This window comes from Lepidochelys kempii, chromosome 18 (assembly GCF_965140285.1).
Source record: "Lepidochelys kempii isolate rLepKem1 chromosome 18, rLepKem1.hap1, whole genome shotgun sequence".
NCBI classification, from domain to species: Eukaryota; Metazoa; Chordata; order Testudines; family Cheloniidae; genus Lepidochelys; species Lepidochelys kempii.
The window spans coordinates 1,286,329-1,775,713 of NC_136397.1; the positions used below are offsets into that span (position 1 = coordinate 1,286,329).

Below are 489,385 nucleotides of genomic sequence, written 5' to 3' on the forward strand. Positions count from 1 at the left end.
AAGAGGATGGAGCTCGACTGTTCTCACTGGTAGCAGATGACAGAACAAGGAGTAATGGTCTCAAGTTGCAGTGCGGGAGGTTTAGGTTGGATATTAGGAAAAACTTTTTCACTAGGAGGATTGTGAAGCACTGTAATGCGTTACCTAGGGAGGTGGTGGAATCTCCTTCCTTTGAGGTTTTTAAGGTCAGGCTTGACAAAGCCCTGGCTGGGATGATTTAGTTGGGGATTGGTCCTGCTTTGAGCAGGGGGTTGGACTAGATGACCTCCTGAGGTCCCTTCCAACCCTGATATTCTATGGTTTCCCGGCCAAATTTCAAGCCCTTGCTCCAAAGCATGGAGGTACTAGAGCTTCTTAATTATTAAAAAAATATTTAATTTAGGCAAAACAACATTGTTTCCTAATCTCATTTTCATAAATGGTTGAACCATTTCTGAAGAAAATTTCTAAAACGATTCATCCTGAGGCACTCACCTGACATGGAAAATTTCAGTCTGAATGGTTAAAGTTTGGTGAAGTTATAAGCCAACTGAAAAAAGGGTCCAATAATGGGAAATGTGGGGCAACTGTACAGATAGGGGGTGTAGTAGGAAGAGAAGCTGAAACATAAGCCCTTGTATCAGAGGTCTGGTATGAGGCAGGACCTGCTCACAGAATCAAGCAAGAACAGGGCTGATATTGCAGAAATACACATTCCTGAGAAGTGCTAAGCAGAGTACTCATGCAAACATCCCAATATCAAGTGGTACCAGAACATCCCGCCATCAAGAATTGTAAAAAAACATTTCCCAAGAATAACAAAAACACACTGACCCCTCCTAAAAGATAAGGTCAGGATGACAGTATGTAATAGAGATGTTTTGATCCAACCAACATGTACAAGGTGATGGGTGATAACTAGCCATGTCAGGGGATAGTAACTATGTCAGAGGCAGTACATAACTTGTTGGTATCAGGGTATAAAGATGATTTTTAGAGGGAGTATCTTTGTCCAGCTGAGGGCGGAATGGAAAGTGCCGCCATTCACTGAGCTGCGTCCATTGTCACGGGCAGACATGTCTTAGTATCCTCGTAGAGTCTGCCAGGTGCTATTACTGTGCTTCGTCGACAATAAACCTGGCCTGGTGCCTTCGTACCTTAATGGATCTTGTGGTCATTGGACAGTTTGCTCGAGGTCTGTTGTGCCAGCTGTCTGCGTAGAGCTGAGACAGCACACAGGAAGAACACACACATGCAGCCAAACATCTGATAACAAGGGGCCCTGCCAGCTCCACCAATAAGAGTGACTTTGATTCGGCCACTTCTTAGGCGGCACGCAACCAGTGCACAAGGTTGTAGCATTCCAGCACCAGTAGGAGCTAGATGTTAACTAAAGTAATGTCTAGTATAGTCTTTCACACTGATCAATAACTTACTCTCATATTCACAGGAGTCTGGAGTAAAGAACAAAAGGTTACTTACCTTGTGCAGTAACTGAGCTTCTTTGAGATCGTTGTCCCTGTGGGTGCTCCACTTTAGGTGTCTTGACACCCTGCACTTGCAATTGGAGATTTGTAGCAGCAGTGACCGGTTGGGCCATGCACATGCCACAGCCATCTTGTACCACTCCAAGCAGTTACATAGTGGGTGCACAGCCAACTGTCCCCCAGTTCCTTCTCTACCCCAGAGAATTGGCGTGAAACTCTTAAGTAGAAGGGAAGAGGGAAGGTAACGGAGCACCCACAGGGACAACCATCTCAAAGAACCTCAGTTACTGCACAAGATGAGTAACTTTCTCTTCTTCTTCATGTTCCTGTGGGTGCTTCACTTTATTGAGCAGTGCCCCTCAGTGGAGGGGAGTGGCTTTGGAGTTGGTTTATTGATGGTGGATAACACCGTAAGTCCAAAATGAGCATCTGTTACTGATTGTTGTTCTAAAGCATACTGTTTAGTGAAAGTATAGGCTGATGCCCAGGTAGCTGCTTTGTAAATGTCAATGATAGGTACATTATTGAGAAAGGCCACAGATGTGGAGGCGGGGGGGGGGGGGGAGGTTTTGCAGATTGTTGTTTTGGTAGCACAAATGCATACATAGAATCATAGAATATCAGGGTTGGAAGGGACCCCTGAAGGTCATCTAGTCCAACCCCCTGCTCAAAGCAGGACCAATTCCCAGTTAAATCATCCCAGCCAGGGCTTTGTCAAGCCTGACCTTAAAAACCTCTAAGGAAGGAGATTCTACCACCTCCCTAGGTAACGCATTCCAGTGTTTCACCACCCTCTTAGTGAAAAAGTTTTTCCTAATATCCAATCTAAACCTCCCCCACTGCAACTTGAGACCATTACTCCTCGTTCTGTCATCTGCTACCATTGAGAACAGTCTAGAGCCATCCTCTTTGGAACCCCCTTTCAGGTAGTTGAAAGCAGCTATCAAATCCCCCCTCATTCTTCTCTTCTGCAGGCTAAACAATCCCAGCTCCCTCAGCCTCTCCTCATGAGTCATGTGTTCTAGACCCCTAATAATTTTTGTTGCCCTTCGCTGGACTCTCTCCAATTTATCCACATCCTTCTTGTAGTGTGGGGCCCAAAACTGGACACAGTACTCCAGATGAGGCCTCACCAATGTCGAATAGAGGGGAACGATCACGTCCCTCGATCTGCTTGCTATGCCCCTACTTATACATCCCAAAATGCCATTGGCCTTCTTGGCAACAAGGGCACACTGTTGACTCATATCCAGCTTCTCGTCCACTGTCACCCCTAGGTCCTTTTCCGCAGAACTGCTGCCTAGCCATTCGGTCCCTAGTCTGTAGCGGTGCATTGGATTCTTCCATCCTAAGTGCAGGACCCTGCACTTATCCTTATTGAACCTCATCAGATTTCTTTTGGCCCAATCCTCCAATTTGTCTAGGTCCTTCTGTATCCTATCCCTGCCCTCCAGCGTATCTACCACTCCTCCCAGTTTAGTATCATCTGCAAATTTGCTGAGAGTGCAATCCACACCATCCTCCAGATCATTTATGAAGATATTGAACAAAACTGGCCCCAGGACCGACCCTTGGGGCACTCCACTTGATACCGGCTGCCAACTAGACATCCAGATATCCATTTGGAAAGTCTCTGTTTTGATATGGTTTGGCCCCTTGAGCATTCTGTTATGGAAACAAATAGTCTAGGTGATTTTTCTGAAAGTTTTTGTTCTTTCTAAGCAGAAAGCTAATGCTCTACGAACATCTAGCATGTGGAGGGAGGCCTCCCTCCCGTCAGCATGTGACTTCAGGAAAAATACAGGTAAGTAAATGGGCTGATCTAAATTAAAAGGGGAGGTGACCTTGGGTATGAATTTAGGGTGCGGTTGTAGGATTACTTTATCCTTAAAGAATGTTGTATAAGGTAGGTGTGCCATTAGGGCACCTAATTCTCCCACCCCGTCTTGTGGACGTGATGGCAATGAGGAAAGCCACCTTCACTGATAAGTGCAACAAGGAGCAAGTTACAAGGGGTTCAAATGTTTTTCCATGAGAACAAGTTTGAGGTCCTACATAGGTGTACGGTTTCTTAGTGTGGGATAAGTGCCTTTAGGGAAGCATTTAATCATTGGGTGAGCAAATATAGTGACTCCATCCACCTTGTTGTGGAAGGAGGTGATAGCAGTCGAGTGTATTCTGATGGAGTTTGTGGATAGCCACGATTTTTTAAGTCCCAGTATATAGTCAAGGATTCTTGGTAGTGGGGCTGACTGTGGACAGATCTGTTTGTCCTGGCACCAAGTGCAGAATCGTTTCCACTTATGGATATATGTCTTTCTTGTATTTAGTCTCTGACTCTTCAATAATATATTTTTCACTTCCTCAGAACAGTCCTTCTTGACTCTTGTCAGTCATGGAGTAACCAGGCCTTGAGATGGAGTACTGTGAGGTTGGGATGATGGATGCATCCTGCATCTTGTGATAGAAGGGAAGGGTTTGAAATGTTTTCACTGCCATCTGATGCAGGTATGGGAACTATGTTTGTCTGGGCCATGAGGGTGCAAAGAGAATGACCATGGATTTGTCCTGCCTGATCTTGTAAATGACTCGGCTTAGGAGTGGAGTCAGGGGAAATGCATACAACAGTGGCACCTCCCATTTTAGGAGGAGCGCATTGCCTAGGGAGTGGTGTCCCAATCTGGCCTGGGAGCAATATTATGGGCACTTGGCATTCTGAGTGAGGAACCCCATAGTTTGAATACGGCTTTGAGAATTCCAGGATCATCTCGTGGGTTTGTGAAAAATCCCTACTTAGTTGATCTGCTGTTGTGAGAAAGTGCTCATGTGTATTTCGGACTGTGCTTAGCTCCAATAAGTTTATGTGTGGGTTGGACTCTGCTGGGGACCAGTGGCCTTGGATCGTATTGTCATGTAGATATGCGCCCAATCAACTAGGGAAGCTTCTGTCGTGATTGTCATGGTTGGAGCTTTTTGTTGGAAAGGGACTCCTGAGCAGACATTCTGTGTTTGTGTCCACCATGTTAAAAGACCATGAGACTTTTAATCTGTGTGGCATTTGTGAAGCATCTGTTGAGAGAGTGTCTGTGTGGTATATATACTGTTCGAAGCCAGGCCTGTAAGCATCTCATGTGGAGTCTGGCATACTTTACAACAAAGGTTGTTACCAACATGTGCCTCAAGAGTTGTAAACATGTTCTGGCAGATGTTTCTGAGGTGTCTAACACTGTTGAAATTAGGTTGACTAGAGTAAGGAAGCGTTGTTGGGGTAACATTACTGTTGCTGTGAGACAACTGAGGTAGGCCCCTATGAATTCCAACTTTTGGACAGGAACTAGTGTGGATTTTTGTACATTTATTTGCAACCCTAGGTCCGTGAACAGGGTTATTGTGGTCTGAGTCATGTTTATTGCTCCTTGCTGCATTGGTGCCCTTATCAGGCAGTCGTCTAAGTATGGAAATATCATCACTCCCTGTCTACAAAGGTGAGCTGCAATGACAGCGAGAACCTTGGAAAAAACTCTTGGGGCAGTGGACAGGCTGAAGGGTAGTACTCTATATTGGAAATGCTGTTTCCCTAGGGTGAATCTCAGGAATCTTCTGTGTGACGGGTGAATGGTAATATGAAAATAAGAGTCCTGGAAGTCGAGGGCTGAAAGCCAATCTCCTTTCTCTAATGTCAGAATTATTGTGGTTAGTCACCATTTTGAAACGTTGTGTTCTCATGAATTTGTTGAGTTTTCGTAAAGCCAGGATAGGTCTCCACCCCCGCCACCACCGTTCTTTTTCTGACTTACAAAGTAATGGGAATAAAAACCTCTCCCCCTGTGTTGGGATGGTATGGGTTCCACGGCACCAAATTGTATGAGGTGGTTTATTTCCTGTTGTAACAGGTGCTCATGAGAGGGGTCCCTGAAGAGGAACAGGAAAGGGGAGTGGGCAGGTAGGACAGAAATAAAGGGGATGGGGTAGCCCTTCTGAATAAGCTCTAGAACCCATCTGTCTGTTGTGATGGTGTTCAGACTGGGTAAGTATGGTGACAGACAGTTTCTGAATGGGTGGGGAACCATATCTGATTCCAGAATCAGAGAGAGTGTTGAGGTCTTGTGCCCTAGACCACACCTTCAAAAGGATTGTCTGGAAATGGATGGTTGAGACGTTGAAGAATGATTTTGACTCTTTTGACGTCTGTTCTGTTTTTGTTTACACCGTTGGTCGTACTGTCTTTGTGGTTGGGAGTATGGCATAGACCAGAATCTCTGGTTGTAAAACCTGCTCTGTTTCTTTATATTTGAAGGTACATATATGTGCAGGGTTTTTAAGGTCGCCCTTGAGTCCTTTAAGGTGTGTAGAAAGACATTGGTTTTGTCTGCAAATAATTTTTGCCCTTCAAAGGGTAAGTCCTCAACAGTTGCTTGGACTTCCCTTGGGGACCCATAAAGGTGGAGCCAGGATACACAGCACATGGCCACAGATGTATCGATGGACCAGGCTGCTGTGTCTGCATAGTCAAGAGAGGCCTGTATGGCCGTCCTGGTGATGAGACTCTTCAGAAATGTCATCAGGTGTATTTTTTGTCATCAAGTAAACTTTCAATAAATTCTGACATTTTTGCAAACAGATAATGTGTGTATTTTGCCTGTAAGGTGGCATTATTGGTCATTTGGAACTGGAGTGTGGCAGAGGAGTAGGTTTTCTGTCTGAATTGATCTAGCCTTTTCCAGTCCTTATAATAAGGGATCGTTCTGGACTCATGTTGTTTTCCCCTTTAATTGGCCCCATCCACCACGAGAGAGTTTGGTGCAGGGTGCGTGAATAAAAATTCAGCTCCTTTTGCTGGCACATAATACTTTTTGTCAGATCTCTTACATGAGGGAGGGGCTGTAGCAGGTTTCTGCCAGATTATTTTTGCAGGCTCCATGATAGCATCATTAATTGGCAGGGCTATCTTTGCCGCTGGGGGTGCCTGGAGTACGTGCATGAGCTTGTGTTGGGTTTCTGGTAGTTGTGCCAGCGAAATGTCCAGGGATTCAGCTACCCTTTTGAAAAGGTCTTGAAAAGATTTGAAATCATCCCCCGTAGTGGAGGAGGGTGGCATTATTGTTTTGTCCAGTGATGAAAATGACATGTGAGTGGGCGGCAGAGTGTCACCTTCAGCTGTGTCCTCAGGCTCCTCAGTCTCTTCCTCTTGTGTCTTTTAGGGTGCTGGGACAGTTTGTGAAGGGGATCATGTCGCTCTGGGCCTACGTGAGTTAGGGGGCTTGAAGTTTTGGGCCCTATACATTGCCCATGGATCCCAGTATGGCCAGTTGGGTGGGAATGGTATAGGGGGCGGTGCCCATGTCTGTAGATATTTGGTGATGAGAAGGTGCAGGTTTAAATGAGGAGTGGCAAGGAGTGTATATTACTGCCTCATCCTCTCCTTCCTCATCACTGGAGACAGGAGGGGCTGATCCACAGGGAGTGGTTACCAGGCTTGGTCCCGGTCTAGATGGCGTACCGTCGGTACTGAGTAAAGGAGATTCAGGCATTGAGGCCACTATCAGGTCCGCATGCCTCATGAATTGCTGTGGGACTGTGAAGTTCGGTGCTGGGGACAGCATCATGCACTGACCAGGAATTAGAGTTGAAGCTGTTGGTGCCAATGACTTAGAGCTGTGCTGCATAGATACAGCAGGTGGCACCATTGTACTGCTCGGTGCGGAGGTTTTCTTCAGCCACATAGGTGCTGAGCTGGGAGACTTGATTTTGCTGCATGCACCTCCATTAGAGCTTGCCCGCATAGGGTCTTCAGCTCCTTGGGAAGTCTTGGTATCGGATGTTCCCAGTGCCTCGCAGTCTGGCACTCTAGGTGCTGTGGCAGATTTTTCATTTGGAGATTGCTTTCTTTTAGGTGATTCTTGGTGTGTGGACGAGTGTGGCTGCTTTTTGGTAGCATTTCTAGGAGCAGGCTCCTTAGCAGCCGTTGCTGAAGCAGATCCCCTGTCAGACATTGACACTGGCAACCATTGGCCAGGAGGCGTCCTGGACTCGGGATCAGAGGCTGGTCTGAGGGATTTCTCAATCATAAGGAGCTTCAGTTGGAAATCCCTGGCCTTCCTTGTCCCGCCTGTCAGTTTTCTACAGTGCAGACATTTTGGGTAATGTGTGTCTCGCCAAGGCAGTGGAAACACTGAACGTGAGCCTCAGAGACTGGTATGGAGAGTCTGCAAGTCAGGCAACATTTAAAGCCAGGTGAGCCGGGAATGCCTGAGAGAGAAAGTCTTTTGGAGAAAGAACAGGGATAAACTGTGTTTTTCTTTCTTTTTTTAAGGCAAGAGCTGAGAACCTTGAGGCGGGGTAAAAGAGGGAAGGAAAAAAAATTTTTTTTGAGAAGAAAAAGAAAGTAAAATATAAAAGACGAACGGATAGGGTAGCTAACTACAACTAAGCTAATGCTATCAGGAACAACTATGAACTACTAAGCTTATCTGAAAGAAAAAAAAAGAGTGCTGCAGTCGTTCTGATTCAAGCCAAAGGCGGCAGAGAAGGAACTGGGGATGGCTGGCTGCGCATTGCTATGTAACTGTTCGGAGCAGCACAAGCAGGGCACCAAGACACTTCAAGTGGAGCACCCACAGGTACACTGCTCAAAGAAGGGATGTGCTGTTGGTTTGGCTTATAGGTAGGGCCCTACCAAATTCACAGTCCATTTTGGTCAATTTCATGGTCCCAGGAATTTAAAAATCGTAAATTTAATGATTTCAGCTATTTAAATCTGAAATTTCACAGTGTTGTAATTGTAGGGGTCCTGACTCAAAAAGGAGTTATGTGCATGGGGGGATGTTGCAAGGTTGTAGTAGGGAGGGGTTGCAGTACCGCTACCCTTCTGCGCTGCTGCTGGCAGCGGCGCTGTCTTCAGAGCTGGGCAGCGGCAGCTGCTGGCCAGGAGCCCAGCTCTGAAGGCGGAGAAGCTGCCACCAGGAGCACAGAAGTAAGGATGGCCTGGTGTGGTATTGCCACCATTACTTCTGTGCTGCTGCCTGAAGAGCGAGGCCCGCAGTCAGCAGCCGCCACCTTCTGTCTGCCCAGCTCTGAAGGCGGCAGCGTAGGAGTAAGGTGGCCTGGTGTGGTATTGCCACTTTACTGCGGCACTGTGGCTGGGGGGGTGCTGCCTTCAGAGCTGGGCGCCCGGCCAACAGTAGCCGCTCTCCAGCCACCCAGCTCCGAGGGCAGCGCAGAAGTAAGGGTGGCAATACCACAATCCCCCTAAAATAACCTTGTGACCCCCCTGCAACTCCCTTTTGTGTCAGGACCCCCAGTTTGAGAAATGCCGGTCTCCCCTGTGAAATCGTTTTTCATGGCTGTGAATTTGGTAGGGCCCTACTTACAGGACAATGACTTAAAAATGATCCTCAGCATTCATGCGAGGAACTTGTTACCCTTTCCCCTTAGGCCTCACTCCTGTACTTGGCAGGAGTAATCTTGGCTGCCAAACACCAGCCAGCTCTCTCATTAATGCAGAATTAGGTTCCCTCATCTCTCTGTCCTGCTCACCAATTGATACGTTGCGCTTGTAAGTGCACTACTCCACACCTGTGCTGTGCAGGATTTAGCTACACGAGAGTGGGACTACGCCTCTCTTGTGCCAATGTACAACAGTTGTGTGGGCACTGTACTGTTCTTTTGCAAGGTCTTTCACGACCCCTAATGACCAGTCTGGTCAGTGGTCCCCATTAGGAAGGTCACACCTGGCAAAATTTAAGCCATGTTTGTTTGTTACCTCAGGCCTACGATGCATCCACTCACACACCCCTTTGTCTTACTATGAGACTACTCATGAACAAACTACACTACTAGTCTGTGACGGGCAAAAGGAAACAAAGAGTAATTTGTTCGTTGGTGGTTCCACAGAAATTAACATAAACCTATTTTTGTGCATCCTTAGTAACATTCCAGATTAGAAATAAACACCTAATACCTGTAAAAATACCTTCTGATCAGAGCTTCCAGATGGAACCTACTGTTAGTTACTCCTTTTCTATTTTAATCAGTCATCATTTAACAATGAAGTTATCATAGAATCATAGAATATCAGGGTTGGAAGGGACCCCAGAAGGTCATCTAGTCCAACCCCCCGCTCGAAGCAGGACCAATTCCCAGTTAAATCATCCCAGCCATGGCTTTGTCAAGCCTGACCTTAAAAACCTCTAAGGAAGGAGATTCTACCACCTCCCTAAGTAACGCATTCCAGTGCTTCACCACCCTCCTAGTGAAAAAGTTTTTCCTAATATCCAATCTAAACCTCCCCCACTGCAACTTGAGACCATTACTCCTCGTTCTGTCATCTGCTACCATTGAGAACAGTCTAGAGCCATCCTCTCTGGAACCCCCTTTCAGGTAGTTGAAAGCAGCTATCAAATCCCCCCTCATTCTTCTCTTCTGCAGACTAAACAATCCCAGCTCCCTCAGCCTCTCCTCATAAATCATGTGTTCTAGACCCCTAATAATTTTTGTTGCCCTTCGCTGGACTCTCTCCAATTTATCCACATCCTTCTTGTAGTGTGGGGCCCAAAACTGGACACAGTACTCCAGATGAGGCCTCACCAATGTCGAATACAGGGGAACGATCACATCCCTCGATCTGCTCGCTATGCCCCTACTTATACATCCCAAAATGCCATTGGCCTTCTTGGCAACAAGGGCACACTGCTGACTCATATCCAGCTTCTCATCCACTGTCACCCCTAGGTCCTTTTCCGCAGAACTGCTGCTGAGCCATTCGGCCCCTAGTCTGTAGCGGTGCATTGGATTCTTCCGTCCTAAGTGCAGGACCCTGCACTTATCCTTATTGAACCTCATCAGATTTCTTTTGGCCCAATCCTCCAATTTGTCTAGGTCCTTCTGTATCCTATCCCTCCCCTCCATCGTATCTACCACTCCTCCCAGTTTAGTATCATCCGCAAATTTGCTGAGAGTGCAATCTACACCATCCTCCAGATCATTTATGAAGATATTGAACAAAAAAAATATTTTAAATATTTTAGCACCTCTCTTCCTGAAAGGTCTCAAAGCACATCACAAACTATATGCCACATTCTGAGAGCTTCAGCTCCTTGTGAATCTGACTTTGTATATCCATTAGCCCACTGAAAAGCAGCGTGGACCATGTAACCAAACAGCACACAGAATGCATCACACTGGTAATGGGAGGAGACAATTTTGTCAATGACACCAGAGCAAACTGTTCTTATGAAAAGAGACATGGGGGTCTTTAATGTCCAGGCAGGGCAGATACAACTACAGTCCTAAGGTCTCATCCAAAATACCCGTAACACGATGCATGTAACTTAATTCATTTACCTTAAAAGATGACTTAATTAAGCTTGCCAACATATGAACCTGTGCTTCCAGGATTCTAGATACTCTAAAAGGATGCTTAGATCTCTACAACATCCCCGCTAGGCACTTACACAGTTGCCTACTCCCCAAAAACATTTAACTTGAAAGGGTCAGACAATGCCAGGGGATATTGGGAGTTATTTCTCCTTTCCCAGTTGCTCATCCCCATTGATTTTGCTCATCTAATACTCATTGCACTGATCAATGTTTTGCCATCTCCTTCATTCAAATGATTCAAGTCTCTCAAGCAAAATAACCTGCTAGTGACAGATTCTTTTGCAGCAGAAGCACCTGCTTGTTCAAGGTGCTAGAATTTCTTCCCCTTTGGGCAAGGCAACACTTAAATACATCACATAACTTTAAATGCACCTTGCAGAGCGGGTTGGGTTTCAAAAGCTCATTCTAATCCATTTAAGCAAGCTGCTAGGATGGCCATCCTCCTTGCAGAAATTTGCAAGGCACGAGTCTAGTGTATAGTAGAAAGCCTCCTCAGAATTCTGCCTGAATGGAAGACATGCAGATTCGTAATCTATCTCAGACCTCGGTTGTGTCTACACTACAGACTATACTGGCATAGCTGTGCTAGCATAAACCTGTAGCGTAAGTGCAGCCTACACTGATGGAAGGAGTTTTTCCATAGGTGTAGGAACACCACCTCCTCAGATAACAACATATTCTTCTGTCAACACAGTTGCATCTACAATGGGAAATAGATTGGCTATGTCTACCTAACTTTTAAGTGAAGTCCAAGCCCTGTACTACACACAAACTTGCACTGGTTTAATTAAACCAGTGAAAATCCCTGTGTGGACATTCTTGTTTTGGTTTAAGAGAGACTTATTCCCAAAGAAGAGTGCCTATGAAACCCTTTGCACTGGTTTATCGCTTCTGTAATTAAATTGGTACACCTCTGCCTGGACGAGCCCAGAATTTTTCACCAATTTGCAGAAATAGCTCTTTGGTCAGGAAGGCTGGAAGGGGTGTGCAAAAGCTGCTGAGGAGTGGGAATGATTAGCTGTCTTTAATGTAAGTGGGTACATATATGTGGGTATATTAAGGGTGGTTTTTTTTTTTTTTTTTTTTTAAACAACACACCAGAGAAAATGTTTTATTGTTACTTAAAAAAAAAAATGGTCTCATCTTTTAGGGCACAGGTTATCCATCTTTGATTTCATAGTGTGGACCAAATGTTAATGGAGAGCCTGGTCTCCTGGATACCTCTCCCTCCATCCACAACCAGACACCTTGTCCACTCCCACTAGCAATCAAATATCATCCCTGTGCATGTACAGCAATTATTTACATTTAAAAGTAAGAGTAGGAAAGTATTTAATATATTTGTAGCCTTTAAAAAAGTGATTTAGCAGGAGAGAGAGCACCATGTGAGTGGCCAGCACTCCACGGACCACTACCAAGTGCTCCATAAACCACCAGCCAGAGCTCCATGGGTCGCTCATGGTCCATGGGTCGCTCATGGTCCATGGGCCACAGTTCACAAATCATCATTTTAGGGCTTCACAAACTTTGCAGATTGTGGATGCATCTTCATAGTGACAGCCAGCAGATCATCTTTGGTTGTTCAAGAGAGATACACAGAGACTTAATTTGCTCAGAAGCAGCTCAGTTTTGTGAAGTGTACTTTGTATAGTACCAGCCCTGTGAAGAAGAGCATGCTTGAGTCATCTTTGGACACAGAGATAGTACGTACACCTATTTGTGCCAGAGAAGCCAGTGCCCAGGCTGCACTCAGACTTCATACACCAGTAGGGATTGGGCAGAGCTGGGAAAAGCATTGTGTCACTTGCAGCACTTGTTTCAACTCTTTTGCTTAATGTTGTAGTTTGTTTTCTTCCTTTTGTTTTTTACTTCTGGGGATTTTGGGTTCCTTAAGCACAGCAAGGCAACTGACAGACACAAAGAACAGTAGTGATGGCTGGGTGACAATGGATGTACAAGCCTTTGAGAAGAGATGTTGGTTATCTGCTTCCAACGCTGCAACCTGTTGATAGAGCTACCACCATAACAATGCAGTGTTCTTGAGTCACAAGACACACTGTAGTCCAACAGCTGCAAAACTAAACGGGGGTCAGTTATTTTATTGGCCCATAGGTCATCTCCCAGCCTAGAGGAGAAGTATTTGAAATTGGATGAACCTAGCTTGTACAGTGACACAGCTAGCTCCTCAACCTTTAAGTTCACTCTGCAAAAAGGGTCTCCCAAGCAGCAGCCCCATATTTACCACAGTGGCCTACACCTCTCTTCTTTGGTGTGGACACACACACACACACACACTAAATAAACATAAATTTGGATACAGAATCTACACATTGAGAAGGAAGACAGCACCACTCAGAGATGGTGGTGCATTCAACAGCTGTCTAAAGGAGAAATCGCTTTACTTTCTTTTAAACTTGCAATGTTTGTCTTTATTTTTGTTCTTTATATTTTCAAAGTGAAAAGAAATACTATTGAGTCATTTTCTTTCTCTTTTTAAATATTTGTTCTATGTATTTACAAGCCTTAAAGTTGTTCTAAAGGTTTTGAAAGTATCACTAGTACTTTTTTTCCCCCGGGGTAGCACTTTGTTTTGAATGACTTTTTTCTGGAGCACTCTGGTCCATAGCGTTTTTCCCAAATGCATTTCCTTCTGTTCCAAGGTTATGTGTGTTTTGATTACTATTTTCTTTTTAATCTCTGAAGCAAGCTGAGAGGCAGGCAGAAAAATCTGACAATTAAAAAAAAAAAAATCTCTCCCTCATGTAGCTTACCCCAAACCCTGTTGAAAGTTTTGACTATCTACCATGCTTTGATACAAAACTGAGGTGCAGCTGAAGGGGAGGGAAATTTATTTCTCTGCTTTTTTCTATCATACAATTTGTTTACAGAAACTGCAAATTTAAAAATTACACTGGCATTTGCAGTCCTTAAAATAATAAATTAAAGTTTTCAACTTTTTTTTTGCTAAACAGATCTGTTTTTTAAAGTATGAGTCCTTGTTTAAAAAGAAAACAAAAAATGATTAAAACAGAAAATATTTTCTATAAATAATACATGTATTTTGGTTTAGTGCTCCCGCCCTCAGGTTTGACGTTTACTTTTTTTTCCCAAGTACCTTTTTCCTCCATGATCACCTTTATGTTTATCTATTTTTTTTCCTCTCCCACTCGTGCATATGTGGGGGAAGGAGGGGGTTATGCGCGAGAATTGGCCTTGCTGCACTGTGATTGGCGAAGACGTGAAACTTTTTAAAAAAATACTTAAATTGTTTCTTTTTTTTGTTTTGTTTTCTGTATTTTAAGTTTTAATTATCCTCTGATTCCTCTTCAGCCTCCCGTAGCCATGTGAAGAATGCTGTGACTGATTTCAGTGCTACTCCTTTCCCATTCTGCTCTCCTGGGTCCTTGCTGCTTTCCCATTTGTAAAAGGCATCCTCCGATATCACCTCCTCGTCATACAGGCAATCAAAAAACATCCGCAACAGATCTGCAAGGGGGAAACATCTGTTTAGTAATGTACAGTAGTTGGTAGACAAGGAAATACAGAAATGATTAGAGATTATCTGTTTAAAACCTGAATAAAAGTGGACTTTATTACAGTGAGAAGTGGAAAAGCAAGTAGCGGGAACTGCTGTTAATAGTGGTTGTGCCCTGATTATGCAGGATATGAAGGTTAAATACACACTTGCTAAAGTAAAGATTCCTCTGATGCTACAAAACATGCTGTCATATGTTAAAGAGAGGGCTGGAAAGGCAGCAGCGTGTGCGCATATACCAGCAAGTGGCCATGGAACAGAATCTACAGTGGCCATTCTGAGCTACCTAGTTTCACTAGTTTAGAAATTAGGACAGCATCTAAGTTACAGATACGATGATTTCTTACAGTATCCTGGAAAAACCTTTTGGGATTAAGTTTAGAAGCGTGAGCAACAAGGGTGATGTCGTGGTGGGAGTCTGCTATAGACCACCGGATCAGCGGGATGAGGTGGACAAGGCTTTCTTCCAGCAACTAATGGAAGTTACTGGATCGCAGGCTCTGGTTCTTATGGGAGACTTCAATCACCCTGATATCTGCTGGGAGAGCAATAAGGCGGTGCACAGACAACCCAGGAAGTTTTTGGAAAGTGAAGGGGACAATTTCCTGGTGCAAGTGCTGGAGGAACCAACTAGGGACAGAGCTCTTCTTGACCTGCTGCTCACAAACCGGGAAGAATTAGTAGGGGAAGCAAAAGTGGATGGGAACCTGGGAGGCAGTGACCATGAGATGGTTGAGTTCAGGATCCTGATGCAGGGAAGAAAGGAGAGCAGCAGAATACGGACCCTGGACATCAGAAAAGCAGACTTTGACTCCCTCAGGGAACTGATGGGCAGGATCCCCTGGGAGAATAACATGAGGGGGAAAGGAGTCCAGGAGAGTTGGCTGTATTTTAAAGAATCCTTATTGAGGTTACAGCCCAATGTGTAGAAAGAACCATCCTGATGTGTAGAAAGAATAGTAAATATGGCAGGCGACCAGCTTGGCTTAACAGTGAAATCCTTGCTGATCTTAAACACAAAAAAGAAGCTTACAAGAAGTGGAAGATTGGACAAATGACCAGGGAAGAGTATAAAAATATTGCTCGGGCATGCAGGAGTGAAATCAGGAAAGCCAAATCACACCTGGAGTTGCAGCTAGCAAGAGACGTTAAGAGTAACAAGAAGGGTTTCTTCAGGTATGTTAGCCACAAGAAGAAAGTCAAGGAAAGTGTGGGACCCTTACTGAATGAGGGAGGCAACCTAGTGACAGAGGATGCGGAAAAAGCTAATGTACTCAATGCTTTTTTTGCCTCTGTCTTCACGAACAAGGTCAGCTCCCAGACTGCTGCACAGGGCAGCACAGCATGGGGAGGAGGTGACCAGCCCTCCGTGGAGAAAGAAGTGGTTCGGGACTATTTAGAAAAGCTGGACGAGCACAAGTCAAGAGGCCGGATGCACTGCATCTGAGAGTGCTAATGGAGTTGGGGGATGTGATTGCAGAGCCATTGGCCATTATCTTTGAAAACTCATGGCCATCGGGGGAAGTCCCGGAAGACTGGAAAAAGGCTCATGTAGTGCCCATCTTTAAAAAAGGGAAGGAGGAGGATCCGGGGAACTACAGGCCAGTCAGCCTCACCTCAGTCTCTGGAAAAATCATGGAGCAGGTCCTCAAGGAATCGATTCTGAAGCACTTAGACGAGAGGAAAGTAATCAGGAACAGTCAGCATGGATTCACCAAGGGCAAGTCATGCCTGACTAATCTAATTGCCTTCTATGACGAGATAACTGGCTTTGTGGAAGAGGGGAAAGCAGTGGACGTGTTGTTCCTTGACTTTAGCAAAGCTTTTGACACGGTCTCCCACAGTATTCTTGCCAGCAAGTTAAAGAAGTATGGGCTGGATGAATGGACTATAAGGTGGACAGAAAGTTGGCTAGATTGTCCGGCTCAATGGGTAGTGATCAATGGCTCCATGTCTAGTTGGCAGCTGGTATCAAGTGAAGTGCCCCAAGGGTCAGTCCTGGGGCCAATTTTGTTCAATATCTTCATAAATGATTTAGAGGATGGTGTGGATTGCACTCTCAGCAAGTTTGCAGATGACACCAAACTGGGAGGAGAGGTAGATATGCTGGAGGTTTGGGATAGGATACAGAGGGCCCTAGAAAAATTGGAGGATTGGGCCAAAAGAAATCTGATGAGGTTCAGCAAGGAGAAGTGCAGAGTCCTGCACTTAGGATGGAAGACTCCCATGCACCGCTACAGATTAGGGACCGAATGGCTCGGCAGCAGTTCTGCAGAAAAGGACCTGGGGTTACAGTGGACGAGAAGCTGGATATGAGTCAACAGTGTGCCCTTGTTGCCAAGAAGGCCAATGGCATTTTGGGATGTATAAGTAGAGGCATTGCCAGCAGATCGAGGGATGTGATCGTTCACCTCTATTCGACATTGGTGAGGCCTCATCTGGAGTACTGTGTCCAGTTTTGGGCCTCACACTACAAGGAGGATGTGGAAAAATTGGAAAGAGTCCAGCGGAGGGCAACAAAAATTATTAGGGGTCTGGAACACATGACTTATGAGGAGAGGCTGAGGGAACTGGGATTGTTTAGCCTGCGGAAGAGAAGAATGAGGGGGATTTGATAGCTGCTTTCAACTACCTGAAAGGGGGTTCCAAAGAGGATGGATCTAGACTGTTCTCAGTGGTAGCAGATGACAGAACGAGGACTAATGGTCTCAAGTTGCAGTGGAGGAAGTTTAGGTTGGATATTAGGAAAAACTTTTTCACTAGGAGGGTGGTGAAACACTGGAATGCGTTACCTAGGGAGGTGGTGGAGTCTCCTTCCTTAGAAGTTTTTAAGGTCAGGCTTGACAAAGTCCTGACTGGGATGACTGAGTTGGGGATTGGTCCTGCTTTGAGCAGGGGGTTGGACTAGATGACCTCCTGAGGTCCCTTCCAACCCTGATATTCTATGACTCTATGATTTAAGTATCTTTGGAGTCCATTGCATTAAATGGAAAGGTTATCTATGATTGTGGGCCAGGATTGTATGTAATCTCTCTAGGGAGGAAATGTGATGTGAACCCTGGGAAGTATTATGAACTTCAAACGACTGTACTGAACAACGTGCCAGACAAGAATGGACTTTGGGGACAAACAGGGTCAAGTGATTTGCTTGGGGGGAATCTCTAGTGGGAGGTGAATGCAAATTCCCCACCCCATCTATGCAAAAAGCCAGCCTTTGGAAGTTATGCCTTGAGGAGACCATTGTCTGCTGATTACATGTTCCCAGAGTCTCAAGATCAAACGCCAAAACTGTTTGTTATGAACTTGTAATCACAGAAAATCCCCATGGTGGGTTTGAAGGACTGACTTCCACCAGAGTCCGGGTTGGAGCTGAGGTGTGTTGGAGTCTGGTAGGCTTATTGTCATGCATGTAGATTCTTTTATGGTTTTTAATAAGTTTTCTCTGTAATGCTTTAGTCTTAAGAATAAATGTACTTGCTTAGAGAGGGCTGTGTGGTAGCTTGGGACTTCTGGCAATTACAACTGTTCACAGCCTTTGGGGAGAAAGCAAAGCGCAGACGTTGGCCTGTTTATGCAGCCTGGCTTGCTGAGATATCACAGTGTAGACAGGGAACTGTACAGCCTGCAAAAACTTCTGTCAGGAGGGAGAGAAACCTGGGTCTCTAACCTAGAGAGGTGATGGCGGAAGACCCAAGAGCCTAGAGCAGATGCCCTCAAGGGCTCATGGTGCGGGTGTGCAGGTGCAGTTGCCCTGAAATGTAAGTAGAGCGATTGGTACTAAATGCAGCAGAGGATAAAACATTTTTTTTCCTCTCTCCACATTATGGGCATTTCCTTCTCGACTGCTTATGGTGGCAGCCAATAGAGGAGCTCACCTTCAGCCAGGAGGGTGGGGAAGAGTATTGGTCTATGATGATTTAGTTGGGGATTGGTCCTGCTTTGAGCAGGGGATTGGACTAGATGACCTCCTGAGTTCCCTTCCAACCCTGATATTCTATGATTCTAAAGCCATGCACTGTATAATTGGATGCTGTAATCGTAAAAAGAACAGGAGGACTCGTGGCACCTTAGAGACGAACCCATTTATTGGAGCATGAGCTTTCCTGAGCTCCAGCTCACTCCATCGGATGTAAAGCTCATGCTCCGATAAATGGGTTGGTCTCTAAGGCGCCACGAGTCCTCCTCTTCTTTTTGCGGATACCGACTAGCACGGCTGCTCCTCTGAAAGCTATAATAGTAGTTTGCCTTCAGCCCCTTGGCACCCACCTAACCAGTCTGTTCCACCTTCAGGAAGAGCACAATCTGCCAGACTCTATCTAAGACCCAAGTCTGACCCTCCACCTGGATCTTTCCTTCAATGCCATACAGTCATTTTTCAAATCCCAAACACAAAAAAACACTTACTAGGAGGCTGATCAAGTTTTACTATTGATGCTTGTAGTGCATAAAGTGCTTGTAGTTCCTTCTCCGTATCTGAGTCTAGGTACTTGAGTAAGATCGGCACTCTCTGCTTGACAACAGCCGTGTCCACACGGAAACTAGAAGAATCCGCTGGAGAGAAAAGAAGAATCAGGGTTACTTTTGATGGATCTGAAGCCAGGGGCAGGTTTTTCATCATATTTATTTATAGAAATAGAAATAACAAACTCAGGTTAGTCAGAAACGGGAAGAGGACTGAAACAGATGGGACACAAAAGAGTATTGGCTATTTCTATGATAGGAACATATCTGCTTCTCACTCCCCAATTCCAATGAACACTTTCAGAGACTCTGGACCACATTTTCAGCCAGGCCTCTCAACCCAGCCTTCATGTATGCACATGCAAAATTGCACTCATATTGTACTGGCTATTTCTATAATAGGAAGAGAAAGTTACTCACCTTGTGCGGTAACAATGGTTCTTCGAGATGTGTGTCCCCATGGGTGCTCCACTCTACGTGTATTTGTGTCCCAGCATCTCTAATCAGAGATTTTAGGTAGCAGTGTCTGTTCAGCCTGCACATGTGCTCTCCCCCACTCATGGTCTGCCTGGAGGCTATCTAGCACTGTGTGGGTGACCCCCCCTCAGTTCCTTCTCTACCGCAGAGCCCCTTATAGAGAACTCCGAAGTAGAGGAGAGGAAGGCGGGTTGTCGAGCACCCACTAGAACACACACCTTGAAGAACCATCGTGTTACTGCACAAGGTAACACGATGAAACACCAGGAAGTTTTTGGAAAGCGTAGGGGACAATTTCCTGGCGCAAGTGCTAGAGGAGCCAACTAGGGGGGGTGCTTTTCTTGACCTGCTGCTCACAAACCGGGTAGAATTAGTGGGGGAAGCAAAAGTGGATGGGAATCTGGGAGGCAGTGACCATGAGTTGGTTGAGTTCAGGATCCTGACGCAGGGAACAAAGGTAAGCAGCAGGATACGGACCCTGGACTTCAGGAAAGCAGACTTCGACTCCCTCAGGGAACGGATGGCCAGGATCCCCTGGGGGACTAACTTGAAGGGGAAAGGAGTCCAGGAGAGCTGGCTGTATTTCAAGGAATCCCTGTTGAGGTTACAGGGACAAACCATCCCGATGAGTCGAAAGAATAGTAAATATGGCAGGCGACCAACTTGGCTTAATGGTGAAATCCTAGCGGATCTTAAACATAAAAAAGAAGCTTACAAGAAGTGGAAGGTTGGACATATGACCAGGGAAGAGTATAAAAATATTGCTCGGGCATGTAGGAATGTTATCAGGAGGGCCAAATCGCACCTGGAGCTGCAGCTAGCCAGAGATGTCAAGAGTAACAAGAAGGGTTTCTTCAGGTATGTTGGCAACAAGAAGAAAGCCAAGGAATGTGTGGGCCCCTTACTGAATGAGGGAGGCAACCTAGTGACAGAGGATGTGGAAAAAGCTAATGTACTCAATGCTTTTTTTGCCTCTGTTTTCACTAACAAGGTCAGCTCCCAGACTGCTGCGCTGGGCATCACAAAATGCGGAAGAGATGGCCAGCCCTCTGTGGAGATAGAGGCGGTTAGGGACTATTTAGAAAAGCTGGACGTGCACAAGTCCATGGGGCCGGACGAGTTGCATCCGAGAGTGCTGAAGGAATTGGCGGCTGTGATTGCAGAGCCACTGGCCATTATCTTTGAAAACTCGTGGCGAACCGGGGAAGTCCCGGATGACTGGAAAAAGGCTAATGTAGTGCCAATCTTTAAAAAAGGGAAGAAGGAAGATCCTGGGAACTACAGGCCAGTCAGCCTCACCTCAGTCCCTGGAAAAATCATGGAGCAGGTCCTCAAAGAATCAATCCTGAAGCACTTGCATGAGAGGAAAGTGATCAGGAACAGCCAGCATGGATTCACCAAGGGAAGGTCATGCCTGACTAATCTAATCGCCTTTTATGATGAGATTACTGGTTCTGTGGATGAAGGGAAAGCAGTGGATGTATTGTTTCTTGACTTTAGCAAAGCTTTTGACACGGTCTCCCATAGTATTCTTGTCAGCAAGTTAAGGAAGTATGGGCTGGATGAATGCACTATAAGGTGGGTAGAAAGCTGGCTAAATTGTCGGGCTCAACGGGTAGTGATCAATGGCTCCATGTCTAGTTGGCAGCCGGTATCAAGTGGAGTGCCCCAGGGGTCGGTCCTGGGGCCGGTTTTATTCAATATCTTCATAAATGATCTGGAGGATGGTGTGGATTGCACTCTCAGCAAATTTGCGGATGATACTAAACTGGGAGGAGTGGTAGATACGCTGGAGGGGAGGGATAGGATACAGAAGGACCTAGACAAATTGGAGGATTGGGCCAAAAGGAATCTGATGAGGTTCAATAAGGATAAGTGCAGGGTCCTGCACTTAGGACGGAAGAACCCAATGCACAGCTACAGACTCGGGACCGAATGGCTAGGCAGCAGTTCTGCAGAAAAGGACCTAGGGGTGACAGTGGACGAGAAGCTGGATATGAGTCAGCAGTGTGCCCTTGTTGCCAAGAAGGCCAATGGCATTTTGGGATGTATAAGTAGGGGCATAGCGAGCAGATCGAGGGACGTGATCGTTCCCCTCTATTCGACATTGGTGAGGCCTCATCTGGAGTACTGTGTCCAGTTTTGGGCCCCACACTTCAAGAAGGATGTGGATAAATTGGAGAGAGTCCAGCGAAGGGCAACAAAAATGATTAGGGGACTGGAACACATGAGTTATGAGGAGAGGCTGAGGGAGCTGGGATTGTTTAGCCTGCAGAAGAGAAGAATGAGGGGGGATTTGATAGCTGCTTTCAACTACCTGAAAGGGGGTTCCAAAGAGGATGGCTCTAGACTGTTCTCAATGGTAGCAGATGACAGAACGAGGAGTAATGGTCTCAAGTTGCAGTGGGGGAGGTTTAGATTGGATATTAGGAAAAACTTTTTCACTAAGAGGGTGGTGAAACACTGGAATGCGTTACCTAGGGAGGTGGTAGAATCTCCTTCCTTAGAGGTTTTTAAGGTCAGGCTTGACAAAGCCCTGGCTGGGATGATTTAACTGGGAATTGGTCCTGCTTTGAGCAGGGGGTTGGACTAGATGACCTTCTGGGGTCCCTTCCAACCCTGATATTCTATGATTCTATGATTCTATGATTCTAAGGTAACTTCCTCTTCTTCTTCAAGTGGTGTCCCTCTGGGTGCTCCACTACAGATGACTTCACAATAATATTCTCCATGGAGGGCTGGGGCTTCAAAGTAGACTCTGTTACTACAGAGAGTACTGTGGAGCTGAAGATGGCATCGAAGGCTGAATCTCCAGTGATCACATAATGTTCTGTGAAAATGTGGACAGAAGCCCAAAGTGCTGCTCTGCAGATTTCTGCAATAGGGACATCTTTAAAAAATGTGACCAAGTTAGAAATTGACCTTGTGGAGTGCGTACAAAGATTGCACCCTTGATAACAGTGATTAATGCAACCAGAGACCCATTTGGATAGTCTTTAAGCCCATATCACGGAGCCTTTGGATCTTTCCATGAGCGAGAGGAAAAGTTTAGAGAACATCCTGAAGTCCTTAGTCCTGTCCAAGTAGAATGCTTCTAACGTCTAGCATGTGCAGAATTACCTCCCTGTTACCACGATGTGCTTTTGGGGAAAAAAAGGAAGATGGATCTGTTGATTCATATGGAAAGCAGAGGTAACTTTAGGAGGAAAGGTGGGAGGCAGCCTCAGAATTACTTTGTCTTTAAAAAAGACCGTGTATGGTGGATGTCTCATCAGGGCTGCTATTTCTCCTATGTGCCTAGCTGAGGTGATGACAATTAGAAATGCTGTCTTCATGGACAGGTGAAAGAGAGACCAAGTTGAGGTCTCTATCCAGCCTTCATGTAAGCACATGCACTTGAATACTTGAATATCTACGCACAAAGAGAGGTTGACATTCTTCTTTTTTTCCTGAGATTTGAAAATAATTACAAGGACGTTTTTCTTTCAAAAGACAAACAGGAATAGAACACTAAATCACAAATAAGAAAACCAAAGTATATCTAGCCCTGCTAGAAGTCCACAAAAATGTACACCCCCACAGGAAGAGTTATCTATAGAAAAATATTCAGCAGCTTTTAGCCAGCATATACTCAAAAGAGCATGAAAGAAAAAGTCTGAGCAAAAATGAAAAAACCTAGATAGAGATGATAGGGGGGAGGGATACCCCAGGGTTGTGAGTTCAATCCTTGAGGGGGCCATTTACGGATCTGGGGCAAAAGTTGGGGATTGGTCCTGCTTTGAGCAGGGGGTTGGACTAGATGATCTCCTGAGGTCCCTTCCAACCCTGATATTCTATGATAGAAAACAAAACCAGAACAAGACATTACTGATATTCACAGAGCAAGGATGTATCAGGAAATCCCTAAATATTAATGATGAAATCCTGCAGCATCTAGATTTTAACAGTAGGTGGCATCAAGAAGATTATACTCTCAGAGAAAAAAGAACTCTCCCTTGATTTTGTCCTCTCTGAAATCCATGCAACAGTGAGATGAAATTCAATTACACCCATCCCAAGAGAAAACACTTGAAAGAATAATTTTTAAAAGGCTGAAACCTCACAGACAGTTCAATCCAGATACCTGTAAATTAGTTGCTGCTTTGTTAGCACATTCTCATGATTCCTGTTATCTTAGAGGAAAATAACAGCAGTATTTAAGCCACATAAATTTATTTTTCTCTAGTATCAGACTTTGAAAGTGAAATGCTGCACTCTCCATGTTCCATGGACGCTAGGGACCTCTGCAAAGATTTTAAGTCCAATTTTTTATTTAGAGTACCAAAAAAACAAACACACAAACAGAACCTATTTCAGAATAGCATCTAGTGGATTTTCATCTACATTGGAAAATCAGCAATCAGGCATAATTCAACAGAGGCGTAAGTCCCCACTCAAGGGGGACCAAGATGCTGCAGGTAAAGAATTGAAGGGCACTGGCAGACCTATGTGTGGAAGGGGCAGCTGGCACACCTCTCCTGCACTATGACTGGCTCTTGACAGTGGTGTCAGTCTCTGTCTTCACTTTCTTCAGCAGTAAAACTCTACAATCTGGGAGAAAAAAATCTTGATGCACAGTTTGTATCAAAGATTAGCCAGCCTCAAACAGAAAAATAAGTGGTTAAAATCCAAGTAATCTGTAAATTCATTACTTTCATATTTGATGGTTTTGTACAGCCTTATCTTGAAAGTTACTCACCTGTAATGGCCGCTTTACAAACTGCTGTCATTAAAGCTCTAAGGAATGTAGGTGAACTCATCTGGCTTTCATCTAGATTAGCCTGAAATCAAGAGTAAATGGACCAGTTAAAAGCACTCTAATGTACAAAAGAAACTGTTTCCAAAATCCACTGCTGCATTTGGCACTAAGTGCAAGTTCAGTGAAAGCTGCTACAGTAGGACTCCAATTAATCCCTTGTGTAAAAATTCATCTTCCCCACTAAACTTCTCAAAAATAGCTCAGCTGTGTTAATGTTTGCCAATATATCTCCTGTAATCAACACTACAATCTATCTAACTACACACGTTCACTATTCATTTAGCTAGAGAAACATTCTGAAATAATACTTGGCATTTATACAACATTTTACGTTTCCAAAATGATGTACAATTTTAATTAATCATGCTACACAATATCTCTGTAAGGTGAGTCTTATCCTCATCATACAGATTGGAAACTGACAGAGTGGTTAAATGACTTGCCCAAATCTACAAGAGAGCTGATGGCAAAGCCAGGACCAGAACCAGAACTGAGATGTTCCCAGACTTTCAGTCTTGTGATCTCTCCTCCGGACCATGCTGACTCTACAGCAGTAGAAAAATGACCTGTTTCTGACAAACTGTGTTAACAACAGAGAGGTGAAATGGTGCTGAACTATGTTTAGTTGCAAGCATACATCAAGATAAGAACAGCCATACTGGGTCAGACCAATGGCCAGTGGCCAGTGACAGGGGCCAGTGCCAGATGAGGGAATGAACTGAACAAGGCAAATCTGAGTGATCCATCCTCTGTCATTCAGTCCCAGCTTCTGGCATTTGGAGGTTTAGAGACACCCAGAGCATGGGGTTGCATTCCCTGATCATCACAGTTAATAGCTATTGATGGACCAACCCTCCATGTACTTATCTAATTCTTTTTTGAACCCAGGTATACTTTTGGCCTTCACAATATCCCACGGCAATCAGTCCCACATGTTGACATCCCATTGTGAGAAGAACTTCCTTTTATTTGTTTTAAATCTGCTGTCTATTAATTTAATTGAATAAAAATCAGTTACTAACCTGTAACTTGTTCTTCAAGATGTGTTGCTCATGTCCATTCAATGTAGGTGTGTGCTTGCCCCAAGCACCGCCGCCAGAAAGTTTTCCCTCAGTGGTATTCATTAGGTTGGTTCTGGTGCCCCCTGGAGTCGTGCCCTCATAGCGCGAGATACAGGGACCTGCCACCCTCTCTGTTCCTCCTTGCCGGCTATCTCCAACAGAGGGGTGGGGGTGAGAGTGGGGGTTTGGAATGGACATGAACAACACATCTTGAAGAACAACACTTTACGGAAGGTTAGCATTTTTTCAAGTGCTTGCTCATGTCCATTCCAATGCAGGTGTAGCAGGAGGGTTCAGAGTTCATTGACAAGCAGATTGTAGCACCGCTCTGCCAAATCCAGAATTGTCTCTGGCCTGCCTAGTGATGGCACAGCGTGATGCAAAAGTGTGGGCCAAGACCATGTTCCTGCTCTACAGATGTCCTGGATTGGAAGCTCTGCCAGGAATGCAGCTGAAGATGCTTGTGCCCTTGTGGAATGTGCCATCAGGGACGGAGCAGGGATCTCCGCTAAGTCGTAGCATGTGCAGATACAAGAAGTGATCCACGATGAAATTCTCTGGGCTGAGACTGGAAGACCTTTCATCCTGTCTGCCATCACCACTAAGAGTTGTGTAGTTTTCCGGAACGATTTAGTCCTTCTATGTAGAAGGCAAGCACATGTCTGACATCTAGTGAGTGAAATCTCTGCTCCTGGCTATTGGCATGTGGTTTTGGATAGAAGACAGGAAGGAATATGTCCAGGTTACTATGGAATTGTGAAACCACCTTCAGTAGGAAAGCTGGGTGAGGGTGTAGCTAGACCTTGTCCTTGAAGAATACCATGTAAGGAGGTTCCGAAGTAAGAACCCTAATCTCCAAGACCCTCCTCTAACGGCAGTAATGGCCACCAGAAAGGCCACCTTCCAGGACAAGTAGAGGAGAGAATATGTTGCCAATGGCTCAAATGGGGGACTCATGAGCCTCAACAATACCAGGTTGAGATCCCAAGGTGGGAGTGGTTGTCACACTTAGGGGTACTGTCTGTCCAGGCCTTTGAGGAAATTACTTCAGATCAAGTTTGCAAAGATGGACCAGCCAGTTACCCAAGGGTGAAATGCCGAAATTGCAGCCAGGTGGACTCTAATCGATGACAGCAATAGCCCTGGCTGCTTCAGGTGTAGTAAGTAATTCAGAATGAATGGCACTGATGACTGCGTGGGTGAAACACCTTTCTGTGCTGACCAGATAGAGAACCTTTCCTGCTTTGCCAGGTACACAGCTCTAGTGGATGGTTTCCTGATCCCTAAAAGGATCTCTCGAACCAGTCCGGATCATGCTAGCTCCAAGGAGTTCAGCCATGGAGCTTCCAGGCTGTGAGATGAAGGGACTCGAGGTTTGGATGATGTAAACGGCTGTGGTCCTCAGAGATCAGATCTGGAAACAGAGGCAAGCTGGTTGGTGTTTCCACTGAGAGTCCAGAAGGCTGGTAAACCACTGGTGACGTGGGCAGGCCGGGGCTATCAGGATCAGGCTCGTTTCTTCCTCTCTGACTTTCAGCAGGACATTGCGTATGAGCGGAATGGGAGGAAATGCATAAAAGAGATGGTCCTTCCAAGGGAGGAGAAACATGTCTTTGAGTGAGCTTGGGCTGTGATTCAGGAAGGAGCAGAAACTGCAGACAGTTCCTGTTGTGTCTTGTTGCAAACAAATCTATCTGGGGATCTCCTCGCCTCTGTGGAATGTCCTTCACGATGTCTGGGTGAATGGACCACTCATAATTGGAGAAAAGTATCAGGGGATAGCCGTGTTAGTCTGTATCCACAAAAACAACAAGGAGTCCGGTGGCACCTTAAAGACTAACAGATTTATTTGGGTATAAGCTTTTGTGTGTAAAAAAACAGTTCTTCAGATGCATGGAGTGAAAATTACAGCTGCAGGATCTGCTGAGATGATCTGCTAACTTGTTCTGTGCATGGAAGATAGGAGGCTTTGAGGTGGACTGAGTGGGTTATATAGAAATCCCACAGGCGAACGGCTTCCTGGCAAAGGTGAGAGGAGCACACTTGACACGGTTTGTTTATACAGAACATCGCTGTCGTGTTGTCTGTAAATACTGACATACATTTGCCTTCCAGGTGGGGCTGGAACGTTTGGCAGGCAAGGCACACCACTCTGAGTTCCCCCGTGTTGATGTGTAGCGAGAGCTCTACCTGGGATCAGAGGCCCCGAGTTCTGAGTACACCTAGCTGCGCCCCCCCAAACCAGCCCAGATGCGTCAGTGACAAAAGAAATTGATAGATGTGGTCTCAAGAATGGGAGACTTACAAATACTGTCTTCAGGTCCAACCACCAAAGGAGAGTGGTAATTAACAAAGGGAGAAGTGTGAGAACCATGACCAAGCAGTTCTAGCCCTGCCGGTACACTGATGCTAGCCAAGTCTGGAGAGGTCTAGGTCGTAATCTTGTATGCTGCACCACGTAAGTGCACGAGGCCATGTGCCCCAGGAGTTTTACGCAGTTTCTTGCCATGGTGGATGGGGTGGTTTTTAAGGCTTTCTATGGTCGTGCCTAGGGCCTGGAACCCGGTCTCCGGAAGGCTCTGGCCTGGACTGAGTCAAGGACTACCCCTATAAATTCTATTCTTTGAACTCGTGAGAGTGTCAATTTCTGCATGTTTATCAACGGACCTATCTTCTTGAAGGTTGACAGTATTAACCATACATTTGCCTCCACCTGGGCCTTGGTTCTACCTTTAATCAGCCAGTCATTGAGGTAAGGGTAAACCTGAGTACTTTGGTTCCTCAAGAAGGCCGCAACGATTGCCATGCACTTCGTGAAAACCTGAGGGGCTGCTGACAGGCCAAATGGGAGCATAGTAAACCGGTAGTGTACCCGATTCACAATGAATCAGAGGAAATCTTCTGTGATCTTGAAAGACTGAAAAGTGAAAATAAGTTTCAGAGTAGCAGCCTTGTTAGTCTGTATTTGCAAAAAGAACAGGAGGACTTGTGGCACCTTAGAGACTAACCAATTTATTTGAGCATAAGCTTTCGTGAGCTACAGCTCACTTCGTCGGATGCATTCAGTGGAAAATACAGTGAGAAGATTTATATACACACAGAACATGAAAAAATGGGTGTTATCACACACACTGTAAGGAGAGTGATCACTTAACATGAGCTATTACCAGCAGGATGGTGTCCCCTGAATAGATATGTGGACACAGTTGGCAACGGGCTTTGTTGCAAGGATAGGTTCCTGCGTTAGTGGTTCTGTTGTGTGGTTGCTGGTGAGTATTTGCTTCAGGTTGGGGGGCTGTCTGTAGGCAAGGACTGGCCTGTCTCCCAAGATTTGTGAGAGTGATGGGTCGTCCTTCAGGATAGGCTGTAGATCCTTGATGATGCGTTGGAGAGGTTTTAGTTGCGGGCTGAAGGTGATGGCTAGTAGCATTCTGTTATTATCTTTGTTGGGTCTGTCCTGTAGTAGGTGACTTCTGGGTACTCTTCTGGCTCTGTCAATTTGTTTCTTCACTTCAGCAGGTGGGTATTGTAGTTGTAAGAATGCTTGATAGAGATCTTGTAGGTGTTTGTCTCTGTCTGAGGGGTTTGTCCTCACCCATAACTATTTCACATTTGGGGACTATTTCAAATCAGCGGCACTGCTATGGGTACCCGCATGGCCCCACAGTATGCCAACATTTTTATGCTTCTTGTCAGCAAGTTAAGGAAGTATGGGCTGGATGAATGCATTATAAGGTGGGTAGAAAGCTGGCTAGATTGTCGGGCTCAACGGGTAGTGATCAATGGCTCCATGTCTAGTTGGCAGCCGGTATCAAGTGGAGTGCCCCAAGGGTCGGTCCTGGGGCCGGTTTTGTTCAATATCTTCATAAATGATCTGGAGGATGGTGTGGATTGCACTCTCAGCAAATTTGCTGTTGATACTAAACTGGGAGGAGTGGTAGATACGCTGGAGGGGAGGGATAGGATACAGAAGGACCTAGACAAATTGGAGGATTGGGCCTAAAGAAATCTGATGAGGTTCAATAAGGATAAGTGCAGGGTCCTGCACTTAGGATGGAAGAATCCAATGCACCGCTACAGAGTAGGGACCGAATGGCTAGGCAGCAGTTCTGCGGAAAAGGACCTAGGGGTGACAGTGGACGAGAAGCTGGATATGAGTCAGCAGTGTGCCCTTGTTGCCAAGAAGGCCAATGGCATTTTGGGATGTATAAGTAGGGGCATAGCGAGCAGATCGAGGGACGTGATCGTTCCCCTCTATTCGACATTGGTGAGGCCTCATCTGGAGTACTGTGTCCAGTTTTGGGCCCCACACTACAAGAAGGATGTGGATAAATTGGAGAGGGTCCAGCGAAGGGCAACAAAAATGATTAGGGGACTAGAACACATGACTTATGAGGAGAGGCTGAGGGAGCTGGGATTGTTTAGCCTGCAGAAGAGAAGAATGAGGGGGGATTTGATAGCTGCTTTCAACTACCTGAAAGGGGGTTCCAAAGAGGATGGCTCTAGACTGTTCTCAATGGTAGCAGATGACAGAACGAGGAGTAATGGTCTCAAGTTGCAGTGGGGGAGGTTTAGATTGGATATTAGGAAAAACTTTTTCACTAAGAGGGTGGTGAAACACTGGAATGCGTTACCTAGGGAGGTGGTAGAATCTCCTTCCTTAGAGGTTTTTAAGGTCAGGCTTGACAAAGCCCTGGCTGGGATGATTTAACTGGGAATTGGTCCTGCTTCGAGCGGGGGGTTGGACTAGATGACCTTCAGGGGTCCCCTCCAACCCTGATATTCTATGATTCTATGACTTAGAACAACGCTTCCTCAGCTCTCGTCCCCTAACGCCCCTACTCTACTTGCGCTATATTGATGACCTCTTCATCATCTGGACCCATGGAAAAGAAGCCCCTGAGGAATTCCACCATGATTTCAACAATTTCCATCCCACCATCAACCTCAGCCTGGACCAGTCCACACAAGAGATCCACTTCCTGGACACTACGGTGCTAATAAGCGATGGTCACATAAACACCACCCTATACAGGAAACCTACTGACTGCTATTCCTACCTACATGCCTCCAGCTTTCACCCAGACCACACCACACGATCCATCGTCTACAGCCAAGCTCTACGATACAACCGCATTTGCTCCAACCCCTCAGACAGAGACAAACACCTACAAGATCTCTATCAAGTATTCTTACAAGTACAATACCCACCTGCTGAAGTGAAGAAACAAACTGACAGAGCCAGAAGAGTACCCAGAAGTCACCTACTACAGGACAGACCCAACAAAGATAATAACAGAACGCCACTAGCCATCACCTTCAGCCCCCAACTAAAACCTCTCCAACGCATCGTCAAGGATCTACAACCTATCCTGAAGGATGACCCATCACTCTCACAAATCTTGGGAGACAGGCCAGTCCTTGCCTACAGACAGCCCCCCAACCTGAAGCAAATACTCACCAGCAACCACACACCACACAACAGAACCACTAACGCAGGAACCTATCCTTGCAACAAAGCCCGTTGCCAATTGTGTCCACATATCTATTCAGGGGACACCATCATAGGGCCTAATCACATCTGCCACACTATCAGAGGCTTGTTCACCTGCACATCTACCAATGTGATATATGCCATCATGTGCCAGCAATGCCCCTCTGCCATGTACACTGGTCAAACTGGACAGTCTCTACGTAAAAGAATAAATGGACACAAATCAGATGTCAAGAATTATAACATTCATAAAGCAGTTGGAGAACACTTCAATCTCTCTGGTCACTCGATTACAGACCTAAAGGTCGCAATATTACAACAAAAAGACTTCAAAAACAGACTCCAACGAGAGACTGCTGAATTGGAATTAATTGCAAACTGGATACAATTAACTTAGGCTTGAATGGAGACTGGGAGTAGATGGGTCATTACGCAAAGTAAAACTATTTCCCCATGTTTATTCCCCTCCTCCCCCCCACCCCAGACATTCCTGTTAACTGCTGGCAATGGCCCACCTTGATTATCACTACAAAAGGTTTTCTCCCCCCCGCCCCGCTCTCCTGCTGGTAACAGCTCATCCTAAGTGATCACTCTCCTTACAATGTGTATAACAACACCCATTTTTTCATGTTCTGTGTGTATATAGGTTTCAGAGTAGCAGCCGTGTTAGTCTGTATTCGCAAAAAGAAAAGGAGTACTGGTGGCACCTTAGAGACTGAGCTGTAGCTCACGAAAGCTTATGCTCAAATAAATTGGTTAGTCTCTAAGGTGCCACTAGTACTCCTTTTCTTTTTGTGTGTATATAAATCTCCTCACTGTATTTTCCACTGAATACATCCAATGAAGTGAGCTGTAGCTCATGCTCAAATAAATTGGTTAGTCTCTAAGGTGCCACTAGTATTCCTTTTCTTTTTGTGAAAATAAGTGTCCTTTAAGTTGAGGGCAGCATACCAGTCCCCTGGATCCAGAGAAGGGATAATGGGGAGGCCAAGGAGACCTTGCGGAACTTCAGCTTCTTCATAAATCTATTGATGTTTCACAGGTCTAGGATGGGTCTGAGACTACCGTTGGCCTTTGGGATTAGGAAATAGCAAGAGTAGAACCCCCTGCCCCTTAGCTCTGGAGGAAACTCCTCTACTTCTCCCACCTCCAGGAGCATCCACACTTCTTGGGCTAGAAGTTGCTTGTGAGAAAGGTCCCTGAAGAGGGATGGGGAGGGAGGGTGGGAAGGAGGGGAACAACTGAACTGAATCGTGTATTTCAGTCCTATAGTGTGTAGGACACAGCGATCTAAGGTAATGTGGGCCCTTGGCCGATAGAAGTGGGATAACCTGTCCTCAAAAGTTGGGGAAGATGGATCCAGACAGTGTCCTGGTACACCATCCTTAAGCGTGACCTCAAAAGGCCTGCTTAGACCCTGATAATTGTTTGGTGGGGCCAGGCACATAGAATCATAGAATATCAGGGTTGGAAGGGACCTCAGGAGGCCATCTAGTCCAACACCCTGCTCAAAGCAGGACCAATCCCCAACTAAATCATCCCAGCCTGACCTTAAAAAACCCTGGGCAGATGAGAACTGGGGAGGAGGCTTCCTCTTATAGCTTCTATCCCAGCTCTTACTGTAGTGCTGCCTAGACTAAGGTGGGTAGAAACGTGGCAACGGTTGGGGCTAAAAATGCTTCCTAGATGGAACAAGTGTGTGTAGCCCTAGGGATTTTAGGATGGCCCTAGAACCTTTCAGGCTATGTAATTTAAAGTCTGTCTGCTCCAAAAAGAGTGATGAGGCCCTCAAAGGGGAGGTCCTGCACTGTTTGCTGCACCTCTCAGGGAAAGCCTGAGGACTGCTGCCATGAGCTCTTCCTCATAATCACAGCCAAAACCATGGTTCATGCTATGGAGTCCACTGCGTCCAAAGCCACCTGAAGTGATGCTTTTGCCACCGCTCTTTCTTCTTCAACCAACACCAAGAATTCGGCTCTGGATTCCTGTGGCAACAGCTGCCTGAACTTAGACATCGAACCCCAATAATTAAAGTCATAAAGTGTAGACCCTCCTGCCAAAAAGAGCTAACTTTTTGGCATCCTTGGCCTCTGGAGTTGGTCCTTGCTACCTGTGTGCTCCTGTTCGTTCACCGCTGTAACCACTAGTGAACCTGGAGGAGGCTGGGTATATAAGAATTCGAATCCCTTGGAAGAGACAAAGTACTTCTTCTCCATCTTTTTTGCTGTAGGTTGCAGAGATGCTAGATTCTGCCAGAGGGTCCAAAATGGCATCGTTAAGGGGCAAAGCCACTTGCGATGGACCAGATGGTGCCAGGATATCCACCAGGGCATGGGAGGACTCTGAAATATCCTCTGCCTGAATCACCAGGTTCTGAATTACTCTCCTGAGAAGCTTCTGGTATGCTCTGTAGTCATCCTGAGCGGGGGCGATAGATCACAGTTGCCAACTTTCACGCAGTAAATAAGCAGCCTGACTTTCAAAATAAGTCAAAAATTAAGCTAATCTAATTTCAAAATAAGGCCAAAACAAGCCAATTCCTAAGAACCCCAACATTCAGTGTGACCATGTGCATCTGAAGTAGTGGCCAAACAAGCCACTGGTGTGCAGTCTGGGACTGTGGTGGGCCTGCTGTGCACCCCTGACTCTCTCCCTCCCTTGCTGGGAGCCGATCAAAAAAATGAAGCAACAAGCTACAAAAAGCAACAAGCTTCAAGCCAAACAAGCAACAAGCTACAAGCAAAATCTAGTCAACAAGCAACTCACAAGCCAATTAAGCCAAAAACGAGCCCAATTTCTGTGTTTTTTTCGCAAGTTTAGCATGTTTGCTATAGATGTTCCTGCCACTGCCTCATCAGGCTAGGAAGAAAAAGAAGTCTGCACAGGCATGGAGCACTGTTCTTCTCCTTCCGCACCAGAAGGATCTCACAGTGCTGTTACTGAGGGCTCAGTACTGTACTTGATACCAGTAGATGATTCCTGCACCGCAGGATGTGTTGGAGGTGCTGTACATTCCAATACAATGGAGTATGCTCTCCTGGACTGCGATCCTTGGACTAGTGGAAATGCCCTGGGAGTTCAAAAAGGCCATTGCATAGGCAATTTGCCACTGTACTGGTGGCCAGGCCATTGGCAGGATACCCTGGCTCTTGTTAGCTGCTGGGTAGAGCCGGTTGGAGAGATGTCAGCTCCTGCAGGAGGTGTAAGACTCTGCCTTCAAGTCTGACTCAGGAAGTTGCTTCTTGGTGACCAAGGCAGAATGGAACCAACCGGGGCTGGAGAGTGGTACCTGGAATGGTGAGACCAGTGCTGTGCCATCATGGCAGGCTTCCCTTTTGATGGCACTTGGGGCTTCGGTGCCATGGTTGCCCTTGCCTCTGGTGCCAGCAATGACAGTTCCTGAACAGTGGGAGATGGCGGTACTGGGAGTGATAGCAACTCCCTCCCTGTCTCAAACGCCTCTGGTGTGGATGGTAGTGCCAGGGCTGTACTCTGGTGGCTCCCTCTTGGTGGAGAGTCCAACAGTGCCAGACTCAACAAATCTGGGGCCAGAGTCAACGGTGCCATGCAGGCAGCTAACTTCTGAGTGGCGTGGCATGGTGTCTCACTCTACCTGGCTCTCTGCAACTGGACCTTGGGGTTGGGGAGTGCCTCCAGTCTGTCTTCTTTTGCTTCTTTCTTGGCACCCTTGATGGAGAGCGGTGCCAAGAGTCCCATGGAGGAGCAGACTTCCTCTGCACCAGAGGTGACTGACAGTTCTGAGAGTCCCAGGACTGAAGAGGAGTCCTTTCTTGGTGCCGGAGAGGCCAAACTATGCTGCCTTTTCATCGGAGAAGCCAGAGCATTTCTCACCAAGGTAGAAGAGCTCAGAGCTGAGTCGATGTAGCCAGGCTCTGAGGGGGGATGGAGTGCTGCCTCCATGAGGAAGAATTTCAGTCTCTTATCTCTGTCTTTCTGGATGCGGGGCCTGAACCCTTTAAAAATTCTACAGTGCTCTTGCATGTGGGACTCCCCCAAACACTTAAGGCAGCTATAATGGGGATCACTGCAAGGCATTGGCTTGTGGCATGGCGCTTACTGCTTAAACCCCGGGGACTGAGGCATGCCCTGATGCTGGGGAGAGGTTAACCTCACTAAGCAAAGTTCTCTAACCGAAATACTAAAAATTAGAACCGAAACTTAACCACTAGTGAATAACTATATACAAGAAATCGAAAAAGTCCACTGAGAGGCGTACTTGCAAAGAACACAAGGACAAGTTGACATTTCAGTGACCATCACAGATGGTAAGAAGGAACTGAGGGGATGGTGGGGCCCTATATACTGGTGCCATGAAGGCGCAACGTCAGGGGGACCCAGAGCCAACCAGACAGATACCACTGAGGGGAAAGCTTTCCAGCGGCAGTGCTTGGGGCGAACACACACCTACGCTGGAATGGACATGAGCAAGCACTCAAAGAAGAACCCCTAAGTTCTTATGTTATGTGAAGGGGTAAATATCACTTCCCCATTCACTTTCTCCATGCCATTCACGATTTTATACATCTCTATCATATCCCCCTTAGCTGAATCATCCCAAACCTTTCAATTTCTCCTCATATGGAAGCTGTTTCATAGCCCTGATAATTTTCGTTGCTCTTCTCTGCACCTTTTCCAATTCTAATATATCTTTTTTGAGATGGGGTGACCAGAACTGCACCCAGTATTCAAGGTGTGGGCATACCGTGGATTTATATAATGGCATTATGATATTTTCTGCTTTATTATTTATCCCTTTCCCAATGGTTCCTAACATTCTATTAGTTTTTTTAACTGTCTCTATACAATGAGCAGGTGTTTTCAGAGAACTACCTATGACGACTCCAAGATCTCTTTCTTGAGTGGTAAAAGCTGATTTAGACCCCATCACTTTGTATATGTAATTGGGATTATATTTTCCAGCGTGCATTATTTTGAATTTCATTTGTCACCCAGTTTGGTGAGATCCCTTTGCAACTCTTCGCAGTCAGCCTTAGGCATAACTATCTTGAGTAATTTTATGTCATCTAAATATTTTTCCACCTCACTGTTTACTCCTTTTTCCAGATCATTTATGAATATGTTGAAAAGCACAGGTTCAAGTACAGATCTTTGGGGAATCCCGCTATTTACCTCTTTCCATTGTGAAAACTGACCATTTATTCCTATTCTTTGTTTTCTTTCTTTTAACCAGTTACTGATCTATGAGTAGACCTTCCCTCTTATCCCAAGGCTGCTCACTTTGTCAAAGGCTTTCTGAAAGTCTAATTATACCTTATTAACTGGATCATCCTTGCCTACATGCTCAAAGAATTCTAGCAGATTGGTGAGACATGATTTCCCTTTACAAAAGCTGTGTTGACTCTTCCCCAACATATTATGTTCATCTCTGTGTCTTATAATTTTGTTTTTAGTTTCAACCTATTTGCCTGGTACTGAAGTGAACTTACTGGCCTGTAATTGCCAACATTGGCTCTGGAACCTTTTTAAAGAACACGTGTTACGTTAGCTACCCTCTAATCATCTGGTACAGAGGCTGATTTAAGCAATAGGTTACATACCATAATTCGTAGTTCTGCAATTTCACATTTGAATTCCTTCAGAATTCTTAGGTGAATACTATCTGGTCCTGGTGACTTATATCAATAATGTATCAATTTTAATTTTAATGCATCATTTTGTTTCAAAACCTCCTCTACTGACACCTCAAATCAGGGACAGCTCCTCAGATCTGTCACCTAAAAAGAATGGCTCACCTGTAGAGATCTCCCTCACATCCTCTGCAGTGAAGACCAATGCTAAGAATTCATTTAGCTTCTCTGCAATGGCTTTGTCTTGAGTGCTCCTTTAGCACCTTGATCATCCAGTGACCCCCCACTGACTGTTTGGCAGGTTTCCTGCTTCTGATTTACTAATTTTTTTGCTGTTCATTTATGTATCCTAAGTTAGTTGATCTTCAAGTTCTTTCTCCACCTGTCTTATCATACTTTTTACACTTGACTGCCAGAGTTCATGATCCTTTCTATTTTCCTCACTAGGATTTGACTTCCAGTTTTTAAAGAATGCCTTTTTGCCTCTAGCCACCTCTTTCACTTGGCTGTTTAGCCATGGTAGAATTCAGGGGAGGGGAGTATACCTTTAGTTTGAGCCTCTGTGATGATGTTTTTTCAATAGTCTCTCCTTGCAATTTGCAGGCTTTACACTCTTCTGACTGTTCCTTTTAATTTCCATTTAACTAGTTTCATTTTTGTGTAGTTCCCCTATTTGGAATTAAACACTACTGTTGTGGTTTTCTTTGGCATATTTCCCCCTACAAGGATGTTAAATCTATATTGTGATTGCTTTTACTGAGCGATTCAGCTATCTTTACCTCTTGGACCAGATCTTGTGCTTCATTTTGGACCAAATCAAGAATTACCTCTCCCCTTCTGGGTTCCAGGGCAAGCTGCTGCAAGAGGCAGTCATTTATGGTGTCTAGAAATTTTATTTCTGCATTCCGTCCTGAGGTGACATATATCCAGTCAATATGAGGATAGCTGAAATCCCCCATTATTATTGCATTTTCTGCCTTTGCAGCATCTCTAATCTCCTTGAGCAGTTCACCATCACCATCCTGGTCAGGTGGTCGGTAGTATATTCCTACTGGTATACTCTTATTATACAAACATGGTATTTCTAGCCATAAAGATTCTATGGGACAGTTTGATTCATTTTTTTACTATATTTGACTCTTGCTTTCTTTCACATATAGTGCCACTCCCGCACCAGCATGACCTACTCTGTCATTTCTCTATATTTTGATCCCTGCTATCACTGTGTCTCACTGATTATCGTCATTCCATCAAGTTTCCATGATGCCTATTATACCAATAGGACAAATCTGGTTTAGCATCATTTCAGACATAGAGGTTAAAATCTGGTTTAAAGGATGTGCCCAGAGTTAGAGAAGAGACAGTGGGTGGGTGCAGGCTTTTATACTCTTGGTTCTAAAATACTGGAACAGAGCGGAGCACATGCATCTCCAGTGGGTAACTGTTTGCAAAGAATTCCACTGTTGCATGGGAAGCCAAATAATCTCATAATGGGGCACAGATAATGTCAGGAAGAAAACCAACCAATTTCACCCCATACTTGGAAAATAAACTGTTATAGCATACCAGGTTTAAAATGTCATTGATAATTGAAAACATGTTTTCACAAAATTATACATTTGAACAGGCCATTATCAGATAATGGGTTAGCCTTCAAAATAAGGATCCAGACAAAAAAATAAGAGAACTTTAAAGAAGTTAACCTTTTCTTCCTGCAAATTATATTCTTTATCTCTAGGCAAATGCTGATTTTACAACAATATCTATATCTTGCTCTCCTGTGCTTAGGATGGAGATAAAATTGAAATGGCCATTTTCTGCTGTAACTGTACTGAATCTTACTGTTCCAAAGCGTATATTGGGAAAGTCCTTAAGATGTCAGGCCATAGGGCGGATGCTTTATGGAAATTTAATAATCTTTGTGAACTGAAGAATGCAGAGTGGTCAACTGTACAAATACTATATGCCTTATCCAGAGATGAATTGGTGGTGGTTATGAGCATTTCTGCTTGGTTCCCTGGAGACTGGTGTAGTAGGAAGAGAGCCTGAGACCTAAGCCCTTGAAGCAGAGGCCTGGTATGAGGCAGGACCCGCTGACAAAATCTGGCAAGAACAGGACTGATATTGCAAAAATACACATTCCGAAGAATTGCTAGTCACAGAGTACTCACACAAACACATCTCGATATCAAGTAGTACCAGAACATTCCGATATCGAGGATGGAACAAAAACATTCCCCAAGGATAACAGGAACACACTGACCCCTCCTAAAAGATAAGGTCAGGATGACAGTACGTAACAGAAATGTTTTGATCAAACCAACATATACAAGGTGATGGATGATAACTAGCCAAGTTAGGGGGCAGTAACTATGTCAGAGGGACAGTACTAACTTGTTTGTATCAGGGTATAAAGATGTATCTCTGAGGGAGTATTTTTGTTTGGCCTAGGGAGGAACAGAAAGTCCCACCATTTACTGAGCTGGTGCACTGTTACGGACATACATGTATTAGTGGTCCAGTAGTGTCTGTAGGATACTAGTACTGTGCTTTGTCGACAATAAACCTGGCTGGATGCCTTTGTTCCTTAATGGATTTTGTGGTCATTGGCCAGTTTGCTTGAGGTCTGCAGAGTCAGCTGTTTGCACAGGGCTGGGTCGTCACACAGAGGGAACACACACACACAGCCAAACATCTATTACCACCTGACTACACTGATGACCCCGACCATTAATCTGGTAGGTAAGCAAGGTGTCCTTTGTATAAATCACAACCTAACATGACAGATAGCCACAAGCTAGGAAACTCCCTTAACCCCTCACTGTTAAGCCCCAGAGAGTTTAATAAGGTATGCACATGCCGGGTTGCTAGCAAATCTCTCTTGGCTCAGGTCTCCCTACCTTCCCAGGTTGCTCTTCACCTTCCTTCCCCTGCCTCTCCTCACTTCTGCTTTCTCTCTCTTTGTTTTAAAAGTTATAGTTTTTACAAAAACCTCCAAAAAATAAAGCAATTAAAATCCGAACAAAACAACAAACAGGAAACAAGGTAAAAACTTTAAATAAATACAGTAAATTAATTATTTTACCCCTTCATTATATTAACCCTTAACATCTATCAACAACTAACCACAACTGGAAGCCATGAAGCAACAGAGAAGTTATTCTGTGACAGTGACTAGATCTAGTGGCTAGCACTTGGCTATATTATTCCTGGAGAACCAATATCAGACTGGGGTGAGCAGTGCAGGGGGGCAAAACAAAGAGGTGGCAAAAGATAGAGGTGATCCTGTTGGCTGGGAAAATGTTTATAAAGATGGTTAATGCACAGGTACAGTGAAAACAGTGTTTATACCTCTACCCAATCAAAGATTTGTTCATCGTTCGCCTTGTCCTCAATAATGAGTTTTTCTAGCTGTTTGTTCAGTTCGTCAGCAGAGAGTTCTTCCTCTGAAAGTGCTTCTGAGGAACTGGAACAGTCAGACACTGTGAAGTCCAACTTCTGCAACATTAGAAGTTATGAGAAACGATTAAATATGCTTTTCTACACTGAATCATACTAAGGAAAAAGAACAAACAACACTTTATTCTGTTTTATCATTGTAATGACGTATGTCCTACCTTTCATTTCAAAGAATCAGAGCAATTTACAAACAACACACTGACGTACAATCTATACTGAGGGATCACTTCATCCAGCAAGGAAATGCAGCCACCTTTGAAGAAAAAAGTGGCACAGTGCAACGCTCCACTACACTTTAACCCATGAAATGAAAACATATACCTTGTCTAATTGAAACTACAGGGAGCCAGAATGCAAATACCAGATCTGGAATTTGGTCATGAAGTAGGGCTGTCAAGTGATTAAAAAAATTAACAGCGATTAATCGCACTGTTAAACAATAATAGAATACCATTTATTTAAATATTTTGGATGTTTTCTACATTTTCAAATATATTGATTTCAATTACAACACAGAACACAAAGTGTAAGTGCTCACTTTGTATTTATTTTTGATTACAAATATTTGCACTGTAAAAACCAAAAGAAATAGTATTTTTCAATTCATCTGATACACGTACTGTAGTGCAATCCCTTTATCATGAAAGTTGAACTTACAAATGTAGAATTATGTACAAAAAATAACTGCTTTCAAAAATAAAACAATGCAAAACTTCAGAGCCTACAAGTCCACTCAGTCCTACTTCTTGTTCAGCCAACTGCTCAGACAAACAAGTTTGTTTACATTTGCAGGAGATAATGTTGCCCACTTCTTGTTTATGTCACCTGAAAGTGAGAACAGGCATTTGCACGGCACTGTTGTAGCCGGTGTTGCAAGATATTTACGTGCCAGATGCAGTAAAGATTCATATGTCCCTTCATACTTTGACCACCATTCCATGTGACGGGTTCTGCTCGATAATGATCCAAAGCAGTGCGGACTGATCCATGTTCATTTTCATTATCTGAGGCAGGTGCCACCAGCAGAAGGTTGATTTTCTTTTTTGGTGGTTCGGGTTCTGTAGTTTCTCTGTCGGAGTATTGCTCTTTTAAGACTTCTGAAAGCATGCATCACACCTTGTCCCTCTCAGATTTTGGAAGGCACTTCAGGTTTTTAAACCTTGGGTCAAGTGCTGTAGCTATCTTTAGAAATCTCACATTGGTACCTTCTTTGCGTTTTGTCAAATCTTAAAACGATCATCATCTGAGACTGAAGTATATGGCAGAATGCGGGTAAAACAGAACAGGAGACATACAATTCTCCCCTCAATGAGTTAGGTCACAAATTTAATTAATGCATAATTTTTGTAACGAGCATCGTAAGCGTAGAAGCATGTCCTCTGGAATGGTGTCTGAAGCATGAAGGGGCATATGAATGTTTAGCATATCCGACAGTAAATATCTTGCAATGCCGGCTACAAAAGTGCCATGTGACCCCCTGTTCTCATTGTCAGGTGACACTGTAAATAAGAAGCAGGCAGCATTATCGCCCGTAAATGTAAACAAACTTGTTTGTCTTAGAGTACATCTACAGTACGAAATTATTTCAAAATTATTCTATTCGAATTTTCAGAAGTGATTTTATACATTCAGTCTTCTGTGTCCCCACTAAAGCGCGTGAATTCGGCGGAGAGCGTCCACAGTACTAAGGCTAGCATCGAATGTCAGAGCGGTGCACTGTGGGTAGCTATCCCACAGTTCCCGCAGTCCCCGCCGCCCATTGGAATGCTGGGTTAAGCTCCCAGAGCATGATGGGGCAAAAACATTCTTGTGGGTGTTTCTGGGTGTGTGTCGTCAGTCGCACCTCCCTTCGTGAAAGCTACGGCAAACAATCGTTTTGCGCCTTTTTGGCATGCAGACGCCATACTGCTTTCAGCAGACGGTGCACCGCTGCTCTCCTGCTACTATGAATCCACTATTCATTTCCTCTCATCTTCCTATGTAATCTCTACTATCTACTCTCTCTTCCTCTGCCAACTCTGCTCAGCCATCATGAACCAAGCAGCACAGCTTCCGCTGCCAACTCTGCTCTCCTGCTATTGCCGTGCTTCCGAGCTTCTCCATGTTGTCTGTCCTGGGCTCCGGCCTTCATGAAAGCTACAGAAGACAACCATTTCCCGCCTTTTTTGGGCTATCGTGAACCGAACAGCACCTCTTCCGCTGCAACTCTGCTCTTCGATGTTTTGCGCCCTTTTTCCAGGATTACCTGTGCAGGTGCCATAGCCATGGAGCCTGCTCAGATCTCTGCTGCAGTTCTGACCATTGTAAATACCTTGCGCATTATCCAGCAGTATGTGCAGTACCTGCAAAACCAGGTGAGGAAGCGATGACAGTGCGATTACGATAGTGATGAGGACATGGACACAGACGTTCCTAGAAGCATGGCATGTGGCGATTGGGAGATCATGGTGGTGTTGGGCCAGGTTCATGCCATGGAATGCCGATTCTGGGCCTGGGAAACAAGTACAGATTGGTGGGACCGCACAGTGTTGCAGGTATGCGATGATTCCCAGTGGCTGAGAAACTTTCATATGGGTAGGGCCACTTTCATAGAACTTAGTGACTTGCTTTCCCCTGCCCTGAAGCACAAAGACACCAAAATGAAAGTAGCCCTCACAGTTGAGAAGCGAGTGGCCATAGCCCTGTGGAAGCTTGCAAAGCCCGAGACAGTCGGGAATCAGTTTGGAGTGGGGGCTGATGTGCTGCGAGTAGCCAACGCAATCATTGACCAGCTGCTATCAAGGGTAGTGACTCTGGGAAATGTGTAGACTATTGTGGATGGCTTTAATGCGCTGGGGTTCCCTAACTGCAGCAGGGCCATCGACGGAACGCATATCCCTATCTTGGCCCCGGAACACCAGGGCGTTCAGTACATAAACCACAAGGGGTACTTTTCCATGGTTCTGCAAGTACTGGTGGATCACAAGGGACATTTCACTGACATCAGCGTGGGATGGCCAGGAAAGGTGCATGACGCTTGCATCTTCAGGAACTCTGGTCTGTTTGAACAGCTGCAGGAAGGAACTTACTTCCCAGACCAGAAAATTACTGTTGGGGATGTTGAAATCCCTATAGTTATCCTCAGGGACCCAGCCTACCTCTTAATACCATGGCTTATGAAGCGGTACACAGGCACCCTGGACAGTAGTAAGGAGCAGTTCAACTATAGGCTGAGCAAGTGCAGAGTGGTGGTAGAATGTGCTTTTGGACGTTTGAAAGTGCGCTGGCGCAGTTTACTGACTTGGTTAGATCTCAGCACAACCAATATTCCAATTGTAATTGCTGCTTGTTGTGTGCTCCACAATATATGTGAGAGTAAGGGGGAGGCATTTTTGGCAGGGTGGGAGGTTGAGGTAACTCGCCTGGCGGCCAGTTTTGCACAGCCGGACAACAGGGCGATTAGAAGAGAGCAGCAGGGTGTGCTGCACATCAGAGAAGCTTTGAAAGCCAGTTTCATGACTGGCCAGGGTACGGTGTGACAGTAGTGTTTGCTTCTCTTAAAGTTACCTGCCCCCTATATATATGAAAGGAAATAAAGTCACAATTGTTTAAAAAACGTTCTTTATTATTTGTTGCAAAAAACACTGAGAGAAATCAGAAGCTAGATGGGGGAAAGGGGGTATTGAGTTAGGGGTGTGGAGGAGGAGGGAAGGACAAGTTCAGAAACCAAATAAAAATTTAGGATATGCCAGCTTTCTGCTGCTTGTGCAATCCTCTGGGGTTGACTGTGTGGGTCCCCGTAGCCTCCTCCCTCTCCCCGCCACGTTCTTGGGCGTCTGGGTGAGGAGGCTATGGAACCTGGGGAGGGTGGTTATACAGGGGCTGCAGCGGCAGTCTGTGGTCTTGCTGCCTTTCCTGCATAGATCCACCATACAGAGGAGCATGTCAGTTTGCTCCCCCATGAGCTTGACTATTGCATCCTGCCTGCTCTCATTGCACATGTCCCTCCTCTCTTCATATTCATGTAACGCTTTACGCGTCTCCGCAATTGTTTGCCTCCACGCATTGAGTTGGGCCCTATCAGTGAGAGACGACTGCATGAGCTCGGCAAACATATCGTTCCGAGTTTGTTTTTTCTGCCTTCTAATCTGGACCAGCCTCTGGGATGGAGTAGATAGAGGCCGCGTTGAAACATTTGCACCTGCTGTGGAAGGAGAAAAAGGGAGGGTAGTATTTTAAAAGACACATTTTAGACAACAAAGGGGACACGCTTTCTCAGTGAAACAGGCAATTCATAGTACACAGCACATGTTCTTTTTGTACAAGGTCACATTTTGCCTCTTATACTGAAGTGTCTGCCACTTTGGTGTGAGTAAGCCATCACATGCGGCCAGGCAACAGAATTCAGCTTGCAGGCAGCCATGGTACACCCTAGGGGCACGCGGGGTTCTGCTTCTTCCATATTCATTTCAATGCTTTCAAACTGCCGGGACCCCTTTCCCATAGCAAGCTATGCCTTGTGGGTTTGCCATATAAAAGGAGGCTCTCTGGGATGATCGCTTCACACAACACCCTCACCACCCCCCACTGCGTGACTCCGATGATGCTATGAGCCCTTTAAACTAAACATGAACAGCCCAGTGCGGCTGGGTTTCCCCCCACCCTCCACAGTGTGGCTCTGATCAAGCTCTGACTCACCAGAAGTGCCTTCTCCAGGGTCATGGTCCGGGAGCATGCCTTGGGAGTGGGGGGAGACTATTGGCTCCAGTGTTAAGAACAGTTCTTGGCTAGGGGGGAAAACGGATTCCATACTTGCCGCCTGTGCACTGTCCTCCTCGTCCTCCGAACACTCATCCTCCTCGCTCTGTGCTACTCCCCCCTTGCAGCTGTCCATGGACAGTGGTGGGGTAGTGGTGACATCACCCCACATAATTGCATGCAGCTCATGGTAGAAGCAGCATGTATGGGGCTGTGACCCAGAGCGCTGTTCGCCTCCCTGGCTTTTTGGTACGCTTGCTTGAGCTCCTTGATTTTTGTACGACACTGCTCTGTGTCCCTGGAGTAGCCTCTTTCCGCCATGGCCCTGGAGACTTCAGTGTACGTATTTGCGTTTCTTTTTTTGGAACGTAGTTCTGCCATACCAGATGTGTCTCCCCAACATGCAATGAGATCCAGTACCTCCCATTCGGACCATGCTGGAGCTTGTCTGCGAATCTGGGACTGCATGGTCTCTTGTGATGCTCACCTGAGCTGATGGTGACCAAACAGGAAATTCAAAAGTTCCTGGGGCTTTTACTGCCTACCTGGCTAGTGCATCGGAGTTGAAAGTGTTGTCTAGAGCGGTCACAAGGGAGCATTCTGGGATAGCTCCCTGAGGCCAATAACGTCGAATTGCGTCCACAGTACCTGTAACCCAGAACTGCGATCTCTATTTTAGTGCTACTCCACTTGCCGAGGTGGAGTACAGAAATCGGATTAAAGAGCCCTTTAAAACGAAAAGGTTTGGTCATGTGGAAGGAATCAGTTTTATTTCGAAGTAACTCGGCTAATTCCGAAATAACTGCGTATTGTAGACCGTGCCTTAGCAATTGGCTGAACAAGAAGTAGGACTGAGTGGACTTGCAGGCTCTAAAGTTTTACATTGTTTTTGAATGCAGTTATGTAACAACAATAAAAATCTACATTTGTAAGTTGAACTTTCATGATAGAGATTGCACTACAGTATTTGTATGAGCTGATTTGAAAAATACTATTTTTTATTGATCATTTTTATAGTGCCAATATTTGTAATAAAAATGATAATATAAAGTGATCACTGTATACTTCATATTCTCTGTTGTAATTAAAATCAATATATTTCAAAATGTAGAAAAACATCCACAAATATGTAATAAATTTCAATTGGTATTCTATTGTTTAACAGTGTGATTAAAACTGTGATTAATTTTTTAAATCGTGATTAATTTTTTTGAGTTAATTGTGTGAGTTAACTGTGATTAATTGACAGCCCTATCCGGAAGCTAAGGCTAATACACTATTTTTGCAAAATGTGACATAGAATCTATAATGATCATTAGTTCTCAGATCTTGGTTTTACGTTGCATTTCCAGTAGCACAGTGCTCCCTAAAATCATGCTGGGCCTCTGGTTCAGTACTGACTCAAGGGAAGAGTGCCATTATTTTAATCACCCACATCACTTTCAAGTGTTCCTTTGGTGTCTTCCACCAAATGTACTGCCTAAACCTAATCTGAATGACTGGAGTAGTTCATCTTCATGTTCCATTTTGACAATATTTAGGGATGGAATTGAAATGAACAACTAGGACTCAAAGTAAAAATAAAATACAAACCAATGGGCCAAATGTATCCTACAAATATATCTCACAGCGCTCTTCTCTAGAAGAAACTTGCTTTCAACTCACATGCTCCGTGAGAAAGGTATGTATATCCTCCCCTTCAGGTAAGTAGTCCTTCCAACTGAGGCCAGCCTCCCTCCATAAGGCTCCTACTTTCTTATGGCTCTAAAACACAAAGCAATTTGTTCATTTTTAAATCTGAAAAGTACAGGAGCTTAAACAGGCTGGAATGGTGCTGCATAAAGAGAAATAAATAATCATTTAGCCATCCAAAAATATGCCTAGCCAAGATGTGAAAACTTCCAGAAAGCCTGTGCTGGAGAAGTTATATATAATATCCTACCTTTTACAGGTAAACGTTGTACCTTGTAAGATGCACAGATGCCACAATGATGTGTAATAAATATGGCTGGCTTGATGTGATATATGGAGTTTGCAACAACATGACCAAAGATCATCTACAATAAAGTGACCATATTAAAAGTGTGGTCCAGTGGACATGATACAGAACGGGGACTCAAATGCATCGGGTTCTAATCCTAGCTCTGCCACTGACTTGCTGTGCCCTAGTAAGAAATTACTTATCTTTCCATCCCTCTACATGAATAAAGTTAGAGCATGTCTACTTCAGAAAAATCATGATTACATGGATATCTTTTGTATGGAGATCAATCCTCAACGTCATGTGTGTGACAAGGTCACAGTTTAAATCCTACAATTCATTGTAAATCTTCGGAAAATTACCTTTACAACAGTATGTGTACAACCTTCTGCATCTGACAGTCCAGTCATGCCTGACTTTTTAGAAATCCCCAAAATGTTTATATATATAATAAACAATACTGAAGACAGTGATAGTAATAAGCTCTTCTTTAGTGCCTTCCACCCAAGAATCTCAAAATACTTGGCAAATATTAATGAATTAAGCCTCACAACACATGTTTGGTAAGGTATTATTATCCTCATACAAATGAGTTATTGGGTGTCTAAAGTTAGACTTTATAAATGTGGCCTGATTTTCAGAGCTAGATTATAGATGTCAGTGGGAGCTGCTTGTGCTCAGTATTTCTGTGACTCAAGCCTCAGATTTAGGTGACTAAATATGGTGTTGGATGCCTGACTTTAGGCACCCAACACTGAAAATTTTGGCTTACATGATTTACCTAAGGTTCTGCCAGAAATAGAACCCAGATCTTCTGACTTTAGGCTGTGCTTTAACCATAAGATCATGGCTCCTCTCCCTGTTCTTCTCCCACATGATATAGAGAAAATGGCAATACACAATCCAAACAAGCAGCATATTACTTATTTTAAAAAATAAAATATAAGCTTCTAGCTACATTAAGGAGCTGTTGCATGGAAAACTGACCTAATTTGAATCCATGCTTTAAAAAGGAGGTGATGAATGTTTAACGTACAAGACTACACAAAGTGAATTATTTATCCTGACCTTAGAAATAAAAATTTAAATATATGATACACTTATAGGGAAACTACCAAGGTGTCTGCACAGACAACTGTGAAAATGTGTAAGACAGCTTTAGAAGTAACATGGTGAATAGGTATCTCTATCCCTAGAGACAGGTGAATCTCAAGAGTTTGCAGGTTTAGTTTGGATAAACACCCAGAAGTCTGAATGGCCATCTGAAGCTTATCCGAACTCCCAGAACCTCTCAGGTCTGCAACAACAGGCCCTTATGTGAGATTGCCAGTACTTGTTTCTGATCAGCCCAGAAATACTTTGAGAATGGTTCTCTTGCAATACTTCAGTACTCCAGCTTCTCGAAGAAGCCAGGTGCAGAGGTACCTACAAAGGGGAAACTTGATAAGAAAATAGTAGCCCAACTTTTTGGAATCTTATGAGGCTTGGTTTGAAATTTGGGGAAGGAAAGGCAGGTTTTTAATGTTATTTGCACAGGTTCACCTATACCTAAATGTTGGGAATACGAGCACATTGTCTTTATGCATGACCATTTACTTTCTGCACCCAACAAAATTTATAAGTTTTATCCCTGCATACTTACCATTTGTTTGCATAGAAGGTGCAATATTTCAGAAAGCAAGACCCCAGCTCTTCCCACAGGAAGTAACAGTTTGCTAAATTCTCTGGAATGGAACAGAAATAAATACTTTTATTATAATATTTTATTGTCTCAGACAAGTTACACTGCTGTGAAAAGCAGCTCTTGATTCGGGGTAGGAGAGAGGTGGGGATCAAGCTGATGCAGAAAACTGCACAGCTTTAACTTCTGCTCTGTATATGGGATCTCATCTTGCTCCCATTGAAGTTAATGTTAAAGCTCCGACCAACGTCACTGATGCAGAATTGGGCCCATATTAGACTAAAACTTAGAAAAACTGCACAACAGGAACAAATAAAACACCCCTATACTTTAGTTTTACATAGGGCCAAATCTACTTATTTTGATGGGATGAGGATTTGGTCTGTAGAATCTTGTAGACTGTAAGGCCTAGATTTTAAACATATGCAGGTCCTTGATTTCAATGGGATTTAGGTGCCCAAGTACCTTTAAAAACCTGTCCTTAAGCTCTTCGGAGCAGGGAACTGTTGCTTTCTAGATATTAGTATAGTGCTACAATAACAGGGCCCAAGCCTGGTTGGCCTATCTGTGCTGCTGCAATATAAATGTGATTGAAACCTGCAATATAAATGTGATTGAAGGTGATAATGATAAAAATACAGTAATGCTCTGATTTTTGAAAATGGTTTTCCATTTTTACGGGTGTAGCTTTGTGCTGCTGGTTAATAGTAATCAGACAGATGTCTAAGTGGTAATTAATTCTAGGCACAATTATCATAAGTGAAAAACTTTATCTTCAGAAAATGAAGGCAGAATTCACATCCCTTTAAAAGATCAGGACCTTAATATTTCTGAGAGTCAATCTGGTCCTACAACTTTAGGTGGTTTTTAATTCAGCTAGAAAAAAACTGGGACTGAAGAGGATTGGTAGATAACGCTTAAAAAAAAAAAGAAAAAGAAAGAAAGACTGCACAACAGCAAGCTCTTGCACCATCAGAGCTTCCACATTAATGCAAACCTGATTTCTGGAACACCTCTCACAAGGTCTCACATTGACTCTCACACGCTGAGTCTCTTATTATTCCTGTCTAGTCAACTGACAGAAATCATGTTGCTTAGATGTTATAGCATAATCAGGCTAGTTTAGGCATGACGGTCACTAAACAAAAATAGCATTGCTTACGTTATAAGTTCTCTCATAGAGATTCCTCCTTCTTTTAACATGGGGGTCACCAATTCAGCTAGATACAACCAAATATGTGGTATATCAATTGCCATATCATCTGCCAGCTCCAAGGTGTCTGAAAACCTTTGGAAGAAAAGAGAAACTCCAAATATTAAATCCAATTCCCATCTCACTGAATTTTTTTCTGCCAAGTAAATCCACCCTGCATTATATACTTTTGACTTATATTAAAAAAGCCCAATGATATGCCATCCAATCCTCTCCAGGTATTTGTGTAGCATAATTACTTCTTGGAAATGCTGAAGCACTGGAAGAATGTGCAAGAGGAAATTCCCTCCATGGAGGGTGGTAGTCAAAACATAGAGGAAAACAATTTTTAAAACTCCCATTACCCAATAATGAGCTCATTAACAGTCCTGACATCTGTAAGGGTAAAAAGCATTTTCTTTTTTAAATACAAAATCTCTAACAAACAGAATTTTACATGTGGGAGGACATAGAAAATATAGCATAAGATTTTCAACCGAACAATGTTTGATTAAGTCAGGTGTGATCCATCAAGTGCCTAAAACATAACACAAGAAAATAGTCAATAAACCGGAATGTGGCCTGAGAAGTTCAATTTTTCTCTTTTAGGAAAATCACCTGTATACTTGGCTGGGTTAGCAGGAGGACCTGGCATTCCAAAACACTAGGCTCTATGGCTGATTTATGAGGTCTTTTCTCAAACTGCAAATCCAGATTTCAGAATTTTCAACACCTCTTCCAAAAGCACAATGCCAAATTATCAATGAACCGGCTTCATGTTTCATCAGTGGTACCAGGCACTCACTTTTTACCTGGTGGATTATAAATGTGCCTCTATCAGAAAATTCACACTGATTCATTGGTTCCCAGGAACCTTCAACAGTCTTCTGGTATCCATTTTAAATGGATTCTGGTAAATTCTTTTTCTTGTTCACTGGTTTCAGGGATGGTTTTTGAGGAGTGGCTGTCTCATATGCCTGTTTCTTTATTAAGGCTTCTGGTACTGGTTCATCCTGGGTTTGACTGAGCTCTTCTGCCAGTAATTTGGCTGTTTATTTCCTGTCATGCAGAGAGTTTCTTGCTAGAGTTGAGCTTAGTTTAGATTTTGTGCTATGATCTTTTCTCACACCATGGCCCTGAATCTCAGGGTAACATGTCTTGGTGAACAGTACAGCAAGTCTTCAGCAATTTTGCTGCATGTCCACTGAATGTCATGGCTCTCCACCCTCATTCAATTATCTCTAGTGCATTCGTTTGGTTTCTCGCCCTCCCCTCCCCCACAGGAATACCACACATCCTAATACTTCACCAACAGTCCACTTCTTTGAGCACCATAACTCATAGTTATGTAATAGTAAGAATACTAAATATGGCAGGTGACTAGCTTGGCTTAACAGTGAAATCCTGGCTGATCTTAAACACAAAAAGTTTACAAGAAGTGGAAGATTGGACAAATGACCAGGGAGGAGTATAACAATACTGCTCAGGCACGCAGGAGTGAAATGAGGAAGGCCAAATCACACTTGGAGTTGCAGCTAGCAAGAGATGTTAAGAGTAACAAGAAGGGTTTCTTCAGGTATGTTAGCAACAAGAAGAAAGCCAAGGAAAGCGTGGGCGCCTTACTGAATGAGGGAGGCAACCTAGTGACAGAGGATTGGAAAAAGCTAATGTACTCAATGCTTTTTTTGCCTCTGTCTTCACGAACAAGGTCAGCTCCCAGACTGCTGCACTGGGCAGCACAGCATGGGGAGGAGGTGACCAGTCCTCTGTGGAGAAAGAAGTGGTTCGGGACTATTTAGAAAAGCTGGACGAGCACAAGTCCATGGGACTGGATGCGTTGCATCCAAGAGTGCTAAAGGAGTTGGCGGATGTGATTGCAGAGCCATTGGCCATTATCTTTGAAAACTCATGGCCATCGGGAGAGGTCCTGGACGACTGGAGAAAGGCTAATGTAGTGCCCATCTTTAAAAAAGGGAAGGAGGAGGATCCGGGGAACTACAGGCCAGTCAGCCTCACCTCAGTCCCTGGAAAAATCATGGAGCAGGTCCTCAAGGAATCAATTCTGAAGCACTTAGAGGAGAGGACAGTAATCAGGAACAGTGAGCATGGTTTCACCAAGGGCAAGTCATGCCTGACTAACCTAATTGCCTTCTATGACGAGATAACTGACTCTGTGGATGAGGGGAAAGCAATGGATGTGTTATTCCTTGACTTTAGCAAAGCTTTTGATACGGTCTCCCATAGTATTCTTGCCAGCAAGTTTAAGAAGTATGGGCTGGATGAATGGACTATAAGGTGGATAGAAAGCTGGCTAGATCGTCGGGCTCAATGGGTAGTGATCAACGGCTCTATGTCTAGTTGGCAGCTGGTATCAAGCGGAGTGCCCCAAGGGTCGGTCCTGGGGCCGGTTTTGTTCAATATCTTCATTAATGGTCTGGAGGATGGCGTGGACTGCACCCTCAGCAAGTTTGCAGATGACACTAAACTGGGAGGAGTGGTAGATACGCTGGAGGGTAGGGATAGGATACAGAGAGACCTAGACAAGTTAGAGGATTGGGCCAAAAGAAATCTGATGAGGTTCAACAAGGACAAATGCAGAGTCTTGCACTTCGGATGGAAGACTTCCATTCACTGCTACAGACTAGGGACCGAATGGCTAGGCAGCAGTTCTGCAGAAAAGGACCTAAGGGTTACAGTGGACAAGAAGCTGAATATGAGTCAACAGTGTGCCCTTGATGCCAAGAAGGCATTAAGGCATTTTGGATTGTATAAGTAGGGGCATTGCTAGCAGACCGAGGCACATGATCATTCCCCTCTATTTGACATTGGTGAGGCCTCATCTGGAGCACTGTGTCCAGTTTTGGGCCTCACACTACAAGAAGGATGTGGAACAACTGGAAAGAGTCCAGCAGAGGGCAACAAAAATGATTAGGGGGCTGGAGCACATGACTTATGAGGTGAAGCTGAGGGAACTGGGATTGTTTAGTCTCCGGAAGAGAAGAGTGAGGGGGGATTTGATAGCTGCTTTCAATTACCTGAAAGGGGGTTCCAAAGAGGATGGATCTAGACTGTTCTCAGTGGTAGCAGATGACAGAACAAGGAGTAATGGTCTCAAGTTGCAGTGGGGGAGGTTTAGGTTGGATGTTAGGAAAAACTTTTTCACTAGGAGGATGGTGAAGCATTGGAATGCGTTACTTAGGGAGGTGGTGGAATCTCCTTCCTTAGAGGTTTTCAAGGTCAGGCTTGACAAAGCCCTGGCTGGGATGATTTAGTTGGGGACTGGTCCTGCTTTGGGCAGAGGGTTGGACGAGATGACCTCCTGAGGTCCCTATCCAACCCTGATATTCTATGATTCGTTATCAATATCAAATGAAGTGTGATAAACTGTAGTTTACAGTGTTGTGGTAGTTGTGCTGGTCCCAGGATATTAGAGAGACATGGTGGGTGAGGTAATACCTTTTACTGAACCAACATCTGTTGGTGAAAGAGACAAGCTTTCAAGATACACAGCTCTTCTTCTGGTCTGAAGACCAGACTCAATGTGAATAATCCTGAATCTGTGAGTCACTGCATGTGCGCACACACACACACAATTTAAACCCTTGTGTATGTATTTTTTACCCTAGCTCACATGGAACAACAGATTTTAATTAGGTATTATAAAGCCTATTATGTTAGTTTTGTGTTTTGGTGACAGTATGTGTTTCCAAAGTGAATGTTCATCTTGTCCAGCAGCAAGCCTTTTACTGGGAAGGTGTACTTACCACACATTATACTTGGAGACCAAATGTTTCTACTCTATGAGCTATCTGGCCTCCACTAGTCATAGAAGCAAAAGGGCCTTCCAAGTCTATTGATAAATCAAGGTTATGTAATCCAGCCGCATCAGCTTTTAGATTTTTTTGATGTCAAAACTCACTGTTAGTGATAGACTTGCTGACACCGTCATCACTAAGCAGTCAATAGCAGTGTGATATGGCAATCTTTCAAATAAAAGCACCAGGAAGTGGCTACAGACACTAACACTTAATATGTAAAAACATTAATTTATTCTGTCATTTCTGAGCACTACTTTCTTAGTTATTCCTGGTTTTATCATTACATTATGATCCCTGGGGTGTACTGGCTGGCTTAGGTTACTCTTATTGGGACACATGGTTTGTTTTACTTTTGTGCAACAGGTTCAAATCTAGGCTAAGTCAGTGTGATCTGGATGCAGTTACCATATGACAATCTTAACACCTGTGCAGTGACCAATGAGGTGGTCTATCTTCAGTTCCTAGAGGACAGGTGTCCACATCACAAGCAACGTAACTGCACTTGGCACCATACTACCCTTATCTCCAGAGTTGGTCCCTATAAATCAGAGCTGAGTCACTGGCAGCGGGTCCTGCATGAGTGAAGCCTGTCTTGTCATTGCAAGAACTATCCCTATTCTGTGGATGGATGGAGGACTTTAGTTTAAAGAGCTGCCAATATGGCACCGTTTGCAAGCATTAATTTCACTCAAATATTAATTTAACACACCCCTTGCCCCAGTTATACGAGACTCCTCAATGGGCAAATATAAATCCTCTTTCACCAAGGATACTTGTAGGATACTTTTGTGAGCTATAGCTCACTTCATCGGATGAAGTGAGCTGTAGCTCATGAAAGCTTATGCTCAAATAAATTGGTTAGTCTCTAAGGTGCCACAAGTCCTCCTTTTCTTTTTGCCAATACAGACTAACATGGCTGCTACTGTGAAACTTGTAGGACACTGTTGCTCTCACAGGAAGCTGGGAAGGGGGTATCCTCCAATACAAGGAGTATGTTTTTGAAATTAACACAAAAAGAACTTAGTGATCTAATTGAAGTGTTCATATGGCAGAATACCAACCCCTTGAAGAAGTCGTGTTTGCTTAGCTTTTCCGACTGCACCAACTGATGTAGTAACTGGCCCATGTGATCCCTGGTGATCTGACTCCTCTCGAGAGTAGACTCCACTCCGACTCGCACAAAAATGGGCAGCAGACTCTGTGCATTCAACTCCTCCACACACTGCATTGCTTCCTGTTCAAACAACACAGAGAATCATTTATCTGAATTCTGGGAATCATCAAGACTTGCAAGGCAGGAGAATGTTCTTCACTAAAACGAAGTCCACAACACTTAATTCTTTTGGCTGAAGTCAATACATTATTTTGATACACTTTTGTCATTCAGGGAAACTGAAAGGTGAGGGTGCATAATTAGCAAAGCCTCAAGACATCCCTGAGGCAGAGAACTCAGTACGGGTAAAAAAAAAAAAAAAAAGTATTAGATATTTATACAGATCAGAGTGACCATAGTTACAGTTAATAGAATTTTTAAATACTCATGCTTCAGGGAATACACTAGTTGCTAACTGACAGGTGCTAGGAAGAAAATTCTTCAGTGGACAGGGTATTCTTTTATTGTCCTCTAGAAAGGTTCTCGCCTCTTCCTCTAAAACATTGTTCCACCTTAGTGAGAGGATACTCGACTAGATGGAATTCTGGTCCAATCTGGTGTGGCAATTCCTATGTTATGAAAACATGCCATGTAATGAAGCAGAAAATATATGAATCATATTTGGCAAATGCAACATTTCCTCTATATACAGCCCCTACATTCTGGTACCCACACTTTACAAAATACACAAGTATAATACTCTGAAGAATAGTCAGAGAGAAATACAGTAACACCATACTTCTAATATCTGCACTATCATCAGAGAAGAAGCTCTTCAACTGAATGTTTAAGTCAAACACAGTAGACTTCAGTGGACTCTTTATGACTCAGTACATTTAAATGCCCTTTATCTTGGATCATACCCTCTGTTGTAGCCCCAGATGAATGTCTGGACTTTCTAGGTGGCTATTTTCCACAGGTCACAGAGTCTAAGGTAGTCCCAGACTCCATGTTGAGGCCATAGTTTTAAATCAGGTGCATGTTAGTGCCTGACAAAAACAAGGATAATGTGACTAAGGGTTTATACAATGGACTGCTCAGTCCATGGCTGTACATCCCAGCTGTCACTAGAGGATGCCACAAAGCTAAATCTGAGTTTTAATTTGATTACAGAGTAAACACTGTGGTTAAACACATGAAGAACCAGGGTGTTTCTACTGATATGTGCCACATCAAAACTCTGTTAAGGTGAAGTTAAGGTTGTAGACACATACCAGTGGTTGGAGTGCCTATTACATTTCAAGAATGTTGGAGCTAAAAAGCATAAAACAAAACCTATAATAACCAACCTCAAAATGTTTAACCCTTAGGAAATGCAGTTATGGCTGCACTTCTCAAACAAGAACCCAAACTACTTTAACTCTGCCTCCATAGAAATATCCTGAGAAAATCAGAAAGGGCATACTCCTATATCCAGCCACAACAAACTGTTTCATTGTATTAGTGACCATAGAAACTAAAATGCCTTATAATGGGTAAACTTGGAGGTATATCTCAAAAAAAAAAAAAAAAAAAAAGTAAAGGACTGGAGATTTTTTTTTTTTAGAGTAAGCAGTCCTCAGATGACCTATACTAAGATACTAAGTAAATATTCCCTGGTGACAACACTAAATCAAATTTTATTAACTCATGAAATCAGACTTTAATAAACCAAATATTTGTCCTGGGAGCTAGCTTTTGGATAAGTTGAGTCCTGTACAATAGGATTTACCTCTCCTGCCTGTTTTTTTGGCTACAAAATTTTAGAAGAATTTGGGAACTGTGTTTAATGACTCTATTTGCAGGATGTCAGTTCAGGAATCCCTCATCCTAGTCACTTGAAACTTTGCCGAAAAATGTGCGACAGACCTAGTCTATCAATTCTGAGGACAATATACTTTTGGATTTTACAGGAGAGGCCAAAATCCAGCTTCAATGGAAACTCATTTGCAACCCTAACTATGGAGTGATGACAGTTGCTCAATAATTCTCAACATTTACTGTCTCTGGAGAACTTTGTTCAATATGTATTATTTCATCTTCCTTGAGATCAGAACAACGGGTTCCTTATAAGTGAATTAAACTTTGTCTAGTTTCCCTAGCTTTCTACATCCAGCATTGACATACTATTATAACAGTGCTGCTCAGTGGTCATGACAGACATATCTAAAACTTTTTACATAAAATACCCAAAGGGGACTATTTTTCCTCTATCGTAAGCAATGGAAGAACCAGAACAGTCGAAGAACTGTGCTAAAGTTGTGCACCGATCCCGTCTATCCAAATTCCAGCAGGTCCCATGTTTATGTTAAAGAACTAAGAAAAGGGTGCTTAAAAAGACACTGTTCCTGGAAAGGAAAAAATGCTAAAGATCCCACTGTTCCATGGCTTTCTGGAAGGTGAGGTTTTCATTCTGTTTACCTTATAATCGTTAATGTGCAAGAACTCATCAATGATGGATTTGCACTTTCTCTCCATTTCCTCTTCTGACAGTGAAGATTTGTCTTTTACTGGAGCTGAGGGAGTTTCTGGCTTGGCTGGTAATAAGGTAGAGAAAACAGACAGTGGATAAACAGGTCATCTTCAGTTCCAAAAAAAGTATTTTTAAAAAAGTATTTAAAAAATCCCTCACGTCTCCTCTCTCAGCCATTCCTGCTGGTTGAACAGAACTCTTGATAGGCACTCTCTGCTGTGATGACTGAAAGAAGGCTGATTTGGAAGTATGACAGGGTGTGGGTAAAATAAACAGTTTAGATTCTGTTTTCTGCCAGTTTCTCATGATCTGATCATCAGGCATAAATCATTTCTTATTTAGCTTGTCTTTCAACTCCATGTCTACAAATCACCTTTCTCAGCATAATGCTTGGCAGTGACGTAGGATTTTATACTTTCAAAGCACTTTACAAACATGAAATAATTAATTTTTGAGCTGTGACAGCAGTTCTCACTGAATACTGCAAATTTACAGCACGTTGCCTGTGAATGTCAGAAACCTAAGGCAATCTCCCTAATTCCAAAATCCACAGTAGAAAGCAAACCCCCAAAGACTCTCTCCCCAGCCAATCTTCCAGGTCTGGACATGCCTCCCCTCAAATTCACTTCAGAGAAAAGCCTGAATACACAGAAGGGCTCGCACTGTGCTCTGCAAGTTATGACCTTTATTTAGTATTTGTATTGCAGTAGCATTCATGACATGCTAGGCACTGTCCAAGCAAATTGTAAGGCACTGTCCCTACCCCAAAAGGCTCACAATCCAAAGCTTTTACACACAGAACCTTTTCTTAAATTTCCCCAGTATTCTCCCAATACTGGCTCAGCTCCAATGAGGAGAGCAACAGCAGGCCTTGAGCACAGACAAGGTGTCAACAGCCACCAATGTTTCTACTGTTGTGGCATCATGACTTGCTCTGAGCAAGGTTAGGTGGCACAGTGGTAAAGACGTTGCGCTTTGTCTACACTCCATTTCCCACCACTGGGAAATGTTAAAGTATAGACACAGCCTAAAGAGACAACCAATACTGGTGCTTAGACACCATAGTGGTAAGAACCTAGAAAGAATCTAAAATAGTCAGAACACGACTAACCAGGGATTCAGTTGTACTAGATCCTGAGAGTACACACCCAAAACTGAAGTCAGTGGGACATGAGGTGCATAGCACCTCTCAAGAATCAGAAGTTCTTAGAATTATAGAATATTAGGGTTGGAAGAGACCTCAGGAGGTCATCTAGTCCAATTCCCTGCTCAAAGCAGGACCAACACCAACTAAATCATCCCAGCCAAGGCTTTGTCAAGCCAGGCCTTAAAAACCTCTGAGGATGGCGATTCCACAACCTCCCTAGGTAACCCACTCCAGTGCTTCACCACCTTCCTAGTGAAATAGTGTTTCCGAATATCCAACCCAGACCTCCCCCACTGCAACTTGAGACCATTGTTTCTTGTTCTGTCATCTGCCACCACTGAGAACAGCCGAGCTCCATCCTCTTTGGAACCCCCTTTCAGATAGTTGAAGGCTGCTATCAAATCCCCCCTCACTCTTCTCTTCTGCAGACTAAATAACCCCAGTTGCCTCAGCCTCTCCTCATAAGTCATGTGCCCCAGCCCCCTAATAATTTTCATTGCCCTCCGCTGGACTCTCTCCAACTTGTCCACATCCCTTCTGTAGTGGGGAGAGCAAAACTGGACACAGTACAGTAACTCCTCACTTAACTTTGTAGTTATGCTCCTGAAAAATGCTACTTTAAGCTCATGGAGTCAGAGGGTGGGATATTTCCCAGGGAATGCCTTACTGCTAGATGATGAACTAGCACTCAGCTGAGCCCTCAAGGGTTAACACGTTGTTAATGTAGCTTCACACTCTACAAGGCAGCCTGAATGGAGGGAGGGGAGACAGCAAGGCAGACAGAGACAAAGACACATACCTTGTGTGTGAGAGAAAGACGTGCATTGCCCCTTTATGTAAGCTGACCCCACTCTAAGTACACTGCCTTTTTAAGTAGATCAGCAAGCTGAGACAGCAGCTGCTGCCAGCAAGCTCCCACTGTCCTGAGTCCTGTGGTGTCCCCACTCCTGCTCTGTGGATGGGAGGTGGGGAGGGGGACACCCTGACATTAGCACCCCTTCCGCCCCTTGCACAGCAAGCAGGAGGCTCCGGGGAGCAGCTCAAAGGCAGAGGTCAGGAGGCAGTGGGGGGAGGGACAGCTGAACTGCCAGACAATTGATAGTGTGCTAGGTGGCTGTCGCACAGGGAACTTAGGGGAGTGGGGAGCTGATAGGGGGCCTACCGGTCCACTCTGATTCCAAGTCCCCACCAGCAGCTCCAACAGCTGCTCTTCCTGCAACAGGTGGACAAAGAAGGCGGCTGCTAAACAACGTTATAAGGGAGCATTGCACAACTTTAAACGAGCATGTTGCCTAACTGATCAGCAGGGTAACAATGAAACAACGTTAACTGGGACGACTTTAAGTGAGGAGTTATTGTCCTCCATGTGTGGCCTCACCAATGCTGAATAGAGAGGAATAATCACTTTCCTCCATCTGCTGGCAATGCTCCTACTAATACAGCCCAATATGCCATTGGCCTTCTTGGCAATGAGGGCACACTGCTAACTCATATCCAGCTTCTCATCCACTGTAATCCGCAGGTCCTTTTCTGCAGAAAAGATGGTCACTCACCTTTGTAACTGTTGTTCTTCGAGATGTGTTGCTCATATCCATTCCAATTAGGTGTGCGTGCACCGTGTGCACGATTGTCGGAAGATTTTTAACCCCGCAACACTTGGTGGTTTGGCTGAGGCGCCCCCTGGACTGGGTGCCTTCATGGTGCCGGATATATGCCCCAGCCGACTCAGCGCCCCCTCAGTTCCTTCTTGCCAGATACTCCGACAGAGGGAAAGGAGGGCAGGTTTGGAATGGATATGAGCAACACATCTCGAAGAACAACAGTTACAAATGTGAGTAATTGTTTTTTCTTCTTGGAGTGCTTGCTCATATCGATTCCAATTAGGTGACTCCCAAGCCTTACTGAGGCGGTGGGGTCAGAGTGAGATGTCGTGGAGCGAAGGACTGCTGAACCAAATGCAGCATCACCCCTGGACTGCTGAATTATCGCATAGTGGGTGGCAAAGGTATGCACCGAAGACCAAGTCACTGCCCTACATATCTCCTGTATGGGTACATGTGCCAGGAAAGCAGAAGATGAAGCCTGAGCCCTCATGGAGCGGGCGGTGAAGTGCGTAGTTGGGACACCAGCCAAGTCATAGCACGCACAGATGCATGATGTGATCCAGGACAAGATGCACTGGGAGGAGATCGGAAGGCCCTTCATCTGGTCTGCCACAGCAATGAACAGCTGCGATGTTTTCCTGAAAGGTTTCGTTCCCTCAATGTAGAAGGCGAGGGCCCTGCGAACGTCCAGGGAGTACAGCTGTTGTTCCCGTCGAGAGGCGTGTAGCTTCGGGTAGAAGACGGGGAGGAAGATGTCCTGGTTGAGATGGAAGGCAGACACTACCTTAGGGAGGAAGGCAGGGTGGGGTCGCAGCTGTACCTTGTCCTTATGGAACATTGTATACGATGGTTCCGATGTGAATGCCCTGAGGTCAGACACGCCTTGCCAAAGTGATAGCTACGAGGAAGGCTGTCTTCCACGAAAGGTACAGGAGCGAGCAGGTGGCCATTGGCTCGAACGGGGCAGCCATGAGTTTGGAGAGGACCAGGTTAAGATCCCACGTAGGGCCTGGTTGTTGAATTCGTGGGAACAGGTGCTCCAACCCCTTGAGAAATCTGTTGACCATGAGATTGGAGAAGACCCAATTGGAGAACGCCCGTTTTCGGCCGGGTGGAAAGCCAAAATAGCTGCCAGGTGCACTCTGATGGATAATATTGCCAAGCCCTGCTGTTTTAAGGACAGGAGGTAGTCCAAGATGATAGGTACTGACGCCTGTAGCAGGGCTATATGACTCTGAGCACACCAGCAGGAAAAACGCTTCCACTTGGCTAAGTACTTTGACCTGGTAGAGGGCTTCCTGCTTCCCAAAAGGACCTGCTGTACCAAGCGAGAGCAGCACAGCTCAGATCCATGCTGTGAGGTGAAAAGATCGCAGGTCGGGATGACAATCGTCCGTGGTCCTGAGTGATCAGGTCTGGCCACAGCGGAAGTGAAATTGGAGTGTCCATCGACAGCTCTAGGAGAGTGGTATACCAGTGCTGTCTGGGCCATGCTGGGGCGACCAAAATCAGACGGGCTCTGTCCCTGTGCAGCTTGAGCAGGACCCGGTGGACTAGCAGGAATGGAGGGAAGGCGTAGCACAGGTGATCCTTCCACTGTATTAGGAAGGCGTCCGACAGGGAACCCGGAGAGTGTCCTTGTAGAGAGCAGAACACTTGGTATTTCCGATTCTTGCAAGAGGCAAATAGGTCTATCAGGGGAAAGCCCCACTTCAGGAAGACAGAGTGGATGACGTCCGGGCGAACTGACCACTCGTGAGTCTGTAATGATCTGCTGAGGTGGTCTGCTAAGATGTTCTTGACTCCTGGGAGAAACTATGCCACCAGATGGATTGAGTGGGCTATACAGAATTCCCACAGACGAGTGGTCTTCTGATAGAGGGGGGATGACCGGGCTCCCCCTTGCTTGTTGATGTAAAAACGTGGCCGTTGTGTTGTGTGTGAGGACTGCAACACAACGGCCTTGAATGCGCTCTCAAAATGCCTGACACACCAGGCGCACAGCTCTGAGTTCCTGTACGTTGAAGTGCAGGGATATCTCTCCTGCCAACCATAGCCCCTGTGTATGGAGGACCCCGAGGTGGGCTCCCCATCCCAGGGATGATGTATCCGTGACTAGGGACATGGAGGGCTGCGGGGAGTGAAATGGCACCCCTTCGCACACTGATTTGGGGTCCAGCCACCAGCCTAGAGAGGCTAATATCCCTGGCGGGATGGTAACCACCGTCCTCAAGCTGTCGTGACCTGGGTGGTATACTGTTGATAGCCAGGACTGGAGTGGACGTAGTCGCAGCCTGACGTGCATGGTCACATACGTGCAAGAGGCCATATGTCCCAGGAAGCATAGGCATGTTTTCATGGTCAAGGTTGGGAAGTTTTGCAGGCTGTGGACGATGCTCACCAGGGATTGGAAGAGTGCTTCCGGCAGAAGTGCTAGGGCTAGGCCTGAGTCTAAGACTGCTCCTATGAATTCTATCCTCTGGATTGGTACCAGAGTAGATTTTGCAACATTGAGCAGGAGGCCCAGTCGATTGAACATGTTCATGGTGAGCTGGACATGAGACTGCACCTGATCCCTGGAGTGGCCACGAATAAGCCAGTCGTCGAGGTATGGGGAACACTTGGATCCGTTGTCGACGAAGGGAGGCAGCCACAACAGCCATGCACTTGGTAAACACCCTGGGGGCCACTGATAGGCCAAAAGGAAGGACGGTGAATTGAAAGTGCAGTTGATTGACCACAAAGCGAAGGAAGGGTCTGTGCGCTGGGTAGATCGCAATGTGGAAGTACGCGTCCTTCGTGTCGAGGGCGGCGTACCAGTCTCCAGGATCTAAGGAAGGAATAATGGTCCCGAGAGAGACTATGCGGAACTTCAACTTTACCTTGTGCCCAAACAAGTCTAGGCATCTAGCGTCCTTTGATTTAGGTGCCAGGGCCTGCTGACCGTGCCGTTCCTTCTCGTTGACTGAAGCCACGACAAGGGAACACGGTTGGCAGTGCATGTAAAGGTACTCGTACTCCTTTGAGAGGACAAAGTACTTCCTTTCCACCCCCTTGGCCATAGGTGGAATAGAGCCTGGAGATTGCCAGACTGTCTTGGCATTGGCCTGTATAGTCCGTATGATGGGAGGGCCACGCTGGACCGTGCCTCCCTGGACAGAATGTCAACAACTGGGTCCTCTACCTCCACTACCTCCTCTACCTGGAGGTTCATATTGTGCACCACTCTGCGGAGCAGCTCCTGGTGTGAGCGGAGGTCCATAGGAGGACGGCCCAAAATCGTAGTCCCTGCCACTGTCTCATCAGGTGAGGACGAGGAAGATACCCCTAGGATTAAGCAGGATTAAGGGATCCTGTGTGGGGTCCTCATGTGGAGGAACTTGTTGCCCAAGGTCCACCACGCTAGGGACGTGGGCCTGTGTTGGCGCTGGAGCAGTCCCCTCAGAACTCCTGGGGGGGGGGGGGGAAGACACAGTGGCCTCCAGTACTCGGGGCTCCAAAGGGGCGGAGTGGGAAGCCCCGAAGGAACCCCTTGGGCCTGATGGTATGCCCGGGGGTCCAAAAAGACCACTGCGGAAGTCCTTGGCCCCAGTCCTGGTCTTCGTCCAGCCACTGGCCTGCACCGTCCTCGCCCTGGTCCTGGGCATGGTGGCCACCTTGTAAGCGTGACAATGTGGAGGCAGAGCGAGACGGCCAAGGCGGTGCCCAACTTGTCGGTGCAGAGTACCCCAGTGCTGTACGGTGCCGGGGACCGGTGGTGTGATGTAGAATGGTACCGAGACGTCTATCGGTGCCTGCAGTCGTATCGGTACTGGAAGCCTGATCTGGATCTTGACGGTGACCTTCGATGAGATCGGCGCCAGGATCGGCTCCAGGTCGAGTGCTGCTCTGACTGGTAGCGGGAGCGGTGCAGAGCAGAGTGTCCAATCGGTACTGGCCGTACCGCGATTCGGATCTTTGCGAGCCGGAGTGGCGTCGCGAGTACGACCGGCGCCGAGAACGGGATCAGTGCCGGGACTGCAAGCGACGCTGTGAAAGGTGCTGGGACCAAGATCGGGACTGGGATTGGTGCCGCCCTGCTTCATTCGGCGACGGCAGTCGTATCAGGGACGGTTTTCCCTTCGACGGCACCGCCCGCACCAGAGGTGCCGCCGGCTGCAGGGGAGTCGGCTCTGTGAGAAGGTCTCCGGCATGGAGGGCAGCCTTAGCTTGACCGTGGTGTGCGCCGGTGAGCTTATATGCACCGGACTCGACGGGCCTTGCGGCACTGGAGTCAGTGGTGCAGGAGCCGTTACTTGTCCTGTGCGCTCCAGCAATGGACGCGGCTCCGACTGCGGTGCGGGAAGTGTCAGTGGCTGTCGAACCGACAAAGAAGAAGCAGTCGGCATCTGCTTGGGCTGCTTCTTCTTCTGGCCTGGAGACAGGGACTGGTGCCGCGGTGGTGGAGGTTCTGGGGGTGCCTTCCCACGCTGTGAGTCTATCAGAGTCTGAACGTGGTGCCGGACCAGTCGGTGCTGCAGGGGCACTCCGCACCGAAGACGACGACGAGTCCCGGTGTGCAGAGGAAGGGACCGGGCCAAGTGCCGCCTCCATAAGGAGCTGCTTGAGTCTAAAGTCCCGCTCCTTTTCGGTCCTCAGCTTGAACGCTTTGCAAATGCGGCACTTGTCCGCTTGGTGAGATTCCCCCAGACACCTTAGGCAAGAGTCATGGGGGTCTCCCGTTGGCATCGGCTTCAGGCAAGCTGAGCAGGGTTTGAAGACCAGAGACCCAGGCATGGGCCCCGGTACCGAGACAGGGGAGGGGGAGAAGACCCCGCTCCACCATACTAAGTACACTAATCTAACTACACTAACTACTAACAAGTATAAACAACTATTAAGAACTAATTACAACTATTAACAGGTACTAAGAGAGAAAGCTAGAGAAAGTGAGATCAGCTACGCTGCGCTCCACAGTTCCAACGACCGTCACGGGCGATAAGAAGGAACTGATGGGGTGCTGCGTCGGCTGGGGCATATATCTGGTGCCATGAAGGTGCCACTCCAGGGGGTGCATCAGCCGACCCACCAAGTATTGCTGGGGTAAAAATCTGCTGATGATTGTGCACGTGGTGCACACACACCTAATTGGAATCGATACGAGCAAGCACTCGAAGAACTGCTGCTTAGGCAGTCGGTCCCCAGCCTGTAGCCGTGCATGGGATTCTTCCTTCCTAGGTGCAGGACTCTGCACTTGTCCTTGTTGAACCTCATCAGATTTCTTTTGGCCCAATCCTCCAATTTGTATAGGTTACTCTGGACCCCAATGAGTCGAAAGAATAGTAAATATGGCAGGCAACCAGCTTGGCTTAATGGTGAAATCCTCGCGGATCTTAAACATAAAAAAGAAGCTTACAAGAAGTGGAAGGTTGGACATATGACCAGGGAAGAGTATAAAAATATTGCTCGGGCATGTAGGAATGAAATCAGGAGGGCCAAATTGCACCTGGAGCTGCAGCTAGCGAGAGATGTCAAGAGTAACAAGAAGGGTTTTTTCAGGTATGTTGGCAACAAGAAGAAAGCCAAGGAAAGTGTGGGCCCCTTACTGAATGAGGGAGGCAACCTAGTGACAGAGGATGTGGAAAAAGCTAATGTACTCAATTTTTTTCTGCCTCTGTTTTCACTAACAAGGTCAGCTCCCATACTGCTGCGCTGGGCATCACAAAATGGGGAAGAGATGGCCAGCCCTCTGTGGAGATAGAGGTGATTAGGGACTATTTAGAAAAGCTGGACGTGCACAAGTCCATGGGGCCGGACGAGTTGCATCCGAGAGTGCTGAAGGAATTGGCAGCTGTGATTGCACAGCCATTGGCCATTATCTTTGAAAACTCGTGGCGAACCGGGGAAGTCCCGGATGACTGGAAAAAGGCTAATGTAGTGCCAATCTTTAAAAAAGGGAAGGAGGAGGATCCTGGGAACTACAGGCCAGTCAGCCTCACCTCAGTCCCTGGAAAAATCATGGAGCAGGTCCTCAAAGAATCAATCCTGAAGCACTTGCATGAGAGGAAAGTGATCAGGAACAGCCAGCATGGATTCACCAAGGGAAGGTCATGCCTGACTAATCTAATCGCCTTTTATGATGAGATTACTGGTTCTGTGGGTGAAGGGAAAGCAGTGGATGTATTGTTTCTTGACTTTAGCAAAGCTTTTGACACGGTCTCCCACAGTATTCTTGTCAGCAAGTTAAGGAAGTATGGGCTGGATGAATGCACTATAAGGTGGGTAGAAAGCTGGCTAGATTGTCGGGCTCAACGGGTAGTGATCAATGGCTCCATGTCTAGTTGGCAGCCGGTATCAAGTGGAGTGCCCCAAGGGTCGGTCCTGGGGCCGGTTTTGTTCAATATCTTCATAAATGATCTGGAGGATGGTGTGGATTGCACTCTCAGCAAATTTGCAGATGATACTAAACTGGGAGGAGTGGTAGATACGCTGGAGGGGAGGGATAGGATACAGAAGGACCTAGACAAATTGGAGGATTGGGCCAAAAGAAATCTGATGAGGTTCAATAAGGATAAGTGCAGGGTCCTGCACTTAGGACGGAATAATCCAATGCACCGCTACAGACTAGGGACCGAATGGCTAGGCAGCAGTTCTGCGGAAAAGGACCTAGGGGTGACAGTGGACGAGAAGCTGGATATGAGTCAGCAGTGTGCCCTTGTTGCCAAGAAGGCCAATGGCATTTTGGGATGTATAAGTAGGGGCACAGCGAGCAGATCGAGGGACGTGATCGTTCCCCTCTATTCGACATTGGTGAGGCCTCATCTGGAGTACTGTGTCCAGTTTTGGGCCCCACACTTCAAGAAGGATGTGGATAAATTGGAGAGGGTCCAGCGAAGGGCAACAAAAATTATTAGGGGTCTAGAACACATGAGTTATGAGGAGAGGCTGAGGGAGCTGGGATTGTTTAGCCTGCAGAAGAGAAGAATGAAGGGGGATTTGATAGCTGCTTTCAACTACCTGAAAGGGGGTTCCAAAGAGGATGGCTCTAGACTGTTCTCAGTGGCAGCAGATGACAGAACGAGGAGTAATGGTCTCAAGTTGCAGTGGGGGAGGTTTAGATTGGATATGAGGAAAAACTTTTTCACTAAGAGGGTGGTGAAACACTGGAATGCGTTACCTAGGGAGGTGGTAGAATCTCCTTCCTTAGAGGTTTTTAAGGTCAGGCTTGACAAAGCCCTGGCTGGGATGATTTAACTGGGAATTGGTCCTGCTTCGAGCAGGGGGTTGGACTAGATGACCTTCAGAGGTCCCTTCCAACCCTGATATTCTATGATTCTATGACCCTATCCCTACCCTCCAGCGTATCTATCTCTCCACCCAGCTTAGTATCATCTGCGAATTTGCTGAGGGTGCAATTAATCCCATCATTCAGATAAATTGATAAAGATGTTGAACAAACCCAGCCCCAGGAACGACCCCTGGGGCACTCCGCTTGATAGCGGCTGCCAACTAAACATCGAGCCGTTGATCACTACCCATTGAGCCCAACAATCTAGCCAGCTTTCTATCCACCTTATCGTTCATTCATACAATCCATCCTTTTTTAACTTGCTGGCAAGAATACTGTGGGAGATGGTATCAAAAGCTTTGCTAAAGTCAAGATATATCACATCCACCGCTTTCCCCATATCCACAGAGCCAGTTATCTTATCATAGAAGGCAATCAGGTTGTCAGGCATGACTTGCCCTTGGTGAATCCATGTGGACTGTTCCTGATCACCTTTCTCTCCTCCAAGTGCTTCAAAATGGATTTCTTGAGGACGTGCTCCATGATATTGCCGGGGACTGAAGTAAGGCTGTAGTTCCCCGGGTTCTCTTTCTTCCCTTTTTAAAATATGGGCACTATATTTGCCTTTTTCCAATTGTCTGTGACCTCCCCCAATTGCCACGAATTTTAAGAGGTAATGGCCAATGGCTCTGCAATCACATCAGCCAACTCCCTCAGCATCCTTGGATGCGTTAGATCTGGACCCATGGACTTGTGCACGTCCAGCTTTTCTAAATAGTCCTTAACTTGCTCTTTCACCACTGAGGGCTGCTAATCTCCTTCCCATGCTGTGTTGCCCAGTGCAGCAGTCTGGGAGCTTCCCTTGTCTGTGAAGACCAAGGCAAAAAAAGCATTGAGTACTTCAGCTTTTTCCACATCATGTATCACTAGGTTGCCTCCCCCATTCAGTAAGAGTCCCACACTTTCCCTGACCTTCTTCTTGTTGCTAACATACCTGTAGAAACCCTTCTTGTTACCCTTCAGATAGTTCATAGGTTCTGGCCCAGGCAGATAAAGTTTGAGAGTTAAAGGCCTTCCACTGAAAATGCTATGCCTCAGCATTCCATCCTGGGACCATTAACAGAAGCATCTTGGCTAGTCTCAACTGTTGAGAAGGTGCAAAGACAGCAAGGTGGTGACTGGGCAACCAGGACTCAGCCCCATTTTTATTTCTTAGTTGTGTCCATTACCTTGGCACCTTATAAAAATTAACACAAACACAATATCCAACAAAAATAGTTATTTCTAAAATGACCACATCCTGCTGATAGACGGGTCCAACAATCAATTAAAGGTCTAGCCAAACAGATGACTCTTACACTGTGCCCGAACCTCACCAGGCTTGGGATCTGACCAACCACCCCAGGCAACAGGCTCCAGATACATGAGATCAGAACTGAGACTATATCTTCCACTGGTCCTAGGGAGAACTATCCCAGGAACTGACAGCAAGAGCAACAAGACATGGAAAAGGCAATTATACAGAAAACTGGGTCCCAGTTACTTTTGCAGACAAATAAAATGGTTACTAACCTTTCGTAACAGTTGTTCTTTGAGATGTGTTGCTCATGTCCATTCCATGTTAGGTGTGTGCATGCCACGTGTATTGTTGCTGGAGATTTTTCCCTCAGTGAGGTCCATTGGGCCAGATCTAGCACTTTCTGGAGCCATGTCTTATGCGGTGATATAAGGGGTGCCGCTGACTCCACATCCTCTCTCAGTTCCTTGTTGGTTAACTCTGACAAAGGGGTAGGAGGGTGGGTTATGGAATGGATATGAGCAATATAACTTGAAGAACTACAGTTACAAAAGGTTAGTAACCATTTTTTCTTTGAGTGCTTGCTCAAGTCCATTCCATATTAGGTGACTCACAAGCAATACCCAAGGAGGTGGGCTTGGAGTTAAAGGACATACTGATTACAACACTGCTCTTCCGAAACTGGCATAATCTCAGGCCTGTTGGGTGATGGTGTAGTGGGATGCAAAGGTATGCACCGGTGACCATGACCGGCTCTGCAGATGTTCTGGATTGGGACTTGTGCAAGGACTGCTGCTGACGAAACCTGGGCTCTTGTGGAATGAGCAGTTAAGATGGCCAGAGATGGGATATTTGCCTGCTCATAGAAAGCTCGAATGCAGGCATTTATCCAGGATGAGATCCTTTGGGTTGACACAGATAGCCCTCTCATTCTTTCTGTGTGGATGAACAGTTGAGTGAATTTGTGGGTTTAGTCCTCTCAATATAAAAGGCGAAGGCCAGGCTAATATCTAACAAGTGAAGCTGTCATTCCTCAGAGTTTTTGTGAGGTTTCAGAAAGAAGACTGTTAGGAAAATGACCTGGTTGTTATGGAATTGAGACATCACCTTTGGTAGGAAGTCCTGATGGGGGCACAGTTGGACCTTGTCCTTGAAGGAGAACACGGTGTACTGTGGGACTGAAATAAAGGACTTGATCTCAGAGACCCTTCTGGCTGAGGTGATTGCCACCAGGAAGGTGACCTTCCAGAAGAGAAATATCAGGGAGCATGATGCTAACGGCATGAAGGGGGGATCCATGAGCTTCGACAGAACCAGGTTTAAGTCTCATTGGGGAGGTTGGCTTGTGTATCTGAGGGCAGAGTCTTCCTGGCCCCTTTAGAAACCAGACCGTCACCTTGTGGGAGAACAGTGACCTGCTGTTCACTGGAGTGTGGAAGGCTGATATGGCTGCCAAATGCACTTTAATAGATGAGAGGGCCAGGCCCGCTGTTTTAGATGCAGCAAGTAGTCCAAGGTAGACCGAAGGGAAGATTGAGATGGAGAGAGAGCACATTCAGAAGCAACAGAAGAAATACTTTCACTATTCGGCACTGGTAAGACCATACCTGGAGTATTGCATCTAGGTTTGGTCCCCCCACTATAGAAGGGATGTGGACAAATTGGAGAGAGTCCAGCAAAGGGCAATGAAAATGTTAGGGGGCTGGGGCACATGACTTATGAGGAGAGGCTGAGGCAACTGGGGTTATTTAGTCTGCAGAAGAGAAGAGTGAGGGGGGATTCGATAGCAGCCTTCAACTATCTGAAAGGGGGTTCCAAAGAGGATGGAGCTAGGCTGTTCTCAGTGGTGGCAGATGACAGAACAAGAAGGAATGATCTCAAGTTGCAATGGGGGAGTCTAGGATGGATATTTGAAAACACTATTTCACTAGGAGGGTGGTGAAGCACTGGCATCTCCATCCTTAGAGGTTTTTAAGGCCCGGCTTGACAAAGCCTTGGCTGGGATGATTTAGTTGGTGTTGGTCCTGCTTTGAGCAGAGGATTGGACTAGATGACCTCCTGAAGTCTCTTCCAACTCTAATATTCTATGATTCTATGACTTGGCCAAGTAGGCAGCCCTGGTGGAAGGCTTTCTACTGTCTAGCAAGATCTGCCGAACCTGTTCCAAGCAGGCCTGTTCTTCAGGGTTCAGCCATGCAGCATCCATGCAGTGAGGTGAGGTCTGGGTGAAGTAACCAGCTGTGGGCTTCTGAAACCAGGTCCAGACAGAGTGGGAGTGAGAGTGGAGCTGCCACCAAGAAATCCAGGAGCATGACGAACCAATGCTGGCGTGGCCGTGATGGTGCTATCAGAATAACTCTTGCCTTGTCCTGTTTGATTTTTAGGAGGACCTTGTGAACCAAGAGGATTGGGGGAAAGGTGTACAGGTGGTGGCCTATCCACAAGAATAGCAAGGTGTTGGAAAGAGAGCCTGGGTTGTGTCTGCACAGTAAACAAAACTGATGGCATTTCCTGTTCTGCCTGGCGGTGAACAGCTCCACCTGGGGAGACCCCCACCTTTGGAAGATGAATCTGGTAATCTGTGGGTGAAGGGACCACTCGTGGTGGGAGAAGGATCTGCTGAGGTGCTCCGCCAATATATTCCTGGCTCCCAGGAGACGTGACGCCTCGAGATGGAGTGCTTCGTGCAGACGTCCCACAGACAGATGGCCTCCTGACCCAAGGCCAAAGATCAAGCCCCTCCCTGCTTGTTGATATAAAACATGGCTGCAATACTGTCTGTAAGGACTTGCACCACCTCACCTGAGATCTGGGGGAGGAACACTTGGCATGTTAAGCATACCTCCCTGAGCAACCTGTTGTTTATGTGCAGGGAGAATTCTTCTTGGGACCAGAGGCCCTGACTCCTGACGTTGTTAAGGTGGGCACCCCACCCTAGGTCAGACATGTTTGAGATTAAGGTTATTGATGGTTGAGGGGTAACAAAGGGCACCCCCATCATTACTAATCTTGGGTCTTTCCACCAGCTTAGGGAGGGACCATGAGCACTAAGTCCAAGTGGTGTCTGCTCAGGGAGTAAACTGATGCTAACCACATCTGGAGGAGCCTGATGCACAGCCTTGCATGCCGAACCACGTAAGTACAAGCCACCATATGATCCAGAAGCTTGAGGCACATCCGAGCTGTCATGACTGGGTGGGCCATGACCTTGGATATCAGGTCTGACATGGTCTGGAATTGGGTAAATTCCCCAGTAAATTCTGTTCTCTGAACTAGGACAGGAGTTGACTTCTGCTCATTTATCAGCAGGTCCAGCGCTCTGAAGGTGGCTCGGACTATGCTGATGCTGTTCTGTACTGGAGCCTGCAACTGACCTTTGATCAGCCAGTCGTCGAAGTATGTGTAGACTTGTATGCCTCGCTGCCTGAGGAAGGCTGCTACTATCACCATACACTGTGAAAATCCGTGGGGCTGCCGATAGGTCGAAGGGGAGGGCAGTCAATTGGTAGTGGTGTTGACCCACTACAAACCTGAGAAATCTTGTGTGGCCACGGAAGATAGAAATGTGAAAGTATGTGTCCTTTAAGACCTGGGTGGCGTATCAGACTCCTGGACCCAGGAAGGGAATGATGGAGGCCAGGGAGACGATGGGGAACCTTTGTTTACTGAGATATCTGTTGAGGCCATGCAGGTCCGAGCTGGGCGGGGCCCTCTTTGTCCTTTGGGATTAGGAAATACCGGGAATAAAACCCCTTCCCACTCAAGTCTTGAGGAACTCCCTCCATGGCCCACATACGTTGGAGGGACTGCATCTCCTAGATGAGGATTTGCTTGTGAGAAGGGTCCCTGAGGAGTGATGGGGATAGGGGGTGGAAGGGAATTGCTCAGGACTCAGTGGTCTGATGTTATGAATGACCATGCCAGGCTGAAGGGTGACAGATGGTCCAAAAATAAAAGGGGAGGTGAATCTGAAATGGTGACTGATACAGGACCCATTGGGTGCACCTTCAAAAGGCCTGCTGGTGGTGCATATGCTTGGTACCGGTGGTGGGCTTTCGGTGGCACATAAGGGTCCCCTTTGAACCCCAAAGAGGAGTTTTCTCCTGGCGACCACGGTGGAGCAGTACCTGCTTCTACCTCCATATATGGTGCTAGGGTTCCGGGGACCAGTGACGCACAAGAGATCGGGACACTGGGATCAGGGAAGGTTTGCCCAAGAAGGAGCTGAGAGGCTTGGAGCCAGGAAGCCACCTTACGCTCCTTGTTCCCTCCTGCTTACAGATGCTGGAGCTGACAGGCACCCCATTGGGGTTGGCAGGACGGGCAGAGAAAGTAGGTCCGTAGCCAACTGGAAAGCCTCTGGAGTCAATGATACCATCAGACCGCTGGTACCATGGTGGCTTCCTGGTGTCAACTGAGGGTTCTGCACAGGACTCAATGCCCTAGGCAGAGTTGACAGTGCCAGCATGAGCCCAGAAGCAGAAGAGTGGCCCAGCACAGGTCTCACTATGCTTTCCTCCCCCCGCTTATCTCTCTTCTGCACCGGTGAGCACCCTCTGTTGGTGTGCTGCTTCTTGGGCTTCTTTCTTGGCACCAGAGAATTGGTGAACGGTGCTGCAAAGAGCTCAGTGCCAGGGAAGCGCTTCGCACCGACACTCAAGTATGCAGCGCTGAATCAGAGTGGCTTCGTTCTGAGACTGGTCTGAGGACAACTTCCAAGAGGAGAGTCTTCAGCCTGATGTCTCTGTCCTTTTCAGTGCGAGGTCTGAAATCCCAACAGATCTGGCACTAGTTCCTCACATGCGTTTTCCCCAAGCACTTAAAGCAGCTGGAGTAAGACTCACTTAAGGACATAGGTTTACTGCAGGAGGCACAAGGCTTGAAGCATGCCTGGTCCCTGGGGCGAAGATGTCTTTCAACAATAGGAACTATCTATTTACACTAACTATATACACTACCACTACTTGTAAAAACTATATACACAAAACTATATAACTAAGATAACTACGAACCAAGGAGGAGTTCAAAAACCACTGGAAAGAAGCCTTGCTGCAACAAGAAGGGTCGTTCCAAGAAACGTTATGAGCAGTAAGAACGAACTGAAAGAGTGTGGGGACGGCAGTGTCCCTTATAATGGTGCATAAGCATGTGGCTCCAGAGGGCGCCAGAGTCGGCCTAATGGATACCACTATGGGAAAAATCTTTGGCAACGGTGCAGGCACACACTTACATGGAATGGACATGAGCAAGCACTTGAAGAAGAAACTGTATTTTTACTTATGTGAAACCAAAAGGCTGTTGGTGAGCAAAGATGACAATAAGAGGAGAAATGTGTAAATCAGCTGAGTTATAAAACTTTGGAAACACGGTTCAGCTACAAAAGCTCCACTGTGAGTCACTGTGGGGAAAAAATCCACAATGACACACAGAGAACTGGAGTACTTGTGGTACCTTAGAGACTAACAAATTTATCTAAGGTGCCACAAGTACTCCTTTTTGCGTATACAGACTAACACGGCTGCTACTCTGAAACACAGAGAACTGTCACTTATATTGATTAATTCTCCTGTAAACATTTCTGCACATTCAGAAGGATTCCCCTGTATTAATGAGCTCCAGGAGTGCTCACCTAGCACTCATGGAGGAGTCTCTCACCAATTTCCTTGGCTTTGTTCCTGTCTGTCTCTGTGATGTTTCTCTCCATATCCATGCCACCTGTTAGCTGTTTCACTGTCTCTAGCATCTCTCGCCGTTGTTCTTCTTGTGCCTGATTGCCTAGCAGCAGCTCTTTATTGCTGCTACCGCGCAGGAAGGTGTTTGGACGGGTGACCGAAGATGGGAGTGGTTTGTCATTCTTCTCTCTGCCTGTGCTCCCACGACTAGAAAGTGAAAACACATTCATATGGAAGGCTCTTATCCTCTTACTGCTAAAAATTAACACTGGACACATTTCCCATAACATTATAAAAGCAGCTGGGTAGCTGTCTCTTATACAGTCTATTTGTTACAGAAAAAATGAGAAAGTAATTTAATAGTCAATGAAAGTTATTTTTAATACAGTTCAACTGTACAGATTGTGGTCAATATGCAGCCTGTGGATTCCCTCACCTTTAAACCTGTGGTGTGGACCTCAGACGCTTGATCCAAATGACGAATGCATATATACATGCACACAGGGGAGGGGGAGGGAGAGCATATGTGTCATAGTGCACATCTGAAACAAAACACTCTGAGGATATACTACACTTCTGCAGGTTCAAAACACAGTGAATTTTAATGTTAAAGTAATGGCACCATTTCACTGTGAAGTGGCCTAACTGGTATATTCTTTACCTATGCATATATTGAAGTATAATTTCAAAATAGCAAAATGCTAAACACTGGGATTTCTGACAGATAAACCCTAGGAATTATGTTAACATTTTAATTATTTGGAAAAAGGAAGATTATACTGATGTGGAAAAATCCCAGATGAGACAAAATTATTTACAACAGTCAAGATTAGAGAAGACTGTGGGGAACTTCAGAGGGACTTGGTGAATGGACAGCCTGATGGCAGATGAAATTCATTGTTGACAAATGCAAAGTTATGCACATTGGAATGAATAATTGGTCAACTTTACATTAAGGGTACATTAAAGTAAATAGTTTATAATAATTTAGTAAATAATTAATAAATACTATAAGCACGTTACAGATATGAGTAGTATGTTTTATAGCTAGTTATAAACATAATGGTAGAAAGTCTTATACGTAAGCAACTGACAGACGTGTTGGACCCGATAACCTTCTACAAAAATTAATCATTTAATACACCTATCTTAATAATTTATTAACCCTTCATAAACGATAGTAAAAGCTTTGTTATCCGGAATATTGGGGGATGAGGGGTGCCGGTAAGTCAAAAATTCTGGTTAACTAGGAGGGAGGAAGTTTGAGTGCGAGAGGGGGTTCAGGGCTGGGGGTTGGGACGCGGGAGGAGTTTCGGGGTGCCGGATCTGGGCAGCGCTCACCTCGGGCGGCTCCCCACAAGTGGCGACATGTCTGGAGAGGCACGGCCAAGCAGCTCTGTGTGCTGCCTCCACCTGCAGGTGCCACCCCTGCAGCTCCGACTGGCTGAGATCAATGCTCCTAGGTGGAGGTGTGGCCAAGTGGCTCTGCACGCTGCCTCTGCCCACGGGCACCGCCCCTGCAGCTCCCATTGGCTGCGGTCCCCAGCCAATGGGAGCTGTGGAGCCAGTGCTCGGGGCAGGGACAGCACATGGAGCCATTTCTCTGCCTAGGAGCACAGACGGGAGCTGCGGGGAGCTGCCAAGGGGAGCTGTGGGGGCGGTGCCTGTGGGTGGAGGCAGCACACAGAGCCGCCTGGCCGTGCCTCTCTGGACATGTCGCTGCTTGCGAGGAGCCACCCAAGGTGAGCGCCGCACGGATCCAGCAACCCGAAACCCCTCCTGAGCCCCAACCCCAAGCCCTCTCCCATACTCAAACTCCCTCCCAGAGCCCACACCCCGCAACCTCTCCCGAAATGCTGGTTCATAGAGCTTTCTGGTTTGTAAAGTGCTAGAGAACACAGCTTTTCCTGTATTTATAAATACACCCTTAACATAAAGTGTGACCTTTGGAACAAATGATACATATAGATAGGTTCTAAATTAATTTTAACCACTCAGGAAAAAAGACCTGGGCATCACTGAGAGACAGCTCAATGGCCACCTCTTCCCTATGTGCGGTGGCAGTAAAAGTAGCAAATAAATGTTAGGATGCATAAATATTGGAATGGCAAATTCTATTGGCTGACTAAATCTTACCTAGTTAAGGCCCTGCGAGAGTCTAACTCTGAGGATACAGAAGAAGAAGACACAGACGACACTGGGGGCTGCAGTGCAGAAAATCTGTTCAAACTAGTGGCACTTGGTCGTAAGGACTCTGCAAGAGATTGCAAAAGAAGATGTAGGGAACAGTGATAACATTGGATTATCAAGGACACAGTGCCACAAAATAATTTAAACAATCTTCCATTATTCCAGAGTTGATAGCATGGAAAACCTGTGGAAAAGGGCTGGCTTGACTCCATTTTATTCTTGCTTCTCATTATCATCATGGCATGCAGGGCTCATTCATAACTTTTATGATTTTTTCTGATTCCTAACATTGAATGCATGCCTGATTCTCTTTCTTGGCTGGATTATCACAATGCTTTATTTACCCGATAAACTGGGGTACAGAGATCTATTGGGATCCCTAGGGTGTATCTTGCATTCCACTCCACTAGCATTCCTGGATGGAAACTCTGGAAAACCAGGGAACTGCTAAGAGTTTTGGGGGTTAATTCTCAGCCAGGGTTCAGAGGCAGATCAAGGAGGCACTATCAGCTGGGCGCTAATTAAATGCACCTGAGCCTAATTCAGACAGAATATATATATATATATATATATATTCACGCACAGTGAATACCCAAAGGGACTACACAGCTCAAAGAACTCCAGTTACTATAATCAAAAAAAGAAAAGGAGGACTTGTGGCACCTTAGAGACTAACCAATTTATCTGAGCATAAGCTTTCGTGAGCTACAGCTCACTTCATCGGATGCATACCGTGGAAACTGCAGCAGACTTTATATATACAAATATATATATATATATACAAGTATATATAAAGTCTGCTGCAGTTTCCACGGTATGCATCCGATGAAGTGAGCTGTAGCTCACGAAAGCCCATGCTCAAATAAATTGGTTAGTCTCTAAGGTGCCACAAGTACTCCTTTTCTTTTTGCGAATACAGACTAACACGGCTGTTACTCTGAAACCAGTTACTATAATGTAACTAATCTTTCTTGTCCTGCTGCCTTCTGTTCATGTAACTGCAAAGCAGTAAACACAGAAAGAATACTAAGTACAATCTACAAAAGGATACAGGGTAGCACCAAAATTTCTTCCGAATGCCCTGTTCTGGGGCTTCTGGTCAGCATCAAGAAATCTGACGAGGTTCAATAAGGATAAGTGCAGGGTCCTGCACTTAGGACGGAAGAATCCAATGCACCGCTACAGACTAGGGGCCGAATGGCTAGGCAGCAGTTCTGCGGAAAAGGACCTAGGGGTGACAGTGGACGAGAAGCTGGATATGAGTCAGCAGTGTGCCCTTGTTGCCAAGAAGGCCAATGGCATTTTGGGATGTATAAGTAGGGGCATAGCGAGCAGATCGAGGGACGTGATCGTTCCCCTCTATTCGACATTGGTGAGGCCTCATCTGGAGTACTGTGTCCAGTTTTGGGCCCCACACTACAAGAAGGATGTGGATAAATTGGAGACTAAGAAAACATGCCAATTATTGTGTTGCGTACCACAGATTTGAATTACAGCATTTACCTGCATGCACTCCAGCTGTATTCACTGTGTTAGCTGCAGCTGTGCTGAATGGTGGAGGGATTAGTTACAGCAAGTTAGCAGGAGAGGTGCATAGTTACCATGAAGGATCAGCCATGCCTCATTTCAGTGCTGACTTCTGTAGTTTGTCTCAGTAGCACTTCACAGGGGTCTTTTAATGGGGAGTTGGTGGCATACATGACTTTGGCATCAAGGCTTAGTGAGAGGTAAATGAAAGCAATGTCTCAAAGCTCAGTGTTTGAGTATAGACTAGGTGTACGTAGCTCCTATTTGCTATGCCTAACCTAACCCTGAGTTTTACTTCAGCAAAGGAAGGTGTTAAACTTTGTCCTACAGTGCTCACCTGCAGCATTCCCAGAATGTTTTGTAGCATCTGCAAGGGTAAAGTGTTAGTACGTGTGTTATTATGCTAGTATGTGTATTCGGGCATCGATCAAAGAGAGGAGAGTTAAGGCTGTATTGCAGGAATGGCACATACCATAATCCTGTATTTCCTGGTTTTCAGAAGTTTAAGTTCAGCCAATCTCTACATTTTTGAATGGCAAGAGGCATCACTGAGCAACCTTAACTCTGTGTTCACTAAGTTTCTGGGCAATGAATTTTTCTGCATCCCCATTTTCCACAGCCCAGCCCTCCCACTCTACTGCTCAAGGTTACTTGGCAATGATTATCCCAGCCATAGGATGCACTGGCTGTATGTTAGTCCCTTCACTGCCCCTGCATCATCTCATCTCCCATCTCTGCCCCCCAGCATAGCCTAGTTTCCCCACCTCAGCTCACCTCCATATGGAGAGAAGGACATTTGTATGGGACAGACATGAGGGAGCATGGATATGGGGAATTTTTTAGGGGACAGAGCTAAAATGCCCCAATATCTCCCACAGCACAGCTCTGATGCTCTCCTCTCTAGCCCGCTCTTCCCTGCACTGCTCCAAAACCCTACACATTCTCCCTCACTGCTCATACTTCCCCCACCTACTCAGACTCTTACACTCCTGCTCTAACTCTTCTAACATTCCCTCTCTCTCACACACACACTCTCCACCCTCTTTGCCTCTCTACCTGTAAGTTTGGAGGGGTCATGGAGAGGTGATTGGGCTTTGAGGACTACCTGTACCAGTTGGAGGTCAGAAGGTGAAGGAGAGTGTAGATACAAAGTCCTAACCCAAGTATGGGTATATGGGATGGGGTTCTACAGATCCATTTGCAGGAAAGGAGGTTCGGAAAGGTGTGAAGTAGACTGAAGAGATGTTCTCAGCCTGTGGGCCTGTGCCATACTCCAAGGAAGCCCTTTCTCAGTTCCCTACCCCATCTCAGCACTCACAAAAAGAAGTACTTGTGGCACCTTAGAGACTAACAAACTTATTTGAGCATAAGCTTTCGTGAGCTACAGCTCACTTCATCTCAGCACTGTGTACCTGTGCCATGCACTGCACATATTAATTCCTAGCTCCCAATCTGGTCTCAGCACTGAGGGGGCTTTTTTTGAAGGGGGACAGGAATAGGGGGTATGGATGTGGTGAGGTTTGGGGGACAGAGCTGAAGCTCCAACTCTGTATCTCCTACTGCACAGCTCTGATCCTCTTTTTTCCTCCTCACACTCTCCTGCACTGTTCCAAGCTCCCCTATTTTCCTACAAGCATCAGCATCATGGTAAGGGTGAGCCTAGTATTCCCATCCTCACTGCTGCAGGCAGCATGGGGATGGAGTAGAGTTCTACAAAAAGAAAAGGAGTACTTGTGGCACCTTAGAGACTAACAAATGTATTTGAGCATAAGCTTTCGTGAGCTACAGCTCACTTCATTGGATGCATTCAGTGAATGTCTAAGTCCTAGTCATCCAAATGTGTTTTCAAAAACACAGCATTTAAATGATCCCTTACTCTAATAAGTTGCTGTATAGGAGTGTGTTGGCCTCTTGATAGCTGTGCCAGAACACAATCCCAAGGGGAAAAGGTTGGCAAAGGTGCATAGCCTCCTTCCTACATCCTCCCAACCCCTCTCCTTCTGCACTGCTCCAACATCCTGCACATTTCTCCTTACTGCTCTGATCCTTCATATTCCTGAGCTCTGCATTAAAAAAGTTGGAAGAATCTGAAAATACTATGAGCAGCTCATTTTAAGGGAGCTGTGTAATTTGTCCAACAGTACAGCTATACTGCAATGTAAGCTCAGGGTTTGAATTCAGGCTTAAGCCTAACCTCCTTTCCATCAACACATAAATTGCGCTAATCCAGGGCTCACACCCAGGATCCCAGAGGTTGAGGGTCCAAGCCTGAGTCAAGCCAGGACCCAGGGTTCAAGCCCTATTGGTCTGCAGCGTAGACATAGCACCAGTGGACTTATGCTCTGGAAGTCCATCAAAATTATCCCACAATCCCTTAGGCCAACTTTCTTTGACCTCTGGACAGTCAAGTTTGGTGGACACTCAAGTTTTCCCACACTGCACCATGAACAAAACACTAGAGTGGCCACATTTTGGGAAGTTTGAAATATGAGTTGTTGGACTGGGGCCCACACAATACAGTGTAGACACTGGAGTCCCAGGTTGAGACCCAGGGTTCAAAAGTTCCTAATTTGGGTTTACAAAAGAACCTAGGGTTTCAGGGCCTACACTAACAAACCCACAGTCTGCAACTTGAGTTCTACTAGTCCTGGGCTTACACTGCAGTGTAGACATACCACAAATGACTGTGACTGCTTAACTTGCTGTCCTTTGAGCGTACTCAGTCCCTCTGCTCAGGAAATAGTTGAGGAGTATTATCACATTATCCCAACTGCTTATTAGAGTCTTTCATCTTCCCCCTATTTAATTAATGGTAATTACCTTGATAACACCTACAAAGTAAAATCAAAGTCCTCTTGTGTATTTTAAAGAAATTTAAAATATTGGTTTTAAACCAGAAATTTTTATCTCAGAGCAAAACTTCCAAAAGGAGCCCCTGCAGAATGCAAGCAACATACACAATACACTTTCTTTGAAAACTGCCATGGCCAGGATTCAGACTGACAGTATATTGTTATAGCTCAGGTTTAGTGACCACAGCATGTCACTTTGAGCCACCCAGCTTCTGTGACAACAGATTACCTGCAACAGAGTCCTAGTCTTGCTGCACATGTTATAATTTAGTGAAAACTTTTACTCCAGATCACTTGTGCTCCAAACTTTTCAGGAAGTTTTAAAACTCTATTAGAGAGATCTATTTTGGGAATTGAATTTGTTCCTAATTTGTTGTATAATTGTATTTCTTTATTATTTGTTTTATGACTATATAAAACACTTTGGCAGATATGGTCAGTACAGCAGAAAACAATCAATTACTAATAATAAAACAGACTCTTTTCTAATTAGTAACTGGCCTGAAGAATTTGTTCATTTGTTAAGGTTTTTGAACTTGCTGAAGACTTTAATTAGTTCTTAGGCTGCTGGCTCCCACAAAAAGGCAAAGCCACAAGATTTTCTCTTCAAGTCTTGAAAACAATTCAAATGAAAGTCTCCAAACAGAAAAGGAAGAGTCTTAACGAGTCCAGGTATCAGTGCCAGGAACCACATGGCCCATGCTGACATTATATTTTGCTTTACTTATGTATTAAGGGGCTCCTCGCATGAAAAAGAAGTTGGGTGGGAAAACCAGCCTGCAAATAGCTGATGCCCTTACTATGTGTTACTATTACGCTACTGTTATGTCACATTCTGCTGTAAGGGATGTATTCTTGATCATTCATGACACAAACTTTACAGGAATGGACATTATCTAGGCCTGAGCTCTGAATTCATTAATTTTAGATGGTCACAGCATATATACCTCTTACTTCACATTACGTGATTTGTTCAAAATTACCACAGTGATGGATCAACAAGGAGCTAAACTACGATTACAAGGATCAACATCAAGGACAGCATATAAACTGAGGTAAAACTTACCAATCTCACTGGCCTTTGCTCCACCACTGCTGCCCTTCCCCCAGCTGCCCAACTGGGCTTTAGGCACAAGCTGAATCTTCTCATCTATTGTGGACTGCAATACAAATCAACACAGATGATCAAGCACTTACAAATAGGAAAATTTTGCTCCTTACTTGTAAATGGATCTTTTCATATAACTCCACTTACTAATTCTGGTACAGCTTGTAAGACCCTTATTAGCACAGAGATTTCTAGTAGATTCTTGGAGATCATTCCTCAGCCTCTAAAAGGCAGGGAGTGTCTAAGCACACCCCAAATAGATACTTCCAAAGCGTAAATGTAAAACATCTGGGGGAAAGCAACCCTCACAAAGAGTAAGTATAAAGCATCTGTGAACTTTCTATCAATAAGATCAAAAGATCTTAACAGTAGTTTTAAGGAGGGAATACAGGATTGATGCATTGAGTGTGTGAGGGATGACCATTTTGTGTGTAATGAATTAATGATTTCCACTCACTATGAAATCTGCCAATCCTGGCACTGCTGGGAATTTGCAAGCAGCAAGGATTAGAACAGAGAAAGCCATGTAAAGAAAAGGTTTGCAGGATCTGGAGGGGCAAAAGCAGTGTCTTATAAGAACTGGAAATCCGTTTTGTAATGATCAGCAAACAAATTTATTGACTATCAGGTTGCGACACTGCAGATCTCCTTGGAACAGCCTTTGTTTCTTTCTGCCCATGAAGCTGTAATGGAGAGAGTGATATGTACACTAAGCCCAGTAGAAGAGCTTCTCTCATCTGAGTTGAAAGCTTGATTATTAGCAGAATAAATCCACCTCACTAGACAGGGCTTTGGAGGCCTCCTGTATGATCTCCATAAAGAACAAATGGCACTTGATCTGCAGAAAGATTTTATTCTGTCCCGGTCCTACTTTATATGCCTCTTAACATCCAGGCACTGAAGGAAAATTCAATAGGGTGGCACTGATTAGGGCAAAAAGAAATAAAGAAATCATCCTAATAATGTAAAGGACTAAGTTCTCTTTCTTTGGATAGAAATTCCAAAGCTGTTCTCAGGACCATTTTGTCTGGAAAGAACTCTAGCAAAGGACAGGGGTCTAGGGAAGGACAATACACTTAACCTGAGTCTGAGACTACTGTCACAAAAAATCCCACTTTGCTGATAAGAATAACAAAAAGCAGTTCATCAGAGGCTCAGATGATGGTTGCGGCAAGATTTGCAGGATCAGATAAAAATTTATAACAGTTTATAGGAAGGTGAAAGGCCGGTATGAGTCTCCTGATTGCACCCAGAAATCTACAAATACAACGTGAGCGTTCATCGCTCATTTCAAACCACAGATCCTCAAAGCTCTTGGTGCTGCCACCTATGATAGGCAGCAAGTAGAGGGAAAGCAACCCTCCTCTCCACAAAGAGTAGTTCAGCTGAGAAGAGGGGAGGTAGTGGAACACTAGAGAAGAAGTGGCAGTAGGGGGAGATATGGCCAGTTTCCTTGGCTCCGACCGCTCCTACTCTGCCTGCACCAGAACTCGGTGCTTAAATCTTCCCTGCCCAGGCAGCTCTTTAAAGCATTGCCAGCTAAGAGAAGATGACGTGGAAAACCTGCCATCCTCTGAGGAAGAGAGTGCCCCTTCCCTCTGACCTTTTTTCCTGTGTATTTGTGGGAGGGGAGTCCAAAAAACAGAATGAGAATCATGAAACTACAGAAGAATCATCCCAAGGTGAAATCCTGGGCCTCTCTCTGGAAGATCCAGAAGTGGACAGGATGGTGTTCAGAAAAAAACGGTCTGAACAAGAGACAAAAAGATACAAGAGCCAATTCTCAGAAAGTTGTAGTCTAGAAGGAGCCTGCTATGAGGCCCGAGGCAAAACTGAGAGAATACTGTGGACTCTATGTACTCAGAGTATGGTGGGGCACCTCTGCCTACAGAGACTAGAAACTAAACTCCAAGAATCTTCCTGAGTGCTGCCTCCATGATAACTCATAGAATCTCTGGTTTGGAAGGGACCTCAGGAGGTCATCTAGTCCAACCCGCTGCTCAAAGCAGGACCAATCCTCATTTTTTGCCCCAGATCCCTAAAGGGCCGCCTCAAGGATTGAACGCACAATCCTGGCTTTAGCAGGCCAATGCTCAAACCACTGAGCTATCCTTCCCCCCAGTAACCACAGGCAGGCCTTCCAAGGCACTTGAGAGGCCTTGTGGGATAGCTGCTTGATGTATTATTCCTGTCAAAGACAGTACCTGAATTCACATTCTCTTTTCAACTGAAGAAATTTTGGATCAAAAAAGGATAATTATGAATCTTAAAAAATGTGTACATATGTTGTCTTTCCTCAGTTCAAATAATCTTTGGACATTCAGAACCAATAACATTTGCTCAATGTTTTGTTTACATTCAGCTCAGACCTGCCTCCCCAAAGATTTTACGAATTAAAACACCCTAGAAAAAAGAGTAAGGCCTCTTTGTACCCATAAGCACCAAACCATCTCCTCCATAGATCTAAACAAACAAAAATTTCCCAAACTAATATCCAAGTAGCTTTGTCAACATTAAGTGACTCAGTCCATTGATACTTACCTTGGTGATTTTAAGGAATTTGGCAGGGTCAAGCACACGACTATTCTTTGCCCCCTGAACAGTGTTCCATCCACCTTCATCTACCCTCTGGACACCTACAAAAATAACAAAGTCAATCAAAACTTCCTTAAAACTTGCTCATGGTCCAAACGTATCCAAGTGCAATGTGTACAGTCCTTGCCTCAAAAACGTGATCTGAGAAAGTCAAAGAAGGGGCTGCAGCCCTACTGTGAGCCCAACACAACTCTACAGTGCGAATGTTAAGCATGAATTTTAGAGGTTTATTCTAGATTAGATATTATAGAGGCATGGGATATTCAAAGACTATTGTATCAACTTTATAAATGTTATGTATATCTTTCTGAGCTACAGATTATATTCTGGCTCCATGGGGGAGTTACAGGGGTTTACTGCAGGAACTAACATCATTTGGGGGGTAATTAATGAAAATTCCTAGGCAGGTGGCAAGACTAGAGAGGGCTCATCTTTTGGGAGAAATGGCATATGCTAGTTTGATCTGGTTAAAGATGATTACCAAACAAAGAACTGAGAGCTGTATAAAGTGGTCACCCTAACATGGGAGGGAGTCACTCTCACTCAATCCAAGAATTAGCATGACACTGCGACCAAGAGGGGCAGACCTGCAGGAAGGGTCTGAAGTACTTTGTTCCTATCAGGGTTTTCATGTTTAAGATGGATTTGCCTGGTAAACTGAGACCTGCATGTGAGTTGTTTACTGTTTTTAAGATAGGTTTTCTCTGTAATGCTTTTGTTCTGAATAATATTTTCTTTATGAAGGCTGACTGGCCACTGGTTAGTGCCTGTCATTGAACTGAAAGAAAGCAGAGCTGCAGATGCTGAACTAAACTTAGACCAGCTGGGATAACAACAGTGAATTGCATGAGGAATTGCAGCCCAAATTTCTGGTCTAGAGGGGGAATCACAGACCTCCGCCCTGAGCAAGGTGATAGTTAGAAGCATGAGACTTAAGTGGAGTGCTCTTAAGGAGGCCACCTGAATGGGTTAGAGGTGCAGTTACCTCAGGAACTGTGGCATATGTAGATTATTAATTGTTGTATTATAAACAGGCCTGAGAAAGAACCACAATTTTGAAGGGCAAACTTTTGTGATATTTCCCTCTGACTACAGCACTGTTTTCTCAGCCTGTGTTCTTGGTGTTCTGATGTAGTCATTTGCATGTATTGTGCAAAATAAAAAGCTCCAAAAAGAGGCAGAAGAAATGGCTTCCTGCTACCTGAAACAGTGGCACTCACTGCATAGATTCAACACACACACATTTCAGCCTGAATGAGGAATCACTTCAAGAGGTTCAGGTAGAATTTCTTTCCCACCATTATTAGTCTGCAGAAGAGAAGAATGAGGGGGGGATTTGATAGCTGCTTTCAGCTACCTGAAAGGGGGTTCCAAAGAGGATGGATGTAGACTGTTCTCAATGGTAGCAGATGACAGAACAAGGAGTAATGGTCTCAAGTTGCAGTGCGGGAGGTTTAGGTTGGATATTAGGAAAAACTTTTTCACCAGGAGGGTAGTGAAGCACTGGAATGTGTTACCTAGGGAGGTAGTCAAATCTCCTTCCTTTGAGGTTTTTAAGGTCAGGCTTGACAAAGCCCTGGCTGGGATGATTTAGTTGGGGATTGGTCCTGCTGTGAGCAGGGGGTTGAACTAGATGACCTCCTGAGGTCCCTTCCAACCCTGATATTCTATGATTCTATAATTCTATAAATTGTAGCAGCATTAAAAATAGAAGCCAATATGCACTTTGTCTTCTTCCTTTTTTTATTGTACCTCTTGTTTAATATCCCATAGAAGACTATTCTGCATTAGGTCTGCCAAGCATTCTTCCTTCACAATTGATTCGTTGCTTGCCAACTGTTTTATCTTACTTTCTTGTTTTATCACATTTCTTTACCTACTGGTTCTTATATGTAAAACTGCTCTCCATACTTGTATTCTCATAAGCCATTTTATACTGAAAATTTGTTTAAAGTTACTTTTTGTTTTATTTTTTTCTGGATCCAGGCCTTGGACTGAGCTGGTACTTGGTGTAGATTGTATCACATCTCTAGTGGCCCCATCAGTTCAGAATAATTTAGAAAATTACATTTAGAAAAAAAGATTCTAGCCATTATGGTTATGGAGAAAAAATTCTGACCATGGATCAGTGCACTGCTGTCTAACTGAAACTGCTGAGACTGGCCAAAACAATGAGACAACTCAGTGCTAGGATAACCAAGTGTGATGCTACTGAAATCAAAAGGATCCAGACCAGCTTTTAGTACGGCTGATTTTGGTACAACAGCTCAGAAAGGTATGGACAGCCTCTATTCATCTTAATGGGTGTTTAATTTTGATGCCTAACAACAACTGAAGGTCAGGCTACCACACCCTTTCACACACTGAATTGCACCTTACTATGGGAGTACTCCCATTTGTTGAAATCACAGTATTCATGAAGTAAGATGATTTAGTTGGTGTTGGTCCTGCTTTCAGCAGGGGATTGGACTAGATGACCTCCTGAGGTCCCTTCCAACCCTAATATTCTATGATTCTATGATACTCAATGTGAGTAAGACAGGCAGAATATGACTCCTAAATAGTAATTATAATACTCTGAGATCCCTGTGAAGCCCCAGAGAAGTGCAGGGCTTCACATAAATGTAACATTTAAGCAACCACCCATATGGTGTAATTACAATTTTACAAATAAGGAAACTGAGGCATTTGAGAACTTAAGTGATTTTCCCAAAAAGAACACACATAAGAAGTCAATGCAGAGCAGGCAACAGAACCAGATTTCCAGGAGACCCTCTTTGTCAACAATCAGGTTTCAGAGTAGCAGCCGTGTTAGTCTGTATTCACAAAAAGAAAAGGAGTACTTGTGGCACCCTAGAGACTAACCAATTTATTTGAGCATAAGCTTTCGTGAGCTCACTTCAATGGATGCATTCAGTGGAAAATACAGTGAGGAGATTTATATACACACAGAACATGAAAAAATGGGTTTTATCATACACACTGTAAGGAGAGTGATCACTTAAGATGAGCTATTACTAGCAGGAGAGCAGGGGGAGGCGGGGGGAAGAAAACCTTTTGGTCACTGTATTTTCCACTGAATGCATCCAATGTCGTGAGCTATAGCTCACGAAAGCTTATGCTCAAATAAATTGGTTAGTCTCTAAGGTGCCACTAGTACTCCTTTTCTTTTTGTCAACAGTGTTAGCTATCTCATCAGTGATCACTGTAGCAGGAGAAACCAGCTTCTCTGGGAGGGTGGATGGTGCTTGATACTGTAGAGGGATGTTGGAGAAAGTATCCTCAGATTTTTCTCCTCTTCCAATCTCATTCATGTCCATGACAGATATTCCTTAACAGATTTGTGCCTTTTTTATGAGATTCTGAACAGTGGGCAGTGGGTGCCCACAGTGAAATGAGAGCTAATTTGTGTGGTTCTTTACCTGGTCTTCTCTTCTCTTTGGTCATGAGTTGCTGGACCTTTCTCTGCTCTTCTTGCTCTTCAATTTTTGCTTCTTTATGAATCTGCTCAATAGTCTTGGGGCCTTGATCTGCTCTCCGGGATACCCAGTTGCACTGTATAAGGAGGTACATAAGAACCAAAAATGAGTTCTGTGGTATTTACAGAGAAGCCTAGTAAATGTGATATCATGGACATGATGAGAGTAAGGTTGTAAAAGTGGCATACACAGTTCAATAGCTAGCTTCCCAGTAATCCTCTCACCCTTAGGATATGTTTACACTGCAATCAGATACCAAATGCTGGCCCGTGGCCTAGGCTGCGCGGCTGTTTAATTGCGATGAAGACAATCTGACTCAGGGTGAAACCCAAACTCTGGGACCCTATCACCTCGCAGGGTCCCCCTAGTGCCTGGGCTCCAGCCTGAGCCCAAACGTCTACACTGCAATTAAACAGCCCTGTGAGCCCAAATCAGCTGGCACAGGCCAGCCATGGGTTTTTAATTGCAGAGTAGACATACCCTTAAGGATTATGTCTACATTTACAGCAGCATGTGGAATACAAGCACAATGTGTAGCTACATGCTGCAGTGAAAGGCTCAAAAAGCTCTCCACTGCCAGAGCCTTTTACTGCAATGAGGAAAGGCTCTGGCAGGGGGAAGTCAGCTGAGAGCTGCCAGATCCTTTTCCTGATACCAGAGTCTTTCTCCCGTGCCTCAGCCTTTCACTTTGTGGGAAAAGGCTGTGGCAGCAGGGAGGCAGCAGGACACTGCACTGCTAAAAATAACACTGCAGATGCGGGAGGCACTGCTTGGGCATGTAGCTAGCCCATGTATGGTATATATCCTGGGGCTTCAGTAATGTAGGGCACTCTCTTCTTCTCTACACACCTAAGCTGTGCCTCACTGTCTACACTGCTATTTACTTCTGTACTAGCTGGGCGTGCACGGTCTGTACTCTATATGTCACTGTTAGTGTCTTTAGAGTACATGTATCTTTAAATTAGAAGGACCACCAGTGAAAAGGATGCTGTGGAGCTGGGTCACCTAACCCGTACCCCATTTCTAGCCTCAGACTTACAATAGTAGAATGTATATATAATGCAAATATATATCATTGAATTTGGCTTCTGTAACAAGGATCCACCTTCATAAAAGAACATGACTGACATAACATGCAAGGCTGCTTTAACCACTTGTGCTATAAAAGTCTTCAGATCATTATCTTTTCTATCCTATGCAGCATAACTTAATACCAACTTAATAGGAAAGAGATGTCTTTGAGGGGAAGTTGCTGTTACTCCAAATAGGTTACATAATTTCAGTGTTTGCCAGCATGTTTCTTCCACCTCTGGAAAGACAATGAAAACAACAACTGATCCAAAAGAGCAGTAATAGGGTGTATTTTTGCAGAAAACTGTGATTTGCCAGTTAATCCAAGACTCAATATATACTAATGTGAGACAGTTTACTTGGTCCCGAATCAACAGGGGCTGGAATAACTTGCTTTGAGAAACACTACCCCACACTATAAAAGAATCTAATATGGGCCAAATAAGAACTCTTTGGGAAAAGAAGTGGAACCTTTATGCACAAGAAAAACTTAGGTGACTGATGCTGTCACTAGACCCCATACTGTACAGATTCATGTACCCAAAAACACAAAGGATCCAAATATACCATGGTTGTTTCTTGACCTGGCTACAACCGCTTTTACAATTTTCAGTGTAGATGACCTCAATTATACTATGTAACGGCGTTAAAGCCCGGGTTATGTATTAAGCTTTAGTCTGGCTACATTTTTAGATTTGTTTACATTTTTAGTTTAGATTGGACTCATCTTCACTAACTTTCAGACAAGTTTGGAACCAGTTATTGATATGGCTGGCTCTAAAGGTAATTTGTGTCCACACACAATATGGTTAATAAGTACATCCTCACTATAAGGCCCTTCCTTATTATGAACCTTTGGGTATAACAAACCCGGTCCCTGGATCCCAACTACAGTAAGTACTCTATTGTAAAATAACCAACAATTTTTATCCAGCGTCACACGTTGAGCCCAAGGGCAGAAACTAAGGAGTAGGCCCCTATCCCATCTCCCCCTGCCAAGGGCTGAAGCCGGAGCCCCAGTGCGCAGGGCTGAAGCCTGGAGCCCCAAACCCGCCACACAGGGCTGACAGCCTGGAGCCCCAACCCCACTGCTGTGAATGGCTGACAGCTCGGAGCCCCAGCCATGCAGGGCAGACAGCTCGAAGCCCCAACCCCAGCCATGCAGGGCAGACGGCCCAAAGCTGCAGCCCCAGTCATGCGGGGAAGACGGCCCGAAGCCCCAACCCCACTGCTGTGCATGGCTAACAGCCCGGAGCCCCAACCCCACTGCCGTGCGTGGCTGACAGCTCGGAGCCCCAGCCCCAGCCACGTGTGGCTGCCCATGCAGGGCAGACGGGCCGGAGCCCCAGCCCCAGCCGCGCAGGGCAGACGGGCCGGAGCCCCAGCCTCAGCCGCGCAGGGCAGACGGGCCGGAGCCCCAGCCCCAGCCGCGCAGGGCAGACGGGCCGGAGCCCCAGCCCCAGCCGCGCAGGGCAGACGGGCCGGAGCCCCAGCCCCAGCCGCGCAGGGCAGACGGGCCGGAGCCCCAGCCCCAGCCGCGCAGGGCAGACGGGCCGGAGCCCCAGCCCCAGCCGCGCAGGGCAGACGGGCCGGAGCCCCAGCCCCAGCCGTGCAGGGCAGACGGGCCGGAGCCCCAGCCTCAGCCATGCAGGGCAGATGCCCGGAGCCCCAGCCATGCAGGGCAGACGGGCCGGAGCCCCAGCCCCAGCCCCAGCCCCAGCCCCAGCCGTGCAGGGCAGACGCCCGAAGCCCCAGCCCCAGCCATGCAGGGCAGACGCCCGAAGCCCCAGCCCCAGCCCCAGCCATGCAGGGCAGACGCCCGAAGCCCCAGCCCCAGCCATGCAGGGCAGACGCCCGAAGCCCCAGCCCCAGCCTCAGCCGCGCAGGGCAGACGCCCGAAGCCCCAGCCCCAGCCATGCAGGGCAGATGCCCGAAGCCCCAGCCCCAGCCATGCTGGGCAGACGCCCGAAGCCCCAGCCCCAGCCATGCAGGGCAGATGCCTGAAGCCCCAGCCCCAGCCATGCAGGGCAGATGCCTGAAGCCCCAGCCGCCTGGGACTCACAGCCCAGGTCTCAGCCCCTCTGCCCATTTTTTTTTTTATTGTCCTTTCGCTATAACGAACCCCTGGCTACAATGAACAAAAGGCTTGGATCCCAACAGGTTCGTTATAGCGAGGGTGTACTGTAATCAACTAGTAATCACAGTAGCTAACCATATTATCATTCTTGCTTGCAGTACAGGCTGAGACTCGTAACTTCCTGTAACAAACTGAGCAACCTTTTTTCCTTGATGTATAGAGGGCTTCTGAACACCCTTGTGTAACCAGACTGGCTAGTCATCTCAAACCTCTGTATGTTAAGAGCACCCCAGAGTGCTGCTGGTGTGGCAATGTGCTCATGTTCTCTGGGCACTCTGTCTTCAGTTCCAGCACTTTGAGACAGCTACCCAGAATGCATTTACACATATATGGTTAAGCAGAGCACTAAGAATAGACACGCAACAAATGATACAAGTTTATATTGTTTATAAAAAAACCCCAAACCTACTTTGGACAAAAGCTGAGCTGTATTTGTTGTAATCGGGTTGGTAAGTGTTTCAAAAACTCATTACAAACACATGCCTGTATTTGCAGTGTAGACAGGTCCTAAGTGTCCTAAACATGTGAAGCAATTAATCTGTCCACCAAACACTAATCTCTTAGCCCTCAATAAAGTGGGGGTGTGGGGGTGAGAGTACTTCTTACCTTTCAAATGACCGGACATCTGGGATGAGCAAAAAGGGTACATATTTTCCTTTCATCATTCCTACTACTGTAATCAATAATTATTACTCTCATTTGAGGGATATTCCATTACAGTAGTGCCAATGACCGTGCTCTTTTACTTACTTCAGTGGGTACATACCAGCCTTAGGTCTATTACATCCTGAAGCATGAACCGAATCCTGGAGGACGTTTTTCTCTCTTTCACAATCTTCTCCATTTGATTAAAATACTGGTCCATACGGGGCTATAAAAAAAAGACACAAATGCCATCAACTCTCAGAAGAACAACGGAATGCAACTTTACCTGGGCAATCAATTTTGTCCCAGAGTAGTCTACTGATCATTGCTGCAAGGCACGGTATGATTGATTCAGGGATCTAGATTTGCTCTGTGTGAAAATGTGCATCAGGTCATGCACACTTTCATGCATGTACTGGACTTATGTGTGTATGGCCCAAAGCATGCTTACATGATGGCAGGGGAATGACAATGGGATTCTACAGATCCCTGCCTAATTCACTGCAAACTTTCAATATATTTTGACTACATAGATAAGTTGCCACATCTATATACACAATATCCTTTCAGTCAGTTACGTTCTCATTACAAATAGTGCTATCATTTACTGACAAGAAGCGTGTTTTTTCCCCAAAAGCTCATACATTTGGCCACATTAAAATCAATTTTCACTAGGACACTGAAGGGCACTTCTATTTATCAAGGGCTTGCCAAACTCTCAAATTTCAACCACCAGTCATTTTGGAGCTAGAAATGTTATAAAAAAAGAAGTTGCAAGATTTTTTGTTAATAACCAAAAAGTTTAATTTTTTCAGTCCTCTCATTCAAAAACCGTGGAACCCTTTTCCTTCCAACTTTTTTTTAAAAAATTAACTCTTGGGCATGGGCCAATCCCGGAAAATGTCATCCTTAAAGGTGAAAGTTTCAGAAAGCAATGAGTGATGGAAAACAGATACTTAAACAGGAAATTCTCCAGCAACTTTAATTGTAACTATTGCTAGCATTTCAGCTACAATGAAAATGCTTAATAAAATGTTCCCGCTATTATTAGAAAGTAAATATAAGGGGTCAAATTCAACCCTGGTGTTGTAATTCTAATGAAGTTAATGAATTTGGCAGAAAGAGTATTAACATAAATAAGCAATAAGAATAGAAAAAACAATACACTAAGTGTTAGGGGGCTTATTCCTTCACCCACTTACTTCCCTGGTCCTTCTCGCATGAACAGAGAGCAACAATACCTGAAGTCCGAAGGTGCAAACAATTTGATGTTTATTGGGGTGAACTTCCAGCAAGCATGATTCCAGTTTCCTTCCTTAGTGTCCCTCTTCCCAGCTCTGACACCACAGAACCTTACCTGTGGCCCTGTTCCCATTCCTGCCCTTAGCTAAACATGATTCCAATTTCCTCACCCCCATTCCCTGTTCCCACTCCCCCCCCCCCACACACACACTCACTTCCTGATTGACTGCAGACTATATAGTAAAACTTGAGTTCTGCTTAGCTATACCTTAACCAATCATTCCACTAAAATTAAACCAACCAATCCCAACATGATTATTTAACCAATTATATCCCACCACCTCAATTAGTTCACACCCAGCAAAATTAACTATACAGCAGACAGAAACAATCACAGAACCAGACAGAGATCATGCAGGCAAACAATAGGGAAATGGGGACTACAGTGATAGAACAAACACAGAAATGAGGATTTCACATCCTAGCTATTGATAAGTGAGTTCTTGCCAGACAGGATGCTATCAAACTAAGTTTCCTTTTACATCTTCTAAGCACTTCCCTTTCTCTGGAGGCGATAGGCATTATCAGGACAGGATTGTATTCCTAACAGCCCAATAGCACCTTCTTTCAATGTGACTAGGTTTCAGTGTGAGGATGTGACCGTTCGCTTCCCAGCTTATGGCTGCCTCTGCTGCTTAGCCAAAGTCCTTAGCCTAAGAACAGGGCCTCAGACTGTCACAGTAGGAGAAGACTCTTACACCGGCAGATGGTGATTTTGATACTTTCTTTTATACCTCTATAACTAGCCAAGTGATAAGAATACACCTAAATTCTTAGAGTATAGGCCTTTACAGACAGGCCTGAATATCTATATCCTAACAGTAAGTACAGCCTACGAGCCCGCTCCTGATCCTAGGAAGCGAGGGTCTGTCTACACTACAATCAGAGGTGTGATTGCAGCACATGTAGACAGACATAAGCTAGCTTTACTCTAGATGTCTTGGGTACCAATAACAGTGAAGCCACGGTGGAACAGGGTAGTCACCTGAGTACATTACAAGGATCACTGGTGGACTTGTACTTGGGTGGCTAGCCCAGACTGCTGCAGCTTCACTGCTAATGGTACCCAAACCCAAGCCAGCAAGGTAAAAGCTAGCTCGGGTATGTTTATATGTGCTACAATCACGCCTCCAGTTGCGGTGTAAGTCATACCCTTAGTGACAGAACTCTTACCGACATCAATGGTGCAGGATTGAAGCCTTGAGTGATGCAGCTAGTGTGTAGATACTGAGAAGGGGAGGAATTGAGGGAAAGTACAGTTACTTACCCTATAGTAATTGAGGTTGTTCAAGATGTTGTAGTCAATGTGGATTCCATGTGCATGAGACCAGATTTCTTTTAATAGCTGTGTCTGCCAGGGCCGCACATATATCCTGTGCCTCCTTGTACTCCCATAGAGGGGTCATGGCCCTCCCTCAGTTCCTTTGCAATTCAAAGCCCATTTAGCTGAGGACTCTGAAAAGCGGGGATGAAGGGTGAGTCATGGGATTCACACTGACTACAACATCTCAAAGAGCCACAGTTACTGTTTGGTAAGTAATTGTACTTTCTTCTTCTAATAAGAATATAGCAGTAGGGATATATTACCGACCACCTGACCAGGATGGTTATAGTGACTGTGAAATGCTCGGGGAGATTAGAGAGGCTATTCAAATTAAAAACTCAGTAATAATAATAATGGGGGATTTCAACTATCCCCATATTGACTGAATACATGTCATCTTGGGATGGGATGCAGAGATAACGTTTCTTGACACCTTAAACGACTGCTTCTTGGAGCCGCTAGTCCTGAAACTCACAAGAGGAGAGGCAATTCTTGATTTAGGCCTAAGTGGAGCACAGGATCTGGTCCAAGAGGTGAATATAGCTGGACCCCTTGGTAATAGTGACCATAATATAATTAAATTTAACATCCCTGTGGCAGGGAAAACACCACAGCAGCCCAACACTGTAGCATTTAATTTCAGAAAGGGGGACTAAACAAAAATAAGGAGGTTAGTGAAACAGAAATTAAAGGTACGGCACCAAAAGTGAAATCCCTGCAAGCTGCATGGAAACTCTTTAAAGACTGCATAACAGAGGCTCAACTTAAATGTCCACCCCAAATTAAAAAACATAGTAAGAGAACCAAAAAAGTGCCACCGTGGCTGAACAACAAAGTAAAAGAAGCAGTGAGAGGTAAAAAGGCTTCCTTTTCAAAAGTGAGGAAAATAGAAAGGAACATAAACTCTGGCAGATGAGGCATAAAAATATCATTAGGACAGCCAAAAATGAATTTGAAGAACAATGAGCCAAAGACACCAAAAGTAACAGCAAATTTTTTGTTAAGTACATCAGAAGCAGGAAGCTGCTAAACAACCAGTGGGGCCCCTGGACGATGGAGACGCTAAAGGAGCACTCAAATGAGAAAAGGCCATTGCAGTCCTGGTGACTAATCACTGTTTAGTTTATCTATTTGTTCTGGTGACAAATCAGTGTTTAGTTTATCAATTTGTTCCAAAACCTCCTCTAATGACACCTCAATCTGGGGCAGTTCCTCAGATTTGTCACCTAAAAAGAATGGCTCAGGTTTGGGAATCTCCCATCTGCCAGAGTTTATGTTCCTTTCTATTTTCCTCACTTTTGAAAAGGAAGCCTTTTTGCCTCTCACTGCTTCTTTTACTTTGTTGTTCAGCCACAGTGGCACTTTTTTGGTTCTCTTACTATGTTTTTTAATTTGGGGTGGACATTTAAGTTGAGCCTCTATTATGGTGTCTTTAAAGAGTTTCCATGCAGCTTGCAGGGATTTCACTTTTGGTGCCGTACCTTTAATTTCTGTTTCACTAACCTCCTTATTTTTGTTTAGTCCCCCTTTCTGAAATTAAATGCTACAGTGTTGGGCTGCTGTGGTGTTTTCCCTGCCACAGGGATGTTAAATTTAATTATATTATGGTCACTATTACCAAGGGGTCCAGCTATATTCACCTCTTGGACCAGATCCTGTGCTCCACTTAGGCCTAAATCAAGAATTGCCTCTCCTCTTGTGGGTTCCAGGACTAGCGGCTCCAAGAAGCAGTCATTTAAGGTGTCAAGAAACGTTATCTCTGCATCCCATCCCAAGATGACATGTATTCAGTCAATATGGAGATAGCTGAAATCCCCATTATTATTATAGAATTTTTAATCCGAATAGCCTCTCTAATCTCCCCGAGCATTTCACAGTCACTATGACCATCCTGGTCAGGTGGTCGGTAATATATCTCTACCGCTATATTCTTATTATTAGAGCATGGAATTACTATCCACAGAGATTCTATGGTACAGTTTGATTGATTTAAGATTTTTACTTCATTTGATTCATTTCTTTCACATATAGTACCACTCCTGCACCAGCATGACCTATTCTGTCCTTCCGATATACTTTGTACCCTGGTATTACTGTGTCCCATTGATTATCCTCATTCCGCCACATTTCAATATCCTCATTTAATATGAGGCACTCTAGTTCACCCATCTTATTATTTAGACTCCTAGCATCGGTATATAAGCACTTCCCATCCTTCCTGAATCAGCTCCCCCTTTCCCAAAAGTTTCCCCAGTTCCTAATAAATCTAAACCCCTCCTCACTACACCATCATCTTATCCACGCACTGAGACCTTGCAGTTCTGCCTGTCTAACTGGGCCTGCGCATGGAACTGGAAGAATTTCAGAGACGATTACCATGGAGGTCCTGAACTTCAATCTCTTATCTAGCAGCCTAAATTAGGTCTTCAGGACCTCTCTCCTATCCTTTCCTATATCTCTGGTATCAACATGTACCATGACCACCGGCTCCCCCACAGCACTACACATAAGTGTATCTAGATGTCTTGAGACATCCGCAACCTTCACAACAGGCAGGCAAGTCACCATGCGGTTCTCCCGGTCATCGCAAACCCAGCTCTCTATGTTTCTAATGATCGAATCACCATTACTAATACCTGTCTCTTCTTAATAACTGGACTTCCCTCCCTGGGAGAGGTATCCTCAGTGTGAGAGGATACCACAACATGATCTGGAAGAAGGGTCTCAACTATGGGATCGTTTCCCTCTGCCCCAGTTGGATGTTCTCCTTCCATGAGATTTCCATCCTCCTCAAGAGCACAGAGGCTGTCAGACCAGAGGTGGGACTGTTCTATTGTGTCCTGGAAAGTCTCTGTCTTCCTTAGCTCCTCCAGTTCAGCCACTCTGGTCTCCAAAGCCCGTACATGGTCTCTGAGGGCCAGGAGCTCCTTGCACCAAATGCACCCATAGGGCAGGTAATCATACATGCTGCATTGAGTGCAATAAATTGGATAGCCCCCACTCTGTTGCTGGACTTCTCTTTTAACTCCTGAAGCTCATTCCTTTGTTGTTCTTTGATTTTTTACCCAGGTATTTTTGGCTTTAACTTTAAAGAATGTTAAGTGTATCTAGCTCCCCTCACACTCCTCCCTCTCAAAACTCCTCTGTTAGCCACTCCTGTTTGCTAGCTCCTCTGGTCGCTTAGGAGCAGGCATTTTAAAGCCCGGGTCTCCCTGAGCAGCCCTGACCCTGGTTAAGGCTTGATGGGTGCTAAAGGGCTTAGAGATCAAAGCCTCGTTAAGAAGCTCTCAGCCTTGCCTAGCAGGCCACTAGGCTCAGCCCACGGTCCCCCAAACAATCCATCGAGGGATCATTGTAAGGATCAGGATTGGTTTCCATTGTGATCCCTGCAATCCACCAAGCTGCAAGGAAACTCCCTTCTAAGAGCAGCTGAAAACAATTAGCTCAGTTTCCAGAGTTGTGTCTGATTGAGATCTGGCAGACAAATCTGAATACGTCTTCATCCCTTGCCTGGCTTGTGTGAAATAGAAGCAGATGATTAATGCCAATGGGATTGAGTTAATCTAACGTTTAATGCACTAAACTACACTTACATCTACTGGAAAAATAGGGGAAGGACAATGTAGCAGTGCAGTGTGAAACATCTGCCTCAGGGGGGAGGGATAGCTCAGTGGTTTGAGCATTGGCCTGATAAACCCAGGGTTGTGAGTTCAATCCTTGAGGGGGCCATTTAGGGATCGGGGCTAAAATTGGGGATTGGTCCTGCTTCAAGCAGGGGTTTGGACTAGATGACCTCCAGAGGTCCTTTCCAACCCTGATATTCTATGATTCTATGATCACACTACAGGTTGTGATCACAACATAACACAAGGTGAATTTTCAGAGAAGACAATACAATCAGAAGACTTGTCTAAGCCTGGTTTCAGAGTAACAGCCGTGTTAGTCAGTATTTGCAAAAAGAAAAGGAGTACTTGTGGCACCTTAGAGACTAACAAATTTATTTGAGCATAAGCTTTCGTGAGCTACAGCCGATGAAGTGCGCTGTAGCTCACGAAAGCTTATGCTCAAATAAATTTGTTAGTCTCTAAGGTGCCACAAATGCTCCTTTTCTTTTTGTCTAAGCCTGTGATTGCTTTGATAATGAGGAAGTTTAGGTCAGTCAATGTGCCTTGCAGATGTTACCATGAACAATTCATTTGAAGATGTATTTCCATATGTAACACAATCCCCAAGGAGCAAAGAAACCGGAATACATTTTAAGGCTTTGGGGACTGCGGTTGACAGATTAAGATTCCATGTGTAAAAGGAAGATATTATGTATGTCAAATACTTTTCAGGTTGTGTAGCTGGGTGAATTACTTGGAAACAGCTAAACAGCAAAAGGAATTAAAATATTTCAGCTAGTGCTTAATGTAGCCAACAGTACATAATATATTGGAAAGGGGTGGGAAGGCAATGTGACAGGGTGGGGATGAAACATTCTCAGCATCTGATTTAATAGAACATGACAGAAATTCCTAGAGAAAACAACGGCAATGGAAAGTACTGAGCCCCCACTTTTGCATCCCTGTTCAGCCACTGTCACTCAGTCCTTTCTTTACCTTTGCTTTCTCAAAGTCCAAGTCCTTGCCGATGGTGGTGAGCAGGCGGCAAAGGCACTCCAGGGATTCTTCATCATGGTTCTTAAGCAGCTTCACCACACAGTCATGCATGATGGCCTCTGTCAGCATTTTAAGTTTGAAGAGTTCACCAATGAATTTGATGTTTCCGATGGATCTCCGTCGAGCCTTGTCCTTGGCCTCCTCCAGCTCCTCATGGAGTCGCGTCTTCTCCTCTTGCTGTAGAACAGAAAGGGGAATTCTAGAAAGCATGCAAATGGAAACCACACAGTAGCACATGCTTCTGAAAAGCTAGAGTTACTGCTGTTCACATTCCCAACCTCTTACTCCCCAAACTATGAAACATATAATCATAAGGGCTTCAGTTAATGCAAATAGCCTTTTTATGAAACCCAACCACAGCAACATAGGAAATCAAAATTTTCCAAAGCATCCACAGCAGTCGTATGATTTAGTTGGGGATTGGTCCTGCTTTGAGCAGGGGGTTGGACTAGATGACCTCCTGAGGTCTCTTCCAACCCTGATAGTCTATGATTCAGTCCTTCAAGATTGCCCTGGCTGGGATGATTTAGTTGGGGTTGGTCCTGCTTTGAGCAAGGGGTTGGACTAGATGACCTCCTGAGGTCTCCTTCAGCTCTAGTCTTCTATGATTGGACTATCAAAGATCACTGAGATTTTATGAAGAAACTCACAGTGGTAGAAGCTTCAAGTTCTTTTTGCTTCTTCTCAAAGACATCATCATCGGCTTTGTCTTTTTCAAATTCCTTCTGGCAACGATTCAGTAGCAACTTGCGGAAATTTACTGTGCTCCCAGGCTTGTCTGCCATAGGTACTTTCAGCTGTATCCAGTGGAAGAAAAACACAGGGAAAAGCACAATTAAACCTTGCCATACAAAGGATCTCAGCTATGCACTCTCAGTTACATTTTATTACATATTTTATAAACAGTAATAGCAGAGATTGCAAGGCTACTACAGTTAAGCATCTTGCCAGTGTTCTCATTAGACAACCATGTTTTTGATTAGACAATCATCTTGCCAGTGTTTTTCATTAGACAACCATCTTGCCAGTGTTTTCATTAGACAACAAAATTCAGATATGAAAATTTTCTCCATACTAAACCTTGTCTGACAACATCTTAGCGTAGAAGTAGATTATGGTTTCCCTACAAAGAATCCTGTTTATGATTCATGATTTTTTAAAAATAAGAACATTTTAAAATACAGATTTGTATTATGCGTTTCAGATTCCAGAGCTATGCCACAACAATATATATTATTGTTAATAAACATTCACAGAGCACTCTGTATGTATTGCCTATGTAACAGTACGTACACCATAGCTAAATCTTATCAGGTCCATGATTTGCAGGGTTCATTTCAGAAATGTGCCACTCTGGGGCAGTGCTCTACCAATGACAAAAACAGGGATCAACACTTGGAAAAATAAGGGTCATTCCCCAAATGTTACGGGTAAATGTTTCTTACCTTAAGATTGGTGATTCGGCCCTCCCCTATCTCGCCTGAAACTTTCTGATGCCTGAAATGGCTTTTCTGGAGGCAGTGCTTCTTGTCTGTGAGTGACAAGAGGTGCTATTTCTGGTAGGATTAGTTCTCTCCATCACTACCTCTTCTTCTCTGTTTTCCCTCCTCTTCTCTACTTCTACCCCTCTTTTCTCCACCCTCAATCTCCATTTTTCCTTTCATTTTTAAAGTACCTATTGTGTTAGATATCGTAACAGGTCTAATGACTGACACTAGTAGGGTGACTGATGTCTAACATAAGGAAAATCTCACTTTTACTGCCAATAGCATGGCCAGCAATCCTCGACTGTATTATTTGTCATGGTGCACCATTAGGATAAAAATCACTCAAGTTCTATGTAGAATTGGAATTATCTGGCCAGGGCACAATCCTGTGGCCTGAAATGAACTCTGGATCTGATGAGGTCAATTCCAAAAAGGCATTAAATTCTATCATAAATCAGTAATAGTTCTTTAATCTGCATGTCCATTTCAAGATGGCATTTGCACCATTCTGTTACTGAATCACTACTGGAGTGGTTATGAAGTATCACATTGATGAACTGTGTACCTGTTTTCATGACAGTCACTGCAGTAATGAGTCAGGATACCTACTTTTTAGTTTAAAATGTGCCTCGATACAGATTTACACGATACACATCAAAGCCTTCTCTCTATCAAATAAATAAACAGCTTTAAAAAGTTTGTGTAAATATGCTTTTACATAATACATCATAAACACTGCAAAAAGCCACTATAAGTGTAACTGAGAACACAGTTGGGACTACAAAACCATGAGGCTCAAGATAAAAAAAAGTGGATTGATTGTCAGAGCCCAGGGTCAGTTTGTGGGGCTGGAATGTAGAAATTGCCTCAGCTTTCTACTCGCAAACTGAACAAATTTGCTCTGGAAATCAGTGACACAACTTGAATCTGGAATCCTGTTTTTATGGAAAAAGAAAAGGAGTACTTGTGGCACCTTAGAGACTAACCAATTTATTTGAGCATAAGCTTTCGTGAGCTACAGCTCACTTCATCGGAAGTGAGCTGTAGCTCACGAAAGCTTATGCTCAAATAAATTGGTTAGTCTCTAAGGTGCCACAAGTACTCCTTTTCTTTTTGCGAATACAGACTAACACGGCTGTTACTCTGAAACCTGTTTTTATGGAGCTACTTTTAGGACTGAACTGCAATTTAATCACCAAATTTTCAAAGGTGCTCAGCACCCAATAGCTACAAATCTGGACCTCAGTTTAACATCACTCCTAGTCAATTTCACTCTGGGTTTTCTGGGTGCATGTGTGGCCAATATATACATGTAAACACAATTTTGTAATATAAGATTTTCTCAGCTACACTAAGAAGTTCAATAAAAATACTAAAGGGTATAATTCTGCCCTGGATGTGTTTACATAATTCCCATTTTAGTCCATGGGAATGATGTCCAGCAAGGGGAGAACTTACCCACAGGAAACTCCTGATTGACTTTTGCCACTCTTACCGTTACAAGACATCTACACATATTTGCATAAGCCACAGAGAAGCTGGGCTCATCGATGGCTTTCTCAAAGACCAGGTCAATGACTCCTTTTAGCCTCTCTTCTGTGTCTACAGTCAGGTCTGTTACTTGCTTCATTAGCTGATTGAACATCTGTGGTGTCAATTTGTTTAAGATACTTCGTACCTTGCGGAACAACTCCTAAACATGTCAGTAAAAACAACAATAAGTGCAGAGCACAAACACAGCAAGATTATAGGAGGTGATCTGAATAATAAACTGGTATGCATTTTAAAGGTGAACAGAAAAACTTTTAAAAGGAGTTTTTAAGATGCCAAGTCACTAACAGAATGTATGTCCAGAACTGATCAGACATACATACCGTGAAACCCCCAGACAAGTCCTTAAACACAGTCCTATCTACTCCGCATCAAAATTGTATTAATTATTACTCACAAACAGAGGTTTCCTATTATTGGAATTGCAATCTGCAGTGCTTTGAAACTATGAGTGATTTTCACTGTACTTGACAATTAATAGAATTTCACTATATCCCCATTCCAGTGGAGGCAGGCTCCACTGTACATTTTATAACAAAATACTTGAAAGTCAGTTCTGCCGCCACTTACCCACAAGATGGATTTTGTGGATCTCTCCTGTAACAGTTGATAACTTCACCTGTATCTAAAGGACCAGGAAGTGCAGGAACATGCACCTCTCTCAGTTTTCTAAGGTAAAAAGCTTTTCAGTTCACCTTTAATATTAACTCATCTATGGATTAACAGCAATAGAAGAAGAGGGGCAACCCTTTCTAAAGTGTCTATGTGATTCAGAAGTAACATAGGCAGTTAGGAACCAAAGTCTCATTGACTTTTAGTGACACAGGCTCCTAAATGCCTAAGTCACTTTTGAAAATAGGACTTGGGCACTTGAAATTTTTTTTATCTGGAATAACTTCAGAAGCAGTCATTTATGTTCTATAGTTAAGTTTAACTTGAAGAAGCTTTGTTTTTTTTTATCAATAGAGGTAACAAGCTTTTACTATATTTACTCTAAGACAGATAATTTTATATTCATTTGGTCAAGTTTGTATTTGTCAACTGGAACAAAATTCCACTGTACTCCAAAAATATTCCGCTGTGGTTATCCCATGAAAGAGCATGAAAGAGCGGAGGGAGAGAAACCTACAGAGAAAGTCTGAGATACAGCAGTGTGGGCATGGGCGGGTCTTTGCTAAAGGGAAATCTACAGAAGAATCTTAGTGCCGCTCAGGCTCAGTACAGAAATACATTCTACAATGGGATGAAAAGGAAGTTCTGTGCTACACTGAAAGTTGGAGGTTGTTTATTTTTAAGGGGAAGGCAGAAATATTCAAGTAAAATAGTTGCATAAAAATAATCTTGGTAGAGAGGTAGTAGGTTGTCTGGTATTCCCTGTCTTCACTCTCTTTATATATGAAGTGACCCAATTTTAACTCTGAATAAGAGTAAAACAAAAAAATAAAGTCAGATCTGAACTGTGACTCAAACTGGACAGCAGTGCTGCTAGGGTTATTGTCCAGACAAGAGTATCACAGCAGCAAGAAGAAACTACCATCGTTCCAGTGTTAATAGAATGAAATGTTAGTGTCTATTGAGGATTCAATTAACTGTGTGTAAGACCACTCCAGAAGTTCACTGGCATTCACAAAGTGTGTTGAGACTGTTCTCACCTGGGTTTTTATATTTTCTGGGTCCTCAGCCTGGCTGTCTCTTTTCAGGCTTGGCTTCCAGGCATTTTCTGCTTTCTTCAGGTGGACATCTTCTTTCACACATACAGTGATGATCTTCCTGGGCTCCCTCCTCTGGCTTTGCTGTGATCTTCTTGGTCCAACATTCAACAACTAGGACAAAAAAATTCTTTATTATATCCCCTTTAATACTCACGGCTCACAATACATGCTCCAGTACTCAAGTAATAGCTGTGGGTGACAATACAATCAATCAACAGTTCACCCTGCTACTGTTATGAATTCCTCTCAGACAGTAAACTGGTCTAGCTTCCAGCTTGGTATCTGCGCAATGCAGATTAAAGGGACAAATAGAAGACACTCTTCCCTCTGTCAGCCATCATCACAACTGAAATAGGATGGCTGCTACCTATCAATCAGAACCTCTTCAATCCCACCACACTGCTTAAGCTCTGTGGAACTGATTCCCAGCCCTGGTCTACACTACGAGTTTAGGTCGAATTTAGCAGCGTTAGATCGATTTAATCCTGCACCCATCCACACAACAAAGCCATTTTTGTCTACTTAATGGGCTCTTAAAATTGATTTCTGTACTCCTCCCCGTCGAGGGGATTACGCTGAAATCGACATAGCCAGGTCGAATTTGGGGTAGTGGGGATGCAATTAGATGGTTATTGGCCTCCGGGAGCTATCCCAGAGTGCTCCATTGTGACCACTCTGGACAGCACTCTCAACTCGGATGCACTGGCCACGTAGACAGGAAAAGCCCAGCAAACTTTTGAATTTCATTTCCTTTTTGGCCTCCGTGGCAAGCTGATCAGCACAAGTGACTGTGCAGATATCATCAGCAGAGGTGACCATGGAGTCGCAGAATCGCAAAAGAGCTGTATAGGGAGACGAATCCGTGCTATCAGAACTCCGTTCCAAAAGACGAAATGCCAAAATATTTGCAAAAATCTCCAAGGGCATGAAGGACAGAGGCTATAACAGGGACCCGCAGCAGTGCCGCGTGAAACTTAGGGAGCTCAGGCAAACCTAACAAAAAAACAAAGAGGCAAACGCCCACTCGGGGTCAGATCCCCAGACATGCCGCTTCCCTTCTCCTGCAAGGGAGTCTCACGCAACAGGGATGAGGATTCTGGGGACAAGGAAGATGATGAGGAGGGGGAGGTTGAAGATAGCACATACCAGGCAAGTGGAGAAGCCGTTCTCCCAGACAGCCAGGAACTGTTTATCACCCTGGAGCCAATACCCTCCCAACCTGGGCTCCCAGGCCTTGAAGGCGGAGAAGGCACCTCTGGTGAGTGTACCTTTGTAAATATAATACATGGTTTAAAAGCAAGCGTGTTTAATGATTAATTTGCCCTGAAGACTTGGGATTCATTCGCAGTCAATACAGCTACTGGAAAAGTCTGTTAACGTGTCTGGGGATGGAGCGGAAATCCTCCAAGGATATCTCAATGAAGCTCTCCTGGAGGTACTCCCAAAGCCTTTGCAAAAGGTTTCTGGGGAGGGCAGCCTTATTGCGTCCTCCATGGTAGGACACTTTACCACGCCAGGCCAGTAGCACATAGTTTTGAATCACTGCATAAGAAAGCATGGCAGCATGCGGTCCCGGTGTTTCAAGCAACATCCATTCTTTATCTCTCTGTGTTATCCTAGGAGAGTGATATCATTCATGGTCACCTGGTTGAAACAGAGGAATTTTATTAAGGGGACATTCAGAGATGGCTGTTCCTGCTGGGCTGTTTGCCTGTGGCTGAAAAGAAATCATCTCCGCTGTAAGCCATGCAGTGGGGCAAGGGGTGAAGCCATCACCCCAGAGAATTGGGTACGGGGGGGGGGAGGTATAGTTGGGTTTGTGCTGCACGTTAACCTGAAAACGTCAGCTCCTCCTTTTAAATGGCCTTAAATGGCCTTTTAAATGGTCTTTTTCAATTTTACTCTCCCTTTTTTCCCTCCAGCAGCTGCAAATGTTTCAACGCTGCCACTAGCATCTCTGTCCCAGAGGCTAGTGCAGATAAGAAGGCAAAAAACACGCACTCGCGATGAAATGGTCTCTGAGCTCATGCAGTCCTCCTGCACTGAAAGAGCCTAGCAGAATGCATGGAGGCAGACAATGTCAGAGTCCAGGAAAGCACAAAATGAACGCGAGGAAAGGAGGGACACGCAAGAGGATAGATGGCTGGAGCAACAGGAGAGGTGGCGGCAGCGTGATGAGATGAGGCAGGATGCAATGCTGAGGCTACTGGAGGATCAAACTGATATGCTCCAGCATATGGTTGAGGTGCAGCAAAGGCACAGACTGTTACTGCAGCCCTTGTGTAATCAACCGCCCTCCTCCCCAAGTTCCATAGCCTCCTCACCCAGAAGCCCAAGAGCGTGGGGAGGGAGGGGGCGCGCGAGCAGCTCCGGGCACCCAACCACTCCACCCCAGAGGACTGCCCAAGCAACAGAAGGCTGGCATTCAATAAGTTTTGAAGTGCAGTGTGGCCTTGTCCTTCCCTCCTCCCTCCCCTGCCCCTAGGCTACCGTGGCAGTTATCCCCCATTTGTGTGACGAATTAATAAAGAATGGATGAATTTGAAACAACAATGACTTTATTGCCTCTGCAAGTGGTGATCAAAGGGGGGCGGGGAGGGTGCTTGGCTTACAGGGAAGTAGAGTGAACCAAGGGGGCAGGTTTTCATCAAGGAGAAACAAACAGAACGGTCACGCTGTAGCCTGGTCAGCCAGGAAACTGGTTTTCAAAGCTTCTCTGATGCGCAGTATGCCCTGGTGTGCTCTTCTAATTGCCCTGGTGTCTGACTGCGTGTAATCAGCAGCCAGGCGATTTGCCTCAACTTCGCACCCCGCCACGTACATTTCCCCCCTTACTCTCACAGATATTGTGGAGTGCACAGCAAGCAGTAATAACAGTGGGAATATTGGTTTCGCTGAGGTCTAACCGAGTCAGTAAACTGTGCCAGCGCGCTTTTAAATGTCCAAATGCACATTCTACCACCATTATGACAGGTTTCAGAGTAGCAGCTGTGTTAGTCTGTCTTCACAAAAAGAAAAGGAGGACTTGTGGCACCTTACAGACTAACCAATTTATTTGAGCATGAGCTTTCGTGAGCTACAGCTCTGATGAAGTGAGCTGTAGCTCACGAAAGCTTATGCTCAAATAAATTGGTTAGTCTCTAAGGTGCCACAAGTACTTCTTTTCTTTCTACCACCATTCTGCACTTGCTCAGCCTATAGTTTGAACAGCTCCTGACTACTGTCCAGGGTGCTTGTGTATGGATTCATGAGCCATGGCATTAAGGGGTAGGCTGGGTCCCCAAGGATAACTATAGGCATTTCAACATCCCCAATGGTTGTTTTCTGGTCTGGAAAGTAAGTCCCTTGCTGCATCTGTTCATACAGACCAGAGTTCCTGAAGATGCGAGCGTCATGTACTTTTCCCGGCCATCCCATGTTGATGTTGGTGAAACGTCCCTTGTGATCCACCAGTGCTTGCAGCACCACTGAAAAGTACCCCTTTCGGTTTATGTACTGGCTGCCTTAGTGCTCCAGTCCCAAGATAGGGATATGCGTTCCGTCTATCGCCCCATCACAGTTAGGGAATCCCATTGCAGCAAAGCCATCCACTATGACCTGCACATTTCTCAGAGTCACTACCGTTGATAGCAGCAGCTCAGTGATTGCGTTGGCTACTTGGATCACAGAAGCCCCCACAGTAGATTTGCCCACTCCAAATTGATTCCCAACTGACCAGTAGCTGTTTGGTGTTGCAAGCTTCCAGAGGGCTATCGCCACTTGCTTGTGAACTGTGAGGGCTGCTCTCATCTTGGTATTCTTGCGCTTCAGGGCAGGGGAAAGCAAGTCACAAAGTTCCATGAAAGTTCCCTTATGTATGCGAAAGTTTCGCAGCCACTGGGAATCATCCCAGACCTGCAACACTATGCAGTCCCGGGCCCAGAATCGTTTGCAGACTGGTTTCCCGGGCCCAGAATCGGCGTTCCATGGCATGAGCCTGCCCCATTATCACTAGGATGGCCAAATTGCCGTGGCCCGTGCTTTGAAAGAAGTCTGTGTCCATGTCCTCATCGGTCTTGTCACCACGTTGCCATCACCTCCTCGCCTGCTTATGCAGGTTCTGGTTCTGCATAAACTGCATGATAATGCGTGAGGTGTTTACAACGTTCATAACTGCTGCGGTGATTTGAGCGGGCTCCATGCTTGCCGTGGTATGGCGTCTGCAGGAGAGCTGAGTTGCAGGGGAAGCAGTGGTTGGAATACCAGTTGTGAAGACCTACCGCACCGTCTGCTACCAGGACACAACAGCTGAGTGGGCTGCACGCTTGGCGTGGTATGGCGAGACAAGAGCAGCCGAGCAGAGTTGCAGCGGAAGCGGTGGATGATGACGGTCATATGGAGGACCTGTGAGGTGGATTTATAGCACAAGGAGAGCAGAGTGGCAGTGGAAGTGGTCGTTCGATGATGATGGTTTGCAGCCCTACTGCACCATCTGCTGAAAGCAGTATGGCACCAGCACGGAAAAAAAGGTGCAAAATGATTGTCTGCCGTTGCTTTCACAGAGGGAGGGGCGACTGATGACATGTACCCAAAACCACCCTCGACAATGTTTTTGCCCCATCAGGTATTGGGAGCTCAACCCAGAATTCCAATGGGCGGTGGAGACTGTGGGAACTGTGGGATAGCTACCCACAGTGCAACGCTCTGAAAGTCGACACTAGCCTCGGTACTGTGGACACACTCCACTGACTTAATGCGCTTAGTGGGGACACACACAATCGACCGTATAAAATCGCTTTCTAAAAAATCGACTTCTATAAATTCCTCCTAATTTCGTAGTGTAAACATACCCCCAGTGTCCAACGGGAAGTTTTGAAAAATAGAGACTATTAAGATAGGAGGTCACAGTAAAAGCATGTTTTAGGACTAAGCAGAATCTTCCTGTCTATTTTAAACATGTAAGCTCAGGCTAGTAAATTATGTTTTTGGTAAAACTATTAGCCTATTACTGACGTTTCAACTGAATTTGGTTTTAAACAACAAAGCTATTTTTGAATTGCACATAGAAAGGAGGGGTCAATTCCCCTGAGGCTGAGTAATTCAAAACTGGTATGATTCAAATTTTCTCTAAACTTCACTGCTGGAGGAATGTAAATTTTTCTTTTGAATGATGGCACTTACCACCTCCCACAAAGTAGGCAGAGTGGGACAGTTTAGCCTATTCAAAACCACACATGAAGAATGCTGACGGTACAGTAGAGAAAGATCATTTGTATTGGCAAAAGGGTATAACACACACGCCGCGCCAGAGTGACCTTTGGTCTCTGGTTTAAACACTAAATGTACTGAATAGTGCACTAACTTGTATATCTCTGAGTGTGCTTGATATGTTTGTCAACAAACAGTTCTTTAATGCTTGTTAACAAAACATATTTGACATCTTTTCTGTGCTGTATACAACTTTTACACACAATTTTGGACACTTCAAAAGCCAGTCTCTGTTTGACTAAGTGATTAATCCACATTGTTGAAGCAAAATCATCTGAGATATTCAAATGGCTAAACTGATTACATGAAAAAAATGCTTGTGGGCTGATGCCCTGCATGCCAAGTTTCAGCCTAAAACACATTTTTGCCAGAGTTAGACAACCCCTGAGTATAGGTGCTTATAATAGGAATGTTAAACATTTCACTTTGACAGCATAAATGCTTGCTGCTGATAAAAGAACATCACAACATACTAATGGTCACTACTGGAGTTTAGTTTGGCTTTCATTAAGTGATAATGCCAATGGAATGAAATGTTGTCACAGGATAATGATCTCAAGCACTTACATCCTTCATAGAATCATAGAATATCAGGGTTAGAAGGGACCTCAGGAGGTCATCTAGTCCAACCCCCTGCTCAAAAGCAGGACCCATACCCAATTAAATCATCCCAGCCAGAGCTTTGTCAAGCCTGACCTTAAAAACTTCTAAGGAAGGAGATTCCACCACCTCCCTAGGTAACGCATTCCAGTGTTTCACCACCCTCCTAGTGAAAAAGTTTTTCCTAATATCCAACCTAAATCTCCCCCACTGCAACTTGAGACCATTACTCCTTGTCCTGTCCTCTTCCACCACTAAGAATAGTCTAGAACCATCCTCTCTGGAACTACCTCTCAGGTAGTTGAAAGCAGCTATCAAATCCCTCCTCATTCTTCTCTTCTGCAGACTAAACAATCCCAGTTCCCTCAGCCTCTCCTCATAACTCATATGTTCCAGACCCCTAATCATTCTTGTTGCCCTTCGCTGGACTCTCTCCAATTTATCCACATCCTTCTTGTAGTGTGGGGCCCAAAACTGGACACAGTACTCCAGATGAGGCCTCACCAATGTCGAATAGAGGGGGACGATCACGTCCCTCGATCTGCTCACTATGCCCCTACTTATACATTCCAAAATGCCACTGGCCTTCTTGGCAACAAGGACACACTGCTGGCTCATATCCAGCTTCTCGTCCACTGTCACCCCTAGGTCCTTTTCCACAGAACTGCTGCCTAGCCATTCGGTCCCTAGTCTGTAGCTGTGCATTGGGTTCTTCCGTCCTAAGTGCAGGACCCTGCACTTATCCTTATTGAACCTCATCAGATTTCTTTTGGCCCAATCCTCCAATTTGTCTAGGTCCCTCTGTATCCTATCCCTGCCCTCCAGCGTATCTACCACTCCTCCCAGTTTAGTATCATCCGCAAATTTGCTGAGAGTGCAATCCACACCATCCTCCAGATCATTTATGAAGATATTGAACAAAACCGGCCCCAGGACCGACACCTGGGGCACTCCACTTGACACCGGCTGCCAACTAGACATGGAACCATTGATCACTACCCGTTGAGCCCAACAATCTAGCCAACTTTCTACCCACCTTATAGTGCATTCATCCAGCCCATACTTCCTTAACTTGCTGACAAGGCAAGCCATGACAAAACACTGAAAGAGTTATGTGGTAAAGAGGGTTTGTGTACCAACCTACTAGCCTTTCACGTATGAAGACACTTTCAAATCTAATTGCAAGACACGTATAAACGAATCTAACAGTCTCATCCTAGTTCCCATTTGTGCACACCATAAAAGCCACATAATTGCACAAGTAAATCCATATCACTGACAAGATTAGCAGATCCGTATTACAGTGTATTGGCAGACAACTGTGTGGAAATTTATACAGCACTTGCTTGCACTATGCCTTGTTGAAATCCATGCCATCAGTCACTTCAGTTCCATGACTACTGAAAATTCACTCACCATTTTCATTCAAAACATGCTCGCTCTGGTTTGATGCTGGTGTGATATAACAAAATCTGCTTGGAGCCCGATCAGTTTATAACCAATATTACAAAGTACCTATTCCAGGCTCTAAGTGCCTTTGCAAATGTACAACCACATAAGACAGAAACTTTCCTTCATACTAAAACCAGAAAACAGCCACCTACACACAAAATCAAACCCAAACACTATCTGCTTCAGCCATAAACACCAGCCCATATCATGCCTCATCCTTTTGAAAAAACTAAGGCTTGGTCTACACGCGGTATAACCATGTTGCTCAGGGGTGTGGATTTTATGTCAGTATAACTTCGTCACTCAGGAGTGTAGAAAATACATATCCTTGAGCGACGGAGTTCTAAATCCTTGGCCCCTGGAGTAGAGAGCGCTATGTTGATGAGAGGACTTCTCCTGTCGACACAGCTACTGCCTCTCAGGGAGGTGGAGTACCTTCCCTGTTGGCGTAGGTAGCATCTTCAGTAAGCACTACAGTGGCTCTGCTGCAGCACTGTAAATGTAGAAAAGCCTTAAGTAAAGAAAACAGTTTGCAGAGTGCCCTGAAAGTAAACAGATTTGGGCCTCTTGCTAAATTGAGGGCCCTCCATGGAAAACAGCTTGCCAGAAGCCCCCTCTCTTTTACACCAACTGGGTTTCAGCTTGAGGGACCCTTCATTAACTGCAGCTGTGCCAGTAAAGCATGGGGAGAGAGGTATCAAATAGGCAAGTACCAAAACATTTAGGGTTTATAGACACCTACAGTAACTCCTCGCTTAATGTAGTTATGTTCCTGAAAAATGCTACATTAAGCAAAACAATGTTAAGCAAATCCAATTTCCCCATAAGAATTAATGTAAATAGGAGGGGTTAGGTTCCAGGGAATTTTTTTTTTGCCAGACAAAAGACTATACACACACAGAGAGTATAAGTTTTAAACAAACAATTTAATACTGTACACAGCAATGATGATTGTGAAGCTTAGTTGAGGTGGTAGAGTCAGAGGGTGGGATATTTCCCAGGGGATGCCTTACTGCTAAATGATGAACTAGCACTCAGCTGAGCCCTCAAGGGTTAACACATTCTTATTGATGTAGCCTCACACTCTACAAGGCAGCATGAATGGGGGGAGGGGAGACCGCGTGGCAGAGAGAGACAGAGACATACACCATGTATGTGTGTGAGAAAGAGAGAGACAGACACAGACCGTGTGTGTGTGTGTGAGAGAGACACACACACACACCATGTGTGTGAGAGATAGATGCACATTGCCCCTTTCAGTACGCTGACCCCATGCTAAGTAAACTGCCTTTTTAAGTATATCAGCAAGTTGAGACAGCAGCTGCTGCCAGCAAGTTCCCTCCATCCTGAGCTCTGGCGTGTTCCCGCCTGCTCTGTGGAGAAGGGGTACAGGAGCGTGGGACAGAAGCGGGGGGAGAGGGACACCCTGACATTAGCACTTCTCTTCCCCCCCTTCTGCACAGCAAGCAGGAGGCTCCCGGGAGCAGCTCCAAGGCAGAGGGCAGGAGCAGCAGAGGGCAGTGGGGGGAGGGACAGCCGAACTGCCTGGCAATTGATAGCCTGATGGGCAGCTGCCGCACAGGGAACTTAGGGGAGCTGATAGTGGGGCTACTGGTCCACCCTGGTTCAAGCTTGCACCAGCTCCAACGGGCTGCTCTTTCTGCAAGCAGCGGACAAAGCAGGCGGCTGCCAAACATTATAAGGGAGCACTGTGCAACTTTAAATGAGCATGTTCTCTAATAGATCAGCAACGTAACAATGAAACAATGTTAACCGCGACAACATTAAGTGAGGAGTTACTGTACTGAAATATAAGAACATGTCAAGTCAATGCATTTGTTATTAAAGCAGGTTACATTAATCCTAGGGCAGTGATTTATTTCTGTTATATTAAATGGCTGAGGTAGAATTCATTATTTCGCCTAATGGGCATTGGTGCCACAGTGGCAAATGTTGACTAGACCAGTGCAGTCTTTTTGAAACCGGTTTGGTTTACAGACCTTCAATACATCAAAGCAGCTAATCCAGAAAAGTAGTTTTTTTAAAAGAATAATATCTATATTTATGAATAAACTGATTTCAAATTGGCTGAATATTTGTGGTTGGCTTTTAAAATACCTATCAGTGAACAGTAGTCTGTTTGGAATGATTTATATTAAAAATAATATATTATAAGCTTTTTGCAGCAGGAACTGAATATTGGTCTGTGTTTGTGGTGCCTAACACAATGGGGGCCTGGCCCCTGCCTGGGGCTCCTCATTGCTACCACTATTACCACTACTAAATTACTACTACTATTAGTAATCATTAATTATATAGCACCTTCAATAATAATGCTATCACTTTACACTTCTATAACACCTTCCATCCAAGGATCTCAAAAGTGTCTAACGAACTCACCACGCACCCTCCTTACAGCTGGGGAAAACTCTAAAGGACTTGTCAGGTGAGTCAGAAGCACAGCAGGGAACTCATGAATAGTAAAATGGGTCCCTAGTGTTTTCTTTCTGGTTTAGATTCCCTTCTTAGAATATCATCAAACTAATCCAAATCCCTCAGAAACATCCAGGAAACCAAAGAAGGCTAACTGCTCCTCTTTATGCTCATCTGGGTACATTTTTCTCTTCGTACACAAGTAGGCCTTATTTGTTTCTATATTTTTCAGTTTTCATCTGTACCATAAATATCTCTCTTGGTTCTATTTTGAGTAACTCTGAATTATCCCTCCATGTTGTTTTGTTTGAAATTTGCTATTTCTGAAATGACAGACAGAAAGCCAAAAGAAGCAAAGAAAGAACGTTGTCATGTGTTGAAAGCTTATTAACTCTGAGCTGCTTGACATCATTTTGAGAGTAGGGATTAGGTGGTGGGCTTCAGTGGTTTATGGGCGTGGCATGTGTAAAAGTGAAATGACGAGAGTGGACATATAATGCCAAAACAGATGTTGGTGCATTTTACAAGAGGATAACATTTGATTTTTCTAGGCTGAAATCCCTCTTATCCTACAATGAATAATATTATAGGATAGCAGGTTTGTTAAATACTGTTACCTTTAAAACCTACCCTAAAAATGCACAGTAAGAAACTACTCTTTACAGGCATAAATGTAAAATGTATGTTATGTGCTGAATGCTCCAAATGAACGGGGTAAGCAGGACTTACCTTGTCTCCCCCTTTCCACAGGTCTGCAAAGTGCACACCCCTCGCAGATCCCGCTCAGGCCAACGTCCCAGCATGCCCTCTACTGGTGATGTCCCACCCACCACTGAAGAGACTGCCTAGAGGGGTACAATGCAAGTCTTGTTTCGTTTTTTTTTGTTTTTTACAGTATTGCATCTTTTTGTAAAGTTTTCTGTTAATTTTATTCTCTGTAAACAATACAATTATGAAAAAGAAAACTTTACAGAAAGGTGCAAAAACTGGGGTGGGGATGGGGAGAAGGAGGGATTTGTCTTACCCCTATCGGCAGGTTCCTCAATGGTGGGTGAGATGAGACCAACAGAGGGCATGCTGGGGTGCCACACCGAGCCACAGAAGGCAATCCGGGGTTGTTCTGCACTTTGCAGGCCTGCTGAAAGAGAAAGAGCCATGTTTAAATTACTAAAATGTTGAGTGTCTACTTTACTGTTTGAGACATTCAGCACATAGAATCATAGAATATCAGGGTTGGAAGGGACCCCAGAAGGTCATCTAGTCCAACCCCCTGCTCAAAGCAGGACCAATTCCCAGTTAAATCATCCCAGCCAGGGCTTTGTCAAGCCTGACCTTAAAAACCTCTAAGGAAGGAGATTCTACCACCTCCCTCGGTAACGCATTCCAGTGTTTCACTACCCTCTTAGTGAAAAAGTTTTTCCTAATATCCAATCTAAACCTCCCCCACTGCAACTTGAGACCATTACTCCTCGTTCTGTCATCTGCTACCATTGAGAACAGTCTAGAGCCATCCTCTTTGGAACCCCCTTTCAGGTAGTTGAAAGCAGCTACCAAATCCCCCCTCATTCTTCTCTTCTGCAGGCTAAACAAGCCCAGCTCCCTCAGCCTCTCCTCATAACTCATGTGTTCCAGTCCCCTAATCATTTTTGTTGCCCTTCGCTGGACTCTCTCCAATTTATCCACATCCTTCTTGAAGTGTGGGGCCCAAAACTGGACACAGTACTCCAGATGAGGCCTCACCAATGTCGAATAGAGGGGAACGATCACATCCCTCGATCTGCTCGCTATGCCCCTTCTTATACATCCCAAAATGCCATTGGCCTTCTTGGCAACAAGGGCACACTGCTGACTCATATCCAGCTTCTCATCCACTGTCACCCCTAGGTCCTTTTCCGCAGAACTGCTGCCTAGCCATTCGGTCCCTAGTCTGTAGCTGTGCATTGGGTTCTTCCGTCCTAAGTGCAGGACCCTGCACTTATCCTTACTGAACCTCATCAGATTTCTTTTGGCCCAATCCTCCAATTTGTCTAGGTCCTTCTGTATCCTATCCCTCCCCTCCAGCGTATCTACCACTCCTCCCAGTTTAGTATCATCCGCAAATTTGCTGAGAGTGCAATCCACACCATCCTCCAGATCATTTATGAAGATATTGAACAAAACTGGCCCCAGGACCGACCCTTGGGGTACTCCACTTCATACCGGCTGCCAACTAGACATGGAGCCATTGATCACTACCCGTTGAGCCCGACAATCTAGCCAGCTTTCTACCCACCTTGTAGTGCATTCATCCAGCCCATACTTCCTTAACTTGCTGACAAGAATACTGTGGGAGACCGTGTCAAAAGCTTTGCTAAAGTCAAGAAACAATACATCCACTGCTTTCCCTTCATCCACAGAACCAGTAATCTCATCATAAAAGGCGATTAGATAAGAAGGCCATTACTTACTGTAACTGGAGGTTCTTTGAGATGTGTGGTCCCTATCTGGATTCCACTGGGGATTATGCATGCACACAGTGCCTTTGGATTCAGAGAATTTGAAAGTAGCGTCTGTTGGCCTGCGCATGCACCTTGACTTGCCTTGTACTTCTGTCAGAGGCAATAAAGGGCGGGGTGGACCAACCACATCTCCAGTTCCTTCTCTACCACAAATCTGACAAATACGCAGCAGAAGGGAAGGAGGGTGGGACTAGAATACAGATAGGGACCATGCATCTCAAAAAACCTCCAGTTACAGGTAAGTAACCTCCTCTTCTTTGAGTGATGGTCCCTCTTGTATTGCCGAGGGTGATTAACAAGCAGTACCTAAGATGGAGGAGGGAGCGACGATGAGGATAGAATGGTCATGTGGAGAACTGCCATGCCAAAGGAGGCATCTGACGCTGAGTCCTGTACAGAATTCCACGTGGCTCTACGTATGTCTATGAGGGGCACATCCTGAAGGGAGGCTGTGGTTCACACCTGAGCTATCGTGGCCCGCACCCCTGTGGTGGGGAGGCTGGCCTGTCAGCTGGTAGCGGAGTTTAATGCAACCCAAAATCCATTTGGAGATTCTTTGGGTGGAGATGACATGTCTGCTGAGTCTCGCTGGCACTGCAACAAACAGTCTAGGGGACTTCCTGATTGATTTAGTGCTTTGCAGGTAGAAGGTCAGAGCTTGTTGGACATTGAGGGAGTGGAGTCAACGTTCTTCTGCAGGTGCGTGTGGTTCCGGGAAGAAAATAGGTAAGTGAATGGATTGATTAATGTGTAACCTGGAGACCACCTTTGGTAAAAATTTTGGGTGTAGACATAGAAAGACTTTATCATTGTGGAAAACTTTGAAAGGTGGGTCTGCCCTCATAGCTCCGAGTTCGCTGTCCTTTCTTGTGGAAGCGATAGCAACAAGGAAGGGGACTTTTATGGAAAGAAAAGACATGGAGCACGATGCTAATGGGGCTCAAAGGGAGGCTTTGTTAGCACGGAGAGAATTAGATTCAGGTCCCATTGTGTTGCGATCGCTTGAATGGGTGGGAAGGTTCCGATGAGCCCTTTCCAAAATCTAGTGATTAGTGGATATGTAAAGACGGAGTACCCTTCCACTGGAGGTTGGAATGCACTAATTAGCGCCTGGTCGACTGTCAAAGAGCTGAAGATGAGACCTGATCACTTTAATGAATGTCTAGGATGAGGACAATCTCTGCCAATTCTGGTAAAACTCCTTTTTGTTAAACCAAGATGAGAAACATCTCTACTTGGCTTGGTAACATTACTGAATGGAGTCTTTCCCACTGCTGGAGAGAATGTTTTGCACAGTTGAAGAGCACATCCATTCTAAAGCAGATGCCCATCCAAATACCATGCTCTGTGGTGGAGCGCATGTGGACTGGGATGCCTGAACTCGCCATTGAACTGGGTCAGCAGATCAGGGAAGTTGGAGATGGGAATTGGTGGGCAGGAAGACACGTGGAGGAGATTGGGAAACTAGAATTGTCTGGGCCTGCAGGTGATGATCAGAATGATTGTCACTCTGTCTTGTCGGATTATGTGAAGCACTCAAGGCAGGAGCGGTAATGGAGGGAGGACATAGCTGAGTTGGTCTGAACAGGAGAGTAGGAGAGTGTTGCCCTTGAAGTAGTGGTTGAGGGTTCCCCTGGAGCGGTATGTGGTGCACTGGCTGTTCTCCCATAGGTCTCCGGTCGGGGACCACAACTGGCAAAAATATTGTGTACTACTAAGTCATGAAGCCCCACTCGTGGTCGATTGCAAAATGTCTGCTGAGCGAGTCTGCGAGTACATTCTGTGTCCCCAGAAGATAGGCTGTGGACAAGAGGATCTGGTGATTGATGCACCTGTTCCAGAGATTGACTGCCTCATTCCCCTGTTTCTTGATATAGAAAACAGTGGTGTTGTCTGACATGATGAGAACATGATGGGAGTGAATGAATGGAAGGAAAGATTTGCATGCCTTTCTTACAGCTCGGAGTCCTGAAATATTTATGTGCATCCTGAATTCTCTGGGAGTCCATGTTCCTTGTGTCATGTGATCATCCATGTGAGCTCCTCAGCCCACCAGGGAAGTATTACGATTATCATCTTGTCTGGGGAGGAGGGAAGAAAGGAAATCCACATGGATACATGATGTGGGTCTGACCATCATTGGATGGATGAATTCACCTTGTCAGGGACTGTCAGCATGAAGTCCATGGAGTGACGGTTTGGTGAGTAAATGGGCCCATATCTGAAGGTAGCAGAGGTGAAGTCACTTGAAAGGGGTCACGTAGGCACATAAAGCCATGTGACGAAAGGAGGGAGGGACAGCCAAGTCCTGGCCGGTACATAAGGATTGCTCATGATGTGAGTTACGATGTCGCTCATTGTCTGAAATCTGTACCTGGGCAAGTAAAGTTGTGCTATCACTGGATTTATGGTAGCACAGATGAAGTGCAGAGACTGCATGGGATCGACTATCGATTTCTTGAAGTTGACACCGATTCCCAGGGAAGAAAGGAGGCTAACGAGATAACTGGCTCTGTGGATGAGGGGAAAGCAGTGGACATGTTGTTCCTTGACTTTAGCAAAGCTTTTGACACAGTCTCCCACAGTATTCTTGCCAGCAAGTTAAAGAAGTATGGGCTGGATGAATGGATTATAATGTGGATAGAAAGCTGGCTTGATTGTCGGGCTCAAAGGGTAGTGATCAATGGCTCCATATCTAGTTGGCAGCCGGTATCAAGTGGAGTGCCCCAAGGGTCGGTCCTCGGGCCGGTTTTGTTCAATATCTTCATTAATGATCTGGAGGATGGCATGGACTGCACCCTCAGCAAGTTTGCAGATGACACTAAACTTGGAAGAGAGACAGATACGCTGGAGGATAGGGATAGGATACAGTGGGACCTAGACAAATTAGAGGATTGGGCCAAAAGAAATCTGATGAGGTTCAACAAAGACAAGTGCAGAGTCCTGCACTTAGGATGGAAGAATCCCATGCACCGCTACAGACTAGGGACCGAATGGCTCGGCAGCAGTTCTGCAGAAAAGGACCTAGGGGTTACAGTGGACAAGAAGCTGGATATGAGTCAACAGTGTGCCCTTGTTGCCAAGAAGGCTAACGGAATTTTGGGCTGTATAAGTAGGAGCATTGCCAGCAGGTCAAGGGACATGATCATTCCCCTCTATTCGACATTGGTGAGGCCTCATCTGGAGTACTGTGTCCAGTTTTGGGCCCCACACTACAAGAAGGATGTGGAAAAATTGGAAAACGTCCAGCGGAGGGCAACAAAAATGATTAGGGGACTGGAACACATGATTTATGAGGAGAGGCTGAGAAAACTGGGATTGTTTAGTCTGCAGAAGAGAAGAATGAGGGGGGATTTGATAGTTGCTTTCAACTACCTGAAAGGGGGTTCCGAAGAGGATGGATCTAGACTGTTCTCAGTGGTAGCAGATGACAGAACAAGGAGTAATGGTCTCAAGTTGCACTGGGGGAGATATAGGTTGGATATTAGGAAAAAAATTTTCACTAGGAGAGTGGTGAAGCACTGGAATGTGTTACCTAGGGAGGTGGTGGAATCTCCTTCCTTAGAAGTTTTTAAGGTCAGGCTTGACAAAGCCCTGGCTGGGATGATTTAGTTGGGGATTGGTTCTGCTTTGAGCAGGGGGTTGGACTAGATGACCTCTTGAGGTCCCTTCCAACCCTGATATTCTATGATTCTAAGTAACAGAGGCTGATGCGTGGGTTTCTTGCCTGGAGCTGGTGGCTAGGAGCCAATCGTTGAGATACGGAAACACAAGGAGTCCATAATGCCTGACGTGGTCTGCTACAATGGAAAATACTTTGATCAAGTCTCTGGGAGCAGTAGCTATCCTGAAGGGGAGCACCTTGTAATGAAAATTCGTCACTGCCATATGAACCTTGAATTTGCAGATGAAATGACTGAGGTGCCAAAGATCAAGGACTGGTCTCCACCCACCTTTCTTTTTGGGTATCAGAAAGTAAGTTGAGTAGAATCCTATTCTCTGATATTTTGGAGGAATGTATTATATTGCTCCCCTTTGTAACAAGGAGTTCAACTTTTGGACAAGAATACTGTCGTGAGAGCAGCCCCCAAGGGTGATGGGGATGGGAGTTTTCGAGGAGGGAATGTGACAAACTCTGTCATCTAGCCACAGTGAATGATGTCAATACCCATCTGTCTGTTATCACACTCTAAGCATAGAAAAATGACCCCTAAAGGGAGTAGGAAGGTCATGAGGCAGTAGACATAGTGGTCAGCGGCTCCTGGGCTCACACCCTTGGCTGGAGATTGAGTCTGGCTCCTGGGCTCACACCCCTTGGCTGGAGATTGAGTCTGGGACGTTGAAGTCTGATAGGGATGCCATGGGAGGCAAGACCTCTCTGTGTCTTTTGACGTTTCCCTGGGGCTCATTAGGTCTCTGTGGGTAGAACTGAGGAGATCTGAAGCACTGGGTGGATGATGGACAGTGAAATTTTCATTTCAGGGCAGGAGTGTAGATGCCCAATGAGTGAAGAGTAGCCTTGGAGTCCTTTAGTGTATGTAGTGATTCACCTGTCTTCTGGTTAAAAAGATGGGATTTGTCAAAAGGGAGGTTCTCAATGGTATTCTGGAACTCCCTAGGAAAACCAGAAGAATGGAGACAAGACTATCTATGCATGACTATTGCTGCAGCCATGGCCCTGGAGGAGGAATATGCTGCATCTACTGTACATTGGAGAGCAGTTCTGGCCATGAGCTTCCCTCCATCAACAAGTGCCTGAAAATGAGCACGATCTTGTTGTGGAAGGCTATCAAAATTCCTCGAATTTACTGTAATTTAGGAAGTCCTATTTGGCTAATAATTTGTGATTCTGAATTGTAGGCTAGAAGATGAAAAAGTTTATGTTCTAGAAGATCTATACACTTCCCTTCCTTATCAGCAGGTGTGGATCGAAGATGTTGCTGTTTGGCCCTTTCTGCAGCAGCCTGGACTACTAGGGAATTTGGAGGCGGATGGAACAAAAGAAATTCAGATCCTTTGGCCAGAACATAATAGCCATGCATGTGGCAGGGGTGTACTATACTATTCTGGAAGGCTCCAGTCTAGCTTAGTTAATTGGTAATGCTATTCTTGCCAGCCCCAAGGTGTGAAGGACATCCAGAAGCTTGTGCTGGAAGTCTTGGATCTCTTCTAAAGGAATCTGGAGTTTCACCATGACTCTCTGTAACAGCTCCTGGAATTGCCTGAAGTCATCCAGTGGGGAAGTGGATGATGTAGCAACCACTTTGTCTGGTGAGGAGGAAGGGAATCTTGCCGGTTCCAGTGGAACTGCTGGGACCAGGCTAAAAAGTTCTTTCTCCACCACTGGATCCATATGCCTGCTGGAAGGATACCTCAAGGGGAAGGCAGTTGACAGTTCCTTCGCAAATCAGGTGGGTTTTGAGGGGCCGTATTGTGCACAGGGTCTCCAATATGCCCAATAGGTCAGATCCAAAAGAGATTGTGGCGGTCCCAAGGCGTGGTACCAGTGGCTCTGTGGTAGCTGAGGTGGTAGTTGTTGCTGGAGATGTGGTGGTCTCTGCGATGGTGCATAAGGGTGGTATGATAAAGGTGGTTCTTCTCTCAGTTCCGACTCATCTGAAAAGGAGACAGCGCACTCTGGCTTTAATGGTGGTACCGTCGGAGCCAGTGGAAGAGTGTAGAGCATCAGTGCAGAGGGTGAGGGACCTCGTATCAGAGACACATTCCTTGGATGGGACAGAATCTCTCTAGCAGTAGAGGGACTCGATGGAGGGGGTACTCCGGGTCTGGCAAGGAAAAGATGTCCCGAGACGCAGCCATAGCTCCAGATATCCCTGGTGTGAGAGGCATTGGTCCTGGCACTGGGATCACTCCTGGTACAGGTCCCGCGTCTTGTGGGGTGCCGGAGATGGCAGTACCAATGGATTGGCACCTAAAACTGCTGGGTCCTATTGTTTATGGGTCTTTTTCCTGTGCCTGTGAAACTCAGAACATACTCAGTCCCCTTGGGCTGAGCTGGGGAAAGGAGTGTCGATTTTCTTTGATTTAGAGAAATACTTAGTCCCATGCTTATGGGAGGGCTTCCTTACCTCCTAACCAAGCCCCATCACAGGGGCAGTTCTGCTGGCACCAGAGTCAGATGTAGTAGCAGGAGGCATGCTCCTTGCTGAACCAGGCCAATGTATGGGGGGTGTTCCCTGGCCTGGGTCCAAGTGTGGTCTCATGGCGAGCTCCACAAGATGCTTCTAGAGGCAAAGTGCCCAGACTTCTTGGGTACAGCTGGGGAAGGACTGGCAAATACTGCACCTGGTCATGATTTGATCTTCTCCCAGGCAGTAGAGGCAGCGTTGGTGGTTGTTTCTGACCAAAAAGGATTGCAGGCAGAAGGCACAAAGTTTAAAGCCTGGAGTCCTGGGCATAGTCCGGTACCCATATGTGGAGGTGAAAACCTCAAAGCCTATCTAAAAACAAGTGCTAAAAGTATTAACTATTAAAACTAAGAGAAAATAAGCCTGGTAAAACTACTAAAAAACTAATTAAAGCTATTTACAACTATCTTTTCAGAAGTGTGTCAGAGACGAGGACCCTGGAAGTTCTGATCCAGACCATGCATCACTGAAAAGGAACTGGAGACATGGTTGGTCTGGTCTGCCCTTCATCACCTCAAACGGAAGCACAAGGTAGCCATGATGCATGTGTGGACCAACAGACACTACTTTCAGATTCTCCAACTCTGGACCCATGGTGCATAGGCATAATTCTTCAGTGGAATACAATAGGGACCATCACTCAAAGAAGAACTAATGCTGTATGGCACTGGTGTGCAACCTGCAACCCATTGAAGAGTTTCTGAATAAAAAAGATGTTGCCATCTTTAACTGCATCAAAGCTTCAAGGCTGAGTAACTTCATTTTTTAAGACTAAAAGCAAGATTTAAAGCTATCAAAGACAGGCACACACACTAAGTTCACAGTATTACCTTCCAAAATGGATACATTATATCTATACAAAGCCCTAAACAAATTTGCTCTTTTGAATGCTAATATCCTGGAAAGTTGCTGATATTAGCATTCAAAAGAGTTATCAAGTGAATGATATTTGAAGAGATTTCTTACTGGAAACTATTAGTTTTAAAGGATGAAATCTCTTCCCATTCCCTGCTTCTCCCTCCTCCTTCTTCTCCTCCCTCCATTTCCCTTTTCAGTTGCTTGCTGCTCCTCTCCTTTTCCTGCTTCAAACAGCTGCAGATCAGTGAGAAGCAGAAGTGAAATCCACTCCTTGCTACACAGCTGAGACATACTATTGAATACAGCATCAGCTGGTGGCATAGCAGAGCAGAGCAAAACTGAGCCTTATTTTCATCCAATCACAGCAGCCTCTGTCTTCAGGCTGCAGCTGGCTTGGCCCTTTTAGTGAGGCAGCACATTTCAGCCAATCATGAGCCAGGAACAAGGAATGCAAGAGGAAGGGAAGAAGTAAGAATTGAGGGGGAAGATTTTTAAGAATTCAGGAAGAGGAGGAGGCAGGGCAGAGATAGGAAAACAGAGGAAGAGGAATGAAATAATAATACAAAAAGGGGAGAACAAAAAGTAAGGAAAGAAAAAATAGTGTGAATGAAGCAAAGTGGCAAATGGAAAGAAATAAAATAAAATAAAGAAATAGAACAAAGAGAAAGCAAGCTCTTCAGTTAGGAAAATATAGTTTATTTATTTGCGTTTAATATAAATGGATTTCTGTGAGAACACACACAGACACAAAACTCATGCAACTGTATGAAAAATATGTATTTATATTAACCGTGTCCTTCAAGCTCCTGGCATGTTACCAAAGTGGCCATTGGTACCACAGAGGCTGTGCCCCACTGCTGCAAGGATGATTTTGAAGCAGATCTCTTTTGAGCAAGAAAGGGGAAAAATTATTACCAAACTCATTTACCTTAATTTCTATCAAGTTAGAAGCACTCACAATGATTTTATTTGCTTCTATATTAGCGCTCAAGGAAAACAACTTCTCTGCTTTAGGCAGATTGAATAGAAATCAAAATATCTAAGATCCCTAAAGGGCACTTTCTTTCCTTGAGGATAGATTTCATGAATATCAAGGCCAGTTTTTAACTTAATTCACACTATTTTTTAACTTAGTAAGCCTGAAGATAGTTCATACTTACAGCTACACCCCTTCCCCCGGAAGTTTGCCTCCCAAAATCGGCAAAGGCTGGTGTGAAGTCTGGTCCTCGAGGTAATATCCGAGGGTCCAGAGTTCGAATTGGCAATTTTGGCTGATTAATCTGCATGGTGGAACAACAACAACAACAAAAAGAGTCTGTTAAACTTTTGTGATGTGGTTATTACAAACATGTGTAATCTGTAGACAGTCCTCTGCCAATGTCCAATTAGTTATAAGCAGGGTTACAACATATATTTGTTATTTTAGCAAACAGTAAGTTTAATGTTTTCTATTAATTTCCAGAGTTACACAAAAAATTGTATTTCATTTGTGCCATGCCTTACACCAATGGCTGTTATATAAATACACAACAAGGACAATGAGAACTCTGGAAAATTTGTCAGGGTTTGACATGACTTATAGAGAATAAAAAAATGGCTAAGTAGGGCTACTATTTGAGAAATACATTTGATGGTCATGGTTAAGGATCACTAAACTGTCATCTGATATGAAACAAATACCCTTAGTTTTAACAAGGCAAATGGCTGACCAAGCAAAGCAACCTTGAAAGATGATGACCAGGTGAGGTCAGAGAAAACTGAAAGGGCAGTAGTTTAGATAAAGCCTTTCCTGATGGCATAGCTGGGTTTTACAGCATTGCCAGTCCTGGAAGTTTAAAGTGGAAATGTTCACCCAATAGGAAATCACAAATACTCTGATTTGTGCTTGAATCTTAGGGGCCCAAATCTGTTCTGTCAAGTATGTGTAAATCTGCAGGAGTCAACAGATTTACATGGCCGTAACTGAGGTAAGACTCCCAATGACTACCTCTTTTAAAATAATAATGAATAACTTTCCTTCAAGAGATACAAAAAGATAGTGAGAAGACTCATTATGTAATGACATTTGGTCAACTATGTGCTAGCATCAACCAATCAATATAATCTCACAGTGAAGCACATTTTTAAAAAATCGAGTCCGCACTGATGATCAGTTCATATTCATTAATTGATCACACCCAAACCCAGTGGTTTTCAAACTGTGGGTAGCAACCCAGTACTGGGTCGCAGAATGGAAGGCACTGGGTCGTGGCGGCTCTGGTCAGCACAGCCGACCGGGCTGTTAAAAGTCCCATCGGCAGTGCTGCATGGCTAAGGCAGGCTAGTCCCTAACTGTTCTTACACCACGCTGTGCCCCGGAAGCAGCCAGCAGCAGGCCATGGGACTCCGCATACTTCCCCCTGCTCAAGGACCGGCTTCGCACTCCCATTGGCTGGTTCCTGGGGGGAGGCGGTGCCTGTGTGTGAGACCCATGTGGAACCCCTTGCACGCCTCCGCCTAGGAGCCACACCTGCTTATGGCTACTTCTGGGATGCAGCACGGTCACAGTGCCAGGAGAGGCAGGAAGCCTGCCTTAGCACCCCCACTTCGCCACTGACCGGGAGCCGGCCGAGGTAAGCCAACCCCAACCTCAACCCATGCCCCAATCCCCAGCTGCAGCCCTGAGCCCCCCAAAACCTGGAGCCCCTTCCTGCACCCCAAACCCCTCATCCCTGGCCCTACCCCAGAGCCTACATCCCCAGCCCAGAGCCCTGACCCCCTCCCGCACCCCAACCCCCTGCCCCAGCCCTGAGCTTGGCCCAAACCCAGAGCCCCTTTCCCCCCAACCCATCATCCCTGACCCCACCCTAGAGCCTGCACCCCCAGCCCAGAGCTCTGACACCCTCCTGAACCCAACCCCCTACCCCAGCCCAGAGCCCCGTTCCGCACCCCAAACCCCTCATCGCCAGTTCTGTTGGGTTGCGGGCAACAACAATTTTTTTCAACTGGGTTGCCAGAAAAAAAGTTTGAAAATCACAGCCCAAGCTTGTGTTATTTTATAATATGTGGCTTTAACCAAATACCGTCCCATTCCCTTGCTGACAAAACATATGCCAAAAAGCTCACCAAATACTCTAGTTTGCATTAGAATCCATAGTTATTAATATGAATAGAATCCTGATGCTTACTGAATATGCAACAGAACCAGGAACTTGGATGAGCTGTTAGCATTGAGAAATTCAGATTCTTGGCATTTAAAAGTTAAACCTCCTCTTTCTCATCCCATTCCCTTTCAGTCAAATGATTCTTAGTGTCTTCACCTCTTTATTACAGAATTTGCACACACCTGTTTTATTGGGTCTCCTCTCACCTTGTCGAGGACCACATCACTAATGGGAGGCAGCCCTTCCGGTTTCTGTATACAGGCAGGCATGAACTGGAAATCCAGCAGGAACTCCCTATCGTACTGCTTCTTCCCTTCAGGATCCATGGGCTTCCACTGTTCTGTAATGATAGAAGATGGCTAAGGTTCATAGGCAACACAAAGAGCTTTGCTCCTGGAGAGTACACTTTAGATAAACCTGGAAGAAGGTATCTTTGGCTAAAATTGTTTTTTTAATTTTCACTTAGAAATAAACAAGTTAAATTGTCAGAGCATAAGCAATGGGGAACACACAGCACAGTCCAGGAGGAGTCACATAAAGTACTAATGTCACCAACTTTCACCCATGACTAGATGCTAGAGACAATAAAAATCCAGGATACAGCTCTTAAGTAAATAGATTCAGGAACGGAGGAGCAAAATCAGAGAGATTTTGAAAACAGGGCAACAAAATGCTTTGACTTCTGAGCACTCTATCCTGGGAGTGGAACAGAGTTCAAGTGCAGCTTGAAAATGTGAAAGTTTTTTGCTTTACAATGTCAATGCTCAAGGTAAGACAAATGGCAGAACCATGAGGGACAAGCACAACTGCAGCTGCGCAGTCTACAGAAAATTAGCATCCGAGGATCTGGAGCCATGATTTTCTCTGCTGGCAGCAGTGTTTAAAATTAGGATAGAAAAAAACCCCTCATTATCTACCTCTCACAACTGTTGTTCTTCAAGATGTGTTGTTCATGTCCATTCCAAGTAGGTATGTGCGCGCCGTGTGCACAGTTGCTGGAAGGTTTTCCCCTAGCGGTACCCGTCGGATCGGTTTAGGCACCCCCTGGAGTCATGCCTTCATGGCACTGCATATGGGGCCCTGCCAACCCGCCACTTCTTCAATTCCTTCTTGCCGGTTCACTCCAACAGAGGGATAGGCTGGGGGGTCTGGAAATGGACATGAGCAACACATCTCAAAGAACAACAGTTATGAGAGGTTTCAGAGTAGCAGCCGTGTTAGTCTGTATTCACAAAAAGATAAGGAGGACTTGTGGCACCTTAGAGACTAACAAATCTATGTGAGCATAAGCTTTCGTGAGCTACAGCTCACTTCATCGGATGCATTCAGTGGAAAAAATGCACTGAATGCATCCGATGAAGTGAGCTGTAGCTCACGAAAGCTTATGCTCAAACAAATTTGTTAGTCTCTAAGGTGCCACATGTACTCCTTTTCTTTTAACGGTTATGAGAGGTAGGTAGCTGGTTTTTCTTCAAGTGCTTGTTCATGTCGATTCCAATTAGGTGACTACCAAGCAGTACCTTTGAAGTGGGGTTGGAATTCACTGACTCACCGACTGAAGCTCTGCTCTGCCAAATGCTGCATTGTCCCTGGAATGCTGTGTAATGGCATAGTGAGACATAAAGGTGTGGACTGATGACCATGTCGTGGCCCTGAAGATCTCCTGGATCGAGACCGGTGCCAGGACTGCCGTCGAGGAATGTGCCATCAGTGAGTGGGCAAGTATCTTTGTCAAATCCTAATATGCCCAGATACAGGACGTGACCCACGATGAAATTCTTTGGGAAGACACCAGGAGGCCCTTCATCCTATCTGCTACTGCAACAAAAAGCTGGTTCGATTTTCAAAATGGCTTTGTCCATTCAATATAAAAGGCCAATGCCCACCGAACATCCAGGGAATGGACTTTTTGTTCCCGGCTATTAGTGTGTGGCTTAGGGTAAAATACTGGGAGAAAAATGTCCTGATTGGCATGAAACTGAGACGATCTTTGGAAGAAAGGCTGAATGAGGCCGAAGCAGTACCTTGTTCTTATATAAGAAAGTGTAAAGAGGTTTGGATGTTAGGGCCTTAAGCTTGGATACCCTCCTAGATGAGGTTATTGCCACCAGAAATCCCACCTTCCTTGACAGGTAGAGTAGTGAGCATGTTGCTTGGGGTTCGTAGCGGGCCCCATTAGTTTAGAAAGCACCAGATTGAGTTCCCATGTAGGAATCAGTTGTTGTACTTGCAGGTATAACCTGTCAAGTCCTTTAAGAAAACAGCTGGCCATTGGGTTAGCGAAGACTGATTGGCTGGCAACCCCTGGGTGAAACACCGAAATGGCAGCCAGGTGAACCTTTATTGACGACACCGACAGTCCTTGCTACTTTAAGTGCAGCAGATAGTCCAAGATGAAGGGTACTGATGACTTCATCGTAGAAATATGATTCCATAAGGACCAAATTGAGAATCTTTTTCACTTGGCCAAGTAGGTGGCCCTTGTGGATGGTTTCCTACTGCCAAGGGCCCCAAATATGTCAGCTCGAGTGGATTTAACCATGAAGCCTCCATGCCGTGAGGTGGATAGATTTGAGATTGGGACGCCAGAGATGGCTGTGGTCCTGGGTGATCAGGTCCGGAACTAGGGGCAGGATGATCGGGGTGTCCACTGACAGTTCCAGGAGAGTGCTATACCAGTGCTGACAGGGTCAGGTTGACGCTATCAATATCACCAAGGCTCCTTGCTTTCTGCCCTTGAGCAGAACCTTGTGGGCAAGTAGAATAGGCGGAAATTCGTAGAACAGGTGGTCCTTCCAAGGAAGGAGGAATGCATCTGCAAACGAGCCCGGGCTGTAATTCAGAAAGGAGCAGAACTGCTAACAACTATCTTAACTATTCACAGATTAAACTAAGAGACCACTAGGGGATCACTCAAGCCACGAACAAGAGAAGAGAACGCTCCAACGACTGTCACTGGAGGTAAGAAGGAACTGAACAGGTGGTGGGTCGGCAGGACTGTACATGCAGCGCCATGAAGGAGCAACTCCAGGAGCACCTGAACCATGACGACAGGTACTGCTAATGGAAAACCTTCCGGCGACTGTGCATGCAGCATGCACACACCTACTTGGAATTGACATGAGCAAGCACTTGAAGAAAACATCTACTAGCTCAACAGCCAGGTTGATTAATCAGGCTCATAAATGGGGAAACACACTTTTATCTGAAGAAAAACATCTGAGATTCTTTTTTGTGTGTTTTACTGAGACTGAACAGCATTGCTCTGTTTCCTACCTAATCCATCAGTCTATTCTATTAAACTTTTCTTCCTATGTCTTTCTGCTCTTTCCTCATTTAATTCCTTTGAACCTTGAGTTCAGATTCTCTACATTATGACATCATCTGCACCCCTATGACCACAAAGAGAAACTTGTTCCAAACAACAAGCTTTTCATTGAGAAAGAAAATATACCACATACAAAGGATTATAATACCTAGACCTTTTACAGTGTTTTTCACCCACAGATCTTAAAGAGTTTTTATCACTATGCCCATTTTACATATGGGAAAAACAGGGTCAGTGCCAGTTCAGTGGGCGAGAAATCCAAATCCAGCAGCCTGTCCACTGGACCACACTGCTTCCCCACTTGTATGTGGATAAATATTGAAAATAACAAAAATAATAATTACATACACACAACTTTTTTTCTTGGAAGTTTGCTAAAAAGAAATTATAGTGTGAAAAGTAAGCAGCTAGTAAATGTCAGAGACAGCCTTCTTACATATAGAGCAAACCAAGGCCAAATGGAGAATTCTTCCTAAAATCTACTAGAAGGAAAATCTGTATAGCTTTGAAAAGATCTAACAACTGAGGATTATTGTGCAAACTAGTCAGAATAAAAATGAATAATAAAATGAATAAATGAAGAATAAAAATGAAGTGCTCTTTGCTTTCAAAAGGGATTCACTTGATTCATTCCTTTTAGGAACAAGTTACAGCACGGCCAAAATTAGTCTATGAACCACCCAAAAAGCCTGAAATTTGTAGGACCATTGACTCTGCCTGACATGTTTCTATTAAAAGACATCTTATAAATTGCAGGTTTACTTTAAAATCTGTTTACCTGATAAGTAGGTGGTCTACCATAAATAGATAGGTTTCAGAGTAGCAGCTGTGTTAGTCTGTATTCGCAAAAAGAAAAGGAGGACTTGTGGCACCTTAGAGACTAACAAATTTATTTGAGCATAAGCTTTCGTGAGCTACAGCTGGTGCCACAAGTACTCCTTTTCTTTTTTCATAAATAGATAGTAGACTACCAGAGGCTTTTTATTTTTTTTTGGTAGCCATGCTATGAATTATCATGCTATCAACAGATGTGCTTCTTTCTGCAAGTTAATATAAGAAAAGCTACTCTGATCATCAACAGAATGGAATGCTGCAGAAGCAGCAGCAGTGTAATTGGACTGCAATAGTTCCTCATCGCCTATATTTCACTCCCCAGCTTTGTGTCCGTGTTCCCTACCTATTTTACTTAACACTTTATATTTATTAAGCTCTTAAGGAAATTGTTTCATTTATTCAGAGGAAACCGCATCTGGAAAATAAAATACTTGAAAGTTAGTACTAACACCGAGTAAAGAACATCGCTTCAGAGTCTTTGCTAAACAGGGAGACTATACAGCAGTTCAGGCTATACAAAATAAATACAATCATTAATAAAAGAAAACAGGTATAGCATCTATAACACTACATACCAGGAAAGGTATTGTCTTCTTGGAACCCACACTCTAACCATTTGACAACAGAATAACATTTCATATCTTGATTAGGGCTAGATAACTAGGATTGGTCAGATTATTAACATACATTATTTATTTTTTATTCAGCATAGACTTGTAAAGGATCACCTTCTCCAACTGGGACCAATTTAGAAATGGAAGGTTTTGAATGTCTAGATGTAAATCAGAGGCCAGTAGGTTAGATTAGATCATATGCAACCCTCTGGCATTAAAATATATGAAATTGTATAACTGGGTAATTGTTTTAAAATAATACAACTGGGTTTGGTATTCAGTAGTTAAATCTGACAGTGTAATCTTTTAAACCCACTTTAAATTAATATCTGTTGTTTTATATTACAGCAGAGCTACTATTCTAATGAAAAGATCTCATGGTTCTGTTTTGTGTGTCAAATATTCTCGTGTCTCCTCTAATTAAAGTTTCTAAAACTAAAAGGACTTCTCTGATCAATTTCAAAAGCCAGGCGTGCGGCAGCTACCTCACACAGCCACTTGTACTTGTGCTGAAGTCATCTACACACAGACATATAAATTGACGCAGCCAGGAATTTTCTTCTCCTCTCACCCGCTTCCTCTCCAGTCCTCTCTTCTCTTTCACCACCAGAAAGGAAAAATGACACTTTCAATACTGTCTCCTCCTAGAAGGGCTCTCTAGGCTTGTAGATTAGCAAAATCGCAACACAGCTAAATACTGTAAAACACAACATCTCCCCAGTGTGAGTACACTGCTTTCAGTCCATAAGCACCCTTCTTTTCTTAGGGCCTATGTAGCATTCCTTACTCATCCTGAAGGAAGGGGGAAAGAGAGAAAAGCAAAGCATGCATGCATTCAGGCAGGCTGGAACGCCGGATTTACCTGGTTTATACTGGTATTCTAGCCCTTCACCAGAGCTCTCTGTGGAGCCTGAATTAGCATCAGCTCCTTCACTCTCTGAAACACACTCAGCTCCATTACGTATAGGCTCTGCTTCCTGCTCTCCATTTTCTTCCACAACTTTTGCTTTTTTAAGTTCAGAGGTATCTCTTTCCAGGTGGAACACATGTCTCATTTTATCCTGTTCAGATTCAGGTACTTTGTCACCCGAAAGTTCCTCTTCTACTTTACGCTGAAGCAGAAGCAAGAGAGAGATTCTGATTAAAAACAACACCCTTTCCAAGACACTCCGTATGTGAAGCGGCTACATACTCTTCACTACAGCACATTTGCACAACACTATAATGTATATGTATCTTAAACTGTGACATGTACGACTATAATGAAACAGAGTAAATAAGATCATTTACTCAAAACACAGTATCTCATTTTCTGAAGTAACCCACTGTCAATTAACATTGTAACTGGAATGGCTTAATATTACCTATAAAGTCTACATGTACTGTTGAGTTAGAATGGAAGGAACAGTTAAGCCCTGTAATACGATGATCAGGAGTAACAGATAGGAATCCAAACCCATGCAATCTCTCACTCCCTCATCTGATGGGAAAACAGCAGCTCCACTAGTGCAGAACCCTGTTCATAGGGGTTGTTTCTCTAAATGAAAAACACCCGCTGCAAATTGGAGCAGTTTCCAATAAATAATGCTAATGTAACACACAAATGTAATTTCATCTGGCTGCTATTTCTCAGGAAACCCCATATTTTGTATGGTTTCAGAGTAGCAGCCGTGTTAGTCTGTATTTGCATATTTTGTATGTTATCCCTGACTATTAAATTTTAAAATGCTCCAAGGGGACAGCCTTATTCTGATGACAATCAGTGAAGTACTAGGAACACAATTTTCCTGGGAGAAGTCCAGATTCAAACCACATTCATCCATTAAAAGAATGGTGTAATTAATTTATGATGCTCAAAAGAAGAATTTGATCACTTTCCTATCTAAAACATAGCATTCAAAAATGCTTTCTGCACTGTTCTAAGTTTCAGAGTAACAGCCGTGTTAGTCTGTATTCGCAAAAAGAAAAGGAGTACTTGTGGCACCTTAGAGACTAACCAATTTATTTGAGCATGAGCTTTCGTGAAGTGAGCTGTAGCTCACGAAAGCTCATGCTCAAATAATTTGGTTAGTCTCTAAGGTGCCACAAGTACTCCTTTTCTTTTTGTTCTAAGTAAAGAATTTGTAAATTTACTTAATTTTTCTTTTACTAAATTTGGCATAATGGCCTTGGAGACTGAGTCCTCAACTGAATGATGAAAAAACACACAGCAACTGCAAGCTTTCCTGGCATTGCCCCCTGCCAGTGTACTTCACACCCTGGCTTGGAAAAGGGCATGATGATGCACACTACATGGCTTACTCCCTTATATTTTGGGAAGCTAATATGAGGGGGCAAAGAGTCCAGAAGAGCTGGCTGTATTTTAAAGAAGCCTTATTGAGGGCGCAGGAACAAACCATCCCGAAGTGCAGAAAGAATAGCAAATATGGCAGGCGACCAGCTTGGTTTAACAGTGAAATCTTCGGTGAGCTTAAACTCAAAAAGGAAGCTGACAGGAAGTGGAAATTTGGACAGACGACTAGGGAGGAGTATAAAAATATTGCTAGAGCATGCAGGGGTGTAATCAGGAAGGCCAAGGCACAATTGGAGGTGCAGCTAGCAAGGGATGTGAAGGGTAACAAGAAGGTGGTCCTGAACTTAGGAACAAGAAGGTGGCCAGGGAAAGTGTGGGGGAGGCAACATAGTGACAGATGATGTGGAAAAAGCTGAAGTATTCAATGCTTTTTTTGCCTCCGTCTTCACAGACAAGGGAAGCTCCCAGACTGCTGCACTGGGCAACACAGTATGGGGAGGAAGTGAGCAGCCCTCAGTGGTGAAAGAACAGGTTAAGGACAGGGTTTAGAAGAGAACTGGATAAATTCATGGAGGTTAAGTCCATTAATGGCTATTAGCCAGGATGGGTAAGGAATGGTGTCCCTAGCCTCTGTTTGTCAGAGGGTGGAGATGGATAGCAGAAGAGAGATCACTAGATCATTACCTGTTAGGTTCACTCCCTCTGGGGCACCTGGCATTGACCACTGTCAGTAGACAGGATACTGGGCTGGATGGACCTTTGGTCTGACCCAGTATGGCCATTCTTATATTCTTAAGGACTATTTAGAAAAGCTGGACATGCACAAGTCCATGGGTCCAGAACTAATGCATCCAAGGGCGCTGAGGGAGTTGGCCGATGTGACTGCAGAGCCATTGGCCATTATCTTTGAAAATTCGTGGCGATCGGGGGAGGTCCTGGACGATTGGAAAAAGACAAATATAGTGCCCATATTTAAAAAAGGGAAGAAAGAGAACCCGGGGAACTACAGCCTTACTTCAGTCCCCGGCAAAATCATGGAGCATGTCCTCAAGGAATCCATTTTGAAGCACTTGGAGGAGAGGAAAGTGATCAGGAACAGTCAACATGGATTCACCAAGGGCAAGTCATTCCTGACCAACCTGATTACCTTCTATGATGAGATAACTGGCTCTGTGGATATGAGGTGGATGTGATATATCTTGACTTTAGCAAAGCTTTTGATACCATCTCCCACAGTATTCTTGCCAGCAAGTTAAAAAAGTATGGATTGGATGAATGGAATATAAGGTGAATAGAAAGCTGGCTAGATTGTCGGGCTCAACGGGTAAACAATGGGTCTGCTGGATGTCTAGTTGGCAGCTGGTATCAAGCGGAGTGCCCCAGGGTCAGTCCTGGGGCCAGTTTTGTTCAAAATCTTTATCAGTGATCTGGATGATGGGATTAACTACACCCTCAGCAAGTCCACAGATGACACTAAGCTAGGGTGAGAGGTAGATACGCTGGAGGGTAGGAATAGGGTCCAGAGTGACCTAGACAAATTAGAGGATTGCGCCAAAAGAAATCTGATGAGGTTCAACAAGGACAAGTGCAGAGTCCTGCACTTAGGACGGAAGAATCCCATGCACCGCTACAGACCAGGGACCGAATGGCTAGGCAGCAGTTCTGCAGAAAAGGACCTAGGGGTCACAGTGGACGAGAAGCTGGATGTGAGTCAACAGTGTGCCCTTGTTGCCAAGAAGGCCAATGGCATATTCGGTTGTATTAGTAGGAGCATTGCCAGCAGATCGAGGGAAGTGATTATTCCCCTCTATTCGGCACTGGTGAGGCCACACCTGGAGTATTGAGTCCAGTTTTGGTCCCCCCCACTACAGAAGGCATGTGGACAAATTGGATAGAGTCCAGTGGAGGGAAACAAAAACTACTAGGGGGCTAGGGCACATGACTTACGAGGAGAGGATGAGGCAACTGGGGCTATTTAGTCTGCAGAAGAGAAGAATGAGGGGGGATTTGATAGCAGCCTTCAATTACCTGAAGGGGGGGTTCCAAAGAGGATGGAGCTCGGCTGTTCTCAGTGGTGGCAGATGACAGAACAAGAAGCAATGGTCTCAAGTTCCAATGGGGAAAGTCTAGGTTGGATATTAGGAAACACTATTTCACTAGGAGGGTGGTGAAGCACTGGAATGGGTTACCTAGGGAGGTGGTGGAATCTCCATCCTTAGAGGTTTTTAAGGCCCGCTTGACAAAGCTTTGACTGGGATGATTTAGTTGGAGTTGGTCCTGCTCTAAGCAGGGGATTGGACTATATGACCTCTTGAGGTCTCTTCCAACCCTAGTATTGTAGATTCTATGACTTCAGTTTCAACGGTCCACTTAATAATTAGCCTTTCTGCTGAATTTGCCAACTAGGGGGCAAACTGTGATGGTAGGATATATAATGTGAAAGTGTGATGTGGGCACCTGTCTACTAAGAACTGGATATTCACATAATTAGACTGTATGCCATTACTGCATAGTAAAAACAGGCACCTGCTGACACCAAGGATGAGGCTCCTAGTACATCCACCTGTCAATCCTCATTGACAGGATATACTAGGAGCAAAGACTCATGATTAATTCTGCAGATACAAGCAAATTGGTGCAACATACTTCTACAGTGGAAGGATGACAGAGCTGCAGTAAACTGATCTGAGTGATCAGAGAAAGCTGTGGAACATACAGCCTGCCCACATGCAGGGTGCTCTCAGAAGAGACAATGAATAATGCTTCCATTTACCCAGTTTGGCTAAGGGCAGGCAGTTTTTCTAGATGTGCTGATAAAGGACAGTTTTAATCAATCTGATTATAGAGTCTATTGCTAATTCCCCCTTCTTCATGACTCTTCTAATTCTAGATTTCCCCAGATAATTTAAAATACATTTTGACAGTAACCCCATAAGAATGTAAACATAATACCACAGGGCTCCCAGGTAGCTTTCTCAAAAAAGTCATGCCAGGGCTGTCATTCATCCTGGACACCAGGGTTGTATGTGCAGAACAGTTCAAATCAAGCCATTTACAAACATGCCTTATGAGCAAAAGCTTTAGTTTAACTTTCAAGTTACCTTTACATTCTTCATAGTGTACCAGATCATGAACAATTCCACCACTCAGAACATTTAAAATTATTTACCATAGCATTTGACAAATTATAACTATAGTGGGTCAGTGCATATGTAGAAGAACTGAAACAAATTTTCAAAATATATTTTTAAAACTATGAATGAGATATGTGGATTATTGTTGATAAATATAGTTATGAATGCAACACTTATGTGTGGGAAGAGGATAAATAAAATGGAACTATACTGACATTAGAACAGACCCCTGCCACATGTCTCTCATTCCCTGGAAAAGCAAGTGCTGGGAATGCTGCAGTAGCGCTCTTGCCACTCTGCAGAGTCCATCACCCAAGCTGGAAAGTTTGATTGATAAGAAGGGTAGTAACCAAGATATGGACCTTTGGGGTAGTTAAAAGCTCGGTTAGGACAACTGGGAAAGAAAATAAGATATCACTGGCTGAAAAAGTAGTGAAAACTGAGAAGGTTTTCTATCTTCAATATCTATGTATGAACTTCTCCCCACCCTTCTCCTCAACTTAGTACCACAACACGTAAAAATGTAGTTACTGCTAAAGGACTGACAGCACAGAGATGATAGCACATAGAGAAGCAGGTAATGAATTGCAGAAACTAGTTTAACTAGCAATGTGAGAAGAGAAAACCCACCAAGACAAACCGAATGAAATTAATGCACTCATATTAGTTTTTTGTTTGTCTCTGTACAAAGAGTAGAACTCTCTCAGACTTCCAACAGTTTCTGCACATTTAAACATGGCCTACATGGGAAGAGGACTCCAAAATGAGACTTTCTAGTGGCAATAGTTGCAATTCCCTTTAGTCTGCTACACATTACAGAAGTAACCCCATTAAGACTCCCAGTGTTCTGACCCTGAGAGACCCACTGCCAAAATTCTGTCCTTGAAGATGTACTGCAATAATCCCATTGAAGTCAACAGGAACTGTGCAAGTTCATCCAAGGGTTATCTTCTGTCCCTTAATACAGATGGTGGCCCACATCAGACTACCAGAAAGAAGGACCTCACACCAGTGCAAACTTGAGAGAACAGGTAGAGGGAATCTCTGATTTGCTGAAAATTTTCTCTATTCATGTAGCTATTGTTGATATGCAGGTTTGCATGACAACTTCAACTCTTTCACTTCTCGGCTTCTCCTCCAGCTTGATTCTGCCATGAAGACATAGTTCTTTGTTCATGACATCACAAATACAGCATTGTGAAGGGGAAAGGCATGCTATGCCACTCAACACCAACATCTGAGGCTATTTATTGAGCAGCTCTAATGGGCTCCAAAGCGAGACCTGTCCAATCCTTCACTTGAACTACAGTAGTTACGACGAGTGACCCTGAGCGTGGGGAGGATATAAATTAGACAAAATGAATGCATATTTAGGTATCCAAAAGATCTGCAGACTACAGATATCTGTTTAAAATATAATGGAGTGTATCTGACAGTTTGCCCCCACAATCAAGTCCATTTACACCTTCTTAGCTAAATGAGTGGTAGTGTGTGACCCAAGCTAGCTTTACAAGAGGGTTACACATTATCTTGAAAGTAAGATATAGGAAGATTACACTGCCCCTTACCTCTGTTTCCGCCTCTAACACCTCCTCAGTGGCTTGGGTCCGATCTTTTGGTTTCTTCCACATCTTTGGTGCAGCTACAGTTGTTTGGGCTGCAATACAAGTTTACGCCCATTACTTGCCAACACCAAATCATGGTTAGACTGGTCTGGTCCTGGGTACTACCTTCACTCTCACTTGAGCTTTGTTTTCAACCACATAGAAAAATAAAAATACCCAAACCATTCTCTAGAACTAAGATCCAAATGATCAGTTTTTACCAAAAAGCAGTGACAGCTAAACGGCCAGAGCAATGTTAGAACAAGACAGAATTTGTTTTACAAGCTATTTTTTCATACTCTAAGACGGGGTGGGCAAACTACAGCCCACGGGCCACATTCGGACAGCCAGCCAATTTAATTCAGCCCTCGAGCTCCCACTGGGAGCAGGGTCTGGGGCTTGCCCCACTCACATGTTCCATCTGGGGAGCGGGGTTGGGGGCTGCTCCGTGTGCGCCATGGCTTCTGGAAACAGTGGCATGTCCCCCTCCGGCTCCTACATTTAGGGGCAGCCAGAGGGCTCCAAGCACTGCCTTGTCCGCAGGTGTCACCTCCACAGCTCCCTTTGGCTGCAGTTCCTGGCCAATGGGAGCTGCGGGGTGGTGCCGCCTGGCTGTGCTTCCTCATAGGAGCCGGAGGGGGGACATGCTGCTGCTTCTAAAATGTCGCCCGGAACCTGCATCTCTGATCCCCTCCCGTGCCCCAACCTCCTGCCCCAGCCCTGATCCCCCTCACACCCTCCGTCCCAGCCCAGAGCACCCTCCTGCACCCCAAACCCCTCATCCCCAGTCCCACCCCAGAGCCTGCACCCCCAGCCAGAGCCCTCACCCCCCCATTCCCCTGCCCTGGTCCCCCTCCCGCCCTCTGAACCCGTTGGCCCAGCCTGGAGCACCCTCTTACACCTCAAACCCCTCATCCCCAGCCCAAAACCGGAGCCCGCACCCCCAGCCAGAGCCCACACCCCCTCCTACACCCCAATCCCAATTTTGTGAGCATTCATGGCCCCGCCATACAATTTCCATACCCAGATATGGCCCTTGGGCCAAAAATTACTTTACAGAGCAAGGAGTTAACAACTGGCAATACAATAATAATGTAGGAAAATACACAGCAATACTTCATACCTTATAATTGATTGAAAGAGTACTACTATTGACCAGGATACTGGGTTATACTCGATAGTTTTTTCCAAAAAGAAAAGGAGTACTTGTGGCACCTTAGAGACTAACCAATTTATTTGAGCACGAGCTTTCGTGAGCTACAGCTCACTTCATCGGATGCATACCGTGGAAACTGCAGCAGACTTTATATACACACAGAGAATATGAAACAATACCTCCTCCCACCCCACTCCACTGAAAATTTTCATGCAGTTGATAGATTTCCACTCCATACGGCTAAATGCAGTGCCTTGCATAATGACAGGTTTCAGAGTAACAGCCGTGTTAGTCTGTATTCGCAAAAAGAAAAGGAGTACTCGTGGCACCTTAGAGACGAACCAATTTATTTGAGCACGAGCTTTCGTGAGCTACAGCTCACTTCATCGGATGCATACCGTGGAAACTGCAGCAGACTTTATATACACACTGTGTGTATATAAAGTCTGCTGCAGTTTCCACGGTATGCATCCGATGAAGTGAGCTGTAGCTCACGAAAGCTCGTGCTCAAATAAATTGGTTCGTCTCTAAGGTGCCACGAGTACTCCTTTTCTTTTTGCGAATACAGACTAACACGGCTGTTACTCTGAAACCAGTTTTTTCCAAGAGTGTCCTAAAATTTTTAATTTCTACTTCAACAGCAACCAGAAACAAAACAGAAGGAATAATGTTTTAATGTGTCATCCAAAAGGATGGCACTCTAGATGTGCAACACGTCACTGGCAACCTGCTTATCTTTAATTGTGTTTTTAATGAATTTCAAAAGCCAATTAATAATTCTATTGTTTATCACCACCAGCTGGTTGAATATATAACATAAAATATTTACAGCCATCAATGATCTATCTGATCACTATTTTTTTTTCCTCAAAAGTGAAGGACCACAAGGAATATTAATACTCAAGACAGACAAACTATATTCATCCAAAATCTCTGTGATCTGTAGTATCAGCTCTACCAGGCTTGGGAAACACACACATGCTTAACTAGAAGCATGAAAAAAAACCCAATGAAATGAATGGGACTGCTCACATGCTTAAAATTAAGCATGTACAAAAGCGTTTGCAGGATCAGCGCCTCAATTACTAACTTTTCTCTATAACATCTGTAGAACAACATGGCATGTACGTACTTCAATATAAAACAATAAAATGGAATTAAGAGGCTTTACACACAGATGACTGAAGGGAGAGTGACTAAAGACAATGCACCGATACACATTAAGTATGGAACCGTAACTAGATCCTAAGTTGCTGAAATTTGTTCCTCAGGGCAAAAAGGAAATTGGGTTCATTAAGTTTCCAGTGCCCAAAAAGATGCCTTGGTGGTTCCGTGGCTTGTTAACAGAGGTTAGTTTGACTGTGGATTTTCGGAGATATAACTGGAATCAGCAGAAATCATTACAGCAAACATGTCAGTTGGAACATGGTGTGTGACAAAATAAACTGCTACGAATACTGAGACAATCGCTGTCTCTATGGAAGATAACAAAGATGGCCTAACAATATATACTAGGCTAATTAAAGTGGAATTCATAATATGAACACAAAAGTAAGCTCTTGATAAACAAAATATCCCAATTTCGTCTGGTTCTTTTATATAATGCATGACAATACTGACAGCAATTTCATCTTAAATACCAGTCATAACTTGGTTGAAAAACATTACTGTGCACATCAGCTGTAACTAGCCCAAACTTCTGAACAACAACTTTATACAACTACTGAACTTAATACAGTACTTTTCATCTGTAGATCTAAAAACGCATTAAAAGGAGGGCAAATATCTACTTTACAGATGAAGAAACTGAAGTACAGAAAGAAAAATTTGTGACAATTTTTGTGGGAATTTCCTATAATATTTTTATGACTCCTATATGTGCCGTTTCCCTTTGCATCGCTACCTAGTGGGTGTGAAAGGGCCAAAGCTGCTCCTGGAGCAGCACAGGAGACATGAAGTCTGTGTATCACTGTCTGGGGTGGAATGAAGGATCATTAAAAAACTGACTGAAACTGATCCATGCCAACAAAGAATCCGGAAAGACAATGAGAACTGACACCTAACAGTAGGAAACCTCGACATGAACTCAGCTGGAAAACAAAGGAGAAAGGCATCAGGTGGCTGGAGTAAAGGCTGCCCTTTGGGGAGAAACAGGCTCTCACCTGGGACTAAGGACAAGGGAGAGACACAAAGACAGAAATGGAATGCCTCTCTATGCTAACCTAAGGACTTGCAGGTTCTGTAGCCAGGTCACTAATAAATTGTTACCTTGCTTTGAAAAGGCTGCCTGCTCTTGCTGCAAATATTCACTGAAAGAATTGCACCCTAAAGCAGAACAGTACAAGCCTCCCACAGGGTCTGTCTCAGCTGAATTCACTGCAGAGAGCTATGGAGAGAGACAGAGATTGCTGGGACCTGAAGGCCCAGTCTTAGAATCTCAAGAGGCCACAGGTCTGTCCCTGTGGAACTATGTGAGTCCTTGGAGTCCAGCATACTACCGGGGTCACTCCCAATGGACTAGCCACACGCTGGGACTTGCATCATATCCTGAAGCTCTATGATGAAAGTGACTTGTCTAAGGCCACCCAGCAGGTCTATGGAAGAGCTGGACAAATAACCAATCTTTTGACTCCCAGTCCAGTGCCATATCCACTGGACCATGCTTGTTAAGAAAATTTAAATTTAAATGTACTGAAGAACCTTGCTAATTATCAGTAATAGCTGGGAAGACTCATTATAAATGATTGAATATTGGAAAGACAAGATGGGTGGGTTGGTCTTTTTTTGGACCAACTTTTGTTGGTGAGAGAGACACAGAGCTCTTCTTCAGGTCATAAACTCGTAGTGATAGGAGTGCTGTCTCTGCTATTAAAAGTTTGCTAACGTGGGAAGAAACTGTCAGATTTCTGTGCAGATTATAGAGTCTGTGGTTTAGCAAAGTGTGGATATAAGTGAGAATCCACTGTCAGTGACAGAATGCAAATAGTTTGAGCCCTACATTTCACCACCTATTGTGCTATATTTAGCAAAGAATGTCCTCTGGGGTTTAGAAGTCAATTAATTTTTTTTTTTTAAAGAATTCCATGGAACTCAACAAAGTAAAGCTGCACAAGAGTGCTTCCACCTTGTGTCTCTGCAGAAGCAGCAATGAGCAGAAATCAAGACAAACATTTTCAGGCTTTCAAAGTGGTGCAGCTATACAAAAAGGTATTTAATAATATCCTCCTAAAACTGCTGGCCATTTGCAGATGAGAAATACTGCCATGAAGAGAAGCTGTCACTGAAAACTTTGTCTTTTCAGATGAAAAGGATACATTTTCTTAAAAGGAATCACTACAGCTTCTTGGGCTCCTTCCTCCCCCTGCCAGCTTAGGCCACCCCTTCGTGGCACTCAAAACATCCATACAGGCAACAATGAAGACCAATTAAAACCCAAGGAAATATAATCAACTTGATGTGTTTGAGGTACTTATTTTCTTTCCATCACCTTTTCTCCATTACTCGTGGAGCGTGCTAAACAGTCATTGCCAACATAATTTCATCTTCAAGAATATATTTTTTCACATCTTGGACTCAAGGAATACAAGTAATACAAAAAGGACTCAGTCCTGCAAAGTGCTGAGCATTGACCTCATTGTGAACTGTGGGTACTCAACACTTTTCGCAAGTGCTCAACACCTGCCAGAACTGAGACATAAGTCACTCCTAATCTATCACTGAACCTCTCTCTATGGGGTTTTTAAAATTTCGTACATCCATTTTCGTCGCATTCAACTGCAAGGACCATTGTAATATATTAGCACATTTAGAAGGTATCTACAACTAACATCAGAAGGATGGCAGGAAATAGATTAACTGTAATATTGTGTATTTTAGAAAACACATCTCCATAAGTATTTTACACACACATAGCTTGTTGATAATTGCTCTGGAATGGCTTACTGTTACAGCATTGCTCCATGAAACAGAAGTAAATGTCTGACAATGCACAAAGTGGTACAACATATTTATTTAAAGCTTGATGCATCAGCCTTGTATTCCAATCCTACAAATGTCATTATCGTTTTAAATATATGAATTGAGAGAGGACAAATGATTGTGTGGTGTTTTATCAAGGTTTTATTGACATGAAGATGGTGGTGAAGCCACTAATGAATTATGCAGGTCATCCTCAGAAGTGCCAATAAAATCTTTACAATCACTCTACTACATGTTTCATATTTGCTGCACAGTTTATAGAGAAACTATTTAAAAATACTTCAGAGCCTTACAATGAGACGCATTGTTACAATATTTCATTTCTGCCTGTAAAATCAAATCCCACTGGAATGCAAAGGGAGCTGCACCTAAATCCTTTAAGATCCTTTGACAAATCCAGCCTGAGTCCAACTGGTCACAACACGGAGGGAGAAGACAATGGTAACAAACAACTTACAGAGCATTACAACATTACTTTAATTTATTTTACATACACATGACAACTTTACAATTTTAAGGTCTGATATCATGTGACCTTCCTTGACTAGAAGTGTATGCTGTATGGGCCCTAAGGGAAACCTGGGAATTTCTCCTTAAACTTGCCACTGGCGCAGCACTGAATCCTTCACCTCACAGAGCAGTGAAATTTTGGACAGTAGAGAGAGTACATAAGAACAGCCATATTGCATCAGACCAATGGTCCATCCAGCCCAGTATTGTCTCTTCCAATAGTGGCCAATGCCAGGTGCTTCAGAGGGAATAAACAGAACAGGTAATCATCAAGTGATCCAAGCCCTGTCGCCCATACCCAGCTCCTGGCAAACAGAGGCTAGGGACACTACAGAGCATGGTTTGCATCCCTGTCCATCCTAGCTAATAGCCACTGATGGATCCATCCTCCAGGAACTTATCTAATCCTTACCCTGGTATAGTCTTGGCCTCACAACATCCTCTGGCATAGAGTTCCACAGACTGACTGTGCATCGTGTGAAGAAATACTTGCTTTTGTTTGTTTGAAACCTGTTGCCTATTAATTTCATTTGGTGACTCCTAGTTCTACTGTTATGAGAAGGAGAAAATAACACTTCCTTGTTTACTTTCTCCACACCAGTCATGATTTTATAGACCTCAATCATATTCCCCCTTAGTCATCTCTTTTCCAAGCTGAAAAGTCCCAGTCTTATTAATCTCTCCTCACACAGAAGCTGTTCGATACCCCTAATGTTTTTCATGCCCTTTTCTGTACCTTTTCCAATTAAAATATATCTTTTTTGAGATGGTGCGGCCACATCTGCACGCAGTATTCAAGAAAATACTCCATGTCTAGTTGGCAGCCGGTGTCAAGTGGAGTGTCCCAAGGGTCGGTCCTGGGGCCGGTTTTGTTCAATATCTTCATTAATGATCTGGAGGATAGTGTGGACTGCACCTTCAGCAAGTTTGCAGATGACACTAAACTGGGAGGAGAGGTAGATACACTGGTGGATAGGGATAGGATACAGAGGGACCTAGACAAATTGAGGATTGGGCCAAAAGAAATCTGATGAGGTTCAACAAGGACAAGTGCAGAGTCCTGCACTTAGGATGGAAGAATCCCATACACTGCGACGGACTGAATGGCTAGGCAGCAGTTCTGCAGAAAAGGACCTAGGGGTTACAGTGGACAAGAAGCTGGATATGAGTCAGCAGTATCCCCTTGTTGCCAAGAAGGCCAATGGCATATAAGTAGGGGCATTGCCAGCAGATCGAGGGTTGTGATCATTCCCCTCTATTTGCCATTGGTGAGGCCTCATCTGGAGTACTGTGTCCAGTTTTGGGTCCCACACTACAAAAAGGATGTGGAAAAATTGGAAAGAGTCCAGCGGAGGGCAACAAAAAGGATTAGGGGGCCGGAGCACATGACTTATGCGGACAGGCTGAGGGAACTGGCATTGTTTAGTCTGCAGAAGAGAACAATGAGGGGGGATTTGATAGCTGCTTTCAACTACCTGAAAGGGGGTTCCAAAGAGGATGGATCTAGACTGTTCTCAGTGGTAGCTGATGACAGAACAAGGAGTAATCGTCTCAAGTTGGAGTGGGGGAGGTTTAGGTTGGATGTTAGGAAAAACTTTTTCACTAAGAGGGTGGTGAAGCACTGGAATGGGTTACCTAGGGAGGTGGTGGAATCTCTTTCCTTAGAGGTTTTCAAGGTCAGGCTTGACAAAGCCCTGGCTCGGATGATTTAGTTGGGGATTGGTCCTGCTTTGAGCAGGGGGTTGGACTAGAACCTCCTGTCCCTCCCAACCCTGAGATTCTATGATTCTATGATTCTATGCTTCTAAAATATAATATTGCTTCTATACAAGTGCATGGCATACCATGCACTTATATAGAAGCAATATTATACTTTCTGTCTTATTATCTATCCCTTTCCTAATCATCCCCAACATTTAATTAGCTTTTTTGACCATTGCTGTACACTGAGTGGCTGTTTCCAGAGAACAATGAGTCCAAGATCTCTTTTCTGAGTGGTAACAGCCAATTTAGACCCCATCATTTTATATATATACTTGGGATTATGTTTTCCAATGTGCATTACTTTGCATTTGTCAATATGGAAATTAATCTGCCATTTTGTTGCCCAGTCCTCCAGTTTTGTGAGATCCCTTTGTAATTCTTTGCAGTCTGCTTTAGACTTAACTATCTTGAGTAGTTTAGTATCATCATCTGCAAATTTTGCCACCTCATTATTTTAAAAACAGTTACCTACCTTTCATAACTGTTGCTCTTCAAAATGTGTTGTTCATTTCCATTCCATTCTAGGTGTGCGCACACCCACGTGCGCGGTTGTCGGAGATTTTTGCCTTCACAGTATCCGAAGGGCCAGCTTTGGAGCCTCCCTGAGTGCCGCGCTGATGCGTTGGTATATCAGGTGCTGCCAGCCCTACGCCCTCTGAGTTCCTTCTTGCCGGCAACTCCAACAAAGGGGCAAGAGAGCGGGTATTGGAATGGACATGAGCAACACATTTCGAAGAACAACAGTTATGAAAGGTAGGTAACCCTTTTTTCTTCTTCAAGTGTTTGCTCATGTCAATTCTATTCTAGGTGACTCACAAGCAGCGTTCCCTCTAATTTTTCCCACCCATGTGCAGAATGAATTCTGTTATGTCCACAAATATGGAGGTGATGTGTAACACATCACCTCCATGTTGGCGCACATAACACAATTCATGTGGCAGAGTGGGGCCAAGGGGTTCAGAGTGTGGGAGGGGGCTCAGGGCTGGGGCAGAGTGTTGGGGTGCAGCTGGGGACGCGGGGGTCAGGGTTGGGACAGACAGTTGAGGTGTGGGGGGTGAGGGCGCAGTGGGGCTCCCCAGGGCTATGGTGGGGAGAGAGGACTCCCCTGCCCCCACGCTCTCTCCCTGCAGCAGCACCTGGGCTGGGGTGGGGGAGAGGCGCCTCTCCAGGCCGTGGCAGATCCAGGCCAGCCTAGGTTCAGGCCGGGGAAGGGTGCGCCTGTTGCCTGTCAGGTTTGGTGCTGGGCTGCGGCAGGGCACCTGTCCCCCGGTCGCATCAGATTTGGCACTGGGCTGGGTTGGGGTGAGGAGAGGGGCGATGCAGCAGGTCTGGGGCTAGGGGATAGGTAGCTGTGCGGCCACACAGCTTAGAGGGAACTAGCTCACAAGCAGTATCAATGGAGGTGGACTCAGAGTTCAGAGTCTTGCAGCTTGCAGCACTGTTTGGCCCGAATACACTGTTCTGAGGCCTAGCACACGAACCTTTTCCATTTGGCCAGGTAAGCTGCTCTGGTGAAGGGTTTCCTGCTACCCAGTAAGACCTGCTGAACATGGGCTGAGCATGCCCATTTGTCCACACTTAGCCATGCAGTAGCCAAGCCACCAAGTGCAGCGCCACCAGGTTTGGGTGCAAAAGGCTGCCGTAGTTCTGGGATAGCAGATCCAGCCAGAGGGGCAGCTGCAGTGGGGAGGCTACCGAACGCAGCAATGTGCCAAACCAGTGCTGGCAAGGTCATGTGGGGGCTATTAGGATAATTCTTGCCCTGTATTGCTTGATCTTCACAAGAACTCTGTGAATCAACAGCACTAGCGGGAAGGCATACATTAGCACTCCCGACCAAGGAATGAGAAAGGCTTCCGACAGGGAGCCCCTGTCTATCCCCCCTATTGAACAAAACATATGGCACTTTCTGCTCCGCCTGGATGCGAGCAGGTCCACCTGGGGAGTCCCCCACCCCTGGAAGATGGAGCGACCACTTGTGGTGAGACGAGAAAGTCCTGCTGAGGAGATCTGCCAAGATGTTCCTGGTTCCAGACAGGTGTGTGGCTATCAGATGGATGGCATGCCGCACACAATGATGGAGAGCTTCTTGACAAAGGGCCGAAGACCTGACACCACCCTGCCTGTTGATGTAATACAATGGCGATATTGTCCATCAGGACCTGCACCACATCTGCCTTCAGGTGGGGTAAGGAAGCCTGGCAGGCCAGAATAACTGCTCTTAGCTCCCTGACATTGATGTGGAGGGTCAGATCATCCTGCAACCAGTGGCCCTGGGTGCTCAGCTAGCCCAAGTTGCCTCCCCAGCCCAGGTCCAAAGCTTCAGAGGCCAGGGTCAATGATGGGGATGGGATTACAAAGGGGACTCCCTCCAACACCGATCCGGGGTCTAACCACCAATCCAGGGACGACCTGATGTGGTCCGGCACCCTGACTACCTGGTCTAGGTCATGCCTGTTGGGGATGTAGACAGACGCCACCCATGCTTGCAGAGGCCGGAGATGGAGCCGAGCATGGCTGACCACATACGTACACACCGCCATGTGGCCCAACAGCCGCAGGCAGGTGTGAGCCATGGTGAGCTGGTTGTTCTTTACATGTGAGATCACGGCCGATATGGCCTGAAAATGAGCTTCTGGAAGGAAGGCTCTTGCTTGTGTGGAGTTGAGAACTGCCCCAATGAACTCTATTTGCTAGACAGGCATTAAGATGGATTTTTTCTCATTTATTAACAGGCCCAGGTCGTGGCAGGTGGAACATACCAGATTGAGGCTCCTCTGCACTTGCTCCCGAGACCTGCCTTTGATGAGCCAGTCATCGAGATATGGGAAGACCTGGACCCCTTGACATCTCAGGTAAGCAGCCACTGGCGCCATACATTTTGTGAACACCCTCAGGGCCGATGAGAGGCCAAAGAGAAGCGCCATGACTTGAAAATGGCATCTGCCCACTATGAAATGGAGGAAATGTCTGTGACCTTGGAAATATGGAAATAAGCATCCTTCAAGTCAAGGGTGGCGTGTACGAGTCTCCTGGATCCAGGGAGGGGATGATGGAGGCCAGGAAGACCATGCGAAACTGCAACTTTTTGAGAGACTTGTTAAGGTGATGCAGGTCCAGAATGGGTCTGAGGTCCCGTTTTGCTTTTGGGATTAGGAAGTAGTGGGAATAGAACCCTTTTCCCTTTATGTCCTGAGGGACCTCCTCCACTGCCCCTAGGTACAGGAGGTTCTCAGCCTCTTAGACGAGTAGTTACTTGTGAGAACGGACCCAGAAGAGGGGAGGTGGGAGGGAGGGGTGGCCAAAAATTGCAGGGGATAGCCCCGAGATACTATGTCCACCACCCACTGGTCCGAGGTGACCCACGACCAGGCCGAACGGTAGGGACGAAGATGGACGAGGAAAGAACAAGGTGGATCTGGGGAACTGACTGGGGCGTTGCTCTCGAGTGAACCTTCAAAATGAACGCTTCTGGTCCCTGGGACGTTTGGCTGGGCTGCGAGGGTGAGTGGAGGAGGAAGGGCGGCAACGACTAAAGCTCATTTCTCTATCCCTTCTCCTTGCAGGTCCTTGATGAGGCTGCCGGTCTTGGCGGCAGGGGGAGTGGAACTCTTTCCATGCAGACTGCGGCATATGCATGCCCAGAGAGTGCAGAGTGGCCCGAGTGTCCGAGAGACCTTTCCCATTGAATGGGAAGTCCTGGATAGAGGTCTGCATCTCTTGGGACAGACCAGTGGTGTGAAGCCAGGAGCTGCACCTCATGAAAACCGCCGCCGCAACTACCCTAGCCACTGAATCTGCCACATTCCATGCCATCTGGAAAGCACACCTAGCTTCGACAGTGCCTCTAAAGGGGGCGCCACACCTGGCCCTACAGATACCGCTAAGGCAAAAATCTACGACGACGGCGCACATGCACACACAGAATGGAATAGACATGGGCAAGCACTCAAAGAACCACCCTTTTTCCAGATCATTTATGAATATGTTGAACAGTGCTGGACACAATACAGATCCCTAAGGGGATATCACTATTTACCTCTGTCCATTCTGAAAACTAATAATTTATTCCTAATCTTTGCTTCCTATCTTTTAACTAGTTACTGATCCATGAGAGGACCTTCCCTCTTATCCCATGACAGCTTACTGTGCCTAAGAACCTTTAGTGAGGGACCTTGTCAAAGGCTTTCTGAAAATCTAAGTACACTATATCCACTGGATCACCCTTGACCACATGCTTGTTGACTCCCTCAAAGACTTCTAGAAGATTGGTGAGACATGATTTCCCTTTACAAAAACCATGTTGACAATGTCCCAACAAATCATGTTAATCTATGTGTCTGATAATTCTGTTCTTTCCTATAGAAAGAAGAAATTTCACATGTTGGGGAAGAGGGACAGAAGAAAACATGCCATTTTTTAAAACAATTTATTTGTGAAGCTCCTCAGAGATTTGAAATGTTAGAAACAGTCCTTTTGGAATTTGATTATTAGGTAGAATGAAGATGAGGTGGCCAAAAGCCCGAGGTGAACTGAATTAATTGTATGGATATCTCCACAACAGGCAAGTGGTACATGTGATTGCATCTTTGTATATACATTATACATTCAAACACATACACACACCTTTTAGCACAGTGTATATTGCTCACTGGCATACTACAAAAGTTGCAGTATGCAATCTATTATAGTTATTGTTACATTAATGACATTAACTATAAATTACTCACCCATTTGCCTGGAGAAGGATATGGTATTTTTGTTTGTTTTTTAAACGAGTAAAGTAGCATTACTTTTTCATCATCATGGGAGTAATGTTTGTATCTGGGCTGGTAAATTTTTGTGATGATAATGCACATCTGGTTTAACAGTTATTTAAATACCCGATGCACAAAGGCTCTCCGTTCCACAACTATCATTTAGGGTCTAGAAAACCACTGGAGAAAACAAACAAATATATGATGGCTGATTTCTTATGACAGAGTATCTCGTGTTCTTCCACTCCTCATTCATAAAGAGAAATGTCAGAATACAAATAAGTAACTACATAATTATACTGGATGAACTGAGATGTTCCATTGCAACAGAAAGTAGAGTTAAACTGCAATGTGGAGCATGGACCTCATTCTCCATTGCCTTGAACCTTTTGAAGTAATTTATATCTTACAAAGTAGGTGTAAAAAGTTACCATTCCAATTTGCTAGCATTTTACAGCCAATTAGCACAGAAAGTCTGTGCCCTTAGAGGGAACCAAGTATTGATGTTCTGCCCACTTTGGTGTAGGGGTGCAGGAGGCTAGCGTATGCCACACTGCCTAACATGTATGGCACCGCCATGCAGTATGGTGGTGGGGATGGGTAAGGCTGTATGAGAGGGACCAGAAAGTTGAAGGATGTCCAGGAATTGGTACTGAGGGTCTTAAACATCTTTCACTGGAAGGTTGAGGGCAGTAGCCATGTGATGGAGCAGGGACTGATATTGCATGTGGTCACCAGGTGTGAGACGGAACGTGGAATAAAGGCATTTTCTAGTGACAAAGTGCTTGTAGGGATGGGCGGTTCTGGAGGTGTCACCAGGACCGGCAGTGCTGATGGAGCAGGACCATCCAAGGGTTCATCCTGGATATGGCAGTATGGGAAGGAGATGCACGGTGTGGGCGATGTATACCACGATGATGCTAGGGGTACCATGAGGGCCAGTTAGGTCAGGAGTAGGGTTTGCCATGCATCGACGTTGCCTGTGGGTTTCTGGACTAGGAGTCAGATGCAGGAATGTAGTCCAGAGGGTGCCAAGGATCAGGACTGTAAGAGCAGGCCAGGGAAAAGGCCGTGTCCGGTTCGGTAGACCAGTCAGACTCCAAGGGTTCTGGAAAGGGAGGAGCTGTCGGCGCTGGTGGAACCAATGGTGCCAGGCATGGCGGAGGAGGACGGTTGAAGAGCAAGAGGGGCTCGTCTGTCCTGGAGCCAGTGGAGAATGACGGAGGACAAGGGGTTCATCAACTAGAGAAGGGAGTACAGAGTGCAGGGGAGTACCTGCGAAGGGTAGCCGAAGTTCTGCTGACAGCGTGAGAGGCGATAGACAGCCTGGAGTGCCTGGGACCGGATGCATCAAGCCTAAGGGTCCCAATGGAGTTGACAGTGCCAAGAGCGAGGTAGAAGGTCCCACTGCTGGACTACATGGGGCTGATGGTAAGTGGTGGCATTAGGAACGGTGTTGCGTGCGCACTCTTAGGGGCTGAAGTCAAAGCCAGAACTTCTGTTGCAGCATACGACTTCTCACCCAACCAATCGCAGCTCGTGGAAGAAATGTGTTGTTCTGAGGTGGTCACGGTCAGGGAGCCGCCCTTGTGCCTGTGCTTCTTGTGCACGCGGTCGGGCTTCAGTGGATGCGGCAGTGCTGCATATGAGGAGCCAAGTGTGGCACTTACCGCCAGTGACGGGTGTCACTCTGGTGGTTCCATTGGAGCCAGGTCTTGTTGCGCATGTGGGCACATTGCCTCCTCTATTAAAAAGTTATGGAGATGAAGTGCATGAGCTTCTCAGGTCCGTGATGGAAATGAGTGGCAAATGGAGCAGCAGGAAACTATATGGGCTTCACCCAGGCAGTAGAGACAACAGGTGAGCTCGTCACTCACTGAGAAGGAGCGAGGGCACAAGGTGCAGTTTTTGAAGCTGGCTTGATGGGATTGGGCCGGGAAGGGTGGAGAAGTCCCCAAAGGGGAAAGTCCAATAAAATAACCTAACTATATACTAAGAATGTAAAACTATTGAACTAAAGAGGAGGAAAATGGGAATTATATACAGTTAAAAAGGGTCGAACACAATACTCTTAGGTGACTAAGAAGACGTAGGAACAAAGGGTTCCAACTGTGGCCATGCAGCGGTAAAAGGGAACTGGAGCGGCGTTGACCGTGCAGTATCTTAAAGCCTGGGATGCGCCACTTGCCGACGCAAGACACACATGGTGGTGGTGGTGGTGGGGGCAACGGACACTACTATGAACAGTTACAGCTTTGGCACACGGTGCGCATGCACACTAGCATTTGTCATTCATATAAGGACCAGCACTTGAAGAAGAATCAGGACTTCAAGGAAGATTACACAAAACCTGAGGAATATTTTTTTCCATATTCCTAAAAACATTTTTTCAGAGACTGTGTGTTGGGCTATTTACCAATAATGAAATTAAAGCATTAAAATCTTCATAATAAAAAAACCAAAACATTGTATATAATAATTTTGAATTTAAACTATGGTAGATCTAAAAGCAAACTACAATCCTATAATTTAGGAGCTGATCATATAAATTGTTACTTACACAAGTAGTCCTATTCCACTATTGAACCAATGAAGAAATTAAATGTGTGTTATGAAACGGCTGAGACTGAGAGAAGACTGTTATTGCAAGAGCAATGACAAATTTAAAACAGGAGAAGACAGAAGAAAATTATTAACTGAAAAATATCTGATGTTATACAGATGGTGAAAAGCCTGTTTAGATCCAGCATGCAAATTATTTACAGGAATATGGCATAATTTTCAGCCATCTCACAGCTTTTCACAGAAGTAATTTAATATCAGAAAATAATACAGTAGATGTAATTAATTAATGCCATTACACATTTATAAATGCATTTGTGAAAGGGTAAAATATAAATTGACAGAAAATCATAATGATTTTTTCCTGTTCAAGTTCACTTTGTCTCTGTATATAACAGGTTTTAAAACCTCTTAGGAACTTCTTATGCAGGGGTAGTCAATTATTTTGTGTCATGGTCCACATTTCTTGGTCAAGGTACAGTCAAGGTGCTGACTCCAGAGAAAATAATATAAAAAACCCAATAATAATAAGTAAATAAAAGATTTCAGGGTCTGTTCTAAAGTCTCTGGCAGTCCGAATTTGCCCCACGGTCCGCCTATTGACTACACCTGTTCTGATGCCTTGAAAGCTGAAGTGGTCTATCTGTGACTGAAACTCTTCTGAAAGTAGCAGTAAGACCAATGCAGAAGGAAAGGTCTAGAAGTGAAAGGTAAATACTGTAAGTGTAATGAAATTACAAGTAAAATTTTGCCCACGGATACTTCACTGTAGTCTAATGGGAACCATATTTGATCATCCAAGGGCAGAATCTGGTCCTATAGGTTTCAGGCTGGCAGCCTTTAAAATAGTTCTGATATGTGAAAAATTATGTGTAATATCAGAAAAATCTTTAATTTTTCTCATTTTCTCTTGTCCTTCAATAACAAAAAATGAGTAAACTTTCAGTTTCATGTAAAGAGTATTTTACAAAATTAACCCCCCAACACAGACACAAATCTTGCAGTACGCACTGTTGATTAATGGAAATAACACACTTAGGTGACAGGTTTCAGAGTGGTAGCTGTGTTAGTCTGTATCAGCAAAAAGAACGAGGTGTACTTGTGGCACCTTAGAGACTAACAGATTTATTTGGGCATAAGCTTTCGTGGGCTAAAACCCACTTTCAGATGCATGCAGTGGAAAATACAGTAGGAAGATATATATACACAGAGAACATGAACAAATGGGTGTTGCCATACCAACTATAATGAGACTAATCAATTAAGGTGGGCTATCATCAGCAGGAGAAAAAAACTTTTGTAGTGATAATCAGGGTGGCCCATTTCCAACAGTTGACAAGAAGGTGTGAGTAACAGTAGGGGGAAAATTAGCATGGGGAAATAGTTTTTACTTTGTGTAATGACCCATCCACTCCCAATCTTTTTTCAAGCTTAATTTAATGGTGTCCAGTTTGCAAATTAATTCCAATTCTGCAGTCTCTCATTGGAGTCTGTTTTTGAAGTTTTTTTGTTGGAGTACTGCGACTTTTAGGTCTGTAATTGAGTGACCAGGGAGGTTGAAGTGTTCTCCGACTCGTTTTTGAATGTTGTTATTCTTGACATTTGATTTGTGTCCATTTATTCTTTTACGTAGAGACTGTCCAGTCTGGCCAATGTACATGGCAGAGGGACATTGCTGGCACATGATGGCATATATCACATTGGTAGATGTGTAGGTGAACGATCCTCTGATAGTGTGGCTGATGTGATTAGGCCCTATGATGGTGTCACCTGAATAGATAGGAGGACACAGTTGGCAACGGGCTTTGTTGCAAGGATAGGTTCCTCGGTTAGTGTTTTTGTTGTGTGGTATGTGGTTGCTGGTGAGTATTTGCTTCAGGTTGGGGGGCTGTCTGTAAGCAAGGCCTGGCCTGTCTCCCAAGATCTATGAGAGTGAGGGATTGTCCCTCAGGATAGGTTGTAGATCCTTGATAGAGAGGTTTTAGTTGGGGGCTGAAGGTGACGGCTAGGCGTTCTGTTACTTTCTTTGTTGGGTCTGTCCTGGAGTAGATGACTTCTGGGTATTCTTCTGGCTCTGTCTATCTGTTTCTTCACTTCAGAAGGTGGGTATTGTACTTGTAAGAATACTTGATAGAGATCTTGTAGGTGTTTGTCTCTATCTGAGGGACTGGAGCAAATGTGGTTGTATCTTAGAGCTAGGCTGTAGACAATGGATCATGTGATGTGTTCTGGATGAAAGTTGGAGGCATGTAGGTAAGTATAGTGGTCAGTAGGTTTCCGGTATAGGGTGGTGTTTATGTGACCATCGCTTATTAGCACTGTAGTGTCCAGGAAGTGGATCTCTTGTGTGGACTGGTCCAGGCTGAGGTTGATGGTGGGATGGAAATTGTTGAAATCATGGTGGAATTCCTCAGGGGCTTCTTTTCCATGGGTCCAGATGATGAAGAGGTCATCAATATAGCGCAAGTAGAGTAGGGGCGTTAGGGGACGAGAGCTGAGGAAGCGTTGTTCTAAGTCATAGAATCATAGAATATCAGGGTTGGAAGGGACCCCTGAAGGTCATCTAGTCCAACCCCCCGCTCGAAGCAGGACCAATTCCCAGTTAAATGTATCATCAATGTAGTGCAAGTAGAGTAAAGGCGTTAGGGGACGAGAGCTGAGGGAGTGTTGTTCTAAGTCAGCCATAAAAATGTTGTCATACTGTAGGGCCATGCGGGTACCCATAGCAATGCTGCTGACTTGAAGGTATACATTGTCCCCAAATGTGAAACAGTTGTGGGCGAGGACAAAGTCACAAAGTTCAGCCTCCAGGCTTGCTGTGACATTATCGGGGATACTGTTCCTGACGGCTTGTAGTCCATCTTTGTGTGGAATCTTGGTGTAGAGGGCTTCTACGTCCATATTGGCCAGGATGGTGTTTTCTGGAAGATCACCGATGAACTGTAGTTTCCTTAGGAAGTCAGTGGTGTCCCGAAGATAGCTGGGAGTGCTGGTAGCGTAGGGCCTGAGGAGGGAGTCTACATAGCCAGACAATCCTGCTGTCAGGGTGCCAATGCCTGAGATGATGGGGCGTCCAGGATTTCCAGGTTTATGGATCTTGGGTAGCAGATAGAAGACCCCTGCTCGGGGTTCCAGGGGTGTGCCTGTGCAGATTTGTTCCTGTGCTTTTTCAGGGAGTTTCTTGAGCAGATGGTGTAGTTTATTTTGGTAACCCTCAGTGGGATCAGAGGGTAATGGCCTGTAGAATGTGGTGTCAGAGAGCAGCCTAGCAGCCTCTTGTTCATATTCCGACCTATTCATGATGACGACTGCACCTCCTTTGTCAGCCTTTTAGGTTATGATGTCAGAATTGTTCCTGAGGTTGTGGTGCTTTAGCAACATTTGGTCCTGTTAATTATTAAATAAACCTATGCATAATATTATACCCAACATTACTTTAGAATAGCTAAATGCAAATCATCCACTGATTCACAAATTTTCCACCCTTTATGTTTTCAGAAACAACAATCTTCCACGTAAAATGAAGCAAATGCAGCAAATAAAAAAAAAATGGGTGAACTAATCCATTTAAAGTTAGAATCACAAAGTTCTTATAGGAGAGTTTAAACCAAATGTAGTTAACAATTCTGGGACAAAAATGCAGGCTTTAGAAGTAATTACAGAGGTTTTGCATCTAATTTCTGGGTTCCAAATCATTCATAAACAATTTTCAACCTTCCTAGACTACTATGTATAGTTTTGTTTTTTTAAAACCAGAAATATTGAAATATGGTATAACAATAAAGTCTCTTGAGCAGGGAAGACCATTTTACTTATGTGACGGGGTATATTGTAACATTGCTTTCGTAGTGGAAAATGGATGCACTGTTAAAATTAAGTTAGGATGGGTAGATCTAGTGTGTTACATTTGGCATTTCAGCCATCTAAAGCACGTAAGTGTCCAACTCATTTATCACTTTCAGAAATATTATTTTTTGACACTGTTGTCCAAAATGCAAGGCTATGAAATAGCTTGCTCAGAAGGTTCACATTCAAGGATTGATGAATATTACAGCTGTTTTTGGTGCAGGATGACAAATCAAAAGAAGCTGGTTGTTCAGCCAGCCAGCTGGTGTTAGAGAGAAGGAGAGTGATGTCTTTCAGGTTTCCTGGCTGGACACACATGGGGTGCAGTTCTGTCCCCTGCCCCCATTGAAACAAAATAAACCAGAAGCTGATTTAAAGTGAACAAATCCTAAGATATATTTAATAAATAACACATTCTTATGGAACATCTAATAACCTATCCCTTATATGAAGATCAGAGTTACATAGTATAACAAACAGTAATAACCTCATTAGTTTTACTGGATGTGCTTATTAATTAAGGATTAACGTTCTCTGATTAAACCAGTGGTGATTTGGTACAAGCTAGATCCAGGGGTGGGGACAGAGGGAAGGTAAAGGAACTACACTGAATAAAAATGGTACCCAATAACCCCCCTTTCTCTCTGTCCTCAAGTTTAATGCATGCTGGACCATAATGTCAAGAACTTACCTGGTACAGGGTTCTTCCTGGAGTTTAAATTCTGAGACTCTGCATTCTCCTCCGGTTGCCCATCTGCTTCCACCTCTTCTTTCTTTTGAGTATCTTTTACAACTTCATTAAGGGTAGTTCTTCTGCTCTCCTCTCCATCTAAATCTCCCTGAACAGCAGAGAGGGCAATTGGAGATGGAAGAAGAAGACGAGGAGGAAGAGGAGGGGAAGGAGGTGTTGTAGTGGTAACAGCAGCAGAAACAGGAATAGGAGGAGTTAGAGGAGGAGAGGGAGAGGTGGAAAGAGCAATGGAAGATGGTACACTTTCCACTTCTGCAGGAAGGCCTTCCAAAATCTCAAATTCAAGAGTCAATGGTGCAACTTCCTGTTGAACTATTTCTGCTATGCCATCTGTAGCAGTTACTTTTTCATTAACTCCATTAATTTCATTAATTAGATTAGTACTAGCAGTCACTGGAATATCACTAGTTGCTACAGTACTAGGCTCCTTGCACGTATCAGCATCAACCTCTTCTATTGGTGAAGGGTCTGATTCTTCTGTGCAGGGTGTGGCACTGGATATAGGCATTGTTTCCTCTTTCGGGGAAGTTAGTTCACAGCTCTCCTCTGAGTCAACTGTGAATGTAGATTTACTAGAAGCAGCAGCAGCAATAGGAACAAGAGGGACTGGTGATGCAGCAAGAGGAAGTTCTGGTGGTGGTTCCTCAGAGGCAGCCTCAGAGGTCTGGTCAGCTTGATCTTTTTTCTCCCCACTAGGCTCTGGTCTGAGGACTGGGGAAGGAGATTTTAATACTGAATCTGGTTTTGGCTTCTCTTCTAGGGAAGAAAAAAAAACAACATTACAAGGACAGATTACAGAGTAGCAGCTGTGTTAGTCTATATCTGCAAAAAGAACAGGAGGACTTGTGGCACCTTAGAGACTAACCAATTTATTAGAGCATAAGCTTTCGTGAGCTACAGCCCACTTCATCGGATGCCTAGAATGAAACATATAGTAAGAAGATATATATATACATACATATAAGCTGGAAGTTTCCATACAAACTGTAAGAGGTTAATTAGTTAAGATAAGCTATTATCAGCACGAGAAAAAAACTTTTGTAGTGATAATCAAGATGGCCCATTTAGACAGTTGACAAGAAGGTGTGAGGATACTTAACTTAGGGAAATAGATTCAATATGCGTAATGACCTAGCCACTCCCAGTCTCTATTCAAACCCAAGTTAATGGTATCTAGTTTGCATATTAATTCAAGCTCAGCAATTTCTCCTTGGAGTCTGTTTTTGAAGCTTTTCTGTTGCAAAATTGGACAAAAGGACAGATTAGTTTACCAATTTAGTTTTAACTAGCCATGCTTAGGGTCCTTTTCACTGCTCCACTCTGTGTTCTGTCCATTATTCCAGGAGCTCCTTGGAAGAACTGCAGAAGCAGCAGCTAACCTTTAAATCTAAAGTGAGAACCAAGACTCTCGGGGAACTTTAATCTTTAATGGACAGTTGAAGTTTTAAGAACAAAAGTCTTTTCAAGAAATCACCCTTTTCTTGAGCAAAGCATACTTAGAAACCTTAACTACGGAAGACAGGTTTGTTAATTCTGGAAACCTACAGAGATTTTGTTGCTCAAAACAGGACTCTTCTTCCTAAAAATGACAATGAACACAAAACAAAAATAAACGTAAGTTAAATTCTAGGGAAGAGGACAGAATGGCTTAGTAGATGGCGTGTAACACTGAGACCCAGGAACTACAACATTCTGAAATTCATTCTAAAAATGAATCCCTCTGTGACCTTGAGCAAGTCACAACTCTAACTTTCTCTATTTGTAAAATGGGAATACTACTATTTGCCAACCTGAGTAGACTGTTGTGATGATTAGTAATTTGTTTATTGCTTTAAGGATGCAAAACAGCATGCTATTATTAAGAAGTGATATAATTTGACAAGTAATCATAGAATCTCAGGGTTGGAAGGGACCTCAGGAGGTCATCTAGTCCAACTCCCTGCTCAAAGCAGAACCAAGCCCCAACTAAATCATCCCAGCGAGGACTTTCTCAAGCCTGATCTTAAAAACTTCTAAGGAAGAAGATTCCACCACCTCTCTACGTAACGCATTCCAGTGTTTTACCACTCTCCTAGTGAAAAAGTTTTTCCTAATATCGAACTTAAACGTCCCCCACTGCAACTTGAGACGATTACTCCTTGTTCTGCCATCTGGTACCACTGAGAACAGTCTAGATCCATCCTCTTTGGAACCCCCTTTCAGGTAGCTGAAAGCAGCTATCAAATCCCCCCTCATTCTTCTCTTCCACAGACTAAACAATCCCAGTTTTCTCAGCCTCTCCTCATAAATCATGTGTTCCACTCCCCTAATCCTTTTTGTTACCCTCTGCTGGACTCTCTCCAATTTTTCCACATCCTTCTTGTAGTGTGGGGATCAAAACTGGACACAGTACTCCAGATGAGGCCTCACCAATGTCGAATAGAGGGGAACAATCACGTCCCTTGATCTGATGGCAATGCCCCTACTTATACATCCCAAAATGCCATTGACCTTCTTGGCAACAAGGGCATACTGTTGACTCATATCCAGCTTCTCGTCCACTGTCACCCCTAGGTCCTTTTCTGCAGAACTGCTGCTTAGCCATTCGGTCCCTAGTCTGTAGCGGTGCATGGGATTCTTCAGTCCTAAGTGCAGGACTCTGCACTTATCCTTGTTGAACCTCATCAGATTTCTTTTGGCCCAAACCTCTAATTTGTCTAGGTCCCTCTGTATACTATCCCTACCCTCCAGCGTATCTACCTCTCCTCCCAATTTAGTGCCATCTTCAAACTTGCTGAGGGTGCAATCCACACCATCCTCCACATCATTGATGAAGATATTGAACAAAACCGGCCCGAGCACCAACCCTTGGGGCACTCCGCTTGATACCGGCTGCCAACTAGACATGGAGCCATTGATCACTACCCATTGAGCCCGACAATCTAGCCAACTTCCTATCCACCTTATAGTCCAACAATAATAAAAAAATAAGTTTCTAAATTCCTCAGACCTTCAGGATATCAGAAAAGACTTATTACACTCTACCTTTACACTTTTGTTTTAAATTCTAGCAGTGAAAATTAAAATTTATCCCAGGTAAAACTGAAAATGAAGGGGATTTAAGTATGGTTTCCACTGAAGAGAGGTTCTATTTCATTTTGAGGTATGCTAGTGAAAGAGATCAGGTTGGGTTGGAAAAAGTAAGGTGAATTACCATATCATAATGCATTATTTGAGACGTGTGGTCCCTATGGGTATTTACTGTGGTTGCACACGCACCCTATGTGCCTGTGACCAGAAGATTTTTCAGTAGCAGTTGGTCCATACCTGTGCCCTATACCTCCCTGTGGCCTGAACCAAGGGCATAAAAGGCACCAACCACCTGCCCAGTTCCTACACTACAGTGAATAAAGTGAAGATTCAAGCAGAGGGGATGGAGGGCAGGTCGTGAATACCCACAGGGACCGCACAGCTCCAACTCCAGTTACTATAAGTTTTTTTTTTGTTTTTGAGTGCTTGTCCCTAAGGGTGTTTACTGTGGGCGACTCCCAAACAGTACTCATTGAGGAGGAGGGTGTGAGGAAGTATGTTACACCACAGATAGAAAGATCGTTGAACCAAAGGAGGAATCCATGGATGAAGCTTGAACAAGGACATAATGTCTAGTAAGAGTGTGTATTAAGCCCCATTCACTACTCTACAGATTTCTAAGAGGGGAATTCCTTGCAGGGAAGCCACCAAGGTGGCCTGTGCTCTGGTTGAGCAGCCCTGACACCTGTAGGGAAAGGACTCTATGAGCTCATAGCAAAGGAGGATGTAGCACAAAATCTATTTAAAGGGTCTTTACAAAGAGACGGGTTTCCCCTTCATTTGCTCGGTAATGGAAACAAAGTGTCTAAGACTTCCCAAAGGGCTCTGTCCTTTCCAAGTAGCAGACCAAAGCTCTGTGGACACCCAGTGAATTCAATCTTCTGTATCCTTGTTGATGTGAGATTCTGGGTAGAAAAAGAGGAAGTGGACAGTTCGATTCAAGTGAAAATCAGAGGGAACCTTAGGGATGAAATCTTAAGGACAATTTATCCCTATGAAAGATTAAGTAGGGAGAGTCCGCCATGAGGGCCCTGAGCTCACCCATTCTCCTGGCAGACGTGATTGCTGGTAGGAAGGCTGTTTTCATAGAAAGGTGTAAAACAGAAGAAGTGACCAAAGGCTTGAATGGCAGGTTCATAAGCACTGACAGTATCAAGTTCAGATGCCAGGCAGATATAGGTTTTAATACCAGGGGAAAGGTTCTGATGATAACTTTTACGAACCCCAGAGTTGTAGGATAGGTGAAAACAGAGCAGTTCTCCACCAGGGGATGGAAGGCATTAGTAGCCGTTAAATGTATGCACAGTGAACTAATGGAAAGACACAATGCCTTTATGGAAAGAAGATAGTCCATAGAGGGCCCCAGGTTCCTCTACAGGTAAGTGACATTGCTGACAGCAGAGGGAGAACCGCTTCCATTTGGCAGTATAATACTTCCTTGTAGAGGATTCCCTATTTTTATTAAGGATGGATTGGATCTCTTCTGAACATGATCTGTTTGTTTTCCATTCGAAATCTTGGGATGGACTTGGATAGTGTAAAGAACTGCTTTTGGGCAACTACATGACAGCGTATGACCATTTGGGAACTACACTCAGGGACTAGTCTAGCACCTCTATTCATTAACACATGGAACAAGACCAAAACCAGTCTACCACCAGGAGAAATCATTTTTACAAAACTATTAAAAAGTGGATATTTTGAAATACTAAATTTATTCATTATGAATCATTAAGAAATAAATGGGATCTCCAAATGCTGAAATAGCCAGAAGTAAAATGTTTCAGTGCTCCTATCAATAGTGCCTTCACTGTGCTTTGCAGTGCTACAGTTCTGAAATTGCATTATGTTCCCTCAGAATAAAGATAGAATTAGATATGATCAAGGATAATGGAAAATTTGTTACCCAACAATTTCCTTTCTGGGGACGGATCTCTCCTGCAATTGGAGACACTCAAGCTAGACTTCTTTTCCTAAAATATACAGTTCAGACTTGTCCATGAGGTTCCAGGGCTCAGCCTTACCTTCATGTAGGCAAAAAAGCCTATGGCAGGCTAGGAGAATAATTTATTCCTTTAGAGAAGTATTTCATCTTGTTTAGGAGATGCCATTCATAAGCCACACTGTCAGGTTCAAATAATAGATAAAAGAGGAGATTTTGTCTAGGATAATGAGAATGGCCATAGCTTCCTCTTTCTTGATCTTTGGAATTACTTTTCCTAGTAGCAGAACAGGAGGGAAAGCATATAGAAACAGGTTTCAGAGTAGCAGCCGTGTTAGTCTGTATTCACAAAAAGAAAAGGAGTACTTGTGGCACCTTAGAGACTAACCAATTTATTTGAGCATGAGCTTTCGTGAGCTACAGCTCACTTCATCAGATGCTGGAGTGCAAGGGCTGGCTGAGCCTGGAGGAGGTGGTGCGCCTGCTAAATGGCAATGAGTTTGGTCATGGAGGAGAATCCTGCCTGGGAGGTGCAGCGTGTCATCCTAGCAGTCTTCCTGGGATGCTGCACCTTTTCTGAGATCTCTGCTCTCCGATTCCTGGGGAAGGAGAAAGGATACAAGTTTATACTCCTGACGACAGCCATCGCAAGCAGCGCCCGGCTGATGGACGCCATGTTAGAGGCGAAGGTGTGAGGCAGGGGTGAGCTGCAGCCCTGGCAGAGCAGCTTGTGCCAGCCAGGGTCACACTCCACAGTGGACACTGCCCAGACACTGCACATGTGACATTGGAGTGTTACACAGCAGCAGCTGGAGCAGGGCAGACATGGAGCCCATCCTGCCATGAGCCTCTCCTTGGGCTTCCCAAAGGCTGCAGATTGGGGTTTAAATGGATGAAGAGACCTTCAGTGGGTGGGGGGGACGTATCTCTGGGGAGGCGAGAGGAGGGAAGAAACTGTTGTTTCTCCAATCTTAGCTGTAGCTCACGAAAGCTTATGGTCAAATAAATTTGTTAGTCTCTAAGGTGCCAGAAGTACTCCTTTTCTTTTTGCATAGAGAAACAGATTCAACCTTCCTTGAGTCAAAGCATATTTTCCCAGTGATTTCTGGTCTGCTTTTCTGATGAAGAAAAGTCTTATTTTCACATTTTGACTGAATGTGAACAGGTCCACCTTGATTCAGGGACTACTCTGAGTTGTTTACCTGCTGACAGCGTAGCCAGCTTGCATTTGTGTTACAAGTCCCTTTTATGTGGCTCATCTTAAGGGAGGCTAAGTGACATTCCATCCAGGAAAGGATCTGCATTGCTTCCAGATTTAGACATAATCTCAATATTTTACGTTTTTGTACACCATGTTTTTTTTGTACATCATGTTTTTGTGATTAAATCAAGACATGCATCTTTCTCAGGTGATCAGAGAAGTGCTGAACAGCCCACCTGGATTCTTTTTCTGCTACAGAACTGATGCTCTAAAAATCATCTCTGAGTTTGACCTCACTTCTCTGTGTATTGTGATGTCCTATATGTCCTTGCAACCCTAAAATGCTGGAGTCAGCGGTTAGGATTTTGAGGTTCAGATGGTGAAAGAAAAATTCTACTATTACAGGGATTTCCTGCTTCCATCACCTGGGAGACTTGATCACACTGGACAGCATCTTTCCTTTTCATTACCTTGCTTGGGAATCATTCCAAGCCCATAAGAGGAATCTCTGAAGTTCTTTCATGGGCAGTCTTGCCCATGGAATAATCTCTATGCATGAGAATAGAAGATCAGGGAGCTGCATAAAACAGAGGTATGTCACTTGGTTCTGTGATATCTCATGGATAAGTACTTGAACCTTGTCGCAAACATCCTCTACCTTGAGAGGACTAGAGCCCTCCTTGCGTCAATGTTGACGTCTACATAGACAATCCTCAGAGAGTCCAGAGATTTTCTTTCAAGTTTGTCACAAACCCCAGTGCCTGAAGAGCACTGCCAGAATTACTTGCTGCAAGGTCTCCTGGGATCAGTTCTGATGACTGTTGCTCAGATCCTAAACTCACCAATCTGGTTATTATCACCTACCAATAGCTTCATGAAAACCATGAAAGGCAGAAAGACCACGTTGTATCAGCAGTGATGATTTCTGTTGGCAAACCAGAGAATTTTCCAATCATAGGGCCTAACTGTAAAACACATATAGAGCTTCTGTAAAGTCCAGCAACCCTCTATTGGTCTCCACAAGTGATTTCAGTATTATCAGAAGAGAGCATTTCCATCCTGAATTTCATCACCTTCATTGACTTGTTCACTCTCTTTTGAAATCTCATATGGTTCAAATTCCTCATCGTTTTTGTACTTCAAAGAATCTGGAGTAGAACCCTGAGCACTTTTTATCTTAAGGGACTCAGCTCAGGGAGACGTGAGACTGTATGCAGGATGGTTTGATGTATTATGACATCTCTCAAGCTTCAAGAGGGGACAAAAAGGGATTTTGAGGCACCTTGAGCTTGAGGGAGCATCTGTGTTGCAATATTTCCTATACTCACCTGTCAAAAGTCATTAGATCTAAGTCTTTGATATGTGGAATACCCTGCCCCCTAGGCATTTTTCTGAATTTGAAGTCGACCCAGAGGCATCCTACTGATGATTTGGACCGGAACAATTGGCTCCACTGTTGGGTGTGAGCTTCCCCCTAGCGGTTCAAACTCATATTTTGCCCCCAGGTAAACTGAGTCCCTTCTCTGGTAAGAAGGACTCTTAGGTTTCACTGTGGTGCTCCTCATCCCTTAATATGAAACTGGACAAGTGCCAAGGAGGAGTGATTTGACCTTATGGAGGTGCATCTGGAGGTATTACAGTTGGTGTGGGGAAGGATATGGAGGCCTGAGCATGATGTCCAGATGCTGAGCAGAGTGCAGGTCTGCAGACAGAGTGTGGTTGTGTGTTCTTTGGTTCCTGAGAGGATCTCTTGATCTTTTTCCCATTTCATTTAGCCTTCACCACTATTTTTAGAGGAGTGGGAAATAAATGGAGAGAAGAAACTTGCCAGGTGGCTCCATTCAGAGGACAGAACTCCAGAAACCTTGACCTCCTAAAGATGGAGGGAGATTTTGTTTAGTGTAATTCCAAAATAAATTCTAAATAAGTTCTAGGATTGCTAATGGATGAGGTGGGAGAGCTGACCTGCTGCTCTGCACTTGTGAAAGCAAAGGATCTGGTGTAAAGGCAGAACTGCCTCTGGTAATTGCAGGAAGAGGGGAAACCTGCAACATCTCAGATCTGGGGAGTGGTTATGATTCAGAATAAACTTCCATTTTGACATTTGTATATGTTGTTGTTGGGTTTTTTTTTTTTGTTTGTTTTTTTACACAAGGGCCCTTGTAATTTTGAGAACTTATAACAACAGTAGTAGCTCTAGTGTCTCTGAGACCCTGGAATATAACCTGCAAAACTGAATTTAATGAGACCCTGTAAAAATATAGAGGCTAAGACAGATCTAATCAATCTAAAAGGAAGGATGGAGAGTAATACAAGATGTGAACTTAACAGATATATGATTGGACACTTAATCTGCGAGCGTTCCCCTATACAACTTAAAAAGCTCTGCCTATCTTTTCTGGGAACCCAATGATCTTGTAAGCATTTGTATTTGTTTTTCTTGCTTTCCTTTTTGGGTTGGTTCAATGGCCAAGCAGAAGAGAAAGAGTTGTAGACAGAAAGCCTATCTGAATGTGCATTCAGCAGAAACGCCCTTCTTTAGGGCTGCCTGGCTGAATACTGGTTCTATAGACATACTGGGGCCGATGGCACAAATGGCACTTTACAAGGGACACTGCAAGTAGACGTGAACTTGAAGAGGCCTTTGTTACCAATGGAGATTGCTTTGTACTCCACTGACTATGTGGAGTCCAATGTCAATTTTTTGACATTTACAGTCATCCCTACGGAGTAGAGGAGTAGAAGCAGCAGCGAGGTCGATACTCAAGCCTCTCATCTGGATTGTGCTGCCAGAGGGACATTCCTAGTAATTCTTCAGAGTAAGTGAAGAGAGATTCAAATGTTAAGTCTGAGCCACCACTACAGAGAAAACCTCGGTGAAAATCCAAGGAGCAGTGGTGAAACCAAACGGTAGAACTCTGTACTGGAAGTGACAAGGGCCCACTGTAAATCTCAAGAACTGTCTGTGGGTCAGGTGGATATCTATGTACAAGGAAGCGTCTTGCATAACAAGAGCTGTAAATCACGTGCCGTTTTCTAGCAAAAATATGATTGGCTTGCATATGAATCAGTTGAGATGACGGATCTAGGACTAGTCCTCATCTTCACTTTTTTCTTGGGGACTGTGCTGATGACCCAGGCAAATGGGACTGTTGGGTCTTCTGATGCTTATGAGGAGGTTCATAGGGTTGCTGATGGAAGAACTGAGGAGCGCTGTACTGTCGTGCAGGAGGTGGGCAGTAGAATTTGTGCTTGGATGCTGGTGTAGAAATACCCAACATTTGCAGAATGGCTCTAGAGTCCTTGCAGGGAATCATAGATCTTCTGGTTGAAGAGGTGAGATTCACTGAAAGGGAGGTCCTCATTTATGTCCTGTATCCCCCTGGGGAAACCAGATGAATGCAACTGGGCACAAAGATAGGTCTGCTGAATCTACTGCGGCCTGGCACATCATCCTGGCAACCAGTTTGCCTTCCTGGAGTGGTCAAAATCCTGCTGAAGAAGTTTCTCCACAAAGTTTGCTAATTGGCCATAATTTAGAAAGTCATATTTTGCTAGTTATGCCAGGTAATTAGATATCTGAAACTGAAGGCTGGCTGAAGAAAAGACTTTATGACTTAGAAGGTCCAATCTCTTACCATCCTTCTCTGTTGGACAGGAACACAGATACTGCTGCCTGGCCCGTTCACTAGCAATCTGAGTAACTAGGAAATTGGGTGTGGGGTGAGAAAACAGAAACTCAGACTCCTTTGTAGGTACATAGCATCTTTTTTCTGCCCCCTTGAGGGTGGGTGTGCAAGTGTCTGGAGTATGCCAGACAGTGCAGGCTGGCTGGAGAATGGCATCGTTGATTGGTAGCATCACTCTGGCAGGTACTGATGCATGCAGAATATCAAGTAACTGATGTTGGCTGTCCTGCATCTCCTCCAGTGGAACATGGAAGGCATCAGCCACGCTCCGGAACAGTTTGTGGAACTGGCGGTAGTTGTCTGGTGAGGAGGAAGGAATCGATGACATCTGGAGACAACAAGGGGAACCACATCCAGATCTGGTGGTACCACTGAAGTCAGGCTAACCAGGGCATCCTCCAACCCTGGTTCCGATTGTCTACTTGATGAAGGTTGGGAGTGGCAAGATGGGGAACTCCTCTCAGGCCAATCAGGAAGATTCCAAAAGCAGATACGGGGGCCAAGACCCCCAGTATGGCCAACCAGGTGGTTGCTGTGGTGGGCAAGGTAGCAATAGCTCCTGTGTTGAGGAAAGGGAGGATATTACCACCGAGCTGCCGGAACCTTTGGATATTTGTGCCAACGGTACAGGAGAGGCGGACCCTGTGTTCCGTTGGAGTCCTCTGATACCTAGAAGACAGATCCTTGTTCCAACAGGGGAGCCAGCAGAACTGAGCACATCACCGGGGAGCACTCTGGAACACGACCAAAAGCAGGGGAGCGGGCTCCCTTAGGAAGCAAATGCACCAGGAGATGTTGAGCCCTCACCTCAAACAGTTCATGAGATCTAGGTGCAGACTGCTTCCTGGTGTCAGCGGCATGTGTTCCAGAGTTGGAATCCAGCCTGGTACAGCAGATTGCTTCAGAACCGATGATTTCCGTGACTTCAGTGGTACCAATTCAGAAGGGGTATGCGGCTCAGTAACCAGAACCAGCAGGTCCAGTGGCCTATTCGACTTCTTCTTGTGCTTGTGACCCTTGGATTGTGCCGCTTCCCCATGGCTGGAACTCACAGAGGATGAAGCGTCCTTCTTGGGACTTGAGGAAGACTTACTGCCATGCTTATGCATATGCGTCCTTGCCTCATGGCTAGGCCCCAGCATGGGACTCATAGCGCTGATATCAGTGGAACCAGACTGGAGCTCCACGGTATGAGGCGCACTCCTTGACTCCTCAGGCTCATGTATAGGAGGGGTTCCACAGCCTGGATCCGACTGCATCATCACGATGACTTCTAGGAGGTGATTCTTGAGGCAGACATCCCGACCTTTCTTGTTACCGGCTAGGAGGAGAGACAGATACTGCATCTGGATGCAATGTGGACTTCCCACAAGCAGTAAAGGCAGCGCTGGTGCTTGTCGCTCACCGAAAACGAGCGAGGGCAGGAAGCACAGATCTTGAATCACGGTGACTTTGGCATAATCCAGTACCCAAGTGTGGGTGCTGGGGGGAGTGGGAAATGGGAAAACGGCAAAACAGCATCCCAAAGTCCTTAAAATTCTAAAAACTACTACTAACACTAAAACTACTACAAAAACCAACAAAATACTAATTATATACAAGAATAAACAGTCTTTTTTCCCTGTATTGTAAAAAGTGCGTCACAAGAGACGAGAGAACAGAAGAGGTTCTGACTTGGACCATGCGGCAGTGAGAAGGAACTGAGGGCATGGAACAAGGACACATGCACAGACCAACAGACACTACTACTTTCAAAAGCTCCGACTCTAAACGCATGCTGCATGCATATAACCCTAAGTGGAATACAGTAGGTACCATCAGTCAAAGAAGTACTCTTACTGATACATTTTCCGAAACAGAGATTGGGAAAACTGGAGGGAAAGGAAGGGGAACTCTAGGGATGGAGTGGAGGCAATGGGGGAAGATCTGAACTTCAGATAGAGGAAAACAGGGAGACAGAGGAGATTAAAGTACTCTGAAGACTTCAGCAGAGCAGAGGCCTGCTTGCTTCTCCATTAAGATATTAGAAAGGGGGAATAAGTCACCAATGTCCCACCAAGAAACCAACAATAGGAGCGAGCTGGGTTGTTGGGGACAAGAGTAGTTATGGTGATGATATCTACAGGGCGGGCTGGATGAATGAGATCTCAGTGGGTTCAGATATTCATCTGACCTGCACTAGATGTGCCATGTTTGTCTTTCTTCCACAGGACAGAAGCGACTTTGTCTGTACAAAGTGCAAGCTGGTCTCCATATTGGAAGAGAAGAATGAAGGTCTGGAGCAACAGATAACGACCTTGCGTTGCATACGAGAATCTGAGGATTTTCTGGACAAAAGTCAGGATATGCTTCTACGGGCACAAAGCTATAAAGATTTAGAGCAGGTTGCACAGCAGAGCCAAGAGGCCAGTGAAGAAGCTTGGCAACATGTGACCTCCAGAAGAAGAAGGGGGAATGTCCAGGTTCCAGCAACGCGGACACAGATAACTAACCCATTTCATGTTCTCTCCACAGGTACCATTGCGGAGAGTGGACCAGACGATACGTCTGGGGGGAGAAAGCTGAAGGAGACTCCGCTGGTTGGAAGGCATGAGATGCGATGTCCTGAGGTTGGGGGTTCCACGACCACTACTCCCAAGAGAAGGAGGCGGGTGGTGGTGGTCGGGGACTCTCTCCTCCGGGGGACTGAGTCATCTATCTGCCGCCCTGACAGGGAAAACCGAGAAGTCTGCTGCTTGCCAGGGGCTAAGATTCGCGATGTGATGGAGAGACTACCGAGACTCATCAAGCCCTCGGATCACTACCCCTTCCTGCTTCTCCATGTGGGCACCAATGATACTGCCAAGAATGACCTTGAGCGGATCACTGCAGACTACATGGCTCTTGGTAGAAGGATAAAGGAGTTTGAGGCGCAGGTGGTGTTCTCGTCCATCCTCCCCGTGGAAGGAAAAGGCCGGGGTAGGGACCGTCGAATCGTGGAAGTCAATGAATGGCTATGCAGGTGGTGTCGGAGAGAAGGCTTTGGATTCTTTGACCATGGGATGGTGTTCCATGAAGGAGGAGTGCTGGGCAGAGATGGGCTCCACCTTACGAAGAGAGGGAAGAGCATCTTTGCGAGCAGGCTGGCTAACCTAGTGAGGAGGGCTTTAAACTAGGTTCACCGGGGGAAGGAGACCAAAGCCCTGAGGTAAGTGGGAAAGCAGGATACCGGGAGGAAGCACAGGCAGGAACGTCTGTGAGGGAGGGCTCCTGCCTCATACTGAGAATGAGGGGCGATCAGCAGGTTATCTCAAGTGCTTATATACAAATGCACAAAGCCTTGGAAACAACCAGGGAGAACTGGAGATCCTGGTGATGTCAAGGAATTATGACGTGATTGGAATAACAGAGACTTGGTGGGATAACTCACATGACTGGAGTACTGTCATGGATGGTTATAAACTGTTCAGGAAGGACAGGCAGGGCAGAAAAGGTGGGGGAGTAGCACTGTATGTAAGGGAGCAGTATGACTGCTCAGAGCTCCGGTACGAAACTGCAGAAAAACCTGAGTGTCTCTGGATTAAGTTTAGAAGTGTGAGCAACAAGAGTGATGTAGTGGTGGGAGTCTGCTACAGACCACCGGACCAGGGGGATGAGGTGGATGAGGCTTTCTTCCGGCAACTTGCAGAAGCTACAAGATCGCACGCCCTGGTTCTCATGGGTGACTTTAATTTTCCTGATATCTGCTGGGAGAGCAATACAGCGGTGCATAGACAATCCAGGAAGTTTAAGGAAAACGTAGGGGACAATTTCCTGGTGCAAGTGCTAGAGGAGCCAACTAGGGGGGGAGCTTTTCTTGACCTGCTGCTCACAAACCGGGAAGAATTAGTGGGGGAAGCAAAAGTGGATGGGAATTTGGGAGGCAGTGACCATGAGTTGGTTGAGTTCAGGATCCTGACACAGGGAAGAAAGGTAAGCAGCAGGATACGGACCCTGGATTTCAGGAAAGCAGACTTCGACTCCCTCAGGGAACGGATGGGTAGGATCCCCTGGGGGACTAACATGAAGGGGAAAGGAGTCCAGGAGAGCTGGCTGTATTTCAAGGAATCCCTGTTGAGGTTACAGGGACAAACCATCCCGATGTGTCGAAAGAATAGTAAATATGGCAGGCGACCAGCTTGGCTTAACGGTGAAATCCTAGCGGATCTTAAACATAAAAAAGAAGCTTACAAGAAGTGGAAGGTTGGACATATGACCAGGGAAGAGTATAAAAATATTGCTCGGGCATATAGGAATGAAATCAGGAGGGCCAAATCGCACCTGGAGCTGCAGCTAGCAAGGGATGTCAGGAGTAACAAGAAGGGTTTCTTCAGGTATGTTGGCAACAAAAAGAAAGCCAAGGCAAGTGTGGGTCCCTTACTGAACGAGGGAGGCAACCTAGTGACAGAGGATGTGGAAAAAGCTAATGTACTCAATGCTTTTTTTGCCTCTGTCTTCACGAACAAGGTCAGCTCCCAGACTGCGGCGCTGGGCATCACAGCATGGGGAGTAGATGGCCAGCCCTCTGTGGAGAAAGAGGTGGTTAGGGACTATTTAGAAAAACTGGACGTGCACAAGTCCATGGGGCCGGACGCGTTGCATCCGAGAGTGCTAAAGGAATTGGCGGATGTGATTGCAGAGCCATTGGCCATTATCTTTGAAAACTCGTGGCGAACGGGGGAAGTCCCGGATGACTGGAAAAAGGCTAATGTAGTGCCAATCTTTAAAAAAGGGAAGAAGGAGGATCCTGGGAACTACAGGCCAGTCAGCCTCACCTCAGTCCCCGGAAAAATCATGGAGCAGGTCCTCAAAGAATCAATCCTGAAGCACTTAGAGGAGAGGAAAGTGATCAGGAACAGTCAGCATGGATTCACCAATCGAAGGTCATGCCTGACTAATCTAATTGCCTTCTATGATGAGATTACTGGTTCTGTGGATGAAGGGAAAGCAGTGGATGTATTGTTTCTTGACTTTAGCAAAGCTTTCGACACGGTCTCCCACAGTATTCTTGTCAGCAAGTTAAAGAAGTATGGGCTGGATGAATGCACTATAAGGTGGGTAGAAAGTTGGCTAGATTGTCGGGCTCAACGGGTAGTGATCAATGGCTCCATGTCTAGTTGGCAGCCAGTATCAAGCCGAGTGCCCCAAGAGTCGGTCCTGGGGCCGGTTTTGTTTAATATCTTCATAAATGATCTGGAGGATGGTTTGGATTGCACTCTCAGCAAATTTGCGAATGATACTAAACTAGGAGGAGTGGTAGATACGCTGGAGGGCAGGGATAGGATACAGAGGGACCTAGACAAATTGAAGGATTGGGCCAAAAGAAATCTGATGAGGTTCAATAAGGATAAGTGCAGGGTCCTGCACTTAGGACAGAAGAACCCAATGCACCGCTACAGACTAGGGACCGAATGGCTAGGTAGCAGTTCTGCGGAAAAGGACCTAGGGGTGACAGTGGATGAGAAGCTGGATATGAGTCAGCAGTGTGCCCTTGTTGCCAAGAAGGCCAATGGCATTTTGGGATGTATAAGTAGGGGCATAGCGAGCAGATGGAGGGACGTGATCGTCCCCCTCTATTCGACATTGGTGAGGCCTTATCTGGAGTACTGTGTCCAGTTTTGGGCCCCACACTACAAGAAGGATGTGGATAAATTGCAGAGAGTCCAGCGAAGGGCAACTAAAATGATTAGGGGTCTGGAACACATGACTTATGAGGACAGGCTGAGGGAACTGGGATTGTTTAGTCTGCAGAAGAGAAGAATGAGGGGGGATTTGATAGCTGCTTTCAACTACCTGAGAGGTGGTTCCAGAGAGGATGGTTCTAGACTATTCTCAGTGGTAGAAGAGGACAGGACAAGGAGTAATGGTCTCAAGTTGCAGTGGGGGAGGTTTATGTTGGATATTAGGAAAAACTTTTTCACTAGGAGGGTGGTGAAACACTGGAATGCGTTACCTAGGGAGGTGGTAGAATCTCCTTCCTTAGAAGTTTTTAAGGTCAGGCTTGACAAAGCCCTGGCTGGGATGATTTAATTGGGGATTGGTCCTGCTTTGAGGAGGGGGTTGGACTAGATGACCTCCTGAGGTCCCTTCCAACCCTGATATTCTATGATTCTATGGTCTGTACCTCAGAATATTTATCTGAACCTAGTCTACAGACAGCACTGACGTTTTCCCATAATTTGTTCTGATATGAACATTTCCAGTGCAGCGCTGATGCTGATTTTGCACATATTACGAGTATTCAATATAGGGTGGCTGTTTTCTGCTTTTTTTCTCCAATATTAATCCATTTTCCTAAAACCAACTATATGTTTAAAAAATGAACATGGTGAAGATTTTGAAAAATCTTAAGCAGAGGTTTAAATAAACCCACTCCAAACCCGCTCTGAACATGCAGAATCTCGGCAACCTTTGGCTGAAATTTGGCAGTTCTGATTCCACTCCCAATTATAGCTTTTCCAACAGAGTCATAGCCACAGCCCTGTGTACTCTGTGACAAACTTGACCTAAATTCTGCAGCAATATCCCGCCTGTATTATGCAGCATTCCAGTGCAGCAGACTGAAGATTCCACAGCAGCTTTTGAAAAAGTTAAAAAATTGAGATTCTTACAGAATTAAAATAAAAATAAATAATTCAAGCACTACATTATCTCTTCTGTTACTTAATTTAATATAACATTTAATTTATTTTACACTGATCCTAATGTTTCCATATGCTGCAGAATTTTGTACTGTACATCATAATTGTATGACCGATGTTGTCAAAGGGAAGAAGATTTGTGAAATTGGATAGCAGGCACTTTAGACCTTGTTTCAGAGTAGCAGCCGTGTTAGTCTGTATTCGCAAAAAGAATAGGAGTACTAGTGGCACCTTAGAGACTAACCAATTTATTTGAGCGTAAGCTTTCGTGAGCTACAGCTCACTTCATTTCCACTGAATGCTTCCGATGAAGTGAGCTGTAGCTCACGAAAGCTTATGCTCAAATAAATTGGTTAGTCTCTAAGGTGCCACTAGTACTCCTTTTCTTTTTTAGACCTTGTGGCTTCTGAGGAGATACTTTGTGGGATAAGCACAGTAGCTGGATGCGAACATGCTCACCAGTGATTTTGTTTACAATGTTAATAATTATGATATTGAGATGAATGGAGAAATTCACATCTTTCAGAGTTATTGCTGAAGGCTGCCTACTACTCAGGCAGACATCACTGCATCAGTTTACACTGCGGCCTAGACTACACTTAAAAAGTAGACTGACACAGATACTCAGACATTCAGGGGAACAGCTGATCAATACATCTATGCCGACCCAGTCCCTGGTGTAGACATTGTTGGGTCAACAGAAGCATTCTTCATTCCTAGGGGAATTCTGCGCCAAAAATTAAAAATTCTAAGCACATTTAAAAATTCTGCACAATTCTGCATATTTTATTTGTCAAAACAACACAATATAATCGCACCAGTTTCAATTATTTTGGTAATTTATTTCAAAATACTTGTCAGCAAGTATGTCTGAAACAATATAGACAACAAAATAGATTCAGGAAATTTTTTTTAACAAATACATTTCTTACTAGGCATATTAATACAGAACTCTGAGTAATAATTCATTTAAACTACAATACAGAACTGTATTTCCTGCACCCCTCAGAAGCAAAACAAAGGCTTGGGGGAGTCAGGGGTATCGGAGGAGCTGAGGGAGAGGGAAGTAATTGCTGAGGAGGAGCCTGGGTGTGAACTTGGAGGGTTGATGGGTATAGGTGGGAAAAGTATGGAACAGGTTTTTTGGCGGGGCAGGGTGGGATTGTTAGGGAGCTTCCCACATGCAGACACTGGCTGACCCCCAGGCTCTCCCATTCAGTCAGGCATATCTGCCCTTATCCCCATGTGTCCCTCCACCCCAATTCAGACACCCACTCCCCTCTTTCCCCATGTGTCCCTCCACACCCCCAGCCAGCCCCTCCCCTCATCCCCATGTGTCCCTGCACCCTCTCCCCACATGTTTCTCTGTGCTCCCACTCAGACATCCACCTTCCCCCATGTAGCCCTGCACTCCCTCCCCCTGTGTCTCTGAATCCCTTCAGCCATCCCCCCCACACATCCCCATGTATCCTGTGCCCTCACTCAGCCATCTCCCTTCCCCCATGTGGCCCTGTGCCTCCACTCCCATTCAGCCCCTGCTCCAGTGTGTCTTCCTGCATTTGCCCTTATGAAGCCCTGTCTCTGACCCCCCAGCAGCCCCACGCTGTGTGTCTCCTGAACTGGCCCGACAGGTGCTGTGAAGAAGGCATTGTAGGCTCTTTTGGGGGGAGGGATAGCTCAGTGGTTTGAGCATTGGCCTGCTAAACCCAGGGTTGTGAGTTCAATCCTTGAGGGGGCTATTTAGGGATCTGGGGCAAAAATTGGGGATTGGTCCTGCTTTGAGCAAGGGGTTGGACTAGATGACCTCCTGTGGTTCCTTCCGACCCTGATATTCTATGATTTTTTCTCTTCCCTATGGTAGCTGGGGCTGGCCGGGAGCAGCTGCTCTGTTCTAGCACCACAGCGCCCTCTGGTGGGCAAAAGGTGGAACTGCAGCAACTTTCTGACAAGTTATTTTCTGAGGAAAAAAATAAAAATATGCATGGCACATGAATTATGTGCATGTGTAGCGGCACAGAATTCCCGCGGGAGTACTTCTTCCATCAACCTAGCTACCAGTGCTTGGGAGGTGGTGTTGATACAGCAACAGAAAAACACCTTCTGTCGGTGTAGCACCTAAAATACAGGGTTACAGCAGTGTAGCCACAGCACCATACATATGCCGTTGGAGCCTCCATAGTGTGGACAAGCCACCCCTCTTTCCCTCAGTTCATGTTTAGAAGGTTTACTTCACAATCAGGAAGCCTAGAAACTTACTTATAAAAGATAGTAGAAGCTTGGATTCTGGAGCTCATCTGTAAGGCAACAGTTATCCAAGTCCACACTCATGATATTCCTGAGTTCATTGGGCACTGGCTTTCTTAAGGTTATGTTGGGATGTAACCCCTGTCTACACTAGTCAGTTTGTCCCGCTTTCAGGCATCAGTGGCCAGACCCGGTGTATATGGACTATTATGAATTCCTAGGGCAAACAATGCAAATTGTGATTTGCTTGCGCCCTAAGAATGCACCCTTCCAAAAAATTAGTTCAGACATACAAAGGCTTATTTTCCCCCAATGAAATGAGAGCCTTAAAGTCTGAATTGAGATTATTTTAATGTCTGATATTTTAATGTCTGCTGTGAGCTTTAAAGTCTGACTGAGATGATTTTAATAGTTTATTTCTCTACTTTTTTTTTAAATAAAGGGAAAAAAACCAAGAACATTAAATGCAAATCACTCCCAACCCCAATGTTAAAGTCAGATTTTTAAACACAAAAAATGTCAGGGAATACAATAAATAAGATCGTCAGAAGAGACATCAACTCACCTTCATTACACATTGTGACGGGGTGTACTGGACCCTTTGAGACCCCCGGCTGGAGGCCTCATGGTCCTACTACCCCCCGCCCCACAAAAGGAGCAGTAAAGGGTGGGCCCTCCAGGCCTGGCTAAAAAGGCTGCAGTGAAGAAGCCAATCAGAGCCCAGCAGATTCAGTTAAAAACAACTGCAGGGCCTGAACAGGTCAGTTGCTGGCCAGGACCAGAAGGGGAAGGAAGGACCGGAAGACAGAAGAATTCTCCAGGCATTGAGGCCTGGGAGAGACCCTGCTCAAGCACGGAACAGAGAACCCAAGCAGATGATGGGACTAAGTAGAAAGCAGCTCAGGGAAGGCAGCAGCAATTATTAAAGGGAAGCAGCACATGACTGCTGTTTATAGGGACCCCGCGTTGGGACACAATAGTGGATGACCCTGGGTCCTGCCCAACAGCCACCGAGGAAGTGACCTAAGCCCTGAGGAGGGGATAAGTCTTGTTTAGGGGCCCAAGTGAAGGGCATGACTTAAAGGGGCACCAGAGAACTGTTAAAGCCAAAGAGTTGCCAAGGCGAAAGTTCTGGAGGGCAGGAACAGACATAAAGCTAGCCCAGAAAGGGCTGAGAACTGAATCCGGAGGCAGGGCTACAGATACCAACAAGGGCACAGTGACTGTCCTTTATCTGTTACCCCAGAAGGGCTTCATTCATTTTAGACATTGTGTGACTTAGCCAGAAGGCTGAGCCACTGAAGACCCGCCTGATGAGGGCAAAAGACAGGGAGTACCACCAGCAGAGAAAGAGTGCAGGTTCGCACCCAACTGACAGGAGGCATTCACGAGAGGTAAGCGCGCCCTGTCACACACATATAGTATTTCTGATTCCTAATTAGGTCATTAAACATCTGGTCCAATTCTCCATTGCTTTAAGGCATACAACCTTACTAACTGTGAACTGATGTAAACAAATACAGAAGGTGCAAAGTACAAGAGGCTCGGGTCTATACAGTATGCACAATGGAAGTGACTTAAGTCTGGCCTTCACAAACTTGCAATGGAACTACACTGGTTAACTTTTAACACAGACCTTTTGTTATTTCAATGCAAATCTGTGTGTGGTCACACTTATTTTGGAATAAAAGTGACTTAAATAGGACACTTCTCAAATAACAAGAGTTCTGAATTAAAGCCTATTTAGTTACTTTGGTACAGGTTTGTTTGTAGACCACCCCTTAAATTTACTGAGAACTAGTTTAGATATGTTTCAGAGTGGTAACCGTATTAGTCTGTATCAGCAAAATAAACGAGGAGTACTTGTGGCACCTTAGAGACTAACAAATTTATTTGGGCACATAAATTTGTTAGTCTCTAAGGTACCACAAGTACTCCTCATTTTTTTTAGTTTAGATATGTAACCATAACATTGTACTATCACTTTTTCATCCAGTGTCATTATTTCAACTCAGTTTTATTTCATGATCCTTTAGGCTTTGATTTTTAATGGATATTTTCTCTCTCTCTTTACCTACTGCTCTCTTGTACTTTAATAAATTAGCTCTTTAGTACTTTTTCAGTAAGAGATAAAATAAATAAATAAATACCTAACTGCTCTTATATAGCACTTTTCATCATAGAATCATAGAATATCAGTGTTGGAAGGGACCTCAGGAGGTCATCTAGTCCAACCCCCTGCTCAAAAGCAGGACCCATACCCAATTAAATCATCCCAGCCAGGGCTTTGTCAAGCCTGACTTTAAAAACTTCTAAGGAAGGAGATTCCACCATCTCCCTAGGCAACGCATTCCAGTGTTTCACCACCCTCCTAGTGAAAAAGTTTTTCCTAATATCCAACCTGAACCTCCCCCACTGCAACTTGAGACCATTACTCCTTGTCCTGTCCTCTTCCACCACTGAGAATAGTCTAGAACCATCCTCTCTGGAACTACCTCTCAGGTAGTTGAAAGCAGCTATCAAATCCCCCCTCATTCTTCTCTTCTGCAGACTAAACAATCCCAGTTCCCTCAGCCTCCCCTCATAACTCATGTGTTCCAGACCCCTAATCATTTTTGTTGCCCTTCGCTGGACTCTCTCCAATTTATCCACATCCTTCTTGTAGTGTGGGGCCCAAAACTGGACAGACTACTCCAGATGAGGCCTCACCAATGTCGAATAGAGGGGGACGATCACGTCCCTCCATCTGCTCGCTATGCCCCTACTTATACATCCCAAAATGCCATTGGCCTTCTTGGCAACAAGGGCACACTGCTGGCTCATATCCAGCTTCTCATCCACTGTCACCCTTAGGTCCTTTTCCGCAGAACTGCTGCCTAGCCATTCGGTCCCTAGTCTGTAGCTGTGCATTGGGTTCTTCCGTCCTAAGTGCAGGACCCTGCACTTATCCTTATTGAACCTCATCAGATTTCTTTTGGCCCAATCCTCCAATTTGTCTAGGTCCCTCTGTATCCTATCCCTGCCCTCCAGCGTATCTACCACTCCTCCCAGTTTAGTATCATCCGCAAATTTGCTGAGAGTGCAATCCACACCATCCTCCAGATCATTTATGAAGATATTGAACAAAACCGGCCCCAGGACCGACCCCTGGGGCACTCCACTTGACACTGGCTGCCAACTAGACATGGAACCATTGATCACTACCCGTTGAGCCCGACAATCTAGCCAACTTTCTACCCACCTTATAGTGCATTCATCCAGCCCATACTTCCTTAACTTGCTGACAAGAATACTGTGGGAGACCGTGTCAAAAGCTTTGCTAAAGTCAAGAAACAATACATCCACTGCTTTCCCTTCATCCACAGAACCAGTAATCTCATCATAGAAGGCGATTAGATTAGTCAGGCGTGACTTTCCCTTGATGAATCCATGCTGATTGTTCCTGATCATTTTCCTCTCCTCTAAGTGCTTCAGAACTGATTCCTTGAGGACCTGCTCCATGATTTTTCCAGGGACTGAGGTGAGGCTGACTGGCCTGTAGTTCCCAGGATCCTCCTTCTTCCCTTTTTTAAAGATTGGCACTACATTAGCCTTTTCCCAGTCATCCGGGACTTCCCCCGTTCGCCACGAGTTTTCAAAGATAATGGCCAATGGCTCTGCAATCACAGCCGCCAGTTCCTTTAGCAGTCTCGGATGCAACTCATCCAGCCCCATGGACTTGTGCACGTCCAGTTTTTCTAAATAGTCCCTAACCACCTCTTTCTCCACAGAGGGCTGGTCACCTCCTCCCCATGCTGTGCTGTCCAGTGCAGCAGTCTGGGAGCTGACCTTGTTCGTGAAGTATATCATCAGTATATCTCAAGGTCCTGGATTTTCATTTTTGTACCTAATCAGTTATAATTACACTTGTAATATAATTATGTTCTAATCTGTTCTAACATTGGTCTTTCTTTTTTTGTATATAATCTGAGGGCTTATCTACACAGGAAAGTTATGGCAGTATAAGCTTAGATTTGAATTTAAACCGATAGTTATACCAGCATAGCCCCTCATGTGGAGACTCATATTCCAATGGGAGTGCTTTTTCCCCCCAGTTTAGTTCATGTTGCTTAAATCTCCTTCCTAAATTTAACTGAAAAAGCCACTCTTACATTGGACCCAATTAAACTGTCCAAACAGAGGAATATACTGGTATAACTAGATTGGTCTAATTGGTAAAACTTTCCTGTTTAGACAAGGCCTGAGATATCATTAATTGGTTTTAATCACTTCCTAGTTACTGCAACTATTCTTTAAACTGTTGATTTAAAAATGAAATACAAGCATTAAAAATGTGAGGGGGGGACAGTTCTCAATAATGGCTAGTGTACTGTAGTTTCATGACAAGAAAGTTGTTTTCAAATCCTGGATGACTCACAAGTGGAAATGAGATTGACTATCACATTCACCATTTGTTCACATCACAAAGCTACCACACACTTTGATATACTATTTTACAACAAATTGGTCAATGCACAATGGAAGGAAAACTTTCAAGACCTTCTAAATAGTGACTCCAATATTGATGAAAGCATTTTTGACTCAATCCCCCAACATCCTATTAAGGATGACCTCAGAACACCACCAACACTTGTTGAGGTAAAGAAAGCCATCAAACAGATGAAGAACAATAAGGCATCTGGACCTGACAGTATCCCTGCTAAAATCTTCAAAGGAGGAGGAGAAGAACTGGCTTGCCAGCTTCACACCCTAATACTCAAGATCTGGCATTCAGAAGAAAACCTAGCTGACCATAGGGATTCCATTATCATGACCACCGCCATCTTCAAGAAAGTAGAAAAATCGGATTGTGGAAACGATCAATGAATTGCCCTGCTGTCCACTTCCAGAAAGATCCTCACCAGCATTCTTAACTGGCTGCTCCCTCTTGCCAAGGAAATCCTCCCAGAATCACAATGCAGATTCAGACCATCTCAAGGTACCAAGGATATGATCTTTTCCTGAAGTTGGCGAACGGTAAAGTGCAGAGAACATCATCAACCTCCCTACATAGTCTTCATCAAACTCATGAAAGCATTTGATTCCATCAGTTGTGAGGCTCTGTGGAGAATTCTCCTCAAGTTTGGATGCCTGCCAAAATTTGCCATTCTCCAACTCCTCTGTTACAACATGTCCGTGATGGATATCACCAATTGATCAAAAACGGACTTTGTACTAAAGACAGGAGTCAAGCAAGGCTGTGTCATCGCTCCAACCCTCTTCTTCATCTTCCTTGCTGTTACCCTCTTTCTCATCGTTGACAAGCTCACCTCTGCACTTGATATTCAATACAGAATGGATAGCAAGCCTTCAACTTCAATTGCCTCCCATTCAAGACAAAGACTATCACTAAATCACTCACTGAATGACTGTGCCCTGTGCACCCACTTGGAAGAAGATCTTCAAAAAACATCTGACATCTTCTCTGAGGCCTACAATCAACTAGGCCTAACACTCAACACCTAGAAAACTAAAGAGCTCCACCAATGGACTCCGAACCACCACAATTCTGCTCCCTCAATCAAAGATCAAGAATGAGACCTAGATAATGTCAAGCACTTCCATTACCTCGGTAGCCATCTGTCGCAGAAAGACGACTTTGAAAAAGGAGATTCAATACTGCCTCCAATATGCTAGGGCACTTGAGAAAATGTGTCTTTGGAGAATCATGACTTCAAGAACCAAACCAAGCTTCTCATGTAGCAGGCCATCATTATTCCTGTTCTCCTGCACAGTGCCAAGACCTGGGTCACGTATAATAGACACCTTAAGGCTCTTGAATGATCCCATTAATATTGTCTGCACAAGACCTTCCAAATCAAGGGATGATCAATGCGCCAACATCAGCATTTTGTCCCAAGCCAAAAATTCCTGCATTGAAGCTATGATTATCCATTACCAACTTAATTGGGCTGGTGACATTCTTCGAATGCCAGATAATCGATTCCTGTAGCAGGTCATTTTCTCATAACTTGGCCAAGGCCAACAAATGGGGGGCGGGGAGGGGGAGAGGAAAGGCACTTCAAAGACACCCTCAAAGCCAACATGAAAAAGTACAACATCCACTAAGTCATGGGAAACCCAAGCCAATCGATGGACTAAAATGGAGAAGGACCTTGTGGCAAGGATTCCAGCATTATGAGACTCAATGGAGAAACAGGAAAGAATGCATCACAGCACAACTCAACAATCCAGATCTGCCCCTTTCACCAGGAAAAGTCTGCCCCAATTATGACAAAATATGTGGATCCCGGACTGGTCTTATGAGTTATGTGCAGATCCACTAGCAATAGCTGGCTATCATTTCATGGAAGACAATCATCCTCGAACTCTGAGGGATCGCCAACCATTACTTTCATAGAAAGTCCAAGACTGAAGTCGCAAGCATGATGATCAGGATTATGGTGCTTTTGCAGAGATGGGAAGTGGGTCCAGATCTGGAGCAGGAGCCATGTTGGGGGTCAGGAATAAGGTGCAGTAAGGACTACTTGTGCTATGTTTGGCCAATGCAATCAAGTATCAGTTTCATGCATGTTTCATCAGTTTCATTCATTTCAAGTTGCAGTGGGGGAGGTTTAGGTTGGATATTAGGAAAAACTTTTTCACTAGGAGGGTGGTGAAACACTGGAATGCATTACCTAGGGAGGTGGTAGAATCTCCTTCCTTAGAAGTTTTTAAGGTCAGGCTTGACAAAGCCCTGGCTGGGATGATTTAATTGGGGATTGGTCCTGCTTTGAGCAGGGGGTTGGACTAGATGACCTCCTGAGGTCCCTTCCAACCCTGATATTCTATGATTCTATGATAAATTTATCCACAACTTTTTCATAAAGGAAGGATATGGAATTTTTACACATAGAATTTTAATACTCTACACTTACATTTACAGAATATACTTAAACTGATGAAAAAACAAACATCTAATTTGTGCCTGCCAATCGCAACATTTTCAGGGACATTTTACTTCCCCTTCTGTCAACCAGTGGTCATGCTAGAACCGGGATGTATGGTATCTCTGAAAAATTAAAAGCCAGCTTCTTTTTCCTCCCTGGCTACAATTTTAACTCTTTTGTGGTTAGTGTTTCTTCTTTTAGCAATAACTTTTTTAAAATCTACTTAGGCACAAAGCTTTTGGGAAGTGCACAAAGAAAAAGATAGTGCTTCTCAATTTTCAAGTACCCACGGCTGTAGGCAGAACCCTAAATGCTATGAATGAATGTGGAGAACTGGAATGCTCGGGCTATATATTACAAATTACACTTAACACTGCAGAGCATAGCACTTACATTATAAACCCAAGTTTTTAAGCGTTTCTAACTGGATGTAAAATTTCATTGTGGGAAGGAACTTGCATGCAGTGTCTCAAGTCCGAGGATAATTTCTATTTTAAATACAAATTTTAAAAACTCCATTCATATTTTTTTAGATACGAGAAGAATTAAATTTAATCATTTTCACCTGCACAATTTGAAAATAGCTCTAAGGAGAAAGTGAAATTTGGCAAGCCTTTACTGCACAATTTGCACAATAGCAATAACAATTTTCTAATTAATATCTTCTACAGATGTACTGAGGATGCTGGCAAGACATGATGAACAAACAGCTCTACAGGAACCATTACGATGTGGTGGGTAAGTGATATCTCTGTGGCTAAATGTATGTTTAAATGATTTACTTAAGAAGTTCCTCTGTCCAAGTGACCATTTTATTGGCAATAATTTTGCTGGTTTTGAAGAAAGGATCGTTTGGAGAAGGAAAAAGGAGGTTCACACTACCAGCTGCTCTGGAACAATGTTTTGGAAGAATGACTTTTAATGAAACAGTTTTTACTCAATTCTGTTTGCCAAATTGCAATGAATCTATAAATAATACACCAGCTTTGTCAAAGGCTCAAAAGAGAAGCTTCTATTTCTGGTACTGGCCACCCTGCTTGCTTACAGATGTATAAAAAGTCAGACTTATAAGAGAGGAGACAAATGACTAAAAATACCAGGGAAAAAATATCCATTAACAAACCTTGCTTCGGGTCGCTAGTTGCAGTCACAGGAGTGCTGGTGGCGAGATGAGTGTTCTCCACAGTCCCGTAAACCACAGGGCTGTGCTCTGGGACCTGGCTGGACAGCTGCTGGGATTTGAAGTACAAAAAAGGGTGATAATGAGCATGCGAACATAAAAGCTGGCAACATGGAACACAAGCAAGCAAGAGGGGAAGACAAGAGCAGGGTGGGAGATAAAAGAAAAGCAAAAGGCAGGAAAAAAATATACACAGACCAATTGAATAAATTCAAAAAGTACATGGGAAGGGGAGGAAGGAAAAAGGCAGCAGGAAAAGGGGGGAAAAAGACGATTACTATTAACAACAGCAAGAAAAGACAGCACTGCACAGTCATTAATACACTTCATTCATCTATGTTTCTTCCAAGTACAGCAGAAATGCTCCTGGTAATAATTTTCAAAAACTAGGGTACAATCAGATCCTCCCCCCCCCCCCCAAAAAAAAAAAAAGCTGTGTAAAAAGAACTGGCTAACTCCATTTGCAAATGATCAGCAATTTCAAAAATCTTTGATATTTTTTGATCAAACCATTAGAAAACATTAGAATTTGCAAAGACAAGTGTGAATAACAAAAGTCAAAATTTTGACAGATTTACAGCAGGCCTGACAAAAGTTACATATTTTTAAATGGCCAGATTAAAAATTTAGAAGTGGACAGAAAGCCACTTGACCAGGACTGAGGAAATTCCAGGTACAGCTTATCTCAGAACAAATATCTTCACCATCACCACTACCATCTATCTGACAGGACAAATAAATGTTCACTCTGGCAAAACACTGAAATCAGATGCTCTTCTGGATTTGGGTTGTATTTGTGGAGATAACAAAGCCACAAAAGCCAGCATCTCCCCTCAGAAATCTAATAGAAACTTTTTATGAAACTATAAATGACAATATCAAACCCACTTCAAACCCACTCCAATTTTTCAGAGCAGGGCTCTTTTGCAAGTTACTTTGTAGATGGATGGGGAAAATGTTCCTATCAGTAAATCCTCCTTAAGGCACAAACCAGAAACCACATGGGGAGAAAAAAATCCAACAAATTTAACATTTATCATTTTAAAAAGCCCACACTTTTGCTTTGCAATGTATATTAATTTCTGATGTAGTAGCTTCAGTGTGAAGTTCCCATCTACACATCTACCTTCAGTGACATCTCAGATGGGGTATACTAAAAAGCTGTGATCTTCAAAGGAGTTGGAGGGAGCTAAGTGCCCAACTTCCATTGAAATTAAATATCATTTGAGTACCTAACTCCCTCAGGCTCTTTGAAAATTGTAGCAGAAGTCTAAAGAAAAATTCTCTCTCTAAATTCCTTAAGGTAGAATCCATTCCGGCACCTAGAAAAATAAAAGAAGTCTGGGAGAGATTCATTTTTATATTGTTTTCAGATTCTGAGTGTACATCTGGGTACAGCTGCGACGTTTGTCCAACAACAAAAAATAATGGATAGATGCATACACAAACACACACAATCAAACACAGGTTCTAACATTGAAAGGAGGTTGTGATGTGCACACTACAGTGCCGGAGTCTTCATTGGAAAGAGAGGTCTTGGGTACAGATTAATAAAATCTTCAGTAGTATTGAAAACTTCATCATACGAGTTTTCCCTACTAAACTAAAGGCCATACTCCTTATGGAAATGAGGGTGAAACCCAGATGCTTTCAGCAACATTAACTTCTGAAAAAAGAAAAGGAGTACTTGTGGCACCTCAGAGACTAACCAATTTATTTGAGCATAAGCTTTCGTGAGCTACAGCTTACTTCATCGGATGCATGGAAAATACAGTGAGGAGATTTATATACACACAGAACATGAAAAAATGGGTGTTATCATACACACTGTAAGGAGAGTGATCACTTAAGATGAGCTATTACCAGCAGGAGAGCCCGGGGCGGGGGGGGGAGGGGAGGAGAAACCTTTTGTAGCGATAATCAAGGTGGGCCATTGCCAGCAGTTAACAAGAACGTCTGAGGAACAGCGGTGGGTGGAGGTGGGGGAATAAACATGGGGAAATAGTTTTACTTTGTGTAATGACCCATCCACTCCCAGTCTCTATTCAAGCCTAAGTTAATTGTATCCAGTTTGCAAATTAATTCCAATTCAGCAGTCTCTCGTTGGAGTCTGTTTTTGAAGTCTTTTTGTTGTAATATGGCGACTTTTAGGTCTGTAATTGAGTGACCAGGGAGACTGAAGTGTTCTCCAACTGGTTTATGAATGTTATAATTCTTGACATCTGATTTGTGTCCATTGATTCTTTTACGTAGAGACTGTCCAGTTTGACCAATGTACATGGCAGAGGGGCATTGCTGGCACATGATGGCGTATATCACATTGGTAGATGTGCAGGTGAACGAGCCTCTGATAGTGTGGCTGATGTGATTAGGCCCTATGATGGTGTCCTCTGAATAGATATGTGGACACAGTTGGCAACGGGCTTTGTTGCAAGGATAGGTTCCTGGGTTAGTGGTTCTGTGGTGTGGTGTGTGGTTGCTGGTGAGTATTTGCTTCAGGTTGAGGGGCTGTCTGTAGGGAAGGACTGGCCTGTCTCCCAAGATCTGTGAGAGTAATGGGTCGTCCTTCAGGATAGGTTGTAGATCCTTGATGATGCGTTGGAGAGGTTTTAGTTGGGGGCTGAAGGTGACGGCTAGTGGCGTTCTGTTATTTCCTTTGTTGGGCCTGTCCTATAGTAGGTGACTTCTGGAAACTCTTCTGGCTCTGTCAATTTGTTTCTTCACTTCAGCAGGTGGGTATTGTAGTTGTAAGAATGCTTGATAGAGATCTTGGAGGTGTTTGTCTCTGTCTGAGGGGTTGGAGCAAATGTGGTTGTATCGTAGAGTTTGGCTGTAGACGATGGATCGTATGGTGTGGTCTGGATGAAAGCTGGAGGCATGTAGGTAGGAATAGCGGTTAGTAGGTTTCCAGTATAGGGTGGTGTTTATGTGACCATCGCTTATTAGCACTGTAGTGTCCAGAAAGTGGATCTCTTATGTGGACGGGTCCAGGCTGAGGTTGATGGTGGGATGGAAATTGTTGAAATCATGGTGGAATTCCTCAAGGGCTTCTTTTCCATGGGTCCAGATGATGAAGATGTCATCAATATAGAGCAAGTACCCTACCAAATCCTGTGGAATTGTGAAGGAGCCTCTGCAGGCTACAGGACAGGTGTGGGGAAAATGTGGTTTGGTGAGCATGATAGTGAGCCACTTGCTCCTCCCTTCTGTACCTCCTGGCCATAATGTCAGCATCTCTTTCCCTCTTCCAGTGGGACTAAAAAAGATCAAGCCTTTGTGAAGCTGCTGCTGCTGTTTTTGCATTATTGATATACTGAAGAGACAACATTTGAGGTGTACACTTAAAAAAATTCAGCAAATATCTATTTTTGGCTGCCATGTCTGACCATTATTGAAGAAGAAACTAATGCCCTTCTAAATATTACATTATATATGCTTATCATTCACACTCAAAAGCAGTAACAAGCAATAAGATATTACTGTTAAAAAAGGCAGAATGGTAAACAGACATAATGCGAAGGGGAGCTAGTAGTTTCTTGGGAACAGTTAAGTTTTCCAAAAATGAAATTTACAAAGCTGGCTAGGCCCTGGGTGAAGAACTTTTTTTTATACTGCAGCCAGGCCTGAATGAAGCCAAATAAAAGACATTTTACAGATTAACTGATTTCAGTAATGCTTTCCTCACTGTCTGCCTGGATTATCAGCTTAATTAAAAAAAATCTACATAGAAAAATATTATGGAGAATGGGACTAAAAGCAACAGGAGCCAAATGAGACTGGAGAAGGACAAGAAGTTTTTAAAAACTGTGAACTATTTGGGTTCGGAAGGAACCATGTTTTTTTAGAGGGTTGGAAAGCACATTGTGGGAATTAAAACAATGTAAATATATACATAAAAATAATGATATTAAAATAAAGCATCCTCAAAAGGTGAACAGTTTAAAAATTCAATATTTAGAAGGAGGATCTAGTAGTAAACTATTCAAGTATCACTGTTATGACTTACGATGTTAAAAGAACTTTTCTATGCAATTACCTTCCACCTTGGGTTGTTGTCCTAGCAAACATATAAGGCAAGAAGGTTTGGTCATCATTTGGATGAGAGACTCTCTAGGAAAACCCAGGGTGTTTTTGGTTCAGTAAAGAGTGCTCTTCCTTATAAGCAGGGATCCTAGAAATCCATTTGCCGCGGAAAAACGCAGAATTTGTGTTTTTACAGAGAATCTTGAGTTTTTACATTGTGTGAAAAAATAAAAACGTATATTAACTAAATTTTACTAACAGTCTCAGTGTCATGTATTCAATGCACATGACCTCCCACACTTGTAACTGATTTTCGCTTCCAGCATATAGAGGTTACTCAGTGATGTATAGGGGTTCATGTTTTAATGCATCTCAAATTTCACTTCAGCCTGCAGACATGAGTAATTAAAGTTATGGAAAGATGCCAAAAAATTTAAAAATCACCCCCTAAAGACCATGTCACAGAGTTTGGAAAGTACAAATTTCACATTGATAATAGTGTGCTGTTCTGTACGCAGCAAGGTGTGGATTATGTTCAAAGGCAGACAGTTGTAGAACACATGGAAAGCGCTAAACATAAACTGAATGAAAAGAAACAAAAACAAGAGGCTGAAACAGCAGGGCTATCAACAGTAAAGAAACAATGCTCTGTGACAGGTTTCAGAGGGGTAGCCGTGTTAGTCTGTATCAGCAAAAACAATGAGGAGTCCTTGTGGCACTTTAGAGACTAACAAATTTATTTGGGCATAAGCTTTCATGGGCTAAAACCCACTTTATCAGATGCATGGAGTGGAACATACATTAGGGAGGTATAAATACACAAAATATGAAAAGATGGAAGTTGCCTTAACAAGTGAGGGGTCAGAACTAACGAGCCAATTCAGTTTAAGTTGGAAGTAGGCAATTCTCAACGGTTGACAAGGAGGAGTCAAAATCACTTTTATAGTGTTAATAAGGCCAATGTAAACAAGGTGGCCCATTTCAAACAGTTGACAAGGTGTGAGTATTTACCAAGGGGAAATTAGTTTTTGCAAAAACAATGAGGAGTACTTGTGGCACCGTAGAATCTAACAAATTGATTTTGTTTCTGTAGGATGGGTCAGTGGTAAGCATCAAACTTGCTTAAAAATTGTAAATATATCAATAAAACATTACGTTCAACTGATACCTATATATATATATATATATATATATACTGTTGTTAGGGAAATTAAAGTTCAGCATTTCATTTTAATTGTGGAAAATCATGGATTTTAATTTTTTTTATTGGAGAATTTTGGTTTTTTTAATTACAGAAAGCTAGGATCCCTGCTAATAAGTCTGTATTGAACCTATGCCTCAGGCTGTGTTAGTTTGTATTTCACTATTGGAAGTGTGGGGTTTTTGGCTGGTAAATGAAAAGTCTTAATTACCTGTCAGAAAGTGCATGCTGTCAGATATATTATAATAATAGTACTTGCTCTTGAATAGCACCTTTTATCCAAAAACCTTAAAGTGTTTTAAGAGAATTAGACAAACTAACTAAACCTCACAAGACACAAGATGCACCAATTGCACTATCCCCATATCACAGATGAGGAAATGGAGGTATGGAGAGGGGAAGCGACTTGGCCAAGATTGCTCATCAAGTCACACATCAAGATTGCACTCTGGGAAGAGTTTCTATCCTCACACCCGGATCCCTGTTCTACACACTAACTAAACCACATTACATTAGTTGGAATTTGGGAATTACATTCACTCTACATCCCTTCTCCTTGCAGTTTCAACTGGAATACAATATTCTGTGCTTCCTGTCCTAAATCACCATCTAGTACAGGGGTGGGCAAACTACGGCCCTGGGGCTGCATCTGGCCTCCCAGCCATTTTAATCCGGCCTTCGAGCTCCCGCTGGGGAGCAAGGTCTGGGGCTTGCCCAGCTCCAGCTGGAGAACAAGGTCGGGGGCAGCTCTGTGCGGCTCCCGGAAGCAGCAGTGTGTACCCCCTCCGGCTTCTAAGCCAGGGGGCTCCGCTCCACACCCCCAAGTGCTGCCCCCACAGTTCCCATTAGCTGGGAACCGCAGCCAAAGGAGCTGAAGGAGCAGCACCTGCGGATGGGGTAGCGTGCAGCAGAGCCACCTGACCGCACCTCCGCATAGGAGCAGGAGGGTGGACATGCAGCTGCTTCCAGGAGCCACTTGAGGTAAGCACTGCCCTGAGGCTGCACCCCTGATCCACCCTCCCCACCCATACCTCAACCTACCTTTCCCAGTCCTGATCCCCCTCCCACCCTCCAAATCCCTCAGTCCCAGCCCGGAGCATCATCCTACACCCCAAACTCTTCATCCCCAGCCCCACCCCAGAGTCCACACCCCCAGCTGGAGCCCTCCCCTGATCTAGTATCGTAACAAAGGGTAAACAGTTGCAGTGCTCTGTCTTAGACTGCTGAATTTCAGTTATGTGATTCCTATATATACAGGACCAAATTAATTTCCCCCTGTGTGGATCCACTTAGGCCTGGTCTATACTACAAAGTTAGGTCTACATAAGCCACCTTGCATTGACCTAATTGTGCCTGTGTCTACACTTAAATACGTCTCCCACTAACATAAGCTATCCATTATGTCAATACAGTAACACTAACTCCTTAAGCGGCGTTGAGCGATGGTCAATGTACTGAGGACAACACAGCATGAATGTAGACACTGCACTACCTATGTCAACCATAACAGTCTTCTGGGCAGCTGTCCCACAATGCCCAACATTGACTGCTCTGGTCGCAATTGTGAACTCCATTGCCCTGGGGACAGGGAGACTAGAAGCCCTGCTTTTAAAACTCTGTGAATTTTTGAAATGCCTTTTCCTGATTGTCCAGCTTGGTGAGCACATCTAGCAGCTCTACATTGTTACATGCAACTGCTCAGCTGATCATGCTGGCTCCATGTTCAAGACACACTTCAGCCTAGAGTAGACAGGAGACATTGGATCTCCTAGGCCTGTGGGTAGAAGAGGCTGTGCAAACAGAGCTATAGAGCAGCTGTGGAAACACGGACATCTTCGAGTGGACTGCACAGGGGATGCAGAATGGGTAGGAAAGGGATCGGCAGCAGTATGTCGTGAAAGCGAAGGAACCATGGCAAGATATCCGAAGGCCAGGGAGACCAAGAGTCGATCCAGTGCTGCCGGTTTTACGAAGAGCTGCATGTCATATTTGGCAGAGACCCCACCATCACCCTGCAAACCACCGTGTTTACCACCGAGGAGCCCGAGTCACATGTCCCTGGTGTGAACAGCAAGGATGAGGAGGTGGAGGAGCAGGACGGGGCATTTGACCAGGGGGTCCAGCTATGCTGTGAACCAAGACCTGTTTGAGACTCCACTGCAGTCAAGTCAATCCTGGCAGCTGAGCACAGGCAAGCCTGATACAGGGGAAGGAACCCTGGGTAAATGTGTAAATGTACTTCCCATTACAGTGATGGTGCCCCAACTTAGCAGGACACAGCTACTACCTTATCATTAATTTACTCATACTACAAGAGATAGCAGTACAACAAGAGAAGTACAGTTATCTGATTTTCGTTTCCCTGTAAAGTTGTGGGAGGGAGGGCATGCGGACCAGTTTGTTTATGTACACAGGGATGTCGTCCCTTGAGCTCTTCTGAGATATCTCGATGAAACTTTCATGGAGGTCCTCTGCAATCCTCTTCTGAAGGTTTCTAGGAATGGCAGACTTATTTTTCCCTCCACAGTAAGACACTTTCCCACACCAGTTGGAGATAACTTCAGCAGGCATCATGGCAGTCAACAGGCTAGTGGCATGCAGGCCTGGGCAGATTTGGGACACCAGCAGCAGCTATGCTTTCTGTCCCTCAGGAACGAGATATCAACTAAAATCCCCACCCCCTGTGGAAAATGGTACCAGCATTCAGTGCCATTGCCCTATACACACTTTCATGCAATTGAACAATTCCCTCCTCATTTCTCTCACCCCTGGAGGGCCATACTCACCATGGCTGGTGCTTTGCATGGTACTGTTCACAAGCACTCCAAAGCAAAAGACTCCATCAGCATGTCTTGTTTAAAACTTTAGGCAAGCAAGAGAAGGGAGTTCTGAATCTCTTAACTTTTGCTTTCTGTTGTGACTAAATCATAGATCATAGAATATCAGGGTTGGAAGGGACCTCAGGAGGTCATCTAGTCCAACCCCCTGCTCAAAGCAGGACCAATCCCCGATTTTTGCCCCAGATCCCTAAATGGCCCCCTCAAGGATTGAACTCACAACCCTGGGTTTAGCAGGCCAACGCTCAAACCACTGAGCTATCCCTCCCCCCCAAATACTGACTATACTATAATATACCGACTATAATACTATACCGACAACGGTACTTCTGGGTGTTTTATCTATAGCTGCTGCTGGTGCGGCCTGGAGGGGTTCCCCTTTCATACCCATGGAACGCCTGAGCCAGTTAAGGAGGAAAAAGAAGGGGACTTAAGATGACATGTTCAGCGATATCCTGCAAGCCAGTGCTACATCCTCCAGCAGAAGGCCTGGAGGATGAATATTGCAGACTGTGTGAAGAAGGAAAGAGCATCTAAGAGAAAGACCCAAGAGTCCCAGTAGGAAAAGGATAGAGAAATGCACCAGCAGCAAACAGATGCTGCAAACTTTTCCAGACTTACAGGGTCAACACTCCTGGGATCGCCTCCCTTTACAGTCCATGGAGAACTCCCGTATAGCACCTCCCTACATTCCACATAGCATCATAGAAGATTAGAGTTGGAAGAGACTTCAGGAGATCATCTAGTCCAATCCCCTGCTCAAAGCAGGACCAACCCTAACTAAATCATCCCAGCCAGGGCTTTGTCAAGCCGGGCCTTAAAAACCTCTAAGGATGGAGATTCCACCTCCCTAGGTAACGCATTCCAGTGCTTCACCACCCTCCTAGTGAAATAGTGTTTCCTAATATCCAACCTAGACCTCCCTCACTGCAATTTGAGACCATTGCTCCTCGTTCTGTCAAGCATATAGCATCAGGTACCACATCCCTACCCCTGTCACTCCACACTGGGGAACAATAAGGACAACCACAGCTTCACATACACTGACCTGAGAGCCTTTAGTAAGGGACCTTGTCAAAGGCTCTCTGAAAATCTAAGTATACTATATCCACCAGATCACCCTTGCCACATGCTTGTTGACCCCCTCAAAGAATTCTAGTAGATGAGAAATGATTTCCTTTTACAAAAAACATGTTGACCCTTCCCCAACATATGTTCATTGAAGAGCATTCCCTTCTAAATCTTCTTTAGTCAGAGATGTTGACTGAGATGAGAAGACGCCTTGAGGACAGGAGATATAAAAAGCAGGGAAGGTGCAAAAGCATACAGAGCAATAGCATCAGGGCAGTTATACCTGTCTTTTGGATGAGAGCTACATCTCTTGTGAATCTACGTGTTCAGCCACTTAACTTGGTGTGAAAAAATTACTCTTTGGGTTGAAATTTCTCATGTTTGTTATCAGCCCAAAGGTGGTTTTGAGAATTTGGTAAATATGGCCTTTCACTTCATGAAATTTTTCAGAAGCTTTTTCTGATCATCAAAAATGGCTTCTTTTTAAAATTTAAAAAACTTGCCAGTGGTTCTCAACTGTTTTGGGTTCAGGATTCATTTGTAAATGTTCATGGCCTGTTGCGACCCAGTAAGTAGACAGGGGGTGGAGGCCCTGGAGTGGTTTTGGTTGGGTCCTGTCCCCCAGGGGATTATGTCCTGTCTGGCACTCACACCACAGTGGCAGCTCCTTCAGGTCCTGTATTGTGGAGCTGGCTTGGCTTAGCTTGGCTCGGCTCTCCGCTCTGGGCATTGCAACCTCCAGAGTTGAGGCACTACTCAGGTTTGGTCCTGCCCCTCTAAAAGACCAAATTTGTGAGAGTGGAGGTATGACCTGGTTCATATGGTTGCAATGCCACTCACTCAAATTTGGCCTACCTGACCCATCCTGACGGCTGGGCCAAATCTGAGTGGTGCTGGAACCCCAGAGGTTGCAGTGCCTGGAGCAGCCACCATACTGTATTATGCCTGGTATTGCCACCCTTACTTCTGTGCTTCTGTTGGCAACGGCGCTGCCGTCAGAGCTGGGTGGCCAGAGAATAGAGAGGGCTGGAAAGCGCTGAAGGCAGCGCCGCCGCCAGCAGCAGGGCGGAGGGGTGGCAATACCATGCCTTCTGCAGGGCTCTGCCCCCTATCGTTTTCCTCGTTATTTTTCCACACCTCCCTACCGCCCCTCCTCAACTTTGTGCCTTGGGCGGCTGCCCTGCTCACCCCACCCCAGTTACAGCTCTGCTGCCACACAACCCTTGGAAACATTCTGGCGACCCAATTTTGGGTCCCAACCCACAGGTTGAGAAACCCTGGTCTGGACAACTTAAGGATACCATGCTTTCCAATAAATCTATTTAGGGGAAGACCTATTTTTAGATAACATACAATTAGTAAAGCTGATTCCCTGTGTCTAGCAGGAGCTGATTCAATGCAGCAAAGTGACCTGACAGTATAAGATAATATCCTAAGTCCTACAATGCCTCTTTCCAGAATCCATGGGCCATGCAACCAATTAGTTGGGTCACACTTCCTGGTGAAGCAACATAATCAACAAAGCAGCATCAGCATCTCTTAGACAACAAGAAGTGAAATAATCACTAACAGTATCAGCATCTCTTTGTTTGTTCTATGGGAATACCATTACAAAACTTACTTGGTGTGCATATTGTGTCCCTCCCTCCCCACCTCACTCCTCTCCATTAGTTCCAAAGCTATTTAGCTGGTGTCTACAGTATTCCTGAAAAGCTATGAGCTAGAGAAAAAGAGCCTACATGCAGAATCTTCTGAGGACCAAACCCCCAGGTCCAGCAAAACCTTTAAGCCACCTTCCTGCTCCTCTAATCCTGAGGCTGACTGGGAAATGAACTGGCCCCCAGTTTAACTTAGAGTTGGCTCTTGGCTGCTCTGAATTGTGTTAGTTAGAATAGTTCCCTAGGAAATGCTCAGCTGGTTGGAGCACAGAATGCTCTGCCCCTTTTCCCCTTCTACTCCAGAACATCTACGCTTGGTGAGGTGTGGGGAAAAAATGAAGATAGTATAGACCCAGCAACATGGCTTTATGCCACATGGGGATTTTCTTAAATCAGGAGAATTGTCAATTGCTCTCTTAGGGCAGTTCTCCTTCCCTTTTGTACCACCAGAAGACAGAATCTGGGGCCATGATCATATTTTATTTCAACAATACTGCTCCAAATTGCATTTTTCAACAGTATAAAGAATACACCTCTAGCCATGGCAGTTCATTACAATATGCACTTCAAATACATGTCAGGGCTACCAGGATTTTTTGGTCTTAACAGTTCTCTTCTGGCCCTGATTCAGGGCTGAATGTAGCAAGTCCTGGACATCAAATCAAAGTCATTTTTGCTCCTGTTAGTGGGTTATTCACATGAAATCGAGGTAAGGAGAATCAAGAGGGTAGAGCAATTGGAAGCTGGACAGCTCACTTTTTACTGGGGAAATCAAGAGAGAAGAGCCGGGAGAAGGGTCCATTTAGGTTATTTATTCTTTTTCCTTGGTTAACACCAAAGTGTAATATTAAGGTTGAGAATATATGCACATAGGAGTCGGAAAATTCTTCCGTAAAGATTCCCACAGGAAAGTTAACTTGGTCACACTGCAAGAATATATTAAAGCACATAGTTGACAGCACAAATTAATTCAGTATAAATGTGTCATATGGACTTTTCTCTCCTTTACAGTGCTTCAGTGGAATAGTCACATTTTTATATTAAAAATACAAGATTCTCCTTTATAGGGTAGAATCATAGAACCATAAGGTTAGAAAGGACTGCAAGGGTCATCTAGTGTAACCCCCTGCCAAGATACAGGATTTGTTTTGTCTAAACCATCCAAGACAGATAGCTATCCAGCCTCCTTTTGAAAGCATCCAGTGAAGGAGCTCCCAAAATTGCCCTAGGCCAGGGGTGGCCAAACTTTTTGGCCTGAGGGCCACATCGGGGTTCTGAAACTCTATGGAGGGCCGAGTAGGGAAGACTGTGGCCAAACAGCCTGGCCCCCACCCTCTATCTGCCCCCTCCCACTTCCCACCCCCTGACTGCCCCCCTCAGTACCCCTAACCCATCCAACCCCCCCTGCTCCTTGTCCACTGACTGCCCCCTCCTGGGATCCCATGCCCCCAACTGCCCATCCCCTATCCAACCCCCCTGCTCCCTTTCCCTTGACTGCCCTGACTCCTATCCACACCCCTGCCCCCTGACAGGCCCCCCAGGACCCCACCCTTTATCCAACCTCCCCTCTCCCCGCCCCCTTACCATGCCGCTCAGAGCACCAGGACTGGCAGCTGCGCTGCCCGGCAGGAGCTTGCAGCCCTGCCACCCAGAGCACTGGCAGCATGGCAAGCTAAGGCTGTGGGGGAGAGGGGTCAGCAGGGGAGGAGCCGGGGGCTAGCCTCCCCGGCCGGGAGCTCAAGGGCCAGGCAGGATGGTCCTGCGGACTGTAGTTTGCCCACCTTTGCCCTAGGTAGTCTGTTCCAATCTCCGACTGTTCTTACAGTTAGGAAGTTTAATCTAAATCTGTTATGCTGTAGTTAGCACCCATTGCCTCTTGTCCTGCCCTCTGTGGCAAGATGGAACAACTTTTCTCCATCTTTTTTATGGAAGTTTTTCAAGTATTTGAAGACCACTATCATGTCCCCCCTCAGTCTCTTCTTTTCCAAATTAAACAAACCCAGTTCCTTCAGCCTTTGTTCATATGGCTTACCTTCCATCCCTTTGATCATCTTTGTCGCTCGCCTCTGGATCCTTTCCAGTTTCTGCACATCCTTTCTATGCACTGGTGACCAAAACTGGACACACTACTCCAGCTGAGGCCTAACCAGCACCGAGTAGAGCAGTATTATCACCTCCCATGGCTTGCATTCAATGCCTCTATTAATGCACCTGTGACACTCTATATCTCAGGGGAGTGCCCTGTAAACCCCATATTCATCATTTACATATAATTGTGATATTTCAAATAAATCATGCCATTTGAGGTATTGTGGGAAAGGTTATGATCTGCTAAATGCCATTGTTCTATCTAAATATGTATATCATTGTTGCATATGAAGTTATGAGATTGTGTTGTATGGCTGTCACTAAAATATGCTGTGAGCTGGGGAACTGCCCAGATATTAAATCCCCAGAGACAAGAATGAGGGAGCTAACCAATGGGCAGGTGTCGAACAACCATTCCACAGCCATTTTCCAGCAAGGGAATTACAATTCAATGACTCACAAGGCCACACCAGGGGAATTGCTAAGGCTTGCCAGGTGCTCAGACATGCCTGGTTTTATGTTCTCCAAGCACAAGGAATAAGGGCATAAAATAGAACACAGTGGCCCCATGCTTTGCCTTTTCTCCACCCCCACCTTTGCTGCAAACAACAAGAACACTCAGAAGACTCCAACAGAGGAGACTGGCCTAGGTTTCAAGGGTGAAACCTGTGCATTATGAACTGTAACATCTGGAAACAGCTAAGAAAACCGCCTGATTGACATACTGCCGAGTGTCTTACAGATTTAAGATTTAGATGGTGTGTTTATTTTCTTTGATAACTAACTTTGACTTTTTGCCTATGCCTTATAATCACTTAAATCTATCTTTTTGTAATCAATAAACGTATTTTAACATTTATCCTTACCAGTGAGTTTGACTGAAGTGCTTGGTAAATCTGCTCAGGTTACAAAGGCTGGTGTATGTCCACTTTCTATTGATGAAGTGTTGAACTAATTAATAAACTTGCATTGCTCAAGAAAGAGTTTTGTACTTTCTTGAGCAATGCAAGTTATATTCCTGAAGTACAAGGCTGGGAGCTGGGGAGATCTGGCTGGTGCCTTTCTCTGTGTAATTCATGAGTGGCTTGGGAATCATTCATGCTATCTAGGTGGGTGTGGGGCTCCACATGCGGTTGCACTGAGTAGTAACAGCACCTAGAGGGGTTTGCTGCTTGCCAGCAGTAAGGCATTGAGACAGACTACCCAGAATAGTGAGAAAAGGAGGCACAGCGGTCCCACAGTCCCAGGTTGCACCTCTAGATCCCATCGTAGCACCATAAAATTGCATTTGCTTTTTTTGCAACAGCACGCCATTGAGGACTCATGCTGAGGTTGTGATCCACCACAACTCCCAGATCCTTCTCGGCAGTGCTGCTGACAAGCAAATTATCCCCCATTCTGTATTTATACATTTGGTTTTTCTTCTCTAAGTGTAGTACCTTATGTTTGTCTTTGTTGAATTTTATTTTGTTGTCTATAACTAGGGCCCTATAAAATTCACAGTCCATTTTGGTCAATTTCATGGTCATAAGATTTTAAAAATTGCAAATTTCATGATTTCGAATATTTAAATATGATATTTCACGGTGTTGAAACTGTAGATGTCCTAACCCAAAAGGGGATTGTGTGTGTGTGTGTGTGGGGTCACATTGTTATTGAGTGGGGGTGGGGAGGCGTGGTGTTGTCACCCTTACTTCTGCGCTGCTGCGGGCAGCGGCACTGCCTTCAGAGCCGGGCTGCTGGAGAGCGGCGGCTGCTGGCCGGGAGCTCAGCTCTGAAGGCAGTGCCGCCGCCAGCAGCAGCGCAGAAGTCAGAATGGCCTGGTATGCTATGGCCTTACTTCTGTGCTGCTGGTGGGGTGATACCTTTAGAGCCAGGCACCTGGCTAATGGCCACCACTCTCTGGCCACCCAGTGATGAAGACACTCCAGAAGTAAGGGTGGCAATACCGTGACCCCCCTACAATAACCTTCCGACCCTCCCCCCCAACAACTCCCTTTTAGGTCAGGACTCCCAATTTGAGAAACACTCGTCTCCCCCGTGAAATCTGTATAGTACAGGGTAAAAGCATAAAAAAGACCAGATTTCATAAACAAAACCAGATTTCATGGTCTGTAATGCATTTTTCATGGCCGTGAATTTGGTAGGGTTCGATCTATAACCCAATTCTCCAACCCCCCGCTCCCTCCCCAGCTTTGTGCATCTGCAAATTTGATCAGTATGCTCTCTATTCCTACATCCAGGTCATTAATAAAGATGTTAAACAATACCAAATCCAGAACAGATCCTTGTGGAACGTCCCTCCAATCTGACATTTCATGAATAGTTACTCTTTGTTTGTGGTTGTTTAACCAATTATGTATCCACTTAATGGTAGTTCTGCCAAGCCTGCATTTCTCCAATTTATTTATCAGAATGTCATGTGGGACTGTGTCAAAAGCCTTGCTGAAGTCCAGGTATATTATATCCACCGCATTCCCTCATCCACCAAACCAGTTACTCTGTCAAAGAAGGAAGTCAAGATGGTTTGGCATGATTTGTTCTTGGTAAATCCATAATAGCTGCTAGATTACCCCTTAATCCTCCAGGTACTCGCAAATTGAATGTTTTATACATCCTTCTATTAGCTTTCCAGATATCGAAGTCAGGCTGACTAGTCTGTAATTCCCCAGCTCCTCCTTTCCCCTCTTTTTAAAGATGGGCACTATGTTAGCCCTTCTCCAGTCTTCCGGGACCTCTCCTGTCATCCATGAGTTTGAAAATATTGTTATTAGTGGCACCGAGATTTTTTCAGCTAATTCCTTCAGTACCATTGGGTGAATAGCATTAGGCCTCACTGATCTGAATTCATTCAAATTGGTCAGAAGATCTCTGACGTGTCCTTTACTTATCCCAATCTGCATCCCTTCCCCAATATATCTATGGTAAATTCACTAGTCGTTCAGTCACATGTTATTCTTTGTGAAAAGACAGATGCAAAGTTGGCACTGAGCAGGTCTGCCTTCCTATCATCTTCCATTATCAGCTCACCTTCTCCACTGAGCAGTGGACCCCCACTGTTCTTGATCTTTCTTTTAGAAACAAAGCAGTTACTGTAACAATGCTTAAAAACAACTCCTGATAATGTCATGCCAAAGCTGGATAGGAAGTCTGTAAAAGCAACTCTTCTCTGAATATGGGCTTGCAAAAAATTACCAAAAACTAGCTAACAATAACCCTTAAATGGCCTATTTATGAAAGGTTTCCAGAGTAACAGCCGTGTTAGTCTGTATTCGCAAAAAGAAAAGGAGTACTTGTGGCACCTTAGAGACTAACCAATTTATTAGAGCATGAGCTTTCGTGAGCTACAGCTCACTTCATCAAGTGAGCTGTAGCTCACGAAAGCTTATGCTCTAATAAATTGGTTAGTCTCTAAGGTGCCACAAGTACTCCTTTTCTATTTATGAAAGGATCATTTAGATATCCGAGGTGATAACGCACCTAGTGTGAACGGAAAATACAGAAACTGGCAATAGCAAACAGCGAAGTTCAGCAGACATTAATGACAAAAGCTGACATTACTAGAGCTCACCATCTTATTACCTGAGGAGGGGTAGGTGTGGGGGTGGGTCTCACAATGGGAGGCGTAGGGTTCCTGCTGCCTCCTCCAGACATTATTTCTTCCGTTATATCTTTGCCCCCCTGGTTTGGATCCCGGATTCGGATCTACAGAATTGAATAGAGAAATACTTCAAATGGGTATTCCCATTAGACACCATGCTAGGGAGTATAAAGAGAAGGAAAGCATGCATAAGTCATATATTTCCCATTACACTAAGTATTAAATACAGTGTATTCTCTGTCAGCCTATGCCACACAAATCAGATCTACAATTGCAAACTGACATGGCTCTGATTTAAGATGGCATTCTGTGGGCACAAAGAAATGAAGCTTATTTGAATAACTGTCAACAAGATGATAAGGCACTCATCAATCATCACGATCAGGTCTAAATGTGAACATCTCTTCCAAATCTTTCCCAAATCCAGAGAAATAGTGGAACAATTAAGAAAAGAAATCAGCCCATGATGGTGCATGACCCTTTAACTAAGGGGTACCTATTCCTACTCTGGATTAAATGTACCAGACACTTACTAGCCAGAGGACTAAACTGTCAGTCAGAGGTAGATACAAAAGACAAAGGTGAAGGTCCATGAGCAACACTCTGATAAGAAACCTAGTACCCCCTAAGGTCCTTATATGGTCCCTATCGCTACAGTATCTGAACACCTGATAACCTTTAATGGATTTATCCTCACAACACCTCTGTGAAGGAGGGAACTGTATTATTCTTATTTTACAGATGGGCAACTGAGGCACAGAGAGGCTAAGTGAGTTGCCCAAGGCCACACACAAAATTTGTGGCAGGACTGGGAATTAACACCGAGTCTCCTGAGTCCTAGGTTAGTACCCTATCAATCCGTCCTCTCCTCCCAACCCCAGCTGTGGAGAATGGGAAGGATCAGGGATATTGTGAAACAAGCAACAGCAAAGAAAACACAGCATGAAGGTTTTAATAAAATGGAACACAATGCACATACTACATGATTCATTTTGTAATCATACTTATTCCTCAAATATATAAAAGAACATATATTGTCCCAAAGAAAACATTAACAATCCTGCAAGTAAGACAAGAACACACCAATCAAGCCCTCAACCTACTAACAATTTACACCTACTACTCTTTTGTATCTGCCCTGAGATACTGATACACTTTGCCTTTTCAGCACCAACCTTGTTATACAGAAGTCTTGAATAAACTAATCCATATATATTGAACATACACTCAATCGACACTTAGTTGGCTGGACAAGAATGCAGTACTTTCAAAAGTTGACAAAATCCTACTGTCTTGCTTTGAACGATTTTACTTCCATAACACTGCTACTGTAACTGCAACTCACATTTGGGGTAGAAATCTAGATCTTCAATTTAAATGCAAGATGACAAAAAGATAGGATTGAGGATGAATCATAGAATCATAGAATCTCAGGGTTGGAAGGGACTTCAGGAGGTCATCTAGTGCAACCTCCTGCTCAAAGCAGGACCAATCCCAAACTAAATCATCCCAGCCAGGGCTTTGTCAAGCCTCACCTGGAAAACCTCAAAGGAGGGAGATTCCATCACCTCCCTAGATAACGTAGTCCAGTGTTTGACCACCCTCCTAGTGAAAAAGATTTTCCTAATATACAACCTAAACCTCTCCTACTGCAACTTGAGACGATTACTCCTTGTTCTGTCATCTGGTACCACTTAGAAAAGTCTAGATCCATCCTCTTTGGAACCCACTTTCAGGTAGTTGAAAGCAGCTATTAAATCCACCCTCATTCTTCTCTTCTGCAGACTAAATAATCCCAGTTTCCTCAGCCTCTCCTCATAAATCATGTATTCCAGCCTCCTAATCATTTTTGTTGCCCTCCGCTGGATCTTTTCCAATTTTTCCACATCCTTCTTATAGTGTGGGGCCCAAAAGTGGACACAGTACTCCAGAGGAGGCCTCACCAATGGCAAATAGAGGGGAATGATCATGTCCCTTGACCTGCTGGCAATGCTCCTACTTATACTTATGCCATTGGCCTTCTTGGCAACAAGGCACACTGTTGACTCATATCCAGCTTCTCGTCCACTGTAATCCCTAGGTCCTTTTCTGTAGAACTGCTGCCTAGCCACTCGGTCCCTAGTCTATGGCAGTGCATGGGATTCTTCCGTCCTAAGTGCAGGACTCTGCACTTGTCCTTGTTGAACCTCATCAGATTTCTTTTGGCCCAATCCTCTAATTTGTCTAGGGCCCTCTGTATCCTATCCCTATCCTCCAGTGTATCTACCTCTCCTCCCAGTTTAGTGTCCTCTGCAAACTTGCTGAGGGTGCAATCCACGCCATCCTCCAGATCGTTAATGAAGATATTGAACAAAACCGGCCCCAGGACCAACCCTTGGGGCAGTCGGCTTGACACTGGCTGCCAACTAGACATGAAGCCATTGATCACTACCCGTTGAGCCCGACAATCAAGCCAGCTTTCTATCCACCTTATAGTCCATTCATCCAGCCCATATTTCTTTAACTTGCTGGCAAGAATACTGTGGGAGACCATGTCAAAAGCTTTGCTAAAGTCAAGGAATAACACATCCACTGCTTTCCCTTCATCCACAGAGCCAGTTATCTCGTCAGAAAAGGCAATTAGATTAGTCAGGCATGACTTGCCCTTGGTGAATCCATGCTGACTGTTCCTGATCACTTTCCTCTCATTTAAGTGCTTCAAAATTGATTCCTTGAGGACCTGTTCCATGATTTTTCCAGGGACTGAGGTGAGGCTGACTGGCCTGTAGTTCCCCAGATCCTCCTCCTTCCTTTTTTTAAAGATGACTGCAGCCACTGCTCGTCATCTCATAGTTGCATAAGTATGCGGTCCCAACAGTCAGTGCTTGTTTCCCGGACCCAGAGATGGCGCTCAACACAGTCAAGGTGATGTATGACTGTTGACAGCAACTGCAAATTGCTCCACTCTGTCTTCCAGCAGGGCTGCCTGCATGGCATCATATGGTTCCATGTGGCAGCTCCTGAATTGGCTGTGTAAATACTGCAGCACAAGGCGTGAGACGTTTGTAATGCTCACAACAGCAGCGTACAGCTGAGCGGGGCCAAGCTTTTTGTGCTACGGCATACACGCGGGTAACCCAGGCTTATGAAAAAAGGTGCGAAAAAGGCTTGGTTTGTTTACCGTTGATTTCAGGGAGGGAGAGAGGGAAGTGCATCATGGGAGGCTAACGCCATGTTCCCGTAACTACCCGCACCAATGTTTTGGTCCCATAAGGCATTGCAAGCCCAACCCAAAATTCCACTCGCCTATGTCCACGATGGGATAGCTACCCACAGTGCAGTGCTCCGTGCGTCCATGCAAGACCTGCTAGTGAGCATGCACTTCGCTGACACAATGAGCATAGTGTTGACACACACGACTGACTTGCTTAAATTGGAGGCTCGATGTAGACTTACATGAAGTCGTCTTAACTTTGTAGCCTGAGTCTCAGTGCCTATGTCAGTTGACCTGAGCTTGCAGGGCTCAGGCTGCAGGCTAAAAATAGCAGTATAGACTTTCTGGCTCGGGCTGAAGCCCAGGCTTTAATAATGAATCACAGAATATCAGAGTTGGAAGGGATCTCAAGAGATCATCTTGTCCAACCCCCTGCTCAAAGCAGGACCAGTCCTCAATTTTTGCCCCGATCCCTAAATCGCCCCCTCAAGGATTGAACTCACAACCCTGGGTTTAGCAGGCCAATGCTCAAACCAATGAGCTATCCCTCCCCCCCGAGACACACTCTCATTGAGGGGTCTCAGAGCCTGGGCTCCAGACCGAGCCTGAATGTCTTTGCTACAATTTTATACTCCTGCAGCCTAAATCAGCTGACCTGGGTGATCTGCAGCCGTGCCATGGGTCTTTTATTGCAGCGTTGACAAACCCTCAAAGACGACCTAAAGCTTTGGGTTGTCAACCATGGTCTTCAGCTATGCTCCTCTGGCACAATGGAACTCTTTCCAATAGAGATTCAGCTCATACTTGTGGGAGACAGAACTTTCTTAGAGACTGGTTCGAGACTGTGGAATGAGCTTCTCTGGGAGGTTGGGATAACCACAAATCTCATCATCTTTCATTCCAAGTGCAAGGCGCATTTCTCTGAACTTGCCTTCTCTAATATAAATATCTAGCAGTATGTAGATTTAAAACCAAACCAAAGCAAATCCCTAAAATCCTACCAAAACAAGATACTTCACTGCACATATACCTTGACTTTAGTGAAGCATTTGATAAGGTCTCCCACAGTATTCTTGCCAGCAAGTTAAAGAAGTATGGCTTGGATGAATGGACTATAAGGTGGATAGAAAGCTGGCTAGATTGTTGGGCTCAACGGGTAGTGATCAATGGCTTGATGTCTAGCTGGCAGCTGGTATCAAGCGAGTGCTCCGGGGTGTCGGTCCTGGGGCCAGTTTTGTTCAACATCTTCATTAATGATCTGGATGATGGGATGGATTGCACCCTCACCAAGTTCGTGGATGATACTAAAATGGGAGGAGAGATAGATATGCTGGAGGGTAGGGATAGGTTCCAGAGTGACATAGACAAATTGGAGGATTGGGCCAAAAGAAATCTGATGAGGTTCAACAAGGACAAGTGCAGGGTCCTGCACTTAGGAAAGAAGAATCCCATGCACTGCTAGAGGCTGGGGACCAACTGGCTTAAGCAGCAGTTCTGCAGAAAAGGACCTGGGGATTACAGTGGATGAGAAGTGGATATGAATCAACAGTGTGCCTTTGTTGCCAAGAAGGCTAATGGCATATTGGGCTGCATTAATAGGAGCGTTGCCAGCAGACTGAGGGAAGTGATTATTCCCCTCTATTCGGCACTGGTGAGGCCACATCTGGAGTACTGCATCCAGTTTTGGGCCCCCCACCACAGAAAGGATGTGGACAAATTGGAGAGAGTCCAGAGGAGGGCAACAAAAATGATTAGGGGGCTGGGGCACATGACCCATGAGGAGAGGCTGAGGAAACTGGGATTATTTAGTCTGCAGAAGAGAAGAGTGAGCGGGGATTTGATAGCAGCCTTCAACTACCTGAAAGGGGGTTCCAAAGAGGATGGATCTAGACTGTTCTCAATGGTGGCAGATGACAGAACAAGGAGCAATGGTCTCAAACTACAGCAGGGGAGGTCCAGATCAGATATTAAGAAAAGCTATTTCACTAGGATTGTGGTGAAGCACTGGAATGGGTTATCTAGGGAGGTGGTGGAATCTCCGTCCTTAGAGGTTTTTAAGACCCGGCTTCATAAAGCCCTGGCTGGGATGATTTAGTTGGGGTTGGTCCTGCTTTGAGCAGGAGGTTGGACTAGATGACCTCCTGAGGTTTCCTCCAACCCTAATCTTCTATGATACTATAATTTTTCTACATGTTCCCTCACTGTATCCCCCTAGGAGAGGATGAGAAAGAAAACAAGTGGTGAAGTCACATGGTTCAATGCACTCTCAGAAGGTGCTCAGATACTTTGATGAGCATTATGAGAACCTATATAGAATGTAATAGGCTAATGTTGTCCAGAAGAACTTTTTGACTTTGCACTATGAGGTTTAGTATTATGTTAGATTTTACTTCAGTCTCAGGTTTAAACAGTATACTGAATACATATCTGCTTGTCAGGATCACCATACCAGATAAGTTTTCTAATCTTTTTATTTTTACAGTCTGAGAAAATGGAAAACACTTCCCTTGTCATACTTTTCTCTGCATTCTTTTATTGACTCTACAGGAAGCAGGAGGTGATAGTCTGCAATTTTTTTTTCCAGACAACGAATCAGTTGCAGAAAAAATACATTTTCCTTGTATGTATGCTTGTAGAATTACTGGGTCACATCTCATGTTCAACCAGCCATCTTGCATTTATATCATTGTTGATTCTCTTAGTTCTTCCTATAATTTTTCCTTTGTTTCTTCAATTGCAGCATTTAGAAGTGTAGGCCTGTGAGTTTAATTCTGTCTAGAAGAGTATATCCAGGGAGAAGGGCTTTAGTCATTTTTTAAAACTTTTCATTTTCTGCTACTTTAGAATCTCAGAGTTACGAACACCTCAGGAATGGAGTTTGTTCGTAACTCTGAAATTTTTGTAACCCTGAACAAAATGTTATGGTTGTTCTTTCAAAAGTTTATAACTGAACATTGACTTAATGCAGCTTTGAAATTTTACTATGCAGAAAAAAATGCTGCTTTTAACCATCTTAGTGCAAATGAAACAAGCACAGAAACAGTTTCCTTATCTTGTCTTTTTTAAAAAAACTATTCCTTTTTTTTTTTTTTTAGCAGTTTTCACTTAACACAGTACTGTGCTGTACAGTATTTGCTTGTGTGTGCGCCCGCGCGCTTACTTCTGGTTCCAAATGAGGTGTGGGGTTGACCGGTCAGTTCATAACTCTGATGCTCATGACTCAGAGGTTCTACTGTACATTGAATATAATTTTATTAGCATACAAGACTGTAACTTTCTTATCAAGTTTAAGTCTTTGCATTTGAGTTGTTTTTTATGGCATAACTACTGATTTATGTGTGATATTTTTTGGATGTTACAAATGAAGAGACTGCTCATAAACGAAGCTGATGTTGAAGAGTTGCTGAAAGGCCTGATAAAGGGACTTATTACCACAGCTATGTGTTGATGACAGGGGTACAAAAAATGTCTTGCTTGCAGTACCACCCAGTTAAATGTTCTACTTTTCTATTTCAATAGACAAAATTTCATTCAATGTCACAGTTGATCTTAACAAATCAAAAGAAACAGATATCCTGTACTTTGAGATGTAGGAAATCCTTCCTATCTTGCTAACAACTCTCGACAATGTTTGTATTTTCCTTTAAGAGAATTCTTTCTTCATTATTTCAGTCCATTCTATCACTTGTTCCCAACCATTTCTTCAATTTTAGACATGTTGAGCTAGATAAATTCATACCATGTTTGGTAATCACTAAGCATTAATTTCTCAGTTGAAGTATCAATAAGCAGCTTTCATGTTTACTATAGTGAGAATAAGAAACCACCACCCAGTAAATTCAACACTGTGAAGACTGAAAAATAAGATAAGCTAGCCAGCTTTTCATACAACTATGTTATTGGATGCCCTGCCCATCATCAGAAGTTCTAGACTAACAAGGAACTACAAGGGAGGGGAAAAAACCTACAAAAGGGTGAGGGAGTAACAATCTGAGTTTAATATTGAATTTTATATCAGTGTGCCCCCTTCAATGTGCCAGTCTTGCTATATCAGACTTAGGAGATCCATAAAGAAAGTACCAGAAGAGTAGGCTCTTACTGTTTTTTTCTCTCTCTTAGCTGGTGGAGGCTGTTGTTGCTGCTGCTGTGTAGGCACTATGATGGGTGCTGACTGATACACTGGCTGACTTGGGTAGAATGGTGTTCCTAGGAAATCACAACAAGATATAAACACATATTCAGTTCATTTGTAAATGAGGAGCAGCAAGTGAGTGACAGCCCTCTGATCCTCCCTCTATTCCTTTGCGAAATCCCAGTTTGAATCTCCATTTTCTTAGTAGCCTGTGTTTCTTCTGCACTTCTATCAAATCAGAATATGACATCACAACATGACAAGTGATGGAGAGAGTCATTAGTCCACTTTTTTCATGCGACTGTGGCCACATGCATCAACTTTCTAGAGGCACTGAAAATACCGTATATACTCGTTCATAAGCTGAATATTTTTAGTAAAAAAGGGAAGCACCAGAGAAGGGGGTCGGCTTATCAACGGGTATATAGAGGGAGAGATGGGACACAGCCCCTCCCCCCCAACAGAGGGAGCAAGGAGAGGCACCACAGCCAGCAAAGCTAGAAGGGAAGAGGCGGGGCCAGAGTGTCTCCACTTCTGGCCATGCTGCTCTTCCCCCTAGCCTCCGAAGCAGCCTCAGCTCCGGGGCTGGCAGGCTGCAGCCGTGCCGCTTGGCCCCGCCCTCAAGAGCAAGCTGTGGCCACGCCGCCCAGCCCACCGGAGCTCGCTGTGGCCGTGCCGCACTGCCCAGCCTGGCCCGCCGGAGCAGGCTGAGGCCGCGCGGCCCAGCCTCCTGGAGCAGCTCTAGCCAGGCCAGAGACATCCTCCCCTGGCCCTCCCCAGACAAGGTGGGAAGGCATGGGATGGGGAGAGCATGGGGGTCCCAGGTTAGGGGTGGGGTCCTGTGGGGGTGGTCACAGGGGTTACTCCCCTAACCCCCAGCTTCTCCCCCCAAAAAAGTTTCCCCACCAGTTGCTGTCCTGGACCGTCAGGGTAAGCAGCTGGTGTGCTGGGACACTTTGTTTACTTAAAAAGAAAAGGAGGACTTGTGGCACCTTAGAGACTAACCAATTTATTTGAGCATAAGCTTTCGTGAGCTACAGCTCACTTCATCGGATGCATATTGTGGAAAATACAGAAGATGTTCTTAGACATACAAACCATGAAAAAATGGGTGTTTACCACTACAAAAGGTTTTCTCTCCCCAACCCCACTCTCCTGCTGGTAATAGCTTATCTAAAGTGATCACTCTCCTTACAATGTGTATGATAATCAAGGTGGGCCATTTCCAGCACAAATCCAGGTTTTCTCCCTCCCCCCTTCCACACACACAAACCTACTCTCCTGTTTCATACACACTGTAAGGAGAGTGATCACTTTAGATAAGCTATTACCAACAGGAGAGTGGGTTTGTGGGGGGGAGGGGTGGAGAGCAAACCTGGATTTGTGCTGGAAACGGCCCAACTTGATTATCATACACATTGTAAGGAGAGTGATCACTTTACATAAGCTATTACCTGCAGGAGAGTGGGGTGGAGGAGAAAAAACTTTTGGAGTGGTAAACACCCATTTTTTCATGGTTTGTATGTCTAAGAACATCTTCTGTATTTTCCACAGTACGCATCCGATGAAGTGAGCTGTAGCTCACGAAAGCTCATGCTCAAATAAATTGGTTAGTCTCTAAGGTGCCACAAGTCCTCCTTTTCTTTTTGCGAATACAGACGAACACGGCTGTTACTCTGAAACCTGTCATTATGCAAGGCACTGCATTTAGCCGTATGGAGTGGAAATCTATCAACTGCATGAAAAAACTTGTACAGATACAGACAGACATCATCTTCCTTTCCAAATGCAAACAGATGGACATTGTACCAAAAGGACTGAAGGTAAAAAATCCATTACAATCTACATACCACACAGACTATGCTGACAGCTTGTGCCAAACGCTCTCAAAGAAACTGCGGAACCACCTGATCAACATCCTCCACAGCAAACAGGGAAAGATTAAGAATGAGCTCTCAAAAATGCATACTCTCATAAAAAACCAACCTTCCACACAAACTTCCTCGTGGCTGGACTATACTAAAACTAGACAAGCCATTTACAACACACACTTTGCTTCTCTACAAAAGAAAAAGGACACTAAACTTTCTAAACTACTACATGCCACAAGGGGCCACAGCAATGGTTCCCTCAACCCACCCAGTAATATTGTTAACCTATGCAACTATACTCTTAGCCCAGCAGAAGCAGCTGTCCTATCTCGGGGCCTCTCCTTCTGCCCCTCCACCCCCACGAACATGATACAGTTCTGTGGTGACCTAGAATCCTATTTTCAATGTCTCCAACTCAAGGAATATTTCCAACATACCTCTGAATAACATACTAATCCACAGAGACCTCCCTACCAACACTACAAAAAGAAGGATTCTAGGTGGACTCCTCCTGAAGGTCGAGACAGCAAACTGGACTTCTACATAGAGTGCTTCCGCCGACGTGCACGGGCTGAAATTGTGGAAAAGCAGCATCACTTGCCCCACAACCTCAGCCGTGCGGAACACAATGCCATCCACAGCCTCAGAAACAAATCTGACATCATAATCAAAAAGGCTGACAAAGGAGGTGCTGTCGTCATCATGAATGGGTCGGAATATGAACAAGAGGCTGCTCGGCAGCTCTCCAACACGAGTTTCTACAAGCCATTACCCTCTGATCCCACTGAGAGTTACCAAAAGAAACTACAGCATTTGCTCAAGAAACTCCCTGAAAAAGCACAAGATCAAATCCGCACAGACACACCCCTGGAACCCCGACCTGGGGTATTCTATCTACTACCCAAGATCCATAAACCTGGAAATCCTGGGCGCCCCATCATCTCAGGCACTGGCACCCTGACAGCAGGATTGTCTGGCTATGTAGACTCCCTCCTCAGGCCCTACGCTACCAGCACTCCCAGCTACCTTCGAGACACCACTGACTTCCTGAGGAAACTACAATCCATCGGTGATCTTCCTAATAACACCATCCTGGCCACTATGGATGTAGAAGCCCTCTGCACCAACATTCCACACAAAGATGGACGACAAGCCGTCAAGAACAGTATCCCCGATAATGTCACGGCTAACCTGGTGGCTGAACTTTGTGACTTTGTCCTTACCCATAACTATTTTACATTTGGGGACAATGTATACCTTCAAATCAGCGGCACTGCTATGGGTACCCGCATGGCTCCACAGTATGCCAACATTTTTATGGCTGACTTAGAACAACGCTTCCTCAGCTCTCGTCCCCTAACGCCCCTACTCTACTTGCGCTATATTGATGACATCTTCATCATCTGGACCCACGGAAAAGAAGCCCTTGAGGAATTCCACCATGATTTCAACAATTTCCATCCCACCATCAACCTCAGCCTGGACCAGTCCACACAAGAGATCCACTTCCTGGACACTACAGTGCTAATAAACGATGGTCACATAAACACCACCCTATACCGGAAACCTACTGACTGCTACTCCTACCTACATGCCTCCAGCTTTCACCCTGACCACACCACACAATCCATAGTCTACAGCCAAGCTCTGCGATACAACCGCATTTGCTCCAACCCCTCAGACAGAGACAAACACCTACAAGATCTCTATCAAGCGTTCTTACAACTACAATACCCACCTGTGGAAGTGAAGAAACAGATTGATAGAGCCAGAAGAGTACCCAGAAGTCTCCTACTACAGGACAGGCCTAACAAAGAAAATAACAGAACGCCACTAGCCCCCAACTAAAATCCCTCCAACGCATTATTAAGGATCTACAACCTATCCTGAAGGATGACCCAACACTCTCACAAATCTTGGGAGACAGGCCAGTCCTTGCCTACAGACAGCCCCCCAACCTGAAGCAAATCCTCACCAGCAACCACACACCACACCACAGAACCACTAACCCAGGAACATATCCTTGCAACAAAGCCCTTTGCCAACTGTGCCCACATATCTATTCAGGGGACACCATAACAGGGCCTAATAACATCAGCCACACTATCAGAGGCTCGTTCACCTGCACATTCACCAATGTGATATATGCCATCATGTGCCAGCAATGCCCCTACATTGGTCAAACTGGACAGTCTCTACATAAAAGAATAAATGGACACAAATCAGATGTCAAGGATTATAACATTCATAAACCAGTCGGAGAACACTTCAATCTCTCTGGTCACACGATTACAGACATGAAAGTTGCGATATTACAACAGATAAACCTCAAAACCAGACTCCAGCGAGAGACTGTTGAATTGGAATTCATTTGCAAATTGGATACAATTAACTTAGGCTTGAATAGAGACTGGGAGTGGCTAAGTCATTATCCAAGGTAACCTATTTCCCCTTGTTTTTTCCTACTTGCCCGCCCCCGCCCCCCCGCTCCTCAGACATTCTTGTTAAACCCTGTTAAATCCTTGTTAAACAGGAGAGTGGGTTTGTGTGTGTGTGGCGGGGGGGGGGGGGGAAGAGAAAACCTGGATTTGTGCTGGAAATGGCCCAACTTCATTATCATATACATTGTAAGGAGAGTGATCACTTTAGATAAGCTATTACCAGCAGGAGAGTGGGGTTGGGGAGAGAAAACCTTTTATAGTGGTAAACACCCATTTTTTCATAGTTTGTATGTCTAAGAACATCTTCTGTATTTTCCACAGTATGCATCTGATGAAGTGAGCTGTACCTCACGAAAGCTTATGCTCAAATAAATTGGTTAGTCTCTAAGGTGCCACAAGTCCTCCTTTTCTTTTTGCGAATACAGACTAACACGGCTGTTACTCTGAAACCTTTGTTTACTTAGGTTTCAGGGCAGCAGCCGTGTTAGTCTGTACCTACACAGCAGGTAGGTGCACAGACTAACCTACACAGCTGGTAGGTACACAGACTAACCTACACAGTTAGTCTGTACCACACAGCAGGAGTTTGCCTGGGACTTCGCCTGGAGTGAGCCCAGTGAGGCTTAAATCTTGCCAACTTCTCTGAGGAAGCTCATAGTAAGAAGATGGTATGGAAGGGAGGGGTTCAGCTATTGTGACCTGCACTGGATGTGCCATGTTTGTCTTTCTTCCACAGGACAGAAGCGACTTTGTGTGTACAAACTGCAAGCTGGTCTCCATACTGGAAGAGAAGATTGAAAGTCTGGAGCAACAGATAACGACCTTGCGTTGCATACGAGAAACGGAGGATTTTCTGGACAAAAGTCAGGATATGCTTCTACGGGCACAAAGCTCTAAAGATTTAGAACAGGTTGCACAGCGGAGCCAAGAGGCCAGTGAAGAAGCTTGGCAACATGTGACCTCCAGAAGAAGAAGGGGGAATGTCCGGGTTCCAGCAACGCGGACACAGGTAACTAACCGCTTTCATGTTCTCTCCACAGGTACCGTTGTGGAGAGTGGACCAGATGATAAGTCTGGGGGGAGAAAGCTGAAGGACACTCCGCTGGTTGGAAGGCATGAGATGCGATGTCCTGAGATGGGGGGTTCCACGACCACCACTCCCAAGAGAAGGAGGCGGGTGGTGGTGGTTGGGGACTCTCTCCTCCGGGGGACTGAGTCATCTATCTGCCACCCTGACAGGGAAAACCGAGAAGTCTGCTGCTTGCTGGGGGCTAAGATTCGCGATGTGACGGAGAGACTGCCGAGACTCATCAAGCCCTCTGATCGCTACCCTTTCCTGCTTCTCCACGTGGGCACCAATGATACTGCCAAGAATGACCTTGAGCGGATCACTGCAGACTACGTGGCACTGGGAAGAAGGATAAAGGAGTTTGAGGCGCAGGTGGTTTTCTCGTCCATCCTCCCCGTGGAAGGAAAAGGCCTGGGTAGGGACCACCGAATAGTGGAAGTCAACAAATGGCTACAAATGGTGGTGTCGGAGAGAAGGCTTTGGATTCTTTGACCATGGGATGGTGTTCCCTGAAGGAGGAGCGCTGGGCAGAGACGGGCTCCACCTTACGAAGAGAGGGAAGAGCATCTTTGCGAGCAGGCTGGCTAACCTAGTGAGGAGGGCTTTAAACTAGGTTCACCGGGGGAGGGAGACCAAAGCCCTGAGGTAAGTGGGAAAGCGGGATACCGGGAGGTAGCACAGGCAGGAATGTCTGTGAGGGGAGGGCTCCTGCCTCATACTGAGAATGAGGGGCGATCAGCAGGTTATCTCAAGTGCTTATATACGAATGCACAAAGCCTTGGAAACAACCAGGGAGAACTGGAGGTCCTGGTGATGTCAAGGAATTATGACGTGATTGGAATAACAGAGACTTGGTGGGATAACTCACATGACTGGAGTACTGTCATGGATGGTTATAAACTGTTCAGGAAGGACAGGCAGGGCAGAAAAGGTGGGGGAGTAGCACTGTATGTAAGGGAGCAGTATGACTGCTCAGAGCTCCGGTACGAAACTGCAGAAAAACCTGAGTGTCTCTGGATTAAGTTTAGAAGTGTGAGCAACAAGAGTGATGTAGTGGTGGGAGTCTGCTACAGACCACCGGACCAGGGGGATGAGGTGGATGAGGCTTTCTTCCGGCAACTCGCAGAAGCTACTAGATCGCACGCCCTGGTTCTCATGGGTGACTTTAATTTTCCTGATATCTGCTGGGAGAGCAGTACAGCGGTGCATAGACAATCCAGGAAGTTTTTGGAAAACGTAGGGGACAATTTCCTGGTGCAAGTGCTAGAGGAGCCAACTAGGGAGGGAGCTTTTCTTGACCTGCTGCTCACAAACCGGGAAGAATTAGTAGGGGAAGCAAAAGTGGATGGGAATCTGGGAGGCAGTGACCATGAGTTGGTTGAGTTCAGGATCCTGACACAGGGAAGAAAGGTAATCAGCAGGATGCGGACCCTGGACTTCGGGAAAGCAGACTTCAACTCCCTCAGGGAACGGATGGGTAGGATCCCCTGGGGGACTAACATGAAGGGGAAAGGAGTCCAGGAGAGCTGGCTGTATTTCAAGGAATCCCTGTTGAGGTTACAGGGACAAACCATCCCGATGTGTCGAAAGAATAGTAAATATAGCAGGCGACCAGCTTGGCTTAATGGTGAAATTCTAGGGGATCTTAAGCATAAAAAAGAAGCTTACAAGAAGTGGAAGGTTGGACATATGACCAGGGAAGAGTATAAAAATATTGCTCGGGCATGTAGGAATGAAATTAGGAGGGCCAAATCGCACCTGGAGCTGCAGCTAGCGAGAGATGTTAAGAGTAACAAGAAGGGTTTCTTCAGGTATGTTGGCAACAAGAAGAAAGCCAAGGAAAGTGTGGGTCCCTTACTGAATGAGGGAGGCAACCTAGTGACAGAGGATGTGGAAAAAGCTAATGTACTCAATGCTTTTTTTGCCTCTGTCTTCACGAACAAGGTCAGCTCCCAGACTGCTGTGCTGGGCATCACAACATGGGGAATAGATGGCCAGCCCTCTGTGGAGAAAGAGGTGGTTAGGGACTATTTAGAAAAACTGGAAGTGCACAAGTCCATGGGGTCCGATGAGTTGCATCCGAGACTGCTAAAGGAACTGGCGGCTGTGATTGCAGAGCCATTGGCCATTATCTTTGAAAACTCGTGGCGAACGGGGGAAGTCCCGGACGACTGGAAAAAGGCTAATGTAGTGCCAATCTTTAAAAAAGGGAAGAAGGAGGATCCTGGGAACTACAGACCAGTCAGCCTCACCTCAGTCCCCGGAAAAATCATGGAGCAGGTCCTCAAAGAATCAATCCTGAAGCACTTACATGAGAGGAAAGTGATCAGGAACAGTCAGCATGGATTCACCAAGGGAAGGTCATGCCTGACTAATCTAATCGCCTTCTATGATGAGATTACTGGTTCTGTGGATGAAGGGAAAGCAGTGGATGTATTGTATCTTGACTTTAGCAAAGCTTTTGACACGGTCTCCCACAGTATTCTTGTCAGCAAGTTAAGGAGGTATGGGCTGGATGAATGCACCATAAGGTGGGTAGAAAGTTGGCTAGATTGTCAGGCTCAACGGGTAGTGATCAATGGCTCCCTGTCTAGTTGGCAGCCGGTGTCAAGTGGAGTGCCCCAGGGGTCGGTCCTGGGGCCGGTTTTGTTCAATATCTTCATAAATGATCTGGAGGATGGTGTGGATTGCACTCTCAGCAAATTTGCGGATGATACTAAACTGGGAGGAGTGGTAGATATGCTGGAGGGCAGGGATAGGATACAGAGGGACCTAGACAAATTGGAGGATTGGGCCAAAAGAAATCTGATGAGGTTCAATAAGGATAAGTGCAGGGTCCTGCACTTAGGACGGAAGAACCCAATGCACAGCTACAGACTAGGGACCAAATGGCTAGGCAGCAGTTCTGTGGAAAAGGACCTAGGGGTGACAGTGGACGAGAAGCTGGATATGAGCCAGCAGTGTGCCCTTGTTGCCAAGAAGGCCAATGGCATTTTGGGATGTATAAGTAGGGGCATAGCGAGCAGATTGAGGGATGTGATCGTCCCCCTCTATTCGACATTGGTGAGGCCTCATTTGGAGTACTGTGTCCAGTTTTGGGCCCCACACTACAAGAAGGATGTGGATAAATTGGAGAGAGTCCAGCAAAGGGCAACAAAAATGATTAGGGGTCTGGAACACATGAGTTATGAGGAGAGGCTGAGGGAACTGGGATTGTTTAGTCTGCAGAAGAGAAGAATGAGGGGGGATTTGATAGCTGCTTTCAACTACCTGAGAGGTAGTTCCAGAGAGGATGGTTCTAGACTATTCTCAGTGGTGGAAGAGGACAGGACAAGGAGTAATGGTCTCAAGTTGCAGTGGGGGAGGTTCAGGTTGGATATTAGGAAAATATTTTTCACTAGGAGGGTGGTGAAACACTGGAATGCGTTGCCTAGGGAGGTGGTGGAATCTCCTTCCTTAGAAGTTTTTAAGGTCAGGCTTGACAAAGCCCTGGCTGGGATGATTTAATTGGGTATGGGTCCTGCTTTTGAGCAGGGGGTTGGACTAGATGACCTCCTGAGGTCCCTTCCAACCCTGATATTCTGTGATTCTATGATTCTAAGTTGGTAAAAAAACCAACCAACCAGTCAACCAAAAACCCCTTCCAATCTTTATAAATTTCATATTTGGAAATTTCTTACGTATCCTTATTTGGGGCTTGTCTGATATTTGGATTTTGGCTGGTTAGCAGCTACACACGATACAAGGTTCTCAGGCCAGTAGCAGTTACATGTGTCACACAGCTGGACAAAAAGGTAACAGCACAGTTGCGTAAAAGCAGCTGTGTATCCTGTTTTCTTGTGATAAAGAAGGCTTTCAAATTTAAACTACATGCTATCTGATTGTTATTAATGGCCACAAATTAAACAAGTTCAAGTTCAGACTATTTGGAGTCAAAGAAGCTGATCAGCGCCTGGCACCATGCTTACTCTTTCAGTGAAGAGATAAATAGTATCCCAGGCCTACCTACACATACAGGAAACAACAGCAGGAGACAGATGCATGATACAGACAAATCTCATTTCACCTATTGTATGCGCTGGCATCCTCCTCTTTGGCTAGAACTTCTCTGCCTGCCTGGAATTAAAAGCACTAACTGTGTTATAGAAGGCTGGACTGCAGATTATCATCTCTGGCCTACTAGCTCAGCATACTAAAGCTCAGCAGACAAGGCAGCCTTAGACTAGACTGGTTTCAGAGTAACAGCCGTGTTAGTCTGTATTCGCAAAAAGAAAAGGAGTACTTGTGGCACCTTAGAGACTAACCAATTTATTAGAGCATAAGCTTTCGTGAGCTACAGCTCACTTCATCAGATGCATATCGTGGAAACTGCAGCAGACTTTATATATACACAGAGAATATGAAACAATACCTCCTCCCACCCCACTGTCCTGCTGGTAATAGCTTATCTAAAGTGATCATCAGGTGGGCCATTTCCAGCACAAATCCAGGTTTTCTCACCCTCCACCCCCCCACACAAATTCACTCTCCTGCTGGTGATAGCCCATCCAAAGTGACAACTCTTTACACAATGTGCATGACAATCAAGTTGGGCTATTTCCTGCACTAGACTGGGACTGAAAGATTACAGCCTACGTGGCAAGAAATCACAGCAGTTCAAAGAGCACAAAAGAAATCAGGACAACAACTTTTTCAAAATACAAAATAAAGAAAGGAAAATTCTGTCAGGAGAGTGGGAAGTGATTCAAAAGCCAGACAAGAGAATCACCAGAAAAACAAAAAATTAAAGCTACGCCATGTATTCTCCAAGTTACTGTATCAGAATTAGAGAGTCATTGCCACATTTATTTTCTTTATTTCTCCTGCAGTGATGATTTCATAAATATAAACTGAAATTGTCTCCCTTATGTTCCCTTTCCTACTGCCCAATTAATTCAGAGATAACACAATGTAGGGTTGGTGACATCACTATAAGGTTTTGGGATAAGTGGGCTATTATAAATGTAAGTCACTATCACATCATCACAAGATCAAACTAGCTACAGGCATAAAGGGTAACAAGAAAACATTCTACGAATACATTAAAAGCAAGAGGAAGACCAAGGACAGGGTAGGCCCATTACTCAATGAGGGGGGAAAAACAATAACAAAAAATGTGGATATGGCAGAGGTTCTTAGTGAAAACCGAAACAAAAACAACATTAAGAGGGTTGGTGGCGATTTGACACCTAACATAGTGAACACTAATGAAAATGAGGTAGGATCAGAAGAGGCTAAAATAGGGAAAGAACAAGTTCCACTCTGCGCTGATTAGGCCTCAACTGGGTTACTGTGTCTAGTTATGAGCGCCACATTTCAGGAAGGACGTGGACAAATTGGAGAGAGTCCAGAGAAGAGCAACAAAAATGATTAATGGTCTAGAAAACATGAGCTGTGAGTGAAGACTGAAAAAACTGGGTTTGTTTAGTCTGGAAAAGAGAAGACTGAGGGGGGACATGATAACAGTGTCAAGTATGTAAAAGGTTGTTACAAGGAGGGAGAAAAATTGTTTTTCTTAACCTCTGAGTATAGGACAAGAAGCAATGAGCTTAAATTGCAGCAAGGGAGGTATAGATTGGACATTAGGAAAATATTCCTAAATGTCAGAGTTGTTAAGCACTGGAATAAATTGCCTAGGGATATTGTGGAATTTCCATCATTGGAGATTTTTAAGAGCAGGTTAGACGAACACCCATCAGAAATGGTCTAGGTAATACTTAGTCCTGCCATGAGTGCAGGGGCTTGGACTAGATAACCTCTCAAGGTCCCTTCCAGTCCTATGATTCTATGATTAACTGTTGCTGAATAAACAAATAAAAGGTCCAGACCTTGGTTCATGACAAGTAAATAATAACCGAAGTGAGAACTTATTTTCAATTACAATTTCCTTTAAATTGAGTCAGCATTTGTGAAAACTACCCTATTTTGGGATCCTAAGCAATTTTAATAATTAGTTTAACCACCAAACTTTTCAGTCCACTTCTGAAGTTCAGAAATACTAAATGAAAATATTAAAAGCTAGAAGTGCATGAAAAGTTGATAAAGCAAATCCAGCAGATTTCAGAATGTTGTGCCAAGGTAGTGGTAGTGAAATAAACCACTTTTCAACAGTGAGATTACATAAGGCAAAAATGAAAAATTAATAAAATAGCAAAATGTGGAGATGAGAACTAAGTATTATTATTGCACACATTCTTGAGACTTTTTCAAAATATTCCCATAAATCACCATAGTGAATTAAAAAAAAATCTGATGAAATTTGATGAAAGTTGCACAAGAATAAAGGTCTAAAATACAATTTCGCATTCCTTCAAAAAATACCCCAAGTGCACCAAATAGCAAATAAAACAAAACAAGGCAAACACCACCACCCATCATAGTTTTTCCAAATGTAATTAAAATACCCAGAAGTGACATCACTTGGCCTACATTAAATTACTGACCAGAGCACGAATCCTGCAATGAGATCCATATAGACGGACCCCTGCACCTACATGAAAAGCCCCAATGGCTTCCAAAGGGACCTATGTGGGCACAGGGGTCCACCTACCTAGCTCCTATTGCTAAATATGGTCCTACAAAGTAAGTAACAGGCACATGCATTGTTATTTGCATTGTTATTTACAGGCTACCTAATCCTACAATTCACCCAAATTCAACAAGGAATAAGTTGGGAAAATGGACTCATGTTAATGAACATATACTACTTTTTTAAAGGTACACTGTCAGCATAGTAACAACAACAACAAATACCTAGCTAATATTTCAAATTAGTTTGTTATAATAAAGACCAAATTCTACCCACTATGCAGAAAAAACTGGGGGCATGAAAAGTCTGGAAGTGCATCTTGCAGAGGGTGAGGTGAGGATAGAGTTTGCTTCCTCTCTGGAATGTATTTCACTGTCATTTAAAAAAGCTCATTAAAGTTCATTTTTGTTTTGATTTCACAAAACTATCCTTGTTACAAAATTTAGATTAATTTAATATGGTGTCCCCTTAATGCCACATCTTTGCTCATACAAATTACAATAACTGTCAACATTTAATCTGTTATTACAGGTCTGTCATATTTGGAGCATTTCCCACAAAACTCCTCTACCATCCAAACTCACTGCCACAAAAACCACACTCACTCTCTCCATGAAACAGAGAGGCCCCCTTGCTGGCCAAATAATTTGTTGCAAATAAGTTATGGAATAGCCTTCACTTGTAGTGAATCATTCACAAACCATGTGTTGTTATGTAATTTCAGTCTTTGGGCTGTTCACAAACTGGTTTGACTATGGTGCGGGACTGGCCATTCAAGTCACATGATCTTTTTCTCTGCTCCCTGACTACATGCAAAATTTTTTGAAATAGGAGAAAAATGAATAAAAAATGTTAACTGGATGGCTATGGATGTATTCAGTGCACAACCCAATGGCGCTTAGACCTTAACATTAATAAATAATAATTACGGCTGTCAAGTGATTAAAAAAAATCGTGATTAATCATGTGATTAAAAATTAATCATGGTTAATCACATGATTAATCGCGCTGTAAAACAATAACAGAATATCATTTTTTTAAATATTTGTGGATGTCTTCTACATTTTCAAATAAATCGATTTCAATTACAATACAAAATACGAAGTGTACAGTGCTCACTTTATATTTACTTTTTATTACAAATATTTGCACTGTAAAAAACAAAAGAAATAGTATTTTTCAATTCACCTAATACAAGTACTGTAGTGCAATCTTTTTATCATAAAAGTTGAACTTACAAATATAGAATTATGCACCAAAAAACCCTGAATTCAAAAATGAAACAATGTAAAACTTTAGAGCCTACAAGTCCAATTAGTCCTACTTCTTGTTCAGCCAATTGCTCAGACAAACAAGCTTGTTTACATTTGCAGAAGATAATGCTGCGTGCTTCTTGTTTACAACGTTACCTGAAAGTGAGAACAGGCATTTGCATGGCACTGTTGTAGCTGGTGTTGAAAGACGTTTACATGCCAGATGCGCTAAAGATTCATACGTCGCTTGATGCTTCAAGAACCATTCCAGAGGACATGCGTCCATGCTGATGACAGGTTCTGTTAGACAACGATCCAAAGCAGTGCATGTTCATTTTCATCATCTGAGTCAGAAGGCTGATTTTCTTTTTTGGTGGTTTGGGTGCTGTAGTTTCCGCATCAGAGTACTGCTCTTTTAAGACATCTGAAAGCACGCTCCACACCTCATCCCTCTCAGATTTTGGAAGGCACTTCACATTCTTAAATCTTGGGTCAAGTGCTGTAGCTATCTTTAGAAATTTCACATTGGTATCTTCTTTGCATTTTGTCAAATTTGCAGTGAAAGTGTTCTTAAAACGAACATGTGCTGGGTCATCATCCGATACGGCTAGAACATGAAATTATATGGCAGAATGCAGGTAAAACAAAGCAAGAGATATATAATTCTCCCCCAAAGAGTTCAGCCACAAATTTAATTAATGCATTATTTTTTTAACCAGTGTCATCAGCATGGAAGCATGTCCTCTGGAATGATGGCCAAAGCATGAAGAGTTCATATGAATCCTTAGTGCATCTGGCACGTAAATATCTTGCAATGCCAACTACAACAGTGCCATGTGAACGCCTGTTCTCACTTTCAGGTGACATTGTAAATAAGAAGTGGGCAGCATTATCTCCTATAAATGTAAACAAACTTGTTTCTCTTAGTGATTGGCTGAACAAGAATTAGGACTGAGGAGACTTGTAGGCTCTAAAGTTTTACATTGTTTTGTTTTTGAGTGCAATTATGTAACAAAAAAAAAATCTATATTTGTAAACTTCACTTTCATGATAAAGAGATTGCACTACAGTACTTGTCTGATGTGAACTGAAAAATACTATTTCTTTTATCATTTTTACAGTGTATTTTTTAATAAAAAATAATATAAAAGTGAGCACTGTACACTTTGTATTCTGTGTTGTAATTGAAATCAATGTATTTGAAAATGTAGAAAAACACCCCAAAATATTTAATAAATTTCAATTGGTATTCTATTGTTTAACAGTGCGATTAATCATGATTAATTTTTTTAATTACAGTTCATTTTTTGAGTTAATTGTGTGAGTTAACGGCAATTAATCAACAGCCCTAATAATAAATAATTATAATAATAATGATGATGATTAGACAGTGTATGACAAACAGCCAATACTCTTGTTCACACATGAATACTCCTTTTTGCACATGGTTAAGAATATTTGTATGAACAACAGCTTTTTTCTACTAACATTCATACAAACAAAAAACTGTGTGCGTGTATGATCACAGAGTGACTAATCAGAAGCACAACACGCTAAAATTTAGCAGGTTTCAGAGTAGCAGCCGTGTTAGTCTGTATTCGCAAAAAGAAAAGGAGTACTTGTGGCACCTTAGAGACTAACCAATTTATTTGAGTATAAGCTTTCGTGAGCTACAGCTCACTTCATCGGATGCATCTTTTTAAAATTTAGCAATGGTTTTGAATTCAAAAGAATTATTTTGGCTTTACAATATTAAACCAGCTGTAAAAAAATAACAAATCAAGAAACATTCCCCCACCCCAAATATCCAGCAACACCCTCCTTCCCCAAACCATGCACAATCCTCCTCCCTGCTTACCGTAGGCATTGGGGAATTCTCCAGGACCCGGGCCTGGGTAAAATGGGCCTGGCCCTGGTGGCTGAACAGGATACTGCTGTGGAGGCCCAACATAAGGAGGGCCACTATGACGATACTGGAAGAGAAAAATTACAAGGAATTTACAAATAACTGTCATGTGATATGGCATTACATACTTAAGCTGTAATTAACCTGGTTTAAAAAATATCCTAAAAATAAGATTATGAAACCCTTTTAAACACGGATTCAGAATGTTGCCTGCCAAAAAAAAAGACATAATGAAATGCATGCTGTGTCATCTGAGGTAAAGATATGTACAAAATCAGTGCTGAGGCAGACCACAGTCAACTTGATTTTATTCCCCTCATTTCTGTAATGCAGGACTCAAACAAAGGCCAATGTTTAATAGTAAAAGCATAGCTCTTAAATCAATTTAAGAGCTGTTACAGTACTAGATGTTTTTGAAGAATTTAGTTTTCCATCATCTCTTTCAGAGGAAGAAAATTATTGTAGAATTTTTTCATCTTAAAAATGAAAAGGATACAGTTTATGATTATCCACTCTCCATCTCTGCCTCAATAGGTAAATGTATACATTTAAAGAACAAAAAGGACAGGGGTTATGCTGCTAATTATATCAGCCTTTTCCTCCACCTTTCCTGCAGTCCCAAAAGATCACCTTCTTTTAATCCAGGAAAAATAACTGTAGCTCTTCCAAGGTCACATGTGCTTAGGCAATATATTACCTGTGGTATACAGTACTGGGGGCCCTGGGGCATTGGGTACGGCATTGGCAGATGGTTAACCATCATGATGTGTTGGTTGGTTTGATACACTGCAGTTGGTGTTTGCGCACCAGGACGGATAGAAGGGCTGCTGTTCTGGATGGCAGCTCTAGAAGGCTGTATTTGAGGCCTCTGAAAAAACTAGAGGAGGGAAGCAAAAAGCAAAAACAAAAAGAAGTCAAAAGGTTTTTTTTCCTGAAAAGAAAACGAATTTGCAATATCAAATAATAGTAGAGAAAACCATACTATACTTTAAAAAAAACCCACCAAACTCACTTTCAGAGGATTGCCACCCATTCAGAAAACTGCAGGACCGTTTCCATTCATTTTTTAACAATGGCCCTTTACACACAATCCTCAGTTTTACAAGGCACAAAGTAGAACAGACAGACTAGGAGCAAACAGTTAAGTTTTAAACTGTAATGGTATAACTGTTAATGTGTGTCTAGTGAACTATATGCACCAGCTTTCAGACTAAAGGTCAGAGGAAAGGATTCTATGCAAAATGTACTTTATAGGGTGGGGTACACTGAAAAAAATACCAACTTTATATGTGATTTGATAAGGCAGTAAAAGATCAAGGAAACTGCATTGAAAATATTCCAGAAAAGCTAAAATTCAGACTTTTATGGGGGTTGTAGGTCCCCCCATACTTATCCTCTTTACCCTACTGAAAGTTTGAAGGGCCTATATGTCCTGCATTCCTTTTTCAAAAAGGTGGCAACCCCTTTCTAAGTTGCACCAAGCTTTTCCAGCACACTTGCATAAAGTAACCCACCACACAAGTGTAGCTCACACAGACAGCCCCAGCAACCTGGTGATATGTGGCTCAGGTCTCAACTCTCTTTAAGACAAGCATCAGCATCCAGGATGTGGAAGCATTCAGGGCACTACAGTCTTAATAATCTTGAAACTGAACAGGTAAGATATGCATTATACATTAATACATTCATTAATTTAATAATGAAATATGTGATAAAGGAACACTTATGCCATGCAGAACCAGTAGTTAAAATTACCTGGATGGGTCTGAATCCTCCCTTCAATAATGAAGCAAGAAAGCAACAGGAAACAGAAAGAAAGCCAATGGAACAACTTACAGATCAATATGAAGGGAGAGGATATAACATTAACCCTAATATTATAGTTTCAATAATCTTTCTATCCTTTTTTCTATATAACAGGGCAGGAAAGATACTGAGCTAGTGTCAAGAAATCTTTTCCTGTCAGAATCCCAAGCATGTTTCAAGCAGAAGTTTTCTAGAAAGTTTTACACTGAAGAATAAAATATAAGTTAAAAAAAATAAAATTTGCAGCAAATAGAATACTGGAGAAAGACTTTATGTGCAGCTTGTTCTTAACTTCAAACATTTTTCTCTTCCTCTCTTAGTTATATTGGTAGTCCAGAAATAGCACTATGCACAAAATAGAAATAAGCCTATGCTGAAATCCTAGATTTGGTCTCCAACTCTATACCAAGACTAGAAGAATAAGAGAGATGTGCTTCAAACTGCTAAGCAGAAAGTAAGGTAGTCATACATCACTCTACAGCGACCACTGCTGATTGATCAGGTGCATTAAAGCAAGCAGTCAGCCCATGGCAAACTATACCATGAGTACAGGGAAGAAGAGAGGCAGATAATTATTAGGGAATAGAAGTCTGGGCTAAGGGAGACTAGCCTGGCACTGGGAAAGGATGGGCCAACATATATGTTTCACTCTTAAGTTCACTGGAGAAGAGAGCAAGGCAGAAGGATCCTATGATGCACCTGTACTTAGAAACAGTGACAGTGAGAACAAAACAGGTACTTTGGTCATTCTTGAAGATTGAGAGACACCATGATAGTCCCTGTATTGAATGATTTCTCTCCACAAATGTCAGCACTTACTCCCTTTCTCTGAGGACCAGATAAAATGAATATGAAGATGAAAGCAAAAAATTTATTACTAAGCCAGTTCACCTGGATGAAGAATTGTATCATCAGTCACATTCTACAACGTGTTTTGAATCAGAAGAAAGCTCAATTGTTGGGGCAAAAACACAAACTCCCAAACTTCTGGGTTAGTGGAAACTAGATGGTTGTCTAGCCCTGGAGTACCAAGTGATCACTATCTGATATAGGAGAAGTTCATGCTGATAGTGGCTATGATTTCTATGATTTCCAGTATCCAGAGACACCAGAAAGAGCGTGGAAACAATTCAGAAATTTGATATTCTTACTGACACAGCATCACAGATATAGGCTTGAAAAGGATCTTGCCAGGACTGCAATTCTAAATCTCATTTTTCTTCCATCTTTGTGTTTTTGCCTTATAACCTATGCATTCTCTTGAGCTGGCAAAGATGAGCAAGAACAGGCTTGTATGTAGGATTCAAGGATGAAGGTTGTTTCTCTGTAGTTCTTCCTCTGGTGTTAGTTTTGACTACCTCTTGGCTGGCTTGCTGAGATGTAGTTACTTCTAGCCCACCGTTGAACCACAATGGAACGCCTCATACAGAATCAGTGTCCCTCTGTTTCTATATGTATTCAAGGTGGAAACAGATTGGATGGAGACTCAACTTTGATCTCGTCTCTCATTATGTCAACTAGTCAAGAATTTCTCCACTATCCAAATTAGTGTGACAGCTTGCCAGGCCAGTATCTACAGTCAATATCACGTGTTCACAGCTACCATAGAAAAAAAATCAATATTATTTTCAAATTCAGAAAATAAAGAGTGTGGTCCTTCAACATTGGAATTGAAGTATGTGAAACCTGCCTTTCTCCTCCAACAAGGTCTCTCCATTCTTAGGAGCAAACAAACAAACCTGCTAGGAAATATGCAATATAGGCCACCAAAATAGTGAAGAAATGTATGGAAATGGAAATTACTGATTTGTGTATGGCTTTTTACCATCAATCAGTGTGTCTAAAAGAACATCTGAAGCGGTCTGTAAAGTCACAGGAATTCAATTCTAAAACAATGCTGCTTCCTGAGAAACAAACTGGCTCCTCTTTCTGCTGTCATAAGTAGAATGAAAGTGCACTTAGAACCAAAACATAGTGCCTTCCAAAACACATGGCATGCTTAGCAAGCTTGAGGCCTTATATTAAACTGTTACATAACTATCCATCCTTGCAGTTCTGGGTTCAAAGTGAACCCATAGTGAGGAGATTGCTGGGTTTTAAGAAATAATACTGCTTATGTCATAGCAAAAGTTGCTGACAGCCAGTTATGATTCTTGGGAGAAGGGGAGCAAAGACACAATGATTTCATTACTTCTAAAAAGACAGACACTGGGAAATCAATGAGTTACAATTCTGTCAACTAATGTGAGAGGAGAATACCACCCATTGTTTAGAGAATAGGTTGTCAACCAGGTGGTACAGGAGAACCAAAACTTTTTCTTTTTGGGGGGTGGGGGGGTGGGGAAGGGTCAAATTTGAGTGAGAGGATTTACAAACCTGAGTCTTGGGTTGCAATGCCATACTAACATGTGGGTCAGTGTTAGTGGAGCTCCCAAAGAAAGTGAGTCTTTAAGAGGGAGCAGGGAGAATATCCTTCTTGTTATTGTACAAGGGGGTAGGGGAGAACTACGTTAAAAAAAAAAGTCAATCCAACGTGAGAAGTCTCTAGCAGAATTTACTTCATTATGTTTAGATACAGCAAACCCTTCCAAATGAAAAAAACTAAGGCCTTAATTCTGGAAAAAAGCAGAAACCCAGCGAAGCATGAGAGAACACCTAAGCTGTATATAGGTTCAGCCATTCAAAACAAGCCCTAGCTGGCAAAACGCTTTATGCCCTATCCTCTCTCTTTCCCCTCCAAAGTGAAGCTGCCAATATCTAAACCTACTCCTAGAGGGTGGCATTTTGCAACTCTGTTTTGCTAACAATTTAATGTCACAAGTTTATATGCAAATACAAAGGCTGACGTAATACTAACAATGCCTTCCTTGACAAGAGCAAGGAAATTCAGAATTGAGGTTGAAACTGTCCACAGTTCATTCCCCTGTATGCAAGTGTTACCTTGGAGCACATGCATTACAGAGTCAGGACCAGCATTTAGGGTAAGGAGGTCCATGATGTGGTTATTGTTAGAAATCCTCAACACCAGCAACCTATTCCTGACAACCTCTCCCACAAATCCCGCCCTCTCTTTAAGGCTAGGGGTTTGTCTTCATGTACAGCACTGCAGCAGCAGAGCTCCACCACTTGAGTGCTTTAATGAAGATGCTGCTGCACCCAGAGAAGAGCTTCTCCTGTCAGTGTAGTTAACCCACCTCTCCAAGAGGTGGTAGCTACATGGACAAGAGAAACTCTCCATTGGCATAGCACTATCTACACTGGGGTTAGGTCGGTATAACTACATCACTCAGGGATGTGGATTTTTCAGACCCCTGAGCAATGCAGTTATACTGATACAAGTTTGTAGTGTAAACCTGGCCTAAGTACTGCAAGACCTAACAAAGTTCTCATCACTGTGAAATGAATGCCACAATGTATCTGAAACAAAACTAGAAAATTGCTGCTTAACAGGACATGAAGCCCAGGTTGCTGAAGACCAGGTGCCTGGCTGGCGGGAAGAGCAGGAGGACCAGCGGAAGGTCAGTGCGGGCAGGCTGAAGCCCAGGGGGACTGAGCACAGAACCTGGCCTGGCTAGCAAGGGTAATGAGATGAGTCCCACTGGCCTGATTGAAGACTGAGCCTAGGGAGGCCTGCTAAAACTCCACCAGCTGCGGGTACTGAGGTGGGCCATGGCTTGGTGGTTGAAGACGACAGAGCCTCTGGGAAGAAGCCTAAGAGCTATAGCTCCATACCAAGGCAGTGATAAGAACTCAGGACTGTATACCCCGGAAAGGGGGACAGTGTCTGCATCTCGGGCTGAGTCGCTGAAGACCCACCAAGAGAACCATCAGCCGGGGGATGCTCACGAGAGGCAGGTGCCACCCCGACATAAGAACTAAAACTAAAAGCAGGCTCACACTCAACCAACCAAAGGGGGCTACCCATGTGAAGCGGGTGCTGCCTCGCTGAAAAGACTAACTGCAGGTATATTGGCCAGAGAAAAGGGGGCACTCATGAGAGATGGGTGCTGACCCCATTACAAGGTCTCATCTAGTCCATCCCCAAGTGATGCAGGATTGTTCTCTACAGACTATTTCTAGTCCCACATGGTTTTCAGTGGATTTTCTACATTATGCTCTCTAGCACACTGGTCTAGTTGAACACTCCCTTGTCTATGTGTTGGCGTATTGCAATGCATGAGATAAACTCCATGCGATCTAAATCATCAAGAACTCTGAAAGGAGAGGGAAAGAGCTTGCTTTGCCATATGCAAAAGACATGCTTCTAAACGAAACCATCATTTTCGCTGAAAAGCCTGTGAAGCGCACCCCATATGACTGAAAAATAAAGGCAGTCTCTCTAGCAGGAGTTCTGCAAACAAGCTACATTTATTTTAAACATAATAAACATTAGCCATTTGTTTACATATGTCCAGGTCAATTAACGACTAGTAATTGTTACAGATCCATAAGCAGACATGGCTTTGCAAAAGGCTGAAAAAAGTAACAATGGAAACACAAGGACAAAGCAACAAATTGTCAAGATTACAACCAAATCAGACTGGTACATTAAGGCTGTTTTCTTCTGTTAATTATGCCTCTCCACAGCCTTAGACAACTCCTTTGTTATTAATTTTGAGGTAGAAGAGAAAGAGAAGAATTGACTGGCAGGATAACTTTTCCCTGACCCTAAGAGAGGGAGAGGGAGAGGGAGTATCTGCACAGGAAAGATGGAAACACTTTCGAAGAATGCTGTTTTCTTAGTGGATGTGAGACGTGCACTTACCACCAGGTACAAGTCAGAGTATTGTCTCTGATCTTTAATCTGGCTTGGGTCTTGGCTGAGATAATTGCACCTTCACCATCTCACTGAGATGAGCTGGGGAGCTTGAGTTAAAACTCTCTCTGAATTTAAAGGTCTGGGTACCAGAGACAGTGATTTTGCAGTGGAGGGCCCTTGGCTCTGGAATTTACTTCCCCAACTGGCCTGCAAAAGCCTGAGTGCTGACCTAAGGGAATTGATGTAAGGCTCATTTCTTTTTCCAAGCTTTTGCCTGAAGGTGATGGTATGTAGTTTATTAGTGGACAAAAGTCTTCCAGTATTAGTAGTGCTCATCAAATTCTGTACTTTATTTTTTATCTTTCATTAGCCAGAGTCCGTATGATGGATGCTTTTATAAATTAAAAGAAATAATAAAAACCTATAAACAGATTCTACTACACCATGGCACTAGTTTAAGCACTAGCACCATGGCTGTACCAGCCACGTTCCTTCACAGCCTCTCTGTCCTTTCAAATATCCACTAATGGAAAAAGAGCTAACAACTGCTCCCACAGTGGAACCATCAGCATGCGCTTTGGTTCCCCATCTCCATGGAACCTTGCTCCATGTGTGTGGAGATCACACTCCCATACTATCTCTGTCTTCAAGGATGGGGTGGGAAAAGAGAACACTCCCCCATGGCTCCATACAGAGAGGTGGGGAGTGAAGAACACCTCCCTCCACCTCCTGCTTCCCTTCCTAGCTCCATCTATGGAGCTAGGAAAGGACGTTCCCCACATTCATACACATCCTCCGCCCCAGGAAATACATTTGCTGACAAGAGAGAGAGGAGCAATTGCTTAGCTTTTCAACAAAACCACGGCAGCTATTTTCATTTGACTTTGGTTGTTGTTTACTTGAAAAACATTAAAACTGGGCTTTCAGAGGTTATGAAATCACAAGAGCTTCAATTTTGTTTTTTATAGCATCAACAGGCTTCAAATAATTATAACTGACATATTCATAATATATTTTAAATAAATTCTTTATAAAGTTGCTAGTCACTTCGAGAATGTAAGTCATGCTCATCAGAGCATATTAATGATACAATAATTACAGGAAATAGCACTAAAGAATACTCTGTATTATATGTGTTCATTCACAGTGATATGGAATCAATGCACAAGAGATGTGACTTAACCATGATATAATGTGCATATTACACAGAAAATTTAAATTTAGGATAAAAACCTGCTCTTCCTGATACTGTGTTAGAAGACAAAAATTCTTTTTTCCAAATATCAATTATAGCAAAAGTTGGTACCAAATATAGTAAATTTCAGTATTTGGTAAATGTTTTGCATAAAAAATTTCTCATTCTGGGTTCTCAAAGTAACGACTGTGTAACATTTTAATTAACCCATGAGAGTAAAGACTGCAACGTAGTGATTTGTAACATTTTTCAGTTCACATGGGAATAATAATTTAAGTTAGCCCCAAGATTCCTAACATGATGGCACAACATTCTCAGTGTCAGTTTTCAGGTTTAGTGTCAGATTACCTCCATCATCACCCTTTGGCACTGGCATATATAAACCAGAGGTTCTCCAACAGGAGTCCGGGGCCCTCTGGGGGGCCTTTCAGGAGGCCACCAAAATAGAACAGAGAGGGGCCAGTGTTCGACTGGATGGGGCCCAAGGCAGGAAGCTGAAGCCCAGGCCCCACCACCCAGGGCTGAAGCCAAAGCCCAAGCAGCTTAGCTTCACGGGGCCCCCTGTGGCATGGGGCACTAGGCAACTGCCCTGCTGGCTAACCCCTAATGCCAGCCCTGGCTTTTAATCTACTGGATGCGCAGAAAACCAGCTGTTGCTGCACATGTGGGCCATGGAATTTTTATAGCATGTGGGGAGGTGAGGGGGGGAGGCCTCAGAAAGAAAAAGGTTGAGAACCCCTTATATAAACTACACCGGGGACTACCTAGGCATAGAATCAGTCTCAGGATTAGCCTGTCGATACACCAATCCCATTCTTCCCCCTCACACACATACAGAACTGTGTCCAGAGGATACTGGGAACAGGTAAGAATCTAGGTCTTAGTGTGGTTCTAATAAATTCTTGTTTCTGAGAGAGAATTGTGTTTATACAACAACTAAGTCAAGAACCTGGGTGCAACAAAGTTAAGATATATATTGGTTTTGTAAGCATACTAAAGCCTTGGACATTCCCAGGTTGAAACCCAGTTATAGGGTCACAGCTGGGTCCAATGGATAAAACCGTTTTAATCATATTGTAATAGGATTCCTAACTCGATTATAATTGTAAAGCAACCAAACACTTTTTACACTGTACTGGTATTATACACCGCTAACTGTTAAAGATCTGCAAATCTCTAGATCCAAATTCTTCATATAGCGGGTACACCTGGTTCTCATTGAGTTTAGGAGAGAATTTTAGCAAGACACACTAAACACAAATTTTGTCTTTTGGTAAATGATCTAGAAAAGAACTCATGAATATTTCTCATCTTTGAACTGTTACTAATTTTCCCATAACTTCTTTTATAACCACAGAACTTCAGAGAAGGTCAAGAAAAGGAAATGGTAGGTCTCCCAGCAAGTTACAAATTCTGTCATGGTGCTTATTAGTACACAGTAAAGGGCAGGTGCAAATACACTCACCTTTAATGGTTCTTCCCTCACCATAAGCCTATCCATACAATCCATAGCAACAAGAGAGCTTAAAACTATGCATAAATAGTAACAAATGATAATTTCTTCCTCACATGTGGTTTCTGTGTGTGAGTGAATGAGCAGATGCATTAAGTGTTATTATTCTTTAAACTCTTGTTTTCTGCCCTGTTCTAGAAAGCATGTGTTCCTCATGTGACTTTATATACTGGGAACAACAAAGGTATGTATAATTGTTTTTTCACTGTACCCACAAACAAATTGGCAACTAATATGACTTGTTAAAAGCCATTAGAATTTAAAGGCCGATATTTTCAAAGGAATCTGTGTGTATTGGATATCCTACTCCCCTTTGAAGCCATCTGAAGTTTCGAGTAAGTTTCAGAAATTCCCCCAAAAGCAAGAAAATCTGAAAGATACCTGGCAATAGTCTTACTACATTTTTTTTTAAGCTAAGCAAATGTTTTTAATGGGATTGTTAATAGTAAGTACAGTGAAATTAATTAGGAGGCAAAGCATCATGGGATATTATGCTTGCTTGTTAGCTGAGGTTATAGCACGTGCTAATGTTTGGAAACGATCTGGCTCACAAAGCAAGCTTGCATTTTTAAAGTTAGTAGGTGGATAAACTCCAACCTCCCCCTTCTCCCAACAGATTAGTTTAGGATGATAACGAAGGGGCAAGGGTACTGTACCTGGTGATGGGCAGGTCGAGGCCCCGCTGCAAACTGAGGAAAGGTGGGAGAAACAAACACAAAAGGAAAGGCACAAAGAGTCAGAAAGACCACAACAAAAAACAAAATGTCATACTACATGCAAAATAAACCCACAAGAAAAACCACAAAAAGTCAAAGCTTTGCTGAAGGACAGTGACAGACAGGTACTACAATATAACAGGTTAACACCACTCCAGTGATAGTGGGCTGCCCAAGAGCTGGAAGAGCCACAACCAAAGCTGCTAGTCATCTTAAAGGCATTCTACTATAAGAATAAAGAAATTCTTAATACAGTCCAGAGAAAAAGGTTAAATATTAAGTGTTTAAGACAAGTGGATATCCTTAAAGTGGTTTGACTGACTCAAGTTTTTGGAGAGTGGAGGGTATACCTCTGCTTACAACACTGCAATTAACAGCCAGGTAAGCACTTCTAGTGTCCTGCACACTACAGGGAACGCATGAAAATCTCTGCAAGGCAAACAAGACTAAAACAATAATTTGCACATATATAGTGCATTTCATCTACAAAGTATTTACAGACATGTGATGGTAAGTATCGTTATCCCAATTTTACAAATGAGGGAACTGAAGCAAATAGGTTAACCCATGGTTTGTCCAGGAAAACAGAGTTTGCCAATGGCAGAGCCTGGACAGAACTTAGGAGTTCCTGTTTCCCAGTTCCGGGCTCATATCATTAAATCACTTCCTACCCCCTCACATTATAATGGGGGAAAGGATTCAGCATTTAACACACGCAATGAACATTTAGAACATTCTCTGGTAATTCGCTAAGTGTTAAAATGGAAATAAAAATGAATGCAAGGCATGGAAAATATAAATAAAAATGAAAGGATATCTCTTAGAAGAATTCAAGTTAAGCATTTAAGCCCTTAATTCTCAGTTTGTTAACTGAACTCCAGTCTTTCCTGGAATGATATCTGGTAATCTATTAATAATAGCTCAAATAATTAAACAGAGTACATTAAATTAGATCCCACATTGAGTTTTTATGCACAGCAGCAAAACACTGTGTGCGCACTCCTCCCTCCTGCTAGCTGTGCCTGCCAGTAATGTAAGACACACAGGGGGGCAAGCAAAGCAGTACAGCTCTGCTAATTCATGGTACTTGTGCAGAGACTGATTTAATACATATTACTTTCTTCTCCTGTGCTACCATATGTTCTAAAATGGGAGTTTAACAAAGAACAATAAGGGCAGAAAAGTACACCTATCAGTGAAGTTTGTACATTTCATATACAAACTACTGGGATAGTTAAACTATTCTAAGTAGGTGACAAAGGCTGGTTTCAAGTTACTGAGTTTTTATTTCACCCAAATAGAAAGTAACAAATAAACAAATAAATAAAAATAAGTAAATGGGGTAAGGCTGGATTACAGCCCCATTTCACTGCTTCTTAATGTTCCTAACACCACCAAACATGACAGAAGCAAAACAAGCATTCACCACTGATAGAATTGATTTTCCTTTCCCCTTTAGAAACATTTTTAAAAATTGCCTATATTTAATACTTCCAAGCAGCAGTCTATAAATACTATAGTTTATTCTACAGTGTTTATATATTCCTCCTACCTTCATCTATTCATTACAGTTGGATGCAGAATAATCAAAATCTTCAGGAAGAAGAAATGCACACAGTCTATTTCTACCATAAGAGTATATAAAGTATAATCTACAGTACCAATTCACAAATCATATACAACTTTATTTCTTTTCCACCCTAAACGGTCCCGTGTGACATTTCCACTAAACCTCAGATTTTAAAACACAAGAAAATGTCAATTTATTACACTAAAAAATTAAAATTTCAGCTTTAATAGTTTTGGCAATTTGTCATGTGATATACTGAAGAGACACTTGGTACACACAGCTTCTAACCCCTCTCCGAAACCTTTAGGTATATTGGAGGGTGGTGGCTTTATTGACCCTTCACTTGCAGTAGTAAGCGGAGACTACGATGATTCTAAGGAGATGATGCACAGATTACAATTCAAATCAGGTTTTTCACAGGAGGAATCCCAAAAGCAGAGTATGGGTTTCGTTTCTTCTGTCTCACAGCTGAGGAAACAGGATAGCACTTCCCCTGACAAGGACAAGGCACCAACATAAATATTTCCTGATGGACTACAGGCTCTATTTTATCCGCCAATGAAAGCAGAAAAAGCAATTTGCTTCAAAAACCCTACAAAGAGAGTTGTGGGGTGCAAAAACCAGTGTTGATTAATCTGAGAGCAGAAGTACCTGTTTTATCACTGTTCCATGGAAAATTCTAACTTTTAATTGGCTCTGAAATAAGAGTTGGAAAGTTACATCTTAAGAATACTTAAGCCAAAATATATTCCATTAATAAAAAGTAATACATGTTATAAGAAAAAAATAAAATAAAACCTCAAAGTTAGTGGAAAAGTACCCTAGTCTATTTTGCACTGGTCACCATTGGCTATTGATTTTCATAATTCTTCTTGACAATATTCTTTACTCCTATTGGTAGCTGTAAGCAACAGAACAAACTGTAGTCACTGCTGGCTCAGAGTAAAAATACTTTGTTTTTTATTTAGATGGTGAAGGTAGTAGATACAGCGGAAAACAGCCTTCTGTGAAACCCGGATCCAACATTTCTGCCACTCACGTCCTTATTGGTCTCACTCACAAACCCTTTTGCGCACTGCTGGCAACTTCTACATATGCTGATGTAGATTTTGCACACTGCATAAATATAACCACTTTTTATAGGTTATTACAATAGCCACTACATTCCCTTCTCCCAGATTATGTTTTTCAGCAGTTTCTCTACATTAGACAGATTGCTTTAAAATAAACTAGTGTTTAGGGTTGGGATTGACAACAGGAAATGGAAGTAAAGCAGTAATTATACTTGGGCTGACCAGTATTTAAAACTTTTTCCCCAACTGGAACTGAACTTTGAAATTTTTGGTATCAAATACAAATGACACTAGAAAAACTAAATGGGAAAATATTTGAAGCCACTTGAATTGCAAAGGCAGCTGTCCAGGGAAGAATAGAAAAGCCTAGACTGTGCAATTGCCAATGGCCCTTTAATGCAGAAATAGAATGGAGTAAGCTTTGGCTGCTCTAGAATGCAGTATTAGGGTCACTTCATCAGTGCAACAGCTTACCTATCCTCACCAGCTGGTCAGCTGTGTGATCGATTGGACTACACTAGAGAATCCCAGGATGGCAAAGGAATTATCACGCCATCTTTCTCATCCCCTCTTCGCCCTCCCATCACCACCAGAAAAGAAGATAAAACTAAAATAAATCAAACCCAGAACAAAACGCAAGAGTAGTTCAGGACCAGCTAGTCATGCATTTGTTTTGGGGATAGGGGTTGTAATGGAATGTTATATGTGCGTTTTTTTAGTAATGGAGTGGTAATGATCACTAGCAGAGCAGATGGCAAAAACTGCATACAGGATAGTTTAAAATAAAATAGTTCATGACCACAGAAAAATAGCTGACAACTGCAGACAAACTCTTCTTCATTATTTTCTCTAATTATGTGGCAAAATCCCTACAATTTTGTGAATTTTCAGCCCAATTTTCTGAAAGTGTCACCCCGATAAGTGTAAGCCCAAATTCTTCCTGTCTAAATCCTGAAAGATCAGACCCTCCCAAACCATTCTTTCACCATTTAACCTGGCAGAAACTGCCATGGTATCTCATGTTTTTCGTAAAGAAGCAATCAGTGCATTTCTGTAGATCAGTCAACAAAATCATGTGGTAAAAAAAACAACAACAAAAAATTAAACAGTGCCATTGGCACAATTGCCTGCAAGAAGGAGTACAGTTTGTTATATTGCTTACAATGCAGTATTTTATCCAGCCTCCTCCAGCCAGGGACCTGTAAACCGGATTCTGTTCCAAAACCTTCCTCCTCTTCCAGTTGTCTGTGCAATGTATTGGCACTGTTCTGCTGGGCTGTCAAAAAAACTGGTTTAGAGATGCAGCTCTTCAGTCAGGTTTTGCTCCAGTTCTAACCATGTAAATTTACTCTTGCTTTTCAACAATTAGAGATAAAGATGATGATCATACTTACAGAGAAAAGATTTACCATCATAGGTATCCCAGATTACTGATTAGAACTGGGTACTAAATGAAATGAGTTGGGGATCTCTTCCCAGTTACAAATGTGCAGCTGTCCATGTCATAAAAACACCATCAAACCTGGAATTAATAGGCTCTCTCAGCACAGAGATCAAGGACTCAATAGGCCACAGAGACTAACCCTTCTCTGAATTCCCTAGAGGTGAAAGTTCCAAAGTGGGTTAAGGCACATTGGTGGGGCTGGGGGTGGTAAGTGGGGGAGCTTGCCCTGTATTATACCTGATAAACAGAAGACTGCTGTCTTGAAGACTTTCAGTTGCCACCCTTCAGCAGCATTCCACTCTAAAAAAAAGAAGAGTGCTGGAGATGGTGCAGCAACTTTAGTGGTAACCGAAAATGTTATGACACAGGAGAGGTGGTGCTTGAAGGGACAGAGGTACTGCTGCTCCCTGGGCTAGCTGAGGCTTCAGGTACAGCGGAGGTGATCTACTCTGCCTCCAAAAGTAGGGATAAGCATTGATGCTGCAGGAGGACCGCCTAGCATCAGATGGAATTGCACTACAAGCGCAGATTTCCAACATGAGGCTGGTTTCAGGGAGTCAGAGGCCTAAAACAGGAGAACAGTATTAAAATATGCATAAAAGGAGGATGTTAGCATCCAAAGTTTGATGAAAAGGCCTTACCACAAAAAGATTCTGAGATTCAGAAACTATATAAAGTTGCATGTACACAGTGATATATTGAAGAGTTTGAACTGATCCAGTGGCAATGATTCTGAAGTCATGTTCCCTGAGCCACTGCAGACAGAGTGCTACTTTGGAGATTTAATTTAATTTACTGATCTTTGTTCTAACACTTAATCAAATGTTTCTACAAAGAAAAAAAATGAAGCAAAGAGAAAGACACTGATAATGAATCTAAAGTTCTAAAATGAGGTGAACCTGAGTGATAATACACTAAAAATAAATCATGCCATTGGGAAGTAGATGAGAATCCCTCCATCACTTTTCTTTCACATAAGCTACCTTGAAAAAAGCTACTCCTAACATGAAAGCGTTTAAAAATGCAATAAAGATTTGCTATTTGGAAATTGCTTTCAGAAGTCAATAAAGCACTTTCCAGAGAAATGCTACCGTACACATAGAAAGACACACAAATGAGAGAGAAAGAACAGAAACTAGAGCAAACAAGTGCTCCCTTACCGGAGAGCGGGTCTGAGGCTGTGTGTTCATTGTTTGAGGAGTTTGGGGGTACACCAATGTGGCTGGAGCTGCATTCTGCCCTGAGGGGTAAGGGGCCTGGCAGAGAACAGAGAAAAAATGTTAATATACCAAATAATTTATTCAGAGAGAAGTAAATTAAAGGCACCAAAACACACCGTCAGATGAACTGGTGATTACTGTTGAGATAAGGTACTTCAAATAGACAGATTTCTCTTCTGTTGAGATGAAATGTCTACCAATTTATTTATATGGTGCACACAACACTACATTCGTTTTCTTTAAAAACCTCAGCAGAGGAGATCATGATTAGGGCTAAGATTGTGTCATGGATATTTTTAGTAAAAGTCAGAGATAGCTCATAGGTTTCAGTGAATTTTTCTTTATTGCCCATGACCTGTCCATGACTTTTACTAAAAATATCCATGATAAAATGCGAAGGGGCTGGGCAGCTGAGGGGTGGTTGGGAGCTCCAGGGCCCCCACCACCTGTGGGGGCTCAGAGCTCCAGGGTCTCTCTGCCCCTCATGGTGGTGGGAAGCTGCAGAGTCCCCCAGCTCCCTCCCCACGGCAGAGAGCTCCAGGGATCCCCTCTGCCACCGCTGCAGTGGAGAACTGCGGGGGTCCCCCTGCCCTCCCCCACACACTCCCCGTGGCGGCTGGGGCTGTGGGGATCCCTCTGCCTCACCTCAGCAGGAAGAAAGCTGTGGGGATCCCCCTGCCACAGCTGGGGAGCTGCAGGGATCTCCCTGCCACTGCTGTGGCTGGGGAGCTGCGGAGGTCTCCCTACCCAGCCGTTGCAGCCGGGGAGCTGAAGTCACAGAGGTCTTTGGAAGTCACGGATTCTGTGACTTTCACAATCTCCGTAACAAAACTGTAGCCTTAATCATGATGAATAGTGCTTATCAATTAAAAAGCTCTGCATTGTTTGAATCCTCTGGTCCACGTGCTGATTTTAATAGCATTCTCTATAAATTTCTGAGAAAACTTAGAATAACGAGGTGCTGCTGACAAATGCTCCAAAATGAGACAGATGACAAAAAAGTAAGTAGCATGCAACTAGTATAAGTTTCTGTCCTTATAAAGTGTTCAGAGCAAAATGGCCTAAAACTGTCATAGGCATATGGGGGCAGATCCTCTGCTGATATAAAGTTACACTAGCAGAGAATCTGCCCAATGGTACTTATTCCAAAAGTAACAGTAACTTGGAGTAGTACAGTTTTGACAATTGTAGGTTTTTTACACTAGAAATTTCAGAACATTCTATTTAAAAACCTTAACTAAAAACTTTACATTATCTTATCATTACTCTCCATGCCTCATTCCTTAATAGATGTATTTGCCTAAATAATTTTAAGCCATTTAATGATGACACTGCCCAACTGCAGCACTGCCTTTCTATTATCAAAGCAGTTTTTCTTTTTTCTCAGTTTTAAATTCCTTAAACTGTGGTGCAAATCTGTTAATTAAAAAACAAAAACCTGTGTTCATTATAATGCTGATGAAATCACTGAATTAACAGCACATATGACCTAAGTCCTCTTGAATCACAGAAACTCTTAGAGAAGTTTCAGAGTAGCAGACGTGTTAGTCTGTATTCGCAAAAAGAAAAGGAGTACTTGTGGCACCTTAGAGACTAACCAATTTATTTGAGCATAAGCTTTCATGAGCTACAGATCACTTCATCGGATGTGTCAATGGAATGCATACTTCTTTCTTAAGAACTACTTGTCTTCCTTCCTGACTATTCTTGAATTCTCATGTTTGAGCAAAAAATATAGTTGTTAGTCTATGGTGCTATCATTTTAGATGCAGTTGTGATAAAAAAAAAAACAGCTGAAATAGGCAGATCTTCCTTTTTCAAATTCACCTTTAAAGTAGTACTGACTGTCAGTGAATAGAATGAGTAATACTAAATGAACAGTACGGTAATAATAATTAAATAACTGCACTGACTTATTTTGTTTAGGAGAATTCATCCTCAACATACAGGATTCTGAAGACTATACACCTTCAAGAGCATCATCATTTTCTATAGTTTCAGAGTTATCTGTCAATGATAGTGTTTTAGTCACATCATGTATTTACAGAGCCACAGCATATCGCCTGTAGCAGAAAGAAAAAAAACTCCACCATGCAGAAACAACCATAGATAAGTTTGTGATAAGAACCAGAAGATTACAAAAAGAGGTAACTGATGAAAAAATTGCCCCATTTGTTTATGCAACAAACTCTCCTTTCCGTATGACTGAGAACCCACACTTCATTAACATGGTTCAGTCATTAAGACCAGGATACAGTCAACCCAACAGAGCAGATGTTGCAGGCAAATTGCTGGATAAAGTGTATGAAAGAGAAATTGAGCCGTATGCAAAAAAGTCTAGAGGGCAAAACTGTTAACCTGAGTCTTGATGGGTGGAGCAATGTCCACAATGATCCTGCTGCATGTGCTTCTGTGACAATAGAAGAAGGGAATGTCTTCCTTACAGAAACAATTTATAGATCAGGAAATGCACACACAGCAGAATACTTACAAGAAGCAGCAGTAAAAGCTATAACAAACTGTGAAAAAAAATTTGAATGTCTAGTACGCAGCTTGGTCACAGACAATTCTGCAAATGTATCCAAGATGAGAAGAAATTATTTAGAAGAGAGTGAAGAGAGTCCCAAGCTAACAACATACGATTGCAGTGTTTATTTGATGCACCTCTCAGCCGAAGACTTCAGTGTTCCAGAAATAAAGGCTAATGTTGAAACTGCAAAATACTTCCGTAACAACCACTTTGCAGCAAAAAAAGTGGGATGAACCAAGCTAACTCTCCCACAAGATGTGTGATAGAACTCAGTAGTGGACTGTTTTGAGCACAATATGAAGAACTGGCCTAATCTGATGACAGTTTGTGAACAAAATAGTGAAAAAATAGAATGGCACTGTCACAGCCAAAGTTCTCAACATTGGGCTTAAGAGAAATGTTGAACACATGCTGAGTATCCTGAAGCTGGTTTCTGTAGCCTTGAACAAAATGCAGGGAAATAGCTGTTTTATTGCTGATGCTGTTGAAATTTGGAAAGAACTGAGCGAGATCTTAAAAAGATAAATATGCAATGACAGTTAAATTACCAGCATTAGAAAAATGAATGGGACAAGCACTATCTCCAGTTCATTTTCTTGCAAATATTCTCAATACTCGGTGCCAGGGTGAAACCTTAACTGCTGCAGAAGAGGAGTTGGCTATGACATGGACATCCAGCAACCATCCCTCCATAATGCCAACTATAAGAAACTTCAGAGCTAAGGGTGAACCATTCAAGAAATAGATGTTTGCTGATGATGTTTTAAAGAAAGTCACACCAGTGAACTGGTGGAAGTCACTTAAGCACTTGGATTTAGAGACTGTTGAAGTGATAATCTCACTTTTAACAGCAGTAGCTTCTTCTGCCAGTACAGAAAGAATATTTTCTTCCTTTGGACTAATTCATTCCAAATTGAGAAATCATTTGGGACATGAAAAAGCAGGAAAGCTTGTTTTTCTTTTCCAGATTATTAACAAATTGGAAAATGAAGGTGAAGATGACTGAGTTAGCTGCAGAAGCCAATAGTTTAAGTTTCTCATGTTGACCTGGCGGACATAGTCAATTTAATTTTTTTTTTTAATATTTCATTTAAAAACAAAAGGATTACTTGTGGCACCTTAGAGACTAACAGATTTATTTGAGCATAAGCTTTCATGAGCTACAGCTCACTTCACCAGATGCATTCAGTGGAAAATACAGTGGGGAGATTTATATACACAGAGAACATGAAACAATGGGTGTTACCATACACACTGTTAGGAGAATGATCACTTAAGCTGAGCTCACACCAGCAGGAAGGCCGGGGAGGGTGGGGGGGACCTTTTTGCAGTGATAATCAAGGTGGGCCATTTCCAGCAGTTGACAAGAACGTTTGAGGAACAGTGGGGGGGGGGGTGAATAAATATGGGGAAATAGTTTTACTCTGTGTAATGACCCATCCACTCCCAGTCTCTATTCAAGCCTAAGTTAATTGTATCCAGTTTGCAAATTAATTCCAATTCAGCAGTCTCTCATTGGAGTCTGTTTTTGAAGTTTTTTTTGTTGAAGAATTGTCACTTTTATTTGCTTCAGGTTGGGGGGCTGTCTGTAAGCAAGGACTGGCCTGTCTCCCAAGATCTGTGAGAGTGATGGGTCATCCTTCAGGATAGGTTTTAATCCATGATTAAATCGAGTCTTCCTGACTAGTGATTTAAATCAATTTAAATCAAATCCACCCTGATTGATCACAATTAATTTTTTTAATCACGATTAACTTTTTTGAGTTAATCGCGTGAGTTAACTGCGATTAAATTGACAGCCCTATTGGAAAGCCTTCCCCCAACATGCCACTGTTCTCATCTCATCCAAATCCCTCTGCAGAAACAACTTCTGTTTTCTCACATATGAGACATGAAGAAATGGAAAGTCAGTATAAACAAAACAAAACCACGCAGGTGTGTCTGTGCCTTTCTGCATAATCATGGGATCTTACTGTCACCCTTGTCTTTAATCTCCCCTACCTCACTTGTGTCACTCAAATTTAGACTCTATGCTCTCTGAGGCAAGGAACACGTCTTACTTTGACACAGTGCCTAATACATCTCTGCGTACCAAGAAATCCATAACAATAATATGACTACAGAATCATTACCTTTCTGTAGCGTCTTTCAGGAGAAGAAGCTGGGACTATGACAGAGAAAGGCCTAACTAGAGGGGACACTGCAAGTTAAACATGAAACTTTATGTTTCTCAGTTGCTCCTTTCCTATGCTGAATGTAGGAAACATGCCGGGTATAATTTTATGCTAACTTTACACCTCCCAAATTCTGGCCTGACCTAGGGCGTCACCATTTCTTTTTTCACCCCAGTGTAAAATTCCTCCTTAATGTTCCTGCTGGTAAAAAATTAACTAAAAATATGCAAAAATATTTTACATAAAGATTCTGACTCATAAGGCAATGGGGGTGTCTTGAGAGTAAATGAAAGTATTCCTATCTCAAACATAGCTAGAGATACCTGCCTCTACAACACTTCCAGATTGTGCTGTCCCAGGGATCAAGCTTCAGACATGAACTCTGATCTCCCAGTGGGTGGCAGCCTGAGTGACATTCTAAGACAAATAACTTGTAAATGCAATGCTCCTATTACACAATTAAACAAACAGGATCATCTATCATCAACAACTGGTTTTCATGTTACTCTAGAGTCACCAAGATACATTAAAATTTCACCTTTCAGAAAACAGCTGATGATTCAGAAGGGAATGCATCTGAGTTTATCATTGGGTCTTCCCAGCAATTTAGAAACTCAAGAGCTGCATTCAGCAGTACTAGGATGCTGACAGGGCCCCAAAAGCAAATAAGACCTACAGCGGACCCTCACTAGAGCGCGCATCGCTATAGCGTGGATTCGCATATAGCGCGGTCGCAGCAATGGATCCCAAATTTAAATATTTAAATTGGGATCCATGGTAACATGGTCCCCGCATTAATGTGGTACCGCACATGTATCCCGAACCCCGCATGGATCCCGAACCCCTCGTACTAGCAAGGGTCCGGTGTATTTCCATATTCAGGGTACAGGAAGTCTTATAAGCCTGTGTGCAGAGTAAGGAACATTTAACACTGTATATTGGCTTTGATAAAAGTTGTATTCTAATTAGATAAAGAGACTTCTAAACCCAAATTATCTTCCTAAATTCCCACATTGGGACTATGATGCCTCTCCGCAACTGATCATCATGACAGCCCACAAAATATACACTTTAAACATTTTTATAAAATAATAATTGTATGATCATTTTGAAATGTATATCGCCTTTCTGATACATACACCTCCTTTTCCTTGGGACCACAGCTACTTATGCTGATTGTGATGGGTTCCCCCCAGGGTGCCACCGGGAACTGGAGTACCACTGACCCACCAGCCTGACCCACCAGCCTGGGCCTGCCTGACCCACCAGCCTGGGCCCCCTTTACACTGCACTGCTGTGACAGGGCTCAAGCCACATCCAGCACACATACAGGTATGGACACACCCAGCTGCAGCTACACACAGATGCTGAGATCAGCTCTACATGGGAAGGCTCAGCTAAGGCACCTCCCAGTTCCTAAAGTGTGCAACCCCTCTCTGGAGAGTAAACTCAGAATTATACTGTCTTGCACTGCACAGAGAATCGTACAGTGTAAGCTCATGGAATTCATGCCCCCCACCACACACACACAATGCGGAGAGGAATATACACAGCTTTCTGCCCTAAGTTATGCTTTCCACACACTGGTTTTAGACAAAACAAAACAAGTTGATTAACTACAAAAGATAGATTTTAAGTGATTATAAGGGATAGCAAACAGATCAAAGCAGATTACCTAGCAAACAAACAAAATCACGATCTACGCTTAATATACTAAAGAGATGGGATATGAGTAGGAAATTCTCACCCTCATTGTTGATTTAGGAAGTTTGCAGAGATTCTTGAGGGCAAGCTGCACTTGCCTGCTGCTTAAAAGCCCAGGCATTCCTTTGACAGGCTAGCCTGCATTCAGCCCTTCTCCCCCGGTTCAGTCCTTGTTCCTCAGGTCTTTCCAGCAATCTTCTTGGGCGGGGAGTCAATGAAGAACCATGATGATGTCGCTCCCCTGCCTTAAATAGCTTTTCCATATGGCGGGAACCCTTTGTCTCCCCTCTTGGTTCCCATGCCCAGTCAGTGGAAAAACACTGATATTCCAAGATGGAGTCCAGTACCAGGTGACTTGGTCACATGCCCCTGTAGGGACACAGCAGCCATGACTCAGAGGTTGTTTGTAGCATCCTCAGGAAGGCTCCCCAGTGGAAGATTAGCATCTTCAGACCTATTGTTCTCCCTAATGGCCCTTCCCATCCAACCATCTAGACTGATTGCATTCTGCCTAGGGGCGTTGCCCAGGTGTAAACACATTGCTAACAGATGCATAGACAATATTCCTAACTTCAGATACCAATACGATACATGCATACAAATAGGATAATCATATTCAGTGAATCATAACCTTTTCAATGATATCGTACATGACCTATCTTGCATAAAATACATCATTGTTATGCCATTATCATAATAATATTGCTATGAAGAACTTGGGGTGTAATGCCACACTGATATCCCATATAAAAGTGGGGAATGTCTTTGGCAGATCTTGTAGGCTACTCTTCCCCTTTTCTCACGCCCCCCCTCCCCTCAATCCACTATTTTCCTCTTTGGCATCCTTGATAACGTCTCTCCTTACGTCACGTACCTTTTAGAGAAACACCCTAATTCCCAAAGCATTGGCTGCATCCTGGCTTGTGACAGCAACACTAATAACTTTCTGCTGCTGCCAAGGTCCCACACTGCTGCAAGGTCCCACACTGCAATTGATTCATCTCTGCAAAGGCAGCAATGGAGATAATAGACTTGGCTTGTTTAATCTCTTTGGGTTATTTGCAGCAGAGCAGCACCATTATGTAATTTTAAAAAGTGGCAGTTTAACTTCACAGAGACAACTGAAGAGCTACTTCAATATCAAAGGCCAGTAGAAACATCATATAATGGAGTTTCAGTCCCTGACTGAGGTACCAATTTCAGATTCTCTGCTATTTTTCTAAAAGAGACGGGTGGGGAAAAGACTAGGACCTGGCAGTTGATCAGCAGGGGCAGGGAGAGGGAGATCCAGGCTGCAAGCCAAACACATATTTTATAAATCACATATCCACTGATCCCCACAACATCAGCAGCATAGAGGCTCAGGTACCTAGAAAAACAAAGATTGGAAGTGGAAACTAAGATAGGCCAAAACAAGAGCCATTTGTTCAAGCCCCCTCAAGCTTTGAGGAGTCACATGCAATCAAACCACTCCTGCTTTTGCAAAACAAAGAATAAAACAGAAATGACAAAATTATACCAATTTCCCCATCTCCTCCAAATAGCCCCAATTTTGCCAAACTCTACCAGGTGTATTTAATTGTTTTTAATTTAAAAGGCTAGATTTCTATTGTGATACAGCATGGCCAGAGGGCAGCAGGAGGGTGACAGAGGGGAGATATATAAGCCCCAGGATGATGAGAGCCTTAGTCCCGGTAGAGGGCAGAAAGGTTGCTATAGATTAATTAGAGCACCTGAAGCCAATTAGAGCACCTGAAGCCAGTCACCTGATAAAAAACCCCTGCTTTAATCAGACAGTTGGAGGAGTTGAAGCAGAGTGGTCTGGTGTTGGAGCAGAGAGCAGTTTAGAGGAGTTGAAGCAGAGAGCAGTTTGAAGGAGAGCAGTTTGGAGGGAAGCAGAGGAGAGTTTGGACAAGTGCTGTGGCAGGCCAGAAGACCAAGACCTTAGGTAAAGGGAAAGCCGGCTTGTGCAGAGCAGAGGGACTTCACAGACACAAGGGGTTGGGAGAAACCCAAGCAGAGAGGGGGCAGGAAGCCCCACAGGCTGAAGAGCCAGAGAGGGAAGTAGTCCAGGGGAAGGAATCGCTAGTTCAAGCGGTTTGCTGCTATCCCTAGGGCCCCTGGGCTGGGACCCGGAGTAGAAGACGGGCCCGGGTCCCTCCCTCTCCACTCCCCTCCTCTAGGATACTAGTGGGACAGTTAATACCCCAGATCAGGGGTGAGAAACGGCACCCTGAACCCACCCACAAGAAGAGAAAGCATTGGACCCATCATAGTAGTGCCGGCAATTTTCCAAACTATCTATTCTACCTGATTAAGAATTTCTAATATGCCCCATCAACGTGGTACCCAGGTAACAATATTCAATGGAAACACAGAGTACCAGTATAATAATTAATGAAAATACACTGGCCCTCTACAACCAAGGGGAAATAAAGCAATAACAATAGATCTTGCAGGCCCTTCTATTCCACCATTAGGAAGGTGGAGTTCCTTTCTGATGCTCTAGAGTGCCCCAAAATTGTGCAGCATTCATCTTATTTCTTTCATCTGCCCTTGAAGTTGCCGTTCTAGAAAACTAGATGGCCAACGTCCTCTAAGCAATGCATCTGCTGGCCAGTCTTTGGGCACCTTCTTTCAGAAACAGCTGATTTAATGTTGTCTCATGCCTTGCTGTGTGCATCATTTGGACAGTCAATCCTTTGTTCTATTTAAAAAGGCTTTCCTTGTGTCATCACCCTGACAGCAGGAAGTTTAGGTTGAATGCCAATGACTCCTACATCTTTTCATACCGAAAGCAGAATCACTTTAATCCATACTGATGACTGGGAGACCTAATGTGAATTAATAAATTTTGACAGGTTTCAGAGTAACAGCCGTGTTAGTCTGTATTCGCAAAAAGAAAAGGAGGACTTGTGGCACCTTAGAGACTAACCAATTTATTAGAGCATAAGCTTTCGTGAGCTGTAGCTCACGAAAGCTTATGCTCTAATAAATTGGTTAGTCTCTAAGGTGCCACAAGTCCTCCTTTTCTTTTTAATAAATTTTGTTATTTAGGTTAGGACAGGGTGTCATAAAATGTTCTTTTTCTTCTATGTGGCACCTATGATTTAGTTTGAAATAGTTATGATAATACTTCACAGTAAACCAGTAAATGTACTACATACATCTTGTAGAAATAAGTCTTAGTAATGCGAGACCTCAGTGTGGTGGAAGCCTGATGTTTTCTGTCCACGTATCAATGAGTTTCTACTATATACTTAATAGCTGGTTCCAAAATTCCTGAATCTGAAGGTACTCCCACCTACCATGCAGGTGGGTTTGCTGATTCCCCCACAGCATTTCCAACCCTTTGGCAGGGTTTCTTCTGTAGAATCAGATAGCTGAACATACATACATTAGTAGCCACATAAGTAAATTCTCTGGGACACAACCTCACACATACACACACTTGGGAAAAAATCCATAGGAAGGTAAAGACTTCTTTGAAAATATTACAACTGTCTCCTTGTTTCTCCCCAAAGAGGGAAGTGATCTGATGATCTAAAGAGAAGGTGATAGGGATGGCCTTCAAATGCAACATATCCTAAGGAGAATAAGCAATAGAAAATCCAGCAGACATAAGGCTGTCCCTCTGTGAAGGGCCTGCCTCCATTATACTACCATGGCTTCCAAGGGACCCATTGCTACCCTTCGCGACCCACCAGAGGGTAGTAGGCACAAAAAAGTTACTTTGGCAGTTAAACTCTTACTTAAACTGAGTAACCTCTCACTCAGAAATCAGCTGGTTAACTACCTGCCCCTCCTATCTCTTGTCCTATACCACACAGCTCCCAAAGCAGAGGAGGTCTGACCCTAGGGAATTAGAGAGTTTGGGTCTTCCAAGAGTCTGAAGGCTGAGGGAAGCATACAACAGAGCTATTATTCTTCCCCTTTTGCTTGTCTGAGGGCTTTTCTGTCATATTTTGCTCCCCCTCCATAGAGCTTTAGTGGTAGTTAGTCTACATCCAGATACTGGACGAACATTTCACCCTTAATTCTCTGTGTAACTTCTAGTTTCATATTTCAAAGAATCTTTGAGAGTGATCCTCACCTGTTCTCTCCATGACTAGATCCCAACGTATTTTAGACATTAGTTTGTCAGGGACTGATTGCTATATGAATGTATGTTCTGTTGAAAATAAAGCCCTGGGAATTAATCCCTGGAGTCCAGCCTGGAATAAAATGAAAAGAGGAGGCAACTTACCTGTAACTGGAGGATCTTCAAGATGTGTGATCCCTATCTGTATTCCATTGAGGAGTTTATGCATGCGCACCATGCGGCTGGAGCCAGAGAATTTGAAAGTAGTGTCTGTTGGTCTGTGCATGGGCCCTGGATTGCTTAATGGTTTTGTCTGATACGATAAAGTGCAGGATGGACTGACTGCATCTCCAGTTCCTTCTCCACCGCAAATCGAATAGATCGCAGAAGAGGGGAAGGAAGGTGGGAAGTGGAATACAGACAGGGACCTCACATCTAGAAGAACCTCCAGTTAAAGGTAAGTAACCTCTTCTTTGAGTGATGGTCCCTACTGTATTCCACGGAGGGTGACTAACAAGCGGTACTTAAGTTGGAGAAGGGTGCGAGGATGAAGATGGAAGGTTGAGAGGAGAACAGCCACACCGAAGGAGGCATCTGCTGCCGAATCCTGCACCAAGGCATAATGCATAGCAAAGTGTGTACCAAACTCCACGTGCCCACTCTACATATATCCCAGAACAGCACATTGTGGAAGGAGGCCATGTTAGAAGTCTGGGCTCTCATGGAATGAGTCCACACCCCAGCGGGTGGCAGCGGTCCAGATAATTGGTGGCAGAGTATAATGCACCCCAAAATGCACTTGGAGATTCTCTGTGTGGAGACTGCTTGACTTTTAACTCTTTCAGTTACTGCAACAAGCAGTCTGGGGCATTTCCTGATTGGTCTTTTCCTCTGCAGGTAGAAGGCCAAGACCTGACGTGTCTTAAAGGAGTAGAGTTGTCGTTCCTCTTCCGAGGCGTATGAGTTTGGGAAGAAAAGAGGTAAGTGAATGGATTAATTAATGTGAAACTGGGAGATGACCTTTGACAGAAATTTGGGATGCAGGAGCAGGGAAACTTTATCTCTATGGAAAGTTGTGAAAGGAGGGTCCGCCATCATGACCCCAAGTTCACCTACCCTTTTTGCCGAAGTGATAGCAACAAGGAAGGTGACTTTCATGGAAAGGAGGAACATAGAGCACAATGCCAGCAGTTGGAAGGGCAGTTTCACAAATATGGATAGAACTAGGCTGAGGTCCCACTGGGGAGCAATGCATTGTACAGGTGGGAAGGGTCTAGAGGCCTTTCCAAAACCTAGACGTCGACAGGTGTGTAAAGACAGAGTGCCCTTCCACGGGGGGAAGGAAGGTGCTAATTGCTGCTAGGTGGACCTTAAGAGAGTTGAATGCAAGACCCAATGCCTTCAAAGACAGGAGATAAGAGCCATTGGCCATTATCTTTGAAAACTCGTGGCGATCGGGGGAAGTCCTGGACGACTGGAAAAAGGCTAATGTAGTGCCAATCTTTAAAAAAGGGAAGGAGGAGGATCTACAGACCAGTCAGCCTCACCTCAGTCCCTGGAAAAATCACGGAGCAGGTCCACAAGGAATCAATTCTGAAGCACTTAGAGGAGAGGAAAGTGATCAGGAACAGTCAGCATGGATTCACCAAAGGCAAGTCATGCCTGACTAATCTAATTGCCTTCTATGATGAGATAACTGGCTCTGTGGATGAGGGGAAAGCAGTGGATGTGTTGTTCCTTGACTTTAGCAAAGCTTTTGACACGGTCTCCCACAGTATTCTTGTCAGCAAGTTAAAGAAGTATGGGCTGGATGAATTGACTATAAGGTGGATAGAAAGTTGGCTAGATTGACAGGCTCAACGGGTAGTGATCAATGGCTCCATGTCTAGTCAGCAGCCAGTATCAATTAGAGTGCCCCAAGGGTCGGTCCTGGGGCCGGTTTTCTTCAATATCTTCATAAATGATCTGGAGGATGGTGTGGATTGCACCCTCAGCAAGTTTGCAGATAACACTAAACTGGGAGGAGAGGTAGATACGCTAGAGGGTAGGGACAGGATACAGAGGGACCTAGATAAATTAGAGGAATGGGCCAAAAGAAATCTGATGAGGTTCAGTAAGGACAAGTGCAGGGTCCTGCACTTAGGATGGAAGAATCCCATGCACCGCTACAGACTAGGGACCGAATGGCTAGGCAGCAGTTTTGCAGAAAATGGCCTAGGGGTTACAGTGGACAAAAAGCTGGATATGAGTCAACAGTGTGCCATTGTTGCCAAGAAGGCCAATGGCATTTTGGGATGTATAAGTAGGGGCATAGCGAGCAGATCGAGGGACGTGATTGTTCCCCTCTATTCGACATTGGTGAGGCCTCATCTGCAGTACTGTGTCCAGTTTTGGGCCCCACACTATAAAAAGGATGTGGAAAAACGGGAAAACGTCCAGCAGAGGGCAACAAAAAGGATTAGGGGACTGGAACACATGACTTATGAGGAGAGGCTGAGGGAACTGGGATTGTTTAGTCTGCGGAAGAGAAGAATGAGGGGGGATTTGATAGCTGCTTTCAACTACCTGAAAGGGGATTCCAAAGAGGATGGATCTAGACTATTCTCAGTGGTAGCAGATGACAGAACAAGGAGTAATGGTCTCAAGTTGCAGTGGGGGAGGTTTAGGTTGGATATTAGGAAAAACTTATTCACTAGGAGGGTGGTGAAACACTGGAATGTGTTACCCAGGGAGGTGGTGGAATCTCCTTCCTTAGAAGTTTTCAAGGTCAGGCTTGACAAAGCCCTGGCTGGGATGATTTAGTTGGGGATTCGTTCTGCTTTGAGCAGTGGGTTGGACTAGATGACCTCCTGAGGTCCCTTCCAACTCTGATATTCTATGATAGTCCAGGAGGAGGGGAATCCCCACCACTTCTGGGGGAAGTCCCTTTTGTTGGGCTCAAAAGGCAAAACATTTCCACTTGACCTAGTAGATTATTTCCTGCTGGTAGACAAAATATTTTTCACTTTTGATTAACATGGCCATTCTAGAAAAGATGTCCATCCAAATATCATGTTATGAGGTGAAGCACTTGTGGGACTGGGATATCTGATGTTGCCATTGTGCTGCATCAGTAGATCAGGGAAAGCAGGGATGGGAATTGGGGGACAGGCAGACATACAAAGGAGGCTGGGAAACCAGAACTTTCTGGACCAGCAAAGGGTAATCAGAATGACTGTCTCATCTGATCTTGTGGAGTACTCATCGTAGGAGCGGGAGAAGAAGGAAGGCATAGTTGATCTGGTCTGACCAGAGGAATACAAGAGCATCACCCTGAGAGTGATGACCAAGACCCCTCTGGTGCAGTATGTGCTGCATTTGTTGTTGGCAAGGGAGGTGAAGAGGTCTCTGGCCAGAGTCCCACGTTGGTCGAAGATGTCATACCATGGTGTCATGGAGTTGCCACTCATGGATGATCACAAACTGCCTGCTGAACAAGTCTGAAATCATGTTCTGTGTCCCTGGGAGACAGGCTGCACATAAGAGGATCTGGTGGGCAATGCACCAATTGCAGAGGTTGACTGCTTTCTGCACATAGAGTGGTCAACTTCTTACCCCGTTTGTTGATGTAGCAAACAATGGTGGTATTGTCTAACATGATAAGAACATGATGGGAGCAGATGAATGGGAGAAATGCTTGGCATAGCCTTACTTACAGCCCGGAATTCCAGAATGTTGATGTGGATTCTCCTCCTGGATTCCTGAGGAGTCCAGTTTCCCTGTGTTATGCGATCACTTATATGCACTCCCCAGCCTACGAGGGATGTGTCAGTGATGATCATCTTGTCTGGTGATGAGGGGAGAAAATGAACCCCTACACAGACCAGATGTGTGTCCTTCCACCAGGAGAGGGAAGGGAATGCCCCGGGAGGGACTGTCAACACGAGGTCCATGGCTTGATGTGTGGGCAAGTGTGACGGGGTCCCAGGGGAGCCACACTGAGGTTACTCAATTAGGCATACTGCAAAGAATGGGGCCGATAATCCCCAAAACTGGTGGATGTTCCAATACTTAGATTTACCCAGCGAGCACAAAACAACTTCTGTAATATCTTATTGTTACCCAGAAGCCAAAACACAGTTCCCTTATAGCAGCCGAGCCTTGGACTTCCACCCAGACACCCAACTCAAATATGGGGAGGATTACTGAAAATCTTATTAATCATATAAGAAAGTTCTACCAATCCCAAAGGATCAGATACATTACCTCCCAAGCTAATGAATATTCTTACTAACTGAAATTTATTTAAAAAAAAGAGAGAGAGAGAGAGAGAGAGAGAGAGAGAGAGAGAGAGAGAGAGAGAGAGAGAGAGTGAGTATTGGTTGAAAGATCAGTATACACACAAACATTAGTACACTTCTGAGATCAGTTTCATAGTAGAGGTAATGAACTTTGTAGATGCAAAGAGTTCTTTCAGAATTAGTCCATAGGTTATAGTCCAATGTTCATATCCAGGGTGATCCAGGTGGAACTGGAGATCTCAGTCTGACGACTCAAGCTTCCCCTGCATAAAGCATCAAGCAGATCTGAGATACCAAGACACCTTTATACAGTTCCAGGCCTTCTCTTGACAGCACGGAGTCCTTAGGTGAACAATAGGCAATCATCAAGACTTTGAACTAGACATATTTCCTAAGCATCACCGGTAATTAGCTACAGAGATTACCATAAGGAAATTGCCTGTTTTTCACCATTCACAGGTGATTTGCTATATACTTCAAAGAGAGATAATACAGTGATATTACTATATTTACAGGTTTCAGAGTAACAGCCGTGTTAGTCTGTATTCGCAAAAAGAAAAGGAGGACTTGTGGCACCTTAGAGACTAACCAATTTATTTGAGCATGAGCTTTCGTGAGCTACAGCTCACTTCATCAGATGCATACCGTGGAAACTGCAGCAGACTTTATATATACACAGAGAATATGAAACAATACCTCCTCCCACCCCATTGTCCTGCTGGTAATAGCTTATCTAAAGTGATCATCAGGTTGGGCCATTTCCAGCACAAATCCAGGTTTTCTCACCCTCCACCCCCCCACACAAATTCACTCTCCTGCTGGTGATAGCCCATCCAAAGTGACAACTCTTTACACAATATGCATGATAATCAAGTTGGGCCATTTCCTGCACAAATCCAGGTTCTCTCACCCCCTCACCCCCCTCCCAAAAACCACACACACAAACTCACTATCCTGCTGGTAATAGCTCATCCAAAGTGACCATTCTCCCTACAATGTGCATGATAATTAAGGTGGGCCATTTCCAGCACAAATCCAGGTTTTCTCACACCCCCCCACCCCCATACACACACAAACTCACTCTCCTGCTGGTAATAGCTCATCCAAACTGACCACTCTCCAAGTTTAAATCCAAGTTAAACCAGAACATCTGGGGGGAGGGGGGGTAGGAAAAAACAAGAGGAAATAATAACAGGGCCTAATAACATCAGCCACACTATCAGAGGCTCGTTCACCTGCACATCCACCAATGTGATATATGCCATCATGTGCCAGCAATGCCCCTCTGCCATGTAAATTGGTCAAACTGGACAGTCTCTACGTAAAAGAATAAATGGACACAAATCAGATGTCAAGAATTATAACATTCATAAACCAGTCGGAGAACACTTCAATCTCTCTGGTCACGCAATCACAGACATGAAGGTCGCTATCTTAAAACAAAAAAACTTCAAATCCAGACTCCAGCGAGAAACTGCTGAATTGGAATTCATTTGCAAATTGGATACTATTAATTTAGGCTTAAATTGAGACTGGGAGTGGCTAAGTCATTATGCAAGGTAGCCTATTTCCTCTTGTTTTTTCCTACCCCCCCCCCAGATGTTCTGGTTTAACTTGGATTTAAACTTGGAGAGTGGTCAGTTTGGATAAGCTATTACCAGCAGGAGAGTGAGTTTGTGTGTGTATGGGGGTGGGGGGATGTGAGAAAACCTGGATTTGTGCTGGAAATGGCCCACCTTAATTATCATGCACATTGTAAGGAGAATGGTCACTTTGGATGAGCTATTACCAGCAGGATAGTGAGTTTGTGTGTGTGGTTTTTGGGAGGGGGGTGAGGGGGTGAGAGAACCTGGATTTGTGCAGGAAATGGCCCAACTTGATTATCATGCACATTGTGTAAAGAGTTGTCACTTTGGATGGGCTATCACCAGCAGGAGAGTGAATTTGTGTGGGGGGGTGGAGGGTGAGAAAACCTGGATTTGTGCTGGAAATGGCCCAACCTGATGATCACTTTAGATAAGCTATTACCAGCAGGACAGTGGGGTGGGAGGAGGTATTGTTTCATATTCTCTGTGTATATATAAAGTCTGCTGCAGTTTCCACGGTATGCATCCGATGAAGTGAGCTGTAGCTCACGAAAGCTCATGCTCAAATAAATTGGTTAGTCTCTAAGGTGCCACAAGTACTCCTTTTCTATTATCTACCAATATGTCCCTAAAGATTGAATTTGGATGCTTAAGCCTTTCTGGCCATGTGTCACAATGAGTAAACCCTCTGGAGCCACATCTGAAGGCAGTGAAGGTAGAACTGAGTAAAGGTGGTGACATATGGGCAGGAAGCCATGTGGCCAAGGAGAGATCAGCAAGTCCTGGCTGGGACAGAAGGATTGTTGATGACGCAGGTTCTGAGTTCTTGCACGGTAAGTACGCTCACCTTGCGACTGAGTTGATGGATGCCCCTATAAAGTCTAGGGATTGTGTGAGGTCCAAGGTTGATTTTTCTCTGTTGATGCTGACTCTAAGGTAGGAAAGGAGGCTGAGCAACATGGAGGTTGAAACTTGGGCTTTATGTCTGGATTATGTCACCAGGATCAGTTGCCAGGATATGGGAATACAAGGACCCCATAATGCCTGATGTAGCCACAATGGAAAACACCTTGGTGAAGGCTCTGGGAGCAGTCGTGAGTCCAAAGGGAAGAACCCTGAAACTGAAAGTGCTGTGAGTCAACCTTGAATCTCAAGAACTGTCTGTGGGCTGGATGAATGTGAAAGTAGGCCTCTTGCATACCAATAGCCGTAAACCACATGGCACAGTAGTAGAAAGAGAGAGACTGAGACATAAGGCCTGGTAAAAGGGGCCTGGTATGAGCCTAAGACCTGAACTAAAGTAGGCCCCGCTGAGATAAAGCAAAGTTATAGCAAGAGTCAAGATATGAGCAAAAGTCAGGCCCTGTTACAAAGCAGATACTTGCTTGCAGGTTCACTATCCACTACATGAACTTGGCAAGAACAGGTCTGGCATGCAAAAACACAAGCACTCCTGGGCACTAAGGAAACACATTCCAGAAGGGTAGTACCAGAACATGCCGATACAAGGTTATAGTGGAAACACACTCCCCGAAGACGATACAAGGACACATGGACTTCCCTTAAAGATAAGGTCAGGATGGCAGGATGATGGATAGAGATGTTTTGCTCAACCAACAGATACAAGGTAAAGGGTGGTAACTAACCATGTTAGAGGTATAATATGTAACTTCTTTGTATCGGTGTATAAAAGAGGGGTCACAGAGGGGGTGTCTTTTTCTGTCCTGGGGGGGAATGGAAAGTCCCCCGTTGTAACGGGCATACATCTGTTAATGATCCTGTAGGGTTTATGGCAGAGGTGGACAAACTACGGCCTGCGGGACCGTCCTGCCTGGCTCCTGAGCTCCCAGCTGGGAGGCTAACCCCCGGCCCCTCCCCCGTTGTCCCCCTTCCCCCCAGCACCACTGCCACACAGGCAGCGTGGCTTGCACCTGCCCACCTCCCAGGCTTTCCAATAAGCCTATCCTGCCGCTCTCAGCAGCATGCGGGGGGGAGTGGGTTGGATAAGGCAGGAGGGGATCATCACTGCTAGAGTAATCATAAAAAACTTGGGCTTGCAGATGAAGTGACTGAAAAGGCAGAGATCCAGAATTGGCCTCCACCTACCTTTCTTTCTGGGTATCAGGAAGTAAGTTGAATACAACCCTAACCCTTGACATTCCAGAGGAACCCCCTCTATTGCTCCTCTCTGTAGTAAGGAGTTCACTTCTTAGGTGAAGATGCTGTCATGAGAGTGGTCTCTAAGTAGGGATCAGGGCAGGGGGTATGAGGGCTGTAGATGAGGTAGCATGACAAACTCGATCATATAGCCAGGGTGGATGACATTTAGCACCCATTTATCCATTGACGTTGCACTCCAAGCTGTTAGAAAGAGTGCTAGCAGTAGGCAAGATGGTTGACGGCTCTCTAGAGTTTCTCAGAAATATCTTTTCTCTGGGGATTGCATCTATGAGGAGGAAGTCTGTGAAGGAGGACCCGGAGGACGAGATCTTTGAGCCTTTTGATGCTTCTGTGGTGGTTTGTAAGATCTCTGATGAAAAAACTAGGAGGATTTGTAATGTTGCATGGGCGGCGGGCAGCAGAATTTACGCTTTGGTGCAGGTGTGTAAACAACCAAGGAACAAAGTGTGGCTCTTGAATCTTTGAGGGTGTGAAAGGAATTGTCCACTTACTGGTTAAAAAGATGGGATTCACTGAAAGGAAGGTCTTTGATGTATTTTGTACTTCCCTGGGGAAAGCAGAGGAATGGAACCACAATTCCCTCCACATGAGTATGCCAATAGCCATAGAGCGCGATGAATTATCTGCTGCATCTACAGCTGACTGAAGTCATGTCCTCTAAGATTGCCTGGAAGCAGCCCCAATCTTGCTGCAGCAGTTTCTCAGCAAATTCCTTCAGCTTTTTCAGTTTCAGGAAATTGTATTTGGCAAGTAATGGTGATAACTCAAAATCCTGAATTGAAGGCTGGCTGAGGAGAAGACCTTGTGGCCCAAAAGGTCCAACCATTTGCCCTCCTTATTGGATGGAGTGGAGCATGGGTGCTGCTGTCTGGAACGGTGTTTCGTCGCCACCTGGACCACAAGTGAATTGGGGAGGGGAGTGTACGAGAAAAGAAACTCAGATCACTTAGCAGGTACATAGTAGAGTTTTTCTGCCCCCTTAGGGGTAGGTGTACATGTGGCCAGCGTATGCCAATCTATTCTAGCTGCCTCGAGGATGGCATTATTGATTGGCAGAGCAACTGTACCCGGTGCCGATGAGTGAAGAATGTCCAGGAGCTTATGCTGGTGTCTTCGATCTCCAGCAGAGGAATGTGAAACTCTACACAGGAGATCCTGAAATTGACGGAAGTCATCAGGGGGCAAGGGGGACACTGAAGCCACTGCAGCAACCGGTGAGGATGATGGGTCAGTATTGGAGCCAGGGTCCTCAATAGGGCCAACATGACGGATCTGGAGGGGGACCCAGAGACTGTCCTCTATCAAGTTTTTTGTGACCAGCAGGTAGGCTGCTGATAGTGTAATGTTTCACCAGTTTCATAACTTTAGTGCTTCTGTGCAGAGGGAGGGTGACCTTGCTCCTTCCTGTCAATTTATATAATGCAAACATGCTATGCTGTGTGTTAGGACTCTTGTGTGTATTTCCTTGTTCAGTGGGACAAAACGGGTGCAGGTATTCCTGACTGCCCGGAGGTAAATGTGGAGAGATGTCCCCACAGACGACCACTCGCTTTGTGTTGCAAGCCCCATCCTACCAGGGATGCATTGGTGGTAAGAAGTAACAACAGGGAACTTTGTGAAAAGGGAAGCCCTTTGCAAACATCTCCTGGGTTTTTCCACTCGTCTAGGGAGTTCTTGATCTCGGTGGGCAGTGACAGAGGTTTGTCTAGTCTGTAGACCAAGCCTAACCACATCTGGAGACACTGCATGTGAAGCCTGGCATGAGGTACCACTGCTGTGCTGGCTGCCATATGCCATAAGAGTTGGAGGCAGTCTGGCTGATATTTGGGGGATTTTTTGTTCTGTCTCTATGAGCATGACCAAGGACAGGAACCTGTGTTGAGGTAGAAATGCTTTGGCCTGTAACAAGTCGATGTGGGCCCCTATGAGTTCCAGGAGCTGTACCGGGGTGAGGGTTGATTTCTGGGCGTTGATCTGTAGGCACAGTTCTGTGAACAAGTCTATTGCGGTTTTGGTAACCAGCAAGCCTCACTGAAGAAGTGGGCTCTGAAGAGGCAGTTGTCTAGGTAAGGGTAGAGAATGATCCCCTAGGAACAAACATGAGCATTCACTAGTGACTAGTTACATCAGATGAAGTGAGCTGTAGCTCACGAAAGCTTATGTTCAAATAAATTGGTTAGTCTCTAAGGAGCCACTAGTACTCCTTTTCTTTTTGCGAATACAGACTAACACGGCTACTACTCTGAAACCTGTCACTTGTGAAAGAACCTTGGAAAATATCTTCGGAGCTGATAAGAGTCTGAAGGGGAGTACTCTGTACTTGTAGTGGTCTTGTCCTAGAGTACATCTGAGGAACCATCTGTGGGAGGGTAGGATTGAGATATGGAAATAGGCATCCTGAATTTTGAGGGCTGAAAATCATTCTCCCTGTTCCAATGCTGGAATTATCACTGCAAGAGTGATCATCTTAAATTTCAGAGTTTTGACAAACTTGTTGAGTGCTCTGAGGTCTAGTATGGGTCTCCAACCACCCTTCCTCTTGGGTAGTAGGAAACAGCAAGAGTAAAAAGCTTTGCCTCATAGATGTTGAGGTACTGGTTCTATGGCTCCTGATTGGAGGAGGCAATCTATTTCTTTTCGTAGTAAACTCTTGTGAGAAGGGTCCCTAAAGAGAGACAGGGAAGAGTGTTATGAGGGGGGAGGGAGGTAAAGTGGATAGAATACCCTTGCGAATGATTTCCAAGCCCCATCAGTCCAACATTATGTGTTCCCAGTGCTGTGGAACATGGCAAGACGTTAGCTAAATGGGTAGGATAGGCTGGTCAGCTGTAGTCGTTGAGAGCAGTGGTCTGTCATCACCTTAACAAACATGTCAAAATTGATGTCTGAAGGTTGAGGTTTGTGATGTGGGAGGCTGTGGACCTGATTGTTTGTGTCTGGAGAACCTACATTTCTTTTGTTGAGGTTCATAAAAGTGGTGAGTCAGGTACTGAGCGGTACATGATTCATTTTTGGGGCGCGGACTATATTTTCTTTTTTTTCTAGGCGTATAGATCCCTAATGAGCAGAGAGTAGCCCTGGAATCTTTATGGGTATGGAGGGATGCGTCTATCTTCTCCGCAAACAACTTGGTGCCTTCAAAGGGAAGGTTCTCAGCAGTCATTTGCACTTCTTTAGGGAAGCCCAAAAGGTGTAACAACGACGCATGTTGCTTAACCACCACTCTGAAGATGAACTGGGCTACTGTATCAGCTGCATCACCATGGGCTGGCTGGAACATTGTTCTGGCTATTAGATGCCCTTCCTGGATAATAGCTCGGAACTGGTCATGCTCTGACTCTGGGAACTGATCACTAAATCTGTTGAGTTTTGAATAGTTAACTTAGTCATACTTTGCTGTTAAGGCTTGATAATTTGCCATTTGAAATTGCAATGTGGCAGAGGAGTAGATTTTCCTCCCGAAGAGGTCTAAGGGCTTCCAATCCCTATCATGGGGGTGGATCTCATTTGGTGCTGATGGCCCTGGGAGTTTACCATGTCCACAACGATGGAGTTACGGGGAGGGTAGGAGAAAAGAAATCCCATCTCCCTAGCTGAGACGTAATATTTTTTATCAGCCCATTTACAAGGAGCCATTTCTGATGCTGAGGTTTGTCACATAGTTTTTGCGGAGTCCAGGAGAGCCTCATTGATAGGGATGGCTATTCTGGAGGATGAGGAAGAGTGTAAGATGTTAAGGAGTTTGTGGTGAGTGTCCTTGATTTCCTCCAAGTGTATCTGCAGTATGTCTGCAACCCTTTTTGCCAAGTCCTAGAAGAGCCGGAAATCACTGACTAAGGATGTGGGCGGGGGGCATGACTGCCTCATTTGGACAGGAGGAAGTTATGTTGGTCCTTGGAGTAACCTCATACTCAAGTCCACCCTCCTGTTCCTCCAAGATCTACTCTGGAGGTTTCAAGGTTCTGCATACTGTAGCCAAAAACATCTTGAGGGCTCACTGGCGACGCTGGAAGCCTGAGAAGTGTGAGGGCAATATGCCACCCAGGGATCCCAGTATGTTCACTGGGTCAATGGAACAAAGCCCAGTGGTGGTGCTCATGGCTGGCCATACCATGGTGGTGGCACTACAGACTGAGGATATACCTGAGGAGCCTCCTGATGGCGAGCACAATAGGGAGCATGGAAGGATTGGTGGGAAACGACCTCTGATTTGCCCTAGAAAGTGAAGATGCATGGCAGGGCACCAGAGAAGGCTCCCGTACTTGGAGAAAATTCAGTACCGAAGTCCGAGTGCCGAGAAGAGGAGACGCTGGTATATCAGAGAGTGCTGGAATTCTGGCTGTCCGACCGACCTGGTGCCGTTGATGGTACTGAGGAAGTTGGAAATCTTGCCTGCACCAACTGCTCCAGTGCTGGATGGGGCACCGATGATTGTGCTAAAGGTACAGTGCATATCTGCAGCATCTTCTTACTGGAGTGTTGCTTGCTCCTATCTTTGTCCTTCGGTACCATTGGCTCAGTACCTGTGCCCATCACGTCCTTAGGTGCATCACCGGTACCTGCCAGTCCAGATCTTTGTGAGCCATGGTAACAAGCTTGGGTTGTTTTGGTGCTGATGAAACCGAGTGTGCTGATGATCTTTTGCAGCTAGCTCGGGACCCACTCTGGGGACCCACCACACTCTTTTTTGATGTCTTACAATAGGGGTCCATGGCTGATTTCTTCGACCCATAATTCTTAGATGTTGAGGGCTGCAAGGAAGACTTGCGTCTTCTGGGTGACTCCTGGCGCGGATCTGAGGAAGGCTGGAGAGCTGTCTCCATGAAGATGATCTTCTGTCTCAACTCCCTGTCCTTTGGAAATCTGAGTCTGAATTGTTGGCAGAGATAACACTTCTGTGGAATGTGACCTTCCCCAAGGCAGCATATGCAGCGAAAGGGCTTGTCTACCACAGGGGTGGCCTCTTTGCAGGAAAGGCACTTCTTGAAGCTTGGGCATAGCCCTCTTGGGGAAGGGGTCCCCGACAAAAAAAGCAGGGGAAATAAAGATTTTGTGTTTGTTTTTTTTTATTATTTTTAAGAGAAATAAAGAGATAAAACTATTACTAAGATTGAGGAGACTAACATATAAAAATGCTAAAGAAGCTAACTTATCACAGATGGACTGCTAATGACTCCGTCTCTAATAACAGAGACTTGGTAGGATAACTCACATGACTGGAGTACTGTCATGGATGGTTATAAACTGTTCAGGAAGGACAGGCAGGGCAGAAAAGATGGGGGAGTAGCACTGTATGTAAGGGAGCAGTATGACTGCTCAGAGCTCCGGTACGAAACTGCAGAAAAACCTGAGTGTCTCTGGATTAAGTTTAGAAGTGTGAGCAACAAGAGTGATGTAGTGGTGGGAGTCTGCTACAGACCACCGGACCAGGGGGATGAGGTGGATGAGGCTTTCTTCCGGCAACTCGCAGAAGCTACTAGATCACACGCCCCGGTTCTCATGGGTGACTTTAATTTTCCTGATATCTGCTGGGAGAGCAATACAGCGGTGCATAGACAATCCAGGAAGTTTTTGGAAAACATAGGGGACAATTTCCTGGTGCAAGTGCTAGAGGAGCCAACTGGGGGGGGGGGAGCTTTTCTTGACCTGCTGCTCACAAACTGGGAAGAATTAGTGGGGGAAGCAAAACTGGATGGGAATCTGGGAGGCAGTGGCCATGAGTTGGTTGAGTTCAGGATCCTGACACGGAAGAAAGGTAAGCAGCAGGATACGGACCCTGGATTTCAGGAAAGCAGACTTCGACTCCCTCAGGGAACGGATGGGTAGGATCCCCTGGGGGACTAACATGAAAGGGAAAGGAGTCCAGGAGAGCTGGCTGTATTTCAAGGAATCCCTGTTGAGATTACAGGGACAAACCATCCCGATGTGTCGAAAGAATAGTAAATATGGCAGGCGACCAGCTTGGCTTAACGGTGAAATCCTAGCGGATCTTAAACATAAAAAAGAAGCTTACAAGAAGTGGAAGGTTGGACATATGACCAGGGAAGAGTATAAAAATATTGCTCGGGCATGTAGGAATGAAATCAGGAGGGCCAAATAGCACCTGGAGCTGCAGCTAGCAAGAGATGTCAAGAGTAACAAGAAGGGTTTCTTCAGGTATGTTGGCAACAAGAAGAAAGCCAAGGAAAGTGTGGGCCCCTTACTGAATGAGGGAGGCAACCTAGTGACAGAAGATGTGGAAAAAGCTAATGTACTCAGTGCTTTTTTTGCCTCTGTCTTCACGAACAAGGTCAGCTCCCAGACTGCTGCACTGGGCATCACAGCATGGGGAATAGATGGCCAGCCCTCTGTGGAGAAAGAGGTGGTTAGGGACTATTTAGAAAAGCTGGATGTGCACAAGTCCATGGGGACGGACGAGTTGCATCCGAGAGTGCTAAAGGAATTGGCGGCTGTGATTGCAAAACCATTGGCCATTATCTTTGAAAACTCGTGGCGAATGGGAGAAGTCCCAGATAACTGGAAAAAGGCTAATGTAGTGCCAATCTTTAAAAAAGGGAAGGAGGAGGATCCTGGGAACTACAGGCCAGTCAGCCTCACCTCAGTCCCTGGAAAAATCATGGAGCAGGTCTTCAAGGAATCAATCCTGAAGCACTTATATGGGAGGAAAGTGATCAGGAACAGTCAGCATGGATTCACCAAGGGAAGGTCATGCCTGACTAATCTAATTGCCTTCTATGATGAGATTACTGGTTCTGTGGATGAAGGGAAAGCAGTGGATGTATTGTTTCTTGACTTTAGCAAAGCTTTTGACATGGTCTCCCACGGTATTCTTGTCAGCAAGTAAAAGAAGTATGGGCTGGATGAATGCACTATACGGTGGGTAGAAAGTTGGCTAGATTGTCGGGCTCAACGGGTAGTGATCAATGGCTCCATGTCTAGTTGGCAGCCAGTGTCAAGTGGAGTGCCCCAGGGGTCGGTCCTGGAGCCGGTTTTATTCAATATCTTCATAAATGATCTGGAGGATGGTGTGGATTGCACTCTCAGCAAATTTGTGGATGATACTAAACTAGGAGGAGTGGTAGATACGCTGGAGGGCAGGGATAGGATACAGAGGGACCTAGACAAATTGGAGGATTGGGCCAAAAGAAATCTGATGAGGTTCAATAAGGATAAGTGCAGGGTCCTGCACTTAGGATGGAAGAACCCAATGCACCGCTACAGACTAGGGACCGAATGGCTAGGCAGCAGTTCTGCGGAAAAGGACCTAGGGGTGACCGTGGACGAGAAGCTGGATATGAGTCAGCAGTGTGCCCTTGTTGCCAAGAAGGCCAATGGCATTTTGGGATGTATAAGTAGGGGCATAGCGAGCAGATCGAGGGACGTGATCGTTCCCCTCTATTCGGCATTGCTGAGGCCTCATCTGGAGTACTGTGTCTACTTTTGGGCCCCACACTACAAGAAGGATGTGGATAAATTGGAGAGAGTCCAGTGAAGGGCAACAAAAATGATTAGGGGTCTGGAACACATGACTTATGAGGAGAGGCTGAAGGAACTGGGATTGTTTAGTCTGCAGAAGAGAAGAATGAGGGGGGATTTGATAGCTGCTTTCAACTACCTGAGAGGTGGTTCCAGAGAGGATGGTTCTAGACTATTCTCAGTGGTAGAAGAGGACAGAACAAGGTGTAATGGTCTCAAGTTGCAGTGGGGGAGGTTTAGGTTGGATACTAGGAAAAGCTTTTTCACTAGGAGGGTGGTGAAACACTGGAATGCATTACCTAGGGAGGTGGTAGAATCTCCTTCCTTAGAAGTTTTTAAGGTCAGGCTTGACAAAGCCCTGGCTGGGATGATTTAATTGGGGATTGGTCCTGCTTTGAGCAGGGGGTTGGACTAGATAACCTCCTGAGGTCCCTTCCAACCCTGATATTCTATGATTCTATGATTCTAGTCAGGGGTGGTTGACAAGGAACTTAGGGGGTTAGCCTACACGTGCTGGTTAGTCTCATGGAAGGGCACGAGGAGAGACAGCGCATGTGCTGGTCTAACAGACACTGCTACCAAAGTTCTCCAATCAGCAGCGCAGAGATGCAAGCATACCTACAGTGGAGCACCCATAGGGATAATACTCAAAGAAGAAACAGCTGTTGTGGCACTGGTGGGCAGTGGAATTTTTATAGCATGGTGGGGGCTCAGAAAGAAAAAGATTGAGAATCCCTGTTGTAGAGGACTCGCAGGAGCAGTAGGAGAGGGGGGAAGGCATAGTTGATCTGGTCTGACCAGCGGATGATGAGGACATCACCTTGAGAGTGGATACCAACACCCCCTCTTGAGCAGGACATGCTTCATTTGCTCTTGTCGTGGGAGGCAAAAAGATCTCTGGTCGGAGTCCCCCAGAAACTGAAGATGTGGTTTATTACAGAGTCATGAAGCTCCCATTCCTGATCAGCGACAAATATTCTATTGAGAAAGTATGCAATCACGTTCCGAGTACCTGGAAGACAGGCTGCCGACAAAAGGATCTTGTAGGCAATGAACCAATCCCATAGATTGCCCGCCACCTCTTGCTCCTTTGTTTGTTACTGTAATAGATTGTGGAGGTTGTCTGACATGATAAGAACAAGATGGGAGTGAACGGAAGGTAGAAATGCTTGATAGGCACATAGGCTCGGAATTCCAGAATGTTGATGTGCATGTTGGATTCCCAGGGGGTCCATATTGCCTACACCATGTTGTCACCCATGTGTGCTCCCCATCCTGCGAGGGATGTGTCTGTGATTATCGTTCTGCCACAGTATGAAAGAAAGGCGATCCCTGTTCAGACCTGCTACAGGTCCATCCACCAATGGAGGGAAAACAGCACCGTGGGAGGAACTGTCAGCACAAGATCCAGGACACGTTGCATGGGTGAATACACTTCCTGGAGCCACATCTGTAGATAGCGGAGGTGGAGGTGAGTGAAAGCGGTGACGTATGTGCAGGTTGCCATATGGTCAAGGAGGGATAAGCAAGTCCTGACTGGGACAGATGGACTGTTAACTAAAGTTCCTGCAGAGTCCGTAACCTATTGTGACAAAGTTCCTCCTCTGTCTTGGTGAGTCCTGCACTTATTGGCGGATTTTCTCACCTCAGAGGTTCATGGCAGCCCTCAGTTTGGCCACTTTTGTGACTCAAATCTGCCACTCACTTAGCCTCATCACTGGCTAGCATGGGGAAAGGAAGAAGAACAATCCCCACAGTCTCTGCTGATCCACCTAATGGATCGGGGAACAGGCCAGAGACCTTTCCCTCTGGTGGAACCCACAGTCCAGTTCAACTCCTCCGGTATCGAGTAGGTAGTTGGTGGGATGGGGGGGAACCCAGGCCTGCCCTCCACTCTGGGTTTCAGTCCAGGGCTCTGTGGATTGCTGCTGTCTGCAGTGGCTCCTGTAACAGCTGCGTGACAGCTACAACTCCCTGGGCTACTTCCTCATGGCCTCCTCCCAACACCTTCTTTATCCTCACCACAGGACCTTCCTCCTGATGTCTGATAATGCTTGTACTTCTCAGTCTTCCAGTAGTACGCCTTCTCACTCTCAGCTTCTTGCGCCTCTTGCTCTCAGCTCCTCACACGCACACCACAAACTGAAGTGAGCTCCTATTTAAAACCCAGGTGCCCTGATTAGCCTGCCTTAATTGATTCTAGCAGCTTTCTGATTGGCTCCAGGTGTTCTAATCAGCCTGTCTACCTTAGAATCATAGAATCATAGAATATCAGGGTTGGAAGGGACCCCAGAAGGTCATCTAGTCCAACCCCCTGCTTGAAGCAGGACCAATTCCCAGTTAAATCATCCCAGCCAGGGCTTTGTCAAGCCTGACCTTAAAAACCTCTAAGGAAGGAGATTCTACCACCTCCCTAGGTAACGCATTCCAGTGTTTCACCACCCTCTTAGTGAAAAAGTTTTTCCTAATATCCAATCTAAACCTCCCCCACTGCAACTTGAGACCATTACTCCTCGTTCTGTCATCTGCTACCATTGAGAACAGTCTAGAGCCATCCTCTTTGGAACCCCCTTTCAGGTAGTTGAAAGCAGCTATCAAATCCCCCCTCATTCTTCTCTTCTGCAGGCTAAACAATCCCAGCTCCCTCAGCCTCTCCTCATAACTCATGTGTTCCAGTCCCCTAATCATTTTTGTTGCCCTTCGCTGGACTCTCTCCAATTTTTCCACATCCTTCTTGTAGTGTGGGGCCCAAAACTGGACACAGTACTCCAGATGAGGCCTCACCAATGTCGAATAGAGGGGAACGATCACGTCCCTCGATCTGCTCGCTATGCCCCTACTTATACATCCCAAAATGCCACTGGCCTTCTTGGCAACAAGGGCACACTGCTGACTCATATCCAGCTTCTCGTCCACTGTCACCCCTAGGTCCTTTTCCGCAGAACTGCTGCCTAGCCATTCGGTCCCTAGTCTGTAGCTGTGCATTGGGTTCTTCCGTCCTAAGTGCAGGACCCTGCACTTATCCTTATTGAACCTCATCAGATTTCTTTTGGCCCAATCTTCCAATTTGTCTAGGTCCTTCTGTATCCTATCCCTCCCCTCCAGCGTATCTACCACTCCTCCCAGTTTAGTATCATCCGCAAATTTGCTGAGAGTGCAATCCACACCATCCTCCAGATCATTTATGAAGATATTGAATAAAACCGGCCCCAGGACCGACCCTTGGGGCACTCCACTTGATACCGGCTGCCAACTAGACATGGAGCCATTGATCACTACCCGTTGAGCCCGACAATCTAGCCAACTTTCTACCCACCTTATAGTCCATTCATCCAGCCCATACTTCCTTAACTTGCTGACAAGAATACTATGGGAGACCGTGTCAAAAGCTTTGCTAAAGTCAAGAAACAATACATCCACTGCTTTCCCTTCATCCACAGAACCAGTAATCTCATCATAAAAGGCAATTAGATTAGTCAGGCATGACCTTCCCTTGGTGAATCCATGCTGGCTGTTCCTGATCACTTTCCTCTCATGCAAGTGCTTCAGGATTGATTCTTTGAGGACCTGCTCCATGATTTTTCCAGGGACTGAGGTGAGGCTGACTGGCCTGTAGTTCCCAGGATCCTCCTTCTTCCCTTTTTTAAAGATTGGCACTACATTAGCCTTTTTCCAGTCATCCGGGACTTCCCCGGTTCGCCACGAGTTTTCAAAGATAATGGCCAATGGCTCTGCAATCACAGCCGCCAATTCCTTCAGCACTCTCGGATGCAACTCATCCGGCCCCATGGACTTGTGCACCTTAATTGTTTCCAGAAAGTTCCTGATGGTTCTGGAACCTTCCCTGTTACCTTACCCAGGGAAAGGGGACCTACTTAACCTGGTGCTAATATATCTGCCTTCTATCACTCTCCTGTAGCCATCTGGCCCGACCCTGTCACACTATCCCTTAGTAGATAAGTGTGGGCTGGGACCGAGTTGATGGAATCCCCTATGAATTCTAGGGACTGCATGGGTATCAAAGGGGTTTTTGTTGTTGACGCCCCCCTAAGGGATGAAAGAAGTCTGAGCAACACGGAGGTCAAGAGATGAGCTTCTTCTCTGGATCGCACTGAGAAGCCAGTTGTCAAGATAGGGGAAAATAAGGACTCCAGAATGCATGAGATGGGCCGCTACAACAAAGAAAACCTTGGTGAAGACCCAGGAAACAGCGGTAAGACTCTGTACTAAAAATGTTGAGGGCCAACCGTGAACCTCAGAAATCTCCTGTGGGTTGGATGGATATCCATGTGAAAATAGGCATCCTGAATATTGAGAGCAATAAACCAAGTCTTTTTCTAGTGACAGTATGATGGCTGCTAAGGTAACCATATGAAACTTGGGCTTGTGGATGAAGAGACTGAGTCAATGGAGGTCCAGAATTGGTCTCTTTCAGTATCAGGAAGCAAGTAAAATACAACCCCGTGCCTGATAGTTTGGAGGAATGTGCTCTATCACTCCTCTTTACAAGAAAGAGTATACTTCTAAGGCAAGGATGCTGTCATGAGAGTGGGCCCTGAAAAGGGAACAGGACGGGGGGATGTGCATGAGGTAGCATAGAATCATAGGATCATGGAATATCAGGGTTGGAAGGGACCTCAAGAGGTCATCTAGTCCAACCCCCCGCTCAAAGTAGGACCAATCCCCAACTAAATCATCCCAGCCAGGGCTTTCTCAAGCCTGACCTTAAAAACCTCAAAGGAAGGAGATTCCACCACCTCCCTAGGTAATGCATTCCAGTGTTTCACCACTCTCCTAATGAAAAAGTTTTTCCTAATATACAACCTTAACCTCTCCCACTGCAACTTGAGACCATTACTCTTTGTTCTGTCATCTGCTACCACTGAGAACAGTCTAGCTCCATCCTCTTTGGAACCCCCTTTCAGGTAATTGAAAGCAGCTATCAAATCCCCCCCTCATTCTTCTCTTCCTCAGATTAAACAATCCCAGTTCCATGAGCCTCTCAGCGTGGTGAACTCGATTGTATAGCCATAATGGATGACATCCAGGACCTGCTTATCCATTGTTCTTGCACTCCAAGCTGGTAAGAAGAGTGATAGACAACCTGAAGGGGGTGCTTGGTCGCATGGCAGTGGACACAACAGTTGACAGCTCTCTATTGGCACTCAGAAATATCTCTTCTGAGTGGACTGCATGTGAGATAATGAAGACTGTGAAGGCAGGTCCAGAAAGCGGGATCATGGCAGATTCTGGTGCTCACAGGAGGTTTGTATGGCCTCTGGCGGAAGTACTGGGGAGACCCAAAACACTGTGTAGGCGATGGACTGTACAATTTTTGCTTGGGTTCAGCTATATAGATACCGAGCAATTGAAGTGCAGCTCTGGAATCCTTGAGGGAGTGGAGGGATTCGTCAGTTTTCTGATTGAACAGGTGTGACTCATCGAATGGAAGGTCCTCAATGGTATTCTTCACCTCTCTGGGAAAACTGAATGAGTGAAGCTATGATTCCCTTCTTATGACAGTGCCTGTGGCCATTGGGGGTGGCCCCATGAGGTACTTCTTGCAGCAGAGAGCCTGGCCTTCTCCTGTGCAGCTTGGGAAGGACTGGCAGATACTGCACCTTGATGAAATGTGGGCTTCTTCCAAGCAGTAGATGGAGCATTGGTGCCCATTGCTGTTTGAGAATGAACATGGGCAGGATCTTGAATCCTGGCACCTTCAGTATAATCCAGTATCCACATGTGGGTACAGTGGTGCGGGTGGGACTGGAAAAACAAACTCCCCCGAAGTCCAAATCCTAGAAAACCTGCTACTAAAAACTAAACTACATAAGAAACAGTAGAATAAAAACAAACTGTAGACAATTTCTACAACTTCTTCTTTTAAAAGTGCATCAGAGCTGAGAGGACACAATTAGCTCCTACTTGGATCATGCAGCAGTAAGAAGGAACTAGATGCAGTCGGCCTGCCCTGCCCTTTATCGCCTTGGACGAAACCATGATGCAAGGCAAGGGTGCACGAGCGGATCAATGGACATGACTACTTTCAAATTTTCCAGCTCCAGACGCAGGGCGCGCATGCATAAACCCTCAGTGGAATACAATAGGGACCATCTCTCGAAGAAGAACTTTAAAAATGCCAAACTAAATAAATCATAATGATCCACTGCTTTTCGTACAAGTAAACCGATTAAAATGGTTTTCCACTGAATGCATCCGATGAAGTGAGCTGTAGCTCACAAAAGCTCATGCTCAAATAAATTCGTTAGTCTCTAAGGTGCCACAAGTACTCCTTTTCTTTTTAAAATGATTGTGTATTCAACCTTCAGAGGGTTCTTCTTCTGCACCAAGTACATAAATAGGTAGGCAAGGTAATTGTAATCCCCTTCAGTCACACTGGAATATACGCTACTTTTGTGCCCTGTGACTGAAACCTGGGAATGAGATGGACAAATAAAGAGACCAGCAAGGAAACCACTTCAAAAACCCTTTGGATACAATATTGTGGGGGAAGGAGAGGGGAAGAAAATGCTGCTGTGTATAAAGGTTTTGGTTCACACGCACCAAAATGATGGACTGGAAACCACTGAAGTTCAGCACCCATAGCTGCAGTAGGATGGATTGCTGCTGACGCATTCCATTTTCTAATCAGAGCAATTTGCCTTCCTCAAAGCTTTCTTCTTTGTGATTTTACATTTGAAATTTGATTACCAGTGGAGTAAAGAAATAATATCTGAATGTTTATGTATTCAAAGTCACTTGCTAGGGAAAACCCCAAGTGACTATTTTCTGTGCAGATTTTCCACCCCATGCTGCTAACTTTAGTAAGCAAACAAGAACTAAAACATAAATTATTTTTAGATCAGTTACTGAGCTGGTTAATAAACACTATGCCTGCTGTGTTATGTGTCTCTCCCAGTACTGACTGTGCTGGGAATAACCAGGTAAAGTACATACTTGATCATGTCAGACAGGTTCAGAAAAAAGCTGAGTCACCCCCAGATCTTTCACCACTTGCTCATGGCAGCCCAGTGGAAATTTCTGTCAGAGCACAGTCATTAAATAACCTGGCAGAAAGGTGCTGCTCTTTGAACACTTAGTTCAGGAGGAAGCCTTTATCACACTGTTCCTTGATTCCTATGTTGACAAAGGGAAATAATATGTTTCTAAGATTCTATATTTACTAAAGTTACATACAGGGAGAAGAAATGCTCTTGTAGTTTAACCACATGACTATGAGTCGGGGACAGGTTCTATTCCCATCACTGCCATTAATTCACTGTGTGGTCATGGGTGAGTAACCCTTTGCGCCCTCATTTACCCACCATCTAGAGAAAGCAACTAAACTGGAGTGATGTGAGATTTTAACTGAATATTTGTAAAGTGCTTCAAAATCCTTGGCTGGAACCTGCTTCAGTAGGACAGAAGGATATATAAATATTAAATACTCTGGAGCAAATTCAGCTCTCAGTTACATCTGAGCAACCCTTATGACAGTTTGCTGCATGGGTAAAATTGAAGATAGAATTTGGTTTTTTAAATACTAAAACTGGTGCCTTAACAAGTTGTATGATATTCCATTTGAACATTGAAATAACCATGCTGATCGAAATACAGAGTATCTATCTAAAAGCCTACAAATTAAAGGGAACTAATATCTTACCCAACACTGGAAACAATTATTAAAAATGTTAAAGCAGAGACATAAAACTAAAAAAAATGGGAAATTCTGAGTGAAGACTGTTACAACTTACACCCCTTTCCCCCCCAAAAAACCTCCAAAATAAAACATGCATATGTACCTACACACACTTATATCAGGACAGGTAGAGACACAAATGGATGATTTTCATTTCAAAGTAGCAGCCGTGTTAGTCTGTATTCGCAAAAAGAAAAGGAGTACTTGTGGCACCTTAGAGACTAACCAATTTATTTGAGCACAAGCTTTCGTGAGCTACAGGTCATTTCATCGGATGCCGATGAAGTGAGCTGTAGCTCATGAAAGCTTATGCTCAAATAAATTGGTTAGTCTCTAAGGTGCCACAAGTACTCCTTTTCTTTATATGGATGATGGTGGCTTTTTATCAGGGAGTTCCAGAATACTCACTGAGACCAAGCAGGGTACAAGATATTCACGGTGTCCTTTATATTAAAGAAATATAAAATAATTCACCAACGAACATGCAAATTCTACAGAGGGATTATTCTGTCTTCCATGGAAAGACAGACACCTTTGCAGTGTAAGTGCACAGCTGTAACAGAACATAACAATACTACACAACAATCTTGTTTGAGAAATCATTCCATTTTTTTTAAAATGAATCTAAATAAAGGAAACCATGTGAAACTGTAGGGGCCTTTGACATGTTAGAAAAACAAATAAGCAACTAAAAACTAGCAGCAAACCCTGCCAAACAGCCTCCATCTAATACCTACTACTGAGGGGAGAAGGAGCTTTAAGGGGATTCTCATTTACTCAAAGTCTGTCATGTCTGGAGATGCATACACTGCATACATGCAACCATGCCCCCAAACCCAGCTTCCCCTGCTACTACAATACTATTAGCAGAGGAATAGGACCTTTATTTCCCACAATCAGTCTCAGAAGTGTGGGGGGGAGGGGGGACACGAAACGATCTGTTGGTGCAGCAGCCTGATGCTCCCTCCAGTCTAGGCCAGGGGATCTCAAACTTCATTGCACCGCAACCCCCTTCTGACAACTAAGTTACTACATGACCCCGTGGGAGGGTGGAGCCAGAGCCCCGCCACCCTGGGTGGGCGGAGAGAGGGCTGCAGCCCTCGTCCCGCCACCTCAGGTGGGAGTAGAGCTCAAGCTTCAGCTTCAGCCCCAGGTACCAGCAAATCTAATGCTAGCCCTGGCAACTCCATTAAAATGGGGTCAAGACCCACTTTGGGGTCCAAACCCAGTATGAGAACCAGGCAGTCTGTAGCAAGGAGAACTCACACAAAGCTGTCCCTTGGGCTGCTGCTCTGGGTTGGAAGGGTCTGGATAGGCTGCAGATGGAGAAACAGCTTCAGCTCCCAGCATTCCACTCATTTCACCACTTTTTATTTTTTAAGGTTAAAACTCCAATAACAACAAAGCTTTTATATTCCAAAACTTCATTTATTTGTTGTATTCATTTCAACTTTCTAGCATCTTTCCAAATTGTGAGCACTCAGCAATAATAAATAAGCATTTCATGCAAGAGTTAAGAGACCTGTATTTTGCTTAATAGAGAGTCTACAAAAACAGCAAGAAAGCCAGTCTGTTACCAATAATAATTCATACAAGCACAACATAATTCAGTGATCAACCTGTCCCATCCTAAAATACTCAAGAAAAATACTGTGCTTTGCAGTATGCCTCAAACATGAACAAAACCAGACTAAGAGAGACTATGCAGGGGAGTGAATTCCAAAGTTGAGGAAGGCTTACAGACAATGTCCTGGTTCTGCCAGAAGCCCATGTCCTCTATACCAAGGAGTTTCCAACTTGAAGATCTCTGCTGACTGCAACTTGGCAGTGCCCATCGGGAGAGAGCCAATCTCTCAGGTAACCAGCTAACAAATTCTTAGGGATTTACAGTTTAAAACCAACACCTTCAATTCTACCGAGTAAACTAACTGACAGTCAGGGGAGATACCAGAGCACTGAGTGTAGTGTTCTCTCTCTGAGGCCCCACTAGTAGTCAGCAGGCATCCACATTCTATACTAGCTTCAGTTTCAGAATGGCCTCAACATGAAGCAAGCAACTTCACTAACCTAACGTGAAGGTGACAAAAAATTGAAAGTTACAGAAAGGTACTCTTATTGCCAAGGAGAGATGGCCACCACTCGTGCCCAAGACTCTAAGGTAGCATTTCTTACATATAGCCATTGTGGCCACAGGCGGACAGCGGCAGTTTTTCCTGCGACCACAACAGCCTTCTGGACAGAGATGGAGTAGGTGGCAAAGCAGTGGCTCCTCCCTGGCATGGGACTCCAGGGGTGGGCTTCACCTTCCCCGCCCCCACCTTCAGCTGGAGGCTCCAGTGGTAGGCTTCAGCCAGAGGCTCTAGTGGTGGGTTTCATCCCTGCCCCTTCAGCCTTGGGGCTCTGGCAGTGGGATCCATATTTCATTTCCCCCACACCCCACAGCTGAAGCTGGGGGGCTCCAGGCTCTGGGCTTCAGTCCCCCAGGGTGGCGGGGCTCCAGTTCTCATTCCTCCCTCCCCTCCTCTGGCTCCAGCTGTGGGGCTTTGGCTCTGGACTTCAGCCCAAGCCAGCAGAGGTGCAGCAGGGCTGGCCTTATCGGGCACCGTGGTCAAGAAGCAAGGAGCGGGGTAAGCCTGGGGTGCGAGACCGTGGAAGGGAGCTTGGGGCAATGGGGGGGGAACACAGTGGGGTTCTGGGGGAGGCAGTGGGAGCCAACGGCACCAAAATACAACCCAATATTATTTTTATTATCCAGTCTGCAAAAAACAAAAACAAAAACCATAAACCCCTCCATAAATAAATTACAATGATTCGGACATGTATATATGCATATCTATTTGTTATGCCTAAAATTAAGGCTGCCCTCTGAGGCCATGAAAAAATTTGTTGAGAGAACCCCTGGTCTAAAGGTATGTTTACACTGAAATAAAATAATTGCAGCATCAAGTCTCAGAGCCTGGCTCAGCTGATTTGGGCTCACGGGCCTTGGGCTACGGGGCTAAAAATAGGACTGAAGACGTTCGAATTCAGGCTGGAGTTGGGGCTCTGAGACTCACCTCCCGCACATGGTCTCAGAGCCCAAGCTCCAGTCCGAGCTCGCATACCTGCACAGCAATTTTATAGCCCTGCAGTCTGAGCCCCACAAACCCAATCAGCTGATCTGGGCCAGCCGCATGTCTTTTAGTGAAGTGTAGTCATTTACTCTAATAGTAACCCAGTATCTAATTTGCACGTACCTTCCAAACTACTTTGCACATGGCTCACACTCCCTCAACTGAGAAGACAAACTTGCCAATTCTGCTCTTTGTCCTCCCTTCTCTACTCCTATCTACCAATATTGTCTCAGTCTTCTCCATGTTGACCCTCCTCCAATTAACCCACATGCTGCTTCCTATTTCGTGTACTCCACTCCCCTGCACCACTCATAAGAACATAAGAACGGCCATACTGGGTCAGACCAAAGGTCCATCTAGCCCAGCAGCTTGTCTTCCGATAGTGTCCAATGCCAGGTGCTTCAGAGGGAATGAACAGAACAGGTAATCATCAAGTGATCCATCCTGTCATAGAATTACAGAATCATAGAATATCAGGGTTGGAAGGGACCTCAGGAGGTCATCTAGTCCAACCCCCTGCTCAAAGCAGGACCAAGCCCCAACTAAATCATCCCAGCCAGGGCTCTGTCAAGCCTGACCTTAAAAACTTCTAAGGAAGGAGATTCCACCACCTCCCAAGGTAACCCATTCCAGTGTTTCACCACCCTCCTAGTGAGTAAGTTTTTCCTAATATCCAACCTAAACCTCCCCCACTGCAACTTGAGACCATTACTCCTTGTTCTGTCATCCGCTACCACTGAGAACAGTCTAGATCCATCCTCTTTGGAACCCCCTTTCAGGTAGCTGAAAGCAGCTATCAAATCCCTCCTCATTCTTCTCTTCTGCAGACTAAACAATCCCAGTTCCCTCAGCCTCTCCAATAGAGGGGAACGATCACATCCCTCCATCTGCTGGCAAAAACTTATACATCCCAAAATGCCATTGGCCTTCTTGGCAACAAGGGCACACTGTTGACTCATATCCAGCTTCTCGTCCACTGTAACCCCAGGTCCTTTTCTGCAGAACTGCTGCCGAGCCATTCAGTACCTAGTCTGTAGCGGTGCATGGGATTCTTCCATTCCCATGTCATCCATTCCAGTTTCTGGCAAACAGACTCTATCCCTGCCCATCCTGGCTAATAGCCATTGATGCACCTATCCTCCATGAATTTAGCTAGTTCTTTTTTTAACTCTGTTAGCGTCTTGGCCTTCACAATATTCTCTGGCAGAGAGATCTACAGGTTAACTGTGCATTGTGTGAAGAAATACTTCCTTTTGTTTGTTTTAAATCACCTGCCTATTAATTTCATTTGGTGACCCCTAAATGGAAAGAGCTAGAGATAGATCTGTATGTTATTAGCATATTAAATACAAAGCACCCCATGTATTCTCACTAATGGCCTCATATACACGCAGGAGGTCCCTTGGGATAGAAAAGTAATTTCCCAGAACTACTCTCTGGGACGTCTCAGAATGGAATACACAGCACCATTCAAAAGCATATCTATTCATCCCTGCTAAGGACCAAAGACATACAAACAAAATCTTGTAGTCAATAATATCAAATTCAGCTGACATATCTAAAAGGATGAGCATGGATACTTGATCTTCACCCATTGGAGGACATCAGACATCTTGTTTCTCCAAAATTCATTTCACATATGTAGGCACGTGATATTTTTTGTTCTGTTGGAGTTAAAGCTATGCCATTAATTAAATATGAATCCTTGGAGAACTGTGGGTAATCAATGAAATAGCATTCTCTTGGGCTTATACTGCTGACATCGTCACTGAAAATTTGTATTAAAAATGTCTTGAAAACTGTGTCACTAAGGCATATTAATCAGTGCATACAGAAAAACAGACAAGACTGAAAAGAAAATATTGGGAAGATACTGCACCTACCATACTTTAAAAATGTTAATTACCTGATAGTTTCAATTTAAAAAAGTAAAGAACAAATGAGTTTCCCCTGACAATCTGCACTAAGCTTTATTTGTGCCGAGCTTTGTAAACACACATATGCAGTTGGATCAGTACATATTTTAGACCACAAAAATTATTTAAACAAGTCTTGCACCCACAAAAAGAAGCAAAAGTTATCCCACTCACCCACATGATTTATACTTAATATACAATTATTTACTAATCTAAAATTATCAGCACATCTGAAGCCTAAAACTTGTGTTATATAACACAACAAAAATAATTCTCTTTCGGGTTGTTATCCCCCCCCCACAGACAGAGCAATCACTAGCATGGATCACACTCTGTACAGGACCATGCCTCTCAATTCTTTTAACCCCCCATGGAGTTGGGCCGAGTAGGCCCGCTCTACAGCATTCAGCCGTGCAGAAGCCATGCTGTCAGATGAAGGGGTGCTAGGTTCAGGTGCAACAGGCTTGCCCTGGTTCCATATGAGCAGGTCCAGCTGAAGCAGAAGGACTAGCGGGGTTGCTACTGAAAGGTCTAAAGGCATGCTGAATCAATGCTGAGCTATCATGATGACCTTTGCCTTATCTCTTTTTATCTTTAAGGGGACCTTGTCCACCACGAATATTGGTGGAAACGCATATAAGAGCTCTTCCATCCATGGGAGTAGAAAGGCACGATAGAAATGGAATAGACTATTCACAAAAGGAGGGGAAGGATCCGGGTAACGAACAGGTGCGCCATCCTCAGGCGCACCTTCAAAAGTTCAGTTTTGAGGCCGAGGGCTGTTTCACTGCCTCATGGCCCTGGCCTGAGGAAGACTGAGATGGGCACCTCCCATTACTTCTGCCTCGCTTCCTATTATAGTCCTGCCTGGGAGGAGCAGAGTAGAAGCGTGAGGCGGGCTGAGGTTTGAACAGCTTCCTTTTGGGGGCTGACGTGTGTAGCCCCGGGAATTTAAGGTTTGTCCATGAGTCCTTCAGGCTATGGAGCCTAGAGACTGTCTGCTCTGAAAAGAGTCCCGAACAGTTAAAGGGTAGGTCCTGGGTAGTATTCTGGACCTCATGCAGGAGCCCCAAGACCTGAAGCCACGTGCTGCATCTCATGGCTATGGTGGTAACCATCGTGCAAGTAGCTGAATCTGCCGAGTCGAAGGCAGCCTGCGGTCTTCATGACCACCTTGCTCTCACCTCCAGGACTACCCCAAACTTGGAGTGGGAATCTACTGGAAGCAATTCCTGGAACTTGGACAAGTTGTTCCAGGATTTTTAACAATGATGGCTGAGGACTGCCTGCTGGTTAGATATGCAAAGCTGGAGTCCGTCCCCCGCCACGGAGTACATCTGCCGACCGAAGAGATCCATCTTTTTTGCTTCCTTGGACTTGGGGGCTGGCTCCGGCTGTCCCAGCTGTTCCTTAAGGTTAGCCACCTCCACCACTGGAGTACCCGGCTGCGGGTGGGTGAACAGGTGTTCATACCCTTTAAATTGCACGAAGTATTTGCGCTCCACCCCTTTAGCCATGGGGGGAATAAAGGCAGGTGTGTGCCACAACACCTTAATGGTGTTCTGGATTGTCTTAATGAGGGGCAGAGCCACCCTCGAAGGTTCTTCAGAGGCCAAAATGCACACCATGGGATCGGTCTCCACCAATGAAAATCTGTCAGAACAGCCACCAACATTCTGTCTGTATATTCAGGTTCTGGGCCACCCTCTTGAGCAGGTCCTGATGTGTCCTGGTGTCCATGGCAGGCAGAGTGGTGGAGGTACTTGCCACCACCTCATCCAGAAAGGATGAGGACAATGCCTTCAGGGGCACTGGGTCTTCTTGACCCTCCAGCTCATGGGGATCCCCTGAGAGGCAGCCCCTTGAGCCATGCTGGGGACAATGCTGGTTCCTAGTTACGTGCCAGTCTTAGTAGTGGTGCGGGAGCCAACCTGGACGCCCATTTCTTGTCCACACGGAGGCTCCCACGTCACTGAGATGGCAGTGGGAGGGATCTGCAACTCTGAAGACACCGACAGGGATCTGGAGCCTGGGCCCGGTGGTAGGCCCACAGCGTGCAAAAGGACCATTGGGCTAGCTCCTACCACTCTGGACACCAGGACATCAAGGGCAACAGCTGCCCTTCATCCTGCATCAAGCAGTGCCGGGAACATTGCCGGGAGCGCAGTGCCAGATTAAGGCATAAACTAACTAAGCTACAGTTTAGGGCCTCACAATGTGAGGGGCCTGTAAAAAAGAAAAAACTGACTCCATTTCAAATTGTATTAAAATCGGTTGATAAATAAAGGAGATATGGGAAAAAGAAGATGCTCTCTAAATATTCTAAATCTCTAAATAATTTTTTTGGTTCAAATATGACAAAAATATACATATCTAGCTATACAAATACCCTTGCCCTACCCTTACCCTTCATTAATTGTTCATTATTGGGTGGGAGGCCAGGGCTGAGAAAAAAACAATAATTGCACTTGTAAAATTAGTATTTCTATAAGTAAGTCTGCTATCAGTCTCCTAAGGCAGTGTTTTGTTAGCCAGATGCTACTGGTAAAATTCTGACCATATCTTCATAGCTTATTTAAATGAACAAATTTCACTTCCGATAAAATCAGGGAAAATGTGAGGTCAGAGACAGCAGTGTCATGAAGCAATCCTGCCAAGCTCATACTCCTATGTTAGTGTGTTCGTTCTTCTTTTGATCTGTACATACGTACAATTGTGTATTTTAGTGCACATGCCACTTTCTGCTTCGTGCGCTATCCATGCTTCACATGATTAAGTTTGCAGATAATCATCTTATGGACTTTGGTCGAGTGGATCTTAAGGAGGATAAATTTGTGTTGGCTTCCCTCCGTCAGATTCGAGAACCTTCACAGTAAATATCAGAGAGTGCTGACGAAAGGCTAAATAGAGGGTTTTGAGAGAAGCGAAGGAAGATATACATATATATCAGACAAGGAATTCCACAATTTAGAAGCCCCAACACAGAAGAAAAATGTTCTGAGAACTCTTCTAGTAAATTGTATTATTTACTGTATTTTTTTTATTTTGCATGTTTTATATTGTATTGTTTACTTCTACTTTACTTAAATACGCAATTAGTTCAAAGAATTTGTCTAAAATTTATTTCTATCATGATGTCATTGTTACAGAGAGGGCTGCTGAAAATGAAGATTATTCTTCTAGTTTTACAACTTCGCCTTTGTATATATGCACATATAAAGCTTTTGTGTTTATAAATTCAATGTCCTTTCTGTGAAAATAATAAATTCATTTTTTTATGGTATGGGGCCTCTTACACTTGACATAGTTTAGGGCCTCACAATGTCATAATCCGGCCCTGCAGGAGCTGTACCGGCTCCACCTAGAGGCATAGGAGTCCGCCTCAGACTCCGAAGAGTAGTCCAATCCCAGTGCCCAGGGCGGTGCGGACAGAGACGGTATCGGAGAACGGTGCCATGGCGATGGTGATCGGTGCCGCATCATCGTAGGGTTGCCCGCTGTCCACTCTCTTTTTCTTGTGCGGCACCAGAAAATGGGAACGGTGCCTGGCGCTTGCACTAGAGGTGGTCTTCGGCGCTGGGTAATGGCAGTACTGAGAGTCCTTAGCCGAGTCTTTTCTCCGCACCTATGTCTTCTGTACTGACGCTGGCATGCTGTGCACCGAAATGCCAGGCTTGGGGTCAGATGCCGCCTGGACGAGCTGCAGATGAAGGACTGACTCCATCAGGAGGAGTTTTAGCTGAAAGTCTCCTTCCTTTTTGGTTCTGGGCTTGAAGCCTCTGCAGATTTTACACTTATCTGACTGGTGTGCCTCTCCCAGGCACTTCAGCAGAATTTGTGTGGGTCTCCCTTTGGCATAGGCTTCAGGCAGGACCAGCATGGCTTCAAACACTGAGACCGAGGCATGCCCAGGCCACTGGGATGGGAATGAAATAGTAGTGGGGGGTGCAGGGTAGGATAACCCTTAACTAAAACTTAATTAACTACTAATACTAACTACAAAAACTTTAATTATTTACAGAAAAACAATGGAAAACAGTCCACTAGGGGATCACTTGCTGAACGCAAGAGAGAGAAGCTACTCAACGACAGTCACTGGCCGTAAGAAGGAACTGAAGAGGCGGTGGGTCTGCAGGGACCTATATACACCGCCATGAAGACGCCACTCCAGGGGACTCCACAGCCAACTGGACAGGTACCGCTAAGGGAAAAACCTTCCGGTGACTGTGCATGCGGCATGCACACACCTACTTGGAAACGACATGAGCAATCACTCTAAGAAGAACCCTGAGGACTGGAGCCAGGAACTACATCTCATGGAGACTGCCGATACCATGGACCGTGCTGCCAAGTCCACCACATCTATCGCTGCCTTGCCTTCCTCACCAATGGCAGCGAACTCTTGCCTTGAGTCCTGGGGGAGGGAGTCCATGACTTTGATCAAAGAGTGACAAGTATTGAAATCATACCATCCTAACAGCGCTTGCTGATTAGCGATGTGCAACTGCAAACTTGTGGTAGAATATACTTTTCCCCCGAAAAGGTCCAGCTTTTTAGCATCTTTGTTCTTGGGGGGTGTGCTAAATTGCCCCTGCCTCTCCCATTTGTTAGCAGCGGAAACCATCAACGACCCAGGGGGAGAGGGAGTATACATATATTCGATATCTTGGACCAGGACAAAGTACTTTTTCTCTGCCTGTTTAAGATGTTGGGACCAGAGGTGTCTGGCACAGTACTGTAACTAGCTGGAAGTTCCAGTCATGCACCAGCAGGGCCACCTTAGAGAGAGCAGCTGCAGCCAGGATGTCAAAAAGACTGTCAGTTTGCTCCTTTAACTCCTCCATGTTTAGCCCCAGATTGCGGCTACCCATTTGAGGAGCTCCTGATGGGCCCAAAAGTCATCAGGTGGCAGCATGTTAGCTGGTCCAGTCACTGCCTCATCAGGAGAGGAGGAAGAGGAAGCAGCCACAGGCAGTACTGCTGGGTCTTCTACACCGGAGGTTTCGATGCCCTGGTCTGCGACTGACTTGGCCACTGGTACGAGCAGGGTAACAGCCCTGTCCTGTCCTTCCAATGCCAGCGAGGGTGCCTGCTGAGAATAAAGCAGCTGGTAGCCAAGGGTTCCAAAACTACCATGTGGTGGCCACTGAGCAGGTGGCCAATGCCAGGCCCACCATGGGATCTGGTCCATAGGAGCGGTGCTGACAATGCTCTTGGTAAGAGACTGGGTCGCTCTCTGATCCCGAGGATTCTTCCCTGGGAGACCATGGCAATGCCGTGGATGCCACCTACCGGCAGCTGTGGCATGGAGAGTGGCTTCTTGTTGTCGGTGAGCGGTGCCTTCGGGGATGGAGAGCATCAAGCTGATTGGAAGTACACTGGAGATCTCAATCAGTGCTGCGACGTCAACCAGCGTTGTTCTGTGCCAGGATGGCGAACGATGCTGAAACGGTGATCAACTCTGCACGGATGGCGATAGGAGTCACGGTGACCGAGGTCACACTCTGCTCAGGAAGGTAGCCTCAGTGTGGGTTTCCATTTGGATGGGAATGCTCTTGAGGCTTCTGTTGTAGCCTGGCCCAGTATTGGAGCGTGGGCAGCAAGGGCACAGACATCAAGTCCTATGCAGCTTGGAAGGACTCCACCATCAAAGGCACCATAAATGGAGAGGGTCCCGACCGCTCCGAGGAGTTGGTGGCAGATCTGTTGCAGGGCTGGATGCTCTGGGTGCCCCTGCCTGCAATGGTGGCCTCAGAGAAGACGAGCAGCCTGTCACGGGTCGCAACTCATTCACAGGCTCCCATGATTGCAGAAGGGAGCTACTCTTTGCTGGCTGCGATTTCTTGTGCCTCTTTCTGGGCACTAGTGAAGGGGCCTGGTGCCGGCAGAGCACTGACGCCAACATGCTCAGTCAGAAGACATCTCCAATGCACAGCGCAGGGCAGCCTCCATGAGTACGACCTTTAATCGTATGTCTCTGTCCTTGAGAGCCTGCGGTCTGAAACTCTTACAGATCCAGCACCTCTCCTTAACATGCGCCTCTCCCAGGCACTTGACAGCCCGTGTGCGGGTCACTAACTGGCATGGGTTTGTGGCAGGCAGCGCACAGTTTAAACTCCGGAGATCGGGGCATGCCCCATCCCTGGGACAAAGTCCCTGATGGGACTTTAACACTAAACTAACCAAATAACTACATCTTTTTACAGAAACAACTCTGAAGTCCAGAACAGAGACCAAAGGGAATTTTCAAGAGCAAGGAGTTTTCCAGCAAATGTCACTGGCGGTAAGAAGGAACCGAGAGGGCGCGGGGCCAGCGGCGCCCCATATACCGGTGCACAAGCATGGGACTCCAGAGCATGCCAGAGCTGGCCTTATGGATACCACCAAAAAGGGAAAAATCTCGGGCAGCCATGCACGTGAGTGCACACACATCTAACATGCAATCGACATGAGCCAACACTTGAAGAAGAAAAGACAGTTACGTTTTCCATAACTGACTTTCTTCAAGATGTGTTGCTCATGGTCCATTCCATATTAGGGGGCGTGTGTGCGTCATATGCATCGGTGCCGGAATCATAGAATCTCAGAGTTGGAAGGGACCTCAGGAGGTCATCTAGTCCAACCCCCTGCTCAAAGTAGGACCAATCCCCAACTAAATCATCCCAGCCAGGGCTTTCTCAAGCCTGACCTTAAAAACCTCTAAGGAAGGAGATTCCACCACCTCCCTAGGTAACGCATTCCAGTGCTTTACCACCCTCCTAGTGAAATTTTTTTTCCCAATATCCAACCTAAACCTCCCCACTGCAACTTGAGACCATTACTCCTTGTTCTGTCATCTGCTACCACTGAGCCTAGATCTAGATCCTAGTCTGGATCCATCCTCTTTGGAACCCCCTTTCAGATAGCTGAAAGCAGCTATCAAATCCCCACTCATTCTTCTCTTCTGCAAACTAAACAATCCCAGTTCCCTCAGCCTCTCCCCCTAATCATTTTTGTTGCCCTCCACTGGACTCTTGCCTATTTTTCCACACCCTTCTTCTAGTGTGGGGTCCAAAACTGGATACAGTACTCCAGATGAGGCCTCACCAATGCCGAATAGAGGGGAATGATCACGACCCTCGATCTGCTGGCAATGCTCCTACTTATACAGCCCAAAATGCCGTTAGCCTTCTTGGCAATAAGGGTAAACTGTTGACTCAAATCCAGCTTCTCGTCCACTGTAACCCCCAGGTCCTTTTCTGCAGACCTGCTGCCAAGCCATTCGGTCCCTAGTCTGTAGCGGTGCATGGGATTCTTCCCTCCTAACTGCAGGACTCTGAACTTGTCCTTCTTGAACCTCATCAGATTTCTTTTCACCCAATCCTCTAATTTGTCTAGGTCCCTCTGTATCTAGGTCCTTTTCTGCAGTTCTGGGGTTACAGTAGATGAGAAACTGGATATGAGTCAACAGTGTGCCCTTGTTGCAGTGAGGGAGGTTTAGGCTGGATATTGGAAAAACTTTTTCACTAGGAGGGTAGTGAAGTACTGGAATGGGTTACCAAGGGAGGTGGTGGAATCTCCTTCCTTAGAGGTTTTTAAGGTGAGGCTTGACAAAGCCCTGGCTGCGATGATTTAGTTGGGGATTGTTCCTGCTTTGAGCAGGGGTTTGGACTAGATGACCTCCTGAAGTCCCTTCCAACCCTGAGATTCTATGATTCTATCATATACCTACCCTCCAGCTTATAAGTCAACACCTTGCTTCCCAATTGGTCCTGGCCCTGCATCTGCAGATGATTGGTCCATTCCCCTGGAAGCCACAACTGCCGGATTCCACTCACCCTGGTCTCAGCTCTCAGACCTGGGGAAGGGGTCCCAAAGCGAGGTGCTGACTGACAGCTGTCACTGCATGCTGGGCTTGGGCCACCTGGGCTCGGGCCACCTGCCCTAACACCATGAAAGAGGAGAATCCATGTACCCCCACTGAAGATAGAGGTAAGAAACTGTTTTCAGGCTCTCTACATAGTTACTACGATGAAGAATGGTTTGGAAGTCATCTGAGGGAAAGGATCAGGAGACCCAATTGGCATGGGATGCATTGTCCTAAGGATGGGGGTTCCATGACCACCACTTCCAAGAGGAGGAGAAGGGTGGTGGTTTTGGGGGACTCGCACCAAAGGGGAACGGAGTCATCCATCTGTCGTCCAGATCAGGAAACTCAAGAAGTGTGCTGCTTGCCTGGAGCTAGAATTCAGGATGTGACAGAATGTCTGCCGAGACTGATCAAGCCCTCGGACCACTACCCCTTCCTATTTCCCCACGCAGGCACCAAAGATACTGCCAAGAATGACCTGGAATGGGTCACTGCAGACTATGAGGCTCTGAGAAGAAGGATAAAGGAGTTTGAGGCACAAGTTGTGTTCTCGTCCATCCTTCCTGTTGAAGGAAAAGGCCCAGGTAGGGACCATCGAATTGTCGAAGTAAACGCATGGTCACGCAGGTGGTGTTGAAGAGAAGGCTTTGGATTCTTCGACCACGGGGTGTGGTTCCAGGATGAAGGATTGCTAGGAAGAGGTGAGATCCACCTAACGTAGACAGAGAAGAGCATCTTCGCAGGCAGGCTAGCTAACCTAGTGAGAAGCGCTTTACACTAGGTTCGCTGACAGATGGAGACCTAAGCCCTGAAGTAAGTGGGGCAGTGGAATACTGGGAGGAATCAAGGAGGAGAGTGCAACGGGGAGGCTCCTGATTCATACTGAGAAACTAGGGCAAGTGGCTAGTTATCTTAGGTGCCTGTACATGAACACAAGAAGCCTGGGAAACAAGCAGGAAGAATTGGAAGTCCTGGCACAGAAAAGGAATTATGATGTGACTGGAATAACAGAGACTTGGCGGGGTAACTCACATGACTGGAGCACTGTCATGGATGGTTATAAACTGTTCAGGAAGGACAAGTGGGGGAGAAAAGATGGAGGAATTACACTGTATGTAAGAGAGCAGTATGATTGTTCAAAGTTCCAGTATGAAACTGGAGAAAAGCCTGCTGAGAGTCTTTGGGTTAAGTTTAGAGGAGAGAGCAACAAGGGTGATGTCATGGTAGGTATCTGCTATAGACCACCAGACCACGAGGATGAGGTGGATGAGGCTTTCTTCGGACAACAGAAGTTTCCAGATCACAGGCCCTGGTTCTAATGGGGGACTTCAATCACACTGACATCTGCTGGGAGAGCAATACAGCCGCGCACAGACAATCCACAAAGTTTTTGGAGAGTATTGGGGACAACTTCCTGGTGCAAGTGCTGGAGGAACCAACTAGGGGCCATGCGCCTCTTGAACTGCTGCTCACAAGCAGGGAAAAATTGGTAGGGAAGAAGTAGTGGGTGGGCACTGGGCAGCAGCGACCATGAGATGGTTGAATTCAGGATCCTGACAAAAGGAAGAAAGGAGAACAGCAGAATATGGACCCTGGACTTCAGAAAAGCAGACAGACTCCCTCAGGGAACTGATGGGCAGGATCCCCTGGGAGGCTAATATGAAGGGGAAAGGAGTATTTTAAAGAAGACTTATTGAGGGCACAGGAACAAACCATCTTGATGTGCAGAAAGAATAGCAACTATGGCAGGCGACCAGCTTGGCTTAAAAGAGAGATACCTTCCCTAACTGGTGTTCTTCAAGATGTGTTGCTCATGTCCATTCCATATTAGGTGTGTGTGTGCTCACCACATGCACCGGTGCCGGAAGTTTTTTCCTCAGCACTATTCATAGGGGACTGGTTCTGGTGGCTCCTGGAGTGGCGCCCGCATGGAGCGGTATAAGGGGCGCCGCTGGACACTGCACCCTCAGTTCCTTCATGCCGGAAACTCCTACAGTGGGAAGGAGGGCGGGTTGTGGAATGGACATGAGAAGCATATTTCGAAGAACAGCAGTTATGGAAGAGGTAACTGTCTTTTCTTCTGTGAGTGCTTGCTCACGTGCATTCCATATTAGGCAACTCCAAAGCAGTACAGCTGGAGGTGTGTAGGAGTTCACGGACGTCTCGACTGCAACACAGCTCTGCCAAATCCAGCATCATCTCTGGCCTGCTGAGCCGTGAACGTATGGACAGAGGAACACGTTGCAACTCTACAGATGTCCTGGATAGGGATGTGCACCAGGAAGGCCGGCAAAGATGCCTGTGCTCTCGTCAAGTGGGCTCTGACAATTGGTGGAACCCCCACCAGGTCTTAACAGGTCCTTATGCACGAGGTGATCCTATTGGAAATCCTCTGTGAGGACACCGGAAGGTCCTTCATCTATGTGCTCTGGCGATGAAGAGCTGAGTTGATTTACGGAAAGACTTGGTAAGTTCTAAAGAAAAAGCCAAAGCCCTTTGAACATCCAGCGCGTAAAGATGCCTCTCTTCACTGGTCTTCTGCAGTTTGGGACAGAACACCGGGAGGAAGATGTCCTGGCTCATATGGAAGATGGATACCACCTTTGGCAAGAAGGCCAGATGGGGCTGCAGCTGAACCTTGTCTTTGTAGAAGACTGTGTATGGTGGTTCTGAGGTCAAGGCTTTAATTTCAGAGACCCGTCTCGCCAACGTCAACGCCACCAAGAAAACAACCTTCCATGACAGGTGGGAAAAGGAGCATGAACCTAGTAGCCCAAAGGGTGGGCCTGTGAGCCTAGAGAGGACCAATTTATGATCCCACTATGGGACAGGAGTCTGTACCTGCGGGAAGAGTCTCTCGAGCCTTCTCAAGAATCTGATTGTCATTTCATGGGAAAACACCGTCTGTCCTCGGATCGGCGGGTGAAAAGCGGAGATGGCCGCTAGATGCACTCTAATGGAAGAGTGTGCCAGGCCCTGGCTCCTCAAATGGAGCAGGTAGTACAGGACGGCCTGTATGGAAGAACACAAGGGAGAGATGCCACATTCAGATGCCCAGCGGGAAAACTTCGTCCGCTTGGCCAGGTAAGTCAGTCTGATTGAGGGCTGCCTACTCCCAGGAGGAACTGTTGGACTCCTTCCGAATAGGTCCGTTCCTCCGGGTTCAGCCACGCAGCATCCATGCCGAGAGGTGGAGGGACTCAAGGTTGGGGTGTAGGAGTCGACCGTGGTCCTGTGACAGCAGGTCCAGGCGGTTGGGAAGGGGCCAGGGAGGGGCCGCTGACAAGCTCATGAGCATGCCAAACCAATGTTGGTAAGGCCATGCCGAGGCTATCACAACAAGTTGCGCTTGTCTTTCTTGATCTTTGCCAGGACCCTGTTGATGAGTGGCATCAGAGGGAACGCGTACATCAGGATCCCTGACCACGACAGGAGGAAGGCATCATAGAGGGAGCCCTTGATCAGACCTTCCTGAGATCAAAACGGGTGGCATTTCCTGTTCTGTCTGGTAGCGAACAGGTCCACTTGGGCACTTCCTCACCTTTGGAAGATCATGCAGGCTAGCTCTGGATGGAGCAACCACTCGTGGTTAGAGAAGAACTCCCTGCTAAGCTGGTCCGCAAGCGTATTCTTGACACCGGGAAGGTGACAAGCTTCCAGGTGGATTTCATGGCTGATGCAGAAGTCCCATAGAAGGAGTGCCTCTTGACAGAGCCGACGAGCGTGCTCCCCCTTGCCTGTTGATGTAGAACATCCAGGCTGTGTTCTCCGTCAGGACTCATACTACCTTGCCCAACGAATGGGGCAGGAACACTCCGCACGCCAGCCAGACTGCTTGGAACTCTTTGACGTTTATGTGCGACTTCTCCTCCTCCGGAGTCCTCATCCCCTGAGTATGGAGATCGCTGAGGTGCGCACCCCAGCCGAGGTCCAAGGCATCTGACACCAACTGGATGGACTGAGCGGGATTGTCGAACAGTACCCCCTCCAGGACTGTCCCACGGTCGGTCCACCATTGTAGCAAGGTAAGTATTCCCTGGGGAATGGTAACGATCTTTTCCAGGGGGTCCTGGGACTGGGAATAGACTGTTCCCAGCCATTGTTGCAGAGGCCGCATCCGGAGCCTGGCATAGCTGTCATAAATATAAAGGGAAGGGTAAACCCCTTTAAAATCCCTCCTGGCCAGAGGAAAAATCCTCTCACCTGTAAAGGGTTAAGAAGCTAAAGGTAACCTCGCTGGCACCTGACCAAAATGACCAATGAGGAGACAAGATACCTTCAAAAGCTGGGAGGAGGGAGAGAAACAAAGGGTCTGTGTCTGTCTATATGCTGCTTTTGCCGGGGATAGACCAGGAATGGAGTCTTAGAGTTTTAGTAAGTAATCTAGCTAGGTATGTGTTAGATTATGATTTCTTTAAATGGCTGAGAAAAGAATTGTGCTGAATAGAATGACTATTTCTGTCTGTGTGTCTTTTTTGTAACTTAAGGTTTAGCCTAGAGGGATTCTCTATGTTTTTAATCTAATTACCCTGTAAGGTATCTACCATCCTGATTTTACAGGGGTGATTCCTTTACTTCTATTTACTTCTATTTCTATTAAAAATCTTCTTGTAAGAAAACTGAATGCTTTTTCATTCTTCTCAGATACAAGGGTTTGGGTCTGTGGTCACCTATGCAAATTGGTGAGGATTTTTACCAAACCTTTCCCAGGAAGTGGGGTGCAAGGGTTGGGAGGATTTTGGGGGGGAAAGACGTGTCCAAACTATGTTTCCCAGTAAACCCAGTTAGAGTTTGGTGGTGGCAGTGGTTATTCCAAGGACAAAGGATAAAATTAATTTGTACCTTAGGGAAGTTTTAACCTAAGCTGGTAAAAGTAAGCTTAGGAGGTTTTCATGCAGGTCCCCACATCTGTACCCTAGAGTTCAGAGTGGGGGAGGAACCTTGACAATAGCGGACCACGCAAGTGCACGCTGCCATGTGACCCAGCAGGCGCAGACAGACCCTGGCTGTGGTCAAGGGGAATTCAGAGATTTCCTCAATGAGGTTCATCAATGCGTGGAACCTTTCCAGTGGCAGGAACACCCTGGCACGTGTCGAGTCAAGGACTGCTCCAATGAGCTCTATCCTCTGCACCGGCACTAACGTCAACTTTTTGTCATTCACCAGTAGGTCCAGAGAGTGGCACATGGCTTGAAGCACCACAATATCCCTTTGGACTTGAGACCTGGAGCTGCCCTTGATGAGCCAGTCTTCGAGGTATGGGTAGATCTGGATACCCCAGCGCCTGCGGTAAGCCGCCACCATTGACATGCACTTGGTAAACACTCTCGGTTCTGTCGCCAGGCGTAATGGGAGGACCAAAAACTGGTAGTGGTGGGGCCCCACCGTAAACTGGAGGAAGCGTCTGTGTCCTTGAAAGATCACTATGTGAAAGTATGTGTCCTTCAGCTCGAGAGCAGCATACCAGTCTCCCAGATCCAGGCAGAGGATAATAGAAACCAGGGAAATCATGCAGAACTACAACTTCTTTAGGTACTTGTTGAGGTATCGCTGGTCCAGGATGAGCCGTAGACTGCCGTTGGCCTTTGGGATTAAAAAGTACCAGGAACAGAACTCTTTGTTCCTGTCCTGGAGAGGAACTTCCTCCACCACACCCAGCTGTAGTAGCACCTTAACCTCCTGCTCAAGGAGACTCTCATAAGAGGGGTCCCTGAAGAGGGATGGGGAAGGCGGGTGGGAAGAGGGCGTAGAAAGGAACTTTAGGGTATAACCCTGCTTCACTGTGCTGAGGAACCATCAGTCTGAGGTTATAGCAGTCCAAACAGGGAGAAAAGGAAAAGGCAGTTGGAGAACACTAGGACAGACGGATCCGGGGAAGAGACTGGTAGGTCTCAAAATGACCGTTTGATCCCTTGCTTTGCACAGGTCAAGCCTGACTGGGCAGAGGGTGAAGGCAGGTCACTCAGGCAGCCCTTGTAGCCCTTGGCTCGTTTCTGGGGCTGGTCCTGTGGAGACTGGCTCTTCTGGCCCTGCAACTGCTGAGGTTTGAACCAGTTACGCACTGGGGCTGGGACATAAAGACCCTGGGTTTTCAGGGTGGTCCTTGAAGCCATGCAACTTGCTGTCCATTTGCTCCACAAATAGGACTTGGTTGTGGACTGCTGAGCCTCAGGGGACAACCCTCAGAGGCTTGTTGCATGGAGACAGCGGAAGCCATGGTGCAGGCAGCAGCATCAGCAGCATCTGATGCTGCCTGGAGGGCCGCTCTTGGCTGTGATAGTGCCCTCATTGAGGATCACGCTGAACTCCTTCTTGGAAGCTTGGAGGAGTGACCCTTCGAAATTGGCCATGGCTCGCCACGTATTAAAGTCATATCAGCCAAAGAGGGCTTGGTGGTTTGCTACTCTCAGCTGAAGCCTGGAAGATGGATAAATCTTACGCCCAAAGAGATCCAGCCTCCTCAAGTCTTTATTTTTGGGAGTGGCTCCAGATTGTCCTTGCCTCTCATTGTGGTTAACCACTTCTACCACGAGGGAACTGGGGGGCAGAGTCGGAGTATAAGTACTCATGCCCCTTGGTTGACACAAAGTACTTGTGTTCAGCCTCCTTACAGATAGGGGCTAGGGAAGAGGGGGTCTGCCACAGGGCATTAGTGATTTTGAAAACCCCTTCATGAAGGGGTAGGGCCCCCCTGGCAGGAGCTGAGGAGCAGAGGACACCAAACAGGGAGTCCGAGGGCTCTTCCAGTTCCTCTGTCTGAAGCCCCAGGTTGGACGCGACCCTCTTCAAAAGTTCCTCGTGCGCTCTGGCATCATCTTGAGGAACTGGGTGAGGGAGCCCTATGATAGCCTTGTCTGGCAATGACAAGGACGATGCCAGTGCCGCAGGGACCTCCACTTCAATTGGCGGTCCAGCAGCTTGCTCCCCTGGGTCCTCCTGGACCTGTGGGGTCTTACCCCCTGAAGCCTTGAGCACCGGGGGGGGGACGGGATACTGAGGCCGCTGGCCTCTCTGAGGCTCCCAATGCCGACCTGGCAGCCTGGGAGGGTTGGGTGAACCCCCAAGGGTTCCATGGGTACCATGGCACCGGCCACTGTACCTAGAGCCATGGGACAGGTTTCGGTGCTGATGATGTAGGTGCCACTGCAGATACTGAGGCTTGTCCTGCAGTCAGGGAGCCTCACTGTGTGCTGGAGGTATAAGAAGAGCGGTCGGTACCAGGCGACCGCTATCGGGTGGAGCGGTGGCTCTTGTCCGACCGGTGCCAGTCACTGCTTCCCGAAGCCAACCTGTCCGAGCAAGACAGGCATCTTGGTCGGGATCTCAGGGACCAATAGCACTCGGCAGATCTGCGTTGGAGACCCAGCGATCTACACCTCATGATACAAGCCTGAGGAGGGACAGGCAGCTGAGTAAATACCAGTGGACGTGATCCTGTGCTAATGTGTAATAGGCTCCTGCTCCAACAGGCGGGATGGTACCAGAGAAGGATCCCTCTCAGTGCCTCTTAGAAGGCGAGAGCCTGGTTCTTCCACGACCAAAAAGCTTTTGTGCAAGAGGAACACGGTTGGCACCGGGGAGTGCTCTATTATAGCCTGGGAAGACACCAGGGATGGTATAGAGGTGCAAACCATACACCCAGTATGAATGCAGGCCAATGAGGATGGTTCCAGGACTAAGCCAAAGTACGAGTGCAGGGGACTGGACTAGATGACCTCTTGAGGTCCCTTCCAGTTCTATGATGAGGACGGTCCTTGTAGCTGAGTCCCAAAGAGGAGGTAGTGAGATAGATTTGGGCTTCTTAGAGGAGTCCCTCCATCTAGAGCAGGGGTGGGCAAACTATGGGCCACAGGCTGTATCCAGCCCGCAAGACCTTTTTATCCAGCCCTTGGGCTTCCGCCTCTGCCTCTTTTTGTCCACACAGATTCTGGGATAGAGTGCCATGACTCAAAATGGTCAAGGGCACTGCCGACAAATCCAGGCTAGAGACAGGACCCAATTTTTTCATAGCGCATGCAATCTTGTAAAACAGCAGTTTGAAATAAGGGTAGCAGTTGGGATTTTCTTTTCCCTTTCAAAAATGAGCACTGCACAAAAGAAAAGAAAAGAAAAGAAAAGAAAAGAAAAGAAAAGAAAAGAAAAGAAAAGAAAAGAAGACAGTGAATGTCCAGTTTTCAACAAAGAATGGAATGCAAAATATTTTTTCACAAACATGAACTCGAAGGCTGTATGCCTGATTTGTCAGGAGAGCATCACAGTGTTCAAGGAGCACAATTTGAATCACCATTTTTCAATGAAACATCCTAATTATGGCAGCAATTTAACAACTGAGGAAAGGGCAAGAAAAGTTGAGAAACTCGCCACAAACTTAAAAGCTCAGCAAAATATTTATGTTTGACAAGCTACAGTTCAGGAAGCCACTACAAAGGCAAGTTATGTTCTGGATTTAAAATCGCTAAACAAAATAAGCCTTTTGCTGAAGGGGAGTTTTTGAAAGAATGCATGGTTGATGTTGCTGGCATGCTGTGCCCAGAATACCAAAACAAATTTGAGAACATTAGTTTGTAACGAAGAACTGTTACTTACTGTGTGGAAGTGATTGATGAACACTTTGCTTCTGACTTGAACAAGAAAGCACAGAGTTGTTGTATTTGTTAGCTCTCAATGACAGCACTGACATTAAGGACACAGCAAAGTTACTGATTTTTGTCAGAGGAATTGACGACAAATTTGAAATCACAGAAGAATTTTTATCAATGGAATCAATGAAAGGCACAAGTAAGGGACTGGATTTATACGAGAGGGTCTCTGCCTGCTGTGAATGTCTGAAGCTCCCATGTAGTAAACTGGCAAATGTAACCACAGATGGATCACTAATTTTAATTGAGAAAAACATAGGACTTTTAAAAAGAATTCAGGACAAAGTAAAAGAAGACGACCTCGATAAAGAGGTGATTTTTCTGCATTGTATTATACATAATATAAAGCCCTCTGCAAAAATGTCCTGGACATCTATCATGTTGTTCGCACAGTAGTAAAAATAGGGAACTACATAAGGGTGAGGGGACTTAATCCTCGGCAATTCATTTCCCTTCTTGAAGACACTGACGCCGAACACCAGGAATTACTTTATCATACAATTGTCTGCTGGCTCAGCCTAGGAAAGGTCTTGCAGCAAGTGTGGGAGCTCAGAGATGAAATTCACACTTTTCTGGAGATGCAGGGAAAAGAAAATGATTTCCCTGAATTAAAGAATTCAAACTGGGTATGCAACTTCACTTTCAGTGTGGGTATCTTGGCACATTTAAATGAACTTAATGTGAAGCTGCAAGGAAAGCATGTGTTTGTATACAAGTTACATTCTAGTGTGACAGCTTTCAAAGCCAAGTTAGTCTTGTTTTCAAAACAAATTAAGGACAAAGTATTCACTCACTTTACAACACTGAAATACTTGGAAGTGTCGCCAGAGCAGACAGAAAAGTACAGCAAAATTCTGAGTGACTTTATGGAGAATTTTCTCATCGATTCTCTGACTTTGAGAAGATAGAGAATACACTGGAGCTGGTGTCATGCCCACTGTCATTTGACTACAAGAAAGCACCACAAGAATTACAACTGGAGCTCTTTGATCTACAGTGCAATTCCACCTTGAAGGAAAAGTATAATTCAGAAAAACTGGACAAGTTTATGCCTCCCTGAGTGAAACAAAGTTCCCAAATATCTGCAAGGTGGCACAGAAAACCCTTCTTTGGCTCCACCTATGTGGGCAAACAAACATTTTCCCTGCTGAATTACAAAAAATCTCGCTACAGATCCCAGTTAACTGACCAGTATCTCAGCTCAGTATTGCGGATTTCCACAACAAAAATGACACAGGACTTTGATGCCATTGTAAAGAAGGGTGACCAGCTACATTGTTCACATTAATCAAAGAGGGTGTGGAAAGGAGTTAAGTTTGGTTTAATTATAGTAATATGTTGTTATGATGGTATATTTATAATAGTAAGTAAGGTTTTATGTTTATTACCACTAAAATGTATCTTTATTAAATAGAGTTTATTTGAATATCTCTGAATAGTTAATTTTGTGAGCACTCATGCCCTGCCATACAATTTCCATATCTAGATGCAGCCCTCAGGCCAAAAAGTTTGCCCACCTCTGGTATAGAGTCCTTGCATTTAGAGGGCTTCTCTTCTGGTACCACTTTTGGAGAAAATCCATGTTTTCTAGATTACTCTTCAGAGCGTGAGCTCATGACTGGTAATGGTTCATTGGTACCAGGCCCATGGAAGTCTCAGCAGCACTCACACCAAGACACGACGTCTCCTGGGGTCCTAATTCCTGACCTTGGAGGTGACTTCCCTTTTTTTCCCTGGAGTCTCTCTCTGGAAAGGAAGTCTCCTTTTTTTCAAAGAATGCTTCAATTCCAAAGCAGCCCCATTCTCTTTACTTGCTGAGGTCAAAGTTTCCAGCACGGCTGAAGCCAATGTATGGGGTGGGGAGCCTCAGACCCAGCTGATCCCAGAGAGCACTCCATGAGAAGGAGCTGCAGCCTATCCTCTCTCAGCTTGCAAGAGCTACTTTTGAAGCCAGCACAGACCTTGCACTTAGACAGGATGTGGCATTCTCCGAGGCGGCAGAGGCAGCTTGAATGCCAATTGCTGCGGGGGAAATACATGGTAGGTCTAGCAAGTCTCAAAGCTCGGAGTAATTGGCACAACTGAAGCAGAAAAGCCATGGGCAGAACAGCTGAAGACAGAGTTTGCATGCACAGCACCAGCATGAGTTAGGCTGTTTATGGTTCTCTCCATCCTTACATTTTAAAGTATCTGTGTATATTTGCCGCTGGACTGAACATCTTGAAAACTGAATTTCCCAGTTTATCCACAGACGAGAGACAGCATGGGCAAAAGCAGTGCAAGCTTCCCCAAAGTTATCACTGTGTATCACTGTACCTCAACCTCGACGTCTCTCTGTCTAGATTACCGAGACGGCCAAGAAGACTGCTAATTAATGTCATGACCCATTACTGTACCTTTCGTTATGACTTGTAATGTTCTATTTTTATCAATGTGAAAGCTGTTATAATGCAATCTTGCATAAAACCTGCAGGCTTCCTGTATACGAAGATCCCTTTTGGTGGAGACTTCATTGGATTACTAAAGAAACTGGCTTTAACTAAAATGTTTGCCAAACATCCCTAAAAAGGGGTGGGGATAATTTTAAATGCATCACAGTTTACACAGCTTCAAAAGGCATCTTTTAGTAAATGGATGAGAGGCCTCTGAAGTGACCAAATATGGAGAAAAAAAACTGAAAAGGAGATAAATAAGGGAGACATCATGCCTCAGTTCACCTATGAAAACTTTGCTATCTGACTTTGCCAAGAAAAAAGAAAGTATTTCTATATAAAGTATAGACAACAGAGGATGGCTGAACTTTGGGAGCTGATAAGTACTCACAGGCAGTGAGCCACTGATTGGGAGAACAGGACCGCTTGTAAAAGGAGAAGGTCTAAAGCTATCAATCTTTAACATTTGATTTCAAGTCTCAAAGCACCTGATACCGCAGCTTTTCAGAGACCACGACTAGCTCAGATTAACGCTAAACAATGTCTTTGTTTATGGGTTTATTTTCTTCAATTAAACAAATTTAACTATAGTTTGAATTTGACTGTGCTGAAGTGCTGAATAAATGTCCTAGATACAAGACAATTTCTGCTGTTGAAGAAGGGATCCAACATCAGACAAAGGAGCTTGGGGAGCTGTGAAGTCTGCCCATGAATGTACCACATATGACAGCGTCTTTGCTGGCACAAGAACCCTCAGACTTTAAAGGTGCTGGAGAATGTTTAAATGCCATTACAAAAGCTAGCCTTCCCAATGGTGGCATTTACAGCAACTAGAATGAGACCACAACACGACTTTCACTTAAGTCAAAGTGGTAACAGCTTTCAGTTAGTACAGACCTGTTTTGGGTCTAAACCAGTCCCCTACAAGTGAAAGGCTTAAATATTAATCCTGTGAGAATTCAGTTCCCTTGTAGTTATGTTTTCCATGGTATATGTATTTACAATGTGAATTGCTAAATATGCTTAGTATTTGTCTGTAACTGGAACATTTTCGGAACAAAGCTTTGTTATATGCCACTGGCTCTGTGGCTAACAGAATATTTAACTATTTTAGAATTACTCACACTACATGGACACAAAACTGTGATCTGCTCTGTACACAGAATGTTTTAAAAAGGACCGGAAGCATTCCATGTTTACAAAAGAAATTAATGATCATTTGTTCCCCAGTTGTCAGTGAATCCCCTGCAAACTGTGATCCCAAACTAAAAAATCCCTAACCTCACAAATCAGAGCCAGCTTTTTTAAGCTAAAATAAACAAGGACAGATGCTTTTTGGAGGGAAATTTCTCAACCTTTTTCTTCTTGTGACTCACCATCCCACATCCCAGAATCCTTTGCACCAGTTCCCTTGGATCTTCAAAAAGACTGCTGGCTCTTGGGTGGGGTTGAAAGCTTCTGTCCCTCCTCCCTCCTGGCTGCTGAAGTGAGAGTGAGAGAGATTGAAAGGGTAAGAATGAGAGAGAGAGAGAGAGAGTTTGTGCATGTAGAAGCTCTACTCACTCTTTCCTCTCCTCCTGGCTCGGGGGAGGGTGGTATTTTCCACTCTCTGCCCCTTTCTTTTTGAATAATTACAGACAGCTGCAACATCTTAAGAGTTTTTTTCTCTCCAGCTCCCAGTTTGCTTGCTCTGGTGGAGTTCCACTTTGTCCTCTAACCCTGACTGAGGAAGGTTTTTATCTCTTTCCCCTCACTGCTGAGAATGGCAACTGATGCCCCCAATCTGGCCAAAGGCAGTTCAAAGAACAGTTCCACTCTCTCTCCATGCCCACCCTCTCCTCATAGCTAAAAGGTAGATACCAAGGACAGAAAGGCCTCATCAGAGAGGTCCTAATGAGAAGCCTAGCCCTGAACTCCTCCAGGTATAGAGAGTGGGAACATGTCGGTATTTCTAACACAGTGATCTTCTTGTTCCCTACTTTAGGGCTCCAGATTTCATTTCAGTTTCTGGTACCTTCTTTCCAACAGCTAAAGAAGGATGAAAGAGCTTTGTGTCTTTTCTCCCCATCCAGAGCCTCTTGGATGATGCCAGGTTGTGTTGCTGCTACTCTACTTCTCTCAAAGTCTGTAACTGAGAAGGGTAGGTAGGAAAGAAGAGTTTTCAACCCCTCCCTAGTCTCTTGATTACTGAGAATTCTTTAGCGCAAAGAAATGCAAATGAGAAGCTGTATGTATGACTCCAGATCATTGCTATGAGATTTCTATATCAGTACGTGCTGTGCATTCAAACATATTAAAAGAGTTCTTTTGGTGTTTATTTAAAAAAAAATTAAATAAAACCCAACTAGCTTTGTATGACAAGACACACACACCTACATCTCTTTTCCCACAAGAGACATCATACATCCCATTACTCCTTAATCGGTGTCCTGGAAGCCTACGTTTGAAGTCCCAAAGTACCATTCCACACCATCACACTGCAACCTTCCATATACACATTTGGAAATATTTAAAGAGGACCAGGCACCATTCTGCCAAGGCATTTTGCATCATTCTTAAAGGTCTTCATTTCATTTTAACCACACACTGACACTTCCTTAATACTATGACTTACTAGCATTTAACAGATATCAGCTATTCTTCAATGCCCCTTTGAAGGAGCCACACTTTAGGACTGTGTGCCCTGTCACATAGACATGGATCCTTCTATAGTAGTAAGGCAATGAGGGGACACTTGTATCTAAGATCCAGCATTCTTGAACTGAGGACATAGAAGTTCCACTGTCTGTAAACACTGCTCAATTCTACTCTACCTCCTGGAATGCTATTAAAACTCTGAAGCAGATGGGAGGAAGTAAGTACTGAGCGCACCACGCCTGCAGAAACAAAACATTTGGAGAATCAGCGTTCCTATTAATCACGTTCTTTTCTCCTTCATGGTAGTGCTTCTACAAGATCCTCACTTTAGGAAGCTAGAAAGCAATTACGATCCTCTGGAGCAGTGGTTCCCAAACTTGTTCTGCCACTTGTGCAGGGAAAGTCCCTGGCGGGGCGGGCCGGGCCAGCTTGTTTACCTGCAGCATCCACAGGTTCGGCTGATCGCGGCTCCCCCTGGCTCCGGTTTGCTGCTCCAGGCCAATGGGAGCTGCTGGAAGCGGCGGCCAGTATGTCCCTCGGCCCACGCCGCTTCCAGCAGCTCCCATTGGCCTGGAGCAGCAAACCGCAGCCACTGGGAGCAGCGATCGGCCGAACCTGCGGACGCAGCAGGTAAACAAACCGGCCAGCCCGCCGGGGCTTTCCCTGCACAAGCGGCGGAACAAGTTTTGGAACCCCTGCTCTGGAGGAAGAGTGCTGAGGAACTCTACTAACTAAACAGAGATTGGAACACTGCTCTTTGACTGAATATTTGATCTAGACTTAGCATTGAGAGAACAGTAATTTATGAAAATGTAACTTAAATTTACAAATCTCAGCTTTAGGCACATGGCAAATACAAATTACAGATGCTGTCACCACTCTAGTAAAATGAATTCTATCTCCACTTGGCACTTGAGCCCTGGGTCAAATCATAGGAAGTCTAAACACATAATTAATCAAAGGAGAATGCCTTTGGCTCACTATTGCTTAACTCTTAATGTCATTCCTTGATAGCACTACATTTTTTAGAAAATTCACTAGATATTTATGGCTATTAGGAAGAAAACTAACATCTCATGACTGGACTATGGATATTGAAGGGTATGTGCTGTTTAGGAAAGACAGAAATAAAGGTAAAGGTGGTGGAGTAGCATTATATATCAATGATGAGGTAGAATGTAAAGAAATAAGAAGCGATGGACTGGATAAGACAGAGTCCGTCTGGGCAAAAATTACATTGGGGAAGAAAACTACTAGAGCCTCCCCTGGGATCGTGCTATAGACCACCGGGATCTAATTTGGATATGGATAGAGCCCTCTTCAATGTTTTTAATGAAGTAAATACTAATGGAAACTGCATGATCATGGGAGACTAACTTCCCAGATACAGACTGGAGGACGAGTGCTAGTAGTAATAATAGGGCTCAGATGTTCCTAGATGTGATTGGTGCTGGATTCTTTCATCAAGTAGTTGCTGAACCGACTAGAGGGGATGCCATTTTAGATTTGGTTTTGGTGAGTAGTGAGGACCTCATCGAAGAAATGGTTGTAGGAGACAACCTTGGTTCGAGTGATCATGAGCTAATTCAGTTCAAACTGAAAGGAAGGATTAACAAAAATAAATCTGCAACTAGGGTTTTTGATTTCAAAAGGGCTGACTTTCAAAAATTAAGGAAATTAGTTAGGGAAGTGGATTGGACTGAAGAATTTATGGATCTAAAGGCAGACAAGGACTGGGATTACTTTAAGCTATCGGAAGCCTGCATCCCAAGAAAGGGGAAAAAATTCATAGACAGGAGTTGTAGACCAAGCTGGATGAGCAAACATCTTAGAGAGGTGATTAAGAAAAAGCAGAAAGCATACAGGGAGTAGAAGATGGGAGAGATCAGTAAGGAAAGCTACCTTATTGAGGTCAGAACATGTAGGGATAAAGTGAGAGAGGCTAAAAGTCAAGTAGAGTTGGACCTTGCAAAGGGAATTAAAACCAATAGTAAAAGGTTCTATAGCCATATAAATAAGAAGAAAACAAAGAAAGAAGTGGGACCGCAAAACACTGAGGATGGTGTGGAGGTTAAGGATAATCTAGGCATGGCCCAATATCTAAACAAATACTTTGCCTCAGTCTTTAATGAGGCAAATGAGGATCTTAGGGATAATGGTACCATGACAAATGGGAATGAGGATATGGAGGCAGATATTACCATATCTGAGGTAGAAGCGAAACTCGAACAGCTTAATGGGACTAAGTCGGGGGGCCCAGATAATCTTCATCCAAGAATATTAAAGGAATTGGCACACGAAATTGCAAGCCCATTAGCAAGAATTTTTAATGAATCTGTAAACTCAGGGGTTGTACCGTATGATTGGAGAATTGCTAACATAGTTCCTATTTTTATGAAAGGGAAAAAAGTGATCCAGTTAACTACAGGCCTGTTAGTTTGACATCTGTAGTATGCAAGGTCTTGGAAAAACTTTTGAAGGAGAAAGTAGTTAAGGACATTGAGGTCAATGGTAAATGGGACAAAATACAATATGCTTTTACAAAAAGTAGATTGTGCCAAACCAACCTGATCTCCTTCTTTGAGAAAGTCACAGATTTTTTAGACAAAGGAAATGCAGTGGATCTAATTTACCTCGATTTCAGTAAGGCGTTTGATACAGTGCCACATGGGGAATTATTAGTTAAATTGGAAAAGATGGGGATCAATATGAAAACTGAAAGGTGGATAAGAAATTGGTTAACAGGGAGACTACAGCGGGTCCTACTGAAAAGTGAACTGTCAGGCTGGAGGAAGGTTACCAGCGGAATTCCTCAGGGATCAGTTTTGGGACCAATCTTATTTAATCTTTTTATTACTGACCTCCGCACAAAAAATGGGAGTGTGCTAATGAAGTTTGCGGACGATACAAAGCTGGGAGGTATTGCCAATTTAGAGAGAGACCAGGATATCATACAGGAAGATTTGGATGACCTTGTAAACTGGAGTAATAGTAATAAGATGAAATTTAATAGTGAGAAGTGTAAGGTCATGCATTTAGGGATTAATAACAAGAATTTTAGTTATAAGCTGGGGACGCATCAATTAGAAGTAACGGAAGAGGAGAAGGACCTTGGAGTATTGGTTGACCACAGGATGACTATGAGCCGCCAATGTGATATGGCCGTGAAAAAACCTAATGCGGTCTTGGGATGCATCAGGCGAGGTGTTTCCAGTAGAGATAAGGAGGTGTTAGTACCGTTATACAAGGCACTGGTGAGACCTTACCTGGAATGCTGTGTGCAGTTCTGGTCTCCCATGTTTAAGAAGGATGAATTCAAACTGGAACAGGTACAGAGAAGGGCTACTCGGATGATCCGAGGAATGGAAAACCTGTCTTATGAAAGGAGACTCAAGGAGCTTGGTTTGTTTAGCCTAACTAAAAGAAGGTTGAGGGGAGATATGATTGCTCTCTATAAATATATCAGAGGGATAAATACCGGAGAGGGAGAGGAATTATTTAAGCTCAGTACCAATGTGGACACAAGAACAAATAGATATAAACTGGTCATTGGGAAGTTTAGACTTGAAATTAGATGATGGTTTCTAACCATCAGAGGAGTGAAGTTTTGGAATAGCCTTCCAAGGGAAGCAGTGGGGGCAAAAGACCTATCTGGCTTTAAGATTAGACTCAATAAGTTTATGGAGGAGATGGTATGATGGGATAACAGGATTTTGGCAATTAACTGATCTTTAACTATTCATGGTAAATAGGCCAATGGCCTGTGATGGGATGTTAGATGGGGTGGGATCTGAGTTACTACAGAAAATTCTTTCTTGGGTATCTGGCTGGTAAATCTTGCCCATATGCTCAGGGTTTAGCTGATCGCCATATTTGGGGTCGGGAAGGAATTTTCCTTCAGGGCAGATTGGAAGAGGTCCTGAGGGTTTTTCACCTTCCTCTGCAGCATGGGACACGGGTCACTTGCTGGAGGATTCTCTGCTCCTTGAAGTCTTTAAACCACAATTTGAGGACTTCAATAGCTCAGACACAGGTGAGAGGTTTTTCGTAGGAGTGGGTGGGTGAGATTCTGTGGCCTGCGTTGTGCAGGAGGTTAGATTAGATGATCATAATGGTCCCTTCTGACCTTAATATCTATGAATCTCTTATAAGTTTGTAATTCTCCAAAATCCTTCTGACTGATGTTATAGCCACTAGAAAGGCAACTGTAATAAATATGAGATGCAGAGGGTAGACTTTCTAAACATTCATAGATTCACAGATTCTAAGGCCAGAAGAAACCACTGTGATCATCTATTCTGATCTCCTATATAACACAGGCCACAGAACTTTCCTGAATTAATTCCTGTTTGCATCAGAGCAGACCTTTTAGAAATCACCCAACCTTATTTTCAAAATTGCCAGTGATAGAGACTTTACCACAATTCTCGATAAGTTATTCCAATAGTTAATTACACTCATTGTTAAAAATGTACCTTATTTCCAGTCTGAATTTGTCTAGATGCAACTTCCAGCGATTGGATCTTGTTATACCTATGTCCGTTGTTATCTTACTGGTACTTATAAAAAGGATATAGCAGGATAAGAAGTAATAAACAGACAGGTGACAAGAATGATAAGGGACATGGAAAAACTCTCATATGATGAGAGATTTAAAAGATTGGCATTGCTTATCTAAGAGGAAACAGATAAAAGTCTATAAAACAATGAATGGTATAGAGAAGGTAGATTAGGAACTTCTATTCACCCAGCTTCATAATACTAGAACAAGGGGACATTAAAGAAAACTGAAAGGTGATCAATTCAAAACTGATATAAAGAAATCCTATTTCAAACAACACACAATTAGCCTGGGGACCTCATTGCCGCAAGATAAGATTGAGGCCAATAATCTGGCAGGAGTCAAAAAGGGATTCAAAATTTATATAAATAAGAATATCTAGTTATAATAAAAATATTAAAAATAAACAAAAGCTTTGGAAAGGATATAAATTCATACTGCAGGGTTTATGTCAACCTCTAACTATTGGAGATTAGGAGGAAACTTTCTGGGAGGACATCCCATAACTGCCTTCTACAAGGTTTCTTGAACCTCCTTTTTAAGCAGCTAGTGATGGTAATTTTTGGTAACAGGATACTGGACTAGGTCAACCATTGATCTGATCCAGTAAGGCAACTCATATCTTTGTCAAGCAGGACACCAAATATGAATCTGTCTTGGAAGGGACAGATACTACAAAATGCTTTACTGATTGGTCTGTTTGAAAAAGATGTCTTCATTCTGGGAAGAGATGGGGGTCTGCCTAACCAAAAAAGGGAAAAGCATCTTCACACACCGACTCACCAACCTAGGGAGGAGGGCTTTAAAAACAACAGAAATATCCAAAACATGAGACCTGTTAACAATGGGGGACATTAACTACCCAGACATCTGTTGGAAAACAGGAAAAGTAAGATGGCAAAACACAAAATGCACAGTAAATTCTTTGAAAGCCAAAATACACCTTATGCTAAGGTATTAAAGGAACTAGCTGAAGCAATCTCAGAACCATTAGCAGATATCTTTCAGAACTCATGAAGGACGAATGAAGTTCCAGAGGACTGGAGAAGGGCCAACATAATATTTACCTTAAAAGGGGGAATAGAGAGCACCCGGAGGATTATAGACCACTCAGCCTAGCTTTGATACCTGGAAAGATGCTGTAATAAATCATTAAACAATCAATTTGTAACACTTAGAGGATATAACAGAGTTATAATTAACAGCCAACATGGACTTGTCAAGAACAAATTGTGCCATATCACCTGAATTTCCTTCTTTGCCAGGGTTACTGGCATAGTGGATAGGGAGGAAAATGTAGGCATGATCGATCTTGATTTTAGTAAGGCTTTTGACACAGTCCCACATAACATTCTCATAAGCAATCTAGATGAAATGTGGTCTAGATGAAATCACTGTAAGATGGGTGCAAAACTAGACTGTACTTAAAGAGTAGTTATCAATGGTTCGCCATCAAACTGGGGGAATATATCCACTGGGGTCCTGTAGGAATCTGTCCTGGGTTGGTATTCATAGAATCATAGAATATCAGGGTTGGAAGGGACCTCAGGAGGTCATCTAGTCCAACCCCCTGCTCAAAGCAGGACCAATCCCCAATTAAATCATCCCAGCCAGGGCTTTCTCAAGCCTGACCTTAAAAACTTCTAAGGAAGGAGATTCTACCACCTCCCTAGGTAACGCATTCCAGTGTTTCACCACCCTCCTAGTGAAAAAGGTTTTCCTAATATCCAACCTAAACCTCCCCCACTGCAACTTGAGACCATTACTCCTTGTCCTGTCCTCTTCTATCACTGAGAATAGTCTAAAACCATCCTCTCTGGAACCACCTCTCAGGTAGTTGAAAGCAGCTATCAAATCCCCCCTCATTCTTCTCTTCTGCAGGCTAAACAATCCCAGTTCCCTCAGCCTCTCCTCATAAGTCATGTGTTCCAGACCCGTAATCATTTTAGTTTACCTTCGCTGGACTCTCTCCAATTTATACACATCCTTCTTGTAGTGTGGGGCCCAAAACTGGACACAGTACTCCAGATGAGGCCTCACCAGTGTCGAATAGAGGGGAACGATCACGTCCCTCGATCTGCTCGTTATGCCCCTACTTATACATCCCAAAATGCCATTGGCCTTCTTGGCAACAAGGGCACACTGCTGACTCATATCCAGCTTCTCGTCCACCGTCACCCCTAGGTCCTTTTCCGCAGAACTCCTGCCAAGCCACTTGGTCCCTAGTCTGTAGCGGTGCATTGGGTTCTTCCGTCCTAAGTGCAGGACCCTGCACTTGTCCTTATTGAACCTCATCAGATTTCTTTTGGCCCAATCCTCCAATTTGTCTAGGTCCCTCTGTATCCTATCCCTGCCCTCCAGCATATCTACCACTCCTCCTAGTTTAGTATCATCCGCAAATTTGCTGAGAGTGCAATCCACACCATCCTCCAGATCATTTATGAAGATATTGAACAAAACCAGCCCCAGGACCGACCCCTGGGGCACTCCCCTTGACACCGGCTGCCAATTAGACATGCAGCCATTGATCACTACCCGTTGAGCCCGACAATCTAGCCAACTTTCTACCCACTTTATAATGCATTCATCCAGCCCATACTTCTTTTACTTGCTGACAAGAATACTGTGGGAGACCGTGTCAAAAGCTTTGCTAAAGTCAAGAAACAATACATTCACTGCTTTCCCTTCATCCACAGAACCAGTAATCTCATCATAGAAGGCAATTAGATTAGTCAGGCATGACCTTCCCTTGGTGAATCCATGCTGACTGTTCCTGATCACTTTCCTCCCATGTAAGTGCTTCAGGATTGATTCTTTGAGGACCTGCTCCATGATTTTTCCGGGGACTGAGGTGAGGCTGACTGGCCTGTAGTTCCCAGGATCCTCCTTCTTCCCTTTTTTAAAGATTGGCACTACATTAGCCTTTTTCCAGTTATCTGGGACTTCCCCCGTTCGCCACGAGTTTTCAAAGATAATGGCCAATGGCTCTGCAATCACAGCCGCCAATCCCTTTAGCACTCTCGGTATTATTCAGTGTTTTCTCTAGTAACCTGGATAATGGAGTGGAGAGTATGTTTATAAAATTTGCGGATGGCACCAAACTGGCAGGGGTTGCCAGCATTTTGGACGACAGGATAAGAATTCAAGACCACCTTAATGAACTGGTCTGAAATCAACAAGATGAAATTCAATAAAGGCAAGTGTGAAATACTATAGTTGGGAAGAAAAAAATCAAATAAACTATTACAAAATGGGGAATAATGGATAGGTGGTAATACTGCTGGAAAGGATCTGGGAATTATAGTGTATCACAATCTGAACATGAGTCAACAATGTGAAGCAACTGTAAAAAAAGCTAATATCATTCTGGGATGTATAACAGAAATGTTGTATGTAAGAAATGGGAAGTAACTGTCCCACTCTACTCCACAATGGTGAGGCCCTCTGCTGGAGTATTGTGTCCAGTTCTGAGCACCATACTTTAGGAAAGATGTGAAGAAACTGGAGAGAGTCCTGCAGACAGCAACAAAAATAATAAATAATCCCCAAAATCTGATCAGTGAGAAAATGTTAAAAAAACCTGACATGTTTAGTCTTGAGAAAAGACGACTCGGGGGGGTGGGGGGGAGGACACCTGCTAAGTCTTCAAATATGTTAATGGCTGTTATAAAGAGGACTGTGATCAACTGTTTTCCATGTTCACTGAAAACAGGACAAGAAGTAATTGGCTTGCTCTGCAGCAAGGGAGATTTAGGTTGAATATTAGGACAATCTAACTCTGAGGTTAGTTAAGCACTGGAATAGGTGTCCAAGGAAGGTTGGGACATCACCATCACTGGAGGTCTTAAAGAACAAGTTAGACCGGGGTGGGCAAACTACGGCCCGCGGGCCACATCTGGCCCGTCAAACCATTTAATCCGGCCCTCAGCTCCCGCCATGGAGCAGGGTCAGGGATTTGCCCCACTCCCGGTGCTCCAGCCAGGGAGTAGGGTTGGGGGCTTACCCTGCTGCGCACGGCTCCCAGGAAGCAGCTGGCATGACCCCCCTCCAGCTACTACATAGTACACGGAGGCGTGGCCAGGCAGCTCAGGGAGCTGCAGGGGTGACGTCTGCAGACAGGGCAGCACACAGAGCCACCTGGCCGCGCCTCAGAGCCGGAGAGGGGACATGCTTCCGGGAGCTGTTTGTGGTAATTGCTGCCCGGAGCCTCCACACCTGAGGCCCCCCGCCGCCCCAATTCCCTGCCACAGCCCTGATTCCCTCCCACACTCCGAACCCCTCTATCCCAGCCCAGAGCCCCCTCTTGTACCCCAAGCCCCTTATCCCCAGCCCTACCCCAGAGCCCGCACCCCCAGCTGGAGCCCTCACACCTCTCCCCCGTACTCCAACCCCCTGCCCCAGCCCTGATCCCCCTCCCGCCCTCTGAACCCCTCGGTCCCAGCCTGGAGCCCCCTCCTTAACTCCAAACCACTCATCCCCAGCCCCAGCCCAGAGCCCTCACCCCCCCCACGCCCCAACCCAGAGCCCCCTCCCGCACCCTGAACTCCTCATTTCTGGTCCCACCCCAGAGCCTGCACCCCCAGCTGGAGCCCTCACTCCATCCCGCAAACCTACCCCCAATTTTGTGAGCATTCATGGCCCGCCATACAATTTCCATACTCCAATGTGGCCCTCAGGCCAAAAAGTTTGCCCACCCCTGAGTTAGACAAACACCTGTCAGGGACTGTCTAGGTCAGGGGTTCTCAAACTGGGGATCGGGACCCCTCAAGGGGTCGTGAGGTTATTACATGGGGGGTTGCGAGCTGTCAACCTCCACCCCAAACCCCGTTTTGCCTCCAGCATTTATAATGGTGTTAAATATATAAAAAAGTGTTTTTAATGTATAAGGGGGGTCACACTCAGAGGCTTGCTGTGTGAAAGGGGTCACCAGTACAAAAGTCTAAAAACCCTTGGTCTAGGTGTACCTGGTCCTGCCTCAATACAGGGGGCTGTACTAGATCAGCTTGTGAGGTTCCTTCCAGCCCTACACTTCTGTGATTATTGGTAGCTCACGGGAAACCAAGGAATAAGAGGAGAAACTAACAGCAATCACAATGTCATTGGCAACAATGTCATGGAAATTTTGTTCTTATAGTATTGAGTGCATTGTGTGCGCTGTCACTGCTGAATCAGGACACACTCAACTGATAGACTGAAGAGATACCCTAGCAAAGTAGGTGCCTGAACTGTAGGATTGCAGATACCTGCCTTTTCATAGTTTCTGCAAAGTGGGGCCTCAGTCCTTCTATCTACTTGGTCCCTCATGCAGTTGTCTTCAATGGGAACAACCGGCTCTTTGGCCTCCGCATGCAAGACAACAGACTTCTGGCATTCATACCAGGGCTTTGTCATTTGAAGTTTGTACAAGAGTACTACTTCCTGTCTGTTGAGGCATCTCCCACTAGATGCCTGATCCAATTCTAATGAGATAATCTCCTTTATAACTGAGCTGAGTTGGAAAATTTCACTCTTTTAACATTTGCATGGAAAATATTCCCTATCAGAAACTATAATGATTTTCTGCTTGGGAACTTCTAGGGTTTAGTCCAGCTCAAGAAGCTTAGAAGATCCTTTTGAACCTGGTGTAACGGTATTCCATCATGAATAGTGTGTTTTGGCTACTGTGGTCAGATTTTTTTTTCCAAACTGAACTATGATAGCTCTCCCTCTTCCAGAAAAAGGAGGTGGCATCAACTGAGAAAGAATCTGAGATCCACCTATGTGTCCTTTATGTTCTCTAGAAATTTTGTTTGTAACCTTTGCAGGTGTGCCTACTGGAAGAGACTCAGGTGAACCAGTTGAGGAGAGAGCAACCATCTTTACACTTTGACTTTTGGATTTTTGGAGGCTGCTTTTGACAGTAATGATACAGATGCTGAGGTGGGATAGCTATGGGGAGACATTTACTAGGCCACTCACAAAGGATAGGTGGGGGGAGACCTGCCTACTCTCCTATCACTAAATGCATTCAGTGTAGTACCTCTGGGAGCTTACCCATGTGCAGAGGTTCTGGCTATCAAAGCAAAGTAGGGACGAATGAGAAGATCCCTGTTAATCTCAACCCCCACTTTCTTGCCTGCTGAGGAGGAGGAACTGGTTTTACCTTGTTTGCTGGAGTTTTCTCTCAACAGTGTAGGGGCTGCTGCTTCTCTTCCATGCTGGTTTGCTCTCTAAAGTGCAACTGTTGCCACAACTGCAGCTGATTTCTCTTGTAACACTGTTTTCGGATAGGAGCCAAGAAGCCTGCTGCAGCTACTGCCCGGCTCTATGAGGGGTTCTCAGCTGCTCCCAAAATTTCTGTATCTTCCAGCTCCAGTAGGGCCATGCCTCAGTGGAGTGCCCCACAGAGCAGAAGAGGATATTGGTGCTTTGATGGGGAGCCATCGGTGTGAGCCACTTCCATCTTCATTCTTCCTGCTGGAGGCAAGTCAGGCAGAGGAATATGTACTCTGCCCAGTGAAGAAACCAGCAAAGGAACACAGGGGAGAAAAGAGAGTAAAAGCAGTCAAGACAAAAGCAGGGGAATCAAAAGGGTGTAGAAGTGAAGAAAGATCTTATTACAGAATAGATTCGCCACTGGGGAAATTAATGGAAGCTCCCACAGGGGCTTGACACTATAGAGAGCAATTGATGGACAGACCTCCTGCTAGCCAGGCTTACCCAGATACAAAGCTCTAGCTGCCTCCATCTGGTCAGCAGAGGAGACTCTCCTTACAAGAAGAGGGTCAGCAGATGTGTCCCACTACAGCAGAAAAACTCTGTTTAAAGGCAATTTGCATAAACAATGAAAACCAGTGAAAACAACTATTATTCTCCCTTTCGTTTTTTACTATTTGTCTACAGAGTTCAGAAAGCTTTCACTTTAACAAGATTTCTAACCACTGGTTGTCCAAGGTACTGGCGGAAGAGCTGCCAGAACCACCTAGAGAAACAAATGACTGGATGCTTCCATCTATTCAACAGGGCTAGATTGTATCTGGCCCTTATGCTTTCCTTCCTTTACGCCACGAATGCATGGGACAGGTACAATTAAGCATAGGAACTGCTCCATCCTAGTACCCACAAGTGTCCCCAAGATGGTGGGGAGGATACAAGGCCATGCCCCTCCTACTGATCATCACAGATAAAAAAAAATACTGTAGTCTAAGCAGTGGTGGCACAATCTGGGTCTAATTTCAAAGCCCCTAAGAGTCATTGGAACAGCAAACTAGCATTCTCCACGGCTGCCTAGAGTAGGGATTCTGGCACAGACCCCATCTTCTTTGTAAACATTGACTCAATTGGAAAATATTAAGGGAAAAAAACTTGGCTAACATTTTAAAACTTTGTGTGGGTCACTCTCCTTCCTCTCCTCCGCCAGTGTCGTTCAGGGATTGGCTTTCCCTTTGTCAGTAAGTTAACTGAGTTTGCTGGTATGCAAGAAAGGTCAAAAAAGATATTAGGGTTTCCCCTGCTTCCTTCACCCTTGGAATTTGTTTCTCTTTGTAGTGTGAGGCTTCACCTTCAAACCAAAGAATGGATAAGTAGCAGCAGTGACATAAAAGTACAAGGTAATGCTCCGCGACAGCATCCACAATGCCTGCAAGATACTTTAGAATCCACTTTCCAGGCCTCTAAGAAGATAAGCCTTTACAAGTATCCAGACAAGTATCCAGATTTCTAGCGAGGTGCTTTACCCTATGTATCATATACATAGTGCTTTATCTGTAATCTGCTAATATGCTATATTTATACTAGCTGGAATGTTTCACACATATCCTCATTTGCTTTTACACATCAAAACAGTCTGAAAAGTGGATCACACACTTTTCTGCTTCTCCAACATTAGAGAGGTTGGCTGGAAATTTCAGCAGCGTTTGCCAAAATTTTTAGTTGCTTTTTCCTAGCCCTAGAGTAAGCGTGAAGCTCTCATTATCTCTTATCCTGTCTTCTGGACACTGCCCTCCCCCAATTCCACAATTGGTCTTCCTCCTTTCTCCTGTAAACTGATGGATCTTGTTCAGAACTCTACTGCCCATCTTAACCTCCTGGGTATCTCACGGCTTTACATTTTTTCCATCTGCTCAACTGATTGTCAACTGAAATCCAAATTAAGTTTAAGGGCTTATCTACATGAACTTAGTGTGCAGTAAACCAGTGTGTGAATCTACAGCACGCTAGCCTACCACACACTAAGTTTCTGTGTAGAAAAGTCCTAAGATTCTAGTTCTCATTTTGTCTGCTCCCACACCACTGGCTTTCCTCCACTTCCAATCCTTCAGAACTTCATGCAGCATCCCTTCTCAATTTCCTTTTTCTCATTCTCTCTTGCCTCTTTTTTTATGGAGTATGCTCCTCCTTTCATTTTCACTCCAGTACAACAGTAGACTTTTAAAACATCTAAAAACTAATTTGTTCTCAACAACTTGCTAATCAAACATTATTTGTTCATCCTTACTATTATTTCTTTTTTTGCTCTTCTTCTGTACCTTCTTTTGTGTGCAATCTGTCATTTTGTCTTGTATTATTGGCACTTCTTTTTGTAAATTTATTTCACTATTTTTAATATTAATTGTAAAGTGCTTTTCCCATCAGCACTGTATAAAAAATGTAACATGGAAAAACACTATAACAATATGTGAGGCACTTCTGCAATGGTTAAAACAAAAATGGACCATAACCCAGAACAGTTTGTGAGAAATGGGAATATTCCTCAAAACTGTCACCAATATTTTCTGCAATTTTTTAAGATGACACCAATATAATCCTTTCACTTCATGAGCAACAACACACTAATGATTAACAACCAACTAGCATGGTACACATAAGTCACTACAGGATTGGAGTTGCTTTAAAATGGCATGCTCCCCATTAATCAGTTTTATAGTGGTCACAGAAAGTAAATAATTCAAAAAATTTGAATTGAGCTCCTTGACCTGAGGGAAAAATACTAAAAAAACCCAAGAGCAGGCAAATTTCTAACCAGCACCTCTCTTACCTGTGAAAGTCCAGGGGACGATGCATGTCCTGGTGGCGTTGCAGCAAGATTTGGATGTCCTTTGTTTATTTCATGTGCAGAGTAAGGGGATGGAGCAGGAGGTCCCGGTTGTCTTGCTACCTGTGTTACCTGTAAGGAGATAAACTATTAGTAAAACATAATATTAGTAATTCAATCTTTATACCATTCTATTCTTTGGGAGTAAGGAACTGCCAGATATGAAGGAGGCCAGAATCAGCAGCATTTTTAAAATGTGATCCAATTCAAACATTATTTAACTACATATGTGAAACTGGTGCTCATGAAGGTGTGGAAACTAATACCACAACTTGATTCAGTTACAGTGGGGGGCTTTCATTGCAATATCCTTGATATTTCAGTCATGTGACCTTACTATGAGACTACATCATAAGTTATACCAAACAACGTTGTGATTTTTGATGCAAAAAACTGCTCACTGGGATTTGCAAAGTAGTGCAACAGGGGCTTGCTACCAGTCAGAATAAGTGACACACAATGGCAACAAGAGACGAAATTCCCCATTTATTCTTAAAAAGGGGATGAAGACTGCACAGAAAATCTGACATTGCTGACTGATGGACTTGCCATCAATAAAGAAGAATAAAAATTCAAAGCAGTTCTTTTGGAAAACTAGCTCCTTCCTCAGTCTCTCAAAAAAGCCAAACATACTATGCAGATCTAAATAAAATACTTTCCATGGCTCATATATGTGTTTCTATTCTACCATATTTATGATGCAACCTAAGGTGCTTAAATGCAGTTTCCAGGTCAGTAAAACAAGAGATGGAATATCAACAAGGAATCACAACTGCAAGAGATATCCCCCAGCAATTCAGCGCAATGAAATCTTTGCTAATTTGTTTTATACTCACAGTGCAACAATCTAGCAATCTTTTCCCAATGAACAGTATTCACACCAACAACTCTCTGTTTAAAAAAAGCCATTTAAATCTCAGGAATTTCAAAACACTACAAAAATTAATAAAAGGAGATATTGCCAACATATAGATAAATGTGTGTACCCCACAGAAAAATCAGCCAGCAATAAAGGATATTAGAAAGAAAGTAGAAGGAAATTCCAGGCTCCTAATCTACAAACAAAGAATATCTTCAGTCTATTTGAAAACTACGAGAGGTAGGGCACATGAGACACATGGTTTATGACTAAGGGGTTGTCCAATCCCCTTTATTACATTCTAAGTAGTGATGCATTCAGTTACATCACTTGAGAGACACTCAAAACAGCTGCAACATACAAATGAAAATGACAATGGGCAATATATGAAGGCTTGGACATAGTCCAAAATAATTCCGTGCAGGAAGATTTAAAGCACCTTTGTGCTGATCAGAGAAAAGGGTGGTAAAGAGAGTCTGCTACTCCTTCCCCTAACTGGTTTTGTCCCTTTCTCAGAGAGGAATCATCTTATTCCTAGCTGATATAGACTGGCAGGGATGCACACATACAGGTCCAGTCAACTTAACTGAAACCAGTTCATAGAGGATATTGTGAAACTTTTGCAATCTGCCCCTAGGAAAACTAAAATCCTTTTCAGTCCTCCTAGTTATCATGGAGGGCTTGTCAAGTCAAAAGCAGATTTTATTCTATGATTAAAGAGCAGCTAGAAAGGACATCAGAATCCACAGCTCGAAAAAAAGAACAAAATGACACACAGAGTACAAGGAAATTATTCACTTATAACCAAACCATTCTGAAGAATATGTGCATGCTAGTCATCACCCCCTAGAAAAAGTGGTTGACTTTCTGTTGAAAAAAAAGAGGTTACTAAACAATAACTGGTTCTTCAAGTATTGTCAGCATAGATCCACACTCAAATGCGCATACGCTTTCAGCACCAAAAGCAGACCCCTCTACAATGCTCTGACCATTGAGGCAGCATGCTCTCTCACAACACCAATGTTCAGATCCATTAAAACGGAATCCACGTCGGAGATGCTGAAGAAGGGAGGATGGAGAATGAAAATGTGCATCTATACTGACATTCTTCACAAGAAACCACAGACACTGGCAAGTTACATCTTTTGAGTATTGTCAGTACCGAACCCATTCTGAGATTAAACAGCAGTAACAATGCGCAAAGAATGCAGGTCTGAGGTCAACTAATTAAAGACTGCAGGATCATTCACCTAAACTGAGCATTAAATCTGGAAGCCAAGTCAAGAGACAAATGCTGTGTAGATACAAGAATTTTGTTCCAGGCAGCAGCTTTTCATAATTCAATTATGTAGTTCTGAGACATGTTGTCGAAATAGCTATGGATTTGTTGGAATATAGTTTGAGACCCTCGGGTACTGAAATAAATGTAAAGTCATAGCAGATTTGTATATTAAGCCTAATCCATTTGGGCAATATCTGGGTAGAGTCAGCCACCACTCTTGAACGTCTCACCATAACCCTCACAAAAATCTAGTCCCAAGTGTGACGGAGTAGGGAGCAATGTTCCCTCTAATTGTTGACAGGCCGTGTGCACAAAAAATTTCTTCTGTGCAAAATTTTGAAGTAGAGTTCAAATTTGTGCGCCATGAGGCAAATGCACCCAAGCGAGTAAAATGCTTATACATTTTAAAAGTTTTAATTTGCGATTTGTGATAACAGTTTTACACCATGTTATTTTATAAATGTCTTTTTTAAATACTTAGAAAAAAGGAAATTTAACCTCCTTTTCCTTCCCCCCCCTTGCCAGCTAGTAGAATCTGGCTGTGTTGATAGATGGCGGGCGAACAATGTCAAAAGTCGCCCGTAAATGATATTTCAGCCTAGATCCAATGTAGTATTTCATTTTTTGTGCATCGTGTTTCGCTGTGTACGTGGGGTTTAGGATCTGTGTGCACGCACACACACGCACAGCTTAGAGGGAACAGTGGTAGGGAGTATTAACCTGGTAATCTTGCATGGGAGTTTTACTAGTTTACTCTCTGCATTAATACTAGATGGTGGTGGGATCTAAGGGTGTGACTTCACTAAGGGATGATACTTGACAGCCAGCACATAACCTGAGCCCAGGAGGGGGTGGGGCCAGGTGACATCTTCTGCCCGGGAAACTGGACAAAGGCTGGAGGAGGAGCCGGGGACTGGGTGAGACTGCTGGAGGGAGCTTCAGTTTGGAGCTGGCTGGGAAGACAGGGGGAGGCCAAGAACCTGGGTTGGGCTCCCCACACTCCGAGATGGACCTGACTGAGGGGTCCTGTTTTCTGTACCTACAAGCTCTGTTTCAGACTGTGTTCCTCTCATCTAATAAACCTGTTTTACTGGCTGGCTGAGTGTAGTGGGGTGGCTGCCCCACTCCTATACTAGAGGGGGCTCCAGCAGGCCAGAGAGGCTGTGCGGGTGGGTGGCCAATCAGAGAAGGCCTGCTAGGGAGCCAATCAGAGGCTGAGTAAGAGATAGCCAACCAGGGCCAGACTCAGCCTTATATAAAGGCTGCCCAGGAAGTGAGCAGTCAGTCTCTCCTAGGCCTTCAGAGGGTGAAGGTCTGTCTCCTGTGCGAGGGGACTAGCACCATGGACAGCGCAGTGTGGGGGCAGGTGAGGGGAGCAGAAGGAACTCCAGCCTGGTATCTGCCAGGCTGCAGGCCCCGAGGGAAGGGCCGGGCTGGTGCAAAGGGGATGAAGGGGAAGCGACCCAGGGAGAGAGGCGGACAAGGGGAGAGAAGGAGGGCAGGAAGGCAGCTGCCAAAGGGTCCCTGGGTCAGGACCCAGAGTAGAGGGTGGGTCTGGATCCCCCCCTTCCCCATACACCCAGCTGTTGGACGTGGCGATAGTGGACTGCACCAGACCCCTGGCAAAAGAGGTTAGACTTTGGGTATGGTTGGCCGCTGTGGCTGGGCGAAGTGAAAGACTGCTGATTAAACCCCACCCTGGAAGGGGGTGAACGAGAACTAGGGGGCACTGCCGGAGGACAGTGTCTTGAAGAGGACGCTGCAAGAAGGGAGCAATATGGGTCCAGGTGCCAAGAGAGGGCGAGACATGGATGGGACACCACCAGTAGAGGGTGCTCCACACTGGACTGAGCTAATTCCCTGATGAGTCAGCAGGAGGTGCTGCAGTGGTGAGTCCCAACCCCGTCACACTGGGAGTCATGGTGAATCGCAGGAAGTGGGGGGGGGAAGTGCGTGCAGGACCCTGACTCCCCCACACTCTGTGACAACTGGTGGCAGTGGTAGGATGTACTGCACCCTGTGGATGGCGCTTCCTGCAGTAAGTGACTGGGAGCAGTTAAAACGAAGGGGGATTAACAAGAACCAGGCATGCAGAAGGCTCAGAGAAGAGCGGTTTCAGGAGGCGAAAGAGCTACGCTTAACCCCTGGGAGTGTGTGACCAGTGAGAAGGACTGTCGCAGTAACGGGGTCCCCCTGGGGACTGCAGTGAGCAGTTCCAGAGGCATAGGACTCTACAGCTTGACTCTGGGAGAGAGAAGGACTATTGCAGGAATGGGGTCCCTCTGGTGAGCGATTCCAGGGGCGGAGGAGTCTGCAGCTTGACCCTGGAAGAGAGGTGGTGACCTGGAGAAGGGCTGGCACAACAGGAGTTCTTCCTGGAAACCGTGGGGAGCCGAGAGCACACAGGCCTGCAAGTCCACAACAACTTGGGAACAACGGGGAGATGTATAACCATCTCCTTAAGAGGGACCTTGTAGAGCTGTGCAAAGAGAGACGGCTGTGCATTGGAAACCTCACTAAAGCACAGCTGATTGCCCAGCTGGAGGAGGATAGCTCGGAGGAACTGATCCCTGCCCTGGAGGAAGCAGCATGGCAGATGCAGCGCCGGCGCTCGTGTCTGTCCCGGCTGGGAATGGTCAGACTGCTGCCGAGAGCACTCCGAGGCCCCTCCTACCTAAGGCTAGGGGAGGAGCTTGGCGAACACCAGGGGCTCCATGACTCCCGCAGACAGCAGAGGATCCTTCCGGCGGAGCTCCCCATTGCTGGAGCTGAGGCAGCTGGAATGGGAGAGGGAGATAAAACTGAAAGAGCTGGAGGATCAGGAGAAACAGCGGCAGCATAAACTGGAGTTGGGAAGGCTGAGGAGCAGAGAGCCCCCTGCTGAGGTGAGTGAGGGGGGACCCAGGACTACATGGAGCTTTGATAAGCGCATCCTGTCCCAGTTTAAGGAAGGGGAGGACACTGCCTTTGAGAGAGCCTGTGAGCTATATAGGGTTGACCCTGCAGACAGGCTCCAGTTTCTCACTCCCTTACTAGACCCCAAAGCCTTGGGGATGTACAGCCGAATGGAAGGGGTGGAGACAGGGGACTATGAACTGTTCAAAAAGACCCTGCTACGCAAGTTTGGGATGACTCCTGAGGCGTACCAGAAAAAGTTCCGGAGTCAGCGTAAAACCCCTGAGGACACATATCTGGAACTGATCCTCCGAATGGAGGGATATGTCCAAAAGTGGGCAGATGAGGACCAGACTAAGGAGGACATGGTTAACCTGATTGTACTGGAGCACCTGTATGAACATTGCCCATCCAACCTGAGGGTATGGTTGGTGGACAAAAAGCCAGACAGCTGGTCTGGGTGGAACCGAGGAGTCCCAAAAGAATAAGCCCACCACGGTGCAGAGAGTGAGTCACACTGGGATCCCACAAAGGGGAAATGTGGAGAACCCCCTCTTAAGGGAAACAACCAGCATCAGGACCAACGGAACATAAATTGTTATTCCTGTGGCAGAGAGGCCATATATGGACCCAGTGCCCCAAGCTTAAGGATAGACTGAGCAAATCGAACCCTCACAGAGTTAACTGGGTAGAGACCCAGCCGGAGGAGGGGCAGGCTTCAGCTTACCAACTGTTCAGGAGGGAGGAGTTTCCCAAACCAGCTTCTCTGTGCGGCTGGATGCTCCAGACACAAGGTTCTCAGTTTACAGGGTGGGCGCGGGGCTGTCACTGTGAGCCAGTGCTTTGTTCCCCTGAAGGTGGATGGGAGGAAGGTCATGGATACTGGGACACAGGTGCTGAGGTGATCATCGGGGGGTGATACAATTGGCCAAGCAACCCCCAGAACACCCTAGGCATGACCCGTAGCCAGAGCCGGTGAGGGGCACTACACCCTGACATTGGGAAGGATACCTCACCGGAGGTGCAGGACCCTACCCTGGTGGGGAGGGAGCGCCCAGGGACAAGGCTCAGAGGAGTGACGGCTTCAGACCCAGCCAGCGAGAGTGAGCAGGTCCAAATCCCTTCCCCAGCTGCTGAGTTCCAGGCCAAGTTGCAGAAAGATCCCTCCTTGCAGAAGCTAAGGGACCTGGCTGGCTTCAGTGCGGCACAGAACCTGGGAAAAGGCTGCCAGGAGAGGTTCCTGTGGGAGAAGGGATTTCTGTACTGAGAATGGGCTCCCGCAACAGAAGTGGAGTCATGGGAGATCCAGAGGCAGCTGGTGGTCCCCCAGAAGTATCGCCACAAGCTACTGTACCTGGACCATAACATCCCTCTCTCAGGACACCATGGAACCCAGCATACCAGGCAGAGGCTGCTACAGAACTTTTACTGGCCTGGAGTCTTTAATACTGTCCAACAGTATTGCAGATCCTGTGACCCCTGTCAGAGGGCGGGGAAGGCCTGGGACAAGGGGAAAGCAGCTTGGAGACTTTTGCCCATCATAGAGGAGCCTTTTCAGAAGGTAGCTGTGGATATAGTGGTGCCTCCCAGCAAGAGGACCAGGTTGGGGAAGAAATACATTCTGGTGGTGGTAGATTTTGTGGCCTTGTCTTCTATTGAAGCAGACACCGTGGCAGATGTGCTGCTGACCATTTTCAGGTGAGTGAGGTTCCTCAAGGAAGTCTTGACAGACCAAAGATCCAACTTCATGTCAGCCCTGCTGCAATGCTTGTGGGAGAAATGTGGGGTCCGGCACATCTGGGCTTCAACATTTCACCCCCAGTTCAATAGGCTGGTGGAGAGGTTCAATGGAACTCTAAAGATGATGCTGAAAATGTTTATGAACCAGCACCCACAAGCTTGGGTCAAGTACTTACCTCACCAGCTGTTCACATAGAGGGAAGTGCCCCAGGAGTCTACTGGGTTTTCACCTTTTTAATGTTATATGGAAGAAGGATAAGGGGGCCCCTGGACCTGATGAGAGACAAATGAGGTTCAACAAGGACAAGTGCAGAGTCCTGCACTTAGGACAGAAGAATCCCATGCCCCGCTACAGACTAGGGACCGAATGGCTAGGCAGCAGTTCTACAGACAAGGACCTAGGGGTTACAGTGGATGAGAAGCTGGATGAGAGTCAGTGTCCCCATGTGGCCAAGAAGGCCAATGGCATTTTGGGATGCATAAGTAGGGGCATTGCCAGCAGATTGAGGGATGTGATTGTTCCCCTCTATTCGACATTGGTGAGGCCTCATCTGGAGTACTGTGTCCACTTTTGGGCCCCACACTACAAGAAGGATGTGGAAAAATTGGAAAATGTCCAGCGGAGGGCAACAAAAATGATTAGGGGACTGGAACACATCACTTATGAGGAGAAGCTGAGGGAACTGGGATTGTTTAGTCTACAGAAGAGAAGAATGAGGGGGGATTTGATAGCTGCTTTCAACTACCTGAAAGAGGGTTCCAAAGAGGATGGATCTAGACTATTCTATGTGGTAGCAGATGACAGAAAAAGGAGTAATGGTCTCAAGTTGCAGTGGGGGAGGTTTAGGTTGGATATTAGGGAAAACCATTTTCACTAGGAGGGTGGTGAAGCACTGGAATGGGTTCCCTAGGGAGGTGGTGGAATCTCCTTCCTTTAAGGTTTTTAAGGTCAGGCTTGAGAAAGCCCTGGCTGGGATGATTTAGTGGGGGATTGGTCATGCTTTGAGCAGGGCGATGGACTAGATGACCTCCTGAGGTCCCTTCCAACCCTGATATTCTATGAATGGGAGGGAAAGGCCATTACCAATGGAGAATCAGTGGTGGAGTATGTCTTGATCTTCTGAGAAAGACCTGCTGAGCTCATTGGCTTGGCCTAGGAGAATCTGGCCAGAGCCCAGAGGAAATAGAAGGTTTGGTATGACCGCACGGCATGGGCCTGCAACTACACCACTAGAGACCAGGTGATGGTTCTCATCCCTGTGAGGAAAAAAAAACTACAAGCCGCCTGGGAAGGCCCTTTCAAGGTCGTCAAGCAACTAAATGAGGTAAACTATGTGGTGGAGCTGTCTAATCAGGCACACCATCACCGGGTGTACCATGTTAATATGATGAAGCTACATTATGATGGGGGAATGTGGTGTTGGCTGTGCATGGACATTTTGAGGAGCAGGGAGAGGACCCTTTAGTAGATCTATTCCCTAAGACAGGAGCTGGCTTCTCCCTGGAAACAATTCCTCTCTGATTGATCTCAGCTTTCTGGGCAGGGGTTAGCCAGAGGGGTGCTGCATTTCTACCGACAGCTGTTTTCCAACCAGCCTGGACTCACTAATCTGACTGTCCACCAGGTGGAGACAGGATCGCATCCTTCTATAAGATGCTCCCCCTTCCGAGTCACAGGGAAAACTGCTAAGGACGTGGAAAGAGAGGTCAGTGCTGGCTTTGGGGGTGATCCAGCCATATTCCAGCCCTTGGGCCTCGCCGGTGGTGCTGGTCCCCAAAAAGGACGGGTCAACCCGGTTCTGTGTGGACTATCAGAAGCTTAATGCCATCAGTGTCTAATGCCTACCCCATGCCCAGGTTTGACGAGCTCCTAGACAAGCTGGGAGGAGCTCACCACCTTACCACTGTGGATCTGACAAAGGGCTACTGGCAAGTGCCACTGGAAGCAGATGCCAGACTGAAATCTGCCTTTATCACCCCTCTGGGGCTCTGAGTTCCTGACCCTGCCTTTCGGCCTCAAGGGAGCGCCAGCCACCTTCCAGCGCCTGGTGGATCAGCTACTGAGGGGGACGGAGAGTTTTGCTGTGGTGTACATTGATGACATCTGTGTCTTCAGCCAAACCTGGGAGGACCATGTGTCCCAGGTTAAACAAGTACTGGGCTGACCATAAAAGCTGAGAAGTGCAAGGTGGGGATGGCCGAGGTATCTTACCTGGGCCACGGGGTGGGAAGTGGCTGCCTAAAGCCAGAACCAGCCAAGGTGGAGGCCATCAGAGTCTGGCCCGCTCCCCAAACCAAAAAGCAGGTACAAGCCTTTATTGGGATGGCAGGGAATTATAAAAGATTTGTGTCACACTTTAGCTCCCTAGCCGCCCCCTTCACTGAGCTATGCAAGAAGGGAAAGCCAGACAAGGTGGTCTGGACCAAGCAGTGCCAGAAGGCTCTCTGTGAGCTGAAGGCGGCTCTGGTCAGTGGCCCAATTCTGGTAAACCTAGACTTTGACAAGCCCTTTATGGTGTTCACAGACGCCTCAGACACGGGGCTGGGTGTGGTGTTAATGCAGGTTGATGAAAAGGGGGAGAGACTTGAGCAAGAAGTTGTTACCTCGGGAGCAAAACTACACGGCCATAGAGAAGGAATGCCTGGATATGGTATGGGCCCTTAAGAAACTACAGTCATATCTATTTGGGCGACACTTAACTGTGCACACTGACCACTCCCTCCTGACCTGGCTACACCAAATGAAAGGAGCCAATGCCAAGCTCCTGAGGTGGAACCTGCTCCTGCAGGATTATGATATGGAGCTAGTCCATGTGAAGGGGAATACAAACATGATAGCTGATGCATTGTCCCAGAAAGGGGAGTCTGAACTTCCCCAGGACACTGGTTAGAGTGACCCCGCTCAGTTCAGTCTTGAAGGGGGTAGAGATGTGACAGAATAGGGAGTATTAACCTGATGTTGCATGGGAGTTTTACTAGTTTGACTGTCTCCATTAATACTAGATGATGGTAGGATATAAGGGTGTGACTTCACTGAGGGATGATACTTGACGGCCAGCACATAACCTGAGCCCAGGAGGTGGTTGGGGCCAGGTGACGCCTTCTGTCCAGGAAACTGGACAAAGGCTGGAGGAGGAGCCGGAGGGTGTGGCTGGGTGAGATTGCTGGAGGAAGTTTCAGTTTGGAGCTGGCTGGGGAGACAGGGGGAGGCCCAGAACCTGGGTCTGGGCTCCCCACCCCCCCCAAGATGGACCTGACTGAGGGGTCCTGTTTTCGGTACCTACAAGCTCTGTTTTTGACTGTGTTCCTGTTACCTAATACAGCTTCTGTTTTACTGGCTGGCTGAGAGTCACGGTAAATCACAGGAAGTGGGGGGAGGGGGTGCAGGGCCCTGACTCCCTGACACTCTGTGACACCAAGTCATGTTTACATGGCAATTTACTGCACAGCAAGCCTGGCTGTGAATCTACACTGCAACAGCTTGCTGCACAGTAATTCACCATGTGGACAATGATATAGTGCAGTCACAGTCCTGGAGTGGGCCTTCATATACTACAAACCACTAAACTGCACTCCAGGACTTTCACTGTGTTATGACAGCAACACATGGTGAGTGGGATGAAAGAGGACAAAGTATTGGTCAAATCAGACGAGAAACATTCACATAAAGAATCTGACACATCAGAAAAGGGCAGACAAATAAACAGTGACAAATTTTTAATGTTCTTGTACACAAATGGTAGAAGTCTAAATAATAAGATGGGTGAACTAGAGTGCCTCGTGTTAAAGGAGGATATTGATATAATAGGCATCACAGAAACCCAGTGGAGTGAGGACAATCCACAATCATTCTGGAGCAAAAAATATATCGGAAGGACAGAACAGGTTGTGCGGGGGGAGGGAGGGGAGTGGCAATATCTGTGACAGAAAATGCAGAATCAAATGAAATAAAAATCTTAAATGAATCCACGTGTTCCACTGAATCTCTATGGATAGTAATTCCATGCTCTAATAAGAATAACAGTAGGGATCTATTATCGACCAAGTGAACAGGACAGTGATAGTGATGATGAAATGCTAAGGGAGATTAGAGAGGCTATCAAAATAAAAAACTCAATAATAGTGGGGGATTTCAATTATCCCCATATTGACTGGGTACATGTCACCTCAGGACGAAATGCAGAGATAATATTTCTCGATACTTTAAATGACTGCTTCTTGGAGCAGCTGGTACAGGAACCCACAAAGAGAGAGGCAACTCTCGATCTAGTCCTGAGAGGAGAGCATGATCTGGTCCAAGAGATAACTATAACAGGACCGCTTGGAGATAGTGACCATAATATAACAACATTTAACATTCCTGTGGTGGGAAGAACACCTCAACAGCCCAACACTGTGGCATTTAATTTCAGAAAGGGGAACTATGCAAAAATGAGGTTAGTTAAAAAGAAATTAAAAAGGTACAGTGACTAGAGTGAAATCCCTGCAAGCTGTATCGACACTTTTCAAAGTCACCATAATAGAGGCCCAACTTAAATGTATACCCCAAATTAAAAAACACAGTAAAAGAACTAAAGAAAGAGCCACCGTGGCTTAACAACCATGTAAAAGAAGCAGTGAGAGATAAAAAGGCATCTTTTAAAAAGTGGAAGTCAAATCCTAGTGAGGTAAATAGAAAGGAGCATAAACACTGCCAAATTAAATGTAAAACTGTAATAAGAAAAGCCAAAAAGGAGTTTGAAGAACAGCTAGCCAAAAACTCAAAAGGTAATAAAAAAATGTTTAAGTACATCAGAAGCAGGAAGCCCGCTAAACAACCAGTGGGGCCCCTGGACGATCGAGATACAAAAGGAGCACTTAAAGACGATAAAGTCATCACAGAGAAACTAAATTAATTCTTTGCTTCAGTCTTCACGACTGAGGATGTTAGGAAGATTCCCAAACCTGAGCCGTCTTTTGTAGGTGACAAATCTGAGGAATTGTCACAGATTGAAGTGACGCTAGAGGAGGTTTTGGAATTAATGAGAAACTTAACAGTAACAAGTCACCAGGACTAGATGGCATTCACCCAAGAGTTCTGAAAGCACTCAAAGGTGAAAATGCGGAACTATTAACATGTCCTTTAAATCAGCTACAGTACCCAATGACTGGAAGATAGCTAATGTAACGCCAATATTTAAGAAGGGCTCTAGTGGTGATCCCGGCAATGACAGACCAGTAAGTCTAACATCAGTACCGGGCAAATTAGCTGAAACAATAGTAAAGAATAAAACATAAATTGTTGCGCAAAAGTCAACACAGTTTCTGTAAAGGGAAATCATGTCTTACTAATTTATTAGAGTTCTTTGAGGGGGTCAACAAACATGTGGACAAGGGGGATCCAGTGGACACTGTGTACTTAGATTTCCAGGAAGCCTTTGACAAGGTCCCTCACCAAAGGCTCTTACATAAATTAAGTTGCCATGGGATAAAAGGGAAGATCCTTTCATGGATGGAGAACTTGTTAAAAGGGAACAAAGGGTAGGAATAAATGGTACATTTTCAGAATGGAGGGGGGTAACTAGTGGTGTTCCCCAAGGGTCAGTCCTAGGACCGATCCTATACAACCTATTCATAAATGATCTGGAGAAATGGATAAACAGCAAGGTGGCAAAGTTTGCAGATGATACTAAACTGCTCAAGACAGTTAAGACCAAAGCAGACTGTGAAGAACTTCAGAAAGTTCTCACAAAACTAAGTGATTGGGCAACAAAATGGCAAATAAAATTTAATGTGGATGTAAAGTAATGCACATTGGAAAAAATAACCCCAATTATACATACAATATGATGGGGGCTAATTTAGCTACAATCAGGAGAAAGATCTTGGAATCATCGTGGATAGTTCTCTGAAGACATCCACGCAGTGTGCAGCAGTCGTCAAAAAAGCAAAACGGAATGTTAGGAATCATTAAAAAATGGATAGAGAAAAAGAGAATATCTTATTGCCCTTATATAAATCCATGGTACGCCCGCATCTTGAATACTGTGTACAGATGTGGTCCCCTCATCTCAAAAAAGATATACTGGCATTAGAAAAGGTTCAGAAAAGGGCAACTGAAATGATTAGAGGTTTGGAACGGGTCCCATATGAGGCGAGATTAAAGAGGCTAGGACTTTTCAGCTTGGAAAAGAGGAGACTAAGGGGCGATATGATAGAGGTCTATAAAATCATGAGTGGTGTGGAGAAAGTGAATAAGGAAAAGTTATTTACTTGTTCCCATAATATAAGAACTAGGGGCCACAAATGAAATTAATGGGTAGCAGGTTTAAAACAAATAAAAGGAAGTAGTTCTTCACTCAGCACACAGTCAACCTGTGGAACTCCTTGCCTGAGGAGGTTGTGAAGGCTACTACTATAACAGGGTTGAAAAGAGAACTGGATAAATTCATGGAGGCTAAGTCCATTAATGGCTATTAGCCAGGATGGGTAAGGAATGGTGTCCCTAGACTCTGTCTGTCAGAGGGTGGAGATGGATGGCAGGAGAGAGATCACTAGATCATTACCAGTTAGATTCACTCCCTCTGGGGCACCTGGCATTGGCCACTGTCGGTAGACAGGATACTGGGCTGAACAGACCTTTGGTCAGACCCAGTATGGCCGTTCTTATGGCAAGCTGGTGTGTTGTTCATTCACATTCTGGCTAGCCACAAAGTAACTTATTGTATAGACAAGCCCCTCGAGCACGAAACTTTTTGGCCTGAGGGCCACATCTGGATATGGAAATTGTATGGCGGGCCATGAATGCTCACAAAATTGGGGGTTGGGGTGCAGGAGGGGGTGAGGGCTCCAGCAGGCTCTGTAGTGGGGCCAGAAATCAGTTCAGGGTGTGGGAGGGGGCTCTGGACTGGGGCAGGGGGGTGAGATACGGGGGGGTGGGGGTGGGGTGAGGGCTCTGGCTGAGGGTGCATGCGCTGAGGTGGGACTGGGGATGAGGGGTTTGGGGTGCAGGAGAATGCTCCAGGCTGGGACCGAGGGATTCGGAGGGTTTGGGGGGAGCAGGGCTAGGGCAGGGCAGGGGGCTGGGGCACAAGAGGAAGTCAGGGGTGCAGGCTCGGGACGGTGCTTACCTCAAGCGGCTCCCATAAGCAGCAGCATGACCCCACTCCAGCTCCTATGCAGAGACGTGGCCAGACTGCTCTGTGCACTGCCCTGTCCGCAGGTGTCACCCCCGCAGCTTCTAGAAGCAGCAGCATATCCCCGCTCTGGCTCTTATGTGGAGGCACTGCGCTGACCAGGGGGCTTTGCGAGTTGCCCCATCCGCAGGCAACACCCCTGCAGCTCCCATTGCCTGCACTTCCTAGCCATTAGGAGTTGCAGGGATAGCGCTTGGGATGGGGCAGTGTGCGGAGCCCCCTGGCTACCCTATGTGTAGGAGCCAGAGGGGGGACATGCCGCTGCTTCCGGGAGCTGTATGGAGCCACGGCATGAGCGGAGTGGGGCAAGCCCCTGACCCCGCTCCCTGACAGGAGCTCGAGGGCCAGATTAAAAGGTCTGACGGATTGGACGTGGCCCATTGGCCATAGTTTGCCCACCCCTGCCCTAGAAGGCTTATCCTTTCTAGATCGTAAATATGGAGCCTCTTAACATCTAAGATATGCAACCTAACTTTTCCCAGAAAAAAATGTGCTGTGGGGAGGGAGGAGGTATTGATTTCAACTCATTCAAGCAGAATTTAGGAACTTGGTACGAATGAGTGTAAACAAAAAATACATTGCCTTTTTATGAAAATGTATAAGAAGGTTCAGACATCAAAGCCTGAAGCTTACTGACTCTCCTTGCTGAGATTACAGTAATTTATAAATTTTTGTGTTGGTGACACCTTTCAGACAGCAAGCCTTTGAGTGCGATCCCCCATTATAAATTAAAGCCACGATTTTTAATATATATTTAACACTATTATAAATGGTAAATTTATAACCCTTGTGATACAGGAGGGCCAGGGAGTAGTGGTAGAGGGGAAATATATAAGCCCTAGGCTAATTAAGGTGTGATTCCCTGTAGACTAGGGAGGGTTGCTACAGGTTAATTGGAGCACCTGTAGTCAATTAAGTCCTGTCAGGAACCTAATAAAACCCCCCTGCTTCAGGCAGTCAGGGGAGGAGGAGGAAGGACTGGAACTTGGAGGTGTGTTGTAAGCTTTGAAAAACCAGAGAACTGAAGTAAGGGAGACCCTGCCCCAGCAGGGGAGGGAGACTTCCTCCCCCAACATCTAAGGACTGAAGGTACCCTCTTCCCCCTTGGGTGGAGAAAGAACCTGCAGAGGTTGAGAGGTGCTGGGGCTCAGAGCGAGGAGCAAACCCAGACTCCTCCCCTACTTCCCTCCTCTACCACCTTCCCGGGCCACTATTGGAGACCTCAGCAGCCCAAAAGCAGGGGCAAGGGATGGTGTCTTAGCCCTCGCCAAGAAAAGCGCAGGACCCACCATACTAACATTGGACATCTTGCCACACCCTACTGTTTAAAATAAATTTACCTTTTCTCACCACTTTTAAATTAAGACTAAAACACATTTTCACTGAATTATTATTATAAGCAAAAAAGTCGTGTTTTTTTTTTAAAGATACTGTTTAATACTAGGGGGGAGGGATAGCTCAGTGGCTTGAGCATTGGCCTGCTAAACCCAGGGTTGTGAGTTCAATCCTTGAAGTGGCCATTTACGGATTTGGGGCAAAAATTGGGGATTGGTCCTGCTTTGAGCAGAGGGTTGGACTAGATGACCTCCTGAGGTGCCTTCCAACTCTGATATTCTATGATTCTATGAAGAAACTTTGCCAATATTACTTTTCACAGCAGACTTAGTGCCCCATTGCCACCCTTACTTCTGCACTGCTGCTGGTGTTGGCATCATCTGTGGAGAAAGAGGTGGTTCGGGACTACTTAGAAAAGCTGGACGTGAACAAGTACATGGGGCCGGACGCGTTGCATCCAAGAGTGCTAAAGGAATTGGTGGATGTGATTGCAGAGCCATTGGCCATTATCTTTGAAAACTCGTGGCGAAAGGGGGAAGTCCCAGATGACTGGAAAAAGGCTAATGTAGTGCCAATCTTTAAAAAAGGGAAGAAGGAGGATCCTGGAAACTACAGGCCAGTCAGCCTCACCTCAGTCCCCGGAAAAATCATGGAGCAGGTCCTCAAAGAATCAATCCTGAAGCACTTACATGGGAGGAATGTGATCAGGAACAGTCAGCATGGATTTACCAAGGGAAGGTCATGCCTGACTAATCTAATCGCCTTCTATGATGAGATTACTGGTTCTGTGGATGAAGGGAAAGCAGTGGATGTATTGTATCTTGACTTTAGCAAAGCTTTTGACATGGTCTCCCACGGTATTCTTGTCAGCAAGTTAAAGAAGTATGGGCTGGATGAATGGACTATAAGGTGGGTAAAAAGTTGGCTAGATTGTCGGGCTCAACGGGTAGTGATCAATGGCTTCATGTCTAGTTGGCAGCCGGCGTCAAGTGGAGTGCCCCAGGGGTCGGTCCTGGGGCCGGTTTTGTTCAATATCTTCATAAATGATCTGGAGGATGGTGTGGATTGCACTCTCAGCAAATTTGCGGATGATACTAAACTGGGAGGAGTGGTAGATACGCTGGAGGGGAGGGATAGGATACAGAAGGACCTAGACAAATTGGAGGATTGGGCCAAAAGAAATCTGATGAGGTTCAATAAGGATAAGTGCAGGGTCCTACACTTAGGACGGAAGAACCCAATGCCCCGCTACAGACTAGGGACCGAATAGCTAGGCCGCATATCTGCAGAAAAGGACCTAGGAGTGACAGTGGACGAGAAGCTGGATATGAGTCAGCAGTGTGCCCTTGTTGCCAAGAAGGCCAATGGCATTTTGGGATGTATAAGTAGGGGCATAGCGAGCAGATAGAGGGACGTGATCGTTCCCCTCTATTCGACATTGGTGAGGCCTCATCTGGAGTACTGTGTCCAGTTTTGGGCCCCACACTACAAGAAGGATGTGGATAAATTGGAGAGCGTCCAGCGAAGGGCAACAAAAATGATTAGTTTCAGAGTAACAGCCGTGTTAGTCTGTATTCGCAAAAAGAAAAGGAGTACTTGTGGCACCTTAGAGACTAACCAATTTATTTGAGCATGAGCTTTCGCGAGCTACAGCTCACTTAGAATCATAGAATATCAGGGTTGGAAGGGACCCCAGAAGGTCATCTAGTCCAACCCCCTGCTCGAAGCAGGACCAATTCCCAGTTAAATCATCCCAGCCAGGGCTTTGTCAAGCCTGACCTTAAAAACCTCTAAGGAAGGAGATTCTACCACCTCCCTAGGTAACGCATTCCAGTGTTTCACCACCCTCTTAGTGAAAAAGTTTTTCCTAATATCCAATCTAAACCTCCCCCACTGCAACTTGAGACCATTACTCCTCGTTCTGTCATCAGCTACCATTGAGAACAGTCTAGAGCCATCCTCTTTGGAACCCCCTTTCAGGTAGTTGAAAGCAGCTATCAAATCCCCCCTCATTCTTCTCTTCTGCAGGCTAAACAATCCCAGCTCCCTCAGCCTCTCCTCATAAGTCATGTGTTCCAGTCCCCTAATCATTTTTGTTGCCCTTCGCTGGACTCTCTCCAATTTATCCACATCCACTTCATCGGATGCATATCGTGGAAACTGCAGCAGACTTTATATACACAGAGAATACGAAACAATACCTCCTCCCACCCCACTGTCCTGCTGGTAATAGCTTATCTAAAGTGATCATCAAGTTGGGCCATTTCCAGCACAAATCCAGGTTTTCTCACCCTCCACCCCCCCACACACACACAAATTCACTCTCCTGCTGGTAATAGCCTATCCAAAGTGACAACTCTCTACACAATGTGCATGATAATCAAGTTGGGCCATTTCCTGCACAAATCCAGGTTCTCTCACCCCCTCACCCCCCTCCAAAAAACACACACACAAACTCACTACCCTGCTGGTAACAGCTCATCCAAAGTGACCACTCTCCCTACAATGTGCATGGTAATCAAGGTGGGCAAGGGTCTGGAACACATGACTTATGAGGAGAGGCTGAGGGAACTGGGATTGTTTAGTCTGCAGAGGAGAAGAATGAGGGGGGATTTGATAGCTGCTTTCAAGTACCTGAGAGGTGGTTCCAGAGAGGATGGTTCTAGACTATTCTCAGTGGTAGAAGAGGACAGGACAAGGAGTAATGGTCTCAAGTTGCAGTGGGGGAGGTTTGGGTTGGATATTAGGAAAAACTTTTTCACTAGGAGGGTGGTGAAACACTGGAATGCGTTACCTAGGGAGGTGGTAGAATCTCCTTCCTTAGAAGTTTTTAAGGTCAGGCTTGACAAAGCCCTGGCTGGGATGATTTAATTGGGGATTGGTCCTGCTTTGAGCAGGGGGTTGGACTAGATGACCTCCTGAGGTCCCTTCCAACCCTGATATTCTATGATTCTATGATCATCTTCAGAGCTGGATGCAGAAGGAAGGGTGGCAATGTGGCACTAAGCCTTCTGTGAAAAGTGATGTTTGTATGTTTGTTAATATTACTTTTCATAGCAGACTTATTAGCACAGACTTCACAGTAGACTTGATAGCTAACTAGGAGGCTGTGAAAAGTGGTATTTATATATTTGTTAATATCACTTTTCACAGCCTCCCAGCTCTGAAAGCAGCACATCTAAAATTTAGCATTTTAAACAAGAGACCCCAAAGGCCCAAACCCGCCTGTGTCTCTGACTGCTAAATTATAAATTACTGGGTTTTTTTGCCAAACTCAGTGTTCTGATTGGTCTGCAGTTTAATGCAGCTCTTCAGCTGCTGAACAATCAAGCCCTCTAATGTTGTCTCAGTCCCACCTTTTTAGTCTCTAGACAATAAACATGCACACGATACTACAATCCCCAGAGTCCAATTTCATTAAAGTGATGATAATACAAATATATAGCTTGTTTAGGAACAAACATCGCTGCATTACACATTTACAATATTTTTTGAAGTAAATACACTGCATTGCAATGGAAAGGTGTCATTTTCTAAAACGCTAGATTTAAATTATATAAGTTATAGCAGTTGCTCTCTGCATGTACTGGTGACGTGACCCCCACATAATAACCTTGCACCCCCTGAGAGGTCACAACCCCCAGTTTGAGAACACTTGTGCTAGGAGTAATGCAGTCTTTAAAAGGTCTCTTGAATGTCTGGTGACTATAAAGGCCTAAATTAAAATCCCATTGATTCATGCAATGGTGAAAACCTGTCAATCAGGACTTTCAGAAATCCTTTCTCCCTTTTAATCCTCAAAAACCATCTCTGAAAGCTTTATGGTTCAGGAACAATCAGCATTATGTACAATCAGAGAGTTCTTTCAGAGTACCATTGCCTGTCATTTACCCAGAACAAGCTCAGGAGATGTTTATAAAGAACTATGCTGTCTTCTAATTGAGCGACAGGAAGGGAACTACTTACAGTGAGGGCACAAAAAGGGAGTAAGTGGCAGAGAACCTAATCCATAATTTAGACTTGGACATGCTGTAGACAGTAATATTAACACAATGTAGAGGAATGACAGCATTGCTACAGGTTGTCTGCAACCTTCCATGAGAGTCTCATTAATAATACTAATCCTATGCCCTTCTGTAGCAAAAACCTGAAAGCATTTATAATTTTAAAAGAAACCTCATCTCCCCTAGAAGGTAAGTCAATATTATGTTATTAGATACATTTTACAGGAGGAGAAACTACGGCATAGAGGTGAAGTGTGGGCCCTATGGTCACATGGTGGGTCCATGGCAAAGATGAGACTGAAGCACGAGTCCTAACCTGTGTCCCCTCTAAGCCAGGCAGCCCCTCAAGAGTCAATCAAGTGCCAGCACTTGATTAGCAAAGCCGTACACTTCCAGTGATGTGTTCAGGTGCCCCTCCTCCCGCTGCTCTGGAGCCGAGTTGCTCCTGCCCTCTGCCTTGGAGGGCCCGGCCAACTGCTCCCAGGACCCTCCTGCTTGCTGTGCAAAGCAGAGGGAGGGAGGGGCGTCCCCCTCCCCCAGCCTCCCCCTATCCATGTATCCCATCTCCTCAGAGCACGGAAGGGGAGACAGGGCTCAGGAGCAGAACGGAGCTGCTGGCAGCTGCTACGGACTGAACAGCAAGCCTTCTGGTGAGTGCCACTGTGCTTAAAGGGACAGCACACAGTCTCTCTGACTTCCCCAGCAGCCAACACACACCTCTCTCTCGCTCTCTCTCTCACACAGTCTCTTTCACACTCACCTCCCCACGCATACTTGTGTTGTTGTTGTTACTTCCTGCAATGCACAGATATTCTCTGTAATTTTATTTTTTCCAAGTGCTGTTATTTTAGTTTCTTGACTGGTCTATACATTTCATAATTTTATTTCTCTCTCATGCTTAAATTTAATTCTTTGAGTAGTGAGTTCTAAAATGCCTACCTGTCCTGGCTGGAGTAATTATCCCTATGGTAACTTTTTAAAAATATATATCTAGTTTTTTGGTTTCCACTGGTGGCGGACATCCACACATTACCTCGATATTGGTGCATGTAACAAAATTCATTCTTCATTCACATGGATGGAAAAAATTAGAGGGAACATTGGTCATAACGTCCACTCTTCTGCTCTAACTCACTTAACAATACTCCTTCCAGAGTGAAGTAGAGAACCCAAGATTCCAGACACGCAGTCCCCTGTTCTAATTGCCAAACGCTTCTTCCATACCACAGTACAGAATGACCAAAAGCAAAGTTGCCTTACACAGAGACATGGTATACAGATGTGGCTGCTACATACACTTCAGTTGTTCAGTAGCAGTCCACATTTTTCTTACCAAAAAGACCCCTATGGAAGTAAATTCTGGGATGATCAGTCCAGATTTAGAAGTGGAGGTTACTTACCTGTAGCTGGAGGTTCTTCAAGATGTGTGGTCCCTATTTGTATTCCACTGAGGGTTATATGCATGCACCATACATCCAGAGCTGGAGAATAGCTTTGAAAATAGCACTTTCCTTTGGCGCACACATGCGCTGTTGCTGCGCCTCATGGTTTAGAACAAGGTGACAAAGGGCAAGGTGGACCGACAGCACCCTCAGTTCCTTCTCCACCGCAAATAGAAAAGATCCGCAGCAGAGAGGAAGGAGGGCAGGACTGAACAACAGATAGGGACCACACATCCCGAAGAACTTCCAGTTACAGGTAAGTAACCTCCTCGAATGATGGTCCCTACTGTGTTACATTGAGGGTGATTCACAAGCGATACCCAGTTAGGAGGAGGTTGCGAGGAAGATGACAGAACCATGTGGAATGGAGAACAGCCATGCTGTATGAGGCATCCATTGCATAGCTTTGCACCAGAGACTAATGTCAAGAAAAAGGATGCATTCAAACTCCACATAGCCACCCTACATAGGTCCATGAGCAGCATGTCATGAAGTGTGGCCGTAGTCAAGGCTTGCACTCTCCTGGAGTGGACTCGTGCCTCTGATGAGTGAAGACTATCCTGATAATTGATAGAGTGTAATACACCCCAAAACCCATTTAGAAATCCACTGAATGGAGATGGCTTGCCCCTTAATCCTTTCCACTATAGCGATAAACAATCTAGGGGACTTCCTGAACAGCTTCATCCTTTGCAGATAAAAGGCCAGGGCTCTACAGACATGGAGGGAGTGAAGGTATGGTTCCTTTGCTGAGGCATGTGGCTTTGGAAAGAAGGCAGGTAAGTGTATGGGTTGGTTGAGGTGAAAGCAGGAAACAACTTTCGGCAGAAACATGGGATGCAAGCATAGGAAAACTTTGTCCTTATAGAACATGGTGAAGGGGGTGGACGGGTTTGCCTACCCTTCTTGCAGAAATAATAGCTACAGTAAAACCTCAGAGTTACGAACACCAGAGTTATGAACTCCCTAGTCAACCACACACCTCATTTGAAATCGGAATTACACAATCAGGCAACAGCAGAGATGCGCCCCCCATCTGTTGGTATGGCAACCCCCATTTTTTTTCATGTTCTCTGTGTGTGTGTATATTTTTCCTACTGTATTTTCCACTGCATGCATCTGATGAAGTGGGTTTAGCCCACGAAAGCTTATGCCCAAATAAATTTGTTAGTCTCTAAGGTGCCACAAGTACTCCCCGTTCTTAAACCTGTATTAAGTCAATGTTCAGTTGCAAACTTTGAAAGAACAACCATGACATTTTATTCAGAGTTATGAATATTTCAGAGTTACGAACAACCTCCATTCCTAAGGTGTTCATAACTCTGAGGTTCTACTGTACCAGGAAGGTGACTTTCATGGAGAGGAGATACAGGGACCAGGAGGCCAGAGGTCTGAAGGGCAATTTCATCAATGTCGCTAGGACAAGATCAAGGTCTTGAGGTCCTATTGGGGAGCAATGGGCTGAACAGGAGGATACATGCATATCAGGTCCTTCCAGAACCTGGCACTCAAGGGGGGAGCAAAGACAGAGTGCCCATCCACAGAGGGGTGGAACGCGCTAACAGCCACTACATGTGCCCTAATGGAACTGAGAGCGAGTCCCAACACTTTCAGGGACAGGAGAGTAAAGGAAAAGGCCCTTCTGCTGGGCCCAGGAGGCTAAATGTTTTCATTTTGCTCGGTAGGACCGCCAGGTGGATTCTTTCCAGCTACTCAAGAGGGCATCACACGCTGCCGACGAACACTCCCAGTTTAGCAAAGATGCCCATCAAAAAACAAGGCTCTCAGAGGAAGTGTCTGCAGCTCGGGACGTCTGATCCTGCTGATGTGTTGTGTGAGCAGTTCCAGAAACGTCGGCAGCAGAAATGGAGAATGCTTTGACAGGTGGAGAGGATGTGGAAACCAGAACTGGCGAGGCCAGAATGGGACAATCAGGATGACCATCACTCTTTTCCACTGGACCCTGTGGACAACACGGCGCAGGAGTGGTGACGGGGGGGAAGGCATAACTGATTTGGCCCAACCAACAGATAACTAGGGCATCACTGTGAGAATGGGCACAAAGCCCTCTCCTAGAATAGTACTGAGTGCGTTTGCTGTTGGCATAGGAGACAAAGATCCCTGGTTAGAGCCCCCAGTGGTCGAAACTATCTGTGACTACTGAGTCGTGCAACTCCCATTCGTGGTCAGCCAAGAAATTCTTGCTGACAGCATCTGCAATCACATTCTGAATTCCCAGGAGGTAAGCCACTAACAATAGGAGACTGTGTACAATGCACCATTCCCAAAGGCGAACCACGTCCGCACAAAGCACTGGTGACCTTCTGCTCCCTTGCTTTTTTTTCCTGTAATAAGTGGTGGTGGTGTGTGACATGATGGGAGTGGATGGACAGGAGAAATGCAAGTCATGCTCTCCTTACCACCAAAAGCAATGCATCTGTAATGATCATCATGCTTGGAGAGGATGAAAGGAAAGGCATCCCTGTGCAAACCTGACCTGGGTCCATCCACCACCAAAGGGAGGAAAGAACATTGCGGGAGGAGGAGAGGAGAAAGTCTGTAAGGTGCCCATGGAATGGAGCGTCAGGGAACGGGATCTCTGCAGCCACATCTGTAAACAGCGGAAGCAAAGATGAGCAAAGGCTGTAACATATGTGCATGCAGCCATGTGGCCAAGGAGGGAAAGGCAAGTTCTGGCCGTTACAGAAGGACTGGAAGTGTCCATAGTAATCAGTTCTAATGGGGTCAGGAACTTGAACTCTGGTAGGCAAGCATGCGCAGAGAACTCATCAATGCATGCCCCGATGAACTCCAGGGAGCGTGTGGGGTCCAACATCAATTTCTATACATTTACACTCAACCCCAGGGAGGAGAGGAAGAGAAACAGCAGGGAAGTCAAAACTGATGAAAGAACTAAGGAGTTCTATACCATTTTGCAGGAGGTGGATGATCGAATTTAGGCTTGGATGCTGGCGTATAAATACACAGCGATTGCAGAATGGCTCTAGAGCAGTGGTTTTCAAACTTTTTTTTTCTGGTGACTGAGTTGAAAAAAATTGTTGATGCCCGCAACCCAACAGAGCTGGGGATGAGGGGTTTGGGGTATGGGAAGGGGCTCTCGGCTGGGCCAGGGAGTTGGGGTGCAGGAAGGCGTCAGGGCTGTGGGCTGGGGGTGCGGGCTTTGGGGTGCAGGAGGGGGCTCCGGGTTGTGGGGGGGCCTCAGGGCTGGGGATTGGGGCACAGGGTTGGGGTCAGTGGCGCAGCAGGGGTGCTAAGGCAGGCTTCCTGCCAGTCCTGGCACCGCGGACCATGCTGCACACCGGAAGCGGCCAGCAGCAGGTCCGCCTCCTAGGCGGAGGCACGCAAGCGGCTCCATGTGGCTCTCATACGCAGGCACCACCTCCCCCGCAGCTCCCGGCCAATGGGAGTGCAGAGTCGGTGCTCAGGGTGGCGGCAGTGTGTGGAGCCCCGTGGCCCCCCCACCTAGGAGCCAGACCTGCTGCTGGCCGCTTCCAGGGCACAGTGCAGTGTCAGAACAGGTAGGGACTAGCCTGCCTTAGCCGGGCAACACCGCCGATGGGACTTTTTAATAGCCTGGTCAGCAGTGCTCACCAGAGCAGCCGCGATCCAGTGCCTTACATTCCATGACCCAGTACTGGGTCATGACCCACAGTTTGAAAACCACTGCTCTAGACTCTTTGAGGAAGTGCAGGCAATCATCAGTCTTCTGGTTGAAGAGTTGAGACTCATTGAAAGGGAGGTCCTCAAATGTGTTCTGTACCTCCCATAGGAAAACAGATAAATGCAACCAGAATTCTCTCCTCATGACGATCCTTGTGGCCACAGTTCATGAAGATATCTGCCAAATCTATTGAGGCCTGGAGTGTTGTCCTGGCAACCAGTTTGCCTTCCTCTAAGCCTGTAAATGGTCATGATCCTGTCAAGGAAGCTTCTCCACAAAGTCTGCTAATTAGCCTTAATTCAGAAAGTCGTATTACTAGTTATGCCATGTAATTAGATATTTGAAACTGAAGGCTAGCTGAAGAAAAGACTTTATGACCTAGAAGGTCCAATCTCTTACACCGAATCCACCGCAGCTTGAAGAATCATCCTGGTGACCAGTTTTCCTTCTTCTAAAATAGCCTGGAAGTGGGCATGATTCTGCTAGGGAAGCTTATCTGCAAAGTCCACTAATTGGCCATAATTCAAAAAGTCATTTTGCCAATAATTCCAGGTAATTAGAGATGTGAAACTGAAGGCTGGCTGGCAAAAAGACCTTACAACCTAGGAGGACCAATCTCTTACCCTCCTTGTCTGTTGGGAGTGGAAAGCGGATGTTGCTGCTTGGCCCATTCAATAGCAGCCTGAATAATCAGGGTGAGGGGAAAGGAAGGCAGACAGTAAAACAGCATCCCAATTCCTTAAAATCCTAAAAGCTATCTATCGCTAACTCTAAAACTACTTTTACTCTTGTATTTAATTAATATTTTGTTATTATAGTAGTCTTTTTCTGTATTTAGGAAATGCATCACACGAGATGCAAGAACAGAAGAGGCTCCAATTCAGACTATGTGGTAGTGAGAAGGAACTGAGGGCATGCTCAGTCCCTCACTCCCTTTGTCGCCTCGGTTGAAACCATGAGGCGGATTCACGGTCCAATGGATACTACTATAGATGAATATAATTTGTTGAAGAGTCAACATGGTTTTCATAAAGGGAAATCATGCCTCACCAAACTGCTAGGATTCTTTGAGGGGGTCAACAAGCATCTGGACCAAGGGGATCCAGTGGATATAGTGCACTTAGAATTTCAGAGAGCTTTTGACAAGGTCCCTCACCAAAGACTTACACAAAGAAAGCTGCCACGGGATAAGAGGGAAGGTGCTATCTTGGATTGGTAACTGGTTAAAAGATAGGAAACAACGGGTGGGTATAAATGATCAATTTTCAGAATGGAGAGAGGTAAATAGTGGTGTCCCCCAGGGTTTGTTCTGAGACCAGACCTATTCAACATATTCATAAATGATCTGGAAAAAGGGGTAAACAGTGAAGTGGCAAAATTTGCAGATGACACAAAATTACTAAAAATAGGTAATACCCAAGCAGACCGTGAAGAGCTACAAAAAGGATCTCTAAAAACTGGGTGACTGGGCAACAAAATGGCAGATGAAATTTATATGTTGATAAATGCAAAGTAATATACATTGGAAAGCATAATCCGAACTATACATATAAAATGATGGGGTCTAAATTAGGTGTTAACACTCAAGAAAGAGATCTTGGAGTCATTGTGGATAGTTCTCCGGAAACATCCATTCAATGTGCAGTGGCAGTCAAAAAAGCGAACAGAATGCTGGTAATAATTAAGAAGTGGATAAAAAATAGGACAGAAAATATCATGTTGCCTCTCTATAAATTCATGGTATGCCCACATCTTGAATATTGTGTGCAGATATGGTCACCCCATCTCAAAAAAAGATATTGGAATTGGAAAAGTTTCAGAAAAGGACAACAAAAGTTATTAGGGGTAGGGAACGGCTTCCATATGGGGAAAGATTAATAAGACTGGGACTTTTCAGTTTGGAAAAGAGACCGTTAAGGGGAGATACGATTGAGGTCTATAAAATCATGACTGGTGTAGAGAAAGTAGATAAGGAAGTGTTGTTTACTACTTCTCATACAACAAGAACTAGAGGTCACCAAATGAAATTAAGAGGCAGCAGGTTTAAAACAAATAAAAGGAAGTATTTCTTCACACAACGCACAGTCAACCTGTGGAACTTCTTAACAGAGGATATTGTAAAGGCCAAGACCATAACTGCTATAAGTCTGCTATAGACCACCAGACCAGGGGGATGAGGTGGACGAGGCTTTCTTCCAGCAACTTGCAGAAGCTACTAGATCGCACGCCCTGGTTCTTCAATCATCCTGATATCTGCTGGGAGAGCAATACAGCGGTGCACAGACAATCCAGGAAACTGTAGGGGACAATTTGGAATGGTGGCTTTTGGAAACTGTAGGGGACAATTTCCTGGTGCAAGTGCTGGAGGAACCAACTGGGGCAGAGCTCTTCTTGACCTGCTGCTCACAAACCAGGAAGAATTAGTAGGGGAAGCAAAAGTGGATGGGAACCTGGGAGGCAGTGACCATGAGATGGTCAAGTTCAGGATCCTGACACAAGGAAGAAAGGAAAGCAGCAGAATACGGACCCTGGACTTCAGAAAAGCAGACTTTGACTCCCTCAGGGAACTGATGGGCAGGATCCCCTGGGAGAATAACATGAGGGGGAAAGGAGTCCAGGAGAGCTGGCTGTATTTTAAAGAATCGTTATTGTGGTTACAGAGACAAACCATCCCGATGTGTAGAAAGAATAGTAAAAATGGCAGGCGACCAGCTTGGCTTAACAGTGAAATCCTTGCTGATCTTAAGCACAAAAAAGAGACTTACAGAAATGGAAGACTGGACAAATGACCAGGGATGAGTATATAAATATTGCTCGGGCATGTAGGAATGAAATCAGGAAGGCTAAATCACACCTGGAGTTGCAGCTAGCGAGGGATGTTAAGAGTAACAAGAAGGGTTTCTTCAGGTATGTTGGCAACAAGAAGAAAGCCAAGTAAAGTGTGGGCCCCTTACTGAATGAGGGAGGCAACCTAGTGACAGAGGATGTGGAAAAAGCTAACGTACTCAATGCTTTTTTTGCCTCTGTCTTCACGAAGAAGGTCAGCTCCCAGACTACTGCACTGGACAGTACAGCATGGGGAGGAGGCGACCAGTCCTCTGAAGAAAGAAGTGGTTCGGGACTATTTAGAAAAGCTGGACGAACACAAGTCCATGGGGCTGGATGCACTGCATCCGAGAGTGCTAAAGGAGTTGGCGGATGTGATTGCAGAGCCATTGGCAATCTTATCTTTGAAAACTCATGGCCATCAGGGGAGGTCCCGGACGACTGGAAAAAGGCTAATGTAGTGCCCATCTTTAAAAAAGGGAAGGAGGAGGATCCGGGGAACTACAGGCCAGTCAGCTTCACCTCAGTCCCTGGAAAAATCATGGAGCAGGTCCTCAAGGAAGCAATTCTGAAGCACTTAGAGGAGATGAAAGTGATCAGGAACAGTCACCATGGATTCACCAAGGGCAAGTCATGCCTGACTAATCTAGTTGCTTTCTATGATGAGATAACTTGGTCTGTGGACAAGGAGAAAGCAGTGGATGTGTTATTCCTTGACTTTAGCAAAGCTTTTGACATGGTCTCCCACAGTATTCTTGTCAGCAAGATAAAGTAGTATGGGCTGGATGAATAGACTATAAGGTGGATAGAAAGCTGGCTAGATTGTCGGGCTCAACAGGTAGTGATCAATGGCTCCATGTCTAGTTGGCAGTCGGTATCAAGTGCAGTGCCCCAAGGGTCAGTCATGGGGCCGGTTTTGTTCAATATCTTAATGATCTGGAGGATGGCGTGGATTGCACCCTCAGCAACTTTGCAGAGGACACTAAACTGGGAGGAGAGGTAGATACACTGAAGGGTAGGGATAGGATACAGAGGGACTTAGACAAATTAGAGGACTGGGCCAAAAAAAATCTGATGAGGTTCGACAAGGACAAGTGCAGAGTCCTGCACTTAGGATGGAAGTATCCCATGCACCGCTACAGACTAGGGACCGAATGGCTAGGCAGCAGTTCTGCAGAAAAGGACCTGGGGGTTACAGTGGATGAGAAGCTGGATATAAGTCAACAGTGTGCCCTTGTTGCCAAGAAGGCCAATGGCATTTTGGGCTGTATAAGTAGGGGCATTGCCAGCAGATTGAGGGATGTGATCATTCTCCTCTATTCAATATCGGTGAGGCCTCATCTGGAGTAGTGTGTCCAGTTCTGGGCCCCACACTACAAGAAGGATGTGGAAAAATTGGAAAACATCCAGTGGACGGCAACAAAAAGGATTAGGGGACTGGAACACATGCTTTATGAGAAGAGGCTGAGAGAACTGGGATTGTTTAGTTTGCAGAAGAGAAGAATGAGAGGGGGATTTGACAGCTGCTTCCAACTACCTGAAAGGGGGCTCCAAAGAGGCTGGAGCTAGACTGTTCTCAGTGGTAGCAGATGACAGAACAAGGAGTAATGGTCTCAAGTTGCAGTGGGGGAGGTTTAGGTTGGATATTAGGAAAAACTTTTTCACTAGGAGGGTGGTGAAGCACTGGAATGTGTTACCTAGGGAGGTGGTGGAATCTCCTTCCTTTAAGGTCTTTAAGGTCAGGCTTGAGAAAGCCTTGGCTCGGATGATTTAGTTGGGGATTGGTCCTGCTTTGAGCAGGGGGTTGGACTAGATGACCTCCTGAGGTCTCTTCCAACCCTGATATTTTTTGATTCTATGACTCTCGCTGGGTTTCCTCCATCCCGGTTGCCAAGTTCGGCAACTCCAAGTTCGGCCCTTCCGAGCCCTCAGGCACCTCCTTCCGCCATACCTCAGTTCCCCTGAGAGGGCAGTGCCTTCTCAGTTGGCCTGGCCTCTGGCAGACCCAGCAGGAGCCCCGCCTCTTTGCTGGCTTGGGCCTTTTCCCCCCATTTTCTGGGCCTAGCCCTCCCTGGGTTGCCCTGTGTCGAACCCCCGGGGCATGGACAGTCCCTCCAGAGATGGCCTCTTTCTCCACAGGCCGAACATGTCGACAGATGCCCTGGTTCCCTTACCTGGCGGACTGTCTTCCGGACTCGCCCCGCCCCTGCCCCTGCCCCTCCTCTGGGTGAGGCACCTGCCCCCATCGCAATAGGGACAGTCCCATTTTACATGTCCTTGCCTTAAACAGGGATAACACTTCCATTGCTCTGCCGCCGGCCTCCTAGCCCTGGGCTGTCCATCCCGCTTTCGGCAGCTCCTCCGAAACTCTCCTCGGAGGAGCCTTACCAGGGCCTGCTGTTCCCTCACCAGCTGGCCCAATTGTTTCTGGAGGGCCTTCTGCACCTCCCATAGTTCCCTCTGGGTCTCCTGGCCCCTCTTCAGGTCATCAGCCCCCTTCCTCCAGGGCCCTGACACCGGTGCCCACCCAGGGACAACACCTGGGGTCTCCCCATAGATCTACCATCCCCTGTTTCCTGCTGCTCTTAAGTCTCCGGGAAATAGTCCCGCTGTCCTTGCCCTGCCCCTTGTATCGGGGTCGAACCTCCTATGCCCACTTTCTCTACCACGATGTAGCAGGGCGAGACTCACCCACGCGGTGCCTCCTGCTGGTCTCTCAGGGAATTAGCTCCTCCAGCCTCCGGAGCGCCCTCTGCAGGCTGGCGTCCCGCTTGCCGCTGTCCCCCATGTCCCTCTGGGACCCTGGGGCCCCTTTTTCCCAGGGTACTACACAGTCTCGGGGTCTCTCCTCCCCGTGGAACTCCCACCCACTATCCCCACCTCACCTCAGTCTTGGGCTACTGCTAGTCACCATTGAGCCCCCACACACTGGGGCGGACTGCAGTGTATAAGCCAATCATCACAGGCAAGGGGGGGTTTGGACCTGCTGCCTCTGCCTACCTTTGGGCGGCCCTCTGCAACCCCTGTACCTATCCTGGACCATCCACCAGGCCTGCAGCCCGGGGCTTTTCCAGTCTGGAGCCTCCCAGCTTCTCTAGCCTTCCCCAACCCTGCTTCACCTCAGGTAGCCTGGTACGCACCCCAGCAGCCAGACTCGTCCCGCTCAACAGCTAGAGGAGACTGTCTGCTCCTGGCCTAGAGAGCCTGCGTGTAACTGCAGCTGGGTGTGTGTGAACGCTAGTGGAAGTGCAGGCTGGAGGGCTTTGTAGCTTGTCAGAGCAGCATAATGTGAGAGAGAGCCCAGGCTGGTGGGTCAGAAGGCTCAGTGATACCCCAGTTCCAGGTGGCACCCGGGGGGGGGGGACTGGTAACACCATGAATTTATATACAGACACTATGATAGCAATAGGTTACATGCCACAGTTAGTAATCCTGCAATTTCACATTTGAGTTCCTTCAGAACTCTGGGGTGAATACCATCTGGGACTGGTAACTTATTACTGTTAAATTTATCAGTTTGTTCCAAAACCTCCTCTAATGGCACCTCAATATGAGACAGTTCCTTACATTTGTCACCTAAAAAGAATGGCTCAGGTTTGGGAATCACCCTCACATCCTCAGCTGTGAAGACCAATGCAAAGAGTTTATTTAGTTCCTCCACAATGGCCTTATCTTCCTTGAGTGTTCCTTTAGCATCTTGATCGTCCAATGGCCCCACTGTTTGTGTAGCCGGCTTCTTGCTTCTGATGTACTTAAAAAAAAATTACTGTTACTTTTTGAGTCTTTGGCTACCTATTATTCAAATTCTGATTTGGTCTTCCTAATTATATTGTTACACTTCACTTGCCAGAGTTTATGCTCCTTTCTGTTTACCTCCATAAGATTTAACTTCCATTTTTTAAAGAATGCCTTTTTGCCTCTCACTGCTTCTTTTACTTCGTTGTTTAGCCACAGTGGCACATTTTTGGTCCTCTTACTATATTTTTTAATTTGGGGTATACATTTAAAATGAGACTCTATAATGGTGTCTTTAAAAAGTTTCCATGAAGCTTCCAGGGATTTCACTTTTGGCTTTTCATCTTTTTAATTTCTGTTTAACTAACTTCATTTTTTGTGTAGCTCCCTTTTCTGAAATCAAATGGACTATCATCTGGTAAAGGGGTCATTCTTTGGCAGGATAAAGGGTGTAAACAAGAAATGTACATCTTAGCAAAGAAACAGCTGAAGGTTCCCATCCCCACAGACTTGATGTCTCCTGAACCTCAAAAATGGAGATGATTAAGTATAAAGAAACCCCAAATCATCTCCTCCCTTTCTCTTTGCCCATGGCATCAACACCTGAAGGACAAGGAAATTAACACTGCATTGGGGGAGGAGTCCTGGCTGAAAGGATTCCAGACAGTAAGACTGCTGAAGCATGTAGTGAGAGAATCCTTTGCTTTGAATTTATTTAGCTTGTTAAGTTAGATATTAGTTGCATTTTATCTTTTATTCTGAAGTACTTGGAGGACAGGAAGGTGATCGGGAACAGTCAACATGGATTAACCAAGGGCAAGTCATGCCTGACCAACCTGATTGCCTTCTATGATGAGATAACTGGCTCTGTAGATATGGGGAAAGAGGTGGACATGATATATCTTGACTTTAGCAAAGCTTTTCACATGGTCTCCACAGTATTCTTGCCAGCAAGTTAAAAAAGTGCAGAGTCCTGCACTTAGGACGGAAGAATCCCATGCACTGCTACTGGCTGGGGACCTGGGGATTACAGTGGACAAGAAGCTGGATATGAGTCAACAGTGTGCCCTTGTTGCCAAGAAGGCTAACAATATTGGGCTGCATTAGTAGGAGCGCTGCCTATTCGGCACTGGTGAGGCCACATCTGGAATACTGCATCCAGTTTTGGGCCCCCCACTACAGAAAGGATGTGGAAAAATTGGAGAGAGTCCAACGGAGAGAAATGAAAATGATTAGGAGGCTGGGGCACATGACTTAAGAAAAGAGGCTGAGGGAACTGGGGTTATTTACTCTGAAGAAGAGAAGAGTGAGGGGGATTTGATAGCAGCCTTCAACTACCTGAGCTAAAGAGGTGTAGCCTGGGGATAGGCAGACACAGCTGGTCCAACCCCCTCGCCAATGATGAGTGGCCATTACAGACTGCAGTTTGCCCCCGTGACAGGGGGCTAGATGAGGACTGGCAGTAGCCACTGAGGCAAGGTGGGTATAGGGGGAGGGGGTTCCCCTGGGAAGGAAGACCCAGAGTGTGGGGGTACTGCTGGGGCAGAACCCCAAGGAAAAGGGCACCGGGGTCCGGGAGGGACATGGGGGCCTGACGCAGGCAAGACACCGGCCAGAAGGGGGCACTTCGAGGCTGGAAAAGAGCTAATTCCCAGACGACCAGCAGGTGGTTCCGCGTCGGTGAGTCTTTGATCTGTTACACGCCATATATCGTGGAATGATTAAGCTATGAAATATTTAAGGTTGGGATTTATTTCCATTGCATTTGAGTTACCAATCAGCTTCCTTTCTTTTTGTCCCCTCCCATTGATAACGGTATAATTTGGATGGATGAGTATTTTAAGACAGGAACACAATGTGATTGCCCCCCTGGCCTCCTTCAGGACTCTTCAGGCTCTGAAGCACAGATTTGACCTATGAGTAATTTTCTTAAACGATATGAACTAAGTAATTTCCTGAGCTATAAGGAATTCTATTAAATGCTGCTGTAAGGAAACTGCATAGAGAAAAAACTCTACTGTAGCTCCTGAGGATATGGCATGATAACTTATCCCCCTTTAATAATAAGATGTATGATTAAGATGCTTGCATTAAAACCCATTACCCCTCAGAATTAGTTGATTAAATTAAAACAATTATTCCATCACTGGGTTTAGAAAGAAGTGAAAGATTAAATCTCAGTTTATTTAATGTTTTACAGGTTACACATTTAAGAGGGCTGGGGTTTTGTTTGTTTGTTTTAAACCACATAGATGCAATTTCACTGAACAAAATATTCAATCTAAAGGAAAAATGAAGTTTTGTTGTGCACTATATACTGTATCACTTTTGTTCTTGGAGGTACCCAAGGCCAGAACAGTCTCATTTAATATGTCAAATTAAATTCATCTACCTATTCCTCCCTCACCTGCCATTTCTCCCCTGCAATAAAATAGGTGTCCCTCTCATTTGATTCTTTGAACCTTTTGGGCCAACTTAACTGTGGCTCACATTGAAAGCTACAAGATTTCCACTTTATTAATGATTAATAATTAATGAGTAATACTAAAAATTAGTATATATTTATGAAAAATAAATCCATACATATCCGATCTGAATCCTGAAAAATCAGGTGCCAAAAAGTGTCTGAAATCAGTACTATCCACAATAGGAATGTACCATGTATCAGAATAGGCAAGGAAAGAATACTTCTGCACTTCATTTCTTATTTATTTAAAGTGAAACAACATTACATCTCAATGACTTGCCCCACTCCTAATTCAGAGATAAAGTAACTGACACAACAGGGTGTCTCAACTTTGTGTCAATACGTAGACTGCAGATTCCTAATCCTTCAATTAGAATCATAGCTGCTCATTCCCAAACTGTCAGTCTTACACCCCTATGCTATGATTTCAAAACCTAAATTCCACACAAAGCAATGGTACAACTTATAAAACACAGTAATGAAAAAGGAATTACTGATTGTACACCACAGCAGATGTTCATGCCTGAGCATTTCAAGATTCAAAAGAAACATTAGATCATATAGAATACGTAATGGATATTATGTTTGCTACACACAAACCCAAAATATGTGGAGTTAATATTCATGGGATAAACTGGAGAGCCTCATGCAGGCACCTCTTATCACCCATGTGCCCCCTGCATAATAATCCATCATCTCTGAGACTTATTCTAACATTCCAAACTTCTAATCAGCTTCAAACAGAAGCTAAAAAATCAAGTTCAAAAATCAACTTGGATGAGAAACATTTCTTTTTCCTCCAAAAAATGTGAAATTTTCTACCCAAAATTGTATCTGCCTGAGGCCCAAGAAAGAAAATGTTCAGTCTTGAATAGTGGTGGGTTTAAGGTTCAATATCTCATGACTATGCAGAGCTAGAAATTAGAGCTTTATATTACTGGAGAGGGGATATTCCCAGATTTCCCTATTTCATATCTTAGACTATCCCAGGATACCAACATTTAAAGGTATGTCATTGTACATTATCAAAAGTGATAATGAACAATCATTTTAAGATGTTTCACATTTATTACATTTTTTTGCCAAAGAATGGATAGAAAAATAATCTAATTTCTTTTCAAAACTATATCAAATATTTAAAATTTAAATTTTAAATTTTAAATTTATATTTAAATACCATATGTTGTACATACACAATACATGATGGTATGATTGTTCCCACCTGGTTATAAGTTCTGGAAGTTACTGGATCTCTAGGGTGCGATTTTCAACATCTTGCTTCCTGATTGGTCCTGGCCCTGCATCTGCAGATGATTGGTCCATTCTCCTGCAAGCCACAGCTGCTGGATTCCTCCCACCCAGGTCTCAGTGCTCAGCCCTGGGGAAGGGGTCCCAAAGGAAGGAGCTGGCTGACAGCTATCACTGCATCCTGGGCTCACGTCACATGTCCTACCACCTAGAAAGAGGAGAACCCCTCTACCCCACTGCAGATAGAGGTAAGAAACCATTTTCAGGCTCTATACATAGGTACTATGGCAGAGAATGGTTTGGAAGAGTCATCTGTTAGTCTTTAAGGTGCCACCGGACTCCTTGTTCTTTTTGTGGATATAGACTAACACAGCTACCCCCTGATACTTGACATCTGAGGGAAGGGATCAAAAGGAGACCCCCATCAACTGGATGGCATGGGATGCATTGTCCTAGGGATGCGGGTTCCATGACCACCTCCCAAGAGGAAGAGAAGGGTGGTGTTGGTCGGGGACTCCCTCCCCTAAGGGAGACTGAGTCATCCTTCTGCCATCCAGACCAGGAAACTCAAGAAGCATGCTGCTCGTCTGGAGCTAGAATTCAAGATGTGACAGAATGTCTGCTAAGACTGATCAAGCCCTCATCTGGAGTAGTGTGTCCAGTTTTGGGCCCCACGCTACAAGAAGGATGTGGAAAAATTGGAAAACATCCAGTGGAGGGCAACAAAAAGAATTAGGGGACTGGAACAGATCACTTATGAGGAGAGGCTGAGGGAACTGGGATTGTTTAGTCTGCAGAAGAGAAGAATGAGGGGAGATTTGATAGTTGCTTTCAACTACCTGAAAGGGGGTTCCAATGAGGATGGATCTAGGCTGTTCTCAGTGGTAGCAGATGACAGAACAATGAGTAATGGTCTCAAGTTGCAGTGGGTAGTTTGAGGTTGGATATTAGGAAAAACTTTTTCATTAGGAGGGTGGTGACGCACTGGAATGGGTTACCTAGGGAGGTGGTGGAATCTCCTTCCTTAGAAGTTTTTAAGGTCAGGCTTGGCAAAGCCCTGGCTGGAATGATTTAGTTGGGGATTGGTCCTGCTTTGAGCAGGGGGTTGGACAAGATGACCTCCTGAGGAACCTTCCAACCCTGATATTCTATGATGACAACCAGGGGAGAAAAGGTGGGGGAGTTGCACTGTATGTAAGAGCAGTCTGATTGCTCACAGCTCCAGTATGGAACAGGAAAAAAGCCTGTTGAGAGTTTTGCGTTAAGTTTAGAGGAGAATGATGTCTTGGATGGCATCTGCTATAGACCACGAGGATGAGGTAGACAAGGCTTTCTTCGGACAACTAACAGAAGTTTCCAGATCACAGACCCTGGTTCTAATGGGGGACTTCAATCACACTGACATCTGCTGGGAGAGCAATACAGCAGTGCAGAGATAATCCAGGAAGTTTTTGGAGAGTGCTGGGGACAAGCTGCTCACAAGCAGGGAAGAATTGGTAGGAGAAGTGGGTGGCAACCTGGGCAACAGTGACCATGAGATGGTAGAGTTCAGGATCCTGTCAAAAGGAGGAAAGGAGAACGGCAGAATACGGACCCTGGACTTCAGAAAAGCAGACATTCACTCACTCAGGGAGTTGATGGGCAGGATCCTCTGGGAGGCTAATATGAGGGGGAAAGGAGTCCAGGAGAGGTGGCTGTATTTTAAAGAAGCCTTATTGAGGGTTCAGGAACAAACCATCCTGATGTGCAGAAAGAATAGCAAATATGGCCGGCGACCAGCTTGGCTTAAAAGACACTTACTTTCCCCTAACTGGTGTTCTTGGAGATGTGTTGATCATGTCCAGTGTTTATTAGGTGTGTGTGCTCGTCACATGCACCGGTGCCAGAAGTTTTTCCCTCAGCAATATCTGTAGTGGACCGGCTTTGGCGGCCCCTGAAGTGGCATCCGCATGGAGCGGTATAAGGGGCATCGCCAGCTCCCTCCACCCTCAGTTCCTTCATGCCTGAAACTCCTACAGTGCAGAAGGAGGGCAGGTTGTGGAATGGAGACGAGCAACACATCTCGAAGAACAGCAGTTATGAAAAAGGTAACTGTCTTTTCTTCTATGAGTGCTTGCTCACGTCCATTCCACATTAGGTGACTCCAAAGCAGTACCACCGGAGGTGTGTAGGAGTTCACTGATGTGTCGACTGCAACACAGCTCTGCCAAATCCAGCATCATCTCCTGCTGAGTAATGGCATAATGAGCCGTGAACGTATGGACAGAGGAACATGTTGCAGCTCTCCAGATGTCCTGGATAGGGATGTGCACCAGGAATGCCGCCGAAGACGCCTGCGCTCTCGTCGAGTGGGCTCCCACAACTGACGGCGGTGGAACCCCCACCAGGTCATAACAGGTTCTTATGCACAAGGTGATCCAACTGGAAATCCTCTGCGAGGACAACAGAAGTCCCTTCATCCTATCTGTCGCAGCAATTAAGAGCTGAGTTGATTTACGGAAAGGCCTGCCACATTCTAAAGAAAAAGTCAAGGCCCTTCGAACGTCCAGCGCGTGAAGATGCCTCTCTTCACCGGTCTTCTGAGGTTTGGGACAGAACACCGGGAGGAAGATGTCCTGGCTCATATGGAAGGTAGATACCACCTTCGGCAGGAATGCCTGATGGGGCCACAGCTGAACCTTGTCTTCGTAGAAGACCGTGTATGGCAGTTCTGAGGTCAAGGCTTTAATTTCAGAGACCCATCTTGCCAATGTCAACGCCACCAGGAAAACGACCTTCCATGACAGGTGGGAAAAGGAGCATGAACCTAGCAGCCCAAAGGGCGGGCCTGTGAGCCTAGAGAGGACCAAGTTAAGATCCCACTATGGGACAGGAGTCTGAACCTGCGGGAAGAGTCTCTCAAGCTCTCTCAAGAATCTGATCATCATTTCATGGGAAAACACCACCTGTCCTTGGATCGGCGGGTGAAAAGCGGAGATGGCCGCTAGATGCACTCTAATGGAAGAGTGTGCCAGGCCCTGGCTCCTCAAAGGGAGCAGGTAGTACAGGACAGACTGTATGGAAGAACGCGAGGGAGAGATGCCACGTTCGGATGCCCAGTGGGAAAATCTCGTCCACTTGGCCAGGTAAGTCAGTCTGATTGAAGGGGGCCTACTCTCCAGGAAGACCTGTTGGACTGCTTCCAAACAGGTCTGTTCCTCCGGGTTCAGCCATGCAGCATCCATGCCGAGAGGTGGAGGGACTCAAGGTTGGGGTGTAGGAGCCGACCGTTGTCCTGTGACAGCAGGTCCAGGCGGTTGGGAAGGGGCCAGGGAGGGGCCACTGACAATGTCATGAACATGCCAAACCAATGTTGGCGAGGTCATGACAACTTGTGTTGGTCTTTCTTGATCTTTGCCAGGACCTGTTGATGAGTGGAATCAGAGGGAATGCATACATCAGGATCCCTGACCACGACAGCAGGAAGGCATCATAGAGGAAGCCCTTGATTAGACCTTCCCAAGATCAAAACAGGTGGCATTTCCTGTTCTGTCAGGTAGCGAACAGGTCCACTTGGGGAGTTCCCCACCTTTGGAAGATCATGCAGGCTACCTCTGGATGGAGCGACCACTCGTGGTGAGAGGAGAACTCCCTGCTGAGCTGGTCTGCCAGCATATTCCTGGCACCGGGAAGGTGACAAGCTTCCCTTGATTATCATACACATTGTAAGGAGAGTGATCACTTTAGATAAGTTATTACCAACAGGAGAGTGGGTTTGTGGGGGTGGGGGGGGGGAGAAAACCTGGATTTGTGCTGGAAATGGCCCAACTTGATTATCATACACATTGTAAGGAGAGTGATCACTTTAGATAAGGTATTACCAGCAGGAGAGTGGGTTTGTGGGGGGAGAGAAAACCTTTAGTGGTAAACACCCATTTTTTCCAAGCTTTGTGTGTATAAAAGATCTTCTATACTTCGCACAGTATGCATCTGATGAAGTGAGCTGTAGCTCACGAAAGCTTATGCTCAAATAAATTGGTTAGTCTCTAAGGTGCCACAAGTACTCCTTTTCTTTTTGCGAATACAGACTAACACGGCTGTTACTCTGAAAGCTTCCAGGTGGATTTCATAGCTGATACAGAAGTCCCATAGAAGGAGTGCCTCTTGACAGAGTGCCAACGAACATGCTCCCCCTTGTCTCTTGCTGTAGAACATTGTAGAACAATCTCCTTCCTTAGAAGTTTTTAAGGTCAGGCTTGACAAAGCCCTGGCTGGGATGATTTAAGTGGGGATGGGTCCTGCTTTTGAGCAGGGGGTTGGACTAGATGACCTCCTGAGGTCCCTTCCAACCCTGATATTCTATGATTCTATGACTGAGGCTGTGTTGTCCGTCAGGACTCATACTACCTTGCCCGACAAGTGGGGCAGGAAAGCTCCGCACGCCAGCCAGACTACTCAGAACTCTTTGATGTTTATGTGCGACTTCGCCTCCTCCGGTGACCACATCCCCTGTGTCTGGAGAGCGCTGAGATGTGCGTCCCAGCTGAGGTCCAAGGCGTCAGACACCAACTGGATGGACTGAGTGGGGTTGTCGAATGGAACCCCCTCTGGGACATCAAACGGGACTGGGAGCTAATATGGGCCGGTTGCCAGAAGGATCTTCCCAAGTGGAGTACCCCAAGGGTCGGTCCTGGGGCCGGTTTTGTTCAATATCTTCATAAATGATCTGGAGGATGGTGTGGATTGCACTCTCAGCAAATTTGCGGATGATACTAAACTGGGAGGAGTGGTAGATACGCTGGAGGGGAGGGATAGGATACAGAAAGACCTAGACAAATTGGAGGATTGGGCCAAAAGAAATCTGATGAGGTTCAATAAGGATAAGTGCAGGGTCCTGCACTTAGGACGGAAGAACCCAATGCACAGCTACAGACTAGGGACCGAATGGCTAGGCAGCAGTTCTGCAGAAAAGGACCTAGGGGTGACAGTGGACGAGAAGCTGGATATGAGTCAGCAGTGTGCCCTTGTTGCCAAGAAGGCCAATGGCATTTTGGGATGTATAAGTAGGGGCATAGCGAGCAGATCGAGGGACGTGATCGTTCCCCTCTATTCGACATTGGTGAGGCCTCATCTGGAGTACTGTGTCCAGTTTTGGGCCCCACACTTCAAGAAGGATGTGGATAAATTGGAGAGAGTCCAGCGAAGGGCAACAAAAATGATTAGGGGACTGGAACACATGAGTTATGAGGAGAGGCTGAGGGAGCTGGGATTGTTTAGCCTGCAGAAGAGAAGAATGAGGGGGGATTTGATAGCTGCTTTCAACTACCTGAAAGGGGGTTCCAAAGAGGATGGCTCTAGACTGTTCTCAATGGTAGCAGATGACAGAACGAGGAGTAATGGTCTCAAGTTGCAGTGGGGGAGGTTTAGATTGGATATTAGGAAAAACTTTTTCACTAAGAGGGTGGTGAAACACTGGAATGCGTTACCTAGGGAGGTGGTAGAATCTCCTTCCTTAGAGGTTTTTAAGGTCAGGCTTGACAAAGCCCTGGCTGGGATGATTTAACTGGGAATTGGTCCTGCTTCGAGCAGGGGGTTGGACTAGATGACCTTCTGGGGTCCCTTCCAACCCTGATATTCTATGATTCTATGAAGTAGGGGACCTACTGCTGGGAGACGGGCGATGATGGCCAGGCGATCTGCAGTCTCTGATCCTCGATTGGTCCCATGCTCGATACCGGGCCCTTGGAGACAGTAGGGGCTGGTCCAGAAGTTCTTGTCAGGTGGCACATGCCTCAGAGCAACTGCACCAATCTACTGGCGAGACACACCTCAACTTGTGCCCTCTGTGCGGCGACTGAAGAGGGCTCCACTGAGCCTGCCTCTCTCGTCCTGAGGCATGACAACTAAAGGCGGGCAAGTAATGGCAGGATGTTCCTCTCAATGGGTAACAGTGCCACTGAGGCGGGGGGACACACACAGGTCCCAACATGAGTTTTCCATGAGACCAAGGTACCACTGGAGCCGTTGAGGGCGGGAGTATCAGGATCTCCTGAGCTGCTTGAAGGACTTCGGCCATCAACGGCACCTGAAGCTGGCCAGGGCCTGTGCTGCTATACAGAGTCACAGGTGAAGTGTGGGATGAGCTGCACCGCTCAACTTGAGCTGGGGCCCGACTTCCCGAGGGGGACATTGTGCTGTCCAGCACGGGTCGTGGCTCATCCCCAGCCCGCTCCTTACCCTTACTGGAGGTAGGAGATCTTTCCCTCACAGTCTTTTTTGGCTTCTTGATTGGAGCCATAGAGGGGGACCAGTGCCGGCTCATAGACAGCACCGCCAGAACACTGCACACGGAGACCACGGTGCTCGGTTCGGAGTCGAACCACTGCTCTGGTGCCGAAGTGAGGACCGACTCCACAATGAGCACTTTCTAAAGGGTATTGCACTCCTTCTTCGCCCTAGGTTTAAAGGACGTGCAGATACGGCACATCACTTATGTGCCCCTCGACTAAGCACCTTAGGCAGCTGGTATGTGGATCGCTGATGGGCATAGGCTCTTTGCAGCAATTGCAGCACTTAAAGCCTGGGGATCAGGGTATGCCCCGTCCCACGGCTGAGTCCTGTTTGGAACTAACGAAGAACTACTACTAAGGGTAAGTACGGAACTACTAACTATATACAACTACATTACAGGTTTTCAAAGTTCGCAAGAACTGAGACCGAAACAATGCTAGCCGAAGCAGCAGAAATTCCAGCACTGTCACTGGCAGCAAGAAGGAACTGAGGGTGGGGGGAGTCTGCGGAGCCTCTTATACTAGGCAACTTGTGGGCACCACTCCAGGGAGCGCTAGAGCCAGTCCCCTATGGATATGGCTGAGGAAAAACTGCCAGCACCGGTGCATGTGGCAAGCACACACATCTCATATGGAATGGACATGAGCAAGCACACAAAGAACAAAAAACCTTCGATGAGCTTAAACACAAAAAGGAAGCTTACAAGAACTGGAAACTTGGACAGATGACTAGGGAGGAGTATAAAAATACAGCTTGAGCATGCAGGAGTGTAATCAGAAAGGCCAAACCGCAACTGGAGTTGTAGCTAGCAAGGGATGTGAAGGGTAACAAGAGAGATTTCTACAGGTATGTTAGCAAAAAGAAGGTGGTCAGTGAAAACGACAGATGATGTGGGAAAAGCTGAAGTACTCAACGCTTTTTTTTTTGCCTTGGTCTTCAGACAAGGTCAGCTCCCAGATTGCTGTACTTGGCAGCATAGTATGGGGAGGAGGTTAGCAGCCCTTCGTGGTGAAAAAACAGGTTAAAGACTATTTAGAAAAGCTGAACATGCACAAGTCCACGGGGCCAGATGCAATGCATCCGAGGGTGCTGAGGGAGTTCGCCGATGTGATTGCAGAGCCATTGGCCATTATCTTTGAAAACTCGTGGCGATCAGGGGAGGTCCCGGACAATTGGAAGAAGGCAATTATAGCCCTATCTTTAAAAAAGGAACAAAGGAGAATCTGGGAAACTACAGCCTCACCTCAGTCCCCAAAAAAAATCATTGAGAATTTCCTCAAGGAATTCATTTTGAAGCACTTGGTGGAGAAAAAGGTGATCAGGAACAGTCAACATGGATTCACCAAGGGAAAGTCATGCCTGACCAATCTGATTGCCTTCATGATGAGATAAATGGCCCTATGGATAAGGGGACAGCAGTGGATGTGATATACCTTCACTTTAGCAAAGCTTTTGATATTGTCTCCCACAGTATTCTTGCCAGCAAGTTAAAGAATTATGGATTGGATGAATGGACTATAAGGTGGATAGAAAGCTGGCTAGATCATCAGGCTCAACAGGTAGTGATCAATGGCTCAATGTCTAGCTGGCAGCTGGTATCAAGCGGAGTGCCCCAGGCGTTGGACCTGGGACCAATTTTGTTCAAAATCTTCATTAAGGATCTGGATGATGGGATGGATTGCACTCTCAGCAACTTCACAGATGACACTAAGCAGGGGGGAGAGGTAAATATGCTGGAAGGTAGGATAGGGTCCAGAGTGACCTAAACAAATTGCAGGATTGGGCCAAAAGAAATCTGATGAGGTTCAACAAGGACAAATGCAGAGTCCTTCATGTAGGAGGGAAGAATTCCATGCCCTGCTTCAGGCTGGGGCCTGACTGGCTAAGTGGCAGTTCAGCAGAAAAGGACCTAGGGATTACAGTAGAGGAGAAGCTGGATATGAGTCAACAGTGTGCCCTTGTTGCCAAGAAAGCAAATGACGTACTGGGCTGAATTAGTAGGAGCGTTGCCAGCAGATCGAGGGAAGTGATTATTCCCCTCTATTCACCACTGGTAAGGCCACATATGGAGTATTGCATCCAGTTTTGGGCCCCACTACAGAAAGGATGTGGACAAATTGGACAGAGTCCAGCGGAGGCCAACAAAAATGATTAGGGGACTGGAACACATGACTTATGAGGAGAGGCTGAGGGAACTGGGCTTATTTAGTCTGCGGAAGAGAAGGAGAGGGAGCGGGATTTAATAGAAGCCTTCAACTACCTGAAGGGAGGTTCCAAAGAGGATGGAGCTAGGCTGTTCACAGTGGTGGCAGATGACAGAACAAGGAGCAATGGTCTCAAGTTGCAGTGGGGGAGGTCTAGGCTGGATATTAGGAAAAGCTATTTCACTAGGAGAGTGGTGAAACACTGGAATAGGTTACCTAGGGAGGTGGTGGAATCTCCATCCTTAGGGGTTTTTAAGGCCCGGCTTGACCAGGCCCTCACTGGGATGATTTAGTTAGGGTTGGTCCTGCTTTGAGCAGGGGGATTGGACTAGATGATCTCCTGAGGTCTCTTCCAACCCTAGTCTTTTATGATTCTATAACAGGGAGAGATGCTGCCCCCCACCTCTAGCAATACCCTGCTGCAGGTATTCCCTCCAGCTCTCCCAACTGTACTCTATCATTAAAATCTGTACCAGATGACTGGAGAATAGCTAATATGACCCCAATTTTTTAAAAACGCTCCAGAGGTGATCCTGGCAATTACAGGCTAATAAGTCTAAACTTCAGTACTAGGCAAACTGATTGAAACTATAGTAAAGAACAAAATTATCAGTCACAGAGCTGAACATGATTTGTTGGGGCACAGTCAACATGGTTTTTGTAAAAGGTAATCATGCCTCACCCATCTGCTAGAATTCCTTGACATGGACAAGGGTGATCCAGTGGATATAGTGTACTTCAGATTTTCAGAAAGCCTTTGACAAGGTCCCTCACCAAAGGCTCTTAAGCAAAGTAAGGTATCATGGGATAAAAGAGAAGATCATGGATCAGTAACTGGATAAAAGACAGGAAACAAAGGGTAGGAATAAATGGTCAGTTTTCAGAATGGAGAGAGGTAAATAGTAGTTTCCAACAAGGGTCTGTACTGGGACCAGTGCTGTTGAACATATTCATAAATAATCTGGAAAAAGGGTTTAACAGTGAGGTGACAAAATTTGCAGATGATACTAAACTACTCAAGATAATTAAATCCAAAGCAGACTGCGAAGAGCTACAAAAGAATCTTACAAAACTGGGTGACTGGGCAACAGAATGGCAGATGAAAGTCAATGTTGATAAATGCAAAGTAATGCAAATTGAAAACATAATCCCAACTACATATATAAAATGATAGGGTCTAAATTGCCTGTTACCACTCAAGAAATATCTTGGAGTCACTGTGGATAGCTCTCTGAAAACAGCCACTCAATGTCCAGCAGCAGTGAAAAAAGGTAACAGTGTTGGGAATCATTAAAAAAGGAATAGATAATAAGACAGAAAATATCATATTCCCTCTATATAAATCCATGGTATGCCCACATCTTGAATACTGCGTGAAGATGTGGTTGCCCCATCTCAAAAAAGATATATTGGAAAAGGTTCAGAAAAGGACAACAAAAATTATTAAGGGGTATGGAACAGCTTCCATATGAGAAGAGATTAGTAAGATTGGGACTTTTCAGCTTGGAAAAGAGACGACTAAGGGGGCGGATAAGATAGAGGTCTATAAAATCATGACGGGTGTGGAGAATGTGTTATTTACTCCTTCTCATAACTTAAGAACTAGGGGTCACCAAATGAAATTAATCGGGTGCAGGTTTTATAAAAACAAAAGGAAATATTTCTTCACACAATGCACAGTCAACCTGTGGAACTCTTTGCCAGAGGATATTGTGAAAGCCAACACCATAACAGGGTTAAAAAAAGAACTAGATAAATTCATGGAGGATAGGTCCATCAATGGCTATTAGCCAGGATGGGCAGGAACTGGGAATGGGCAACCCTGTTTGCCAGAAGCTGGGAATGGGCAACAGGGGATAGATCACTTGATGATTACCTGTTCTATTCATTCTGGCATTGGCCACTATTGGAAGATAGGATACTGGGCTAGTTACTGTTCTCCCCTCCTCAGCTCCCCCTTTTTCAGCAGTATCCTCTTTTTTGGAAACCTGAAATATGCTAACCCTAGCTTCAACAGTCTGTGTCTTCCTTCTTGTTCCTCTTGTTTGATTATGATTGCTATCAAAGACACTTCACTGGTTTGCATTAAAGGTTGGTTCTGAATCCACTGCATGACTGCTAACATCAGCAAACAGTCTGCAACTCAAGTCTGTTGACATGCCATTTTTTAAACTACTCGCGCACATAAACTTTTAACCAACAGACTGGTCGGTGTTGTGCTGTAACCTTTCAGACCAGTATCTGTTGCAACAGATACACACTGCGAGGCAGCCAAAGGAACCCTTGTGGATAGGTTATCTGAGTCCTCCCACTATTGTAGCTACTCCCTGATTCTCAGGGAAATGTGGGGTGACAGAGGGTAGAACCACTGATCCCACCTGAGTCAAGAAAACCTTTCCCTTCCACTGTGTTGATGAGGTCTCTCAAGTGGAATAAACTCTGAGAAAGGGTCAGAGTTCTTTTCCATGATTATCCTGAATCCTAGATGGAAAAGGCAACAAATTATTTTGGATTCTGCATCTTGAGGAGAAGACCCCTTCATCTGCCAGTCATCCAAATAAGCAGAAGCACCTCTACTAAAAGACGTTTCCATAAGTAATTTATGCTATCATGCTAAACATGAGTTTCTAAGATCTACAAGTTTTTCTTCCTTTTTTCCAAAACGTTTCAAAAAGAGTTTAAGAGTATTTTTGGTAATTAAATACATTAGTTTGTAATACTTTTTTGGAAAACTGAAGCATTTATTTTTCTTTGTACTTTTCTTTTTCCCCCACAATCAGAGCTGCATACTAGCTTTCAGTATATTGAAGCTCTAAAGGAGTAATGGGCTTCTGGCTCTTACTATTTGAAAAATAAAAGTCATGAATTGAAAAATGTTATCACGTATGCAAAAATAAACATTGCTAGATTTCCAACCTGAATTCCCCTCATAATTAGAATCATAGAATCATCACAGAAACATAGAATATCAGGCTTCGAAGAGACCTCAGGAAGTCATCTAGTCCAACCCCCTGCTCAAAGCAGGACCAAGCCCCCACTAAATCATCCCAGCCAGGGCTTTGTCAAGCCTGACCTTAAAAACCTTAAAAGAAGGAGATTCCACCACCTCCCTAGGTAATGCATTCCAATGTTTCATCATCCTCCTAGTGAAAAAGTTTTTCCTAATATCCGACCTAAATCTCCCCCACTACAACTTGAGACCATTACTCCTTGTTCTGTCATCTGCTACCACTGAGAACAGTCAAGAGCCATCCTCTTTGGAACCCCCTTTCAGGTACTTGAAAGCAGCTATCAAATCCCCTCTCATTCTTCTCTTCTGTAGACTAAACATCCCCAGTTCCCTTAGCCTCTCCTCATAGGACATGTGTTCCAGTCCCCTAATCATTTTTGTTGCCCTCCGCTGGACTCTTTCCAATTTTTCCACATCCTTCTTATAGTGTGGGGCCCAAAACTGGACACAGATGAGGTCTCACCGATGTCGAACAGAGGGGAATGATAGAATCATAGAATATCAGGGTTGGAAGGAACCACAGGAGGTCATCTAGTCCAACCCCCTGCTCAAAAGCAGGACCAATCCCCAATTAAATCATCCGAGCCAGGGCTTTGTCAAGCCTGACCTTAAAAACTTCTAAGGAAGGAGATTCCACCACCTCCCTAGGCAACGCATTCCAGTGTTTCACCACCCTCCTAGTGAAAAAGTTTTTCCTAATATCCAGCCTAAACCTTCCTCACTGCAACTTGAGACCATTACTCCTTGTCCTGTCCTCTTCCACCACTGAGAACAGTCTAGAACCATCCTCTCTGGAACCACCTCTCAGGTAGTTGAAAGCAGCTATCAAATCCCCCCTCATTCTTCTCTTCTGCAGACTAAACAATCCCAGTTCCCTCAGCCTCTCCTCATAAGTCATGTGTTCCAGACCCCTAAACATTTTTGTTGCCCTTCGATGGACTCTTTCCAATTTATCCACACCCTTCTTGTAGTGTGGGGCCCAAAACTGGACACAGTACTCCAGATGAGGCCTCACCAATGTCGAATAGAGGGGGATGATCACGTCCCTTGATCTGCTCGCTATGCCCCTACTTATACATCCCAAAATGCCATTGGCCTTCTTGGCAACAAGGGCACACTGCTGACTCATATCCAGCTTCTCGTCCACTGTCACACCTAGGTCCTTTTCTGCAGAACTGCTGCCTAGCCATTCGGTCCCTAGTCTGTAGCTGTGCATTGGGTTTTTCCATTCTAAGTGCAGGACCCTGTACTTATCCTTATTGAACCTCATCAGATTTCTTTTGGCCCAATCCTCCAATTTGTCTATGTCCCTCTGTATCCTATCCCTGCCCTCCAGCGTATCTACCACTCCTCCGAGTTTAGTGTCATCTGCAATCCACACCATTCTCCAGATCATTAATGAAGATATTGAACAAAACTGACCCCAGGACCGACCTTTGGGGGACTCCGCTTGATACTGGCTGCCAACTAGACATGGAGCCATTGATCACTACCCTTTGAGCCTGATGATCATGAAGAACAACTATCCCACATAACTTTTTCTTATGAAATAGAAACATCAGTGTCTTGATAGAATTGTGCAGTAATTAATATGTTCCATCAAGTTATTCTTTGAAGAGAAGGGGAGCAGACGGACTAAGAATATGGCTGATAACATTTTTACTTAGCGAAGCACGCTTAGAAATTTCAACTGTAAATTCTGTGCGTAGAACTGCAAATGTTTAAGAAATAAGGGTATAGCTCAACAGGTCTTGCTCTCCATTTATGTGCCAAAAAAAAAAAATGGTTTTTTATATCCTGTGCTAACGAGGAGCAATTTTAGGGGGGTAACGAAGTTTATTTTTTGCTATTACTAAAAGTGCATAACAATTTCTACTTGCTTATATGCATAAGAAAAATGTGTCTCCTTTAAAAAAAAAACAAAAAAACCCCAGAAAACTGACAGTTTAGGATTTTGCAGAACTGCCCTTACATACTTACAGTGCTGAACACAGCTGAGACTGTCGGAGTGAAGATCCGGTCCTCAAGGGGCTGCTGCACAGGACTTCTGGGAATTCTACAGTACATCAAGTTAAGGAAAACAAAATGGAAAAAAGGATTGTGTTCTATAATGACAAGAGCATGGTACAAACAGAACGCATTTTATTTGTTAAAACATCTAAAACCACCTCTCTAGTGTAAGCAGATACACAAACATCTCCAAAGGCACTCTCATTCAACCAAGCAGATACAATCCTTCAGGTTTCCTAAAGTGAGTAAGTATATCCCTCAAGAATTGATTTCCTGGACAAATATGGGTAATATCCCTATGGGGACACCTAATCACATCAGCCACAATATCAGAGGCTCGTTCACCTGCACATCTACCAATGTGATATATGCCATCATGTGCCAGCAATGCCCCTCTGCCTTGTACATTGGCCAAACTGGACAGTCTCTATGTAAAAGAATCAATGGACACAAATCAGGCGTCAAGAATTATAACATTCAAAAACCAGTCGGAGAACACTTCAATCTCTCTGGTCACTCAATTACAGACCTAAAAGTGGCAATTCTTCAACAAAAAAAACTTCAAAAACAGACTCCAACGAGAGACTGCAGAATTGGAATTAATTTGCAAACTGGACACCATTAACTTAGGCTTGAATAAAGACTGGGAGTGGATGTGTCATTACACAAAGTAAAACTATTTCCCCATGTTTATTTTCCCCCCTCCCCCCATTGTTGCTCACATGCTCTTGTCAACTGCTGGAAATGGACCATCTTGATTATCACTACTCTGACAGGGTCGGGCCAGATGGCTATAGGAGAGTAAAAGAAGGCAGATATATTAGCCCCAGGCTAAGTAGGTCCCTTTTCCCTGGGTAAGGTAACAGGGACGGTTCCAGAACAACCAGGAACTTTCTGGAGACAATTAAGACAGGCTGATTAGAACACCTGCAGCCAATCAAGAAGCTGCTAGAATCAATTAAGGCAGGCTAATCAGGGCACCTGGGTTTTAAATAGGAGCTCACTTCAGTTTGTGGTTTGCGTGTGAGGAGCTGGGAGCAAGAGGCGCTAGGAGCTGAGAGTGAGAAAGCATACTGTTGGAGGACTGAGGAGTACAGGCATTATCAGACACCAGGAGGAAGGTCCTATGGTGAGGATAAAGAAGGTGTTGGGAGGAGGCCAGGAGAAGTAGCCCAGGGAGTTGTAGCTCTCGCACATCTGTTCCAGGAGGCACTCTAGACAGCTGCATTCCACAGGGCCCTGGGCTGGAACCCAGAGTAGAGGGCGGGCCCGGGTTCCCCCCAAACCTCCCAATTCCTGGTCAGACACAGGAGGAGTTGACCTGGACTGTGGGTTCATGAAAACAGCCAAACTAAGGGCTGCCGTGAAGCTCCAAGGCAAGCAAATCCAACAATAAGCGCAAGACCCACCAAGGTATAGGAGGAACTTTGTCACACTACAAAAGGTTTTTTTTCTCTCCTGCTGGTAATAACTCACCTTACCTGATTACTCTCGTTAAAGTATATTTGAAACCCATTGTTTCATGTTCTCTGTGTATATAAAATCTCGCCACTGTATTTTCCACTGCATGCATCCGATGAAGTGAGCTGTCACTCACGAAAGCTTATGCTCAAATAAATTTGGTAGTCTCTAAGGTGCCACAAGTACTCCTTTTCTTTTTACACCTACCTCTGCTCTTTAAAGAATACGAAAATAAACTCTACATTCAGTGAGACAAACTCTGCTAATCAGCACTGAATGCTCTGACATAAGCCTGGCCTGTTTTGGTAATCATGTGGAAATTATAATTGTTTCCTTGTTTGTTTTGGTTTTTTAAAACCATTAAATCCTTCCCCCCATCCACCACAATCACTTCTAAAGGGGGCTGCCAGTATAATCCAATTTTTAATATGTTGGCACTGTGATTTAAAAGAAAGCTGCAATCATCTTGCTCTTCTCAGCAATTTTACATTGGAAAGATACTACAGTAAACCACGAAAACAGACCTTCTAAAGATAATTAACCTGATATTTATTTGGAAATGACATTTGTACAGGGATACAAAAAGATATTTAAAAAACAACATTTCTTTACTTTTAGAAACTCTTTAAGGTTCTAATCTTGAAAATGTAACACACTTAATTCTACGCACAAGAATAGTCTCATTGCCTTCAAGGGTTTGAAGGATCAGGGCCTTAATCAGTAATACCAGACATTTTTAAAATCATATTTACATTTCAGAATGATCAGTTCTATATTGTTTTCCGTTAGATTCACATTCCGTTTCTTATTCCAGAGGTTCTTATGCCAGAATGTGTTGGGGGGGGCGGGGGAGGAGCGGGTTGCGGCGCTGTGGGCAGGCAGGGGGAGAAATGTACTTTGCACATTTTACCCACAGCAATGAATAACTACAAAAGCTGATTCCTCCAGACATATCAGGTCCTCAGATGGCGCTGTGCATTTTGATGGATTTCTGTTAAACTTGCATAGCATTAGACAAAGTCGTTGCCATCTGTACGTTAATCCGTTTGCTAAGACGGGGTGTGCACATTTAATTGTAAGCATCAACCACAATCAGTTTTGCTTTTGCTCTTACAATGGATCATTGGCTCTGTTTGAATCAATGCCTTACTGTTTGTAATATTTAGTGAGAGTTGCAGTCTTTTTTTTTTAATCTGTATATGTAGTTGTGTGGTGGGGGAAGAAGGGGGGACGGCGCAACATACTACCGACACAAAGAAGGGGGCGCGATCAAATAAGTTTGAGAACTACTGTCTTAATAGTGTTCAGGATGCTACAGGAGATTGCCCAAATTCGAACTAAAATATATTCTCACTGTTTGTTTTTTTTAAATACCATGAAAACAAACACTTAGGATTTGTTCAAAGAAAAATAAATGCACAAAAGCTAAATTTTGAGCCTAAACTATCTAATCATGGGTCTAATCCTGCAAGATGCCAATCTTCAACATCCATTAACTCTAAAGACTTGACGGTCCACAGCATCCTGCTGATCAGGCCCTGTAACCCTTTACTTACAAAGAGTATTTCTGAGCCTTCTGTTGACAGTGGCCACTGTGATATCAGCAATACAAAAAAGCTTATTGTCAGTGCCACAAAGCATATAAACCAATTCCATGCCTTTAATACTACTTGAACAATCAGAAGACCAACTACTTGAGTGTTTAAAAACTAAATAAAATGTTTGATTTTTAAATGCTGAAGCTCTCCCTAGAACAGTTCTATCACTGTTAGAGCAGCATCGAAAACTGTTTGCAACCTTTTAAACTGTGTTTCCATGAAACTGTTATGAAGAATGTCACTTTTGCAGCAAGGAAGCTCAAAACAGAATTTGAATTTCTGCTAATTTGAATATTTAAACAAGAATTAAAAAGATAATAATGACAGGTTTCAGAGGAACAGCCGTGTTAGTCTGTATTCGCAAAAAGAAAAGGAGTACTTGTGGCACCTTAGAGACTAACCAATTTATTTGAGCATGAGCTTTCGTGAGCTACAGCTCACTTCATCAGATGTTTACCGTGGAAACTGCAGCAGACTTTATATACACACAGAAATCATGAAACAATACCTCCTAAGATAATAATATTTATTACAGAGATCACCTTTCATAATTTTAATCCTCCCAACATCCCTCCATTATTAGCAATATCACAATATTAGAGCTAGGCAGAGGTAAACATGCCTATATACAGAATCAGCAACAAAGCTGAGAATAGAAAACTGGAATCCCTGACTTCCAAGACTGTGCTCAGCCCATATCTTAATATTTTTTTTTTAATAAAGATATAAAGGATTCTCTTCTAATAAGCAATGTTCCTTCTTTTCTTAACTTTCACAACTGCCAGTTTGAACATAAGGGACATAATTTTATTACCTTAACTAGGTTGAATCGGGGTAAATTTGGTATTTATCCCTTTGTTTTATATAGTAAACACTTTCCACAAAAAGCCAGACCATAAACCATAGCCACACCATAAACATCCTCTGCTTTTGCTCAATAGATAATAAAACTGTTCCGTTTTCTAAAAGATATGCTCTAGGAATTATTTTTGGGCAGTTCTCTGGCCTGTGTTATACAGGAGGTTAGACTACATTATCACAGTGGTCCCTTCTGGCCTTGTAATCTATGAATCTCTATTGCCTGCCATTTCCTACAATTTTTTAAAGAAAAGTCTTTAGTTCTGCTTCTCCAAAATAGGAATAAGTTGTAAACTCTATAGGACAGAGTGTTGGAGTGAAATCCTGGCCACACTGAAGTCAATGGCAAAGCTCCCAATGACTTTAACGGAGCCAGAATTTCTCCCTGAAGAATTCCACCAGGATTTCAACAATTTCCACCCCACCATCAACCTCAGCCTGGACCAGTCCACACAAGAAATCCACTCCCTGGACACTACTGTGCAAATAAGCGATGGTCACATAATCACCACCCTATACTGGAAACCTACTGACCACTATGCTTACCTACATGCCTCCAGCTTTCATCCAGACCACATCACACAATCCATTGTCTACAGCCCAGCTCTACAATACAACCACATTTGCTCCAACCCCTCAGAAAGAGACAAACACCTACAAGATCTCTATCAAGCATTCTTACAACTACAATACCTACCTGCTGAAGTGAAGAAACAGATTGACAGAGCCAGAAGAGTACCCAGAAGTCACCTACTACAGGACAGGCCCAACAAAGAAAATAACAACACCACTAGCCATCACCTTCAGCCCCCAACTAAAACCTCTCCAACGCATCATCAAGGATCTACAACCTATCCTGAAGGACGATCCCTCACTCTCACAGACCTTGGGAGACAGGCCAGTCCTTGCTTAAAGACAGCCCCCCCAACCTGAAGCAAATACTCACCAGCACCTACTCACCACACAACAAAAACACTAACCCAGGAACCAATCCCTGCAACAAACCACGTTGCCAACTCTGTCCGCATATCTATTCAAGGGACACCATCATAGGACCTAACCACATCAGCCACACCATCAGGGGCTTGTTCACCTGCTCATCTAACCAATGTGATATATGCCATCATGTGCCAGCAATGTCCCTCTGCCATGTACATTGGACAAACCGGACAGTCTCTACGCAAATGAATAAATGGACACAAATCAGACATCAAGAATTGTAACTTTCAAAAACCAGTAGGAGAGCACTTCAATCTCCCTGGACACTCAATAACAGACTTAAAAGTGGCAATTCTTCAAAAAAAAAACTTCAAAAACAGAGTTCAACAAGAAACTGCAGAACTGGAATTAATTTGCAAACTTGACACCATCAAATTAGGCCTGAATAAAGACTGGGAGTGGCTGGGTCACTACAAAAAATAATTTCCCTCTGTTGATGTTCACTCCTCCTTGCCAACTGTTGGAAATGGGCCACATCCGCCCTAACTGAATTGGCCTCATTAGCACTGAACCCCCACTCGGTAAGGCTACTCCCATCTTTTCATTTGCTGTGTATTTAGACCTGCCTGCTGTATTTTCCACTCCATGCATCTGATGAAGTCAGTTATAGCCCACGAACGCTTATGCCCAAATAAATGTGTTAGTCTCTAAGGTGCCACAAGGACTCCTCATTGTTTTTGCTGATACAGACTAACAGGGCTACCCCTCTGAAACCCTGAAGTCTGGTCTACACCTAAAACTTAGGTTGACATAGCTACCTTGCACAGGGCTGTGAAAAATTTTGCACCCTGAGTTCTGAAATTAGGTTGAACTAACCCTTGGAGCAGATACAGCTCGGTTGACAGGATTCTTCCATCAACCTACGGCCTCTTGGAGAGGTATACTATCTAAATCAACAGATGAGCTCTTTCCATCAGTGTAGGAAGTTTCTAGATTATGACACTAGTACAGCACAGCTGCAGCGCTGTAGCTTTGCTGTTGTAGTGACTGTAGTGTAAACATACCATCAGCTATTTTATTTATGTCTGCAAAGTACCATGTATTCCAATGATGCTGCGTAGATAATAACTTAAGATGACATTTGTCCTTTACCTAAAACTGAGTTATTTGTTATCTAAAGTTTTAAGCAAGCCATATTCAACAGGACCTATTCTCTCATTGCAGGATATGAATTTAGTGGGAGTTCTCTGTATCCCCAGGGCAGGATAATAGTATCCAACGTGTACAGGTTGAGTTATTGAATAGCCTGCAGCACTTTGTGGTGATGACAGCAGTGAGGCTTGGTTCTCACACACTGAGAATTCTGCTTCAGCTGTGGAAAGCAATAGCATTTGGCCTTTCAGAAGAAAGGATAACTTCACGTTTCCTGCTGATCATGTGAATCAATCTTGTTGATTCAAAGGAAGCTTTCGTTTCCGTCTGTGGGTAACCATTTTTGTAAAGAAGCCAACAAGGAAATGTGAAAGGCTACCTTTGCCATTCCATCCTTCTTCCACCCCTTTCCCAAAACTTGTTTAAGATACAGTACAGTAACCCAAGAGATGGAACAGTTTTATTATCTAATTGAGCAAAAGCAGCGGAGGTTTATTCTGTGGCTATGGTTTATGGTCGGTCTTTGTGTGCAAAGTGTTTAATGTATAAAACAAAGGGCAAAATACCAAATTTACCTGATTCAACCTAGTTAAGGTAATAAAATTATGCCCTTATAGTTCAAACTAGCAGTTGTGAAAGTAGAGAAAACACTGAGAAGAAACATTGCTTATTGGAAGAGAATCCATAACTATGCCAACACAGGCCCTGTAGTGTAGACATACCCTAAGTGACTTGTTCAAGAAGTCTATAACAAAAGAGGGAATTGAACTCAAGTCTCCTGTGATTCAGTTGAGAGCCCTAATCTTTAATTACTGGATGGGGGACTCTAATCTAGGAAACAGTGACTCTGAAAAAGAACTGGAGGTCGTGGTGGATAATCAGCTGACCATAAGCTCCCAGTGTGATGCTGTGGCCCCAGTGGGATGCATAAACAAAGTAGAAGTAGACAGGTTATTTTACCTCTGTTTTGGCACTAGTGCAGCCACTGTTGGAATACTGTGTCCAGTTCTGGTGTCCAGAATTTAAGTATGTTGATAAATTGGAGAGGGTCCAGAGAAGAGCCACAAAAATGAATAATATAGCAACAGTAATAGTATAGTGATAGACTCAAAGATCTCACTCCATTTAGCTTAACAAAGAGAAGGCTGAATGAGTGACCTGATTACAGTCTGTAAGTGTCTTCATAGAGAACAAATATTTAATGATGGGCACCTCAGCCTAGCACGGAAAGGTATAATATGATCAATGGCTGGATGTTGAAGCTCAACAAATTCAGACTAAGGCATACATTTTGAATGGCGAGAGTACTTAACTACTGGAAAAATTTACCAAGGGTTGTAGTGGATTCTCCATCACAGACAATTTTGAATTCAAAATTGGATGTTTTTAGAATACAAGTACAGCCATGCTGAGTCAGACCAAAGGTCCATCTAGCCCAGTATCCTGTCTTCCAACAGTGGCCAGTGCCAGGTGTCCTAGAGGGAATGAACAGAACAGGCAATCATCAAGTGATCCATCCCGTCGCCCATTCCCAGCTTCTGGCAAACAGAGGCTAGGGACACCATTCTTGCCCATCCTGGCTAATAGCCATTGATGGACCTATCTTCCATGAATTTATCTAGTTCTTTTTTGAACCCTTTTATAATTTTGGCCTTCACGACATTCTCTGGCAAGGAGTTCCACAGATTGACTGTGCATTGAGTGAAAAATACTTCCTATTATTTGTTTTAAACCTGCTGCCTATTAATTTAATTTAGTAACAACTAATTTTCGTGTTCTGAGAAGCAGTAAATAACACTTCCTTATTTACTTTCTCCACATCAGTCATTTTCTAGACCTCTTTCATTTCCCCCCTTAGTCGTCTCTTTTCCAAGTTGAAAAATCCCAGTCTTATTAATCTCTCCACATACGGAAGCTGTTCCATACCCCTAAATCTTTTTTGTTGCCCTTTTCTGAACCTTTTCCAATTCCAATATATATTTTTTGAGATGGGGTGACCACATCTGCACGCAGTATTCAAGATGTGGGCATACCATGGATTTATATAGAGGTAATATGATATTTTCTGTCTTATTATCAATCCCTTTCTTAATGATTCCCAACATTCTGTTTGCTTTTTTGACTGCTGCTGCACATTGAGTGGCTGTTTCCAGAGAACTAGCCACAATGACTCCAAGATCTCTTTCTTGAGTGATAACAGCTAATTTAGACGCCATCATTTTATATAGTTGGGATTATGTTTTCCAATGTGATTTACTTTGCATTTATCAACACTGAATTTTATCTGCCATTTTGTTCCCAGTCACCCAGTTTTGTGAGACCCTTTTGTAGCTCTTCGCAGTGTGCCTGGGACTTAACTATCTTGAGTAGCTTTGTATCATCTTCAAATTTTGCCACCTCAATGTTTACTCCTTTTTCCAGATCATTTATAAATATGTTGAATAGGACTGGTCCCAATACAGACCCCTGGGGGGATACCACTATTTACCACTCTCCATTCTGTTTTTTGAGAAAATAAAACTTATTGCTTTACCAACCTGTTATAAGTATCAGAGGGGTAGCCATGTTAGTCTGGATCTGTAAAAGCGGTAAAGAGTCCTGTGGCACCTTACAGAATAACAGACATATTCACCCATGAAAGCTTATGCTCCAATACATCTGTTAGTCTAGTGCCACAGGACTCTTTGCCAACCTGTTATAGTAACTATCGTTTTACAGAGTATTCAAAACAGGTGGAAGAGCAGTTAAAAAAATATCTGTACAACCATTACTTCAATCCTTTCCCACAACCCAACTCTAGACAAATAACGAAGTCAGAATTTCCCTCTCCACAGAGTCTACATTTTTGCATTAATGCACGAAAGAGACATGCCAAGATTTTGTACATTTTTTAGATTGTGTTATCTAAAACTGAAAATATATAGCAATTTATTATAGTATCACATAACGAGAATGTCTATGGTTTCTCTGTGATGCTATGCACTTTCAAGAATGGACTTGAAACCATCTACGACATTTGTTTTTAAAATGGATGCATTTTCCCCATAATGGTTCCTGTCACCCAAGCTCATTTTCAGCCCCAGCAACTGGTTTTAACATAGTCTGAATCACTGGCCTCTTTCATCACTTACTGCTTGGCATAACAAGTAACCATCTTTTCATAAAAATAAAAAAATCCATGACCACCGAAAGGGCAATACAACTTGTATCTGAAGCACTCCAGAATAAGGACTTCTATTTTCTTGCAGAAATATAACAAGTCTCCCACCAGCTATCTTTAGGGTTATGTAAACTCTATACATGATCCCACTTGCATTGTATTAAATGACTTAAAATAAAAGGTTAAAACTGTCAGCAAAATTACAGAGAAGATCAAGAAACCACATGATTCAGACTAACAAAAACAAATGCAAACAGTCAGCTTAATCCTTTTTAGCTTTTTGGTTTCAAGAATGAAAAAATTATGTAAAGATGTAAAAATGGTATACATTGTAAAGCACCATACATCACTATTGTAGTTTTTTCTGTATTTAAGATACTCAGTAAAAATACAGAATATATAAAATCCTAATTGCAGATGCTCTAGTTTAGCAGGGTTTGGAACCTGGATCACTGACACTCTGGAGACTTTCAGAAAATAATGCTAAGACAATAACTCAAACCTGCTTTATTTATATAATACTAAGGAAGAGAAACTTGAAATAGTCAGAGCTATTCAATACATAGCAGGTACTGAAACTCCATGATGATCCACCCCTCGTTGAGGCTTTTTGTTAACCACATTCATTCTTACCTGGCACTGGACTTTAATTTCCACTGAGCACCTCCATAAAAGGATTAATTTGATTAATTAATAAGAAATTTGTTTCTTAAATCCTGAGTGCAATCCATAGTCTTCCTCTTTTGGTTTGCTATTAGCATAAGGCTGCATTCACACCACCCTGCTACTTGTTCTTAAAGCCTGCGTCTATCTTGCCCTTACAAGAAAAGCTTCTGCACCACTGCAGAGCACAAAGATATTCTTAAAGCGATAGCTACAATGGAAGTCCTTAAGCAATACCATAAATACCTATCTGCTGACATACATCGATTTAAGAGTTCGATTGGCTAGTTAGTGCTTCTTCCAAACTCTGTTTAAGACATAAAGCTTTATCTCTGTTCAAAAATGGCAGTCACAAAAGATTCAGTGGCATATAAAGCATTTTCCAAGACTGTCAATGCCAAATTTCAAGGAAGCTGGTAGAAGAATGCAAAGATTCTTTTCTCTATTACAGTTCATGTTTCCATGCTCATCAGCTCCGGTGGAACAGCAGCTAATCACTCTACCTCCCACTTTTTCTGCCTTATTTTAGCTTTATGTAGCCCCCCAAAAAAGGAAGGGAGTTAACTGTACATTCCTGCTGGAAAGCCCAAGAAGGATAAAATCAAAACAGACTACCACCTGATAAAAGCTAGAATTAAATAAAGCTTTTAAATGGGTAGACTCACCTAAAATACACTATGCTTAATACAGATAATTTATATGGAGGGTTTGGGAAATCCCATTGTTTCTTGTTCGAAGGAGAACGAAGTCTCAGCCTAAACTTCTCAACCACATCACATTTGCAATACAACTTTACCTCTCAGCTGGTCCATTACAAAATAACTGATTACTCCCCCCAAATACAATAACTTGCAACACCACAAACCCATACTATTTAGTAAGTCCTTCATGAATCAACTCGCCCTTCAAAATAAATCCCTGTTCTGATAGGCTACTTTTCAGAAGCCAAGGAAAGGAAGCCTAATATGCCAAACAACTACAATCTTCAGAAAAAAAACAAAAAAACCCATACCATACGACACGTCACATATGAGAGGCTAGGAAATAAACTGATCAAAATGAAATCATATGCTCACCATATTTTGAAATATTTATATTTATTATACAAATAAAACCCTACATTCAAAGAACATTAAGGTTGCAATGTCTAGCACTACAAAGTTAGAAAATGCCAGAATTAGGGTTGCCTGTACCTTAATTCAGTCCCCTTGTACATATGCATTTTGACAGTTTCTTTAATTACTTGATCACATGCTATTTTTCCCACAGGGTCCCGGCCTCATTCATTTTCTTTCTACTGGGTACAACAGATACCCAGTATTATACAGACTGCATTAGAAACATAGAGCTAAGCAGTGTTTATTATAACAGAGGTAAGAGACAAACAACATCACAAAATCAAAATGTGACAGTCATTTAACTTTACAAAAGGATCTATTAAAGAAGAGGCTTAATTTAATTGATAAAGAACTGGGGAGAAGCTAACAATCTGAAATGTACACACTCACTTGCCAATCTATTGTCCACCCCTGCCCACAGCATAACCATAATCACCCAAGGTAGACACTAGGAGCATTAACAGAGGGGATGCAGACAGTTATAAATAATAGGCTATGGATTAATAAAAAGCCTTAATGAAGGATAATGTCACTCACAGGAAATTAGTAATATGCCTATGGTGTACACTGCATGCCTATAAAAACCCTAAAAGAAACAATCTGCATAAAATAGTAGCTTATTTTAATTATCCCAGATGCACAGTTTTCTGGCGCACTGTGCTTAGATATCAAAATAAAACTATGAATCAGAGGTCTGAGCATATCATAAATCATTTTTTAAAATTTCCATTTTCTTTTGTTCCAGCCATGTCATTAGCAAGGAAGGAGTTAGGCACAGAAACTCCAGTGAAACACAATGGGATTTGAGAGATGAATTCCTCTAGGTTCCTTTGAAAATCCCAGCCTACGAATAAAATTTGGCTTTCAAGCATACACCCCCCTTAAAATGTTTGACAGACTATATTATTCTCCTTCCACCCCTCAATCACTCATATTACTTTTACTCTTTCCTCATAAACACACCCCTCCGGCTTCTTGATCTGTTTTGATTAATTGTATCTCCCTTCCAGTTCAGTGACATATGTTAGAGATCCCCACAACTATACCTACTATTGTACATGTAGGCTCAGCAGTGTCAAATAGAGAGGAATTGCCATGTGTGGCATGATACACTGCCTCTGCCTTGCCATACTAAAACTGCATTAGCTTTTTGCTGCCATATTGCATTAAAAGGGCATACTAAATCTGCCACACACACTCACCTCTAAATCCTTCATTTAGTCTTAATGCTTTTAAAATATCAATTCCAAAAAATACCCGTTTCAGAAAATTTTGCCCTAGATATTGCCATATTGATTATCTGTCTTTATAAACGTTTGCAAAATCTCCCCATTAGTATCAAAGTATGAATTCAATATGTACTTTGTCTCCTCTGTACAATCACTAGTGATGATAAATAAGAACAGGCCTTCTACCAATCTCTGATGCATACCACTCAACACAAACTCTATGAGGGAAGAACTAGCCAGCACCCTCATAAATCAGTTTGACTGAAAGAGAATCAGAAATGTAACTCATGCACAGACAGGAACACTGTGTACACTGTCATGGAGAACTTTTAATCACTTCACTTGTTTAAATACAGTAACTCCTCACTTAATGTTCTAGTTATGTTCCTGAAAAATGCTACTTTAAGCGAAACGATGTTAAGCGAATCCAATTTCCCCATAAAAATTCATGTAAATAGGGGGATTAGATTCCAGGGAATTTTTTTTTGCCAGACAAAATTTTATATATATATATACATACATACATACACACACACACACACACAGAGTATAAGTTTAAAAAAAAATTTATACTGTACACAGCAATGATGATTGTGAAGCTTGGTTGAGGTGGTGGAGTCAGAGGGTGGGACATTTCCCAGGGGATGCCTTACTGCTAAATGATGAACTAGCACTCAACTGAGCCTGCAAGGGTTAACACACTGTTGTTAACGTAGCCTCACAGTTTACAAGGTAGCAGGAATGGAGAGAGGGGAGACAGCATGGCAGACAGAGACACACACCGTGTGTGTGGGGGGGGGGGGGAGGAGAGAGAGAGAGAGAGAGAGAGAGAGAGAGACACGTGCATAGCCCCTGTAAGTATGCTGACCCCACTCTAAGTACACTGCCTTTTTAAGGAAGTTGAGACAGCAGCTGTTGCCAGCAAGCTCCCTCCTCCTGAGCCATGTCATGTCCCACCCCCGCCTCCCTCTGTGGAGGTGGGGTAAAGGAGCGGGTGGAGGGGGACACCCTGGCATTAGCAACCCTTCCCCCCCCCCCTTGCCCAGGAAGCAGGAGGCTCCCGGGAGCAGCTCCAAGACAGAGGGCAGGAGCAGCACACGGCAGTGGCAGGAGGGATAGCTGAACTGCCGGACAATTGATAGCCTGCTGAGCATGTAGCCTGCAATTGATAGCCTGCTGTAGCTCACGAAAGCTTATGCTCAAATAAATTTGTTAGTCTCTAAGGTGCCACAAGTACTCCTTTCTTTTTAGAGAAGTTAGGGGAGCAGTGAGCTGATGGGGGGCTGCTGGTCCACCCTGGTTCCAAGCCCCCACCAGCTAATTCCCAAGGGCTGCTCTTTCTGTGAGCAGTGGACAAAGCAGGCGGCTGCCGAACAACATTATAAGGGAGCATTGCCCAACTTTAAACAAGCATGTTCTCTAATAGATCAGCAACATAACAATGAAACAACGTTAACCAGGACGACTTTAAGTGAGGAGTTACTGTAGTATATATTTATGTCATAATCTTATGTGGTCTACAAAACATTAGGTAATAAAACAAATAAAAAGGAAACTTGGATTTCACACTATACAGTATCAAATACAGATGGAAAAGACCATAGATTATCAAGTCTATATTCAACTGCAAATTCATTATGTAACCTCTCTACAGAGGATGTGAAAGTTTGTACAATACGTCTATACAAACTTATGAATCCCATTTTATTTTATTAACATAATTAATTGTTGTAACAGCCAGTGTGGATCAGAACTTCCATTTTGTGACAGAAAACAGACTATAGGCTGGTCTACTCAAGAAAATTACTTTGACCAAACTATGTTGCTCAGGGGTGTGAAAAATCCACACTCCTGAGCAACATAGTTAAGCCAATTTAAGTCCCTATGCAAACAGTGCTACACTGAGGGAAGAATTAGTCCATCAACCTAGCTACTGCCTCTCGGGGAGGTGGATTAACTACAGAGACGGGAGTTCTGTACTGAGTAGCTATACTGCAGCACTACAGCGGTGCAGATGTAGTGATTTAAGTGTAGACATAGCCTCAAGGCTTGGTCTACACTACAGAGTTAGGTCAATGTATGGCAGCTTAAGTCAACCTAATTATATCAGTGTCTACAGCCTCTCTCCTGCAGATGAAAGTGCCCTCCTACACCAACATCATAACTCCACCTCCATGAGAGACGCAGCACTTATGTTGGTGTAGTTAAGGCAACCTGGCATTTGTGTAGACACTGCATTACTTACATCAGCTGTTGGCTGTCATTCTTGTCAGTTTCACAGTTCCCCTCTTCAGCACCTGAAATTGACAAGAAAGGCTGGTGTTCCTCCTATGGCTGTAGAAAGGGTCTGCTGAAGCACTACTGCATCTGTGCCACTATGGCATTTCAAGTGTAGACATAGCCTAAATCTGAGAAGCTGAAACAGGGCCATCAACCATGAATGGCAGGACAATTGGGGCTAATACCTAAGCCCTGGCTTTCAATTATCCTCTGACAGCAACCCACTTGACGACTGGATCATAGAAAATCCCAGCATAAGAAGAGAAGCAGGAAAATTTACTTGTATTTAAACACGACAGACTCTGCACCAAACAAGCAGACCATCACCAGAATGAGAAGATTGGGGCCTGGTCTACAAAGTTTAGCCATCAGAGCTATACCAACCAGGCAGATGGACACACACAAAAAAACCCACACACCCTAGCCAACATAACTATGCTGACATGATGCCCAGTGTAAATGCAACGATGCTAACAGAAAAATGCTTCTGTCAGCATAACTGATGTCATTCAGGGAGGTAATGTTGCTATGCCTTCCGAAGAACTCTAGGAGTGATAAGAACTCTGGAGCAACTCAGTGCACTCAGATGATGGTTATTTTTCCATAGATCTGTAAATCTCTTGAACTCTATAAGTAAAATGTGTGCGCAAGAAGAAGGTCTTTTGCAAAACTTGTGTTCCTTACAGTTTCTATCATATGGTCCTGTGGTGGGGCGGCTGCCCCACGCCGGCAGGAGAAGAGTCAAGGCAGCCTTGGAGAGACTGTGCAGAACCCCGCCAATCAGGAAAGGGCTCATTGGGAGAGCCAATCAAGAGAAGGCTTGCTGGAGCAGCCCATATATAAAGGGCTGCTCAGCAGAGCAAGAGAGTCTCCCACTAGAGGGCAAGGGGGAAGGACTGTCTGCTGAGGAGCACCAGAAATACTGCAGTGTTGAGCAGGGTAGCAGAACAATGGGGGAGCTATTAGCTGACCATGGCCAGACTGAGGCCGTGAAGCAAGGGCAGGGTAGGTGCTAGGGCTATCGGGGAAGTGGCCCATGGAAAGTAGGCAGTGGGAATAGGAGGTGGGGCAGTAACTGGCTGCCAGCTATAGGGTCCCTGGGCAGGGACCTAGAGTAGCGGGCGGGCCTGGGTTCTCCCCTCCCCCTTTATCCCTAGTTGCCAATGAGGAATCATAGAATATCAGGGTTGGAAGGGACCTCAGGAAGTCACGTAGTCCAACCCCCTGCTCAAAGTAGGGCCAATCCCCAACTAAACCATCCCAGCCAGGGTTTTCTCAAGCCTGATCTTAAAAACCTTAAAGGAATGAGATTCCAGCACCTCCTTAGGTAACCCATTCCAGTGCTTCACCACCCTCCTAGTGAAAAAGGTTTTCCTAATATCCAACCTAAATCTCCCCCACTGCAACTTGAGACCATTACTCCTTGTTCTGTCATCTGCTACCACTGAGAATAGTCTAGCTCCAGCCTCTTTGCAACCCCCTTTCAGGTAGTTGAAAGCAGCTATCAAATCCCCCCTCATTCTTCTCTTCTGCAGACTAAACAATCCCAGTTACCTCAGCCTCTCCTCATAAGTGATGTGTTCCAGTCCCCTAATCATTTTTGTTGCCCTCCGCTGGACGTTTTCCAATTATTCCACATCCTTCTTGTAGTGTGGGGCCCTAAACTGGACACAGTACTCCAGATGAGGCCTCACCAATGTCGAATAGAGGGAAACGATCACGTCCCTCGATCTACTGGCAATGCTCCTACTTATATAGCCCAAAATGCCGTTAGCCTTCTTGGCAAGAAGGGCACGCTGTTGACTCATATCCAGCTTCTCATCCACTATAACCCCTAGGTCCTTTTCTGCAGAACTGCTGCCGAGCCATTCGGTCCCTAGTCTGTAGCAGTGCATGGGATCCTTCCATCCTAAGTGCAGGACTCTACACTAGTCCTTGTTGAACCTCATCAGATTTCTTTTGGCCCAAACCTCTAATTTGTCTAGGTCCCTCTATATCCTATCCCTACCCTCCAGTGTATCTACCACTCCTCCCACTTTAGTGTCATCTGCAAACTTGCTGAGGGTGCAATCCACGCCTTCCTCCATTAATGAAGACATTGAACAAAACCGGCCCCAGGACTGACCCTTGGGGCACTCCGCTTGATACCGGCTGCCAACTAGACATGAAGCCATTGATCACTACCCGTTGAGCCCGTCAATCTAACCAGCTTTCTGTCCACCTTATAGTCCAGTCATCCAGCCCATACTTCTTTAACTTGCTGGCAAGAATACTGTGGGAAACCATAAAAAAGGTTTGCTAAAGTCAAGGAATAACACATCCACTGCTTTCCCCTCATCCACAGAGCCAGTAATCTTGTCATAGGGAAGGCAATTAGGTTAGTCAGGCATGACTCACCCTTGGTGAATCCATGCTGACTTTTTCCTAATCACTTTCCTCTCCTCTAAGTGCTTCAGAATTGATTCATTGAGAACCTGCTCCATGATTTTTCCAGGGACTGAGGTGAGGCTGACTGGCCTGTAGTTCCCAGGACCCTCCTCCTTCCCTTTTTTAAAGATGGGTACTACATTAGCCTTTTTCCAGTCGTCCGGGACCTCCCACGATGGCCATGAGTTTTCAAAGATAATGGCCAATGCCTCTGCAATCGCATCCGCCAACTCCTTTAGCACTCTCCGATGCAGTGCATCCAGCCCCATGGACTTGTGCTCGTCCAGCTTTTCTAAATAGTCCCGAATCACTTCTTTCTCCTCAGAAGGCTGGTCACCTCCCCCCATGCTGTGCTGCCCAGTACAGTAGTCTGGGAGCTGACCTTGTTTGTGAAGACAAAGGCAAAAAAAAGCATTGAGTACATTAGCATTTTCCACATCCTCCATCACCAGGTTGCCTCCCTCATTCAGTAAGGGGCCCACACTTTCCTTGACTTTCTTCTTGTTGCTACCATACCTGAAGAAACCCTTCTTGTTACTCTTAACATCTCTTGCTAGCTGCAACTCCAGGTGGGATTTGGCTTTCCTGATTTCACTCCTGCATACCTGAGCAATATTTTTATACTCTTCCCTGGTCATTTGTCCAATCTTCCACTTCTTGTAAGCTTCTTTTTTGTGTTTCAAATCAGCAAAGATTTCACTTTTAAGCTCATCTGGTCGCCTGCCATATTTACTATCCTTTCTACACATCGGGATGGTTTGTTTCTGCAACCTCAATAAGGATTCTTTAAAATAGAGCCAGCTCTCCTGGACTCCTTTCCCCCTCATGTTATTCTCCCAGGGGATCCTGCCCATCAGTTCCCTGAGGGAGCCAAAGTCTGCTTTTCTGAAGTCCAGGATCCATATTCTGCTGCTCTCCTTTCTTCCTTGTGTCAGGATCCCGAACTTGACCCTCTCATGGTCACTGCCCCCCAGGCTCCCATCCACTTTTGCTTCCCCTACTACTTCTTCCCGGTTTGTGAGCAGCAGGTCAAGAAGAGCTCTGCCCCTGGTTGGTTCCTCCAGCACTTGCACCAGAAAATTGTCCCCTACACTTTCCAAAAACTTTCTGGATTGTCTGTGCACTGCTGTATTGCTCTCCCAGCAGATATCAGGGTGATTGAAGTCTCCCATGAGAACCAGGGCCTGCGATCTAGTAACTTCTGTTAGTTGCCGGAAGAAAGCCTCGTCCACCTCATCCCCCTGGTCTGGTCTGTTGAGATGTTGAAGAGTAAAAGTTTCTGGAACGTATACCCCCTTAGTTTCACTCAAAGGGCCTCAGGAAAGACATCCTATCCCAGTTAGTTGTTGCATTAGGCTGCAGCTGGCAAACACAAGGAAAGAGGCTGTAGGGTCTCATAGATTAAAGGTAGCAGAGGTCTTTGTCACAAGAGGATTTTCCACTTTGATCTGTGTCAAAGCACTCAAATTATACAGTAAAACAAATTCCTCTCTAGGAAGGCTCCAGAACACTCTACTCATGTGCAAGACGCTTCCTGACATGCCTTGAGAGAAAATAATTTAGCTGGCTTTTAGAAGAGGCTTGTGGAATTGGCTCTACTCTACACCATGTCCTGCATAAGGCATTGCCTTGGGTAGTGATCCAATTGTTTCCATTCACGTAAGCTTGCTGCAGCTGGAACCTGTCTTACTGTGACAAGGACACCTATGTTGCTGTTGAAATAAATAACGTTCTTTTACCTAAAACAATGTACATGTTCACAATTCTTACCTTGTAACCCTTTTGTGTGTTTTCCTTTTCTGCTAATCACTTTCCTTGCTTCGTTTTCACATATTAGCAAGTTATATAAAACCATGTTTGTAATCACTCAATTTTACAAATTTATCTTCTCTTAAAAATAAGCTGTTAGCTCTCACAGGGGAATACACTGGAAATAGAGTCAGCCCAAAGATCAAATGCAAAGATATCTCCAGAAGATGTTCTTCCACCAACACTGGATTACTGAGAATGAGTGAGAGAACTGGCCTAATGAATCACTAAAGAGGGGTGGGTGGATGGATGGGTGTGTTTGTCTCTTTCTCTCTCTCTCTCTCACACTCACACACACACACACACATATATTTGAAAAAGTTTCATGTGGAAATACACACTGGGGACTAGATTTATGGGGAACAATGCACGCATCCCCATCTTGCATGGCAGAAATGTAAAACAAGTGCAGATTGTTTTGCAGACTTAACTCAAACAAACTTTTCATTGGTAACTGAAGCACTGTATTTTGATTTTTATAAAGCTAGGGATGTGAAAACCATGTTCCAGGAAACTGTTGCTCCAGTTTATTCCATGGTCATGATTCTTATAGATTGAAACACCTGAGTCATATTTCACAGTCTTAATCTACTTGCAGACTCACAGCCAAAGTTGACAACACACTCTCCAAGATCTTCTCAATAAATGGTGCCACTTGACAGAGATGGAATTGAAGAGTCTTCATTGTGATAACCACTGACACAACAAAGGAATTCTAACACATAAGCAAACATTTCTCAGGTCAGCTGAAGGTCAGCCAAGCTCAAATCAACTGCACTATACAAACTGATTTTTTTTTTAAAAATGGGGTGGTATATAGGGTTGCCAACTCTCCAGGATTGTCCTGAAGTCTCCAGGAATTTAAATATTAATCTTTAATGATTATATAATGTGATAAAACCTCCAGGAATATGCCATCCAAATTTGGCAACCCTAGTGATACACCATACACCAGTACGGAGGAGAATACATATTTCAAGTGATTTACATCACATACTAGCCCGTATATTTTGAGAGTATTTAACTAATTTTCTAAATACTTTAAATTATTGCATTTAAGGAATAAATGTAATAGAGTACAAACCATTCTCAAAAGGGCAGTAGTATACCATTTCCTTTACATTTTATAATTGAAACAGCATAAATAGGAAAAGCCAAAAGGGATGTTTTTGCTACCTCCCACCCTAAAAGTAAAATCAGTACCTGAATGGCCTACAAAAAAGGCAATTTTAAAACAAACACAAATGGAACTTCAGAACCATTTCTGTCAACACAAAAACTTGGCATCCCCTGTGTTTAATGTGTAATCTTATAGACCAGTGGTTTTCAACCTGTGGTCTGCGGACACCTGGCAGTCCGCAGACTATGTCTAAGGGGTCTGTGAAAGGTGGCTATGTTCTGGTCTACACTAGAGTTATGTCCATGTAAGGCAGCTTACGTCAACCTGTGTAAGTGTCTATGCTACAATATTCCTCCTGCCAATTTAACTTGCCTGCTACACTGACGTTGTAACTCCACCTCCACAAGAGGTGTAGTGCTTAGGTGATGTACTTAGGTCAACTGTGTCCATGTAGACACTTTGTTTCTTCCATCACCTCTTGCTGCTTTTGACAGCTGGAGCCCTGCCACCCCAGGGCAACAGGGCTCTGGCTGTCAGTCCCCAACAATGCCCCACTTAAGTCAGTGCCAGCGCTCCTGGTGAGGATGCATACCACCAACAGAAAACATGAAGAGCCAATTTAATTATTGCGGTGGCTATAGGTCGACTTAAGTCAATTTAATTTTGCAGTTGAGACATGCTCTCTGAAAATAAAGTTTCAGATCCCAGAGAAGGCATTCTGTTTTACTGATCAAAAGTATGTGATAAACCCCACACACAGGTCAAAAACCGGAAGTGTTCTCATTACCATAGAAACTCATAGTTTAGTACCCTTTCTCATGCTACATCAAATGCCGTGCTGAGCACATGCAACATTTATAGCTGAATTCTGTTCAGTCAGTTTTCAGTCTAAGACTTCTATGGTAGGCATTCATGAACCACAGGCTGAATTTCCAAAGGGATCCGCACCTCCACTCAAATTTTTTTTTAGGGGTCCACAAGTGAAAGAAAAGTTGAAAACCACTGTTACAGAATATGGATCTTTTCTAGATATTAGCTATAGTTTTCTGCATTCTGATTATACAGATGGGTGTAGCTAGACCTCCATCTCCATACATTCCAAACCAATTTAATCACCAGATATCTAGCATCACGTGATCAGAACACTAAAACAGATTATCGCAAAACAAGCCAAGTCTGTCACTTTATCAAAATGTTTGCCTCAAAATGTGTTTTGAAGAGAAACTTTCAATGACTCAGATCAGAGGTTTGCAAATTTTTTAAATCCTACAGAGATAAAAGATTTTTTTTTAAAGTGAGAGAATGCTTTCAAGTTCTACAAACTCCACTTTCAAGCTCAGTGTAACCAGCAACCCCTTCAGAGGCACTTCAACTAATTAAAATGTACCGAGTTTAGTGATTCATTTTTCACATGCATTCACTAAACGGATTAATGGAAATATAAATTTACTCCTGACAGAATTCTGCACTGATGCAGGGGCACAGAATTCATATGGCCCGCATATTTTTATGCCCCCTGCACAGAAAAAAAACAAAAGAAATCTGCGGGGGGATACGCGTCTGTTCCCTGGCAGCCCAAGCAGCGCGTCTGTTCCAGCGTGCCTGGAGCAGCTTCAGAGACGCAAATCACTGTGGGGCGGGGGGGAGGGCTTGGCGTGCCTGCCCATGAGGAAGACGTTGATCACTGTCAGGGGGTGGAGCTGCCCAACAAGCAAGAGAGACTTTGACCCTCACTTGACACTGAGGTTTGAAGGGCATGGAGGAGGGTAGGTCTTTTTGTTATGCAGGAGGAAGGCTCTGTCCCTGAGGCAGAAATGTAGCTGCCTAGTAAAATGTAACTTCTTGAGAATTGAAAAAACACTTAATTAAATATTAGTATCAAGTTAAAGCAAATAGCTTTTGTAAAACAAAACAAAAAAAACACATTTTGTTAATGTTCCTGGTTAATTGATCTCAGTCTCTGAGGCAGAAATGTAGTAACCTGTCTGCATAATAACATTGTTAATTATTCTACTGTTAGGTTTCAGAGTAGCAGCCATGTTAGTCTGTATTCACAAAAAGAAAAGGAGTACTTGTGGCACCTTAGAGACTAACAAATTTATTTGAGCATAAGCTTTCGTGAGCTACAGCTCACTTCCACTGAATGCATCCAATGAAGTGAGCTGTAGCTCATGAAAGCTTATGCTCAAATAAATTTGTTAGTCTCTAACGTGCCACAAGTACTCCTTTTCTTTTTATTCTATTGTTAGTTAACTGTTCCCATTCTCAGTCAATTTCCCCAGGAGCATAAAAACCTGTAGAAGTTTTAAGGCCCCTACATTGACAGAGTGATGTAAAGCCTTATAAATGACAGTAAGGGAATCGGCTAGGAAGATCTATGCAATCTCTCACTTTTTTCCTGTGTCAAAGTGGCACAATGGGGTTAGATTTTTACTTACCCCTTAAAAAAAAAAAAAAAAAGTCTTTTGAGGGCAAATAAAACATTTACCAAGCAGTCAATAAAATGTCAGGATAATCGGAACCAAGCACTTTCCAAAGTACCCAGCTAGGTCCAGGACAATGATTAGCAAAACTGTATGACTTTCACATGTGAAAGTCTAAGCAATTTGAAATGACTTTCTCTTTTTTTTTTTTTTTTTTCTGTTTGGTGTTCTGTAATGGAATTTAAATGAAAATCCAGGATTATAACTGGAATGCAGGGTATTAGTTACCAAGTATTTGTAACTTAACTTTCATGTGTTTAGGAAATGCTGAATTATTATTGTGACTTTTTTCTGTATATTAGTTTAAATAACTTACCAAAACAATTGAAACTGGTGTGATTATATTGCATTATTTTGACAAAATTAGCAGAATTTTGCAGAATTTTTAGTTTTTTGGTGCAGAATCCCCCCATGAATAAAATCCCATGGGAGTAAGAATAATTTAAGAAAACCACATCATTACTTAGATTTACTTCACTTTAAACATCCTTAAATGTATTTAAAATGTACACAGCAGCTGTTTGGTTAGCTAAAGCAGTGGCTCTCAATCTTTCCAGATTACTGTGCCCCTTTCAGGAGTTTGATTTGTCTTGCATACCCCCAAGTTACACCTCACTTAAAATCTACTTGCTTAAAAAGTGAGACATAAAAATACCAGTGTCACAGCACACTATTACTGAAAAATTACTTACTCTCTCATTTTTACCATATAATTCTAAATAAATAAATTGGAATATAAATATTGTGCTTACATTTCAGTGTATAGTATATAGAACAGTATGAACAAGTCATTGTCTGTATGAACTTTTAGTTTGTACTGACTTTGCTAGTGCTTTCTACGTAACCTGTTGTAAAACTAGACAAATATCTAAATGAGTTGATGTACTCCCTGGAAGACCTCTGTGTATCCGCAGGGGTACATGTACCCCTGGTTGAGAACCACTGAACTGAAGGATTTTTGGGCACCCGGTACTGGATTTCAATTTGAAAGGCTAGCTGCTGCTCAAATTACTCAAATTGTTTGAAATGTTTAACAAGGTGTCTGTTCACATTTAAATACAATTATGCTGCACTAGTTTCTAATATGTTCACCTAGAAATAAAGTTCTTGCTTCAAAAGACAATGAATTGTGAGTTTGCATCAATGTTCTTTACTTTTATTCAGTACAAGTCTTCTTCCACTACATGCCAGATCTTACAGATGTCTTATTTTTTGCTTTCTGGTTACAGACAGTACCATTGCTGCACACAGACAAGCTGCATAAGGGCCAGGGCAGAAGCCGCAGTCTTGGAGAAGACCCTCCCTTGATTCCCTGCTCACCCTCAGCAGTGAGATTATCTCCCATAATGATCACATCCTGTGGAAAATGTGGGGACAGGAATGATTATCAGGCCCCCACCTACACTGCTGGCTCTCCCCAAGAGCCATGTGCCCAGTGTACAGCAGGGTCCGGTAAGAGTGATTTACCCTGCCCCTGCTCACCATTCTGGGGTCTTGTGGCTCATGTGTGCTTGCCTGGGGTCAGCCAGTTAGTGACAGGTGTGTGAATACCGGCTGTGTTTTAAATCAGTGTTCTGTGTGTTGCAAACAATACTGCTTCTGTAAAATGTTGCATTTAAACTTTACAGAGATGACCTTGGGAGCCCAGCCTCCCTCTTTGTTATCGGCAGCTGAACGGCGGCGCAGTATTAGAAAGCAGCCACAAAGATCTAAGGAGGACTTTCTGTGTGATGTTATGATGCACTCTGCAGCTGAGAAACAAGCACTGAAGGAGTGGCGGGACAGTGAGAAAAGAGAGACTGAAAGGAGAACGGAGCATGCCAGAATGAAGCCACTCTAAAACATTATGGAGGGCCAAGAGGACACGCTCCAAGTGACACTAGCACTGCAAACCTAGTAGCTCCATGCCTGCCCTCCCTTGCAGCTGCTGTCACAAAACTCTTTCCCATGCTCCCCACAGACACCGTCAACACACTCTTATCAATCTCCTGGCTCCAGTCTATACCTGCGACATTCCACTCCTCCCCCATCAAAGTCCAGCACTGCAGACTCCCACTACCCACAACACCCAGTCCTCTGCAGTTTGGCCCTGCTAAAGTACAGCACCCTCTGCACTGTATTCCAAAGGAGAAGGTTGAATATGATCCCTGGACATACACAAATCTTTAGCTGGCCCGGGACCCCACCTCCTCCTGGGACTTTCCCTTCCCCCATTCCCCTCAGTGCTGATTTTTTTTTTTTTTGACACTCTCCTCCAGTTGTTGTTTTTTAATAAAAAACTGTGTTGGTTTGAAAGCAATCTTTATTCTATTAATTAAAAGCAAACAGCCCTGCAAAGCAACATACAATTATGTTAAACTTCCATATTGCATAGTCTGTACCAATCACAATCACGTCCTAGTATTACAAGCAGTGCACTCCCAAGCATAGCAACAAATATTAGTGCATTTTAGTTTCAAATTGTTGCCTCAAGGTATCCCTAATCCCTATGGCCCCAAGTTGCGCCCCTCTAATAGCCCTGGTCTCTAGCCTCCAGGTGCTGAGCCTCAGTGGTCCCGCCCTGAGTGAAGCTTTCACCCTTCCCTTCACAAATTTTATGGAAAGTACAGCACGTGGCTATAAGCATAGGAATATTGTCATCGGCCAAGTCCAGCTTCCCATAGAGGCAGCACCAGCGGGCCTTTAAACGGTCAAAAGCACACTCAACAGTCATTCAGCACTTGCTCAGCCTGTTGTTGAACCGCTCCTTGCTGCTGTCAAGTTGCCCCATGTATGGCTTCATAAGCCACAGCATTAAGGGGTAGGCAGAGTCTCCCAGGATGGCAATGGGCATTTCGACTTCCCTTACGATGATCTTCTGGTCCGGGAAGAAGTCCCTGCTTGCAGCTTCCTGAACAGGCCAATGTTCTGAAAGATGCGTGTGTCATGCACCTTTCTGGACCAGCCTGAGTTAATGTCTGTGAAACGCCCACGGTGATCCACAAGCACCTGGAGAACCATTAAGAAATACCCCTTGCGATTAATGTTCTCGGTGGCCAGGTTGTCTGGTGCCAGAATTGGAATATGCATGCCATCTATTGCTCCTCCGCAGTTAGGGAAGCCCATTTATGCAAAGCCAGCCATAATGTCATACATGTTGCCCAGAGTCACAGTCTTTCATAGCAAGATGCGATTAATGGCCCTGCACACTTCTGTCAACACAAGTCCAACGGTCGACTTTCCCACTCCGAACTGGTTGGCAACCAATTGGTAGCAGTCTGAAGTAGCCAGCTTCCACAGTGCAATCACCATGCGCTTCTCCAACAGCAGGGCAGCTCTCATTCTCGTATCCTTTTGCCTCAAGGCTGGGGCGAGCTCATCACACAGTCCCATGAAAGTGGCTCTCCTCATCTAAAAGTTCTGCAGCCACTGCTCGTCATCCCAGACGTGCATGACAATGTGATCCCACCACTCAGTGCTTGTTTCCCGAGCCCAAAAGCAGCGTTCCACTGTGGTCAGCACCTCCATGAATGCCACAAGCAATCTCGTGTCCTTGCTAGTACACGTGGCGAGATCAATGTTGCACTCCTCTTGCCTTTGTAGTTTAAGGAATAACTCCACTGCCATCATGACATATGGTCAGAGCGAGCAGCATACTGATCAACAGTTCAGGATCCATTCCTGCAGACCGAAGAGGCAGAGTGCGCAGTACACAAACCATTAAAAGATGGCACCAAATGCAGGTGGAAGCACAAAGATTGCTGGGATGCGAAGCAATGCATTACGGGTCATTGGGACAGAACCTAGGATGCCCCGCGACCCCCTCATCTTCCCACAACTCTTAGCGGCAGAAGAGGAAGAGATGCTCTGTGGGATAGCTGCCCAGAGTGCACTGCTTCAAATACCACTGCAAGTGCCACAGGTGTGAACACACTATTGCGCAGGCAACTGACAGTGTGAACACACAACAGCGGTTTCCCTTCAGCGCGCTCTGAGCGGTGCTGTAACTCTGCCAGTGTAGACATGCCCTTAGTCAAACTTGCAGCATCCTGAAGAGTTTAGTCCACACAAAGTTGTGCTAGTTCAAACTAAAAGTAATTTAAAAATTACTGAAGTGCACAACCTACTTGGACACTCAATTCAATTTAAACAAGGTTTATATCTATTTAACTTAAATAGCTTCCTTAATGAATTAAGCCAAATTGATATAAGCAATTTTTAGATGCAAATTTGTGTACATATAAGGCTTTACACTTCAATGCTCCTTTTAGTGAGTGCCTTCGTAGGGAAAGTGGGTATATAAATCAAGAGTGATTTTTAACAACAATTCAATCATCATGCAATTATTGGGGTTTGTCACCTGCTGTAATGAAACCCTGTTGTATAATATGTACTATCTTCACGGGATGGCAGTTAACAGAACACTATAGTCATTGTCTTGATGGCTTGACTTAGTTACTGGTCAGATTATTATACTACTAGATGCTACTCAATCTGAAGTAGAACATAACAATTATAAAAACAAACTCACAAACATAAAAATCCTTTTTGCTACTAAGGTCATCCACTTTGCATTAGCCACATACTCTACTGACAAAAAGAGTTTTCTTTCCACTGTTCTGCCATAGAATTGAATCCTTGTTTTGCTATAGACGACAGCCCTGAAAAGAAATTCTTTAGGATTTAGTAGCACTCTGTACCTCAAAGCAGCATCACGGAACCCCATATTCACCACTGTCATGTAATTATGATAGGAAAGGTCATGATCTGCGGGAACCCCAGTCCTGTCAAAATATGTATCTCATTAGTGTGTATGAAGTTATGAGCTTTTGTTGTATGATTCTTATTGAAATATGCTGTAAGTTTGGGAGTCATCCCTTGCTCGTTCTCCAGTGACAACAAAAGAGGTGATCCACACCTAGGCGGTTGTTAAACAACCATTAATCAGCAGGGGAGTTATAAACACGTGATTTACAATTCTGCAAGAGATGCAATACAGGAGGCTGAACCACCCTGTGACTCAGCAAGGCCCTCCAGGCATGCCTGGGCTAGTTTCTTTCCAGGTACATGGACTAAGAATATAAAGCAAGGGACAGTGACATCATGTAATTACTTTTCTCCTCCCCCACCTACGCTGGAAGCAACACGAATGCTGGAAAGACAAAGATTTCAACTAAGGAGACTGGTCCCAGGTTTAAAGGGAAAGCCTGTGTATTAAAGACCGTAACCCACCTGCTACATCCAATGGGTTGAGAAAAACTGCTTGATCCAAATATTGCTCACTCTAAATAAGGTTTAAGATTTAGACTGCATGCTTACCTTTTATTTTCTTTAACTATCTCTGACTTTTTATGCCTACTACTTATCACTTAAAAATCTATCTTTCTCTAGTTAATAAATCTGTTTTATATTTTACCTAAAACAGTGTGTTTTGGTTGAAGTGCTTGGGAAATCTCAGCTCAGTTTACAAAGGCTAGTGTGTGGTCTCTCCCCCTTGAGAGATGGGCAGACCAGATAATGAACTTACACTGGTAAGGCTTCTGACTAGGGCAAGGCAGTACAGTTCTAGGGTGCAAGGCTGGAGGCTTGGGAGATCTGCTGGTGCCTTTCTCTGTGCGATTCGTGAGTGGCTCTGGAAGCATTCATGTAATCTAGCTGGGTGTGGGGCTCCACATGCTGTCGTGCTGAGTGATAATAGTGCCCAGAGGGGTCTGCTGCTTGTCACTAGCAAAGCATTGTGAGAGAATGTTTTGCTGGAGAGGTAAAAGGGCACAGTGACACTCCAGCAGTTCCAGGTTGTACTCCACTGATCCCATCACAGACTTATCTTTCTTAATGAGGAGATTGATGGAGTCACGCCTCGACTGTTATTGTCATTTCAGAGAAAACAAACAATTTACAGCTCAACCCTCAACCATTAGTCTGTGTGTCTGCACGCAAGCATATTTTCAAATGAATGAAGACACAGATGATATGAATCAAGGGCAAGGATACTAAGTCTATGAAAACGAAAAGAACACAGTCTGATTTTCTGAAGTGCCGAGCACTCAAACCTTGAAGAGAAGTCAATGGGAGCTGCAAGTGATACCCACCTTCTGGGAGAAGGGAAGGAGGCAGGGACCAGACCCCCCTTATTAACTAGTTTCATCTTTTCTTTACTACAATCTTACATCGTACAGACAAGATTTGTAAACAGGTTCAAAAGGAATCAGTGGCAATCCAGGACACAGCTATATGGTTCATCCCTTTCAGTAGGGTGACCGTATTTCCCTATGCTGTATATGGGACACCTCGTAAAATTCATAGAATCATAGAATATCAGGGTTGGAAGGGACCTCAGGAGGTCATCTAGTCCAACCCCCTGCTCAAAGCAGGACCGATCCCTGACTAAATCATCCCAGCCAGGGCTTTCTCAAGCCTGACCTTAAAAACCTCAAAGGAAGGAGATTCCACCACCTCCCTAGGTAACACATTCCAGTGTTTCACCACCCTCCTAGTGAAAAAGGTTTTCCTAATATCCAACCTGAACCTCCCCCACTGCAACTTGAGACCATTACTCCTTGTTCTGCCATCTGCTACCACTGAGAACAGTCTAGAGCCATCCTCTTTGGAACCCCCTTTCAGGTAGTTGAAAGCAGCTATCAAATCCCCCCTCATTCTTCTCTTCCGCAGACTAAACATCCCCAGTTCCCTCAGCCTCTCCTCATAAGTCATGTGTTCCAGTCCCCTAATAATTTTTGTTGCCCTCTGATGGACTCTTTCCAATTTTTCCACATCTTTCTTGTAGTGTGGGGCCCAAAACTGGACACAGTACTCCGAATGAGGCCTCACCAATGTCGAATAGAGGGGAACGATCACGTCCCTCGATCTGCTGGCAATGCACTTACTTATACAGCCCAAAATGCCATTAGCCTTCTTGGCAATAAGGACACACTGTTGACTCATATCCAGCTTCTTGTCCACTGTAACCCCTAGGTCCTTTTCTGCAGAACTGCTGCCGAGCCATTTGGTCCCTAGTCTGTAGCAGTGTACAGGTTTCTTCCATCCTAAGTGCAGGACTCTGCACTAGTCCTTGTTGAACCTCATCAGATTTCTTTTGGCCCAATCACTCATATTCAAGTGAGTTTAATGGCAATCAATCAGAACTATGCAGTACAAACGGAATTAACATCAAGTTGATTGAGCCCCTGTTAAAAAGAAACACTGAGCACTTGGATTCTTTTTACTTACCTTATCTTTAAGGCTTTCTGGGTCACACGGGAAGGGTGACACACTCCTGTACACATCTCTAACACAGGGAGGGTGACTGACCAACCTGACCCTCCCTGCCCTGCGCTGTCCAACCTCTATGCCTGGCTTGTGCCCTGGGACGGACCCACCTCTCCTGGTACTGCATCTTCCCAAGGCAACATATGGTGGGGGGGCAGACAGGGTCACATGCCCTCCTCCCCAGATTTCTGCCAAGGTTCAAACCAGAATGTGGCCAGCAGCAGCCATTCAGCACTGTGCAAGAACCATAGAATCTCAGGGTTGGAAGGGACCTTAAGAGGTCATCTAGTCCAACCCCCTGCTCAAAGCAGGACCAATCCCCAACTAAATCATCCCAGCCAGGGCTTTCTCAAGCCTGACCTTAAAAACCTCAAAGGAAGGAGATTCCACCACCTCCCTAAGTAACCAATTCCAGTGCTTCACCACCCTCCTAGTGAAAAAGGTTTTCCTAATATCCAACCTAAACCTCCCCCACTGCAACTTGAGACCATTACTCCTTGCTCTGTCATCTGCTACCACTGAGAACAGTCTAGAGCCATCCTCTTTGGAACCCCCTTTCAGGTAGTTGAAAGCAGCTATCAAATCCCCCTCATTCTTCTCTTCCGCAGACTAAATAATCCCAGTTCCCTCAGCCTCTCGTCATAAATCATGTGCTCCAGCTCCCTAATCATTTTTGTTGCCCTCTGCTGGACTCTTTCCAATTTTTCCACATCTTTCTTGTAGTGTGGGGCCAAAAACTGGGCACAGTACTCCAGATGAGGCCACACCAGTGCCGAACAGAGGAGAATCATCATGTCCCTCAATCTGCTGGCAATATTCCTACTTATACGGCCCAAAATGCCATTAGCCTTCTTCGCAATAAGGGCACACTGTTGACTCATATCCAGCTTCTTGTCCACTGTAACCCCTAGGTCCTTTTCTGCAGAACTGCTGCCGAGCCATTCGGTCCCTAGTCTGTAGCAGTGTACAGGTTTCTTCAGTCCTAAGTGCAGGACTCTGCACTAGTCCTTGTTGAACCTCATCAGATTTCTTTTGGCCCAATCCTCTGATTTGTCTAGGTCCCTCTGTATCCTACCCATACCCTCCAGCATATCTACCATTCCTCCCAGTTTAGTGAGGAGGGAAGGGACGGGAGCTGCTTTCAGCCACATGGGAGGAGGAGACAGATGAGTTGGCCCGTATCTTTGCAGAGCTCATCTCTCCCCCTCCCAATCACCATGGCTGGAAGCCTCTTGTCCCCGCCTGCCAGCACTGTGTTGAAAGGCAGCTAATAACTGCAGGTTGCTGCTGGCCACCCACCGATATAACGCAATCACCTCCTGTCCCTTGGCTACAGTGTGTGCAGGAAGGGATTAAGCCCTAAGGATGCATTGTACACCAGGGCCCAGGGAACCTGACTGCAGGGGCTTCAGCAAACCCAGCCAGACAGGTGGGGTTGGCAGCAGAGGAGGGTGCCTAGGGGACAAAGCAGGCCCGCATTCCCTGGGGGCAGGACCCAAGGAGGGGTGGGTGGGTGAATAGCGTGCTAAGCCCCTGCCCAGGAGGCTGCTGTGGAGCCTGCAGGGCTAGAACGCGAACAGGCTGGAAATCGCTTCCCCTCTACCACTCCAGAGCTTAGCTGAGGAGCGGAGAGGCTTCCCTGTGCCAGCGCTGTGCAGGGCTTTGGTACATGCAGGGCTTGGCTCCTCCTGGCAGGTAGCCCAGGCCAAAGAGTCTCAGGCTTTCCTGGGGAGCCGGCCCAGCCAGAAGCAATGGGGGAAGAACAGAGCCTGCTGGCCAGGCTGTTGGTGAGCTGAGCACTCCGACCAGGGGCTGGTTCTCCATATAGTGCTGATAGGTGGATGACGCCGGCCGGGGGGATATGGAGGAGCAGCGGGGAAAAGCAGGGAGAGGACAGCAAAAGGGAGAGCATGTAAAGGGCTGATGGGTGGGCAGAGATGACACATAACTGGCCACCACCTGGCACCTGCCCACTCTCACCGGCCACCACAGCGCATAGCCAGCACCAGCCAGAAATGGGACAGGGGGTGGAGCCCTGCTGGCTGAGAGCCGAGACACAGCGGTTGCTGCGCTCACCAACCAGCAGGGAGAGTGGCCGTCCCCGAGCCCTGCATCTTCGCCCCACCACCAACTTTGCACACCCACACGCACTGTTGGTCATTGGACCCGCCCCCCCTGCTGGTGGGCGGGCAGCTGGCAAGCAGGGATCCGGTCAGCAGCAGGACCCACTGGTACTTATGGGGGGAGGGGAGGGTGGAAAATATGGGAAAATTTGTCCGTTTTTAAGAAAAAGGTGGGACACCTACAGCAGGGCTTAAATACGGGACTGTCCTTTTAAAAATGGGACATCTGGTTATCCTACCTTTCAGACACTCAATTAAAAATAAAATATGAATTCTAACAAGATTCATCTCACAGACTGATATTTTAAATGTGCTGAGATACGGGAAAATATACATCCAATTTATTATTTCAAATCAGGCAAAGAAAAACTAGAAGTTACAAATATTTAAATAAAGAGAAAACTGAAAATTCAAAAGTATATGTCTGACACATTTAAGGAATAAAATATAAAAACACTTCATTAGACAGCTTTAATACAACCTTACCTTAAGAATTCGGTATTTTTACTATAATTGCACCATTAATTCATTAGCTATTTAAGTCATCATTACAAATATTTTGTTTCAACATAAGGTTGCTTTCTTCTGGATTTACTGAATCCGCTATATTAAAAGAGCTATTAAAATACACCACACCATAACACAAACAAAACTAACTTTGCAATGTCTTCTATCACAATCTCAATGCAGACGGCGGGAGAATTTTTGCATTCCCTAATCATGCAAAATATGTGCTTTAAGAAGTCATGTTTTCCTTAGGCAGTATCAAGTCTCACGTTGAAGTAAGGGAGGTCTAGGTTCGATATTAGGAAACACTATTTCACTAGGAGGGTTGTGAAGCACTGGAATGGGTTACCTAGGGAGGTGGTGGAATCTCCTTCCTTTGAGGTTTTTAAGGTCAGGCTTGACAAAGCCCTGGCTGGGATGATTTAGTTGGTGTTGGTCCTGCTTTGAGCAGGGGATTGGACTAGATGACCTCCTGAGATCTCTTCTAACGCTAATATTCTAAGTGTCCCTTTGTGAAGATATCACTACAACAGCTATGTGGTCCAGAAGAGTCTTCTCCATCTATTTCACAGCCTCTTTTAAGAACAGAGCAACTGTTTTGTACAACCAGAACAACAGTCCATTTACTTGGCAATCATCATTGCCAGATGCTTCACTTGAAGGCATAAAGCCCCAAGTTACACCTGTGTTCCAGTATATTACTGGAAGAAAATTTCTTCCTGATCTCAAGCTTATAACCTGAAACATAAGAATTGACAGCAATTCCTTTTTAGTTCTATTCCTTCTATTTAGTCAACTGCAGATACCATTTTTGGTGTATTATTTTATGTTAAGCCATACACCTAAAAATATTCTGTGTCATTAGGTTCTGTAAATTAACCAATTAACTGCATTCTGACTGCTGAGTATTTAATTCAGGTGGGAGGGAGTTAATTATACACTGACTGGACTGATTTTTTTAAGTTTGCTCCCTTTAAATTTTATTGAGTATTTTCTCCTTTATGATAAGGGTAAGATAAGAGTCACATGATTGGCTTGTCCTGTATCATTAATTATTTCAGACATATCTATCTCTTCCTTTTGCCTTCTCCTTTCCAAACTACAGAGGTGTAAGGTAAAATTTTCAGGAGTGTCTAAGAGACTTAGGAGTCTAAGGGCTTGTTTATATAGGGTGGTAATGGGGTGTAGTTTCTAAAGCACACGAATGTGTTACACATTAATAGGTCCAGGTAGACTCTGCTGGTGCACACTAAAAAGGTTCTCTCAAACACATTAACCCAATGCTGTTTAGAAATCTCACATAATCCCATAGTGAGCATTGCTGCTTCATGTACACAAGGCGCAACTCCTAGTTTCAAAAGTGAGTTTGGCATGGAAGTCCCAGTAACTTTTAATGACATTTAGCCTTCTAAATCACTTTTGAAAATGGGACTGTTGCTTTTGAAATTTTTACCCCAATCCATTTGCCTTCTACGGAATGCATACACAAACCAACCCATACTTATTTTTCTATGCAAACAAAAAGAAGAGAAAAAATAAGGAAGACGATGGCAGAATGAACAGGGGAAAGGATATAGAGGAACATGAAAGCAAGAAAAAATATAGAGAGTATTTAAGTTAGCTCATTTTATTTCTTTCATTCATTTATTTCTTTCATTCATGTTCATCCGATGAAGTGAGCTGTAGCTCACAAAAGCTTATGTTCAAATAAACTGGTTAGTCTCTAAGGTGCCACGAGTACTCCTTTCCTTTTTGCGAATACAGACTAACACGGCTGTTACTCTGAAACCATTTATGTTCATACAATTTAGTTAATTTCTCGAGTAGAGGAGCTAGAGCTCACAATGTAGGGGAAAACAATAAAGGAATATAGAAGGAAAAAAGAAGCTGAAAGAATTTTAAATTCAAACGAAAGAGAAAATCCATCTTTGGCTACCCTAATATTTATTGCAGTCTAAGCTAAGTCTGGTATCTTTTAGTACACAATAGCCCCTGTAAAAAGGTTTAACTTAATTATATTACAGTAATGAATTGGCTCAATCACACTTATTTCCTGAATCAGCTCCTGGGTTTTAGTAACACCATATCCATACCATGGTTGTAGTGCTTTTTGTTTGTTTTTTTATTCCCCAGCAGTATTAGCACAGATAGGAGTCTGACTGTAGACCAGGATCTAGCAGCTTCTGGCTTTTTTATACCTGTGTCCGTCAAACCTACCGGTTTACTGTATTGTTAAAAAAACGACAGAACCTAACAGAGCTTTGTGTATAGTAGGACTCCCACTAGTGCTTTTACCACTTCAGCCAAACCAAAATTAATACACATGAGTTTGAGAGATTGGTTTTTGTTTGTTTGTTTTTAAATTCCATAGAGTAGACAAGGCCTAAGAGACTAAGTCAAGGGTTGACTCTTCTGGAAAAAAAGAACTGTTCCAGGTAATTGTTTATGGTAATTATTATTGTCTAAGTCAGGCAATAATTGACTAATAATATTCATTCACTAACAAGTCAGGTAACGATGTTAATCCACTTTTTATTGACTTTATTTCCACAAACATTTCCAGCAATCAGCCCTGTGACGCAGTGCATTCATAATATCACATGACCATATTTTTTTTTTGTTAAAAGATCTCACTTTATTTGAACAATCAAACCAAAAGTTTGGGTATTCAAGCAGTAAGGCAGGAAGTGCAGTCACATCTGTCTTAATATATGACTGGAAATCACCACAAACATACAGCTTTAAGACGTCAAAAGGTAGGGAAGAAAATAGGTTGTTTAAAAAATGGCACTAAAGGTCAAAACACACGTGAGCACTTTTAATACATGAGATTTTAGTTGTGGCAATCTTCCAGAAATACTTACAAATCAAGAGGAGGATATCAGTTAATAGGACAGATGAAGTATATAAATTCAATATTCAGTTGTAGCAAACCTAAAAAAAAGTCACTCCCAGTGACAATTGCCAGACATCAGTGTTTATGCTGAAACACACAGTAGTTTTAAATGAGAAAAGGTGGGTAAGTTATCTTTTATTGGACCAACTTCTATTGATGAGAGAGATGTTTTCGAGCTACATTCTGGTCTGAAGAATCCAAATTTTTCTTCAGAACGGAAGAAGAGCTCTGTATAACTCAGAAATTTCTCTCTCTCTCACCAACAGAAGTGGGTCCAATAAAAGATACTACCTCACCCACCTTGTCCCTTTAATATCCTGGGACCAACACGACAACACTACTGCATACAATATTTGTAACAGCTTTTTGGGCCAAGGACACGACAGGATTAAGAGAAGGGATACCTCATTATCCCACTTTGATTAGAACTACTGCTAAACATATGAAGTCAAATAAACACGGTCCAGTAGGTTAAGTGTTTGGGTTTAGGGCGCGTGCAAGTAACTCCTTTACACTGGAAAGGCAGAGTGAGAGCATGTACTGTATGTTATGGGGCATCACCCAAAGAAGACTGAGTTAAGGTTAAATGTATGTGTACCTTAACTCTATTTCCTAGTTTTCTTCAGTCTAAGATCTGCTGAACTTGGCATTCTGGAAGGACATGATCTGTCAACAGGAAATCTTTACTTTGTATTAAAGTTTTTTTGCAGTTTAATTTCCAAGGGTTGGGGGAGGATTGTTTTTTGGTTTTTTTTTTTAAGAAAGAAAACTTCTTGATAGGATTCAGTGGTCATTGTGGCAGTTGTAGATCGCATGCAAGCCCCCCCCAAACCTGGCACCCATAAAGGGGCAGGAAGGGGACAGTCAGACCCCAATAGAGGGGTAAAGGTCTCCCAGATCCTGGAACCCACAAAAGGGGAGAATGTGGGGCTGATACTCTGTCCCTATTCTCCCGCCATTCACCCTGTCCCTCTCACTGTCCCAACCTCTCACCTCCCCTACCACTTCTCTCTATTTATCCCCCTTCCCTTCAACATATCCCCAACCTCTCACCTCTATTTCCCCCCACACACTCCTCCCAGCCAGCAAGCATTTATAGGTCTTATTTATTTTTACAAAAATACTTTGATTACGTTCCCTTGAATTAACACACACAGACACCCCAGAAATTTTAGTAATTAGGCATTCAACTTTTTCCAATTTTCTGCCCAAGGAGGGACTCAAACTGACAACGAATGGATGGATTAGATTCAAAGGGTTACAGCTTATCCCCTTAAAATATCTAGCTAGTGGGAAAGTTAAAAAGCTAACAATCCTGTTAACTCTTCTGTCCGTGCATACTCAGTGTAATCATTAGGCACATGAACAGATTTGATTTCCCCAAACGACTGGTGGGTGCCATGCACTCTGTTGGAGTAAACCCTGAGCATCTGAGATGTGCTGTGATGATCTGAGTGCTGATTTGATCTCCTGCTATGAGCAAAAATAAATTACAAGAATCTGTCAACGTTAAGAAAAGCTCAGGTTTTTTTCAAGGGGTGTATCTCAGTCAAATGATCCCGAATTTGGATCACAAACAAAGCCCTGCACTTGCATAAGGCACACCAAATTTCAAGGCATTCTGGTTAACTATAGAGATTTTAAAGTACTTAGGACAAGAGAGCTGTTAACAGAAAACTAGAGCAGTGTTTCCCAACTGGTGGGCCACGGTGCCCTGGTGTGCCCTCAGGCCCAAACAGGTGTGCCACAGAAATCTTTTAAAAACTACATGTGAGAACAAAAAAAACTATTCCCGTGTATTTTAATTCATGTCAGCAATGGATTGCATTCTGTACTTTTGCTCTCCAGGACAAGGGCCATTTCAAATATTATCCATCAGACACATTCCATTCCCAAAGCCAGGTTAAGATAGCAAATCTGAGTCCTGCAAAGTGGGGGAGGGGAAAGAAGGAGGGGAAGTTGCCTTCTGATTGGCTATCTGCTTCATTGTCTTGCCTCCTCCAGGGGCAGAACAACCCATTAGAGCTCAATTTCCCTCTCCTTCCCCCCTCCCCTCCTGTGAGCAATGGGTCAGCTCCTCTGCCCCTCCTTCTCTACTGCAGCTGCCAGCCAGGGATAGGGGAACGGGGACCCCACTGTAGGCCCCCAGGTTGGAAGTGCGGGGGAGGGGAGAACTCCAGGAGAAGCAGAGGTGAGGCAGAGGGGCTGAACAGGGGAGTGTGGACAGGGCAGAATTGGGGTGAGATGAAGCTGGACTGGAGGAGAATAAGGACAAAAGTGATGGGGGCAGGGGATAGGGGGAGGACTGATTTGGAGGTTAAATTTATTGTTGGGCAGAGGACAGGCAGATGTGGGGGTGAGACCTCCTTCAGCAGGGGCCAAAATCCTCATACCCGTTTGGGAGCACGGGCAGCTCTAACACATTCTCTCTCTCTCTCTCTGGGGATGGGCACGAGCAGGTCAGCAATCGTGAATGAAAAAACAATATAATCTCTTTGTAAAAAACCACATTTGGGGACCCAGTCTCCTGAGTTGCTGGGGTGTGTCTCATTTATTTTTGGATCTCTTGAGGTTGGCAATACTCTGAGTGGGACTTAATTAGATTGCATTTAAAAAGTTATACACCATTGGAAAGACTATTTTGGCAATGAGAAGAAACAATTACTTATTAATTGCTTATCATCCCAAAATATTCTCAAGTGTGTCACTTTCTCCACTGAGCATGCTTTTGTCCAGAGTTCTTGTATTTAGCTTTAATGTTAGTTTCCACTGCTGAAAATGTTAATTCTGGCACAAAAGACAGATAGCAATCTATTGTTAACTGCTATGGTTGTTTTGATTTTAACCCTACTAGCCTTGTTCTGGCTCATGAATATTCATGTGTTAATCTGGAGACAATATGGTGGTGTGTCTCAAAATAATTAAAGGTATCATGGTTACCATGGCAAAAAAACACTTGAAAACCACTGAACTGGAGAGCTCCTGCTCTGCCACAAAAGGAACACAACCTGTTCTGTTGGAAAACATTTTAGAAAGGAAAAGGAGTACTTGTGGCACCTTAGAGACTAACCAATTTATTTGAAAAAAGAAAAGGAGTATTTGTGGCACCTTAGAGACTAACCAATTTATTTGAGCATGAGCTCACGAAAGCTCATGCTCAAATAAATTGCTTAGTCTCTAAGGTGCCACAAGTACTCCTTTTCTTTTTGCGAATACAGACTAACACGGTGGTTACTCTGAAACTGTCATTTTAGAAAGGGCAATTTTCTCAATTCAGCTTTCTAGATACATTCCCTATTTTTACTCCTGGGGGGTATTCTGTGCCAAAAAATTAAAAATTCTGCACCAAAAAATTAAAAATTCTAAGCACAATATTTTAAATTTCTGCAAAATTCTGTATATTTTATTTGTCAAAATAAACACAATATAATCACACCAGTTTCAATTATTTTTGGTAATTTATTTCAAAATCCCTGTCAGCAAGTACATCTGTAACAATACGGACAATGAAACACAAGAACAGCCATACTGGTTCAGACCAAAGATCCATCCAGCCCAGTATCCTGTCTTCTGACAGTTACCAATGCCAGGTGCCCCAGAGGGAATGAACAGGTAATCATCAAATGATCCTCCCGTCACCTATTCCCAGCTTCTGGCAAACAGAGTGTAAGGACACCATCCCTGCCCAACCTGGCTAATAGCCATTGATTGACCTATCCTCCATGAACTTATCAAGTTCTTTTTTAAACCCTCTTATTCGTCTTGGCCTTCACAACATCCTTTGGTAAAGAGTTCCAAAGGTTGACTGTGCGTTGTGTGAAGAAATACTTCATTTTGTTTGTTTTAAACCTGCTGCCTATTTATTTCATTTGGTGATCCCTAGTTCTTGTGTTATGATAAGGAGTAAATAACACTTCCTTATTTTCTTTCATAGAATCCTAGAATATCAGGGTTGGAAGGAACCTCAGGAAGTCATCTAGTCCAGCCCCCTGCTCAAAGCAGGACCACACCAGTCATGATTTTATAGACCTCAATCATATCCCCCCTTAGTTGTCTCTTTTCCAACCTGAGACTTTCCAATCTTATTAATCTCTCCTCATATGGAAACTGTTCCATTCCCCTTAATCATTTTTGTTGCCCTTTTCTGAACCTTTTCAAATTCCAAGATATCTTTTGAGATGGGGCGACCACATCTGCATGCAATATTCAAGGTGTGGGCATACCATAGAATCATAGAATACCAGGGTTGGAAGGGACCTCAGGAGGTCATCTAGTCCAACCCCCTGCTCAAAGCAGGACCAAGCCCCAATTAAATCATCCCAACAAGGGCTTTGTCAAGCCTGACCTTAAAAACTTCTAAGGAAGGAGATTCTACCACCTCCCTAGGTAACGCATTCCAGTGTTTCACCACCCTCCTAGTGAAAAAGTTTTTCCTAATATCCAACCTAAACCTCCCCCACTGCAACTTGAGACCATTACTCCTTGTCCTGTCATCTTCTACCACTGAGAATAGTCTAGAACCATCCTCTCTGGAACCACCTCTCAGGTAGTTGAAAGCAGCTATCAAATCCCCCCTCATTCTTCTCTTCTGCAGACTAAACAATCCCAGTTCCCTCAGCCTCTCTTCATGAGTCATGTGTTCCGGACCCCTAATCATTTTTGTGCCCTTCGCTGGACTCTCTCCAATTTATCCACATCCTTCTTGTAGTGTGGGGCCCAAAACTGGACACAGTACTCTAGATGAGGCCTCACCAATGTCGAATAGAGGGGAACGATCACGTCCCTCCATCTGCTGGCTATGCCCCTACTTATACATCCCAAAATGCCATTGGCCTTCTTGGCAACAAGGGCACACTGCTTCTTGGCAACAAGGGCACATATCCAGCTTCTCGTCCACTGTCACCCCTAGGTCCTTTTCCGCGGAACTGCTGCCTAGCCATTCGGTCCCTAGTCTGTGGCTGTGCATTGGGTTCTTCTGTCCTAAGTGCAGGACCCTGCACTTATCCTTATTGAACCTCATCAGATTTTTTTTGGCCCAATCCTCCAATTTGTATAGGTCCCTCTGTATCCTATCCCTGCCCTCCAGTGTATCTACCACTCCTCCTAGTTTAGTATCATCCGCAAATTTGCTGAGAGTGCAATCCACACCATCCTTCAGATCATTTATGAAGATATTGAACAAAACCGGCCCCAGGACCAACCCTTGGGGCACTCCACTTGACACCGGCTGCCAACTAGACATGGAGCCATTGATCACTACCCGTTGAGCCCGACAATCTAGCCAACTTTCTACCCACCTTATAGTCCATTCATCCAGCCCATACTTCTTTAACTTGCTGACAAGAATACTGTGGGAGACCGTGTCAAAAGCTTTGCTAAAGTCAAGAAACAATACAGCCACTGCTTTCCCTTCATCCACAGAACCAGTAATCTCATCATAGAAGGCGATTAGATTAGTCAGGCATGACCTTCCCTTGGTGAATCCATGGATTTATACAGAGGTAATAGGATATTTTTTGTCTTATTATCTACCCCTTTCTTAATGATTCCCAACAATCTGTTTGCCTTTTTAACTGCCACTGCACATTGAGTGGATGTTTTCAGAGAACTATCCACAATGACTCCAAGATCTCTTTCTTGAGTGATAACAGCTAATTTAGACCCCATCCTTTTACATGGATAGTTGAAATTATGTCTTCCAAAGTGAATTACTTTGGATTTATCAACATTGAAATTCAGGAAATGATTTTTGACAGATTCCTTACTAGGCATATTAATATAGAACTCTAATAATTCATTTAAACTACAATACAGAACCATATTTCCCACCCTCCTCAGAGGCAGTGCAAAGACTTGGGAGAGTCAGGGGTAACAGTGGAGCTGAGGGAGAGAAAATTAACTGCTGGGAAGGAGTCTGGGTTGTGAACTTGGAGGGTTGTTGGATATGGGTGGGAATAAGTATAGAACAGGTTTTTTTGGGGGGCGGGGAGGGGGGATTGCTAGGGAGCTTCCCCCATGCAAACCCCGGCTGACCTCTAGCCTCCCCCATTCAGTGAGGCACATCTGCCCTTGTCCCCATGTGTCCCTGCATCCCCTGTCCACATGTCCCTCCACTCCCACTCAGACACCCACTGTGATCCTGCACCCCCTCAGCCAGCCCACTCCCCAGATGTCCCTGCACCCTCTCCCCCATGTGTCTCTGTGCACCTACTCAGCCATCCCCTGCCTTCCCGTGGCCTTGCCCCAGTCTGTCCTCCCCCACTAGCCCTTATGAGCCCTAGTCTGTGACTGCCAAGCAGCCCCACACTGTCTCCTCATATCCCGTCTCCTGACCTGGCTTGACAAGCACAGGCTCTCTCTTCCCTAGCTGGCCAGGAGCTGCTGCTCTGTTCTATCACCACAGTACCCTCTGATGGCCAAAAGGCGGAACTGCAGCAACTTTCCAGCAGAAGCTGTTTTCTGCACAAAAAATTAAAAATATGCATGGCACATGAATCATGTGCACATGCAGTGGTGCAGAATTCCCCCAGGAATAATGCTATTTTTAATGGAAGTGAAGGCCTATCAGCCCTAGAATTCATTTCCCTCTTTGATCCACAAAAGCCCAAATGTGGTTAGCCTTCTAGCCATGCAGCAAGGCCCACCTCTTTATGCACACAATTGAAAAGGTTTCAGACAGGGCTTTATTTAAATTCAGATTCCCCCACTTGACTGCACTGCAGCACTGCAATCTTACTCCAGGTATTTACTTCTAAATGCCATGGTTCTATTAATTTTATGTAACAAGATTAATAGCATTAAAAAACAGCATTTACCAAGGCATGAAAAAATTCCATCAGCTATTCACTACTGACAATGAGAAGTTGTCCTGCTAAGTGAAAAGGTCTAAAGCTATCAGTTTAATATCAGTTTAAGTTTCAGCACATACGGTTGTGCAGGAAGCCTTCCAAATGTGAACTAAACTTTGAAATAATATGCAAAGTTTTCTTCCTCGGTCAGCAAATAATGTAATGCCATCTAGCTCTTTCCATCAGTAGATCTCAAAGCACCTTAAAGAAGTATCATGGTCTTCACTTTACAGGTAGAAAATGGAGACACAGAGGCTTTCCTAAGATCACCCAGAAGATAACGGGCAGAGCCACGAATAGAACCCAGCTCTCCTGCGGCCCAGTTCTGTGCTCTATTCACTAGATCATACTGCTCCTCAGCTTCATTGACTCAGCTGATGATCATGACTAAGGCCCTACCAAATTCACAGCCCATTTTGACCAATTTCAGTGTCACAGGAATTTAAAAATAATAAATTTCATTATTTCAGCTATTTAAATCTGAAATTTCACAGAGTTGTAATTGTAGGGGTCCTGACCCAAAAAGGAGTTGTGGGGGGGTTGCAAGGTTATTGTAGGGAGTGTTGTGGTACTGCTACCCTTACTTCTGCACTACTGCTGGCGGCAGTGCGGCCTTCAGAGCTGGAGAGCAGCGGCTGCTGGCGGGGAGACCAGCTCTGTAGACAGAGTTGCTGCTAGCAGCAACGCAGAAGTAAGAATGGTATGGTATTGCCACCCTTGGTTCTGCACTGCTGCCTACAGAGTTGGGCGCTTATTAAGCAGCCACCACTCTCTGGCCACCCAGCTCTAAAGGCAGTAGTGCAGGAATAAGGGTGACAATACCATGACCCCCTTGCAACCTCTCTGCAACTCCCTTTTGGGTCAGGACCCCCAATTTTAGAAATGCTGGTCTCCCCCGTAAAATCTGTACAGTATAGGGTAAAAGCACACAAAAGACCAGATTTCACAGTCTGTGACACATTTTTCATGGCCGTGAATTTGGTAGGGCCCTAATCATGACTTTTCCAAGCAACAGAGGGATAAATACCAGAGAGGGAGAGGAATTATTTAAGCTCAGTACCAATGTGGACACAAGAACAAATGGATATAAACTGGCCATCGGGAAGTTTAGACTTGAAATTAGACTAAGGTTTCTAACCATCAGAGGAGTGAAGTTCTGGAATAGCCTTCCAAGCGATGCAGTAGGGGCAAAAGACCTATCTGGCTTCAAGATTAAACTCGGTAAGTTTATGGAGGAGATGGTATGATGGGATAACATGATTTTGACAGTTAATTGATCTTTGATTATTAGTGGTAAATAGGCCCAATGGCTGTCAAGAAAATTTTTTGAACCATGCGTGTCAGGGAGCTACTTTTGTTTCAACAGTTTTAATAGTGTGCTGAACCTCCATACATCAGAAATTTAAGAGGACTGTACCAGAAAAGTTCATATTTCATTTTGCTTTTGTTTGAGCAAATGACAAAACACCTCCTTCTCATATTTTTCTCCTGCATTCCCAAATGGCATCTTCAGGAACCTGGACAAAATATTCTGCAGCTTTCTTTTCAGACACAGAAGTGGGAATCATTTTTACCTGTTTAGCAGTAAAAGGTCCAGTAAAGGGTCATTTCTCATGCCTGATTACCCATCTTGCATTACTATCAAGGTTTAATTTTTTAGTTCCATAATTTTTTCTTCCATTTCTTCACTTGCCACATTTTGAAATGGGCATGTGAAGTTAAATCTATCTTGAAGGGTACTTCAATATTTCTCTACCTACTTATTTTATGCTACACTGAGATGATGTTAGCATAAAAAAAGGTTGCCATTTAAAAGAAGATATTTTAAGAGCATAATCAGAAATTCATATTAGCCTTTTTTGGGTGTCAAAGACTAATAGTGCTTCTGAACAAAGCTGAGGCTGAAGAGTTGATCAGAAACCTGGAACAGAGACTATTAGTACATTTCAATGGCAGTGGAACATCTCACTTGCAGGATCAAACTCAGCCTTCTGCTCTTCCACTTCACTAGACAAAGTGTCAATCAATGGCACATTTGATCTTGAAGGATCCAAAGAAAAGTTATTTTCTGTACTTTGAGATGAGCAATAGTCCTTTCTATATTACTGATTAACTTTTGACAATGTTTATGTTTTACTTAAGAAGAACCGTATGCAATACTTCAGTCTATTTAATTGCTTGATGCATTTTACTTCCTTTAATTTTAGGCATGCTGAGCCAGAAAATCCTACATGGACGTTTGGTAACCACTGGACACTAATCATTTAAGAGCTTTCACATTTACTACTATATGATGGGATATATATAAGTATCTTGTTCTTTGTTTCTTCCCACTAATAAGTGAAGACAACAGAACACCTGAACTGCTTTAGGCTGATGTTAATGATTAACAATGTAGAATCTGAATCAGAATATTTTGAATTACTACTGCAGAACAGTATCATTTTGCCATGCATCAATGCACTGAAAAAAAGTTGTTTTAACAATTGCCTTTATCTTTAATTGGATAACTTTTAAAAAAGGGATGACAATCTAGAGTTTAATCCTCAGCACTGCAATAATCCAAACAATAAATTACAATAATTCAAAGAAAAATGCAGTTAATATTCTCAAGCACTGGAACAAACCATTTTGTCTATATGTACAGAGTCTGCACACAGATCTAAGCATTAACCTTCTATTTCCATGATCCACTTATACAGCGAGATTTGCTTATATCTGTTTACATGATTCTCTCGCCTTTTCCAAAGGCCTGTAAGAAAATACTGTAAGAAGAATACAAAGACAAAGCACTCACCCCCCCCCATTCTTTTCCATTTTTTTTTTTTTAAAGAAGGAAGTGAAAATAGTTCCAAAATTCTAACTGTTGCTCCTGAAACATTAACAATGAGAGTGAGGGGTGGTGAAAGAGAAAGGGGAAGGGAGAGTATTCACAAAAGCCCAACACACTGGCTGTGGCTAAATCCAGGGCCTGAAAGGATTCTTTGTCTTTCTAATCAATGCATGCCCTTTGAATGTCCCAGTATATAGCAGAAAGAAAGTAATGGTGGGAAGAAGAGTGCTGCTGTCTCTTTAGGGGACATCTCCTCAGCTGCAAGAGAGGATGCTTGCAAAAAACACAGTGGAGCTTTCCAAGCAGTCAGTAATCCAGTTATTGTCCATTGATAAACACAAATTGAAAGAACATGCTCTGCTAACATAGAACCTTACCTGACTAAGGGAACACAAATTCCAGGAACTGGACATCTAGTTCCCAATGATTCTCAAATATAAATAAACTACAGAAAATAAATCCTTATTCCTAAAATGTACCCTTTATTTCTACAATCCTTTTCTTCTAACAATGAGTTAATGTTCCACTTTCTGTATTGACAAAACACTGGAGTTCATGCCTCAGTGTCCTTAAATTTAGAAACCTGCCCTACATCTCAAGATAATTATCCAGCAAGATCAAAAGCTAAACATCTAAGATATGTACAGTATAAAAGCAAATGCTCCACATTATAAATATTCTTATCCACAGTACAATATTCTGAAGCCTAAAACAGAATTCAATTCTGACTTTATAAAACTTAAAATAGTAAAAATCTAAACTTGTTAGCATCATTGTAAATACTTAGTGGGTCTCAATAGTTAGTCAAAATGCTGCACGCTAGAGTAGTGGTAAAGTATGATTCGATATTAGCTTTCTCTCGGTCCTTCCTCCCTTTCTACCCACCCCGAATAGAGTCTCCTCTAAGTCACCAATGCTCAGGATATTTGAGAGAATTAGTCTATCGTTAGAAGATTTGCTGTCTTTTCAAAAATTATAGCCTTACAGGAAAAAAGCTGACTAATCCACATGAACACAGATGACAAGTGGAACTAGCAGATGTTTACTAAATTTATAAACAAGGACCCCATAAACATGTTAGTTGCAACTTGCATCTGTTTGGCTTTCCTCCAGTTTTAGCTGGCTATAAAGAGAAAACTCAAGCACTGTAAATCCACCTCCCACAGGCAAGTTTCCTGTCTGCAGTAACATATTCCTTTTCAGTAATATTTTAGGAGCAACTAGAAAGCATTTTAAAACAGCTTTAATAATCCAAATGAAGTTACTGCATGTATCCAGTTGCATTCCTATTAAAAATTTTAAGAGCTTGTCTACACTTACAGTGCTGCAATGGAGCTGTAAAGCGCAGCACAGCTTAGTGAAGATGCTACCTACGCCAATAGGAGAGCTTCTCCTATCAGCGTAAGTACCTTACCTCCCTGAGAGTTGGTAGTTGCACTGTCTACACTGGAAGTTCAGTCGGTATAACCGTGTGGCTTAAGGGTATGGATTTTCCACACCCCAGAGCAATGTAGTTATACCAATGTACGTTTGTAGTATAGACCATGGCTAATACAGTAACTCCTCACTTAACGTTGTCCTGGTTGACGTTGTTAAGTTGCTGATCAACTGGGGAACAAGCTCGTTTAAAGTTGCGCAATGCTCCCTTACAACGTCATTTGGCAGCTGCCTGCTTTGTCCACTGCTTGCAGGATTCTCTGGAAGAGCAGCCCCTCCTTGTAGAAATTAGAACCAGGGGAGCAGACAGCTCCTTCGACCCTCCTCCCCCCTCCCCCGCTCTCCTAAATTCCCTGTAAGGCGTGGCTCGGCAGCTGCCCAGCAGCAGTTCAGGTGGCCCTCCCCCCACTGCCCTGCTGCTCCTGCTCTGCCCTCTGCCATGGAGCTGCTCCTGGGAGCTTCCTGCTTGCTGGGGGAGGAGTGGAGAAGAGTGCTGATATCAGGATGTCCTCCTTCTCCTGCCCCTGCCAGCTCCCCCTCCCCCCCATACCCCCTTTCCACAAAGTGGAGGAGGGGGACAGGGCTCAGGGGCAGAAAGAAGGGAGCTTGCTGGAAGCTGTTGCTTCCTGTCCGATCTGCTTAAAAGGGCAACGTACTTGAAGTGGTATCAGCGTATGTAAAGGGGCAATGCAAATCTCTCGCTCATGCACGCACCCTCCAGCACTTTGGAAAGGCGGCACCTGTGCAGCCGTTCATGTGCTGTCAGGAGGAGGGAGTGGTGTGCTCCAGCTGGTTAGCGTGGGCTCATCATCATGTTCAGTTTTTGCAGGGAAGTGTTTGCAGCTATTGCCCTGCATCTATTGTGTTTCCTCCCTCCTGCCTCAGTCCATGCTCCCTTGTAGAGTGTGAGGCTACATTAACAGCTGCATATTAACCCTTGAGGGCTCAGCCGAGTGCTATTCATCAATTAGCAGCAAGGCATTCTTTGGGAAATATTCCACCCTTACTCCATCACCTCAACCAAGCTTCACAATCATTCATTGCTGTGTACAATATTGAACTGTTTGTTTAAAACTGTTTAAAATTTATACTATATAGGTATATAATGTCTTTTGTCGGGTGAAAAAAATTCCCTGGAACCTAACCCCCCTGCACTCAGTTCTTTTGCCCGTAAGAATCCCATGAGAACAGAGCTCTGCCTAGCAGGGACAGAGGACAGGTTGTGAAAAGAAAAGGAGTACTTGTGGCACCTTAGAGACTAACCAATTTATTTGAGGTTGTGGAATCCTTGGGGACAACACATCTGGAAGAACCACAGTTAATTTAGGGTAAGTAACCATTCTTCTTTAAGCTCAGACTCCACCGTTGGTGACTAACAAGCAGCTGTCTATTCACCTGGAGATGGGCAAAAGGAGTTCGACTTGCCCAGATATTATAGGGTTGCCCTACCAATACTAGCATCTGATCTGGACACTTGAACTAGGGAACAGTGAGTGGCTAGTGTGTTGACAGAGCTCCACACTGCTACTTTACATATCTGAAATGGGGATACTACCCTTAGAAGCTCTAAAGGCCACTTAAGCTCTAATCTGTCCTGTGGGATCTTTTTTAGCTAAATTGCAGTAAGTCTCAATACAATTCGAAACTCACCTGGACAACGTCTGAGACACAGACTGTCCCTCAGCAAATGCCACAAACAGTCTAGGCATGCACCTGAATGAACATATGGTCATATCTAAATTTAAAAAAGGCTTTTATGACATCTAGCATGTGGAGTATCATTTCTACTCAGGATAGAATATGGTCTAGGGAAGAAAAGTGGGAGGTGAATAGATCAATGTCAAAGTCAGAGACTACCTTGCACAGAAACTTTGGGTGATGTTTTAAGAGTGGTTCTGACCTTATGAAAACTTGAGTAGGGAAGACCCACTACGAGGGCCTCAATCACCCCTGTTTCCCTAGCTGATGTCGCAGCTACCAGAGAGACTGTTTTTAAAGACAGATGGTAAAGAGAGCAGGTAGTCAGGCTCAAATGGGGAACCCATCAGTTCAGTCAAAACCAAGTTAAGATTCCAGGGAGGAGGAGGTTCCCAAAATATAGGTAAGCCCTTTAAGAAACTTCTCTCATCCAACAGTGGTGAAAGACCAGTGCTGAACTCTTATGGAACTGAGGGACAAACCCAATAATTTCAGGGGAAGTAGGTACATCAGATTTGTGGAAATCAGAGCCACCAGCAACGAGAGATGTTGCTGAACTGCCTGGGATAGAAACACTTCTTCTATTTGGCCTCGTACATCAGCCTAGTCAAAGGTTTCCTGCTCTGTAACAAGATGTCCTAAACTGCAGCAGAACATCTCCTCTCGGTATCTGTCATCCAGACAGTATCCATGCTGTCAGGTGCAAGGATGTCAGATCCAGAGACAGGACATTGGGCAAGGTGAGAGACTACATTGGGCAAGGTGATTGGTCTCCTAGCAGAGTTGTGTTGCCTATGTAGGTGCTATCGTGGTGATGTGGTCATCATCTTGCCTTAACAACCTGGGTATCATGGGTATTGGAATAAAGGCATATATAGGATCTGGAGACCAATGAACATGAAAGGCTTCTGAGAGGGATCCCAGGCTTACGTCTCCAGTGAAACAAAACCTCTGGCATTTGTTGTTGTAACACATTACACATAAAGAAAAGGAGTACTTGTGGCACCTTAGAGACTAACCAATTTATTTGACCATGAGCTTTTGTGAGCTACAGCTCACTTCATTGGATGCATACTGTGGAAATTGTGCCCACATATCTATTCAGGGGACACCATCACAGGGCCTAATAACATCAGCCACACTATCAGAGGCTCGTTCACCTGCACATCCACCAATGTGATATATGCCATCATGTGCCAGCAATGCCCCTCTGCCATTTACATTGGTCAAACTGGACAGTCTCTACGTAAAAGAATAAATGGACACAAATCAGATGTCAAGAATTATAACATTCATAAACCAGTCGGAGAACACTTCAATCTCTCTGGTCACGCAATCACAGACATGAAGGTTGCTATCTTAAAACAAAAAAACTTCAAATCCAGACTCCAGCGAGAAACTGCTGAATTGGAATTCATTTGCAAATTGGATACTATTAATTTAGGCTTAAATAGAGACTGGGAGTGACTAAGTCATTATGCAAGGTAGCCTATTTCCCCTTGTTTTTTCCTATTTCCCCCCCCCCCCCCCAGATGTTCTGGTTTAACTTGGATTTAAACTTGGAGAGTGGTCAGTTTGGATGAGCTATTACCAGCAGGAGAGTGAGTTTGTGTGTGGTTTTTGGGAGGGGGGTGAGAGAACCTGGATTTGTGCAGGAAATGGCCCAACTTGATTATCATGCACATTGTGTAAAGAGTTGTCACTTTGGATGGGCTATCACTAGCAGGAGAGTGAATTTGTGTGGGGGGGTGGAGGGTGAGAAAACCTGGATTTGTGCTGGAAATGGCCCAACCTGATGATCACTTTAGATAAGCTATTACCAGCTGGACAGTGGGGTGGGAGGAGGTATTGTTTCATATTCTCTGTGTGTATATAAAGTCTGCTGCAGTTTCCACGGTATGCATCCGATGAAGTGAGCTGTAACTCACGAAAGCTCATGCTCAAATAAATTGGTTAGTCTCTAAGGTGCCACAAGTACTCCTTTTCTTTTTGCGAATACAGACTAACACGGCTGTTACTCTGAAACCTGTCATTATGCAAGGCACTGCATTTAGCCGTATGGAGTGGAAATCTATCAACTGCATGAAAAAACTTGTACAGATACAGACAGACATCATCTTCCTTTCCAAATGCAAACAGATGGACATCGTACCAAAAGGACTGAAGGTAAAAAATCCATTACAATCTACATACCACACAGACTATGCTGACAGCTTGTGCCACACGCTCTCACAGAAACTGCGGAATCACCTGATCAACATCCTCCACAGCAAACAGGGAAAGATTAAGACTGAGCTCTCAAAAATGGATACTCATAAAAAACCAACCTTCCGCACAAACTTCCTCGTGGCTGGATTTTACTAAAACTAGACAAGCCATTTACAACGCACACTTTGCTTCTCTACAAAAGAAAAAGGACACTAAACTTTCTAAACTACTACATGCTACAAGGGGCCACAGCAATGGTTCCCTCAACCCACCTAGAAATATTGTTAACCTATCCAACTATACTCTCAGCCCAGCAGAAGCAGCTGTTCTATCTCGGGGCCTCTCCTTCTGCCCCTCCACCCCCACGAACATGATACAGTTCTGTGGTGACCTAGAATCCTATTTTCGACGTCTCCGACTCAAGGAATATTTCCAAAATACCTCTGAACAACATACTAATCCACAGAGGTCTCCCTACCAACACTACAGAAAGAGGGATTCTAGGTGGACTCCTCCTGAAGGTCGAAACAGCAGACTGGACTTCTACATAGAGTGCTTCCGCCGACGTGCACGGGCTGAAATTGTGGAAAAGCAGCATCACTTGCCCCATAACCTCAGCCATGCGGAACGCAATGCCATCCACAGCCTCAGAAACAACTCTGACATCATAATCAAAAAGGCTGACAAAGGAGGTGCTGTAGTCATCATGAATAGGTCGGAATATGAACAAGAGGCTGTTCGGCAGCTCTCCAACACCACTTTCTACAAGCCATTACCCTCTGATCCCACTGAGAGTTACCAAAAGCAACTACAGCATTTGCTCAAGAAACTTCCTGAAAAAGCACAGGAATCTGCACAGACACACCCCTGGAACCCCGACCTGGGAGATTCTATCTACTACCCAAGATCCATAAAACTGGAAATCCTGGGCGCCCCATCATCTCAGGCATTGGCACCCTGACAGCAGGATTGTCTGGCTATGTAGACTCCCTCCTCAGGCCCTACGCTACCAGCACTCCCAGCTACCTTCGAGACACCACTGACTTCCTGAGGAAACTACAATCCATCGGTGATCTTCCTGATAACACCATCCTGGCCACTATGGATGTAGAAGCCCTCTACACCAACATTCCACACAAAGATGGACTACAAGCCGTCAGGAACACTATCCCCGATAATGTCACAGCTAACCTGGTGGCTGGACTTTGTGACTTTGTCCTTACCCATAACTATTTCACATTTGGGGACAATGTATACCTTCAGATCAGCGGCACTGCTATGGGTACCCGCATGGCCCCACAGTATGCCAACATTTTTATGGCTGATTTAAAACAACGCTTCCTCAGCTCTCGTCCCCTAAAGCCCCTACTCTACTTGCGCTATATTGATGACATCTTCATCATCTGGACCCATGGAAAAGAAGCCCTTGAGGAATTCCACCATGATTTCAACAATTTCCATCCCACCACCAACCTCAGCCTGGTCCAGTCCACACAAGAGATCCACTTCCTGGACACTACAGTGCTAATAAACAATGGTCACATAAACACCACCCTATACCGGAAACCTACTGACCGCTATTCCTACCTGCATGCCTCCAGCTTTCACCCTGACCACACCACACGATCCATCGTCTACAGCCAAGCTCTGCGATACAACCGCATTTGCTCCAACCTCTCAGACAGAGACAAACACCTACAAGATCTCTGTCAAGCTTTCTTATAACTACAATACCCACCTGCGGAAGTAACGAAACAGATTGATAGAGCCAGAAGAGTTCCCAGAAGTTACCTACTACAGGACAGGCCTAACAAAGAAAATAACAGAACGCCACTAGCCGTCACCTTCAGCCCCCAACTAAAACCCCTCCAACGCATTATTAAGGATCTACAACCTATCCTAAAGGATGACCCAACACTCTCACAAATCTTGGGAGACAGGCCAGTCCTTGCCTACAGACAGCCCCGCAACCTGAAGCAAATACTCACCAACAACCACATACCACACAACAGAACCACTAACCCAGGAACTTATCCTTGCAACAAAGCCCGTTGCCAATTGTGCCCACATATCTATTCAGGGGACACCATCACAGGGCCTAATAACATCAGCCACACTATCAGAGGCTCGTTCACCTGCACATCCACCAATCTGACATATGCCATCATGTGCCAGCAATGCCCCTCTGCCATTTACATTGGTCAAACTGGACAGTCTCTACGTAAAAGAATAAATGGACACAAATCAGATGTCAAGAATTATAACATTCATAAACCAGTCAGAGAACACTTCAATCTCTCTGGTCACGCAATCACAGACATGAAGGTCGCTATCTTAAAACAAAAAAACTTCAAATCCAGACTCCAGCGAGAAACTGCTGAATTGGAATTCATTTGCAAATTGACAGGTTTCGGAGTAACAGCCGTGTTAGTCTGTATTCGCAAAAAGAAAAGGAGTACTTGTGGCACCTTCGAGACTAACCAATTTATTTGAGCATGAGCTTTCGTGAGCTACAGCTCACTTCATCGGATGCATACCGTGGAAACTGGTATGCAAATTGGATACTATTAATTTAGGCTTAAATAGTAATTGCAAATTACTATTACTTAAATACTTAAGTAATTTATTAATTAAATTACTTAAATAGTAATTGCAAATTGGATACTATTAATTTAGGCTTAAATAGAGACTGGGAGTGGCTAAGTCATTATGCAAGGTAGCCTATTTCCCCTTGTTTTTTTCCTATCCCCCCCCCCCCCCCCCCCGATGTTCTGGTTTAACTTGGATTTAAACTTGGAGAGTGGTCAGTTTGGATGAGCTATTACCAGCAGGAGAGTGAGTTTGTGTGTGGTTTTTGGGAGGGGGGTGAGGGGGTGAGAGAACCTGGATTTGTGCAGGAAATGGCCCGACTTGATTATCATGCACATTGTGTAAAGAGTTGTCACTTTGGATGGGCTATCACCAGCAGGAGAGTGAATTTGTGTGGGGGGGGCTGGAGGGTGAGAAAACCTGGATTTGTGCTGGAAATGGCCCAACCTGATGATCACTTTAGATAAGCTATTACCAGCAGGACAGTGGGGTGGGAGGAGGTATTGTTTCATATTCTCTGTGTATATATAAATTCTGCTGCAGTTTCCACGGTATGCATCCGATGAAGTGAGCTGTAGCTCACGAAAGCCCATGCTCAAATAAATTGGTTAGTCTCTAAGGTGCCACAAGTACTCCTTTTCTTTTTGCGAATACAGACTAACACGGCTGTTACTCTGAAACATTACACATAAGTCCACCCATACGAACCATCATCAGTGAAATATGATGTGGAGGACAATTCTGAAGCATTCAAGATGCGCTCAGCCTTGGATGAAGACAACCATAACCAGACTCTTTGTTAGTAGTGGGATTCAGAGGCACTCCAGGGCACACCTATTAATCCTCCTATCCACCTATTTAATGGAAGACTAGAATTCAAGGACTAGTGACCAATCAGACAGAAACACTGATTTCAACCACACTTGCAAAGGTTGAGGGTATTTGAGAAATAATTAGCCTTCACTGGTGTACTGGGGTGAGTCTTGAGCTGCCTTATGAAGTCTGTCATAGTATGGAACCTCTGAATAGGTAAGAATGCTCTTCAAATCTACCAGTGAACTCTATATTCTGGGTTATGGTCAATGCAGATTTTTTTCCCCACTCTGTTGATTCTAAGCCCCAGAATGGTTTAATGTCTTTTGAAGAGAGTCAGACACTTGCTGTGGGGATTTTCCTCACACCAGCCAATCAAGACAGGGATACACCTGGATTCCCTGCTGCCTCAGCTGTGTGGCTCTGACTTCCAGACCTCTAATTAACACTTGTGGAGCCCTGGAGAGGCCAACGGGTAGGACTTCGTACTGACAGTGAGATCTGCCTACCAAGAATCACAAGTATTTCCTGTGAGCAGGGTGTACTGAAAGGTGGAAGTATGCATCCTGTAAATCTAGAGTCATGAATCAGCCCATGGAATCCAAGAAAGGGATTACAGAGGCCAGGATACAGTGACACTTCCCAGGGGTGCCTAGGGTTGTGAGGCACCTCACCACCATCTGCCCTTAGTGTGAAGGAGTCCTGTCTGTACCTGCTATGGATCAACTCCATGAAATGACCACCCTCTGGCAGCACAAGCACTATCTTCCAGGCCTCCACAGGCCTCTCTCTGTACAGATTAGCGATAGGCACACACCAGCCTCAGAGTACTCCAAATGTCCCTCTGTAGTGCTCAGCCCTGTTCCACTGAACACTCACAGAATTCTTACATCTGCTATTCCCAAATGAATAGTACATAGTTTGTAAGCTTCAACTCGGGATCACCAGTTTACTTGACACACAGCACTTAGATATCTATATTAGTTGTGACCCCAGGAATCCCTGTATTCACGTCCTACACAATAATGCAATGAAAGGCGTACAGAATATGGCTTATGGAGGTATCATTTGAAAACTAACACCATGCTGGTCATTAATATCAGTATGAAATGTATGTGACAATGCTGTATGTGGAGTTATGATGCCCTCTTATATTAATGTTTTAAAGTCTGTATTTGAACAAAGTAGAAAACCAGTCTGCTCAGATCCTGAATACAAATTAAACAGGGTTGACCAGTGACAATGGGACCGCAATTTACATATTCAGTGAACAGAAGCATCAAAGCTCACAAGGTGGTTGGGGAATCAATGTGTCTACATCACAAAGGAATGGACACTAGTAAATTGGCATCAGGAATTACTACAGGGTTGTTTACATTGCAAAACTGCAGCAGAAAGCATCACACTGGAACACACTGGGGATACCTTAATCAAGATGGAATCGGCCTCCTAGAGAAAACTGGTGACTGATCCCCAGGAGATCAATCTGACCCTTGAAAAAAGGCAGACTGAGATATAAGGACACACAGACAGACTTTCGGTTATCCTTCACCTAAGAACACACGGAAAGCCAGAACCTTGGAATCTGCAGGGATCCTGGCTAAGAGCTAGTCAGCCATTGCTGAAAAGGGAAGACTTGTGAGAAAACTACCTTGAACAAAGACCAACTTGTAAGTTAAATCTTAATCATTAGAAAGTACATTTATACTTTTGTTTGTTTGTAACACTATCTTTATTCCTCATACTTGGTATCACTTAAACCTATGACTGTTTAACAAACTTGTTTTACTCGTACTATAAACAAATTCAGTGATCTGATTGAAATAAGAGAGTTTGACAAACATCAGTTAAATTAATGGACATCAGTGTATTAACTGTTTAAAGGAGCAACAAAACTGATTATCTTCTGTGAACGTACAGTGATGGGGCTGTGTACTGCAGAGACACAGATATCTCTGAGGAGCTCTGGAGCTGGAGTTCACCGATTGTTACCTGCTAGACAAAGTTAAGAGCTTGTCTAAACGTACAGAGCTGCAGCTGTGCCACTGTAGTGCTTAGTGAAGATGCTATCTATGCTGACAGGTGTAAGTACTCTACTTGCCCGAGAGTAAAGAAGTGTGGACTGAAGACCAGGTTGCCCCCTTGCAAATGTCCTGGATAGGCACCTGCACCAGGAAAGCTGCGGATGGCGCTTGCGCTCTGGTAGAGTGCGCCGTAATCAACAGGGCTGGAACTTTAGCTAGGTCATAGCAAGTCCTGATGCAGGACGTGATCCATGACGAGATGCGCTGCGATAAGATTGGGAGCCCCCTCATTCTTTCCACAATAACAATCAAGAGCTATGGTGACTTACAAAATGGCTTTGTGCGTTCAATGTAAAATGCTAAGGCCCGTCTAACGTCCAAGGAATGGAACATGCGCTTCCTGTGAGTGGCATGGGGTTTAGGGAAGAACACAGATAAAAATATGTCCTGGTTCACATGAAACTGGAAGACAACCTTAGGCAGGAACACAGGGTGGGGGCATAGCTGCACCCTGTCTTTATAAAATACCGTGTACGGAGATTCGGAGGTCAGTGCCCTGAGTTCAGATACCCTCCTAGCAGAGGTTATAGCCACTAGGAAAGCCACCTTCCAGGAAAGGTAGCCGAGAGGACAGGTAGCCACGGGCTCAAAGGGGGACCCCGTGAGTGAGGACAGGACCAGGTTGAGGTCCCAGGTGGGGACGGGCTCACATACTGGAGGATAAAGTCTGTCAAGGCCCTTAACAAACCTGCTCACCATGGGATTACCAAACACTGAACCCCTCGCTGTTCCCGGGTGGAAGGCCGAAATGGCCACAAGGTGTACCCTTAGGGATGATATTGCTAACCCTTGGTGCTTGAGATCTAAAAGATAGTCCAAAATAAGGGGAACTGGGGCTGATTGCGGCTCAGTTTCCTTTTGTTTAGACCAAATGGAGAAACACTTCCACTTAGCCAGGTACGTGGCTCGAGTGGAGGGTTTCCTACTTCCCAGCAGAACCTCCCTAACCAAGTGCAAACACCGAAGCTCAAGAGGGTTCAGTCATGGAGCTTCCAGGCCATGAGGTGGAGCGACTCCAGGTTGGGGTGCTGTAGACGGCCGTGGTCCTGTGAGATTAGGCTTGGACAGAGAGGGAGTGCTACATGGTCTGTCCATTGAGAGGTTCAGTAACATAGTGAACCAGTGCTGGCGGGGCCACACTGGCGCTATGAAAATTAAGGAAGCCCTGTCCTGACGAGTCTTGAGAAACACCTTGTATATGACGGGGAATGGCGGGAACGTGTACAGCAGATGACCCGTCCATGACAGGTGAAAGGCATCTGCGGTGGAGCCTGGGCTGTGGTTCAGTAAGGAGCAGAATCTCTGGCACTTCCTGTTGCTCCGTGTCATGAACAAGTCCATGTGTAGAGAGCTCCACCTCTGGAAAATTGAGTAAGTGATGTCCAGTCTGAGGGACCACTTGTGTCCATGGAACAAGCGACTGAGGCAGTCTGCCAGCTCGTTCTGCACCCCCGGAAGATGCAACGCCTGCAAGTGTATGGAGTGGGTGATACAAAAGTCCCACAGTGTGAGGGCTTCCCGACAGAGGGGAGAGGAACGAGCACCACCCTGTTTGTTTATATAGAACATCACTGCAGTATTGTCCATGAGCACCGATACGCAGATGCCCTGCAGATGGGCCTGAAAGGCTTGGCATGCCAGGTGAACCGCCTTAAGCTCCCTCACGTTGATGTGCAGCGATAGCTCTGCATGGGACCAGAGGCCCTGGGTTCTGATACTGCCCAGATGCGCTCCCCAACCGAGTGCCGAGGCATCTGTGACGAGGGAAAGCGCAGGCTGCAGTTTTGCAAAGGGTACTCCCATACAAACTAGCTGTGGTTGCAGCCACCATTAGAGAGAGTGGAGAATTTGAGGTTGGAGGGTCATGATTGAGTCCAATGGGTCCCTGCCCAGTCTGTGCACCTGCGCTAACCACATCTGGAGGGGCTGGCAGTGCAGGCTGGCATGCTGTACCATGTACGTACAGGCAGCCATATGCCCCAGTAGTCTCATATAATTCCTGGCGGTAGTTGGGGGAAGCGGAGGAGGGTCTGGATAATGTCTGTAAGCACTTTGAAACGCAGTTCCGGAGTCCAAGAGAGCGCCGATTAACTCTATTGTTCGTGTGGGGGTCAATGTGGACTTGGGCTCGTTCAATACAAGTCCCAACCTGTGAAATGTAGCCTGGGCCAGGGATACGTGCTTCACCACCTGTGCTTGGGACTCGGCCTTGATGAGCCGGTCGTCCAAATACGGAAACACCTGCACCTGGCCAAATGGGAGCACCCTGACCTGGTAGTGCTGGCCACTGACCATGAATCTGAGAAAGCGTCTGTGGGCTGGAATAATAGCAATGTGAAAACACGCATCCTTCAAGTCTCCCGGATCCAGGGAGGGAAAGATGGAGGCCAGAGAGACCATGCAAAACTTCACCTTTTTTATGTATGTGTTGAGGTCTCATAGGTCCAGGATAGGCCAAAGCCCGTCCTTGGCCTTCAGGATGAGGAAATAGAGGGAGTAGAACCCCTTGCCTCTGAATTCCTGAGGAATCTCCTCTATTGCCCCTAGAGCTAGGAGAGATTGTACCTCTTGTAAAAGGAGTTGCTCGTAAGAGGGTCCCTGAAGAGGGACGGGGAAGGGGGATGGGAGGGAACAGAATTGGATAGAATATCCCGCCCCCACTGTGCTGAGGACCCAGCAGTCTGACATGATCTAAGACCAAGCACGGTAGAAGGGGGAGAGCTGATTCACAACATGGGGGAGCGGACAGAAAGGATCCAAGAAGGGGGGCTGTTTGGTCGAACCCTGGCCTTGGCCCAAAGAGGATTGCGGTGGGCACCTCCTATTATTTCTGCCCCTCCTCCTAGGTGGATCCCACCTAGGAGGCCGGGGGTAGAAACAGGACAGTGGCTGAGGTCTAAAGGGCTTTCTCTGAGGCTGTGTAGCCCCAAAGACTTCAGAGTTGCCCACGCGTCCTTCAGGCTATGCAGGCGCGGATCCATATTTTGAGCAAACAGGCCCTCACAGTCAAAGGGGAGGTCCTGAATTGTATTTTGGACCTCAGGTGGGCTCCCTGAAACCTGAAGCCACGCACTGCACCTCATAGCAATGGCGGTGGCCATGGTTCTAGCCGCAGAGTCCGCTGCATCCAGGACTGCCTGGAGGGCGGTCCTAGAGACCACTCTACCCTCCTCAAGGAGCTGACCAAACTCCCTGTGAGAATCAGCCGGGATTAACTCCTAGAACTTAGCCAATGAGCTCCAGGAACTGAAAGCGTATTGGCTAAGCACCACCTGCTGATTCGCTACCCGAAGCTAGAGCCCCCCCCTCCAGTCGAATAGATTTTACGGCCAAAGAGATCCAGCTTCTTGGCTTCATGTGACTTAGGTGCAGGGCCTGGTTGACCCTGCCGCTCCTCGTGGTTTGCCACATCAACCACCAGAGTCCCCGGTTGGGGGTGGGTAAACAGGTGCTCACAGCCCTTTTGTGGCACAAAGTAGCATTGGTGGTATAGAGGCTGGGGTTTGCCAGAGCACCTTCGTGATGTTCTCAATTGTCCTTATGAGGGGCAAAGCTACTCTGGAAGGACCCTCGGGGGTGAGGATGTCCACCATCATATCTGAGTCCTCCATAACCTCCTCTGCCTGGAGATTGAGGTTAACTGCTACCCTCCTAAGCAGTTCCTGGTGGCCTTTGGTATCCATTTGTGGTAGAGTGCTGCAGGTGCCCGACACCACCTCGTCCGGCGAAGAGGAGGAAGAGGTTCCCGGGACAGGGTCTTCCTGCCCCTCAGGTTCTCTGGAGGCTGGGTCAGGTACCTCGGAGCACCCCACGACCAGAGGTTCAGGTGCCACCGACATCGGTGGAGGAGGGGCCGTGCTTGACTGTGCCCGCTCAACAGCCCTGTCCCGCTCAGGGGCCCTACGGGTGTAGCGTGCCATCAACGTTGCTGATGGAGGGGCACGGGGGGCCGATACCACCGATACCGGCCTAGATCCCTGATCTTAAGGCTGGTGGTAGGCCCAGGGGGTCCAAAAAGGCCATTGCACTGGGCCAGCCAAGTGGCGACTGGTGCCGGTTCTTTCACCGACCTACAATGCCGGGATCAGTGCCAGGACCAGGAGTGGCTGCATCGAGATTCAGACGCTGAATCGTCTGTCTCTGATGAGTATTCAGTGCGAGGGAGCGGTACCGGGGAGATGGAGATTGGCGCCGCAACATCATGGGCTTCCCCCGATGATGAATCAACCGCGGTGCCGCCATCGGTGCTGGCACCGCCATGGGTGCAGCCGACAGTGCCACCATCAGCATCGGTGTGGTGACCGGTGTTGGAATTGCCAGAGGTGATGGGCATGACGCCACAGTCGGTGCCGTCGCCAATGCTACTGGCAGCGCCTGAGTTTGCGAGGCTGGGCCCCCTACCTGCGGAGCCAGGTGCTGGGTCATTGTATCAATGAGGTCTTGAGCCACCTCATGTGTGTCTGGAGTGGAGGGGAGATCGAGCTCTTCCTCCAAATCGTTGTGGGTAGGAGAATCTGTTCTCACTGGACTCAATGGCAGTGGTTCTTGCGGACCAGACCGAGGGTGTCCCACCGGAGGACACGCCCCACTGGAATCCCCCCTTAGCTTCCTGACCGCGGAACATCCCCTGTCTGGTTTCTTTTCCTTATGCGGCACTGGAGACTGTGAATGGTGCCGCCACAAGGCGCTGGCCTTGCAGGCCGGGGAGAAGTGCTGGTGCTCCCTTGTGGATTCTTTCTTTGGTGCCGGGACATCCCGCACCAAGGCCGGTGCGCTGTGCACCGAGGGTGCTGGAGTCAGCTCAGGCTGTGGCTGAAGGGCCGACTCCATCAAGAGGAGCTTCAAGTGATAGTCCCATTCCCTCTTAGTCTTGGGTCTGAAGCTCCTGCAATAGAGCACTTATCTGTCTAATGGCCCTCCCCGAGGCACTTGAGACAGGCGGTGTGCAGATCACTTGTTGGCATAGGTTTTGCACACCTCTCACATGCTTTAAACCCCTGCGACCAAGGCATGCTCCGGCGCCAGGGACAGTAGATCGGGGGGAAACCCCCCGAAGTATGCTAAACTAATCTGATCTACACCTATTAACAACTAACTAACAACTATGTACACTAGAAACAAGGGAACCACTAGGTAAGGCACTTGCAAAGCAAGAGACTAAGCTGTTCCAACGACTGTCATGGGCGGTAAGAAGGAACTGAGCAGGCGGTGGGTCGGCAGGAACATATATACACCGCCATGGAGGCACCACTCTAGGGATCTCCACAGCCAACCCAAAGGGTACCACTAGGGAAAAGCTACCGGCGATCGTGCACGCAGCGCACGCACATACCTATTGGAATGCACATGAGCAATCACTCAAAGAAAAACCCCAGTTCCCTCAGCCTCTCCTTGTAAGTCATATGCCCCAGCCCCCTAATCATTTTTATTGACCTTCGCTAGACTCTCTCCAATTTGTCCACATCCCTTCTGTAGTGGGGGGGGGACCAAAACTCCAGGTTTGGCCTCACCAGTGCCAAATAGAGAGGAATAATCACTTCCCTCAATCTGCTGGCAATGCTCCTACTAATACAGCCCAATATGCCATTGGCCTTCTTGGCATCAAGGGCACACTGCTGACTCATATCCAGCTTCTCGTCCACTATAATCCCCAGGTCCTTTTCTGCAGAACTGCTGCTTAGTCAGTCGGTCCCCAGCCTGTAGCTGTGCATGGGATTCTTCCGTCCTAATTGCAGGACTCTACACTTGTCCTTGTTGAACTTCATCAGATTTCTTTTGGCCCAATCCTCCAATTTGTCTAGGTCACTCTGGACCCTATCCCTACCCCTACCCTCCAGCGTATCTACCTCTCCCCCCAGTTTGTGTCATCTGCAAATTTGCTGAGGGTGCAATTAATCCCATCATCCAGATCATAAATAAAGATCATGAACTTGTTACCGGCTGCCAACTAGACATCGAGCTATTGATCACTACCTGTTGAGCCCGACAATCTAGCCAGCTTTCTATCCACCTTATAGTCATAGAATCATAGAATATCAGGGTTGGAAGGGACCCCAGAAGGTCATCTAGTCCAACCCCCTGCTCAAAGCAGGACCAATTCCCAGTTAAATCATCCCAGCCAGGGCTTTGTCAAGCCTGACCTTAAAAACCTCTAAGGAAGGAGATTCTACCACCTCCCTAGGTAATGCATTCCAGTGTTTCACCACCCTCTTAGTGAAAAAGTTTTTCCTAATATCCAATCTAAACCTCCCCCACTGCATCTTGAGACCATTACTCCTCGTTCTGTCATCTGCTACCATTGAGAACAGTCTAGAGCCATCCTCTTTGGAACCCCCTTTCAGGTAGTTGAAAGCAGCTATCAAATCCCCCCTCATTCTTCTCTTCTGCAGGCTAAACAATCCCAGTTCCCTCAGCCTCTCCTCATAACTCATGTGTTCCAGTCCCCTAATCATTTTTGTTGCCCTTCGCTGGACTCTCTCCAATTTATCCACATCCTTCTTGAAGTGTGGGGCCCAAAACTGGACACAGTACTCCAGATGAGGCCTCACCAATGTCGAATAGAGGGGAACGATCACGTCCCTCGATCTGCTCGCTATGCCCCTACTTATACATCCCAAAATGCCATTGGCCTTCTTGGCAACAAGGGCACACTGTTGACTCATATCCAGCTTCTCGTCCACTGTCACCCCTAGGTCCTTTTCTGCAGAACTGCTGCCGAGCCATTCGGTCCCTAGTCTGTAGCTGTGCATTGGGTTCTTCCGTCCTAAGTGCAGGACCCTGCACTTATCCTTATTGAACCTCATCAGATTCCTTTTGGCCCAATCTTCCAATTGGTCTAGGTCCTTCTGTATCCTATCCCTCCCCTCCAGCGTATCTACCACTCCTCCCAGTTTAGTATCATCCGCAAATTTGCTGAGAGTGCAATCCACACCATCCTCCAGATCATTTATGAAGATATTGAATAAAACCGGCCCCAGGACCGACCCTTGGGGCACTCCACTTGATACCGGCTGCCAACTAGACATGGAGCCATTGATCACTACCCGTTGAGCCCGACAATTTAGCCAGCTTTCTACCCACCTTATAGTGCATTCATCCAGCCCATACTTCCTTAACTTGCTGACAAGAATACTATGGGAGACCTTGTCAAAAGCTTTGCTAAAGTCAAGAAACAATACATCCACTGCTTTCCCTTCATCCACAGAACCAGTAATCTCATCATAAAAGGCGATTAGATTAGTCAGGCATGACCTTCCCTTGGTGAATCCATGCTGGCTGTTCCTGATCACTTTCCTCTCATGCAAGTGCTTCAGGATTGATTCTTTGAGGACCTGCTCCATGATTTTTCCAGGGACTGAGGTGAGGCTGACTGGCCTGTAGTTCCCAGGATCTTCCTTCTTCCCTTTTTTAAAGATTGGCACTACATTAGCCTTTTTCCAGTCATCCGGGACTTCCCCGGTTCGCCACGAGTTTTCAAAGATAAACTTTTCCATTCATCCAATCCATACTTTTTTTTAAACTTGCTGGCAAGAATACTGTGGAAGACTGTATCGAAAGCTTTGCTAAAGTCAAGATATATCACACCCACCACTTTCCCATATCCACAGAGACAGTTATCTCATCATAGAAGGCAATCACGTTGGTCAGGCATGACTTGTCCTTGGTGAATACATGTTGACTGTTCCCAATCACCTTGCTCTCCTCCAAGTGTTTCAAAATAGATTCCTTGAGGATCTGCTCCATGATTTTGCCAGGGACTGAAGTGGGGTCTGTAGTTCAGCTAGGGCTGAGAATCAAGCTGATTTCTTTCCATCTTGCACATCACCACTGAGAATAAAGGTTCTGCAGGCCAACTGAAGCCCACCTTTATATCTGGTCAGTTTCACTGCCTTCCACATAATAAATCACATAGTTGTAATTGACTGGAATTTAGATTGTTTATGAGGCACAAGAAAACAGAATTTCGCTCACTTAATTACTGTAGTGTGACAGGGTCGGGCCAGATGGCTATAGGAGAGTAACAGAAGGCAGATATATTAGCCCCAGGCTAAGTAGGTCCCTTTTCCCTGGGTAAGGTAACAGGGAAGGTTCCAGAACAATCAGGAACCTTCTGGAGACATTTAAGACAGACAGGCTGATTAGAACACCTGCAGCCAATCAAGAAGCTGCTAGAATCAATTAAGGCGGGCTAATCAGGGCACCTGGGTTTAAAAAGGAGCTCACTTCAGTTTGTGGTGCGCGTGTAAGGAGCTGGGAGCAAGAGGCACTAGGAGCTGAGAGTAAGAACCCATACTGCTGGAGGACTGAGGAGTACAAGCATTATCAGACACCAGGAGGAAGGTCATATGGTGAGAATAAAGAAGGGGTTGGGAGGAGGCCACGGGGAAGTAGGCCAGGGAGTTGTAGCTGTCACACAGCTGTTCCAGGAGGCACTCTACACAGCTGCATTCCACAGGGCCCTGAGCTGGAACTTGGAGTAGATGGCGGGCCCAGGTTCCCCCCAAACCTTCCAACTCCTGGTCAGACACAGGAGGAGTTGACCTGGACTGTGGACTCATGAAAATGGCCAAACTGAGGGCTGCCGTGAAGCTCCAAGGCGAGAAAATCCGCCAATAAGCGCAATACCCACCAAAGAAGGAACTTTGTCACAGTAGCTATGCAGCGCTTATGAGTAAAACATTTTTGGCATTAAAGTCAGCAAACTTAACCTTGAATACATGGGTCAACTGAGTAGACGGTACAATTTTTAAGTGTCATTTTTCAGAGCAGACTTTAAGATGATGCTTTCAAAAGCTGTGGCTCATAATGCATGCCTTTCTTTACTATCGCATCATGGCAAAATTCTTTATATGTTTTGTAATAAGGATGGTGATTTCGTACCCATTAACATAAGGGTATATGATTAAGGGAGAGGACCCAGATTGTCAGATGGTATTTTGGACAATCTGTACCCCAAGGATAGACTATTCAGGGAATAATGCATGCTGGTTCATTCAGTTCTAAAAATAACTGATTTTCTAAAGTGACAGTCAATCCGAACTCCATTATTCAAATCTTGATTAAATCTAATGTCTCATGTGTTTCTTAATCAGCCTGCTCAAGAGATTATTTCAAGAATAATGTCTCAAAGCCTTTTTCCAACACAGAAAAGATCCTGCTTTACTTTTCATGCAGCAAAAAGCACCAGTCATATTGAAATGATTACAGAAAGGTCTCTTTTTACTCAAGCATTGACAAGGCACAACAGTGTTTTCTGTCTGTTTCTTCCATGTAAAAATGAACTGAAATCTAATTTTAATGAAGTCCTAAAACAAAGCCATTCAGCACCTAGAAATGAAGCAAACCTGGAAAGGATGCATCTTGAACAAGTAATTTTTCAATGTGTGCCAACATTAGGAAAAATAAAAATTCATTCTCCCAGAATATTTTCTTTTGTAATCATACTTAGGGTACAAGAGAAAGTGAATGAAAAAAGGTATTTTAACCTTCTTTGTTGCCAGTCGTTCTTCCACACCAGTCTCTGACTACTAAGCATGTGGTAAATATTTAAACCCTGTATTTAAATGCAAAATGAATACTGTGCAATTTAACAGATGTGTTAGAGAATGCTATCCTGGCTACATGCCAGTTGCCACAGAAATGGATGGGATGCATGCGATACAAATGAACGTGCATCTTTCAAATTGATATATTGAGTAAAAAAAATAAACTAACAGGTAAAATATATTATTTCTGAATCCTTGGACAGCAACTTCTAATGATAAGATATGCCTAGTCATCTCTTCAGATAGAACACAAACTACAAGCCATACAGAAAGGTGTTGGAGGAAGAAGTGAGGAACCAAGGAATCTTTACTAAAAAGGGGGTGTCTAAAGGCACATTTGAAGATAAAGCTTCCAGTCTACAATGTTTTGAGACTGTATCAAGAGATGACCATACAAACCACTTACACTTGTGATGATGATTTCATACCCATTAACATATGGATTTAAGATCAAGGGAGAGAACCCAGACCCCAAGGAGAAGGAGGTGGATGAAATAAAACTTTAGAGTCAAACAGTTATTAAATGCCATATTTCCCTCTCAGATTTGGGCTGTGGGCAACAATGAAGAGAAGTCTCCTGATTGACAATGAACAAAGATACAAAAGGTACTGTGAAAAGAAAAGTATTACTGTAAGCAAGTGTCTTGGTGAACACTGAGGATATGTCTACATTCCAATGTAAACACCCATGGTTAGCAGAACGGCCGTTAGAAGACCCTGGGTTTGTAAACCTAGGGCTTGATCTACACTTATTTATAACCCCAGGTTAGGAATTGCTGAAACCTGGGGCTCCAGCATCTACACTGCAGGCAACCCCTCATACTCCAGACTACCTAGCACCCTCCCAAAATGTGACCGCTCTAACCTTTTGTTCATCGTGTAGTGTGGGAAAACTTAACGGTCCAGAGGACAAAGAAAGTTGGTACATGGAATACTTTTGGTGGATTCCCAGAACACGAATCCAGTGGGGCTGCATCTACACTGCAAATCAACAGGGCTTGAACCCTGGATCCTGGCTTAACTCAGACTTGGACCCTCCACCCCCTTAGGGTCCTGGGTTAAGCTCTGGTTTAGTGCGATGTGTAGACAGAAGGGCGAGGGTTAGGCTTTGAGCCTGAGGTTACACTGTAGTGTAGACATACCCTACCTAAGGAGTTACACAAGAGAGGGCTGACTGTTCCCTAACCTGTTTTATTTGAACATACATAGTAGCAACCTAAGGAAGGGAGAGTCTACAGAGAACAAAGTTTTGCTTCCAAACCTGGCCAGCTGGAACCAACAATCCACTGTACTGCCCTACACTCTCCCTACCTTCTTGCCCACACAGAAGTAAAGCTAAAATAGCAGATCTGGCTGGTCTGCTATCCTCTATATCTTTAGCCACACACTGTGAAAGTGTGTAAGAACTGAATAGTAGTGTATATTTAAGATACAGTGTGCAATGTTACAAACTATGATAATGGCATATGAAGGCAGAGATAAGGTTGAATGTGCATTCAGCCTTAAATTTCACATTTTCTGACAATTAACTGTTTAAGCACATAACCTTAATAATAACACCACTACCACAAAATTTTGTATTTTAATTACTTTTTAGCATTGCTGTGTTCAAAATGATTCACTGGATTATGTCCCAATTAAGCAGAATGTACAGTATGAACCATAACTATGTCATACATGCCATGCAGTATTTGTACAGAATCAATTAAAATGAACAATATCCTGTAATTTGGTAGATGTAGAATGAATATGAAATTAAAGAACCAATTTAAGATAAACTCTGATTAAGGAAATATATGTGGTGTAAAGAAAGGCTCTGACTAGTAAGTAGATGGTAGGCCTTGAAAACAATGAGTTATAAAGACAGAAGGAATAGAGCAAGGAGGATGCCTGGTTTAAACAAATAATAAAATAAGTTTCTAATAAGATGGCCCCTGACCAATGGGGTGACCGCAGATGGTTTTAAATAAGACAAAGAATCTGTCTTAGAAGAAGCCAACATGGACCTTTCTACTCCACATACCAATGTTATCAACAATTAGGGCCTATGTGAACACAGGCGCAAAGGAAAAACTGTTGTCAGCAAGAAGAGGAAGAGATATGGAGGAACAGCCTTGGAGAGAAAGGAGATTATAAATCTTATCTGGATTAAGACTGGAAAAAAGGGTAAACCATCTCAAACTGTTTTTTAGCTGAAGTCAGTAACTGGCAATGACCTTACTTTTTTATACCTTTTAATAAACAAGTGAACTCTTAGATTTCATTATTAATACCTGCTTGACCAAGTTGGAGCCAATCAATATGGGGTAAGCACCCCTGCTGTTAGCTTGTTTGTAAATATCGTGATCAAATGTTTTGTTGTTAGGGTATAGTAAATTGCTTATTATTTAGGCTTTTTAGGTATGTTTAGAGCAATTGTATAAATACCATTTGAATTTTGGATTTAATAAAGGAATTTATGATTAAATTAGTGTCATGTTAATACCCTGCCTAAATAATAATAAATCCAACAGTAGAGTAACCTTTGTTAGTTCATATATGAAATCTCTTTCACACACACTTTTTTTTTAAATGTACACAAGTTACTTAAAATCAGTCACAAAGCTAATTTCTAATCCAAATTTACACTGCAAATACATAACCAGATGAGAACTGTATAATTTTACATTTAGTTAGAGCAGATAATTAGGGTTAAATCATGTAAACAGAGGTTTACTTTGTGGAAGGAAGAGCAGTAGGTAACACAGCATGAAAATCTATTTTTTGTTCCCCAAGTGCACTGTGACGAGAAGGTGTTATGTCACACAAACAAAATGGTTTCAGAAAAGCACCCTTGAAAAATATACCTAAAAAGGGAGTTTGCCATCAATTATTCTTGTGTACTGTTACTAACTTCCATTTCAGAGCCACAAGCCATAATAAGTAGGACCACTGTCGATCCCAAGAGATTCTCCCCGCCAGAAATGCAGGGAAAGCGTTTTGGTAATGGAGAAGTGCACATCAGGAGGAACAAAACAAACAGACCTCAAGGATCCTCAGTCCTTGTATATTCAAGTAATTCCCCCTCTCTTTCTTTCTTCCTGTCACTTTGCTGTCCTCTAAGCCCACTCTTAGCAGAGCTGAAGGACACTGACGTAAAGAAACATGTACCCTGTGACCCAGGGAGCCCCTCAATGCCAACTGGCAGGGGGCACACCACCCCATAATTATCATCAGGCCTGACACACTCATTGCCTCAACTAACTGTTGTCATAATCTGTACCTAAAAGGTGTCATGTACTATGACATATGCAAACTGGTAACACACTAGTCATTAATATTACTGCTTAATATACATATGCGTGGTGCATAAAGAATCATGGATGTGTACTGGAAATATGTTCCCAAAATGCGCTTGGCAGGCAGAGCCTAACCCAGCCTGTCCTAAACAAAAGAAAGTTGTTTCGCTGTCTTCACCATGTCTCCGATACAAATTAAGCAAGTGAGACACCCATCAGACAAGCAAGTGGGGGAAGGTGACCCCCTTAATCTCAATGGAATGAAGGCTGCCTCTTGGAAGCCCGGCTGCCTCTTGGAAGCCCTCCTGCCTCTTGAAACAGGATCAATAAACTTTGGGAAGATATAAACAGAAACAAAAAGGCCATTTTGTTATCCATCACTGGATGGATATAAATGGCCAGAGCTCAAATGTTTTTAAAAACATTTTTTATGTCACTTGTGGATAGTTCTCTGAAAACATCCACTCAATATGCAGCGGCAGTCAAAAAAGGGAGCAGAATGTTGGGAATCATTAAGAGATAGACAAGACCGAAAATATCATATTTCCTCTATATCAGGGGTTCTCGAACTTCAATGCACTGCAACCCCCTTCTGACAAAAAAAAATTACTTCATGATCCCAGAAGGGGGACTGAAACCTGAGCCCGCCTGAGCCCAGGGAGGGGGGCAAAGCCAAGCCCAAGTCCCACCATCCCTGAAGCCCTTGGGCTGTGGCCCCAGGAAGTGGGGCTTGGGCTTGGGGTAAGTCTAACACCAGCCCTGGCAACCCATTTTGGGGTCCCAACCCACACTTTGAGAACCACTGCTCTATATAAATCCAGGGTACATCCACATCTTGAATACTGCAGGCAGATGTGGTCGCCCCATCTCAAAAAAGATATATTGGAATTGGAAAAGGTTCAGAAAAGGGCAACAAAATGATTAGGGGTAAGGAATGGCTTCCATATGAGGAGACATTAATAAGACTAACTTTTCAGCTTGGAGAAGAGGCGACTAATGGGGATATGATTGAGGTCTATAAAATCATGACTGGTGTGGAGAAAGTAAATAAGGAAGTGTTATTTACTCCTTCTCATAACACAAGAACTAGGGGTCACCAAATGAAATTAATAGGCAGCAGGTTTAAAACAAACAAAAAAGGAAGTATTTTTTCCACTCACACAATGCAGTGTCAACCTGTGAAACTCTTTGATAGTGGATGTTGTGAAGGCCAAGACTATAACAGGGTTCAAAAAAAGAAGTAGATGAATTCATGGAGGATAGGTCTATCAATGGCTATTAGTCAGTACGGGCAAGGATGGTGTCCCTAGCCTCTGTTTGCCAGAAGCTGGGAATGGGCAACAGAGAATGGATCACTTGTTGATTGTTCATTCCCTCTGGGGCACCTGGCATTGGCCACTCTCAGAAGACCGGATACTGGGCTAGACGGACCTTTGGTCTAACCCAGTATGGCTGTTCTTATGTTGTAATTATAGAAACTTGGATCCTTCATCCAAGGGAGTTGAGTTTTCTGGAAACTGACTACAGGTGAGAAATCTACAAAAGATTGCAACTGGATGAAGTTAAGTTTTAGTCACTAGATAGCATGTTTTGTTTTGTTTTATTTGTATTCATATCTGTCCCTTCTATTCTTAATCACTACTTAAATATCTATTCTGTATTAATACACTTATTCTTGTTTTATTGCAAAACCATCCCAGTGCTCTGTATTAGACTGAAGGGTAAAATCCTCAACTGAACTAACAGCAAACTTGATAACTTCTGTGAAGGTCCAGTGAGAGGGACTGGATACTGCAGAAAATTGCCTCTTGGGAACTTGGGAAACTGGAGATCATTGTTTGTTACCTGCAAGGCAAAATTTGGATGGGACGAGTCCCGAGGAGTTTGCTGGCAAGGCAGACAAGCTGGTAAGTCAGGGAGCTGACTCACACCTTAGCAGCAGCAAGGCTCACTCTTGCTGAGGCAGAGTGGTAACACAGTGGTTCACAGTTGTAGGTAACCTGAGCAAGGAGTCACATGTCCTACCTATAATAGAGCCCCCACTGTAGTTACTAGGTCCAGCTGCACCTAGGGGAGATTTCCAAAACAAACCTGGAGAAACTGATAGACTTTGTCTATACTTTGCCTCCTACAGAAATGAAAGGGAGACAGGGATGAGAGAACCTCATATGATATATACACAGTTCTATCAAACAGTTTCATATATAATCCATTCAGTTGCACAAGTATCGAAAGGGGCTGTGACCAACATATATGTCCTTCATATTCTGTTGTGCAGTTAGTTACTCAGGACTTCAGCTCTGGCAGTCATACACTTTACAGAATGTTACCTGCTGGGTATTTAAAGTCTGGAGGCTGGACTGGTTTAGGCAATTGGGACCCTAATTTCTGTTGTAGTAGGAATTAGGTGGGAAAGAAAAGACTTGAAGACTATTAGATAGGCATGAATATTTGTTATCTTTCCCTGCCAGGTGTCATCAGAAATAGGGACCGAGTCTTGTGTTCACTCCCAGAGACAAAAGGGTACAGGAGTGCTACAGAATCTGAGTACTCAGCTCTCCAAAAGGATATCTGGCATTCATTTTAAGTGGGCATCTCTGGCCAAAACAACAATGAAAGACTCTAAAAGGAGTTTACATCCAGCTCTTTTTGGCTAGAGTTAGAATCTCTACACAGTGGGAATCTTCGAAAGTGGCAGTAAGAAAGTAAAGGATGCAAGGAGAGGATGAGATCCAGAAGATAACGAACAGAGAAGGGAATGTACTAAATCTAACCAGACTGAGCTAAAGGAATAACTACTAGTACTAGAAGACAATTATCCCCTCTTGGCTGTTCTGTGGACATAAAAACACACTTTGCTAGTAAATTTCACAACTATTTGCTAGACAGTAATGGAATGCTGGGAATCAAGATTCCTGAACTGTATTTAGGGCTTCTGTTTTTCAAGATTTATTAAATTTCATTTTTCATTTATTTTAGCAATTTGAGTTTTAACTAGATGTCCAAAAATAAGGCGTTTTCTGACCTCCTTGTATATACTGTAATATTCCCTAATGCACTTTAATGTTGCACTGTTTCAAACAGTTCTATCTTAAAGTGCACAAGGGACTCTTAGGAGCACACCAGCAGGGTCTACACAATACATTAGCAAAAAGAAAAGGAGTACTTGTGGCACCTTAGAGACTAACCAATTTATTTGAGCATGAGCTTTCGTGAGCTACAGCTCACTTCATCGGATGCATACCGTGGAAACTGCAGCAGATATTATATGCACACAGAGATCATGAAACAATCATCATCATTTCATGATCTCTGTGTGCATATAATATCTGCTGCAGTCTCCACGGTATGCATCCGATGAAGTGAGCTGTAGCTCACGAAAGCTCATGCTCAAATAAATTGGTTAGTCTGTAAGGTGCCACAAGTACTCCTTTTCTTTTTGTGAATACAGACTAACACGGCTGTTACTCTGAAACCTGACAATACATTAGTGCGCTTTAGAAATCATACCCCCATACTCCACATTATTGATATGTGTAGACAAGCCCTTGGATACAAGTAACCATTCCCAGTGTTTATTGTATAAACACCAATTTCTTTCTTTTTGTATGGAGGTGTTTTACCTGTGTTTATTGGTTAAAATCTAAAATCAGAAGCCCTAGATGTATTACAGGGTCTGGAAAGGAAGTTAAGTAGTTAGAGCAGCAGCAGGCAAGTTCAGGAGCATGCACAATGCAAGTTGAAGTTTCAGAAAACCAAGGGGCGAGTGTAACGTAAATGGTAGTTTTCCATGATTTACACTTTTGTCAGATCTGTATGAATCTCCACAAACACAGCAAAAGGCACCTCCTCTGACCTCAGGTCTAGAACTGGGTGAAAAAATTTTCAGCAAATAGTTTATTCAATTAAAAATGCAGTTTTAGGTCAAGAAACTATGGCAAACTCTACACAAATTTGCAAAACAGTTTTGACTGAATTGAAAAAAATTATGTGACAACAGTGAAGGAGGTGATGGTACACCCCTTATAAGCTTTAAGCCCCCAGGTTCAATCAGGTTCAGACACCCAGGTTCAATCACCCCATCTGCCTGATGTAGAGCAGAGATATGAACCTGAGTTTCCCACACCCCTGGAAAGTGCTCTAACCACTGGGTTAAAGCTAATATAATGTACCACATTTTTACTAGTGCACTATGCATAAAATGGATTATCAGCTAACATCCACGACTTACTATACTTAAATTAACATGGCAGTTCCCCGAGAAATACCACAGTATAGTCAAATACAATGCAATAATAAATAAACTCACAACAAAAGTAAGTCTGGCCCAAGAAGCTGAAAACAAAATTTATCAGGCTACTTGCTACCATTGCCATTTGGAAGAAAATACAAATGAAAATGAAAATCAGGCCTTAATGTTCAGATATACAGTTTACACATAAAGTTTCACTGATTTAAAGCATTTTATCACACCTCTAGTGAAACCGGTGCAGCTACGTTTAGACAAGCCTTAAATTTCAAACATTTCTACGAAGATTGCCAACCTCCAAAATCGTAAGGTTAGTAAGATTTATCTTCAGAGTATGTGTTGTTTGACAGGAAATAAATTTTCTGCCACAGCGTTGTAGTAATCATCCTTTGCAAAGTGTTTTTTCAATTAAACGAATTTCCTTAGAGAAACTGAATTAAGAGCTCAAAAAAAAAAAAAAAATGCAACAGTCTCCCCAATGCACATCAAGCCCCTTTTCTTCCAAGGGAGTCAAGATTTTCTCACATGCACAAAGATTGGAAAAATGCCGAATTTATTTTTTCCTTTATAGCTTTGTTAGGTAAGTTTGGATGTTAACTATTAATGTTTCCTACAGACTCCTGTTTGCTATCTAAGGGCTTGTCTTCACGACAGGGGTAAGTCAACCTAAGTTAGGCTACTCCACCTACATGAATAACGTTGCTGGAGTCGACATAGCTTAGGTCGACTTACCCTGGTTTCTTCACTGTGCTGCATCGACGGGAGACGCTTTCCAGTGGACTTACCTTACTCTTCTCGGGGAGCCAGAGTACTGGAGAGCACTGTGCCATTGATTTAGCAGGTCTTCATTAGACCCGCTAAATCGACACCCGCTGCATCGATTGCAGCGGCATCAATCTCCCAGGAGTAAAGTCAAGCCCTAAGACCTGGTCCACACACAAAATTGCACCAGTTTAACTAAAGAGGTTATTTTAAGACAACTTAGTTAAACAAGTGCACCAAAGTATGTGGACATGCTGACATCAGTTTGAATCTGGTTTATATTGGTTTCATTTGCATCAGGAAATTTACAGGCACAAATCAAACCATCAAAGCTAGTTTTAAACTGATATGAGCTTCCAAATAGGATTTGCATCAGTTTACCTACATTGACTTAAAAACCAATCTAAGTGAAACCAGTACAACTTATCAGAAGGGTAGCCATGTTAGTCTGGATCTGTAAAAGCGGCAAAGAGTCCTGTGGCACCTTATAGACTAACAGACATATTGGAGCATAAGCTTTCATGGGTGAATACATCCGATGAAGTGGGTATTCACCCACGAAAGCTTATGCTCCAATACGCCTGTTAGTCTATAAGGTGTCACAGGACTCTTTGCCACTTTTACAGTACAACTTAGTGTTTTGAGAAGCCCTAAAACCAGCATTGTATCTAAAAATAGTTATCATAAAATCAGCTGGATCCAAGTTCTTCAAGCTATGGGGAATTAGGAGTGAGATTCTGAAAAGTGCCTAAATGTGTTCGGAGTTCATTACAGTGTAGTTGTAGCCATATTGGTCCCAGAATATTGCGGGGGGAGGTAGACAAGCTTTAGAGTCACACAGAGCTTCTCCATCCAACACAGCTACTGCCACTAGCTGGGGGTGGTTTAATTATGCAGACAGCAGAGCTCTCTCCCATCAGCACAGAGCAGCTACTTGGGAGCCTTACAGCTGCAGTGGTATAGCTGCGCCGCTGTAAGGTCTCTAGTGTAGACATAGCCTCTACACTACAACTTATGTCAGCATAACTTGTGTCACTCAGGGTGTGAATAAATCGTCCCCCTGAGGAACATAAGTCACACCAACATAAGCACCAGTGTGGACAGCACTATATCAGTGGGAGAGCTTCTCCCGTCAACATAGCTTCTGCTGCTTCCAGGGACTGGAGTAGTTAAGCCGACAGGAGAGCTGTCTCCCGTCAGCTTAGAGCGGCTACATTAGAGAGCTTACAACAGTGCAGCAGCATTGGTGCAGCTGCGCCACTAAACTCTCTAGTACAATGTAGTCTTAAGGCATGGTTACACATCAGTGACATTTTAGCAACCTTTAACATGATCAAGGTAAACGTGGGGCAGAGGTGGGAGGGAGGGTTTTGAAGAGCATACATACGCTCTTCATTTTCCTCGAACTGAATTTAGTATTGAAAGTTTTAAGACAAACTTACAGTCTAAATAGGAGCAGAAAAGAAGGAATGAGAGTTTCTAATTTGTCGCTCTTTCTAAAGGGTATTTTCAGCATTCTTTTGAGTTCTAAGTAGGTCTGTCAGACCTGAAAACACAATGAAGACAATGAAATAGACAAGGGGGGAATAAAACATTAGCCAATTTACCTTCCAGTGAAAAGTTCAAGACGTCTTAATAATGCAGATTCATTTTAAACTGTACATACCAGCCATGTTCACTACAATTACATCATAACTGTCATAAAGGAGACTTGGACAGATCCCTCCACTGCACAGAGCTCCCTGGCTGCTCCTCCACCTAGGGGCCAGATGTGCTGCAGCGCAGGGCCAGGGCAGGGAGGGAGTGAGCCTGCCTTAGCCCCGCTGCGCTGCCAACCAGGAGCCACCTCAGGTAAGCGCCACCCAGCTGGAGCCTTCACCCCGAACCCCCTGCCATAAACTAACTCCCTCCCAGACCCTGCACCCCAATACCCTGTCCAGCCTGGAGCCCTCTCCTGCACCCCAAACTCCTCATCCCTAGCCCCACCCCAGAGTCTGTACCCCCAGCCGGAACCCTCACCCCCACCTCAACCCCCTGCCCCAGCCCATTCCCATACCCTGAACCCCATTTCTGACCCCACCCAGGAGCCTAGAGGAAGCCCCAAGCCTCTGCCCCCAACGCAGGGATGTGTGTGGCCCACGACTGAATTTTTCTGTGGGTCAATGGCCCCTGATAGAAAAAAGGTTCCCTACCACTCCTCTAGATCCTAAAATACAAACCCGGTAAATTTTGAATTATTACTTGGATCTTAATTATCCTCTTTTCCTAGCAAAAAGGAAAGCACAAGCATAACAATTAACAGTGGTTGTTACTAGGATAATTTATAACATATTCAAGATGCTAGTATTTGGTCAGTCAGTTGCCATAGGACTAGATGGGATCACTTTACAGTGGCTTCAACCATTCTATTCAAGGAGAACCCAAAGGACACAAGAGGCAATTGCTCATGTTCCCCAAGGTGTTTCACGTGATTCCATCCCATCCTCCTCCTATGTAACAGATTTGAGGCCCCAGAGGACAGAGATTTTTGGGCTGTAATACACCCTGTATGCCAATACTCAATTCTATAACTCAAATTTCTGTCAAAATATATACACTTCCAAAATTTTACTGTGGAATTCATCTATACCTTTGGCTTCCCTGCAATCATTAGACCTCACTGATGTTCTTGGATTCCCAGACAGCAGAATAGTCTTCAAGTGCCTTTTACCATCCTCAGCTAGCCCAGAGATTGCAATCTTCCTGATAGGTTTCAGAGTAGCAGCCGTGTTAGTCTGTATTCACAAAAAGGAGTACTTGTGGCACCTTAGAGACTAACCAATTTATTTGAGCATAAGCTTTCGTGAGCTACAGCTCACTTCAACGGATGCATTCAGTGGAAAATACAGTGAGGAGATTTATATACACACAGAACATGAAAAAATGTGTGTTTATCATGCACACTGTAAGGAGAGTGATCACTTAAGATGAACTATTACCAGCAGGAGAGTGGGGAGGGGAGAAAATCTTTTGTAGTGATAATCAATAATCTTTCTGATGCTGACTTTACCAGTTACCCATGCTTTTATCAACTCCTGGTTGGACTGCTGTAGTAACGCATTCTTCCTGGAACTCTCAAAAACCACCCATGCCTTAGTTACTGCAAAATGCAGCTGCCCACCTCCTAAGTGAGCCAAGCAAGCATAAATGCCACACTCAGCACTGGTAAAAGGAAACTGGGATCATGTCATTAAAGGTATTGGTTAACATTTTTATAAAACCCTGAACTGCATGAGACCCGACTATCTCTGACATCATCTCTTCCCATAAGGCTCATTAAGGCAGCTGCTTTTACTAGAAAGCTTTTGCTGACTATCTCCAGTATTGAAGTCCAGGAGGACAGGCAACAGGGCATTCACGATGGAGATCACCCAGCTATAAAATTAACTTTTTCATACAGTCAGAGAGCCTGAATTTGACAACTTTTTTTTTTTTAAATATAAAGAAAGCAGTGCAAGGCACACGTATTTATCTAACTATCTTAACTTGAGCCTGAAGCCAAAGGACACTTACCCATTAAGAGGAGGCAGGAATTGTTACCAGCATTTGGCACAAAAAGAAAATGTAACAATTGTTCTTGTTCATTTCTGTACTACATATAATTAACCACTGTACTACATTAACATTTCTGTACTACATATTTATATTTCTGTACTACATATATTTAACCACTGTGATTGATTCAGTATCGTAAACAAAAAAAAACTAGGAAAATCATTTCAAACTAAATAGTGCACAAACTCAAAGAACCAGAGGATTACATAAGTATGAAATCTAATTACTACAATGCTACTAGATACAGACCTCACCTGCTACTGTTATTCTTTAACAGAAAATATTGTAGTTTTAAAAAACACGAGTCAAAGACAATCAATGTTTACTCTCAAAGGAATTCCTGTATTGCTGATATTGCTCTTCTACAATTCCTAGAGGAAAAATTACAGGTACTCTAGTCAAGAACAAATCTTCTTCACCTCCTGTCAACAAACAAAATCAAATACGATTTTCATTTGAACGAATAGCAAGATGTGCTAGAGCGGGGAATGTAACGCAGAAGATGGCCCAGTGGTTGAGACGCAGTAACTTTTTTTGGCAATGCAATGAGTGGCATATGTCCAGTCCTCTGCAGAAGAGTCGTGATGATGTGGCAGCAAGGAGAACCTCAGGGTTCAAGAGAATCCCTCCCTAATATGCACCTCCCAAAGTATGAGACAATATTAAGATTTTTATTTCTTTAAGGTAGCTATAAGAAGGCCACACTGTTTCCTCCTTTGTTCCTTGAACAGACTGAAATTTTTGAAGATTCCTTCTACGGCCTAAGAACTTGTACTCAAAACAGATCCAGCGATGTTTCATTAAGCTTTAACATAAGGTGACACTACTGTCATGGAAAGACAGGATCTGTGCTACAGCCCAGCTTTTAAACATTCCTTTTGAGGAAACCCTTCAGTGTGCCAGACCCCCACAGGGTCCCACTCTTCCTTACAGATCACACAGCCTCAACAACTCAGAGACCGCTCTCTGGCTCCCGCACTCCAGTTTCACATCATGAGCTCTGTCCAGTTAGTCCAACTGAGATAGACTCCTGCTCAAACAATTTTATACTCTTCAGGGACCAATGCAGCTCATCAAGTATTTGTAGCAAAACCAGGCAGTCTTTCCAAAACAGAGTAGAGTTTATTAGTTGACCGTGATGCTGTGTTCCAAAGTCCCTAGGCAAGCATAGAGAAAAAGATTAAGACATAGTCCATTCTACTTAAACCAGTGTTCTTCCCAGCCAAGCTGCCATGGAATCTCTTTCTGGATCTTCATCTGTCCCAGGTGAGAGCTCTTAAGTCTCTTCCAAAAGAGAACTCTCATACCAGGCACCTGACACCTCTCAGTCCATTGTCCCATTCCTGCAGACCGTTGTTGAGTTCATATGTTCTGCCTCCAGAGATTTCAGTGGAAAAGTGCAAGTTGCTCAGTCTTTGGGGCTTCCATTGTCTTTGCAGCCTCTCCATTGACATTGGTCAGCTTCAGACAGTCCTTTGGTGACTCATTCATTCCACCCCACACAGTCACGTGATACCACCTCATGTTACTGCTCTGCTCCAAGAGCACTATTTAACTCTTCTGCACCCACTGGGTTAGCAAACTAAAGTACATAGGGAACCTGAGACATGCACAGATGTCATAAAAATATTATATAAAATTCCCCACTTTGTCACAAATGCAGACCACATTAATAAAATAGTGAAAGCCCCCCCCCCACATCTCTGGTTCCAGTGCAGTGTAGACTCTTTGAAGGCAACTATGACTGGAAGTGGAGAGTAGAGGGTTACCTCAACACAGGATTACTATAACCCACTGTACCTTGGGCTGAACATGAAAGCAAAGCAGAAGCTATAGCTTGTGCACAATGCACCAGCCCACCTCCTCAAATGCTGCCACGAGTACAACACCCATGTTTTAGATCCCTTCACTGGTTTCCAAGCAACCTCAATCAGCAGTTTAAGGCTTTGGTCATAATCTTCAAAGTCATCAACACGTAAGCAACATCAAGGACTGTAACGTCATCCACTACCCACCTCATCAGCTGAACTCTATGGGACAATGCTGATCACAAAACAAGTAAGTACCAAAGACGAAAAGTTCGCTTATTACGAGGGTTAGCTGTGGAACCAGCTCCCAGAGGACAGACTAATCCTATGCCTGGTCTGGCCATCGTTAGGTTAGGGCATCTTAAGGCACTCCTCTGGGAAACATCCTTTTCACTGTAATGGGAATTTTTAAAACAATTTATATTATTATATAGGTATATATATTTAACCCAAGGAGAGCTTCAATAACAGGGGTGGGTAAACTTTTTGGCCCTAGGGCCACATTGGGTACAAAAATTCTCTGGAGGGCTGGGTAGGGAAGGCTGGGAGAGGCTATGCCTCCCCAAACAGCGAGGAATGGCCTAGCCCCCGCCCCCATTCCAGCCCCCTTGGCCTCCCACCTCCATCCAACCCCCCTGCTAGAATCATAGAACATCAGGGTTGGAAGGGACCTCAAGAGGTCATCTAGTCCAACCTCCTGCTCAAACCAGGACCAATCCCCAATTAAATCATCCGAGCCAGAGCTTTGTCAAGCCTGACCTTAAAAACTTCTAAGGAAGGAGATTCTACCACCTCCCTAGGTAACACATTCCAGTGTTTCACCACCCTCCTAGTGAAAAAGTTTTTCCTAATATCCAACCTAAACCTTCCCCACTGCAACTTGAGACCATTTACTCCTTGTCCTGTCATCTTCTACCTCTGAGAATAGTCTAGAACCATCCTCTTTGGAACCACCTTTCAGGTAGTTGAAAGCTGCTATCAAATCCCCCCTCATTCTTCTCTTCTGCAGGCTAAACAATCCCAGTTCCCTCAGCCTCTCCTCATAAGTCATGTGTTCCAGACCCCTAATCATTTTTGTTGCCCTTCGCTGGACTCTCCCCAATTTATCCACATCCTTCTTGTAGTGTGGGGCCCAAAACTGGACACAGTACTCCAGATGAGGCCTCACCAATGTCAAACAGAGGGGAACGATCACGTCCCTCGATCTGCTGGCTATGCCCCTACTTATACATCCCAAAATGCCATTGGCCTTCTTGGCAACAAGGGCACACTGTTGACTCATATCCAGCTTCTCGTCCACTGTCACCCCTAGGTCCTTTTCCGCAGAACTGCTGCCTAGCCATTCGGTCCCTAGTCTGTAGCAGTGCATTGGATTCTTCCGTTCTAAGTGCAGGACCCTGCACTTATCCTTATTGAACCTCATCAGATTTCTTTTGGCCCAATCCTCCAATTTGTCTAGGTCCCTTTGTATCCTGTCCCTACCTGCCACCGTATCTACCACTCCTCCTAGTTTAGTATCATCCGCAAATTTGCTGAGAGTGCAATCCACACCACCCTTCAGACCATTTATGAAGATATTGTACAAAACCGGCCCCAGGACCGACCCTTGGGGCACTCCACTTGATACCGGCTGCCAACTAGACATGGAGCCATTGATCACTACCCGTTGAGCCCGACAATCTAGCCAGCTTTCTACCCACCTTGTAGTGCATTCATCCAGCCCATACTTCCTTAACTTGCTGACAAGAACACTGTGGGAGACCGTGTCAAAAGCTTTGTTAAAGTCAAGAAACAACACATCCACTGCTTTCCCTTCATCCACAGAATCAGTAATCTCATCATAGAAGGCGATTAGATTAGTCAGGCATGACCTTCCCTTGGTGAATCCATGCTGACTGTTCCTGATCACATTCCTCCCATGTAACTGCTTCAGGATAGATTCCTTGAGGACCTCCTCCATGATTTTCCCGGGGAATGAGGTGAGGCTGACTGGCCTGTAGTTCCCAGGATCCTCCTTCTTCCCTTTTTTAGAGATTGGCACTACATTAGCCTTTTTCCAGTCATCCGGGACTTCCCCCGTTCGTCACGAGTCTTCAAAGATAATGGCCAATGGCTCTGCAATCACAGCCGCCAATTCCTTTAGCACTCTCAGATGCAACACATCCGGCCCCATGGACTTGTGCACGTCCAGCTTTTCTAAATAGTCCCTAACCACCTCTTTTTCCACAGAGGGCTGGCCACCTACTCCCCATGCTGTGTTGCTCCCCACCCCTGACTGCCCCCCAGGACTCCTGCATCCTATCCAAGCACCCCTGCTCCCCACCCCGTGACCATCCCTGGGACCCCCGTCCCTATCCAGTCTCCCCTGCTCCCCACCCCCGGACCACCTACCCAACCCTCCCTGCTCTCTCCACCCCACGTTACCTGTGGGGTGGGGGAAAGGGGGACTCAGTCCTTTCCTTGTGCATTTCCCCTGCTCGTTTGGCTGCTCTCCCTGACAGTTGGGCAGGGCTCACTCCCTGTCTTGGCTTCGCTGCTGGGGACAGGGGCCAAACATGCTGGAGGTGGAGGGGGGCAGGGGTGGCAGGTTTGTAGAAATTTTGGTGGTGCCCAGAACCTGCCTCCCACAAAGTCCGCCCCCGACCTGCCTAAGGCTCTGGGAGGGAGTTTGGGGGTGGGGGTGGGGGTGGAGGAGAGCTATGGAGCAGGCCCTGGGCTGGGGCAGGGGATTGGGGTGCAGGCTCTGGGAGGGAGTTTGGGTGCAAAACGGTGAGAGGTTGGGCGCTGGGAGGGAGTTTCGGTAGGAGAGGGGGGTCTGGGGTGCAGGCCCTGGGATGGAGTTTGGGTGCTAGGTGCAGGCTCTGGGCTGGGGCAGGGGTGCAGGCTCTGGGAGGGAGTTTGGGGTTTCATAGATTCGTAGATATTAAGGTCAGAAGGGACCATTATGATCATCTAATCTGACCTCCTGCACAACGCAGGCCACAGAATCTCACCCACCCACTCCTGTAATAAACCTCTCACCTATGTCTGAGCTATTGAAGTCCTCAAATCATGGTTTAAAGACGACAAGGTGCAGAGAATGCTCCAGCAAGTGACCCGTGCCCCATGCTACAGAGGAAGACAAAAACCCTCCGGGGCCTCTTCTAATCTGCCCTGGAGAAAAATTCCTTCCCGACCCCAAATATGGCAATCAGCTGAACCCTGAGCATGTGGGCAAGATTCACCAGCCAGATACCCAGAAACGAATTCTCTGTAGTAATTCAGATCCCACCCCATCTAACATCCCATCACAGGCCATTGGGACTACTTACCATGAATAGTTAAAGATCAGTTAATTGCCAACATCATGTTATCCCATCATACCATCTCCTCCATAAACTTATTGAGTCTAATCTTGAAGCCAGATAGGTCTTTTGCCCCCACTGCTTCCCTTGGAAGGCTATTCCAAAACTTCACTCCTCTGATGGTTAGAAACCTTCGTCTAATTCAAGTCTAAACTTCCCAATGGCCAGTTTATATCTATTTGTTCTTGTGTCCACATTGGTACTGAGCTTAAATAATTCCTCTCCCTCTCCGGTATTTATCCCTCTGATATATTTATAGAGAGCAATCATATCTCCCCTCAACCTTCTTTTAGTTAGGCTAAACAAGCCAAGCTCCTTGAGTCTCCTTTCATAAGACAGGTTTTCCGTTCCTTGGATCATCCGAGTAGCCCTTCTCTGTTCCAGTTTGAATTCATCCTTCTTAAACATGGGAGACCAGAACTGCACACAGTATTCCAGGTGAGGTCTCACCAGTGCCTTGTATAACAGCACTAACACCTCCTTATCTCTACTGCAAATACCTCGCCTGATGCATCCCAAGACCGCATTAGCTTTTTTCACGGCCATATCACATTGACGGCTCATAGTCATCCTGTGATCAACCAATACTCCAAGGTCCTTCTCCTCCTCCATTACTTCTAATTGATGCGTCCCCAGCTTATAACTAAAATTCTTGTTATTAATCCCTAAATGCATGACCTTACACTTCTCACTATTAAATTTCATCCTATTACTATTACTCCAGTTTACAAGGTCATCCAGATCCTCCTGTATAATATCCCGGTCCTTCTCTAAATTGGCAATACCTCCCAGCTTTGTATCATCTGCAAACTTTATTAGCACACTCCCATTTTTTGTGCGGAGGTCAGTTATAAAAAGATTAAATAAGATTGGTCCCAAAACTGATCCCTGAGGAACTCCACTGGTAACTTCCCTCCAGCCTGACAGTTCACCTTTCAGTTTTCACCGCTGCAGTCTCCCCTTTAACCAATTCCTTATCCACCTTTCAATTTTCATATCGATCCCCATTTTTTTCCAATTTAACTAATAATTCCCCATGTGGCACCGTATCAAACGCCTTACTGAAATCGAGGTAAATTAGATCCACTGTGTTTCCTTTGTCTAAAAAATCTGTTACTTTCTCAAAGGAGGAGATCAAGTTGGTTTGGCACGATCTACCTTTTGTAAACCATGTTGTATTTTGTCCCATTTACCATTGACCTCAATGTCCTTAACTACTTTCTCCTTCAAAAGTTTTTCCAAGACCTTGCATACTACAGATGTCAAACTAACAGGCCTGTAGTTAACTGGATCACTTTTTTCCCTTTCATAAAAATAGGAACTATGTTAGCAATTCTCCAATCATACGGTACAACCCCTGAGTTTACAGATTCATTAAAAATTCTTGCTAATGGGCTTGCAATTTCGTGTGCCAATTCCTTTAATATTCTTGGATGAAGATTATCTGGGCCCTCCGACTTAGTCCCATTAAGCTGTTCGAGTTTCGCTTCTACCTCAGATACGGTAATATCTACCTCCATATCCTCATTCCCACTTGTCATGCTACCATTATCCCTAAGATCCTCATTAGCCTCATTAAAGACTGAGGCAAAGTATTTGTTTAGATATTGGGCCATGCCTAGATTATCCTTAACCTCCACTCCAACCTCAGTGTTTTGCGGTCCCACTTCTTTCTTTGTTTTCTTCTTATTTATATGGCTATAGAACCTTTCACTATTGGTTTTAATTCCCTTTGCAAGGTCCAACTCTACTTGACTTTCAGCCTCTCTCACTTTATCCCTACATGTTCTGACCTCAGTAAAGTAGCTTTCCTTGCTGATCTCTCCCATCTTCCACTCCCTGTATGCTTTCTGCTTTTTCTTAATCACCTCTCTGAGATGCTTGCTCATCCAGCTTGGTCTACAACTCCTGCCTATGAATTTTTTCCCCTTTCTTGGGATGCAGGCTTCCAATAGCTTCTGCAGCTTTGACTTGAAGTACCGCCAGGCCTACTCTGCCTTTAGATCCATAAATTCTTCAGTCCAATCCACTTCCCTAACTAATTTCCTTAATTTTTGAAAGTCAGCCCTTTTGAAATCAAAAACCCTAGTCGCAGATTTATTTTTGTTTATCCTTCCGTTCACTGTGAACTGAATTAGCTCATGATCACTCGAACCAAGGTTGTCTCCTACAACCATTTCTTCGATGAGGTCCTCACTACTCACCAAAACCAAATTAAAATGGCATCCCCTCTTGTCGGTTCAGCAACTACTTGATGAAGGAATCCATCAGCTATTGCATCTAGGAAAATCTGAACCCTATTATTATTACTAGCACTTGTCCTCCAGTCTGTATCTGGGAAGTTGAAGTCTCCCATGGTCACGCAGTTTCCATTAGTTGGGTTGGAGGGCTCTGCCTGGGGATGAGGGGTTTGGGGTGTGGGAGGGGCTCAGGCAGAGGGTTGGGGTGTGGGGGGATGAGGGCTCTGGCTGGGGGTGCAGGCTCTGGGGTGGGGCAGGGCTGGGGATGAATTTGGGGGGCAGGAAGACTGACCCGGAGCTGGGGCCAGAGCGGAGGACTTCCCCTAGCACTCTCCCCGCCAGCAGCAGTGAGCTCTGGGGGAGGGGCCCCCCTCTCACGCCCAGCAGGACACTCTACCCCACACCACTGTCACTGCATGTGCTCCTAGGGCCCCTCTCAGATCCAGGAAGCCCCCTCGCCTCCCCTGTGGTGAGTGCTGCCATCACATGTGCGCCTCCTCCCCTCCTGCTGCCCCTCACTTTAGCCTCACTGGGGGTGAGGGATGGGGAAGGAGTGGTGACTGCAGGTGGGGCGGGCCCTCCTGTGCTGGTGGAGAGTCCTGTCAGAAAAAGGAAGGGTCCGAGGCGGAAGGACAGGGTAAGGGCAGCCTGCCCTGCCACTAGTGAGTGGGGGGCACAGGACCCTGCAGTGGCAGTTGATGCCGGGAGCCAGCAGAGCGAACTCAGCACGGAGCTGCAGGGGAGAGGCAGGGAAACCTGGGGGAGGTGCATGGGGGCAGCAAGAGGGGACCAGGGAACACTCGGGGGAGGTGCATTGGGGTGTCAGGTGGGGCTGGGGGGACAGACCCTGGCCCAAACATTGGTGGAGTTGGGCCCCTAGGCCCTGAATATTGCTGGAGCCCAGGCACCACGGGCGCATACAACTCACTGCCCCTGGAGGGGGGCCGTGGTTTGCTCTGCCCCGTCCAGGGCCCGTTCCTCGCCTCCCCCACCCCGGAACTCCCTCTGACCATGGCACCCTGGAGCTCCAGGTCTGGCCGCGCTATAGCCGTACCGCCAGGCCGGAGCTGCAGCCACACTGCCCAGGTGCTGGGGGAACTGTGACTGCGAGGGAGGCAGGGAGGGAGGAGCGCAGAAGGGGAGAGGCCAGGGGCTAGCCTCCACCCTGCTCACCTTGCTGCTGGGGAGTTGGGCTGGCTCCTCAGCAAGCCTGTCCTGAACCAGTTCTCTGTCAGGAGCTCGGAGGCCAGAGGGAAGGGTCCTGCGGGCCAGACATGGCCAGCGGGCCATAGTTTGCCCCCCTCTGTTCTATAACCAAGAAAAACTGAAAAGCAGAAACTCCATGAAGTCAATTAGGGACCCTGCTATATAGATCTAATTTACTAGGGAAACACTTAGCTGCTATAGTAATGGCACTGTAACAAAAAATCCTAAGAGTCTCCTCACCAGCCTCATCTATGCTTAAATGCCTGGAGTCTCTTACCACAGAAACAGAATTAAAAAAAAAAAAAAAAAAAAAAAAACCCACCAATGACCCACCCCCAAATAAACTGTAACTACAATAACCCTGAAAATAACCATGCCGAGATATGTCCAGTCTCACTCTGCAGCAGTTAAAGTGATAAGCTAACGTCAAGTTTATTGTTGCCTGCTTTGAGACCATCAGCTACCACAAAGCTGAACTGGTTCCAAATGTAAACAAGTTTGAAAAAGAAAAAAAAATCCACTCACACCACCACAGAACTCAGGATGGCCGTAATTTGGCTCTACGGTACAGTATTCAACTAACCCCGAAGAGCCAGGATTATAAACTTTAAGCAGATATGCAATTTTATTAAAGTTCAGTACAAATCAATCTGTTTGTCCTTTATAATGCACTATTTCCTGCTGTCCACGCTGGTGCTGGAAAGAAACTGATGATCTAATTATACTGAGCAATGAAATTTATTTAGAGTATATAGACATTTCTTTTAAAGACTCAAAAAGTAGTTATTTATCTATATAGTAAGATTCCAGGATGGTCACTCTGGGTGACTCTGAAGCCTAGAATGTCTGTTGAGTCAGCGTGAAGCAATGGAAAACAGCTACAAGCTTAGCAGAGAGGGGTTTTTTAGATCATCACCAGCTTCAATCAACACTGGGATTTGCAGTCTGTCACTGTCCAATATTTAAGTTTTCAGCCATTTTCTGCTTTTTTACACTTTACAAATGACACTTGTACAACACCAAGGGTGGTCACCAAGTAAAGTAGAACAACATGCCAAAAATACTCAAGTTTTCAAACACGTTATAGATGAGCATACAGGGTTACTATGAAAGGAAACACATCATGTGCCAGCAATGCCCCTCGGCCATGTACATTAGCCAAACCGAACGGTCTCTAAGCAAAAAAATAAATGGACAAATCTGACATCAGGAATCCTAACATTCAAAAACCAGTAGGAGAACACACCAATCTCCCTGGTCACTCAATAACAGACCTAAAAGTGGCAATTCTTCAACAACAAAACTTCAAAAACAGACTCCAACATGAAACTGCAGAACTGGAATTAATATGCAAATTGGACACCATCAGATTAGGACTGAATAAAGACTGGGAGTGGTTGGGTCATTACAAAAACTAAACTTAATTTCGCCAATACTAATTTCCCCCAACTGTTACTCACACCTTCTTGCCAACTGTCTGAAATGGGCCACTCTCATTACCACTTCAAAAGATATTTTTCCTCCCTTGGTATCCTGCTGTCAATTGAATTGTCTTGTTAGACTAATCTCACACTTGGTAAGGCAATTCACATCTTTTCATGTATTTATACCTGTTCCTGTATTTTGCACTCCATGCATCTGATGAATTGGGTTCTAGCCCATGAAAGCTTATGCCCAAATAAACTTGTTAGTCTCTAAGGTGCCACAAGGACTCCTTGTTGTTTTTGCTGATACAGACCAACACGGCTACCACTCTGAAACTCTTTAGTTAATACACATTAGAAGTTCTATTAAGCAGAAATACAAGATCCATGGCGAGCTTGCAGTCTGATGCATACCTTCATGTAAGGAATCTTAGGGCTGGTCTACACTGAATAATTACATTGGCACAGCTACGTCTCTCAGGGATGTGAAAAATTCACACGCCTGAGAGACGTAGCTCTGCCAACCTAACCTCTGGTGTAGACTGCACTAGGTTCTTCCGTCAGCCAAGCTACCGCCTCTCAGGGAGGTGAACTAACTACAGGGAGAGGAAAGCGTTGCCCACTGCTTTAGCGAGTGTTTATACTGAAGCACTGCAGCTGCTGTCACACTTCAACATAGGCATTTGCTACAGTGAAGGGAGGGGCTGTTAATCCACCTCTCTGAGAGGCAGCAGCTAGGTCAATGGAAGAACCTAGCACTGTCTACACCAGGAGTCAGGTTGGTTTAAGTTCTCTCCCAGGGCTGTGGATTTTTCACACCTCAGAGAGATGCAGCTATGCTAATGTAACTTTTCAGCTTAGACCAACCCTTACTATGGACAAATGGAGTTCAGCTAAATCCAATTTCTTATAGGTAATTTGAAAGCTTAATGCCAGTGCAGAAGAAAGCCGGTGGTCAGAAAGCCAGATTTAATTCATTTATATTCCGTATTATGACAGGTTTCAGAGTAGCAGCCGTGTTAGTCTGTATCCACAAAAAGAACAGGAGTGCTTGTGGCACCTTAGAGACTAAAATTTATTTGAGCATAAGCTTTCATGGGCTACAGCCCACTTCATCAGATGCATGTAGTGGAAAATACAGTAGGACGATTTTATATACATAGAGAACATGAAACAATGGGAGTTACCATGCACACTATAACGAGAGTGATCAGTTAAGGTGAGCTATTACCAGCAGGAGAGAAAAGAAACTTTTTGAAGTGATAATCAAGATGGGCCATTTCCAGCAGTTGACAAGAACGTTTGAGGAACAGTAGGGGGGAAAAATAAACATAGGGAAACAACAGACTGGACTTCTACATAGAGCGCTTCCGCTGACGTGCACGGGCTGAAACCGTGGAAAAGCAGCATCACTTGCCCCATAACCTTAGCCGTGCAGAACACAGGGCCATCCACAGCCTCAGAAACAACTCTGACATCATAATCAAAAAGGCTGACAAAGGAGGTGCTGTCATCATAGGTCAGAATATGAACAAGAGCCTGCTAGGCAGCTCTCCAACACCACATTCTACAAGCCATTACCCTCTGATCCCACTGAGGGTTACCAAAAGAAACTACACCATCTGCTCAAGAAACTCCCTGAAAAAGCACAGGAACAAATCTGCACAGACACACCACTAGAACCCCGACCAGAGGTATTCTATCTACTACCCAAGATCTATAAACCTGGAAATCCTGGACGCCCCATCATCTCACGCATTGGTACCCTGACAGCAGGATTGTCCGGCTATGTAGACTCCCTCCTCAGGCCCTACGCTACCAGCACTCCTAGCTATCTTCAAGACACCACTGACTTCCTGAGGAAACTACAATCCATCGGTGATCTTCCTGAAAACACCATCCTAGCCACTACAGATGTGGAAGCCCTCTACACCAACATTCCACACAAAGATGGACTACAAGCCGTCAGGAACAGTATCCTCAATAATGTCATGGCAAACCTGATGGCTGAACTTTGTCCTCACCCATAACTATTGCACATTTGGGGACAATGCATACCTTCAAATCAGCGGCACTGCTATGGGTACCCGCATGGCCCACATATGCCAACATTTTTGTGGCTGACTTAGAACAACGCTTCCTTAGCTCTCGTCCCCTAACGTCCCTACTCTACTTGCGCTACATTGATGACATCATCATCATCTGGACCCATAGAAAAGAAGCCCTTGAGGGATTCCATCACGATTTCAACAATTTCCATCCCACCATCAACCTCAGCCTGGACTAGTCCACACAAGAGATCCACTTCCTGGACACTACAGTGCTAATAAGCGATGGTCACATAAACACCACCCTATACCGGAAACCTACTGACCGCTATACTTACCTACATGCCTCCAGCTTTCATCCAGACCACACCACACGATCCATCGTCTACAGCCAAGCTCTACAATACAACCGCATTTGCTCCAACCCCTCAGACAGAGACAAACACCTACAAAATCTCTATCAAGCATTCTTACAACTACAATACCCACTTGCTGAAGTGAAGAAAGAGATTGACAGAGCCAGAAGAATATCCAGAAGTCACCTACTACAGGACAGGCCCAATAAAGAAAATAACAGAACGCCACTAGCCATCACCTTCAGCCCCCAACTAAAACCTCTCCAGCTCATCATCAAGGATCTACAACCTATCCTGAAGGATAACGCATCACTCTCACAGATCTTGGGAGACAGGCCAGGCCTTGCTTACAGACAGCCCCCCAACCTGAAGCAAATACTCACCAGCAACCACACAACAGAACCACTAACCCGGGAACCTATCCTTGCAACAAAGCCTGTTGCCAACTGTGTCCACATATCTATTCAGGGGACACCACCATAGGGCCTAACCACATCAGCCACACTATCAGAGGCTCGTTCACCTACACATCTACCAATGTGATATATGCCATCATGTGCCAGCAAAGCCCCTCTGCCATGTACATTGGCCAAACCAGAGAGTCTCTATGTAAAAGAATCAATAGACACAAATCAGACATCAAGAATTACAACATTCAAAAACCTGTCGGAGAACACTTCAATCTCTCTGGTCACTCAATTACAGACCTAAAAGTCACAATATTACAACAAAAAAACTTCAAAAACAGACTCCAACGAGAGACTGCAGAATTGGAATTAATTTGCAAACTGGACACCATTAAATTAGGCTTGAATAAAGACTGGGAGTGGATGTGTCATTACACAAAGTAAAACTATTTCCCCATGTTTATTTTTCCCCCCTACTGTTCCTCAAACGTTCTTGTCAACTGCTGGAAATGGCCCATCTTGATTATCACTACAAAAGGTTTCTTTTCTCTCCTGCTGGTAATAGCTCACCTTAACCGACCACTTTCGTTATAGAGTGCATGGTAACACCCATTGTTTCATGTTTTCTGTGTATATAAAATCGTCCTACTGTATTTTCCACTGCATGCATCCGATGAAGAGGGCTGTAGCCCACGAAAGCTTATGCTCAAATAAATTTGTTAGTCTAAGGTGCCACAAGTACTCCTGTTCTTATTCCGTATTATGTCACTCTGCAGTGATACACACACACACACACACAACTTTCAAAATATTAGCGGGTTTTCCCACATTTCAGAGTTAATTTCACTTAGATGCTTTGTTTGACTGATGAATGTTCTATTTGAAAGTTTTCATTTGAAAATACAGGTTTGACTTAAGACACATGCTACTACTGTAGCTACAAAATTATTTCAGTTGATCTTCTTTATAGGACACCAATTAACCCTTTAAATCATTACACGTTAAGATTGTTTTTCCGAGCTCATCTTTGTTTTGCAGCAGACACAAAAATAACTTCCTGTTCAACATGCTGGACAATAGAATGGAACCTCATTAGAAACATTTCTGTTCTTTACACCTATCACTATTAAGTTTCACTTTCCTTTTTAAAAAATTCCCCTCTCCTCCTCACCCCACCAATCCTTCAGATCATGTCTCACTTTTCATTCTTTTCTGCAAACATACATGGAGTGGATGGACACCAGCTCTCCTCCTAAACAGTCCTGTCTATTCTTACAGCAAAGTGTACAGATAACTATTATTAATTAAATTAACAGAGTATAAGAAATGTTAGAGATGCATATATATTTCTGAAGGCACAAGGACACAGAACTAACCTTATAAGCTCAATTTCAGCTTTGCAAAATTGATTCAGATCTTCACACAACTATCAGTGTATAGCACACTGACCATTTGCATCAACAAATAAATCCCCCACAAAACCTTATGCCCAAATAAATCTGTTAGTCTTTAAGGTGCCACCTGACTCCTTGTTGTTTTTGTGGATACAGACTAACACAGCTACCCCCTGATACTTTACTGTGTTGGGAAGCAAACAAGGATCTTGCCATATGCAGCTCACCCCATGCTGCCAGAAGGACACTTGCTGCTGTAAATTATCTGCTGTAAGGTAATGATCTCTTGATGTCATAAAAACATTAAAAAAAATAAACAGAACTAAAAATAAAAATGGATTTCAGTAAGTTTCTAAGGAACTGCCCTCCAAAAAATACTCTCCAAAAATATTCACAATCACATTACAATTTATACTAGGTAACAGCTTTCACTTACTATTTACATACATTTCCAGATTTCAGAGAAAAATATCTGGGACATCTAAATATATTTAAGGAAAAATGGAAGAGAGAACGGAGCATGTGTATATATTACAAACACAGTTTATATAGCTTTAAAGGTTGAGGCATTTTATTAATTAAATAAAAGTCTTCATAACAGAATCAAGTCACTAAAATAAATAATAAAATCCGATCAGATCATTGGTCCTCCTCTAGATTTACACATGTTAAACTCACCTTATTTACCGTATGCTTCTTTCTTTTAGGTCTCTTGTTCTTAGAGCCTAGTCACTTTCATGTGAGGTGACATGATGCAGCACCACTACTGGCTCCTTTTTGACAGAATCAACCACTCTTGCTGTGAGCCCTTTAGACTCCCGTCTAGGATTAATTCACTCTCCTTCCTCTAACACACTCACAAAATGCCTTTGGTCAAATAGCACCACAGAACTTACCAAACATGATGGCATTTTCCAGTTTTAACCTCAAAAGTATATGCCAATCTTGCAAGCCAAACTAAACTAGCATTCATTGAAGTTGGAAATCCCTCCAAGACGCTTTTAATGATTACTTTAAAAGAAAATGCTTTTGAAACTCTAGCACCCTCATGCATTCAGGCAAGCAGAAACCATTTAACTGCCAAGACACAAAAGTATTGTATAACAAGTGGAAAGTTTAAAAAAAAAAAAAAAAAAACAACCACCCTATTCAGACAATGCAGCACCTTGCTGGACAGACCTTCAGCTGAGCACTGACTTAAGATGTAAAAGCCAGCCAGCTAGCACATCACTTAAAACTAAGCAAGTTCCCCCAGCAATAGTTTTACATATCACTGACATGCTTACTTAGGAAAAAAAAACATTTAAGACATCCTCACTATTCAGTAAGTACTTTTAAAAATTTCAGTATATTACAAGCTAGCCAAAAATACTAGGACAAATGTAGAGTTTGCCCTTCGGTTACCACTCTTAAGTCTCTAAAGACTTAACTTTGACCCAAACAGATCTGTATCAACAGTCTCCTGATTAAAAAAAAAAAATGGGGGTTAGCAGCAAGAACGACTCTAGAAGTTCAAGAAAAGAGCGGGCCTAACAGATTATGAAAGGCCATTTCTCACCTCAAAATGAAAGTAAGAGTAGTAAACCCATTATATGCTGTATAAGAAATATGTTCTTTGTGTACACATTAGACAGCTCGACCTCTTTATAAAAATATTCTGCATTTCCTTATTTGAAAAATACGGATTAGCACTAACACAAAGCAAAACTAACACTTCCAGCTGACAACCACCAATACAGTCATCTTAGAGCATGAAACATATTGTTAGGTTAACATATTGATAAACATCATTTCACTTCCACTGATTTTCAATGGGGAGCTCTCTTAATACGCTCTCAAAAGTCACTGAAAAATCAATAACTTTTCAGAGACTGTGAATGGATGTGTCATTACACAAAGTAAAACTATTTCCCCATGTTTATTTCCCCCCCACTGCTCCTCAGATGTTCCTGTTAACTGCTGGAAATGGCCCACCTTGATCATCACTACAAAAGGTTTTCTTCCCCTGCCCCCACCGCTCTCCTGCTGGTAATAGCTCATCTTAAGTGATCACTCACCTTACAGTGTGTATAACACCACCCATTTTTTCTTGTTCTGTGTGTATATAAATCTCCCCACTGTATTTTCCACTGAATGCCTCCGATGAAGTGAGCTGTAGCTCAGGAAAGCTTATGCTCAAATAAATTGGTTAGTCTCTAAGTGCCACTAGTACTCCTTTTCTTTTTGCAAACACTAGAAATGTAAAACATGTGTATATATACACAAGTTTCAGAGTAACAGCCGTGTTAGTCTGTATTCGCAAAAAGAAAAGGAGTACTTGTGGCACCTTAGAGACTAACCAATTTATTTGAGCATAAGCTTTCGTGAGCTACAGCTCATATACACAGACACAGTACTTTCCTGCTGATCTCTGCAGTATTTACCTCCAGACTTCAGGTCCAGTTGCAGAGAATTAAAGACCTTTAAAACATTCACTGAAAGAAACACTGACCTTTCCTTAAATCACTAACATTTTTGGTGGGTTTCTTATTGAAAATTTCCTCCTCCCACCACAAGCTGCTTTACGGAGAAAGGTGCCTAGTGTGACATTTCCACATTAGATTCACTTCCACTATAAATAATAATCCACTACAAATAATTTAATAAGTTTAAAAAATCCACAATTCAGATTAGCCAGGGAGCTGGGCTCTCTCTTCAACTTAATTTAAAAAACAAAACAAAAAAAACCACCCACTTACCTCAACATGACCCGATATATGTCACAGCACAACTGACATTTATTATTTGCACTACTTCTACTTTGAGGGCAAAGGTTGTAGTCATCCTGTACCTCCCCAAAGAAGGGGGTGAAGTCCCATTAGCTCTCTCCATGAATAGATAGGTATAGCTCACACTGCATTCGTTATTTAAAGTACAGGGGGCTATGACCCCTTCTCACAATACCACTATCAGTAGGCGTAATCCCCAGTTCTCTATATATGAAAAAATATAGCCCCCTCACCACCACTGCAACAGTAGGGGATAAAAGCTCCCATCCCTCCCATAAAAATAAGTGCATGCAACCCCATCTCCACAAGCAAGGGTAAAACCCCCATTCCATACGTATATACAAAGCCCCCTCAGCCCCCCTTCTCTCCACGAAAAAGGGGTTCAGTCCTCCTTCCTTATATACTTCGGGGGTGCACCCCCAACCCTGAAGCAAGCCCCAATTATAGAGATTAGGGATTGCAGTTCCCGTTCCCTGTGAGTGGGGACTCCAGCCCCCGGTACCTCGCTATATCGGGGGGCGCGGCCCCTGCACACCCTCCTCCCTGCGGGGGCTCAGCTCCCGCCACCCATCCCTCCCTGTGAGGGGGCTCAGACCGGGAGGGGCCTGGCCGGTGTAAAGGATACTGTTGGGGCGGCTGGGTCTGTAAGGCCCTGATGTTGGGGTGAGGAGGCGGCGGCGCCACCGCTGCCGCGGCCGGGTGAGGAGGAGCCGCGGGGGGAGGCGGCCCCGCTGCCGCCGCCGCCCCGCTCCCGGGGCCGGTCCCCGCCGCCGCTGAGCCGGGCTTCAGAGCCGCTTTCTGCGGTAAACTCATGGCAAAGCGCAGCCACCAGCCGCTGTGTGCGGGCAGCGGGGCAGGGAGGAGCCGGGCCGGAGGAGCGGGGAGCGGGCCGGGGCACAGCGCGGGGGCGGCCCGGCACCACCGGCCGGTCTCCGTGACAACGCGCCTCCGGGAGGGCCGGGGCGGGGAGAGGGGCCGGCGGGGCCGCTCAAGCCGCGCTGCTCATGGGCCGCCGGCGGCAGGGAGTCTCGGTCCCCCGCCCCGGGGGAAGCGGCGCCCTTCGCGGTGGCGGCTCTCGGGCGATTCCGGCGGATTTTCCTCACTGAAGGAGCGGAGCATCAAACATGGCGCTGCGGCCGCCTCCAGCAGTCCGGCAGGACGGACGCTCGGGCGCCTTCGGACCGCTCCGGAGCCGCTCGCCCCGACGCGTTCGGAAAGCTTCGGACTTTTCCGGAGCCGCTCGGCCTCAGGACTTTCGGAACACTTCGGCTGCTTCCGGAGATCCTCGGCTCCGCCGCCCTCGGGAAACGTCGGGTCACTCCGGACATCCTCGGCGAGGGACCGTCCGGGCCTGTCTGGAAAGCGGCCTGGGGGACTCGGGCGTCGGGCTCGGGCCGTTTCGGAGATCCTCGGGAAGGGAGCGTTCGGCCCCGCGGCCGAGAGGGCTCGGCTCGCTCCGTGAGCGCTCGGCTGTTCGGAGAGATTCGCCAAAGCCCCGCGGAGGAGGGCGGTGGGGCCGCTTCTTCCTCTCGCGGGGGGCCTGTGGAAACCCAGAGAAACTCGCCTTGGGCTGTTCCCGAACTGGGGTCCGCACACAGCAGCCCGGCCTCCCCCTACAACTCAGCCCCGCCCCGCCCCCTTTTCCCCCATAGCTGGGACCCAGTCAGCCCCCACAATCCCCACAGGTGGGCCCCAGCCCAGCCCCCCTTCCACTCTTCAGCTGGGCCCCTGGTCCCCCCACAGCTGCCAGCCCGCCAGCCCCCTGTCCACCCCACAGTGGGGCGCCTGGTCCCCACCTCTGGGCCCCAATCAGCCATCTCATCAGCACCCCGGCTGGGCCCTTCTCCCCACGCAGCTGGGCCCAAGCCCGCCTAGGCTTGCCAGGCACCCAGTTTCTAAACATAGTAGATGACAATTTCCTAACTCAAAAAGTATTGCAGCCGACATGGGAAATTCTATATTAGACCTAAGAATCATAGAATATCAGGGTTGGAAGGGACCCCAGAAGGCCATCTAGTCCAACCCCCTGCTCGAAGCAGGACCAATCCCCAACTAAATCATCCCAGCCAGGGCTTTGTCAAGCCTGATCTTAAAAACCTCTAAGGAAGGAGAATCCACCACCTCCCTAGGTAACGCATTCCAGTGTTTCACCACCCTCCTAGTGAAAAAGTCTTTCCTAATATCCAACCTAAACCTCCCCCACTGCAACTTGAGACCATTACTCCTCGTTCTGTCATCTGCTACCATTGAGAACAGTCTAGAGCCATCCTCTTTGGAACCCCCTTTCAGGTAGTTGAAAGCAGCTATCAAATCCCCCCTCATTCTTCTCTTCCGTAGACTAAATATCCCCAGTTCCCTCAGTCTCTCCTCATAAGTCATGTGTTCCAGTTCCCTAATCATTTTTGTTGCCCTCCGCTGGACTCTTTCAAATTTTTCCACATCCTTCTTGTAAGGTGGGGCCCAAAAGAGGACACAGTACTCCAGATGAAGCCTCACCAGTGTCAAATAGAGGGGAACGATCACGTCCCTTGACCTGCTGGCAATGTTCCTATTTATACATCCCAAAATGCCATTGGCCTTCTTGGCAACAAGGGCACACTGTTGACTCATGTCCAGCTTCTTGTCCACTATAACCCTTAGGTCCTTTTCTGCAGAACTGCTGCCGAGCCATTCGGTCCCCAGTCTGTAGCCGTGCATGGGATTCTTCCGTCCTACGTGCAGGACTCTGCACTTGTCCTTGTTGAACCTCATCAGATTTCTTTTGGCCCAATCCTCTAATTTGTCTAGGTCCCTCTGTATCCTATCCCTACCCTCCAGTGTATCTACCTCTCCTCCCAGTTTAGTGTCATCTGCAGACTTGCTGAGGGTGCAATCCACACCATCCTCCAGATCATTTATGAAGATATTGAAAAAAAACAGCCCGAGGACCAACCCTTGGGGCACTCCGCTTGATACCGGCTGCCAAGTAGACATGAAGCCATTGATCACTACCTGTTGAGCCCAACAATCTAGCCAACTTTCTACCCACCTTATAGTCCATTCATCCAGCCCATACTTCTTTCACTTCCTGGCAAGAATACTGTGGGAGACTGTGTCGAAAGCTTTGCTAAAGTCAAGGAACAACACGTCCACTGCTTTCCCCTCATCCACAGAGCCAGTTATCTCGTCATAGAACGCAATTAGATTAGTCAGCCATGACTTGCCCTTGGTGAATCCATGCTGACTGTTCCTGATCGCTTTCCTCTCCTCTAAGTGCATCAAAATGGATTCCTTGAGGACCTGCTCCATGATTTTTCCAGGGACTGAGGTGAGGCTGACTGGCCTGTAGTTCCCAGGATCCTCCTTCTTCCCTCTTTTAAAGATGGGCACTACATTAGCCTTTTTCCAGTCTTCCAGGACCTCTCCCGATGGCCATGAGTTTTCAAAGATAATGGCCAATGGCTCTGCAATCGCATCCGCCAACTCCTTTAGCACTCTCGGATGCAGCGCATCCGGCCCCATGGACTTGTGCTCGTCCAGCTTTTCTAAATAGTCCTGAACCACTTCTTTCTCCACAGAGGGCTGGTCACCTCCTCCCCATGCTGTACTGCCCAGTGCATAGTAGTCTGGGAGCTGACCTTGTTCGTGAAGACAGAGCAAAAAAAGCACTGAGTACATTAGCTTTTTCCACATCCTCTGTCTTTGTCCTAATAGATAGAGGAACTAATCACAGAAGTAAATGTTAAGGATAGCTTATGTATAAGTGATCATGACTTGATCTTATTTATAGTGTGCAATCAGAATAAAATCCAGGCCAAATCAGCTGGGAGGAAGAATTTAATCACAAATATGTAAATGATAAGAGAGAATCATTGAAGAACACCTTACTAGGTGCCCAAAAAGCTGCAATTGAGAAAGAAGGCTGTGCTGTCTAAAAAACTGAACTGATTTCGAAGGGAAGTGAAGGCACTTGTAAAAACTTATATATAAAAACCAAGCAGAAGAAAGGGGAAGTTGATAGTAATGACTATATATCAGACTTTAAGAATCACAGAAGATTGATAAGAGAAACCAAGGGACACAAGGAGAAATATATGACCAGCAGAGTTAAGGACAATAAAGAGTTTATTAAATATGTTAAGAACAAAAATAACCTAGACAATGGTACTGGTCCATTACTACATGGAAATGGTAGATTTATTAATAATAATGCAGAAATGCCAGAGATTTTCAATAAATATTTCTGTTCTATATTTGGGGAAAAACAGATGATGCAGTCTCATCATGTGGTGATGATAACACTCTTTTCATTCCACTAGTATCTCTGGAAGATGTTAAACAGAAGCTTTTAAAGTTATATTTTTTTTAAAAAATTAATTTTTAAATCAGCAGGTCCGGATAACTTGCATCCAAGAGTTTTAAAAGAGCTGACTTAGGTGCTCACTCGACCATCAATGATGATTTTCAATAAGTCTTGGAGCACTGGGGAAGTTCCAGAACACTGGAAGAGAGCTAATGTTGTGCCAATTTTTTAAAAGGGTAAACAGGATGATGTGGATAATTATAGGCCTATCAGCCTGACATTGATCCCAGGCAAGATAATGGAGTGGCGACAGGACTTGATTAATAATGAACTAAAGGAGGATAACATAATTAACGCAAATCAACCTAGATTTATGGAAAATAGATCCTGTCAAACTAACTTGATATATTTTTTTATGAGATCACAAGTTTGGTGGAAAACGTAATAGAGTTGATATAATATACTTAGACTTCTGTAAGGCATTTGACTTGGAGCTGCATGGCATTTTGATAAAAAATTAGAATGATATAAAATTAACATGTCACGTATAAAATGGATTTAAAACTGTCCAACTGATAGGTCTCAAAATGTAACTGAACAGGGAATCATCATTGAGCAAGGCTGTTTCAAAAAGGGATTCCAGGTGGATCAGTTCTAGGCCTTATACTATTTAACATTTTTATCACTGACCTGGAAGAAAACATAAAATCATCACTGATAAAGTTTGGAGATGACATGAAAATTGGGAAAGTGGTAAATAATGAAGAGGACAGGTCATTGATACAGAGTGATCTGGATTACTTGGTAAACTGAGCGCAGGCAAACAATAAGCATTTTAATATGGCTAAATGTAAATGTATACACCTGGAAACAAAGAATGTGGGCTAAATTTACAGGACAGGGGACTCTATCCTGGGAACCAGTGACTCTGAAAATAATTTGGGACTTGAGGTGGATAATCAGCTGAACATGAGCTCCTAGTGCAACGCTGTGGCCAAAAGAGTTAATGCAATCCTGGGATGCATAAACAGGAATCTTGAGTAGCAACACAGATGTTATTTTACCTCTGTATTTGGCACTGGTACAACCACTGTTGGAATACTGTGTCCTGTTCTGCTGTCCACAGTTCAGGAAGGATATTAATGAATTGGAGAGGGTTCAGAGAAGAATGATGAGAAAATGGTTAAAATATTAGAAAACATGCCTGGAAGTGATAGACTCAAATAATTCAATCTATTTAGCTTAACAAAAAGAAGGTTAAAGAGTGACTTGATTATGGTCTATAACAGAGGTGGGCAAACTTTTTGGCCTGAGGGCCACATCGAGGTTCCAAAACTGTATGGAAGGCCATGTAGGAAAGGCTGTGCCTCCCCAAATAGCTTGACTCCCGCCCCCTATCCACCCCCTCCCACTTCCCGCCCCAACCGCCCCCCCCGGGACCCCACCCCCATCCAACCCCCCCTGCTCCTTGGCCCCTGACTGCCCCGACCCCTATCGACACCCCCGCCCCCTGACAGCCCCGCCCGGGACTCCCACGCCTATCCAACCCCACCCCCCATTCCCCATCCCCTGACCGCCCCCACCACCAGAACCTCTGCCCCATCCAACCGCCCCCTGTCCCCTGACTGCCCCCCAGAACCCCCTGTCCCTTATCCAACCTCCACCTCTCCCTGCCCCCTTACCATGCCGCTCAGAGCACCAGGACTGGCAGACGCGCCGCCTGGCTGGAGCCAGCCACGCCGCCGTGCAGTCTCTCGCAGACGCGCTGCCTGGCAGGAGCTTGCAGCCTCACCACCCAGAGCGCTGGTGGCACAGCGAGCTGAGGCTGCGCAGGAGGGGGGACAGCATGGGAGGGGCTGGGGGCTAGCATCCCCAGCCGGGAGCTCAAAGGCCAGGCAGGAGGGTCCCACGGGCCAAATGTGGCCCATGGGCCACAGTTTGCCCACCTCTAGTCTATAAGTACCTACATGGGGAACAAATATCTAATAATGGGCTCTTCAGTGTAACAGAGAAGGGTATATAAAGATCGAATGGCTGGGACTTGAAGCTAGGCAAATTCAGACTGGTTTTAAGGTGTACACTTTTAATGGTTAAAGTAATCATTGGAACAATTTACCAGCACTGATCATTTTAAAATCAAGATTGGATGCTTTTCTAAAAGATCTGCTCTATGAATTATTGTGGGGAAGTTCTATGGCCGCTGTATAAGAAATCAGACTAGATGGCCTTAGAATCTATAAGGTACCTATGGAATTCCCTTTAGCTACAAGAAGTGAAATGAAATTAATAGGCAGCAGGTTTAAAACAAACAAAAGGAAGTATTTTTTCACACAATGCACAGTCAACTTGTGGAACTCCTTGCCAGAGGATGTTGTGAAGGCCAAGACTATAACAGGGTTCAAAAAAGAACTGATAAGTTCATGGAGGATAGGTCCATCAATGGCTATTAGCCAAGATGGACAGGGATGGTGTCCCTAGCCTCTGTTTGCCAGAAGCTGGGAATGGGTGTCAGGGGATGGATCACTCAATGATTACCTGTTCTGTTCATTCCCTGTGGGGCAAATAGCATTGGCCACTGTCGGAAGATAGGATACTAGGCTAGATGGACCTTTGGTCTGACCCAATATGGCCGTTCTTATGTTCTTAAGTGGAGAGGGAAGTGGAGGCCCTACAGGAATATAATTGAAGCCACAATTTCTAAAGTCTGGCTCTGGTTATAGCAAAGTTATGCTTATGCTTCAAGTCATCCTGTATGAAAGCTGACTTCACTATATGCAGGTTTGAGCAAGCTGTATATATATATATGAGACATGAACATAAACATGCGTGTAAAATCTTCAGAAGATATGCAGAGAGCTTGGAAGTAGACGAGAGCCCATTTTTTCTTAATAACAAACTATTTATTACATGCGTGAAGCTTACCCTGTCCCCATACAACCCTCCTCCACCTTTCCCCCCCACCAACCAGCCTGTTATTCCTTGCCCTATAACGGACCTCCAGAGAAAAAAATTTGTAAAAAAATTCCTCCCTCCCTCCCTCCGTGAAATGAACGGTCTGCTAAACCCAGGGTTTTGAGTTCTATCTTTGAGGCGGCCATTGTGTTTCTCCTTGATGCAAAGCCACCCCCTTTGTTCATTTTAATTCCCTGTAAGCCAACCTTGTAAGCCATGTTGTCAGTCACCCCTCCCTCCGTCAGAGCAACAGCAGACAATCGTTTTGAGCCTTTTTTCAGCGCAGATGCCATAGCACTGGGAACATGGAGCCTGCTGAGATCACCGTGGCAATTATGAGCACTATAAACACCGCGCGCATTATCCAGCAGGATATGCAGAACCATAGCCTACAAGAAAAGCGAAACCAGGCAAGGAGGAGGCGACTGCAGCGCGGTGACGAGAGTGATGAAGACATGGACATAGACGTCTCACAAAGTACGGGCCCCTGCAGTATGCACATCATGGTGTCAGTTGGGCAGGTTCATGGCATGGAACGCCGATTCTGGGCCCGGGAAACAAGCACAGAGTGGTGGGACCACATAGTGTTGCAGGTCTGGGACGATTCCCAGTGGCTGCGAAACTTTCGCATGCGTAAGGGCGTTTTCATGGAACTTTGTGACTTGCTTTCCCCTGCCCTGAAGCGCAAAAATACTAAGGTTTCAGAGTAACAGCCGTGTTAGTCTGTATTCGCAAAAAGAAAAGGAGTACTTGTGGCACCTTAGAGACTAACCAATTTATTTGAGCATGAGCTTTCGTGAGCTACAGCTCACTTCATCGGATGCATGCCGTGGAAACTGCAGCAGACTTTATATATACACAGAGAATATGAAACAATACCTCCTCCCACCCCACTGTCCAGCTGGTAATAGCTTATCTAAAGTGATCATCAGGTGGGCCATTTCCAGCACAAATCCAGGTTTTCTCACCCTCCACCCCCCCACACAAATTCACTCTCCTGCTGGTGATAGCCCATCCAAAGTGACAACTCTTTACACAATGTGCATGATAATCAAGTTGGGCCATTTCCTGCACAAATCCAGGTTCTCTCACCCCCTCACCCCCCTCCCAAAAACCACACACACAAACTCACTCTCCTGCTGGTAATAGCTCATCCAAACTGACCACTCTCCAAGTTTAAATCCAAGTTAAACCAGAACATCTGGGGGGATCTGGATCTGGAGACCAATGAACATGAAAGGCTTCTGAGAGGGATCCCAGGCTTACGTCTCCTTGGGTGGGTTCGGGGGGTACTGGGTCCAGGTCCAGGGTGATAAACAGATCCTGGCTGTTGGGCAAACCGGTTTCTCTGCTTCCTTGCTGTGAGCTATCTACAATCTCCTCCTCATCATCATCTTCCTTGTCCCCAAAACCCGCTTCCATGTTGCCTCCCACTTCTTGGATGGAGTCGAAGCACAGGGTTGGGATAGATTCATAGATACTAAGGTCAGAAGGGACCATTATGATCGTCTAGTCTGACCTCTTCACAACGCAGGCCACAGAATCTCACCCACCCACTCCTGTGAAAAACCTCACCTATGTCTGAGCTATTGAAGTCCTCAAATCATGGTTTAAAGACTTCAAGGAGCAGAGAAACCCGTGGCCCATGCTACAGAGGAAGGCAAAAAACCTCCAGGGCCTCTTCCAGTCTGCCCTGGAGGAAAATTCCTTCCCGACCCCAAATATGGCGATCAGCTAAACCCTGAGCATATGGGCAAGATTCACCAGCCAAATACTATAGAAAATTCTTTCCTGGGTAACTCAGATCCCACCCCATCTAACATCCCATCACGGGCCATTAGGTTGCATCCCCTAGAACGGCATGCAGCTCATCATAGAAGTGGCATGTCTGGGGCTCTGAACCAGAGCAGCCGTTTGCCTCTCTGGTTTTTTGGTAGGCTTGCCTGAGCTCCTTAATTTTCACGCGGCACTGCTGCAGGTCCCTGTTATAGCCTCTGTCCTTCATGCCTTCATGTCCTTCTTGTAGTGTGGGGCCCAAAACTGGACACAGTACTCCAGATGAGGCCTCACCAATGTCGAATAGAGGGGAACGATCACATCTCTCGATCTGCTGGCAATGCACCTACTTATACATCCCAAAATGCCATTGGCCTTCTTGGCAACAAGGGCACACTGTTGACTCATGTCCAGCTTCTCATCCACTGAACCCCCTAGGTCCTTTTCTGCAGAACTACTGCCTAGCCATTCGGTCCCTAGTCTGTAGCGGTGCATGGGATTCTTCCATCCTAAGTGCAGGACTCTGCACTTGTCCTTGTTGAACCTCATCAGATTTCTTTTGACCCAATCCTCTAATTTGCCTAGGTCCCTCTCTATTCTATCCCTACCCTCCAGCGTATCTACCTCTCCTCCCAGTTCAGCTTTTCTAAATAGTCCCGAGCCACTTCTTTCTCCTCAGAGGGCTGGTCACCTCCTCCCCATTTTATTTCTTATTGGCTTGTGGATTCCTCTGTGCTAACCCCAGATGCTTTCGTTTGCTTGTAACCTTTAAGCTGAACCCACAAGAAAGCTATTTTTGGTGCTTGGTTTTTGAAATTGTTCTTTTAAAATCTAACATAAGCCTAAGTTCCAGATGTATTTTCTTTCTTTTTGTTTTTAATAAATTTCACCTTTTTAAGAACAGGACTGGATTTTTGGTGTCCTAAGAAATTTGTGCATGTTTTTTGATTAGCTGGTAGCCACAGCTAATTTCCTTTGTTTTCTTTCTCAGCTCTTCCCCTGAGAGTGGGGTGGGGTGAAAGGGCTTGAGGGTGCCCCACAGGGAGGAATTCCAAAGTGCTCATTCTAGGGTTCAAAGGGTTTTTTTTTTTTGCATTTGGGTGGTGGCAGCGTTTACCAAGCCAAGGTCAAAGAAAAGCTGTAACCCTGGGAGTTTAACACAAGCCTGGAGTGGCCAGTATTAATTTTTAAAATCCTTGCAGGCCCCACTTCTGCACTTGGACTGACAGAGTTGGGATTCAGCCTTAGCATGGGTGATGGGGCATCCTCCTGCTGTGAAGGAGGGTGTGGCGGGGGTGCCGCCGGGTGTGGGAGAAGGCCTGCCCCATGAGGAGTTTTCCCTCCATTGTGTCACCCCACTGCTACCGCCCCGAATCCCCGTGCCATCGCCCTTGCCTCCCGGCCTGACCCCTGCTAGCCAGCCTGCAGATGACACCATGGAGGGCTGGGTCTGGTACAGGGGAAGCGGGTCAAGCGGAAGGCTCAGGCTCAGCTCCTCCCCTCCGATGTGCTGTGTAAGACCAGGAAGGGGGCCATAGATGCCGAGGCTTCTGCCTTGTCCCCAAGTGAGTTCCATCCACCAGAGTCAGCTGGGAAAGATGTGGCAGCAATGGGGGCAGCACTGCCCCTCTTCTGGAGTGCCTCCTTCAGGGGGCCTCTGATGGAGCCTCTCCTGCCTCCTTGCCACCTAAGCTCCAAGGCGAGTGTCACTTTGGGTGCCAGCGAGGGTCCCCCCAACCCTCCCTATGGTGCCCATCACTTTCGCTACACTAAACACCTAGGGCTATAGGGTGGGTCTCTGCAGATGCCAGGTGCTCCCCTTCCTTCAGGAAGGGGGGTACTCTGTGGTTTTCCTGCAGGAGACCCATATGGATCCAGCTGCCGAAGCAAGTTGGTGGCTGGAGTTGGGGGACAGGGTCTATTCTAGCCACCTCACAGCTCATATGGCTGGAGTGGCTACCCTATTCTCCCCCGAACTACAGACCAAGGTGCTGGGGGTTGCCAAGGCTGTGTCAGGCTGCCTGCTGCACCTCCGGGTCTGCATGGAGGGCCTGGTGGTGAATCTCATCAACATTTATGCCCTGACATCAGACCCAGAATGGCTGCGATTTTTTCAACAGGCATCTGCCTTCCTCAGCTTTTTGGATCCTCATGAGTGCCTGGCCCTGTGTGGGGACTTTAACACCAACCTTGAGGAGCAGGACTGCTCGGGGACCAAGCGGTGTCTGGCTGTTGCGGATGTCCTCCGGGAGATTGTCAACCATCATTCTCTGATGGATGTCTGGCGCGATCACCACCCAGACGACCTGTTGACATTCACCTTTGTCCGGGTGGTGGCCCATCGGTCGTGCCACTCCCGGTTGGACTGCATTTACTTATCATGCTGTCACCATTCATGGGCCCATTCCTCCAGCATCTGGTGACCATGACAGCCTTTCTCAGCGCGGAGAGGCTGGGGCTGGCCTATTGGCACTTTAATAACAGCTTGCTGGAGGATGTGGGTTTTGTGGTGTCCTTCCAGGAGTTCTGGCCAGCCTGGCAAGGACAGAGGCATGCCTTTCCCTCAGTGCAGCGGTGGTGGGACCTGGGGAAGGTGTGCGCCTGGCTCTTCTGCTGTGACTACACCCTGGGTGCCAGCTGGAGGAGGGATGCGACGATAGAGCAGATGGAACAGGAGGTCTTAGGGGTGGTGAGGCATCTGGCTGCCAGCCCTGAGGATCCATCCCTCTGTGGAGCGTGCTGGGAGAAGCTGGAGGAGCTCCAAGCCCTTGAGGATCATCAGGCCCAGGGTGCCTTTCTTCGATCCTGCATCTACTTCCTTCGGGAGATGGACCACGGCTTCTGCTTCTTCTATGCCCTGGAGAAAAAGAGGGGGGCTAAGAAGCACATCACCTGCCTTCTGGAAGAGGATGGCATCCACCTCACGGATCCAGAGGAGATGCACAGGAGGGCCAGGGCCTTCTATGTGAGCCTTTTCTCCCTGAATCCGACCGATCCTGATGCTTGAAGAGTGCTCTGGGATGGACTCCCAATGGTCAGCGCAGGCAACCGGGATTGGCTAGAGCTGCCTCTTACTCTGGCCGAACTCCCGCATGCCCATGAATAAATACCCAGGCATGGATGGGCTGACCGTGGAGTACTACCATGTGTTCTAGGACTTCCTCAGCCCAGACCTTGACACTATCTGGGTCAAGTCCTTGGAGAGCAGGGTCCTTCTCCTGTCATGCAGGTGAATCATGCTCACCTTTTTTCCAAAGAAGGGGAATCCCCGTGACCTTTGAAATTGGTGTCCCATCTCGCTCCTCAGCACAGACTATAAGGTCGTAGTGAAGGCCATCTCACTGTGGCTCGGGTCCGTGCTTGCGGACGTGGTCCACCCTGACCAGACCTACACCATCCTGGACCATACCATATTTGATAATCTGTACTTGGTCAGGGATCCTTGGAGCTCAGGTCTAGGGATGGTCTGTCATTCGCCCTTCTGTCCCTGGATCAGGAGAAGATGTTCTACAGGGTGGATCATGGGTATCTCCTAGGCACTCTGTGGGTATTCAGCTTCAGACCCCAGTTCATGGGTTATCTCCAGGTACTGTACATCAGCTTCGTGCGTGGGGTGCGTCAGGGGTATCTGTAGTCAGGCCAGCTGTATGCTCTGGTGACCGAGCCCTTCCTCTGTCTCCTCTGCCGAAGGTTGATGGGGTTGGTGCTTTGGGAGCCGGAGCTGCAGTTGGTCCTGTCAGCACATGCCGACAACGTGCTCCTCGTGGTCCAGGACCCAGGCCACCCGGTGCAGGTGGAGGCTTGCCAGGCCATCTACTCAGTGGCCTCCTCCGCCCGGATCAACTGGGTCAAGAACTCTGATCTGGTGGTCGGGGATGGGTGGCAGGCGAGCTCCCTCCCACCTGCGCTTCAAGCCATCCAGTGGAACATGGGTCCACTGCTCTATCTTGGCATTTACCTTTCTGCCACGCATCCGTCTCCGCTGGAGAACTGGCTGGGGTTGGAGGGCAGGATGTCTGTCATAAATATAAAGGGAAGGGTAACAACCTTTATGTATACAGTAACATCAAATCCCTCCTGGCCAGAGGTACAGAATCACTTACCTGTAAGGGGTTAATCAGTTCCATTAAACTAGTTGGCACCTGACCAGAAGGACCAATGGGGACAGAAGATACTTTGTGCTCTTTTGTTGTGTGCCCTCTCGAACAGAGAGAGGGACCAGGGCAGGAAAAAACATCTCCTAAGAAGATCCTGAAATGATACATCTAAAATTACAGAAATTGTAAGTAATAGCAAGGAAATGTGTTAGATTATCTTTTGTTTTAGCTTGTGAATTTTCCCTATGCTAAGAGGTAATTTTATTCCTATTTTGTAACTGGGAAGCAGAATCAGAGGGGAATCCTCTGGGTTTTAAATCTTTTTATTTACCCTGTAAAGTTATCTTCCATTCTGATTTTGCAGGTGTGATTCTTTTACTTTTTTTTTAAAGTAAAATTCTCTTTTAAAAACCTGATTGATTTTCAGTGTCCTAAAACCCAGGAATTTGGTTTGTGCTCATTTTGTTAACCTATCGGTTGATATATTATTCTAAAGCCTCCCAAGGAATGGAGGTGAAGGAGTGTGGGGGGGATATTTGGGAGGGGATAAGGCTCCAAGTGGCCCCTCCCTGAATGTTTGGTTAAATCACTTGGTGGTTGCAGCAATACCATACAAGGACAAGGAAAGGAATTTGCGCCTTGGGGAAGTTTTTAACCTAAAATGGTGGAATATAAGCTTAGAGGGTCTTTCATGCGGGTCCCCACATCTGTACCCCAAAGTTCAGAATAGGGAGGGAACCCTGACATGAGCGGCTGCAGATGTGGACAGGACTACTCTGGTGCCTCTCCTTGTGGGGGAGGGCACTGGTGCTCAACCAGCTAGTCCTATCCATGCTTTGGCACTGGCTCAACACTCTGGTCCCAGCCCCGGGTTTCCTGGCTCATCCCCAGAGGCTGGTTCTGGGGTTCCTTTGGCCAAGACTGCACTGGGTCTCTGCAGGGGTCCTCCACCTGCCCCTGGAAGAGGGAGAACAGGGCCTGAAGTGCTTGCACACTCAGGTCCACGTCTTCTGCCTCCAGGCCCTGCAAAGACTCCTTTATGGTGCAGGTTGTCTGGCAAAGAGAATGTTGGCGCACGCCTTCCTGCACAGCTTCCGAGGTTTCCAATACGACTGGCAGCTCCTTTATCTCCCATCTGAGGGGTCTTCCACAAGACCTCTTTGGGCTGCCAGTCTTCTATGAGGACCTCCTCCAGACCCGGAAACTGGTCTTGGCAACCAGGTCCATGACGGCTACCAAGGGGGCAGATCTCCTCGCGGAGCCCCTGGTACACAACCCTCAGCTCCATGTGCAGGTGGCAGAGTCCCGCTTGGTGCAACAGAGGCTGGTCCTGGCAGAAGTCACCAGACTCGGAGACCTCCTGGACTGTGACTGGGGAGACTGTCTGGATCCCCTGACACTCGCTCAGTCATGGGGCTCTCCGGCTCTCGTACTCCCCAGCGCGTACTTCAGGAGGTGAGGCCGCTTTACCGCCCACTGATCATTCTTACCTCGATGGGGTCCTGAGAGAGGACCTACACCCTACACCCCAGGCCCTCTGGACCTTTTCATTGGGCCCCTGCCCTGGGGACCCACCCAGCCACCCAACCCCTTCACCATGAGCTGCAGCCAGCTCGTTTCCGGACTGCGCCAAGGAAACATCTGTACATGCTTGTGCTCCACACCCTTCATATCCTCACCCTTGCATCCCACCCTGTCACAAAGAGGTGGGACCTCCTACCACCTTTGGAGGGTGAGGAACCCTGGAGGGCCAGCCTATACTCCACCCTAGTTCTGAAGCCCGTTGGGATATCAGTTGGAAGCTCCTTCACGGAACCGTAAGCACAGGCATTTTCTTGGAGTGGTTCATCCCCATCCTGGACACCTGCCCCTTTTGCGGCATGAGGGAGACCCTAGTGCATGTGTATCTGGAGTGCTCCAGGTTGCAGCCCCTATTCCAGCTCCTCCAGAACCTCCTGCTGAGGTTCTGGCTGCACTTCTCCCCAACTTGTTTATATTTGCACACCCTATCTGTGGCCCCACTAAGTTACGAGACCTCGTTGTCAATCTCCTCCTGGCCCTAGCCAAAGTAGCCATCTACAACACCAGGAGGAGGATGTTAGACGAGGGGGTGCTCTGAGACTGTGGGGCCTATTTCCGCTCCTCCCTTGTCTCACGCATCCGGGCAGAGTTCCTCTGGGCAGCGTCTTCTGGCTCCCTTGATGCCTTTGAGGAGCAGTGGGTGCTGTCTGGGCTTCTCTGCTCAATATCCCCATCAGGTTCCCTTCGTTTAGCCCTGTGACCTCACTCCTGTCTCTGTTACCCAAAATTGGGCCAGCTAGTAAGCTTAGGGAGGACTAATGGGAGGACCACCTGGCCAGTGGTTTGCCATGTTGCATTTCGTCGTGCCTTGGGAAGACTTACCTTCATCGCACCATCCATCGTTGTGCTGTGGGACGCTTACCTTGAAGGATCCTGACATCTTCAGCACCGTGCCTGTCTTGGGAGCATGAGTATGAGTGTGACCGCACCCCCTTCTTTTGAGCTTAGCTATCAGTATAATAAACATGCTGCTCTCTGCCAAACTTTGGTGGGTCATTAGTCCTCCCTAAGCTTACTAGCTGGCCCAATTTTGGGTAACAGTCCCTCTTATATCTTTAGTTGTCCCATGTAATTAATTGAGATCCTGGACGTTGTGGATCCTCCCCTTAGGCTGGGGGCGGGGAGGGTCCTTTAGCTCCGCCTGCCCACTTCCAGTATCCCAACAGGCTGAGGCTGATATACCTGCCTTCCTCCACTCTCTTATATCTTTCTGGTCTGAGTCCGTCACAATAGTAAAAGCATCCTGATTGGTTAGTGTCAGGGTTCCCTCCCCACTCTGAACTTTAGGGTACAGATGTGGGGATCTGCATGAAAGACCCCCTAAGCTTATTTCTACCAGCTTAGTTTAAAAACTCTCCAGGCACAAAGTCTCCCTTGTACCTTGGGTTTAAGTAACGCTGCCACCACCAAGTGATTTAACAAAGAACCAGAGAAAAGGACCACTTGGAGTTCCTCTTCTCCCAGCAATCCCCCCAAGCCCTTACACCCCCTTTCCTGGGGAGGCTTGAGAATAATATTCTAACCATTTGGTTACAGAATGATCAAAGACCCAAACCTCTGGGTCTTGGAACAATGGAAAAATCAGTCAGGTTCTTAAATGAAGAATTTAAGAATTTAATTTATGGTTAAATGAAGGATTTTATTTAAAGAAAAGGTAAAAGAATCACCTCTGTAAAATCAGGATGGTAAATACCTTACAGGGTAATCAGATTCAAAACACAGAGGATTCCCCTCTAGGCAAAACTTTAAAGTTACAAAAAACCGGGATAAACCTCCCTCTAGCAAAGGGAAAATTCACAAGTTGAAAACTAAAGGTAATCTAACATGCCTTGCCTTATTTACTTACTCTTTTCGTAATATCAGAGACTTGTACAGGATGGTTTATAGAAGAAGCAAGTTTTTTTGACCTGATGCTTCTCTGCTTTCCCCAGAGAACACACCAACAAAGCCTCCCCCCAGCAAGATTTGAAAGTATCTTCTTTCCCCATTGGTCCCTTTGGTCAGGTGCCAACCAGATTATTTGAGCTTCTTAACCCCATACAGGTAAGGAGGAATTCTCGGTTATCTTTAGCTGTATGGTTATGACAGTTAGTAATTAAATCATACAGTGTTTTAATATGATTTGCTGCAAAGAGCCACAGGAGGCACATTAAAGAGCCACTTGCAGCTCGCAAGCCTGAGTGTATCTGCTCTAGGGTGTGAGTGGACTTGAATTGTACAACAGCTTTGCTCTGGCCCAGGGGTGAATCTGATCCCACAGGTGTAACAGTTTGCATGTGAGACACATCACTACACAAGGGAGCAGCTGCATTTTCCACTAGCTCATGCACCTGAGTAGGCACTCAAGGACAGCCTCTTATTGAAACATATTTGACTGAAAATAAAAAAAGACAGCATTTCGTTTTAAGAATGGACTTGGCACGGTGAGACTTCCTCCCATGCACCATCTATGACAGTGAGATAGTACCAAGGGACAGTATAGGCTGTTTGTGTGCCTCAGTAAGTCTATGAACAGGTTGGCTGTTGCTAGGAGAGGTGACTCTCCCAAGTCCCTGCTGAGCCTCTCCATTGACAAACTGCATGTTTGTAACACATGATGGATACTTCCTTTAGAAACCCTTTGCAAATGGTGTTGTGTTCTCTTCCCATGTATCAGCCATGCTCTGTCAGAGGGTTCATACTGTTCCTAGGAAAAATGTCACTGGCTCCCGGCAATCCTGCCTATATTTACTGTGACTGCCTGAAATGAACTCCTGTGACTCAGTCTGTTCCTGAGTCAGCCATTCCATCAGGCATGGAGAGCTGGGGAGGGATATTTGCCTGCCTGACATCCTCCTTCATTGCAATTATGTGCAGTAGATCACGTTATCATCTACATTAAGAACACCAAACTGCCCAAATGATGGCTGCATCAGCAATTTGCCAAGTGCCCAAGACCTATACCTAACTCTTGCATAAACTTGTGCCAATTGCTGCTGCCTGCAGAAACTACAGGTCTCATCATGCACTGCTCTATCTTGTACTACCAGATACTTAATTGAGTCTTCATGTCCATAACCATTAACCCCTTTCATAGGTATGTACTATAAATCCAAAGAAGCCACTGAACCAGATGGTCAGATTTTAGCAAGCTAAAAGAAACACTGTCAACCATCTTTCATTCCTTGGGGGGGGGGGGGAGAAACATGGTCTTAAATTATCTGTTTGTGGTCATCTGGGGACAATCACTTTAATATTAACAAACCATTCACTCATGAGGAAGGTTATACCTTTGGGTTAGGAAAGCTTCAACTCAGGACATTTAACTACTGTGCAGAATCTAAGCTGTGGCAAAGCTATAAAATTGCCACTAGGGGCAGAGCTGAGCAACCAATTCACAGCTTGCTCTGTAGTTCAGAACTAAAATAATATCATGTGACATATGTAACTAAGCAACACAGTCTAAATTTCAAATATTTGGAAATATGAGTAAATTGCAAGGAAATGTGTGAATAATTTCTCAGAACACTTGAGAATTTCGTGATCTGCTTGTGCTTAGCTTTTCAGTAGTAAAATAAATAAATTCAATTAATAAACATTCATTATTGATTCTTTCCTTGGTTCTAACTAGAGGTGAGTCTCTTCTCATTTTTACATCAGCATGACTCGGTATGGCCAATCCCATCTATTCAATAAGCAGGATTCCAGACTCATGAGGCAAATGCAAAAATCATTAGGGCTTTTAAAAAGATTATATGATGGGTTCTTGTTATTTGCCTTCTTTTTTTTTAGGCTTGGGTTGGGGGGGTGTCACGAAGCATGGGGGAGTCAGGGCCCTGTATCCCCACATCCACCGTGACTCTCAGCCAGCTAGTAAAACAGAAAGTTTATTAGAGATAACAGGAATACAATCCAACCCAGAGCTTGTAGGCTTAAACAGGACCCCTTTGTCAGGTCGTTCTGGGGGGTGTGGAGAGCTTAGACCCCCTTCTCTGGGGCTCTCCCCTCTTCCCTAGCCCACTCCAAACTGAAAAACCCCTTCAGTGTCTCACCCAGCTTCCCCCAGCTCCTCCTCCAGCCTTTGTCCAGTTTCCTTGGCAGAGGTGTTACCTCCCCCATCCCCCTCCTGGCTGAGGTTACAGGCTCTCAGGTATCCCATCCCCAATGAAACTCCCCTGCAACATTCCCAGGTCAACACTCCCCCCTCCCTGCTGCGTCACATTTCTCCCCCTTCGAGACAGAACTGAGCAGGGTCACTCTGACCAGTGACCTGGGGAAGTCCAGGGCCCCCTCTGCAGGACAACGCATCCGCTATCATGTTGGCACTTCCTTTCACATGGACCACGTCCATGTCATAATCCTGCAGGAGCAGGCTCCACCTCAGGAGCTTGGTGTTGGCTCCTTTCATCTGGTGCAGCCAGGTCAGGGGTAAGCGGTCGGTGTACAAGTGTCGCCCAAAGAGGTACGGCTCTAGTTTCTTAAGGGCCCACACTATAGCCAGGCACTCCTTCTCAATGGCCATGTAGTTCTGCTCTCAGGGTAGCAGTTTCTTACTCAGGCACATGATGGGGTGTCTCTCCCCCTTTTCATCCTCTTGCATTAACACCACCCCCAGCCCCATGTCTGAGGTGTTGGTGAACACCATAAAGGGCTCGTCAAAGTTTGGGTTTGCCAGAACCGGGCCCCTGACCAGAGCCTCCTTCAGGGCACAGAGAGCCTTCTGGCACTGCTCGGTCCAGACCACCTTCTCTGGTTTCCCCTTCTTGCATAGCTCAGTGATGGGGACAGCTATGGCTCTAAAGTGGGGCACAAAGCATTGATAGTACCCTGCCATCCCAATAAAGGCTTGTACCTGCTTTTTGGTTTGGGGGAGTGGGCCAGTCTCTGATCGCCTCCACCTTAGCTGGTTCTGGTCTTAGGCAGCCGCTCCCCACCCGGTGGCCCAGGTAGGACACTTCGGCCATCCCCACCTTGCACTTCTCCGTTTTTATGGTCAGCCCAGCCTCCTGGAGTCAGTCCAGCACTTGTCTAACCTGGGACACATGGTCCTCCCAGGTCCGGCTAAAGACACAGATGTCTTCAAAATACGCCACGGCAAAACTCTCCATCACCCTCAGTAGCTGATCCACCAGGCGCTGGAAGGTGGCCAGCGCTCCCTTGAGGCCGAAAGGCAGGGTCAGGAACTCATAGAGCCCCAGAGGGGTACTAAAGGCGGATTTTAGCCGGGCATCTGCATCCAGTGGCACTTGCCAGTAGCCCTTTGTAAGATCCATGGTGGTAAGGTAACAAGCTCTTCCCAGCTTGTCTAGGAGCTCATCAGGCCTGGGCATGGGGTAGGCATCAGATACAGTGATGGCATTGAGCTTCTGATAGTCCACACAGAACTGGATCAACCCGTCCTTTTTTGGGACCAGCACCACCGGCGAGGCCCAAGGGCTGGACTGCTGGATCACCCCCAAAGCCACCATGTCATTGACCTCTCTGTCCAGGTCCTTAGCAGTTTTCCCTGTGACTCGGAAGGGGGAGCACCTTATAGGCAGGTGCATTCCTGTCTGCACCCGGTGGACAGTCAGATTAGTGAGTCCAGGCTGGTTGGAAAACAGCTGTCAGTACAGATGCAGCACCCCTGTGATTTCAGCTTGCTGGGCAGGGGTTAGCCGATCAGAGAGGGGAATTGTTTCCTGGGAGGAGCCAGTTCCTGTCTCAGGGAATAGATCTACTAGAGGGTCATCTCCCTGCTCCGCCCAGTGTCCACACATGGCCAGCACCATATTCCCTCTGTCATAATATGGCTTCATCATATTCACATGGTGCACTCAGCATTGGTGTGCCCGGTTCAACAGCTCCACCACATAGTTTACCTCATTTAATTCCTTGACAACCTTAAAAGGGCCTTCCCAGGTGGCCTGTAGTTTGTTTTTTCTCATGGGGATGAGAACCATCACCTGATCCCCAGTGGCGTAGGTGCGGGCCCGCGCCATGCGCTCATACCAGACTTTCTGCTTCCTCTGTGCTCTAGCCAGATTCTCCTTGGCCAGGCCCATGAGCTCAGCAAGTCTTTCTCGGAAGGTCAGGACATACTCCACCACTGACTCCCCACCAGGAGTGGCCTTCCCCTCCCAATCATCGCTCATCAGGTCCAGGCGCCCCCTTGCCCTCCTTCCATATAACAATTCGAAAGGCAAGAACCCGGTAGACTCCTGGGGCACTTCCCTGTAGGTGAACAGCAGGTGTGGTAAGTACTTGTCCCACTTCTGCGAGTGCTGGTTCCTAAAGGTTTTCAGCATCATTTTCAGGTTCCATTGAACCTCTCCACCAGGCCATTGGACTGGGAGTGATTCGCTGAGGCCCAGCTGTGCTGGACCCCACATTTCTCCCACAAGCACTGGAGCAGGGCAGACATGAAGTTGGAGCCTTGGTCTGTCAAGACTTCCTTGGGGAACCCCACTCGGCTGAAAATGGTCAGCAGCGCATCTGCCACAGTGTCTGCTTCGATGGAAGATCGGGCACTGCCTCGGGGTAGCGAGTGGCAAAATCTACCACCACCAGAATGTATTTCTTCCCTGACTGGGTCGTCTTGCTGAGAGGTCCCACTATGTCCATGGCCACCTTCTGGAAAGGCTCCTCTATGATGGGCAAAGGTCTCAAAGCCTGTTTCCCCTTGTCCCGGGCCTTCCTCACCATCTGACAGGGGTCACAGGATCGGCAATACTACCAGATGGTGGTAAAGACCCCGGGCCAGTAAAAGTTCTGTAGCAGCCTCTGCCGGGTGCGCCGGATTCCCTGGTGCCCTGTGAGGGGGATGTAATGGGCGAGGTACAGTAACTTGCAGCGATACTTCTGGGGGACCACCAGCTGCCTCCTGATCCCCCATGTCTCCATTTCCCCGGGGGCTGCCCATTCTCGGTACAGGAACCCCTTCTCCCACAGGAACCTCTCCTGGCAACCTCTCCCCATGGTCTGTGCTGCACTGAGGTCGGCCAGGTCACTGAGCTTCCGCAAGGAGGGATCTTTCCTCAACTCGGCCTGGAACTCAGCGGCTGGAGAAGGGATGGGGATCTGCTCCCTCTCGCCAGCTCTGGGTCTGAGGCTGCAGCCTCTCTGAGACATGTCCCTGGGCACTCACTCCCCTCCTGGGTGGGGTCCTGCGCCTCTGGCAAGGTACCCTCCCCGAGGTCAGGGCGTAGTACCCCTTACTGGCTCTGGCTACAGGTTACGACCAGGGCACCATGCGAGTTGCTTGGCCAGTCCCAGCTCATGCTGATGCTGCTTTTTGCTGTCCTGTTGCTCCTTCTCTCAATTGTCCAGCTCTCTCAGTTTCATCTCCCTCTCCCATTCCAGCCGCCTCAGCTCCAGGGATGGGGAGCTCCACCGGGAGGATCCCCAGCTGGCTACCGGGGTCAGGGTGCCCTCAGTATTCGCTGGGCTCCTCCCAGCCCCTCCCCTAGGCATAGGTAGGAGCGGTCTCAGGTTGCCCTCAGCAGCCATCTGACCCCTCCCAGCCGGGTTAGGACCGGGGCCTGCGCTGCATCTGCTGGGCTGCTTCTCTCAGAGGCAGGGATTGGTGCATCGGAGCGATCCTTTTCCTCCAGCTGGGCAATCAGCTGTTCTTTGGTGAGCCTCCCAATGCGCAGCCCCCTCTGCCTGCTCAGCTCCACCAGGTCGCTCTTAAGGCATTTAGCGTACATCTTCCTGCTGGCCACTCGCAGGCCTGGGTGCTCTCAGATCCCCACGGTTTCCAGGCGGACCCCCTAGTGTGCCAGCCCTTCTCCAGGTCACCACCTCTCTCCCGGGGTCAAGTCACAGACTTCTCTGCCCCTGAGACTGCTCGCCGTAGTGCCCAAGGGGACCCCGTTATTCTTTCAGTCTTTCTCGCTGGTCACACACTCCAGGGGGTTAAGCGTATCTCCTCCGCCCCCCGAAACCACTCCTCTCTGAATCTTCAGCACGCCAGGTCCCCGTCAATCCCCCGTCATTTTACTGCTCCCCAGTCACACTGCAGGAAGCGCCATCCACGGGATGCAGTAGATCCCACAGCTAACACCAGTTGTCATGAAGCATGGGGGAGTCAGGGCCCTGTACCCCCACTTCCTGTGATTCACATCCACCGTGATTCTTAGCCAGCCAGTAGAACAGAAGGTTTATTAGAGATCATAGAATATCAGGGCTGGAAGGGACCCCAGAAGGTCATCTAGTCCAACCCCCTGCTCAAAGCAGGACCAATTCCCAGTTAAATCATCCCAGCCAGGGCTTTGTCAAGCCTGACCTTAAAAACCTCTAAGGAAGGAGATTCTACCACCTCCCTAGGTAACGCATTCCAGTGTTTCACCACCCTCTTAGTGAAAAAGTTTTTCCTAATATCCAATCTAAACCTCCCCCACTGCAACTTGAGACCATTACTCCTCGTTCTGTCATCTGCTACCATTGAGAACAGTCTAGAGCCATCCTCTTTGGAACCCCCTTTCAGGTAGTTGAAAGCAGCTATCAAATCCCCCCTCATTCTTCTCTTCTGCAGGCTAAACAATCCCAGCTCCCTCAGCCTCTCCTCATAACTCATGTGTTCCAGTCCCCTAATCATTTTTGTTGCCCTTCGCTGGACTCTCTCCAATTTATCCACATCCTTCTTGAAGTGTGGGGCCCAAAACTGGACACAGTACTCCAGATGAGGCCTCACCAATGTCGAATAGAGGGGAACGATCACGTCCCTCGATCTGCTCGCTATGCCCCTACTTATACATCCCAAAATGCCATTGGCCTTCTTGGCAACTGCTGACTCATATCCAGCTTCTCGTCCACTGTCACCCCTAGGTCCTTTTCCGCAGAACTGCTGCCTAGCCATTCGGTCCCTAGTCTGTAGCTGTGCATTGGGTTCTTCCGTCCTAAGTGCAGGACCCTGCACTTATCCTTATTGAACCTCATCAGATTTCTTTTGGCCCAATCCTCCAATTTGTCTAGGTCTTTCTGTATCCTATCCCTCCCCTCCAGCGTATCTACCACTCCTCCCAGTTTAGTATCATCCGCAAATTTGCTGAGAGTGCAATCCACACCATCCTCCAGATCATTTATGAAGATATTGAACAAAACCGGCCCCAGGACCGACCCTTGGGGTACTCCACTTGATACCGGCTGCCAACTAGATATGGAGCCATTGATCACTACCCGTTGAGCCCGACAATCTAGCCAGCTTTCTACCCACCTTGTAGTGCATTCATCCAGCCCATACTTCCTTAACTTGCTGACAAGAATACTGTGGGAGACCGTGTCAAAAGCTTTGCTAAAGTCAAGAAACAATACATCCACTGCTTTCCCTTCATCCACAGAACCAGTAATCTCATCATAAAAGGCAATTAGATTAGTCAGGCATGACCTTCCCTTGGTGAATCCATGCTGGCTGTTCCTGATCACTTTCCTCTCATGCAAGTGCTTCAGGATTGATTCTTTGAGGACCTGCTCCAAGTCGTTAAGGACATACAGGTAAATGGTAATAAGGATAAAATACAACATGGTTTTACAAAAGGTAGATTGTGCCAGACCAACCTGATCTCCTTCTTTGAGAAGATAACTGATAGACAAAGGAAATGTAGTAGATCCAATCTACCTAGATTTCAGTAAGGCATTTGATATAATTCTACACGGGAAATTATTAGTTAAATTGGAGAAGATGGGAATTAATATGAGAACTGAAAGGTGGATAAGGAACAGGTTAAAGGGGAGACTAGAAGAGGTCATACTGAAAAGTGAACTGTCAAGTTGGAGGGAGGCTATTAATGGAGTTCCTCAGGGATCTGTCTTGGGACCAGTCTTATTTTACATTTTTATTTATGATCTTGGCACAAAAAGTGGGAGTATGCTAATAAAATTTGCAGATGACACAAAATTGGGAGGTATAGCCAATATGGAGGAGGACTGGAATATCCTACAAGAAGATCTGGATTACCTTGAAAATGGGAGTAATAGAAATGGGATGAAAATTAATAGTACAAAGTGCAAGGTCATGCACTTAAGGATTTACAACATGAATTTTTGCTATAACCTGGGGACTTATCACTTGGAAGTGACATAGGAGGAGAAAAACCTGGGTGTACTGGTTGATCACAGGATGACTGTGAACCGTCGATGTGATGCAGCTGTGAAAAAGGCTAATGCAGTTGTAGGATGCATCAGGTGAGGTATTCATAGATTCATAGATAGTAAGGTCAGAAGGGACCATTATGATCATCTAGTCTGACCTCCTGCACAATGCAGGCCACAAAATTTCAACCACCCACTCCTGCGAAAAACCTTTCACCTATGTCTGAGCTATTGAAGTCCTCAGATCATGGTTTAAAGACTTCAAGGAGCAGAGAATCCTCCAGCAAGTGACCCGTGGCCCATGCTACAGAGGAAGGTGAAAAACCTCCAGGGCCTCTTCCAATCTGCCCTGGAGGAAAATTCCTTCCCGACGATATGGCGATCAGCTAAACCCTGAGCATATGGGCAAGATTCACCAGCCAGATACTACAGAAAATTCTTTTCTGGGTAACTCAGATCCCACCAGTAGAGACAGGGAAGTGTTAGTACCATTATACAAGGCACGGGTGAGACCTCATCTGGAATGCTGCGTGCAAGTCTGGTCTCCTGTGTTTAAGAAAGATTAATTCAAAGTGTAACAGGTGCAGAGATGGGCTACTAGGATGATCAGAGGAATGTAAAACCTACCTTAGGAGAGGAGACTCAAAGAGCTTGGCTTTTTTAGCTCAATCAAAAGACAGATGAGGGGAGATATGATTGCTGTCTATAAATACATCAGAGGGATAAATACCAAGGAGGGAAAGGCATTATTTAAGTCTAGTAGATCCTCAGAGTTACGAACACCAGAGTTATGAACTGACCAGTCAACCATACACCTCATTTGGAACCGGAAGTATGCAATTAGGAAGCAGAGACCACAAAAAAGCAAATACTATATAGTACAGTACTGTGTTAAATGTAAACTACTAAAAAAAATAAAGGGAAATTAAAAAAAAGATTTGACAAGATAAGGAAACTTGTTTCATTTAAATTAAGATGGTTGAAAGCACGATTTTTCTTCTGACTAGTAAAATTTCAAAGCTGTATTAAGTCAATATTCAGTTGTAAACTTATGAAAGAACAACCATAACATTTTGTTCAGAGTTACAAACATTTCAGAGTTACGAACAACCTCCATTCCTGAGGTGTTCATAACTCTGAGTTTCTATTGTAGAGGGCCAATGTGGACACAAGAAGAAATGGATATAAACTGGCCATCAACAAGTTTTGTCTTGAAATTAGACAAAGGTTTCTAACCATCAGAGTGAAATTCTGGAACAGCCTTCCTAGGGGAGCAGCCAGGGATGGGGAAACCTGGCTTCAAGACTCAGCTTGATAAGTTTATGGAGGGGATGGTATGATGAGACTATCTACAATGGTGTGTGTCTTATCTGCAACTGCTGGTAGCAAATATCCCCAATGGCTGGTGATGGGATGTTAGATGGGGAGGGCTCTGAGTTACTACAGTGACTTCTTTCCTAGGTGTCTGTCTATCTTGCCCACATGCTCAAGGTCTAACAGGTAGCCATATTTGGGGTGAGGAAGGAATTTTTCCCTGGGTCAGATTGGCGGAGGCCCTGGGAGTTTTTCAGCATGGGGCATGTCATAAATATAAAGGGAAGGGTAACCACCTTTCTGTATACAGTGCTATAAAATCCCTCCTGGCCAGAGGCAAAACCCTTTCACCTGTAAAGGGTTAAGAAGCTAAGGTAACCTAGCTGGCACCTGACCCAAAATGATCAATGAGAGGACAAGATACTTTCAAATCTGGAGAGGGGGGAACAGAGGGTTGGTCTGTCTGTGTGATGCTTTTGCCAGGAACAGATTAGGAATGCAGACTTACAACTCCTGTTAAGTTAGTAAGTAATCTAGCTAGAAATGTGTTAGATTTCCTTTTGTTTAATGACTGGTAAAATAAGCTGTGCTGGATGGAATGTATAGTCCTGTTTTTGTGTCTTTTTGTAACTTAAGGTTTTCCTAGAGGGATTCTCTATGTTCTGAATCTGATTACCGTGTAAGGTATTTACCATCCTGATTTTACAGAGGTGATTGTTTTACCTTTTCTTTAATTACAATTTCTTTTAAGAACCTGATTGATTTTTCATTGTTCTTAAGATCCAAGGGTTTGGGTCTGTGTTCACCTGTACAATTTGGTGAGGATTCTTATCAAGTCTTCCCCAGGAAAGAGGGTGTAGGGCTTGGGGGGATATTTTGGGGGAAGACGTCTCCAAGTGGGCTCTTTTTCTGTTCTTTGTTTAAAACGCTTGGTGGTGGCAGCATACGGTTCAAGGACAAGACAAAGTTTGTACCTTGGGGAAGTTTTTAACCTAAGCTGGTAAGAATAAACTTAGGGGGTCTTTCATGAGGGTCCCCAGAGTTTAGAGTGGGGTCACTTGCTGGTTTAAACTTGTGTAAATGGTGAATTCTCTGTAACTTAAATCATGATTTGAGGATTTCAGTCACTCAGCCAGAGGTTAGGAGTTTGTTACAGGAGTGGGTGGGTGAGGTTCTGTGACCTGCGATGTGTAGGAAGTCAGAGTAGATGATCGTGATGGTCCCTTCTGGCCTTGAAGTTTATGAGTCTGTGTTCTTAAAATCCTCCAATGACGGTGATGCCACAACCTCCCTGGGAAGCCTCTTCCAAAGCTTACCTACTCTTAGAGCTAGAAAGTTTTTCCTAATATCTAACCTAAATATAGAGTGCATCAGTCAATCTACTGAGCCTTTTCTAAAATTGACATACTTTGCAGAGCTTGTGTCCTGGCTTGGATGCACAACCCAGCTAGTGGATCTCACAAAGAAACAAATAATAGCCCAGGGCGGCATACATAGCAGGGGCAATGCTGGCCCTAGATTTATGCTGCTTAACTGAGACACAGGAAAGCCAAATAATTTGGACAATGTCACGTAGGAAGGTGGTAGTTGGACTGGAAACCAAACCCTGGAGTGCTCTTGTGCAATGCTGGTTGGATGTTGCCAGAAGACCCCAATATTAATTAATATTGCAGCAGTGCCAAGAACCCCAGCCATGGCCCAGGATCCCAGTGTGCTAGACTCTGTATAGAGACAGTCCCTCCCACAATGAGCTGTCAGCAGAGCCACCCGGGGGGAGGGGGCAAGTGGGGCAATTTGCACCAGGCCTCAGGCCCCTCAGGGGCCCCCACGAGAATGTCTGAAGTCTGAGGTCTGAGACAGGGAAGGGGCCGGTAGCATAGCAAAGGGGGGAAACGGGCAGCAGCCGCTCTCCCACTGAGCACAAGTGCCGCCTTTTACATTTTTTGGCTCCTTTTTAATTTTTACTCACCCAGCGGCGCTCCGGGTCTTCGGCGGCATTTCGGCTGCGGGTCCTTCAGTGCTGCCGAAGACCCGGAGCACGCGAAGGGCTCGCCGCCGAAGACCCGGAGTGCTGCTGGGTGATTATAAGCGGCTGGCACCTTTTTTTATGTTCGCTTCCCCTGTTTGCTCCACCTGGCTATGCCACTGGAAGGGCCCCCCAAAATTGCTTTGCCCCAGGCCCCCTGAATCCTCTGGGTGGCCCTGGCTGTCAGGCTAAATCAGAGGTGGGTAAACTATGGCCCATGGGCCACACCCTGAGCTCCTGGCTCGGGAGGCTAGTCCCCGGCCCCTCCCCCGCTGTCTCCCCTCCCCCGCAGCCACGCCACCGAGTGGGCAGTGGGGCTGCGAGCTCCTGCCGCTCTGAGCAACATGGTAAGGGGGCGGCAGTGGTGCGCGCTGCAGTGTGGGGGTTGGGTAGGGGGTCCTGGGGAGCAGTCAGGGGACAGGGGGTGGTTGGATGGGGTGAAGATTCTGGGGCGGTCAGGGGTCAGGGAATGGGGCGGGTTGGATTGGGTGTGGGAGTCCCGGGGTGCCTGTCAGGGGGCAGGGGTGTGGATAGGTCAGGGCAGTCAGGGGACAGGGATTGGGGGGGTTGGATAGGGGCTGGGATCCCGGGGGCAGGTGGGTTGGGGTGGGGGGTTCCAGGAGGGGGCGGTCAGGGGACAAGGAGCAGGGGGGGTTGGATGGGTCAGGGGTTCTGAGGGGGACAGACAGGGGGTAGGAAGTGGGAGGGGGCAAGTAGGGGGCAGGGGCCAGGCTGTTTGGGGGGCACTGCCTTCCCTACCCGGCCCTCCATACAGTTTTGCACCCCGATGTGGCCCTCGGGCCCAAAAGTTTGCCCACCCCTGGGCTAAGTATAAAACAAGCAACAACAAATGGATATGGCCAGATGGGGCAATACAATGAAAAAGAGACAGTGTTGGTCAGCGTGATTCATAGATACTAAGGTCAGAAGGGACCATCATGATCACCTAGTCCGACCTCCTGCGCAACGCAGGCCACAGAATCTCACCCACCCACTCCTGCAAAAAACCTCTCACCTATGTCTGAGCTACTGAAGTCCTCAAATCACGGTTTAAAGACTTCAAGGAGCAGAGAATCCTCCAGCAAGTGACCCGAGCCCCATGCTACAGAGGAAGGCGAAAAACCTCCAGGGCCTCTTCCAATCTGCCCTGGAGGAAAATTCCTTCCTGACCCCAAATATGGCGATCAGCTAAACCCAGAGCATATGGGCAAGATTCACCAGCCAGATATCCAGGAAAGAATTTTCTGTAGTAACTCAGATCCCACCCCATCTAATAGGTAGTGCTGTTTACAAACATTTGTTCAAACATCCTATGGCTGTTCAGTCCAATCACCTTCATAGCCCTTCTTATTTGCTATTCTTGGCCATTCATGGCTGATGAGGATTGGTCATGAGCATTTGCGGAACGGCGGTTCTTCCCGCAGAGTCTCCTTTTGTTTAAAAATATTAATGAGCAAACCAGGGTATATATTATCGCTTTTTTGAAAAATTACAGTCATCTAATCAGGGACCAGAAACGACGTCATGTGACTTAAATAACCCCCTCAGTCACAAAGTGCCTCATCAGCCAGCACACCCCCTTGTGACTGGGTATGACCTTGTGGGGTCTTCTGCTCCATGGCCCTCACCAGGCAGCCATCCAGGTCTGCTGATAGTTTACTTTACCTTGTGATTCCGTCCTCCAGCCAGGCCACATCCCTTTAGGGGTTGTCATAACCATACAGCTAAGGGTAACCTAGAATTCCTCCTTACCTGTAAGGGGTTAAGAAGCTCAAATAACCTGGTTGGCACCTGACCAAAAGGACCAATGGGGAAAAAAGATACTTTCAAATCTGCGCAGGGGGAAGATAAGGCTTTGTTTGGGCTCTTTGTTTGTGTGTTCACTGGGGAAGCAGAGAAGCATCAGGTCAGAAAACTCCTTCTCCTAAAATCATCCTAAAATGAGTCTCAATAGTTCAAAAAGAGTAAGTAAGTAAGGCAAGGCGCGTTAGATTATCTTTTGTTTTTAGCTTGTGAATTTTCCCTGTGCTAAGAGGGAGGTTTATGCTTGTTTTTTTGTAACTTTGAAGTTTTGCCTAGAGCGGAATCCTCTGTGTTTTGAATCTGATTACCCTGTAAAGTTACCTTCCATCCTGATTTTACAGAGGTGCTTCTTTTACTTTTTTTTCTTTATAAAAAAGTTCTGTTTTTTAAGAATCTGGTCTCAAGCCTCCCCAGGAAAGGGGGTGAAGGGGCTTGGGGGGGATATTTTAGGGAAACAGGAACTCCAAGTGGTTCTTTTCCTGAATCTTTGTCTAACTCACTTGGTGGTGGCAGCAGTACCCATCCAAGGACAAGATAGGATTTGTGCCTTGGGGAAGTTTTTAACCTGAGCTGGTAGAAATAAGCTTAAGGGGTCTTTCATGCGGGTCCCCACATCTGTACTCCAGAGTTCAGAGTGGGGAGGGAACCCTGACAGGGGGGAATAAGAGTCCAACTCAAAAAAGAGTCCACTGCCTCAGAGCAGATCTTTGGTCTGAATCCTGACCCCTTAGTACTTCTAGACCTTGTATCTGGGTCCTCCATGCAGGACCCCGCCTCCCATCCCCTTCCCTTGGTGAGCCTGTAGGGACCCAGTCCCTGCCTCCACCCTGGATCCAGCCCAGGGACCCAGCAAGTGGGTTTTCTGCCTCATCAGCCCTCTTTCTTCTTCCCTCAGCTACTTCCTGAACCAGCCCAGCTTGGGTGCAGGGGCTCGCCTTGTCTGCATCCTGCCCTGGGGCCAGGCTCGTGGTCTCAGCCGCTGCCACAGCCAGGGGTGCTGGAACCGTTTTTATAGTGGGGGTGCTGAGAGACTTGAAACCAAACTGTTAATGATGGAAACCATTTCAAGCCAGGGGGTGCGGCAGCAAAGCATGAAAACCAAACTAACAGCAGTAGAGCCCAGCACCATGCCTCCTGTCCCACCAGCAGCCTGGCCATCGTCCTGCACCCGCTGTGTGCAGGAGCCTGACAGCAGCTGGGCTCCCCTCTGGGAGCTGAGGGGTAGAGGCCTGATGCCCTCCCAGGGCTGGGGTCCTCTGAGCTGGGCTTCTCCCTGGTAAGCATCTCCTCCAAACCTGGCATCAGTCACAGGTGTGCAGGGCGGGGCTGCCCGATCCCATGGCTGCTCTTTAACCCCTTCCTACCTGCTGTGGGGTGTCTGTACCGCATCAGACCCTCCCACTCCAGCAAGAGTCAAACAGTGCTCAGCGAAAGTTTGTTTGCACACATGCAAAGTGAATATGTAAATCATATGTTGCATCCGATGAAGTGAGCTGTAGCTCACGAAAGCTCATGCTCAAATAAATTGGTTAGTCTCTAAGGTGCCACAAGTCCTCCTTTTCTTTTTGTGAATACAGACTAACACGGCTGCTACTCTGAAACATGTAAATCACAGGCAGTGACTCATTCCTCTATAGAAAGAAGGGCTCCATCTGGCAGCAAATTTACGTACAATGAATAATTTGAGCAACTATGCAGGTAGGCGTAGCTATTCCTGAAAGAGTCCACGTGCGGACAAGCCCTCTTACTGATGTTGCTTATTCCTGTATGGGAAGGAGAATAAGTTGTACTGGTATAAGGCAGCTTTATACCAGTATAACTGTATCCACACATGGGATTGTACTGGTATAACTATATGAAATCGCTTCCCTAGCCAACATAGTTATACTAGTACAAAATCTGTCTGGGCCAGCCTAAGACAATCTCTTTGAAGTCATGCAGGAGGGTTTAACCCTATATCTTCTCTTATTTTTCATTGGCAGCAATGGATCTACAGTATTTTACACTAGCTGAGGATCTGGCCCACTGTGTGTAGCAACTATGGCTAAGATACAAAGTCTGAGGAACTTAGTTTGAAAGCCATTTAGTTTGACCTTTTAGAAAGGTCATGTGTGAAAGAGGGTTGTAGTTGTAGCTCCCTGGCTCCTGGTATTGACTTACAGCAGGACTTCCTTCACCAATAGATAGAGTTAACAAAAGGACTCCAGCCTCTCTTCCTACAGGCTAATGGTACCCTACATTATTCCTTCAGCAGTGAGCTATTTCTGCCCACAGTGCAAGGGTAAAAAGAATGGCATTTGGGGAGAAAATTAGGGTCAGGCTTTCCAATGTCACTGAAGGTTAGAGCAGGTGATCACGATGGATAGGTTAAACAAGGCTTTCATGAAGTAGTAGATGGTCAGTTTATTGTCCTTGGAAACATCTGTTACCGATGGACTATAGCAAAAAAGAGGTGTCTGGGAAAAGAACTAAGTTCTAATAAGGGGCATGGGAGTGTCTATTTGCTTTGAAATAAAAAAACAATAAGAAAGTAAAGAACCCAAATAGCACTCACTAGTGCAGAACAGCCAGCATGTGTTCATCACTAACAGCCCTGGCCATGTTTGGGCAGCTCAGGAGATGCCGCACTAAGAGCAGTTTTCCCTCTGCCTTACCTGAGGCCCAGCATGAGTTCTGTCTACCATCGACTTGGGGCAGCGAGCCCTTGGCTCCAGAATTCACTTCCATCGGTTGAAGAGAGACCACATTTGTTGATTAGTAATGCTCCTCTTTTCTGAGCCAATCCATGGACAAATGACTGGAGGGGGAGAACTGGGTGCATGTAAAGGAGACAGGGATGATGTTTGTTACATTCCTTAGCTGTGTTACCCAGGGTTTTCAGAACCCAAAGCAGTGGTAACTTAACTGTTTCACTCCAGGCAGTGTCAGGAATAAATCAGTGGGAACACAGCGCTTCTGGCTGATGAAAAATTGTTACAAGTAAGCAAGCTCTTACCTAAAAACTACAATTTATTAGATTTAAGCACACTAGAACATAAGCAATAGGTTCAGAACACCCCAAATCATTACCTAGAATTTGAGATGGTGTTGAGTAGTTCACAGCAGGGCCGCGATGGCCGGTCACTTCCCTGCTGGGGAGTATGGTTTCAGAAAAGTCTCTCAGGATCCTTTCAGAGAACTGCTCCAAAGTACACTCTATTGTCTAGCCTTTTTATAATTAATTTTTACAAAACATACAGCTCATAAGGACACATCATAATGTCATCACCTCTCCTGACTTCAATAAACTACTTATCAACAAACATTCCTAACAATAAGAACGGGGAGTACTTGTGGCACCTTAGAGACTAACAAATTTATTTGGGCATAAGCTTTCGTGGGCGAAAACCCACTTCATCAGATGCATGGAGTGGAAAATATAGTAGGAAGATTATATATATATATATATATATATATATATATATATATATACACACACACACACACAGAACATGAAAAGATGGGGGTTGCCATACCAACTCTAATGAGACAAATCCATTAAGGTGGTCTATTATCAGCAGGAGAAAAAAACTTTTGTCGTGATAATCAGGGTGGCCCATTTCAAACAGTTGACAGGAAGGTGTGAGTAACAGTAGAGGAAAAAATTAGCACAGGGAAATAGTTCACAAAACTATTTCCCCATGGTTCCCCTCCTACTGTTACACCTTCTTTTAACATCACTGTTAAAAACCTGTGCCTTATTTCTAAGTGTTTCCTAAGCTAGATCAGAAAGCAGCTCTTTCAGAAAGGCCAGTCTGGATTTGAAGACATCAAGAGATGGCAAATCCACCATTTACCTTTGGCATTGGTTCCAATCACCATCACTGTTAAAAACCCGTGACTTATTTCTAAGTGTTTCCAAAGCTAGACCAAACCAAGATCAAGCCTGTCTTGTGCCATAATAAAGCCTGTTCCCTAAACATTCCCTGTGCAGGAATTTGCACACTTAAGTTTATTGTCTTAAAGGAGCCCTGCAAAGGATTTTTAAAAAGCTGGGTTTGTGCCTCTTTGATGGATAAAGGGGTGGTGTCAAATAAAAGATAAGGGATGTGTAGGTGAGGGCTTTGCTTGTTTTTTGTTATGTTAGAAATACCACCTTTGGACTGCACTTTGCTGAAGGGGTCTCTGAGGGTGTGTCTGGCAAGCCCTGATACCTCAGGCCATGTCTACATTGGGGTTTAGCACTGGTCTAGAAATAGACTGTAGCATACCCCCCTTTCCCCGCAACACTGGTGCAAGTTACTATTCATACTAGTGCAGCACATTTATGCTAGGGATTAGCACCATCCTGGAGTCTGCCTGCACCCTGCCGGTTAAGAGAAAATGGTTAAGGAATGCTTTAGAGGGGGATTTTTTAAAAAAAGTGTTATTTGGACTATTTTTGTATCCTTCCACCAAGGGCCATATTTACATGATTTACAACTGTTAGGAAAATCTGCAGCAGCTACAGGGTGGAGGCTCAGCTCCCAGAATATTGGACTACAGAAAGGCGCTGGTACTGTGCTGAGAGGGATCCATAAAAGCCTGCTAATGAAAGCCAGTAACAAAAGCTTGAAGGCCCTTCTGGGGCTAGAAATGTGCTGGGTCCCCAGCAGGACACTGAGGACCTCCCCTTTCTGGAGCTAAGAAGATCTCAGTTCCTAGTTCTGTGAGGTCACCAGGTAACAGAGTCCAAAAGCCATGACAGTCTGGTTTCTATACAAGCCATTACTGGCCTGGGGTTGTTTGGCCTGACCTGGCTTTTGAGCAGGGGGGATTTGTGCGGGGCGGGGGCAGGAGGGAGGAGAAGAGGGAATTCCACGTAAGGAAAGTGGAACATTTTCGCAGGCAGGTCTTCAAGCAGCAGCAGCGGTTTTGCAGCTGCTCAGAGGTTTGGAATCTTCCAAGCATGAAAAATAAATGTGTTACTTGGCGATCAACTCCCAGTACGGGGTATACAACCTCATCTGTCTTCTCTTCTCTCTTGTCCCTTTGCTTCCTGTCCTTTCCATGGCTGCCCTTGCAATAGAGTAACTCCTCACTTAAAGTCGTCCCAGTTAATGTTGTTTTGTTGTTAACGTTGCTGATCAATTAGGGAACATGCCCATTTAAAGTTGCGCAATGCTCCCTTATAAGGTCATTTGGCAGCCGCCTTCTTTGTCCACTGCTTGCAGGAACAGCAGCTGTTGGAGCTGCTGGTGGGGGCTTGGAACCAGGATGGACCATCTGAGGAGAACCCTCCCCCCCCCCCCAAGACATTCTTGTTAAACCCTGGATTTGTGCTGGAAATGGCCCACCTTGATTATCATACACATTGTAAGGAGAGTGATCACTTTAGATAAGCTATTACCAGCA

At 45.1% G+C, this 489,385-nt stretch overlaps 1 protein-coding gene across 17 annotated transcripts; it reads right to left on the bottom strand.

Annotated features, from left to right (window-relative positions):
- Positions 1 to 13,956: 13,956 nt before the first annotated feature.
- EIF4G3 (eukaryotic translation initiation factor 4 gamma 3) lies at positions 13,957 to 455,023 on the bottom strand. 17 transcript variants are annotated; one of them, XM_073316585.2, is made up of 39 exons: positions 454,757 to 455,023; positions 360,098 to 360,173; positions 311,887 to 312,015; positions 297,049 to 297,153; positions 237,953 to 238,048; positions 236,511 to 236,624; positions 234,927 to 234,971; positions 232,646 to 232,678; positions 224,472 to 224,492; positions 223,414 to 223,593; positions 222,669 to 222,783; positions 207,576 to 207,682; positions 200,265 to 200,387; positions 183,748 to 183,856; positions 156,832 to 157,647; positions 137,532 to 137,620; positions 131,399 to 131,648; positions 125,967 to 126,100; positions 123,778 to 123,897; positions 114,137 to 114,247; positions 103,321 to 103,491; positions 101,613 to 101,810; positions 99,281 to 99,427; positions 98,571 to 98,807; positions 91,465 to 91,569; positions 87,434 to 87,566; positions 83,958 to 84,052; positions 81,375 to 81,468; positions 75,876 to 75,993; positions 73,723 to 73,946; positions 56,701 to 56,816; positions 54,209 to 54,381; positions 49,300 to 49,425; positions 48,099 to 48,180; positions 46,141 to 46,239; positions 39,631 to 39,777; positions 24,056 to 24,137; positions 18,784 to 18,930; positions 13,957 to 14,330 (listed from the first exon to the last, which is right to left on the bottom strand). In XM_073316585.2, the coding sequence occupies exons 1-39, from the start codon at positions 454,942 to 454,944 to the stop codon at positions 14,149 to 14,151; spliced, it is 5,637 nt and encodes a 1,878-aa protein (XP_073172686.1). In that variant the 5' UTR covers positions 454,945 to 455,023; the 3' UTR covers positions 13,957 to 14,148. The 17 variants fall into 17 exon arrangements, with proteins under 17 accessions (XP_073172686.1, XP_073172683.1, XP_073172685.1 ...); XM_073316582.2 differs by lacking the exon at positions 234,927 to 234,971 and having other exon boundaries at positions 114,137 to 114,250; positions 125,943 to 126,100; positions 183,748 to 183,907; XM_073316584.2 differs by lacking the exon at positions 224,472 to 224,492 and having other exon boundaries at positions 114,137 to 114,250; positions 125,943 to 126,100.
- Between the last annotated feature and the right edge of the window lie 34,362 nt (positions 455,024 to 489,385).

Bases quoted from the DNA above. Each gene is read 5' to 3' on its own strand.
- EIF4G3 (XM_073316582.2), bottom strand. From the start codon at position 454,944: ATGAGTTTACCGCAGAAAGCGGCTCTGAAGCCCGGCTCAGCGGCGGCG. The intron at 223,594-224,471 runs GTAATTTTAACT...TCCCTCCTCTAG, and splicing joins GAGGATTCAGACCCATCCAG to TTTTTTCAGAGGCCTCAAAT. The intron at 18,931-24,055 runs GTGAGTAACTTT...TTTTCTCTCCAG, and splicing joins TTGTAAAGCGGCCATTACAG to CGGATTCTTCTAGTTTCCGT.